Source organism: Salmo trutta, chromosome 23, assembly GCF_901001165.1.
Source record: "Salmo trutta chromosome 23, fSalTru1.1, whole genome shotgun sequence".
In the NCBI taxonomy this organism is placed as follows: Eukaryota; Metazoa; Chordata; class Actinopteri; order Salmoniformes; family Salmonidae; genus Salmo; species Salmo trutta.
The window spans coordinates 37,851,686-38,385,308 of NC_042979.1; the positions used below are offsets into that span (position 1 = coordinate 37,851,686).

The 533,623-nt window shown below is 42.9% G+C and overlaps 18 protein-coding genes and 3 long non-coding RNA genes across 33 annotated transcripts; 12 read left to right on the forward strand and 9 right to left on the reverse strand.

Moving 5' to 3' along the window:
• Nucleotides 1–2,621: 2,621 nt before the first annotated feature.
• LOC115159997 (TBC1 domain family member 13) lies at nt 2,622–18,118 on the reverse strand. Of its 3 annotated transcripts, XR_003868980.1 has the most exons (13): nt 18,035–18,118; nt 15,257–15,330; nt 15,072–15,112; nt 14,879–14,940; nt 9,664–9,763; nt 9,418–9,500; nt 8,982–9,141; nt 6,383–6,593; nt 5,221–5,384; nt 4,764–4,924; nt 4,450–4,507; nt 4,164–4,334; nt 2,622–2,667 (listed from the first exon to the last, which is right to left on the reverse strand). XR_003868980.1 is itself a non-coding variant. In XM_029710208.1 (12 exons), exons 1-12 carry the CDS (start codon nt 18,055–18,057, stop codon nt 4,269–4,271), a joined length of 1,200 nt encoding a protein of 399 aa, XP_029566068.1. In that variant the 5' UTR covers nt 18,058–18,118; the 3' UTR covers nt 2,976–4,268. The 3 variants fall into 3 exon arrangements, 2 of the variants coding, with proteins under 2 accessions (XP_029566068.1, XP_029566067.1); XM_029710208.1 differs by lacking the exon at nt 2,622–2,667 and having other exon boundaries at nt 2,976–4,334; nt 4,764–4,921; XM_029710207.1 differs by lacking the exon at nt 2,622–2,667 and having other exon boundaries at nt 2,976–4,334.
• A 503-nt stretch (nt 18,119–18,621) lies between these two features.
• On the forward strand, nt 18,622–40,381 carry LOC115159993 (protein zer-1 homolog). The gene is made up of 16 exons (XM_029710197.1): nt 18,622–18,781; nt 19,512–19,853; nt 20,184–20,334; nt 24,379–24,833; nt 25,191–25,358; nt 25,583–25,697; nt 25,927–26,073; nt 26,320–26,493; nt 32,991–33,206; nt 34,495–34,536; nt 34,858–34,977; nt 35,127–35,242; nt 35,558–35,746; nt 36,014–36,111; nt 36,422–36,524; nt 39,315–40,381. The coding sequence occupies exons 2-16, from the start codon at nt 19,687–19,689 to the stop codon at nt 39,370–39,372; spliced, it is 2,319 nt and encodes a 772-aa protein (XP_029566057.1). The 5' UTR covers nt 18,622–18,781; nt 19,512–19,686; the 3' UTR covers nt 39,373–40,381.
• A 3,423-nt stretch (nt 40,382–43,804) lies between these two features.
• Nucleotides 43,805–52,740, forward strand: LOC115159996 (prostaglandin E synthase 2). 2 transcript variants are annotated; one of them, XR_003868979.1, is made up of 9 exons: nt 43,805–44,143; nt 44,405–44,647; nt 44,769–44,824; nt 44,926–45,078; nt 45,336–45,530; nt 45,665–45,782; nt 46,003–46,104; nt 51,561–51,711; nt 52,452–52,465. XR_003868979.1 is itself a non-coding variant. In XM_029710206.1 (8 exons), the coding sequence occupies exons 1-8, from the start codon at nt 43,817–43,819 to the stop codon at nt 52,572–52,574; spliced, it is 1,317 nt and encodes a 438-aa protein (XP_029566066.1). In that variant the 5' UTR covers nt 43,805–43,816; the 3' UTR covers nt 52,575–52,740. The 2 variants fall into 2 exon arrangements, 1 of the variants encoding a protein (XP_029566066.1); XM_029710206.1 differs by lacking the exon at nt 51,561–51,711 and having other exon boundaries at nt 52,452–52,740.
• LOC115160003 (uncharacterized) lies at nt 50,830–51,629 on the reverse strand. Its single transcript, XR_003868981.1, has 2 exons — nt 51,553–51,629; nt 50,830–51,353 (listed from the first exon to the last, which is right to left on the reverse strand). It is a non-coding gene; the product is annotated as an uncharacterized LOC115160003 (long non-coding RNA).
• Nucleotides 52,741–68,189: 15,449 nt separating the features above from the next.
• On the forward strand, nt 68,190–88,184 carry p2rx4a (purinergic receptor P2X, ligand-gated ion channel, 4a). The gene is made up of 12 exons (XM_029710210.1): nt 68,190–68,818; nt 69,106–69,253; nt 69,674–69,745; nt 78,877–78,949; nt 83,197–83,293; nt 83,396–83,476; nt 84,812–84,953; nt 85,961–86,097; nt 86,266–86,359; nt 86,499–86,564; nt 86,738–86,833; nt 86,988–88,184. Exons 1-12 carry the CDS (start codon nt 68,676–68,678, stop codon nt 87,006–87,008), a joined length of 1,170 nt encoding a protein of 389 aa, XP_029566070.1. The 5' UTR covers nt 68,190–68,675; the 3' UTR covers nt 87,009–88,184.
• Nucleotides 88,185–90,525: 2,341 nt separating this feature from the next.
• si:dkey-220k22.3 (uncharacterized) lies at nt 90,526–93,688 on the forward strand. The gene is made up of 4 exons (XM_029710212.1): nt 90,526–90,787; nt 91,317–91,359; nt 91,785–91,838; nt 92,043–93,688. The coding sequence occupies exons 1-4, from the start codon at nt 90,686–90,688 to the stop codon at nt 92,459–92,461; spliced, it is 618 nt and encodes a 205-aa protein (XP_029566072.1). The 5' UTR covers nt 90,526–90,685; the 3' UTR covers nt 92,462–93,688.
• A 17,064-nt stretch (nt 93,689–110,752) lies between these two features.
• LOC115159999 (serine/threonine-protein phosphatase 6 catalytic subunit) lies at nt 110,753–122,656 on the forward strand. The gene is made up of 7 exons (XM_029710211.1): nt 110,753–110,888; nt 111,713–111,808; nt 112,040–112,105; nt 112,228–112,369; nt 120,326–120,405; nt 120,515–120,724; nt 121,161–122,656. Exons 1-7 carry the CDS (start codon nt 110,814–110,816, stop codon nt 121,407–121,409), a joined length of 918 nt encoding a protein of 305 aa, XP_029566071.1. The 5' UTR covers nt 110,753–110,813; the 3' UTR covers nt 121,410–122,656.
• Nucleotides 122,657–129,799: 7,143 nt separating this feature from the next.
• On the forward strand, nt 129,800–165,743 carry scai (suppressor of cancer cell invasion). 4 transcript variants are annotated; one of them, XM_029710205.1, is made up of 20 exons: nt 129,800–130,084; nt 130,867–130,945; nt 136,572–136,696; nt 151,118–151,213; nt 151,373–151,459; nt 152,169–152,267; nt 153,345–153,441; nt 153,657–153,755; nt 156,051–156,203; nt 156,304–156,405; nt 156,602–156,703; nt 156,979–157,057; nt 157,191–157,290; nt 157,494–157,575; nt 158,275–158,347; nt 158,733–158,906; nt 158,989–159,089; nt 159,202–160,202; nt 161,883–161,967; nt 162,349–165,743. In XM_029710205.1, exons 3-18 carry the CDS (start codon nt 136,590–136,592, stop codon nt 159,349–159,351), a joined length of 1,701 nt encoding a protein of 566 aa, XP_029566065.1. In that variant the 5' UTR covers nt 129,800–130,084; nt 130,867–130,945; nt 136,572–136,589; the 3' UTR covers nt 159,352–160,202; nt 161,883–161,967; nt 162,349–165,743. The 4 variants fall into 4 exon arrangements, with proteins under 4 accessions (XP_029566065.1, XP_029566064.1, XP_029566063.1 ...); XM_029710203.1 differs by having other exon boundaries at nt 129,802–130,084; nt 130,875–130,945; nt 156,575–156,703; XM_029710202.1 differs by having other exon boundaries at nt 129,803–130,084; nt 156,575–156,703.
• Nucleotides 165,744–166,845: 1,102 nt separating this feature from the next.
• LOC115160001 (actin-related protein 2/3 complex subunit 5-like protein) lies at nt 166,846–170,669 on the reverse strand. Its single transcript, XM_029710213.1, has 4 exons — nt 170,228–170,669; nt 168,811–168,883; nt 168,205–168,381; nt 166,846–167,534 (listed from the first exon to the last, which is right to left on the reverse strand). Exons 1-4 carry the CDS (start codon nt 170,365–170,367, stop codon nt 167,472–167,474), a joined length of 453 nt encoding a protein of 150 aa, XP_029566073.1. The 5' UTR covers nt 170,368–170,669; the 3' UTR covers nt 166,846–167,471.
• Nucleotides 170,670–174,454: 3,785 nt separating this feature from the next.
• Nucleotides 174,455–181,907, forward strand: rpl35 (ribosomal protein L35). Its single transcript, XM_029710214.1, has 4 exons — nt 174,455–174,550; nt 175,320–175,456; nt 179,130–179,211; nt 181,706–181,907. Exons 1-4 carry the CDS (start codon nt 174,548–174,550, stop codon nt 181,853–181,855), a joined length of 372 nt encoding a protein of 123 aa, XP_029566074.1. The 5' UTR covers nt 174,455–174,547; the 3' UTR covers nt 181,856–181,907.
• Nucleotides 181,908–182,004: 97 nt separating this feature from the next.
• On the forward strand, nt 182,005–261,905 carry si:dkey-220k22.1 (multiple epidermal growth factor-like domains protein 9). 3 transcript variants are annotated; one of them, XM_029710199.1, is made up of 7 exons: nt 182,005–183,423; nt 183,559–183,681; nt 191,846–192,047; nt 237,240–237,379; nt 244,300–244,449; nt 257,963–258,226; nt 258,661–261,905. In XM_029710199.1, exons 1-7 carry the CDS (start codon nt 183,156–183,158, stop codon nt 259,128–259,130), a joined length of 1,617 nt encoding a protein of 538 aa, XP_029566059.1. In that variant the 5' UTR covers nt 182,005–183,155; the 3' UTR covers nt 259,131–261,905. The 3 variants fall into 3 exon arrangements, with proteins under 3 accessions (XP_029566059.1, XP_029566058.1, XP_029566060.1); XM_029710198.1 differs by having other exon boundaries at nt 182,005–183,681; XM_029710200.1 differs by lacking the exon at nt 183,559–183,681.
• A 4,772-nt stretch (nt 261,906–266,677) lies between these two features.
• LOC115160248 (uncharacterized) lies at nt 266,678–267,704 on the forward strand. The gene is made up of 2 exons (XR_003869051.1): nt 266,678–267,158; nt 267,276–267,704. It is a non-coding gene; the product is annotated as an uncharacterized LOC115160248 (long non-coding RNA).
• Nucleotides 267,705–269,165: 1,461 nt separating this feature from the next.
• Nucleotides 269,166–286,652, reverse strand: ncs1a (neuronal calcium sensor 1a). Of its 3 annotated transcripts, none has more exons than XM_029710217.1 (9): nt 286,097–286,652; nt 279,571–279,595; nt 275,487–275,625; nt 274,483–274,561; nt 273,315–273,403; nt 273,025–273,033; nt 271,862–271,939; nt 271,301–271,419; nt 269,166–271,211 (listed from the first exon to the last, which is right to left on the reverse strand). In XM_029710217.1, the coding sequence occupies exons 1-8, from the start codon at nt 286,158–286,160 to the stop codon at nt 271,321–271,323; spliced, it is 582 nt and encodes a 193-aa protein (XP_029566077.1). In that variant the 5' UTR covers nt 286,161–286,652; the 3' UTR covers nt 269,166–271,211; nt 271,301–271,320. The 3 variants fall into 3 exon arrangements, with proteins under 3 accessions (XP_029566077.1, XP_029566075.1, XP_029566078.1); XM_029710215.1 differs by having other exon boundaries at nt 273,025–273,045; nt 286,097–286,649; XM_029710218.1 differs by lacking the exon at nt 273,025–273,033 and having other exon boundaries at nt 286,097–286,651.
• On the forward strand, nt 285,624–286,032 carry LOC115160005 (uncharacterized). Its single transcript, XR_003868982.1, has 2 exons — nt 285,624–285,808; nt 285,923–286,032. It is a non-coding gene; the product is annotated as an uncharacterized LOC115160005 (long non-coding RNA).
• A 7,175-nt stretch (nt 286,653–293,827) lies between the features above and the next one.
• Nucleotides 293,828–321,102, reverse strand: gpr107 (G protein-coupled receptor 107). The gene is made up of 18 exons (XM_029710221.1): nt 320,960–321,102; nt 320,433–320,555; nt 320,192–320,242; nt 319,963–320,054; nt 316,425–316,573; nt 316,170–316,201; nt 314,718–314,774; nt 314,503–314,613; nt 314,079–314,212; nt 313,480–313,555; nt 313,240–313,313; nt 313,012–313,129; nt 312,637–312,767; nt 312,413–312,456; nt 306,437–306,486; nt 305,543–305,626; nt 305,192–305,310; nt 293,828–295,144 (listed from the first exon to the last, which is right to left on the reverse strand). Exons 1-18 carry the CDS (start codon nt 321,056–321,058, stop codon nt 295,054–295,056), a joined length of 1,635 nt encoding a protein of 544 aa, XP_029566081.1. The 5' UTR covers nt 321,059–321,102; the 3' UTR covers nt 293,828–295,053.
• Nucleotides 321,103–321,420: 318 nt separating this feature from the next.
• On the reverse strand, nt 321,421–333,983 carry LOC115160006 (folylpolyglutamate synthase, mitochondrial). Of its 2 annotated transcripts, none has more exons than XM_029710219.1 (15): nt 333,799–333,983; nt 332,595–332,723; nt 332,406–332,459; nt 332,204–332,268; nt 330,960–331,074; nt 330,295–330,372; nt 329,746–329,807; nt 327,844–327,946; nt 327,528–327,605; nt 326,963–327,110; nt 326,712–326,795; nt 326,238–326,388; nt 326,006–326,081; nt 324,439–324,505; nt 321,421–324,029 (listed from the first exon to the last, which is right to left on the reverse strand). In XM_029710219.1, the coding sequence occupies exons 1-15, from the start codon at nt 333,940–333,942 to the stop codon at nt 323,647–323,649; spliced, it is 1,737 nt and encodes a 578-aa protein (XP_029566079.1). In that variant the 5' UTR covers nt 333,943–333,983; the 3' UTR covers nt 321,421–323,646. The 2 variants fall into 2 exon arrangements, with proteins under 2 accessions (XP_029566079.1, XP_029566080.1); XM_029710220.1 differs by having other exon boundaries at nt 326,224–326,388.
• Nucleotides 333,984–337,786: 3,803 nt separating this feature from the next.
• On the forward strand, nt 337,787–349,015 carry glipr2 (GLI pathogenesis-related 2). Of its 2 annotated transcripts, none has more exons than XM_029710222.1 (12): nt 337,787–337,805; nt 344,093–344,119; nt 344,512–344,721; nt 345,408–345,485; nt 345,755–345,943; nt 346,154–346,246; nt 346,472–346,684; nt 346,922–346,999; nt 347,532–347,759; nt 347,929–348,147; nt 348,434–348,511; nt 348,821–349,015. In XM_029710222.1, exons 1-12 carry the CDS (start codon nt 337,787–337,789, stop codon nt 348,985–348,987), a joined length of 1,599 nt encoding a protein of 532 aa, XP_029566082.1. In that variant the 3' UTR covers nt 348,988–349,015. The 2 variants fall into 2 exon arrangements, with proteins under 2 accessions (XP_029566082.1, XP_029566083.1); XM_029710223.1 differs by lacking the exon at nt 337,787–337,805 and adding an exon at nt 339,400–339,822.
• Nucleotides 349,016–358,601: 9,586 nt separating this feature from the next.
• Nucleotides 358,602–364,553, forward strand: zgc:55461 (beta-tubulin family protein). Its single transcript, XM_029710225.1, has 4 exons — nt 358,602–358,749; nt 359,007–359,115; nt 363,053–363,163; nt 363,349–364,553. Exons 1-4 carry the CDS (start codon nt 358,693–358,695, stop codon nt 364,407–364,409), a joined length of 1,338 nt encoding a protein of 445 aa, XP_029566085.1. The 5' UTR covers nt 358,602–358,692; the 3' UTR covers nt 364,410–364,553.
• A 93,110-nt stretch (nt 364,554–457,663) lies between these two features.
• On the reverse strand, nt 457,664–472,651 carry lmo4a (LIM domain only 4a). Its single transcript, XM_029710226.1, has 5 exons — nt 472,232–472,651; nt 463,842–464,090; nt 459,903–459,999; nt 459,354–459,512; nt 457,664–459,130 (listed from the first exon to the last, which is right to left on the reverse strand). Exons 2-5 carry the CDS (start codon nt 464,081–464,083, stop codon nt 459,122–459,124), a joined length of 507 nt encoding a protein of 168 aa, XP_029566086.1. The 5' UTR covers nt 464,084–464,090; nt 472,232–472,651; the 3' UTR covers nt 457,664–459,121.
• LOC115159821 (suprabasin-like) lies at nt 464,381–465,989 on the reverse strand. The gene is made up of 4 exons (XM_029709876.1): nt 465,972–465,989; nt 465,661–465,879; nt 465,044–465,469; nt 464,381–464,977 (listed from the first exon to the last, which is right to left on the reverse strand). Exons 1-4 carry the CDS (start codon nt 465,987–465,989, stop codon nt 464,390–464,392), a joined length of 1,251 nt encoding a protein of 416 aa, XP_029565736.1. The 3' UTR covers nt 464,381–464,389.
• A 16,154-nt stretch (nt 472,652–488,805) lies between the features above and the next one.
• On the reverse strand, nt 488,806–493,540 carry ccn1l1 (cellular communication network factor 1, like 1). The gene is made up of 5 exons (XM_029710227.1): nt 493,168–493,540; nt 492,149–492,362; nt 491,610–491,966; nt 491,295–491,497; nt 488,806–490,937 (listed from the first exon to the last, which is right to left on the reverse strand). Exons 1-5 carry the CDS (start codon nt 493,249–493,251, stop codon nt 490,632–490,634), a joined length of 1,164 nt encoding a protein of 387 aa, XP_029566087.1. The 5' UTR covers nt 493,252–493,540; the 3' UTR covers nt 488,806–490,631.
• Between the last annotated feature and the right edge of the window lie 40,083 nt (nt 493,541–533,623).

Here is a 533,623-nt window from a genome sequence, read left to right on the forward strand (position 1 = left end):
ATGAGAGAAGCTGACCTTTCTCTGACCTGTCAGTTGTCTACAAATTCACTATGATGCCCATTACCAAGAACCAGATGGACCAAGTTCACATGCCTATATTTTATTTTGCGAAAGAAAAACTTTGAAAAAGGTGGGACTACTATTGTTCTGCTTAACTTAACCCACTTGTCTGCTAAACAACGACACCATCTTTGTGGTGGGTGTAGACAATATAAACCTCATAAATCTTTTAATACTTTTCAAAATATTGTTTTTCTTCCTGGCCTGTAGCAAAGAGCCTGTGTCCCATTCTCTCCCCTCTTACACTGCTTCACGCCCCCACGTTTCTTCTACAAGCGCGCTCCTCTCCCTTTTCATCAGATGCAGAGCCATTGGTGACCTCACCTTACAAAACCAATATGGATGGAGGAAACACCCCCATGTGTTACTAATAACCCCACACTGCTGGGGCTCTGTGGGCTACATTAAACCACAGCACTGAGGGGGTGGAGAACGTGAGAGTGGAAAGAGAGAGTTGGACAGAAGGGAGGAAGGGAAAGAGATGGACAGGAAGAGGGAGAGAGCAGAATGGGAGAAATGAGGGAAAGCAACACGGGGAAAGGGTGTAAAGTAAAAACTGTACTTGTTGCGCACTTGGCATTTATAAAAAAGGGCCTGAAAATACACAATAAAGAACCCTTAGAGAATATGGCTACACGTAGCATTGTCAAATTCCTGATGTAATCACTATACAGATTTATATAATCGCCACTGGCAACAATGCAATGTTGTCCTTCCACATAGTCAAAGACGTTATGGATTTTTAAGACAATGGAGGATGGGGTCAAATCAGAGCACAACACGCTGGACAATTTACATTGTTGCCCTGTGTAGCAGTGGCATGACAAACATTCATCTGACACCAAGGACATTGTGGTGCGAGTAACAAACAAACAGACAACGACAAAAGACTGTTCAGCCATGTTAAATTCAACGGAGGAAAAACGTTACAGAAAAAGCCATCGAGGGTTACAAAATATATTCTTATATTTCATGATGACTATGCATTCTCCCTATCTAGCCCTGTTATTCTCAAGTCTACAATTATAGTAGCTTTTTGCCACATAGGATTTGATGTCTACCGTCAAACGGTTGGCAGAGATGAGAGACCAGAGGCAGTGAGCTGCTTTCTAAAACAGTCTCAAAATAGCTGTAAAACAGATCATTTGTGGTCCAAAAATGGAATGTCTGCTGGATGAGAAACAGAGCGATATGATAAGAGGGAGAATGGCAGTGCATGGCGGTTGGCAGGCTGACTGTGGCACGGGGCCTACTGTCTTGCTGTTAGCCCTATCCTGGACAAGCCCTCAAAAATCACAGGGCAAGGAGGGGAGGAAGAGGTGGGAGAAAGGCAAGAGGCATGTAAAAAATGAAAAAAGTAAAGGAAAAAAATTGTGAAAGAGCAAGACAAGAATGAGAAAATGCTAGAGAACCATTCATCATTGACAACAAACGTTTGTGGATCACAGGAAGACAAGACTTTCCTTCGTTGTCATTACTGAACCTTCAAGGGGGGATTTGTCACTGTTTATATACATTCATTAAAGGTTCAATGCAGCTGTTTTTTTTATTTTACATCAGTATCAAATCCTTTCTACGTAACAATTAAGTACCTTACTGTGATTGTTTTAAATTAAAATGGTCAAAAATAAAAAAAAAATAGCTTCTTAGCAAAGAGCAATTTCGCAAGCAAGAATTTGGCTAAGACTGTCAGGGAGTGTTCTGACTAGGGAGGGGGAACTGAAAACTAGCTGTTATTGGCAGAGAGGTTTGGAAATCTTTCTTATTGGTCTATTAACCAATTCACCACATGGTGATGTCACCATGGAAGGCCAAAACTCCCTCCCACCAAAACAAGCTGACATTTCAAGAAGTATTTTCAAAACAGCTCTTACACTAAAAGGGCATTATCATAATGTTCACAATGTCAGTATGAATCCAAAATATATATAAAACACAGGCAAATCAAGTTTGACTGCACTGGGCCTTTAAGATCAAGACATGATTATAGACACACTGATCGACCAAGCCAAGTTGTTTGAACTAGGAGTGTTCCCATTTCATTCAGAGTGTCAAAATACTCAGCACAGTATCTTTTACTACCTCACTTTAGTACATTAAAGCCACATTGAACCGTCGCTAGTCACAGACTGTCAATTTGTACTAATTCCTGTCTAGGCAATTTTTCAGTAGGAAGATACCATCTTGTTACTGAAATAGTGTTAGAATGTAGACTGAAGCTTCCCGAGTGGCGCAGTGGTCTACGACACTGCATCGCAGTGCAATAGTAGCTGTGCCACCAGAGATTCTGGGTTTGAGTCCAGGCTCTGTCGCAGCCGGCCGCGACCTGGGAGCCCCATGAGGTGGTGCACAATTGGCCCAGTGTCGTCCGGTTATGGGAGGGTTTGGCCGGCAGGGATGTCCTTGTACCATCGCGCACTAGCAAATCCTTTGGCGGGCCGGGCGCAGTGCACGGTCGCCAGGTGTACAGTGTTTCCTCCGACACATTGTTGCGGCTGGCTTCTGGGTTAAGTGGGCATTGTGTCAAGAAGCAGTTGGTTGGTTTGTGTTTCGGAGGATGCTCGGCTCTCGACCTTCGCCTCTCCCGAGACTGTACGGGAGTTGCAGCTATGAGACAATTGGAGACCACGAAGAAAAATATGTAAAGAAAAGAATGTAGACTGATACCATCTTGACACTGAAAGGGATGGTGATACGTGGAATTTCTAGGGAATGCTACTGAAACGCAAACAGTAAAAAGGTAACTGTTGTATCATTCTAACAATATTGATGAAAACAAAGCAAGTCATTATCTGTGTACTTTAAAGTATCACATTATTATGCAGGTCCTACTGTTTGAAAAGGTAAATACATGTCAAGGGTGTCTTAGCTTTGTGGTAAGTCTTAGCGTTTAAAAAAAATATATATATAATCTATAACATTCAATCATGGTGATTTTAATAATTAACTCTGTTATTTTTCAACTCTTATCTGTCAACTCCATTATGTGAATACAGAAAAGTTATCATAGCCATTCAATGTCATTCATATATCCATGATAAATATTCAGCTACTATTATCAATCATTTGCTCTCTGTAATAATCTTACAGTATGCAGAGCAAAATGTGTTATGCTTCATTTACAAGATGTCATTCACGTTCAATGTATTCTGGTTTATTCTGGCCACTCAATGCGACCAGAGATAAGTCAAAATATATTATTAAAAAATGAATGCCCAATTTAATTGGATTGATTTGTTTGCTTAGTAATGCCCTCACATCAAAAGCAACCTTATCATCGTCATCAATGTATCAATTTCAGTTAGGTTAGTGGGTCGGACGGCAAGTAGCCTAGTGGTTAAGAGTGTTAGGACAGTAACCGAAAGGTCGCTGGTTCGAACTCCGAAGCCGACTAGGTGAATAATCTGCCGATGTGCCCTTGAGCAAGGCACTAAACCCAAATTGCACCTGTAGGTCGCTCTGGATAAGAGCTTCTGCTAGATGACACACCAAAAAAAATGATAAAACAAGTTTCACACCCCGTTGATTTGACAGCAAACATACATTACTATTGGCGATTCCATAGACACAAAATCAGGTTACAACCAGCTATAAACTGTCCAGACATGTAGCTCATGTGCGTAGAGTAAATATCTGAGCATGGTCATGAAAAAGAGAGAGAGGATGCTTGCGTTGAGGCCCAATTTCATAACAATCTATACTTTAAAGCAAACCCTACACGCTCTGTGGCAACAGTTTTGCCTCTGGACATTTTGTTGTTGTAGTTAGTCTTTACAAGGAAGTATTATATTTCATCTTAATGATAAAAAAAAACATGTTCACTTAGACAGTAAAAAAAAAGAAAAGAAAAAAAGTTATTCCCATCCCACTAAAAAGAAACCCTGGGAGTGTTATATTAGCCCTGGCAGACTTTATAATGATGCTTCTGTTGTAATCGTTACTGTGGTTTCTCTGCTTCATATATGCAGATTTGTACACTTTTTTTCAAGTGTTCAGTGCAAAAATAAATAGCTTGAGGCCACACACCCTCCCAGTGGAAAAACTGTCAGGCCGTGAGAGTGAGACGACAAGCCTAAGTACTGAGTTTGGTTTCTCCGACCAACCTTGCACCAACCCGGCGCCAGGTGTCTTCCTCTCCCTCCTTTGTTGTGCCCAGGGTTATCAGTTTTAATGGTGCATCTTGGGAGGGAGAAGGGAGGTAGGGGTGGCTATGACCCATCCTGAAGCTCCTTGGCCTTGGCCAGGATGGTGTGGACATCTGAGATGGGGTAGTCCTGAAGAAGACCAGAGACAATCAGCTAAAACGTGAAGTAAAACCACCTTAGTCGCCTAAAACATTTCCTACATTGGCCCCAGTGTATTTGAATAGATCCTTTCAGATGGTCTTACCTGCAGCAGTCTCATGTTGATCGTGAAGTCTCCCGCCAGCAACTGATCTCGAATCAGTCTGAAACCACACAGGACAGGCATGCTAATCAGAACAGAAATAACAAACAATGCATATCATATGGTAAGATGCAGACACGCATCTTACTAGTATCCAATTCCATCCAAATTCAAGTCAATTCCGGAATTTCATTGTATTCTTGTCCATGTACAATTCAACAGACTTGGTGAATTGGGGCTGGGGTCAATCTGGGGTTAGGGGCGTTCCAGCCCAGGGGGCTGTGGTTCGTGGCTAGGGAGGACAGACGGGAACTCACACGAGCATGGCGCAGCAGACCAGGATGAGGAAGTTGAAGCGGTCCTGGTCTGAAAAGAGCGTGTCCCAGATGCGGATGACGTCGGGCAGGAGGAACTCCTGAGACAGCAGCAGGGTCAGCCAGCGGAAGGTGAAGTACTGAGGCTTGATGTTCTGCTCCTGCTGTTAAAGAGAAGGGAGTTAGGGGGTTGAAAGATTGAACTAGCCTCAATAATAACTACAAACATCATAACATTATCCCACTAAAATAATTCATCAAACGAAGTGTTGGTTTTGGTTAGGAGGTGCATGGGGAAAATTAATGGTTAAACAGATCAAATGTGTAAGCCCCCTATACCACTCCTCCCCATTTCCGTATGAACTTGTATCCTTTCAGATCCGTGAAGACGAGTCAACAAGGGCCCAGGGAAAGGGCATAGGGATGGCTATGGGACTGGGCCCAGCAGTCCTTTGCTCACCAGTTTAATGTAGAGCTCCATGTCCTTCTCCTTGAGCATGGAGTAGACGCTCTCCATCTTGTAGGTGATGCCGCACTGTGAGTCATCCAGACTCTTGATGAACATGTCCCGGTTCTCCGACATCAGGTTGGTGAAACAAAAGAAGGTGTCCGCCTCGGCGTGCTCTGATTGGTTGGACGGTCAATTAGTAAACGAGTCAGTCAGTCAATCGTGTCCTAACTAGTGTCTATTGTGTCTGTCTGTCTATATATGACAGACAATAAAATACTTCTAAATGGAGGTCAAGCAATAAATATCTGAGAATTAGAAGTGATCAGGAAGAAGGGGGGGTCCCTCATTTGTCCTCTAGGTGGCAGTGCTGAATCAGTTAGCTTGATCCATTCCATCACAGAACACCCATTGTTCCATCACAGAACACCCATTCCATCACAGAACACCCATTCCATCACAGAACACCCATTCCATCACAGAACACCCATTCCATCACAGAACACCCATTCCATCACAGAACACCCATTCCATCACAGAACACCCATTCCATCACAGAACACCCATTCCATCACAGAACACCCATTCCATCACAGAACACCCATTCCATCACAGAACACCCATTCCATCACGGAACACCCATTCCATCACAGAACACCCATTCCATCACAGAACACCCATTCCATCACAGAACACCCATTGTTCCATCACAGAACACCCATTGTTCCATCACAGAACACCCATTGTTCCATCACAGAACACCCATTCCATCACAGAACACCCATTCCATCACAGAACACCCATTCCATCACAGAACACCCATTGTTCCATCACAGAACACCCATTCCATCACAGAACACCCATTCCATCACAGAACACCCATTGTTCCATCACAGAACACCCATTGTTCCATCACAGAACACCCATTCCATCACAGAACACCCATTCCATCACAGAACACCCATTCCATCACAGAACACCCATTCCATCACAGAACACCCATTCCATCACAGAACATTAGCACTCTGATGCAGAGACTAGTGCAATGGGACTATCAGAGAAAATTAGCAGCAAATAGAGCTGTTATTTGCCATTAATACAACAGAATAGTACTTTATTAGTCCATCTACACTAGAGGTGTCTTCTGCTCTGCTCCCAAGACACCTCCACCCACCTCTCCACTTGTCGTTGGGGTCGGTAGCGAAGGTGTAGTAGAGGGGTCCCACCACCTCGTTCATGCCCTGAACGTAGGCGATGCCCGGGTTGAGCTTAGCGTAGATGAACAGGATGCGCTCCACCACCTCCCAGTGGGCCTCGCAGCCATTGGGCAGCACCTCGTACTCGTTGGAAGGGTACAGGTTGAGGGACTTGCCCGGGGAGCTCACCTGAAGAGGGGGGAGGTAAAGAGGGGAAAGGGTGTGTAGAGAGGAGAGGGGAGAATGGGTAGGAGAGAGAGGGGTGGTTAGGCCCAGTCCAAAAACAACCTACCCCCCGAGGCAGGCGCTTGTGTAGATCTGAAAGGATTAGATGGGTATGAGCAATATGAACAACATTTCTACCATATTGCTTATCCACAAGCAACAGTTATCAAAGCAGCATGACAGCTCTCGCCATGGAAGAAACGCTTTGGCGAGGGGAATCCATAAAGATTGGAATTCAAATTCCATTCTAATTGTTATAGAATGGAAATGAACACAAGCCAAATACACCCATAAGTCAAATAGGGCTATCAAGCCAATATCAGTGGGGTATACTACAAAGTAGAATCAATGAGTTAGACAGCTAACTTCAATAAACAACCAGAAATAACTATTGATTTTCTAGTTCATTAAGAAAGCTAAACTTAGATGTAATTATCTCGAACAACACACCATGCCCATTTCAAACTCAACTTTCTAAAAAATAAAAAGTTATTTCAGAATATTTATGCAAGTTAGCTGGCCAACTCATTGATCCTGCTTTGTAGTATCCCCCTTGCCAAACTTGCCGAGACCTTGCATACTCACCACAGCTTGTGCATCGTGACCGCATTGCTTAAAGCAGAAGAGTAGGGTGGGGGAATGAACATAACACAGGGTAGTAGAGTCAGCACTACTGCCAACTGAATAGTTTTTTCCCTAGCGTTACCTAAACAAGGTCGCCCTGCCACCTATGGGAGTGGAAGCATTGATAAATCAAATCAAATATTCTTGGATGCATATACAGTTTAGCAGGTGTTATGTCAGTTGCAGTGTAATGCATACGTTCCTAGTTCCTATTAATCAATGCAAACAAGCACATTAATCCATGTTTTTTTAATGATCAAACAATAGCAGTAGATATACTGTATAAATAGTATGTAAACATTATTAAAGTGACCAGTGTTCAATGACTATGTACATATGGCAGCAGTCCCTAAGATGCAGGATAGAGTACCCGGTGGTAGCCAGCTAGTGACAGGGACTAACGGGAAGAGTATGCTACCGGCAGAGGGAAAGGTACTGGACGGAGGCAGTCTAGTGGTGACTGTTTAACAGTCCGATGGCTTTGAGATAAAAGCTGTTTATCAGTCTTTCGGTCCCAGCTTTGATGCACCAGTACTGTCTCCACCTTCTAGATGGCAGCAGGGTGAACAGGCTGTGGCTCGGGTGGCTGAGGTCCTAGATGATCTTCTTGGCCTTCCTGTGACACCGGAGGGCAGGCAGTGTGCACCAGGTTACGCGTTGGGCTGACTGCACCAGCCTCAGGAGAGCCCTGCAGTTGTGGACGGTGCAATTGCTCTACCAGGCGGTGATACAGCCTGACAGGATGCTCTCAATTGTGCATCTGTAGAAATTCCTGAGGGTCTTAGGAGCCAAGCCGAATTTCTTCACTGTAGGTGTGATCTGACCATTTCAGATCCTCAGTGATGTGCACACCGAGGAACTTGAAGCACCGTCGATGTGGATGGGGGCGTGTCGATGGGGGCGTGTCGATGTGGATGGGGGCGTGTCTATGGGGGGGCGTGTCGATGGGGATGGGGGCGTGTCGATGGGGATGGGGCGTGTCGATGTGGAGGGGGCGTGTCGATGTGGAGGGGGCGTGTCTATGTGGAGGGGGCGTGTCGATGTGGAGGGGGGGGCGTGTCAATGTGGATGGGGGCGTGCTCTCTCTGTTGTCTCTTGTAGTCCAGGATCAGCTCCTTCGTTTTGTTGACGTTGAGGGAGGTTATTTTCCTGGCAACACCCTGCCCGGGCAATCCCCTCTTCCCTGTAGGCTGTCTCGTCGTTGTTGGTAATCAGGTCGTCGTCAGCAAACTTGATGATTCAGTTGGAGGCGTGCGTGGTTACACAGTCGTGGGTGAACAGGGAGTACAGGAGGGGATCAGTGTGTTGAGGATCAGCGTAGCAGAGGTGTTGTTACATAACTTCACCACCTGGGGTCGGCCCATGAGGAAGTCTAGGACACCGTTGCACAGGGTGGGTTTCAGACACAGGGCCCTGAGTTTAGTGATGAGCTCGGAGGGCACTATGGTGTTGAAGGCTGAGCTGTAGTCGATGAACAGCATTCTTACACAGGTATTCCTCGTCACATTTGGCATTTTAGTCATTTAGCTGACACTCTTTTCCAGAGCGACTTAGCGGAGCTATTAGGGTAAAGTGCCTCGCTCAAGGGCACGTCGACAGATTTTTCAACTAGTCGGTTCGGTGATTCGAACCAGTAACCTTTCGGTTAGTGGCCCAACGCTCAACTGCTAGGCTACCTGCCAAATGAAACAGACACACACACTTTCTCTCTCTGATGGTCAGACTCACGTTGGTGACCCCGCTGCGGTTTCGGTCCACGGTCTGGGCCTTGAGGGTGGTCTGTTCCACACGGCACCTGAGGGTCTCATAGTCATTCTGGGGGTCCAGGATCAGCTGGCAGGGGTAGTCTGTGGGCCACTGGAAGAAGGCCATGTCTGGGTACAGGCGCCTGCCATTACAGAAATACATTAGTTAGTTAGCACTTAATAGTTATAATCCTCTTTGTCCTTTGTGGAATAGAAGACTTCCTTCCATCAGAGAGAGCCACTGCTGCTGACCTTCTGCCTATTTAGAGATGGTCTTCCATGACAGGCTACTGGAATACATTAATAGACTATTCATTAATGCTCGCCCCTGCTCCGGAGGACGAGTTACTTATAATACAAGGAGATATTCACTTCACAGTCAGCTAAAGAAGTGCCTACCTTGTTGCCAAGCTACCTACCTGACATCTTTATCAATCTGCAGCAGCACCTCGTTGTCTCTGAAGTAGTTGTTCCACTTGCTCTCTGGGTTGGGGTTGAGAGGCTGAGAGATTGAAAGAAAGTCAGAAAAACAGAATTAAAATTAATGTATGGGAAAATTAGGTGAAAGTTCCTGTGGATTAGCTGAGACAACCCAGCGGTGTGTATCAGAGTAAGAAATTGGTATATTTTGGGGGGGTAAAGAAGGAGGGAGAGGAGAAACTCACGTGGTCCTCCATGGTCACGTCTTCTCTGGAGAGGCCCAGGTTGGCCTTAGCGATGCCGGGCTGGATAATCATCTCCTTCAGGAACTGGGAATAACCCTCCCTGTGGGCACAGAATTAAATACAACATTTTAAGAACAGTATTCTATTGTATCTCAACGCCTGTGGATTAACGCAAGAGTCAGTGACTATCGGAGGTCAGCTAATCCTAATGGTCTCATTTCAGGAGTTCAATTTGACCGACAATTGGACTTAGTGAAATTTACTAGACTCAGCAAAATGACATCATCATGGACATGCTGCCATATTTCTTATACCAACAGAATTCTGAATTGACTAGGGGCTAGGGGTTGTTTCGGGACGGGGCCATTCAAAGCATTCCAGGCAGGCTCAATCAAACAGTCAAAGGATTTCAATAATTCAGTGAAGAGGGAGCCAATAGAAGGAGCAGAATCGCCACCACCGTATCCCCTGTCCAGAGCCGACCCGATACAGCTGACCTGAGCCGGGTGTGTTGGGTTCTAGTGTCATATTTTAATAGGCCAGGTTCCATTATGAATCAGCTGATGTCTAGGAATGAAAAAGATTCCCAAAGTAAACTCCAGCGAGACAGGGGGGGATATACTTGACCAAGAATTGGTTAGTTACCAAGGTATAATTCTGTCATTGATTAAAAGGCTGAGATGGAAGGATATACAAAGTGGCTCAGTCTTGATCAGTTCATGTTCTAATGCTCTATATAAAAAGGCCTCAAAGGGCTGAGTCAAAAGTCAGTACATCTAGAGATGGTTTCATTTTCCCTTTAACCATTCAGACTAGGGCTGGGCGATATATCGAATTAATTAGACTTTCCAAATGCCTGAATCAAGTTTTGTATTTTTCATTTTAGGAGCGTTTATGACCGCTTGTTCTCATTTTGTCTTTTTGGTCTCTTGTCGTTTGCTCCTTCTGTGCTGTGCACCTACTCATTTACACCAGAGACCTGTATGTAATGACGGGATGCTCATGTCTCCGCCCTAACAATGGGAGTCGTTGTTCCAAAGGCGGGAAGGCAGGCGACAGATTTTTGCGAGAGTGAAACCTCTCATTTTGCCTCTTTCATCCATCCCCTCCCCCTACCACTCACAACAACCCAGGTGAGAGATCACCTCTCTGACAAACCATTACAACTTGCTATTTGCATTTTAGGTTTGGTTCAACAGAAATCGGTCATATGGACGCCGAAACATATGGAGACATTATTTTACTATAATAGAGGAGAATTTAACCTTTCGAACCATACCTGCTTATGTTTCAACTACTCAAATTTAGAGCAGAAACTACTAAAATGTATGTACCAATGAACATTCATTCTGGAAAATGTATGCTCAGTTTGTTGCACGTGCGCATTACGGTACCATGTATTTCTAGCAGCATTTTAGTCAAATAAAGATTGTTATACTAGCTGTTGAGTCTGTGTTTTATACATGTGCAATAAGCATAAAACAATTATAAGGAATTGGCAACTTGTTCTCATTCTGAGAATTAAGGAAGACCAATTGATGTCAACATCTGAACCAAGTGGACAGGCTAGCATCCTTTTAAACACTTTGAGATGGACAGAAGGTTGTGTTCATAACTATTCAACTGTTTTGCCTTGTTAGCTGGAATTCAGAGCTTGTTTAATTGTACTTAGATCCAAGTTGGATAAATTTGAAATATAAATATTAGCTGGCTAATCACTATCACGTGGGCTTGTGCTTGAGAGATTGGGCTCCCGAGTGGCGCAGCGGTCTAAGGCACTGCATCTCAGTGCAAGAGGTGTCACTGCAGTCTCTGGTTCAAATTCAGGCTGCATCACATCCGGCCGTGATTGGGAGTCCCATAGGGTGACGCACAATTGGCTCAGCGTTGTCCGGGTTTGGCTGGGGTAGGCCGTCATTGGAAATAAGAATTTGTTCTTAACTGACTTGCCTAGTTAAATAAAGGTTAAATAAATAAATACAAATTGTTTATGAGACCTGTGTTTATTCTCTAATCTTATGCATGGTTCTGGTTACATTCTGGTAACAAAAAGGGCATTTTTATAGACAGACCTGAAAGCCAGATCAGTGACGATTGCAAAAAACAAAAAAAGCAGGTACAACTATTTTGATGAAATAATGTAATGATTAGTGGGTCTTATGGTTGTGGAAGGAATATGTTCAGCCTAAGTATAATTTACCAAGCTCTGAATTCATTAGATTATTGCTGACTGTTTTAAATGCAGTGTATTTGACCTTTAATTGTACAACAAAGCTTATTAGGAGAAAAAAGGTAAATTGAGATATACAGTGCATTCAGAAAATATTCAGACCCCTTGACTTTTTCCACATTTTGTTACGTTACAGCCTTATTCTAAATTGCTTTATTCCCTCATCAATTTGTATTTAAAAAAAAAAAAATTAACCGTTATTTTACCAGGCAAGTTGACTGAGAACACATTCTCATTTACAGCAACGACCTGGGGAATAGTTTCAGGGGAGAGGAGGGGGATGAATGAGCCAATTGTAAGCTGGGGATGATTAGGTGGCCATGATGGTATGAGGGCCAGATTGGGAATTTAGCCAGGAAAAATCTACACACAATAGCATGATGACAAAGCAAAGACAGGTTTTTAGAATTGTTGCACATTTATAACAAATAAAAAACTTAAATATTACATTTACATAAGTATTCAGACCCATCTCAGCCCTCTCCTGTACTGCCTGTTCACCCATGACTGCGTGGCCATGCACGCCTCCAACTCAATCATCAAGTTTGCAGATGACACTACAGTGGTAGGCTTGACTACCAACAACGACGAGACGGCCTACAGGGAGGAGGTGAGGGCCCTCGGAGTGTGATGTCAGGAAAATAACCTCACACTCAACGTCAACAAAACAAAGGAGATGATCGTGGACTTAGGGAAACTACAGAGGGAGAACCCCCCTATCCACATCGACAGGACAGTAGTGGAGAATGTGGAAAGTTTTAAGTTCCTAGGCGTACACATCACAGACAAACTGAAATGGTCCACCCACACACAGTGTGGTGAAGAAGGCGCAACAGCGCCTCTTCAACCTCAGGAGGCTGAAGAAATGTGTCTTGTCACCGAAAACCCTGACAAACTTTTACAGATGCACAATCGAGAGCATCCTGTCGGGCTGTATCATTGCCTGGTTCGGCAACTGCACCGCCCTCAACCGCAAGGCTCTCCAGAGGGTAGTGAGGTCTGCACAATGCATCACTGGGGGCAAACTACCTGCCCTCCAGGACACCTACACCAATCGATGTCACAGGAAGGCCAAAAAGATCAAGGACAACAACCACCCGAGCCACTGCCTGTTCACCCCGCTATCATCCAAAAGGCGAGGTCAGTACAGGTGCATCAAAGCTGGAACAGAGAGACTGAAAAACAGCTTCTATCTCAAGGCCATCAGACTGTTAAACAGCCATCACTAACATTGAGTGGCTGCTGCTAACATACGGACTCAAATCTCTAGCCAATTTAATAATTAAAAATTGGATGTAAAAAATGTATAACTTGTCACTTTAAACAATGCCACTTTATATAGTGTTTACATAGCCTACATTACTCATCTCATATGTATATACTCTATACCATCTACTGCATCTTGCCTATGTCGCACGGCCATCTCTCATCCATATATTTATATGTACATATTATTATTCATTCCTTTACACTTGTGTGTATAAGGTAGTTGTTCTGAAATTGTTAGATTACTTGTTAGATATTACTGCACATTCGGAACTAGAAGCACAAGCATTTCGTTACACTCGCATTAACATCCGCTAACCATGTGTATGTGACCAATAAAATAGGATTTGATTTGTATGACACCAAAAGCTTGGCACACCTGTATTGGTGGAGTTTGTCCCCTTCTTCTCTGCAGGTCCTCTCAAGCTCTGTCAGGTTGGATGGGGAGTGTCGCTGCACAAGTATTTTCAGGTCTCTCCAGAGATGTTTGATCGGGTTCAAGTCTGGGCTCTGGCTGGGCCACTCAAGGACATTCAGAGACTTGTCCCGAAGCCACTCCTACATTGTCTTGGCAGTGTGCTTAGGGTTGTTGTCATCATGTTGGAAGGTGAACCTTTGACCCCAGTCTGAGATCCGGAGTGCTCTGGAGCAGGTTTTCATCAAGGATCTCTCTGTACTTTGCTCCATTCATCTTTCCCTCGATCCCAACTAGTCTCCCAGTCCCTGCCGCTGAAAAACATCCCCACAGCATGATGCTGCCACCCCCATGCTTCACCGTAGGGATGGTGCCAAGTTTCCTCCAGATGTGACACTTTGCATTCAGGCCAAAGAGTTCAATCTTGGTTTGCCTTTTACTGAGGAGTGGCTTCCGTCTGGCCACTCTACCATAAAGGCCTAACTGGTAGAGTGCTGCAGAGATGGTTGTCTTTCTGGAAGGTTCTCCCATCTTCACAGAGGAACTCTGATGCTCTGTCAGAGTGACTATCGGGTTCTTGGTCACCTCCCTGACCAAGGCCCTTCTCCCCCGATTGCTCAGTTCGCTTTAATGCTGTGTTCTTCGGGACCTTCTTGGAACCCTTACCCACATCTGTGCCTGGATACAATCCTGTCTCAGAGATCTCCAGACAATTCCTTCTACCTCATGGCTTGGTTTTTGCTCTGACACGTACTGTCAACTGTGGGATCTTACATAGACAGGTGTCTGCCTTTCCAAATCATGTCCAATCAATTGAATTTACCACAGGTGGAATCCAATCAAGTTGTAAAAACATCTCAAGGATGATCAATGGAAACAAGATGCACCTGAGCTCAATTTCGAGTCTCATATACAAAGAGTCTGAACACTTATGTAAATAAGGTATTTCTGTTAAATTTTTTACAAATTGGGAAAAAAACTATATATAAAAAAAAAAAAAGGTTTTCGCTTTGTCATTATGGGGTATTTTGTGTAGATTGGTGAGGATTTGTATTTATTTTATCCATTTTAGAATAAGGCTGTAACGTAACAAAATGTGGAAAAAGGGAAGGGGTCTGAACACTGTCCGAATGCACTGTATATCGTGAATCTTCCATAAGTTTGAAAAAAAAAATAGAAATATGAGTTTTGGGCCATATCGCACAGCCCTATTTCAAACCGGTCTTGCAAGTGCACACATTTCTTATTCTTATTCCTCCTGTTGATAAATAATTGATGTCCACCAGTAGTGGAGATGTTTTTACCTCTGCTTTTTGAGAAAGGAGTCCCACATTGTCTGGTCCAGAGGCAGGTAGTTAAGAAGGACCTGGAAACATGAAAGCAAGTCATCCAAAATAAGAATCCCAATCACTCACAGATAGTATTAGTTTCAGCCTGTTTTTCTAATCTTAAAACTACATACTGTAGATCTCTATTAAAAGGGATGGAGCAACTCACTTTCCAGCAAAGTGCACGGATGCCTCCTTCAAATGGGATACCTGAGAGAGATATAGGAGGGTGGAATGACAGGAATGACAGAAAAAAAAGGACAAGATAAAGTGAAATAAGGAGACATAACATAAACTAAGTAAAAACACATGAAAAAATTACATTCTAGAGATGAAAGCAAAGTTTTTTCTCACCGCTGAAGCAAAGTTCCCGAAGTGCATTCAAGTCTAGCTTCTCTTCACTCAAGGCCACCTTGAATTCCTGGATCCTTTAATTGTACAAGAAAGGGAAAAATAACATCAATATAGGCTGTGGTGTAAGAAGCATACTGTGTGCGGCATTCATGTAAATCTTAAAATATACAGACATGGCTTAATGCCTCCCATGAAGAATAAGGAGGGACACATTCCCATAATGCCTCATTCAGATTATGCACATATAGCAGACAGACAAACAGGAGAGGGTGTTGTAGGTGGGTAGACTCATATGATTATTTATCTATGAGAAGGAAAGATGCAATCTACACAGGGCTGCAGAGTTTCATGTGTTACCTTATACATTCCCTGGGGAGTCATTCATGTGGCTAGAAAAGGAGGGGGTTGTGACCAATTGCCCCTCCCCACTAACTTGGTACCAATAGCCATAGACCCCCAGTACAACATAATTGATTTGTCCAACTTCCACCTCAGACAGCTGCTAAGGTAACAGTCTTTGAAATGCAGATTTACCAACACAACCTGCTCCAACTGTTCTTATGGTACAAAAAAGCATATTAAATGGAGGGACCTTGGCAGAATGCCCCTTTAACGGTTTGTAACACTTGAATTACTCATTAAATATACAGTACCGCCACTAGCTTATACATGCAAACATCCTCCTGACAGCTGGACTGCATGGGGACAGTGATACCTATGTGAACTCATGATCAATGCAGGCTGTCTGTCCTCCTGTCATGATCAGCTGATAATCGAGCCATATCACAGGACCCATTGGTGTGGTGGTTAGGCTACATTACCACTAACAGGAAAATAAGCATTGATTCTCCCTGAGGAAATCAAAAATAGATTGGGGTTGATTGATTGTTGTGATTTAGCCCAAAAGTATTAAAGGCTTAGGCTATACAGCAGTGCTTATGCTACACAGCGGGGCTTTGGCTAAAGCTGAACGCTCAGTGTTAGCTTACAGAAAGAGGTGCATGTAGAACTTACAGGGTTAGCTTTACAACATCAGAGAGTTGTGTCCATTCTACATAGCCTAGCTATATCTGTGACGTTCTGATTTTGTTCTAACTTACTGAAGAGAACCAAAGCAAAAGCTATGATTTCAATCTAGTATGCCTTTCTCCTGTAATAGCTATTTATATTTTTCCTGAACGGCTACATCCTGTTTGTCATGGCTCCCTCTAAAACTGCAGACAATCAGCAAAGTTGCTCGGCGCTATTCAAAGGGAAATACAGTTAATTTGTTTATTAACAAGCAACAGCCCTCACGAGACACCAGTCCTGACCTCAGATCACTAACTTCAATACCAGGAAAAAGTGATTTGCTGTCACAATGAAACCCTAAAGTGGGTTGCCCTTCATAACATGGGATCTATTATCATAACATTGGATCCATTATTTTCCTGGAACAAGAAAGTCCAAAAGCAAAAGTGAATAGTAGCCTAAAAGCAAGGGAAGCTTTATAATTCCTTCCCTGTGGCTCAGTTGGTAGAGTGTGGTGTTTGCAACGCCAGCATGGTGTGTGCAACGCCAGGGTTGTGGGTTCGATTCCCACGGGGGGCCAGTACAAAAACAAAAAAATAATGCATGAAATGAAATGTATGCATTCACTACTGTAAGTCGCTCTGGATAAGAGCGTCTGCTAAATGACTAAAATATAAATATAAATATAAAATATATATAAAATATAAAATATAAAAATATATATAAATATATAATTAGTAGCCTAAGTTTGACAACATTTCGGCCATCACAGAAAATAGGTTACCATAGTAGGCATATGAACAGTTTTATTTAGCCACAAATAGCAGGCCCCTAAATAGATTAAAATCAAGTAAATTAGTGTGTCCTGCTTGAACTGACCCTGTCTTACAAGGATTGAAAGGGATGTCCTGTCAGCATTTGCATTGTATAGGTCAAATGTAACGCAACATACCAACATTGTACCTTGATTAGGCTAGTCTGTATTTATCTTTGTCTTGTGGATTATCAATAGCTGACATTAAGTTCAATACAACACACAGGTTTGACTGTCATTAAGTCATATACGACAGACAGGTTTGACTGTCTCTAGTCTAAAGTGGTCTCAGTTTGTCGTGATAACTTGATCAGTGGAGAATGTGGGTATGTTAGTAACCTAAGTTGCATAATTGCATTTGAGGAATTAGGTAGTACAAGTTCTGCATTCTCTTAGCCCAGTCCTTCCTCAACAGTTTAACGTTAGCCACTACCTGGTTCATTGAAAACCTCGAAATAAATGGCCCTTTAGGGATCCTTAAGTTTAAATGTATCGAGTTTTAATTCTAACTATTAATAGACAGAAATAGACAAACATGATAGTTGTGTCTACGCTTGAGCAAAAATGTTTCTTATCCACATACAGTAGATAGTTAGCTAGATACGAAACAATTATTTCATTCAAGCAGGGTATGGGGGTGATATTGTCTGCAGTGCAGTGTTGTACAGTACAGAGAAGCGAGCACTTTCATCGATATTGATACCAGATGTCTTCCCATTTCGTCGAAACAACGGGCTAACGTTATCTATCTATCTAGCTAGCTAGCTAACGTTAGCTAACTAGTTGGCTAAAGTGAGCCTACAGAGCTTTTGGAGTCTACCACATAATACACGAACAATTAGCTACAGAGAACGCACCACAAGAGATTGCCAAAAAACACAAACGTACATGACATTTCCTCGAATTTGTTATTATGACCCACTGTCCACTCATAAATCACATCTACACCTCACCTGCTTCGGTACGAGCTCGACATGTTGGAAAAATCCAAAAGCTAGACCTGTGTGCCACAAGAAAAATAGTCCGATGGGGAAACATACAATATTTAGTAAAAACTACTCTAATGAGTATGCGCTGTTACATGGCTTTTTCATATGCCCAATTACATATGGAAAAAAATACTCGAAGTTTATTTTCTTGAAGTCAAACTTATCATAGTTGGACTGAAATGCTATTTCTGATTGTACTCACACTGTAAACTTCACGAGCATATCACCTTTCCAGTGTTGGATGATCTCTCCTATATTTTTGTAGTTATGCCCCGTCACCAAATGTATGCATAATAATATTCATGTCATTTTACTACTTTGCATTATTTTATGTAAATAATAATTAGAATTGCTTTTTGCACTAGCTATGTGCAGTGCGTGCACTTATTTTGTGTTCAATGCCAGATCTGGTTACAAGTTCATTATAACTCTCCAGTTAGATAGATACCCTCCCTATCCCAAATGTTGAGAGGTTTTAACTAACAATGACCATGCAACAACATATAGCTAGCTACTTTCATAAAATGCAAGGAGAATTTTGTTTCTCATTACCTTCCCGTTCCCATGAAGCAATTAATTGCAACACATGAACCGGAAAGGGAGGTTGTTTTGTTGACACGGGCCAACACGAAAAACAGAAGAGAACGTAAATGATTCAAAAAATATAAATTAATTCAATCAACCAATGAACTATCCGTGTGCAAAGCTAAGGTATGATAGTGTCCGATAAACCGTGCAAATGAGTAGTGTTGACAAATCGTGTATATAGCAAGCTAGATCACCAAACATATATTCGCCAGCAGGCTAGCGTTAGCTTAGCTAGCTAGCAATGGATTTGATGTAGCTAGAGTAGTTGGTTAGCACAATAACTATTTGTCATGGTTGCAGGTTACACTTTACATTTATGATACATACAGTTCCCCTGTAAATATACATTACTCTTTTGATCTAGCTACCTCTAGTTAACCACCAAAAAGCGCATCTGTAATTCGTAATAACTCGGCTAGCTACCTAACGTGGCTAGCTAATTAGCTATCTCAAAAACAACAGTTAGTTAGCGGCTAGTTGACAATCATTTGTACTTTATCAATTTGTCGTTGTGTTTAACGTTAGTAGCAAATTAGCTAACTAATTAAATCAAATAGCTAACTAATGTTTCAGAAGCCGCTAAACTAGTTACATAAATATTTAAGCTTGCTTCCGCAAACATTCTTTGCTAATTGATTGACATCAAATTCATGTCATGGAGGTGAAGCCTGTCATTACATGTGTTGCCATTTTGATTTATAGTCCTAAATACAGTTAGCTTGCCACGTAGCTGACAAACTGCTATGACATATACTATTGCCATTTCCCTAAATATGAAGTAAAGTTGTAGATGTCTATCAAAGCAATGTCAAGTAGCCTAATGACTCATGATAATAACTTTGTTTGTCTCCAGCTGCTTCTTGTGTGCCTAAACCCTAAATTAGGGAGGTCTTGAGCACTCTGCCTCTTCTGCGACCACCTCGTGTATCCCGATGCCTACCCTTTGAGAGCTTCCCAGCACCCACTTCCTGAGGCCACCCGATTTGCCCTGTTGTCAAACAGAGGGGAAGGGAGAAGCAGCATCCGACATGGCGGCCAAAGCAGGGGACAACCCCGACAGCCTCATGGCGCTGTCCACGGCCTTCTGCCTGAGGAACCTGAGGAGGACCATGTGCTACATGGGAGACGGGAACAAGCTCTGCCTGCGCTCAGATGTCTTCCTGCCCAGTGAGATCTGTGACAAGCTGGTCAACACGTACGTATAATTGGGATTTGGGACAGGTCCTAATCCTAATGGTCAATATAAGCATGTGGCTTGTAAATAAGTAAGCAGGGTAGTTTAAACACAATTTTTCGCACAATGGTTTTCTTGTTGGTTTACCTCATGTTTCACATTGTTGCTATTGTTTTATGATGTGATTTTGTTATCAATGACTTTATTAGCTGTGAGCTTGGATTTGGATCTTGCAAAAAAATCACATTGAAATGAAAATGCCAACCATAGTTTATGTTCTGACAAATGATAAATTTGATCTTATGTCTTAAATAATAATTTCTCTGCTATTTTATGTATCCATCTTCACAGATACATGGAGCTGGTACATTCGGACAGTAACTTTGAGCCGCAGGACGGCTTCTTTCAGCTGTTCTCGGACCCGCGCAGCACCAGGCTCACCAGGGTGCAGCTGAGGGAGGACCTTGTGCGGGACAGGGACCTGGAGGCCATTGGGAAACAGGTGGGACATAGTGGAGATGGTCTGATCCAAGATATCTTTGTGCTGTATAGCCCCTAGAATTAGGAATTATAATTCTAAAATGGACTTGAACCTTCTCGAACTTTGAGGGTTTATGACATAGCCCCTCTAGTAATTTAATACAATATCTATGGTATAGCCCACATGGACCATATGAGTTGGCTATACAGTACAAACAGATCAGAGACCAAGCTATAGGTAGACTGAGTGGCCTAAAATGCCATACAGCAAAAACACAGGCAGAAAAGGCAGCTGAGGCGCTGATGGGATTTATTAACTTTCACCATCACTTGAAGTCTCATGAGTGCCCCTGCTGCCTTCTTGCTTGTGTTTTTCCTGCAAGAAATAGGTTGGCCGGCAGTTTTTTCTTCTGGAGGACATAAAGTCCCACAAACAACATGGAAGGCGTTGGAATGGTTTCTCCAAGCACCTTAGGCCCAAGCTAACCTCTATAGATATAAGCCATGATGATACCTCCTCTCTATTCAGGACAATACCTCCTTTCAGATCAGGACCAAAACCACATCCAGATGCACTGACACAAAAAAGTAGAAATAAAGGAAAACTATTTTTTTGTATTTGTTTCATTAGTCCATTGTTGACATAGTCCCAAAATGTTGTACTTGTCAGAAATCAAGTTACAGAAATCATACCTGTATGATGCATTTTGCAACTACGTTGAAGGCAGCTTATGGTAGAGAAATTAACATTAAATTCTCTGGCAACAGCTCTGGTGGACATTCCTGCAGTCAGCATGTGAATTGCACTCTCCATCAACATGAGACATTTGTGCCATTGCGTTGTGTGACAAAACTGCACATTTTAGAGTGGCCTTTTATTGTCCCCCAGCACAAGGTGGACCTGTGTAATGACCATGTGGTTTAATCAGCTTCTTGATATGCCACACCTGTCAGGTGTGGGCAAGGGAAAGCTCTTGGGTCACAAACTGCCTCATGCTCGTTCATGTCACTTCACATGCTACTGTATGGCCAGAATTAATCATTGATACCGCAGGTGTCTGCCTCGTATATCCCACCAGAGGAATGCATCACATAACTTAGCTCCAATCAGTGCCTTAGGAAAGTATTCAGACCGCTTGACTTTTTCCACATTTTGTTACGTTAAAGCCTTATTCTAAAATGTATTAAATCGTTTTTTCCTCATCAATCTACACACAATACCCCATAATGACAAAGCAAAAACTGGTTTTTAGACATTTTTGCTAACTCATTAAATATAAAAAATGGAAATATCACATTTTACATAAGTATTCAGACCCCTTTACTCAGTACTTGAAGCACCTTTGGCAGCGATTACAGCCTCGAGTCTTCTTGGGTATGACGCTACAAGCTTGGCACACCTGTATTTGGGGAGTTTCTCCCATTCTTCTCTGCAGATCCTCTCAAGCTCTGTCAGGTTGGATGGGGAGTGTCGCTGCACAGCTCTTTTCAGGTCTCTCGATCGGGTTTAAGTCCGGGCTCTGGCTGGGCCACTCAAGGACATTCAGAGACTTGTCCCGAAGCCACTCCTGCAGTGTCTTGGTTGTGTGCTTAGGGTCGTTGTCCTGTTGGAAGGTGAACTTTCGCCCCAGTCTGAAAACCTGCTCCAGAGCGCTCAGGACTTCATCAAGGATCTCTCTGTACTTTGCTCTGTTCAACTTTCTCTCAATCCTGACTAGTCTCCCTGCTGCTGAAAAACATCCCCACAGCATGATGCTGCCACCCCCATGCTTCACCGTAGGGATGGTGCCAAGTTTCCTCCAGACGTGACACTTGGCATTCAGTCCAATGAGTTCAATCTTGGTTTCATCAGACCAGAGAATCTTGTTTCTCATGGTCTGAGATTCTTTAGGTGCCTTTTGGCAAACTCCAAGCAAGCTGTCGTGTGCCTTTTTGCTGAAGTGTGGCTTCCGTCTGGCCACTCTACCATAAAGGCCTGATTGTTGGAGTGCTGCAGAGATGGAGTGTCCTTCTGGAAGGTTCTCCCATCTCCACAGAGGAACTCTAGAGCTATGTCAGTGACCATCGGGTTCTTGGTCACCTCCCTGACCAAGGCCCTTCTCCCCCAATTGCTCAGTTTGGCCGGGCGGACAACTTTTGGAAGAGTTTTGGTGGTTCCAAACTTATTCCATTTAAGAATGGAGGCCAATGTGTTCTTGGGGACCTTCAATGCTGCAGAAATGTTTTGGTACCCTTCCCCAGATCTGTGCCTCGACACAATCCTGTCTCGGAGCTCTACGGATAATTCCTTCGACCTCATGGCTTGGTTTTAGCTTTAACGTGCACTATCAGCTGTGGGACCTTATATAGACAGGTGTCTGCCTTTCCAAATCATGTCCAATCAATTGAATTTACCACAGGGGGACTCCAAGTTGTAGAAACATCTTAAGGATGATCAATGGAAACAGGATACACCTGAGCTCAATTTGGAGTCTCATAGCAAAGGGTCTGAATACTTATGTAAATAAGGTACTTCTGTTTTTAATAATTCTTTGATAAATTTCTGAACCTGTTTTTGCTTTGTCATTATGGGGTATTGTGTGTAGGTTGCTGAGAGGGGGAAAAAAAATATTTAATCTATTTTAGAATAAGGCTGTAATGTAACAAACTGTGGAAAAGGTCAAGGGGTCTGAATACTTTCAGAAGGCACTGTAAGTTAGTACATTTTCAAACTGCCCCCATTCTTCTGTATAGGCATATTAGTATTTCCGCCAATAAGAATTATTATTATGAAACCATACCGCGGCTTTCAGATCTTGGAGGCGGTTATAGTGGTAGGGGTTATGGCCATGTATTCAAGCCATATATGTGCTATTCACTTACAACCTTTTTAGAAGGCACACACACACTGCCTAGGCTAAATGCTGTGTGTGTGTGTGTCTCACTTGCACACACACATACTCACAGGTACTTATAAAAGGTCAATTGGCCCTTCACCAGTATTGAAGCTGTTCAGTGTGTCTGTGTGGATGTGTACCATCTAGTCATGCACACTGGCCCTGGGGGGAGGACATAGAGGGCTCTTACATTCCTCCTTTAATACTCTCCCATAAACAGGCTTTCATTTTACGGCTGTGTCTACGACTATGTCTACAGCTCCCGTAAACCAGCCTGTATCCTTTTAATGTCTGGAACACTTTTCTGTCAAATGACTGGAGACTTCAACAATTGAAGGCACAATCCATACAGTCCAATGGTATAAGGAATTATGATGTAGTTATAATGTATTATAAGACTTGTCAAGAGCATGTATAAACCTGCCTTATCTCATATGAATGATCCTGACTAAACAGCCATTTTGAGTCAGTTAATGTTGCTACATAGATCATGTTATAAGCCTTATTATAAACTGGGTGGTTCGAGCCCTGAATGCTGATTGGCTGAAAGCCGTGGTATATCAGACCATATACCATCGGTATTAGAAAACATTTATTTTTACTGGTCTAATTACGTTAGTAACCAGTTTATAATAGCAATAAGGCACCTCCGGTGTTTGTGATATATGGCCAATATACCATGGCAAAGGGCTGTGTCCTAGCACTTCTCGTTGTGTCGTATGTAAGAACAGCCCTTGGATGTGGTATATTGGCCATGTACCACACCCCCTTGGGCCTTATTGCTTAATTATATGGCATTATAAAGGCACGCAAATGCTTACAATAAGTGGCATATACTGTTATATGTTAAAGTATTATACCTGCAGGCTTTAGGTAAAGTGTTACCAAACAGATCACTTGCCTTTCTGTATGACTAATTCGGGGAAACAAATCAGTTTATTTGTCACGTGCACATCATACAGCAGTTGTAAACAGTGCAATGAAATGCTGATTAGCAAACTCTTCCTCAGCGATGTTCAGTATCAAAGGTTAAGAAATAGATAATCCAGAATAGCATCACTTAAAAAGTGCACAGACTCAATACTAGGTCAGATTAAAAAAAACACAAGAATATCCGCTAAATACAAGGTCAGTACGACATAGGCTAAACAATGAAACTGACAATCAACATGTTTGGATGATTCTCCCAGGACTTGATAGAGCTTCACCTCACCTACTGCAACAGCCTATCAGCACGCAGCCTAAAGACTCTGGCCAGCTTCCGCCAGACCCTAGTCTCCCTCAGCCTGTTCGGCTGCAGCCACATCTTTTACCGCAAGGGTGGCGCCCCGCTGGCATGCAACGAGGACGACGAGGAAGAGGAGGAGCAGCGGCCTGCCTCCAGACATGCGCTGGAGACAGACTTCAGCTTCCAGGGCTTCAACCGGCTGCGACTGCTCAACCTGGGGGGTCTGCCTGAGGAGGTGGACCCCGAGGCCCTGCTCAAGCCCTTGCCGGCCCTCACCTCTCTGGACCTGTCCGGGGTGCAGCTGCCCAGGGCTGCCTTCCTGGCCCAGTGGAAGGAGAGGCTGGCCTCACTGGTGCTCTACAACGTGGACCTGTCAGAGGAGCTGGTCAACACTGTGGTGGAGCTGGGACACCTCAGGTGAGCTGTGAGGGGCAGGGTTTAATCTTGGTAACTGGGTAAAATAAACTGGTTTTTCTCTCAGGGCCCTTGTTTCTGGAATAACCATAAGAATTTTCTTGATTTAGGAACTTGAGAGTTAAAGATATGCTGCCCGATACTGTGTGTGTGTAGTTGTTTTCAGTCCAGTAGACCATGCCTAGGTGATAATTACAGATGTACCGTTTTGAGCAATAATTGATCAAGAACTGTTGATCTGTTAATAACTCAGTTAATAACTCAACTTGTCAACTTGAATTCTCTAAATTAAGTAAACATCACTCTTTGTGCAGTAGGCTTGTAAAATCTTCTGTACCCTTCTCTCTTTGTGTTCCCCAGGCACCTGGATATCTCCCGAGAGCGCACCTCCAAGTTCAAAATGACCCGTAAGATCCTGACGGCCATCGTGCAGGGCCTGGTCAACCTGGTGTCGTTGGACATCTCAGGCCACATCATGCTGGACAACTGCACAGTCCCACACCTCGAGGAGGCCATGGGACGTCCAAGGTGAGCCACTTGTGTGACATAATTCGTGAAGCATCTATGAAGTCCTTATGAAGACTTTGTGTATGATATACTTTCTGACTTGCTTGCTAAAACTATGTCCTGTAAATAGTAGGACTGGTTGATGTAATCCCTCTTTCTAAAAAATATCTGTACGTTTCCCATGTTATGTAAATATGACAGACTCATGTGTTCTCTTTCTCTCTCTGTCTTTCTGTCTCTTTCAGCATTGAGCCCTGCAAGAGCAGCATCTACCCTTTCCAGGAGCTGAAGAGACCTCTGCAGTTTCTGGGGCTCTATAACACCACTCTTTGTAATGTAACGCACATCCCTGCGTACAAGGTGAAGTTAGACCAGGGGTTTCCTTGAGAGCTACTGGCCATGCAGGCTTTTGCTCCAGCCCATCATTAACATCAAATGAATCAACTAATTAAGGGCTTGGGCTTGTGTTATTATAGGGTTAGACCAAAAACCTGCATGCCCAGTAGCTTTCACATCTCTCGTGTGTGTCTGTGTGTATGTGTTGTTGTCGTGGTGCTTAATGCTTCACATCTATTGTGTCCCTGTTTAGGTCACAGGCTCCAAGAATGAAGACCAGGTCCTGAATGCCATCGAGGCCTACACAGAGTTCCGCCCGGAGTTGGCCCACCGTGCAATCAACCAGCTGTTTGACATTGCCAGGATACAGCACTGCAGCCAGCTACTGCGGGCACTGCAGGTTAGGGACCTCTTTGATTTAAATGAAAGTGTCCGAAAATTAAACCTTCAATGCTTTAGATAGGGTGATTGACATCAAAGTGGAAAGTTTAGTTAAGTCTCTTTCATTTTGATACTGTAGGATCCCACTTCTGACACCAATAAAGTTTGAAAAACAGCTAGCTGTACTTTCATTTATTTGACCGAGTTACCTCTCAAGGGTTCATTATCAGTTTATCTCCTGGCTGTCTTATTGTGATCTCCCCAGCTGGTGATTGCTGCACTGAAGTGTCATAAGTACGAAAAGAGCGTCCAGGTGACGGGCAGCGCGGCCCTCTTCTACCTGACCAACACTGAGTACCGCAGCGACCAGAGCATGAGGCTACGCCGGCAGGTCATCCAGGTGGTGCTCAACGGCATGGAGCAGTACCAGGAGGTCACGGTAAAGTCAAGTCTCTCCCCTCAGTGAAACTGCAAAGTTAATTCCCTTCACAAATTTAAAAGGACTGGATTGGTATGAATTAGGGCTGAAGGAGTTTAATCATAGGGGTGTGCAGAGTACTCGGGCAAAAGGAGTATTGTAAGAAGGATTTGGGGAATTTTCTGGATACGATTATGATCAGAGTAATTTTTAGTTATTATCTGTGATTGGAAAATAAGTTATTTTCAGCTGCCAGGTGCCTCCCGGGTGGCGCAGTGGTCTAAGGCACTGCACAGCAGTGCTAGCTGTGCCACTAAATCAAATCAAATTTTATTAGTCACATGCACCAAATACAACAGGTGAAGACCTCACGGTGAAATGCTTACTTATTATGAGCCCCTAACCAACAATGCAGTTTAAAATATATATATATTTTTTTAAAGTAACAAGTAATTAAAGAGCAGCAGTACTGGTACAGAGTCGATGTGCGGGGCCACCGGTTAGTCGAGGTAATATGTACATGTAGGAGTTATTAAAGTGACTATGCATAGATGATAACAACAGAGAGTAGCAGCTGTGTAAAAGGAGGGAATGCAAATAGTCTGGGTAGCCATTTGATTTGATGTTCAGGAGTCTAATGGCTTGGGGTTAGAAGCTGTTTAGAAGCCTCTTGGACCAAGTCTTGGCGCTTCGGTACCGCTTGCCGTGCGGTAGCAGAGAGAACAGTCTGTGACTAGGGTGGCTGCAGTCTTTGACAATTTTTAGGGTCGTCTTCTGACACCGCTTGGTATAGAGGTCCTGGATGGCAGGAAGCTTGGCCCCAGTGATGTACTTGTTCGTACGCACTACCCTCTGTATTGCCTTGCGGTTAGAGGCCGAGCAGTTGCCATACCAGTGATGCAACCAGTCAGGATGCTCTCGATGGCGCAGCTGTAGAACCTTTTGAGGATCTGAGGACCCATGCCAAATCTTACCATTCTCCTGAGATGGAATGGGTTTTGTCGTGCCCTCAAATCGACTGTCTTGGTGTGCTTGGACCATGTTAGTTTGTTGGTGATGTGGGCTCCAAGGAACTTGAAGTTCTCAACCTGCTCCACTACAGCCCCGTCGATGAGGATGGGGGCGTGCTCGGTCCTCTTTTTCCTGTAGTCCCCAATCATCTCCTTAGTCTTGGTTATGTTGAGGGATTGTTTGTTATTCTGGCACCAACCGGCCAGGTCTCAGCCTATAGGAAGGAGGTCAGTCTCGTCATTGTCGGTGATCAGGCCGACAAACTGTTGCGTCATCGGAAAACTTAATGATGGTGTTGGAGTCGTGCCTGGCCATGCAGTCATGAGTGAACAGGGAGTACAGGAGGGGACTGAGCACACACCCCTGATGGGCCCCGTGTTGAGGATCAGCGTGGCGGATGTGTTGTTACCTACCATTACCACCTGGGGGTGGCCCGTCAGGAAGTCCAGGATCCAGTTGCAGAGGGAGGTGTTTAGTCCTAGGGTCCTTAGCTTATTGATGAGTTTTGAGAGCACTATGGTTTTGGAACGCTGAGCTGTAGTCAATGAATAGCATTCTCACATAGGTATTCCTTTTTGTCCAGGTAGGAAAGGGCAGTGTGGAGTGCAATAGAGATTGCATCATCTGTGGATCTGTTAGAGCGGTATGCAAATTTGGGTAGGTCTAGGGATAATGGTGTTGATGTGACCCATGACCAGCCTTTCAAAGCACTTCATGGCTACAGACATGAGTGCTACGGGTCGGTAGTCATTTAGGCAGGTTACAATAGTGTTCTTGGGCGCAGGCATTATGGGGGTCTGCTTAAAACATGTTGGTATTACGGACTTGGACAGGGAGAGGTTGAAAATGTCAGTGAAGACACTTGCCAGTTGGTCAGCACATGCTCACAGTACACGTCCTGGTAATCCGTCTGGCCCTGCAGCCTTGTGAATGTTGACCTGTTTAAAGGTCTTACTCACATGGGCTGCGGACAGCGTGATCATGCATATTTCAGTGTTATTTGCCTCGAAGCGAGAATAGAAGTAGTTTAGCTCGTCTGGTTGGCTCGTGTCACTGGGCAGCTCACAGCTGTGCTTCTCTTTGTAGTCGGTAATGGTTTGCAGGCCCTGTCACATCCGACGAGCATCAGAGCCGGTGTAGTACGATTCAATCTTAGTCCTTTATTGACGGTTTGCCTGTTTGATGGTTCGTCGGAGGGCATAGTGGGATTTATTATAAGCTTCCGGGTTAGAGTCCCACTCCTTGAAAGCGACAGCTCTAGCCTTTAGCTCAGTGCGGATGTTGGCTGTAATCCATGGCTTCTGGTTGGAGTATGTACATACGGTCACTGTGGGGACGACGTCATCGATGCACTTATTGATGAAGCCGATGACTGAATCCCGGAACATATTCCAGTCTGTGCTAGCAAAACAGTCCTGTAGCTTAGCATCTGCTTCATCTGACCGCTTTTTTATTGATCGAGTCACTGGTGCTTCCTGCTTTAATTTTAGCTTGTAAGCAGGAATCAGGAGGATAGCATTATGGTCAGATTTGCCAAATGGAAGGCTAGGGAGAGGTTTGTATGCATCTTTGTGTGGTGGTTAAAGGTGGTCAAGAGTTTTTATTTATTTATTTTTTCGTCTGGTTGCACATTTAACATGCTGTAAGAAATTTGGTAAGACGGATTTAAGTTTCCCTGCATTAAAGTCCCTGGCCACTAGGAGCGTCGCCTCTGGGTGAGTTTTTTTCCTGTTTGCTTATGGTGGAATACAGCTCATTGAGTGCGGTCTTAGTGCCAGCATCAGTCTGTGGTGGTATGTAGACAGCTACGAAAAATACAGATAATCTCTTTAGGTAGATAGTGCAGTCTACAGCTTATCATGAGATACTCTACCTCAGTCGAGCAAAACCTTGAGACTTCTTTAGATATCGTGCACTAGCTGTTATTTACAAATATACAGTTGAAGTCGGAAGTTTACATATACCTTATCCAAATACATCTAAACTTTTTACAATTCCTGACATTTAATCCTAGTAAAAATTCCCTGTCTTAGGTCAGTTAGGATCACCACTTTATTTTAAGAATGTGAAATGTCAGAATAATAGTGGAGTGATTTATTTCAGCTTTTATTTCTTTCATCACATTCCCAGTGGGTCAGAAGTTTACATACTCAATTAGTATTTGGTAGCATTGCCTTTAAATTGTTTAACTTGGGTCCAACCTTTCGGTTAGCCTTCCCCAAGCTTCCCACAATAAGTTGGGTGAATTTTGGCCCATTCCTCCTGACAGAGCTGGTGCAACTGAGTCAGGTTTGTAGGCCTCCTTGTTCGCACACACTTTTTCATTTCTGCACACAAATGTTCTATAGGATTGAGGTCAGGGCTTTGTGATGGCCACTCCAATACCTTGACTTTGTTGTCCTTAAGCCATTTTGCCACAAATGTGGAAGTATGCTTGGGGTCATTGTCCATTTGGAAGACCCATTAGCGACCAAGCTTTATTTTCCTGACTGATGTCTTGAGATGTTGCTTCAGTATATCCACATCATTTTTCTACCTCATGATGCCATCTATTTTGTAAAGTGCACCAGTCCCCCCTGCAGCAAAGCACCCCCACAACATGATGCTGCCACTCCCGTGCTTCACGGTTGGGATGGTGTTCTTTGGCTTGCAAGCCTCCCCCTTTTTCCTCCAAACATAAAGATGGTCATTATGGCCAAAGAGTTCTATTTTTGTTTCATCAGTCCAGAGGACATTTCTCCAAAAAGTATGGTCTTTGTTTTTTTATGGCGGTTTTGGAGCTGTGGCTTCTTCCTTGCTGAGCGGCCTTTCAGGTTATGTCAACATAGGAATCGTTTTACTGTGGATATCTATTTTTGTATCTGTTTCCTCCAGCATCTTCACAAGGTCTTTTGCTGCTGTTCTGGGATTGATTTGCACTTTTCGCACCAAAGTACGTTCATCTCGAGGAGACAGAATGCTTCTCCTTCCTGAGCGGTATGATGGCTGCGTGGTCCCATGGTGTTTATACTTGCGTACTATTGTTTGTACAGATGAACGTGGTACCTTCAGGTGTTTGGAAATTGCTCCCAAGGATGAACAAGACTTGTGGAGGTCTACAATATTTTTTTCTGAGGTCTTGGCTAATTTCGTTTGAATTTCCCATAATGTCAATGATTTTGTGAATTATAAGTGAAAAAAAATGTCTTACCCTATTTTTGGAAAAATTACTTGTCAGGCACAAAGTAGATGTCCTAACCGACTTGCCAAAACTATAGTTGGTTAACAAGACATTTGTGGAGTGGTTGAAAAACGAGTTTTAATGACTTCCAACTTCAACTGTACATAGTCCGCCGCCCCTTGTCTTACAAGACGCTGCTGTTCTATCCTGCCGATACAGCGTATAACCAGCCAGCTGTATGTAGATAATGTCGTCTTTCAGCCACGATTCCGTGAAACATAAGATATTACAGTTTTGAATGTCCCGATGGTAGTTTAATCTTCCGTATAGGTCATTGATTTTAGTTTCCAAAGATTGTACGTTTGCTAGTCGAATGGAAGGCAGTAGGGGTTTATTCGATCTCCTACGAATTTTCAGAAGGCAGTCCGCCCTCTAGCCCCATTTTCTCCGCTTTTTCTTCATGCAAATGACGGGGTTCTGGGCCTGTTCCCGGGAAAGCAGTATGTCATTTACGTCAGACTCATTAAAGGAAAAAAAGGATTCTGCCAGTTCGTGGTGAGTAATCGCAGTTCTGATGTCCAGAAGTTATTTTTGGTCATAAGAGACGGTAGCAGCAACATTATGTACAAAATAAGTAAAATAATTGTTACAAACAAAGCAAAGAAACGAACAAAAAAACACAATTGGTTAGGAACACGTAAAACGTCAGCCGCCTTCTCCGGGTGCCATCTAGAGATCCTGGTTCGAGTCCAGGCTCTGTCGCAGCCAGCCGCAACCGGGAGACCCATTGGGCGGCGCACAATTTGCCCAGCGTCGTCGGGGATAGGGGAGGGTTTGGCCTGCAGGGATGGCTTGTCCCATCACGCTCTCTCAATCTATCAGATGTCCCATCTGCTGTTTCCTGAAGTCCACGATCTTCACTTTTGTTTTGCTAACAGCATGTCCCCAGCTAGCCATGTTCTGTGAAACTGAGTATGTTACTCTTTGGAAAGCAACTCTTGCCCTAATTTCGTCAACTTTGTTAACTAGGGACTGGGCATTAGTGAGTAATATACTCGGAAGCGGTGGGTGGTGTGCATGCATCCGAAGCCTCACTAGAAGACCGCTCCAGCCCCCTCTCCTCCAATAACGTTGTTTTGGGTCGGCCTCTGGAATCAGTTCAAATTCCCTGGGAGGTGCAGACAAAAGATCCGCTTTGGGAAAGTTGTATTCCTGGTCGTAGTGCTGGTTGTGCTGGTAAGTTGACGTCTCTCTGATATCCAATAGTTCTTCCCGGCTGTATGTAATAACACTTAAGGTTTTCTGGGCTAACAATGTAAGAAATAATACATTAATAAAACTAAATACGTCACAGTTTCCTAAGGACTTGAAGCCAAGCTGCCATCTCTATCTGGCCGGGTGCAATGCACGCTGACACGATCGCCAGGTGTACAGTGTTTCCTCTGACACATTAGTGTGGCTGGCTTCCGGGTTAAGTGGGCATGGTGTCAAGAAGAAGTGCGGCTTGGCTGGGTTGTGTTTCGGAGGACTCACGGCTCTCGACCTTCCCGAGTCCGTACGGTAGTTGCAGCAATGGGACAAGACTGTAACTAACAATTGGATACCACGAAATTGGGGAGAAAAAAAAAGCTGCCAGCACGCATCTTTCTCATGAAACTCAAACAAGTGCAAGCACTTGGAAGGGGCTACATGCTCTAAGTAATTCAACTGGCTAGTTCTGCTGTCCGTAAAGAAATGGGTGGGCTGTAGCTTGATTCTGCTGCTACGATTGGATCGAGCGAAGCTGTATCGCCGTTCACTCGCTTCATAATTTCACCGGTCACTTCTCCTTCATGTATTGGTCCACAATATTTAGATGTGTTGCCTGCTGCTAGTCTGCTACTAAATCAAATGGTGAGGACCTTTGCTAGCAAACTATCAATGTGTATAATGTCTTAAAGTAGAGTGACTGTAGGAAAAGAAACAAGATGCTCGTTCTTGGTGACAGAACTTGTCTCCCCGCTGCAAGTTGAGAACACACACACACATCTGCTGCTCCTGATCTGCAGCTTTCTTGATCTATATAAGTGAAGGGAGACTATAAGCTACATTTGTAACTTCTATTTTGGCATTTAAAACATTACTCATCTCTATTTAGGCATTTTAAAAACTTTTTCCAGATCACGAGTATCATCTGATCTATCAACTGTCAATTTACAAATACGATTATGGCCAGATCGGCACACCCCTAGTTTAAACCATATTCCTCACTCACATTCCCCCTTTCCTCTTCCCTTCTTTAAACCGTATTCCTCACTCACATTTCCTCTCCCCCCCTCGTCTCTCACCTCCCCCATTCTCCCCCCAGGTTCAGAGGAACTGCTGCCTGACACTGTGTAACTTCAGCATCCCCGAGGAGCTGGAGTTCCAGTACGGCCGGGTCAACCTGCTGCTGCTGAAGATCCTGGAGCCGGCCCGGCAGGACGAGTCCATCCAGCGCATCGCCGTGCACCTCTGCAATGCCCTGGTTTGCCAAGTGGACAACCATCACAAGGAAGCTGTGGGCAAGATGGGCTTCGTCAAGGTAGGAGAGACTGCTATTTTGTTTGTTCGATTGTTTACCTATATCAAACACTCACTTGTACATTGCACACAACATTGGCTTTGTCAAGATGGGGAAGACTCACATTGATAGCCATAACCTTATACACAAATTGGTACACTTGTCACTTACACACAATCCAGGGTTTCTGTAAGGAAAATGTGGCGCCGGACATCGACCAGCAGCATTTTAATTTACCGGTCCATATGCATTGGGTGTGTAACCTGATTAGGTCGTCCATCCACAGTGCTCAGAATGACAGAAATCACATTTATATTATGGTCATTCATATTAACAGAACATGCAAGTCGAGGATACAACGATGTGTGGTCCTTCTTACTCAAAGTGCACATCAGAATTCGGTATGTTAGATTAACTGTCCACATGTACTTTTCCTCAGCCAACAAGATGAGTAACGAACAGAAAAATCACTAGCCTATGTCAATCTACTATCCCCCATAGCAGAAAAGTTTACCTATTCTATTGGCCAGTTTATCGAGAAAGAAATGGCCTATTCCAAACAAAGTCTGGGACCGTTGTGGGAAGATAGATCCCAAATTCATACAACCAGTAGGCCTAGGCTACATAAAAGTCTGATGCAACGGTTCAGAATGTTTAGCTTAAAATGTTGATTATCTATTAATTCTTCACATTCTAAGCGCAGCAATGTGCATAAGGCAGTAGGCTACGCGCGAATGTTTGTTCCATGATGCAATTAGCGGTGAATCACGGGTTCATGTGACAAAGATGAAAATGTCAGTTTGAAATTTAGAAAGAGGAGAGATCTAATATGCAACAACTAGCATGGGTTGCTAATATGACTAGGCTTGTGCCTTTGGCTCATTGCAAAGTGGTGTGTGAGGCACAGATGAAGCCTACTTTCCGTTGCCTATGTTTGCTGTTTGAGATGCTGTAGCAGCAGCTCTCGCGCTGTCTGACAGATTTTCTGCTCAAAGGCTCTGTATCTGTATTCGTGTGATAAATAAGATACATAATGAATATACTGCACACATACGGCAATCGAATTCCACTACATCGATTGGTATTTCCATCATTGAAGGGGCCAAAAAGCAGCGTTTCGCAATGGGATTTTTTTCTTCTCCCGGACAATTGGCCAGCGGCAATTTTATTTATTTAAAAAAAAAAATGTATCTGCCAAAGCTGGCTATTACCGGCTAACAGAAACCCTGACGCATTCGTACACACACACACACAGGTCATTGATGTGTTTTTGGAAGTCATCTCTTGGGTTATTTCTTTTTTTCTTCAGACAATGTTGAATCTAATACAGAAAAAGCTACAGGACAGGATGGTGAGTCATGTTTTGTTTGTTTCTTTAACACCCCTACCATTCCACAAGTGCAGACTCCTTCCTACATCTCGTCTGAAATGACCTCACAGAACCTGCAAACTGGATTGAGCCACATCACAATCATATTGTCATGAGTCATAGCTCTTAGCTCATTCCAGACCTAATAGTATTTTGACATGCAACCCTTAAGAAAACATTGCATGTGTTAAGCCAATTCAAGTGTACTGTCTGGAACGGCATTGCCTAGCTGACTGATGAGTCTACCTAGAGATCACTTTGGATAAAACATATGCCAACTGAATTTTGTTTATCTTTCTACAGTGTGACCAGGTTATGGAGTTCTCCTGGAGCGCACTGTGGAACATCACTGACGAGACTCCAGACAACTGTCAGATGTTCCTCAACTGTAGGGGCATGAGCCTCTTCCTGGACTGCCTGAAGGTTAGCTAGGGCATCTCACCTTTTCATAACCACCATTTTTTGTTAAAATATGCAATCAATGTACTCCATCTGAAATGAAATACAATTCCTTCTCCCATCATGCAGTGCCTTGCTTGTGTATCACCTTTTTGTCCTCCACTGCCTGTCAGGAGTTTCCAGACAAGCAGGAGCTCCACCGTAACATGCTGGGGCTGCTGGGTAATGTGGCAGAAGTGAGGGCTCTGCGGCCACAACTCCTCACCCCACAGTTCATCTCTGTCTTCAGGTAAGAGAATGTCCATTGTCTGTATTGAATTGTTAAATGCAGTATTGACTGATCCTGCTGCCATCTTGGACCAGGGGCCTTTTGTATCAAGCGTCCCAGAGTTGGAGTGCTGATTTAGGATAGGTTTTGCCTTTTGGATCACAGTGAATAAGATTACATGGACAGGAGGGATCTTATCCTAGATCAGCACTCCTACTCTGAGACGCTTGATACATACGGTCCCAGATCTGTCTTGCAATAGAGATTTTATCTCATTGAGACTAACCTGGATAAATAAAGCTGGATTCTGCTTTCCTGACTGTTCTGTGGTGACAGTGACCTGCTGGACAGCAAGGCGGATGGGATCGAGGTGTCCTATAACGCTTGTGGGGTGCTGTCCCACATCGTGTTTGATGGGCCAGAGGCATGGGGAATGGAGGAGCCGCTGAGGGACACGGTCATGGACAAGATGATGGCTGCTATCCAGAGCTGGGATGTCACCTCCCGCCGGAATATCAACTACAGGTAAACAGAGAACTCAATGGAGATGAGTCTCTGGAGACAGTTACAATTGTCATTCTGGAGACGGTTACAAATGATCCCAACTACAATTGGATATATCCTCAAATTGTATAAGTAGATTGTCAGGGAAAGATTTAACTATAGCTGAACTTGTAAAGCAACCTTTTAGACATGCAAATGCATTTCACTTTTCATGTATACGTTTTCCGAATTAACACTTGAATTAACTCACATTTTCTGAATTAACACTCCCTCCACTTTTCTTTTCAGATCCTTTGAGCCTATCCTGCGCCTGCTGCCCCAGAGCATCGCCCCAGTCAGTCAGCATTGGGCCACGTGGGCACTCTTCAACCTGGTGTCAGTCTACCGTGAGTATCAATACAAAGACGAATCCCGCTTTTGACACCAGTAAGCAAGTTGCCAGGTAAACTCGCTTATTGGTGTCAGCGTTGGAATCAGTCTTTGCCACATTGTATCAATTTGAGAGACCTCCGAGGTCAGTTATTTCTTTCATGTTTATTGTTGCATTATGAATAGCATAATTGTGGATTCACTTTTGGAGTAATTGTTTTTCAAGAGAATACTGCCCACTACCCACACTTTGTCACTCATCAGGGAAAGATTTCTGCTTTCTAGTAAAAAGTTATTCTCAGTTATTTTCTTCCTTTCCTCCCACAGCGAGTAAGTACTGCCCTCTGCTGGTCAAGGAAGGAGGGATCGTTCTCTTGGAGAAGGTGCTGGAGCTCCAGACATCACACGAAGAGACCAAGGACATGGCGCGGTATGACCTCACCTATTAACCCACCCAACCTTTGAACTGATCAGTAAAGCAATGAAAATAAGCAATCATCCCAGAAAAGTGATAGCCCACGTTAACATATGCAGCTTAAGGAACAAGGTTCATGAAATTAATAACTTGCTAGTAACAGATGACATTCATATTCTGACTATCTCTGAAACTCACTTAGACAACACCTTTAATACAGTGGTAGCAATACAAGGTTATAACATGTATTGAGAAGACAGAAATGGCAGTGGTGGAGGTGTTGCTGTTTTATATTCAAAACCACATTCCTGTAAAGATTAGAGAGGATCTCATGTTAAATACTGTTGAAGTAATGTGGCTACAGGTTCATCTGCCTCACCTAAAGCCCATTCTTGTGGGAAGCTGCTATAGACCACCAAGTGCTAACAGTCAGTATCTGGATAATGTGTGAAATGCTTGACAATGTTTGTGATTTAAATATTGACTAGCTTTCATCAAGCTGCCCACTCAAGAAAAGCTTCAAACTGTAACCAGTGCCTGCAACCAGGTTCAGGTTATCAGTCAACCTACCAGGGTAGTTACAAACAGCATAGGAATGAAATCATCACGTATTGATCACTTCTTTACTAAGGCTGCAGAAATGTGCTTGAAAGCAGTATCCAGATCCATTGGATGTAGTGATCACAATATAGAGGCCATATCTAGGAAAACCAAAGTTCCAAAGGCTGAGCCTAATATAGTGTATAAGAGGTCATACAATAATTTTTGTAGTGATTCCTATGTTGTTGATGGAAAGAATATTTGTTGGTCCGTGGTGTGTAATGAGCAAACAGACGTTGCACTTGACACATTTATGAAATTGCTTATCCCAGTTACTAATAAGCACGCACCCATTAAGAAAATGACTGTTAAAACTGTTAAATTCCCTTGGATTGGTGTAGAATTTAAAAAATTGTATGGTTGAGAGGGATGAGGCAAAGGGAATGGCAAATAAGTCTGGCTGCACAACCGATTGACAAACGTACTGCAAATTGAGAAATCATGTCACTAAACTGAATAAAAAGAAGAAATTACTCTATGAAACAAAGATAAATGACAAAGAATGATCTAAATAAAGCTTTGGAGCACCTTCAATTCAATTTTGGGAAAAAAGGCAAACTCAGCTCCGTCATTCATTGAATCAGATGCTTCATTCATTACAAAACCGACTGATATTGCCAACTACTTTAATGATTTTTTCATTGGCAAGATTAGCAAATTTAGGCATGACATGCCAGCAACAAAGCTGACATTACACATCCAAGTATATGTAACCAAATTATGAAAGACAAGAATTGTAATTTTAAATTCCATAAAGTGAGTGTGGAAGAGGTGAAAAGGAGTCTGATAAATTGGATTGAACATTTCTGAGGATAATAGCTGATGATATTGCCACTATTTGCCATGTCTTCAATTTATGCATACTGGAAAGTGTGTGCCCTCAGGCCTGGAGGGAAGCAAAAGTCACTCCGCTACATAAGAATAGTACAGCCCTCTTTATTGTCTCAAATAGCTAACCAATCAGCCTGTTACCAACCCTTGTAAAGTTTTGGGGGAAATTGTGTTTGACCAGATACAATGCTATTTTACAGTAAACAAATTGACAGACTTTCGGCACGCTTATAGGGAAGGACATTCAACAAGCACAGCACTTACACAAATAACTGATGATTGGCTGAGAGAAATTTATGATAAAAAGATTGCGGGGGCTGTTTTGTTAGACTTAACATTATCGATCATAGTCTGCTGTTGGAAAACATATGTGTTATGGCTTTACACTCCCTGCTATATTGTGGATAAAGAGTTACCTGTCTAACAGAACACAGAGGGTGTTCTTTAATGGAAGCCTCTCTAACATAATCCAGGTAGAATCAGGAATTCCCCAGGGCGGCTGTCTAGGTCCCTTACTTTTTTCAATCTTTACTAACCACATGCGTCTATGTTTGCGGATGACTCAGCACTATACACGTCAGCTACTATAGCAACTGAAATGACTGTAACACATAACAAAGAGCTGTAGTTCATTTCAGAATGCGTGGCAAGGAGTAATTTTGTCCTAAATATTTCAAAAACTAAAAGCATTGTATTTGGGACAAATCATTTACTAAACCGGGAACCTCAACTAAATCTTGTAATAAATAATGTGGAAGTTGAGGTGACTAAACTGCTTGGGGTAACCTTGGATTGTAAACTGCCATGGTCAAAACCTATTGATACAACAGTAGCTAAAATGGGGAGAAATCTGTCCAAAATGAAGCGCTGCTCTGCCTTCTTAACAGCACTATCAACAAGGCAGGTTCTACGGGCCCTAGTTTTGTTGCACCTGGACTACTGTTCAGCCGTGTGTTCAGGTGCCACAGAGTGACTTAGGAAAATTGCAATTGGCTCAGAACAGGGCAGCACTGCTGGCCCTTGGATGTACACAGAGAGCAAACATTAATAATATGCATGTTAACCTCTCCTGGCTCAAAGTAGAGGAGAGATTGACTTCATCACTACTTGTATTTGTGAGAGGTATTGACATGTTGAATGCACTGAGCTGTCTAAGTGACTAGCACATAGCTCAGACACCCATGCATACACCACAAGACATGCCACCACATGTCTCTTCACAGTCCCCAAAGTCCAATGATTTGAAATGTAGTTAATAAATTGAGGACTGCCCTAATCCCCCTGCCCTTAATTTATCTGTTGACTTGAATTAGAATGGAGCCCAAACCGGGTGAATTAAATGAAAATGCTGACACCTCCCTTCCTCTGTTTCAGGAAAGTGATGGAGCAGTGTGAGAATTTCAAAGAAGACCCAATGGAAACAGCGAGGTAGACAACGATCAGCAGAGGTCGACGTCAGGGGAGCAACACCGCTATACAAACAAAAAGGCAACTTCATAGGAACCATTGTTTACTATCTTCTCACCACAAGGGTCAATTGTGTGCATCGATTTACTGTAGAGCAGAGCAACAGTTTTTTGCCTCTCGGCCAGCCTTTCTGGACAGAACCTTGTTATGCGACACTATTAGGAAGTTGAGATATGGTGCACGGAGTTGGTGTGTGTTTTATTTGTGTTGCACATGATAAGCATCATTTGTATAATGGATTTGTGTTCTCTTATTGGTTTGTTTTGCTTTTTGGTGTGCGTGCTTGTCCTTGTCTGAGTGTGAGCATGCTAGAGTGCGTGAGTGTGCTACAGTGTGTGTGTGTATGAAAGGACGTATGTGCGTGCATGTGTTTATAATAAGGTTCAAAACACTGGGGAGATGTTTGCCTCTTTGTAAACAAAACGGAGGTTATTATTGTCTTTCTCCCCTTAGTCTGTTCTATTGGGTCTAGTGAGAGGCCCTCCATTATATAAGCTGAGTTTCCAACACAGCGTCATCAGAGAGCTCCATTATGCCCATCATGATCCTTCTCAGATTCCTTGGTCCTCTCAGATTTCTGACACAGAAATTCTAAATGGATGACCCCATGAGATGTGGAAGGTGGTTAGTTTTATCCCATGCAGCACTGATCTGTGGACAGTTGTTATTGCGCAGTGAAGTTGTTATGTCTGTGGAAGCCTCTACATCCCATACTGATTGAGAGCGTAACCGTGGACTGTAACCATGACGATGACCCCGGCAGAAGTCTTCCTAGATCCTGTGGCATGGTGAAGGACTTTATTTAGTTTTTCGTTGTAGATATTTGGAGTTGTCTGTCCCATCTTTGTTTCGGTCTGTCTGTTTTTATGCTATATGATTATAAACACTCCTATGATTTAATCTGTACATCTAGGCTTGGTTCCCAATTCTTTACATACAGGTAACTGCCAAAATAAAGAAAGCACTTGAGTAAATTAGAGTTCTGATGGCTCTTATGGTGTGGGATGCATTTTCCTGACATGTTTTAGGTTCTCTCAACTCCTTAGAGGGAAAGGTAAACGGCAAAAAGATATACACAGCAATTCTGAGTGATCACCTTCAACCTATGGTGAATCATTTCTATCCTGATGGGAGTGGACTCTTCCAGGATGACAATGCCCCCAGCCACACACACACACACACACACACACACACAAGTGGTCACAATGGTTTGATGGGCATGAAAACAATGTAAGCCATATGCCATGGCTGTCTCGGTCACCAGATCTCAACCCAATTGAACACTTATGGGAGATTCTGGAGTGGCGCCTGAGACAGCGTTTTCCACCACAATCAACAAAACACCAAATTTTGGGATTTCTCCAATGCAGCTGTTTTTATCTCAATATAAAATCATTTCTGGAACTATTTCTAATTTCTCTAACTCATTTACTGCATGGTGATGTTACCATGGAAGGCCAAAACTCCATCCCACCAAAACAAGCTGACATTTCTGGCGTTCTTTTCAAACAGCTCTTACACTGAACGGGCATTATTTTCACAATTTCACAGTATTATTCCAACCTCATAGTGTGGAAATACATGTGTATAATACAGGTCAATCACGTTTTAGAGTGCACTGGGCCTTTAAGACAAATTAGGTTGGTGTTTCGTTTATTTTGGCAGTTACCTGTATATAACCCGTGAAGAAGCCAAATGATAAACAAACCAGGGAGGACTACTGTTAGTTTTTGGAATCTATAAAAATATGCCCATGTTCTTACATTTTAAGGAAGGTTTGAAGGTAGATTTGAAAAAACATTATTTTATTTTGTCTGTCATGTATAAATTGTAATTAATCTCATCATGGGTCATATTTGCATTGGAATTTCATTTCTGAACAGTATGGAGTATATGGATACAATGTCCTCAACTACAAAGTCTAATTTCATATATTTTGATTTAACACATTTAGGAAAACCTGTAACTCATTTCAATACAGTTAGTTGCCATGTAAAACATCTTTGGTCTAACATTTGCACATGGTTCGGATACAAAGGTAGTCAAGTGATGTAGTGGTACACTTGGTCTCCAAACACTAGCATGTTCACGCAACATTAATTCAAGAAACCAATGCCATGATATGGAAACATACAGCATGCAACCAAGTATCTGTCCTCACATGTCCAACTTTGACAATCCTCCCTTTTGAAAATATCTTAAAACCGATAATATCCATTGGTTTGTTCAGAACTGTACACTCATTTCCCCGTCCAAAACTTGATGTCAGTCGAGCTAAATGTCATTAGAAAAAATACAACGTTCCAAACCAGACTTACTGTTCATTGATTGATCACTAGTGGCAGGGACGCAACTTTCAAATTGCATTTGTTGTCCCCCCCAGTTTTGTCATTGGAATGTGATACAAAACGAGGCAACTGTGTGCTTTAGGACCATGCGGATGCCTCCAAACAGTCAGGTAGGCTGTTTGGAGTGTTTATCCAACTGGATAACTTTTTTTTTTTTTTTTTTTGAAAAAATTGTGTCCCCTCCTACTTCTAAAACCAAAGTTGCGCCCCTGACTAGCGATATTATAATTTTTACATTTCACATGAAGGCCCAACATGTTCAGACATGGACTTTTCCTTCTGAACCATTAGATATCAAATTAATGAATTAACTTTTTCATGTACATTGTCTTAAAAGCCTTTTTCATGTGATTCTGTATTTGTATGCCTGGTTCAACTATATTTATACTGTTCTTTCACAATTATGGTGGGAGCTTATTTTCAAATGGGAGGCCAGAATGGGCAAGGCCTATAGAAACTGAAAATATATTATACTGTTAGAAACTTCACTTCGTAGTAAGTTTACTGATGTTGGAATCTCTAATATTCAATCAATGGGCAGTTACATAGCACCAAAGGGAGGATGGGTTGATTTATGTAGGTCTTTTAGGCTGCAGCATCAGCTCTTTAGCACTAAATGAACATATAACATAAGTTAAAAAAAAATGTTTTCACTATTCAGTTGTAAATTGTAGAGCATCTGAAGAAAATGTAGGTAGCACTTACTTGACATCTCTGTTCTAAGTCTCCAGAAGAGATATGCCTCTTCATAATAGTGATATTAATTTTAGGCCTATAAAATATAGGCCTAAATATCTCATAAACAGTCATCTGACACAAACTCCTCTATAGGTAAGTAAATTCCCAGCTAATCATGACTGTCAACTTACTTTTCATAAGCTACAGTCAGATTTTATGACTTCATATCTGTTATATCATGCCCATAACAATATATCATATTACAGATGTGTCAAGTGAAACCTACGGTCAAAATGTGCATATGGCTCACACAGTTTGAATTTCTTTCAATAGCATCAGTTCTAGATTTTATTCCTTTCATCTCAAATGAATAAAAAATAAAGTTGGAGTGGTTATATTGTGTTTCTCCATTGTCTTTGTCTATAGTAGTCTGGGCCTGGATTAAATCAGATCGTTGGCTACGAAACTTTTAAAGTTAATGTTTGCATTCAGGAAGACAAGGTAAACGTTACTCAATCTGAAATGACCTTTACAAGTGTAACTCATATTTACTGCAGATTGATTGAATCCAGGCCCTAGGGTGCAATTCAATTGAGGAGGTAAACCAGGCTGTTTGAGATGTCAATGATATAAAAGTACCCTTTTTGTGCTGGCCCTGTATTAAAGGTTTTATTTTGTACTTTTGTTTAACCAGGCAAGTCAGTTAAGAAATTCTCATTTACAAGGACAGCGGATTAACTGCCTTGTTCAGGAGCAGAACGACATTATTTTACCTTGTCAGCTTGGGGATTCGATCTCGCAACCTTTCGGTTACTGGCCCAACGCTCTAACCACTAGGCTACCTGCCGCCCAATGTCTGCTTATAAGGTTATTCATCTGATGTCAAAAATAGCTGTCATACTCCAGACCAGAACATTTTAACTACTTGTAGCTGACAAATTTAAGTTTTTGCATTATTTGAAACAATGTTCTTCTGACATTTGTAGCGCAATAATGGTGGTTGGGCATGTACAAATCATGTATTTGGAGATGGCAAATGTAAGTTTTTGCGTTATTTGAAACAATGTTCTTCTGACATTTGTAGCGCAATAAAAGTGGCTGCGTTCCAAACTGCCTATATTGTAAGCTAGTCCCCTTGCGTAGAATGTCAAATCTTATTTAGCCGTCCCTGTCAAACACTAGACCCACATTTGTGGAGGTCTGGGACCAATCAGATGTGTATCAGATTTCTTCAAACACAAGTAGAGTTTAACATGGCTGGAAACACATAATAAGGTGCGCAGCACGACTACATTGCAGGCGGTATGGAACGTGGCCGGTGATATAACATCATAACCACGTGTGTACGAACACGGAAGTTTTAGTTGTTTTTGGCCAGACCAGATGCATTGTGGGAGCAGGTTGTGTAAACCAAAAATGTCAGCCTCGCGTTGCAACAGTTTTTGTCGGACCGGCTGGTATGTTTTGCGGGTTCCGATAGCCAAAATCAGCCTAGCAGTTGCACTATCTCATTTCCCGTCGAGGTGCAGTGCCAGGGCATATGGCACAGGCGGCACCACGTTTGGATCCAAACTCATCTCCACTCTCCCCTTGCGCGCAACCAACAGGCGCGTCTTTGGGTTCGCTTTTTTGTTCGGAGGGGGAGTCGGCTTGTATCAAACCATAAAATTCTCATTTCAACAGCATTTTGCAGAGGATGAATTGTCCAATGTAAGGATTTCAACCATTTATGCTTCATACTTTTATCTCTTCAATGTCACGTCATTCATTGTTTAACCTCATTCATTGTGGCTCATGCATTCTTTATGACGATGTATCTGTCGCTCTCTAACGGTCTTCAGCTTTTCCATGGATGTCCACAAAATTTGATGTAGTTGCACTGTACTTTTGAAAGTATGTCTCATGTTTTGCTGCAACGGATCAGAAATAATGATATGGGAACAAACACTGCAATCGTATATTTACCCACAGCTCCCCAATCTCCAATATGGCATCCCCACAAACCAGGGTTCTGACTTGACGTTTGCCACCGACTTAACGTTTACCTTATACCAATACAAGACCTGTCCATACTGCAGCAAAGTGCGGGCTTTCCTCGACTACTATGGTTTTCCATATAAGGTTGTGGAAGTCAACCCTGTCATGCACACGGAGATCAAATGGTCGGAGTACCAAAAGGTGCCCATTCTTATGGTGGAGGGGAAAGAAATTGTGGTAAGCAGAGTAGATCTCAAACTTGAAGAAAAGGTGTTTCAAGCAAGTGCTCTTTCATTTTTTTTTTTTTTTTTTTTAATTGTTTAATAAAACCACCTCTCTCTAATTGCTTGTCAAACAGCAACTGAACAACTCATCTGTCATTATCAGTGCAATGAAGACGTGCATGATTGACAAGTAAGTAAATAATGTAATTTCATAAAAAGCAGAATGACCTATTGCATTTCAACCCTACAATATCACTTATTTCTATACCTCTGTTCTCTTTGACATTGCAGAGAAAGAACAATGTCAGAGGTTGTTCAGTACTTCCCGAGACTCCCGTCTACCAATGCCTGGGGGAATGAAGTTCTGGAGTACACTAACAAATACTGGGTGATGTTGAATGAGATTAAGATCACTGAGGTGTACACATCTAAAAATGCCAGAAAGTAAGTTAGCTCTATGTTGTATTGATCTAAGAATTTCATTGTTGTGATTTGTTCAATATTTTATACATGCACTAGATGACATCTGTAAAGGAGTAGGTATAAGCAATACGGCTGAAAAATGATTATTTTCACAGGGTAAGGTGGAGCTACCCTCCAAATTGATTCCAGTTCTTTCAGATCTACATAACTTCATAGGTGGTATGGGCTAGCTAGAGGTAGTTTTTGGACTGGGCAAATCTGTCTGTTCTATTTTCCAGGGAGGAGGTACGATGGCGTCAGTGGGCCGATGACTGGCTAGTGAATCGGATAAAGCCTAATGTGTACAGGACTCCCGCTGAGGCCTTAGCCACCTATGACCACATAGTGCGTGAGGGCAACTTTGGTTCTGTTCCTTTTGCCAAGTATGGAGGGGCCTTCTATATGTTCTGGGCCTCCAAGCTCCTGAAAATCTGGTGAGTTTCAGATTGCTGTCAATCATTGCAAATTACTAGATTTTAAATGGAATGTTTTCAATTTCATTCTCTTCAGTATTCTGGTCAATGTGAGTTTGTGCCTGGTCTTCCCCTCTGTTCCTGCCCCCACATAGGTACAAGTTACAGGACGATGTAAGGGAAGATTTGTACATGGCTGTGAATGAGTGGATAACGGCTATTGGGAGGAAGAGGAAATTCATGGGTGGTGACAAACCCAACCTCGCTGATCTGGTAAGATTTGTTGGGTTGTTGTGACAGTTTGAAAGGAAATTCCATTTGAGTTGGGTACAATTTACATTGACATGTTAAATTGAGTACACATGTTGACAAGGGACCTCAATTTAATAATAATAATACATTTTATTTTAAGCGTTTTTCAAGACACCCAACTCTTGACTTCATTATTTGACAGTCATTATTTACACTGCTGATAATCTCTTTCTTCCTGAAGGCGGTGTATGGAGTCCTCCGATCCATGCAGGACCTGGAGGCCTTTTACGACGTGATGGAGAACACCAAGGTGAAGAAGTGGTATCTGGCCACAGAGAAACAAGTGAGGGAGCACGGTGGTCGGAACCTATGTAGATAACCAATGCAGAACTATCATGGCATAACTGAGTTCTAGGTTGCTGATTCAGGCTGATTCAGTATCATGGCATTACTGAGTTCTAGGTTGCTGATTCAGGCTTCCACTGCACACACAAAAACTGGATGCGAAGGTTCTCTACCAGTCAGCACACTCATAACATGTAACAGGTGACAGTTTTATATGTGAACGAATGGACAGTCTACCATGTTTCATGTTCTATGTACAATCAACGCCTCTTTCAAATATCTTTATGGATACAGACTTAGTTTACCCAGAGAAAAGGTAGCTCAATAGTAATTTATGTATGTATTAAATTAAATGTGTGTATATATGACTATTTAACAGTTAATGTATTGCAGTAATAGACTGTTATTCACTCTTTGTGAATCTGCTAAGTAAACCACTAAGCATTTGTTTAATTATTTTATCCCTATGCATACTCAAATCTTCCCTATACCCATCGAGGTTGCTACAACCTAGCCTATGAATAAAAGTTTACAAGGTAGGTGCATAAAGTTCGAGAGAGAATTTTGAGGTGACACATGGACAGACAGTGACACATTCAATAGTGCCTTGCACATTCTTCCCTGCATCTAGCTGATTGATATAGGGTGTAATCATAGGTCCAACAGATATAGCGGCTCAGTTGGTAGAGCATGGTGTTTGCAACGCCAGGGTTGGGGGTTCGATTCCCACGGGGGGCCAGTACGAAAAAAAAAAATGGGGGAAAAAATGTATGAAATGTATGCATTTACTACTGTAAGTCGCTCTGGATAAGAGCGTCTGCTAAATGACTAAAATGTAAATGATAGGGTTTCTATTTTCCAGCGAACACATGCACACAGAAATCAGAACCATGGACAGCCACATCATATTTAGCTTATGTTGATTGGACTTAATTGTTTTTGGTATCTTTTAGTTGTCAATGTATTAGACTAAGCAGAGGTGATTTGATGTTGAAATTGCAGTAGTACTGGAATAGTGGAGGTAGGTCCTGTTTTCTTTGCGACTTGCGGTAACTGTGGTTCTAAATCAATAGTTGTTTTGTCGTCCGAAAATGTCAGAAACATTAACTTGCTTGACCATGCTGTAGGTCATGTAACTGTTTGTTACATGCAGTATCACATTTATTTATATAGCCCTTCTTACATCAGCTGATATCTCAAAGTGCTGTACAGAAACCCATCCTAAAACCCCAAACAGCAAGCAATGCAGGTGTAGAAGCACGGTGACTAGGAAAAACTTCCTAGAAAGGCCAAAACCTAGGAAGAAACCTGGAGAGGAACCAGGCTATGAGGGGTGGCCAGTCCTCTTCTGGCTGTGCCGGGTGGAGATTATGGCAGAGGTTGTTCTCTGGTTTTGTGATGAAACGAAGATGTGGTTGAATTTATTCTGTGTCTTCTTCTTATTGTCTCTGCCTTTAGGCCTGTGTATCACGGTTGAAAGGCAAATAAACTAACAGGTGTGGCGGATGAATTAGAATTAGTTGGGTAACATAGATAATTAAATGTTTTATTTGCATAATATGCTTATGTGAGATACTTGTCATTAGAATGTATCCCTTTGGACTCTGGTGTTGGCAGTTGCACTTCTTCCCTCAGCTGGGGCTCAGTCACTTGGGGCCCAGAGAGGGCAGAGGTCAGGCTTGTCTTTCACATATCCCTGGTGCTTAGCAGAATATCAGAAAGGGAAGAGGACAGGATGGAACATTATCTTCATATGTGAATGTGTCTTTACCTATTCTTAAACCATGTGAAGGGATGTCGTGATTAATGGGGAACCAATTACTTGTCTCCACAATGTCTGTGCGCAAGTCACTCCCTCCTTTTCTATTGGGGGGCGGGGGGTTGTATGGCAGTGTCTGGAACCATTGTATGTCCTCTCTCAGATCTTGCACTTATCCTGGGATAGTGTATGACCTAGAGGCTCACTCCCCTCAGTGAGCTTGTCCAGGAGTGGGATCAAGAGGGGGTTTACTTGAGATGGGAGTATAATTTATAGCGAATGTTATCTGGATAAGGGATACTCCTTTCTCAATTATAAAGTCCCTTTGTGAACTGTTCCTAAGATCTGTGGTTCGTAATTTACGTTGAGAGGGGTGTATCTTGGCTATAAAAGATCTTTGTACTTTTGTGTTGTCACTTTCAATGGTTCATTAGAGATAGCCATCATTGAAAGTCAAGTGCTTTTGCAAAGCTCTTATTATTAAATATGTAGTTTAAGTATACTCTGACTGGTGTGTGAAGTTTGTAACTCTCCTCATTTGGTAATGCAGAAATTAGCCACCACAGGTTTTATACAGCGGGTGGGTCTAATCCTGAATGCTGATTGGTAAAAAATGCATTCCACCCAATGTCTATTCCACAAGTTATCACCGGCTAAATCTATGACATTAGAATGCCTATTTACTCTGTTCCATCTGACTGCGCAATCCACTGGATCATCAGCCCAGCCAGGCAATTTATGAATTTGATCTCCATGATAAAAAGCAGACATCAAAACTATGAAATAACACACGGAATCATGTAGTAACCAAAAAAGTGTTAAACAAATCAAAATATATTTTAGATTTTGCATTTTTCAAAGTAGCCAACCTTAGCCTTGATAACAGCTTTGCACACTCTTAGCATTCACCTGGAATGCTTTTCCAACAGTCTTGAAGGAGTTCCCATTTGTGCTGAGCACTTGTTGGCTGCTTTTCCTTCACTCTGCGGTCCAACTCATCCCAAACCAGTGGCTCAATTGGGTTGAGGTCGGGTGATTGTGAGGCCAGGTCATTTGATGCAGCACTCCATCACTCTCCTTCTTGGTCAAATAGCCCTTACACAGCCTGGAAATGTGTTGGGTCATAAAAAACAAATGATAGTCCCAATAAGCGCAAACCAGATGGGATGGCATATCGCTGCAGAATGCTGTGGTAGCCATGCTGGTTAAGTGTGCCTTGAATTCTAAATAAATCACTGACAGTGTCACCAGCAAAGCACCCCCACACCATCACACTTCCTCCTCCATGCTTCACGGTGGGAACCACACATGCGGAGATCATCCGTTCACCTACTCTGCGTCGCACAAAGACAAACCGGTGGGAACCAAAAATCTCAAATTGGAACTTATCAGAACAAAGGACAGATTTCCACTGGTCTAATGTGCATTGCTTGTGTTTCTTGGCGGAAGCAAGTCTCTTCTTATTATTGGTGTCCTTTAGTAGTGGTTTCTTTGCAGCAATTTGACCATGAAGGCCTGATTCACGCAGTCTCCTCTGAACAGTTGATGTTGAGATGTGTCTGTTACTTGAACTCTGTGAAGCATTTATTTGGGCTGCAATTTCTGAGGCTGGTAACTCAAATGAAATTATCCTCTGCAGCAGAGGTAACGCTGGGTCTTCCTTTCCTGTGGCGGTCCTCGTGAGAGCCAGTTTCATCATTGCACTTGATGGTTTTTAAATTTTACGCATTGACTGACCTTCATGTGTTAAAGTAATGATGGACTGTCATTTTTCTTTGCTTGTTTAAGCTGTTCTTTCCATAATATGGACTTGGTCTTTTACCAAATAGGGCTATCTTCTGTATACCACCCCTACCTTGTCACAACACAACTGATTGGCTCAAATGCATTAAGAAGAAAATAAATTCCACAAATGAACTTTTAACAAGGCACACCTGTTAATTTAAATGCATTCCAGGTGACTACCTCACGAAGCTGGTTGAGAGAATGCCAAGAGTGTGCAAAGCTGTCATCAAGGCAAATGGTGGCTACTTTTAAGAATCTCAAATATAAAATATATTTTGATTTGTTTAACACGGTTTTGGTTACTACATGATTCCATATATGTTAGTTCATAGTTTTGATGTCTTCACATTTTACAATGTGGGCCTGTGTGGCTCAGTTGGTAGCGCATGGTGTTTGCAATGCCAGGGTTGTGGGTTCGATTCCCACAGGGGACCAGTACAAAAAATGAATGAAATGTAACCCTAACCCTATAAATCGCTCTGGATAAGAGCGTCTGCTAAATGACTAAAATGTGCAAAAAAAAGAAAAACCCTGGAATGAGTAGGTGTCTCCAAACCTTTGACTGGTATATGAATCATTGGTTTGCATGCGAGTTCTAGGGATTTGTAAGTCGCTCTGGATAAGAGCGTCTGCTAAATGACTTAAATGTAATGTAAATGTGAGTGTTCTCGGGAGAAGGGTCGGGAATTCTTCTCAGGGACGGACGGTATGTGGTTTATGGGTAGAGCAGTCCAAGGAATCAGTTGGGAAAGCGGCCATGAAGACGATTTTCTTAATTGCTTTGTATTAAAGATGGCTTTAGGAATGTATTTAGACCTTTTCAAGGAGAACAACATTCCTTTTGATTTAAAAAAATGTTTCACTTATGGAAGGTAGGTATTGTTTATAAAGTTGACGGAGAAAATTAGTTGTGTGGCTTGATTGAACCATATTATGCGTTTAATGTGAGGTGATTGGTTGAAATTGACAGTCCTCTTTCTGTACTGCGGTGATATGTCAGTTTTATGCGATAATATTTCGATGGTTTGACTGTTTTATGCGGAAATAGTGCGATTGGTAAGATTTGCAAGCCCCTGCATAATATACTGGGAATTGTTGATTTTGCACACAAAAAATACGATCGTTGAGGGACTAAACCTTTCTTTTAGGGGCTGTTCTTTTGTCGTAGATACACAATTCTTTCCACTTTTTAAATTTTTATTTGGAGTCTGGACACATTTTGTTCTTTGCATAAAATGTATTATAAAGACATTATAAAGGGTAAGTCTTACAATGCATTAAAACTGCATCCTAATTCACTTGGATGCTATAAGTATTGTTTTAGCCTACCAAACTGGTGAGCCTAATCCAATGGGTGCACATAATGGAAGGTTATCTAAAGCTTAATGAATACAAAAGTGATTTACAGAAGTAGGTGTCATTCCTTGAACTTCAGCTGACAACTTCAGGTGGAAGTTTAAGTCAGGTAGGGTAGGCTACTATTCTCCCCTGCACGCAGGTAGTCTGTACAGTAGTAGTAGGCTCTCCCTTGACTTGCACCCCAGTTATGTTTTCAGAGATGTAGGCCTAACCATTGGGCGCAACACTGGACAATTTCGGTATTGTGATTCACTGCATTGCAGGAGAGCAGTATGGAGAAGATTTCGGAAAGATCAACATGATGAGGAAAGCTCCTGCAATCTGAGATTGAGACTTCTGTTTGTCTGAAATGTGGGATTGAAAACATTGAGTTCAGTTGAGAGATCAATCATCTCTACCTTATTTGATGAGGCAATGTAATAAGACTACTTAACAAATCCTTTGTGATGCCTAGAGTAACTAAACAAATCCCCATTCTGATTTTAGTAACAATTGCAATACAGTGGCCAGGCCAAGAGTTTCAATGACAAACTGGTCAATCACCTTTGCAGCATTGCCATCATGAAATACCTGGCAGAGAAGCACAAGACCGCAGACCACTGGTATCCAGCCGACCTGCAGAAGCACACCCGTGTCAATGAATAACTGTCCTGGCAGCACATGGGAATACGTATGCATGGCTCCAAGATGTATTGGCTCAGGGTAGGTGACGCTACTACAAGATCGAATGCAGAGTTGTTTTCACATTGTACTTTGATGAAGAACTTTGGACTTCATTCAGTAAACCTGGATAGCAATATTGACTTAGTAGCTTAAGCATACCTTTTCCTGTGGTCAAATAGTCATGCACCAAGTTGATTCAGGTAATAACTTGCTCCTGAGTGGCACAGAGGTCTAAGGCACTGCATCTCAGTGTCACTGCAGTCCCTAGTTCAAATCCAGGCTGCATCTCATCCGGCTGTGATTGGGAGTCCCATAGGGTGGCACACAATTGGCCCAGATTTGGCTGGAGTAGGCCGTCATTGTAAATAAGAATTTGTTCTTAACTGACTTGCCTAGTAAAATAAAGGTTAAATAAAAAATTATAATGGTATTATTTTAAACAAGTAAATGCTTCCAGTTTTCGATGTTAGATGTGTGTGCGCAGGCAGTAGTTAGACTGCAGCGTACACATTGCCAAAGCAGGTGTGATTGAATGTGGCTCTTCGAGTTTCACAGGTTAGAAAATTGACATTCCACTCTTCTTCTGCATTGCAACAAGCAATGTTATAAGCACTTGATACAGAGCTGTTTTGTATCTCAGTGTCCAAGTATCTTATGTTAGATTTTGAGAGAGGAGGTTGTCTGATCTCGTGCCTTCTTGTTTTTCATGGCATAATATCATGTTTCTGAATCCAACACATTTGGTTTGTACATGACAAAAGGCTGTCTTTGTGTTTCAGCTGTTGATACCAAAGATCATGGGTGTGGAAGTCCCCAAGGACAAGATGGATGGAGCACTGGAGGACCTAGAGGGCTGGTCGAGAACATGGACGGCAGCAAGAAGCAGGTCTTCAAGATCTTGAGATTGTTCTTCTGAATTCTCCAGTGACAGTGCAGTGGAATTCAAATGAAGCTGGTCCTCTGTGAAATAATCAAGCTTGATCTGTTATTCAGCCACTATGCACCATGTAACATAATAAAAGTGAAACATAATAACAAAATAAAACATTCTCTATGGAAATTCAGACATTCCTTGTTAGTACCACGCATTTATATCCATTCTTTATTATTCTAATGTTCTAAAAGCTGTTTTTACCAAAAGTTTTAACCTTTTACTGTTTTTGATTGAATGAATAACTTATCAAACTGTGTTTAACGTTTGCAAATAATATATTATCTGTTTCAAAGTTGACTGGGTGTGTCACACCCTGATCTGTTTCACCTGTCTTGTGATTGTCTCCACCCCCTCCAGGTGTCGCTTATTATCCTTGGTGTATATATCCCTGTGTTTCCTGTCTCTCTGTGCCAGATCATCTTGTATGCTTTTCAAGTCAACCAGCATTTTTCCCGTACTCCTGCTTCTATTCTCTTTTGCTAGTCCTCCCGGTTTTTGACCCTTGCCTGTTTTCTGGACTCCGTACCCGCCTGTCTGACCATTCTGCCTGCCTTGACCTTGAGCCTGCCTGCCACTCTGTACCTCCTGGACTCTGCTGGTTTTGACCTTTTGCCTGCCCACGACCATTCTCTTGCCTCCCCTTTTTGGATTGTTTAATAAATAACAAGACTCAAACCATCTGCCTTCCGTGTCTGCATCTGGGTCTCGCCTTGTGCCCTTATAGTACAAACTGGCCATGACAGACCCAGCAGACACGAACCAGCTCTGCCACGCTGTCTCCATGCAGGGAGCCACCATTGGGAGGCATGAGGAGCTACTACAGGACCTTTTGGAAGGGCTTCATTCCCTGATGGAACGCCACGACCAAGAGTTTAAGGCTATTATGGAGCAAATCGGGGAGTTAGCTCATAGGCAGCCTGCCACCTCTGAGAACCCCCAACCACCTAGTAACTTTTTCCCTATGAGTGGTGAGTTTGTACAGCCTACCCCGGCTCCCCGAGAACCCCGCTTACCTCCTCCTGAACGATATTCTGGGGATCCTGGTACATGTTGGAGTTTTCTTTCTCAGTGCTCTCTTATTTTTGAGCTACAGCCATCTTCGTTTCCTTCGGACCGTTCGACAATAGCATATATTATTACACTAAGGTCGGGAAGGGCGCTATCCTGGGCTACGGCAGTTTGGGAGCAACAATCCGCCATTTGTCGTCATCTGGAGGATTTCATGGCAGAGGTGAGGAAGGTGTTCGATTCTTCAGTATCTGGGAGAGAGGCAGCCCGAAAACTTCTTGAATTACATCAAGACTCCCGTAGTGTGGCAGAATACGCTGTTGACTTTTGCACGTTTTGATACCTTTCTTCACGGATTATCTGAGGTGGTAAAAGATGAGCTAGCTGCTCGGGAATTATCGGTGGACCTCGATTCCCTCATCGCCCTCACCTTGAGAATTGATGGACGTCAAAGGGAACTCAGGAGTGAGAGGTCTGGCCTAGGTTACACTCGTTCATCCACAGTGGCTCGCTCACCTTCGAAGGAATCTGGAAGTCCCCGAAGGCTGTTTTTCCGAGAGGATCCGAAGCCACCCGAGCTCCCTCGAGAATCATCGGCGACGGGTGAGTCAGATACTCCAGAACCTATGCAACTTAGGTTCACATAGGCTAAGTTTCAACAGTTGTCTGTACTGTGGGGCTGCGAGACATTATATAGCCACCTGCCCAGTTGAGACCTATTTCTGTAGTAGGTACACATACTCTGGTGAGCCAGACTGGGAATCCTCTAAATCCCATCAACCGCACTCCTTTTTTTGTGATACTGCTGTTGGGAGACAAGTCTAAATCTCTCCGGTGCTCATTGACTCTGGGGCGGATAAGAGTTTTATGGACGCAACCCTAGTTTCTGAATTAGGTATCCCCACTCAACTCCTCTCTGTTCCCATGGACGCTAGAGCACTGGACAGCTGCTCCATTGGTAGAGTTACCCATAGCACTGTTCCTGTTAATCTGCGGGTTTCAGGAAATCACAGTGAGGCTATACAGCATCTCCTCATTGAGTCTCCCCATGCTCCTGTTTTGGGATTTTCTTGGCTCAAAAAACACAACCCCGTTATTGACTGGACCACAAGTCCATTGAGGAGTCCGTTCTGCCATTCCCATTGCCTCAAAGCAGCGCAGCCTTCCCCAAGATGGCCTCCTCAGGGCTTAAGTCAAGTCTATAATTTCTCTGCCATCCCCACAGAGTACCACGACCTCCTGGAGGTCTTCAGAAAGGCACGGGCTACTTCTCTTCCCCCGCACCGTCCTTATGATTGTCCCATTGATCTCCTCCCAGGCACCACACCACCTCGTGGTAGGCTATATTCTCTATCCGGGCCAGAGACCAAGGCCATGGAGGAGTACACAGAGGAGTCTCTGGCAATTGGGGCTGTCCGGTGCAGCATTTTTCTTTGTGGAGAAGGACAAGACCCTGCGTCCGTGCATTGACTACCGGGGTCTAAATGACATTACGGTTAAGAATCGTTACCCCCTACCATTCCTCTCCTTTTGAACCTCTCCAGGTGGCCACCATTTTTTCCAAGCTGGACCTTCGGAATGCCGACCACGTGGTTCGGATACGCGAAGGAGATGAGTGGAAGACACCATTCAACACAGCCAGCGGACATTATGAGTACCAGGTCAGGCCGTTTGGACTCACCAATGCCCCCGCTGTCTTCCAGGCTCTGGTAAACAATGTGCTCCGGGACATGCTAAACCATTTTGTGTTCGTCTACCTTGACAACATCCTGTTTTTGTCCCCGGTCTGTCCAAGAACATGTTCTTCATGTCAGACCGGTCTTTCAGCGCCTCCTGGAGAACCAATTGTTCGTGAAAGCCGATAAGTGTGAGTTCCACCGCTCTACAATCTCCTTTCTGGGATATGTCATCGCTGAGGGAAATGTCCAGATAGATCCTGGAAAGGTGAAAGCAGTGGTGGATTGGCCTCAACCTACATCCAGGGTGCAGTTGCAACGCTTCCTGGGTTTTGCTAACGTCTACCGCCGTTTCAATCGGGTTACTGCACCCTCGCGGCCCCCCTCTCTGCACGCACCTCTCCCAAAGTACAGTTCACATGGTCTCCAGCTGTTGACAGAGCCTTTGTGGACCTGAAGCATCGGTTCACCACAGCACCCATCCTCAACCATCCGGATCCGTCCTGTCAATTTGTGGTAGAGGTTGATGCTTCTGATGTTGGAGTGGGGGCCATACTGTCCCAGCGATCTGCCCAGGACCAAAAGCTTCATCCCTGTGCTGTCACAGGGGTCGTAAAAATGGAGACCAAGACGTAGCGTGGATAGTGCTCATTTTCAAACTCTTTAATGAACACCCTTCACAAAATAACAAATGACCAACACAGTTCCTTCAGGTACACTAGACTAGCACGGAAAACAACCACCCACAAAACCCAAAGGAAAACAGGCTGCCTAAGTATGGCTTCCAATCAGAGACAATGAAAGACACCTGCCTCTGATTGGAAACCATACTCGGCCAAACATGGAAAAAGAAACATAGAAAACTAGAACAAATTCCCCTAGAAACAAAAAACCCCAAAACACACAAAACAACCGCCCTGCCACACCCTGACCATTCTACTATGGCAAATGACCCTTTTCACTGGTCAGGACGTGACAGTACCCCCCCCCCCCCCCCCCCCCCGAAGGTGCAGACCCCGACTGCACCCCAAACAAAAAAAAACAGAAAACAACCCCAAACATAAAGGGAGGGAAGGAAGGGTGGCCACCGTCTACGACGGCTCCTGTGCTACACCCAGGCCCTTCCGCCAATCCTCCAGCTATGGAGTTGGCTCTGGCTCCGGGCGTAGCCCCTGTTCTTCGCTGCCGACCACCGCTGGAGGATCCGGGCTGCGGACAGCCGCTGAAGGCCCTGGACTGCAGACCGTTACCGCTGAAGGTCCTGGGCTGCAGACCGCCGCTGAAGGCTCTGGAGGTTCTGGGTTGCAGACCGCCGCTGGAGGCTCCAGGCTGAGGAGCGTCGCTGGAGGCTCCAGGCTGAGGAGCGTCGCTGGAGGCTCCGGGCTGAGGAGCGTCGCTGGAGGCTCCGGGCTGAGGAGCGTCGCTGGAGGCTCCGGACTGGAGAGCGTTGCTGGCGGCTCCGTGCTGAGGAGTGTCGCTGGAGGCTCCGTGCTGAGGAGTGTCGCTGGAGGCTCCGGGCTGAGGAGCGTCGCTGGAGGGCGCACTGGGGGACAAGTGTGCGGAGCCGACACCGGACGTACTGGACCATGGAGGCTCACTGGAGGTCTGATGCTTATGGCTAGCACAACCCGTCCTGGCACGATGTCGACTTTAGCCCGGCAAGGGCGGAGCGCCGGTACAGGACGAACTGGACTGTGCTGGGGAATGAGGGCTGCCGTGCGTAGAGCAGCCGCAGGATAAACTGAGCCGAGGAGACGCACTTGAGACCAGATACGTTGAGCCGGCGCACTTCTTCCTGGCTGCCGGCCAACTCTTGCACGGCAACGCTGAGGAACCCGTACCGACCGCACCGGAATGTGCGTGCGTATGGGCGAGAGAGCGCATCACACCGTAATGCTTTGCTCGCCCCTCTGCACGCCTGCTCCGTCGTGCCCTTTCCGCCAGAACCTCTCTCCGGAATCTCGCGTCAAGCTCCGCGCTTGACTCCTTGACTGGCTCCGGTTTGCTCCACGGCTCTCTCCTGTACGCCCGGGAAGTTAGGTCAGGGTTCCCCCCTGACCTAGCCAAACTCCCCGGGGGGCTGCCTCTCAACCTCCTCTTGCCGTTCCTCCCAGTAACGTCATTCCGCCCTCGCTGCCTCTATCTCCTCCGGCGGGCGGCGATACTCCCGGTCTTGTCCACGGTCCTGCCCCATCTAGGATCTCCTCCCTGGTCCATGACTCCAAGTATCTCCTCCCACAGCGTGGAAATTACTCATTTTCAAACTCTTTAATGGACACCCTTGACAAAATAACAAACGATCAACACAGTCCCGTCAGGTACACTAGATTAGAACGGAAAACAACCACCCACAAAACCCAAAGGAAAACAGGCTGCCTAAGAATGGCTTCCAATCAGAGACAACGAAAGACACCTGCCTCTGATTGGAAACCATACTTGGCCAAACATGAAAAACGAAACATAGAAATAGAAAACTAGAACAAATTCCCCTAGAAACAAAAAACCCCAAAACACACAAAACGACCCCCCTGCCACGCCCTGACCATTCTACTAATGACCCTTTTCACTGGTCAGGACGTGACATGTACCTTCCTGTCCCATCGTTTCAATCCTGCAGAGAGGAACTACGATGTAGGCAACTGAGAACTCCTGGCGGTCAAGATGGCGTTGGAAAAGTGGAGGCACTGGCTGGAAGGTGCAGAACAGCCATTCCTGGTCTGGACCAACCATAAAAATGTGGAATATCACCTTTCAGCAAAGCGCCTTAATTCCAGGCAGGCCCGGTGGGCTCTCCTGTTTACAATATTTATCTTCACCAATTTCCTACTGCCCAGGGTCCAAGAATATGAAGTCTGACGCCTATACAGTTCCTCTGACAAACACTCAGTCTCCGAAACCATTCTCCCTACCTCATGCCTTGCAGCCTCAGTGGGTTGGGGTATTGAGACCCTGGTTCGCAAGGCACAACGTTCCCAGCATGGACCTGAAGGGTGCCCGGCTAACCGGCTGTTTGTCCCTAACTCAGTCCGGTCCTGGAATGGGCTCATTCCTCCAGGCTGACCTGTCATCCCGGTTCCTGCCGTACCCTAGCATTCCTCTGACAACGTTTCCTGACGTCGCTGCCTTCATTTCCACGTGCACGGTGTGTGCCCAGAACAAGACTCCACGGCAAGCTCCTTCTGGCCTTCAGTCACTACCAGTCTCTCATCGTCTCTGTTTTCATATCTCTCTGGATTTTGTCACTGGGCTTCCCCTGTCTGATGGCAACACCATCATTCTGACAGTGGTGGATCGATTCTTAAAGGCCGCTCATTTCATCCCTCTCCCCAAACTACCTTCTGCCAAGGAGACGGCCCAGCTCATGGTGCAGCACGTCTTCAGGATCCATGGACTCCCGGTGGCTATGGTTTCCGACTGGGGTTCTGGAAGGTGTTCTGCACCCTTATTGGGGCGTCGGCCAGCCTATCCTCCGGGTTCCATCACCAGTCGAACGGCCAGTCGGAGCGAGCTAACCAGGACCTAGAGACCACCCTACGATGTCTGGTCTCAACCAACCCCACTACCTGGAGCTGACAATTGGTCTGGGTGGAGTATGCCTGGAACACCCTTCCCTGTTCAGCCATGGGACTCTCCCCTTTTGAGTGCTCCACGGAGTATCAACCTCCACTCTTCCCAGAACAAGAACCGGAAGTCAATGTACCCTCGGCCCAGATGTTCGTCCGCCACTGTCGACGAACCTGGAGAAGAGCTCGGGTAGCACTTCTCAAGACCAACTCCAGGTACCGTCAACAAGCGGACCGCCGCTGGACTCCAGCTCCCCGCTACCACATTGGGCAGAGGGTATGGCTGTCCACATGGGACCTGCCTCTTCAGGTAGAGTCCCGCAAACTGTCCCCTTGTTTCATTGGTCCGTTTCCATCTCTAGAGTCCTTAATTCCACTGCTGTCCATCTCTTGTTACCCCGTACCCTCCGTATTCACCCTACGTTCCATGTGTCTAGGATTAAGCCCATGTCTCAGTCTTCTGTCCCCAGGCCCACCCTCTCCCTGTGACATTGATGGCCATCCGGCATACACAGTGAAACGTCTCCTGGGTTTCAAACACGGGGCAGGGGTTTCCAGTACCTGGTTGACTGGGAGGGTTACGGCCCGGAGGAGAGGTGCTGGATTCCCGCTAGAGACATCCTGGATCCAGCCCTCATCGCCGACTTCCACCGCCGACACCACGGTCAACCAGGAATGCGCCCAGATCCCTGGGTCTCGCCTAAGGGCACAAGGCGAGACCCAGATCCCTGTGTTTCCTGTCTCTCTGTGCCAGTTCGTCTTGTATGCTTTTCAAGTCAACCAGCGTTTTTCCCGTACTCCTGCTTCTATTTTCTTTTGCTAGTCCTCACGGTTTTTGACCCTTGCCTTGCCTCTAATCGGAGATCATCCCAAACAAAACCAACATAGAAATACAAAACTAGAACATGAACATAGAAATACAAAACATAGAAAAACACCCCCTGTCACGCCCTGACCTACTCTACCATAGAAAATAACATCTTACTATGGTCAGGACGTGACAGTCCATTCTTTGCTTTCTACATTCATATGGATCTGTCTGCAACTTCCTTACACTGGCTCTTCTCCCACAATAATATACCATGACTAGAGAAGTCTGGAACGCAACAGTGCTTTCCTAGCTAGCACGCAATATAGTATTTTGTTAGCTATTAGCTATTGTGTAACACTACCTTTCCCTCCCTCTATGGAATGTAATCGAAGTTCATGTGGTTTCCAGTAAGTTATGGTGCGTGGGCGATTCTGTGAAAAGTTGGCAGGGATTCTTTCGTATGTCATGGGAGAGTGGAAAGGAATCAACAGTTGGTATTTCTCTTCTCCCAACCTCATGAAGTCATACTCATAGCTCCATGATGAAAATTGTTTATGTTGAGGTTAATATTCTGTCTTGTGTGTTGACTCTCGTTTTCTATGTAGGCCAACAGTGCAGTCTACAGGAAAATAACGGTCTTCCAACTCGGAATTCCAAGTCGGGAACTCTGGCCTCTTTCTAGAGCTCTGACCTGATGATCACTGACACCATGATTCAACATCGTTCTCAGTTGTCTTGAAAGCACCATAAATCCAGAGAATGACAGACTTTGATGACAAAGTTGATGACAACATTTTCCTACAAGGACCGCTGCGCCACCTTCCTGTTCAAGTGATCACAGCACAACAAGGTGAGTCAAAAAATGTATTGTATCCTGCTGCATAAATGATGTAATATGCCAGGGAGATACACACATATATATATATATATATATACCAAATTATTATAGTGAGGCACATGGGCTACTAACAGCTTACTACACAACATACACTTATTATTACTTTCTTAGCTGCAGTGTATATATATATATATGTATGTATATATATATGTATGTATATATATATGTATAAGTATATGTATATATATATGTATCTCCCTGGCATATCTCCCTATATATATATATATATATATATATATATATATATATATATATATATATATATATATATTACTGCAGCTAAGAAAGTAATACTAAGTGTATGTTGTGTAGTAAGCTGTTAGTAGTCCATGTGCCTCACTATAATAATTTGGTCCCTTTCTCCCTCATAATTTAGCCTACTTTTCTGACTTGATGGTGCACATGTAGCCTATAGCTTGTGTTAGAGAAATGTCATCATCAAATATTGTAAGAGCTTTCATTGTCTGCTCATATGCCCCCTTATTTATCTACGGTTCAGACTTGGTGTACAGCGAGAATACTGTAAGAACGGCCCACATTCTGTTGCTGAACATTTCAAAAGTGCTGAACAAATAGTTATATTGACTATGTCCGTCCTTTCTTAATCGAAATTACAGATTGCCTCTTATCCGCTCATCGTCCCCTTATGTCATAGTTTGTACATCTCAATTGTCAGTAGAAACCACATTTGTTTAAGCAAGTCAGCCATATCAGCTCTGTTTTTTTAAAAGGCATTAAATGAGGCTGAATTAACTGTCTTGCTGCCAGACAAGGCTCTGCTGATAGCCAGGTGTAGCAGTGGTAAGGATTCACTCCATGATGCTGAAAAGAAAGCTCCGTTGTTTGGACAACATTATGTAGGCCCTAAAGGTTTGTGGGCACCGTTTGTCACCGTTATAGTGCAATTCATGTATTGTTTAGTGTTGTTATGTGTAGTGGCTTTGCTGGCATGCATCTAAAACATTTTTGGGGAGTTTGCCCCACCAAGATTTACATGCTAAAATTGCCATTGGTGCGGTGGCAAGAAAATTATGATCTCCCAGGTGAAGCTGCCTCGGTTACATTGAGAGAAGGGTGCAACTGCAGCCCACAATTCAGGGCGTTCCTGAATTTGGGCATAGCGACAGGAAGTAGGGGTGCTGAGGATGCTGCAGCACTCCCCTAAAAAAATCAGAAGAAAAAAAAGAGCACCCAGATACTGCATAGGCAACACAATAATATAAGACAGAGACAAGCTGGCCTGGTGAAAAATGTTCGCTGCAGCCATCGTTGGCTACTATGTTACAATTTTAATATTCTCAGAGCAGTCTTGTTGATACATTTTTCAATATTCTCTGAGCCCCCTCCTTCATTGATACAATGTTTCAATATTCTCAGAAACATCTTGTTGATGCAATGCTTCAATATTAGCAGAAGGCTCCCTTCCCTGGCGCATTCCAATTCATCCCAAAGGTATTTGATGGAGTTGAGGTCAGGGCTTTGTGCAGGCCAGTCAAGTTCTTCCACACCAATCTCAACAAACCATTTCATGTCCCCACACATTCAGGAATTGCATTTTTGTCCGTGTGGCATCAGTGTGATTTAGGCCTATGCGGAAGCCTCCGAGCGGTCGGGTAGGCTGTTTGGCATGTTCATTCAGCTGGATTTAGGACTGCGCGATGACAGGCTGTGTGAAGGCAAAGCTTCTGGAAGGCTGGCTGGACCAGCACGGGAGAGTTGAGCATAGTTCAGAGTGTATCTGTTGCACTGTTTCACCGAGTTGTAAAAGCAAGCAGAGCAGAAACTGGCTACTCTTTAGTTGACTGATGTAGCTGGCAAGGTGTAACTGCTGTTTAACTTAACAGAAAAAAATTAAACTAATGTTTATTCACAGAGCTGAGTTAGTATTGTAACTGACATGTAATGTTAGCTAATGTTTCATCCCCTCTCTAATGTTTCAACCCATCTCAACTGAGGTAAATGAATAAGCTACGCTAGCTAGTAGCTACCACAGCCAGATCAGCTCTAGCCTCTAGTTATCTGTCAGATAGTGATATGAGGTGGCTATTATTACTGTCTAACAGCTGTTATTTGTACGGAAATGTTTTGTAGCCTTTGTTTGTCCCGTTTCAGAACTAAATGAACTTGGCTAGCTTTCACGAAGTTGGCTAATGTTAGCTATTCTTTTTGCCTCAATCACACTAGACCTGAATCAAACGATGAAACCATTGATAGTCTGACATTTTTTCAGTGCAATGTGAGTTTTATTAGTCAGTATGGCAATGTTACGTTATTGATCTGTCAGTTTCCCTAGCTAATTCCATACTTTTCACACAGACACAGTAATAAACAGTTCTAACTTTACATGATTTCTTCATCCTGCTCCTGCCTTCACCCGCTGACTTTCTGTCCAACTCCCACCCCTGGTCCCAAACCCAACCGCAGTACCACAATGTTATTTGCAATGTTATTTGCAATGTTATTTGCAATGTGATGCAGCTCACTTGCCAGCCATGGTTCCATCAATTTTGCACCCTATAGGCAATATGTGCAAAAATAATAAGAAATAGCTTCAATTACCAGAGATTCTCACATGGCCCTTATATTGTACTACTGGGCTATATCAGTCACTATACTAGATGTAGTTTGAAGAGAGCAGAGTTGGGGAGACTTGCACTTTCTCTTGAGCTATTTTTATAGCCTACCTTTTAGGAGTGGGAAGATTTTCAGACGGAGAATCAGTAGCCTAAACTATGTGCACGTTGTGCCTTTTCCTTTTCAATGATGATTACATTTTTTGATTGCACTTCGACTCACGTTGGTTGAGCACCCTCCGTTAATTAATTTATTTACAGACACTGTAGTAAACAACAGTCTATTGGTATTTAAGTTAATTTCATATTCAAGTTAAGTGCCACTTGATTCTCCCCCCATGTAGGCAGCCTACTCTATTTCAATGAGACCACACATACTGTACTAGTGTCATGACTTCCCTCAGCGGTCAGCGTCGCTGGTCTTCTAGCCATCATCGATCCACTTTTCATTTTCCATGTGTTTTGTCTTGTTTTTGCTCACACCTGGTTTCAATTCCTTCAATTACTTATTGTGTATTTAACCCTCTGTTCCCCCCATGTCTTTTTGTGGGATTGTTTATTGTAGTGCTTGTGCACGTTCCCAGTGAGCGCACGAGGGGTTATTTTTGTGCCCATTTATCTTGTTGTTCTGGATGCAGATTGTTTTGCTTAATAAATCTCTGGTTATTACCCAGTTCTGCTCTCCTGCGCCTGACTTCTCTGCCGCAAATTATGCACCCGGCTACAACTAGGCACACCTGAGCTCTCATGCTCAACTAGGAGAAGAAAGCTACTGAAGTTGAAGCATCAAATTCTGAGTGTGTGAATAATGCGAAATGCAGCCCTCTAGTGCAGTCAGTACACAATACTATGCTCATAATGTCTTAGCAGGGTCAGATGGTGACAGGGGTCGCAGCAGGATCAGACAGCCAGGGAAGACCAGTCTACAGAGGTTATGTGAATTTTGCAGTAGGCCTATATTAACAATATCAGTGAATGATACAAAGTTCCATCTTGAATTGATGGGTAGACCTACAGTAGCTACAGTACAGCAGTTTAAAGCTACAGTCTGGGATCTGGGAATAATGGTCAATTATTGAATTGTCGGGTCGAGTCAATTCAATCTGGTATTGGAATAAAACAGTTAACACAGAGTAAATTCTGATTTCTTTGTACTTTAATTAATGCAAACACATTTATGGTAAATATGATGTTAGTATATACGGGCTCGCTGTGTCACCACGCAGGGCAGACAGAGAACTGAGTTACACATCCTTTGCTTTTCATTAAATACTCTGACAGAGATAGTTCCCACTCACTGCTGGCCTGTCAGAGGGAGGATGAGCGTGGTTTAAACTTACTCATCCTATCGTTGGCGTGCAGGTTGGTCCCAACCTCGAGACGCCTCCTGTTGCCGGGCGTAGTTATTATCTTTGGCAGTCGATGTATCTTGTGACTGCACAATGCACAGTTCTCTAAAACCCCGACACCCCTCCTCATATACATTTCACTCATATCCTGCCCTTATCTTTCAACAAGCTCTTCCACATCCCTGATTCACAGCATCTGCATTCTTTCCATATGACTCACCATCCCATGAGCCCCTTTCTCTCACACAGCCGTATGCTCTTATCATATAGTGTATAAACTTAATATTATAGCATAGCTTCTTTGTTATATTATATAGGTTATGCAAACAAATAGTTGGTCAAACCCTAACAGAACCATTGATAATTATTTTCCATGCCTCATTTTAGGAGGATCACAGGGGTCTCAGCAGGGTCAGGCAGTCAGGGAAGACCAGTCTGTGATGAAGGTTAGGTGAATTTTTGCAAATACACTGTATTCTCTCTGCAGCAAACACTGGACAAGCCAGATGCTATTTTAAGGCCTCCAAAGTTGATTTCCAAACTGTATCTATGGTTGATAGAGGCTTTTCCTGATGACAAAAAAACATGTAAAACAAAAATGTGAGTAAGACCTAGTAGAAGCTATTGATGATCAATGGATACTGGTATGTTTGAATGTCCAGTGTCATGACTGTCCACGAGAATCCAAATAGGTCAGATCAGATTTGCAATGAATAACTTCAATCAGACTCCCTCTCACCCTAGAGAGCCGGGGGTGGGGGGGAATTATGGGGTTAACAACTGTAAATCAAGGAGAGAAGATTCACGTCTCCCTCTCCATCATTCACCAAAGGAATGTCCTATGTTTCAACAGACTTTTCCCGCTGGAACTCTAACACGTTCAAAAGTGAATACTGGAACAATATTTCTGACATAGAATGTGGGGAATGGTCATAGGCGATCTATAGAACACTAATGTCATGTTTGTTATTTTGTGATAAAAAATGTTATAAAGAAAATACTGTAACTTGGAAAGTATACCCACTACAGGTATGACATTTCAATACAATGCGTTGTGCATGTAATATGAACAATTATGAAGGTGTTTTTGTTAAGTGACAGATGTGATTTGAAAAGCCATAAGAGATAGTTTGGGGCACAGTAAGTAGTAAGTAACCCCTGACTGAGGTCAGAGAGCATGTCATCCTGCCGGAACCACCCCTTTCCTGCAAACTGTATAAATGATGAGTTAAGAAATTAACATACCAGACCAGAAAGACGTGAAGCTGCACGTTTAAAGTGGTTTGAACTTTGAATCTCAACACGAGGTAGAGACAATAAACTCACCTCCCGGACATTTGCTGGTACGGCTGATTAGCTGTCCTAAGTAAAGTATCTTCGAAAGCCAATTTAAGTTGTACCATTCTGTTACTCTGCTCAAACCATCGCATTACGCTACTCTCATCACCCCACTGGGAAACCATCTATACGGCTGGCTAGCCTATTTTAGAAGAAGCATCTTCAAGAGCGGATGGAAGGTAAGTTAACTTTGTAGTTCTGTTCAGGACTACACGACAAGCCACCTAATAACGGACAACTACAGAGGACAACAATAGAAGACTCATCTGAACCATTTCGGACAATCAGAGCCTTACAAGCGTGCCGTGAAAAAAGGTCCAACTCCCTTTTCAAGGCTGCCCTGTTCACCGAGAAACCCTGGCTAACCCAGGCATTTCACGTAAATACATTCATGATTTCTTACTCAAAAGCGTGGGCTGCGGTTCGTGCACAAAGTATATGGTTACTGTAAGTGAGAGTAGTTTCTGAATGTAACAATGTTAAGTGTCTCTGTCCCTCTCTCTCACCTCTCCATCTCTTCTTTAACAAGCAGCCATGTTGTTGTCATTCCGCTAGGGACCTGTTTTAGCGTATTAAGTCTCTAGTCAATAACCGATGCAAAGTGTGTATTTTTATCCTGTGTTCCCATTTAATAAGTTAGTAAATAATTAATTAAACCAATTTGTGTAGTACTGAATCATAAGTAAGGCTCTGTTTTTTTGCAGAAGCAAGGAGGTTACGACTGTTCAGAATGATGATATGATACGAGGTTATTATTAATAAGTTGACTGTTTATGGATGTGATAGGTAAAGACCTTTTAGGATTTAATTCGGGAGATGGTAACTCTAGAACCGCTTTTGTGGTGCCCCAGATCCTAATGAGTTAATTGTTACATGATTAATTTAATCGGGTAACAGTTAAACATAGTTAGGTAATTAGATAGATAACAGTCTTCAAATTAATCTTAAAGTCAAGCCACGACACCAGTCATGTTCATATCATCTCAGAAATAAATCACTGTAGTTTAAGGCCATCCATAGAACGTACTACATGTCAGTGAAACTGAATTACATGCACTCAGAAATGTCATTCCTCTGCTGGAGATGTAAAACACAAAATGTGACATATTTGCTTATGTTATGTTCTTGTGAAGGCTGGCTGAATTCTGGCAGAGAGTGTGTTCTTTAATCTCAGCATGTCTACAGATGATCCCTTCTCCCTGTTTCTGTTTGCTTGGAAATGTTGAATCTGGAGACTGTTATCTGAAAAAGCTGTGTAACCAATTATTTATAGCGGCTAAGAAATGCATTGCCATTAGTTGGAAGGTTGGTTTTCCTCCCACAATGTCAAGTTATTTATAACTAGATTTGATTTATTACAAGATTAGATGTATACCAGGCAACTTCCATAAGGTCTGGTTGCCTTATATGGAATAAGAAGTCTGTATTGAAAACATGCCCTCATCAGGGGAGATACATATGTAGGCAATCCCTAGCGGCTTGGCTGCTCATTCTTGGCCTTGGTGGTCTGCTGTCCTGTGGGTTGACACTCTGGCCTTGGCCTAACACACCTGAAACCAATATTGAATGTTTTACTAAGATCCTAAAGCTGAGTGAGGTGTGTTGGGTTGGGGTGCTACAGGGTGGTGGACCCCTAGGGACAGGATGGGGCGACCCAGCAATATTGTGTGCAAATAAAAAGGGCTCTACAGTACTATTATGAGATGAATTATATGGAGAATTTGCTGTTTCTTTGTGATCATGTATATTTTAGGTGTATGGGTTTTTTTTGTTTAGTTTTTTGTTTCCAAACCTTTCCCTTGGGAATTAAAAACATTTAAGGTGTAAACTGGGAAGGAAATTGTGTTGGGAGAGAATTAAGTTATTGACTACACTGGTGGGGGTCGGGCGTGCAGGCAGCTCGGGCTGGCTGGTCAGTCTGGCTGAAATTTGATATAGATATCGTCTTAATAAAAACATGCAAAAGTATTTATATTTTTTTCAAGAGTTGTTCATTTGTTAGGTTATTGGTTAAAGGTGCAACACAACAACACAGCAACACACAATATTGAATTACCTTTGATCTAGTTCAGTCTTTTTAAACTTAAAAATATTTAATAATAATCTCCTACCTAGCTTGATGACTGTGGGCATTTTTGCTTACTTTTTGTTCTAAATGGAGATGGCATATTGGCCTGTGTAAAAAGGCAGAAAATTTGCTTAGATGGCCCCAAAGCTTCGGTAGGAGGACCCCCCGCCAGGTTATGTGCCCCCCACTTCTGAAACCAAAGTGGCGCCCCTGCCTACCGCCGCCAACAGTTTTGCAAAGGTTACCAAAGGTCGGACTTTTACCAGAGAGGATTAAAAAAAACTAATGAACTCTTTGCTTGTACTGATCTGTGAACTCATTCGACATTTGCCATACTAGATGGTAGGTCTAAATATGAAAAATGATGCGTCAGCTCAAAGTAGCTTGTTTCATTATTGGGATATAAAAAGGGAACCGCTTCAATCTAAACGTGTGCGGAAGACATGGAAATTACAGTGGGGTTAAAGTTCGGTTAGTGCTATCCGGGATCCTTGGGATTTCCCTACACTAAACCCTTACTTTAACCTTAAACCCTTACCCTAACCACAACTCTTACCTAACCCTTAGGCTACTTAACCCTAACCATTTTACATTTCAACTTCACTGGGGGTCGGGACGTCCCAATGATCCCGGATAGCACGGACCGTGAAAGTTAAACTGCCTGTTGGTTTCTTTTCGAAAACCCGTGACATACAGTGAAGTTATCCTTAAAACGGTCGGGCTATCTCGTTTTTTATGAGGATACAAAATAGCGTTTTTAATCCCTTTTTTCGGAGGCAGCAAACATGATGGAAACGAGGGGATGTTGTGCGTCCATCTGTCAATGTTTTTTCGAATATTCAACACCGAAAATTCTTATAATTAGGAGCTTCAAGGTTGGAACCCTCAACAGAATCACGCAGGCTTTGGTGATTGCATATGTGATCGGGTAAGTGTCGCATAAAGACCACATGACATTCTAACAATTTCATATTGACTTATGTTTACTAATCAAACAAAGTGGTTTCGGCAGTACCCCTTCCTATACTGCCATCATAGCCACAGCTGCCACAAGATTTTTTGGGCAATATTTCACTTATTTTCATATATATTTTATATAAAAAATATACAATGATATCTCTGTGATTCACCCTATGTTATAATTTTAAGCCCCATGGACCTGGGAATAAAGGTAAGCCCATAATGCATTGACCACCTCTTTGCACACCTATGCAGGTATGTCTGTGTGCTGAACAAAGGCTACCAGGACACGGATGCAGTCCTCAGCTCTGTCACGACCAAGGTGAAGGGCATCGCCTTGACCAACACTTCCGACCTGGGCCTGCGAATCTGGGATGTGGCAGACTATATCATCCCACCACAGGTATCACCCAGGCGTATAGAAGATGAGGTATAGGCCTGATCTATTGTAATCACCAGCACCAAATACGGGTACCCTTTACTTCCTCCAGTCACCTGATGCCAGGCTGACTGACACCCATCATGCTGGGTGTGACCTCAACTTCACTGGCATAGTGGTGTTTTATGGTTCCTGCTCGTTTCACTTTAGCTTCGTGCACATTTGGGCTTTTGGGTCAGTTGGGGTGACCTTGTACAAAAATAAAATAGAAAATCCATTGGGAGTGGTATACCGCTGCTCAGACGAAAACATGGAATGTGTGTCAGAGATGAAACAACTGTGTCCTACTAACTTTATTTCAAGCAAAAGCCATGTGAATAGGCCAAACCCATTGATGATTGTATGTTTGAGAGAAGTAATTTGAGTTTTTTTTATTTGTGGCAGGAGGAGAGCTCTTTCTTTGTACTGACGAACCTGCTCATCACTCTGAACCAAACTCAGTCGCACTGTCCAGAGGTAAGACATTTTTTTAAATGTAACCTTTATTTAACTTGGCAAGTCAGTTAAGAACAAATTCTTATTTACAATGATGGCCTATCAAACATACTGAATATCCCATCCACCTGAAGATATGCTAATGTTCATGGAAAAGGCTCTACTTTCTACATTTTGATCTAAAACTTCAATTTTATTACAACATCTAGGATAAGTTGTACAATGACTTTGGGGAAGTGAGAATGTCTGAGTGCTTATGCCTGTGTGCAGCCGGAATGGATATTTTCAAAGACAATGGCTGAAGACTAAATGTTTGTGTGTGACTTGGATAACCGAAGGACTCTATTTGGCTAACAGTATGCATTCCTAAAGGATTTTATTGCAACTAGTCATTGCTCACTATTGTTTTATTGTCTTGTAATAGAGCTCGACAGCTTGTAGTCCTAAATCTTTTACTTTTTTTGTTGCATTTTCTACCTCAGGTTTGTTGGCCATTCCTATGGGGGAAATGAATGTGGAAAAATGGGTTTTGGGATAAACAGAGTAAATAAGGTCTGAGATTAACACAGGCTTAGTAAATCTTATACGTTTTGTTCTATGAGATAGTATCAGTCGGTTAACGTGACCTTTATGAATTTTGAAGCCTTTATGTGCTTTGTGCTTATTTTGATTAAACACTTCAAAAATAAGCACAAGAAGCGATGTTAGCTGATTAAGATCATCTCATAGAACAAAACATATAAGATCTCCTAGCCTGTGTTTACCATAGACCTTATTTTCGGTGCCTATCCCCAAATCCTACAAAAACCCATTCATTTCCCAATATACTGGTTGGTTGTTTAGCAACTAAACCGACACGTACACACCTATGGGGCAAAACAAACAGGGTTGGCTTAGATTTTCAACAACATGTAAACTATATTTCATGTCCAAATGTTTATTGAAAACCTAAATATATTTGTAGAATGAGCACTTGTTGTCTCTCAAATACTTAATTACAGTTGTTGGTTAGCTAGCTAGCCAATTTTAGCCATATTAGCATAGACATGACGTCAGTCAAAACGCCTCAAAACAAGACATGGTATCAATAACAAGATACAATGAGCTGAAACGAGCCACCTACGATTCCCCACATGGCGGCAGCTTGTCATTGTTGCTAGCTATGTGACCATTCAGAATCATAACAATGCACGCCTTCCTGCCACATCGATGCGCGCGCATCATTATCGTGATGTTGTCAGCCAACTCGTCTATATACTTTGGTCAACGAGCCAAAGCAGAGTAAGCCTCCGTTAGTGCCTACAAAAAGACGCCATTACTATTGCTCTCTATTGGATGAAGTCCAGCCCTCGAGTCATCTGCATGATAGAGAAGTTAAAGAAGCACTATAAGAATGTAGTTTCTAATTGACTTTTGGGATCTAGGATAAGTTTTACAATGACTTTAGGGAAGTGAGAATGTCTGAGTGCTTGTGTCTGTGTGCAGCCGGAATGGATATTTTCAAGGGCAATGGCTAAAGCCAAAATGTTTATGTGTGACTAGGATAACAGAAAGCCTCTATTTAGCTAACAGTATGCATTCCTAAAGGTTTTCATAGCAGCTAGTCATTACTCAATATTGTTTTCTTGTCTTGTAATTTTGCTGGACAGCTTGTAGTCCTAGAAAACTGAATTATTTTCATTTTCTACCTCCGGTTCGTTGGCCATTCTTATGGGAGAAATTAATGGGACAAGGTAGCATGTACGGTTAACAGGTCAGGGTTCCATAGCCGCTGGCAGAACCGTTGAAACTGGAGCAGCAGCACGACCAGGTGGACTGGGCACAGCCAGGAGTCATCAGGCCATGTATTCTTGATGCGGCTGGCTTCCGGGTTAAGCGAGCAGTGTGTCAAGAAGCAGTGCGGCTTGGCAGGGTCGTGTTTCGGAGGATGCATGGCTCTCGACTTTTGCCTCTCCCGAGTCCATAAGGGAGTTGCAGCGATGGGACAAGACTGTAACTACCAATTGGATATCACGAAATTGTGGAGAAAAAGGGGTAAAAGCACAACAACAAAATATAAGGAAAGACTTTAAAGGTCAAGACAGAGTCTGCGTCTCTCACATGCATCTCTCACATGGATAGGCAGACCATTCCATGAAAATTGAGCTATATAGGAGAAAGCCCTGCCTCCAGCTGTTTGCTTAGAAATTCTAGGGACAATAAGGAGGCCTGCATCTTGTGACACTAGTCTACCTTTAGGTATGTATGGCAGGACCAAATTGGAGAGATAGGTACTGTAGGCACAAGCACATGTAATGCTTTGTAAGTTAGCAGTAAAACCTTGAAATCAGCCCTAGCCTTAACAGGAAGCCAGTGTAGAGAGGCTAGCACTGGATTCTAGCAGCCGTGTTTAGCACTAACTGAAGTTTATTTAATGCTTTATCCGGGTAACCGGACAGTAAGGCATATGATCATAAAAAGAGAGAGGTCCAAAGTAACGACAAGGTTCTTCAGTTTTTTATCTGAGATGACTGTACAACCAAGATTCATTTTCAGTTCCGACAGCAAATCTTTTTGTTTCTTGGGACCTAGAAATAGCATCTCTGTTTTGTCCGAGTTTAAAAGTAAAATATTTGCCGCCATCCACTTCTTTATGTCTGAAACACAGGCTTCCGGGGTAGGCAATTTTGGGGCTTCACCATGTTTCATCGAAATGTACAGCTGTGTCCTCCGCATGGCAGTGAAAGTTGACATTGTGTTTCTGAATGACATCACCAAGAGGTAGAATATATTATAAAAACAATAGTGGTCCTAAAACAGAACCTTGAGGAACACCGAAACTTACAATCAAGTTGTCAGAGGACAAACCATCCACAGTGACGAACTGACATCTTTGACGACAGATAAGATCTAAGGGTGGCTATTTGAAGAAACTCAAATATATATTTTGATTTGTTTAACACTTTTTTGGTTACTACATGAGTCCATATGTGTTATTTCATAGTTTTTATGTCTTCACTATTATTCTACAATGTAGAAAATAGTAAAAATAAAGAAATTCCCTTAAATGAGTAGGTGTTTTAAAACTGTTGACCTGTAATGTAGGTCCGGAGACATGTTGGACAAAACCCACTGAGTCGATGATTGGCCAAGACGTGCGCCAACATAAAGACGCATCAATCTCAGTTAAAGCACCAAGTGAGCAAAACAGCGCCTCTCTGTCTTATGTGTAGAACATGTATCTGATACTGTCTGGAACAAAAGAGTATGGCATGTCATACTATTTCTGGCCAGACAGCATCAGATTCATGGGCTAAAAATAGGGGGGGCGCTGTTTCACTCGCTGTGAAGCTTTCTCCAGTAATATAATTTCAGCAGAGAGGAAGAGGTGAAGTGAGAGGGCTCACTCGCGCCAAAATTTGTCCTTTATAAGCTCAATGCGTTTCCATGGAAATAATATGCAGACCTAAGCTTGTCGCCTGCCTTCCCTCCTTTGGGACAAATGCCGGAGACATGAGCTTGTCATCATTATATACAGATCTCTGGTTTCAGCCTCTAGAAAAGAAAGTTGACAGGTGCATAGTTAGGATGCTCGATTGCCCTGATGTAAAGTGATGTTTCGCCAAACATATATAATTACTCTTGTCTAAGTAAATCATTCAAAATACTTCACCAGGAAGCATGACTTCGTATCATTACCTTCTTTCAAAAAATAAATAGCTGTGGATCATTTCAAATCACAAGTGTGTTTAGGAAGCCCCTATTTGGGGAGTGCGCTCTAGCTGAATAGGTCTAGCTGATTTCAGTTGTGGCTGTCAGTGAAAAGCGTGTGAAGATAACGTGTCTTGAGTATAATTTAAAATATTGCATCAAGAAGAAGGGGAGGGGGGTGTGGCGAAGACATGGTGAGTCTCCAGAATGCATTGCATATGTAGGAATGTGCCCATCTTATTTCTGATTGTCTTAACTCATGTGGTGGCTAATTTCTGCATTACCAAATGAGGAGAGTTACAATTCACACACCAGTCAGAGTTACACTTAAAACTACATCTTTAATAATTAAGATGCTTTTGCAAAAGCACTTGACTTTCAATGATGCGCTATCTCTAATGAACCATTGAAAAGTGACTACACAAAAGTACAAAGAGCTTTTATAGCCAAGATGCACCCCTTCAACGTACATGACGAACCACAGATCTTAGGAACAGTTCACAAAGGTTAAGTTTTGTATGAAAGATATCTATAAAACATAGCAGACAGAAACTGCTGTATCAAGTGTTCATTGTATAGACTAGTGTCTGGTCCTCCTACCCCAAACTGGAACCGTCTCTCCATGGTACGGTATAGAACAGAACCATAAGCTCATCCAATGGCATAAATCAATTGACAACTCTAGATACTCCCATCTCAAGTAAACCCCCTCTTGACCCGACCCCTGGACAAGCTCACTGAGGGGAGTGAGCCTCTAGGTCATATACTATCCCAGGATAAGTGCAACATCAGAGGGGACATACAATGGTCCACACACTGCCAAACACCTTCCCCCAATGCCAAAGGAGGGAGTGACTTGCGCACAGACATCCCTTCACATGGTTTAACAGATACATTCACATATGACAAGTATCTCACATAAGCATACTATGCAAATAAAACATCTTATCTATGTTACCCAACTAATTCTGATTCATCCGCCACACATTTTTTCTTCGCCTTACACAAGTCAACAAAGTCTGGTTTTTAACATCCATTGTGAATGAAACTGTAGTTCCTCAGTATTTTAAAAATCTTTCCAACATGATATTTTGCTCTTTCACCAAGCCTCAGTGTGAAAGCGCAAAATATCATGATCTGATGATCCAATATATCCAGTGGAAACGTCATAAACAATTCTGTCCGGATCTCACTGGCACAGGAAACTTTGAGGGCCCGGAATAGGCTTGTGATTTGTTGCAAGTTTGTTAGTGAAAGCGTCAGGCCAGACCCTGTGATAATTTGATACAATGTTGAATTTCACTAGCAATAATTCAAGTCAAGACAGAAAAGGTGGCAGACAGGCAGAGAAGAGAGATGAATGTGATTGAAAGAACCAGAATTTTTATCAGGATATTTTCTACTCTTTTATTTGTAGGCTTTGTCTATGTATTTTACTTAGTTCATGTTGGAAGTTCTAGGCCTACTGTTGCATTAGACTATCTTTTGAGTTCTATGCTCTCATTTCTTTAGCCGCCAATGGATCACAGTGTATCAATGTGTCCATATTCCAGAGTCTAGTGCACTCGCCATAGTTTAATTTGAGATTTTTATAATTTTACTTCAGATTTTCATGATTAACCATGTGACAATGATTTTGAGAAACAAAAACTTTATTATTGAAATGAAACTGTTCCACGGAAATATATAAATGCACATATACCGTAATTTCCGGACTATAAGCCGCAACTTTTTTCCCACGCTTTGAACCTCGCGGCTTAAACAATGACGGGGCTAATATATGGATTTTTCTCACTTTCAATTTTTTTTGCTCCAAAAAATATATATTCTGTGACGTGCTCAGTTTTTTGGCGGCATGAAGCTTTCATTAGACCAATGAAATTGCCGAACGGGTTAAGGTCAAACAGCTTTTTTGTTTACTGTTTAGATTAAATCGAGCGCTCTCAAACTTCCCATCATTCTGATTACGGTAGTCATTTTGTCACCCTCATCATGGCAAAGACACGGAGAAATGCATATGATGCAGCTTTCAAGTTGAAGGCGATTGATCTGGCTGTTGGAAAAGGAAATAGAGCTGCTGCACGGGAGCTTGGTCTTAATGAGTCGATGATAAGACGTTGGAAACAGCAGCGTGAGGAATTGACTCAGTGCAAAAAGACAACTAAAGCTTACTGCTAATTTTCTATTTTTTGTTACAAGCCGTGTTTTGTTAAAGCCTGTGTAAAGTTAATTTGTTTCAATGTACCGGTAGGCACCTGCGGCTTATAGACATGTGCGGCTTATTTATGTTCAAAATAATAATTTTTAAAAAATTCAGTGGGTGCGGCTTATATTCAGGTGCGCTCAATAGTCCGGAAATTATGCTAGCCATAACTGGCACGCAGATCGGTAGAATGAATTGTAAGCTTTCCCAAACTTGAAACCAATAAGCTTCTTCTAACTACCAAAAAAATAAATAAAAAGTCAAACAACTTTTCGGTTAAAAATAAATAACAGATCTGATCCCTACACAGGTTCAAGGGGAACCTGGGAGGCGGGTCTTCTGGCACCAGTACCCATTGCAGGTCTTCCAATGTAAAATCCCTGAGTCCCAAAAACTTTTCTGCTGCAGCCACAATAATGTCTAGTTTCTTCAACTTCTTTGAGACTTGTGCTGTACAGTTTATAACTGTGGCAATGAATGCAACAAAATCCACCTTTTTAACACACAGGGTATCTTTTGTCTGGCAGCAAACATTTACTACAGGCTGTGGTGTATCCACTACCATCTCTTCACTGGCATCTCTTGTTTCCTTAATTCCTTTGATCACCTAAGCATAGGAGATTTGATTGACCGCTCTAACTTTTGCCACCTCAATTTCCTTCACCCTTACAAGGCACTCCAGGAACTCAGGATCATGATCCCCACCACAATTGCAACACCGTCGTCCTTCTGCACACCGTTCTTAAGTATACTCTGTTCGTCTGCACACTTGAAACATGGCCAAATCCTTTACGATACTTACACTGCAGTGGCTTGGGGACAAAAGCTTTTACGGCGTATCTTACATAACCAAGCTTCACATGCGTACGTATTTGCTCTTCATCAAAAAACAGGACCCCTAGATGATTCGTTGAGAGCCCAACGAGTGGATTTGAGCCACAGTATTTTATAGCAAAGTACATCTTCCTGAATGTTCATGACAAACATCAGATGTATGGAATGGGTCACAAGGTTAGGATTTGTATGAAAGATACTAATATTTCACAGCAGACTGTAAAGACTGTTCTCATTGTGTAGAAACCAGGGTCTGGCTCATCAAATCAAAACTTATTAGTTACATGCGTCGAATACAACATGATTATCCATACCGGAGCCATCTCCACCCTGGTACCTTCCGGCACACAAACACCAACTCATTCTATGGAATGCGGGCTTCGAGAGAGGACAAGACCATCATAAATCAGTTGCTAGAGTTAAATCTCAGAAGCTCCTCTCAGTTCACACAGCCACAGTAGAGTTCTAAGAAGCCTATTCTGTTGCATAAAACAAGCATTTGATGCAATAACAGAGTTATTAACATAATCTTGTAATTTCTCCACGATAACATCCATATTCATCCCTGAGATGAGTCCTTTGATGGGTGCTCTACTCCAAAGTTCAAAACTTCTGTTGTCCGGATTCTTTTGAGGCCCACTGCAATCTTCCTCTGCTCATCAGAAATACAATGAATCAAAATAAGACCACTCCTGGTCACTCTAACAGACTGCTCGTTTCCAAGCACATACTTCACCATTTATGACACCGCAAATGAGTTTCCCACATATGCATCCTTACTCAACAACCGCATCCCAACAAGAAGCGATTCATTATAATTTACACACTGTGGCAGACCAGGGGGTTTGGTCAAAACGTTTACACAGATCAGACACGGATAGAGTAGGATTAGCTCGGTTTCAAGGGTGTTTATTTGAATACAAACCAAAAGAAAAGGTCTCCCCCATGAGACCCTATCCGGTATACCGTCATCTGGGTTCCGGCTCTTGCTGTATCCTGTGGGGAACAAAAACTGAGCATCCTACTTATCTCTTGTACCGTCCCCAACCTTACCGGAATTAACCTTTCTTCCTCCAGTCCCTTTTCCCGTGTGCTGCCCTTCTGGCAGCTTTATGGGACTCGTCCAGCTGGTGAGCAATCAGCCCTTGATTACTCACAAACCACAATCAGCCCCAATTAGTCCTGGCCGGAGAGCCCGTCGAGACCTGGCACGTCCAGCAGAGGGAGCCAATTGGCTCGTGATGTTGACTCTGTCTGTCACCAGCTTTATGGGACTCGTCCAGCTGGTGAGCAATCAGCCCTTGATTACTCACAAACCACAATCAGCCCCAATTAGTCCTGGCCGGAGAGCCCGTCGAGACCTGGCACGTCCAGCAGAGGGAGCCAATTGGCTCGTGATGTTGACTCTGTCTGTCACCAGGCCTCGATGAGTCTCTCCCTGGTGGCTGACCTGCTGTACGCCACAACACATATCCTCCACTGCAATTTTAGACAATTTACTTTTTGTTCCAGTTTTCGACACTACTGTTGTCCATTCAGAACATTCGTCTTCACCAAATTTATTCGACACGCTGCTTAATTCGAACTCACCAACCACTTCCACCATCTACCCAAAACTCATGAGCTGCCTACTGGCTTTACTATAACATTCATGAGCTGCCTATGGGCTTTACTATAACATTCATGAGCTGCCTATGAGCTTTACTACAACACTCATGAGCTGCCTATGGGCTTTACTACAACACTCATGTAAAAAGTGTGTGCACACATAGGAGGTCCCGTGAAATGGAAATGGGCCCGGCTTTGGAAATCAAATGCCCGTCCAACTGATTTTGTTCTGGCACTGGGTCTGGACATAAATCAAAACACCTCAAAACAAGACATGGTATTAATAACAAGATACCCACGAGCTGAAACGAGCCACCTACGATTCCCCACATGGCAGCTTCTTGTCATTGTTGTTCGCTATCTGACCGATCAGAATCTATAGGTTTTGGCCAATGAGTAAGCCTCCGTTAGTGCCTACAAAAAGACACCATTACTAATGCTTTCTATTGGATGAAGTCCAGCCCTCGAGTCATCTGCATGATAGATAAGTTAAAGATGCACTATAAGAATGTATTTGCAAATGTTTTATGTCAAAATTTTCTTCGAAAATTGGCTGTATGATTTATATACATAAGCAATGTATTATTAGCTTTATATTGTCTCTCATTAAATCACACATCCTGTTTTAGGAAAACATGCTTTTGTTCGTGGGTGTAGGGAGGTGTTCCCCTTTCTGTCCATTGAGGTCATTTCTGGACAACATTTTTAGGGGACCCGTTTTTTTGGTACTCATAGAGGTTGAAGTTCTGTATAGCTTCTAAGTCTAAGCTATATTTTTAAGCTTTAAAAAAGTACACTCATGCTGTCATGCGTTCAGGTCCCAAAAACTGGTTTTGACTGCACCTCAGACAGGGATTGCAAGGCTGGCTCACGTGATACCCGAGGCAATGGTAAGGATATTAAGATTTTGACATTGGGGAAATCGTCATTGATCCATTTCTATATCTGAGTTATATATTATGATCTAATCCTTGTTCTACGTTTGAGATGTAGATTATAAGGCTGTCTGTAAAAGAAAAAGGCCTTGTATTGTCACTAGATGGTAGCATTACAATTTACATTTTAGTCATTTAGCAGACGCTCTTATCAGAGCGACTTACAGTAGTGACTGCATACATTTTCATACTTTTTTCATACTGGTCCCGTGGGAATCGAACCCACAACCCTGGCATTGCAAGTGCCATGATCTACCAACTGATCATTACCATTCAATAATCATTACAGTACCATGTCATATGTTGAGAGCTTGGGACTACAGTGCCTTCAGAAAGTATTCATACCCCTTGACTTATTCCACATTTTGTTGTGTTACAGCTTGAATTCAAAATGGATAAAAATAAAAAAATCTCCCATCTACACATAATACCCCATAATGACAAAGTGAAAACATGTTTTAGTCGTTTTTGCAAATTTATAGAAAATGAAATACAGAAATATCTCATTTACATAGGTATTCACAGCCCTGAGTCAATAAATCACCTTTGGCAGTGATTACAACTTTGAGTCTTTCTGGGTAAGTCTCTCTAAGAGCTTTGCACACATTCTTTAAGCTCTGTCAAGTTGGTTGTTGATCATTGCTCGACAGACAGTTTCAAGTCTTGCCATACATTTTCAAGCTGATTTAAGTCAACACTGTAACTAGGCCACACATTCAATGTAGTCTTGGTAAGCAACTCCAGTGTACATTTGGCCTTGTGTTTTAGGGCTAGAACAAAACTGTGTACTGTTGGGGGTACTTGAGGACCAGGGTTGGGGAAACACTGATTTAGGTTATTGTTCTGCTGAAATGAATTTGTTAGAAAGCAGACAGAACCAGATTTTTCTCTAGGATTTAGCCTGTGCTTAGTAAAACTCCCTAGTCCTTGCCCATGACAAGCATACCCATAACATGATGCAGCCACCACCATGCTTGAAAATATGAAGAGTGGTACTAATTGATGTGTTGTGTTAGATTTGCCCCAAACACAATGCTTTCTTTTCAGAACATAAAGTTAATTTCTTTGCCACATTTTTTTGCAGTTTTACTTTAGTGACAGTTTTCTTCTATCACAGCCATTAAACTCTGTAACTGTTAGGAAGGATACCTGTATCTTTGTAGTGATTGGATGTATTGATACACCTTCCAAAGGGTAATTAATACCTTCACCATGCTCAAAGGGATATTCAATGTATGCTTTTTTTTTACCCGCCAGTAGGTGCCCTTCTTTTCGAGGTATTGGAAAACCTCCCTGGTCCTTGTGGTTGAATCTGTGTTTGAAATTCACTGCTTGACTGAGGGACCTTACAGATAATTGTATGTGTGGGGTACCAAGATGAGGTAGTCATTCAAAAATCATTATTAAACACTATTATTGCACACAGAGTCCATGCAAATTATTCTGTGACTTTTTAAGCAATTTTTTCTCTTGAACTTATTAAGACTTGCCATAACAAAGGGGTTGAATACTTTTTGACTCAATATATTTCAGCTTTTCATTTTTAACTACATTTCGAAAAACATAATTCCACTTTGCCATTATGGGGTATTGTGTGTAGGCCAGTGACACCAAATCTCAATTTAATCCATTTTAAATTCAGTCTAACACAACAAAATGTGGAAAAAGTAAAGGGGTGTGAATACCTTCTGAAGACACTGTATAAGGTTCTATCTGCATTTTAATAAAAACAATTTTGGGGGGACATAGCCTTGTTCTGTTCAATGTTCTCTACCTACAGTTAAAGTCGGAAGTTTACATACACTTAGGTTGGAGTCATTAAAACTCGTTTTTCAACCACTCCACAAATTTCTTGTTAACAAACTATAGTTTTGACAAGTTAGTTAGGACATATACTTTGTGCATGACACAAGTCATTTTTCCAACAATTGTTACCAGACAGATTATTTCACTTATAATTCACTGTATCACAATTCCAGTGGGTCAGAAGTTTACATACACTAAGTTGACTGTGCCTTTAAACAGCTTGGAAAATGATGTCATGGCTTTAGAAGCTTCTGATAGGCTAATTGACATCATTTGAGTCAATTGGAGGTGTACCTGTGGATGTATTTCAAGGCCTACCTTCAAACGTATGTGGATATATTGAAGCAACATCTCAAGACATCAGTCAGGAAGTTAAAGCTTGGTCGCAAATGGGTCTTCCAAATGGACAATGACCCCAAGCATACTTCCAAAGGCAAAATGGCCTAAGGAAAACAAAGTCAAGCTATTGTAGTGACCTTCAAAAAGCCCTGACCTCAATCCCATAGAAAATTTGCGGGTAGAACTGAAAAAGCGTGTGCGAGCAAGGAGGCCTACATAACTGACTCAAATCAAATCAAATGTATTTATATAGCCCTTCTTACATCAGCTGATATCTCAAAGTGCTGTACAGAAACCCAGCCTAAAACCCCAAACAGCAAGCAATGCAGGTGTAGAAGCACGGTGGCTAGGAAAAACTCCCTAGAAAGGCCAAAACCTAGGAAGAAACCTAGAGAGGAACCAGGCTATGAGGGGTGGCCAGTCCTCTTCTGGCTGTGCCGGGTGGAGATTATAACAGAACATGGCCAAGATGTTCAAATGTTCATAAATGTCAAATAATAATAATCATAGTAGTTGTCGAGGGTGCAACAAGTCAGCAACTCAAGAGTAAGTATCAGTTGGCTTTTTCATAGCCGATCTTTGAGAGTATCTCTACCGCTCCTGCTGTCTCTAGAGAGTTGAAAACAGCAGGTCTGGGACAGGTAGCACGTCCGGTGAACTGGTTAGGGTTCCATAGCCGCAGGCAGAACAGTTGAAACTGGAGCAGCAGCACGGCCAGGTGGACTGGGGACAGCAAGGAGTCAGCCAGGTAGTCCTGAGGCATGGTCCCAGGGCTCAGGTCCTCCGAGAGAGAGAAAGAAAGAAAGAGAGAATTAGAGAGAGCATATTTAAATTCACACAGGACACCGGATAAGACAAGAGAAATACTCCAGATGTAACAGACTGACCCTAGCCCCCCGACACAAACTACTGCAGCATAAATACTGGAGGCTGAGACAGGAGGGGTCAGGAGACACTGTGGCCCCGTCCGATGATACCCCCGGACAGGGCCAAACAGGCAGGATATAACCCCACCCACTTTGCCAAAGCACAGCCCCCACACCACTAGAGGGATATCTCCAACCACCAACTTACCATCCTGAGACAAGGCCGAGTATAGCCCACAAAGATCTCCGCCAATGCACAACCCAAGGGGGGTGCCAACCCAGACAGGAAGACCACGTCAGTGACTCAACCCACTCAAGTGACGCACCCCTCCTAGGGACGGCATGGAAGAACACCAGTAAGCCAGTGACTCAGCCCCTGTAATAGGGTTAGAGGCAGAGAATCCCAGTGAAGAGGGGAACCGGCCAGGCAGAGACTAAAATGAAACACAATACCATGCTCTTGTTAAAGCTTTTAGAATTTATTTGTTTTAAGGTTTGTTTTAAAACAAATCAATTCTAAAAGCTTAAGAGCAAGGTATTGTGTTTCATTTGAAAACAGCATCACATTTTGTAAAAGCAGAATATTTCAGGTCATCCCACCCACCTGTCAGGAGGAATGGGCCAAAATTCACCCAATTTCTTGTGGGAAGCTTGTGGAAGGCTACCCAAAACGTTTGACCCAAGTTAAACAATTTAAAGGCAATGCTACCAAATACTAATTGAGTATGTAAACTTCTGACCCACTGGGAATGTGATGAAAGAAATAAAAGCTGAAATAAATTATTCTCTCTACTATTATTCTGACATTTAACATTCTAAAAAATAAAGTGGTGATCCTAACTGACCTAAAACAGGGCATTTTTACTAGGATTAAATGTCAGGAATTGTGAAAAACTGCGTTTAAATGTATTTGGCTAAGGTGGATGTAAACTTCTGACTTCAACTGTATATAGTACTCTAAATACCCCAATTTATGTTAAGTTCAAAAGAATACATTATACAAATTGCTGACAACATTGGAAATGTAAAGCCAATTATCTCAGAGTCATATTTTTGCAGATAGAACCTTATAATCCCAAGCTCTCAATGTGTCAATTAGATTTAAAGACAGTCTACCACTTACTTGTAGAATGAGAGTCACATTATTGTTTTTCACTGACGTTCTCCTTTAAAGTGACCATCTCCCCTCAGGTGTTCAGACTGGGAAATGTGTGAGGTACTCAGCTGTGGATAAGACATGTGAGGTTCTGGCTTGGTGCCCGCTGGAGTTAGATAAGGAACCTCCCAAGTAAGAACTATTGAGTACCAAGGTGGAAAAGGTTGTATTTGCTTTTATTTTACATAATCCATCTAGAATGTTTTAATAATTTCACAATATAATTTTCGTTAGTCCTCCAATGTTGGCAGATGCAGAGAACTTCACAGTGCTTATAAAGAACAGCATCCGGTACCCCAAATTCAACTTCAATAAGTAAGTCAAGTTTTTACATTTCTGTTACTTGATAAATATGTTACGAGCTAAATTCCATTTAAGATTTGTGTCACACTTTATTTGCATAGTCTGGATAAGCAACTGCTTGCTAAGGTTATGGTTAGGTTTAGAATAAGTGTGAGGGTTAAAGTTAGGATAACTAGATGCACTACATGACCAAAAGTATGTGGACACCTGCTCGTCAAACATCTCATTCCAAAATCCTGGGCATGAATATCGAGTTGGTTCCGCAGTCGTTCCAATTCATCCCAAAGGTTTTCGATGGGGTTGAGGTCAGGGCTCTGTGCAGGCCAGTCAAGTTCTTCCACACCAATCTCGACAAACCATTTCTGTATGGACCTCGCTATGTGCACGCTGAAACAGGAAAGGGCCTTCCCCGAACTGTTGCCACAAAGTAGGAACACAGAATCGTCAAGAATGTCATTGTATGCTGTAGCGATGAGATTTCCCTTCACTGGAACTAAGGGGCCTAGCCCGAACCATGAAAATAAAAAAACAGACCATCATTCCTCCTCCACCCAACTGTACAGTTGGCACTATGCATTGGGGCAGGTAGCTTTCTCCTGGCATCCGCCACACCCAGATTCGTCAGTCTAACTGCCAGATGGTGAAGCGTGATTCATCACTCCAGAAAACATGCTTCCGCTGTGCCAGAGTCCGATGGTGGCGAGCTTTACGTCACTCCAGCTGTTACTTGCCATTGCGCTTGTGTGCAGCTGTTCGGCCATGGAAGCCCACTTCATGAAGCTCCCTATGAACAGTTCTTCCTGACGCAGTTTAGTAGAGAGTGTTGCAATCGAGGACAGACGATTTTAACACGCTGCGCGCTTCAGCACTCGGCGATCCCATTCTGTGAGCTTGTGTGGCCTACCACATCACGGCTGAGTCCTTGTTGCTACTAGACATTTCCACTTCACAATAACAGCACTTACAGCTCTAGCAGGGCAGAAATTTGCCGAACTGACTTATTGGAATCCTATGACTGTGCCACATTGAAAGTCACTGAGCTCTTCAGTAAGGCAATTCTAATGCCAACAGAGATTGCATGGCTGTGCGCTCGATTTTATACACCTGTCATCAACGAGTGTGGCTGAAATAGCCAAATCCACTAATTTGAAGGGGTGTGCACATACTTTTGTATATATAGTGTAGTTTAAATGTCACTGATAGTCTGTAGAGGATCTACAGATGGACTATCCGAATAAAGCGATACCAAGATTGGTTGCATTGGGCCATCCAGTGATAAACCATGTGGAATTGCAGTCAGAGCAACTGCATGTAACACTAACTATGATATTTGTGTCTGTTCTGCAGAAGGAATATCTTGCCCTACGTCAACAAGACCTACTTGGAACAATGTGTATTCAACCGCATCACTGACCCAGACTGCCCAATCTTCAGACTCAAAGACATGGTCACAGAGGCCAATGAGGACTTTCAGACCATGGCTGTCCATGTAAGTGCCTGCTAATTTTTAAAAACTCCCAAATTATTTAAACATTTGGTAAGATGGGGATATACACAGAGTATACAAAACATTAAGAACATTGTTACTTACTGTCTTTCAGCCTAAAAAACGGCTTGCCATAACATGTACCATACAAGTGTTTTCTTACGCCCACACCTATCAGGTCATACATAGATTTAGACACTGATATGTCATGACCGTATTCTCTTGATGGGATGAGGGTTAACCACATTGGCAACTTTAACAAATATTGTTCACCAGAACATTTTTCCACTGACAGCCCTGAAGGCATGGTCTACACAGAGTATACAAACATTAAAATCACTCTTTCCATGACAGACTGACCAGGTGAATCCAGGTGAAAGCTGTGATCCCTTATTGATGTTACTTGTTAAATCCACTTCAATCAGTGTAGATGAAGGGGAGGAGACGGGTTAAAGAAGGATTTTTAAGCCTTGAGACAATTGAGACATGGATTGTGTATGTGTACCATTCAGGGGGTGAATGGGCAAGACAAAATATTTAAGTGCCTTTGAATGGGGTATGATAGTAGGTGCCGGGCTCACCGGTTTGTATAAAAAACTGCAACGCTACTGGGTTTTTCACGCTCAACAGTTTCCTGTGTATCAAGAATGGTCCACCACCCAAAGGACATCCAGCCAACTTGACACAACTGTGGGAAGCATTGGATTCAACATGGGCCAGCATCCCTGTGGAATGCTTTCGACATGCTTTTTGTAGAGTCCATGCGCCGACGAATTGAGGCTGTGTTGAGGGAAAAAAAGGGGGGGTTGCAAATCAGTATTAGGATGGTGTACCTAATGTTTGGTATACTCAGTGTATATTAGTCAAAATGTCATGATATATCTTATGGCATTTTGATGCATGTCGAGTAATCTAACATGCAGCATAGCATCTTATGTCTCAGCTGGTTTTCATTTGTAAAATCCATGTAAACGGCATACTCCTTATCTACGTTGATTGTCTTTGTCTAGGGTGGGGTTATGGGTGTCCAGATCCGTTGGGAATGTGATCTGGACATGCCAAGCAGCTGGTGTGTGCCTAGGTACACCTTCCGTCGCCTGGACAACAAGGACCCAGTGAACAATGTGGCGCCTGGATACAACTTCAGGTATAGGGGTTGAACTTTTGTTTTTAGACTACAACCACATCGATAGACAGATTTATCTCTGACCCCAAATTATTACAACCATAGGTAGTGTAAATATAAAATATTGATGTCCATTTGTTTTTTTAAGACGATTTTGGCAACGCTCTTTGTGCTTTTCTTTTCCCACAGATTTGCCAAATATTACAAAAATGGTAACAATGAAGAGACAAGGACATTAATCAAAGGATTCGGAATACGATTCGATGTCATGGTTTTTGGTCAGGTGAGCTTTTACAGAAACAATCTAAGCCATTTTTAACTTTGATATGAGTATTTTAATGTCATAAAATAATGAATGAAATGGCGTTATAGTTATAAAATCCTGGTGTTCTAGTTAAACTGGTTAAATGTCTCTGCTTCAGGCTGGAAAATTTAACATAGTGCCAACACTGCTGAATGTTGGTGCTGGTCTTGCCCTCCTTGGCTTGGTAAGTATAGTACTTCTATCACATGCTGTATGTGTTGTCGTTATGGCAACTGTATACATATGTTAAATGGGTAAAATGTTATCCTTTATAAAGGGTTTATAGATGGTATCACTAGAACATGGTCTGTTGCATACAATTGTTTATTTATATTAATTTGTTTCTACTCTTTGAAGGTAACTGTTGTTTGTGATTGGATTGTGCTGACATGCATGACGAAAAAAAATATCTATAACGAACAGAAATATTCTTATGTTGATGACTTTCAATTGGTGAGTAATAGTTTTTCTAATTTAAGAATGACCTGTTCAATACTGATAATGCAAAGAATTGTACCTATTCAGGCCTTTTGGCCAAAAAGTCATCATACTGGATTATAGCCCTGTTTTTTCAATCCCCTTATAATAAACATTTTCTGTTTTAAAGCTTTCAAATGAAACACCATAAAGCCACACCAAATCATGTCGAGCAGAAACAACTGTGTATACAGCATATCAAGATGGAAATGTGAAACTGCATTTTTCTGGATTGAATCACAGCACTCTTTTCATGATCCACATACTACAATCTTCCACAGGCTTGCAACTCGCTAACGATCCTGAAAATGTCTTGTTTCGGCTAACCATTCAGAGCTGTAGGAACATTTGGTGTGTCATTCTATTTTATTAAATCAACTCGGATTAGAGCTGAGAATCATTCACTCATTCACTAGGTCTCCATCCAACCTTTTTATGCATAAAGTACATGTTAGATAAAAAACATAACGACAGGCCTGATGGAAAAGGAAAATGTTTTTGTAAACGTTCCAAATGTCGGCAAAACAAAATACGCTAGACAAAGTGGGATCTTTTTGTGTCTGTAAAATTAATTATGCGAGAAACATCTGTGAAAACACTTTTATGCTCAAATATTGATATAATAACCATCATATAAAAGTAAACTTGGAGTCACACGATTACATGTTGTGTGGCCCTCTCACTACAAATCATTGGGAAAGCATACAGTTTATTAGGCTACAGATTAAATAAGTTATGGTGAACTTCACAGGGTGGTGAAAGTGCAAGGTGATAAGCTTGATTCTCCTTTCCAATAAATATTGAGGGTCTTATTCTGGTGACATGATGATCGATGCTTGGCTGCCATTTGACAAATATATATATTTTGCTCTTTTGTCCATAATAATGTCATCTTGTAGGCTAAATGTGAGCTCTAGCCAACAGCGTGCATATGGTGGACACACTCTCTATATAAGGCCAAAATGTTTGTGACTAAACCATCAGTAGAGTTGAAAATGTGATGGAAACCCATTTAAATTCTTTTTTTATTCGTACATGGAAATATATCCACAAAAGGTATTATGTGTACTCTGTCATCACACAAAGCATTTTATCTGCAACAAGTCAATTTGATGAAAACATCTCTGGTGGGAAAATGTGCATATTGTTTTTGTGGATTTTTGAATATTCGCATGAAAATCTGTCGCCAATTGGATGGAAACCTAGCTAATGAGAAATGTTTCACTGCTTGCTGTGAAGGCCCAGTGCTAATAACAATCCTCTTTATTTGAGGACATTCAGGTGCACCTGTGTTGTACTTTAATAAACATTGTACATTTTTCGATAACTCTTGTTTCTGTCTTGGTGTAGCCTATAGTATTCATTCAGTCATTGAGTGGTTATGTGTTATACAGTGCCTTCGGAAAGTATTCAGACCCCTTGACTTTTCACACATTTTGTTACGTTATAGTCTTGTGTGTCTACAGAATCTATACACAATACCGTATAATGACGAGGCGAAAACAGGTTTTTATAAATGTTTAACATAAACATACCTTATTTACATAAGTATTCAGACCCTTTGCTATGAGACTGGAAATTGAACTCCGGTCTATCCTGTTTTCATTGATCATCCTTGACATGTTTCTACAACTTCATTGGAGTCCACCTGTGGTAAATTCAATTGATTGGACATGATTTGGAAAAGGCACACACACCTGTCTATACAAGGTCCCACAGTTGACAGTGCAAAAACCAAGCCATGAGGTCGAAGGAATTGTCCGTAGAGCTCCGAGACAGGATTGTGTCGAGACACAGATCTGGGGATGATCTGGGGAAAGCCACCCCTCAGTAAAAGGCACATGACAGCCCGCTTGGAGTTTGCCAAAAGGCACCTAAAGACTCTCAGACAATGAGAAACAAGATTCTCTTGTCTGATGAAACCAAGATTGAACTCTTTGGCCTGAATGCCAAGCGTCCATCCCTACGGTGAGGCATGGTGGTGGCAGCATCATCATGCTGTGGGATGTTTTTCAGTGGCAGGGACTAGGAGACTAGTCAGGATCAAGGCAAAGATGTACAGAGATACTTGATGAAAACCTTATCCAGAGCGCTCAGGACCTCAGACTAGGGCAAAGGTTCACCTTCCAACAGGACAACGACCCTAAGCACACAGCCAAGACAACGCAGGAGTAGCTTCAGGACAAGTCTCTGAATGTCCTTAAGTGGACCAGCCAGAGCCTGGACTTGAACCTGACCAAACATCTCTGGAGAAACCTGAAAATAGCTGTGCAGCAACGCTCCCCATCCAACCGGATCTGCAGATAAGAATGGGGGAAACTCCCCAAATACAGGTGTGCCAAGCTTGTAGCTCATACTCAAGAAGACTCAATGCTGTAATCACTGCCAAAGGTGCTTCAACAAAGTACTGAGTAAAGGGTCTGAATACTTATGTAAATGTCATATTTCAGTTTTTAATAAATTAGCAAACATTTCTCAAAACCAGTTTTTTCTTTGTCATTATGCGGTATTGTGTAGATTGATAAGGGGGAAAAACTACTTAATCCATTTTATAATGAAGCTGTAACATAACAAAATGTGGAAAAAGTCAAGGGATCGGAATACTTTCTGAAGGCACTGTACTGTATGTGTAAATGCATTTAACCCCAATATCATATTTCCTGGCAAAGCCCACCCATCTACTGTTCGTGTGGTTAGAGCCTCATTACCACTAAGTAACTTCCTGCATGTTATAAATTCATGTTTTTTTTAAAAAGAATCACAGGAACGGGCTTATTGACGTCACTACTGTTATAGAGTACTTAAGGAAAAAGCACGTGGAAAACCACGATGGGTTACTTAAATGGCTTAGTTGGTGGGTTACTTTTTATAGATTCCCTCCAGAGGGGAAAGTTGACATGGTTGTTGTGATCAATATGAGTCACTTCATTGTGACAATCTTCCAACCATAACATGTACCATACAAGTGTTTTCTTACGCCCACACCTATCAGGTCATACATAGATTTAGACACTGATATGTCATGACCGTATTCTCTTGATGGGATGAGGGTTAACCACATTGGCAACTTTAACAAATATTGTTCACCAGAACATTTTTCCACTGACAGCCCTGAAGGCATGGTCTACACAGAGTATACAAACATTAAAATCACTCTTTCCATGACAGACTGACCAGGTGAATCCAGGTGAAAGCTGTGATCCCTTATTGATGTTACTTGTTAAATCCACTTCAATCAGTGTAGATGAAGGGGAGGAGACGGGTTAAAGAAGGATTTTTAAGCCTTGAGACAATTGAGACTTGGATTGTGTATGTGTACCATTCAGAGTGTGAATGGGCAAGACAAAATATTTATGTGTCTTTGAACGGGGTATGATAGTAGGTGCCGGGCGCACCGGTTTGTGTGAAGAACAGCAACGCTGCTGGGTTTTTCACGCTCAACAGTTTCCTGTGTGTATCAACAATGGTCCACCACCCAAAGGACATCCAGCCAACTTAGCTGTGGGAAGCATTGGAGTCAACCAGGGGCATAGGCCTGGGTGGACACAGACCCTGCCAGGCCCACCCAATCAGATTGAGCAAGACCAAAAAATAATACATTATTATTTAAAAAATTCTAGTCAGCCCCCCCCCCCCCCCCCCCCCCCCCACATGCTTTTGACATGATCACACTTGCAATACGCCCCCCTCATGCGTCAGTTCTCTCTCTTACTGGAATCCCCAACACAGAATAGGAAATCCTATAGCAGCTTAAAGTCAGAGACCTGATCACAACTGGTTCATTTCCAGTCACATCAACAGTTCTGCAAGAGCCTGGCTGGCAAGGGGATGGCACATGACACTTGTCTCACAGGCTTTCGACTTGCCGGGGTTGTCCTTGCAGCATTGATTGTCAATGCAGCGTGTTTGATCTGGATTTATTCTGCTAAGGTAAATGCTCTGCTGAGTAATGCTGTACAGACCATATACTTCCAACATGGAACAGATATTTATTTCAGATATTTATTTTAATTTTATTTCAATTAGATGACAGTGGGTTATAAATCTTACAGTATCTACTCTATGTAGTTACTTCTCTAGTGCTGGATAATTTACTGTTTTTGCTCAGTCTGAAAAGAAAATAGCTTTGTTACTGCACATCTTAAGCCTGACTGGGCTTTGAGATAAGAACGATTTTAAACATCTCAAAGCCCAGAGTCAGACTACAAAGCTGTATTTGAGCACAGATCTGTTAAAATGATTAGGGTTCTATACAGCCTATTCGCTAAAACACAGCAAAATCTAAATATTAGTTTGATTCAAACTTTACACTTAAAATAAATAATGGAAAACATTGAGAATTGTCTGTGCAATATATTCCATCAACATGTTTTCCTATTTGGGTTATAATTGTTATATTATTTGAGGTGTAACAGTACATGAGAGGATGGTAAATTGGTTCTCCTGTTTTTTATTTTAGCCGGTTGAATCACCGTCAGGAGCTAGTGGATGTCTAATTCATGGTAAGCTTCATTCTGTGGATGGTAATGAAAGTTAGACATATATACAGCTATTTAAAAAGACAACCATCATTTTGTTTGAAGGCACAGATATTTTCTTGTCAAAATGATGCTACAGCATTCCTCTCTGACATTTATTACTGAGCCTGGAGTTACAGGAAACTGCACCCCCACACTAAGGCAGGAAGTGTTTGTGTGTGCGTTCTTGCGTATATTTACATCATACTGTGGGGGTGTGACAATTGATGACTGTGTGAGATTTTGTGAATGCACCTGTTTGCCGTATTTAAGTTTAGGGAATGACCCATACCTTGGAAGCTTGATGAAGCCTCAATGGGATTAGAAGAACAATATATTTTGAGTGAGCATGTTTGTGTCTTTTGTTGTTGTGAAAAATGAAAACAAAAACCATCTTCCATGTCCCACAGACTTGGGGAAATTTCTCAGAAGTCCCTCCTCCAATTCCAGTTTGTTCCTTAAAGGTGACCCAGTCATTACTTTGCATTGTTGATAGGCCTACTGTGTCAGTTTATAAGTAACTGAAAAAGGAAAATATAAACACAGATTTTCTTTACTTACCTTTTTCTACTTACCTTGGATGTTGTTGTTTGACCCAGACCGTTTGATTGTTTTAGTGTTTTTTTTACTTCCGTTTGTTGACCTCTCTATTGTATGGTTCCCAACAGCCTCTCACCCCACCAAACAGACCAAACAGATCTTTGGTGAGCTGGAGTGGGAGGAGGAGGAGGGGAAGGAGATGGGCAGCATGTTCCTGACCAAGAACAGGACCCACATCCAGGTGACCATGGCAGGCTTGTATGTGGTCTTTGTCCAAGCCACCTTCAAGCTGCCAGCAGGGAATGACACCAGGGACCTAAGGCTACAGCTGGATTTCACCTACCAGGAGCGCACTGACCAGTTTGCCAGTGCCTTCGACACGCGGCAGTTGCTGGAAGAGGAGCAAGACGCCCCTCTGAGTTTCTCTGTCCTTGTATGGATGGAGCCGGAGAATAGACTGTCTGTAATGGCAAGCCACAGGCAGCGGGTTGATTATGAGAGAAGACCAGTCTCTACCTTCATTACTATCATTAGATGCTCTGACTAGCCAAACTGGAGCCTGGGGAGAGGGCCAATGTCTAATACCTTTTGAGTTAGTGTCTGTATGCCACACGTATCCATTAAGGTGGTATGTTCAGGTAACTGCCAAAATAAAGGAAACACCAACATAAAGTGTCTTATTTGGGGTGTTGGGCCAGAACAGTTTCAATGCACCTTGGCATATATTCTACACGTGTCTGGACCTATTGGAGAGATGCCATATGAAATTCCATAATTCATTTTTTTTGTTGATGGTGGTGGAAAACGCTATCTCACGCAACGCTCCAGAATCTCTCAAGTGTTAAATTGGGTTGAGATCTGGTACATGAGACGGCCATGGCATACGGTTTACATCGTTTTCATGGTCATCAAACCATTTAGCGACCACTTGTGCCCTGTGGATGGGGGAATTGTCATCCTATTGGGGCTTAGACATAGTAGCCAAAATAATGGCCAAATTAATGTCCTGCCCAGCATTTTTATACATGACCCTAAACATGATGCGATGTTAATTGCTTATTTAACTCTGGAACCACACCTGTGTGGAAGCACCTGCTTTCAATATGCTTTGTATCCCCCATTTACTCAAGTGTTTCCATTTATTTTTGGCAATTACCTGTATGAAACCAGAGACCTAGGGAAGGTCTCGATTGTATACTCCTCAGGTCTCCTGCTCACAACTAATTGGATGAGAAAACAGAGGTCCCTACCCTCTGACCTCCAATGGGTTTTGAGAAGGAGACGAGGAGAGAGAGGACGTGACGTGTATCCTTCCGTAAGAGATTAGAATCTTAAAACAACAAACCCTGTGATTTTATGAGCTGTCTGAACATCACTGCTGGCTTGTTTATATGCCTTTGTAGGAGACGGAGAAACTGTAGGAAGGCTCAGTGGTGACAGTCATGGACATGGTTACTGACAAGAGAAGCGGGCAAGCAGGATGGGGGTAAAGGATGTACACCAGCCAATTACCTAATTTCATCATCTTAATTTGGCTGACTAATTTGTCTTCACAATATCTGAATGACTGGATTGAAGACAAAAGAGTTATACTGTTAAGGGTTCTAGCATGGTGCATCTCAATAGCAGGACTACAGTAAAAGAAAGGGGGGGGGGGATTTTATTTGGTCTAAAAAATCTGACCACGCCTTTTATATATTATATCAGGTAACGTTTTTATATACTCAACAAATTAATGTTGCAGAAAAATAAAGTGCCTGACCACACTACACAACTTCTGTTGACACCCGTCTTTTACCAATTTTTATAATGTTTTGCAGTAGTGATTGACATATAATAAATGTGAGAGAGAGTGCTATCGTCTCTGGCTGGGCCACTCCTGCGTTGTCTTAGCTGTGTGCTTATGGTTGTTGTCCTGTTGGAAGGTGAACCTTCGCCCCAGTCTGAGGTCCTGAGCGCTCTGGATCAGGTTTTCATCAAGGATCTCACTGTACTTTGCTTCGTTCATCTTTCCCTTGATCCTGACTAGTCTCCCAGTCCCTGCCGCTGATAAACCTCCCCACAGCATGATGCTGCCACCACGCTTCACCGTAGGGATGGTGCCAGGTTTCCTCCAGACATGACACTTGGCATTGAGGCCAAAGAGTTCAATCTTGGTTTCATCAAACCAGAGAATCTTGTTTCTCATGGTCTGAGAGTCCTTTAGTTGCCTTTTTTGCAAACTCCAAGCGGGTTGTCTTGCTTTTTACTGAGGAGTGGCTTCCGTCTGGCCACTCACTCTACCATAAAGACCTGATTGATGGAGTGTTGTAGAGATGGTTTTCCTTCTGGAAGATTCTCCATCAGGTTCTTGGTCACCTCCCTGACCAAGGCCTTTCTTCTCCGATTGCTCAGTTTGGCCGGGCGGCCAGCTCTAGAAAGAGTCTTGGTGGTTCCAAACTTCTTTGTTCAGTGTGTATATTCACTACCGTTCAAAAGTTTGGGGTCACTTAGAAATGTCCTTGTTTTTGAAAGAAAAGCACAATTTGTGTCCATTAAAATAACATAAAATTGATCAGAAATACAGTGTAGACATTGTTAATGTTGTAAATGACTATTGTAACTGGAAACGGCTGACTTTTAATTGAATATCTACATGGGCGTACAGAGGCCCATTATCAGCAACCATCACTCCTCTGTTCCAATAGCACGTTGTGTTAGCTAATCCAAGTTTATAATTTTAAATGGCTAATTGATCATTAGAAAACCCTTTTGCAATTATGTTAGCACAGCTGAAAACGGTTGTGCTAATTAAAGAAGCAATAAAACTGGCCTTTAGACTAGTTGAGTATCTGGAGCATCAGCATATTTGGGTTCGATTACAGACTCAAAATGAGTGGGCTCCCCACTCCTCTTTCTATTCTGGTTAGAGCCAGTTTGCGCTGTTCTGTGAAGGGAGTAGTACACAGCGTTGTACGAGATCTTCAGTTTCTCGGCAATTTCTCGCATGGAATAGCCTTCATTTCTCAGAACAAGAATAGTTGTTTCTGGACATTTTGAGCCTGTAATCGAACCCACAAATGCTGATGCTCCAGATACTCAACTAGTCTAAAGAAGGCCAGTTTTATGGCTCAAACCACCCAGGTTATAATAGTGTATATGTAACAGAGTAAGAAAATATATTCTGTTTTATTTGTGAATTTTGCCAAAATGTGTTTAATCAGCATTGAATTCATGTTATTGAGTTCAGGTTTCAATATGTCTTAGTTTCAATTATGCCAATTGAAAGTTTTCATTTATGGTACTTGACTGACATCGTGTGGTTGGTTGATGGTATTGCATTCTAGCTGTTGTCTTATTTTGCACACCATTTTCAAATCAAATTTTATTAGTCACATGAATACAACAGGTATTACAGTGAAATGCTTACTTACGAACCCCTAACCAACAGTGCAGTTTCAAAAAATAAGGATAAGAATAAGAGATAAAAGTAACAAGTAATTAAAGAGCAGCAGTAAAAAATAACAATATATACAGGGGGGTGCCGATACAGAGTCAATGTGTGGGGGCACCGGTTAGTTGAGGTAGTTTGTACATGTGGGTAGAGTTAATTAAAGTGACTATGCATAGATGACATCAGAGAGTGGCAGTGGTGTGGAGAGGGGAGGGGTGGTCAATGCAAATAGTCTGGGTAGCCATTTGACTAGATGTACAGGAGTCTTATTGCTTAGGGGTACAAGCTATTTAGTAGCTTTTTGAACCTAGACTTGGCTCTCTGGTACCACTGCTGTGTGGTAGCAGAGAGAACGGTCTATGACTAGGGTGGCTGGAGTCTTTGACAATTTTTATGGCCTTCCTCTGACACCGCCTGGTATAGAGGTCCTGGATGGCAGGAAGCTTGGCCCCAGTGATGTACTGGGCCAGTTGCACTATCCTCTGTAGTGCCTTGGGGTCAGAGGCCGAGCAATTGCCATACCAGGCAGTGATGCAACCAGTCAGGATGCTCTCGATGGTGCAGCTGTAGAACCTTTTGAGGATCTGAGGACCCATGCCAAATCTTTTCAGTCTCCTGAGGGGGAATAGGTTTTGTTGTGCCCGCTTCACAACTGTCATTGTGTGCTTGGACCATGTTAGTTTGTTGGTGATGTGAACACCAAGGAACTTGAAGCTCTCAACCTGCTCCACTGCAGCCCCATCGAGGAGAATGGGGGTGTGCTCGGTCCTCTTTTTCCTGTAGTCCACAATCATCTCCTTTGTCTTGATCACGTTGAGGGAGAGGTTGTTGTCCTGGCACCAAACGGCTAGGTCTCTGACCTCCTCCCTATAGGCTGTCTCGTTGTTGTCGGTGATCAAGTCTACCACTGTTGGTGTTTAGTCCCAGGGTCCTTAGCTTATTGATGAGATTTGGGGGCACTATGGTGTTGAACGCTGAGTTGGAGTCAATTAATAGCATTCTCACATAGGTGTTCCTTTTGTCCAGGTGGGAAAGGGCAGTGTGGAGTACAATAGAGACTCCATCATCTGTTGCGGCGGTATGCAAATGGAGTGGGTCTAGGGTTTCTGGGATGATGGTGTTGAAGTGAGCCATGACCAGCCTTTCAAAGCACTTCATGGCTACAGACGTGAGTGCTACGGGTCGGTAGTCATTTAGGCAGGTTACCTTAGTGTTCTTGGGCACAGGCACTATGGTGGTCTGCTTAAAACAAGTTGGTATTACAGACTCGGATAGGGAGAGGTTGAAAATGTCAGTGAAGACACTTGCTAGTTGGTCAGCGCATGCTTGCAGTACACGTCCTGGTAATCCATCTGGACCTGCGGCCTTGTGAATGTTGACCTGTCTAAAGGTCTTATTCAGATCGGCTGCGGAGAGCGTGATCTCACAGTCTTCCGGTATAGATGGTGCTCTCATGCATGTTTCAGTGTTATTTGCCTCGAAGCAAGCACAGAAGTAGTTTAGCTCGTCTGGTAGCCTCATGTCACTGGGCAGCTCTCGGCTGTGCTTCCCTTTATAGTCTGTAATGGTTTGCAAGCCCTGCCACATCTTAGTCCTGTATTGACGCTTTGCCTGTTTGATTGTTCTGTCGGAGGGCATAGCGGGATTTCTTATAAGCTTCCGGGTTAGAGTCCCGCTCCTTGAAAGCGGCAGCTCTAGCCTTTAGTTCAGTGCGGATACTGCCTGTAATCCATGGCTTCTGGTTGGGGCATGTACGTACGGTCACTGTGGGGACGACGTCATCGATGCACTTATTGATGAAGGCATTGACAGATGTGACGTACTCCTCAATACTATTGGAGGAATCCTGGAACATATTCCAGTTTGTGCTAGCAAAACAGTCCTGTAGCTTAGCATCTGCTTCATCTGACCACTTTTTTATTGATCTAGTCACTGGTGCTTCCCACTTTAATTTTTGCTTGTAAGCAGGAATCAGGAGGATGGAATTATGGTCAGATTTGCCAAATGGAGGGCGAGGGAGAGCTTTGTATGCATCTCTGTGTGTGGAGTATAGGTGGTCCAGAGTTATTTTCTCTCTGGTTGCACATTTAACATGCTGATAAAAATTTGGTTAAACTGATTTAAGTTTCCCTGCATTAAAGTCCCCGGCTACTAGGTCTGCCTCTGGGTGAGCGTTTTCTTGTTTGCTTATGGCGGAACACAGCTCATTCAATGCTATCTTAGTGCCAGCCTCTGACTGTGGTGGTATGTAAACAGCTACAAGGAATATAGATGAAAACTCTCTCGGTAGGTAATGTGGTCTGCAGCTTATCATGAGAAACTCTACCTCAGGCGAGCAAGAGCTCGAGACTTCCTTAGATATCGTGCAAAAATACATAGTCCCCCGCCCCTTGTCTTACCAAATGTCGCTATTCTATCCTGCCGGTACATCGTATAACCAGCCAGCTGTGTGTTGATATTGTCGTCGTTCAGCCACGACTACGTGAAGCATAAAATGAATTTAAATGTATTTGGCTAAGGTGTATGTAAACTTCCAACTTTAACTATATATGGAGCTTGCCCACAGCACAATCACTACCATTTTGAACATGAAAATTAATTACTTAAAAATCCTACAATGTGATTTTCTGGATTTTTGTTTTAGATTCCGTCTCTCACAGTTGAAGATTACCTATGATAAAAATTACAGACCTCTACATACTTTGTAAGTAGGAAAACCTGCAAAATTGGCAGTGTATCAAATACTTGTTCTCCCCACTGTATATATAGCATTCTGTTGGTGGAAAGAATTGTATATAATAATTTAAAAACTAAGTGTTGAATCAAGTGTTGTTTTTTGTACCAGTTCATAAACCATGTGCCATTGAATCGGCACATCGAAGATCTCTTCCCATTTATTTTGCAACCTGTATGGCGCAGCTGTCAACATTTTTGTCCTCAAATAAAACTGGTTTATTTTTCTGTTTATGCCAATTCCTTTCAGCCAATTTGTATCTTAAATATATGGCAGGCAAACAAGTTCCCTACCTTCTCCCTTTTCCACTTGCCTCTTCCATTTTTGTGGTAATGCTGCAATAAGTTGGTTGTAAATTTGGATTGAGCAGATATTCCCATATATTTTCGATAGCTGCATATAACTCCTTCGTTTCTATGCACAATATAATTAATAAATATAATACTTTTTTTATCCATAAAGTATGTTTTTTTTATTAATCAGTATATTTGAGTTTGACCATAACATTCATTGTAATATTTGTTTTACCTTTTCTGGAGGATAAAACTGAAAAGGTAAACAGCTTTGTATGGCTTGTTTAATAAAGGGCGATATTTATAAACAAAATTACATTTTCAATTAGTCGGAAATGAGATGTTGTAATCTGTATAAAGGCAAAAAGGCAATTTTTGAACAAAGGACGAGCCTTTCTTAATAATCTACTGGAGAACCATTTTGTGTTTAAGTATAACTTATGTATGAGTGAAGCTTTTAGTGAGAGGTTTATACTTTAATATTTAATAATTTTAGCCCCCCAAACTCATATTCATTATATAAATAGGCACGTTTAATTTTGTCTGGCTTAACATTATTGTTATATATTTTGCTCATATGATTTAAAAAATGTAGTGTAAACACTGTGTTTTTTAACAATCCAATATGCAATATGGTACACTTGTCATAATTAGGTTTTAGTCCAGAGAGGCTGGAAAAGTGATCAAGATCTTTAATGAGACTGTGCAGGGGTCCAGATTGCGGACTTAAGAAAAACCTTAAGTCATCGGCATACATTGACACTGATTATTTCTAACCCCTTGATGTTCTTGTTGGATCTAATTTTAATAGCTAGCATTTCAATGGCCATAATAAATAGATATGGAGTCAACAGACAACCTTGTTTTACTCCTCTTAAACGCTCAATACTTTCTGAGAAGTAACCATTATTTACCACTATTTTACATCTGGGGTTGCTGTACATAACTTTAACCCATTGTATAAGAAATTCACAGAAATTAAAGTAATCCAGGCATTTATATATAAATTCTCGTCATACTTTATCAAACGCCTTTTCAAAATCTGCTATGAAGACCAGGCCTGGTGTCTTTGATGTTTCATAATGTTCAATTGTTTCAAGTAATTGTCATATGTTATCTCCAATATATTGTCCATGTAAAATACCTGTCTGATCAGGATGAACAATATCTGGTAAAACCTTTTTTATTCTATGTGCAATGCATTTCACCAGGATTTTCGCATCACAACATTGAATTGTAAGAGGCCTCCAGTTTTTTAAATGGATGGATCTTTATACTTACCACCTGGGTCCTGTTTTAGTAGTAATGAAATCAGGCCTTCTTGTTGAGTACCTGAAAGTCTACCATTTTTATAGGAGTAATTAAAACATGCTAATAATGGATCTTTGAGTACATCAAAAAAGTTCTGATATACCTCTACTGGTATACTATCAAGTCCTGGTATTTTTCGAGACTGAACATTTTTTATTGCCTCAAAAAGTTCCTCTTCTGTATGGTGGGCTTCACACAGGTCTTTCTGTAAATGTGTTAATTTGACATTATTATTACGGGGAGAAATCCTTAAAGTTAACAACATTAAGTGGAAATGGAGGAGACTGAAACGAAAACATGCTTAAAATATTTTCAAAATATAATTTCGTGAATCATGGATGACTCCATCATTTCTAACGAGTTTCTGTAAATAATTTTTGGTAGCACTTCTATGTTGGAGATCCAAGAGAAATTATGCATTATTCACAATTTTCCATCCAATTCAATTTATTTTTGTAATACATTACACTTGATCGTTCTTGAATAAGTACCTTCATTTCTTTTTGTTTTTCCTCTAACCTATTTTGTGCCTCTATAGTATAGTTTCCTTTACCATCTACATGTGCTGTTACTTCCTCCATTTCCTTTATTTGTCTAATCTCTTTTGACCTAAACTGCATTCGTTTTAATGATGAGTATTGTATTGAATGGCCTCTAAAAGTACATTTAAAAGTGTCCCAGACAATAAGGGGATCTGCTGTACCTATGTTGGGCAAAAGAAAGTAAATTATGAATTATTTTGTCTTAGTTAAGCACAAATTGTCATCCAATAGGCTTTGATTAAATTTCTAATATCCCGTCCACGTAGAAATTCTGTAAGAGTTATATGGAGGCCAATTAGATGGTGGTCCGATCGCATTCGGTCTCCTGTCAAAACTTTTTTTTAACTTTTGATGCCAGCAAGAATGAGACTAGGAAGTAATCAAGACGGCTAGCTCGATTAAACCTCCTCCATGTATATCTCACTAGGTCAGGGTTTTTTCAGCCTCCATATATCCACTAGTTCTAATGTATCCATGATCTCCTTAAGTGCTTGAGGGTGACAGTTTGTGGTGTGATTTCCTTTACGATCCATTGAGGTACTTAAAACCGTACTATAATCTCCCACCATAATCATAGATTAATTCGTAACTCATGAGCTCAATAGATTATATATATTTTCGAAGAAGTATGGATCATCATTGTGTGGATCATCATTATTTGGCCCATATGGATTAATTAGCCAGATCTGTTTTGGATCCAATAGCATATTTAAAAGAATCCATCTTCCTTGCGGATGTTTGCGCAATCGAATCAAAATTTGTATTAATTCGTATAATCACCCCTTTTGAGTTTCTTTGCCCATGAAAAAAAAAAATTCTACCTCCCAGTCCTTTTTCCACCCAACTTCATCTATATTTGTAGAATGTGTTTCCTGTAAACAATAGATATTATATTCTTATTTTTTTATGATCTGCTAAGCCATTACAATTAACTGGCTATACTTATTTCCCTACTTATAGTAATGATACCCACGTTTCAATTATACTTACCACTACCAATGTTTGTAAACTTACCATTAAAAAGCACCATGATGATTAAGTGTCCATATAGCTGTACCATAATATTTGCACTGTTAAGCATACTGTAGCTGCAACTTTGTAAACCTCCAATTGTCCTAATATTCCACCCACTAAAACCTCCCCCCATATCTAGGTCTGTTGACACTAAGGCCATCAGACCATCTCTCTGACTCATGACACACCTTTACGTCCTAAGGCAAACCCTTGGCCGCCAATTGGTGTTGGCCAGAGGGAATGATAACATAAATACCTATACGGGTGATTTTTAAGAGAACTAACCAACTAATAACATGGAAAATAGTCAGAAAAAAAATAAAACAGTAAAAATAATAGATATTAATAGAAATAATAACAACACAATGTTTTTTATTTAACTAAGCAAGTCAGTTAACAAATTATTATTTACAATGACAGCCTACCAAAAGGCAAAAGGCCTCCTGCGGGGATGGAGGCTGGGAGGAAAAAGAAAAATATAGGACAAAAAAAAAACCACACATCACAACAAGAGAGACAACATTACATAAAGAGAGACCTAAGACAACAACACAGCATGGTAGCAACACAACATGGTAGCAGCACAAAACACTGTACAAAAATTGTTGGGCACAGACAACAGCACAAATGGCAAGAAGGTAGAGACAACATGCTCATATTTAGAGAGTCATAGCAAGGCTATAAACATGTCAGGCCAGCCTGCTCAGTTCATTGGATTCAATTGTTCTAAAACAAATTATGCGAAAATTACCTATATATTTCGCAAGACCAGTTCTTTATGTCCATTACATGCAATACATATTTCATGTAGTCCTGACAATCCAGAGCGAGTAAACCTGTAAAAGCACCCATAAACATTTTGTTTTTATTCCAGGGTTGTTGCTCTATTACCTCAGCTGTTTTACACCTACAGTGAGGGAAAAAGTATTTGATCCCCTGCTGATTTTGTACGTTTGCCCACTGACAAAGAAATGATCAGTCTATAATTTTAATGGTAAGTTTATTTGAACAGTGAGAGACAGAGTAACAACAACAAAAAATCCAGAAAAACGCATGTCAAAAATGTTATAAATTGATTTGTATTTTAATGAGGGAAATAAGTATTTGACCCCCTCTCAATCAGAAAGCTTTCTGGCTCCCAGGTGTCTTTTATACAGGTAACGAGCTGAGATTAGGAGCACACTCTTAAAGTGAGTGCTCCTAATCTCAGCTTGTTACCTGTATAAAAGACACCTGTCCACAGATGCAATCAATCAATCAGATTCCAAACTCTTCACCATGGCCAAGACCAAAGAGCTCTCCAAGGATGTCAGGGACAAGATTGTAGACCTACACAAGGCTGGAATGGGCTACAAGACCATCGCCAAGCAGCTTGGTGAGGTGTCAACAGTTGGTGCGATAATTCGCAAATGAAAGAAACACAAAAGTACTGTCAATCTCCCTCGGGAGAGCCTGGGGCTCCATGCAAGATCTCACCTCGTGGAGTTGCAATGATCATGACAACGTAGAGGAATCAGCCCAGAACGACACGGGAGGATCTTGTCAATGATCTCAAGGCAGCTGGGACCATAGTCACCAAGAAAACAATTGGTAACACACTACGCTGTGAAGGACTGAAATCCTGCAGCGCCCGCAAGGTCCCCCTGCTCAAGAAAGCACATATACATGCCCGTCTGAATTTTGCCAATGAACATCTGAATGATTCAGAGGATAACTGGGTGAAATTGTTGTGGTCAGATGAGACCAAAATGGAGCTCTTTGGCATCAACTCAACTCACCGTGTTTGGAGGAGGAGGAATGCTGCCTATGACCCCAAGAACACCATCCCCTCCGTCAAACATGGAGGTGGAAACATTATGCTTTGGGGGTGTTTTTCTGCTAAGGGGACAGGACAACTTCACCGCATCAAAGGGACGATGGACGGGGCCATGTACCGTCAAATCTTGGGTGAGAACCTCCTTCCCTCAGCCAGGGCATTGAAAATGGGTTGTGGATGGGTATTCCAGCATGACAATGACCAAAACACACAGCCAAGGCAACAAAGGAGTGGCTCAAGAAGAAGCACATTAAGGTCCTGGAGTGGCCTAGCCAGTCTCCAGACCTTAATCCCATAGAAAACCTGTGGAGGGAGCTGAAGGTTCGAGTTGCCAAACGTCAGCTTTGAAACCTTACTGACTTGGAGAAGATCTGCAAAGAGGAGTGGGACAAAATCCCTCCTGAGATGTGTGCAAACCTGGTGGCCAACTACAAGAAACTTCTGACCTCTGTGATTGCCAACAAGGGTTTTGCCACAAAGTACTAAGTCATGTTTTGCAGAGGGGTCAAATACTTATTTCCCTCATTAAAATGCAAATCATTTCATAACATAACATTTTTGTTCTGGATTTTTTGTTGTTGTTATTCTGTCTCTCACTGTTCAAATAAACCTACCATTAAAATTATAGACTGATCATTTCTTTGTCAGTGGGCAAACGTACAAAATCAGCGGGGGATCAAATACTTTTTTCCCTCACTGTAGCTATGGAAACACAATTTCCCTAGTATAACATAAGGGTAACACACAGTGCTTGACTTGGGTTGAAATAGGTGCCTATACTAATTTTGGGTGCAGGTACTGTTTATATTCACCGGACGTGCTACCTGTCCCAGACCTACTGTTTTCAACTCTCTAGAGACAATAGGAGCGGTAGAGATACTCTCAAAGATCGGCTATGAAAAAGCCAACTGACACTTACTCTTGTGTTACTGACTTGTTGCACCCTCGACAACTACTATGAATATTATTATTTGACAATGCTGGTCATTTATGAACATTTGAACATCTAGGCCATGTGCTGTTATAATCTCCACCCGGCACAGCCAGAAGAGGACTGGCCACCCCTCATAGCCTGGTTCCTCTCTAGGTTTCTTCCTAGGTTTTGGCCTTTCTAGGGAGTTTTTCCTAGCCACCGTGCTTCTACACCTGCATTGCTTGCTGTTTGGGGTTGTAGGCTGGGTTTCTGTACAGCACTTTGTGATATCAGCTGATGTAAGAAGGGCTATATAAATAAATTTGATTTGATATTTAGGTGCAGGAGCTCCACAATACTTTTGAGCTAATATTTGATAAGAGGAGCAGGAGCTCAAGCAGAAGAACATTTGAGGTGCGGGTACTCGGCTCCGGTGAGATCCTGCTCAAGTCAAGCACTAGTGTTACAGTCGAAAAGCAGCATAACCTGCAAAGATGCTATGATGAGCTTCTATGGTCAGATCCATGACACTTGGAAGGGTGTCCTGGCTAAATGTCCTATTCATGTATTAATACATGCAAAAAATATATATATATTGTATAAAAAAGAACTGATGTGTGGTCAGGCACTTTATTTTTCTGCAACATATTAATTTGTTAAGTATATGAAAACATTACCTGATATTATATATATAAAATGCATGGTCAGATTTTTCAGCCCAAATAAAATATATATATTTTTAACTGTAGTCCTGCTATTGAGATGCACAGTGCTAAAACAGCAGTCATGAGGAGGAGATGCACTGCAGTACTTAATGCAGCTGGTGGCCACACCAGATACTGACTGTTACTTTTGATTTTGACCCCCCTTTGTTCAGGGACACATTATTCCATTTCTGTTAGTCACATGTCTATGGAACTTGTTCAGTTTATGTCTCAGTTGTTGAATCTTATGTTCAAACAAATATTTACACATGTTAAGTTTGCTGAAAATAAACGCAGTTGACAGTGAGAGGACGTTTCTTTTTTTGTTGAGTTTATATCCCCATTGAGCCTACATACAGTTTCTCTGTCTCACATCAAAGCCATATAAACAAGCCAGCAGTGATGTGTTGACAGCTCCTAAATTCACAGGGTTTGTGTTTTTTTAAGATTCTAATCTCTGATGGAAGGAAAAATTCTTCATACATGCTCCTCTACTGGGAAGGTGGTATTTACAACATACGACTGAGAAATGTGCACTTGAACGCCCCTCCAAATGGTAATTACTAGTGGGAAACTTGTCTATCATCACTGAGCATTGACTTCTCCCACATGCTAACCTCTGATGTCCTCAACTAAGGAAATTACCTCGATAACAGCATTTTTCGGCAGTTAAATGCAACAACATTTAAAAAAATAAACTATTAAAATGTTTTTTTAACACTATAATTTGTTTACAAGCATGATAGCTGTACTTATATTTTATGGTTGATGCAGCTTGTGGGCCATTAGCCAATCAGCCTTTTCTCAACGAGTTCAAAGCACGTGAATGCATCCAACTGGTATTTAGGACTGCACAACTAGTGATTTCCACCTTCCCACTTGGTTCTGAACGCAGCATAAGAATACCTTCAGACTGAAAGGTCATACCATAACGGAACAACCCAGTGGTAATGATTAGAGGTCGACCGATTAATCGGAATGGCCGATTAATTAGGGCCGATTTCAAGTTTTCATAACAATCAGAAATCGGTATTTTAGGACACAGATTTGGCTGATTTATTTTTATTTTTTTACACCTTTATTTAACTAGGCAAGTCAGTTAAGAACACATTCTTATTTTCAATGATGGCCTAGGAACGGTTGGTTAACTGCCTTGTTCAAGGGCAGAACGACAGATTTTTACCTTGTTAGTGCAACGCTCTAACCACCTGCCTTACATTGCACTCCACGAGGAGCCTGCGTGGCAGGCTGACTACCTGTTACGCGAGGGCAGCAAGAAGCCAAGGTAAGTTGCTAGCTAGCATTAAACTTATAAAAAACAATCAATTTTCACATAATCACTAGTTAACTACACATGGTTGATGATATTACTAGTTTATCTAGTGTCCTGCGTTGCATATAGTCAATGCGGTGCCTGTTAATTTCTCATCGAATCACAGCCTACTTCGCCAAACGGTGATGATTTAGCACTGTCGTTGCGCCTAACCATAAACATCAATGCCTTTCTTTAAAATCAATACACAAGTATATATTTTTAAACCTGCATATTTAGTTAATATTGCCTGCTAACATGAATTTCTTATAATTAGGGAAATTGTGTCACTTCTCTTGCGTTCCGTGCAAGCAGTCAGGGTATATGCAGCAGTTTGGGCCGCCTGGCTCGTTGCGAACTGTGTGAAGTCCATTTATTCCTAACAAAGACCATAATTAATTTGCCAGAATTGTACATAATTATGACATAACTTTGAAGGTTGTACAATGTAACAGCAATATTTAGACTTAGGGATGCCACCCGTTAGATAAAATACGGAACGGTTCCGTATTTCACTGAAAGAATAAACGTTTTGTTTTCGAAATTATATTTTCCGAATTCGACCATATTAATGACCAAAGGCTCATATTTCTGTGTGTTATTATGTTATAATTAAGTCTATGATTTGATATTTGATAGAGCAGTCTGTCTGAGCGATGGCAGGCAGCAGCAGGCTCGTAAGCATTCATTCAAACAGCACTTTCGTGCGTTTGCCAGCAGCTCTTCGCAATTCTTCAAGCATTGAGCTGTTTATGACTTCAAGCCTATCAACTCCCGAGATTAGGCTGGTGTAACCGATGTGAAATGGCTAGCTAGTTAGCAGGGTGCACGCTAATAGCGTTTCAATCGGTGACGTCACTCGCTCTGAGACTTGGAGTAGTTGTTCCCAAGCCGTGGCTTTTGTGGAGCGATGGGTAACAATGCTTCGAGGGTGGCTGTTGTCGATGTGTTACTGGTTCGAGCCCAGGTATAGGCGAGGAGAGGGACGGAAGCTATACTGTTACACTGGCAATACTAAAGTGCCTATAAGAACATCCAATAGTCAAAAGTATATGAAATACAAATGGTATAGAGAGAAATAGTCCTATAATTCCTATAATAACTACAACCTAAAACTTCTTACCTGAGAATATTGAAGACTCATGTTAAAAGGCACCACCAGCTTTCATAAGTTCTGAGCAAGGAACTTAAACGTTAGCTTTTTTACATGGCACATATTGCACTTTTACTTTCTTCTCCAACACTTTGTTTTTGCATTATTTAAACCAAATTGAACATGTTTCATTATTTATTTGAGGGTAAATTGATTTTATTGATGTATTATATTAAGTTAAAATAAGTGTCCATTCAGTATTGTTGTAATTGTCATTATAATAATAAAAAAATGAAAAAAATTATCGGCCGATTAATCGGTATCGGCTTTTTTGGTCCTCCAATAATCGGTTTCGGTATAGGCGTTGAAAAATCATAATCGGTCGACCTCTAGTAATGATATGGATGATTGCTTGCTGATGTCCTGAAGTACAAAGACGTACATTTACAGTGCCGTCAGAAAGTATTCTCACCCCCTGACTTTTTCCACATTTTGTTGTGTTACATCCTGAATCTATATATATTTTAAATGTGGTCACTGGCATACACACAATACCCCATAATGTCAAAGTGGAAATATGGTTTTTGAAATGTTTACAAATTAATAAGAAATGTAAAGCTGAAATATCTTCAGCCATTAAATAAATTTAAAACAAATCTAATCAATCAAAAAGTAACAATAAATGTACATAAAAATAACGAGGCTATATACAGGGGGTACTGGTACCCAGGCAATGTACGGGGGTACAGGTTTGTCGAGGTCATTTGTAAAGTGACTATGCATAGCTAATAAACAGCGAGTAGCAGCAGTGTAAAAACAAAGTGCTATGACTCCAGTCACCCAAGTCATAGCCAGTCTATGACTTGGGTGACTGGAGTCTTTGACAATTTTTTGGGCCTTCCTCTGACACCGTCTAGTATATATGTCCTGGATGTCAGGAAGCTTGGCCTTACGCACTACCCTCTGTATTGCCTCTCGGTCAGATGCCAAGAACAGTTGCCATATCAGGCTGTGATGCAACCAGTCAGGATGCTCTCGATGGTGCAGCTGTAGAACTTTTTGAGGATCTGGAGACCCATGCCAAATCTTTTCAGTCTCCTGAGGAGGAAAGGTGTTGTCGTGCCCTCTTCACAACTGTCTTGGTGTGTTTGGATCATGATAGTTTGTTGGTGATGTGGACACCAAGGAACTTGAAACTCTTGACCCGCTCCATTTCAGTCCCGTTGATGTTAATGGGGGCTTGTTTGACCCTCCTTTTCCTGTAGTCCACAATCAGCTCCTTTGTCATGCACACATTGAGAGAGAGGTTGTTGCCCTGGTACCACACTGCCAGGTCTCTGACCTCCTCCCTATAGGCTGTCTCATCATTGTCGGTGATCAGGCCTACCACTGTTGTGTCGTCAGCACACTTAATGATGGTGTTGGAGTCGTGCTTGGCCACGCAGTCGTGGGTGAACAGGGAGTACAGGAGGGGACTAAGCACGCACCCCTGAGGGGCCCGTGTTGAGGATCAGCGTGGCAGATGTGTTGTTGCCTACCCTTACAACCAGGGTTGTTTAGTCCCAGGGTCCTTAGCTTAGTGATGAGCTTTGTGGGCATTATGGTATTGAACGCTGAGCTGTAGTCAATGAACAGCATTCTCACATAGGTGTTCCTTTTGTCCAAGTGGGAAAGGGCAGTATGACCTGCATCTGATGGTCAGTCTGAGGGGAGGGAACAGTGGTGAGGCTTCCACTCTCCCTCCCTCTGCTATGGGTGGCAACAATGTCATACTCTTTATGACCAGAGTGCATCAGATAGATAGGCTACACGTACAGAGACAGAGGGGCGCTGTTTCGCTCGCTCTGATGCTTTCTCTGGTAAGATACATTCGGCCTCTTGCGAATTGAAGGAAAATTATGAAAACAGAGAGATGAAAGATAAATTATTATATATGTTTTTTTCTTGGTACATTTTTTGGGAAAGCCTGGCTTCCCTTGGCATCCATGAATATGTAGCCTTCTACATCTAGCTACATATTGAACTTCCATCCTCTAACTCCAAGGGCACAATGTATGAATTTATGGTTGGATTAGAATCACCATTATACCCATTGGCCAGTACAGAGAATTAAGTAAAACCACAAGTCCAAATCCCTATCTCAATCCATGGCTAATTTAGGAAAGGGACAATTTTAGCTAGCTAGCTAGACACCGGAGGACAACAACACAATGAGATGCAAGAATTCAAGTTGTTTCTGTCAATTATATATTTATCTTGATGCGATGTGATAGGAGTGAACGCAAATCCAAACCGACCTTGCTCGGATGCTTTCTCTTGTGAGATACATTCAGCCTCTTGGGAATTGGAAGGAAAATCATGAAAACACAGAGAAACGAAAGAAAATGTATTTTCTTGGTAAATATTTGGGGAAAGCCTGTCTTCCCTTGGCATCCACGAATACACACCACTGAGTAGCACTGCATTATTTCTGCTTCATGCACCAATTCATCGATATTAAAAAAGACACAAGCCGCTAATAATATCAACGCAAGTTTATCGGAGCTCTTTGCAGCTGCAGTGCTGGTTGAAGCCGTAGGCCTATTAGTGCACTTGATTTGCTCTCTGGGCCTGCCGGGTAGGCAGAGTTCTACCTCCAGACACATAAAATGGTTAAAATTGGGAACACTTTGCCTTCCCAGCACTAGGGCTGCTGAATCAAGTGCACCTACTGCCAATAGCGCGAAATATAGTAATGCAAGGCATTATTGTTGGGTTTTTTACAGAAATGTTTGGTGATCGACTAGGAAATCCTTGGAGATTGAATAGTGGGTTGGTGATCACTGTTATAGAGGGTGCAACGGGGTAGAGAGGGAGCATACTTACTTTAAGATCACACAGGACACCAGATAAGATAGGAGAATTACACCAAATATGGCAGACTGAGCCTAGCCCCCCAGGCCGGCTGTCTAGCTCCTGCCTTTCTTTTCTTTGGATTGGTGGATACCTCATTATTGTAATCTTATTTTGAATATGCGATGAGGGTTGTTGACGTCAAACGCCTGTATTCAATGGAGAGAGATGATATGCTACTAGCCTCATTTCATAAATATGCATAGCCATCTCCGATATAAAGTGCTTTTTCTCAAAATGTCCTACTTATATCAGTACACTCGTAACAAGTTAAGCATTACAAAACGTATATTCGATCAAATAAACTTTAAGTAGCATATATAAAAAATGTGTTGACCAAATTCAACACTCTCGTTGACTCTTTCCTTGGTGGAGGGAGACCGATTTTTCGCTGAGTTCGCTCTCTCTTCCTCTATGTTTATACCGACTAACATCACATGCGCACTAGCACTCAGTGCACACTGCGCACAGGGAGCATGGAGAGCAGCGTCTATGTTGTCAAGTCATCCAAAAACATTGCAGACATTGGATAAAAATAAAATGTTTAATATCTTCGGTTGTGAGTGATGGAAACAAGTCGGCCTCAGCGACAATTATTTGAATAATTCAATGGATGATTTTTGCACACAGGTGATGACTAAAGTGTCTTATTACGATTTTTCTAATCTGACATCTCTATGTGACAGTCTTTGGAAATTGTATTTCTGCGCCGGGCGTCAATTAAGCTGCAGTACCGAAGCAAAACTGTAGGAGCAGTCGAAACCGTGCTTTAGACCGGAACCCTGGCCCATTGCTCGAGATGCGCATACACTTCCTATTTGTCTGAAGTTCTTGTTTTTAAAATGGCGCCGTTAGACTTGGATAAGTATGTTGAGATTGCAAGACAGTGCAAATATTTACCAGAAAACGACTTAAAGGTGAGCATGAATATTATTTTTTATTCGTGTACTTAATCAATATCCCTATGTTAGTACATTGGCTCTGGCTATATCAATCATATTGCGACATCAATATGGCTGGCTAAGCTAGCATGATTTCCGACTTCAGCTAAATGAAGGCAGCTAACGTTAGCCAGTACAGTAGCTTGCCTGTTAGCCGAACACGTCAAACCTTGGGATAGTCACGATAGAATATATGTATATTCTTGCTATTAGATATCTTGCTATCTAGTTAGACCTGTGAGCTAGATATGCAGATGACTACCGTTAACGGTAACTAACGTTCGTGGGCTAGCCATGGTTTGTGAACTAACAGGCTAACGCGTTAGCGCTGTAGCAGATTACTATATAGGAAGGATACTAGCTTTCAGCACATACATTTATAGTCAGCTAGCCAGTTTTAGTATAGTACAGAGCAAATATTGGTGTCATTCGAAAACAACGTTGTGACCTGAAACCACAACGTTATTTCAATATTGGTTAGCTGATGTTAGACGTATCAATCAGGGCCCAGGAACTTGTAGCTAACTACCATTGCAAACCTAGGTTTAACAAATAACTTGTGAAGAAGCTGGGTTGATCAACTCCACGATATGTACATCTGGTCCATTGATGTGATCGTGGAGTTGAGAAACTCGGATACCTGTGAAGATGGCTCCCATTTAGAGAGGGTTTCTCTGCTGATATGGCCAAATATTCGAAAATTGGCCAATTCAAAGATGGTCGTTTAGAAATAGCAGTAGGTCCCGTGTGCAAGCCTTATTATGCAGCCTAATAATTTTGTCATGTCTCATCCCTCTCAGAGATTATGTGACTATGTATGTGATTTGCTACTCGAGGAATCAAATGTTCAACCAGTATCCACTCCAGTCACTGTTTGTGGAGACATTCATGGCCAGGTATTATCCAATGTTCTTTTTGATACCATTCCCAAATTAATTGGTTCTCTTACTTTTTTGTTTTGTTTTTACATTAAAAATCTTCAATGATCTTCAATGATTTTAAATGCGTTATCCCAATGTGTGGTTGTATTGTTTGAAATTATCAAACAAATCTATCTACTATGCACATTCTGAATATTCTCATTTTATATTCCCATTCCCAATATTCCCATTTCCCACTGTCTCCAGTTTTATGACCTATGTGAACTCTTCAGAACTGGTGGACAAGTTCCAGACACAAACTACATTTTTATGGTAAGTGTGAAGTTGTATTATATTGTTATGCTCTGCTGTAACAAAAATGGAATTTAGAACATAAACTGGATCTGACTTGCGATTGATCTGAACACTTGTCAATGCCTGTCTGTTTTGCCCAGGGAGACTTTGTGGACAGGGGATACTACAGCTTGGAGACATTCACGTACCTGCTAGCCTTAAAAGCCAAGTGGCCGGACCGCATCACGCTTCTACGAGGAAATCACGAAAGCAGGCAGATAACACAGGTGTACGGCTTTTACGGTGAGCAACATGCCTAATTGCTGGGGGCACATCAACTCTAACAACACATAAGACCATATGTATCTTTGTAGGGTCTCGTGCCATAGTTATTGGGACAATTGGCAACTAACCTGGTACCTAGAAGCAAACAAGTAGCTGAATTTCCAGGTTATTATGGTGTAATTACCATTTAACCTTGAGATTAAAGTATACTGAACAAAAATATACACGCAACATGTCAAGTGTTGGTTTCATGAGCTAAAATAAAAGATCCCAGAAATGTTTCATATGTACAAAAAGCTTATTTCTATCAAAGTGAGCATTTCTCCTTTTCCAAGATAATCCATCCACCAGACAGGTGTTGCATCTCAAGTACAGGTCGACCGATTATGATTTTCCCAGCGCCGATTATTGGAGGCCCAAAAAAGCCGAGACCGATTAATCGCCCAATTTTGTTTTTTTTATTTATTTGTAATAATGACAATTAGAACAATACTGAATGAACACTTATTTTAACTTAATATAATACATCAATAAAATCAATTTAGCCTCAAATAAATAATGAAACATGTTCAATTTGGTTTAAATAATGCAAAAACAAAGTGTTGGAGAAGAAAGTAGAAGTGCAATATGTGCCATGTAAAAAAGCTAACGTTTAAGTTCCTTGCTCAGAACATGAGAACATATGAAAGCTGGTGGTTCCTTTTAACATGAGTCTTCAATATTCCCAGGTAAGAAGTTTTAGGTTGCAGTTATTATAGGAATTATAGGACTATTTCTCTCTAGACGATTTGTATTTCATATACCTTTGACTATTGGATGTTCTTATAGGCACTTTAGTATTGCCAGTGTAACAGTATAGCTTCCGTCCCTCTCCCCGCTCCTACCTGGGCTCGAACCAGGAACACATCGACAACAGCCACCCTCGAAGCAGCGTTACCCATGCAGAGCAAGGGGAACAACTACTCCAAGTCTCAGAGCGAGTGACGTTTGAAACGCTATTAGCGTGCACCCCACTAACTAGCTAGTCATTTCACATCGGTTACACCAGCCTAATCTTGGGAGTTGATAGGCTTGAAGTCATAAACAGCGCAATGCTTGAAGCACAGCGAAGAGCTGCTGGCAAAACACACGAAAGTGCTGTTTGAATGAATGCTTATGAGCCTGCTGCTGCCTACCATCGCTCAGTCAGACTGCTCTATCAAATCATAGACGTAATTATAATATAATAAACACACAGAAATACGAGCCTTATGTCATTAATATGGTCGAATCCGGAAACTATCATTTCGAAAACGAAATGTTTATTATTTCAGTGAAATACGGAACCGTTCCGTATTTAATCTAACGGGTGGCATCCCTAAGTCTAAATATTCCTGTTACATTGCACAACCTTCACTGTTATGTCATAATTACGTAAAATTCTGGCAAATTAGTTCGCAACGAGCCAGGCGGCCCAAACTGCTGCATATACCCTGACTCTGTTGCAAGAGAAGTGACACATTTTCCCTAGTTAAAAGAAATTTATGTTAGCAGGCAATATTAACTAAATATGCAGGTTTAAACATCTATACTTGTGTATTGATTTTAACCTTTTAGGGACAGACCAATATCCAATGGTAGAGCGTGGAGCGAAATACAAAAACCTAAAAAATGCTATAACTTAAATTTCTCAAACATAAGACTATTTTACACCATTTTAAAGACAAGACTCTCGTTAATCTAACCACATTGTCCAATTTCAAAAAGGCTTTACAGCGAAAGCAAAACATTAGATTATGTCAGGAGAGTACCCTGCCAAAAATAATCACACAGCCATTTTCAAAGCAAGCATATATGTCACAAAAACCAAAACCACAGCTAAATGCAGCACTAACCTTTGATCTTCATCAGATGACACTCCTAGGACAACCCCTCACTAAACTCAGAATTACTATAAGAAAAATTGGATTACCTTTGCTGTTCTTTGTCAGAATGCACTCCCAGGACTTCTACTTCAACAACAAATGCTGTTTTGGTTCCAAATAATCCATAGTTATATTCAAATAGCTCCGTTTTGTTCGTGCGTTCAGGTCACTATCCGAAGGGTGACGCGCGAGTGCATTTCGTGACAAAAAAAATATAAATATTCCATTACCGTACTTCGAAGCATGTCAAACGCTGTTTAAAATAAATTTTTATGCTATTTTTCTCGTAAAATAGCGATAGTATTCCAACCGGGCGACGTTGTATTCATTCAAAGACTGAACGAACAAAACGGAGTGGTCTCGTGGACGCGCATCTCCAGTGTCACTGTTCCCAGCCTGACCACTCCTGCTGTTCTTCGCCCAGAGACTGCAGACACCCCATTACACTTTCTGGTGCCTTCTGAGAGCCAATGGAAGCCTTAGAAAATGTCACGTTACAGCACAGATGCTGTATTTTCGATAGAGATGCTACAGAAGGACAATAAATTGTCAGACAGGGCACTTCCTGTATGGAATCTTCTCAGGTTTTGGCCTGCCATATGAGTTCTGAAAAACTCACAAACACCATTCAAACAGTTTTAGAAACTTTAGAGTTTTCTATCCAAATCTACTAATTATATGCATATTCTAGTTTCTGGGCAGGAGTAGTAACCAGATTAAATCGGGTACGTTTTTTATCCGGCCATGAAAATACTGCAACCGATCCCAAACAGGTTAAGAAAGGCATTGATGTTTATGGTTAGGTACATGTTGGAGCAACGCAGGACAGGCTAGATAAACTAGTAATATCATCAACCGTGTGTAGTTAAGTAGTGATTATGATTGATTGTTTTTTTATAAGATAAGTTTAATGCTAGCTAGCAACTTACCTTGGCTTCTTACTGCATTCACGTAACAGGCAGGCTCCTCATGGAGTGCAATGTAAAGCAGGTGGTTAGAGCGTTGGACTAGTTAACCGTAAGGTTGCAAGATTGAATCCCCGAGCTGACAAGGTAAAAATCGGTCGTTCTGCCCCTGAACAAGGCAGTTAACCCACCGTTCCTAGGCCGTCATTGAAAATAAGATTGTGTTCATAACTGACTTGCCTAGTTAAATAAAGGTGTAAAAATATATATATATAATCGGTGTCCAAAAATACTGATATCCGATTGTTATGAAAACTTGAAATCGGCCCTAATTAATCGGCCATTCCGATTAATCGGTCGACCTCTAATCTCAAGAAGCTGATTAAACATCATGTTCATTACACAGGTGCAGCTTGGGTTGGGGACAATGAAAGTCCACTTTAAAATGTGCAGTTTTGTCTCACAACACAATGCCACAGATGTCTCAAGTTTTAAGGGAGTGTGCAATTGGTATGCTGACTGCAGGAATGTCCACCAGAGCTTTTGCCAGAGAATTTAATGTTACTTTCTTTAATATAAACCGCCTCCAACGTCATTTTAGAGAATTTGGCAATACTTCCAACTGGTCTCACAACCGCAGAGTATGTGTAACCACGCCAGCCCAGGACCTCCACATCCGGCTTCTTCACCTGCGGGGTCATCTGAGATCATCCACCCGGACAGCTGATAAAACTGCACAATGAAAGAATTTCTTCATAACTGTCAGAAACCGTCTCAGGGAAGCTCATCCACATGCTCTTCTGAGACCAGGGTCTTGACCTGACTGCGGTTCGGTGTTGTAATCGACTTCAGTGGGCAAATGCTCACCTTCGATGGCCACTGGCACGCTGGAGAAGTGTGCTCTTCACGGATGAATCCTGGTTTCAATTGTACCGGGCAGACGGTGTCGTGTGGATGAGCTGTTTGCTGATGTCAACATTGTTAAGAGTGCCCCATGGTGGCGGCGTGGTTATGGCAGCGGCAGGCATAAGCAACGGACAACGAACACAATTGCATTTTATTAATGGCAATTTGATGAGATCCTGAGGCCATTGTCGTGCCATTCATCCGCCGCCATCACGTTTTATCATGATAATGCACGGTCCCATGTCACAAGGATCTGTACACAATTCCAGGGTCCGCACAAGGAGCTTGAGGTGCATAAAGTATGCGAATTTGGCATTCTGAAATTCAAGTACTCAGACATTTTCTCAAGTTGGTACTTCAATTAAAATGAGGAGAACAGATAATGATCAAATACATTTATGAAAAATATTTAAAATGTATTGGTTTTGCTAATTCAATTCCAAGCGGGCTGAACTGACTTTTTTTTATTTATTTTTTACTTATTTTGTACGTAATGTTTCCGGTACCATCTCTTATGACCGAAAATAACTTCTGGACATCAGGACTGCAATTACTCATCATGGACTGGCAGAATCCTTTTTTTCCTTTAACGAGTCTGACGAGCCAGATGCAAATGATATACTCCTTTCTCGGGGACAGGCCCAGATCCCCATGATTTGCGTGGCGATAAAGGGGCCAAACGGCGGGCTGCCTTCTGAGAATTCGTAGGGGATCGAATAAACCCCCACTTCCTTCCATTCTGCTAGCAAACGTGATATCTTTGGAGAATAAAACGGATGACATAAGCGCAAGATTAAGCTACCAACGGGACATTCAAAACAGCAATATCTTAAGCTTCACAGAGTCGTGGCTGAACAACGACAATATCAACATACAGCTGGCTGGTTATACGCTGTAACGGCAGGATAGAACAGTGGCGTCTGGTAAGACAAGGGGCGGAAGACTGTATTTTTGTAAATAACAGCTGATGCACGATATTTAAGTCTCGAGCTATTGCACGCCTGAGGTAAAGTATCATGATAAGCTGTAGACCACATGATCTACCTAGAGCATTTTTATAGCTGTTTACATACCACCACAGGCTGGCACTAAGACAGCATTGAATGAGCTGTATTCCGCCATAAGCAAACAAGAAAACGCTCACCCAGAGGTGGCACTCCTAGTACACGGGGACTTCAATGCAGGGAAACTTAAATCCGTTTTACCAAATTTTCGATCAGCATGTTAAATGTGCAACCAGCGGGGGAAAAAACTCTGGACCACCTTTACTCCACACACAGAGACGCATTCAAAGCTCTCCCATGCCCTCCATTTGGCAAATCTGACCATAATTCTATCCTCCTGATTCCTGCTCACAAGTAAAAATTAAAGCGGGAAGCACCAGTCTAGATCAATAAAAAAGTGGTCAGATGAAGCAGATGCTAAACTACAGGACTGTTTTGCTAGCACAGACTGGAATATGTTCTGGGATTCCTCTGATGGCATTGAGGAGTACACCACATCAATCATTGGCTTCATCAATAAGTGCATCGATGACGTCATCCCCACAGTGACCGTACGTACATACCCCAACCAGAAGCCATGGATTACAGGCAACATCCACACTGAGCTTTCAAGGAGCGGGACTTTAACCCAGAAGCTTATAAGAAATGCCGCTATGCCCTCTGACGAACCATCAAACAGGCAAAGCATCAATACAGGACTAAGATCAAATCGTACTACACCAGGTCTGACGCTCGTCGGATGTGGCAGGGCTTGCAAACCATTACAGACTACAAAGGGAAGCACAGCCGAGAGCTGCCCAGTGACACGAGCCTACCAGACGAGCTATGCTCGCTTCGAGGCAAATAACACTGAAACATGCATGAGAGCACCAGCTGTTCCGGAAGACTGTGTGATCACGCTCTCCGCAGCCGATGTAAGTAAGACCTTTAGACAGGTCAACATTTACAAGGCTTACAGGTCCAGATGGATTACCAGGACGTGTACTGCAAGCATGCGCTGACCAACTGGCAAGTGTCTTCACTGCCATTTTTAACCTCTCCCTGTCCGAGGTAACCTGCTTAAATGACTACCGACCTGTAGCCCTCACGTCTGTAGCCATGAAGTGCTTTGAAAGGCTGATCATGTCTCACATCAACACCATTATCCCAGAAACCCTAGACCCACTCCAATTTGCATACCGCCCTAACAGATCCACAGAGGATGCAATCTCTATTGCACTCCACACTGCCGTTTCCCACCTGGACAAAAGGACCACCTACAGTGAGGGGGGAAAAAGTATTTGATCCAACAGCCAGTTGAATCCCGTGGCGCGTTATTCAAATACCTTAGAAATGCTATTACTTAAATTTCTCAAACATATGACTATTTTACACCATTTTAAAGACAAGACTCTCGTTAATCTAACCACACTGTCCGATTTCAAAAAGGCTTTACAACGAAAGCAAAACATTAGATTATGTCAGCAGAGTACCCAGCCATAAATAATCAGACACCCATTTTTCAAGCTAGCCTGTTATGGCTAGAGGGCAGTATTTTCACGGCCGGATAAAAAACGTACCCGATTTAATCTGATTATTACTCCTGCTCAGGTTTTTGCCTGCCATATGAGTTCTGTTATACTCACAGACACCATTCAAACAGTTTTAGAAACTTTAGGGTGTTTTATATCCAAAGCTAATAATTATATGCATATTCTAGTTTCTGGGCAGGAGTAGTAACCAGATTAAATCGGGTACGTTTTTTATCCAGCCGTGCAAATACTGCCCCCTATCCCCAACAGGTTAAGAGTGTGCTCCTAATCTCAGCTCGTTACCTGTATATAGACTATTTGCATTGCCTCACCTCTCACCCTCTTTTACACCGCTGCTAATCTCTTGTTATCATCTAGGCATAGTCACTTTAATAACTCTACCTATATGTACATATTACCTGAACTAACCGATGCCCCCGCACATTGACTCTGTACCGGTACCCCCCTGTAAATAGTCTCGCTATTGTTATTTTACTGCTGCTCTTTAAGTACTTGTTACTTTTATTTCTTTTTCTTATCTGTATTTTTTAAAACTGCATTATTGGTTAAGAGCTTGTAAGTAAGCATTTCACTGTAAGGTCTACACCTGTTGTATTTGGGGCATGTGACTATTAAAATTTTATTTGATTGGGTGCCGCCAAACCTCACATTGATGGCTAAAATGCCGGGCAAATGTAGATTCATCACTACTCAGATTACAAAATAATCAGTACTGACTTACCACTCATGTATTGAGTAAATAAGTAGTGAAACAACGTATTATTGAGTAGAACTTAAGACAGTGATGAATACTACGGTAGTTTTTTCCCCCCATGCGGTTGTGGCGATATACTGCCATCTGGTGGTGACTAGAAACAATAATATAACATTTAAGTATTACAAATTGATTGTCCTTGAAAATATTAGTACTTGAAAAAGTCCTTGAATTTGATTTGCCACTGTCTGTACGAACCCTGCAATTCTTGGAGTTCTTCCATGGCCTGTGTACTCACCCGACATGTCACCCATTAAGTATGTTTGGGATGATCTGGATCAACGTGTACCACAGCGCGTCTCAGTTTCCGCCAATATCCAGCAACTTCACATAGCCATTGAAAAAGAGTGGGACAACATTCCACAGGCCACAATCAACAGCCTGATCAACTCGATGCGAAGGAGATTTTTTCACTGCATGAGGCAAATGGTGGTCATACCAGATACTGACTGGTTTTCTGATCCCCGCCCCAATTTCTTTTTTAAAGGTATCTGACCAATAGATGCATATCGGTATTCCCAGTCATGTGAATTCCATAGATTAGGGCCTAATTAATTTATTTCAATTTTCTGATTTCCTTATGTATATATTTTTTATTTAACCTTTATTTAACTAGGCAAGTCAGTTAAGAACAAATTCTTATTTACAATGACGGCCTACCCCAGCCAAACGCTAACCCGGACAATGCGGGATAAATTGTGTGCTGCCTTTATGGGACTCACAATCACGGCCGGTTGTGACACAGCCTGGAATCGAACCAGGGTCTGCAGTGATTCCTCTAGCGCTGATATGCAGTGCCTTAGACCTCTGTGCCACTAGGGAACCTATAAATGGGAACTGTAACTCAGTTAAAGTTTTGAAATTGTTGCATGTTGCGTTTTAAAGTTTTGTTCAGTGTAAAAAAATAAAAATAAAAGTGCTGCCAGATTTGTAAAGTGTTCTAGAAATTTAACTTGTTATTTTTTGCAGATGAGTGCCAAACTAAATATGGGAATGCAAATGCGTGGCGATACTGCACTAAAGTGTTTGACATGCTAACAGTAGCGGCTGTAAGTCCAATCACCATGACCTTTCACACTTCTTTGAATGCATGTGCTTTATCTATCTTACATTTTCCCACACATATGAATCAATCACTTACAGAGTTTCTTACCACAGTTGATAGACGAGCAGGTCCTTTGTGTGCATGGTGGTCTTTCACCTGACATCAAGACACTGGACCAGATCCGCACAATCGAGCGCAACCAAGAGATTCCCCACAAGGGGGCCTTCTGTGACCTGGTGTGGTCCGACCCAGAGGATGTGGACACCTGGGCCATCAGTCCGCGAGGTGCAGGCTGGCTGTTTGGCGCCAAGGTCACTAATGAGGTAAACGCATCAAATTGTTGTCCTGAGTAGAGGGCTAACTACAACATCTTATAATGATGATATGAATAGACCTAGACGGTAGACTTGGGTGGTTTATACAGTATACCAGGATATTTTGAAATACCAAAGGTATGATTTTCATTACAGTAAAAATGCTCGGGGTTTGTATGCTACGCCACTGCTTATAAATATAAGTTAACTATCTAAGATGTGCCAAATAAATGATCTCCAGTTCAGGGCTACAGTTATGCATTTGGTTCTCTAAGTGGCTAGCTTGTAAGATCCAGCTTCTTGGTTACAGCAGAGACAAAATCCCCTCCTGGATCAAGATCCCTGCTGCCCAATTTGTTTTGTGCATTTGTGTTTTTTTTCAATTTGAAAGAGAGACCTATGTTGAATACTGAGCTCATCTGTGGTTCTGTTTGACCCATTTCAGTTTGTTCACATCAATAATCTGAAGCTGATTTGCCGTGCACACCAGCTGGTCCATGAGGGCTACAAGTTCATGTTTGACGAGAAGCTGGTGACGGTGTGGTCCGCACCCAACTACTGTTACCGCTGTGGAAACATTGCCTCTATCATGGTCTTCAAAGACGTGAACACGCGGGAGCCCAAGCTGTTCCGCGCCGTGCCCGACTCGGAGCGGGTCATCCCGCCCAGAACAACAACACCTTACTTCCTCTAATCACAAGAGCCATTTTGTTCACTCCAAAAATAGCCCGTTGCCTCTTTCCCTCACCCATTTCCCGTTTGCAGTCTTAAGGAAGTGGATAGGTGTAACTAAGAAATTACAATACAATGGCTTCACCTTGGTCTGGTCCAGGACTACCTATAGCTCTTACCCCTTCAGTGTTTACAGATCTGAAGGAATGAGATGTGTATTAACAACATGATGTAAGCTACCCCCCGGCCTCATTGAAAGGTTGAGCTGTCACTAATTTGTTTACTTTACATCTGTCTCATCCCTTTAGATCTGCAAAAACCTAAGTGATAGATGCTTCTGGACTGAATCTTGTAATATGTTTAGGGGATCTATCTATATTTCTTAAACCTATCTGGTTTGTTGTCATCTGCAAAGGGTTAGTGGTTTTGGGACTGGGCTATTGTCCCCACTGTCAACTACCCCCCCAGCTTCTCCCAACATTTTCTTTCTTGAAATATCCCATCTCAGTCCTGCCTCATCCCCTTGATAGTATTTGATGTTGCCAAATGCATATTTGTTTTTGTAGAATAACATTGTTGCATTGGATGAATTGACTCAATAGTACTGTTGGCCCTTAATTTCAATTGAAGCCCTATCTTTATACTTCACGCCAATACTCCTGATTTTCATTTCTACTCCCTCAAATTCTATTTGATGTGAGTAAATGGGACACGCTGTTCCTATTAAATGTAATTGTAGCCAACAGTGTATTTGTATGAATATGTTTTGCAGCTTTGTGCACATTCAACGGTCATTCATCTACTCTGCTTCTTTATAGGGATATTATCATATGCTGTCGCGGATTGAATTCCTTGAATTGCACTGTGTCTCAGAATTCCATGTTAACTATTGAATGGAATTCAGTGATGTGTGAGTTTTATCGTTCCAGCTGGGTCGATATCGCAATTACTCTAAAGGCATGTCAGATCTGATACTATGGACTTTCAGCTGTAATCTATAGAAGAAAACAGTTTTATCCTCGTGCCGTACTATCTTCACAGATATTATTTCCACCGAAGACAGCAACTTAAGTATGCTGTTGTTGTTTTTTAAACCAGATCAGGGTGATTGGGGAGGGGTTAAGTCTTGGGGACTGAGTGGGCGATTAGGCTTTTGTACATTCAAATAATTGTATTGATTATTTCTCCTATTTTTTTCTGATTTGTTGTATTTTATTATTGTAGACCGCAATCAACCTACCAATTGAAAATAAAAAGCCTTTAACTTAAGTACCTGTTTATTTTGTTAAAATATCCAACGGTGATTGTTGCATTTGTGGCAGACCAGCTGGCATCCTGACTAGACTACGTTGGTGTGCAAATAAACCGCCAGTCACTAGAGAACAAACTGGATGAGCTCCGTTTGAGACTATTCTATCAACGGGACCTGAAGAACTTTAATATTCTATGTTTCATGGAGTTTTGGCTGAACAAGAACATGGATAATATACTGCTGGCTTTTCCATGCATTGTCAAGACCGGTCAGCATCCTCAGGTAAGATGAGGGGTCTGTCTCTTCGTTAACTAACTGGTGCATGATCTCTAATGTTAAGTCTCTGTTTTTGCTTGCTTGAGTTACCAAACCTCATGATAAGCTGCAGACCATATTATTTACCATGAGAGTTATCTATTTTTCGTAGCTGTCCATTTACCACCACCAAACTGAGGCTGTCACTAAGACCGCACTCAACGAGCTGTACAGTCATGGCCAAAAGTTGAGAATGACACAAATATTAATTTCCACAAAGTTTGCTGCTTCAGTGTCTTTAGATAGTTTTGTCAGATGTTACTATGGAATACTGAAGTATAATTACAAGCATTTCATAAGTGTCAAAGGATTTTATTGACAATTACATGAAGTTGATGCAAAGAGTCAATATTTGCAGTGTTGACCCTTCTATTTCAAGACCTCTGCAATCCGCCCTGGCATGCTGTCAATTAACTTCTGGGCCACATCCTGACTGATGGCAGCCCATTGTTGCATAATCAATGCTTGGAGTTTGTCAGAATTTGTGGGGTTTTGTTTGTCCACCCGCCTCTTGAGGATTAACCACAAGTTCTCAATGGGATTAAGGTCTGGGGAGTTTCCTGGCCATGAACCCAAAATATCGATGTTTTGTTCCCCTAGCCACTTAGTTATCACTTTTGCCTTATGGCAAGGTGCTCCATCATGCTGGAAAAGGCATTGTTTGTCACCAAACTGTTCCTGGATGGTTGGGAGAAGTTGCTCTCGGAGAATGTGTTGGTACCATTCTTTATTCTTAGGCAAAATTGTGAGTGAGCCCACTCCCTTGGCTGAGAAGCAACCCCACACATGAATGGTCTCAGGATGCTTTACTGTTGGCATGACACAGGACTGATTGTAGTGCTCACCTTGTCTTCTCCGGACAAGCTTTTTTCCGGATGCCCCAAACAATCGAAAGGGGATTCATCAGAGAAAATGACTTTACCCCAGTCCTCAGCAGTCCAATCCTTGTACCTTTTGCAGAATATCAGTGTGTCCCTGATGTTTTTCCTGGAGAGAAGTGGCTTCTTTGCTGCCCTTCTTGACACCAGGCCATCCTCGGTCTTCACCTCACTGTGTGTGCAGATGGACTCACACCTGCCTGCTGCCATTCCTGAACAAACTCTGTATTGGTGGTGCCCCGATCCCGCAGCTGAATCAACTTTAGGAGACGGTCCTGGCGCTTGCTGGACTTTCTTGGGCTCCCTGAAGCCTTCTTCACAACAATTGAACCACTCTCCTTGAAGTTCTTGATGATCCGATAAATGTTTGATTTAGGTGCAATCTTACTGCCAGCAATATCCTTGCCTGTGAAGCCCTTTTTGTGCAAAGCAATGATGACGGCACGTGTTTCCTTGCAGGTAACCATGATTGACAGAGGAAGAACAATGATTCCAAGCACCATCCTTCTTTTGAAGCTTCCAGTCTGTTATTCAAACTCAATCAGCATGACAGAGTGATCTCCAGCCTTGTCCTCGTCAACACTCACACCTGTGTTAATGAGAGAATCACTGACATGATGTCAGCTGGTCCTTTTGTGGCAGGACTGAAATGCAGTGGAAATGTTTTTTGGGGATTCAGTTCATTTGCATGGCAAAGAGGGACTTTGCAATTCATCTGATCACTCTTCATAACATTCTGGAGTATGTGCAAATTGCCATCATACAAACTGAGGCAGCAGACTTTGTGAAAATTAATATTTGTGTCATTCTCAACTTTTGGCCACGACTGTATAGGGCCATAAGCAAACAAAAAAATGCACACCCAGAGGCGGTGCTTTTTGTGGCCGGTGATTTTAATGCAGGGAAACTGAAATCCGTGTCCACATCACTAAGGATCTATCATGGTCCAGACACATCAACACGGTCATGAAGAGAGCACGACAACACCCCTTCCACCTCTGGAGGCTGAAAAGATTTGCCATGGGCCCTCAGATCCTCAAATTCTGCAGCTGCACCATTGAGAGCATCTTGACTGGCTGCATCACCGCTTGGTATGGCAACTACTTGGCATCTGACTGCAAGGGACTACGGAGGGTAGTGCGTATGGCCAAGTACATCACTGGGGCAGGGAGCTCACTAGGTCCCTGCCATCAAGTTCACAGTTGTCTTGAAAGCACCATAAATCCAGAGAATGCCAGACTGATGAAAGTTTGACAAAATTTGCCCAGAATGACCGCTGCTCCACGGTCCTGTTCAAGTAAGGTGAGTCCAAAAATGTCTTGCTGCTGCATAAATGATGTAATATGCCAGGGAGATATGTATACTGTAGCTAAGAAAGTAATACTAAGTGTATGTTGTGTAGTAAGCTGTTAGTAACCCATCTGCCTCACCCTAATATTTTGGTCCCTTTCCCCCTCATAACTTAGCCTACTGTTCTGACTTGGTTGGTGGTGCACATGTAGCCTGTTTTAGAGAAATGTAAACATAAAATATTGTAAGAGCTTTCATTGCTTATATGCCCCCTTTATTTATCCTACGGTTCTGACTTGGTGTACAGGGAGAATACTGTAAGAATGGCCCATGTTCTGAATTCTGTCGCTGTATATTTCAAAAGTGCTGAACTAATAGTTATATTGACTACGTCCGTCCTAGCTCGCGCATTGTCAATCGAAATTACGGATTGTCTCTTATCTGCTCGTCGTCCCCTTATGCTGTAGTTTGTACATCTGAATTGTTAGTAGAAACCACTTTTTTTTTTTAAGGCAGTAAATGAGGCTGAATTAACTGTTTCGCTGCCAGACAAGGATTCACTCTGTGGTGCTGAAAAAAAGCTCTGCTGTTGGGACAGCTTTATGTAGGTCCTAACAGTGTGGGCAGCATTTGTCACCGCTATAGTGCAATTAATGTATTGTTTAGTGTTGTGTAGTGGCTTTGCTGGCATGCATCAATTTCTGTTGAGTTTGCCCCACCCAGATTTACATGCAGAAATTGTCATTGCTTTCTGCTACTGTATGGCAAGCTGTGCCGATGCACCAAGTCTGGAACAAACAGTTGCCCTGAACAGCTTCTATCCCCAAGCAATAACACTGCTAAATAGTTCACCAAATACAGTGCCTTCAGAAAGTGTTCACACACCGACTTTTCCCCCCCCAAAAATGTAACAAAATGGGATTAAAATGTATGTCTTTATTTTTACAACGATCTACACAAAATCCTTGAACCTGAAAGTGGAAGAAAGATTAACATTTGAAATGTGTATGAAAAATGTATGAATGTTTGAAAAATACAACTCTTTATTAGATAAGTATTCAGCTTAAGCGATTACAGCTTAAGGTGTTTTGCCATAGATTTTCAAGCATATTTAAGTCAAAACTGTAGCTAGGCCACTCGAGCATTCACTGTCTGCTTGGTAAGCAACGCCAATGTACAGTGCATTCAGAAAGTATTCAAGCCCCTTGACTTTTTCCACATTTTGTTACATTACAGCCTTATTCTAGAATGGATTAAATTGTTTTTTTTCCTCATCAATATACACACAATACCCCATAATGACAAAGCAAAAACAGCTTTTTAGAAATGTTGGCAAATGTATAAAGAAAAACCCCGAAAATATCTCATTTACTTAAGTATTACTCAGTACTTTGTTGAAGCACCTTTTGGCAGCAATTTACAGCCTCGAGTCTTCTTGTGCATGACGCTACAAGCTTGGCACACCTGTATTTGGGGAGTTTCTCCCATTATTCTCTGCAGAAACTCTCAAGCTCTGTCAGGTTGGATGGGGAGCATCGTTGCACAGCTATTTTCAGGTCTCTTCAAAGATGTTTGATCGGGTTCAAATCCGGGTTCTGTCTGAGCCACTCAAGGACATTCAGAGACTTGTCCCGAAGCCACTCCTGCGTTCTCTTGGCTGTGTGCTTAGAGTTGTTATCCTGTTGGAAGGTGAACTTTCACCCCAGACTGAGGTCCTGACCACTCTGGAGCCGGTTTTCATCAAGGATCGCTCTGTACTTTGCTCCGTTCTTCTTTCCCTTGATCCTGACTAGTCTCCCATTCCCTGCCGCTAAAAAAACTCCCCACTGCATGATGCTGCCACCACCATGCTTCACTGTAGGGATGGTGCCAGGTTTTCTCCAGATGTGACACTTGGCATTCAGGCCAAAGAAAGACCATGAAAAACAAGTTGAGTCCTTTAGGTGCCTTTTGGCAAACTCCAAGTGGGCTGTCATATGCCTTTTACTGAGGAGTGGCTTCCGTCTGGCCACTCTACCATGAAGTCCTGATTGGTTTAGTGCTGCAGAGATTGTTGTCCTTCTGGAAGATTATCCCATCTCCACAGTGAGTTCTTTGTCACCTCCCTGACCAAGGCCCTTCTCCCCCGATTGCTCACTTTGGTTGGGCATCCAGCTCTAGGAAGAGTCTTAGTGGTTCCAAACTTCTTCCATTTAAAAATGGAGGCCACTATTCTTGGGGACCTTCAATGGTGCAGAAATGTTTTGGTACCCTTCCCCAGATCTGTGTGTTTTTCTGGATTTTTTTGTTGTTATTCTGTCTCTCACTGTTCAAATAAATCTACCATTAAAATTATAGATTGATCATTTCTTTGTCAGTGGGCAAACGTACAAAATCAGCAGGGGATCAAGTACTTTTTCCCCTCACTGTAATTCCACTTTGACATGAGTTGTGTGTAGGCAAGTGACAAAAACACACATTGACCTTTTTTTCTCTTTTAACTCATCACATATGCTGCTGTTACTGTTGATTATTTAAATATTCTGGTTCCTAGTCACTTTACATATACAGTTGAAGTCGGAAGTTTTACATACACCTTAGTCAAATACATTTAAACTCAGTATTTCACAATTCCTGACATTTAATCCTAGTAAAAATTCCCCGTCTTAGGTCAGTTAGGATCACCACTATTTTAAGAATGTGAAATGTCAGAATAATAGTAGAGAATGATGTAGTTCAGCTTTTATTTCTTTCATCACATTCTCAGTGGGTCAGAAGTTTACATACACTCAATTAGTATTGGTAGCATTGCCTTTAAATTGTTTAACTTGCCTTCCACAAGCTTCCCACAATAAGTTGGGTGAATTTGGGGCCATTCCTCCTGACAGAGCTGGTGTAACTGACTCAGGTTTGTAGGCCTCCTTGCTCGCACACGCCGTTTTCAGTTCTACCCACACATTTTCTAGAGGATTGAGGTAAGGGCTTTGTGATGGCCACTCCAATACCTTGACTTTGTTGTCCTTAAGCCATTTTGCCACAACTTTGGAAGTATGCTTGGGGTCATTGTCCATTTGGAAGACCCATTTGCGACCAAGCTCCAACTTCCTGACTGATGTCTTGAGATGTTGCTTCAATATATCCACATAATTTTCCTACCTCATGATGCCATCTATTTTGTGAAGTTCAACAGTCCCTCCTGCAGCAAAGCACCCCCACAACATGATGCTGCCACTCCCATGCTTCACGGTTGGGATGGTGTTCTTCGGCTAGAAGCATCCCCCTTTTTCCTCCAAACATAACGATGGTCATTATGGCCAAAGAGTTATATTTTTGTTTCATCAAACCAGAGGACATTTCTCCAAAAAGTACCATCTTTGTCCCCATGTGCAGTTGCAAACCGTAGTCTGGCTTTTTTATGGCAGTTTTGGCTTCTTCCTTGCTGAGCGGCCTTTCAGGTTATGTTGATATAGATACTTTTGTACCTGTTTCCTCCAGCATCTTCACAAGGTCCTTTGCTGCTGTTCCGGGATTGATTTTCACTTTTCGCACCAAAGTAAGTTCATCTCTGGAAGACAGAACACGTCTCCTTCCAGAGCGGTATGACAGCTGCATGGTCCCATGGTGTTTATACTTGCGTACTATCGTTTTTACAGATGAACGTGGTACCTTCAGGTGTTTGGAAATTGCTCCCAAGGATTAACCAGACTTGTGGAGGTCTACAATTCTTTTTCTGAGGTCTTGGCTGATTTTCTTTTGATTTTCCCATGATGTCAAGCAAAGAGGCACTGAGTTTGAAAGTAGGCCTTGAAATACATCCACATGTACACCTCCAATTGACTCAAATGATGTAAATTAGCCTATCAGAAGCTTCTATAGCCATGACATCATTTTGTGGAATTGTCCAAGCTGTTTAAAGGCACAGTCAACTTAGTGCATGTAAACTTCTGACCCACTGGAATTGTGATACAGTGAATTATAAGTGAAATCTGTCTGTAAACAATTGCTGGGAAAATGAAGTATTGTGCACAAAGTAGATGTCCTAACCGACTTGCCAAAACTATAGTTGGTTAACAAGAAATTTGTGGCGTGGTTGAAAAACGAGTTTTAATGACTCCAACCTAAGTGTATGTAGATTTCCGACTTCAACTGTCTGTACACACTGTATATATCTCAATTACCTCGTAAACCTGCACATCGACTCGGTACTGGTACCGTGTGTGTGTATATATATTATACCAAAGTTATCGTAACTCCGAGTGTTATCCTTTTTCTATTATTTTTCTCGGCCTTGTAGGGATGGGGCTGTAATTCAACATGTCAGTATTAGCCTACACCTGTTGTTTATGAAGCATGTGACAAATACAATTAGATTGGATGTCAGAAGTGGGATGGCGCAACTACCCGAACTATTTTTAGATTGTGATTAGCATACTTCAGTTGACTTGAAGTCAGGGTTTTAGCCCTGCAGTGGTTGCACTGAGTTACACTTTGGTCATCATTTACTTTCATACATGATTTGAAGCTATCATAATTAAAGGAATATATTATATCCTTGTGTTTTTGATTATGATAACCTTCGGCAGTTTGACTAATTCAAGTATCTCATGAAAATATAAGTTCATACTTCAAAATCAAGGTGTTTATTTCATTTATGGAAATGACTGGAACTCTTAGACAGGTTTTAACCAGGTAGCAAAGACGACTGACTGACTGAAAACGTGCCCCTCGTGCAGAACGTTGACGCTTTTTCTCCATTCACCCTCCTCCTTCCACAGTCTGAGCACACACATACAACCTCCCGCAGTTAGTTTGACTGCCATCGGCTTGGTGCACCACTGTTCCGTTTCCTTTTCCTAGTGTAAAACAGCTGTAAATGACAGTGCGGCACTGCATTGGAGGCTCTGACTTAAAAGGGTTCATACATTTACACCTGGATACGGTTGATCTCGGGACGACAGGGTGGAGACATCAGGACTGAGTCAGGTAGTTAGCCAGTTTAGCTAACTAGCTAACGTTAGCCAGTATATTTGTAGTAGTCGAGAAATGGCTAGCTAGCTATATTTTCTTTAGCTGGCTAGCTACAGTAGCTACGTATCCAACTGCCCAGCTGTTTACGCAGCTAACTAGTAGCTGGGTGAAATTGGTTGCACATCATTGGCAAGTTGCTTAGATTGATGCATTGCTAATAGCATGCATTGATTGCATAGACAAAAGAATCGAGATACAATAACGGGTTTGCATTGCCAAGTAGTGGAAAGGCAATTTTTTTTCATGCACGCTTCCATATCTTCCTAGCTAGTAACCTTTACGTTACCAACTAGCTGTCTAGGTTTACTAACGTTAGCTAGTTTACAGGTACACGCATTATTGATTTGATTAATTGTATCTTTATTTAACTAGGCAAGTCAGTTAAGAACAAATTCTTATTTTCAATGACGGCCTAGGAACAGTGGGTTAACTGCCTTGTTCAGGGGCAGAACGACAGTTTTTTATCTTGTCAGCTCAGGGATTCGATCTGGCAACCTTTCGGTTACAAGTCCAACGCTCTAACCACTAGGCTACCTGCCGACATGAGTGCACCTTATAAGCTGTCTAGCTAGCTATGTCGTTTTTTGCACAACGTTAAATCGCCCACATAAAATCGTGAATTTACGATAGCTTAGCAAGCTGGCAGTGCGTTGTCACTGTGGCCGTTTAATTTGTGCACAGATTGTCGTTTTAATCAATACCTCTTCACTGATGTCAAAACAATGTCTCATTTTAAGACGTATAGGCACCTATAGGGTCGACCTCTACTGTTTCAAGTGGATTCGGACTTGACACAAGCCTGTCCTGTTCTGAGAGGTGAGTACATTTCATATGATTTCTGTAGCCGGATGATCATATGATCCACGTTATACTCTGGGGATTTAGAATGCAATTGCGTCCAAAATGTCCACTGAAAAGAAATGATGGCAATGAAGCAAATTGTGAATCATACTTTTTGGACTAGAAAGCATACAGCCCATTTTTGTTGTCTTATGGATCAGAATGAATTGACAATCAACTCTCCTCTTGATCCTGTCCCCAGTTATTGCCAATGATAATCATACCAATAACATGATGCTACCATCGCATGCTTTATGATGTGGATAACATCAAAAATTATGTTTGATTGCCCCAGACACTAGCTAAGTTCTCAATGCTGCCACAATATGCTTCCCTTGACAAGGAGGTGTAGCTAGATGTCAAATAAAATAAAATTGTATTTGTCACTTGGGCCGAATACAACAGGTGTAGACCTTACAGTGAAATGCTTACTTACAAACCCTTAACCAACAATGCTTTAAGAAGATAATAAAAATGTGTTAAGTAAAAAAAATAGATAAGTAGAAAATAAAAGTAACAAGTAATTAAACAACAGCAGTAAAATAACAATAGCGAGGCTATATACAGGGGTACCGGTACAGAGTCAATGTGCAGGGGCACCGCTTAGTTGAGGTAATATGTACATGTAGGTAGACTTAAAGTGACTATGCACAGATAATAAACAGAGTAGCAGCAGCATAAAAGAGGGGTCTGGGTAGCCCTTTGAGCTATGGCTTGGGGGTAGAAGCCGTTAAGAAGCCTTTCTGGACCTAGACTTGGTGCTGGTATAGAGGTCCTGGATGGCGGGAAGCTTGGCCCCAGTGATGTACTGGGCCGTACGCACAACCCTCTGTAGTCGGGATTCTCTCGATGGTGCAGCTGTAGAACCTTTTGAGGATCTGAGGACCCATGCCAAATCTTTTCAGGCTCGTGAGGGGGAATAGGCTTTGTCGTGCCCTCTTCACGACTGTCTTAGTGTGTTTTGGACCATGATAGTTTGGAACTTGAAGCTCTCAACCTGCTCCACTGCAGCCCCATCGATGAGAATGGTGGCGTGCTCGGTCCTCCTTTTCCTGTGGTCAACAATCATCTCCTTTGTCTTGATCACGTTGAGGGAGAGGTTGTTGTCCTGGCATCACACAGCCAGGTCTCTGACCTCCTCCCTATAGGCTGTCTCGTCGATGTCGGTGGTCAGGCCTACCACTGTTGTGTCATTGGCAAACTTGATGGTGTTGGAGTCGTGCCTGGCCATGCAGTCATGAGTGAACAGGGAGTACGGGAGGGGACTGAGCACGCACCCCTGAGGGGCCCCCGTGTTGAGGATAAGCGTGGCAGATGTGTTGTTACCTACCCTTACCACCTGGGGGCGGCCTGTCAGGATCCAGTTGCAGAGGGAGGTGTTTAGTCCTAGGGTCCTTATCTTAGTGATGAGCTTTGAGGGCACTATGATGTTGAATGCTGAGCTGTAGTCAATGAACAGCATTCTCACATAGGTGTTCCTTTTGTCCAAGTTTGAAAGGGTGTGAAGTGCAATAGAGATTGCATCATCTGTGGATCTGTTGCAAATTGCCATGACCAGCCTTTCAAAGCACTTCATGGCAACAGATGTGAGTGCTATGGGTCGGTAGTCATTTAGGCAGGTTACCTTCATGTTCTTGGGCACATGGACTATGCTGGTCTGTTTGAAACATGTTGGTATTACAGACTCAGTCAGGGACAGGTTGAAAATGTCAGTGAAGACACTTGCCAGTTGGTCAGCACATGCTCGGAGTACACGTTCTAGAGGTTGACCGATTTAATCGGAATGGCCGATTTTAATTGGGGCCGATTTCAAGTTTTCATAACAATCGGATATCGGTATTTTTGGACACCGATTTGGCCGATTTCTTTTTATTTTAATAAAAAAAAAATGTACATCTTTATTCATCTAAGCAAGTCAGTTAAGAACACATTCTTATTTTCAATGACGGCCTAGGAACGGTGGGTTAACTGCCTTGTTCAGGGGTAGAACGGCAGATTTTTTACCTTGTCAGCTCGGGGATTCAATCTTGCAACCTTACGGTTAACTAGTCCAACGCTCTAACCACCTGCTTTACAATGCACTCCATGAGGAGCCTGCCTGTTACGCGAATGCAGTAAGAAGCCAAGGTAAGTTGCTAGCTAGCATTAAAGTTATCTTATAAAAAAACAATCAATCAATCATAATCACTAGTTAACTACACACGGTTGATGATATGATGATGATACTAGTTTATCTAGCCTGTCCTGCGTTGCATATAATCGCTTAGGTACACGTTGCTCCAACGTGTACCTAATCATAAATATCAATGCCTTTTCTTAAAATCAATACACAAGTATATATTTTTAAACCTGCATATTTAGTTAATATTGCCTGCTAACATGAATTTATTTTAAATAGGGAAAATGTGTCACTTCTCTTGCAACAGAGTCAGGGTATATGCAACAGTTTGGGCCGCCTGGCTCGTTGCGAACAGTGTGAAGACTTTCTTCCTAACAAAGACAGCCAACTTCGCCAAACGGGGGAAGATTTGACAAAAGCGCATTTGCGAAAAAAGCACAATCGTTGCACGAATGTACCTAACCATAAACATCAATGCCTTTTTTTTAAATCAATACACAGAAGTATATATTTTTAAACCTGCATATTTAGCTAAAAGAAATCCAGGTTAGCAGGCAATATTAACCAGGTGAAATTGTGTCACTTCTCTTGCGTTCATTGCACGCAGAGTCAGGGTATATGCAACAGTTTGGGCCTCCTGGCTCGTTGCGAACTAATTTGCCAGAATTTTACGTAATTATTACATAACATTGAAGGTTGTGCAATGTAACAGGAATATTTAGACTTATGGATGCCACCCGTTAGATAAAATACGGAACGGTTCCGTATTTCACTGAAAGAGTAAACGTGATAGTTTCCGGATTCAACCATATTAATGACCTAAGGCTCGTATTTCTGTGTGTTGTTATGTTATAATTAAGTCTATGATTTGATATTTGATAGAGCAGTCTGACTGAGCGATGGTAGGCACCAGCAGGCTCGTAAGCATTCATTCAAACAGCACTTTCGTGCGTTTTGCCAGCAGCTCTTTGCAATGCTTCAAGCATTGCGCTGTTTAAATCCCAGGATTAGGCTGGTGTAACCCATGTGAAATGGCTAGCTAGTTAGCGGGGTGCGCGCTAATAGCATTTCAAACGTCACTTGCTCTGCATGGGTAACGCTGCTTCGAGGGTGGCTGTTGTCGATGTGTTCCTGGCTCGAGCCCAGGTAGGAGCGAGGAGAGGGACGGAAGCTATACTGGCAATACTAAAGTGCCTATAAGAACATCCAATAGTCAAAGGTATATGAAATACAAATCGTATAGAGAGAAATAGTCCTATAATTCCTATTATAACTACAACCTAAAACTTCTTACCTGGGAATATTGAAGACTCATGTTAAAAGGAACCACCAGCTTTCATATGTTCTCATGTTCTGAGCAAGGAACTTAAACATTAGCTTTTTTACATGGCACATATTGCACTTTTACTTTCTTCTCCAACACTTTGTTTTTGCATTATTTAAACCAAATGAACATGTTTCATTATTTATTTGAGGCTAAATTGATTTTATTGATGTATTAAAATAAGTTAAAATAAGTGTTCATTCAGTATTGTTGTAATTGTCATTATTACAAATACATTTCAAAAATCGGCCGACTACTCAGCTTTTTTGGGTCCTCCAATAATCGGTATCGGCGTTGAAAAATCATAATCGGTCGACCTCTAACACGTTCTGGTAATCCATCTGGCCCTGTGGCCTTGTAAATGTTGACCTGTTTAAAGGTCTTACTCACATCGGTTACGGAGAGCGTGATCACACAGTCATCCGGAACAGCTGATGCTCTCATGCATGCTTCAGTGTTACTTGCTTCGAAGCGAGCATAGAAGTAATTTAGCTCGTCTGGTAGGCTCGTGTCACTGGGCAGCTCTCGGCTGTGTTTCCCTTTGTAGTGTGTAATGGTGTGCAAGCCCTGCTTGCGACGGCAGCGTAGCCTAGTGGTTAGAGTGTTGGACTAGTAACTGAAAGGTTGCAAGATCGAATCCCCGAGCTGACAAGGTAGAAATCTGTCGTTCTGCCCCTGAACAAGGCAGTTAACCCACTGTTCCTAGGCCATCATTGAAAATAAGAATTTGTTCTTAACTGACTTGCCCAGTTAAATAAAGGTAAAATAAAAAACATCCGACGAGCATCGGCGCCGGTGTGGTATTATTCAATCTTAGTCCTGTATTGATGCTTTGCCTGTTTGATGGTTCGTCGGAGGGCATAGTGGGATTTATTATAAGCTTCCGGGTTAGAGTCCCACTCCTTGAAAGTGGCAGCCCTACCATTTAGGTCAGTGCAGATGTTGCCTGTAATCCATGGCTTCTGGTTGGGGTATGTATGTGCGGTCACTGTGGGGACGACCGTCATCGATGCACTTATTGATGAAGCCAATGACAGATGTGGTGTACTCAATGCCGTCGGAAGAATCCCGGAACATATTCCAGTCTGTGCTAGCAAAACAGTCCTGTAGCTGAGCAGCTGCGTCATCTGACCACTTCCTTATTGACGAGTCACTGGTGCTTCCTGCTTTAGTTTTTGTTTGTAAGCAGGAATCAGGAGGATAGAATTATGTTCAGATTTGCCAAATTAAGGGTGAGGGAGAGCTTTGTACGCGTGCGTCTGTGTGTGGAGTAAAGGTGGTCTAGAGTTTGGCAAGCCTTGTATTCTTGCACAAATTCATGAATATCTTTTTTCTTCGAAAAATCCAATATTTTTCTGTAAAACTGTTTATAATTGGTTGCTCCTATTCGGCAAAAGGGGAAGTAATATGCTTGAGCTGGTTGGCTTAGACAGCAGTTAGCCTAAGTGTTGGACAGTGTAGAGCCCTTTGGTCATATGGTGATGCAGAAAAGATGCTTGCACGCTACATTTCAGTGTGCGTGTATGACCCAATCTTACACACACACACACACACACCTTGAATGCATGCGTTGGTTAGCAAGTTACATGCTGGTTAGACAGAGTGTGATCACCAGAGCTTGACACTGAATTGTTGGACAGTGTAGAGCCCTTGGGTTTTCTGGTGATGCAGAAAAGGCACACACACACAGATGATATTTCAGTGTCTGTGTGGGGGACAGTGTGCATGTTGATTTGTCCCTCTTCAGTTGCATGACTTAGCAGATGAACAGTGCCTATTTAGCCTCTGGCCCCACTGGCCTCCTGCACACAACCTCCATTTTAACCAATACCAAACCCCTCATAATAGGCTACTCACTGTGATGAGGCTTACAGTTCTTCCCTATGGTGTGGTTTTACCTTTTTCCACAGTTGTCTAAAAGACACAAGTTCCCACCTTTTTTTTTTGTAGTCTTCCAAACAATATATATTCCACAGACATGGCATTTGCATGCTTCAATTGAAAAAATATTATTCCAATTGATTTTAGTTTTAGCTTACAGCCATTTTTGTCAGATGAATATTATTTACAACAAAGAATGATACATGACAAAATGCTCTTTAGTTTTAACATACGTATTATGGCCTCTATCAAGTCATAGATGCTTTTTGGTTTTTCAGGGGAGAGAAGCAGGTGCCATGACTGGAGCTGGGGCTGAGGATGACATCCCATTGGGTGAAAGGAAGACGGTCACAGACTTCTGCTACCTGCTGGACAAGTCCAAACAACTCTTCAATGGTCTCAGGTCAGTCTCTGTCTGTCTCTTGAGGTTTCTGTATTTGTATTTTGATTTATGGCTGTTGAGTCATTTCTAAATGTTTACTTCTCAATGGAATACTTTTCAGTTATTTGACATTCAATGCAGTAAGGTATAAAAAATATAACACGCTAGGTTTGGGCACCGTTAATCGATCAGTCCAATAACCGAACGGATGTTAGTATTAGATTACTTGAGTGAGTGTTCATCTTTGGTGAAAATAAATGGTAGGCCTATTTTAACATTGAAAAAGCTCTAAATGGTAGGCCTATTTTAACATTGAAAAAGCTCTAAATGGTAGGCCTATATTAACATTGAAAAAGCTCTAAATGGTAGGCCTATTTTAACAATGAAAAAGCTCTAAATGGTAGGCCTATATTAACATTGAAAAAGCTCTAAATGGTAGACCTATTTTAACATTGAAAAAGCTCTAAATGGTAGGCCTATTTTAACATTGAAAAAGCTCTAAATGGTAGGCCTATATTAACGTTGAAAAAGCTCTAAATGTAAATTATCCTTGTGACATTTTTACCTTCAAGGATATACCATGATATTTAAAATTCTTAATTTAATAAAACAACAAACTTTTGAATGTAGTTTTTATAAGTGCATTGAGCTTCTTCTGTGCATTTAGCCATACAGTCTTGTCTCGAGACCGGTATGTTATTTCTTACATAGCAATTACAGACATGCACCTAATGGAGTTTCCACAAGAGTTAGTTCTATCATGACGAAAATCATACTTCTCTTGTCAATAACCAGGTTTCCATCCAACCTTTTTATGCGAGTAAAGTACGTCAGATAAAAAATGTCACGACAGGCCTGATGGAAACAGATAATTTGTGGGTAAACTTTCCAAATGTCGAAAAAAACAAAACTGTAGACAAGGTGGGATCATGTTTTTGTTGGGGAAATAGATTTTGCTACAATTGAGGTGGAAATGCTTTTGTGTGCAAAGATTAACATAACCATCACAGCGAAGTAAGCATCGTGTTACTGCAAGTTATGTTGTGTGGTCCTCCCACTGCGACTTGGAAAAGCATGGACAGTTTATTAGGCTACAGACAAAATAAGTTATGATGAACTTCACAGGGTGGTGAAAGTGCACAGTGATGAGCTTGGTGCTCCTTTCCAAACTATCGAGGTGGTGGTGAAATGATGATTGGTGCTTGGCTGCCAATTGAGAAATAAAAATGATCCTGCTCTTATCCATAATCTCGTCATGTACCGTCTGCACTGTATCTGCAAGTGGTTGGCTGGAGATCACGTACCAAGAGCAGCATGGGCACATTTGCTGTTTATTGCAGATTTTGGTGCCAAAATCATCGATAGCGATAAAAATAAAATGGAAACACAACTTATTTTTTTATTCGATAAAGTAAACGTTATACGACTAAGTGCTTTTTATGTGCACCAGGTCAGTTTAATTGAAACACACCTCTGGTAGGAAAATGTGCATATTTTTTAAATGCAGATTTTAGAATATTCGCATGAAAATCTGTCACAAATTGCTGTTAGCCAAAACTACCGGGTTAAATCAGTCTGTCCCATTTACCTCTGCCATGTGCATTTGCTTCGTTTTGAATTGTCGAGCAATATTTATTTAAAAAAATGTTTTGCATTTCAGATATCCAAAAACATGCCATGATATTATTTGAATAGTAACATTTCAAATGCCAATCCCTCAATTTAGTAAGTGGCTCGTAGACCTGAAATGATCAGTGTTGAAAATAAGGTCCACACTTTTAGAATTAAGGTGAATAAAAATATTAAGCTGTATTATACAATTTCTTTGTATCAACCCCAATTTGAAGAGTGGAACCATGTAATTTCTAATGTGGCACTTTGTCTCTTTTGCCAACCCTTACTGTTGGGTTAAGATGTTTTCTTTTCAATACATCACATACACAGAATTCACGCATGCAATCACGCATACATTAAAATGGAAAAATATTCATGTCAGACCATGTGTTCGCCATATCCCATGTGGCCAACGGGTTGTGTTTGAGTTAATCAGTCATTTCTAGTCTATTTTTAGTCTGGGTATGTCAGTAGCTGCAGGCCTCCCTTTGCTCGCTCTCTGTCTCCCTCCCCCGCTCTATCCCTCTGTCCCTAACAAGTGTGTACAGTAGTAACAGCGCGTGCCTGAATGATTGTCTGAGAGCTTGGAATTGGTCGCTTCATTACTTCTCCATTCCGCTCGTCCCTGGGATGTATGGCGAGAAACTGAAGTGGAGTGACTGGCATCCCGCTCTGAAACAAACGCTTCCCTAGAAGAGACGGGAAACATTGCAGCTCGACTCACTGCAACGGTGTTGTCAGACAAAAGTGTTGTGGCTGGTAGTAATTGAGAAACATGCATCGCAACGATGTTGTCAAACATGACTGTTTTGGCTGACGCATTGGTGAAATCTGTCTCACTGCATCAGCGTTGTCCTGCATGGAAGCCCTTTGTGTTGACATGGGAGGGCTTTACGGGGGTGTGTTTATGATAATTGCCTGTGCTTGTCCGCTCAAACCAACATAAACAAGATTTAACACTCAACAAAACATGGTTTCACCAATCCCAAATGACCCCAAAGGACTGGAGCATCTTGCACTGTGCAATAAGCTCTCTGCACTAGGGATGGGCACTGTTATTCAAAATATCTGAACGGACGTTAGTATTCGATTACTTGGGAGAGTATTCATTTTGGAAAAAGAATGTCCACTCGACGACATTGAGACTTGTCCCGAAGCCACTCCTGTGTTGTCTTGGCTGTGTGTTTAGGATCGTTGTGCTGTTGGGTGGTGAACCTTCGCCCCAGTCTGAGGTCCTGAGTGCTCTGGAGCAGGTTTTCGTCAATGATCTCTCTGTACTTTGCTCCGTTCATCTTTCCCTCGATCCTGACTAGTCTCCCAGTCCCTGGCACTGAAAAATCCTGTCCAATAGATTGTATTTACCACAGGTGGACTCCAATCAAGCTGTAGAAACATCTCAAGGATCATCAATGGAAACAGGATGCACCTGAGCTCAATTTTGAGTCTCATAGCAAAGGGTCTGAATACTTATGTTGATAAGGTATTTCTGTTTTGTGTGTTATAAATTTGGCAAAATTCTGAAAACCTGTTTTCACTTTGTCATTGTGGGGTATTGTGTGTAGATTGATGAGGAAATGTTTTAATTTAATCCATTTTAGAATAAGGCTGTAACGAAACAAAATGTGGAAAAGGGGAAGGGGTCTAAATACTTTCCGAAGGCACTGTATATATAAAAAAAAATAGGCATAATGAAAAGACTGTCTAAATTTAAATAAAAGGATCTGTGTGACTTTGCTACATAGCCTACAGGGATAGACCATTAGATAAAAAAAGTATAAATACAACCGCTATGTAAAAATTAGGGGATTAGGTTGGCTAAATGAGGAGTAGGCTACAATGATCAACCAACAGGTAGGCTTCTGTTTCATATGAATGGCGTTGTTGTAGCTAAGGGGAGCGCAGCAAAGTTGCCTCAATTAGCCTTGCTACTTTAGTTAGCTAACTGTCTAACCTAGCTGGCTACTGAAGCTTTCGAGCTTCTTTACAACGATTTGATGCAGTCAAGACAGACACTACCAGATGGTATTGTTTCATAACCTATGGGAGCAACAAGTTTGTCTCTAACGTGTTATTTGGTTTGGCTACTTTCGGTCTCTCCCTCCATGCCCCCACACACTATCACATACAACGGCCCCTGCTCCTCTCTCGCACCCCCTCCACCTTCCAGCTTAAACAAGCAGAGTGTAGCTCACCGGATCTCTTGAGTCGTGCAAGCAAGTCTCCATTAAATTTACTTAAAACACAAACATACATTAAAACACATGTACACTGATTGTACAAAACAACAGGAACACCTGCTCTTTCCATGACATAGACTGACCAGGTGAATCTAGGTGGAAGCTATGATCTCATATTGATGTCACTTGTTAGATCCATTTCAGGATTTTTAATCCTTGAGACATGGATTGTGTATGTGTGCCATTGTGGGTAAATGTGCAAGACAAAATATGGGTTATTAAAAAATGGGGTATTAAAGTAGGTACCAGGGCCTCTCGGGTGGCGCAGTGGTCTAAGGCACTGCATCGCAGTGCTAGCTGTGCCACCAGAGATTCTGGGTTCGAGCCCAGGCTCTGCCGAATCCAGCCGCGACCAGGAGGCTCATGGGGCGACGCACAATTGACCCAGTGTCGTCCGGGTTAGGGAGGGTTTGGCCGGCAGGGATATCTTTGTTTCATCGCGCACTAGCAACTCCTGTGGCGGGCTGGGCGCAGTGCACGCTGACCAGGTCGCTAGGTGTATGGTGTTTCCTCCGACACATTGGTGCGTTCCCTGTGGCTCAGTTGGTAGAGCATGGTGTTTGCAACGCCAGGGAGGACGGCCAATACAACAAAAAAAAAATGCATGAAATGTATGCATTCACTATTGTAAGTCGCTCTGGATAGGAGCGTCTGCTAAATGACTAAAATGTAATGTAAAATGTGTGGCTGGCTTCCAGGTTGGATGTGCGTTGTGTCAAGAAGCAGTGCGGTTGGGTTGTATTTCGGAGGATGCATGACTCTCGACCTTCGCCTCTCCCGAGTCCGTACGGGAGTTGCAGCGATGAGACAAGACAGTAACAATTGGATACCACGAAAAAGGGGTAAAAAAATGAATAAATGTAGGTACCAGGCACAACGGTTTGAGTCAAACTGCAGCGCTGCTGGGTTTTTCACACTCAACAGTTATCAAGAATGGTCCACCATCCAAAGGACATCCAGACAACTTGACACAACTGTGGGAGGCATTGCAGTCAACATGGGCCAGCATCCCTGTGGAACACTTGACACCTTGTAGTCCATGCCCCGACGAATTGAGGCTGTTTTGAGGGCAAAAGGGGGTGTAACTCAATATTAGGAATGTGTTCCTAATGTTTTGTACACTCAGTGTATTTCGACCATCCGGATATATTATTTGAATAGTGAAATAATGTCAAATGCCCATCCCTACTCTGCACACTGGTCCTATAGTAGCCGTCACTGGGCGATTTGTTAACACACGACAAACAGCCTCCACCTAAGAATTTGGGAGTTTCCAGGGAAACAGCTCCAAGGGTTTGTGTGTAGTAGAATCTATGACTCATGCTAAGAGATGAGGATGGAACGATAACTAATGGAATTGATTGGCCTAAATGTTGACATGGATGTTTAACAAATAAAGAAATCACATTATTTTATGTTGCACTCCATGTGATCAGTATGTATGTTTACAGTATAGGATTGCAAATGATTTAGAAAGAAACTAACTCGTGTTGCTGTAGAGCGTGGCAATTTCCCTCCAGCTTTGGTGTCTCTTTTTATTTTGATCACATTAACTCCCTGACGAGCTCAGGCTCAAAGACAGCTGTTGTCTTTTATAGCTCCAGACTTGGTTCCACATGTAGCCCTGTACCTGCAAACCTTTTGTAATTGGTAGGATTCACATGTGGCTGGTGGAACCTTAATTCATTGGGGAGGAGTAATGGCTGGGATGGAATAAATCAAATGGTATCAAACACATCCAACCCATGGTTTCCATGTGTTTCATTCCATTCCAGCCATTTATTATGAGCCGTCCTCCCCTCATCAGCGTCCTGTGGTAGGATTCTTATCATCCTGATGGGTCCAGGCAGCGTAGCTTTTTGGACGAGGCCTGCGTGTGAAATCTGGGGCACAGTGACCCTGTCTCTGGAGGCTTGGTCCCATCCTGGAATTAACCAAAGCCAGCCCTGCTGCAGTGCTCTGTTCCTCCACGCTAATTACAGAGGTTTGGTTATTAGAATCAGACCAAAGATTGGGATCAGTGTCCTAGTTCTTCTTTGGGACTTTGCTTGTTTGGTGCCCTGTGCCTGATTTCAATTAAATAATTGGAATTGTTATGAATAAACTAGGGGATTTATCATTTTATATATGGTAACTGCAGACATGTCAAATGTAACAAAGCTTGCCTTTTACACATTGTAAATAAGGACCCTTCCATTCACAATAGAAAATACTTTGTAATTACAGTGCATTCGGAAAGTATTCAGACCCCTTCCCCTTTTCCACATTTTGTTACGTTACAGCCTTGTTCTAAAATTGATTACATTCATTTATATCCTCAATCTACACACAATACCCCATAATGACAAAGTGAAACAGGTTTTTAGACATTTTTGCCTAAAATGTATTAAATGTATTAAAAATAAAAGAAAACGCCTTTTATATACATAAGTATTCAGACCCTTTGCTATGAGACTCAATTCAGCTCAGGTGCATCCTGTTTCCATTGATAATTCTTGATGTTTTTACAACTTGATTGGAGTCCACTGGTGGTAAATTAAATTGATTGGACATGATTTGGAAAGGCACACACCTGTCTATATAAGGTCCCACAATTGACAATGCATGTCAGAGCAAAAACCAAGCCATGAGGTCGAAGTAATTGTCCGTAGAGCTCCAAGACAGAATTGTGTCAAGGCACAGATCTGGGGAAGGGTACCAAAAATGTTCTGCAGCATTGAAGGCCCCCAAGAACATAGTGGCCTCCATCATTCTTAAATGGAAGACGTTTGGAACCACCAAGAATTTTCCTAGAGCTGGCCGCCGGCCAAACTGAGCAATCGGGGGAGAAGGGCCTTGGTTAGGGAGGTGACCAAGAACCCGATGGTCACTCTGACCGAGCTCTAGAGTTCCTCTGTGGAGATGGGAGAACCTTCCAGAAGGACAACAATCTCTGCAACACTCCACCAATCAGACCTTTATGGTAGAGTGGTCAGATGGAAGCACTCCTCAGTAAAAGGCACATTACAGCCTGCTTGGAGATTGCCAAAAGGCACTTTAGGGACTCTCAGATCATGAGAAACAATATTCTCTGGTCTGATGAAACCAATATTTAACTCTTTGGCCTGAATGCCAAGCAACACGTCTGGAGGAAACCTGGTACCATCCCTACAGTGAAGCATGGTGGTGGCAGCATCATGCTGTGGGGATCATTTTCAGCCTGCAGGTACTGGGAGACTAGTCAGGATTGAGGGAAAGATGAACGGAGCAAAGTACAGAGAGATCCATGATGAAAATCTGTTCCAGAGTGCTCAGGACCTCAGACTGGGGGGACGGTTTACCTTCCAACAGGACAATGACCCTAAACACACAGCCAAGACAACGCAGGAGTGGCTTCAGGACAAGTCTCTGAATGTCCTTGAGTGGCCCAGCCAGAGCCCGGACTTGAACTCGATCAAACATCTCTGGAGAGACATGAAAATAGCTGTGCAGCGACGCTCCCATCCAACCTGACAGAGCTTGAGGAAACTCTCCAAATACAGGTGTGCCAAGCTTGTAGTGTCATCCAAGAAGACTCGAGGCTGTCGAAGGTGCTTCAACAAAGTACTGAGTAAAGGGTCTGAAGTACTTATGTAAATGTCAAATTTTACTTTCATTTTTATAAATTTGCTTCCATTTCTAAAAACCTGTTTTGGCTTTGTCGTTATGGGGTGTTGTGTTAAGATGTAGGGGGAAAAATATTTAAGCAATTTTGAATAAGGCTGTAATGTAACTGGAAAAAGCCAAGTGGTCTGAATACTTTCCGAATGGTGTGTGTGTGTGTGTGTGTTATTATTTTGAGCAGATGGTCAGGTGGCTGGAACATAATTACAAATCATTTGTAGACTGCAAATTGAATCTAAGCCCAGACAGATTTATTTGCTGAAAACACAGGGTTTCCGTTAGCCGGTAAATGCCGGCTTTTGGCCGACTAAAATAAATTAAAAGCCGATAAATAAAATTGTTGCTGGCCAAATCGAGAGGGATAAAAAATTAATTAATTGCAAAATAATGCTTTTTATTCATTGATCGAAATACCAGTCGATGTGCTCCAATTTCAAAATCAAATATACTTCATAGGCTAATAAATCCTCAAGCTGCTTGGAAATTAGTGTTAGGTGGGTGTGTTTTTCTATTTTTACTCACGGAAAAGACTTGAGGTCCTCATGAGACTTCAGCTAAATGTACCCTGACTGGGCAAAATGGGCAAAGATTGTGTTTGATTATCCCTGTTCCCAGTGTGCCTGCCGAGAAGGGATTCTTTCTCCAAAACAAGAGTAAAAACGGCCTCAAAATTGCGCCTTCTTGAGGACAAAGTAACGAGGCTAGCAAATGTTCATCAAGCTGCTCCAAGGAGTTGGACAGTTTAAACTTCCCAACAGCAGCGGCTCACTTTGAGCAGGCCAAGGTCCACTGCAAACGCAAGTAAATTGGATGCAAATGATTGTGTTTGTCAGACCCGGTCCTAGCAGTTCTGTTGCCGCCCTAGGCCGCCCGTATCATGTATAGTATAAAGATTTGGAATGGATTGCTAGACTAGTATAATGTGTATCATGCGCCACTGGGAGTGTTTCATTTGAGCTTATTCAGTAGCACTTTGAAACGAAAGATCGTTTTCAACTATTCACATCGGAGAGTTACAATGTTGCAATCACTAGGCAGCCAACTGTCTATATTAGAAAACATACTTGTTATCAATAAACCACGTTCATGGAGTATACAAAACATTAGGAACACTCTTTCCATGACGCAGCCTGACCAGATTAATCCAGGTGAAAGCTATGATCCCTTATTTGATGTCACTTGTTAAATCTACTTCAATCAGTGTAGATGAAGGGGAGGAGACGGGTTAAAGAAGGTTTTTTAAGCAGAAAGGGGAGGAAGGGAAGCGCTACTGAGGTACACAATAGTACATTTTGGTAGACAGAAGGTGCTCTTTGGTAAAAGGGGTGAATTGGTCGTCAAAAAGAAAGGAGGACCAAGGCACTCTTCATATAATTAATTAAAATGCCTTTATTTGTATGGCATGTTCAATAGAAACAAGTTTTTTTTGAAAATCCGACGTGTTTCGGCTGTATGGCCTTCGTCACTCCCTGACGTACTCCCTGACGAAGGCCATGCAGCCGAAACGCGGCGGATTTTTTAAAAACCTTGTTTCTATTGAACATGCCATACAAATAAAGGCATTTTAATTAATTATATGAAGAGTGCCTTGGTCCTCTTTTCTTTTTTAAGGTTTTTTTAAGCCTTGAGACAATTGAGACCTGGATTGTGTATGTGTACCATTCAGAGGGTGAATGGGCAAGACAAAATATTTAAGTGCCTTTGAACGGGGTATGGTAGTAGGTGCCAGGCGCACCGGTTTGTGTCAAGAACTGCAACGCTATATATATATATATATATATATATTGCTAAAAAAAATAAAGGGAACACTTAAACAACACATCCTAGATCTGAATGAAAGAAATAATTTTATTAAATACTTTTTTCTTTACATAGTTGAATGTGCTGACAACAAAATCACACAAAAATAATCAATGGAAATCCAATTTATCAACCCATGGAGGTCTGGATTTGGAGTCACACTCAAAATTAAAGTGGAAAACCACACTACAGGCTGATCCAACTTTGATGTAATGTCCTTAAAACAAGTCAAAATGAGGCTCAATAGTGTGTGTGGCCTCCACGTGCCTGTATGACCTCCTTACAACGCCTGGACATGCTCCTGATGAGGTGGCGGATGGTCTCCTGAGGGATCTCCTCCCAGACCTGGACTAAAGCATCCGCCAACTCCTGGACAGTCTGTGGTGCAACGTGGCGTTGGTGGATTGGAGCGAGACATGATGTCCCAGATGTGCTCAATTGGATTCAGGTCTGGGGAACGGGCGGGCCAGTCCATAGCATCAATGCTTCCTCTTGCAGGAACTGCTGACACACTCCAGCCACATGAGGTCTAGCATTGTCTTGCATTAGGAGGAACCCAGGGCCAACCGCACCAGCATATGGTCTCACAAGGGGTCTGAGGATCTCATCTCGCTACCTAATGGCAGTCAGGCTACCTCTGGCGAGCACATGGAGGGCTGTGCGGCCCCCCAAAGAAATGCCACCCCACACCAAGACTGACCCACCGCCAAACCGGTCATGCTGGAGGATGTTGCAGGCAGCAGAACGTTCTCCACGGTGTCTCCAGACTCTGTCACGTCTGTCACGTGCTCAGTGTGAACCTGCTTTCATCTGTGAAGAGCACAGGGCGCCAGTGGCGAATTTGCCAATCTTGGTGTTCTCTGGCAAATGCCAAACATCCTGCACGGTGTTGGGCTGTAAGCACAACCTCCACCTGTGGACGTCGGGCCCTCATACCACCCTCATGGAGTCTGTTTCTGACCGTTTAAGCAGACACATGCACATGTGTGGCCTGCTGGAGGTCATTTTTCAGGGCTCTGGCAGTGCTCCTCCTGCTCCTCCTTGCACGAAGGCGGAGGTAGCGGTCCTGCTGCTGGGTTGTTGCCCTCCTACGACCTCCTCCACGTCTCCTGATGTACTGGCCTGTCTCCTGGTAGCGCCTCCATGCTCTGGACACTACGCTGACAGACACAGCAAACCGTCTAGCCACAGCTCACATTGATGTGCCATCCGGGATGAGCTGCACTACCTGAGCCACTTATGTGGGTTGTAGACTCCGTCTCATGCTACCACTAGAGTGAAAGCACCGCCAGCATTCAAAAGTGACCAAAACATCAGCCAGGAAGCATAGCATCTGTGGTCCCCACCTGCAGAAACACTCCTTTATTGGGGGTGTCTTGCTAATTGCCTATAATTTCCACCTGTTGTCTATTCCATTTGCACAACAGCATGTGAAATTTATTGTCAATCAGTGTTGCTTCCTAAGTGGACAGTTTGATTTCACAGAAGTGTGATTGACTTGGAGTTACATTGTTGTTTAAGTGTTCCCTTTATTTTTTTGAGCAGTGTATATCACACAAATCATAACCCCCACTATAGTTCAAATTACAATAAACATAACATTTATTAACATCATCAGTAGAACTGTACAAAGAGGGAGATCATTTCAGCTTTGGAAACAAATGCTTTCATGAATGCATGGCTAGGGCCTCATTTCACAGGAGCATTGTAAAATACGTTTTCTTTCAATGAACCAGCCTTAACGAATTTTGTTTATTTACATATCGAATCTTATTGTCCAATGTCAATTATACAATTTCTTAATTTTGTGGCTGTCTAGTGTCCTCATTCCACTGCTGTGGTGCTGGATGGGCTGGCCCGGTCATGGCTGGCCCGGTCATGGCTGGCCCGGTCATGGCTGGCCCGGTCATGGCTGGCCCGGTCATGGCTAGAAGGGATCAAGATTTTGTCAAATTAACGTCAAAAGTAGATTTTTTTTTGTTGCATTTTACCTAACCCTTTTCTTAACCTTTTAATATAATTATCCTTACCTGCTATGAAAAGTCAAATCTGACGTTAATTTGACAAAAGCTGGGGCCCTTCTAGCCATGTCCAGCCGGCCCTGGTGTTGATAGACATCCACGTTTAGTTTTTTATCAGGCCTAATCTAAATGTTCATGCCTAGGCTAAATTAAACTAGAGGGGCCTAGATTCTATTTGAAAACATCTGCTTTATTTATTTATAAAAATGTTCATACAAATGGCCTATAGGGCAGGTCGTTCGCATATTATATTATGCAAATATTATATTTTGAAGTTTGTTTTATTAGTTTACTAGGTAGGCAACTTGTTCTTCTAGGCAAAATGTTTTAAATTTAAAATTATATTCATTTATGATTTATAGCAGGGATGAAGACACAAGTCAATGTTTTGCTTTTCAATAAAACACTTTCTATTCTGTTAAAATGAATTACAATGTGATTTTGAGCAGCTTGGTGGATTCCCTAACGTGTTAATTAAGAACCCAATGCATATGCATGTCCGTAAACGAAAATCTTGCGGGTCACGTTGTCAGGCGGCAAACTTTCAGAAACCCTGCTAAAACATAATCATTTCAAACCTTGCTTACGTTTGTATACGATCACATTCTCTATATTATGCATGGGAATACTTTGGAACAGATTTTCATAATTAAATTCACTTGGTGCTGATTTGCTGGTGTTTAAAAATGCCCCTGGAATAGCTTTATGTAAAGTGAGTAAGAACATTTTAAGTGGATGATTAAATAAATAGCATTTCATTTACTTAAAAATAAACCCCTTTTTACACAACGACACCCACATTTGTATTGGTTATCCAGTATCTTATTTCTTTGACCGGAAATCTTGCGGATTTCCTTGTCCATCCCTTCACTCTGCTTGGGAATAAGTATTTTGGGTATTAATCTTGTTCATAGCGATACGAAATTAATGGTGGATGGAATTAGGCTAAGTTGAATTCTGCTTGATTATTTGACCCATATTCCTGACTTAACAGTCATGACATTGTTTCCCACAGCCAGGAAGGGCATTAGGGTAAGAGATAATCACACAGGGAAAAACTGAGCAATCAGTAGGCCTCAGTGTTACGTACCAGTATATAGGAGCACACGTTTTCTTTGTCATGTTTACGAATGAATCTTCTATCCATTCTCCTTTGAATATCTTAGGAAGGCAGTCTGTATTGTTTAACACAATGTGTTTTCAAAAAGAAGTGCACACCATATCACCCCTTTTGCGTATTTGAGTACAAAGACTAGAGTTTGAAATGTATCGTCGGTCTGTCTGTTGTGTTTAGTGTATCTGCATTCCATATTCTGAATGCCAGTCTGGGTGAGGAATTTGTCAGATGGATAATTGTGGCAAACATGATGTTGCAGGGAAGGATTTTGGGTGTGTAGTGTTGACCAGTATCGTATTGGGTGTTTTCAGGCTATGCGTGCGTTTACTACTGCACTTTTGCCGCCACAGCCACCATTGCCCGTTCCTCTCCTCAGTCTCCAGACACGTTGTCATGGCAATGCTTCAATGATAACAACGAGGCCCGGAGCTTCAGCGGGAAATTAGAGGCAAAGTGGCCGACTTGCACCCCAGCTGACAGGCAGACCTCATCCGATTCCATCACATCCCCACCCCTCTGACTCACTACTGCACGCAGCATAGCCCACACACACACACACACACATACACACACACCACTCCTCAGGCACAACGTTGGCTATTAGGAAAGCAAAAAATAGCTCCATGTCCAGAGAATGTCTCTGAGGTAGACCTTCAGAGGGTCTCAACATAGCCTTTCTGCTTTGCTGTTGTGTGAATGAGTTGATTTGACAGCTCAGAGGTGACTTGGATGTAAGTTTTGCATATGTATACTTCGCTATTAAAAAATATGGTTACTAAAATTATCTTCCAAAGACAGCACTACTGTTCCCTCTGTTGATTACCCAGCTCATATTTTAGTTTGACCAAATCCCTCTTTGCTTCCCTTATTTTGTTGTACATTTTATTTTGTTAGGAATTGTTATTCAGTTGCATCATAAACTCAGGTGTATCTCTGGGACACTGCATCATAAAATACTCAGGTGTATCTCTGGGACACTGCATCATAAAATACTCAGGTGTATCTCTGGGACACTGCATCATAAAATACTCAGTTGTATCTCTGGGACACTGCATCATAAAATACTCAGGTGTAGCTCTGGGACACTGCATCATAATATACTCAGGTGTATCTCTGGGACACTGCATCATAAAATACTCAGGTGTATCTCTGGGACACTGCATCATAAAATACTCAGGTGTATCTCTGGGACACTGCATCATAAAATACTCAGGTGTATCTCTGGGACACTGCATCATAAAATACTCAGGTGTAGCTCTGGGACACTGCATCATAATATACTCAGGTGTATCTCTGGGACACTGCATCATAATATACTCAGGTGTAGCTCTGGGACACTGCATCATAAAATACTCAGGTGTATCTCTGGGACACTGCATCATAATATACTCAGGTGTATCTCTGGGACACTGCATCATAAAATACTCAGGTGTATCTCTGGGACACTGCATCATAATATACTCAGGTGTATCTCTGGGACACTGCATCATAATATACTCAGGTGTATCTCTGGGACACTGCATCATAAAATACTCAGGTGTAGCTCTGGGACACTGCATCATAAAATACTCAGGTGTATCTCTGGGACACTGCATCATAATATACTCAGGTGTATCTCTGGGACACTGCATCATAAAATACTCAGGTGTATCTCTGGGACACTGCATCATAATATACTCAGGTGTAGCTCTGAGGCAGACAGATTTACACTTAGAAATGATAAAACCATATGTCATTACGAAGCTGTCGCATAGAATTCCCCCAAATAATAAAATATAATAAAGGTGATATGTGCACACCTGCAAAAAGCATTAAATGTCATACTTGTAGTAGTAAAGGCCGCCCCCAAGGCACCAAGCTCTAATAAAGAGGTGTAATCACATTACAATGTCATCATTTGTTATGTGGTTGGAGGCTGGAAGGTTTCTCTTTCTCCAATCAGGAGAGAGACTGTTCTACTTGGCTGCATTTTCCTTCTTCTCAATCCTCCTCACCCTCTTGTCTCTTGCAGAGATCTTCCTCAGTACGGACACAAGCAGTGGCAGTCCTACTTCGGCCGCACCTTTGACGTCTACACCAAGCTGTGGAAGTTTCAGCAGCAGCACAGGTCAGCTTATCACTGACGGCTCCGTTCTCTCTGACACACATTTTCCCAGATAGATCAACAACGTTTGAGCCTAGTGAATGAGATGGAGAAATCTGTTGGCTTAAACGTTCATTTTAAACACAGCATTGCTGCTTTTTTTCTGTTCTTGCTTGGGAGCAGGCAGGTCCTGGACAATCGGTATGGCCTGAAGAGATGGCAGATAGGGGAGGTGGCGTCCAAAATAGGCCAGCTGTACTACCACTACTAGTAAGGTTCCTCCAACAGCACGTGCTCACACACACACAGACTGTCACATATCCTTATCATTCATGTCCTGGAACATTTTGTTGGTCTGATCTGTGCTTTAACTTGTGTGAAAAGATTCCTGGTTCAAGCAATTGATGGTACTTGATGGAGAGGTTGGTCCAGTATCTAGGACCTAGGAGTGGGCCCGACTCTAAATCCGTTATTCGGATGTGCACAAAAAGTGAAATTGGGGAAAAAATACTCAGTGTTTCAGAATTAGCTGCCATTTGTAGCTATTTAGTTGCTACATGTAGCACTGTTTGTGTGCACCTGTGAATTAAGCAATATAAAAGGTACAATGATTAAAAACGAGGAAAATCCTGTCAACTAAAGTTATTTACTTTTTTGGATTAAAACTAATATGTTTGGCATAACTGAATTATGGAAAGACTGACTAAAACAAAATAAAAAACCGGGTGGCAAAATAAATACCTAAGTATCATGTAATCCAATGTGGTGGTGTGAGGTTCATGGATGATTTTTTTTACGATATAAAACCAAGCTGACATGCAGAATTTGTGTTTCCTAAAGCGTTCTCTAAGTGTATTGAGTTTTAAGTTGATCAAATTTGTTTCGTTCTTAATAAACTTATTCAGGAACTACCAGGGTACCAGTGTCACACTCAATACAGAGAGTTCTTGGCGCACCATTTTCTCTTTTTGTGTTGTAGTCTTCGTACCTCAGAAACAAGTTACCTGAATGAGGCGTTCTCGTTCTACTCAGCCATCCGCCAGCGGTCCTACTACTATCAGGTCAACAAAGAGGATAGGTGAGTGCCAACGCATGGCATTTTATTGATCTTTAAGAAATTTGTTCGAGCACTGTGAACATGCCCGTCTGGCTTCCATTCATTTTTCGTCCCAGGAGGTTAATGCTAGCCAGAGGCTGTTATAACATAGCAAAACAACTGAACTATGCACTTTAAAAGCGGCCTGGGTCAATTGAACACAGACAAGGTATGGATAAAAACATATACCTTTGTATTTGGAGTGAAGTATCCCTGACTGTCAGACAACTTAACAATAATGCAAAAATACATATGAGTAACGGGTAGTTTATATACTTGCAATTTCTGTGATAAAAAAATATTTATTTTAACCCTCAGCACATTACTTTTTTCGACATGTTCAAGTGCTTTTGAAGTCTGAACAACTCTTCAACCAATGAGATTTTAGCTAGCAAACTAACGTTGCTAATAACTTAGCTAGCTTGCTAATGTTGGCAATATTGTCAAACTAGCTACATGGTTAAGGCTGTAAATGGCTTTGTTTCATTACCTTCAAGTTGAAAAGGTGAGAAGTCAGTGATGAAACGTGTCAACTCGTAGACTCATTCTGAGTTTCCCACTTGTTACCCGACTTGGACTGCCATTCGGCTGTATTAGAGTTGGACAGTTGTTTTTCCGACAGCATTGACTGCACATTTTTAGCCACCTAATAATTATCTGTTTGCTGCTGAACCAGGTGAACGTAGTAATGGGTTAGCTGGCTTGCTAACATTTTTTTCGTTTTTCAAATGACATTTTTCAAAACCCAGCTAAACCACTGACGAGCTGTGAAAGGTGGGTGAGTGATTTAGCTAGCAACAAGGAGCAACAATCCACATGGAGATAATGATAGAAGTTTATTTTTATGTAATGATATTTGTTGAAGGTGTTTATGGTAGACTGAGACAAATTACATAATCACATTTAACAAAATTGTTGTGATTGTTCCAACAGCTACATTTATTTGGTGCTGCTGGAACAAAACACATTAACATTTTACTCTGTGTTTGTGTTTGTGCTTGCCAGGGATAGATTGTAACACAACGTTGCTTTCTTCCATTGTCTTCCCCCTCCTGTTAGGCCTGAGTTGGTAGTGAAGAAGCTTCGGTATTATGCCCGCTACATAGTCGTCTGTTTACTTCTGAACAAGATGGACCTAGTGAAGGTGCTGGTCAAGGTAAGAAATCTGAGGATAAACAAACGATTATCAGAGGAAGTTCTCAATCTCATTTGTATTTATTTAGGCCTTTTTGTTGTATTTTATTATTGGAGTGCAGAAGTTTCAGCCTGAAAATGTTTAATTTTGTTACTCTTACAAAAATACATATCTTTAACTTGCATGCATTAGTGTGCTGTGTATAGTGTGTATAACATTGGTCTACCCTCCTGCAGGAGCTGTCAGAGGAAATCGAGGACTATACACAGCGCTTCAACACAGAAGATCAGTTAGAATGGAATCTTGTCTTACAAGAGGTGGCAGCTTTTGTGGAGGTCAGATCCCAAATAGGTTGTGTGATTGTATTGATATTTAGGCTAATCTGCCTTTTTAAAATTGATTTAGTTCTGTCCTTGAGCTGTTCTTGTCTATTAATGTTCTTTCATGTTTTGTGTGGACCCCAGGAAGAGTAGCTGCTGCTTTCGCAACAGCTAATGGGGATCCTAATAAAATACTAAAGAATAACTTAACTGTATATAAAGAAACACTGCAGGAGTGTTTTACTCACTAATGATTGGCAGTTAACCCCCTAGAGTAAATTTGCATTGGCTGCGTCTCAATCCACCTCATCTGTCGATGTTGCCCTTCCACATATGCGGTGAAAGGTGGCTGAGCTAGAGCGGTGTTTGTCAGACCATGAGACATCCCGAAAATCGGTCTACTCACAAAAACGTTGGTAGCGTCCGAACAGTTTGACCTACAAACTTCATGGAAAGATGAGACTAACGAACACGATAGTTCTCCATTTTGCTCCATGACCTCCAAGTCTCACGTGACTCGTCTGAAGTCGGTACAGCCGATCTGCCAACTTCGGTCTGTAGCGTCCAAACAGTTTGGGCTACACTCTATGACCCCTCTGTGGAAAGGAGAGTCTCTCACGGACACGTATATGTCAGTTGTTTTGCTCTAGGACGCTTACAAGAATAGTCTGAAGATAGCCGGGTACCAGTTTAACAAATGAATGAAAATATACACTACCGTTCAAAAGTTTGGGGTCACTTAGAAATGTCCTTGTTTTTGAAAAGCACATTTTTTGTCAATTTTTTAAATATCGAATTGATCAGAAATACAGTGTAGACATTGTTGATGTTATAAATGACTATTGTAGCTGGAAATTTAAAAAATAAATAAATGTAATATCTACATAGGTGTAAAGAGGCCCATTATCAGCAACCATCACTCCTGTGTCCAATGGCACGTTGTGTTAGCTAATCCAAGTTTATCATTTTAAAAGGCTAATTGATCATTAGAAAACCCTTTTGCAATTATGTTAGCACAACTGAAAACTGTTGTGCTAATTAAAGTAGCAATAAAACTGGCCTTCTTTAGACTAGTTGAGTATCTGGAGCATCAGCATTTGTGGGTTTGATTACAGGTTTTCTAATGATCAATTAGTCTTTTAAAATTATAAACTTGGATTAGCTAACACAACGTGCCATTGGAACACAGGAGTGATGGTTGCTGATAATGGGCCTCTGTACGCCCATGTAGATATTCCATAAAAAAATCTGCAGTTTCCAGCTACAATAGTCATTTACAACATTAACAATGTCTACAGTGTATTTCTGATCAATTTGATGTTATTTTAATAGACAAAAAATGTCTAAGTGACCCCAAACTTTTTTGAACAGTAGTGTATATGGAGAAACTAGTTCAGTGTCTAAAATAAGTCCCGATCTTTTGTATATCTCTCAGATACAGGACAGACACTTCAGAACAAACTTCCTTTAGATTTTTTGGGGGGACTATCTGTTATTCCATGAAGCTGTTATGCGTTGCTATGGGCTAATAGCAGTAAGCTTTAAAAAACGAACTTTTTTTTTTTTACCTTATTGAGTTCTAAAATTTCAAATCGAACAGCTAAATGATCCTTGGTATGACCATATGTTTGCTTAGTAGAACCCCCACGTACTTAGACTCTTAAAGATTTAGCAGTTTCCCTAGACTTCCAATCATTGCGCTAACACTAGTTAGCAACTTCCTTAGAACTGCATGCAGAGACATACAAATGGTATCCACGAGTTCATCTGACTCTGGGAAGCAGAGTAAAAGCTTCATTGCCAAAATGACCCTTTTAATGGACATTTTATATGCAGGGATATTTCATACAGATTCTCAGAGTAACCTTTTGCAGTCTTGAGAGAAATTATCAGCTTTGAGGATGGGTTTGGCTTATGTCGTTATAAGCAACGTTTTAGATTTTTAGCGATATTGGTATGAACTTACTGTATCCCGTCACGATCTCTTGGTGACTTTTACCTTTCTGTGCCTACTGCCAATTTCCTACTACGAAAGGGGGAAATGTCATCATAACTTATGAATGAAGGATATATCAACACTTAAAGGAGGCCTCCACAAGTCAGCAAAAATTGGATGGGTTTCCACCAAGCATTACTGAAGTACTGTAATTTAATTAATTCAGGATTATGGGGTTGAAACTATAATTGTATATATTTATGTCAATCTGTGATATTTTGTGTGAAAGATTTTACATACCACAAAAGTGTTACTAGAATGGTATGCACAATGGAGTTGAAGTGAAGCTATGAATGTTTTGTTTCTGTGAGCAGGCAGACCCAGTGGTGGTGCTGAACGATGAAAATACTGTGGTCTTCACATCCAATCGGCTACAGGAGGGGGGCGTGCCTCAGTTGGAACAGGGAATGGTAGTTGGCCAGCTCACTCTGGCAGATGCACTAATCATTGGAAACTGCAACAACCAGGTGTGTGAACCCAGATTCTAGTCTAAAGCGCAGCTCTAAAACAACCTCTTGACCAGTCTGGGGACCCAAATTCTAAACTATAATAATTTGTGTTTGTCAGGTAAAATTCAGTGAGCTAACCATCGATATGTTCCGCATACTCCAAGCTTTGGAGCGGGAACCAGTCAACCTGGCTACTACAACTTCTAAACCTGGAACATTGGTGAGGGGGAATACTGGAAACGCATCTTACACTGTGTTGTGGACAACAACATAGACAGAATATTGCAAATGTAAAAGTCTCGAATGTGATATGGGAGAAAGGCAGCACCGGAAACCCTACATGAAACCTGTCCTGTAAACAGCTGCTTACTCCGTTTCTTCCTTCACAGGCCCTTACCCCATGTCTTCCTTCACAGGAACCCAGCGAGAAGCCAGCCAAGAGAGAGAACCCTCACAAGTACCTGCTGTACAAGCCAACGTTCAGCCAGCTCTACACCTTCTTGTCTGCCTCCTTTAAGGTCAGTCTCCAACTGTCTCCCCGATGTGTCGGTCTTCACTTGTAACCTGTGAGAAAGACCCGAACGAGTGACGGTTAACAAAATTTCATGACCGCCACAGCCCTAGTCCTACCCAATGGAAATGAAAACGCTGAACAGAAAGAAATCTACATCCTGTTCTAGAGTACATCCTAATGGAATCCCATCAGAATTGTATAAAATATCAATAAAATGTATATTTTAATACATTAATGATTTTTGGATGGTATTGGCTGATTTTAGGTGTTGTTTTGTAGGAGTTGCCAGCGAACAGTGTGCTGCTCGTCTATCTTTCAGCTACTGGAGTCTTCCCTACCGGACGCTTGGATTATGAGGGTACACCAGCCCCCCCTTAAATTCTGTAAACACACACACACACTCACGAGTTCACACACTGATCACGTTCTTGCAGCAGGAGCTGAAATCCATCTGATCATTTATTCAAAATATTTGATTGATTTTCTATCAGGACCATATGACTTTGGAGGAGTTCTCACCAACACAAACCGTGATGTGGTGAACGGGGAGACTGTACAGAAAAGGAACCAAGCCCAAAAAGAGATGCACTGGTAAGGAACAGGCTCTGGCAATCCACTGTCCTCAATATGTTTTTTTGGCAGACATGAGATGCATGTACAGTATTGGCTTTTAAAAAGTTACATAGAACTTCTTGCACAGCCCACTTTATTTATTAACACACACTACAATATTCGCCCAAATTGTTTGTAACGTGTGTGTACATGCAATTACTGTTGACTCCTGTATGCCTTAGCCTTCACCCTGGGGACTTGTTCCCTTTCACCCGGAAGCCTCTTTTTGTCATTGTGGACTCTTCCAACAGCACAGCCTATAAGGTTGGTGAGAATTACATTCATCACAATTACACCTTTTTTGGGTTAAGAGAAGGATAATGATAACTTTGAGGTGCTTTTCATACATTGCTAAAACACTGAACTTAAATTGATTGATGGTAGTTCCCTGGATTTTCATCATTATTTTACTGAACAACAATATAAACGCAACATGCAACAATTTCAACGTTTTTACTGAGTTACAGTTCATGATCCCGAGTGGCGCAGATGTCTAAGGCACTGCATCTCAGTGCTAGAGGCGTCACTACAGACCTGGTTTGATTCCAGGCTGTATCACAACTGGCCGTGATTCGGAGTCCCATAGGGTGGCGCACAATTGGCCCAGCGTCGTCCGGGTTAGGGCTTGGTCGGGGTAGGCCGTCATTGTAAATAAGAATTTGTTCTTAACTGACTTAATTAATAATGAAATAAAAATATAAGGAAATAAGTCAATTGAAATAAAATCATTAGGCCCTAATCTATGGATTTCACGTGACTGGGCAGGGGTGCAGCCATGGGTAGGCCTTGGAGCCAGGCCCAGCCAATCCCCACAAAAGTGCTTTATTGCAGACAGAAATACTCCTCACTACCCCCCCCCTAATTTTAAGATGCATTTAAGGAAAAGTGGACTATTCCTTTTGGGAATTCAGTCTGGCGTGATCCTTACTAACGCTAATATTAATGCCTTGTATCTCCATGTAGAATTTCACCAATCTCTTTGGTCAGCCGCTGGTGTGCCTGCTATCTCCTACAGTCTATCCAAAGAGCATGCAAGGTTAGTTTGTCACTATTATTATAGCTTTTTACGCCTCTGTACTCCTCTTAATTAGCGTGTTACAGGCAACCGTCAATTACTTTCAATGTTGAAGTCGGCAATTACACTATGCCATACTCTTAACTATTCTAGAAAATAGCTCTTACAGCTTGTCAGTTAATTCTCAAATGTGTTGGCCTATTGATACCAGCCATTGTACTCGTTTAGGCTTATATATGTGGCAGATTATTTTCCATTGGATTCTGCAATTATTTTAATTCATTTTATTGATTGGTTTAGAAATGTGTGGGCATAATAAGCCACGAGAGATGAGACATTGTTTTTGTGGGTGTTCTGAGAAACTGTTCTATGAATGTCTCTCAACCTGGTCTCCTTCTTCTCTCAGACCAGTCTCAGCGCGGCAGCCTCTTCACACTCTTCCTGTACTGCCCCCTTCTGGCCTTCCTGTCAGTGTGTGGCCTGAGCAGCCTGCGCCAAGGATTGTGGGAGAAGGCCGAGGAGTTTCTACACAAGGTGTACCGTGACATCGGCCAGATGATTACGCGCTCACAAGCTATAGGTATGTTTTGTGTTTTTTGGCATTTTTTTTTTATTTTAAGTGCAAATATCACAACCATAATGGTGGAATTTGTCCTTCACAGACCAAGCCTTTCTACAGTTCTACGGTGATGAGTTTCTCCGATTGTTACTGATCCGCTTTGTGTTTTGCTCGGCTACACTGAGACTCCACAAGCTCTTCCGGGTAAATCAGTTTTATTGTGCCCTTGGTACTTAGTTACATCTCCCACAGTTATTCATGGTAATTAGGGGGACAAATGTAATGTCCCTTCTCTCTCTCTGTCTGCCTTTTGCAGGAGTCCAGGAGCTTCCCGGAATCGTACCCTCAGCTACCCAAACAGGACACGGTGGAGAGCAGCGTCCTGCAGAAGCACGTTCTGGAGCTGGCCGCCATGTTGGATGTGCGGAGCCTCTTTTGGGACGGAACGCTGGACGTGAACTACTGACATTCAGCTGCCCAGCTAGTCACCACAATTATACAAACACAGACCAACCACAGACACGCAGACCACCGCTATACACATTCGCACAAGGGAGAGTCCTCATCTTTCAGAGGTAATTAAGTTACTGGTTGAACACACTGAAATAGTGTCCGTTTCTTTTTAACCCAAGACTCCCTTATTTCCCCTACCTTATCTACTTTACCCTCTCGGCTATACTTATTTTGAATACATTCATACAGCTACTTGTGGAAGTCAACTATGTACAATGCAAACATGAACAAGTTACCTAGCTACTTATATCCACATGAGATGAGCATGTACTTCCGTGTTGTTACTATAAAAAAAGCACTCAAATGAACACATGGTGCAGCTATTTTAGTCTGAGGGTGGCAGGAGGACACATGAAGCTATCGAGGGCTTTTACACTTAAAAAGACAGAAAATAAATTAACATAGTTTTACGACAGCACTGCCTGCAATGGGTTCTAGATGGATGCTTCCAGCTATCTGAACTGCAAATGAACTTCAATGCAAGCTGTAGGGAAGTCTCCTCTTCTGTGCATGGGTAGATGTGTTGGCCAAGTTTACTGGATGTAGGGTTTAGAGTGAGACTAACCTCCATATTTGTTTACCCAACTAGATCTGCTGGTTTTAACGCATGTAATTTCCTGGAAGTTGCTTTTTTTGTTTAGTTTCAGTAGTCTGTTCTGTAAAACTGAGGCCTGGATGGGTAAAGTAACAGAGTGCCTATGCAGACCCTCATGAACAGTTTAGCCCTGTTCAGAAACAACCACTTGCCCCGACCCTCTAGGCACCAGCTCCGACCCGTTTAGGTACCAGCTCCGACCCGTTTAGGTACCAAATCAAATCAAATCAAATTTATTTATATAGCCCTTCGTACATCAGCTGAAATCTCAAAGTGCTGTACAGAAACCCAGCCTAAAACCCCAAACAGCAAGCAATGCATGTGAAAGAAGCACGGTGGCTGGGAAAAACTCACTAGGAAAAACTCCTGAGAAAGGCCAAAAACCTAGGAAGAAACCTAGAGAGGAACCAGGCTATGAGGGGTGGCCAGTCCTCTTCTGGCTGTGCCGGGTGGATATTATAACAGAACATGGTCAAGATGTTAAAATGTTCGTAAATGACCAGCATGGTCAAATAATAATAATCATAGTAATTGTCGAGGGTGCAACAAGCACGTCCGGTGAACAGGTCAGGGTTCCGTAGCCGCAGGCAGAACAGTTGAAACTAGAGCAGCAGCATGGCCAGGTGGACTGGGGACAGCAAGGAGTCATCATGCCAGGTAGTCCTAGGGCTCAGGTCCTCCGAGAGAAAGAAAGAAAGAAAGAAAGAAAGAGAGAATTAGAGAGAGCATATTTACATTCACACAGGACACCGGATAAGACAAGAGAATACTCCAGATGTAACAGACTGACCCTAGCCCCCCGACACATAAACTACTGCAGCATAAATACTGGAGGCTGAGACAGGAGGGATCAGAAGACACTGTGGCCCCATCCGATGATACCCCCGGACAGGGCCAAACAGGCAGGATATAACCCCACCCACTTTGCCAAAGCACAGCCCCCACACCACTAGAGGGATATCTACAACCACCAACTAACCGTCCGAAGACAAGGCCGAGTATAGCCCACAAAGATGTCCGCCACGGCACAACCCAAGGGGGGGGCGCCAACCCAGACAGGAAGACCACGTCAGTGGCTCAACCTACTCAAGTGACGCACCCCTCCCATGGACGGCATGGAAGAACAGCAGTAAGTCAGTGACTCAGCCCCTGTAAAAGGGTTAGAGGCAGAGAATCCCAGTGGGAAGAGGGGAACCGACAAGGCAGAGACAGCAAGGGCGGTTCGTTGCTCCAGCCTTTCCGTTCACCTTCACACTCCTGGGCCAGACTATACTTAATCATAGGACCTACTGAAGAGATAAGTCTTCAGTAAAGACTTAAAGGTTGAGACTGAGTCTGCGTCTCTCACATGGGTAGGCAGACCATTCCATAAAAATGGAGCTCTATAGGAGAAAGCCCTACCTCCAGCCGTTTGCTTAGAAATTCTAGGGACAATTAGGAGGCCTGCGTCTTGTGACCGTAGCGTACGTGTAGGTATGTACGGCAGGACCAAATCGGAAAGATAGGTAAGATACCAGCCCCTACCCTCTAGGCACCAGCCCCTACCCTCTAGGCACCAGCCCGACTCTCTAGGCACCAGCCCCTACCCTCTAGGCACCAGCCCCTACCCTCTAGGCACCAGCCCCGACCCTCTAGGCACCAGCCCCTACCCTCTAGGCACCAGCCCGACCCTCTAGGCACCAGCCCGACCCTCTAGGCACCAGCCCCGACCCTCTAGGCACCAGCCCCGACCCTCTAGGCACCAGCCACGACCCTCTAGGCACCAGCCCCGACCCGTTTAGGTACCAGCCCCGACCCGTTTAGGTACCAGCCCCGACCCGTTTAGGCACCAGCCCCTACCCTCTAGGCACCAGCTCCGACCCGTTTAGGCACCAGCCCCTACCCTCTAGGTACCAGCCCCTACCCTCTAGGCACCAGCCCCTACCCTCTAGGCACCAGCCCCTACCCTCTAGGCACCAGCTCCGACCTGTTTAGGTACCAGCCCCTACCCTCTAGGCACCAGCCCCTACCCTCTAGGCACCAGCCCCTACCCTCTAGGCACCAGCCCCTACCCACTAGGCACCAGCCCCTACCCTCTAGGCACCAGCTCCGACCCTTTTAGGCACCAGCCCCTACCCTCTAGGTACCAGCCCCTACCCTCTAGGCACCAGCTCCGACCTGTTTAGGTACCAGCCCCTACCCTCTAGGCACCAGCCCCTACCCACTAGGCACCAGCCCCTACCCACTAGGCACCAGCCCCTACCCTCTAGGCACCAGCCCCTACCCTCTAGGCACCAGCCCCTACCCGTTTAGGCACCAGCCCCTACCCTCTAGGTACCAGCCCCTACCCTCTAGGCACCAGCCCCTACCCACTAGGTACCAGCCCCTACCCTCTAGGTACCAGCCCCTACCCTCTAGGCACCAGCTCCGACCTGTTTAGGTACCAGCCCCTACCCTCTAGGCACCAGCCCCTACCCTCTAGGCACCAGCCCCTACCCTCTAGGCACCAGCCCCTACCCTCTAGGCACCAGCTCCTAACATCTAAATACTAACATACGGTGGCGGTGTCAGCGGCTCTGAATGATCTGCAAACATATCCGCTCATTTAGTGCAGTGACTGAGCAAGCGGGAGGTCGCTAATCTATTTTCACTGTCTATTACTCCTTGTATCAGAGCAGGTTTTCGGACTGGGTTTACCGCGGGTATATGTTTAAGCACCCCGCAGGTACACAGCTGCCCAGCCCCTCACTGGCCAATCAAAATAGATAAATAGACACATCTCTCCCAATCTTCTGCTTTTTCAAAGAAATCACTTGAGGAACCAGGGTAACACTCCTTCTGGGGTGGATCTTTTAAAAGATTTAGCTTTGACCTTGATTGGCAGCATATCATTGCAGCATATCTTTTGAGACATTGTAGGGATGGAAAAGGCCTCTCTCTCTATGCTGTAGCCTATATGTTTTGGGGGTTGCATCCCATGGCAATTATAGTCTTACGTATACTCTCCTTAACCGGCTTTCTCCTGACCAGTTCTTTCAGACCAGTGGGGATTAAGGAAATTAGGTAAAGGGGGGGAGATTCTGAGATTCACCCCTCCTGATTCAAAAACTATTGGTTTCTGGAAAATGTAGGACTTTTAGAGGCCCTGTGTCATTCATTATAACTAAGCCCCCATAATGGCATTCCTCTGTCTTAGGCATGATGGTTTACTGGAGCGAGTTCATGCTGCTGTTTCTCTTTCTTTGCATGTCTTATCAGTATTCTTGTCCATAGAGTTTACTCTGTCGAGTTCATGTTAGTCTGTTTGCAGGTCAGTTCCAGCGTTAGCCGTCTAGCGAGAGCCCTGTATGGCAGCAAGCGTCATCTAATTTCCTTATATTGATGGGGGCTTGAAGCATTGGAACCGGGTAGTGCTGAGACTGACTCCTGGCAACCGGTTTTAAGTACATGTGTGTGGTGATGGAACAAAAATAGCCAAATCATTTTGTTTTTTGTATTTACGGAGAGAGAAAAAATGAATTTCAAAAGTAAGAAATCACAATTTTAAATGTATATTTATGTTTAATTGAAAATAACAGTATGTGATACAGAGAGATGTTTGGTCTTTAGTACGTATGTCGAATTGTTAATTGTAGAAGCTGTGAAAAATATATGCAGTTGGCACAGCAATTTTAATGAATGAACTGCACATTGTTCCCCCCAATCAGTTGTTTTGGTCAAATTCAGCCAGCATACATTCCAAGGACATGGAGAGAGTCGGGGAAACTTACATGGTTCTCCCCATTGAAACAAACAAAAGTGGACCATTTCAACATGGGAAATACTACTCCCCATGGCAATTATAATAATTATTTGTTTATTTGTTGACAATGATAATATGATTGATAATGATGATAAAAACAATAGTAGCCTTGCACTTTACTGTATTGAATTATGACCTAATCTTATTTGTCGTGCTGTCGGTATAAAGGCATGTCAGAGACCGTCCAATCCATTATTCCCTATGCCACCCCACAATCATTGTAATACACATTTAGATATTTGATGTTTTTGTCAATGACAATGGACAAGAACACTGTCCATATTTTTTGTAAAAACCTTAATTGTTGTGATATATGATGTTATCTGTGTTATTTCATTAGAGCATGCATGTCTGTCCATGTTTGGGATGGCAGCACAGAGCATGATCATCCACATCACACAAGACTAGCATCCTAGCTCACTGGGAAGCACAAGCTAGTGCAACGAGCTACACGACCGTAGCTCATCTTCTCTTCACTTAAGGGACCCACTTTCATAGAAATGTATATCTACAAAGCCTCTGTGGACTGTTTCATTCAAACTGCCTTTTGGTTTTATCCAGTTTTTTTTCTTCAAGCACATCATGGACTGCGGCGTCACAGTCCAATTTTTAATTGCCACCATTTTTATGGACCACTCCAATTTCCATAAGAGTTATCACTGCCAAAACAAGTTGACTGATGAGCTTTCAGGGGAAGAAGAATTACTGCCCTGTTGAGCATATCACCCATGTTTTCTCGGACTATCCTGTTGAGCATATCACCCATGTTTTCTCGGACTATCCTGTTGAGCATATCACCCATGTTTTCTTGGACTATCCTGTTGAGCATATCACCCATGTTTTCTTGGACTATCCTGTTGAGCATATCACCCATGTTTTCTCGGACTATCCTGTTGAGCATATCACCCATGTTTTCTCGGACTATCCTTGATTCATGAATTTACAAACATTACGAAGTCCTCAAGGGAAGAGGAAAAGACAGAGCACCCATACTTAAATATACCTGATTCAAAAAGGTTGCGAGTTGACGCATTGTGACCGTGTCATATCATACACTGTGAATTGTATGCAGTAAAACCATTTCGGGACATGTTTTCCTGCTTTGTCTTTGGGCCTTTGTTTACAGCCCGTTGTAATCTCGTGTTGACTTTACTCTCCTCCATGTAGTGTGTTATTGTGCATTGTAGTTAGGAGCAAGAGGGGAACATAAAGCACTCATATTCTTATAGAAAAGTGTCAAAGCTTCCTGTGCAAACTGAAGTGAAGCCGCCCCTTTACCGTGTATCCCCATCCCAAAATAGGTCTTACTAGTGAGGATAGTACAGTATATGATATTTATGCATAATGACAAAGCCCTAGACACCATTTATTTATGTTATAATACCGGTAAACTTGTAAATCGTGACAGGATGCGACTGTCCTCTTTGAGCTGTTGGCATGTAGTTGAAGCCCCTAATAGGGTGAAATGTTGAGAAACAAAGGAATGTCCATTCTATAAATTAAGTATCTATTATTTGAAAGTCATGTCAATTCTGTGCAATACATTTCTATCTGCAATGCTTTGAACGTTTCGCACCATTTGGATAAGCCCTAGATGAGTAACAATGATATGGAACAAAAATATATTTAAGTATGAACATAAATCAATTTCTTGGGCCTAAATCTAAAATGTTACTTTGAGAGTAAGGGTGTTCTTTCAACCGGTTCCTACTGTTGTGGGAGGGAACGATTTCAAAGTGATATTGGTCGGAATACTCTTTCTTTATAAGTTAAGGGTTTCTAGAGATGCTAGTTAAACATTATTTGGCATTCTTTGTTTATATCCTTTAAACGGTTCTGTCCCATTTGTTGCCAATTATATTTGATGTTATTGTTAAGTATGAAGGAAAAATAAGTTGACTAAAATACCAAACATGCAAGCTTTTTTGAATGCTTTAAGAAAATTAAAAGTTTGACTGTTTTGTTTTAATTTGTGAGATGTTTTCATTATTGAATAATCTGACATTATTGTTTAAAATGTATTTTATATAGGTGATTGCTTTGACTCCTCAAAAGAAATGACCTGTTACAAAAGCATCACTCAAACATTTATTTCACACACACAATCAACAATACAGTAGGAATAGGCAAGATATCAAGAGATGCTTTTGGACTGAAGACATTAACAATGTTGCGGAAAATGCCCCTGAATGAATTTAGACACACCACTTCAATTTTAACTGATTTGCAATGTGTTCCAGGGATATTTTTGTAACCAAAACCAATGTCCCTCACTTAGCATGCTATGAATTGTGCCCATTTCTTCTTGCTTTGATGGTCTTCAGTTGTTGCTGAAAGCATAATTAAGTAGTCTGATTTATCGACGGGGTTTATGGACATATGTTGTAGACATCAGTGATGGTTGTATAAAGATAATTTACCTGTTATGTCTATTACAATCAGACACCTAGCTTGTGGGGGCATTGGTTCATTCTCTGGGTGGCTGTAAGGTGTACTTTAAAACCCTGTATGAAGAGATGTCGCTTGGAGCTTAACATTTCTGGTTAAGCAGCTATGAAGGTTTTGATTTAGGGTTCCGTTCAATCCATATCGCGGAAGTTCAGTGTGATTTAAAGGCAATGTTCCTGCGTCAGCGGAGACTACATTCACGGTAAACGCTGCATGAAAATTACCTTTACTGCCGCCAACACTGCTTTACCATTTTTTAAATAAATTCAACCATCAACCTTGCCTCCTGATAGGTCCAGCCTTTTTAAATGGATAGTTCACAAATGCACTTATACCCTAGCCCCTCCCTACTTGTTTCCACTTTACCTTCCGCTAGACCACAATCCTCACAGCTCTCCAAGTGCATATGACAGGGTTACTGAAGACTCCTTTGTGCTTGCATAGCTAATCCTATTAAAATGTGCTAAAAACGAGAAATAATGTACTATTTGGACGAGGTGTTTCTCTGGAACTAGTTTGTAGATTCACACGTACCATTGTGTTCAATCTGAACAGGAATACAGGTTCCACAGCCAAATTCACCACCAACCTGTAGACTAGAGGGCAAATGACAAGGACACTTGTTCCCAGTTAAGATGATCCATGAGTTTTATTGCAGCAGGCACTTTACAATGAAATCCCCCACCCACCAATTAATTGAATTCAAAGAATCTCAATCTCTTTATATTAAATGTACTTTTGTCTGTACAAAACTGACAATGAGAAAAACGTAAATCTAAATATTCAACACTGATGTGAGCCAAAGGACATACTCGCAAGCTCACACACACACACACACACTGGTATAAAGGTACCGTTGGTACCAAGTAACAGTTGATGCACAGCCTTTTACCTGCCATGTTCATGTCATTAGGGTAACTTTTCCTTCCCCCACCCTCAAAGAAACATGCTGATACTTATGAATAGTAATAGAACAGAAATGCAATGGATTAAGAACGACAAACTCGTGATTAGGTAAAAATTATAATCCTATACATGAACATGTATCAATTTCCTTAGTTACAGCTAAATATTTTCTAACAGAAAATAATGTTCCCTTTTTTTTTGTCTTTACTTATGTAGTGTAAGGGTTTTTATTCTCGGGAAGAAATGTATTGTGGTAATAAGCTACTTTCCCTTATACAGAAGGCAGTCACTCCTCTTGTCAGTGGTCATGCAGGAGATGCTCCATGTGATAAAGCACGTCCCCTCAAACTGTCTTTCGGGCGGTCAGAACTCTTACGATTGACCCTAAGCCCCCAACTGCGAAAGCCTGAGTGAAGAAAACAAGGGGAAGAGAAATGAACAAATATCATACACACATGATAAATTAGGTCAGGGATGGGCAACTTTGATGGGGGTGGGTGCCACATCTGAATTCACGAGGGGCCACAGTTGCTCGCGGGTCTGCATAACCACGTGCATACCCCCCCACCACATTGTGAAACTTTTTAGCAGCCCCCCTCTACGTGCAATTCTACACGTAGAGAAAATGTTGCAGTTTTAAAGCCAGTTTGCCATGGGGCGGAGAGACAATTTAGCAATTTTATAACAAGTTTCATGCAATTCAAATTTTGTAATGCGGTGGAGGGGGAAATGTGCTATTTTATAGCAAATTTTCTGCAATTCTACACATTTTGCTATACGGTGGAGGGAAATGTTTGCTGTTTTTAATATATCTGAGTGAGACTGACTAACAAAATTAATGAGGGCTCCCTGGGCCAGTAATTCAACCAAGATGGCTAGACCAATCCAAAGACGTTTTGCTGATTGAGTGACTGAAAAACTGCTGATGCACAACCAAACTTCAAAATAACACCTGGAGTATTATACTATTCCAACAGTTGCCCCACTTCCTAAAAAAAAGAGGGTGCCACCAATTGCCCATCCCTGTATTAGGTGGCTTAGAGTTTAAAGATCACAAGTTCAGAGAGCTTTCACACCTTTTCGTGCCACTGTAGGAGAATGGCACTGCTATTGTCAGAGGGCTTCTCGAAGCCTCTATATATGTACTTCATAAGCAGGTCCACCCCGCTTCTGTCTAGCGACTTGACAGCTGGCTCGATATCGCTGGACTTGAATGACGTCAACACTCTCAGCACTATTGCCAGAGCCCTTTCCTGAAAGACAGAGCAAGACAGCGAGAGAAAGGGAGAGAGCATGTTAATGGAAGTTATTTACAACTGCAGATTCCCATGAGAGAGAAGCAACATTTTTTGGATGCTTGCTAAGCCTCTCCTGCCATGTTATGGACGCCACATTGCTTGCTTAGTGAGTACCACTTCCACCCGATTCGGCTCACGCCTGGCTTGAACTCTGGACCGCCCTACTTGACAACATTCCAATGGTTTGAGCCACAAGGAAAAGTACCAATTGGATGGCTCCATCCGCAACATTTCAAGCTAGCTGTGGAGTGAGCTTACGGTATGTTCTTAACTCTGTAATACTAGTATTCTAGACCAATGTCAAAATTGACAAAAGGAGCTTCCCACAAAGTTACATGATGCAAGAGTACAATTTCAGATTTGATGCACATCTTGGCCCATTACCTTTATTGCTGGATTCTTAGTGTTGACAGGAGGGTTCCGGAGAGCAATGTGAAAAGCTGTCATCATGTCGCCTGTGCACTACAGTCGGTTAAGGAATTTAATACTTCCTATTGCCATATCCTAAATAGGTTTAAGGGGCAGGAACACAATGCATCTCCACAAGCAAATCTTTTTCCACCAACAAACAGACCAATATCAGGGAGGGTTTTGATGGCAGCATCCAATGTGAGATCTCTTTCCTGAGGGCACACAGTGTGTGGTGAAATCTGTTTTAAAAATTGTATAAACTGCCTTAATTTTGCTGTACCCCTGGAAGAATAGCTGCTGTCTTGGCAGCTAATGGGGATCCATAATAAAATACAAATACCTTAGGCTGCATTTACACAGCCAGCTCAATTCTTATATTTTTCCTGGAATTGGTCTTACATCAGATCTTTTTCAGAGCTGATCTGATTGGTCAAAGGATCAGAGTTGAGCTGCCTTTGTAAAACGCAGACATCCGATCTCACCTGACCATCTCAACCATATTCCCTTCAAATGGAGCAGGATGACTCAGAGAGATGGATATCTATACCACCAGACAAGGTGGTGGGGGGAGGGTATATATATTTAAGCAAATCCTGACTTGTATGTGTCTCACTCGAAATAAGGCCCTTATTACCCTACCATTCCAGTGTTTTTCTTGCTATACTTTATTTACTTTGCCACCATGGCATTTTTTTCTGCTTTTACCTCCCTTATCTCACATCATTTGCTCACATTGTATATAGTCTTATTTTTTTTCTACTGTATTATTGACTGTATGTTGTTTACTCCATGTGTAACTCTGTGTTGTTGTATGTTGTCGAACTGCTTTGCTTTATCTTGGCCAGGTCGCAATTGTAAATGAGAACTTGTTCTCAACTTGCCTACCTGGTTAAATAAAGGTGAAATAAAAAAATAAAAAAATACAAAATTATGGGGGCCATTTGACCCTACTGACACTGATACTCCTGCCTCACCCAAATCAAATGGCTCAGTGATTCCCCCATCGATACTGGAACAACTGCTTGTACTTTTCATGCTAGTTATAGCTGTTTAGACGTAACTACCTAGCTAACAAAGAGTTAGGACATCCAAGAGTCTCGGGTTTAGATAGTTCTGGAGGGCGCCCTGGTCTGGACCAGAGTTAAGGACGTTAAGGACGGTTCAGCCAGGGATATCCTCCATTGGCTAGTTAGCCAACAACCTAAAACGACATATTTACACAACATCAACTAAGCTAACTTGCGAGATACATTTGTCAGTACGAACACAAAATCAGCTATGTTGAACATTTGGGTTTTTGAATGAAAAACAAAATCGCCGAGGCTATCTGATAGCTAAATGTGCTAGCTGGCTAGTTAGTTAACACGGGGGGCATGAACGTAAAGGATATTGCCTGATGAGGTTGTCTATCTCCGCGCCGTCGGGTCCTTGATTGTCGACAGCCTCATCGTGATCATCCACGAATTTGTTCTCATCAAATTCATCTATGTCGAGTTTCCTGAATCGCGACGAAAGAGTGTTTTTCGCCATCGGAGCCACTTCGCTGGAGGAAACAGTAGCTAGCAAGCCAGCGAGCTAGTCCTCCACGGCGCTGTTGAGTTGATGCAAGCGTAGTACAGTGTACTTGCCCTGTCGGTGCTCTTGCTAGCAACCACAATCTACGCAGATGTGACAATCTAACGGTGGTTTGATTGTAATTTATCTGCCAGTGTTACACAATCATTCCTTTTCAACCAAATATCTAGCTAACTAGTTTGACACGCGATAGTGTTGTTGTCAGAATCATTTTCACCTACGTGAAGCCAGCAGCATAAACTGCAATTTCCGGGTCAAATATTTGAACAAATCCTTCACAATAAGTGTACTGCCCTGAAACCAAATCAAATTGTATTTGTCACATACACACGGTTAGCAGATGTTAATGTGAGTGTAGCGAAATGCTTGTGCTTCTAGTTCAGACCATGCAGTAATATCTAACAAGTAATCTAACAATATCACAACAACCTAACAATTTCACAACAACCTAGACAATTATTGGAAATAAAATATAAACGCCAAAAAAAGCAGTACGGTTTACAGTACATCACTGTCATTATATATTATTCTAGTTATCAAACTCAATACATTTGAAAAAAAAAACGATGTGATTTAATTTTTTTCAGTCCATTGGCCTTTCTGCCGCTTATATTCCTCTCATAGAGAATGATAGAGGCCTCTAGTGGCCAAAAGGCTGTGTTAGCATGGGCAGCACCATTGAGGGCTTCCACCATTTTAATGTAGTCACAGCTGGGTGGGACTAAAGGCATTCGAAGGCTTCCCATTCAAAACAATTTGGGAGAGTTTGTGCATATACTATGATGACATTTTGGGACGTTTTTGTTAGTTTAGGACTTTGGTGAGACTATTTTGAGGAAGTTTATACTGACTACGGCTGCTCAAAATGGACAAACAGTACTATTGCCGCTTTTTCTCATTTTTCAAGCGACGCTCTTTTAAGGCAGTATGTGAGCACACTCGTTCGGTTCGGCTAGCCGAGTTTGGCTAGGCGCCAGTTGATGCTGACACCTTTACAACTTAATTGGCTGATCCCTCCTGGTGACCATGTTAGAGTCATGTCCAACGGGGTCATCAGGAGGGATCAGCCAATCGTGAAGAAGAAAATGTACCACTTCAAAATGGAGATTGTCTCAACGGCGCTGCCAATCCTGTCACAGACGCTACAGTATAGTAGCACAGATACAAAGATGAGTCCTCTATTTATCTCTATGATTCCTGTAGTCCAGTGGATGCTTTTGTCTGGTTGGCTGTGAAGTTGAGGGATGGGGCTGTTGGGAAAATGTAGCATAAATTACCACCCTCAAATTCATATATTGCATTTTGAGATCAACTACATTAGTCTGACTGTGCAGAATCAATGATCTACAGATCATCTTGCAATCCAAACTGATTCTCTTAAATGCACTGATAGACAGAAATATAGGTCTATGGATGCAAGGACCCAGACCAACAGTCAAAAGAAAGGTGACAACCAAAACATGAAAAGTGGAGTAAAACAACCGTAGCCTATCATTTTTGTTATTACTAGGGTAAGACAGGACTGAAAATGTTTAGTTAAATTCTTCAAGAACCAATATTAGAGGAGCCACATGTGACCTCATGTTTGAGGGGATACATCTGAGCAAGATGCTGTGTTGATTCACTAATGTTCACATAAAGAGTTGAGGTGCTAAAATCATTTCTTTATAAACTGGGGGATTCGAGCACTGAATGCTGACTGGCTGAAAGCCATGGTATATCAGACAGTTTACTGTGACAAAAAGTACTATTTACTGTTCTAATTACATTGGTAACCAGTTTATAATATAATAAGGCACTTCGGGGTTTTGTGGTATATGGCCAATATACCACGGCTAAGGGCTGTATCCAGGCACTCTGCTTTGTGTCGTGCATAAGAACAGCCCTTAGCCGTGGTATATTGGCCATACCCCCCACCCCCCCATTGCATAAATATATCAGAGATTTGGCGCAGCTTTTTCTCATTGGGTGGGGTTTTGCGACAGACTACATCATTTAGTAGTGGTTTCTTTGCAGCAATTCGACCATGAAGGCCTTCACGCAGTCTCCTCTGAACAGTTGATGTTGAGAAGTCTGTTACTTGAACTTTGTGAAGCATTTATTTGGGCTGCAATTTCTGAGGCTGGTGACTCTAATGAACTTATCCTCTGCAGCAGAGGTAACTCTGGGTTTTCCTTTCCTGTAGCGTTCCTCATGAGAGCCAGTTTCATCATAGTACTTGATGGTTTTTACAACTGCACTTGAAGAAACTAAAAGTTCTTAAAATGTTCAGGATTTACAGACCTTCATGTCTTAAAGTAATGATGGACTGTCATTTCTCTTTGCTTATTTGAGCTGTTCTTGCCATAATATGGATTTGTTCTTTTACCAAATAGGGTTATCTTCTGTATACCACACCTACCTTGTCACAACACAACTGATTGGCTCAAACACATTAAGAAGGAAAGAAATTCCACAAATGAACTTTCAACAAGGCACACCTATTAATTGAAATGCATTCCAGGTGACTACCTCATGAAGCTGATTGAGAGAATGCCAAGAGTGTGCAAAGCTGTCATCAAGGCAAAGGGTGGCTACTTTGAAGAATCTAAAATATATTTTGATTTGTTTTACACTTTTTTGGTTACTACATGATTCCATATGTGTTATTTCATAGTTTTGATGTCTTCACTATTATTCTGCAATGTAGAAAATAGTAAAACTAAAGAAAAACCCTTGAATGAGTAGGTGTGTCCAAACTTTTGACTGGTATTGCATATATATACATGTATGTGATCCCACTCTCTGAGGAGCTACCTGAATAATTTACATTTCAAGTCATTTAGCAGACGCTCTTATCCAGAGTGATTTACAGTAGTGAGTCCATTCATTTTCATATATTTCTTTCATACTGAACCCCCATGGCAATCAAACCCACAACCCTGGCATTGCAGGCGCCATGCTCTACCAACTGAGCCACACTGTCTCGTGTCATCCCACGCTCTGATGATTCAGAGCCTAAGCAGGGTATTTAAGTTTTCAAATGATATATTCCCACTCCTTCAGTAATTTGAAAACTTAAACACACCTGCAATCAGTGTGACTCAGTTGGTAGAGCATGGCGCTTGCAACGCCAGGGTTGTGGGTTCGATTGCCACGGGGCCTCAGTATGAAAGAAATGTATGGACTCACTACTGTAAATCCCACTGGATAATTGACTTGCTAAATAACTTGAAATGTAAGTAATCAAGGTAGCTCCTCAGATGTGAGATCTTTTAATCCCAGAAATATTTCATGTACAGAAACAATGATGTAGATCTTGCTTGACTTCTTTTCAACTTGTGCAGTGCCGTTTCACAAGATCGCTATAGAAGACACAAAGTCTACTTTCTTCACATTAAGAATTTCTGGGTCCAGCTGGTGATTCACAACAATTGACCTTCAGAGATAATCTTTCTACCCTTTTGATAGCCTCCTCATAGGGAAATTCTCTCAACTGCCCTGATTTTGGCAAACCCAGTCTCTTTCACCCTACTCGGGCATTCCAGGGATGTCACCTCATGTTCTCCACCACAGTTACAACATGTTGCTCCTTGTCGATTTGGCGCAGCTCCGTGCTCAGGCCAATTTCATTAAACATGAAGTCGCTCTGGATAAGAGCGTCTGCTAAATGACTTAAATGTAATGTAAATGTTATGGAGTACCACAGTGTGTTATTTGACAGACAACCCTATGGTTAATTTTCTGTCTAAACATTTGTTGGTTATTATGTAGCTATTTATGTGTGAGATATTTATTTAATGCCGTTTGAATGTTCACTCTGAATATTAACCAATTATAATAACACATTTGAAAAATGTTATGCGTTCAACTCAAAATTATTGCTAAATGTGCATCAAGTGGTAGCAATATTTCTATTATTTTGTTTTGATTCCCCCAAATTCATTAACTATTGCAATACTATTTACTGTACAACGAAACCGTTAAAAAAGATGTCCATCACTTTTTTTACTGGGAGATTTTATTTTGAAACCGGAAATCTAATTGATACCAGTTCTTGTCAGGATTACGAAGATTCTGATTGGTCGATAATAACCCGGTAGATGTTCCTACCTGGCCCCTCAACTTCCTTTTTGATGAGCTATCAGCGACGACGATGGTAAGCAATAATCGACAACAACTCAATCTAACACAATCTTCCATCATCCAGACAATTTGTATATAGTAACATTTATAAAATAGTTGTCACACATCTCTGGGCTTCGTGTGATTAATTTTTGATTCAGTCCGCCTTCGTATTCGTTGATTAGAATGTTCTGCACGTTCAGAATCCAGTGGCACTTTTTTTGGGCTAACCCCTCAGATGGTCAGGTTTACATTAGTACTACGAGAGACAGACAAATTAATGACATCGACTGTCAACTAGGTAACTTTTATCTCACATAGTGTAGTTAGTTGTTCATTGTAAGTGTTTAATAGTTGTACATTTTAAGTTTTTATTAGTCGCTAGGTAGACCATCTTGCAAATATGTTGTCTGATGTGAAGTATTTTGAGACATTGACATAATTAAGCACTTGTCAGACTCAAGTTTTCTTTTGGGTATGTTTGTTGGTGCGAAAAATGTGAGTGCTGCATTTCAAGGTTCAGGGTTTTGGATGTTTATCAAAGAAGTATGTTTTATATGGGGATCTTGCCTGAACCATCCTCAATCGTAATTTAAGTGGCCTAGGACACGGTCGTCATTTATAGGTTTTCCCTCTAGGGTGAACATTGTCATACACTTGACTCAGATAAATTACAACGTTATTGTGGTTATCCTGTTAGATCTGTATGATTAGGCAGATTGCAAAATATTCCATGTTAGTCTGAAGTCAACAGTAAAGAACTACCATCCTAATTAATGGGCTGTTCATCAATGTTTTTTCAGGCTAAAATCAAGGCCCGAGACCTGCGGGGCAAGAAGAAGGAGGAGCTCCTTAAACAGCTTGAAGACCTCAAGGTGGAACTATCTCAGCTCCGTGTTGCCAAGGTTACGGGTGGTGCTGCATCCAAGCTGTCCAAAATGTGAGTATTGTTTAGAATCACTTGCGTTTGCTAACAATTCATTTTACCTTTCCTCCCACAATGTTTTGCAGACAGGTCATATGCAGAAGTGTCTAGTGGCATCATTTAAAGCAGGCATTAGGTGAATGTAAACAAACACAACTGCACCCATATGAGCACCTTTGGACAACAATGTCAGGAGTTTAGATGTAATGCTCACAGATGTGAATTACTGTGTCCAATTCACCACGCTTGATGTCTATGGGTTCTCAATGCACACATTTCTGGGAGGGTGCAGGTAGGCTAGGTGAGATCACAACCTCGTACTTCACAGGATCATTATCCGCTTAACCTTCGAACCAGTTACTGGCCCAAGGCTCTTAACCACTAGGCTACCTGCTGCCCCTGGTAGAACCTGAACTCTCAGGTAATGGACTGTATCTTGTTGACCTGGTTCTGTGTTTCCTGATAGCGATAGAACTTAAGCTTAGAAGTGTTTAGCGACGCATCGTTCCTATAATGTCCGAATATGTCACATGCGTTTCCTAAAACTCTGCGTCGAGAATGTTCACTAAATGGGTCTTTGGAGCATATGTCGATACTGATAAGATTGAAAGGAAAGCAGTGCTGCTCTCAGATCAGCGTTCTCTATTAAAATTCTTACCTAACATAAGTAGTCGTACATACTACTGACAACGGATCAGTTCCGAGAGAGACTATCACCTATGGCTACAAATATTGAGGTGTTTTATTCTGTCGTAGCCTCTATTGCATTAAATCTTAGTTCTCACATCATTGTGCATGTTGTTACACAGGAAGTATATTGAGGCAAAATGACTAGGCCACAACAGCAAAATAGAACTCAATTGTATTTGATCGTTATTGTTATTGAAATATGGAGGTATATGTAGCCTGTTGACCTTAGAATGAAGTCATCTCGGGAAGCCTGGCCCTGAAGGTTTTTCGCAATGTGTAAAGTATTGGTTTCATGAGCTGAAATAAAAGATCCCAGGAATGTTCCATACTCACAAAAATATTATTTCTAAAATTTTGTGCAGAAATGTGTTTACATCCTTGTTAGTGAACATTTTTCCTTTGCCAAGAATCTGATTAAACAGCATGATCATTATACAGGTGTATCTTGTGTTGGGGACAATAAAAGACCACTCTAAAATGTGCAGTTTTGTTACACAACACAATGCCACAGATGTCTCAAGTTTTGAGGGAGTTTGCAAATGTCATGCTGACTGCAGGAATGTCCACCAGAGATGTTGCCAGAGAATTGAATGTTAATTTCTCTGCCATAAGCCTTCTCCAATGTCATTTTAGAGAATTTGGCAGTACGTCTCACAACCGTAGGCCATGTGTAACCACGCCAGCCCAGGACCTCCACATCTGGCTTCTTCACCTGCGGGATCGTCTGAAACCAGCCACTTGGACAGCTGATGAAACTGAAGAATTTCTGCACAAACTGTCAGAAACCGTATCAAGGAAGCTTATCTGCGTGCTCGTTGACCTCACCAAGGTCTTGACCTAATTGCAGTTTGGTGTCTTAACTACTTCAGTGGACAAATGCTCACCTTCAATGACCACTGGCATGCTGGAGAAGTGTGCTCTTCACGGATGAATCCCGGTTTCAACTGTACTGGGCAGATGGCAGACAGCGTTTATGGTGTTGTGTGGGCGAGTGGTTTGCTCATGTGAACGTTGTGAACAGAGTGTCCCATGGTGGGGTTATGGTATAAGCTATGAACAATGAACACAATTGCATTTTATCAATGGCAATTTGAATGCACAGAGATACTGTGATGAGATCCTGAGGCCCATTGTCGTGCCATTCATCCAACGCCATCACCTCATGTTTCCGCATGATCATGCACAGCCCCATGTTGCAAGGATCTGTACACAATTCCTGGAAGCTGAACATTTCCCAGTGTTTCCATGGCCTCCATACTCACCAGACATGTCACCCATTGAGCATGTTTGGGGTGCTCTGGATTGATGTGTACGACAGCGTGTTCCAGTTCCTGCCAATACAGCCATTGAAGAGGTAAACAACATTCCACAGGCCACAATTAACAGCCTGATGAACTCTGCGAAAGAGATGTATCACGCTGCATGAGGCAAATGGTCACACCAGATACTGACTTGTTTTCTGAACCACGCCCCTACCTTTTTTTTAAGGTACTGTATCTGTGACCCAAAGATGCATATCTGTATTCCCAGTCGTGTGAACCCCATAAATTAGAGCCTATTGAATTTATTTCAATTGACAGATTTCCTTATGAACTGTAACTCAGTAAAATCTTTGAAATTGTTGCATTGTATATTTTTTCTATGTAGAATCCCTATTAATTCAATAGGACTTCTATGGGCCTAGTCTTAAAATATTTGTCATTTTAAAGCTGCAATATGTATCTTTTTGGGTGACCTGACCAAATTCACATAAAAATGTATTATAGATCTGTCAATCTCATTGAAAGCAAATCTAAGAAGCGGTAAACATGTTCTATGTGTGCTGTTTCTATTATTCCTGTTAAGGTTTGTTTTTGCGTCTTTTACTTTCGGTTTTGTACACCAGCTTCAAACAGCTGAAAATACAATGTTTTTGGAAAATATATTTCACAGTATTTTAGATGGTACAATGATTCTCTACGCTATACTTGTTTTGTCACACAAACTGAAACTGTAATTTTAACAAACAGGAAATGGCAGAGCGTTTTCTGCAGTGCATCTTTAACTTTTAAAATGTATGACCCTTTTATTTTGGCATAAACACAACCAGTCATGATGTTTTCATCTGGTTATCAAACAATCACGTCAAAGGGCTCCTTTACTAGGCTACCTGCACACGTTCATCCACTCACAACATATTACCAGCCTCCAAACAGTGGTGAATGGAAAGAGACATCTGTTATTCAAAACACCAAAAAGTGTCATAACATTTGGCAATTGTCATTAGGTTAGCATTTATGCGTCCACTGCTGTCCGTGCATCTCTGTGTTCGCCAGTCATCTCTGCCTTGGCAAAAATGTCTGTTCTGGTCGAACCACATCGCATTTTGGAATGTAGGCTATACCACCCGTTCAAGTTCAGTCACATATTTTTCATGGTATTATAGCCTGCCGTTTTCATGACGTTTTGTGATAGGCTCGTGTTTTACTGGTACAGCGTACCGGACCGTAGCACCTTACTTTTACCCCTGCTTATGAGGGAAAATCATAACCAGATCATGGCCAGATCGGCACACCCCTCGTAAAACATGTTCAACTTGAATGTACTACACATTGTTTGACATTGATATATGGCAGAAAAGCAATTGTACATTTCCCTATATCTTATCGGTACAATTTGAAAGATAAAGTTAAAACGTGGTAAATAGCAATATGTCATTAGTTGCCATGATCAACATTGCAGATATTGAGATGAGTAAGATTCAATACTTTTTTCTTTCACACAGTCGCACACGGTATCTGCGCATGTGGATGGGTTAGCTTCACGCTCTTACAGCATGGGAGCCACAGGAGAAGTTGATTATCGTGTTTTAACGCTCTGTTGTGGAAATAGACCAACTATGCTGTTTTAATTTTTGCATCTATGTCATATGGCGGAGTCTACCATTTAAGTTGTTTTAAATAATATGTTGAAAGTGCAATGTTTCATGTATTTCACTTATTCCCACCTTTAATTTCAGCCGTGTCGTTCGGAAGTCCATTGCCAGAGTCCTGACAGTCGTCAACCAGACCCAGAAGGAGAACCTGAGGAAATTCTACAAGGTAGGCCTTTCATTTACAACTTTGTTGCTGGCTTCATGGATTTAAGTTATAGGATGTTGTAGTATAGAATCACAGTATCTATGCGTCATGATGGTACAGTATCCTGAGGTCACTAGCAATACTGAGCTCTGATTGTCTTCACGTATTTTGTGCATCAGCGTTAGATTCTTTTCACAAATCTTTATTTGGTGCATCAGCGTCACTGATTATTTTGTTGAATCATGATGTGGAGTTGGTGCTTGAAAGTGGAGTTTCCGCTAATTGAAATCCAGCCACATCTGCCCTAAGTAGGGCTGTTTGCTGTGACCGTATTACCGCCACACCGGCAGTCAAATTCCACATGACCGTTTAGTTATGGTAATAAGGCTTCTCTATGCTTTGATGCTGCTGATGGTCATTAGTAGCCTACCAAACTTGCTAACTGCCTGGTACTCAGCACTCTATTGTCCCTGTAGTCACTCTGACATCAATGCAAATGTGATCGAAAATCGAATCAAACACTTCATGACAGCTCATGTTGCGCAACATTTCTATAGGCTATGCAATTGCTTGAGAAAACAGAGTTTTGATGGCCTCCCATCGGCTTTTTATAGGCTAGGCCTAATATATTTATTTCCCAACTTTCCTAACGTTAAACATATATTTACAACAGGAGTATAGCCTACCTGGCTGGCATGAAAATGAACCACAGGGAAAAGCATCCTCCATTCGCTATTCAAGTGCATAGATGACGTGTATTTTTTCCAACTGCCTTGTTTCGATACAGGTGCATGATAATGGTCCATTCTAAATCAAATACATTTTCAAACATATGTAAAGACAAGATTAAATCATGAATAGTTTGATGGATGGCAATATTAGCCTATCACTTGTGAATTATATATTATCACTTGTGAATGATGCCCAGCATAAGAAAACATGCCTTTTTTTTGTGAATTTTTCTAATCACACCTCAGGTCTATATGCTTTGATAAGGTTTGTATTATAACTAAAGTGGCCAAATAACTTCTTAAAATTAAGCACATCTGCTTTACAATGCGTGTAGAGCCTAACCGGCATACATAGGCAGCGGGTGAGTTTCAAGTTTGGGGAAGATAATTTTCACCATTAAAATGCACCTTTATAATAAAAGCATTGCATGCATATTCGCATTTGCGGTCACTTTTGATAATGGTGTTTTTCCACTAATGGAACATTATCGCTTATAGCCTACTATGTGTGCATTGCTGCTCTTATAATGTGAATAAATAAACTATTAGGCTATCAACATTTTAAGCTAAACGTTCTGATCTGTTGCGTCAGCCACATTGCATAAAAAAGTATTTTTGATGCTAGTGGTTGTATTCATTTGGGATCTATCGCATCCCACAATTGTCCCAGACTGTTTGGAATATTTATTTCTCGCACAGAATAGAATAGGTCAACTTTTGTATTATGGGGGATAGTAGATTGACATAGGCTAGTGCTTTTGGTGTTCATTAGGCCTACCCATCTTGTTGGCTGTAAATTTGGACAGTTCTTCCAATATCTTCAATATGCACCTCGGAATTGCATAAGGACGCATGCAGTTGCGTCCCCGACGTGTCGGTCTTCACTTGTAGCCTTTGAGATAGACCCGATCATGTGATGGAGAGCCGTGTGAGGTGATGGGCACAACGCTGCCCCCGGGGAGAAGGGCTTCAACGCTGCCCCCGGGGAGAAGGGCTTCAACGCTGCCCCCGGGGAGAAGGGCTTCAACGCTGCCCCCGGGGAGAAGGGCTTCAACGGCCACTGGTCGCAAAAGGCATGGATTTTTTATTTTTTTGGGGTGCATTACGGCCACACACGGGATGCCGCCGTGAAATTCTAGGCATTATGAAGTGCTTGTCAAATTGTGAATGAGCGACTGATGAAGTGTGTACAGCCTGCGCAAAAAACTAAACAGAGCTCATGCCTTTCAAGCAAGTTTTTTTTCCAAATCATCATTAGTCACATCAAGCAGCCTTACAATGGATTAAAAATCAAAACATATAGTCCAACGTTTGTAGAACTAAAGTTAAAGCAATAACACTAAATTAAGCATATAGGAATACCCATTTCTTTGTTAACCGCTCAACACAGAAAAGCCGCATCTGCGCTCTCCCTCAAAGCGTTTGGAGAAAATATTATTTATATTTTATTCAGCTTTGTCTATTTGTGTTCTTGATACTATAAAATAATGCCATGGAATTCGAAGCAAATCTTGTCTGCTAAATTAACTAGTGTAACCCATAGCCAATTGGCATAGGCAGATTTTTATTTTTTTTTACCTTTATTTAACTAGGCAAGTCAGTTAAAAACAAATTCTTATTTTCAATGACGGCCTAGGAACAGTGGGTTAACTGCCTTGTTCAGGGGCAGAACGACAGATTTGTACCTTGTCAGCTCGGGGATTTGAATCCCTGAAATCATGGAAATTGGAATGGTGATTTGAATGGAATTGGAATCTTTACACTTTTTTTTGCTTCTTTTGCAGGGTAAGAAGTACAAGCCCCTTGATCTGAGGCCCAGGAAGACCCGTGCCATCCGCAGGCGACTGAACAAACATGAGGAGAGTCTGATGACCAAAAAGATGCAGAGGAAATCACGCTTGTACACTATTCGCAAGTTCGCTGTCAAGGCTTGAGTCTGTACCTTTTTTGTATTGAAAATAAATGACCTTTCCCAGGAAAAAAAGATAACGTTGTCTTGTAAGTGTTTGAATTAAATCTGTCAGAGAATCGCAAGGGAACAGCTTTTTTTTTAACAGTATTTGTCTTTTTTAACAATTGGAAAAAATGTACAATGTTTAAAGATGTGACAAACAAAATAACAAGGGAAACGACATGGGGAAATGATCAAATGAAATGCTGGGACCTCATTCCCTCCCCTGTGACATGTGCGTTCTCCATTCTAGATCATTGATCTTAAACTGAAGGATTGGTGTATAAAAGTTGACTATGATCTTATCCAGAAACCTTTTGTCACTACTCCTAAGTTAGGCTTTGCATGGTCAATCAAGACTAAATGCCTATCTGCCGTCTATGAGCCATACAGCATTTACTGCGATAAGGCCTCTGCAAAAGTCAAGGTATTTATACTTCTTGCCTTTGCATAAAAGAGCTGTTGTCAAGGATGTGGGTATTTGTTTATACTGGACCTCCCGCCTCCACCTACCGTCAACCAATCATGTCAATGCAGAACTATATGGAGCCCTCCGCAATGTTACAATATTTGAGCAGCGCACAACGATGCAGTACAGAGTTCAATTTTGCCTCTGCCAGCTTCTGGAGGCTCCGCAATTGCCTCACATCCTCCATACGGCGCCTTCGACCACACTTTCCAATCAAGTATAAATAGGCTTTTAGGTTAAATATTTCCCATGTAGAGTTTAGGTAGGAGTAGGTCCTGACTTTGGTTTCGCTGAGTCGTCACCAGATGGTGCTCTAGGTTCGCGTGTAATGGACACTTCAATTAAACTATATGTCATGAAGTCAATCATGAATAGGCTTTTAATCTATTTTGGCAAACTACATTTATTCTTTACTAAATCAACCAAAACCCGTGTTATTTATTCATGTGAATTTTGATTAATTACCATGTTTGTGTTTTGCAGCAAACAAACCTGTCGTAGACAGTATTCCCAGTCTCTCTAGGCCAGAGTAGACAACTCTTGTGTTTAAAAAATAAAAATTGGGGAAACGCCTAGGTATGCAATAAATTACAGACATCTAAAATGTACAACTCTTAACAGGGCTCTTTGCATTGGTTGGAGCGCTTGTCAATCATATTGCCCCATTGTCTCGTTGGTGCGACGGATAGTAGAACTCGAGCTGGTTGTAAGCGCGAGAAAGCAGTTGTGGCAGCAGAACCAGTGATGGGTGCACTGATCTTAAGTGCTGTTTAGTTGGAATTGTTCAAACTTTTACGCGGGGAGCTGAAAGAACATGAAGTGTGAACTTAGAACTATGTTAAGGTCAACGATGCTGGAATTACTTTTGTTTTCATTGACAGCTGGGTTATATCGTGCTGCACCGCGCGCCTCCAACAACAATGAACTGTCTGTATCAAAGCAACCTGCCATGTCCGAAATCACACTCGGGCAGCTCGGCACTACCATGCCAAACTATTTACCCGAGGACAATGTGAGGTTGTCCACAATTTCAGCGCTCTCCCCAGTTTCTACCGCGACCACATCGGCAAACAGGATTACAGGTAAAACCACTAAATCTTCCCAAACAAACAAGTTGACCCGAACAGCAAAGACCACCATAAGTGAGTCCATATCGAAGGAGTCCTCAGTAAAAAACAATGATGGTACAGCTGACATAACGCCGATAATTTACACAGGAATATTTCGAACTACAACACCAACTGCTTCGACAATTTCTACATCGAGGACTCCTGAAACAAAGACACATTCTAAGCCCACCTCTCAGCCTCTACCTGTCCCCACCACTGACACGCAACAAAGTAAGTCTCTGCTCTACCCATTTTTGGAAATTGAAATGCAGTAGGATGTTGACCTTTATTTTGAAACAGGATTCTTTTCATGTCCAAACACCGCGTAGCATGACATTAAAATATTTATTTGAAAATGAAACGAGGCAGAGCACTGTTACTGCCATTTGTCTCAAGACACATGACCCTTTTCCAGTTAGAACGACAAGTCAGAAAAGGCGATGGGAAATGTAACTTATGTTAAGTGCCTAATTGTCCTTTTATCCACTCTAGCCTACTTAGTTTTTTGTTTTGTTTATGCATGACGTTACATGTGTATAACTGTAATGCATTATAGATGACGTCTGTACCATGTTTCAACTCAATTTGAGTGGTCCTCGATGTTTACTTTTTTTATCGGTATTTTGTATCATTGTGGAGAGACAATTAAATACAATTTTCTAACTCTACATCCAGTTTGTTCATTGTTTCAACCAGCCCAGTGTGACTACTGACTGACGTACACTGCAATAGGGTCATTCATTGTAGCATCAACCAATGACGAATATATATGACGCCATCAACAGATATTTTGCATTAATTGTGTGGTAGCCAGTTTTCCTGTTTCATGGAAACTCATTGAATGTCCATCAGGTAGTTGTCAGGGTTTTGTCCCAGCCCTGCTCTAACACATTCCACTAATCATCTGCACGCATCAGGGTCTTGAGTTACAGGTTTTGGGAAAAGAAAACTGAGCAAAACTACTATTGAATCCAATATATTTTTATTGTGAATGTCATTGTCTTGCCAGATGTATACACCCCTACTCAACACAGTAACTCGTACATCACACTCTACAGGTACAGTTGAAGTCGGAAGTTTACTTACACTTAGGTTGGTGTCATTAAAACTCGTTCTTCGACCACTCCACAAATTTCTTGTTACCAAACTATAGTTTTGGCAAGTCAGTTAGGACATCTACTTTGTGCATGGCACAAGTAGTTTTTCAAATAATTGTTTACAGACAGATTATTTCACTTATAATTCACTGTATCACAATTCCAGTGGGTCAGAAGTTTACATACACTAAGTTTACTGTGCCTTTAAACAGCTTGGAAAATTCCAGAAAATGTCATGGCTTTAGAAGCATCTGATAGGCCAATTGACATCATTTGAGTCAATTGAAGGTGTACCTGTGGATGTATTTCAAGGCGTACCTTCAAACTCAGTGCCTCTTTGCTTGATATCATGGGGAAATCAGCCAAGACCTCTGAAAAACATTTGTAGACCTTCACAAGTCTGGTTCATCCTTGGGAGCAATTTCTAAACGCCTGAAGGTACCACGTTCATCTGTACAAACAATAGTACCGCTCAGGAAGGAGACGCGTTCTGTCTCCTATGTGCGAAAAGTGCAAATCAATCCCAGAACAACAGCAAAGGACCTTGTGAAGATGCTGGAGGAAACGGGTACAAAAGTATTTATATCTACAGTGAACCAGGCCTATATCGACATAACCTGAAAGGCTGCTCAGCAAGGAAGAAGTCACTGTTCCAAAACCGCCATAAAAAACCAGACTATGGTTTGCAACTGCACATGGGGACAAAGATAGTACTTTTTGGAGAACTGTTTGGAGGAAAATTTAGCATGCTTGCAAGCCGAAGAACACCATCCCAACCGTGAAGCACGGAGGTGGTAGCATCATGTTGTGGGGATGCTTTGCTGCAGGAGGGACTGGTGCACTTCACAAAATAGATGGCATCATGAGGAGGAAAAATTATGTGGATATATTGAAGCAACATCTCAAGACATCAGTCAGGAAGTTAAAGCTTGGTTGCAAATGGGTCTTCCAAATGGACAATGACCCCAAGCAGACTTCCAAAGTTGTGGCAAAATGGCTTAAGGACAACAAAGTCAAGGTATTGGAGTGGCCATCACAAAGCCCTAACCTCAATCCCATAGAAAATTTGTGTGCAGAACTGAAAAAGGCATGTGCGAGCAAGGAGGCCTACAAACCTGACTGTTACACCAGCTCTGTCAGGAGGAATGGGCCAAAATTCAACCAACTTATTGTGGGAAGCTCGTGGAAGGCTACCCAAAACATTTGACCCAAGTTAAACAATTTAAAAGCAATGCTACCAAATACTAATTGAGTGTTTGTAAACTTCTGACCCACTGGGAATGTCACGAAAGAAATAAAAGCTGAAATAAATAATTCTCTCTACTATTATTCTGACATTTCACATTCTTAAAATAAAGTGGTGATCCTAACTGACCTAAGACAGGGAATTTTTACTAGGATTAAATGCCAGGAATTGTGAAACTGAGTTTAAATGTATTTGGCTAAGGTGTATGTAAACTTCTGACTTCAACTGTATATGTATCCTGTCTGGAGTGTTTTGGCCTAAAGATGTGTCAGATGTTTCTGGCTACCTTTGTTTTTGTGTAGTTTTGTGTCAATAAAGTAACATTGGGAGGAAGTCATTGATGATTGAAAATGGATATCATTGCAGGTCTGTGGGAGTGACATGAACATGAACTAATACGCCGGTGATCTTCATGTGTGGAGTGAGATTGCATGTGCCCTGCTTCACATTCAGAGATCCCTATCCTTTCTTCCCATGCTTAGGCACAGCTCAGGGCAGCTGAAAGGGGCTGGTTTCTCTGCACCTGGTTGGATAGCATCCCCAATGCTCCCCATAGACCCTGCCAAGCCCTGATGGAACATTGTGGCTTGGCACTGATTTATTTTGTGCTAATGGGTTTGTGATGGCAAGGATTGCAGACTCCTAGATCCAGGAGATGTTTGTCACAGCGCTGCCTGTCAGCCCATATTGCCCCTCTGTGGTCTCCCCCTAGTTCAGAAATATTGAATCAGTTTTGTCTGATTGTGTGGTCTTTTAACTCTTCTCACTGTCAAATTCTGCTTATTATTTTGTAATACATGTTTCCATCTTGACCATTTTCTTTTTCAAATGTCTACTGAGAGAACAGAGATGCCTTGAGAGGATGAGGTTAGAAGCACTGTGAGTTCTTCTCGTTCTAGGCATACTATTTGATGATTGCATTAAATAATCGTGGAAGCTCATATTAGAGTAACTCTCATGACAAGTTTTACTGTGCTTTATTGGTTGAGGGAGGAGTGGATTTCATTTGGCGAAAAAGAGTACTCCCGCGAACACAGTATTACATACACATGTTTTTGTTTATTGTGTCTATGTTTCATTCAAGATGTGGTTGGAGTTGCTTTTGTGTTACAGTAGATGGACTACCACTGCAGCTATGGGGGGATTCGTTTTCCCTGGTTTTTGATTTGTTCCCTGTCCCATGCACAGGGACCTAAAGGCAGTAACTAGAGGGCTACTGTAATGGGTCTGTATTTGATCGATAGCCAAGCCTTCAGGGCGTCCTGTCCAGATGAAAAGCATCTGACCTTGTCGCTGTTATCACACCACAGATATGCCACATTCAGTTGTACAGGGTAGATAGAGGCTACAGAGAGGCAGTGCCAATGGTCACCATAACAACAAAAACAAGAATCCCACACAGCTTCCAATTGGCTCATTCATCCACCCTCTTATTCCCCAGGTTGTTGCTGTAAATGAGAATGGGTTCTCAGTCAACCTGGTAAAATAAGAGTAAAATAAACACGGTGCCGTTGCTGAATCTGCCGTGATGACGCACAGATGCAGTAAGATAACGTTTCCCCTCGCTCTACCTAGACGTTGGGAGGCCATACGATGTGCCTTACTTGAAAAGGTTGCATGGTAGATGCTGACCCTGACCACCCGTTACACTATCATTGGTTGCTTCGTCAAACTTCCCTTCGACCTGCAGCCAGGCTGTAGAGTAGACAGTTGGACATCCCTCTTGCCATAAACACACTGAACTGCTGAGAGAAACACATTTGTCAACTGTGCCTGTCTTCTTGTCCACCATTATGTTTTTCTGGCCTTTTCAGTTTATGAACGCTGTATATTCTGTTTGACATTATGTCCTCGGTTTGTTTAAGCTATTACTGTGAGAAGTAATGATCTCCTTTAGGATATTAATCTACTGTATTTTACTCTTACACTTTGTCACCACACTGCTTGTTTGTCTTCTTAGGGTCAGAAATTGTGGTGAACCAGAGGATTTGTTCTCTCGGAGAAGAATGCAATCCAATTTTGTGACGCTGTGCATCCGTGGGAATATGTAATGGTTCTACCGGCTGTAAAATTTGCTGAGAGCGGCCAGTTGGCCAGGGATGACCTCAGCAGAGGTCTGCGTGTAAGACAGCAGCGTTGCTCTTCAAGCATCTCCTGGCAGCCCCTCTGGCAGGTCCCCCTTGATGAGCTTCGCAGGTCAGGAGAAAGTGTAGTGCGCCGTTCAAGCTCCCCAGCTGGAAAGTTGGTGGACACAGCAGCAGTGTCTTGTACAGCACAAGACTGTTTTGCTTCTCTGATACATTTTTTTCTGTGTGGGGCTGTGGGTGTCTGCAGTATAGTCTCCCTTGTTCTGCCTGATATGTCTGTGCTGAGTGCCTGTGGGCTTTGTGTATCTTCATGTCTACTGTGATAACAGAAGTTCCATTCTTGCATAATGTCAACGATTTAATCCATATTCACAACATATTTTTTTACTTGCACACTTAAGAGTTCAAGAGCTCGAGATGCAAGACAAATTCCGAATACAGTAAGACCAGTAAAGTGACCTAAACCACACTGAGCTGGATTGGAGATTCTCTGCTCTGTCTGTAAGGGTCACGTGATGTAAGCTGTGAGGGGGATCACGAAAGTGTCGGGCAATGCAAGGTGACAGTGGCACAGCAAACTCCGGGGGTCAGCGGCTCTGCTGCCAGGAGCGGGGACATGTCTCTCACTCTCTGACTGCTCAAGCTGGTTGCGTAACTCCTGTCAAATTCTATTGGAATGTAGAACCACTGGTCAAAGAGTACTTTGCACAACAAAGCCCATGTTTCTTTTGATCAGGGGCACAAGGAAACACTTTGAGAGGAACCAGGCTTTGGAGTGTGGGAGGCACAGTTAGTTCTGACCTCTTTTTCCTTTGTCCTATTCATGCAGTCAATCTCTTACGTAACACTGGGAAGCCACCAGGCCTCGTCATGGACGTTCCCAGGCCACCACCTGAACTGCCAGCCTACTGCTTCAGTGACCGCTGTGCTGTCCCTGGATGTACTAATGTACATACCATGCTCTATCTAAAGATCACTGCTGAATGGGGAACTTGATATGTTTCATGTAAAAATGGGTGGTAGTGTCCACATACTCCAATGCCAGAGCCTCAAGCACATTGGACATTGTACTCCCACTTTCACCCTAACCAGACCTTGTTATGACATGCATATCTGAATTAGGCCCACAGAATTATACCTACAGAGGAGCAGCTTCTATGGAGGAACTGTCTTTGAACTTCAGTGTTGGCTTAGCTAACGTTGGACCAGAGCTAGCTAACGCTGGACCAGAGCTAGCTAACGCTGGACCAGAGCTAGCTAACGCTGGACCAGAGCTAGCTAACGCTGGACCAGAGCTAGCTAACGTTGGACCAGAGCTAGCTAACGTTGGACAAGAGCTAGCTAACGCTGGACCAGAGCTAGCTAACGTTGGACAAGAGCTAGCTAACGTTGGACAAGAGCTAGCTAACGTTGGACAAGAGCTAGCCCTTGACCATGACTCTCAGTTCCATTACATTATACTTAATGCTGCCTAGAGTTTTCCAGAGCTAGACCAGATCTAGCTAACAAGCTTGTGCGCACAGTGGCACCAGAATTAAAATAAAAACACATCTTTTTGTATAGATAAATCCAATGTGAAACGTGTTAACTATAGTATCCTTAACTAGCATTGAAAAAGTGAATCTATTCTAATTAAAAATCTCTCCTTAATTTCTTAATCATGTTTGTAACGTCAGTAGCTACAGCAGACTATGCTTGGGAAGGAAGGGCAGACACTGGAATATGTTTCTGGCTGACAAATGAGGGCTTTGCATAGGCGCTTTGTGGGATTGGAAAAAAAGGCCTGGAATGTAAAAGAACGTTATTAACTGGTTCCTTTACTTTTAAAATAACTTATGTTCCGGAACAGTATAGATCTGTTCTGCTTCTGTTCCTCAATTTTTATTTTACGTTTTTCAGTTATGTTCCCTGAAACGGTTTAAACCCCTGCTTTGGAGGTCTTTTATAGGTCCCTCCCTGTTGTGGTTGTTTGCAGAGTGAAAGAGCCTTGTGTTCAACATTATATAATGTTAATCACACTCTGCTACAAAGAGCAGGATACCCCTTTCACATTTTGTATAGAACTCCAAACCCATCCTTTATCATTGTCCTCCTGACAAAGCCATGCCGTTGACAGGAGGAGAAAGTGCTTATGTACAGTCAGTCAAGGGTCCTATATCTACCACCATCGGGACGATTGAGCAGTCCGAGGCAATGAGGGGAAAAAGGTGCACACTGGTAGATTTTTACATTGTGTAATCTTCTCTGTGGCAACAAGGTCACCTCTGATAGAGGCTCCTGTTTCCCCAGCCGAACAGTGCTGTTAGCTGGTGCTAGATATCTGCTTGATGCATCTCTGTTTTTCTCACTGCGTCGCCGGGCCATGTTCGCTGCTGACTGACGTAATTGTTTAACAATTGCAGAATAACTGCCATCCCAGTCACTGCAGTCCATGACATCCTTTGTGTCTTGCTATTCATTCAGTTGATTATGTAATAATGAATGCAGCTAACCATTCATCATGTTGCCAGAGAGGGAGAAGCAAAAGATGACTGTTCTTGAATGCCTTTGATGTGCAGAAAGCAGCAAGTTGTCCATAAAGTACTTTCAATGTGTTCCATTTAAGAACTCAGTTTTCATAGAAAATCAGAATTTGAAAAATCTATTGTTTTAATCCAATTTAAAAGGGGTTGATACTTTTGTAAGCCTGTTGGTGTGATGACAGTGGGTTCAAGTAGCGTGTCACCGATATGTCCACCTGTGATGTGCAAATATGATGCCTGTGGTCACTTTCAGTTAGCAGTCTTTTTAATGGACTTATCCACATGCCATGGTCACTCCATTCATTCCACCTGGATCTGGATCACTTCATACACAATTTTCATGCTGAATCACTCACTCACTATATTACATTCATAATGATAGTAGAACGACACACTTGCAGACAATGGTAGCACGCAGCGTGCTCACAAAGACACCGAGGATGAAAGAGTTGAATAGAGATTGCAGCAAACGCAACGTTTTACCCATGTACCTTGTAACACAATGGGCAATAGACCTATAGTCCCCTCACAGAGAGAGTGTCTCCCAGGACACACGACTGTTCTCCCAGTGTGTTTTTCTTCCCTCACTGAGCAGTTATTCTCTCCTTTCCCTGTACTGCAGTGTTAAATATATACTAGGGCTATCCTCTCACCAAAGTACCTTCCTCCAGGACATCGTTTGTTTGTGTTCTCTGAAGTTGCTATTTTTATAGTCTAAAGAAAGGCAAAGCCTCTGGAAACTTCCAGGCTTCCATGACATTTTGTTTTATACAGAAAGTAATTGGCTAGAGTGAGGGGGAGAATAAGTCTCAAAGCTCGCTACCAAATTGCCTCTGATCTTCTCTGTCCAGGCATCTGCAAGTCAGTCTCGTTAAGCATCACGCAGATCCCATGGCTAATGAAATATGCTCTTGTCTTCTGCGGAGCGGGTGAAAAATGATATCTGCTCGACACAACCCAGCACATCAAGGTCGTCCGGCTCTAGTGCAGAGATAATGATCGACCAGGCTCTTCTGAAGGAGATCTTTGAAATACAGGCCTTTTTAAATATTTAAACAGGCTGTTAATGAGATGAACCTCAATTTGATATGTATCTTGGCAGAGATTTACCTTGGCTTCTCAATTAGGATTCTGCATAAGAGAGACTGGGAATTACCTGATTAGGATATTGAAAGTTTGCATAGTTTCTTTGTACAGTATGTGACACACGACACGTAGCCTACATGTGATGTGACAATTTTTACAAATGATCCCTGCTGGGATTGAACCCACGACCTTAGCGTTGTTGGCGCCACGCTCTTACCAACTGAGCCACTTCAGCAGTGTCTTAAAGCTGTTGGTTGGTTGAGGGCAGAAAATGAATGTCGCACAAACACTAGAGCACCTTTATGTGATATCAACAGTAACCTCATCTGAATAACCCACTACCTGTTCTGTCCCCAGCTGAGTTCCTGTGTAACTGTAGCAGCGAGGGATCTCTGGATCTGGACCGCTGCAACCGCAGCACAGGGCAGTGTGTCTGCCTGTTGGGCTACATGGGACTGCAGTGTGCTGACTGCCAGGAGGCCTACTTCAACAACGGCACCACCGGCTGCATCCCCTGTAGCTGCGACTCCTATGGTGCTCTCACACCCCTCTGCGACAGGTGAGACTTTTCATTAATGTGTGCGTTAATAGTGTTTACCAGGTATTCCAGACAAAAGGCAAAATGTATTCCATAGCAGTGTCTTCATGGTTTACAAATGATTGCCAATGTAGTGGAGGTATCTATGGGTAAGACGTTAGGTTAGCGTGTGAAAGTTCCCCAGTTGGACCAGACCAGCAGTCTGGTCTCATGGGACAACGCTTTAGATGTTTTTACAGGTATGATAACTAAAAGGTGTGTCATCTGACATCACATTGTCTGCAGTACTATTGTCTTTCGTGTGCTCCTGCTCTACCTGTTAGACTGGTGACTCACTCACCTGAACCCAGGGTTGTGTTCTTTAGGGCACACATCTGAAAACATTTTTGCATCGGAAAACGGATTTGAGTGTTTCTTTATTGGACGTGTCCAGGTAGTCCCTCCCTGTTTCAGTCTGTTTTCTTTCATTTGGTGCTTTATGAACTCCAAGGAAGAGGTGTCAACCCCAACACATTCCCTGGTAAAATAGAGGTTAAATAAGCGCAATGACGTCACTGCAAAGTCACAACGAGGCAGGGAGTTCCGTCTCTGTCTATTCACTTGTATGAGAAAATACTCCCTCGAGAATGTCCAAAGTTGTCTGTGCATTAGAGTGCAGTAATAGTGCCCCCCTGGGGCTGTTGATCTCTGCTTGGTTTCAACTGTCATTTTTCACCTGAAAGGCAGAAGACGCTGTGTAATTTTCAGAATAACTAATTTCTCTTTAAGTCTGACACAATGGTTGATATTTTGGGAGTTTCAGTTTGACTTGCCTGGCTCCTATAGAACGTTTTGTTTAAAGTCTATGCTTGTAGGGGTTGTTGTTTATCCGATTTGGTATTGACACTGGGGAAACTGTGTACAGCGTAACTACTGAGGACTCTGAAGCTGTAATTAGAGCGTAACACACCCCACCATTCTAGTGGGGCCGTGAAGAGAAGATCAGCAGTCTGGATGAATGAATGGTGTTCCAGTTCCATTCACTGCTTATAGAATCTCTGGCTACCGCACAATTCCTAACATTCCTTTAATCACATCCCTTTAGTATTATCCCTGGGATCACTATTACAATCATAACCAATTCCACACAGTTTTCTGAGTCTTTATACCCTCTTACAAACATTGTCTTTTTGTGGTTGGTGTGTGTCGGGTTGGGGTGACATACCATTCCTACATACAGTAAATGCCTAAGTGTGTATTTCAGAGGGAGAGCATGCAATGGATGTGTGCATTCTATACATTGATACTATAGCATAATATCAGATGGTGTTCAAGCCCATGACCATACACTCTTTCAATGTTTTTGTTTATCTCTTTAGAGTAGCTGTTTCATATGTCTTCAGTTCTTGTCCCTTACTACCCCCATTGCTGATGGACTGTGTATGATGCATTGTCATGTGACACTTCTCTCCCAGGTTAATGTAGCATGAAATGAAGACCTGGTTAATGTAGACATGAAAGACTTAAGCAATAAGGTGCGAGGAGATGTGGTATATGGCCAATATGCCACGTCTAAGGGCTGTTCTTAGGCACAGCCATTAGTCGTGTTATATTGGCTTCGTAACGTAATTTAGAGCAGTAAAAATATATGTTTTGTCATATCCGTGGTATACATTCTGATATACTACGGCTGTCAGCCAATCACAGTTCAGGGCTCGAACCACCCAGTTTATAATAAAGCTTGAATCCCTGGTCTATGACTTACTGACAGGCATCTTTACAGATCTATCAGTAAAATAGTGCAATATCGAGTTTGTTTGGAAAGAGTGGCCATCAGCGGCAGACATCAATCCCCCTGCTGTGCTTTCAGTGACCTTCTCCCGCTGTTATTTATAAATGCCAGCGCATTTGTCAGCGTTTTTGCGCTGCCTATTTTGTCTCTATGGATTGTGGACAGATTGTGAGTTCATCTCCTGAGGATGTTCTAGGATTCCTGCCCAAATGCAACCGCAGGATCAAAAAATCCCTCAGTGCAGGTGAAACAAACACACACACAGTAGCATATCCTTTTCCCTGCCCAAGCAATCTCAGGTTCTATCTCAAGGCCTGTGAAGAATGGGTTATGAGGTTGTCACTTTCAGAAGATGCCACTGTAGTCATGATTGGAAAAATCAATGATGGCAGGAAAGTTCAGGATTCAGTCATTCCCCGCCAAAGAAAACAGCAAGTCCCTGTGTAGCAACAGCAACTCAGAAGTAAACCGTTTTCATAACCTTGCTGTTGTGCCAAAGTGAAAAGAAAAATTCTCAGTTTTCCTCCGCAGTGGACAAAGTTGGGAAACTGTTGAAATTGGTACTCTCCTACATTCCTGGCTGACCCGCCTGCATGGTAAAGGAATGTCGATGAGACCAGAGTGGCTGAGCTGCACAGAACCTCACTATACCACAGAACCTCACTATACCACAGAACCTCACTATACCACAGAACCAACATCACTATACCACAGAGTGGAACAGTGACTGGCAACAGATTGACAGCCAAAGTGGGAAGGCAGTCAGCAGTATGTTATATAAGTACAGTTCAAGTCAAGACCCCAAAAGTCAAGGCTCAACCTTTGTGACACAGAGAATGGAAAAATATGTAGACAAAGTTCAAACATGAGCCTGCATCGTATTGTATCTGTATCTACCGATCAGCTGCCCGATAACACTATCGCTATGCCCCCAGCGAGCGACTGTGTTCACTCCAGTACTACTGTACTCTCTGGACCTTTCAATGTCGACCACCCCCATACCCTGTCTCGGTTTCCCAGGAGATCCCTCCCTGACACACTCGCACTCTCTGTTGCTTTTGTCTATTGGCTTATCAACATATTTTTGTTGTACTAGGTAAACTGGAGAAGAGTGTCTACAAAAATTACTATAGCGTTTATGGGGAAGTATTCCTGCTGTCCTGAAATGGTTCCTCTTTACAGATCTGGCTTTTTTTCACTGCAACTGAGAACTTCTCCATCCAGCCCCGAGATGGGGGCAAGATGGAACCATCTCTAGGGACTTCAGATTAGCCAACAACCATAGTGGTTGGGGTTCATAGGGCCCCATAAAATCCTTTTAAATTTCTTCCCAAATTCCATTTTCTCCGTTTTTATTATTTACATTTTTTTTTTTTTCTGTATATATTTTTTTGCTCTCTAAATCATGCTTTTTAAAGTGGAACATCCAATTTAATAGTTTTTCTAAGTCCACAACAATGCTTAAACCACATCTGGGGACCACTTTTGGAAAAATATTTAGAATTTGGGGTCTTGTTACCCTTTAATTCCAGTCTGCACCGAGTATGAGGCTGTTGGTTAGTGGTGTTTTTGTAGATATTCATTGGATTGATAATCATGATATCTTTCTGCCAGGTAAGCATAGGCTACTTTGTAGTTAACATTTTAATTGAGAAGGTTTTTGGGAAAGCCTTTCCATCTACCAGAAGATGTTTCATTAGCATCATCACTAACGGCTACACGAACTGGTAGCTGCTCCATGCACCACACATACAGGTGGAATTCTCATTGCCTCTTCAGTAAGTTACAGGAAATACGAATTACTGATGCGTTCTGTTCATGTCTTATGATAAACCTGGGCAAACTATTTCATTTTCAATATATTTAGTTGATTCCCTGTTAAGTTCGATACATTTTTTAAATATTGCTGAATTCCGTTTGCATTCTCCGTATCTCGGATTTAGTAGGGCCCTTTTGTAGCCTCGGGAAAGGAGTTGGAGGATATTTCTGTTTTTCAACTAGGCAATAGGTTAGTAGGGAGGAAAAAGTGCCGTGGCATCTGTCTGGATACTGTGTACTGTCTGCAACCCTTCCTCTATCTATCTGCAGTGGGAAAAGGGGGGCTTGGAAGCCCGACTCCTGATATACTGAGCTCATTGACATGGAATGGGTATGACCTTGGTTTGACAGAGCCAATAGAAATGGAACACCTGAAACCCGGGACAACTGCTGCAACATTCATAAAGACTAATCAACCTACAGTTGAAGTCGGAAGTTTACATACACTTAGGTTGGAGTCATTAACTTATTTTTCAACCACTCCACAAATTTCTTGTTAACAAACTATAGTTTTGGAAAGTCGGTTAGGACATCTACTTTGTGCATGACGCAAGTCATTTTTCCAACAATTGTTTACAGACAGATTATTTCACTTATAATTCACTGTATCACAATTCCAGTGGGTCAGAAGTTTACATGTACTAAGTTGACTGTGCCTTTAAACAGCTTGGAAATTCCAGAAAATGATGTAATGGCTTTAGAAGCTTCTGATAGGCTAATTGACATCATTTGAGTCAATTGGAGGTGTACCTGTGGATGTATTTCAAGACCTACCTTCAAACTCAGTGCCTCTTTGCTTGACATCATGGGAAAATCAAAAGAAATCAGCCAAGACCTCACAAAAAAATTGTAGACCTCCACAAGTCTTGTTCATCCTTGGGAGCAATTTCAAAATGCCTGAAGGTACCACGTTCATCTGTACAAACAATAGTACGCAAGTATAAACACCATGTGACCACACAGCCATCATACCGCTCAGGAAGGAGACGCGTTCTGTCTCCTAGAGATGTACGTACTTTGGTGCGAAAAGTGCAAATCAATCTCAGAACAACAGCAAAAAGGACCTTGTGAAGATGCTGGAGGAAACGGGTACAAAAGTATTTATATCTACAGTGAACCAGGCCTATATCGACATAACCTGAAAGGCCGCTCAGCAAGGAAGAAGCCACTGCTCCAAAACCGCCATAAAAAAGCCAGACTACGGTTTGCAACTGCAGATGGGGACACAGATCGTACTTTCTGGAGAAATGTCCTCTGGTCTGATGAAATAGAAATAGAACTCTGGCCATAATGACCATCGTTATGTTTGGAGGAAAGATTGGGAGGCTTGCAAGCCGAAGAACACCATCCCAACCGTGAAGCACGGGGGTGGCACCATCATGTTGTGGGGGTGTTTTGCTGCAGGAAGGACTGGTGCACTTCACAAAATAGATGGCTTCATGAGGTAGGAAAATGATGTTGATATATTGAAGCAACATCTCAAGACATCAGTCAGGAAGTTAAAGCTTGGATGCAAATGGGTCTTCCAAATGGACAATGACCCCAAGCCTACTTCCAAAGTTGTGGAAAAATGGTACAACAAAGTCAAGGTATTGGAGTGGCCATCACAAAGCCCTGACCTCAATCCTATAGAAAATTTGTGGGCAGATCTGAAAAAGTGTGTGCTAGCAAGGAGGCCTATAACCTGAGGAATGGGCCAAAATTCACCCAACTTATTGTGGGAAGCTTGTGGAAGGCTACCCAAAATGTTTGACACAATTTAAAGGCAATGCTACCAACTACTAATTGAGTGTATGTAAACTTCTGACCCACTGGGAATGTGATGAAAGAAATAAAATCTGAAATAAATCATTCTCTCTACTATTATTCTGACATTTCACATTCTTAAAATAAAGTGGTGATCCTAACTGACCTAAGACAGGGAATTTTTACTAGGATTAAATGTCAGGAATTGTGAAAAACTGAGTTTAAATGTATTTGGCTAAGGTGTATGTAAACTTCCGACTTCAACTGTATATAAACAGACACTCACACAATCATGCATAAACACCCTCCCTCCCTCTCTCACACACCTGCGCACACACACACACACCTGCGCGCACACACGCATGCCTGCACACCACACACATGCACACGCCTGCACACACACGCACGCACATGCCAGTACACACACACACACACACACACACACACACACACGCAGCAATTTATCTGAATGAGATGCGTAATTATCTCCTATCATTCAAATCCATCTTTATCTGGTTGTAAATCAAGTAACCTTTTGACAGTTTGATAATGGGATGTTGGTTACCCTGTCAAAGCCACTTTATTAATACTCTGGGCCAAGAACGCAGGAGGGAATACATCCCCCCTTTTAACTTTATAAACCCCCCCAAACAATTGTAAAAAATATTGATAACGACTCTTGAGGATGTTATTTAGCTGGATGCCGTGTCTGGTGCTCTTGAGTTAACTCTCTGAGGGAGTTAGGAGCAGGAAGCTCTCTCTGTTCATTAGAGATGCCTACCCCGGAGTGTGGTGACACATAATGGAAATGTGAGAGGTTGCTTAGCAACTGCAGCGTGGATGGAACCCCCCACTCCCCCAACAATCCCCCTCCCCAGTAAAGTGTTAATGTGACAAGCGGATGAGGAAATTTGTCCACGGAAGCAAGAAAGTGGGAAGGACGGTGAAGGAGGAGGGGTATGGGGGTTGCAGTAGACCAACATCTGTGAGCCAAAGCCCACTGTCTCTGAATTGGGGCAGAGAGAGTGAAAGTGTGTGTGTGTTGACTCTGGTGGTGTTCGAACCCCACCCCCAATCAGAAATAGGTCATTGAACAATCGGTTAATGCATATGGCTTTGCATTGAGCACAGTGGGCAGTATTGCGGTACATTTACAAAGGCCTCAGCGCAAATACCACCATAGTATGTTGGCATGTAACATATGCACTGAACATAAATATAAATGCAACATGTCAAGTGTTGGACCTATGTTTCACAAAAATATTATTTATCTCAAATTTTGTGCACAAATTTGTTTACATCCCTGAGGGAGCGTGCAATTGGCATGCTGACTGCAGGGATGTCCACCAGAGCTGTTGCCAGAGAATTTGTTCATTTCTCTACCATAAGCCACCTTCGACGTCGTTTTAGAGAATTTGGCAGCCCGTCCAACCGGCCTTACAACCGCAAACTACTTGTAAACACGCCAGACCAAGGACCTCCACATCCGGCTTCTTCACCTATGGGATTGTCAAGGGGTGGGTGCTGAGGAGTATTTCTGTCTGTAATAAATATTCTGATTGACTGGGCCCGGCACCCAGAGGGTGGGTCTCGCTCCTAAGTGGGTGGGTCTATGCCCTCCCAGGCCCCTGCCCAGTCATGTGGAATCTATAGATTAGGGCCTAATGAATTTACTTCAATTGACTGATTTCCTTATATGAACTGTAACTCAGCAAAGTCTTTGAAATTGTTGCATGTTGCGTTTTTATATTTTGTTCAGTATAATATGCCAATTAAACTCTTGTTAGAAGTTCCATCCCCCATTGGATGTCTGAGGTTGTTGACCCCTACATTAAAGCATAGCTAGACTGTGTTTAGTGTCTTGCACCCCGTGCACATATTTAGTCTGGGTATCACATTCTGAGCAGTAGGTCAGATTGTGAGAACACCACAAGCAGACACACAGCCAAGCTCCTTATAGCCCCCTCCCACACACACAATTGGCCTTTCCTCCACGTATGTGGTTCATGTGGCGGGCTGACTGGCAGCTAGGCAAGCATGCATGCTTCCCTGACCCACATTAGTTTGTCTCAGTACATGTTTCCAGAAGTGGGAGGGTCTGTGGGAAGAGAGATGGGGAATATGGCTGTGATGGAACGTTGAACAACAATGACTGAAACTGTGGCACTAGTCCTTTTTTATTAATGGTGCCCAATCAGCTGAATTGAATTGGATTTAGCTGCTGTCATCTTTGGGTGTAGCTGTCATTTGTCCTTTTTAGGAAAGCTCAAATGTTTGTTTGCTTGTCATCATCTAGCTTTGCATTAGAGGAAAGTATTAGCATGTGTAGGTGAATTGCTGCATCGTCATTAAAGGCGTCCACATTAGAGGTCGACCGATTTTAATCGGAATGGCCGATTTAATTAGGGCCGATTTTCAAGTTTTCATAACAATCGGAAATCTGTATTTTTGGACACCGATTTCGGCGATTCTTTTATTTTTTAATTTTGTAAAAAAAAGTGATTATTTTTTTTAGACCTTTATTTAACTAGGCAAGTCAGTTAAGAACACATTCTTATTTTCAATGACGGCCTAGAAACAGTGGGTTAAATGCCTTGTTCAGGGGCAGAACGACAGATTTGTACCTTGTCAGCTCTGGGATTCAATCTTGCAACCTTACGGTTAACTAGTCCAATGCTCTAACCACATGCTTTACATTGCACTCCACGAGGAGCCTGCCTGTTACGCGAATGCAGTAAGAAGCCAAGGTAAGTTGCTAGCTAGCATTAAAGTTATCTTATAAAAAACAATCAATCAATCAATCATAATCACTAGTTAACTACACACGGTTGATGATATTACTAGTTTATCTAGCCTGTCCTGCATTGCATATAATCGCTTAGGTACACGTTGCTCCAACCATAAACATCAATGCCTTTCTTAAAATCAATACACAGAAGTATATATTTTTAAACCTGCATATTTAGCTAAAAGAAATCCAGGTTAGCAGGCAATATTAACCAGGTGAAATTGTGTCATTTTGCGTTCATTGCACGCAGTCAGGGTATATGCAACAGTTTGGGCCGCTTGCTTGTTGCGAACTAATTTGCCAGAATTTTACGTAATTATGACATAACATTGAAGGTTGGGCAATGTAACAGGAATATTTAGACTTAGGGATGCCACCCATACGAAACGGTTCCGTATTTCACTGACAGGAAAAAAGTTTTGTTTTCAAGATGATAGTTTCCGGATTCGACCATATTAATGACCTAAGGCTCATATTTCTGTGTGTTATTATGGAGCAGTCTGACTGAGCGATGGTAGGCAGCAGCAGGCTCATAAGCATTCATTCAAACAGCCCTTCGCAATGCATTGCGCTGTTTATGACTAAAAGCCTATCAACTCCCAAGATTAGGCTGGTGTAACCGATGTGAAATGGCTAGCTAATTAGCCGGGTGCACGCTAATAGCGTTTCAAACGTCACTCGCTCTGAGACTTGGAGTAGTTGTTTCCCCTTGCTTTGCATGGGTAACGCTGCTTCGAGGATGGCTGTTGTCGATGTGTTCCTGGTTCGAGCCCAGGTAGGAGCGAGGAGAGGGACGGAAGCTATACTGTTACACTGGCAATACTAAAGTACCTATAAGAACATCCAATAGTCAAAGGTATATGAAATACAAATGGTATAGAGAGAAATAGTCCTATAATAACTACAACCTAAAACATCTTACCTGGGAATATTGAAGACTCATGTTAAAAGGCACCACCAGCTTTCATATGTTTTCATGTTCTGAGCAAGGAACTTAAATGTTAGCTTTTTTACATGGCACATATTGCACTTTTACTTTCTTCTCCAACACTTTGTTTTTGCATTATTTAAACCAAATTGAACATGTTTCATTATTTATTTGAGGCTAAATTGATTTTATTGATGTATTATATTAAGTTAAAATCAGTGTTCATTCAGTATTGTTGTAATTGTCATTATTACAACAACAAAAAAATCAAAAAAAAAAAAATCTATCGGCTTTTTTTAGTCCTCCAATAATCGGTATCAGCGTTGAAAAATCATAATCGGTCGACCTCTAGTCCACATACATAGGTTTGGTTTGCTCCTAGCAGAACTCGGCTAGGCGGCACGAATGTCTGCTCGCTTACTCCCAAAAGACCTTCGCTTGAAAAATGCCAATATTACTTCTTCAATTTTTTTGAATGAATCGTAAGATAAATCAAGAAATCTGTAATTAATTTGGACCTTTTTACAGAGGTCTTGCTCACAGAATTTTACATCTGAGATGTTTGGTTCAGTATTTGTCAGGTGAAAACATGTGCATGAAAACTATTAGTCTCTCGTTGAATGACAAACACTTAATTGATGAGTCCTGTCCATAATTCCCACTCTTACTAGGAGTAGTACTGTTGAACAATCACCGATGAAGGGACGTAGACATCAGCTACCGAACTTTGACTTGCCTCAAGAAAAATGTTTGAGCTCAAACAGCCAGAATTTTTTTTTGCCGAATACAAATGCAATAAAAACATCAACATTTCGTCATAATATATGCACAAACTGTTTAGACTGGGAAGCAGGTTTGGTATTCATAATATAATGCTGTGTGTACAAAAAATCTGTTTTTCATGAATCAAGGGTAGGTGAGAGTTGAGTAAGTTGAGCCTTTTTTGTTACATTCAGCATCACTCTTCTTTCTAACAAATATATCTACATATATTTCAGGATGTTGTGTATCCCTGGAAACAATCAGAATTCATGTAAACATTTAGTTTTAGCACAACTGTGTACATTGTTAAACACTTAACATGGGCCCTTACCTCTTTTAAAAAAAAACGGTATGTGTTCACGCCAGTGCACATCCACTCACCTCTCTATTACCATGGAAGCCCATTACAAACGCCTGCTCTCATAACTGGACCGATAACGCCCCTGGTGCTTCAGAAGTCTCCATCTCAAGGTCTTGACTGCTGGCGTCACGGGGAGTGCAGTGATGATGGGACGTGCTGAGTCCAGAATATCATATTACCATATAAATCATTGCTCCCCCCTTTTGAGATGGGCCCCCTGTTGCTTACTGTCTGCTCCCTCTCTCCTTGTGGCCGCGCAGTAGTCTTCAGCACCACTCAGTTCCCTCTGAAGGTTTTGCTGCTTCAAGGCACAAACCCCAAAACAAAGGCTTCTTCTCTGGTCAGTGGTGGTGCATTGAGACGGAGCTGTTTTTCCTCTTTGCCATTGAAGTGGTGGGGAGATTTGAAGAAAGAAGACATAATGCAAGCACTGCAGTCGAACGGTGCCTGAACAGTTCTTGTCAAGTGCTTCTCTGCATAATGTTTTCTACTTTTGGCAGAGGGCTACATTCAACAGAGCACAGTATGCAGTAGGCCTGTTGACCTAAGTGAGAAGTCTTTCTAAACAAACTTACTTTTTTGTGTGAAATGGGCCCCGAAGGGGACGGGAGCAGCTTCTGCTGCCCTTTTGAACTCTAGACTGGATATGGCATAAAATACAAGACACCAGTAACCTGACATAACAGGTCACTAGGCTTGGGCGATATCCAGATTGTCATACCTTCATACTGACCTTGTGCAATGCTAACAAGTACATGTAAAATCTCATAGAGAATGCTAACAAGCGCATTGCAAATGTTTTATACAGTCTTTTACCTAAACTATACAGAACAAAAATATAAATGCTACATGCAATTTCAAAGATTTTACTGAGTTACAGTTCGTATAAGAAATCACTTAATTGAAATAAATTCATTAGGGCCTAATCTATGGAAAGTAGGGGTATGGATCAGAAAACTAGTCAGTATCTGATGTGACCCATTTCCCTCATGCAGTGCGACACATCACCTTCACATAGAGTTGATCGGGCTGTTCACTGTGGCCTGAGGAATGTTGTCTCACTCCTCTTAAATGGCTGTGCGAAGTTGTTAGATATTGGCGGGAACTGGAACACATGTCGATCCAGAATATCCCAAGCATGCTCAATGGGTGACATGTCTGGTGAGTATGCAAGCCATGGAAGAACTGGGGCATTTTCAGCTTCCAGGAATTGTGTACAGATCCTTGCGACATGGGGCTGTGCATTATCATGCTGAAGCATGAGTTGATGGTGTCGGATGAATGGCACGACAATGGGCCTCAGAATTTCGTCGCGGGTCTCTGTGCATTAAAATGACCATCGATTTAAAATGCAATTGTGTTCGTTGTCCATAGCTTATGCCTGCCCGTACCATAACCCCGCCGCCACCATGGGGCACTCTGTTTACAACGTTGACATCAGCAAACCGCTCGCCCACACGACGCCATACACTAGGTATGCGGTTGTGAGGCCGGTTGGACGAACTGCCAAATTCTCTAAAACGATGTTGGAGGCGCCTTATGGTAGAGAAATTAACATAAAATTATTGGGCAATAGCTCTAGTGGACATTCCTGCAGTCTCTATGCTTATTGCACGCGCCATAGAAATCATTAGACGTCTGTGGCATTGTGTGACAAAACTGCACATTTTAGAGTGGCCTTTTATTTTCCCCAGCACATGGTGCACCTGTGTAATGATCATGCTCTTTAATCATATTCTTGATATGCCACACCTGCCAGGTCGATGGATTATCTTGGCAAAGGAGAAATGCTCACTAACATGGATGTAAACAAATTTGTGGCCAAAGTTTTGAAAGAAATTAACCTTTTGTGCGTATGGAACATTTCTGGGATCTTTTATTTAATCTCATGAGACATGAGACCAACACTTTACATGTTGCGTTTATATTTTTGTTCAATGTTTGCAGGACAGACATCCCAGCTCATAAAATTATACAAGAAACTACAAGCGAAGTTTGATTTTGGAAGAAGCTTGACTCTAGATGGCTAACTAGCTACTAAATTAGCAAACTAAATTAACAACTGCAGAGCATTTAGCACATTTTAAACAGTTAACGTAATAGTTATAAGAGAACTAGCTGGAAAACATTAAGTTGTGAATTCCATACTGTAACTAGATTACCTAGCGCGTGCTGCACAACAGTGAGTGACTCACAAGGCTCTGGTCTCTCGTTGTAAACAAACACCAGATGACTGGGGACTAGTGGTAAGCTTCATAATCCAACATTTTATGACAGGTGAAATGAAGAACGCAATCTTTATCACAATGTATAGCACAAGTTAACTGCAGGTATTTACTTAAAAAGTAGCTGCAAATATTCACATTTATAAAAAATAAAAAAACTATTGGACAAACCATCTTGTGGCTATATCCAAATACCTCGGTATACGGGACACCGCCCAAGCCTACAGGTCACGTCTCAACTCTGAACGGGGTCACCTTTGAACAGGGTCACGTCTCAACCCTGAACGGGTCACGTTCCCCCCCCGCCTCGTCGGCATTATTCCAGTTTTACCACTCTTAGATTTAATACTCTTTTATGTCAAAAGTCTCAACTTTAGCTGATATATTCTATCTTGAACAACAAGGCAACTGAACCAAGGAACCCTGTATCTCCATCCATCATATTGCATCTTTTTTTCTTTGTCCTTCTGTGTTTTTTCTCTCTCTCTCCACTCTAGCACTGCATCTTCCTTAATACTCGAGCCAGCTAAATGCTGACAGTGGTGACGGCACTTTGATAAAGGGAGTAATTATTTCAGGCGCCTGAATAAAGTGGTGTCCAGGCTTTCCTGTATGGACCAGTCAATGCACAAGGAGCTCGGTGGGTCCAAACTGTTGAAGACGAATGGAGGACATTTTGAAGAGAAAACATTGATATTATCCATGAGCCTATGGTTGTGCACGTCATTAATGTACGGCTGTTTGTGTATGTGTCTGTGCGCGTGTCACCTTGCATGCACATTGTGTGTGTGTGTGTGATTTAAGAGCGTGAATGCACGCACATGGGAGATGCTGTAGTCGTGTGACTCCCAGCCTCACCCCCTCATCTGTTCCCAGTTGGTGGCAAATTAATTCCAGGTGATCCCAACTCCCAAGGTTGTTTCACCAGGAATTCGATCTCCCTACAGAATTCTGCGACCTTTCCAGATTGCTCACTTCCTGCACTGAGATATAATATTTATACTGAAATTGAAGCGGCTATTATAGGGTACTTGGTGGTCTCCATCTCAAATGTCACCTTCCTTGCCCACCCTGGTAGATGGAAGCTTCAGGGGTAATAAAGATAATTCATGCCTGCCTAATTAAATGTATAATTCAGTGAAATTATATATTTTACTGAACTATCCCTTTAAGTTCTCAGACTAGGTGATGTTCTGTTATTCCCGGTTGCTCATAATGGCTCTTTCCAGAAAATTCCCCAGAAACATCCCATCAACGGTTTCTACTGAAAAGAGGAAGTGTTGTTTTGCCATGACGTATTCCTATTCATAAATACTTTTCAGCAGGCGAGGATGTTCTTTCAGCATGCCGTGTTAGCATCTACCCATATGTCAAACACCTGGAGAGGGAGTGAAAACAGTGAAAGTAGATTTGCTTAGTTGTTGAACACATTCTCCTGTCCAGCTAGTCTCCTCTGTCAGCTCCTAGTTGAGCAAAGTACAACGGTACATCTCCAGTGAATCCTTTTTCTGGGCAGTTTTCTTGACTTCATTCCAGGTGGTTCCTGGCTTCCTTATCTCTTCTTCATTGGTCCTTCTCAGTGTTTTTTTCTTGTCCAAGACTTAATATCGCTGTTTGGTCAACATGTTAACGAAATCCTATCTCCGTATCAAATATTGAGGATGCTGCTACCTCAAATCATATTGCACCCTCTCTAACACACCACTGTGTGCCAGCCAGGCACTGTCAGACCAGCCGGCACCCTTCCAATCTGAGCACCTCCAAGTGGCTGTGAAGGAGATTGGAGATGAACAGTGACACCATAATCTCTAATCACTATGTCCTCAGAAGGCAGCACCACTAGACAGCAGCAGGTTGGCCTAGAAATTAAACTGAGTTTGCAATTATCCGGTGTGCAGTTATCGACCGTTGGCTGTATTTTCTTTGCGCGTGCGTAGGCTTACGGTACTCTTGTTTGTCTTTCATGTATTTGACCTCTGGAGTGAGTGAATGATGCAGATCAGGCTGTTGCTCAGCGGCAGCAGGCAGATGTAACTGATGGCTGTCTACACATCCCTGTGTATATTTAGCAGGAGGTCCTGTGGAGAGGCTACATGATGTCATGGTCGTCCGTGGCTCTTGAACGTACAGTGCCCTCTGTCGTGGTACACAAACCCACTGGTGTGTCCTTGAACTGACTCATCTTTTTCCACTATTTTAATTAAAGACACTGTCATTAATCAGCTGTGATGATTGCAGGTACCACCCTCTCCTGTAGTAACTTGGAAGATGAATTGAACTGTGTTAGAAGTGTAGCCATCTATCCTCTGTTTTCTCCCTCCCCTCAATATTTTTGGTGAACTAAAAAGTTTGACAATTAGTGCTATGTTTTATAAATGATCCACACATTTTCACTGTGCATATAATGAGCTAGCTAGATGTAGCAAGTGTAGACACAACCTTGCTCTAAGGTTTAGCTGGCTAGTTAGCTACAGTAGTTAGCTACTGCCATCAGTTGTTGTGTTATCATATTTTGCCTGTTCCACCGTTTGTAGAATGCATACTGGCATTTGAATATTGTGCAGGAAAAGGGAATCCGGACACAGTGTGGACACGGTAAACCCATTTAATTGTAGGTGTAGACTCATGACGCGTTCTGAATTCCATGATCAGAACTCTATGATCAGAATACTAAAGCTGCATGAACTGTCATGTCTAGACATGGCCCAATACATATCTGATCTTCAAACACAGAAGGGGTTTGGGGCATTCATCTCTGTGCTGCTAGTTGCTTACAGGTTTGCGACGGATGAATCATGTTCTCTCCAGCTGCTCTTGCTCTCCTCCTGTAAATCTTTGCATCCTGTGTTTCCTGTGGTCCCGTATTCCACTAATTCATTTGTCCGCTGGCACATCCGCCATCTATACACTCAAAGAAAATTGATTATCGTCACGCAATATGTGTCAGCACACCACATGCCTGTGCCAACTGACCTACACCTTACAGCATGTGTTCTGTCTGTGCTTGTACTCTACATTTGCTGACAATGGCTGTCGCTCCCCTAGTTTTTTGCTTTGTTTGCTCTTCCCAGCTCCCTCCATCCTTCCCTCCCTCCCTCGCTCCTTCCCTCTCTCTCTGCAGATGGGGGAGAAATGAACATGCCGAGTCTGTGGGTTTGGTTTTTATCAGGTCAGCAAGCTGTGGGGCGGCTCTGCGGCTCTGTCGGCAGCAGCTCGTATTCTCCGATATGAGTTCATGTCTCCAGTGAGGTGGGGGAGGAGGGGTGAGAAGGAGGGTTGAGGAGGAGGAACGTGAGGCTGCGTTGTGATCTCGGGACGCTACTATATTGTAGGTGTCTAGGGAGGTCAGGGGGAGGTGGACCTCTGTTACTACACTTTACAGTCTTTTGTTTTGTTTTTACGTTATTTTATGCTTTGGAGTCATTTAGAACGAGCACTGTTATGTAACATTCAGTTCTATCAGGCTATTTCTTTGGCTGAGTAAGTGTTTTCTGTTTATAGATTCGGATACAGTACAGATGTATGTAGGGCCTGCAACACTCAAGGTTACAACGATAGTAATATAGGTAGCGTCTGAAACTGTAATCAGTAACGTTCCAGCTGCTGGTTCACACCACAGCCAGACTTTTCCCTGTCAGACACGGGTTTCGAACCAGCAACCCTCTGTACTCTGGTCTGCATGTCTAACCCCCAGATGAGTTGGATGGAGCTTAGTGGTAACTCCAGTATGATGCAGGCAACACCAAGTATGTGAGTCCAGGACTGGCTACATATACAGTAACAATTGACTTTGTCTAGAACGTTTTCTAAAATAAAATAAATGCTGTGTGCTCGCCGTCGCCGTCTCTAGTGGGCTAAGTAGCTGTTACAGCAGACTATTCCTGCCGACCACAGTGCTGGCCCGGGAGACTTGCATATAGAGCTAGAGGCTACTTATACCCTGGGAGGAAATTCTAGTGAGAGAGCGAGAACCCACTCGCATTCCTGCCCCTGGTCATGGAGAGAGAGGTTGGAGTCTCCAAGACAAAAACGAGGGAATTTCAGATGGTGCCTCAGTAGGAATTTTCACATAATGCGTTTTCCTTTAGTCACAATTGGATGAAGGAAAGGGTGAAATTGAGCCAAACTCAATCTTTCCATTTTTAACACGAGGTATCAGAATGTCCACATCTTTTCACACTTTAATTCGTTCTTTGTCTGACTCTATATTGTTATAATTCAGACTGGGTTCAGTTGGCTGAGATTGTTCTTTTGCTGAACAGATGAATGTTCTCGCTCTGACTGCAGTAATCAGCTAATCAGCCCTAAACTGTCGGCGCAAGTGATTTCTGGTGGAGCATCTCTATCCTCATGGTACCGGATGCCCCACAAGGATAGTAAAACAAGGAAAATTCTCCCTCGTGGCGACATTTCCCAGGTCCCCACAAGGATAAAGGCTATTTTTGGCTTACGGGTTAGGTTTGTGGGTATCACTTTGTTTGTGTGTGTGTGTGTGTGTGTGTGTGTGTGTGTGTGTGTACACGTTAGGGCTGGGAATTGCCAGGGGGCTCACGATTTTATGAAATGTTTTGAAAGGCTGGTCATGGCTCACATCAACACCAATATCCCAGAAACCCTAGACCCACTCCAATTTGCATACTGCCCAAACAGATCCACAGATGATGCATTCTCTATTGCACTCCACACTAGAGGTCGACCGATTAATCGGAATGGGCGATTTAATTAGGGCTGATTTCAAGTTTTCATAACAATCGGTAATCGGTATTTTTGGCCACCGATTTGCCTATTTTTTTCTTTTTTTTTCTTCTTCTATATATATTTTTTTACACCTTTTATTTAACTAGGCAAGTCAGATTAAGAACACATTCTTATTTTCAATGACGGCCTAGGAACAGGGTTAACTGCCTTGTTCAGGGGGTATTCGGGGATTCGTTTTTGCAACCTTCCGGTTACTAGTCCAACGCTCTAACCACCTGCCTTACATTGCACTCCACGAGGAGCCTGCATGGCAGGCTGACTACCTGTTACGCGAGGGCAGCAAGAAGCCAAGGTAAGTTGCTAGCAAGCATTAAACTTATCTTGTAAAAAAACTATCAATCTTAACATAATCACTAGTTAACTACACATGGTTGATGATATTACTAGTTTATCTAACGTGTCCTGCGTTGCATATAATCGATGTGGTGCCTGTTAATTTCTCATCGAATCACAGCCTATTTCGACAAACGGGTGATGATTTAACAAGCGCATTTGCGAAAAAAGCACTGTCGTTGCACCAATGTACCTAACCATAAACATCAATGCCTTTCTTTAAAATCAATAAACAAGTATATCTTTTTAAACCTGCATATTTAGTTAATATTGCCTGCTAACATGAATTTGTGTCACTTCTCTTGCGTTCCGTGCAAGCAGTCAGGGTATATACAGCAGTTTGGGCAGCCTGGCTCATTGCAACCTGTGTGAAGTCCATTTATTCCTAACAAAGGCCATAATTAATTTGCCAGAATTGTACATAATTATGACAAAACATAGAAGGTTGTGCAATGTAACAGGAATATTTAGACTTAGGGATGCCACCCATTAGATAAAATACGGAACGGTTCCGTATTTCACTCAAATAATAAACGTTTCGTTTTCGAAATGATAGTTTCCGGATTCGACCATATTAATGACCAAAGGCTCATATTTCTGCGTGTTATTATGTTATAATTAAGTCTATGATTTGATAGAGCAGTCTGACTGAGCGATGGTAGGCAGCAGCGGGCTCGTAAGCATTCATTCAAATAGCACCTTTGTGCGTTTTGCCAGCAGCTCTTCGCAATTCTTCAAGCATATCAACCCCCGAGATTAAGCTGGTGTAACCCATGTGAAATGGCTAGCTAGTTAGCGGGTGCACGCTAATAGCGTTTCAAACGTCACTCGCTCTGAGACTTGGGAGGGGTTGTTCCCCTAGCTCTACATGGGTAACGCTGCTTCGAGGGTGGCTGTTGTCGATGTGTTCCTGGTTCGAGCCCAGGTAGGAGCGAGGAGAGGGACGGAAGCTATACTGTTACACTGGCAATACTAAACTGCCTATAAGAACATCCAATAGTCAAAGGTATATGAAATATAAATGGTATAGAGAGAAATAGTCCTATAATTCCTATAATAACTACAACCTAAAACATCTTACCTGGGAATATTGAAGACTCATGTTAAAAGGAACCACCAGCTTTCATATGTTCTCATGTTCTGAGCAAGGAACTTAAACGTTAGCTTTTTTACATGACACATATTGCACTTTTACTTTCTTCTCCAACACTTTGTTTTTGCATTATTTAAACCAAATTAAACGTGTTTCATTATTTATTTGAGGCTAAATTGATTTTATTGATGTATTATATTAAGTTAAAATAAGTGTTCATTCAGTATTGTTGTAATTGTCATTAATACAAATAAAGAAAGAAAGAAAATCGGACGATTAATCGGTAGTGCCTTTTTTGGTCCTCCAATAATCGGTATCGGCGCTGAAATATCATAATCGGTCGACCTCTACTCCACACTGCCCTTTCCCACCTGGACTAAAGGAACACCAACGTAAGAATAATTTTCATTGACTAAAGCTCAGCGTTCAACACCATAGTGCCCTGAAAGCTCACCACTAAGCTAAGGACCCTGGGACTAAACACCACCTTCTGCAACTGGATCCTGGACTTCCTGACTGGCCGCCCCCAGGTAGTGAAGGTAGGTAACATCACCTCCGCCCTGCTGATCCTCAATACGGGTTCCCCTCAGGGGTGCGTGCTCAGTCCCCTCCTGTGCTCCCTGTTCACCCATGGCCTAGTGGCCAGGCACGACTCCAACACCATCAAGTTTGCCGACGACACAACAGTGGTAGGTAGGCAGGCCTGATCACCGACAACGATGAGACATCCTATAGGAAGGAGGTCAGAGACCTGGCCGTGTGGTGCCAGGATAACAACCTTTCCCACAATGTGATCAAGACAAAGGAGATGATTGTGGACTACAGGAAAAGGAGGACTGAGCACATCTCCATTCTCATCAATGGGACTGTAGTGGAGCAGGTTGAGAGCTTCAAGTTCCTTGATGTCCACATCACCAACAAACTATCATGATCCAAACACACCAAGACAGTTGTGAAGAGGGCATGACAAAACCTTTTCCCCCCACCCTAGTCATAGACTGTTCTCTCTGTGCCAAGTCTAGGTTCGAAAGGCTTCTTAACAGCTTCTACCCCCAAGCCATAAGACTCCTGAACAGCTAATCAAATTGTCCCCCGCCCCCTCCCACTCCCTCTTTTAAGCTGCTGCTACTCTCTGTTTATTATCTATGCATAGTCACTTTAACTCTACCTACATGTAGCAAAAACAGAAACGTCCTCTCACTGTCAACTGCATTTATTCTCAGCAAACTTAACGTATAAATATTTGTATGAACATAAGATTCAACAGCTGAGACATAAACTGAACAAGTTCCACAGACATGTGACTAACAGAAATGGAATAATGTGTCCCTGAACAAAGGGGGGTCAAGTTCAAAAGTAACAGTCAGTATCTGTTGTGGCCACCAGCTGCATTAAGTACTGCAGTGCATCTCCTCCTCATGGACTGCACCACATTTTCCAGTTCTTGCTGTGAGATGTTACACCACTATTCCACCAAGGCACCTGCAAGTTCCCGGACATTTCTGGGGGGAATGGCCCTAGCCCTCACCCTCCGATCCAACAGGTCCCAGACGTGCTCAATGGGATTGAGATCCGGGCTCTTCTCTGGCCATGGCAGAACACTGACATTCCTATCTTGCAGGAAATCACGCACAGAACGAGCAGTATGGCTGGTGGCATTGTCATGCTGGAGGGTCATGTCAGGATGAGCCTGCAGGAAGGGTACCACATGAGGGAGGAGGATGTCTTCCCTGTAAAGCACAGCGTTGAGCTTGCCTGCAATGACAACAAGCTCAGTCCGATGATGCTGTGACACCATGACAGACCCTCCAAATCGATCCCGCTCCAGTGTACAGGCCTCGGTGTAACGCTCATTCCTTCGACGATAGATGCGAATCCTACCATCACCCCTGGTCAGACAAAACCGTGATTCGTCAGTGAAGAGCACTTTTTGCCAGTGCTGTCTGGTCCAATGACGGTGGGTTTGTGCCCATAGGCGACGTTGTTGCTGGTGATGTCTGGTGAGGACCTGCCTTACAACAGGCATACAAGCCCTCAGTCCAGCCTCTCTCAGCCTAATGTGGACAGTCTGAGCACTGATGGAGGGATTGTGCGTTCCTGGTGTAACTCGGGCAGTTGTTGTTGCCATCCTGTACCTGTCCCGCAGGTGTGATGTTTGGATGTACCGATCCTGTGCAGGTGTTGTTACATGTGGACTGCCACTGCGAAGACGATCAGCTGTCCATCCTGTCTCCTTGTAGCGCTGTCTTAGGTGTCTCACATATTTCTTTTGGTGTTTTTCAGAGTCAGTAGAAGGGCCTCTTTAGTGTCCTAAGTTTTCATAACTGTGACCTTAATTGCCTACCGTCTGTAAGCTGTTAGTGTCTTAACGACCGTTCCACAGGTGCATGTTCATTAATTGTTTATGGTTCATTAATTGTTTATGGTTCATTGAACAAGCATGGGAAACAGTGTTTTAAACCCATTACAATGAAGATCTGTGAAGTTATTTGGATTTTTACGAAATATTTTTGAATAACAGGGTCCTGAGAGGGCCGTTTCTTTTGAGTTTATTACCTCGACTAACCTGTGCCCCCGCACATTGACTCTGTGCCTGTACCCCCAGTATATAGCCTCGCTACTGTTATTTTACTGCTGCTCTTTAATTATAAAAAAAAAAATACTTGACACTTTTATATTTCTTAAATGCTTTGTTGGTAAGCATTTCACTGTAATTCAGCACGTGACACAGAACATTTGATTTGACTGTGATTTGGCCTGGGTGCTGATACGATATGTGTTGCGATTCTCACAAGTCTATGTATTTCTATTCGATATTGTGATTTGAGGTTGCAAACATATTTCTCACTGTACACTGACTATACCAAACATTAGGAACACCTTCCTAATATTGATTAGCACCTTTTGCACTCAGAACAGCCTCATTTCGTCGGGGCAGGGACTCTACTAGGGATGCTGGCCCATGGTGACTCCAATGCTTCCCACAGTTGTGTCAAGTTGGCTTGATGTTCATTGGGTGGTGGACCATTCCTGATACACATGGAAAACTGTTGAGTGTGAAAAACCCAGCAGCGTTGCAGTTCTTGACACAAACCGGTGCGCCTGGCACCTACTACCATACCCCGTTCAAAGGCACTTCAATATTTTGTCTTGCCCATTCACCCTCTGAATAACACACACACACAATCCATGTCTCACTTGTCTTAAGGCTGAAAAATCCTTTAACCTGTCTCCTTCCCTTTATCTATCTTTTTTATGTGGATTTAACAAGTGACATCAATAAGGGATCATAGCTTTCACCTGGTCAGTCTGTCATGGAAAGAGCAGGTGTTCTTAATGTTTTGTACACTCAGTGTATGTCCGCTGCAGAGACGAGAGAGCGTGAGGTTTTGATCAATCAGGGAAATACAAGTGCTGAAAACGTGTTGGCTCACTATTTCAGAAGAAGTTGGAGAATAAGCTATAGGATAACAAATACTGGAGTTTTGGCGCAGTTACAGCCGACTAGCGCTAGCTAACTCTAGCTACATTAGCGTTTTAATTTTATTAAATTTTTTGATATATCGTCCAAAAATAATATTGCAATATGTAACTATCATTTTTTTTTTTTTTTTTTACACCATCACGTGTGTGTGTGTGTGTGTCCCATCTGCATGACGCTTTGAGGAGTCCATTAATTTCTGTTAGAGGTAATGGTGAGGAATAGCCTGCTTCTTCAAAACAGCACCAGTATGGTTGGCCACCACCAACCCACAGGCTATAGCCTAGGTCTGGGCCTTGTGGAGACTGGCTGTGGGGGAATTTTATGAAGACTTTCATCCATGAAGGGGACAAAGGGATGAAAGTCTTACTTACTCATTGAACTTGGTAAGTAAGTGCAGCGATGAAAGGTTTCAGGGGATTGATCATGACATTGATTATAGGACTCTGAGTGGGACATGGGAGTCCACCTGTCAGGTTTGTAGTAACCTTGTCCCAAGGCTTGAATTGGTGGTTGCATAGTACCTGGTAACACTGTGCAACAAAGTGGGACTTGAAAGGGGTGTGGTTAAAATTGAGGCAGGAGAGGGAGCAAGCCTGCTACAGCTGTGTTAGCTGGAACTTAAAAAAATGGTGGAAATCGACAATCAAAATAAATGTTCTATCACAGCGACAATGTGTTTTTGATTCTGAGTTCGGGCATATAAAGTGAACTATTTCTTAGATACATACTTTCCGATTTCCCTGAACTCACTCACTTGTTTAGCCCATTACTTGTGCTGCTCTCCCTTTGAAATTCACAAAGAGGGTGAGGTGCTGTATTTTAGCCGCTCCTACCATTTCAAGTCCCGTTCTGAGGCTCTCTGAAATCAGACTTCTCGACAGAGAGAGAGGGATCCAGCTGGTGGGCCAGATTAGGTTTGTAGTAGCTTTCTCTCATAAAGCCGAGATGAGAATAGTACTGTGAATAGGGTGTGTCAGTGGGAGTGCAGCTCATGATTGTTTCCCCTGCGGGCATAACTAACCAGTTTGGTTGTAAGACGTCATTTCAACCAGTTACTCGTTCGGCCCTGTCGAACTCTACTGTTGCTCTCCATTAACTGATTATCTGCTTACAGCATATCTAGCTGTATGATTTCATGTCACTGCTTGACATTTGGGTGGGAGAACTGTGATCTGTACCTTCATCAGAGTATCATTTTGTGGCCTTTTTTCTTTTCCTTGATCTGCTTCATGGTTCCTCAAAGGGTGTCTTAATTAGTTAGCAGAAAGGTTTTACTTTTCAACGGTTCCTTCCCCTCTTATCATTTTGTCATTCAAATTCTTGTCGCTCGCTGCTTTTGAGCTTCACAGTTCAATGAAAATGGCCGCCATTCTCATTAAGTGGAAAAGCCAGACAATAAGGGGAGGGACGGGGAAGTCAGGGGGATGAATTAGCCCAGAAACCGTCAGGTGCTGGAAGCTCCTAGCACTGCTGGCTCATGAATATTTTAGCTTTAAGGCAGCATGAAATGGGATTTAACAATTATATTATTCAAATGGTATTCAGACACTGGGCAATGTTAGGCAAGTGTCTGCGGTTGGCTTTTAAAGGCAAATTCCATGTCTGGAGTTCGCTGATTTAAGGGCGTATCTGCTGCCAAGTAACACTTTGCTCTGGCTTCTTTTTAAATGAGTTGTAAACCCACTGACTGACGGTCACAATGCTCTCATTGACCTGTTGACCTCTTTGGTCTGGGTTGATAATGTAAAACAAGCGGTCCAAAGATACTATTAGTCAATATTTTTCCCTGTGTTCATTTACAAACTATGCCGACAAGCAGGTGGCAATAATTCACGCAGGCTTGAATTTGGAAAAGTGATGCGTGCCATGCAGTTGAATCTGATTCATTGCAGACTTTCTTTGAAGTAGCCTACGTGCTTCACTGCATATTTGAATTGATTCTGTTTGTTTTGACTACGGTGCCATTTCAGCAGGCACGATCAAAATGTCACCCTGTTTGTTGTAGCAAATCTGCTAAATTGACTATATTGAAATGGAATTGATCTCAGCCTTGTTCCTGGGTTCTCATGACTGACTGGAGCCCTGTCTCAAGCTGCCTCTCCAAGTACTAGTCACAATTCCTTTTTCAAAAAGGGGAACTCTCTGAGCCTGCTGCTTGGAGAAAAATAAAACATCCATTCTGTAAAGAACAAAGGGCTTGCTCAAGTGGACAACAGACCAGCGCACTGTTTCTACATCCAAAAAGGCTTTTGTCACAAGCTGAGCAGCGTGGGCCTCGGACTAGGGTTGCAAAGGGTCGGAAACTTTCCGGTAAATTTTCTATGGGAAGTTAAGCCTGGGAATTTTGCTTAAATTCATCAAAAAACTTAGCTTATAACAGTGCACCTTTTTTGTGGGATACACATAAGGCAATTCTAGGTCTTGTCATATTTTGGTTAAACTATCCCCAATTCAATGGAATTGCAACCCTCTGCATGCACAGTGCTTTCTTCCATCACATGTGCAGTGCACTTTTCCATCACATGTACAGCTAATTCTCAAGATCTTGTACACTAATGAGATGCTATTGAGCTCACACTACTACACTGTCTGAGCCAAGGACTACATGCTTTCTGGTAAGTTTTGATTACAATACTGGGTGGGGTGAATATATTTTATGACGTACATGATTTTCTGTTAACTAGTAAATAGTAGCCTACAGCAAAGTGTGATTAAATCATTTCTAACTTGTTAACAATTTCTGCTAGTTATTTTTTGCTACCATGTGGGTTTCAGCTTGCTTGCTGCTAACTGAGTGTTAATTCACCTGTTTCCATACATGTTTCATTTTAAAACATGCATCTTACTAAGGAGTTGTTTAATCTAACTGCTTAAACTATTTATCTGTACATGGAATTGTATTTGTTTTTATTTTTACTCATTTTTTTCCTAATCTTTACAGGAAAATGCCACAGCCACTATCTGATGTGTGGAGACATTTCACTGCAGCTAATGTAGAAGGAAAAGCTGTGTACATTTGCAAATACTGTGCCAAATCATATGTGAAGAATGCAAGAAAGATGCAGAATCATCTGGCAAAGTGCATAAAGTTCCCTCAGCGCTCACAACAAGCAACTTCTAACAAAAGTCCCTCTACTTCTATTTGAGGTGAAAATGATGAATCAGACACCTTATCGATAGCAACAGCTCATGGTCCTCCTGGAATCAGAAGTTTGACTCAATGGAGGAACGTAGTCAGAGAAATGCTGATGAGTGTCGTGCTCGAGCTGTGTATGCAACTGGTTCACCTCTGATACTTACAGGCAATGTATATTGGAAGAGATTTCTGAATGTTCTTTGTCTAGCATACACCCCTCCAACCAGACATGCTTTATCTACTAATTTGCTGGATGCAGAGTTCCACAGAGTTCAAGTGAAGGTCAAGCAAATCATAGAGAAAGCAGACTGCATTGCAATCATCTCTGATGGGTGGTCGAATGTTCGTGGGCAAGGAATAATTAACTACATAATTTCCACCCCTCAACCAGTATTCAACATGAGCACAGACACAAGGGACAACAGACACACCGGTTTCTACTTTGTTGATGAGCTGAAGGCAGTCATCAATGACCTTGGACCACAGAAGGTATTTGCACTGGTGACAGACAATGCTGTGAACATGAAGGCTGCTTGGTCTAAAGTGGAGGAATCCTACCCTCACATCACACCCATTGGCTGTGCTGCTCATGCATTGAAGACAAGAGAGCCAAGGAAATGGTTAGGTATGTGAAGGGCCATAAAGTTATAGCAGCAATCTACCTCACCAAGCAAAGTGAGAAGAATAAGAGCACCACATTGAATCTACCGTCACGCTGCCTGTGTTGCACTGCAGCCTTCCGTCACGCTGCCAGTGTTGCACTGCAGCCTTCCGTCACGCTGCCTTGTGTTGCACTGCAGCCTTCCGTCACGCTGTCTGTGTTGCACTGCAGCCTTCCTTCACGCTGCCTGTGTTGCACTGCAGCCTTCCGTCACGCTGCCTGTGTTGCACTGCAGCCTTCCGTCACGCTGCCTGTGTTGCACTGCAGCCTTCCGTCACGCTGCCTGTGTTGCACTGCAGCCCCCAGTCACGGCTACTAATCGTGTCAACTAGAATTTCATTATGGCCAGATGGAAAATGTCAAAATCAGCCTGCAGGGTCCCCTTAGAGAGAGACCTATGGAGAGAGTGGCTCAAGATCGCAGCCCTGTTGAGTATGTTTTTTTTTTGGGGCTGTGTGATGTGGAATTACAATGACTAAAGCTTGATACTGCTCTGAAATTCTGAAATGGATGTCCTCTTGTTTACATTGAATTAGTGGTTGAGTGGTTGTTGATGCCTTTTTGCCCCTTTTGAAATAGCCACTGAACTTGCAGGGACTGAGATAAAAGCTTCATATTGGACTGAAATGGATGTCCCCATGTTTGCATCAATTTAGTGGTTGAGTGGTTCGGCTGGTCGTCAATGCCTTTTCACTGCTTTTAAAGGATGTGAGATTAGAGAAAAATATGGTCTAAACCCCAATCTAGGAGTCCAAAGCAGCTGTCACCTTTCAAGGAAAGAGGGAAAGACATGTAATCCGAGACCATTCAAGACTTCAGACTTAACTTCAGAGATATGTGTGTGGGCAGGCACTTGGGATTATTTTTACCAACGGAAACTCTTAGTCATCAGCCTATATATAAAACGATCCTGCAAAGCATTGCTTCCTATTGAAAATATTTTTTCAAATGGCTTAAAATGTAAATACTCTTTTTAAAGTTGAAGGTATTTATGGTGAGCAGATTTGTCCTCCCAGACGCGGGCCAATGCTAAGTGCCTCTGCGGCTAATCCGGTCTGGCAGTTATGCAGTGATGTCTTAGATCCAGTGCACACATTCACTTCCAGCCTGCCAAAAGTAGACCTGAATTCAAATACTATTTGAAATAATTTCATATACTTTATCGTTGCTTGACTGACTTAATGGAACCAATAGATAGTTGGAAAATCGCATTCCAGGTAGGCTAAAGTAAACACTTAAAGAATTTAAAAGATTTGAAATGGTATTCGAAACCAGGTCTGCCTGCTACTGGAGTTAACCTTCACTGGTTAATTCAGCATAGGCTTCCTTCAGGTCATCCACACTCAATTCATCCACTTACAATTCAAAGCAGGGCAGAGTTTTTAATCTCAGGTAAATTTGAACATTATTGAATAAAATAGACTATTGGTGAGAGTTTCATGCCTGTTTTTAAATGGTAGGCTATTTTGTTTTTTAATCGTCAAATATTAATGCATATTTTCATAATGGTCTATTGCTTTGAAAAAGATTCTAGGTTTTTATGTTGTGGTGGAAAACTAACGTTTTTCAATGGATTGCCGTACACATGATATGCATCTATTTGGGTATGCATATCATCCACCACTTACACACAGACATCCCCCTTTAAACCTTAAGTATACATCTTAAAAATAAACACTATACACATTTTATCTTCAAATATGTCAGTGTGAATGTTGGCAGTGTTTTATCACTGGTGTCCCAGCAGTGGATGGCCTGTTCTCATTGTGCTGTGGCTGTTGGACACGATTCAAGCATGCTGCCAAGACCTCTGTGTGCCCCCAACCCCACAATCAGACACTCCACACCAGACACTTGTCCAAGGACACATATTCTGACCAACATAGTTGTGTACTGCAAATACTTGATGCATTGATCCCCACAAGTGAAAAGGCCATTTCTGTTTGTAATGATAAGAGGTTTGATCTGTGTGGATAGAAATTAGAGATCGACCGATATAGGATTTTTCAACGCCGATACCGACTATTGGAGGACCGGAAAAAGCCGATAACGATTAATCGGGCGGTTTTTCGTTATTTTTTCTTTCTTTCTTTATTTGTATTAATGACAATTATAACAATACTGAATGAACACTTATTTTAACTTAATATAATACATCAATAAAATCAATTTAGCCTCAAATAAATAATGAAACACGTTTAATTTGGTTTAAATAATGCAAAAACAAAGTGTTGGAGAAGAAAGTAAAAGTGCAATATGTGTCATGTAAAAAAGCTAACGTTTAAGTTCCTTGCTCAGAACATGAGAACATATGAAAGCTGGTGGTTCCTTTTAACATGAGTCTTCAATATTCCCAGGTAAGATGTTTTAGGTTGTAGTTATTATAGGAATTATAGGACTATTTCTCTCTATACCATTTATATTTCATATACCTTTGACTATTGGATGTTCTTATAGGCAGTTTAGTATTGCCAGTGTAACAGTATAGCTTCCGTCCCTCTCCTCGCTCCTACCTGGGCTCGAGCCAGGAACACATCGACAACAGCCACCCTCGAAGCAGCGTTACCCATGCAGAGCAAGGGGAACAACTACTCCAAGTCTCAGAGCGAGTGACGTTTGAAACGCTATTAGCGCGCACCCGGCTAACTAGCTAGCCATTTCACATCGGTTACACCAGCCTAATCTTGGGAGTTGATAGGCTTGAAGAGGTGGGTATAATTTGTGGAACGTTCCAACAGGAATCTGTTCCAAAAAACGTTAAGTAAAAGGTTGCCAACCAACAACGCATACAAAGTAGCAACGCATACAAACCTAGCTAACTAGCTGCCGAATAGGCATCAACTCACCACGTAGCTTATTCTTAATGTTTGTCCATAGGCAACCAGAGTGAGGACAGACATTTTTCGGAATAAACGTGATGAGTGAAAAACGCAATGAAATAGACCACTCCCTACCCGGTATCTTATTCTGACGCTATACAACTTTGTATGCGTTGTTTTTTGGCAACCTTGTTATTTACGAAGTTTTTGGAATAGATTCCTGTTGGAACGTTCCACAAATTATACCCACCCGGCTTGAAGTCATAAACAGCTTGAAGCACAGCGAAGAGCTGCTGGCAAAACGCACGAAAGTGCTGTTTGAATGAATGCTTACGAGCCTACCACCGCTCAGTCAGACTGCTCTATCAAATATCAAATCATAGACTTACTTATAACATAATAACACACAGAAATACGAGCCTTAGGTCATTAATATGGTCGAATCCGGAAACTATCATCTCGAAAACAAACGTTTTTTTCTTTCTGTGAAATCCGTTCCGTATTTTTTCTAACGGGTGGCATCCCTAAGTCTAAATATTCCTGTTACATTGCACAACCTTCAATGTTATGTCATAATTACGTAAAATTCTGGCAAATTAGTTCGCAACGAGCCAGGCGGCCCAAACTGTTGCATATACCCTGACTGCGTGCAGTGAACGCAAGATAAGTGACACAATTTCATGTTAGCAGGCAATATTAACTAAATATGCAGGTTTAAAAATATATACTTGTGTATTGGTTTTAAAGAAAGGCATTTATGTTTATGGTTAGGTACATTGGTGCAACGAAAGTGCTTTTTTCGCAAATGCGCTTGTTAAATCAACACCCGTTTGTTGAAGTAGGCTGTGATTCAATGAGAAATTAACAGGCACCGCATCGATTATATGCAACGCAGGACACGTTAGATAACTACACATGGTTGATGATATTACTAGTTTAACTAGTGATTATGTTAAGATTGATCGTTTTTTATAAGATAAGTTTAATGCTAGCTAGCAACTTACCTTGGCTTCTTGCTGCCCTCTCGTAACAGGTAGTCAGCCTGCCATGCAGGCTCCTCGTGGAGTGCAATGTAAGGCAGGTGGTTAGAGCGTTGGACTAGTAACCAGAAGGTTACAAAAATGAATCCCCGAATCCCCCCTGAACAAGGCAGTTAACCCCCGTTCGTAGGCCATCATTGAAAATAAGAATGTGTTCTTAATCTGACTTGCCAAGTTAAATAAAGGTGTAAAAAAAAAAAATTATAATAATAGAAATAAAATAATAATAAAAATGTACAAAAATCGGCAAATCGGTGGCCAAAAATACCGATTACCGATTGTTATGAAAACTTGAAATCGGCCCTAATTATTCTGCCATTCCGATGAATCGGTCGACCTCTAATAAAAATGCTAATTTCTTAGTTTGGGTGTTCGGTTGGGTTGTGGTGGTAGAACATGTTGATCAATGGGCTTACTGTATGCATTGTATGATACAGTATATCCTGCATGTATAGCGTTCCCTGTGGCTCAGTTGGTAGAGCATGGTGTTTGCAACGCCAGCATGGTGTGTGCAACGCCAGGGTTGTGGGTTCGATTCCCACGGGGGGCCAGTGCAAAAAAAAAAATGTATGAAATGTATGCATTCACTACTGTAAGTCGCTCTGGATAAGAGCGTCTGCTAAATGACTAAAATGTAAAAATGTAGTGTAAAAAAATATTAGAAAAAGTATTTCGATTTGTATAATTTTTATCAGCCTTTAAATAGCGCCACTAGGGACACTACCATTAACTCCTCAGTGCTTTCATGCTCCTCTACGCTACCCTCAGTACTTTCATGCTCCTCTACGCTACCCTCGGTGCTTTCATGCTCCTCTACGCTACCCTCGGTGCTTTCATTCTCCTCTATGCTACCCTCGGCGCTTTCATGCTCCTCTACGCTACCCTCGGCGCTTTCATGCTCCTCTACGCTACCCTCGGTGCTTTCATTCTCCTCTATGCTACCCTCGGTGCTTTCATGCTCCTCTATGCTACCCTCGGCGCTTTCATGCTCCTCTACGCTACCCTCGGTGCTTTCATGCTCCTCTACGCTACCCTCGGTGCTTTCATTCTCCTCTATGCTACCCTCGGCGCTTTCATGCTCCTCTACGCTACCCTCGGCGCTTTCATGCTCCTCTACGCTACCCTCGGTGCTTTCATTCTCCTCTATGCTACCCTCGGCGCTTTCATGCTCCTCTACGCTACCCTCGGTGCTTTCATTCTCCTCTATGCTAAGGCGGGCAGAAAGCTGTTACGTCTGATGGGGCTCCGATCAATAAGTTAATGATAAAGCCTCTCTGTCTGGACTCTGGACTAGTGCATGCATGGTGCAGTCTCTCCCCTCATCCCTCTTCTGCCCATCACCACCCATACTCCTGTCAGAGCCCCTGACAAACGTCAGCCCCTCAGCTACTTTGGCTAATGGAAACTGACTCTGTTCTACACTGTTAGTAGATGGGGAAGGGAGGACATTTCTCTTCATTATAGGGATTGGAAGAAACAAGTTCCACTGTTTGCCAGATGCAGCATCAATTATGCAGTACACTGGAGCCGGTGGGTGTACACTACAGTATTAGGACAGGCACATCATTCTCTACCCCCTCCTCCCGACAGACTACTGTTGTGTTCATCCACTGAGGCTCTGCTGCGTTGGTGGATGTGCTGGTAACATTTAAAGGCCAAAACTCAGACTTTTCTGTGTCCGCTGGCTTGTCCCCCCCCATTGGGAATGTTAGCATTCATGCCCCTTGGTTTATAAAGAATTTTCACAAATCTGTTTTTTTGTGAAATACCATAGAGGGTAGGCAATAGACTTCATCTTAACTGGGCTTGCATCATTATCTCTTAGAAAAGAACTCTCCGTCATTCTGAGGTGAAATTCACTTGGCGGCCTGACTGCTGGTGCTGTGGGTTCACAAAACCTGATGTGAATAATGAATAGAACGGAGATGTATCCTCTCCTCCTGGATACTTTCAGTCCTCTGCTTTCAAAGCAGTCCGTTTAATTTCAGGGTTGTCCAATTTCTGTCCAAGTGAGTAGGTTGGTTACGTGCCAGCTGCATGTCGGTTCCATGGACATCAATCATTAATTATACCTCACTGTGTCTGTGGCTAGCTTATAGGCTTCTGGCATACGAGTAGAATATGTTTGGATTGATTTCCTTAAAACGTAGTGGAAAAATTATTATATCTCTGTGGAGAAATTTTCATGTAATTGCAAATACAATTTCTCATAGTCTTACTCTAGAAACCTCAGTGAACTGTTTTGGTTTAATAGGGCCCTTTTATGTACATACTGTTCGTTTATCTGTGATCATTGCTGAAAAGGACCAACTGCCTACCAAAAGGCAAATAACATTGCCAACTCTTTTATAATTATTTGAATTGCACATTCGATGCTGGACAGATTGCTCACTAAGATCCTGAATTCACACTGAAGTAATAAAACGCATGTGGAGAGCTCTGAGTTACGGCGCACTCCTATCCCATGGTGATGATTGTGGGGGTGGGGGGGGGGTGGGGGGCAGCTTATAAGTTATCCGAGGTGCCTTTGTTCGTCTGATCCCTCCGTAGACCTCTCCCATCAGTAGTTTAGTGGTGCCTGGAAAAGTGGGTATACTTTTAATTTGCCCCAAATTTCCCAAACGGCCCACCCAACGAAGAAAAGGCGCCCTGTGTGGAAACCTTCTATGAGAACACCGTGACATACACTCTGAATGACCTAAAATGAGAACTCCCATGTTGGTCTTTCACATTCAGGCCAATCTAAGCTGTACTGTGCTAGTAGGCTAATAGTAGGCCTACTATTGAAACGGATAAATGAGGCTGTCAAATGACTTCAGATTTTTTCCATTATGTTCAGGTTTTCACTCAGTCACACTTTTAATAGAACATCCAATTTTCTTGTTTTTCTAAGGCCACAACAATGCTTAAACCACATCAGGAGACAACTTTGGAAGTCTGGGAAGTTTTAGAAATGTACATTTTTCTTTTAGTGTAGGTGTCCTTTAATTTAAAAGCAGGCTCCTAGCAAATGTCCACTGGATTGATGCAAATAATCATGATATCATTCTGCCAGGTATACATTGCTCACTTGGGTACACACTGGTAAAATCAGTGTTGTTTCCATGTCATTTCAATGAAATTACGTGAACCCACGTGGATTAGACGTTGAATTGACATGTGTTCCGAGTGGGAGACGACTTTGTAGCTAGTTAACATTTAATAGAGATGGTTTTTGGGAAAGCCTTTCCATCTACCAGAAGACTGTTATAGTGCCTTCAGAAAGTATTCACACCTCTTGACTTGTTCTACAATTTGTTGTGTTACAAAGTGGGATTAAAATTTATTGATAATTTTTTTTGTCAACAATTTACACTAAATACTCTGTCAAAGTGGATGAAAAATTCAAACATTTGTGGTGTTTTATTTTTCATAAATCTATTATCTTTAGGTAAGTATTCAACCCCCTGAGTCAATACAGCAATTTCAACTGTCAAATGTGTTTTCCTGAGTAAGTGTCTAAGAGCAATATTTGCTCATTATTCTTTTAAAAATTCTTCAAGGTCTGCCAAATTTGTTGTTTATCATTGCTAGACAACCATTTTCAGGTCTATGACAGATTTTCAAGCAGATTTAAGTAAACTGTAACTTAGGAACATTCACTGTTTTCTTGGTAAGCCTCTCCAGTGTAGATTTGGCCTTGTGTTGTAGGTTATTGTCATGCTGAAATGTGGATTAATCTTCCAGTGTCTGGTGGAAGGCAGCATACCTGAGAAACTCCCCAGTCCTTAACGATTAAAAGCATACCCATAACATGATGCAGCCACCACTATGCTTGAAAATATGGAGAGTGGTACTCAGTAATGTGTTGTATGTTTGTGGCATATCCAATAACACTTTGTATTCAGGACAAAAAGTGAATTGCTTTCCTAAATCTTTTTCAGTATTACTTTAGTGCCTTGTTACAAACAGGATGCATGTTTGGAATATTTTTATTCTGTACAGGCTTCATTCTTCTTAGTATTGTGGAGTAACTACAATGTTGTTGATCCATCTTCAGTTTTCTCCTATCACAGGCATTCAACTCTAGCTGTTTAAGTCACCATTGGCCTCATGGTGAAATCCCTGAGTGGTTTCCTTCCTCTCTGGCAACTGAGTTAGGAAGGATTCCTATATCTTTGTAGTAACTGGGTTTATTGACACACCATTCAAAGTGTAATTAATAACTTCACCATACTGAAAGGGATATTCAATGTTTTTGTTTTGTTTACCCACCTACCAATGGGTGCCCTTCTTTGCGAGGCATTGGAAACCCACCTTGGAATTTGTGGTTGAATCTGTGTTGGAAATTCACTGCTCGGCTGGGGGACCTTACAGATGTGTGTGGGGTACAGAGATGAGGGTGTCATTCAACAATCATGTTAATCCCTATTATTATACACAGAGTGAGTCCATGCAATTTATTACGTGACTTGTTAAGAAAACATTTACTCCTGAACTTAAATAGGCTTGCCATAACAAAGGGGTTGAATACTTATTGACTCAATACATTTCAGCTTTTCATTTTGTATTAATTTGTAAAAATGTGTAAAAACATAATTCCACTTTGACATTATGGGGTATTGTGTGTAGGCCAGTGTACAAAATAAAATCAAAATTGAATCCATTTTAAATTCAGTCTGTAACGCAACAAAATTTGGAAAAAGTCAAGCGGTGTGAATATTTTCTGAAGGCACTGTAGGCCTATCATTAGCAATGCTTTATTTTTCCTGCTTGAAACTGACATTTTATTATGAGGCATGTCTTACCTTGCTTCAAAGTAGCCTACAGCCAAAATCCCATCATAGCAACATGGAGGCAATTGTTTTATAAAGACTTCCTCGTATGGTTTTCTTTAAACTTTCTTTTTTTATTGTCTAGCAGCCAAAGGCATCCTAGTCATATTAGCAACCGATAATAGTTGTTGCATCTTTAGATCTCACCTCTTTCTAAATTCCTAACGGATATTTCTAAACCTTGTGTGGTGAGCATTTTAGAAAGACGTTTTCCGGCAAATTGCATTTGTGAACATTCACGCGTAGGCCTAACGCTGTGTGCACATTGCTGCACTTAAACTATTATTTCTTCACATTTAATCAACATTTTAAGCTAAACATTCTGATCTGTTCCATCATCCTTATTAATTGATAAAGCGTATACCTCCACTGCACTACTTTGATACACATCGTGGGGATTAAAAAGTGAGTACATTCAATGCCCACTGAAAAACAAGTGGGTATGCGGCGTATGCCCTACACTACACCATGGTCTCCCACTTGAATAACAAAACTTATGGCTGGCCATTGGCCATGTTGCTCGCCCCCGTATCCCTGTGTCCATCCCCCAATCAGTCTCCGCTCTCAGCCGCCATCACAGTGCAGGGCGACTGGCGCCGGCCATGGTGTTGTTGCCATGGAAACCCAACCCCTATTGCGCCTGTGGGGATAGGATGGAGTGAGTTGCGGCTCTGCAGTGTTTGGGGATTATGCCCAAGATGCATTAAAATAGGGTCTGTTCTCCCCTTATTAAAATAGGGTCTGCTCTCCCCACATTAAAATAGGGTCTGTTCTCCTATTTATTAAAATAGGGTCTGTTCTCCCATTTATTAAAATAGGGTCTGTTCTCCCCACATTAAAATGGGGTCTGTTCTCCCCACATTAAAATGGGGTCTGTTCTCCCCACATTAAAATGGGGTCTGTTCTCCCCACATTAAAATAGGGTCTGTTCTCCCCACATTAAAATAGGGTCTGTTCTCCCCTTATTAAAATAGGGTCTGTTCTCCCCACATTAAAATGGGGTCTGTTCTCCCCTTATTAAAATAGGGTCTGTTCTCCCCACATTAAAATAGGGTCTGTTCTCCCCACATTAAAATGGGGTCTGTTCTCCCCACATTAAAATGGGGTCTGTTCTCCCCTTATTAAAATAGGGTCTGTTCTCCCCACATTAAAATGGGGTCTGTTCTACCCACATTAAAATGGGGTCTGTTCTCCCCACATTAAAATAGGGTCTGTTCTCCCCACATTAAAATAGGGTCTGTTCTTCCCACATTAAAATGGGGTCTGTTCTCCCCACATTAAAATAGGGTCTGTTCTTCCCACATTAAAATGGGGTCTGTTCTCCCCACATTAAAATAGGGTCTGTTCTCCCCACATTAAAATAGGGTCTGTTCTCCCCACATTAAAGTGAAATATCTCACCGTGTGTACCAGCGACGACTTGTGTAAGCATCAGAATGTAGGAACATAATGTTTTGCTGGGGGTTGTGCCAAACCTTGCATCTGTTTACATTATCACCATGACACGTTGTGCTCTGCAGCAACCTTTCTCTTTATCCAGGCAGCTCCCTACATATTTAACATGACTGAGAGAGAAAAATATCAAAGGACTGCCGGTGCCTGTGACAGATCAGTGTCAGAGCAGCAGACCTGTAATAATAAGCTGAACACCCGTCTGTTCAACCACTGTGAACTCACTCCATACAAACACCAACAATACAGGACAAAGCTATTTCATTAACACCTTCATATGAATAGATTTGACCATGTTGAAATGTTAATGAATAGATATTGCCATTTCTCCAAATAGTATCTCCAAATATTTTGAACTGCCTAGGTGTACTCCCTGCTCAAACATCTGGAGTGGAGGTGCTGGCCTAATTTAAGTGGATACTGCAAGTAAACACAAGGTGTGGAAATCTCCATGTAAAATACTAGACTTAATCTACTAGCGCTAGCATAGTATTTTTATATGGAGAGAGTGATGCACCTTGATTTTAAACCAGCTCTGTGTACTTACTATCCTAGCCCATGAAGACTACTGCACTGACAGCCACACACTACTGTTTAGTGAGAACACTGCACTTTGTAGTTTGAGATGGATTAAGATGCCAAACACATTTCCTCTTCCTCTCCATCTCCTCTTCCTCTCTTTTCCTTGAATGAGGGGGAATCTCCTTCCTCGCTCTAGGATGCCCCATACATAATTTATGATCCCTTTATTAATTGAAGGTCTGTCTCCACCGTGTGTGTGTGTGTGTGTGTGTGTGTGTGTGTGTGTGTGTGTGTGTGTGTGTGTGTGTGTGTGTGTGTGTGTGTGTGTGTGTGTGTGTGTGTGTGTGTGTGGTGTGTGTGTGTGTGTTTGTGGGCCAACCCACCCTCTTTTATGCATGAGTCTGTAGTAGTAGAAGAACACATTTGTCGGGACAGTCAAGACAGGCTGTCTGGGACTGGGAGCAGTTAGTTTAGTCTGGTTTCTAACACTCCTAATGAGGCTCATCATCTGACTCAGCTCTGACCACTGACCCCGTAGCCTGGTCCCAAGACTGTATTCCGTATTTACACAGAAAGAGCAATTCCATTATACTGGGTGCATGCTGCAATAGACAAAGTACATAATCTATGAGGACAATGCAGAGACTAACCATATAACTAGGCCTAATAAAAGTGTACTCTCTACAGGCAGTTCATGTATTGTGTGCCTTCAGAGAAGAAAAGACTAGGGATGCACAATATATATCAGAATCGGACGATATTAGCAAAAAATGCTAACATCGGTATCGCCCCAATGTCTAGTTTAACGCCGATGTGCAAAACCGATGTCAAAGCTGACGTGCATACCTATATAACGTAGGTACATGACGTAATGACGCCACGTAAAATATTGCGCTACACGTGCAACACAGCATTCCTAACCTAGCCCACAATGTCTGCTGTGTGGATTGAGCAGTCAACAAGTCGAGCAGTCATTTGAAAGAGTAAGAAAGTCGTATTGCATGCTCATGAATGTGCTGGTTGTCATACCGCTACTGCCATTTCAATGGCATTTGAGAACATGTTTGAAACTTGGAAATATGAACGCACTAGGTAGCTCAATTCGAACAACTGACTGGAGAAATAAGCTCATCAACTGCGCCTGCAGCAGACGTGATACCCTCTGTCATGGCATTGAAACGCCTGCTCAACAAAACTGCCAACACAGGCTGTGAACAAGCGATTCGGTGGTATTCTCTCTTTACTGTGTCGCCACCATGCTCGATGCTAGGTACAAGGGCCGCTACTTTGATGCAGACAAGAAACAGGGTTTACGTGAAATGTTACATACACAGCTGGACAAGATGGAAACAGACACAGTGCACACTGAGGAAGAGCGGCCACAGAAAGAAAGAGCTGAAACTTCACTGCTTGACATGTATGACATGCACTCAACACTGCCCTTTCCCACCTGGACAAAATGAACACCTATGTGAGAATGCTATTCATTGACTACAGCTCAGCGTTCAACACCATAGTGCCCACGTAGCTCATCACATAGCTAAGGACCCTGGGACTAAACACCTCCCTCTGCAACTGGATCCTGGACTTCCTGACGGGCCACCCCCAGGTGGTAAGGGTAGGCAAACACGACTCCAACACCGTCATTAAGATTGCTGACAACACAACAGTGGTTGACCTGATCACCGACAACGATGAGACAGCCTATAGGGAGGTGGTCATAGAACTGGCTGTGTGGTGTCAGGACAACAACCTCTCCCTCAACGTGAGCCAGACCAAGAAGCTGATCTTGGACTACAGGAAAAGGCGGGCCGAACAGGCCCCCATTAACATCGACGGGGCTGTAGTGGAGCGGGTCGAGAGTTTCAAGTTCCTTGGTGTCCACATCACCAACGGACTTTCATGGTCTAAGCACACCAAGACAGTTGTGAAGAGGGCACGACAAAACCTATTCCTCCTCAAGAGACTGAAAAGATTTGGCAGATCCTCAAAAGGTTCTACAGCTGCACCATCGAGAGCATCCTGACTGGTGGCATCACCGCCTGGTATGGCAACTGCTTGGCATCTGACCGTAAGGCACTACAGAGGGTAGTGCGTACAGCCCAGTACATCACTGGGGCCAAGCTTCCTGCCATCCAGAACCTATATAATAGGTGGTGTCAGAGGAAAGCCTATAAAATGTCAGACTCCAGTCACCCAAGTCATAGACTGTTTTCTCTGCTACTGCGGTATCGGAGTACCAAGTCTAGGACCAAAAGGCTCCTTAACAGCTTCTACCCCCAAGCCATAAGACTGCTGAACAATTAATCAAATGGCCACCAGACTACTTACATTGATTAGTGAAGATGCTGTGAAGATAGTTTGATTTGATGATGAAATCCTGGTTGAGAATAAAACGACTGAACAAATGAACGAAACAGCACTGCAAGTAAGTGAAAGAAATATAGGTTTTGATGACGTTTTACTGGTAATGGGGACATGCGCAAATGCCAACAACATAACTTTTTGGTGTGTGTGTGTGTGTGTGTGTGTGTGTGTGTGTGTGTGTGTGTGTGTGTGTGTGTGTGTGTGTGTGTGTGTGTGTGTGTGTGTGTGTGTGTGTGTGTGTGTGTGTGTAAAACCTTTATTTAAAACTAGGCAAGTCAGTTAAGAACAAATTATTATTTACAATGACGTCCTACCCTGACCAAACCCGGACCACGCTGGGCCAATTGTGCGCCCTATGGGACTCCCAATCATGGCCGGATGTGATACAGCCTGGATTCGAACCAGGGACTGTAGGGATGCCTCTTGCACTGAGATGCAGTGCCTTAGACCTCTGCGTCCGTGTGTAACTATTTAACTTTACTAGAATGCTTAAAAGTCAGCTAAAATTGTAAATATCGGTTATTTTGGCAAGAAAAATATCAGGTATCGGCCAAAAATGTAATTTAAACAGCATCAAAATTTCATAAGGGAGGCGTTCCAGGCGTTGCATGAGTCAACCAATGTTTTGAGATCTGGCAGGCGACTGCAATGTAGTCAGCCTGGAACGCGGCCCATGTCTCTTTCCTTTGCTTTGATCATGCCTACTGCAGGTGAAAGATCTGTTTAGAGTGCACTTGAGACAGGAACCTTATTTTTGTCCCCTTTTCATTGCGTTTTGTCAGCTAAGGGTCAGCGACATGGAGGAACCTTGAAATCTTAAACCTCTTTGTGCCTTTTGCTTGCGGTGAAGAGGGCTTTTTCAGTAATGTGTAATGAGGACTGAAGATGATCCTTTAATGAAGAAATGGCATGACCTTGATTGCACAACCACCTACCGTTTCTGGGTCGTCTTGCTTTATTTTGATCTGTATAATGTCATTACTAGCACATGTATGTAGTGGCATACGTCACTCCTATGTTATATTCCTTTCACCCCAAGCAGATTTAAGAAGTGCTGTTATTGTGAAGTGGAAACTTCTTGGAGCTACAACGTCTCAGCCGCGAAGAGGTAGGCCACACAAGCTCAAAGAACGGGACCGCTGAGTGCTGAAGCACGTAAAAATCTTCTGTCTTCAGTTGCAACACTCACTACCGTGTTCCAAACTGCTTCAAATCAAACTTTATTTGTCACATGTGCCGATAGCAACGTCAGCACAAGAACTGTTCATCGGGAGCTTCATGAAATAGGTTTCCATGGCCGAGCTGCCGCACACAAGCCTAAGATTACCATGCTTAATGCCAAGCGTCGGCTGGAGTGGCGTAAAGCTCGCCACCATTGGACTCTGGAGCAGTGGTAACGAGTTCTCTTGAGTGAGGAATCACGCTTCACCATCTGGCAGTTCGACGGACTAATCTGGGTTTGGCGGATGTTAGGAGAACGCTACCTGCCCCAATGCATAGTGCCAACTGTAAAGTTTGGTGGGAGGAGGAATAATGGTCAGGGGTTGTTTTTTATGGTTCGGGCTAGGCTCCTTAGTTCCAGTGAAGGGAAATTCTAGACGATTCTGTGCTTCCAACTTTGTGGCAAGAGTTTGGGGAAGGTCCTTTCCTGTTTCAGCATGACAATGCCCCTGTGCACAATTCTTTTTATTTTTCTTCAGATTTTTTATTTAACCTTTTATTTAACTAGGCAAGTCAGTTAAGAACAAATTCTTATTTACAGTGACGGCCTACCCCTGCTAAACCCGGACGACGCAGGACCAATTGTGCGCTGCCCTATGGGACTCCCAATCACGGCCGGATGTGATGCAGCCTGGATTCGAACCAGGTGCTGTAGTGATGCCTCTTGCACTGAGATGCAGTGCCTTAGACCGCTGCGCCACTTGGGAGCCCACAAAGCGAGGTCCATACAGAAATGGTTTGTCGAGATCGGTGTGGAAGAACTTGACTGACCAGCACAGAGCCCTGACCTCAACCACATCGAACACCTTTGGGATGAATTGAAGCGCTGACTGCGAGCCAGACCTAATCACCCTACATCAGTGCCCGACCTCACTAATGCTCTTGTGGCTGAATGGAATCAAGTCCCTGCAGCAATGTTCTAACACCTAGTGGAAAGCGTTCCCAGAAGAGTGGAGGCTGTTATAGCAGCAAAGCGGGGACCAACTCCATATTAATATCCATGATTTTGGAATGAGATCTTTGACGATTTGGTGTCCACATACTTTTGGTCATGTAGTATAGGAAAGAATGCATCACTTCTCTGCCCCTTTGCTATAGTGTGGTAGGGTAATCGGACCAAAATGCTTGTTGTTACAAGCTATCATCTCTACAGTGCTGTTATATCACATCTTACTTTTATAGGCTATGGTTTGGAGTAGACAGAAGCATGTCTGATCTACGAAATATATTATCAGCTATTTGATTTTGTCTGTTTAGCTGTGTGCACTGAACTGACATGCATGATGTTCAGATGAAGGGGATTTTTGTTTTTAAATGACGGTTTGATGGTATTTTATCTTTTTGAATAATAAAAGTTCTAAATTTGTTTTATATGTAGTACGTGAACCTAGGGTGACAACACATACAGTTGAAGTCGGAAGTTTACATACACCTTAGCCAAATACATTTAAACTCAGTTTTTCACAATTCCTGACATTTAATCCTAGGAAAAATTCCCTGTCTTAGGTCAGTTAGGATCACCACTTTATTTTAAGAATGTGAAATGTCAGAATAATAGTAGAGAGAATGATTTATTTCAGCTTTTATTTCTTTCGTGACATTCCCAGTGGGTCAGAAGTTTACAAACACTCAATTAGTATTTGGTAGCATTGCTTTTAAATTGTTTAACTTGGGTCAAATGTTTTGGGTAGCCTTCCACGAGCTTCCCACAATAAGTTGGGTGAATTTTGGCCCATTCCTCCTGACAGAGCTGGTGTAACCTAGTCAGGTTTGTAGGCCTCCTTGCTCACACACGCTTTTTCAGTTCTGCCCACAAATGTTCTATAAGATTGAGGTCAGGGCTTTGTGATGGCCACTCCAATACCTTGACTTTGTTGTCCTTAAGCCATTTTGCCACAATTATGGAAGTATGCTTGGGTTCAATGTCCATTTGGAAGACCCATTTGAGACCAAGCTTTAACTTCCTGACTGATGTCTTGAGATGTTGCTTCAATATATCCACATCATTTTCCTCCTCATGATGCCATCTATTTTGTGAAGTGCACCAGTCCCTCCTGCAGCAAAGCACCCCCACAACATGATGCTGCCACCCCCGTGCTTCACGGTTAGGATGGTGTTTTTTGGCTTGCAAGCCTCCCCCTTTTTCCTCCAAACATAACGATGGTCATTATGGCCAAGCAGTTCTATTTTTGTTTCATCAGACCAGAGGACATTTCTCCAAAAAGTACGATCTTTGTCCCCATGTGCAGTTGCAAACCGTAGTCTGGCTTTTTTATGGCGGTTTTGGAGCAGTGGCTTCTTCCTTGCTGGGCGGCCTTTCAGGTTATGTCGATATAGGGCTTGTTTTACTGTGGATATAAATGCTTTTGTACCCGTTTCCTCCAGCATTTTCACAAGGTCCTTTGCTGTTGTTCTGGGATGGATTTGCACTTTTCACACCAAAGTACGTTCATCTCTAGGAGACAGAACGCGTCTCCTTCCTGAACGGTATGACGGCTGCGTGGTCCCATGGTGTTTCTACTTGCGTACTATTGTTTATACAGATGAACGTGGTACCTTTTAGGCATTTGGAAATTGCTCCCAAGGATGAACCAGACTTGTGGAGGTCTACACATTTTTTTCTGAGGTCTTCTTGATTTCTTTTGATTTTCCCATTATGTCAAGTAAAGAGGCATTGAGTTTGAAGGCAGGGCTTGAAATACATCCACAGGTACACCTCCAAATTACTCAAATTGGCCTATCAGAAGCTTCTTAAGCCATGACATCATTTTCTGAAATCTTCCAAGCTGTTTAAAGGCACAGTCAACTTAGCGTATGTAAACTTCTGACCCACTGGAATTGTGATACAGTGAATTACAAGTGAAATAATCTGTCTAAATAATTGTTGGAAAAATGACTTGTGTCATGCACAAAGTAGATGTCATAACTGACTTGCAAAAACTAGAGTTTGTTAACAACAAATGTGTGGAGTGGTTGAAAAATGAGTTTTAATGACTCCAACCTAAGTTTACATAAACTTCCAACTGCAACTGTACATGCATACATACATACATACATACATACATACATACATACATACATACATACATACATACATACATACATACATACATACATTCTAAGTGATTTTCAAGGGGTCTTTCTCCATTCTGATTGTTTTATACTGTTCAACCCAAAAATGTTTTTTATACATTTCTGCATTTCCTGCGCTCATTTATGGTCATTTCCACACTGCGACGTAGGGCTGCACAATATTGGGAAAACAATCTAGGCCTTATTTTTAACCAAATGTTGCAGTTGCGATTTGACACTTAGGTGAACTGTTGGAATCATAAAAATATAATGATTATTAGAATTAGAATTTAATAGTGGGCACTTTGAATACAGTCATAGACATGACAATGAATGAAAATGCCAGGGAGGAGTTGTTGTGACAGGGTAGGAACCAAAGTGTTGGTCAGTGTTTCCTAGGGCACCCTATAATCTTTGGCTACATTGAATGTTTTCTCTTAGCTGCTTCATGTAGCTAACATATTCATGCTTTCCGTATTCCTCTTTGATTTAAAAGACACATTTGCACAAACAACGTACTGATTTACAGTAAGTCTACACCATCACTGGCATTATCAGGCTGTATAGCTAGTTACGTTTGCTCAGACTCTGTACATTCAGTACAGCTAGCCAGCTAACTAGTGATTTAGCATTAGCGGCTAACACGATTTAGGCCCAACTTGCTAAGAAAAGACAAACTAGCCATTTGCAGATGTAAGAAACACAAACTAATAGTGTAATTATAGAACACTAGTGGATTTATATTAAGAAGCAAAGTGAAAACTGCATCATTGTCATCAACATTTTTGCATGTGCTGCATTGACTATGCAGACTGAACGCAAGTGTGTCATGGTCGAGGAGCAACAAATGCGCTCCTTGAGTGATGGGGCTGGGCTAGCTCTGTGTGGAAAGCGGGCAGAGAGAGAGAGAGAGAGAGAGAGTGGAGAAATGACTCAAGTAGTGGAGTAAACTATAAAAATGGACACATGGTGTATCACGTTTAACAAACCAAACATTCAAATACTGTTATAGAAGGTAATGTAAAAACTCAAACCGGTTCGTGCATCAATACCGGTATATCGTAAAATATGGTATACCGCCCAGCCCAACTTCTTGTCCACGCTCACTTTTAAAAAACATTTTTTTGCAGGCCGTCTAATAATTTGGTTATGTAAAAATATATTTGAACTCACATTTCATGATCTGACATAATGGTAGGCAACAATTTAGGCTTTAAATTAGTGACTCTTTTTTTTCATGGTTTTAGGTCCATTTCTAAGCATTACTGAACAAAAAGTCGTTCATTTGGCTCCCAAATGGCTCTTCGTTCAATAATGCTTAGAATTGGAGCTGAAACCATGAAAAAACAGAGTCACTTTTAGGTGAATGGAGCTAAATGATCCAGCTCACAGAAAAGACTCGGAATGCCCATCACTACGCAACACAGCTCAAAGGGGACAATGGAGTCTTAAAAGGGCAATAACATACTTTGTAAAAAATGAATTGGAGTGAATAATTTAATTATTTATACATTTTATAATAAAATAATTATTAGTAATAATTACAATCGGGATGTTGTGTCCAGTGAGGTAAATGCAGATGGACAAATCCATGCTTCAGCCTATGTACATTTTATAGCCACTATGCTGCATCATTTAGGTTACAGGTGATAATGCATATTGCTAATAGCACATCTGATAATATAGACCATAGTCCAATCTGTTAAAATAATTTTTACCCATATGTTTTTGGGCTCATTTCTGGAGGTGCTAATTATATTTTAAGTGTTAGCATAATTTTATTTTCATAAATTTTGAGTAGAATGTCTGTTTAAAAAGTCACCAGAACTGAGCTTCAGTCCTTCTATATGGGACCCCAGTCTCACTGTTACTTCAGGAATTCAACCAGTGTTCTCATTAAATGTGAGTAATGTGCTAAAGTGTGTGTCTGTAACTGTGACATTCTCAATTTGGCTACACCATTGTAGTGCATATTTTAAGCAGGCATTATGAGAACCCAGGGGTCCTGACTGAAGTGTCACCAGCTTTCTGTTCTTTCCACAGCTCTGGGATGTGCGTGTGTAAGACAGGCGTATACGGTGACAAGTGTGACGATTGCCACCCAGGTTTCTTCCGGTTCAGCAGTACGGGTTGCCAGCCATGCCAGTGCAATAATCACTCCAACTACTGCCACCCACAATCAGGTGAGTCACCCTCGCTGTGCCCAAGGTTGAAACAAATGTCTGCCATGGCCTCTACTCTGTGCCAGGGCTGTGCAGACTGCAGAGAAGCCACACATTTGCACAGATGCAGAAATACATTAAGCAAACTAACTTTTATTAATCAAATGAACTCTAGGGAAGCCTTTTCCATGAAATCATATTCGTAACATGTCCCCAACAGAGCTGTATATGCAGTAAACACGAAACAGCGTTAGTTGTTATGTAACGCAAAAAAAAACTCCCATATTGAATTCTCCTCCGGAGAGATTCACTCCCATGCTGCCTGCTGACAGACTGTTTGGGGAGTTGCAGTGATTTGATTTGTATTCACACTGTGTGATATTGCCTTGGCCTTAAAAGAAAGAAGAGAAAAAAAATGTAATCCGTCTGTTAAAATGAGTTTGTCGACCACAGCCAACGTAGCTCCCATTCCGCTAATGAGGAAATGCCAGAGTCATCACTCCGCTGCAATCACTGTGATAAGCATTTTCACCGGTTCCCTTTCGCTTTTCCATAGTTCACAGCTGGGCAGAATGGCAGGCCTAAGTACGTGCAGCATGATAAGCAAATTACGCACCTTTCCTCCTAAACACATTAATGAGTATAGATCTGTATATAATGACGAGGTGCCGATGTCTCCGCCCTAATAATGGGAATGGTTGTCCCAAAGGCGGAAAGGCAGGCGACAATTGTAGGGCCAAAATAAGCCCATAGAAACGCATTGGGCATATTTTTGGACAGATTGTGGCGAGAGTGAAATCTCTCGATTTGCATTTTCCTCTCTGTTTACACAAACACATCTTCCCGGTTCACACACACACACGCCAAGCCCCTCCCCCCGCCACTCACAACAACAAAGAGGAGAGATCACTTCTTCCCCTCTGACAAATGGTTTCAGTTCACTATTTGCATTTGAGGTTTGGTCCAACAGAATCGGTCGTATGGAGACCCAAACACATTGTCATTATTTTACTGTATTAGAGGAGAACTTAACCTTTCTAACGAAACCATGTTTACGTCTCAACTCCTCAGATTACATGCAGAGCAGACACTACTAAAACGGGAGTATCAAACAACTTTGATTTTGGAAAATGAACGCTCACTTTGTCGCGCACGGCTTTGCGGTACCACGTTCCCGTTATACTAGCTGTCTAGTCTGTGTTTTAAAAACACAATTATATAAGGAATTGGCAACTCGTTCTCATTCTGAGAAATAAGGTAGGCCACTTGATTTCAACATCGGAACAAAGTGTACAGGCTAGCGTCCTTTTAAACACTTTGAGACGGACAGAAGGGTGTGTTCATAACAATTCATCTGTTCTGCCTTGTTAGCTAGCAAATGGATCCAAGTTAGCTAAACTTGAAATATAAATATTAGTTGGCTACACACTCACGTGGGCAGGTGCTTGAGAGATTGTTTATGAGACCTGTGCTAATTTCCTATAATGCCTTCTACAAGAAGTTAGTAATTGGGCTGTTAGTGAATGTGCATTATGCTTGGTTCAGAAAAGCAGCTTTAACTATTTTGATAAAATATACTGAACAAAAATATAAACGCAACATGTAAAGTGTTGGTCCCATGTTTTATGAGCTGAAATATCCCAGACATTTTTCGTACGCTCAAGAAGCATATTTCAAATTTTGTGCACAAATTTGTTTACATCCATGTTAGTGAGCATTTATCCTTTGACAAGATAATCCATCCACCTGACATGTGTGGAATATCAAGAAGCTGATTAAACAGCATGATTTAACTAAGCAATAATGTCCGAGGGGGTGTAGTATGTGGCCAATATACCATGGCTAAGGGCTGTTCTTAGGCACAACGCAACACATGGTTACCAATGTAATTAGAGCAGTAAAAATAAATGTTTTGTCATACCCATGGTATACGGTCTGATATACCATGGCTGTCAGCCAATCAGTATTCAGGGCTCGAACCACCCAGTTTATAATCAGGGACAATAAAAGGCCACTCTAAAATGTACAGTTTGTCACACAACCCAATGCCACCGATGTTTCAAGTTTTGAGGGAGCGTGCAATTGGCATGCTGACTGCAGGATGTTCACCAGAGCTGTTGCCAGAAAATGTAATGTTCGTTTCTCTACCATAGGCTGCCTCCATACGTCGTTTTAGAGAATTTGGCATTATGTCCAACAGGCCTCACAACCGCAGACGACATGTAACCAGGCAGTGGGTGTCTATGCCCTCCCAGGCCCACCCATGGCTACGCCCCTGCCCAGGCATGTAAAGTCCATAGATTAGGGCCTAATTCATTTATTTCAATAGACTGATATCCTTATATGAACTGTAATTCAGTAAAATCATTGAAATTGTTGCATGCTGTTTTTATATTTTTGTTCAGTATAATTCAATTATTAGTGGGTCTTATGGTTGTGGAAGGCTAATATTAAGCCTAGGTATAATTTCACAAGCCCTGAATTCATTAGATTATTGAAGACTGTTTTAAATGCAGTGTATTTGACTTTTAGTTGTACAACAAAGCTTATTTATAGAAAACATTTTTTTTTAAATGGAGATATACATTGCCTTCGGAAAGTATTCATACCCCTTGACTTTTTCCACATTTTGTTACGTTACAGCCTTATTCTGAAATGGACTGAATAAAACAATTTCTACAGCAAGCTACAAACAATACCCCATAATGACAAAGCAAAAACTGTTTTTTGGAAATGTTTGCACATTTATTAAAAATAAAAAACATTCCTTATTTACATAAGTATTCAGACCCTTTGCTATGAGACTCGAAATTGAGCTCAGGTGCATTCTGTTTCCATTAATAATCCTTGAGATATTTCTACAACTTGATTGGAGTCCACCTGTGGTAAATTCAATTGTTTGGACACAGGCCAAAAGCCAAGCCATGAGGTTGAAGGAATTGTCCGTAGCGCTCCGAGACAGGATTGTGTCGAGGCACAGATCTGGGGAAGGGTACCAAAACATTTCTGCAGCATTGAAGGTTCCCAAGAACACAGTGGCCTCCATTCTTAAATGGAAGAAGTTTGGAACCACCAAGACTCTTCCTAGAGCTGGTCGCCCTGCAAAACGGAGCAATCAGGGGAGAAGGGCCTTGGTCAGGGAGGTGACCAAGTTCCCGATGGTCATTCTGACAGAGCTCTAGAGTTTCTCTGTGGAGATGGGAGAACCTTCCAGAAGGACAACCATCCCTGCAGCACTCCACCAAGTAGGCCTTTATGGTAGAGTGGCCAGACATAAGCCACTCCTCAGTAAAAGGCATGTGAGAGCCCGCTTTGAGTTTGCCAAAAGGCACCTAAAGACTCTGACCATGAGAAACAAGATTCTCTGGTCTGATGAAACCAAGATTGAATGCCAAGCGTCACGTCTGGAGGAAACCTGGCACCATCCCTTTGGTGAAGCATGGTGGCAGCATCATGCTGTGGGGATGTTTTTCAGCTGCAGGGACTGGGAGACTACGCAGGATCGAGGCAAAGATTAACGGGGCAATATACAGAGATCCTTGATGAAAACCTGCTCCAGAGCGCTCAGGACCTCAGATTAGGGCGACGGTTCACCTTCCAACAGGACAACGACCCTAAGCACACAGCCAACACACTGCAGGAGTGGCTTCGGGACAAGTCTCTCCATACCATTTCTGTATGGACCTCACATGCAAACCCTGTCCCCTGACACACCAGGCGAAATAAAATGTTCTGATATATACAGAGCTCAACTGAGTCAACTAACTGCAAAGTCTGACACTAAAAACGACTGCTATTGGTTTAGGGGGTCCATAGAGCCCAAAGAGCAAAACTTTTTCAGAGCCAGCTGGTCAGCTTTACGACTTCAACTGATGTGGGTTTTTCTATTGGCATTCATTCACTTTCAAGAGCAACAGAAAATTGTAATCCCACCACCTCACCAGCCACTGCTGTGAGGCTTAGCCCTATGCTGAAAGCAGTGGCCTGATTTGAGTAGCATGAAATCATGCGGCTGTTGCCAAGCCTCTGTCCAAATCAATATACCTGTCTACAATGAAGTCATCCTGTCCACAATTAGGTCAGTCAGATAAGGCCAACTGTCACGAAGCAATCAGGTGTTAAATAGATATATATTAGCAGAGGGATTTGTCGTGGTGAAAAAGATGTATAAGCACTGAACTGCCGTCGGCATGACGGGTGGCGAGTAACCTAAACACGCTACTGCTAACAATGCTAATTTAGCATGATACTTGCTCCTCGTAGTTGAGATGCTTTCTTGCTTCTAGCAAATAATGTAATTTTACAGTTTTAAGTTTAATGGGGTCCTTAGAATAAAACAATAGATCAAATTTAGATTTGAGTTGTAGTGGAATGCCTGTGAGGGAAATGTCAGGCCTATAGCATGGCAGGCTTGTTTCAACAGCTCACTAAGTGAGCTAAGTGACTAATAATCACTAAGTGAATATGTTAATTTGATTAGGTTCACTTATTAATTCACCGTCTCTTATGAAGTGGGGAAAGTAGGTAAAAATCCGGTATTTCCCAAGAAATTCCATTTCACCTTGAAAATGACTGTTACTTTGTGGGGAAATTCTTGTTACTCAGTGCTGCCTATACTTGTCATATTCTGTAGGCTAGTTTATGTTCAGACTGTATGTAACATTATAGAAGTTCTCCTGTTGGGATCATAATGAAAGCACTAGGGCTGTCCCTGTGTCTTTTCAGTTCAGTTCAGACTGTATGTAACATTATAGAAGTTCTCCTGTTGGGATCATAATGAAAGCACTAGGGCTGTCCCTGTGTCTTTTCAGTTCAGTTCAGACTGTATGTAACATTATAGAAGTTCTCCTGTTGGGATCATAATGAAAGCACTAGGGCTGTCCCTGTGTCTTTTCAGTTCAGTTCAGACTGTATGTAACATTATAGAAGTTCTCCTGTTGGGATCATAATGAAAGCACTAGGGCTGTCCCTGTGTCTTTTCAGTTCAGTTCAGACTGTATGTAACATTATAGAAGTTCTCCTGTTGGGATCATAATGAAAGCACTAGGGCTGTCCCTGTGTCTTTCAGTTCAACAAATCTATTGGTCAAAATTAAAACGTATTTTTCCATATATAGAAACACCCTATGTGTTTTTAATAAAATCAACTATATGTAGGCTACTGAACTTTTCTGATGCTTTAACCACACTGTTTGATTAAATAATTAAGACCCACAAATTACTTGAGGGAGCCAGAGATTAAGCTCTTGAAGTTGCCGGTAATAGGCTACACCAGCGGTCAACAACCTTTTCCATTTGGATTGCCAATTTATCTTAACATTTCTACCCATCTGCATGGCAGTTATGATTTTCATATGCAACTTTTCATGGAACAGTTTCATTACATTTATAATAGTCTTTGTATCTCAATCATTGTCTATAGTTAATCTACATTCTATCTAAATGAAAAGTATACTAATCTAAAGGTAACTTTTATTGCCATTGCCAACTATGTAAAAATAGCCTACATAAATTAAATAAAAACATTGCAGCCTGCAGGTAGAAAATGTCCTGATACAAATGAATATCCTATAAATCACATTGGCTACCCATGGCCTGTCTGCAACGAACTTGAAGCATTGTATCAACTAGGTGGCCAGAAACTGGCACTAGCAAACTTGCAACATTGTATAAAATATTCTGGGCCCTGAAGAGTTTCCTGCACCAGTGAGCTCTGGATAGACAGCTGTAGACTATTTATGCAAGGGATAAGAAGTAATCAGGTATTTTATGACGTTTCCACTTGATCAGAGCATTACGGTTTGCCCTTTCACGCTGAGTGGTTATAGAAAGGGAGAGAGCTGGAAATATGTTTTAAATACTTTGAGGAACTATTGACATTCTCAATTGATTCTAAAAACAGACTTTGTTTTTCTTGCTCTTTGAGGTGAAGGAAACCTTTCTTTGAGAAGCGCCACAGTTCATTATTGGTGGTAAGTTAAGACAATTGCAAATACTATCAGACAACCCCAAATCAGCACATGTATAGGCCTACATTTGCGTGCAGGCCAGATATACTAGTCCTACTTCTATATACGTAATCAGGTGTGAGTCCTTACTCAAAATTGACGACTTGTAAATGGAATGAAATAAAAAAAACTTGTTTCTCACAAGTGTATCATAGGTTGTGAGTTCTGCAAACATAATGTCGAGTCCGACAATGACAACGGTAAACGAATGTAATAATAATAATATATTGAATGCATTAACAAATTATTGTAACCAAACAAACATTGCAGATTAGAAATTATGGGAATTAACGGTAAATGTAGGCTACTACTGGTGAGATATGTTATGAGGAATTGATAGACACAGCAAACCATGCACACAATGAAGTTATGAAACAATGAATACACAGGAAATGGCGGGAGAGAGCACATTCTGGAGGGAGAAGTCCCTTCTGCATCTGAGCCACACTGCCATTATTCTTGGACTGTGTCATCCTCGCAGCCTCCTCAATGGATTAGTCTACTGAGACAGGCGCAAATCATACAGGTGTCTCATGTGCTATGATATATTTACAACTTTAAAAAAATATATTATTATTTTATTTATTTTTTAAAGCCTCTTGACTAAACAATCGACCAGTTTACTAAATGGGGTCAGCCCTAGAAAGCATACACAGTTTGAACACTGTTCCTCCCCCTACAGAGTCACTTCCTGGTCCTCTGAGCTTTGCAGTCACATTAAGACTTTTGCACTTCCAGTTACCAGGCTGAGTTTTTTTACAGCCCTCTGCCTGTCTTTTTCCAACTCAGTCAGAAACTCACTCTCCACTGCCCTGCGCACTAGCGCCACTTCCGCCCTTCTACCCTTGTGACTCTACCTCAGTCGCTCAACACTGTGTCAGTCAGCACAGTCAACTGTTTACTTAACCCCTTGTCCCTCCTCTTTTTCTCTCAGGCATCTGCTTGAACTGCCAAGGGAACACTAAAGGACCCGGCTGTGAGGAATGCAAGTATAATTTCTACCGGAGGCCCGGCACTGCCCTTACTGAAGTCTGCGTCCCCTGCCCCTGCTCCAGCGTCACCTCTTCTGGCAGCTGCCACATTGGTGAGTCTCCGAATTTACTGCGCCACTGACCACCACCTCATTTAATAACTCTGCCAACTCTGGCTGGCTGTGTCTCTCCCCTTTGTGGGCAGGAAGCAGGGAGGCCAAAGCGGGAAGTGCCCCTACATTTGTTTTGGTTTACAAGACTGGCTAACTGGCTTAATTCATTAATAGAAGCTGCCAAGAAGCAGCCATGATAATTTTCGACAGACATCTTGTACTAACAAACAGCAGAGTTTAGATCCTTTTGACTAGAGAAGGTTTAGGATTCAGTAAAGGATCAATGTTCTATCCCCCTCTTAGTCCATTTTCTGTTTCCTATTGAGATTTGTTAACAAACCACATCTATGAGAACAATTTCAACATTTTCATTGTTTCATCATGTTCGCAAGTGTTGTAATAGCCCTGGTTGTAATAGCTTGTTGTCTGTCGGTACAGTCAGTTGTTCCATGGCAGAGTGGTGTGTTTTTATCTCAGTGGAGATCTCTCTCTCACCTTCTCTCTCTCACCCTCTCTCACCTCCCTCTCTCTCAATTCAATTCAACGGGCTTTATTATTATTTTTAATAGATAATAAACAAAAGTGAAATAAACAATCAGAAATGAACAGTAAACATTACACTCACAAAAGTTTCAAAGGAATAGAGACGTTTCAAATGTCATATTATGGCTATGTACAGTGTTTTAACGATGTGTAAATAGTTAAAGTACAAAAGGGACAATAAATAAACATAAATATAGGTTGTATTTACAATGGGGTTCTTCACTGGTTGACCATTTCTTGTGGCAACAGGTCACAAATCTTGCTGCTGTGATATTTCACCTAATAGATCTGGGAGTTTAGCAAAATTGTGGGTCTGTGTAATCTGATGGTAATATGTGTTGCTAATATGGTCATACATTTTGCAAGAGGTTAGGAAGTACAGGTCAGTTTCCACCTCATTTTGTGGGCAATGTGCACATAGCCTGTCTTCTGTTGAGAGCCAGGTCTGCCTGCGACGGCCTTTCTCAATAGCAAGGCTCACAGAGTCTCTAAATATAGTCAAAGCTTTCCTTAATTTTTGGTCAGTCACAGTGTTCAGGTATTCTGCCACTGTGTACTCCGTTTAGGGCCAAATAGCATTCCAGTTGGCTCAGTTTTTTGGTTAATTCCAATGTGTTGCTGTCCTAGGGCTCTGTGGGGTCTGTTTGTGTTTGTGAACAGAGCCCCAGGACCAGCTTGCTTAACTTCTTTGGGATAGGGGGCGGTATTTTGACATCCAGATGAAAAGCGTGCCCAAAGTAAACTGCCTGCTACTCAGGCCCAGAAGCTAGGATATGCATATAATTGGTAGATTTCGATAGAAAACACTGTAAAGTTTCTAAAACTGTTAAAATAATGTCAGTGAGTATAACAGAACTGAAATGGCAGGCGAAACCCCGAGGACAAACCATTTAAAAATATATATAATTCAGCATACCACTGATTTCAATGCCTGGCACTTTTATAATAGGGCGAAATCATCCCCGATTGCAGTTCCTAGGGCTTCCACTAGATGTCAACACTCTTTAGAAAGAATTTCAGGCTGGTTTTTGTAAAAATGAGGGAGAAGTTATAGTTTTTCTAGTGGCTCCCATTTTGGCTGTAGTGTTTCCAAGCGCATGGCCGAGAGAGCGCGTTCTTTTTGTTTATCTCCAGTAAAGACAATAACGATTCTCCGTCTTACATTTTATTGTTTATTTGCATATTAGGGTACCTAAGGATTGATTATAAACGTTGATTGACTTGTTTGGATAAGTTTATTGGTAACATTTTGGATTCATTTTGTATGCATTTTGAAGGAAGGAAACCGAGTGGATTATTGACTGAAGCGCGCCAGCTAAACTGAGTTTTTATGGATATAAAGAAGGAATTTATCAAACAAAAGGACCATTTGTAATGTAACTGGGACATTTTGGAGTGCCAACAGAAGATCTTCAAAGGTAAGGCATATATCATATCGCTATTTCTGACTTTCGTGTCGCAACTCCCTGGTTGAAAATGATTTGTTAAGCATTTGTGTGCTGGATGCTGTCCTCAGATAATCTCATGGTTTGCTTTCGCCGTAAAGCCTTTTTGAAATCTGACACCTTGGCTGGATTAACAACAAATTAAGCTGGATTTTGATGTATTGCACTTGTGATTTCATGAAAGTTTTTAATATTTATAGTAATTTAATTTGAATTTCACGCTCTGCAATTTCACCGGCTGTTGGCCAGGTGGGATGCTAATGTCCCACCTAGCCCAAAGAAGTTTTAAGGGACTCTTCTCCAGGTTCATTTCTCTGTAGGTTATGGCTTTGTTATGGAAGGTTTGGGAATCGCTTCCTTTTAGGTGGTTGTGGAATTGCAACTACTTTTTTCTGGATTTTGATAATTAGCGGGTATCGGCCTAATTCTGCTCTGCATTCATTATTTGGTGTTTTACATTGTACATGGAGGAGGTTGTTGCAGAATACTGCATGCAGAGTCTCAATTTGGTGTTTGTCATATTTGTGTTAATTCTTGGTTGGTGAGCAGACCCCAGACCTCACAACCATAAAGGTCAATGGGTTCTATAACTGATTCAAGTATTTACAGCCAGATCCTAATTGGGATGTCAAATTTGATTTCCCATTTGATGACGTAGAAGGCCCTTCTTGTCTTGTCTCTCTGATCGTTCACAGCTTTGTGGAAGTTACCTGTGGTGCTGATGTTTGGGCTGAGGTAGGTATAGTTTTTTTGTACGCTCTAGGGCAACGGTGTCTAGATGGAATTTGTATTTGTGGTCCTGGAAACTGGACCTTTTTTGGAACACATTATTTTTGTCTTACTGAGATTTACTGTCAGGGCCCAGGTCTGGCAGAATCTGTGCAGAAGATCTAAGTGCTGCTGTAGGCCCTCCTTGGTTGCAGACAGAAGCACCAGATCATAAGCAAACAGAAGACGTTTGACTTCAGATTCTAGTAGGTTGAGGCCGGGTGCTGCATGCTGTTCTAGTGCCCTCGCCAATTCATTGATACACTATAAATACAAAAGTATGTGGACACCCCTTCAAATTAGTGGAGTCGGCTTTTTCAGCCACACCCGTTGCTGACAGGTGTATAAAATCTAGCACACAGCTATACAATCTCCGCCCTCCTTTCGGAAAAGCTGACCACGACTCCATTTTGTTGCTTTCAGCCTATAGACAGAAACTAAAACAGGAAGCTCCCGTGCTCAGGTCTGTTCAACGCTGGTCCGACCAATCGGATTCCACGCTTCAAGATTGCTTCGATCACATGGACTGGGATATGTTCCGCATTGCGGCGAACAACAACATTGATGAATACGCTGATTTGGTGTGCGGGTTTATTAGCAAGTGCATCGGCGATGTCGTACCCACAACGTCTATTAAAACATTCCCAAACCAGAAACCGTGGATTGATGGCAGCATTTGCGCAAAACTGAAAGCGCGAACCACTGCTTTCAATCAGGGCAAGGTGACCGGAAACATGACCGAATACAAACAGTGTAGCTATTCCCTCCGCAAGGTAATCAAACAAGCTAAGCGTCAGTATAGTGACAAAGTAGAGTCGCAATTCAACGGCTCTGACACGAGAGGTATGTGGCAGGGTCTACAGTCAATCACGGACTATAAAAGGAAAACCAGCCCCGTCGCGGACCAGGATGTCTTGCTCCCAGACAGACTAAACATCTTCTTTGCTCGCTTTGAGGACAATACAGTGCCACTGACACGGCCCGCTACCAAAACCTGCGGGCTCTCCTTCACTGCAGCCGACGTGAGCAAAACATTTAAACGTGTCAACCCTCGCAAGGTTGTCGGGCTGTATCACCGCCTGGTATGGCAACTGCTCCGCCCATAACCGTAAGGCTTTCCAGAGGGTGGTGAGGTCTGCACAACGTATCACCGGGGGCAAACTACCTGCCCTCCGGGACACCTACACCACCCGATGTCACAGGAAGGCCAAAAAGATCATCAAGGACAACAACCACCCGAGCCACTGCTGTTCACCCCGCTATCATCCACAAGGCGAGGTCAGTACAGGTGCATCAAAGCTGGGACTGAGAGACTGAAAAACAGCTTCTATCTCAAGGCCATCAGACTGTTAAACAGCCATCACTAACATTGAGTGGCTGCTGCCAACATACTGACTCAACTCCAGCCACTTTAATAATGGAAAAAGTGATGTAATAAATGTATCACTAGCCACTTTAAACAATGCCACTTCAAATAATGTTTACATACCCTACATTACTCATCTCATATGTATATACTGTACTCTATACCATCTACTGCATCTTGCCATCTTGATGTAATGTATCACTAGCCATTTTAAACAATGCCACTTTTATATGTTTACATACCCTACATTACTCATCTCATATGTATATACTGTACTCTATACCATCCACTGCATCTTGCCTATGCCGTTCTATACCATCCCTCATTCATATATTTTTTTTATGTACATATTCTTATTCATTCCTTTGTGTGTGTATAAGGTAATTGTTGTGAAATTGTTAGGTTAGATTACTCGTTGGATATTACTGCATTGTTGGAACTAGAAGCACAAGCATTTCGCTACACTCGCATTAACATCTGCTAACCATGTGTATGTGACAAATACAATTTGATCCATAGACAAACATTGGCAGTAGAATGGCCATACTGAAGAGCTCAGTGACTTTCAACGTGGCACCGTCATAGGATGCCACCTTTCCAACAAGTCAGTTCGTTAAATTTCTGCCCTGCTAGAGCTGTAACTGCTCAGCTACGAAGTGGTAGGCCACACAAGCTCACAGAACGGGACCGCCGAGTGCTGGAGCGCACACTCACTATGAAAATACCCCTGGAAGCAACGTTAGGAGCTTCATGAAATGGGTTTCCAATGCCGAGCAGCCGCACACTAGCCTAAGATCACCATGCGCATTGCCAAGCATCGGCTGGAGTGGTGTAAAGTTCGCCGCCATTGGACTCTGGAGCAGTGGAAATGCGTTCTCTGGAGTGATGAATTGTGCTTCACCGTCTGGCAGTCCGACAGCCGAATCTGGGTTTGGTGGATGCCAGGAGAACACCCGAATGCATAGTGCCAACTGTAAAGTTTGGTGGAAGAGGAATGAATAATGGTCTGGGGCTGTTTTTCATGGTTTGGGCTATCCCCCTTAGTTCCAGTAAAGGGAAATCTTGACTGGCCTGCACAGAACCCTGACCTCCACATACTTTTGACATTTGCTCAGTACATTTTCACTGAGGAAATGTACAAGTCTGTTGTTAATGATGATGTAGAGGATATTGCCAAGGTTGCTGTTGACTCATATCCCATGGTAGGTATTGGGGTCAAATTTGTCTTCACTTTTGTGGATTGGGATGATCAGTCCTTGGTTCCAAATATTGGGGAGAATTCCAGAACTGAGGATGATGTTAGTCTTTAAGTATAGCCAATTGGAATTTGGGATCTGTGTATATTTGATCATTTCTCCCCCCTCTCTCTCTCTCCTCTCCCCCCCACCTCTGTGTGTGGTCCACTCCTGTTCATGCGGTATAACATACTTGAGTTAAAGGCTCTTTAGAGGACACTGATCAGACCGGGTGTTTTAAAAATGGCTTCTCTTTAAGACCTATTCTAGACCGATATTTAGCGAAGCAAAATTCTGTCAGGTAATCCCAGGCCATCTTCTCACCATAATCTACCACCTACCAATCAAATAGTCTTCCCCACCATAGCCTTTGGGGGTTTGTTTCATTTTATGAAGCCTTATAACTTTAGCCCCAATTAACGACAAGGTTTATTTAGCAATCCCTGATTTAAAGTAGTTTTCTCTAGAAGGAGATGGCGCACTATAGGGATCAATGCCCTGCAGAACGATTCTCTTTCAAGCAGGCTTAAGTCATCTATCAAAGTGATAAATGCATCCAATATACATCCTATCCTCCTTGAAATGACTCCTGATGCTTCCTTCTTGTGAAGGAGAGACTGCAAAAGTAGCCATTTCACAGTGATTAAGTGCTCTGTGTTTGGACTGCAGGGTAAGTAGGCAATTAGTGACCTTCTTCACAAGGATTAAAAAGTGGATTCAATAAACACAGGTTGTGCTCATAAGCAGGGGTGCAACTTTCACCAGACCCCTCCACATTCTGAAATTGCATTTTTGTGCCCCCCCACCAGTTTTATCATTGGAATGTGATTCAACATGAGGCTACTGTGTGCTTTAGGACCATGCGAACGCCTCCGAGCGGTCAGGTAGGCTGTTTTGGAGTGTTTATCCGAGAGAGAAAAAATATATTATTTCCCCCCCACTTCTAAAACCAAAGTTGCGCCCCTGCTCATAAGGCCCATATGCCACTAAACCAAGTCATGGAATGACTTGAAAAGCATTTTCAATGGAGATTTAGATTTTCCATTGAGCAGGCTTTTTAGTGCAGGAGTTTGCCTAATCTGGGTTATGAGAGTTTGCATATGAACTCAGGATTAAAGGGATAGTTCACACGTGATCTTCTTTTTTTTTTTTATTCATACCTTAAAATTAGTCTATGGGCAAAGAGACAGTTCCAATGTGTTACTTAGTCACTGCCCTGGAATGCTGTTCAGACTGTAGGTGTGCCATCTCTCAATAAATTCAAAACAAGTTATTACACAATCACTTTGAGGAATAGCAACTCTGCCAGGGATTGTGTCATTAAACAACTTGGTTTGAATTGCTTAGATTGGAATATTTAAAGGCAAGGTGCAGTCAAAAACTTGATTTTGAAATAATACTGTGAAATTGTGGAAAGGATGATAATGCCCTTTTAGTGTAAGAGCTGTTTGAAAAGACCACCTGAAATTTCAGCCGGTTTTGGTGGGATGTAGTGTTGCCCTGCCTGGTGACATCACCAGGCTGTAAATTAGTTAATAGATCAATAAGAAAGAGTTCCAAACCTCTCTGCAACTTTCTCAAACATACAACTATTTTACACCATTTTAAAGATACACTTCTCCTTGATGTAACCACATTGTCCGATTTCAAAAAGGCTTTACAGCGAAAGCAAAACATTAGATTATGTTAGGAGAGTATATAGACAAAAATAATCACACAGCCATTTTCCAAGCAAGGACATGTGTCAATAAAACCCAAAACACAGCTAAATGAAGCACTAACCTTTGACGATCTTCATCAGATGGCACTCCTAGACATTGTTACACAATACATGTATGTTTTGTTCGATAAAGTTCATATTTATATGCAAAAACAGCATTTTACATTCGCGCGTGATGTTCAGAAAATGTATTCCCACCAAAACGTCCGGTGAATGTGCACATCAATTTACAAAAATACTCATCATAAACGTTGACAGAATATATAACAATTATTTAAAGAATTATAGATGGACTACTCCTGGATGCAACTGCTGTGTCAGATTTTAAAATAGCTTTACGGAGAAAGCACATTTTTCAATATTCTGAGTACATAACTCAGCCATTACGGTGAGCTATTCAGACACCCGCCAAGTTTGGGGCAACCTAAACTCAGAATTAGTATTAGAAATATTATCTTACCTTTGCTGATCTTCGTCAGAATGCACTCCCAGGACTGCTACTTCCACAATAAATATTGTTTTTGTTCCAAATAATCCATATTTATGTACAAATACCTCCGTTTTGTTCATGCGTACAGATCACTTATCCAAAGGCATAACGTGCGAGCGCGGAACGAGAGACGAAAAGTCAAAATGTTCCATTACCGTACTTAGAAGCATGTCAAACGCTGTTTAAAATCAATCTTTATGATATTTTTAACGTAAAATTGCGATAATATTCCAACCGGACAATAGCATATTCATTCAAGAAGAAAAAGGAACGGCGTGCTCGCTCATATCCAATCCCTTTGTTGCCAGGCAGACCACTCAGTGAATGAGCTCCTATACTCTGCCCAGTGACAGGAGAAGGCTCAAACCACTTTCTGAAGGCTTTAGACAGCCAATGGAAGCCTTAGGAAGTGCAACGTCCCCCACAGACACTGTAGTTTCGATAGAGAATCAAAATAACTACAATTCTCACACTTTCCACTTCCTGCTTGAATTTTTCTCAGGTTTTTGCCTGCCATATGAGTTCTGTTATACTCACAGACACCATTCAAACAGTTTTAGAAACTTCAGGGTGTTTTCTATCCAAATCTACTAATCATATGCATATTCTAGTTTCTGGGCCAGAGTAGTAACCTGTTTAAATTGGGTACGTTTTTCATCCGGCCGTGAAAATACTGCCCCCTAGCCCAGACAGGTTAATGGCAATTGATTCACTCTTGTCCTTCATACTGTACCTATATAATGGCACAATATATTAGATGTACCTAGATTGTCCTTGATGTGGAAGCGTCACAGCTGTTTTAGCACCGTTCAGTCTTCATTCAATCTTTTTAGTATCTATTGATGGATCCAACTCCCCGTCTGTCTGTCATTTAACTACACACACTACTACTACTATTCACTCACTCACACAGTGTTTAATGCACAGTAAGAATGATTGACAGCCAAACTGAAGGGACCACAGAGGAGGAGACTGGTTGCCCTGGCAACGCCAACAAGTGTTAAAATGCCTGTACCCCTGATAATGCACTGGGAGGGCTGTGAAAGCCCCTCTGGCTAAGTTGATGATGGGGATAAATGCTCCTGAAGTCCAATGCATACAGTTGGAGGGTCAATCAGATACAGTGCGTCCTGGGGGGCTTTTGTCTACCGAGCAACGCCTGGCTGCTGACTATGTAATAGGCTAGTATCTTCTTTAATAAAATGTTATGCTGTTTCAAATGAAACAAAATACCCTGCTCTTGTTAAAGCTTTTAGAATTAATTTGGTTTGCTTGTTCCAGAGATTATTGCATCCATTCATCCAGTACTTCACTGACTGTATACGACAGCAGCATACTGAATGGAATTCTGTGTGTTTTGTTTATTTGAGTTAGTAAATCCAAGAAAGATAATGTAGCATTTTATTGCATTTTATCACCTACCAATCATAAAATCTAATTATATGGCTATGCTGATATTGGATGGGTATTTCATGACTCATTCACATTTTTACAACAAAGTGATGCATAACTGCTTCTTCAGCACTTTTAGGAGCATGTCTTCTCCTGTTAAACTTACAACCTGGTCCCTAGATTTGGATGTGCAGTGGGGGCGACAGCTGGACCCCTTGAGCGTGTGTTGGGTGGCAGGTATCCTAGCTTTTAATAGCGTTGGTCCAGTAACTTAAAGGTCGCTGGTTTGAATCCCTCAGCCAACTGGGTGAAAAATATGTCTGTGCCCTTGAGCAAGGCGACCCTAATTGCTCCTGTAAGTCACTCTGGATAAGAGCGTCTGCTAAATGACTAAAATGTTTTAAAAAAAATAGAAAATTGTGCTTCGGCACGTCTCATCTCATTCTCCACTGACTCAGAAGATTGAAGTGTGCGTGTTTGCTGTGGAGGAGAGAAGGATGAGAGGGGAGGGAGGGGAGATTCTTGTCATCCACTAAGCAGTGAAGGAAACTGGGGGGAGCCCCCTAGCTACCACATGCCTCCTCGCTCGTGTGTCCCAGATCTTGGTTTTGTTTCACATGCTCTGTCTAGCATTGGTCACAGCGTCACTGGCCAAGACACTGAACGAATTGTAAGTGGGAGTGTTATACTGTAGTCTAGTCTATCAAGCAAACAGGCTTGGAGATGTATAATATAAGGGTCGTGTGGGTTGAGGTCTCTATCAGTCACCTCACAACAACCCTGAACCATGGAAATCCAAAGCCATTTTTAATGATGCGATAGAAGGAAACTGCAACAAAAAAAAAACATTTTTAGTTTATTCATATGCTGCTAAAAGCTGAATTTCAATATACAATACATACAGAACCTCATAGATTTCAGACCAATGTTGATTCTTGTAGTTTTGTGAGTGTTTGCCATCTAGGGAAGGATCCTGCCTCCATTAATTTGCTATCGGGTCAGAAATTGGGCCATCCTGTGTACACATGACCCAAATCTATGAATATGTCACTTTGAGATTTTAATTAACTACTCGAAGCCCTTTGAATGTCTTTTGGGAAGAAGCCTCTACACTGGTACTCAGTTAATAATTCAACAATTCACTAGATAAATGATCAACATGGTACTGTACATACATGTAATGTACAATGGTTTCAAGAGGCAGTTACGTGCTTTTCCTGACTATCAGTCCTGGTTTTGAAAGGTAGACTCTGCATGCTGTGTTTCCTGTATATGTTTGTTAGTTCCTTGTCAGTGGTGCTGACAGATGAGTTTATTAAGGGGCCACGCGTCCAGCTGGCAGCCACCCTGCTGTTTCCTTCCACAACACAGGAGCGGACCAACAGTACAACTTCCTGTCATCCTGTAGTTTTCAGACCAGAGGTTCCACTGCTTTGTTTCCCCCTCCAGGGCCACTCTATACGTTTACATGCACATTTAATAATTTGATATCAAACTGATTATGGCAGTAGGCTGAGTATGGCATTAGTCATGTAAACACCTTACTCTGCTTATCTTAATCGACGTAAGGTCCAAATCGAAGTAACACAATTTCCCCTCTGCTGTTCACTGGAAGCTGCACACTGAGATAAATAACATATGTTGGGACAAGGGGACGTCAGAGGTTCCAGTTTTGCTTTAGTTATGGCCATGACCTTGTAGGCTCATTAATACAACATTAATACAGCAGTTCTGTATGTTTTAAAATGGGACTCCCCTGTGGCAAAAATCAAATGAATTGCACATGAAGGATTTATTTATCACATTTGCAATGCAAATTATTTTACACTCTGGTTCACCCAATACACTGGGGCTGGATGTTTATTAGGCGAAAGGTAAAAAGGCCAATGCTAAAAGAGGAAACCATTTCTCTCTCTGTCTCTCTCTCTCACTCTGTCATATGACACTTTTTCACTAGAGAATGAGGTGTCATTAGGCTCCCTACAATGATCTGGCACGCACCACACAGGTTTCAATGGTCTGGCACGCACCACACAGGTTTCAATCGTCTGGCACGCACCACACAGGTTTCAATCGTCTGGCACGCACCACAGGTTTCAATGATCTGGCACGCACCACACAGGTTTCAATGATCTGGCACGCACCACACAGGTTTCAATGATCTGGCACGCACCACACAGGTTTCAATGATCTGGCACGCACCACACAGGTTTCAATGATCTGGCACGCACCACAGGTTTCAATGATCTGGCACGCACCACAGGTTTCAATGATCTGGCACGCACCACACAGGTTTCAATGATCTGGCACGCACCACACAGGTTTCAATGATCTGGCACGCACCACACAGGTTTCAATGATCTGGCACGCACCACACAGGTTTCAATGGTCTGGCACGCACCACACAGGTTTCAATGGTCTGGCACGCACCACACAGGTTTCAATGGTCTGGCACGCACCACACAGGTTTCAATCGTCTGGCACGCACCACACAGGTTTCAATCGTCTGGCACGCACCACACAGGTTTCAATGATCTGGCACGCACCACACAGGTTTCAATGATCTGGCACGCACCACACAGGTTTCAATCGTCTGGCACGCACCACACAGGTTTCAATCGTCTGGCACGCACCACACAGGTTTCAATCGTCTGGCACGCACCACACAGGTTTCAATCGTCTGGCACGCACCACACAGGTTTCAATGATCTGGCACGCACCACACAGGTTTCAAGGAGTGTCTGAGGAACCTGAATACTTCCAGCATGCGTCACTAACCTGTCAATGTGTGTATAAGCGTGTGTGTGAAATTAATTTTCAGCCTCTCTGCTGCAACAGTAAATGCTTTTAAATGAGCCCCTCTAATATTTCACTAATTGTCACCGCCTTCTATTTCCCTGCTGTGACTGATGATGGTCATTATCCTCCTAGCCTGTTACTCTGCACATTACCTGTGAAATTGGTTTAGCTCAAAGTGTGTTCCTCCTGAGTGGCAATCATCTGACGAGTCGAGGTTCTTTGATCTGCTTGGTTTAAATTCTGTTGGCAGTCCATTGCAGAAGGCAAAGTGAGAGAAGGTACAGAGAGGGGTCCTAGTGCTTAGATTTAGATGTATATGTCACCATTCACCAAGCCTTTGCACCAGAGCAAATTTCACACCTTTTTGTTTATCTTCCTCACAATTGAACAATCATGAGGTAAAGTTAACTCAAATACTAAAACAGTAGAAGAAATTGTGCTTTTGCATTCTTTAATTACCTCTCGTTGCCACAAGAGCAAGTGACTGGTCGATTAATGAATGATATCTGACAATACATTTCAAGTCAGTACTCTTAATGAAAGCTATTAAACTACAGTACCCCCAGTGGGCAGAAGTGTCTGGGAACGAGATTACTGTACGCACAGTCTCTGCCATGTTTTTTCTCTGAAGACCTTAGACTTTGTGGGCCACGACACATCCATTTTGAGCTTAGTGATTTAAAATTCAGGGCATAAAAAACAAAGACTATGTACTTTGAGGAAATCTTGTTATGGTTTGTTTTCAGTTTGAACACGACTCGCCTCTGGCGGATAACAGCGACTTCTGTTGTTAATCCTTTTTTCATTAGATTTGGAGTAAAGACGGCACAGAAACAAAGGGAAGAGTGGAACCAATCGCACAGATTGTGGCGCTCCGATGTAGAACAGAAATGTGTCAGTCATATGTTGGGGATTCAGTTTAATAGTACAGGACAAGCTGCTCATGCAATTCCACCATTTAGGAGGTGCATGAATGAATATCTTTCTGATATTATTTGTTCTAGACTGTTTTGGCCCTGTGTACTTCTGGTTGTAAAATGCATCTGGTGATAGGATTGTAGCCACAGAGGGACACTGGATATTTCTGGTAAACTAGGTGTACAGTATGTGCAGAGGGCAAATCACTATCTTAGTGTGACGGGATCTTGGTGTGACAGGATTGGCATTGAAAGTTAGTGTACTCAGCTTCTTGATGTTATCCTAGCATCTTTGTCAATAATAATATATGTCATTTAGCAGATGCTTTTATCCAAAGCGACTTAGTCATAAGTGCATACATTTTACATATGAACAGTCCTGGGAACTGAACCCACTATCCTTGCTTTGTAAACGCCATGCTCTACCGACTGAGCAAGGCCATGACGTAATGCATGTTGACTTTACCCTAGCACATTCCAGATTGCTTCACATTTGAAGTTGTCTCTGGTGGAACTGTAATGTTACATCTCTGCCACAGTGCTAATGCATCCTGAGAAAAGTTGTTTTGTGCAGAGATTTGCTGTCAAAAAAATAAATAAAAGGACGTCGTAATATTAGCATTTTGTTCTCACAAAAAAGCTCTTATTGTGGTGTGTAAAGCATAATTTATATTTTTCAGTTTGAAGTGTTCAATTGTCTATCACACAAGCACAACCCATGCTACAGTCAAGAGCTCCAAAATGTTTATCCCATAGAATGCTACCACCACCTAGTGGTAGAAGGTCTTCTTGACTCCCCATACTGAACCTTGCTGTGATGTTTCTATCTTCCTCCCAGACCCCAGAGGACAATCTGTGTGTGACCAGTGTAAGCCAGAGTACCAGGGGCCCCACTGTGACCAGTGCAGGGGTGGCTTCTACAATGCGGACAGCATCTGTCTTCCTTGCAACTGCAGCGGGAACGCCGAACCCGGGACCTCGCCCCGCATCTGCAACCCTGAGACGGGTCACTGCCTGAGCTGCGTCAACAACACGTCGGGGAAACACTGCGAGCGCTGCGCTGAAGGCTACGTGGGTAGTGCCATCATCCACAGCTGCAAAGGTCAGAGTCATTTAATAATAATCATCATCTTTGTTCTACCGACTATCTTTTCATGTGGATGACAAGCGCTTCAAAGCAATTAACTCTGGTAGTGTTAAATGTAATCTCGCTTACTGTCTGTGTTAAATTAACATTTTGACAATGTACCTTTAATGCAGTGTTATTTTTTCATCACTCTTATAAGCGGTAATATAATACCAGATTATAACAATGGATTCATATGTACACTGTGAAAGTGTTGAATTTCACACGGAGTTAAATATACTTTAACGTTTCTATGGCTGAGATATTCTCCTGTAATCACCATTGAATAATAATAAACAAACAAAGCTGAGGATGCATAATAGTAAAACAATTAGCAGTGACCTTTATCAAGAGACAAGACAGTGAAGTGTTCCTTGTGCTTAACAGACACGCTTGCCTCTCTTCCCCAGCTATAGTCACTCCCACCCCTGAGCAGAACACGACAACGACTGCCTCCACCACCACTACCCCCTCTAGTGGCCACACTATGACTTCCACCTCCAACGCCACCACCACTCAGCTGACCACCACAGCCTCCAGCACCACACCAGGTCTCCTCGCCAACACCACGGCCGCCATCTCCGAGGTCTCCTGGACCCAGTTCAATGTCATCATCCTCGCGGTGATCATCGTGGTAGTGGTGGTGCTGATGGGCGTGGCGGGCGGTGTCTATACCTACCGCGAGTACCGCAACCGCAAACTGAACGCTCCATTCTGGACCATCGAGCTTAAGGAGGATAACATCAGCATCAGCAGCTACCACGACAGCCTGCCCAACATGGGGGACGTGTCGGGCCTGCTGGAGGAAGAGGCCAGCATGGAGGTGGCGCCCAACGGCCAGCTGGCGCTTAGCAGCCCCATCAACATGTACAAGGCGTGATGATGGGCCATGGGCGGGGATGCTTCTTCTTCTTTGGTGTTTTAACGGCGGTGTGCAAGCTAATGTTTATTGGTGTTACCGCAGCCTTCTGGACTAGTGTGGTAAAGATGCATCCTCCGGGAAACTGTATTCTGTCCCATCTCTACCACACCCACCAACCCCACCCGTGGTGGCCACACCCACCATGGAACTCTGACTGGGGGAGGGATGTCTCTGACTGGGAGAGGCAGAGATAGGGGGGAGGGATGTCTCTGACTGGGAGAGGCAGAGATAGCGGGGAGGGATGTCTCTGACTGGGAGAGGCAGAGATAGGGGGGAGGTTTATCGTCCAGTCCTCAGGATTTTAATAAATCTGCTTGTTGTGATGACTTCAACAGAGAGAATAATGTTGCGGTTACTAACATGAGGAGGAGCTGGAAGGATGGACTAACTACGGAATCAGAAATCAAGTGACTCCTGGTTCACCCAGACATGTAACATGACAACCTGAGTTTGAATGGTTCAGAAGGGCCTGGGAGTTTGAATGGTTCAGAAGGGCCTGGGAGTTTGAATGGTTCAGAAGGGCCTGGGAGTTTGAATGGTTCAGAAGGGCTTGGGAGTCTTTGTGCCCTTCATGATTCAACCTTTGAGCCACAGGGAACCACATTGAGCTAGGAAGAGAGTGGAGGTGAGCATGTGGAGGTCCGTGAAGGCTGAGTGTCCAGCCAGGCCTGTGAAACCAGTGAACTGAAGCCCACTCTGAAACGCTGCATCACACAATCAAAAACATACTGAATATTGACAGTATGTGCACCTCTTCATATACACATCCTCAAACACTGTTTGCACATACGGTACTGCACACACATGCACAAGCACTAAATAAAACACACACATGCACACCTTGTACCATAATAAAACACATACACACAAAATAAAGAGAGAGTGTATTGTCCTGGTTGGTTTCAATGGAGGATAACTTGCTTCAAAATTGTTCATTTACATTGTATAATGAGAGAGAAAATGGACAATAGTTTTGCGACTATTATTATTCATACAACACTGCTGTGGGGTCATTTTGGTATGTTTTGACACTAAAATGAAACGATTGCAGGGCTCTGGTACACTTATGTCTAGGGCATCTATTTCACTAGGAGAAAACAAGAGGCTCCAGATTTTAAACAAGTGTTTTTGTTCATTTTATTTGATAATTTATTGCTTTCTGTTTTCCTCAATAAGCTTACTGCTAATGTGTTGCACAGACAGATTTTAGCCATGCAGATGCCAGAAGGCCCATTACAGAAAATGTATTGGTTTACGGCTGAAACTGAAATTAAGGCAGGAGAAGTAATTTTCATGGTTTCTTATTTTATTCATAATAATAAAATTATTAATAATAATAATAATGAACTGGAATTGTGTAGCAAGTGCTCAAATAGTTTTACTATTATCCACTACTTCCACCTGGATGATGACGCTCAAGTTCAGTAGGCATGAAACAGAAGAAAAAGACTGAAACGGGGAGACACTACCTGGACTCGTTTTCGTTTTCTGTTTCAAAACATTTTACCACCCGTGTTACCTACTGAACATGACCCAGCTATCACAGTGGACAGATGAGGAAGTGCATCATACTAATTAAGAATCGGGGTGATTATGTGGGCATGATTGTCTGAGGGCCTGACAGGGAATTTAGCCAGGTGAGCGGGGTTTAACAACACCCGTACTCTTGCAACTTTTTTGGAGCATAGCTAGTAAGACTTATGGAAAAGGATTAAACCATTTAGCGGTGAATTCAAAAGCATGCGGAAATAGGGAAGGCAGAGCTCTTCCCCAATTATTTTGAATGCAACGCAAACTAGATTGAATTATGAGATTTGGGAGAACTATTGTCACCATACCAGATAAAGGTTTCTTTGAAATTGTAATTACCTAACAATTCCCATGTGCACCGAGTGTACAAAACATTAGGAACGCCTTCCTAATATTGAGTTGAACCATCTTTAGCTCTCAGAACAGCCTCATTTAGTCTGGGCATGGCCTCTACAAGGTGTCTAAAGCGTTCTACAGGGATGCTGGCCCATGTTGACTCCAATGCTTCCCACAGTTGTGTCAAGTTGGCTGGTAGTGGATCTCTACTCTGAATAGCTCGTTCCATCTCATGCTCAATTGGATTTAGATCTGGTGACTGGTCAGGCCACTGTTGTTTGTGGAACCATTCCTGGACAATCCTAGCCTTGTGGCATGGGTCATTTTCCTGCTGAAAAAATCAATTTGCAGATGGATACACTGCTGCCATGAAGGGATGCACTCAGTGTATATCAAATATCCAGTTTCAGTTATCAGTTATCAGTAATGGTTCTTACCTTCCTTTAAGCTGCTCAACGGATCTGAAGCTTTGAATCCCCCCCCCCCATTTCCCTGCAATACATTTCTCCCCATCTTTCCACCTAGAGATCATGTGCTCTTACTCCCTCAGGTACTGTCCTGCTCATTGTAAATATGAACATGATGTACAGATTAGTTGTAAATAAGAAGCTACTATTGTAGATAGGAGAGGGTGAGTTCTTTTCAGGACTGGGAAATTCTGGGCCTCTTCTCTGGGTTGTTTTTGACATCCAGGCATATTAGGGGTATTCTCAACTCTGATCTCTTCCCATTGAAACGACATACCAACCATAATTCTTCCATAGAAGCATAGGTGCTGAGATTTACCAGATGCCTTTTCTGTCCGATACACCTTGTACATACCACAGCTAATGTAACCTACCAAAATTAAACTCTGTTTTTGTTTAATTCTTGTGTCAGTGTTGTTAATTTATTATATGAATGGCGCAATATGCAAAAATTGCTCCGGCATTTCCTGTTTGATAAAATTCTAATAGTTTGCCAAATTTCAGTTTGTGACAAAACAAGCAGTACCATCTAAAGTGCTGTGAAATTGTATTTTCAGTTGTTTGAAGCTGGTGTACAAAACCTAAAGTTAAGAACAGGAAGCATAGAAATAGCACACATACTTTAGAACAGATCTACCACTTCTCACTTAATATGGAGTTGGTCCCCCCTTTGCTACTATAACAGCCTCCACTCTTCTGGGAAGGCTTTCCACTAGAATTTGAAACATTGCTGCAGGGACTTGATCCCATTCAGCCACGAACATTAGTGAGGTTGGGCACTGATGTTGGGCGATAAGGCCTGGCTCGCAGTCGGTGTTCCAATTCAACCCAAAAGTGTTCGATGGGGTTTGAGGTCAGGGCTCTGTGCAGGCCAGTCAAGTTCTTCCACACAAACCATTTTTGTATGGACCTCGCTTTGTGCATGGGGGCATTGTCGTTCTGAAACAGGAAAGGGCCTTCCCCAAACAGAATCGTCTAGAATGTCATTATATGCTGTAGCGTTAAGATTTCCCTTCACTGGAACTAAGGGGCCCAAACCATGTAAAACAGCCCCAGACCATATTTCCTCGTGCACCAAACTTTACAGTTGGCACTATGCATTCGGGCATGTAGCGTTCTCCTGTCATCTGCCAAACCCAGATTTTGTCCTTTGGACTGCCAGATGGTGAAGCGTGATTCATCACTTTAGAGAACGTGCTTACACTGCTCCAGAGTCCAATGGCGGTGAGCTTTAAACCACTCCAGCCGACGCTTGACATGACGCATGGTGATCTTAAGCTTGTGTGCGGATGCTCGGCCATGGCAACCCATTTCATGAAGCTCCCGACAAACAGTTATTGTGCTGATGTTGCTTCCAAAGGCAGTTTGGAACTCGGTAGTGGGTGTTGCAACCGAGGACAGACACAATTTTACACTATGCGCTTCAGCACTCAGCGGTCCCGTTCTGTGAGCTTGTGTGGACTAACACTTCGCGGCTGAGCCGTTGTTGCTCCTAGACGTTTCCAATTCACAATAACAGCACTTACAGTTGATCGGGGCAGCTCTAGCAGGGCAGAAATTTGATGAATTGACTTGTTGGAAAGGTGGCATCATATGACAGTGCCACGTTGAAAGTCACTGAGCTATTCAGTAAGGCCATTCTACTGCCAATGTTTGTCTATGGAGATTGCATGGCGGTGTGCTCGATTTTATACACCTGTCAGCAACGGGTGTGGCTAAAATAGCCGAATCCGCTAATTTGAAGGGGTTTCCACAAACTTTTTTATATATAGTGTACACGGTATGTCAGGGATCATCAACTAGATTCAGCCACGGGCCGATTTTGTTCTGGACCGGATGGTCGGGGGGCCAGAACATTAATTGCAAATCATTTGTAGACTGAAAATTGACCGCAAGAAGCCCATCAGATATATTTCACTAAAACATCATTTCAAACTTTGCTTACATTTGTATACACTCACGTGTCTCTCTGTTATGTGTGAGAATATTTGGACAGATTTCTTAAATTAAAATCACGTTGAGTTGATTTCCTGGTGTTTTTAGTCTTATGTTCACACTGAAAATTCCACACACAACTTTTTTTGCTCAGAAAACTTGGGGGATTAATGTAATTTATTAAAAAATATTTTATCAATCAAATAAAAATCAACATGCTGTATCATGTGTTTGTGCGCATCACTTGCATGTGTGCGAGATGAGTGAGCCGTTGCTCAAGGAGAGAGAGACAGTCAGACATTGCAGTAGCATGTAATTTAGCCTAGAAAATATGATAGAGAACAGACTAACATGCTGACCAGACCGCACGCGCAGATTGATTTTGTCCTCCCACACCCGATGCGATCAGGACACACAGGTTGAAATATCAAAATGAACTCTGAACTAATTGTATTAATTTTGGGACGGGTCGATAAGCAAACATTTTATGGCAATTTAGCTAGCTAGCTTGATGCTGCTAGCTAATTTGTCCTGGGATATAAACATTGAGTTGTTATTTTACCAGAAATGCACAAGGTCCTCTACTCTGAAAATGAATCCACAGATAAAACGGTAAACCGAGTTAGTTTCTAGTAATCTCTCCTACTTCAGGCTTCTTCTTCTTTGGACTTTATATGGTGGTTGGCAACCAACTTTAATCTGCATTAACACTACCGACTGGACTGGAGTCTGGACCTCAGTTCATCGTTCAATCACCCACGTGGGTATAGGCTCCTAAAAACCAATGAGGAGATGGGAGAGGCGGGACTTGCAGTGTGTTAAGCATCACAAATAGAACCAAGTTCTATTTTAGCGCCTGGCTGTGCAGACGTGCGCAAGCAGTGTAGGTGCAATGATTGAATAACATGAATGTGTACATTTATTTTGCAATCCCCGCGAACGTGACGCGAGTGATGTGGTCAGCATGTAATAACTTGGTAGCCAATTCAAAACATACTAAGCTATTATTAGTGTGTATTCATGTTTTCGTTATGTCCCAAAAAAACTTTCCGACACGCACGAATAAGGCCATACAAAGTTGATTAACTTATTCTGATGATTCATTTAAAGTTATTTTTGATTAAACAAAAAATTCACTTTGCCCATAGTATTAATAGTGATTTGGGTCAATCGTGGTGAATTGAATCATGTGACTCAAAATACCAATTAGGTGTGGATGCAAAGCAATGTAGTTTTGCAAAGCAATGCACAACTCTAGATTTCTTACATACTCATATTATTATTGTGGGCTTGTAAAGCAAGACCCCCACTTAAATCTTCTAAGTACTTATTATTATTATTTAGCATTCAACTCCTCTTAGAAACGCCGTTCAAACTTTAAAACGTGTAGACTGGTCTGGATTGAATTGCTTGTATTCAACTTTTGTATATCTTATATAGAGTGCATCTGGAAAGTATTCAGACCCCTTGACTTCTTCCACATTTTTGTTACAGCCTTATTCTAAAACGGATTCTAAAAAAATCACACACAATCCCATAATGGCAAAGCAAACAGGTTTTTAGACATTTTTGCAAAAGTATTAAAAATAAGCTGAAATGTGACATTAACATAAGGATTCAGACCCTTTACTCAGTACTTTGTTGAAGCATCTTTGGCAGCGATTACAGCATAGAGTCTTCTTGGGTATGGCGCTACAAGTTTGGTACACCTGTATTTGGGGAGTTTCTCCCATTCTTCTCTGCAGATCCTCTCAAGCCCTGTCAGGTTGGATGGGGAGTGTCGCTGCTCAGTCCCTACCACTGAAAAACATTCCCACAGCATAATGCTGCCACCACCATGCTTCACTATAGCGATGGTGTCAGGTTTCCTCCAGATGTGACGCTTGGCATTCAGGCCAAAGAGTTCAATCTTGGTTTCATCAGACCAGAGAATCTTGTTTCTCATGGTCTCAGTCTTTAGATTCCTTTTGGCAAACTCCAAGTGGGCTGTCACGTGCCTTTTACTGAGGAGTGGCTTCGTCTGGCCGCTCTACTATAAAGGCCTGATTTGTGGAGTGCTGCAGAGATGGTTGTCTTTCTGCAAGGTTCTCCCATCTCCACAGAGGAACTCTGGAGTTCTGTCAGTTACCATCGGGTTCTTGGTCACCTCCATGACCAAGGCCCTTCTCCCGCCAGCTCTAGGAAGAGTCTTGGTGGTTCCTAACCTCTTCCATTTAAGAATGATGGAGGCCAATGTGTTTTTGGGAACCTTCAATGCTTCCCCAGATCTGTGCCTCGACACAATCCTGTCTCAGAACTCGACGGACAATTCCTTCAACCTCATGGCTTGGTTTTTGCTCTGACATGCACTGTCAACTATGGGACCTTATATAGACAGGTGTGTGCCTTTTCCAAATCATGTCCAGTCAATTGAATTTACCACAGGCGGACTCCAAGTTGTAGAAACATCTCAAGGAGGATCAATGGAAACAGGATGCACCTGAGCTCAATTTGGAGTCTCATAGCAAAGGGTCTGAATACTTATGTAAATAAGGTATTTTTATTACAAAAATGTCAACCTGTTCGCTTTGTCATTATGGGGTATTGTGTGTAGATTGAGGATTTCTATTTATTTAATCAATTTTAGAATAAGCCTGTAACGTTACAAAATGTGGAAAAAGTCAACAGGGCTGATTTTGTTCAGAAGGCACTGTATACAAACCCTAGACAAGTTTTTCGCTACACTCGCAATAACATCTGCTAGCCATGTGACCAATAGAATTTGATTTGAGATGACTGGTGGGGGCGCTGTTTTGAAGCCATTGCGCCAGCATTTTTGTACTTATGTCTACATTTGTTTTTGCCAAGTATATTCCATTATAAGCCTTAATTTATCATTTTTTATTATAATATGTGAAAAAAACATAAAAATAGAACATTTAAAAACCTATTAACATTTTCCTTAAAATATAATTTTTTGAGAGTACTGTTAGTTTCCCCACGACAAAAAATATATACTTTAATACATGTAATCGTGTCCTTTGAAACATTTAATTGAAATACTGTAGAATTCCATTAATTTGGCTCCTGAGTGGCACAGCGGTCTAAGGCATCACTACAGACCATGGTTTGATTCCGGGCTGTATCACAACCAGCCGTGATCGGGCGTCCCCATAGGGTGGCACACAATTGGCCGGGGTTGGCCGTCATTGTAAGTAAGAATTTGTTCTTAACTGACTTGCCTAGTTAAATAAAGGTTAAATAAAAATAAATACAAATTCTTATGGAGGACTGAGTAGCAGTATGGTGGACGGTAGCTTAAATGCCTCTCATTGGCCAATGCATAACATTTGCAATCTAGGGTTTTTATACATCATAAATCCAACCCCTGTTTAGAGCTAGTAAAGGAATAAAAGAAGAACTACCATTATTTGGGCTGATTTCAGTAGCTTCTGTCTGCAGGTTCTTGTGGATCTATGTGGCAGTAAAGGGGTGGAGTGGGTCAAGAGCGAGCCAACCAGCAAAACTGTGAAGGGCGGATACTCTGCACCGTGGTCGACTGTCGAGACCTATGTGTGCAGGTGTATACAGAGTGACAGCTCATCCGTTTTCAAATATTATTGTTAAGATGTTTTATTGACCAGTTAGGATATTATAACTGAGGAGAGTTTGGGCCAAAATAGCGGCTGGGCCATGATTCATTCCCACGCAGAAACAGGAAGATCATTTCTGAAATGCGGTAATGTTGGCCACTAGATCAGATTTTGAATTTGAACATTTCACCATGGTTGTCATATTTGAGGTGATATGTCATGTTTTCACTGTTCTCATCATATCCTCGTTTTCTGTCTTCTAGTGACCGCAGTAATGGTGTTGGGAAAATATTTAATACCAGACAAGGCTATGTCATGTTGGCTACTGTAACAAAGGGTACAACGCTCTGAATCAAAAAGCATGTGTTTGATTCAGCTAAGATGACTCTGTCTCAACTCAAAACATTTCCAAATATCTTTCAACAGTGTGTGATATAATTTATTTTATTAATGTCATTATTCTGTGCTTTTACTTGTAACGCAAACGGAAATCCATTATAGCCCTGATGACCTCATAGTGAATATTGGGAAGAAGACAGCTGGAGCATCATCATCATCATCAGATCATTTCACATGTTTTTAAAATAAGATGTCACGTTAGAATTGAAACGCTTCATACTTGCATATTAATGTTACATCATGTTACAACAAACTGCTATTTTGCTAATTCTAAATACACCTTTTAAGCATCACCTTTTGTTTTTATTTGATTTTGTTAAAATAGCATACGTTAGAGGAGGCCAAGTTCACTTTTACAACATTGTTACTACTATGTATCGGGCTAAAGTGATGCACTAATAGCTTAGCCTGTGGAAACAGCCTGATCGCTGCGTTCACCGTTCAATTCCAAGGGAGAGCATGAATGGCAACAACACCAGGATACAGTGTCCTTTGCTACCTCTTGCCAAATACTGCTGTCCCGCAGTTGAGTTACGCCGAGGCGCGTAGCGTAACTAGTACAGCCAGGACAACAAGCAGACCCATACAAGCAACAGTACACTGACATTCATCAAAAATAAACAATCGTCAGTTTTAAAACTGCAACTATTTGGAATAAAACTAACAGTGAAATCCACTCCGACTCAACATCTGGCTTCAACATCTAAATTCAAACTCTTGCGGTAGTTTAACGGTAAACCTGTCGGTAGCTGGACTCCTGGCCACAACTTTAGCGGTGCATTCAAAAGCATGCGGATATGGAAGGCAGAGCTCTTTCCCAATGCTTTTGAATGCACCGCAAACTGGTTTGAATTATGCGATTTCGGATAACTATTTACACCGTACGAGAGAACAGTTTCATCACATGCCCAGTTTCAGTTATCACTGCAATAAATATCTTTCCATCCTTCCACCAAGATCATGTGCTCTTACTCCCTCAGGTACTGTCCTGCTCATTGTAAAGATGAACATGATGTATAGATTAGTTGTAAATAGGAAGCTACTATTGTAGATAGGAGAGGGTGAACTATTTTCATAACTTTGGGAATTCTGGGCCTCTTCTCTTTGGGGCGGCAGGTTAGAGGTTAGGTTAGTGGTTAACGCGTTGGGCCAGTAACCGAACAAGGCAGTTTACCCACTGTTCCTAGGCCGTCATTGTAAATAAGAATTTGTTCTTAACTGACTTGCCTAGTTAAATAAAGTATATATAAATAAAGTATATATATTATTATTATTATTTTTCTTTTTTTTCCTGAGTTAGTTTGACATCCAGGCCCATCGGGGCATTGTGGGTATTCTCCATATTGCATTAGTCCGATTGGTTGAACTCTTCCCACTGAAACATAACTAATAATTATTCCATAGCAGCAGAGGTGCTGAGTGTTTCAGACCGTTTTTCTGTTCAATAAGCTACGCCGTGTACAGCTAATGTAACCTACCAAAAGAGAAATGTATCCGTACTGTTCATTTATTTTCTTAGTGTCTCACAGAATTCCTTTTTGAGGTTTGGGTGGACACTTTGAAAATATGGATTTTGTGTTCACATTTTTGAAGTTGTAGCTTATTTCTGACACCGAGGGTTTTGAACGTTTTTTATTTATTTATTTAAGTTTGCTGGTTATTTAGCAACGTCCAAAATCTTCTGGGTCGCATTTTTACAGCAATGCTAGTGGAAACTGAACCAGCTAGTGGTGCATACAAAAGCATGGGGCAAATGAAGGAAAGCAGATCTTTTATTTCAAAAGCACTGAAGACAAAAACAACTACCTCTGTCATGTACTGAGCAAGGAGACCAACTGACATTTACATTTGTATGCCATTTGGATATGGGATGGTCAGTCAATGTTTTCACTTTCAATATCAAGAATAGTCTGTTCATAGTCTTGTCAACAATGAGCACTTTTATGTATACTGTGAGGTTAACAGTTTATATTATTTACAGTATGGTGTCCTTAAATGCTGTGAGAATTGGTTTGATACTAAGGCAATTTGACAAACCCTGTCTAATCATATGATACTGAATTTAATAGAACAATTTGTCAACAGCGATAAACTAAAATTCAGACTGATTTAGCCTACATAACTTGCAGCTTGTTTCTTATCACACAGCATGCCACATACTGTACATCGGGTCACTCCAGATGCCTCATGGTGAAAAACACTGAATGAAATCTGCAATTTGAGGATATCAACATACAAGGCCAATCGAAAGACCTTAAATTTGCCAACAGGTTTGTCTATGTACAGGTAAGATGTGTTTTTATACAGCTAATTTAAACACTTCTCTCACCATTCCCTAGACTACAGCAGTTGCCACTTCTCTCAAACTCTTAAAAACACCTATTCAATTGATATTTGTGAGAGAACAGTTTGTGCACAGTATAAAAACAATCGAAGGAAAATCTATTTCACTGAAGCAGTAGCGATGGAATGACAAAGCAAATTGTGCCCCAGTCATTACCATAGAGCGATGAAAAAAATACCCTTTATAGAGGGAGGGAAATCATTTTCTTTGTTGTGAGATTTTCACTGTCGGTGCATATTGTCTAGTTCAATGTAGTGATAAGGAAAAGTAAAACGGTCGCAAAATGCTTTTCTACCGCAGAGGATATATTACATATTAAAACAACTAACCTGCCGATTATGGCTACAGTGCATATAGTCACCTTAGTATTTACACACAAACATAATGCGTCTAACATGCATTTGAAGTCATTTGCAAAGACATCTATTTGAACACTTATTTTGCATCGTACTTGTTGACCTAGCGTTCAATATTTCAATCAAGTTTCATATGATCCACAATCCGTGTCGTTCCACCCTTTTCCAACTCGTACATTTATATTGTATGTCGCATGACCGCACAACGGTTCAGTTATGATGGGAATTTGAGAGAATACACTGATTATAGTGTGTCCGCAATTCAGTAGTGTAAGCCTCTAGGACTGCTCATGGACAAGCAACTGCTCAGCATTTAATCTCTACGTAATAGTTGGCTCAAACTCATACAGCATCTGTAATTGGGCCTTGTTCGCTTCGCAGTCTTTAGTTGGTGTTGAAATCAAAAACGTACTTCGACAATTAAAGCTTTGTGCGGCAGGAACACAGAATCAATATTAATTCATGCTGATGTCAAACTGAGCTACTGTTATTTAAATCCAATGAAATAAATAAGGTTGACTTTCCCAAGCGTTCTAAAAGACAGTCGGCGTGTCAGTAGCAGTTTGTTGTCGCTGGCTGCAGCACATTGAACTGATGCTCTGTATCACAGAACATGAATACATAAAGATGGTAACTGCTTAGATCCATGGTCCGTAGACTAGTAGCCTGTGTTCAGTCCCATGTTGTTCAATGTTCATTAGGCTTTGCATTGGAATTTTTAAAAAGATGTTTCGCAACAAAACTAAAATGAAAATGTCTTATTGGACAAAGTCCAGGTAGTCCCGCCCTGTTTGTCTACTTTTCCTGTTTGGTGCTTGATGAACCCTGGCCCTTCTTCCTCTCACAGAAAAGTACCTAACTTCCTTCTGTGAAATGTCTTGTAAGCACATCGACGGCACTAGCTTCTGCGAAGGTGAACGCGTTTGTGGTTGTTGAATTTACTCTAATCCTGGAAACCATGATGATGAATGATTGACAGCAGCGGCCCACCATTGTCAGCTTCCCTAATAGGCTGAGGAGGAGTCAGAGGACGAGACAGGTAGCAGACTCCATCACTCACTTAGCAGGGTAACACCACGTTAACAGGCCATCACGGACAACTGTCGTGGGAAGAAAAGAGATACATGTATAAGAGGAGAAACTGTAAAATGTTCATGTAAATCATCATTTGAGAGGATGCGGTACTCACTGTGGGGTGTGTACTCACTGCTACACCAGTCCGTCGTACAGCGATAGAGCCTGGACGATGGACGGGTCTGCTTTGGAGCCCTCCTGGAATTCCTTCAGGGTCAACAATCCGTCTGCATTCTGAAAAACGACAAATCCTCACATTTGAATAATACTTTATTACATATTACCGAATGGATAATGGCTGGACTGCTGTTCAATCTTTAAACCAGTAGAGGGCACTCTTCGTTAGTCTCAGCATCGTGTATAACAGCCTATTTACTGCACCCTTATACAACCCAATCAGTCAGCGTTGGTCTGGCCCAATGCCTCTTGAGAGAGTATCTAACTCTCCATTGGGTTTGAGAAGGAGTCTCTCTGACAAAAAGCCTCAGGGCTTGGGCTAGCTAGTGCCTCCTTGGGGGGGGCATCAGAGTTTCCCGACTGAAAACAGGCCTTCTTTGTGAGCAGTGCCAGCCGCACAGGGCACATGTATCCTACTGAGGCTAGGAAGATACATTGGAGCCGTTGGCCTATCTTTCACATGCATTAGACAGGTGTGTGTGTGATTGGTTTACTCTACCTTGTCCATCATGGCAAAGATTCGGTCCACTCTCTTCTCTGGTGTGTTTTCTTCCTCAGGCAATTCCACCGTGTTCCCCTTTTTTGTGACCAAATGTTACATTTTATTTCATTTAACATATGCATGGTAACACAGACAACAGACAAAAAACCCCACCCCACCCCCTCACAGGCCCTCGTTTACAGAAAATATCACAAATTGCAGATCATAACAATTCTATTTTTTTAACAACAGAAGTTAATAACTCAACATTTGCCTCTTTAGCACCATGCATGCAGGACACAGAAAGATCCAGTTTGCAATGTTCATAAATGAAAGCACACATTGACATAATGGCAGAGAGTGAAGCCCCTGCCAACGTAAAGCAATCATTTTTTGCGCTGCTGTAATTCTGGCAAGACATATTTGCTTTTCACAAACCGTAAGAGCCATGGAAGAACAGTGATTGACAGTAGTGGTGTTGGTGAAAAGGGAATATTTTTTTTGCAACAATGGTGGATAAAGACATCGAAACCTGATTCGAAAATGAGGAGACCTCTGGACATTAATGAAACCATATGCAAAAAAGTGCCTTGGGCACCATGGGGGCAGAGCAAACAATTTGGAATGGGAATTATTTTAATTTGAAATATTTTCCGGGGTGTGGTGTATAGTCGATGTATGAAATGAAAATCGGTCATCTGAGGATTGTGATTTGTTGATGATAATGAGATGTTGGAACAGACCGAGCACCAGTTGATGGCAGCCTGGTAAGGATAGATCCCAAAACCATTGTGTGTTAAGGGATAGAGGTTTATTTGCAGCTGTCAGAAAGTATGTATATCATTTCTAGACTAAGGCCGGGATTCAATCCGATCAGAGGAAGAGCTGTGTTATAGCACGCTTGACATTTAAAGGTCGTCCTAATTTCCAATTGAGCCGACGTATGCAGCATTTAACGTGAATGCAGTCTCCGCAAATCCGGGAACATTGCCTTTAAAAGGTGCATAATTGACAAAGTGAGATCGGACTGAATCCAATGAGCAGTTGATCAAGCATAGTTTTTTTTACAGGATTTGTAGTTAGCTCTGTTCCCCATGGCGCGCCATAAGCGCGGAGCGCTGCCCATAGCTGCAAATAAACAAAAAGAGGTCCCTGGTAAATTATATTGGCGTTGTACCCACCGTGTTCCCCTGTACGCGCGGCTGCGCGCAAACAAACAAACACACACACACACACACATAAATGCCTCAGTTACCTGCATGAAATTACATAATATTTCTTTAAATGCTAAACACTACACGGGACAAGGTATCATGTAAACTGTCTCAGAATGGCTCACTTAAGAGCAACAACCAGACATTCCCATTAAAATGTTGAAATACTGATTATGATGCTCCGTACCCATCAACTAAATTACGAGAATAGATCAAAGCTGAATATTTGATGTCGAGACAACAAAGGAAGGACTTACCACCATCTGGTAAATGGCGTCCACAATATTCAGCATCTCATCCCGAGTTATGTAACCGTCGTTATCCAGGTCATAAAGCTTGAAGGCCCCTGCAAAAGCCATAAACAGCACATGGAGGAAACTTTTTTTACCCCGTTTTTCTCCCCAATTTCGTGGTATCCAATTGGTAGTTACAGTCTTGTCTCATCGCTGCAACTCCCGTACAGACTCGGGAGAGGCGAAGGTCGAGAGCCGTGCATCCCCCAAAAGACAACCCAGCCAAGCCGCACTGCCCACTTAATCCGGAAGCCAGCCGCACCAATGTGTCAGAGGAAACACAGTGCACCTGGCAACCGTGTCATCTAGGAGTCACTAGTGCACCTCACGGCCCACTACAGTGACTCCTGTGGTGTGCGACGAGGACATCCCTGCCAGCCAAACCCTCCCCTAACCCGGACGACACTGGGCCAATTGTGCGCCACCCCATGGGTCTCCCAGTCGCGGCTGGCTGCGACAGAGCCTGGACTCAAACCCAGAATCTCTAGTGGCACAGCTAGCACTGCGATGCAGTGCCTTAGACCACTGCGCCACTCGGGAGGCCCGGAGGAAACTTTTTATATATTCCTTAGGACTGCTAATATATACAGTAAGGTGACACCTAATTTCACTACGATCGAAATGCATCCTAATACCTCTCTACCTGTTAGCCAATTACTGCATCAACAACTGTCAGCAGTTGATCAACTCCTGCTAATGACCTGAGGCGTGCAGGGGTGTGGGTGTGTGTGACAGTGAGGGAGCATCAGCATGTGTGAAACGGGGTGTGTGTACGTGTGAGAAAGTGTGTCAGTATAGCTCGACACTGTGCATACATAGCGTTTATTCCTGTTATCCCTGCTGTTCAGCTACAACGACAGCTGTGACCACATACAGGCGTCTGGGAAGATTAGAGATCACTTTGTTGATGCAGGAGCCAACATGACTAGGTCAAAGGTCAGTGTGAGGAAATGGTAATGCAAAGCAGTGAGAGAATGGGATAGGGAGCAGGGAGAGACAAAGAGAGGGAATTGGTGTGTTATTTTTAATGCTGTGGCTGACTGTGTTTGAACCTGGGTCGACTGCGCGCCTCAAGACTGTGCTAGCCTTCTGAGCTAAAGTTTAGGCCCTAGGATATTTTCTCCAGGCTTACATCTGAGCTTCTCGTCAAGGGTCCCTCTGGAGGTGACCGACAGGGCCTGGATGAACTCGGCAAACTCAATACGTCCATCCTGCAGAGAAACAGAAGGAAAGAGTTAAATAAAGAGTTAGTACAAGAAAAGTGGAGGGAAGGAGAGAGACCGTGGAGGGAAGGAGAGAGACCGTGGAGGGAAGGAGAGAGACCGTGGAGGGAAGGAGAGAGACCGTGGAGGGAAGGAGAGAGACCGTGGAGGGAAGGAGAGAGACCGTGGAGGGAAGGAGAGAGACCGCGGAGGGAAGGAGAGAGACCGTGGAGGGAAGAAGTAGGGGAGCTCAGGGTGCACCCCCCCTCAAAAAAAAAACACATACAAATTGTTCAAAAAGTAGTATACTGGGTCTTTAATAGTCCTGTGGTCTGAAATAGCCCTCCCCCCGACTACGGTAAAGCATGTTTGAAAGAGGGAAGAAGGATATAGAGAGAAGAACATGAAAGTGATAGACGCATAACCAAAGAGACAGTCACAGCCAGACAAGAGAAAATAATCGACCCGACACAGAAACAGGCTATTTTCTCCACAGAAGAGTGAGAGAGACCAACCATTCAATCTAATCTCACAAACGGCTCTAGGAAAGATAGCAGACAAAATAACTGGAGTCTGGCTTCTCAATGGAAATGACTGCAGACAGAGAGGACACTTAAAGCAAGCAAAAAATGTTAAGCCATTTAGCAAATGCTTTTATCCAAAGTGCATACAGCTTTTACGTATGGGTGGTCCCGGGAATCAAACCCATAGTGCAAGCGGCATGCTCAACCAACTGCGCTACAGAGGACCAGTACATTAACCATGACATAACCATTTCAGTTATGCAATGGAACCCAATCCAAGCATTTTATAAGGGATGTTAAGTGATGTCCTTTCATACACTAAGCCAGTAAAGTTGTTAATTGGTTTACTGTTGTCCTAGCTTCTAAGAATATAAAGTGAACATAAATGCATTCCGCAGGCAGCCTGTTACCTTGTTCTCGTCAAACACATTGAAAACGAAGCTGGCGAACTTGGTGGGGTCACCGAAGGGGAAGAATTGCTTGTAGATCTTCTGGAAGCCAGCTGAATCCAACTGACCACTAGGACAGTCCTTAATAAAACCCTTATACCTGGGGGTGGATGGAGGGAGGAATGGGGAAAGGAAGGAGAGGAGAGGGGGATGCCCAGGAAGAGGGGAGGGAGGGGAGAAAAGAGAGAGGTGGTGAGCGGTGAATCGATGAATGGAACAATTACTGCATTCAGTGTGACTGATGAAACTCATTCCTAAAGTAAGGATCCCTGAGGCCTGCTAGAAAGATCTGATAAAGAACGTCCTGCTATCAAGTAGCACAATGATAAGAGTGTTGTCTGCTTGAAAGGAGGCATAATAAACAAATCAAATATCCCAAACATATTTGATATTTTGAATTTTTCTGAAATTCACTACGAAGAAATAGCATTTATAAGAAAATGATTAAAGAAATACTGTATATAATAATAATTACAAATACTAAGCTATATTATATGCTTAAAAAGTTGGGAAATTATATTATTTTATACTAATACAATAGCTCAGAGAAAGAGATTTTGTTTAACAAGTATAAAAACAATTCTCAAAAAGATAGGGGTCCAAATTATTAGCACCCCTTTTATTTTTTCTTATTCATTTTTTTACACACTTTTTCTCTCCAATTACGATCTTGTCTCATCGCTGCAACTACTCAACGGGCTCAGGAGAAACATGACCGGCCAAACTGCGCTTCTTAACACCCGCCCACTTAACCTGGAAGCCAGCTGCACCAATGTGTCGGAGGAAACACTGTTCAACTGACAACAAGTCAGCCTGCAGGCTCCCGGCCCGCCACAAGGAGTCGCTAGAGCATGATGAGCCAAGTAAAGCCAAACCCGCCCCTTTTATCAATACTCTAGCACAGTGGTTCTCAATCCTGGGCCTGGGGACCCAAAGGGGTGCACATTTTTGTTTTTGCCCTAGTGATTCACATGATTCAAATCAACAACTCCTCATCAGGCTTTGATGATTTGAATCAGGTGTGTAGTGCTAGGGCAAAAATAAAAATGTGCACCCCTTTGGGTCCCCAGGCCCAGGATTGAGATCCACTGGTCTAGCATGATACTTAGCCTTTTTCTAAAATGTTTTATGAGATTGGAGAACACATTAGTAGGGATCTTAGACCATTCCTCCATACAGAATATTTTCAGATCCTTCATCGTTTGTTTGTTCTTATGGACTGTCCTCTTCAATTCAAACCACAGGTTTTCAATGGGGTTCAAGTCCGGAGACTGAGGTTGCCATTGCAAAATGCTGATTTTATGGTCAATTAACAATTTCTTTGTGGATTTTGATTGGTGCTTGGAGTTATTATCTTGCTGGTAGTTTCAGCCTCCTCGCAGAGGCAACTAGGTTTTGGGCTAAAATGTCCTGGTACTTGGTAAAGTTTATTGTGCCGTTGACCTTAACAAGGACCCCAGAACCAGTGGATGCAAAATAGCCCCATAACATCAAAGATCCACCGCCATATTTTAACCGTAGGTATGATGTACTTTTCTGCATACACTTCTATTTTTCAACACCAAACCCACCACTGGTGTGCTTGGCCATAGAGCTCTATGTTTATGTCACCTTTGCACCGGTGACGATGCCGTTGATCAAACTCCCGGCGCTCTTACCTTACTGCTACTCAAACAAAACTACTCCTAGTCTTTCATCCAAAACCACACTGTTCTGTTCTTTTACTTTCCTACACTGTATCTGAACGAGGAAGAGATGAGGGACTGACACTGCTCCCACACAAGGGTGTAAGCAGTAGGCTCACTAGTGGATGACAGCGACAGCCCCTGTTTTATTACCGTTTGAAGTGTTGTTTGCCTACTCGGCAGACAGAACGATCCCCTGGCATTGTGATTTGTAATCTCTCACTCGGCTCTATTCATGTCAGCTAGCTAGCACTGTAAACGCTTTGGGTGAGAATCTTCTTCCAGCACTGACTTCACAGCACGGGGTGATGCAAAATCACTTCAAAGACAAGCGAGGCAAAATAGGGATCGGCAGGGTATTGTGGTTGGTGGCGGGCGGAGAAGTGTGTGTGTTGTCTCTTTCCAATGGCTTCCTCTCACAGTATGATCTGTGAGCTGTGATAGAAGCTCGCGTAGGCCTTTTTGCAGCTATAGACAGAGACAAACACATTTCAGTCTAGCCCAACTCACAAAGATATGACTGGGGACAGGGGCATGAATGGGTACTGGGGACAGGGGCATGAATGAGTACTGGGTACAGGGGCATGCTTGGGGACAGGGGCGGGACTGGGGCATGAGTGGGGACTGGGTACAGGGGCATGCTTGGGGACTGGGGCATGAGTGGGGACTGGGGCATGAGTGGGGACTGGGGAGCATCAGAGTAAAAGCTGTGAGGGGTCATTTTCTGTCTCTCCTCCTTCTGACTGCTCTTCCTCCTTTGAGTCTACATGTCATGTCGTTCAGTAACATGTCTCTCCGCGGTTCTCGATAAGTTTCTTATCAGAGTGGGAACTCGACCCAGTGTCAACAGCTCTCCATCTGTGGTGTGTACGGGGAGCCACCAGAGTGGGAGCCACGGAACTTGGCACAAGCAGCAAAGTATTTGGAAATCAGAAAGGTTATAAGGTCAAAATAACCTAGCACTGGTCTGAGGTGATGCGTTGCGACAGAAACGGCCTTTGTTTCGATTGGCTATGTCGAACATAAATGTTTATCTGCTTTTGTGACAACACATCTCTTATGTTCTGCTCTTATGGCCAGTTTCAACGCATTGCAGGTGTTTGTAAACTTCACTCAATCCTCATTGATATTTTTACATATTCAAGTAGTCCTACGGCCAATCGTGCATGTTTTATTTTTCATAAAAACAGTGAGTTCTGCCTAAATATAGTAATGAATCTGGCGACCGGCAAAACGGTAACCAATCGGAAGCTGGCTGCAACATCAGAACACGGCACCACCTTCGTAACCCCAGAGACTAGCCAGAGGTCATAATGACTATGAGGAGATAACAACAGGGTTGTATACGGCTACCAAGGGTGTGGCCCTCTGGCTACAGGCTGAGGGCCAGGCTGGTCTAGCGAGGTTATGTCTGCAGCTGCCACAACTAGTGGCGGTGCCAGCAAAGTCTCAGGCAGGAGAGCTGTGCCACTGGGCTCTGTTGTGGTACCTGGCCCACGTACATATGTGTGTGGCCTGACACCTCAGCCAACACACTGAGTCTGGGCACAGAGCCTGGCCAGCCCACCACCATACGTCAGAGGATGGCCAATGATGGATTGTTTTCATCAAGCCCTTTTCACTAGGTTTCACAGTGTTTTTCCCCCCACTGTATGGGGATAGAAGTCAACCCATCCAACGCCAGATTGGGTGAAACACGGCAGGCAATTTGTGCCCGAGTGCTCACCACACTTTATAGTGGAGGAGAAAGCAGTGATTTCGCCTATTTGAGGCAGGTTATAGTTATACTACATTACTGTGACGGGCCAGGTATGAAATGTAGAAAGGACACCCATTGTCTTGCGATGTCACAGGATCTTTACCAACCACCTCAATTTAATGTTTCATTCGAAGGACGGTGTCTGTCCAAATTCAACTCGAGGCATCAGCTACAATACTTTGAAAGCTGTAACGCCTTACAAAGAGCCTTCTGTTTCAAGATGTGGTTATGAAAACCCAGTGATGCGTTGGGTGTCCATGGTAACGAGGGCTGAACAGGAAGGTTGCTGTAACATAAACACTGTAGGAGTTTGCTGAAGGTTTTCGCGTTCCACAAATATGGTCAACATCGACAAAACAGAGTGCCACTGAGTTCTGGTGCCGACTATAATGCCAACTGACTCACCACCTACAGCTGTTGTGCCCTTGAGCAAGGCACTTAACCCCTAACCTGCTCCAGGGGTGCAGTGCAGCTTTGCGTTTGAACCTGGGGTTTTCACAGATGTATTGCATTGTTGTTGACTGATGGTACACAAGTATAATGGAGTATTTGCAATATGGGGTTGACTTAGTTGTTAGCTGAGACAATAAGAGAAACTTACCATTGTTGTACCTCTTTTTCTGTGACTGCAGACAAAAAACAGAGAAAAGGAGATTGTTAGAAGAATAAAAATGACACAAAGACAAAACATAAGACCGACAGGAGGTTTTCACTGTCGGCTGCTTCATATGTTATTCAGTCGCTGAAATAACTTACATCTGCTGGGAGTGAAATGCTATGTGTAGCCCTGCTCATCTAAATCATTTAAAGGTAATATATACACATAAAAAGCCTAAATAAAAGGTAGAGTATGTATGAATAATGAAACCCCCCTATGGAGTGATTTTAGTGCCAACAGAAAGTCTATTTCTTAACACAAATTCAAAATGAAGAAATTCAGATTTGATTTCTGGTGCAACTAATATAACTCCATACATCTCTATACCATCCTGGTTTACCATAGCTGTGTTTTCCCCCCTATAAGAACGAACATCAATACATCATAAATGTTAACACCATGTGCACTGTTAACAAGTGTATATTCTGTTATTCTGTTATTACTCCAGATATCAGCGTGCACCAATTGTATTTATCAGGAGTCAACTGCATTTGTTAAAACCTAGGTATTTTATGACAAACTATTATTTTTTCTTATGAGTTCCTGACAAATGGCGAAGCAACAGCCCCACAAGTCCACGACCTCAACTCAAACATCTTCCAACGTTAGAATGAGTTCTATGCTCAGACTCCAGCTACGGGGCCTTTTGAACCAAATCCAATTTTCCTCTTGACTGTCCATGAGAAAAGTCTGCCATTAAAAATGACAGTGAATACGGTGAGCATTTCCAGAGAGAATGACAATGACAGGGCTCTATTAGGCTCTTCTTTCTAAGGCTAAGGGTCCCAAGGTGACATCACAGTAGAGATGGGGACCAATTATGTGATTTATGGTTAGTACAAGTGCAGCGTTAGTAAACGTCCAGTACATTGGTTCTATTTGGATGGGCTTGCACGGGCCTCCATCACCATTCTGTTGACAGCACAGGCAGCTTAGTGATGAAATCAACTTAATGGGCTGCCTCTGTTCTTCAGAAAGAGACAGATGCCAGTTTGCATAGCATCAGAGTGTTTAAAACTCAAGAGAGACATTGAGACAGCACTTGAGCTAATAGTGGACCAAGAACAGTGGAGCAGGACCTTTATTGCCCCTCCCCCCCACTGCCATTGGATACACTACAGTTCACATGGGAACATTTCTGACATGATGTCATTGAGATGCGAGGTCTGCCTTAAAATAACAGATCTCCATACTCCCTAATCTCCTTTACTCAGTCGTACGGGTGGAAGAAAAAAAAACATCCAACTTCATTAAATAAAATCTACTACCTTGGGTCCGGGGGAAAAAAAGCCTTGTGGGCTCACGGAAGCAATTCATCTCCATGGAAACCAGAGAACATATGCATACCAGCGGGAACAAAAGGTAGAGCTGCAGTAGACAATAAGAAATATTCTGACTGTGAGTGAGTGCAGAAGTATATGAGTGAGAGAGTATTAAAAATGTGTTATTAGCAATTGGTGGCAGCAGTGGGATGTTATGCTGTTGTTAAACAATACTTCCTGTTTATGGTGAAGGTATATGTCACGCTCCATACCAAATAAGCCGATCGATCTGGGCCAGGCTTAGGTTCAATTTCCATGCAGATAGGTAGGTAGTACACTCGTAGAAAAAAGGGTTCCAAAAGGGTTCTTCGGCTGTTCCCCATAGGAGAGCCCTTTTTGTTTCTAGGTAGAACCCTCTGTAGAAAGGATTCTACATGGAACCAAAGGGGTTCTACCTGCAACCAAAAAGGGTTCTTCAAAGGGTTCTCCTATGGGGACATCCAAAGAACCCTTTAAGGTTCTAGATTGCTCTTTTTTTTCTAAGAGTGTAGGGGGAGGACGAGGAGAGTACTGGGAGGAGGAAAGTAGGGGGAGGAGGAAGGGAGGAGGACAGTAGGGGGAAACAAAGAAAGAGGGAGGCTTTAAAAGGAGAAAAGATAGGGAGTGAGCCTCTCCAAGCGAAGGGCAGAGCAATAAGAAATAAGACGAACTGCAGTCGTGCTGATAAGAAGAAGAGGTTAGAGTGGAAGAGAGGAGGGAGAGGAAGCAACAAGAAAGAGGCAGGCAGAGAGAAAAAGGGAAGAACAAAGGAAGAGCTAGATGGAAAGGGGAGAAGGGGAGTGAGAAGCAGGAGAGAGGACTAGACCTAGAACGTGCATAGTGCAGAGCTATCGAAAGCTTTGTGGATGAGTGTGTGCACGTGTGCATGGTCTAGTGAGTTTGACTGTTGCTTGTGCTGATGGACTGAGGCAATATGATCCTTTGAGCCAATGTGTATGACTGTGTGTGTGCAGTATGGAGAGAGTGTGTGTACTGTGTGTGTGGGTGGGCTTGTCAATGGCTTTAGCGGAGGCTGGCCCTTAGAGCTATGCTAATGAGAACCTAATTATACCCTTCCATTTCTCAAGGAAAAACAATTACAGGGTAAAAAGAAACTGAGCAGAAAACAGGAGAAGCTTGCATAATCTGACAACAGCAAGATCATGCAAGGCTGCAAAAAAGGGCTTTATAAATACATTTGATTGATTGACTGATTTCAACAAGTCAACCAACTAAATCAGCTAACTCAAAGCCCATTTACGCCAGCCCCCTAGGTTATCACCAGTAACCCTGCACATTGATTTGGAACTGACCCTGTATATAGAGTATATTCTCGTGTGGTTTTATTTCTTGTGTGTTTTTATTATTACTGCACTGACCAATAAAACCTGATTTGATTATTTGTATCTAATCTTCTTACCTTTGATATTTAGTACCACATTGTTGGGAAAAAGCTTGCAAGTAAGCATTTCACTGCAGTAACTACACCTGTTGTATCCTGTGTACTTGACAAATGAACTTTGATTTTATCTGATTGATTTGTCATGTCTTAGTGGACTAAATCAGGGTTTCCCAAACTCTGTCCTGGGGCCCTCTCTTGGTGCACCTTTAGTTTTTTGCCCCAGCACTCACTACACAGCTGACTCAAATAACCAACTCATCATCAAGCTTTGATGATTTGAATCAGCTGTGTAGTGCTAGGGTAAAAACTAACCGTGCACCCAGGGTGGGCCCCAGTACCGAGTTTGGGAAACCCTAGACTAAATTACCTCAGTGAGAGATGTGTAGCCAACGAAAGCTGGTTTCTCATCATTCCTTTTTGCATGCCCAGCACTTTCCCCCTCAGGACTGAATAGACTTCCATGACAAATTCACTCTCCAGAGTATATGAGAGCCATCTTAAGTGATCTCGTCATATCACTATCACCCTGCATTAAAATTGAAACATTGACTGTGGTGAATGCTGATTGCTGAGGCAATGAAACTAAATGGAAGTTATCTCCCTGCGATGAAGTTGCATACAGAACCAAAGAGTGATGTCTCAACCGCACCCTCTCCCCGACAGCACTTTAGGTTGGCACACATACTGCTATAATTAGGAAACGCGAGACCCCGTGTGAGAGCATGAAATTAGCCCCTTTGACATGCTCGCTTCCCTTCTCAATGGGGGGCATCTTCATCCATACACACACACTAGTTCACACGCTACGCCTCACCATGAAAGATGTCTCTTGCCATTACACACATTCAAACACAGGAACATAATCTTCTGATTATTTCTGTGAAATCTCTTCTGAATTCTAACTAGCTAACAAATTATCAAGGCTGAGCAGAGAAGCTTAAATATGCACTATGCGGAAATCGCTTATCCATTTCCTGGTTGCAAAAAAATGTGTATAGTTCGTTCAATTTAGAGAATCATTGTACCATCTAAACCGCTGTGAAATATCTTTTCCATAACCAAAGATATTTTTTTTTCAGCTATTTGAAGCTGGTGTTAAAATCTGAATGTAAATGCAAAAATGAAATAACGGGAAGGATACAAATAGAGCACAAAGAACAGATTTTATCTGATTGCTATACTTCTTGGACTTATATTATTTAATTTTTTTCACCTTTATTTAACCAGGAAAGCTTCTTAGACTTGCTTTCAATGCGAATGACAGGTCTATAACACACATTTCTATGTGAATTTGGTTGGGTCGCACAAAAAGTGTCACATTTCAGTTTTAATATCTAACACTACCAGCAGGACATATACTGTACATCAGTAATTGTCTGGTAATAAATGTCAACTCCAAATAGTTAATGATGACAATAAAAGATTTGATTTAAAAAGCACTTTTCATAACAACAACGATTATGGTGACATCCTTACCGCCCATGTAAGGTGACATAATACTATTGTCACCTGAAATTGTTGCATACAGCACCTTTAAAGATGCACTATGCAGAAATCGCACCGTCATTTCCTGGTTGCTAAAATTAGAATAATTCGCCTAACTTCAGTTTATGTGACAAAACAAGGAAGTATAGTGTAGAGCAGGGATCATCAACTAGATTCAGCTGCGGGCAAATTTTTTCCTTGAGCAAATGGTCGGGGGGCCGGAACATAATTACAAATCATTTGTAGACTGCAAATGAACCGCAAGAAGCCCAAACAGATATAATATTGGAATAAAACATAATAATTTCAAACCTTGCTTACATTTGTTTATGAATATGTGTCTTTCTATTATTCGTGGAAATACATGGGAACAGATTTGCCAAATTAAAATCACTTGATGCTGATTTCCTAGTGATTTTAACATTCTTTATATCAACAATGAAAATTGAACAAACAAAAATATATATATATATTTTTTTCTTCTTTTGCTCAGAAAACTTAGGGGGCCTTCAAACTCATCTCTGGACCTCGAAGCTGGTTCCACTGCATTTTTTCATTTTCCCCCTTTAATCAGGGACTGATTTGGATCTGGGACACCAGGTGTGTGCAATTAATTGGGGCGGCAGGTAGCCTAGTGGTTAGAGCGTTGGACTTGTAACCGAAAGGTTGTAAGTTTGAATCCCCGAGCTGACAAGGTTAAAAAAGCTGTCGTTCTGCCCCTGAACAAGTTAACCCACTGTTCCTAGGCTGTCATTGAAAATAAGAATTTGTTCTTAACTGACTTGCATAGTTAAATAAAGGTAAAAAAAAGATCAGGTAGAACAGAAAACTAGCAGGCTCTGTACCTCGTAGGGTAAGAGTTGAATAACCCTGCTGTAGAGAATATTGTATCTAAACCGCTGTGAAATATCTCTTTAATAATGGGAAGCATAGAAATAGCGCACATAGGCCAGATATACCGCTTCTTAGACTTGCTTGCAATGAGAAACACACATTTCTGAATGAATTTGGTCAGGTCACCCAAAAAGTTACATATTGCAGCTTTAAATATTGGGTTTTTTCAGAAGATACAAAAGAAGGTAGCTTTTGAGAATTTCAACCATCTCATTGAGTGTTCTTGACCAGAGAAACAGTGAGACTTAACAGACATGGTAGTCGGCTTTTATCGTTATCCGCAAGAGTTTACCTTCACTCCGTGGAGAGTGTTCCTCGAGGTCTGGTTCAACCTTTGACCCTGCTAAAGGTCAGAGTTTATCTCTGTTAGTATGGTGGTGAGTGATAAATAAGCCACACACTACTGTAGGGGAAAGCATTCCGCTGACACCATGTAGACATATCTATTGCCTGTAAAGGTTTCTCTAAAGGACAGATACAGCTATTTAGTTATTGCTTTACTTGATTAAATTTTAGCCTACTCTGATTTAGTGCAACATATTATTTGGTTGACATTGTTCTGGAGCATGGCTTCATAATCTTCATCAGAAGTATTGCATCAAGCGCTAAGCGGATTTCGAGTGACTACTGAGTCTCTAACGTGTATTAGCACACCTGAGGGAAAGCCATTCAATCTGAGAGGAAGATGTACTACAATGGTTGCTGTGTCCATGTCTTCAAACCACATTACCTTCCAAAGGCTGTACGACCAATTTACAACAGTGTAATAAACTGAAATACTTTTCAGATATTCAATATATATGATTTAATGAGTCTCTCTTTATTTGGGGATTTGAGATTTGCTCATTAACATCTTAATGTCCAAATGTGTAGTATGGTAGGAGTAGCTGAAAAGTTGACATGGTAAAGGAAAGTTGCATAATTGTCTCCCACCAAAGGATCACCATTACAAATGTGTCTTTCTTTCTATTTACTTGACTTTTGCATACAATGAATCACTATCCAAGACTTGGACAAAGCACCTTACCTGATCACTTGGCTGTCTCTCAACAACAGTGTGCTGATAGCCGGCTTTAAAGTCAAGGATTGCAACCAACGGGTAAGTCATGTCATTTTACCTAAGGCTCTATTGTAAAATGCTAGATTCATTTCAAGGCATCCTCTCCTGTAGCAATAGATACATTCAATACAATCAAATGTTAATGTTTTTTAGGGTTGGGCCATCAAGACAGCACAGAACAGTGGCGGTTGGAGAGGGAATGAGAAAGTGTTCAAAAAAAGAGGAAAAAGGTCTGCTATATCAAGACATAGACTGGTAGAAAAGAAAGAAAAGGGATAAATGAAAAGAGTCTAACCTAAAGACATAGAAAGAGATTGCTATACTTACAGTAGGTTTTCCTGGTCAGCTCCTCCACCATCTCAGGCTTTAGTTTGCTGTTGGACTTCCCCATAGCTCAAGCATATGCCTTTAAGCCTTTCTCCACGTGCTTTAAAAGACTCCCAGTTCTGCCACCTTCATTACCATTTAAAAAAAATATATATATAACCAAAAAATACTTCTTAAAGTCTTGCTCTTCAAGTAGCAGACAAAAAATGAATTGGAATTATAGAAAGAATGTAATAAAAACGAGCAGGAAAAGGTAAAAAATGCTATGAAAGAGCAGCAGTAGCGTTAGTCTCTCTTCTCGGCGTAGCAGGATGAGTCTGGAGAGAGGAGGGCTGTAGCCTGTAATCCACTCAGCCGTGTCCCTCCTGCTTCCTGCAATCCTGGCTTGCTGCTGCTGGAACACCCTACTGGGAATAGGGTGGAAGAGAGGAGGGAGTGTGTGAGTGTGTGTATACAGCATGTATGTGTGTGTGGCCAGCCGGGGATGTGTTGATACTGTTCGCCCCTGGCAAAAGGAGCCACTCCTCCTCATGTACTCTCTCTCTCTCTATATACAGTGCATTCAGAAAGTATTCACACCCCTTGACTTGTTCTACATTTTGTTGTGTTACAAACTGGGATTCAAATGGATTTGTCATTTTTTGTCAACAATCTACACAAAATTATCTGTAATGTCAAAGAGGAAGAAAAATTCTAACATTGTAAAAAAAAAAGAAATAAAACACTAATATATCTTGATTAGATTCAACCACCTGAGTCAATACATGTTAGAATTACCTTTGGCAGCGATTACAGTCTTTCTGGGTAAGTCTCTAAGAGCTTTGCACACCTGGATTGTAAAATATTTGCACATTTATCTTGTTAAAATTCTTTTAGCTCTGTCAAGTTGGTTGTTAGTCATAGCAAGACAGCCATTTTCAAGTCTTGCCATCAATTTTCAAGCCAATTTAAGTCAAAACTGTAACTCGGCCATTCAGGAACATGACATGTTGTATTAGTAAGCAACTCCAACGTATATTTGGCCTTGTGTTTTAGGTTATTATCATGCTGAAAGTTGAATTTGTCTCCCAGTGTCTGTTAAAAAGCAGACTGAACCAAGTTATCCTCTAGGATTTTGTCTGTGCTTAGCTCTATTCCGTTTCTTTTTATCCGAAAAAACTCCCTAGTCCTTGCCAATGACAAGCATAACCATAACATGATGCAGCCGCCACCATGCTTGAAAACAAGGGGGTAATTGAGCTTGACAAAATGTGCACTAAAGTATCTTCCAATAAACCCCAGGGATATGTGTGGCTATTGAAAGAAAACCTTTAGATTTTCCAGTTGACTTCAACAAGAGTATAGGCCTACGAGAAATTCAATTTTTGCATGGTACCCATTTTAATAAGATATTGACTGGCAGTGGCAGGCTACATCTCAAAGGAATAATCCAAAAGTGCTTCTCCTACTACCTATATTACAATAGGCATGGTGGGCACATGGCTTCAGTTTTCTCCGTAACTCTGAGGTTTGTACCTTTGAGGTTCTATGTATAACTAACCATGCAGAAAATCATCAGAACAAAAAAGACCCGCTTGTCTAAAGCCCATCCCACCTGTCTCTATCCCTCCCAGAATAATCTCTAACAGGAGGACTTTGTTGTTATACACGGTAGACTACAGTGAGCTCCAAAAGTATTGGGACAGTGAGAAATAATGATGCGTGAGAAAGTTACAGAGACAAACATAGAAATGCATCCAACAAGTTTGTAGAAACATACACTTAATATAATCATTGCGCGCTAGGAATATGGGACCAAATACTAAACATTTGACTACTTTAATACACATAAGTGAATTTGTCCCAATACTTTTGGTCCCCTAAAATGGGGGGACTGTGTACAAAAAGTGCAGTCGTTACTAAATGGTTCACCCTATATGGATGAAATACCCTCAAATGAAAGCTGACAGTCTGCACTTTAACCTCATAGTCATTGTATCATTTCAAATCCAAAGTGCTGGAGTACAGAGCCAAGACAACCAAAAATGTGTCCCTGTCCCAATACCTTTGAAGCTCACTGTATTTAAAAAATGTTCCACCTTTGTAAGTAGGTCACTGATAGAACAATGATTTAAAGGGGTTATAAAAGAGACTTAAAGCTACAGTGACACCTTATGGGGGTCATTGTGTATCATGCTACTAGACTAGCTCAGTTTCTTTAGGAATGGGCGTATGGGCATTTTACATTTGGCATAGGCCTATGTTGTATCATATAGTGTCTTATGTTGTTCAATTTTATTTATAAAGCCCTTTTGACATCAGCAGATTTACATTTACATTTAAGTCATTTAGCAGACGCTCTTATCCAGACCGACTTACAAATTGGTGCATTCACCTTATGATATCCAGTGGAACAACCACTTTACAATAGTGCATCTAAATCTTTTAAGGGGGGGGGGTTAGAAGGATTACTTTATCCAATCCCAGGTATTCCTTAAAGAGGTGGGGTTTCAGGTGTCTCCGGAAGGTGGTGATTGACTCCGCTGTCCTGGCGTCGTGAGGGAGCTTGTTCCACCATTGGGGTGCCAGAGCAGCGAACAGTTTTGACTGGGCTGAGCGGGAACTGTGCTTCCTCAGAGGTAGGGAGGCGAGCAGGCCAGAGGTGGATGAACGCAGTGCCCTTGTTTGGGTGTAGGGCCTGATCAGAGCCTGAAGGTACGGAGGTGCCATTCCCCTCACAGCTCCGTAGGCAAGCACCATGGTCTTGTAGCGGATGCGAGCTTCAACTGGAAGCCAGTGGAGAGAGCGGAGGAGCGGGGTGACGTGAGAGAACTTGGGAAGGTTGAACACCAGACGGGCTGCGGCGTTCTGGATGAGTTGTAGGGGTTTAATGGCACAGGCAGGGAGCCCAGCCAACAGCGAGTTGCAGTAATCCAGACGGGAGATGACAAGTGCCTGGATTAGGACCTGCGCCGCTTCCTGTGTGAGGCAGGGTCGTACTCTGCGAATGTTGTAGAGCATGAACCTACAGGATTGGGTCACCACCTTGATGTTAGTGGAGAACGACAGGGTGTTGTCCATGGTCCCGCCAAGGTTCTTAGCACTCTGGGAGGAGGACACAAGGGAGTTGTCAACCGTGATGGCGAGATCATGGAACGGGCAGTCCTTCCCCGGGAGGAAGAGCAGCTCCGTCTTGCCGAGGTTCAGCTTGAGGTGGTGATCCGTCATCCACACTGATATGTCTGCCAGACATGCAGAGATGCGATTCGCCACCTGGTTATCAGAAGGGGGAAAGGAGAAGATTAATTGTGTGTCGTCTGCATAGCAATGATAGGAGAGACCATGTGAGGATATGACAGAGCCAAGTGACTTGGTGTAAAGCGAGAATAGGAGAGGGCCTAGAACAGAGCCCTGGGGGACACCAGTGGTGAGAGCACGTGGTGCGGAGACAGATTCTCGCCACGCCACCTGGTAGGAGCGACCTGTCAGGTAGGACGCAATCCAAGCGTGGGCCGCGCCGGAGAAGCCCAGCTCGGAGAGGGTGGAGAGGAGGATCTGATGGTTCACAGTATCAAAGGCAGCAGATAGGTCTAGAAGGATGAGAGCAGAGGAGAGAGAGTTAGCTTTAGCAGTGCGGAGAGCCTCCGTGACACAAAGAAGAGCAGTCTCAGTTGAATGCCCAGTCTTGAAACCTGACTGATTAGGATCAAGAAGGTCATTCTGAGAGAGATAGCAGGAGAGCTGGCCAAGGACGGCACGTTCAAGAGTTTTGGAGAGAAAAGAAAGAAGGGATACTGGTCTGTAGTTGTTGACATCGGAGGGATCGAGTGTAGGTTTTTTCAGAAGGGGTGCAACTCTCACTCTCTTGAAGACGGAAGGGACGTAGCCAGCGGTCAAGGATGAGTTGATGAGCGAGGTGAGGTAGGGGAGAAGGTCTCCGGAAATGGTCTGGAGAAGAGAGGAGGGGATAGGGTCAAGCGGATGTCACAAAGTGCTTAGTGCTTATGTTGTATGGATTCGCTGCAGTGCTTAGTGCTTATGTTGTATGGATTCGCTGCAGAAAATCATAGTTTTTTTTGTTGCCAGATTGAGTTTCTGTTTACACTGGCAGATTCCAGCGATAGACCATGATACATCTGACAAACAGCTGCCTGTCAAAGCCAACCGGTTATTGCTGCAGATGTTCTTATCATTGGGGAGAGGCTTTACGGTTCGCAACTGAACTGATGAAGCTTTGCATGTTTCATGGCAGGAACACAGTCCTCACCACACGACATGACGAGAGGGACAGTCCATCTTTGCCATTGAACCACTTGCCCGTGGAGAAGCCTTGCATCTACTAATGGCCCTCTCCAAGGGACCTGGCTTGCATGTGTAACACGCGGAATATGGACCCGGGTCTCCCACGGGAGCAACCAATGTCTTAGACCAGCGTTTCCCAAACTCGGTCCTCGGGATCGCAAGGGGTGCACGATTTGGTTTTTTCCCTAACACTACAACTATAGTTATGTTTATTTTTACATATTTATTAACTTATTTCCCGGATATCTTCCGAACTACCCACAATGCAGTATTTCTCAATGTCATATGGAGGATCTACTCTGTGCTACTGAGTTTGTATGCTAGCTCTGTAGCTAGCTCAAGCAGGCTAACATTAGCCACACCTCATGCTCTTAACAGACTTTGTGGCTGTATTATCTAATGGGAACCCTTGGTACATTCTTGCCGTGGGCTCAAAACAAATAAAATACAATTCATACCTGCTTGCTCTAATTGTGTAACGTACCTCGTAGGTTCTCCTTTTTGTTTTGTCAACTTTTCGGCATGTTCTCTGTGAGGTAGGCTACGGGACTTTTGTAACTTTTTTCATCTTGGCTAAGTGCTAGAGCGCTAGCTGACTGACATCTGAAATCTATCTATTTTGTATTTAATTTGCTATAGCTATTGGATTTTCCCTGAGTTGTGTTGTGTTAGTTGTGTTCTAACTGGTCTCCAGTAGTTGGGCTCTAGCATGCCGACCGTAGCCGTGCTGACTGGCTAACTCATTCTAATGTAACATTAGCAGGCTGGTAGGGTTAACGTTAGCAGGGCTAACGTTAGCAGGCTAGTTGGCTAGCAACCTTGCAAGTCGATTTGTAACAAATTCATAAAGTATTTGCTTATAAATTGGCTGAAAATGTTATTGAAAGTAGTCATGAGTGCAAACAATTTGGTTTAATTTGGAGTCATTTTTGCTAGAGTTTACATTATAGCATTATAGGGAATAGGCTGGATTGCCGGGTCCTCTCTATTACATCACACATTCTTCGGAATTCTGATCGGTTTTAAGCAACTCCAAAAATAGAAATGTGAGGTGTAACATTGTATTGGGACTTTTGGTGTGCAATGCAAATCCATATGTTACATGTGGTTATGCTTATGCTACCTACCCTTTAATCCAGCCTGGCCAGGAGCGAGGCACAGCTGACAACTGACACTACTTTGCTGTGGTCTGAGCTGGTTAAGCAGCCTACCACACAATTAGTGTGCCTTAAGAAGATGAGTACACACACTTTGAACAGAAAGAGAGATGAGCAAAGTAGGGTAATCCGAGAATAGACATGCTCATCTTGAAATAGAGTTTGTGGGGGGAGGGGGGGCATTAAATGTTGGGTTGAAGTAAAAACAAAATGCATATTATAGGATGGCATATTTTTGCCTGTTTAATGGGTAAATAGCCTAATACAAGAGGCAAGTCTTGAATATGTTTGGGAATGCATTTTAATTCAGTTATTTCAAGAGATTAAATGAAAATCATGAGATGTCTATCAGAGGGCTCCTTAAGGGCCTTATACTAAATATGAGTGCAATTCTGGAATAAAAATGTAATTGAACCAAAATAGACCTACAACAGACCTACAAGTAGGCTGCATGTTGGTCAAGGTGGTCAAAACGAGTACATTTGACTGCATAGCAAGCTTGGAGCAATATTGAAGTTCCAATCCATTCATTATAGAGATTATAGATAAGAAAGAAATGTAAACATTATTATTTAAAAATGATCTTCGTGCTAGACTGCGGTCTATTCTGTAGGCCTAGCCTATGGATCCTGCCAAAAAGTGTCATTTTCAAAAACATGTTTTTGTTGTTGTCAAATGTTTACCTCACTTGCTGTTCACCTCACAAGGCTCACCTCTTCATGAATTTGAAAAAAGAGGAACGTTTTAGGCTTTGGACAGTCGAAAAATGTGGGCTGGACTCGCCTTTGAAGCAGATAATGTGGGTAGGCCTATACATTCTTCCCTTCTGCACGAAGTCAGTGCCACCTGTCCTGTCAGTGCTGACTCTTGTCCCTCTCTGTCCACTTCTGCCAAGTCGCCAACTGGCTGAACTGCTCTCCAGCTCATCTAGTCTGACATGAAACATCGATACTGAAGTGACTTTTTCGTATCAGGTTAGGAGAAATTTACACAGCAGACTAAGATAATTAACATAGCAGGTTAGGAGACTTAAATTAAGTTTAGGAAAATGCTCTCTGCTATGAAAATCACTTTATATCAAAGTGGATTGAAGTGAGTGTGTCCCCTAGTCTGACATCACGTGATCCTTCGACCCCTTCAATGGGACACCCTAAAAGCTTGCACCATGGCTCTTCTATGGAAAAGGCTATAAGGACACGTCTGACACCCAACGTAATCTGTGTCCTTATAGTCTCCCCTCACTTCTATACAGCTACGACCGGAAGTGACCTTTCGTAGCAGGTTAGGAGAACATTTACGCAAACCCTAACTTTTTTCTTAACCTTAAACTAATTCTCCTATCCTGCTACAAAAAATGTACTTCCAGTCCTAGCTGTATCGAAGTGGCGTGTTTTAATGAAATCTCCCCTTTCAATGCCATGCAAGGGTCACATGACCCGTTCTCTCATTTCTAGTCTCATTCGAAAAGCAATACTAAAATACAGGCATTTGAATAAATTCAAATATAATGGACGCTTATTTTTCTTGATATCAGGCTACTACAGTATCCGCAATGTGTAGGGCTAATGTTAAACAAAGATGCTTTATTCAAAGCAAATTGAGAAAAAAAAGTATATTCGTAATTAAATAATTTTGACAGATGTTTACAAGACTAGACTACTAGCAATATCCACTAGACTTTTCTATTGTTATCTACTTTACAATAAAAGTGTTTTTGGTAGGTATATAGGTCCGTTATCTGTCATTTTATCAATGTATAAATACAATTTGTGTTTCCATGTTATTACGGTTCTAACAAATCTGTAAAATTGCTTTCAGTGGCACACAACACAGGAGGTTGGTGGAACCTTGAGATAATGAGCTCGTGGTAATGGCTGGAGCGGAATTTGTGGAATGGAATCAAATACATCAAACACATGGTTTCCAGGTGTTTGATGCCCTTCCATTTGCGCCGTTCCGGACATTAGTATGAGCCGTTCTCCCCTCAGCAGCCTCCTGTACATGGCGAGAGAGCAGTCCCTCCGAATTGGGCTGCCAGACTAACCAACCTCCCACACATCTCAAGCCTGTCAATGTATTATTGAAAGCATCCATCTGTCTCCCTCAAAGGCCACAGAAATCAAAAAAGCCTGTTCCCAAACAAACAAGGGTGGGCGAGGGCTTTTGTTACATGCCTCTCTTCCAGACCCCCTTTTAAACATGTCCCCATCAAAATTCTAATTGAGCTCTGAAAATGTGATGCATAGCATTTAGGGACAATTAATAAGACAGCTTTAAAAACAAAAGACGTCAATTGAGGGTCAAAAAAGCCTTTATGAACAGAGGATAAAGTATTTACATGGTTGTTCATCTCCTTTTGTAATTTAACGATATATGGAGTCTTTAAACAAACACAGCTTATGTGCAACATCAAACATCAGCAAACATAATTATCTATCTCCCATTGCTTTCTGGTCTGGAGGCCAATGTGTTTTGCATTACTGTTATATGAACAAAATATAGACATTATACCAACATCTTGATCAACAAATAATGGCATCATCGGTCAGTATACCCCTCTCCGCCACAGAAGATGTGGTCTTCCGCTTTGGCCATACTGACTTTAAATACATCAATTTATCAGTCACCTCTGAACATATGGTATATGGAGATGTAAAAGTACATCAAATATTGTATATTCTATATGGCGTTTCAGTTTCTCAAGCAGTTAGACAAGTTTCATTGCTACCAAAAATAAAACTTGACTATTGCTGACAAAAGAAATTGCAACCCACAAGCTAGACTCACACGAGGCAGGGAACCTTGACCCAAATGGGCATCTGTAAGCATCTCACAAACGTAAGTCACAGTACCACTCCACTGCAGATGAAGCACCACAAATTAAGGAAGAATAGGGCAAACAGCAGTACTCTGATGCACAACACAAATAACTTAGGTGAATAGAAAAGAGATCTGTCAGTTTATGAGAGATGGTATATTTCATTAAAACTATAATTTAAGTTTTTCCACTTTATGGTTTGCAAGAAGGGATAAATAAATATACAGTGTTTGTTCTTTACCACTGGCTTTTGACATTGTCTCCTCATCAGAATGTATCTGGTTGTGAGTGTGTGTGTGTGGCAGATGGCGAGTCACAGGAGATATCATGCTGTATGTACATTAGAAAATAAATAAAGATAAATAAGTACCTAGCACAGCAGCCTCAGTGTATCAATCAAAACAGACAAGGAATTGTGGACTTAGTTACTTGGAGTCCCCACATTTCCTTCACTCTAACATCAAAGGGAATTCTGATTCAGGGGGTCATTTCATTGATATACATTAACATACACATAGATACAGTTAGAACCACCATTGTTAAACCATAGTTGGGGGTTCCCCTGTTAATATTGGGCTGCTACCCACACAAGTGAAGTGGGTTAAGAATTCAAGTCTGGGCAATGAGTGTCCGTCGCCACACTTGTGGCCACATAGTCCAGAGTCGCTGTATTTGGCTGAGCTGGGGTACTACATCTCCCATCAGGCCATGCTCTCCCGCTCTTCCGTCGGTACATTTGCACTCCTCTTCACTTTCTTCACTCCGTCCCCCATCGCCGTTGAGGTTGTTATTCTGAGGAGGCAGCAGAAAAGGCATAGGATTTAGTCCCCAAAACATTTTTTTTTATAAATAAATGTAAACCCTGAAAACCTCCACCACATCCCAACATTCAGTACAGATGGAACAAGCATCTTTAAACATTGGTCTAACTTCATTTGGATAGTCCTTCATCCGGGCAGCTCAGGGGCAAGGACCATTGGATTTGGATTAAGTACTATGATAAACTGGCCCCAGACCATTAAATTACCCAAATAACCAGGTTTATTAGCTATCCCTAGCCACCCAACCAGTATAAGAAACAGCTGCATGTTGCAGACAGTTGACATTTAATAAGTTAGTTGAACAAAAGATAATCAATCACGTATTCTTATCTGCAGACTCAACAGGCTTGGTTTCTCTAATGACTGCCTCGCCTGGTTCACTAACTACTTCTCAGATAGAGATCAGTGTGTCAAAGCGTAGGGCCTGTTGTCTGGACCGCTGGCAGTCTCTATGGGGGTGCCACAGGGTTCAATTCTCGGGCCGACTCTTTTCTCTGTATATAATCAATGATGTCGCTCTTGCTGCGGGTGATTCTTTCTTGGCCCTGGCCCTTCTTTGGACAAGGTGTTAACAAACCTCCAAACGAACTTCAACGCCATACAACACTCCTTCCGTGGCTCTTAAATGCTAGTAAAACGAAATGCATGCTCTTCAACCGATCGCTGCCCGCACCCGCCCGCCCGACTAGCATCTCTACTCTGGACGGTTCGGACTTAGAATATGTGGACAACTCTAAATACCTAGGTGTCTGGCTGGACTGTAAATTCTCCTTCCAGACTCACATTAAGCATCTCCAATCCAAAGTTAAATCTAGAATTGGCTTCCTATTTTGCAACAAAGCTTCCTTCACTCATGCTGCCAAACATACCCTCGTAAAACTGACCATCCTACCGATCCTTGACTTCGGCGATGTCATTTACAAAATAGCCTCCAACACTCTACTCAGCAAATTGGATGCAATCTATCACAGTGCCATCCGTTTTGTCATCAAAGCCCCATATACTACCAACCACTGCGACCTGTATGCTCTCGTTGGCTGGTCCTCGCTACATATTCGGCGCCAAACTCACTGGCTCCAGGCCATCTATAAATCTTTGCTAGGTAAAGCTCCGCCTTATCTCAGCTCACTGTTCACCATAGCAACACCCACCCTTAGTACGCACTCCAGCAGGTATATTTCACTGGTCATCCCCAAAGCCAACACCTCCTTTGGCCGCCTTTCCTTCATGTTCTCTGCTGCCAATGACTGGAACGAATTGCAAAAATCAGTGAACTTGGAGACTTATATCTCCCTCACTAACTTTAAGCGTCAGCTGTCAGAGCAGCTTACCAATCGCTGCAGCTGTACACAGCCCATCTGTAAATAGCCCATCCAACCAACTACCTACCTACCTACCTCATATTTGTTTTTCTGCTCTTTTGCACACCAGTATTTCTACTTGCACATCCTCATCTGCACATATATTACTCCAGTGTAAATTGCTAAATTGTAATTATTAAATTGTAATTACTTCGCCACTATTGGCATATTTATTGCCTTACCTCCTTACTTCATTTGCACACACTGTATACAGATTTTTCTATTGCGTTATTGACTACGTTTGTTTATCCGACATGTAACTTGTTTTTGTCGCACTGCTTTGCTTTATCTTGGCCAGGTCACAGTTGTAAATGAGAACTTGTTCTCAACTGGCGTACCTGGTTAAATAAAGGTGAAATATATATATATTTTTAAATCTAGGCATCCAAATCAAGGCTTACCTCTAGGTAGAGTTTGACCAAATACCTGCCTCAAGCACACAAAATGGAAGTACCATCTAAAGAACCCGAAGGAATTTTTGAAATATTCAGAATGTTCCACTTTCTTTGAAAGCCTCCTCAGGCTCCTCCACAAACATACAGTGCATGTTTAATTCATACTGTATGTGGTCCCACTTTGAAAATGTCCCTAACACGTAGTGTATGAATTTAAATGGTATAGTATAAATACAGATTGTATATAGTCCTCCGGTGTGGGATTCTTTATGTACACGAGGGTGTCCAGGTCTGTTTTGATGTAGATCTAATGTTAGACTGACGACACACAGAAGTGAACAGCATTATTTTTAACCCACCTGCTGTGTTCTGGTCGAATTGGACCGATTTACAAGTTCTCTCTGAAAAATGTAGTTAATTTAATCTGATTGTCATAAGGTTCCATGACTTTGTCCACACAGGACATCTGAACATACAAAATACATTTTGATGATTTTCATTACATTTCGGGTGATTTATTTAACTTTTTTACAGCTGTGGTGTTCCCGGTCAAAAATGACCAGTCATTAGAAGTGAATGGGTGAAACTACAATTAGTGTATAAAATTGAGTTCAGGCACATGCCCATTCATCAGATGGACCCACTTGCTCTCCCAGACCCCCACATGCATGTGTTTGAGCACACACACACACAACACACACACCTCACTCCCCTTCTTGGCTTCCATGCCAACCCCCATGGGAACCTTTCCTCAATAGAATCTTTCCCCCCACGGGAACCACACCTGTTGGCATTCTCACAAACAATCGCAAGATTGTTTCAATAATATATTCAACTTTTCTCACAGCTCTGGTATCTAAAGCATTTTTAAGGCCCTGCTCACAATTCATTCTGTGGCAGTATAATGACCAAACGATCTATGCATGTGAGGCTCTTGATCATATCTTTGAACATGACACTGGTGAGGAGAGTCCTTGTTAAACTTTGACACAAAGTAGTATGTAATAAATAGCACAATACGTTTCATCTGAGTATTTGTTATAGTCAAAATAATCCATACATTGTGCTTTTTTTTACTCAAAAACGAGTTGTATGAACTCAGGTCAATGAGCCCTACAGGCCATAAATAGCAAATAGAAGTTAAAAACTTGTAATGTTCACAATAACTTAAGTTGACAAAAAGATCTAACATTAGGTGATAATATATGTATTATTATGGATTTAGAATCAGCTATAATGGGGCGGTCATTTTGGACCGGGAACACAGAATGAATTAACATGAAACAAACACAACAGGAGGGTTAAATCAGGAGGACAAGAGAGAGCATGTTGATTATTTATAGAATGGGGCTTCAAATAGAGCCTTGAGGGACACCACATGAGATCCCACAGTTGGGCATAACCCATGGCAACATAGTGTATTTTACTCTGATCACATACTTTGGTTGTTTCTCCTATCTTAGTTGAATGCACTTCGATGAGCCACTAGAAAAAAACAGTTACAGACTAGGTCATGCATATAACAAAACAGTGACCTCCAGACAGAGAATCAAGGCACATTACCTGGGCCCATATTCATCAAGCCTCTCGGAGGAGTGTTGATCTAGGATCAGTTTTGCCTGTAGATTATGATGAATAGACAGAGGGGACCTTAACCACTCATACTCTGAGAGGCTTTAAGAATACAGGCCTCCATTTCATTTCATGAAAAAAATATATATATTTAAAGTCCTCTTGAGAACGCAAAAGCCATATTTTCTTGACTTGCCTCAGTAAACATGTGTACTGGGACTGACTAGATGTATTGAATGTGAGTTAAGAGGAGTTGTGGCTGGAATAATCAATAACACAAGGCCAAGAAAGACATTTCAAAAGCAACCACCACCACCTCATGATGTTCAATAACAGCTTGGAAGAGAAGACATCTTCATAAACCCAGCAGCCGAGTCAACTATATACCACACTCCTTTTCAGAACATCCACTGAAGCCCCGCCCGTCAGGAGTAAACAGGGGGAAAGAAGTGTGTAGAAAATGTGGAGCCCGAGTCTGTGTGTGTATGCTACAGTATGTATTTGAACACATTTTAGCATGCATGACAACAGGCATTGGATTTGTTTTTTGTGTACATGTACACAGGTGAGTCTGTATTATACGTCCCTGAGTTTAAAGTCATTACTGTACGCTTGTGTGTGTGTGTGTGTGTGTGTGTGTGTGTGTGTGTGTGTGTGTTTGTGTCCCCACTCCCCCTTCAGCTCCTGGTCTGTGGGTCTGGTGCCAGCTCCCCAGGCGAGCGACCCAATTCTGGGCATCCAGGCCGGCGGGAGGAGAGCAGGACGCTAGAAGCCGGACAGGAGAGGGAGGGGGAGAGGGAGGACGGCGCAGCCTAGACCCAGTTAACCAGCTGCACCTGGCACTTCTGCTTCTCGCCCCAAATAGTTGAACCTTTGTCGCGCTCCATTGCTGTAGCAGTCTTGCTAGGTGTGCTATAGGCTCATTATTCCACCCAGCCAACTCCTGGCATTCAGGCCCTAATCTCTCGTGGACAGATGAACCTAACATAAATGATAGCAGCGTCTGTCAACAGATTGTGGGATGCAACAACTAACGAGGAACTTTGGTCCTAGTACGCAGATCTTTGTGTTGTGAATCATTTGGAAAAATCACGATTTCGCAGGTGCTCACATCTTTCGAATTTCGGAAAGAACATTGGGTCCATAGACTTGCAGTTTGCATTTAAGGGAGGTGCTTAATATATTTTTTAACTTGCTTAAATAATTGAGCATCTGACCAAATTACATACAATTTTTGTTCTGGGTTACCAATATTATTCAGGCCCTAAATCAAGAATGATCAAATTTCTTCCTAGGAGAGCTACAGTTGTGTGTGCAGGCATTTCTGTGCATTTCTCCTTTGCAAAGATAAACCAAGAAGCTGATTAAACAGCATGATCTTTTACACAGGTGCACCTTGTGCTGTGGACAATAAAAGGCCACTCTAAAATGTGTAGTTTTGCCACACAACACAATGCCACAGAAGTCTCAAGTTGAGGAAGCATGAAATTGGCATGCTGATTGCAGGAATGTCCACCGGAGCTATTGCCAGAGAAATTAATGTTCATTTCGCTACCATAAGCTGCCTCAAACGTCGTTTTAGAGAATATGTCAGTACGTCCAACCAGCCTCATTACTACAAACAAGGTGTAACCACATCCAGCTTCTTCACCTGCGGGATCGTCTGAGACCAGCCTCCTGGACAGCTGATGAAACTGTGGGTTTGCACAACCGAAGAATTTCTGCACAAACTGTCATAAGTCTCAAGGAAGCTCATCTGTGTGCTCGTTGTCCTCACCAGAGTCTTGACCTGACTGCAGTCTGGCGTCATAACGGACTTCAGTGGGCAAATGCTCACCTTCGATGGCCACTGGCATGTTGGAGAAGTGTGCTCTTCACGGATGAATCCTGATTTCAACTGTACCGCGCAGATGGCGGTATGTGGGTGAGCGGTTTGCTGATGTCAAAGTTGTGAACAGAATGCCCCACGGTGGCGGTGGGGTTATGGTATGGGCAGGCATAAGCTACGGACAACGAACACAATTGCAATTTATCAATGACAATTTGAATGCACAGAGATACCATGACAAGATCCTGAGGCCCATTGTCATGCCATTCATCCACCGCCATCACCTCATGTTTCAGCATGATAATGCATGGCCCCATGTCGCAAGGATCTGTACACAATTCCTGAAAATGGCCCAGTTATTCCATGGCCTGCATACTCACCAGACATGTCAACCATTGAGCATGTTTCGGATGCTCTGGATCGACAGCATGTTCCAGTTCCTGCCAATATCCAGAAACTTCGCACAGCCATTGAAGAGGAGTGGGACAACATTCCACAGGCCACAATCAACAGCCTGATCAACTCTATGCGAAGGAGATGTGTCACACTGCATGAGGCAAATGGTGGTCACACCAGATACTGACTAGTTTTCTGATCCACGTACCTACTTATATTTGTATTTTTTTAAGTATCTGTGACCAACAGATGCATATCTGTATTGCCAGTCATGTGAAATCCATAGATTAGAGACTAATTAATTTATTTCAATTGACTGATTTCCTTATATGAACTAACTCAGTAAAATATTTGAAATTGCTGCATGTTGCATTTATATTTTTGTTCAGTATATATAATTCATAAATAGAGCTGGTTCTGGGAAGTGTTTCCAAAATCCTATTTGGCCCCTTTGGGTGAGATACAACATTCTACACAGAGGGAGGTAGAGAGAGAACAGGGAACAAGGACACATGGTGCCACCAGCTACACTTTGGATATAAAGAACAAAAAAGGAGAGAAAACAGGTAGAAGAGCCTGGAGAGGTGGAACGAGGGAGGAAGACGAGTGCGGCAGGCTCCATTGTGACCTGGATGGAGGGATGAAGAGAGAGAAATGGGAGAGGGAGGGGAGGATGAAAGCTCGGGAGGAGGGCGAGAGGACATTGATTAAGTATCTCAGGGACGTCGACATACTGACACTCTAAAAACAGATTGAGTAAAAAAAAATGATAAAAGCGTCTAAAATAAGAAAACGGTAGACAAGGTGAATGGAAGCAGGTCTGCTGGTGTACTGTATGTAGGTTGGAGCACCAAATAGCCATGTTCCTTTTAAAGTGGAACTGACAGCGTTTTAACTACTTCGCAGATATGAAACAAACAGACAATCATAATAAGTCAAAAACATCAAATTCACGGTTTATGCTTCAAAACCAACTTCATAAGAGGTTTTAAAAATAGATTATAGTTGGATTAAAATTCCATGACGTACAGTAAGGTATTGTTGGCAGAATAGATGGATGTAGTTCAATGCATGATTCATATAATTCACCAATACATTTCTTGGTCGTCCCAAACATATTGCTATCAGGTTGTAAATCACAGCTGGTCTGGTACATTGTTTGCTGCCTCCATTCAGGATGCACTGTTTCAGTTACTCAATATTCTGGACAAATACAGATGACTGGAACTAAGGTTGGGAATATCAATACACTCAAACTAGCGAAGGGAAATTATCACAAGTCAGTCATAACGTGACTAATTGACTAGCGCACGTGACAAACAAGGCCCGTGGACCGAATAGGACACACGAGAGTATAAAATCAGTCAACAGTTGAGTCATCTACTTTATAAAATTACAGCCTGATGAGCTCGCAACTTCGTGTGTCCCGTTTACAGCATGCAGCAGAGGGAAAAGTGTACAGACATGCCACAGTCCTAACTAGGCTACTAAAATGTTGACTTGGTTTTTAAAGCTTGACAATTAATAACCAAAAAACTACAACACCATGCAACAGGCATGTAGGCCTATTACAGAAACATTGAGCAGTAGCCTAGGTTGGCTACTCAACTACAATAGCTACATTTTGAGTGCACCATACAGAAATGCTGAACTCAACCGCACCGGTGAACCATGCTGTGCAAAAAAAAATTGACATTTAAATGTTACAACGACCTATAGTTCCATTTGTGTGATTAAATACTTTTTGATTAGGGTCAGAGGCTGGACAAATATAATTTATTTATTGTTTTAATATGTTAAAATTCTATATTCACAGTATCATGTGGATATTATAAAGGGCCATATTTTTACAAAAAAAACAATGACTCCCATGGTATTTACACATTTGCAGAAATCCATTCAGGTAATATTTTGTGGCTTTTGTCGAATGTTTTCGAATGATCTAAAGTCACGCTGTTGCTACTGCCTGTAAACACACAATCCAATTCAAAGTGAATGATGGCAGGCCTGTGTGGCAAATCGCTTCATTGCATATAGGCCTACTGTAGCTCTGATTGGCTATGGCGCACCGGTCTGTGTAGACTCTGTGTAGACTCACTGCAGAACAGATGTACTGCAGTGTCTATCAATTGTTCAAATGCATGGCCACTTTCCCAATATATTGCTTCGAATTTTCACAAATGCCTTACTATACATCCTTCCCAAACATTCTATAAATGTACAAAAAATGACCATATCTAAACAGTTGTACAACTGAATGCATTCAACTGAAATATGTCTTCCGCATTTAACCCAACGCATTTAACCTCTCTGAATCAGAGAGGTGTGGGGGGCTGCCATAATCGACATCCACATCTTCGGCGCCCAGGGAACAGTGGGTTAACGGCCTTGCTCATCTATGTTCTCGCTTGTCAGAAAATGTAAAAATAAATAATAATAATTCTTGCTGGGGGTGTATATGAACAGATTTTAATAAGATTTCATGTTACTAAAATGCTGTCAGTTCCACTTTAATTGGGTTCCTCCCATCGGGTGCCACAAGGGCCTTGGTAGAACTCTTTGCGTTGAACAGGTGGCACCTAGGCTGATAGGGAGAAGTCACACAGCTGTCCTCAGACCAGACCATATTGGGAGGGGTGACACTTAACAACAGGGGGAGGCGATAAAACTCACACAGCTTTTCATGTGGGCCACAATGGCAAGTAAGGATAGAGGAAGTACAAAAAAGCAAGGTGCCTGGTTTAAAGTAAGTGAGGGTTCTATTTTGACACCATCATGCCAACCCAAACCGTACTGTGCTGGCTCTAATATTTTTTAGTTCACATTGTCCTTTCCAGCATGAATAGAGCCCCTATGGTAGATGCATAACCAGGCCAGACCAGTACAACTTTACTCACTTGATTTGGCTCAGCAGTGTGAAAAAGCGTACAATACTCCCGGACCTGTAGTGACAAATTCGAGACAAAAGCTAAAAGGTATTTGTGACTCGTTTCAGGAAACTAGGCATATGTCGCGAGTCACTACTTCACAGGTTGAGGCATTTGAAAGTTATTTTATTTGATCGAAATGCGTTTTTTGGCATGGGAACTTACATGTGCCTTAAAAACAAACTTGTATGCCATCTGTAAATACTAATACAATTGTTAAATTATGAGCCTAGTTGGTTTAGCCACAGAAAAAGAAAGGACCTTCCCTCTAGCCATGATTGGCTGAGATAATGGATGGGCTGGACATGAGAGATGAGTTTGATTTGGTCTGCCATGTAGCATGCTTCCGTCTATAACATCAGCTTCTTAGTATGTGTAGGTAATCCTGTCTAACACAGCTTTTTTTAAAGATATCACAAAGAACTGCACAAGTGTTGCTAAGGCTCTCCACTTTCTGGAGGACCGAGTTAATCATTGGAATGCTCGGTGGAAGTAGAGTATGATAGCTAAGGAGATGGAGAAAATCCAGGCGTTGATTGCAAATGCGGAGGGTGTCGAAAAGAGAACACAGAAGACTGTTGTATAAAATACCTGTCTGGATTACATCTTCAAACTAAGGGCAACCATGGCATCCGTGAGAGAGGGAGAAGCGTTCATCCATGTATATACGGGTAAGAATCTAGCTACATTCATTTTCAGATATTATACGTTTCTAATTTTGTCAGAAAGTCGTCTTCATTGCAAGTGTACAGTTAGCTGGCTAGCTAATGTTAGCTGGCTGGCTCGCTAGCTAACGTTACGTGTATGATCTGTGTAGTAATGTTATTCACATCTCAGATCCATTAGTTAGCTAGCTACCTAACATTGAACCAAGCTAGTTGGTTAGCTTTAGCTACCTGTAGATTAATGCAGTAACGTTATGTGTTGGGATTAAAGTTCACCGTTTAGCTATCTAAACAAATGACTCCACTATGCAAGTAACCATTTCACTGTACAGTTTACACATTCTAACAAGCTAGAAGAAGAAAAAAAAACATTGTTTAGAAAGTAGCTTTTAGTTGCCTGGTTTGGTAGATTGACATATACTAAATTCATGATGTCACTGCAACATCTGTATACAGACATGTAGACATGTCGATAGAAGTAATATAAACCAGCCTTTAATCTTGAAATCTTTGGTTGTACACTACCATACTCCATGTTTAGCACATGGCCTCATGTGAATCCTTAGAGGTGGGTGGGGCTAAGACAAAGAAGAGCTTCCAGTAGGTGTCCCAACATTCAAGGCTCAAAAGTGGGGTCATAAGTTTATCAATTTTCAAAGCAGAATTTTATTTCCATTTCTTCCTCAACTGCAATGTATGATATACCACTTTCTAGCTCTGAGTCTCTACTTTTATCCAATGTAAAAAACACAATTTCAAATTTTGCTACGTAAGACCGAATCGAGGCGGTCAGTCACATTTTGTCTGAGCTTTGACTATACGTTCCAAGATGCTGATTTGGGTTTGATAATGATTTGGTGCTAGTCAGACTCACACTTCCTCCATCTCCACATCGTCCTCCACAGAGAGCAGCAGGTAGGGGTTGTAGGAGGCCGGCCGGAACTTATGTCCCGTCAGGAAGAAGAATGCCAGCGTGGCCAGTTCATCCAATAGCTGAAGACAAGGAGAGAGATCAAAAAAAAGACATGGGTAGAAAGAAAAATTGTGTCAGTACATTGTAACAGGTAAACGTTAAAAAAATAAAAGCCTTTCAAAATGGATTAAAAAAAATTGGTCTTATTAAGGATTAACATACTGTTAAAGTATTTAACTTGGACTACTGTATATACATATATATATATATATTATTATTTTACAGTTAAACAAAACATAGGTGGACACCCACCTGGTACAGCCACTTCCACTGAAAGGGAACAATGAACTTGATGAGAATTGCGATTATACGGGTGAAATAAATATAGCATACAATCTGAAGGAGAGAGAGAAATACAGGCATTAGATAAACAATTTTCTGAACACAGATATAAACAAGACACCAGAGCATCCTTCTTTTCAGTCACTTTTTAGAGAGCAAGTGAGACAGGCAAATGGGGAAACAGGAAGCAAAACGCGTTTACAAGGCATAATCAGGAAGATTGGCATTGGCTGACAATATGAACGTCGATACAACAGAGAGAGATGGGGGAGAAAGCGAGAAAACTAAAGCGCAACCCATTTGGTATGCAGAGTGGACATTACAATAAGATATGATAATTTTAAACACCAACAAGACAGATAAAGAAATAAAAAACAATGTCAGAGAGCGAGACACCTCAACAGTTGTAATATCTTTATGGAGGGGTTTCATACGTGGCTATTCACGATTCAACTAATACAAAGAGGGAGCTGTAATCACTCCACCAAAGTGGAATAGATGAAAGATGAAGACCCGTGCACACATATACTGTACAGACTCCCTAAAAACACACCACTTCAATACAGCTACCACTTTTCCTAGCAAGTCAGGATAATTAACGTAGCAGGGTTAGTGAAAATGCTCTCCAAACTTGCTACGAAGTCACTTGTGTCGAAGTAGAGTGTTTTTAGGGAGTTCTGTACAGACGGACGTAGACACAATGCTTGGTTTGTTTCCATTTAAAAAGGCGTGCATGTGGCTGTGTGTATGCATCGGTGTGTGCAAGCGTGTCTGTGTGGCCTATCATCACACCTGCAGTGTGTATTGATGGAGCTGTGTGTGAGGAGAGAGAGTGTCTGAAGGGCATGAAAAGAGGAACCTTACCATCACATAGTAGTGCCTGAAGAGCTTCAACTGGGCAAGGTTGATGGCAGCTGCAAAAAAAATGACATTCATTAGTAAGATAGCAAAGGCCTGTGAGAGCTTTTCAGTAACACACAATTAGAGTTCGACCGATTAATCGGAATGGCCAATTAATTAGGGCTGATTTCAAGTTTTCATAACAATCAGTAATCGGTATTTTTGGCCACCGATTGCCGATTTATTTTTACATTTTTTAAATATTATTATTATTATTTTTTACACCTTTATTTAACTAGGCAAGTCAGACTAAGAACACATTCTTATTTTCAATAACGGCCTAGGAACGATGGGTTAACTGCCTTGTTCGGGAGGGATTAGGGGGTTCGTTTTTGCAACCTGGTTACTAGTCCAACGCTCTAACCACCTGCATTACATTGCACTCCACGAGGAGCCTGCATGGCAGGCTGACTACCTGTTACGCGAGGGCAGCAAGAAGCCAAGGTAAGTTGCTAGCTAGCATTAAACTTATCTTAAAAAAACAATCAATCTTAACATAATCACTAGTTAACTACACATGGTTGATGATATTACTAGTTTATCTAACGTGTCCTGCGTTGCATATAATCGATACGGTGCCTGTTAATTTCTCATCGAATCACAGCCTACTTCGACAAACGGGTGAATTAACGCATTTGCGAAAAAAGCACTGTCGTTGCACCAATGTACCTAACCATAAACATCAATGCCTTTCTTTAAAATCAATACACAAGTATATATTTTTAAACCTGCATATTTAGTTACTATTGCCTGCTAACATGAAATTGTGTCACTGCTCTTGCGTTCATTGCCTGGCTCGTTGCGAACTAATTTGCCAGAATTTTACGTAATTATGACATACCATTGAAGGTTGTGCAATGTAACAGGAATATTTAGACTTATGGATGCCACCCGTTAGATAAAATACGGACCGGTTCCGTATTTCACTGAAAGAAAAAAGCGTTTTGATTTCGAGATGATAGTTTCCGGATTCGACCATATTAATGACCTAAGGTTCGTATTTCTGTGTGTTTATTATAATTACGTCTATGATTTGATAGAGCAGTCTGACTGAGCGGTGGTAGGCACCAGCAGGCTCATAAGCATTCATTCAAACAGCACTTTACTGCGTTTTGCCAGCAGCTTTCACAATGCATTGCGCTGTTTATGACTTCAAGCCTATCAACTCCCAAGATGAGGCTGGTGTAACCGATGTGAAATGGCTAGCTAGTTAGCCGGGTGCGCGCTAATAGCGTTTCAAACATCACTCGCTCTGAGACTTGGAGTAGTTGTTTCCCTTGCTCTACATGGGTAACGCTGCTTCGAGGGTGGCTGTCGATGTGTTCCTGGTTTGAGCCCAGGTAGGAGCGAGGAGAGGGACAGAAGCTATACTGTTACACTGGCAATACTAAAGTGCCTATAAGAACATCCAATAGTCAAAGGTATATGAAATATAAATCATATAGAGAGAAATAGTCCTATAATTCCTAAAATAACTACAACCTAAAACTTCTTACCTGGGAATATTGAAGACTCATGTTAAAAGGAACCACCAGCTTTCATATGTTCCCATGTTCTGAGCAAGTCACTTAAACGTTAGCTTTCTTACATGGCACATATTGCTCTGGATAAGAGCGTCTGCTAAATGACTTAAATGTAAATGTATTGCACTTTTACTTTCTTCTCCAACATTTTGTTTTTGCATTATTTAAACCAAATTGAACATGTTTCATTATTTATTTGAGGCTAAATTGATGTATTATATTAAGTTAAAATAAGTGTTCATTCAGTATTGTTGTAATTATTACAGATAAATAAAAATAAGAAAATCGGCCGATTAATCGGCAGCGGTTTTTGTGTGTGTGTGTGGTCCTCCAATAATCGGTATCGAAAAATCATAATCGGCCGACCTCCACACACAACATCTGTCATCTCCCTCCAAAAATAAACATGGCTCATTTGAGACACCTTTTAAAGCAGTTAGGAGATGAAGAAAAAGGTTTTCTATAAGTAGAGGATGAGACTTTTTATTAAAACTCTAATTTGATGAGTTTTGCATGATGATTCAAAAAGCAAGTGATCCAAGACGTTTGGCCCGATATAAATCCGTAGAAGGCTAAAAAGGCCCCATCAGAGAAGGCTGTGTTGGATGTAATAACACTGCAAAGTGCCTTGATACAATCTGAACCCCTTCCAACAGAAATGTGACCCGAGGGGAAAGAAATGGAGGGCGACTTGTACAGTCATTTATCATTCTCACACTGTACAACTTCCTCCACAGAAGTGGGACTTCAAAAAGGGGACAGTAAGCATCAAGTGTGGATCTTACTGTGGCCTAGTTAGGACAAAAAAGGCCACTTTGAAACCAGGTGAGCAATTATGGAAGTGCCTTAACAACCTACTGTTGAATCGAGGAATTTTAACGCTTTGTGCCGTAATCTACTCAGCCTATGGTGGTTACCTACCCATAGAGACAGACTTCTGAAGCTATACTAGGTTATTCAACCCTAAATCATTTAGAAAAAGTCTCCTGCGCTTTCTAGCAGACGAGGTAGACATACAGACATTCATGCGACTGAGTGTTAACGTCTGCATCTTTCGAATAAATCATATGTACCCCACATACTGTACACAAACGTGCGCACGCGCACACACCCAATTTTGACACTAAGAAGCGAAGCGCTAAGGGAGTTGATACGGGTGCACTGAGGAGGAAACAAAACTCAATTAGCTGCATGGAACCAAACAGGGGGCGTTCATTTGGAATGGTTACTCCATTATCTCGATGGGCTGTTCATTGACTTTAAGGAGCAACCACATGGAACTGGTCAATCAATTACATTTTAAAGGTCACTCAGAGAGAGAAAAAGCACTTGAAGGCATGATTCCTTAATCTTCATGAATGTTGACTGAAAATCAACTTTTTCTCGTATTGAATTGTACGCGATGGGTTGCTGTCTAACCAAAACTACATTTCTATTTGATCTGTTAAACAACTAGTAATTATAACCATAACACCAAGAATATATGGTATGAACTCCCTCTACAGTCAAAATGGCACAAACAAATCTCTTGGTGACTGTAACAGCTGTGGATTTGGTGAGATCTGTCCTATATCATACTGCCCATTGTTCAATTAAAAAAACGGTGTAATGTCCAAAATGAGACATTTGACCCTATTCACACACAGACAGAACCTTCTATGAGCTCCCATTCATGATAGGAATGTCATGAGAGCCAGCTCATTGACAGGAGCTATAAAAAATATATGTCTGTTACAGTGCCCTGATGAGATGAGCCCAACCTGAATGTATGTGAAAAGGCCTGACATTTCAGTAATGAAACAGATCTGGTAGCTGTGCTTTTCCCTTTCCTCGCCTGGTCTAATCATGAGTAGAATGGGCATGAGCGCATGAGTAGAATGGGAATTAATGAGGTGGCTGAAAACTTCAGTAGAAAAACTTCTGCATGGAACAAGAAGGGGAGCACAATAGGCCAGTGGTATTCTACGGTTAACCTAAGAGTTCTGGAGAGTGATGGTTCTTTCTTCTACCCGATAATTAAACTGAACAAAATTATAAAAATGCAAAACATGTTAAGTGTTGGTCCCATGTTTCATGAGCTGAAATAAGATATCCCCGAAATTTTCCATATGCACAAAAAGCTTATTTCTCTCAAATTTTGTTCACATCTGTCAGTGAGCATTTATCCTTTAAGATAATCCACCCAACTGACAGGTCTGGCATATCATAAGCTAATTAAACAGCATGATTTAATCAGGGACAAAAGGTCACTCTAAAATGTGCAGTTTTGTCACACAATGCCACAGATGACTCAAGTTTTGAGGGAGCGTGCAATTTGCATGCTGACTGCAGGAATGTCCACCAGAGCTGTTGACAGAGAATGTAATGTTAATTGCTCTACCATAAGCCGCCGCTTAACAGAATTTGTCAGTACGTCCAACCGGCCTCACAAACGCAGACCATATGTAACCACGCCAGCCCAGGACCTCCACATGTGGCTTCTTCACCTGCAGGATCATCTGAAACCAGGCACCCGGACAGCTGATGAAACTGAGGAGTATTTCTGTCTGTAATAAAGCCTTTTTGTGGGGAAAAACTCCTTCCGATTGGCTGTGCCTGGCTCCCCAGTCATGTGAAATCCATAGATAGGGCCTAATGAAATTATTTCAATTTACTGATTTCCTTATATGAACTGTAACTCAGTAAAATTGTTATGTTGTGTTTTATGTTCAGTATAATTGCACACACCTGGTGTCCCAGGTCTAAAGCAGTCCCTGATTAGTGGGGATCGATAAAAAAATGCAATGGAACTGGCTTTGAGTTTGAAAGGCACTAGACCATATTATATATCACATATGGAGAAAATGTTGGTGAGCAGGAACAGGCCATTTTAGTAACTTTTTCTTTTCTTTTAGGACAAAGATAAAGCGTTTCGGGAAGAAAAGAAAGCCAATTCGTACACCAAGGCAATGGCATTAGATCCTGGTGTAGTTTTCTAAAGACGAGCGCTTAAGGGCAGCAGTGAGAACATATGGCAGGGGTCGGCAACCCTGGTTCTTCATGTTTCTGATTTAACCAACCTGGAAGACTAGGTGTGTTGAATTTAGGCAATCACTAAACTGATCAATGAGCTCAGTTGGCCAGATGTGGTGCCTAGTTGGAACAAAATCCTGCAGTAAGTGTGGCACTCCAGGAACAGAGTTGCCTACCCCTGCCATAGGGTATCCTGCTATGCTTTGAGAGGCCTTACTGCTGTCGACTGACTACGCTCACAGAACAAAAAGCTAAAAAAGGACCCTATTTGGCAGTGTATTGGCAAGGTGACGGGACACCGTTATGTTAGCTTCAGCATATCTTTACTGAGAAAACCAAATATGTTGTAGAGCATTATGGGTAGCACAGCATGCTACAGGCAGGCGATGGGTGACGTAGTCAGAAAAAAGCTTCTATTGGTTCTCTCCTGATTCATCCATCTGACTCATCCACCTTTCTTTTGAATGAAATAAATACACCTGGAGCCTTCACATTTGTATGAGCTATAGCAAGTTCCTTGTAAATATGACTTGGCAGCGATATATGTTTGTTCTGGTCCCCCGTGGGAATCGAACCCACAACCCTGGCATTGCAAGCACCATGCTCTACCAACTGAGCCACACGAGCTACCGAGACATTGGTTTACCAACAAAAGAGTGTGGAACTGTGCATCTATAAGCATGTAAACCCTGGCATGGAAATAGTTAAAGGCTCTCATTCACATCCACAGCTCCTGACCATCATAAGCCAATCAGAGCTTTAACCAATCAAAGCTCTTATAAACCTCAAAATGAACCACCCCAATGACAACACCTTGGGTCCCAACGTTCCTCAATGTCTGAATGCGTGGGAGGGATGAGTGAATGGTTCAAATAAAGCTGAACTATGACCAACTATGATGACGAATGCAGGGTGAAGTACAAACAGTGAAGGGCAATGAATAAGTTAGTCAGTCAGAGAGCATCCAGCTACGACAGAGCAAAAACACTCACTATAAAACTAAGCTTTTAGGAGAAAGTCAAAAATAACACTGCCCATGACCTAGATCAGGATTTGCCCTTAAAATATTCACAGACCACCATTTCACTCCACTAACTACTTTGTTCTTTTTCTCAAAAGACTTTGGAATTGTTTCAACTTTTATGAGAGGTTACTTGGGTTGTAACAGGAAAATAGCTGGGGTGAAAAACTATTCCAGACCACAGTTTTAAACTTTGTGGTTGGGAGTAGGACCATGGACATGAGGATATGGAGTTGATTTTAAGTGGAAATGTCCCATTAGATGACAGATTTTAACTCCCTGCTTGCCCTTGTTATTGAATATGCTGTCGCAGTAATGTGGCCAACTGCAGAGAAGCACTGGCTCACAAAAATGAACGTTTTCTTAAGCGAAAAGGAAGCCTACCTTTCCCATCTGTTGATGAGGCCTCTTGTAAATGTCTGATGGACCTGTGGACAAGTGAGAAAAGGAGAAGTGTCATACCAAGTGAAAAACTGGAGGAGAGCAGCCATTATCTAAAATAATCGCTCTTTCAAAGAAGTCAGCTGGTCTCTGGGTACTTTGGGGCGGGGCACCTAGAAAACCAAAACCTAGGGGAAACACTGCCCATAGAGAACCTCAGAACTCACCAGACCACAGGGAAGAGGATGGCGCCGCAGCACAGCAGGTCCACCAGGAAGAGCACCTCTTTCCACAGGCCGTACTCCGTGGTGCCCTCCTCTGTAGACTCTAAGATGATGTACGCCACGTTGGCCAGCACCTGGAGAGGTCAATGGTTATGTGCTCCCATCAGTGCCACTGCAGTCCCCACTAGGTTGCTTTTTGGGTAAAGGTTTCTAAGATCAGCCTATCCCTTGTCACTATATAAATATGACCCATCATCATGGTAGTCATGCCTTTAGGCACAAATCTAGGATCAGCCTACCATGTCATTGTAGATGTTATCAAGTACAATGGTAATCTTGCCTCAACAGTTAGATGGTTCTAGATGGATGGTATTGTACCTGTAGTGGAATGACAATCATGAAGATCTTCTTGTCCTTATCTGAGAGGATGTGCTTGACAAAAGCCCAGCCGGTCCCTATCAGAGCAATGGTGATGAATAAGAGTGCCCCCTTCAGCCTGCAGGAAGAAACACAAGCACTGCTCGCTCATACCAGGTGACATTGATAAGTTTCAGTGCAGGTGAAGCGGAGCGGAGATACAGAGGCCATTTTACTGGTGAGACTTACAGGTGAGTGATATAGTAGACCACAGCCCATCCTTCTATGGGGAAGCCCTGGTTAGAGATGTAGTAGTAGTCAATCTGGAAGACAAATGTCTCAGACATCAGTTAATGACTCAAGCTGATATAAAAAAGGGGGACAAACTAAACTATATTCTATTTGATTGAATTTTTACTTCAAAACTTGGAAGCACCCCTTTTTTGCAGTTAAATACAGCAAGACTTGGATTGTAGTCTGTGTGCTCACCGCGTGGAAGACGAGTGATAGAGACTTGGTGAAGGGGAGAGCAGTCATGAGCCAGTGGATTTTATAGACATCAGCACTGCCAGAGAAAGAACAAGAGCGGGGGTAGAGAGAAAAGAGGGAATTAACATTGGTTAGGTTTATGCCATTACATTAATAATTAATCTCAACAAGGGAAATAGTTATCCTTAAAACATTTTGAAGAGTAGGGTCATCCCCATGATATTAAGTTGGTATGTAGGTAAATGTTTGGCTATCTGGTGCCCTCTACTGGTCAATGTAAAACAATGCAGGTGTGACTGAGGCAAGACCACTGCTAGTCATTTACATTTTAGTCATTTACATTTTAGTCATTTAGCAGATGCTCTTTTCTAGACCAACTTACAGTTAGTGTATTTCCACAGCATTTGCTCAGGAGCTCATAGAGCAGTCAGAGCACTCTGAGGTAAAAGGTCATGACATGAGACAAAGGGTAGCACACTGTGGCATCATGCTGACTGATCAGATTAGTGAAGAAAATCAAATACCTAGTCAGTTGCACAACTGAATGCATTCAACCAAAATGTGTCTTCCAACCCCTCTGAATAGGGACAAAAACTCACCGCTGAGTGCGGAGAACGTGCAACCACAGTGTGCCAAGGAAAAAGAAGAACATAGACATGATGATGTAGAGCTTGGGCAGGGGGATCTCCCCAGCAGACAGGAAGCTGTTGGGGTTCTTCTCCTCGATGCTGATCTGAAAGCATCACAAATGTTGGTTATACAGTAGATATAGCAATCTGAAAACTTGACCATTCAGACACAATGAGCAAGTGTGACTAGAATAACGTTCAGGATGTGATTTAGACAACATAGAAAATGAGGAAAAAGTGGATATTGGTACGGGGCTAGGTCCATTTTAATGAAGTATGAATAGGGAATGACATCCTCCTGACAAATCAGGAAAAATCCCACCCGATAAACCAGATACAAACTTCAACTTGCAACAAAAGAAAACTATGAAGAGGGTGAAAGAAACACACTCACTTCAATGCTGAAGCGGAGGGGGTTAACCATCTGAGTGTCTTTGCTGTAGCAGTTGTGGAAGTAGAAGTTGTACAGGCCTTGCTGCTCGTCTGTGCTGACGTTGAAGTGAAACTGCACGCGGGGGGGGGGGGGGGGGGGGGGGGAACAAAAACCTGTGACCTGTGTAGCCCAACTCAAGCTAAAGAAATTATATTAGCCTGGTGAACGAGCCTTACCTGAAAGGAGAAGACTTCTTTGTTTCTATGGAGTGGAAAAGGCACTTCAGCCTTTTTCTGTGAATATCAAGAGAGTGAGATCAGAAGACGTGCTTTGATGAAATGACAGCTGGATCGCAATCCTTAAAAAGTCGTCATTCACAAACCCTTGGCTAAATTAGTAACTGGGTAAAACCCTTTATCTGGGATGCAGCCCTTGGGAGCCACTGGTTTTCCAGTACAATTTCTATTCGGTGACAGACCGACATAGATAAGTGAGAACAGGTCCCTTGGTGAATCAAATCCACTAAATCAATCAAAACCACTTAATCAGTTTTCAGAGGAAAAACAGTGACAGTCCAACCCAGAGATAAAGCATGTTGGAATTGCTGTGCAAATAAACTTGTTTCACAAAACGTTTTGTTGAAAAATACTTAAATTCAAATGTGCAAGAGCAAAGTTGTATAAATTATGGAAACACGGTCACGTATTTTAATGGTGTGACCTCAGGATCTTTGTAATTTGCTTACAAAACCGGCAGACACCAGGGCTCCAGTGAAAAAGATGTACCTTTTTATTGCGTGCCGTCGGCATGGGTAAATGGACAAGGGAGCAAGACTCAGATCCAGATACTTATTTTCATACATTGGTTGAGGTCAAAGGGTGACAGAGTATCTATACTGAACAAAAATATAAATACAACATGTAAAGTGTTGGTCCCATGTTTCATGAGCTGAAATAAATTATCCCAGAAGTGTTCCATATGCACAAAAAGTTTATCTTTCAAATTTTGTGCACAAATGTGTTTACATCCCTGTTAGTGAGCATTTCTCCTTTGCCAAGATAATCCATCCACCTGACAGGTGTGGCATATTAAGAAGCTGATTAAACAGCATGATCATTACACAGGTGCTGGGGCCAATAAAAGACCACTCTAAAATGTGCAGTTGTGTCACACAACACAAAGCCAAAGATGTCAAGTTTTAAAGGTAGCGTGCAGTTGGCATGCTGACTGCAGGAATGTCTACCAGAGCTGTTGCCAAAGAATGTAATGTTCATTTCTCTACCATAAGCCGCATGTTGTTTTAGAAAATTTGCCAGTATGTCCAACCGGCCTCACAACCGCAGAACATGTCTTTGGCGCTGTGAACAGAGTGCCCCATATTGGTGGTGGGGTTATGGTATTGGCAGGCATAAGCTACAGACAACGAACACATTAGCATTTTATCGATGGTAATTTGAATGCACAAAAATACCGTGACGAAATCCTGGCCCATTTTTTTTTTAAAGGCATATGTGAGCAACAGATGCATAACTGTATTCCCAGTCATGTGAAATCCCTAGATTAGGGCCTAATGAATTTATTTCAATTGACTGATTTTCTCATATGAACTGTAACTCAGAAAAAACTATGAATGTGTTGCACATCGCTTTTATATTTGAGTTCAGTATATGTTATATGAATACTCTTACCTCTGCAACATCCCGCTTGGGTTTACGCTCACCTAGGATTTAAATGACAACATTGAGAACAAGTTTAGTACAACAGATAAAACAATATATTCAACCATTGGTCATAACTTACACTGCTCAAATGCAGAATTCCTCAGCTACCTCGAACTTTGGCGTAAATCTACCATCAATGCAAGTTTAAAACATGTCCTCATCTCAAGTCAATACTTATTCAGCCCTAAATAAAGATGTATGAACTGTAATGAGGAACCATACCATCACCATGGTCTCCCACAGGGTTTGTGTCATCTTTCCCCTGTACAGGTTTCTGTTGGTCAGCTCCAGACTCAATGCCTATTGTCTCTCGGAGGCCAGGGAGGATGTCAGGGAACACATTCTCCTCAGATGACATCTTCATCTTCACCCTGAGTCACACACAAACAAAATACATGTTTAGACAAAGTTATGGTATAACATGCCGCTGGCAATAACTTCAAAAATAATGTTTGGCTGTTTAAAGTCACACTCCTCAATATGATTCCACCCACAATGAGCCGATAACTGTTGCCAGGGTGTCATTGTAAAAATGATTTGTTCTTAAACCAAATAAAATTTGATTAATCACATGCACCGAATAGAAAAGGTGTAGACCTTACAGTGAAATGCTTACTTACAGGCCTTTAACCAACAATGCAGTTAAGAAAAATAACTGGTAAGTTAAAAAGAAAAATAATAATTATAATTAAAGAGATGCAGCAAAATAACAATTGCAGGAGGCTATATACAGTGGGGGAAAAAAGTAGTTGATCCCCTGCTGATTTTGTACGTTTGCCCACTTACAAAGAAATGATCAGTCTATAATTTTAATAGTAGGTTTATTTGAACAGTGAGAGACAGAATAACAACAAACAAAATCCTGAAAAACGCATGTCAAAAATGTTATAAAATGATTTGCATTTTAATGAGGGAAATAAGTATTTGACCCATCTGCAAAACATGACTTAGTACTTGGTGGCAAAACCCTTGTTGGCAATCACAGAGGTCAGACGTTTCTTGTAGTTGGCCACCAGGTTTGCACACATCTCAGGAGAGATTTTGTCCCACTCCTCCCTGCAGATCTTCTCCAAGTCATTAAGGTTTCGAGGCTGACGTTTGGCAACTCGAACCTTCAGCTCCCTCCACAGATTTTCTATGGGATTAAGGTCTGGAGACTGGCTAGGCCACTCCAGGACCTTAATGTGCTTCTTCTTGAGCCACTCCTTTGTTGCCTTGGCCGTGTGTTTTGGGTCATTGTCATGCTGGAATACCCATCCATGACCCATTTTCAATGCCCTGGCTGAGGGAAGGAGGTTCTCACCCAACATTTGACGGTACATCGCCCCGTCCATCGTCCCTTTGATGCGGTGAAGTTGTCCTGTCCCCTTAGCAGAAAAACACCCCCAAAGCATAATGTTTCCACCTCCATGTTTGACGGTGGAGATGGTGGTCTTGGGGTCATAGGCAGCATTCCTCCTCCTCCAAACACAGCGAGTTGAGTTGATGTCAAAGAGCTCCATTTTGGTCTCATCTGACCACAACACTTTCACCAGTTGTCCTCTGAGTCATTCAGATGTTCATTGGCAAACTTCAGACGGGCATGTATATGTATTCTTAAGCAGGGGGACCTTGCGGGCGCTGCAGGATTTCAGTCCTTCACGGCGTAGTGTGTTACCACTACGTAGTGTGTTACCACTTGTTTTCTTGGTGACAATGGTCCCAGCTGCCTTGAGATCATTGACAAGATCCTCCCGTGTAGTTCTGGGCTGATTCCTCACCGTTCTCATGATCATTGCAACTCCACGAGGTGAGATCTTGCATGGAGCCCCAGGCCGAGGGATATTGACAGTTCTGTTGTGTTTCTTCCATTTGCGAATAATCGCACCAAATGTTGTCACCTTCTCACCAAGCTGCTTGGCGATGGTCTTGTAGCCCATTCCAGCCTTGTGTTGGTCTACAATCTTGTCCCTGACATCCTTGGAGAGCTCTTTGGTCTTGGCCATGGTGGAGAGTTTGGAATCTGATTGATTGATTGCTTCTGTGGACAGGTGTCTTTTTTACAGGTAACAAGCTGCGGTTAGGAGCACTCCCTTTAAGAGTGTGCTCCTAATCTCAGCTCGTTACCTGTATAAAAGACACCTGGGAGCCAGAAATCTTTCTGATTGAGAGGGGGTCAAATACTTATTTCCCTCATTAAAATGCAAATCAATTAATAACATTTTTGACATGTGTTTTTCTGGATATTTTTGTTGTTATTCTGTCTCTCACTGTTCAAATAAACCTACCATTAAAATGATAGACTGATCTTTGTCAGTGGGCAAACGTACAAAATCAGCAGGGGATCAAATACTTTTCCTCCCACTGTACAGGGGGTACCGGTACAGAGTCAATGTGCGGGGGCACCGGTTAGTCGAGGTAATATATAGATGTAGAAGAGAGTTAAAGTGACCATGCTTAGATAATAAACAGAGAGTAGCAGCGTTAAAGAGGGGGGGAGGGGGGGCAATGAAAATAGTCTGGGTAGCCATTTGATTAGTTGTTCAGGAGTCTTATGGCTTGGGAGTAGAAGTTGTTAAGAAGTCTTTTGGACCATGCTCAATGCCATCGGAAGAATCCCGGAACATATTCCAGTCTGTGCTAGCAAAACAGTCCTGTAGCTTAGCATCTGCTTCATCTGACCACTTTTTTATTGACCGAGTCACTGATGCTTCCTGCTTTTATTTTTGCTTGTAAGCAGGAATCAGGAGGATAGCATTATGGTTAGATTTGCCAAATGTATGGTGAGCTTCGTACGCGTGCGTCTCTGTGTGCGGAGTAAAGGTGGTCTAGAGTTTTTTTCCTCTTGTTGCACATGTAACATGCTGGTAGAAATGAGGTAAAACAGATTTAAGTTTCCCTGCAATAAAGTCCCCGGCCACTAGGAGCGCCGCCTCTGGATGAGCGCTTTCCTGTTTGCTTATGGCCATATAGAGCTCATTGACTGCACTCTTAGTGCCAGCATCGGTTTGTGGTGGTAAATAGACAGCTACGAAGAATATAGATGAACTCTCTTGGTAAATAGTGTGGTCTACAGCTTATCATGAGAAACTCTACCCCAGGCAAGCAAAACCTCAAGACTTCCTTATATTTCGTGCACAAGCTGTTGTTTACAAATATACATAGACCGTCACCCCTTGTCTTACCAGAGGCTGCTGTTCTATCCTGCCAAAAAAGTGTAAAAAAGGGCCAGCTGTATGTCATTCCGCCACGACTCGGTGAAACATAAGATATTACAGTTTAATGCCCTGTTGGTTGGATGTATGTGCCCGTAGTGAGTCTATTTTCTTAAATGATTACCAATGTACAAAGGCAGATTACCCACTCGCCATCAGATCCTTACAAGGCACCCAGACCTACATCCCCAATATATATCTGTCTCTTTCTCCTGTGAATGAAATGATGATGAGGGCCTTGTCGGGTATCTGGAGTAAATCCTTCGTGTCCGACTCGTTAAAGAAAAAAATCTTCTTCCGGTACGAGGTGAGTAATCGCTGTCCTGATATCTAGAAGCTCTTTTCAGTCATAAGAGACGGTGGCAGAAACATTATGTACAAAACAAGTTAGAAATAACGTGAAAACCCCCCACATAATAGCACAATTGGTTAGGGGACTGTAAAACTGCAGCCATCAAGTTGACTAGCCTGATTAAATAAAGGTTAAATAAAAAAACTATTTGTAAACAATGGTAACACTTTGTAGAAGGGTAGATGGGGTTCCCTGCGGTCTGATAGAAACTCACTCATTTTTCTTGAAGTCAAATAACAGCAGTGCCACAGCGACATCACTGCTGGGAGACTTCTTCAGGACACAGTAGTCCAGATCTTGATCATCCTGTGCACACACACACACACCAGACATTATTGATCTCATCCTGTTAGTAGGAGTAGCTCCTGTGTAGGCCTAGTCCATGTTCAAAAGCTTCAGTAATAACAACAAACAGATCATCTTAGACTAGAACGAATACTCACTAAATACGTAGAGAAGCCATTGCTGCTTGTCCTATCCAGACTGAATCCAACCTGAATTGGAAACAGGCAGATTACAAAATAGATGTTGGTCAGAGCCATGCATTTTATAAATAAGAAGATGAAATGTACCTGGCTACATCATTTCCCAATGTTGAGATTTCTCAATGGGACTTCTCATGCAATGACAATTCCTAGAACAGTTATTGAACAGACCACTGACAGACATTGAAATGGATCTTACCGTGGAGCTGTCAATCTTGTCCAGATCCTCCCCAGTAAGGGTAAGACTGGACATATTCACTATCATGTAACCATGTTTGTAGAAGCCAAAAGTGTTCAGGTGGACTTTCTGCCGAATGTCATCCTGAAAGAATGTACGTGACAAACAAAATGTGATTTTGATCAAGGTCACTGTTAATTGACATTGTAGTATCAGTGCATTAGAGATTAGCTGGCCACCACACTTAGTCAATAATTGTGGCCTACCATTTTCAAATCATAGTACAAGGTGGCCAGCTATTAAACCAAAAGCAACATAGCTAACAAGTGTTGCTTGTTAGCTAAAACGTTCAGTGGATAAACATGTTAAATACAATTAGAGACGAGCAAGTACTGAGACCTCATGTCGTATTCACGCGTAATTACCTACACTAGACGATGCATTTATTTTGATGAACCGCTAGCTGGTTAGCAGCTAGGTCTGATTGGCATGAAACCCTATTCACTTGAGACAGTAAGCGGCAATATGAAACTGGCAAATAAACCTACCTCGAGTTTAAGATGATGTAACCTGCAATGGCTTTCTCTGAGAAATAACAAAAATAATACAATAGTAGCCGTAAACATATATATTTTGTCGGTCGCCATTTTTCTAAAAAAGCATAATTGCAAGCAACACACTTCCGGCAAGATTTACGCAGTGACGCATAAAAATTCTGCTACGTCGTACGTTTTTCTTGTTTTGCGTTTAAGATAATCTTTTGTTTTGGGTAATACATTTTTCCTTGTATTTTTGGTAGTTTCCCTAGTTTGTTTAACAACAAATGACATGTTCTGCTTGAAACATTGAGAATGTAAAACAATTTCATCTTCATTACATTGGCTACATTCCAGGCCGTATACAAAGCAAGTCAATCACCAAATATCAACGATGGAAAGAGTTGAAAATGCAGTAACCACATTAATACTAGTGCTTCCAAACTGGACAATATGATGCATAAGAAAACACATCTGTTAATTATTCATTTATTTTAAGTGCACATACATTTAAAACTATAGCATTTCTCTGAAATGTTAAGACCACTTTGAAAGAGATTTGGGAATAGTCTAGCAGTTTCTCAACCCCAGGGAAATATTGGCTGCATTCCAGGCCAACTACATTGCAGCCACCTGCCAGATCGCACAACGCCTGGATCATATCAGCTACCTGTAGCATATGACGTAGCAATCTTATACCTGGCTGTGCAGTCGATAATAGGGCACCCATTAGTTGCTGTGTGTACTGCAGCATGACTGCAATATAATCAGACTAGAACAGGGCCAATTACTCACCTGAAGTGCTAATTTTCATGGTACTAAGGGTGTAAGCATTAGTCCAAAACGTTTTGCAACAGGAAGAGTTTCTACTTTCTCTTGGAAAAATTCATGTAGAGCCCTCCATGTTTCATTCCATTTGGTTCCTAGTGAATACACCCCTGGTGATTTTTTTGGTGTGGGGTAGGTGGGTTTATTCATTAGTCAGTTTCCATTGCCAAACATTTTCCATCAGAAACAGTTTCCTCCACAACAGAAAACTTTAACGAAAATAGTTTCTATTGGACAAATTTAGGTAGGTCCCTCCCGGTTCTGTTACATTTGGTTACTAGATTACTTTGCAACAGATACCGACTTACAAATACACCCTACCTCGAGTGTGATTGTGTGTTTCTTTACAGTGGACATAAAACTGCGCTCTCAGACACAAATTTACAAGGCAGTGAACATTCTGAAATGTTATGGTCACAAAGCAACTGCAGTATAAAATACTTCTCGGTTATGACACCTTAGAGTAATTTACATCGTGCTCAACGCTAAAGGTCTAGTTTTATTGTAGAGGTGTTATTTCTTAACAGTGGAGAATATCTGATTTACCAACACAATGATAGCTACACAAAGCACATTTGAAATGTTTAAGAACAGTCAACAAATAATGCAAGTCTGCGAGATCGGCAAATGAAGATCTCACTAGGAAATAGTGAAATAAAACAAAAATTAAACTGTTTTCTTTGTAAGAAATCCAGTTCATGTTGCAACCCTCTCCCTATGTCTTTTATTGGTAGCAATGAAATGGACAGGAAAGGAAGCCATTCTTGTACACAACCCAAAGAAACATACAGGGTGACTGTTTCCACACTTTCTTTGGATAACCTGTCATTTTAGGGGCCTACCGTCCCACTGCCTTCTTCTCAAACGCTTTTAAAGCACAATACCACTTCGCGTAAACAATAACAGTCAACACCCATGTCATACTGAAAGGCGCACAAATTAAACCCCCCAAGAGTCCATGTAAACAGTTTTGGCTTCAAGTATAAGACTTAAGGTTAATATGTGTTTTCTATTGTTGGAGACTATTTGACTTGAATCCGTTTGTGTTGCATGAGCCAGTTTATAATTGCATAATCCACTTAGTAGTAATAACTTGTCATTGGTTAGGATGTTGGGACTGGAGATTTATTGCAGTGCAGGGGGGGGCTAGATTGTGTGTGAGAGACTATAGTCTCTTACACACACCTGCCCACAAAGGATCTGGACTCATGCCAACATCAATAGGAGGGAGGAACAGACAGTTCTTGCCCAGCAAAGACTAACTGTTTATCCTAGACACAAAGAGGTGACCCCGCCTAGCCAGAAGGTAGAAATATACATGCATGTGTGACCGGTTTGTGTGCTATGGAGCTGTAGCATCCACCTTGGGTGTAATACATCTTGTTTAAGCTTCCTTTGGTGTCTGTCTGGAATTTGTACCAGAACCGTACATTGTTTTGTATCTCTGTTTTTCTTTTCATAGTGTACTGATGTGTATATTTTAAAATGTCATTATAGGGCTCATCTGTAAGAGACCAAGGTCTCCAAATGACTCCCTGCCAAAATAAAATAACGTGTGATCTCAGTAAGGCTCTGTGTGGTACTTGCTAAAACATTTGACATGAACTTGTATTGGCCAGAGCCCTCTATTTATCAATTGAAATAGAAGGTTCTAGCAATGGCCATTTCTATTAGGCTTACCAAGGACTGGGGGTGACATGAAACCCTGTTCCCTGGTACAAATGTAATAACCTGCCAGTAAGCATAGCTAACAAGCTTTCCCTTAGGCTGCATGATATCCCAGCATTTAGCTCTCCAGAGAGGGTTTCTTCTTGATTCTGCTTACCAGACAAATCAATCTGATCTATTGCTGTTCTGACAGAACCATCCCTTTAAGAGGCAAAGGAAGGGTCGAGGTGTTTCAGGACGCCCCCAACCAGATGGAGGCTTCCAGCGACGAGGACGTGGATGCCAGCGGCATCTCTTAGCGGAGCGGCTTTGGCTGTCACACTGGGCTTGACAGGGATGACCCTCTTGTCCGGGTGTGCCAAGACAGAGTCCCTGCCCTGGCTGAGCCACTGGAGGGCGCTGAGGATGCAGGGGAAGACTAGGGTTTTGCTGCAGCGCTCGGCTGCCACCAGGGGGAGAGCGTCGCGGGAGATGAGCAGCTGGGCGCCGGGCTTCTCTTCCTGGCCGTTGAGCAGGCGCCAGCTCCTCTGGTTGTCCAGGCAACGGGTGAGCATGTTTTCCACGGAGACATTGAAGTTTTGTTGGTCTGAGAGGAGAGGGAAGGCGTTCGGGGGGGAAAGGTTACACAATGCTAGATTCTTCCAGAATCAAAATGGGTATAATTTAAAATGGCAGATTGTACCATCAAAGGGAAATCACATGCAGAACTATTTTATTTTAACTTTTCAAACATTAATAGCCAGAACATAAAAGCAACACGTCGGCCAATAGATTTATGACAATGTTTGCTGGTATGGACACCATGTTAACACAGCAACATCTTTCTTTGCCCTTCCATCTACACCAATGATTAACACAGATAGTGCTGCATAATTACAACGGCAGAGCTATTCATTTAGTCATACTAGGCTACTGTTTGATCTGTCAAGCTGCAGTCACTGACAACGTAGTTGATGTATGTTATGCCTGGCTAAAAATCAATGTGATAGCCTTACCTGCGTTACATGATGCAATGGCCTCTGTGATGTTGGGGCAGAACACAGCAAAGTCAAAATGGCATGGCTGAAAACACAATACAGAAAAAAACTATCAGTTACAGTTGTCCTACAAACATGGCATATATTTTTACATTTTAGTCATTGCAAAATTTGTCATTTAGCAAACGCTCTTATCCAGAGCGACTTACAGGAGCAATTAGTGTTAGATGCCTTGCTCAAGGGCACATACAGATTTCACTTAGTCGGCTTGGGGATTCGAACCCCTGACCTTTCAGTTACTGGCCCACCGCTCTTAACCACTAGGCTTAACCAGTGCGGTTGGAAAGTATTCAGACCCCTAGACCTTTTCCACATTTTTTTTACAACCTTACTCAAATGTATTCAATTGTTTTTTCCCCCCACTCACAATACTCCATAATGACAAGGCAAAAACATGTCTAGAAATGTTTGTAAATTTAAAATCTCACATTTACGTAAGTATTTAGACCCTTTACTCAGTACTTTTTTGAAGCACCTTTGTAAATTGCTGCCAGTAGAGTCTTCTTCTGTATGATGCTACAAGCTTGGCACAACTGTATTTGGGAAGTTTCTCGCATTATTCTCTACACATCAAGCTGTGTCAGGTTGGATGGGAAGCGTCGCTGCACAGCTATTTTCAGGTCTCTCCAGAGATGTTCGATCTGGTTCAAGTCCGGGCTCTGGCTGGGCAACTCAAGGACATTCGGAGACTTGTCCAGAAGCCACTCCTGCATTGTCTTGGCTGTGTGCTTAGGGTCGTTGTGTGGGAAGGTGAACCATCACCCAGTCTGAGGTTCTGAGCGCTCTGGAGCAGGTTCTCATCTCTGTACTTTGCTCCGTTCATCTTTCCCTCGAGCCTGACTAGTCTCCCAGTCCCTACTGCTGAAAAACATCCCCACTGAGTTTGAAGGTAGGCCTTGAAAAACATCCACAGGTACACCTCCAATTGACTCAAATGATGTCAGTTAGCCTATCAGAAGCTTCTAAAGCCATGACATAATTTTCTGGAATTTTCCAAGCTGTTTAAAGGCACAGTCAACTTAGTGTATGTAAACTTCTGACCCACTGGAATTGTGATAGTGAATTATAAGTTAAATAATCTGTCTAAACAATTTTTGGAAAAAATACTTGTGTCATGCAAAGTAGATGTGTCCTGACCGCCTTGCCAAAACTATAGTTTGTTAACAAGAAATTTGTGGAGTGGTTGAAAAACTAGTTTTAATGACTCCAACCTAAGTGTATGTAAACTTCCAACTGTATGCATCTGTTTATTTGTAATACATTTGCAAACATTTCTAAAAACATGTTTTCCCTCTCATTATGGGGTATTGTTTGTAGATGGATGAAATCATTGTTTTTCCATTTTAGAATAAGGCTGTAACATAAGAAAATGTGGAAAAAGGAAAGGAGTCTGAAAACCTTTCAAATGCACTATATGACAATACCATCACAACAGGATGGAGGGACATTTGTGATTGGGAAACATTGATTTTGAATGTTTAGTACTTATCATTGTTGGGCAGTTAACCTAGCCTAGTGTACTCACCACCAGTAACTTAAGCATGGCTGCAGAGTCTCGCTCCCCTGTGGCGTTGAACAGTAGCACTCTGACCACAGGACCACTGTGAGGAGACATAGGGGTAGGTTAGGATACCAGAGTTTATCAACTGACAGACTTCGCTTGAATTGCAGAGCTCAACAAATAGTAAGGTGCATAGACCACAATTGACAGGACAACACAGACGTAATGGAGCACAAACTCACACGCAGATACTGACCCTGTGGTTCTTTCGTGTTGAGAGGCAACCTTGCTGAACCAGCTTACACAGGCCAGCATGCTACGGGTGGTGTGGGCCCCGTCCAGGAAGTAGGTGACTGGGCCATGCTTCAGAGTCTGGGTCCTCCCCGGCCACTCAGTGTCCTCCAGCCCTACCGCCCAAGAGGAGAGCGATGTACTGTTGCTGAATACCAAAATGGAACCCTAGCATCTACTGCAGATCTAAAATGATTGGATAGGTGTAAGCAGGAAGTTGCGCTGGAGGCTTCCTTGGTTGTTGGTGCTGAAACAGGGGAACGAACCATGGACCTTGATATACAGTCCACATAGTGCTCTGCTATAAAGCCAACTCCCCCACCCCATCCTCAAATTCTGAGACCTATCAATGCTCAGGTGATTGTGTTCACCCCCATGGGTTTCACCAGAGGCTGTTATTTTGCAGGTGAGTGTGTTGGAGTTGTTCTATTGAACTGACCTTTCGCCATAATGGGACTTGGCTGGAAGCCAGCGGCCGGCGACACGCCTTTACTCTCGTCAGCGGGGGAAGGGATGCTCTGGTCTACAGGAGAAGAGTAGAAGATGAGGAATACACATGACCTGAAATCACCACCCAATCAAAACATACCATGTCCAATAATCTCACACCTGTATACACCCAGGTTGTTCCTTAACCCTACCACCCACAGACCAGCCTCAAACCAGCCTCAAACACTCACTCCCACCTACCAGGAAGGCAGCGTCTCTGTAGCCAGCTGTGGCTGAGCTGCAGGGCAAGGGAGGCGTTGGAGCGCTGGTGGTGGCCAGCCAGGCCCAAACGCAGAGGTTCCGAGTCAGCAGGGTACTCCTCCAGTTCTGGGCACACCCAGAGAGGACACTGAGGAGGAAGAGAGAGGGTAGGAGAAAGAGTCAAAAGTTATTCAAGGATAGTCCAAGGGATAGATATCAACGATCAAAATTTACATCAAAGTCAGATATTATGCCATTGTTTGTGTTACCCTGAAATGTGACATTATTAAACTATTTGCTCATTTACTGCTTGCATACATCATAGAATTTTGACGAGGCTCTTTGAAACTTGTCATATGCCGGCCCAGGATAATTTTTTTCCATTAAACCACAGAGGTCACTTCTGGTGACTTTTTAAAAGGACATTTTACTCAAATTAATCAAGTGGGGCACCACTTTAAATAAATACAGGGGAAACAGTGTTCATACTTGATTGTAGGCCAAGTATCTACAAACAGTCTACAGACAATGCATCTTGTTTTATGACTTCTTTATTGGCCCTCACCCCAATCTCCTTTGCTCTCTCTTTGAGAACCATCATAGGGCCGTCTGGTTGCTTCACAGTGAAGGCAGGAACACCTGGCTGAGGAGACACGAGAAATAATTAAATAACGTCAGTAACTACTACTGTTTATTTCAGCATAGTCAATTGTTAGCACTTGTGGCTTTGTTGGTGTTTTACTACATGCATTAAACAATCATGCGTCAATTGAGGCTACTTTATTACATTCTAGAGGTGCTGTTCTGAAAAAGTTCTTAGTCAGAATGTATCAAAAGTGCAGCCTTGACAACACAAGAGTTACACTGTACTGCAATCCAACCTTAAAAATGCCCCCTTTCTGCCAGGCAATTTTCTCGATGGTGTCCCCCAGTATTGAAGTGTGATCTATACCCAGGGAGGCGATGCCACACACCCACGGCCTCCTGTCAGAGGAGGACATACAGAGCATAGACTACAGAGTTCAGTGGACTCAATGGATCATCACACAAAATAACTTTGTTTATACAGCAGGGAAAGTGAGATAAATGGTCTGTATGATACTGCATGCATAGGCTGCCTAAATTACATTTTTAATCAGATTTCATGTTAAAGGTAGACTCTAAATGACAGCCATGTGGTAGAGGTGAGCGACACACAACACTCCAATCTCACAGCATCTGAGCATGTGCACGGGTTCACTGCACGCTGTTACAGTGTGGTAGCCACGGGAACAAAACAGAGAAGTTGAGCCGCGTGTTTCAACGCTCTTAGGTGGTTGTGGAAATTGACCCACTAGGTGGTTTACTTTCTGCATCTACGTCATAGCGCTGAGTCTACCTTTAACTAGTCGGTATTAGCTACTTGTTTTGGAAGTGTAACCAGCGGGTGAAAGGTGAGAACAGAAATTAACTGCATGTCAGATCTGCCAGTTCTCGTGTTGGTGACTATCTACCGTAGTACTAGCTCTGATCTGACCATAGACAGGTCCTACAGGCGAGAATGATTTGCATCTCAATTATGGGAAAGTACAGGGGCAAGTCAAATGAATAATTTGTCCAGCATAGAAAATGTATGCCATACATAGTTAGAAGTAGATAAGCATATCAAACCTGAATGCTTGTGCCTACATCACATCTTTAGCTCATTAAAAAAGTCTGTTCTCAACAACCCTCTTAAAATAGCACCTAATGTCTATCTCGCTCTATCAACTGTCCTTCCAGGACACCTACACCACCTGATGTCACAGGAAGGCCAAAAAGATCAAGGACAGCAACCACCCGAGCCACTGCCTGTTCACCCCGCTATCTTCCAGAAGGCGAGGTCAGTACAGGTGCATCAAAGCGGGAACCGAGAGACTGAAAAACAGCTTCTATCTCAAGGCCATCAGACTGTTAAACAGCCATCACTAACATTGAGTGGCTGCTGCCAACATACTGACTCAACTCCAGCCACTTTAATAATGGGAAAATGTATGTAATCAATTGCCACTTTATATTAGATCATGTTTACATAACCTACCTTATTCATCTCATATGTATATACTGTACGCTATACCATCTACTGCATCTTGATATATTAGATGTATCACTAGCCACTTTAAACAATGTTTTCATTACCTACATTACTCATCTCATGTATATACTGTACTCCATACCATCTATTACATCTTGCCTACGCCGTTCGGCCATCACTCATTTATATATACATATTCATTGCTTTACACTTGTGTGTATAAGGTAGTTGTTGTGGAATTGGTAGATTACTTGTTAGATGTTACTGCATGGTCGGAACTAGAAGCACAAGCATTTCGCTACACTCACATTAACATCTGCTAACCATGTGTATGTGACAAATACGATTTGATTTGATTTTTAACAATGGAGACCTTTCATTGCAAAAATGGGGCTGCTGACAAATAGGAGGCTTGACGAGACAGTCAGTTACGCCTTGTTAATGAGGTCGCACCATAGGACAAAATGGTGGAAGGGCTTGTTGAGTGAGTTCAGTGAGACATTAGGCACACAGGAGTAGTCACTAGAGACTTTGGAACTGAGCCAGGGGGTACAGTGAGGGGAATTAGGGTATGCTGCAGAGGGGGATTCCATGAGAGGGAATGGTTACATCAGCTGCAGCTGATAGAAATAGATCTCTATGATGCTAATCGAATTAAAGGTGATTATGGACCATTTAACTAAATCCTGTTTGTTTCCCATCCCATAGGATCCAAATCCATGCTTCTTACCTGATTATGTTTGTGCAGTCGTAGGCTCCACCAATCCCAACCTCAATCACTGCCAAGTCCACCTGCATCACAAGACGACAATATGGGTGGCTGAGCTCAACCCACATTTCTATTCAGTCATTTCAAGAGGTCAATTGAAAGAATTGATGAGTGCCATTTTTTACCAAGAAGAATTGAGTCATGAAATGTAATTAACTTCCTGATTTGATGAGTCGATCATCCCACCCTGTGACAGACCATAAATCTCTGTAGAAACGTTTACCAGTACAGGTTGTGACTCATTAGTAGCCATGAAGACACCACCACCAATATAAAAGGTCACCAATGGGTCACCACTATGCATTATAGCGCCTGGAAAACATGATGGCCCCCTTGTCTCCTTTTTCATGCCAATCCTATCAGGTGTGTGACAAAATGAACAAGGACTGAACGGAAAGGGAGCAACCACCAGCCCCAGACATCCCAGCAACGCTGCACAGGGACACCAGAGGTATGATGGGTAATACAGGACCTGATATGAGAGATGTGACACTGGTTATAGCGACCTACCTTCTCCTGCAGGAAGACGTGGAAGGCCAGGATTGTCAGGAAGCGGAAGTAAGCAGGCATACTCCCCCCGTGAGTGTCCTGAGAGGGGTCAAAGGTCAACAGGATATTACTATAACAGCTTTGTAATATCTCTTCAACATCTCAATGAGCAGATACACAACCTCATTTAAGTGCGACAGCTACAGCATGGGACATCTACAACAAATCATATGACACACATGCACTGGTCATTATAGGACGAGATGTTTTTCATTTCCTTCCTAAAGTCAATTAGCAGTTCTTACGGCTAGAGACAGGAATACTACACAAGGTAAAGTGGGCTGAATTCAGGCAATGGCCCAGGCCCAGATGTATAACGCTTACAGGCAAATTGTGAAGGGCCCTGCTATTTTAAATGAATGAAAAGAACTCGTTTAGTTTCAAGTTCAGACAGTGGTACTTGATTAGTACGTCCAACTTGAAGATATTTGAAGAATTTATTAATTACATTTTATTTTCTCTATAGGAAAAGAAGAGGGAGCAACTTGTCATAGTTGGAGAATGTGTTATATTCTGAAACACATTAAGGACACACCCATCTCCTTGGAGGTCAAAGACCAGGAGCACAGGAAGCAGAACTCCAAACCTTCACTACAATTGGAATCGGAACCTTTTTACACAACTACCTTGGTTTCATAGAGCCGTCCATACACCTGCCAGAAATATTTTGTGAAGAGTTCTTTGCCGATTGGTTTTCCATTAATTCTTATCCTCTCCCTGACTTCTACCAAATGTGGGGAACTGCAATCGACAGAAAAGGATGTGTTAACAGTCAAAAACATGAAGACTTAAAATATCATTGAGGATTATTAGTTCTTAAAAACAGGGGTATGGTAAGCGAACCTTTGCAGTAGAGTAGAACGTCACTGAAACATTTCTCAATTTCTTATGACTAAAATGAGTCTCATTTCATACATCTTCAGAAGGGTTAAAAATCCAAAACATGGGAATGTTTATCTAACACTAATCTAATAAAAACAGTTCTTTACGAATGAGGTTTATGCAGCGGGCTAGGTCTAATAAATATAGATTTTTTTAATATAAAATAATAATTGGTAAAATCATGAAGTCTGATCTTCAGGTCGGAAAGTCTGAGCTCTAGAAAGATGCCAGAGTTTCCGACTTGGATGATTGTTCAAAACAAATGTTCCCAGTGGGATCGTTTTTTTCTGAGTTCTCAGTTGTCTTGAACGCACTGAAGGCGGAGATTTCCGATTTCCCAGTTGTCTTGCACCGCATCATGCACAAATTCATGTTGTTCCTATGACCAAAGAAAGTGAAATATTCCTCAATATTAAAATATTGAAACTGCTAATAACAATAGAAACCCAGGGCTATCGATAGACTTGGCTAATCATTAATTGCAGCACGAGTGGATGTAGGGAGAAGTGCGTTGTGTTTTGTAATAATGTTGAATATATATATAAAAAAAAAAGTGTTAACAGAGCTGAATAAAAACCAGACATGAACTCACTCAAAAGCCACAGCTCTTTGCTGTATTGTGACAGTCTCTGGTCATGGTTTTAAAAGTTATGAAATCTCACATAGGCTGTGGCCAGTGTTGTGGATGCTGTATGGTGATTTGAGCTATCCGATTGGCCAGCGCAATAGGCACAGTCGATTTAGCCACAGTCGATTGTGACCACTGCTCTACACAAGAACGTTGGCTCAGCAGTCAGTGAACTTAATGAATAATGTTTCATGCAGGAAATCAGATGACAGATTATGGCTGGGTTAACTGGATGAGGCTGGAAACCACAAGTAAATGTCCTTAACTCAGCATCAAAACAGCCTCAAAATAGCCCTTTTTTTCAACAATTAATTTTCTGTAGGCAGGACTGTTCTGGTTTTGATACTTCTTGATATGTACCTGTAAAATCCAGTCCGAAAACCGTAACTTCTCAGTATATGTTCTGTGAAGGCGCACGTTGACCCCTGAAAGATACATTTGAAACATTACTCACCTTCTTCCCACAATGCCATATGAAGTGGTTTACAACATTTGTTTGGCAAACTTTGCACAATATACAAGCTTGGGGCTAGCTCATAAATTAGTGGATTTAAACACACACCTTGCCTTTCGTTCCTGTGACATGAATGATATTGAGATGGTCAAGTTCTTCCACCTTGGAATCAAAATGGGAAAACATTTAGATTAGTAGATAATCAATTCTTGACCATTTCAAATGACAATCCAGAAGAGAGCTAGCTACTCCAGAATAAATGGTAGGGGGGAAGACACTGCTGTAGAATATATTTACCACCAGGCCTGCTCGCTCCAGGAAGCCCCTCATGGCCTGGAGCTGGAGTTGAGGGTGACCCCGCTCTCGACGCACTTGCTCCAGGGCACAGGCATTGGTCTGCAGGGTATTGAGAGTGCACACTGCATCCTGTAGTGGCAAAAAAAAAACAAGAGTGCATGTGGTTTTTAATATCTCTTGGATGGCATTTTATTTTATTTTTACTTAACTAGGCAAGTCAGTTAAGAACAAATTCTTATTTTCAATGACGGCCTAGGAACAGTGGGTTAACTGCCTTGTTCAGGGGCAGAACGACAGTTTTTTATCTTGTCAGCTCGGGGATTCGATCTGGCAACCTTTCGGTTACAAGTCCAACGCTCTAACCACCTGCCGACCATGAAATTAAAACCTTGCCAATTCCACTTTGTAGTGTTCAATACACACACGTGTTTCATTAAGACTATAGTTGATAATGGGGGGGAAAATGCTTACATTTTAACAAAATCATTTCACATGCTACAGAACGGTCTAAACTTTAAGCAGACTGTCACTGTCTGTTGAATGCATGAGTTTACCATGGTAGCTATATTTACTTTGTTAATAATCACGCACCATGACTTTACCAGCCACACGTAGCCGGCTGTGCTATCAGCTAGAGATAGTAGAGACCGTTTGTGGAAATAGCTAGCTTGCAAGTAAGTGAAAGTTGAGCAGGTATGGTTGGTACAGTAGCTACATTTACTGTCTTAACAGTACACACTAACTTGTTTTAATTGGGGCGTTGGGGTTTGCATACTAACTAGTTTAAGTAGGCTAACAAAATATTCAATTGCTCAGCGGAGCATTTATTATTATTGACAAATAACTTGAACACATTCATGCTGCGAAGTTTGCTAAAACGGACCCGCGCCATGCTGCCTAGCCTAATAACTTGCAGCAGAGACCAGATTAGCTAATGTCCACCCCAAAACCAGTCCAATCCAGCAACAGTCGGTAGTTTTAATAGTATATGTCCCTTGCACGTGAACACTAGTTTGCTGATTTGAAGGTAAATGATTACTAGATAGATGGCGAAGCTGCAAAATGGCTCATTTATTTGCATGTATAGCAAGCTGTTGATCAAGTTGAACGTGAGCCATAAACTTGTCAAACTAGCGAGCTAACGTTAGATAGTACGTTAACTTGCTAGCATATTGGCTAGCAGATGATAGCCACAGTATCTTACCTGATACTCCATTCTGTGAAGTCGCGGTTCTGCCTTTGTACTTGAATACTTCACTGTGGTAAACTTGGACGACCAGTCCTTCTGGCGGAGGAACGCGGCAAATACGGAGCCCCGCTCCAACACGCGAGAAAAGCGTACCATCATGGGGCTTGTGTAAACGCACACAGGAAACTGCCGCCAAATTTGGGCGATATTCCTGTCAGAGCGTGGTGTCGTCACGCCACGCCTCTTGAGAGAAATGTCTTCTTCTTGTTCTGTGGGGTTTATCGGCGGTTATGGTGCATTACCGCCACCTACTGTACTGGAGTGTGGGCCAGAAACAAGGAGGAACTAAATCCTACCTGCCAGACCCGTTTCTCTTAAAAAAAGACAGCAACATTTTTGAAGCTGTATCTAATGATGTTCTACACATTATGCTCATAGGAGAGAGGAGGTGGATGTGAAGGTGCAAATGAGCAAGTCAGTGGCTAATTGAATCATATGGACAGTGGTGGTGTAGTGATGCCAGGAGCAGTGAAAGAGCCACACCAAGGGCAGGAATCTATAGAGTACCGCATTATACTACCTGAGTCATACTACCCATATAACCTAGCGGTCAAACAGGGAAATGTTTCCAATCATTTTTACACCATTCGTTCGGTTTGTGTCTCGTGTAGGCTTACCCTACACGAGGCCAAGGTGACTTTTATCAATATATTTGCCTGTATTATCCCTCAAAAATTAAATGCTAATTAGCTGCTAATTCATAGACATTTCTGTAGGACCTGGACATGGCTTTTTTAGTATTGTTTTCTCTCTCCTTTAGTTCCATCAATTACTGTCATCTACTGTTCTGGATGTGGAATTGGTGTAAAAGTATTTCCTTTCGAAATATTCCACAAGGTGGCACCATACTACTATGAGCGGTATAACAACATGACCTATCCGAATCATATACAGTACATTCCAATTTTAGTCTCTCAATTTGCAATTATAACCGTGTGGATATCAGACAATATACCACGGGTATGACACAAAAATACTTATTTACTGTTCTTTTTTTACAGCAATAAAGCACCTCTGGGGTTTGTGGTATATGGCCAATATACCACGGCTGAGGGCTGTGTCCAGGCACTCCGCTTCATGTTGTGCTTAAGAACAGCCACACCCGCTTGAGTCTTATTGCTTAATTATACAGTGGTATATCAAAGTGGATGTAAAAAATAAATCCAGGACAGGAAACAATCTTGAAACCTCTACACTGGGCACACACTGGTTGAATCAACGTTGTTTCCAAGTCATTTCAATACAATTACATTGAACCAATGTGGAATAGACGTTGAACTGACGTCTGAGCCAAGTGGGTCATGTCAAAAACGCTTAAAGGTGCAATCCGTAACATTGATTTCTGGTGACAAGTATCGGCAATGTTGTTGTCTTCTCACGAAAACATCAGTAGCGTCTCAACAGTTTGGCCCACAATGTGTTATGACCACTCTATGGAAGGATGAGACTCTCACGAACACAATGGTGTTCTCCGTTTTGCTCTACTGCCAATCTGCCAACTTATGTCTGTAGTGTCCGAACAGTTTGGGCTAGACACTGAAATGACCACTGTATGGAAAGGTGAGACTCTCATGAACACGTACATTGCTCTAGGACACCCACAAGCCTCACAAGACTGGTCTGAATGTAGCCCAGTACCAGTTAAAAAAATGAATGGAAGTATACACCGAGTGTACAATTTTTTTCATCAAATATATTTGTTGACACCAAAAGGGGTTCTAAAATGTCTTTACCCTTTATTTAACTAGGCAAGTCAGTTAAGAACAAATTCTTATTTAGAATGACGGCCTACCAAAAGGCAAAAGGCCTCCTGCGGGGACGGGGGCTGGGATTAAAAAAATATATATATATTGTTTATAAATATAGGACAAAACACACATCATGACAAGAGAGACAACACAGCACTACATAAAGAGAGACCTAAGACAACAACATAGCAAGGCAACACATGACAACACAGCATGGTAGCAACAAAACATGACAACAACATGGTAGCAACACAACATGGTAGCAGGACAAAACATGGTACAAACCTTATTGGGCACAGACAACAGCACAAAGGGCAAGAAGGTAGAGACAACAAAACATCACGCAAAACAGCCACAACTGTCAGTAAGAGTGTCCATGATTGTCTTTGGATGAAGAGATTGAGATAAAACTGTCTAGTTTGAGTGTTTGTTGCAGCTCGTTTTAGTCATTAGCTGCAGCGAACTGAAAAAACGAGCGACCCAGGGATGTTTGTGCTTTGGGGACCTTTAACAGAATGTGACTGGCAAAACAGGTGTTGTATGTGTAGGATGAGGGCTGCAGTAGATATCACAGATAGGGGGGAGTGAGGCCTAAGAGGGTTTTATAAATAAGCATCAACCAGTGGGTCTTGTGACACTTTTGATAAACAGGGCAAAATAGAAATAGGCCTATAACAATTAGCATCAGCTTGATCTCCCTCTTTAAATAAAGGATGAACCGTGACTGCCTTCCAAGCAATGGGAACCTCACCAGAAAGGAGAGACAGGCTTGGCGATGATAGGGGCAGCAACCTTAAAGAAGAAAGGGTCTACACCATCTGACCCAGATGTTTTTTTGGGGTCAAGTTTCAGGAGCTCCTTTAGCATCTTGGACTCAGTGACTGCCTGCAGGGAGAAACTTTGTTGCGGGGCAGGGGAAAAAGAGGGAGAAGCATCTGGGATAGTCGCAGCCATGTGCTTCTTGTCAGTAACAACCACATCATCAACTTTAAGGGACTTGGGCAGCTGTGAGAAGGAGGGTTAATTCTCCAGGTCTTTAACCATTTTCCCGAACTTCTTGTGGTTAGACCCACAGAGAGAGAACTGCTCCTTAAAGTAACTAACTTTGGCCTTCCGGATAGCTTGAGCGCACTTATTTCTCATTTGCCTGAACGAGAGCCAGTCAGCCTGAGCATGCGTGTGCCGAGCCTTTCGCCAAATGCAATTCTTGAGGTGGAGTAACTCTGCAAGATCACAGTCGAACCAGTGGCTGAACCTGTTTTTAATTCTCATTTTCTTTATGGGGGCGTGTTTGTTAACAATACCACTGAAAATATAAAAAAATAAGGTCCAAGCTAAATGACCCTTGGTATGATCATCTTAAAATAATTCCATATGCTAGTTTAGTAGGGTTAGGGGTTAAGGTTAGGGTTATGGGTTACTGTTAGGGTTAAGGTTAGGGTTAGGAGTAAGGGGTTAAGGTTAAAGTTAACTAGAAATGTATGTTATACGTAAATAGCACCTTCTCAGAGATAGGTATACAGATTGCATACAGATTGCGTACAGGGTGGCTTGGCATACAGTATTATTTCTACAGTGGATACATTTTTTTACTGTAAATCTGCATTGTATTTGTAAAAAGACCCCTTCTTTCTGCTGTCATTAATGGCATAGGTACCAGTACTGTATTTAATAAAGTGTTACTGTAAACTACAAAGAATAGATTTTTGTGTCATTCTGCTATTTCAATGGATCGGTTAGGTCGGCACTCTCTCCCGTTTATTCAATTCCATGACCAAAACTGGTAACCAGATTTTCATTATAAACAATTCCCTTTTTCTGCAAGAACGCAAATTAAAGAAAATCATGAACTCAATAAAATAATGTTTGCACAGGAATATTTTTTCTTTTTCATTTGTCCTGTAAACCTGGTTAGCGGTTTTGATTGAATACGCCGGACAACATCACATCTCAATAGGCCACTCTGTCACAACAGAATCAGAAGTATCATTGACTAACGTGTGTGTTGTTTCTTGTTTACATTTTGCGGTGTGTTGCGATGAACAATAGAGGAACGTTCCCAACTGGTGACACAGCTTCCTTCCTGTGTGTCAGATGAGTGTACTCTCTAGATGTAGGGTGCAAAAGAAATCTGAATATACTTCACTACACTTTACTTCCACCCAAAAGGATCAAGCTGAGGCTGTAGTGTCAACATGGCCCTCCGATTTGCAGGTGAGAGGTCTCCAACACACCTTGCAGATATGAATTACTTCTACATCAGCATTTATACACACACACACACACACACACACACACACACACACACACACACACACACACACACACACACACACAAATGTAACCGATATGACAGGGTCTGATAAACTACTGTACTAACAATACAGGAACATTAAAAACACCAGTAGAGCTGTCTCAAATCACTTAATCTGTAACTAGTTTACTGTGTGTGTGACAGTTCCAAGAAAAATAGAATTCCTTCAAGGTATAACCTCGTTGAAAGAATGTCTGGTTGATGTTAGATGCCAGAGTAAAAACTGATGGCAGATCAAAACTGATATCCATATTCACAACAGTCTGAGTTTCACTCTGGGTCGATGAGTTAACATCACAGTGAGTCAGAGATGGTAAATCTGGTGTATATAAGCTTGACATTTCAATGTGAAATTCCCCAAAGACTTTATGCCACTGTTATGCACCCATGTTAACCTAGATAGTGAGTCTTGAGTGTACCAGATAACAAAACTCAAATATAATCTTCAGTCTGCATAAAGAGATGCGCTATTACAAATTTGAGTCACTCATTTCCTGTTTCCTGTCAGGAAGGTGTTAGATCCTGTATAGATCGATGCTAGTGAAACCTTTTTTTAATCTTTTTTTTTATAGAAATGTACAACATGGAACACACAAAACAAACCCAAACACAATTACATACCATTGCACATTCACCCAAATTACAAAGTTTCTTATTTGTCTACTTACCTTGTAAGCAGTATGGACAAACCAATGACATGGTTTGAAATTGTGTTGTAAAATGTATTTTAAAGGCGTACTATAATTTCCATTGGTTTTTGGTTTTATGTGTTAGTAGTTTGATGAATGTAAAGTGTTCTTGGTGTGTACACTCACAAAGCACTTCCTTAAACATAATACCTTGCACACATACTTGGTTGACCATATTGAAGAGATTGGTGTCAATTCCAAGCACTTTACTCTGAATTATACTGTATCACTCCTCACCTCTCCGTTCTGGTACAAATAATAGGGCATTGTTTCGTTTCTTAACTGTTGTTCGCTGTATGGTTGTACTGTTTGTTTCTGTCGGTGTGGTTGTGTTGTTGTGTTGTGTTTTGTTTCACCCGCCTTTCGAATGGGACGTTAAACGAGTGTCCAGACTCTCTGTGGTCCACATTTTTTTTATTGCACTTATCGCAAGAGTAGGGGTGTTAACCCTGGTGTCCTCGCTAAATTCCCAAACCGGACCCATTTCCATCATGGCCAACTAATCATCCCCTGATTTCCAATTGGAATATATGTCTCCTCACCTCTCCACCTGAGTGCTGTGAGCGTTCTGGCACAAATTGTAGCCGTGCATCACCTTAGGGTGCTACACATTGGTGGTGGAAGAGGTGAGTTTCCCCCTTACAGCACTTTGAGCATCTGGAAAAGTGCTATATAAATGCAATCAGTTATTCGTTTTTTTTCTGTCAGTCACACCAAAATTAAAATGACAAATAACTAGTTAAGATTACGTCATAAATATTCAGCTATGCAGCTATACATGGTAATGTGTTGCTTTTCCAGATTCCTACAATGACAACGTTTATAGTAAGTTTTCCATCACAAAGCTAGAACATTATCAACATAATCGTCAGTGAGATGGAATTCCTATTGTAAGAGTGACAACACAGACAAGAAACAGCATAGAACTGATGCTGCAGGTTAGAGCTTGTATGTGTGAGTGTGTGTGTGTGTGTGTGTGTGTGTGTGTGTGTGTGTGTGTGTGTGTGGTGTTCTTTCGTATGAATTTGTTGGTAAATGCCGATAGCTCTTATATGGAATCTCTCCTTCAATGGAATGGACGATGGGTTGTCCTGCTGTACATATAGGACTGCGCTATCACCACACACAGCAATAAACAGAGAGAGAGGGAGATATCAGTGAAACAACTAGAGAAAAAGAGAGAGAGGGGCAGAGGAGGAAGTGGTGCATCACTGGGAATCTTAATAAGGTACGCATTTTTATTTAACCTTTATTTAACCCGGCAATTAGTTAAGAACAAATTGTTATTTACAATGACGACCTACCCCAGCCTAACCATTTGGGCCAATTGTGAGCCGCCCTATGGGACTCCCGATCACGGCCGGTTGTGATACAGCCGTCACGGTTGTGATACAGGCGTCACTACAAACCAGGGTCTGTAGTGACGCCTCTAGCACTGCATGAGGCTATTATACTAGCTGGAAATGTATTTTAGACTGACTGTAAGTCTTAGATTTACTGTGAGTGATATATAAATCAAAATCAAAATATGTAATAATAATGTTAAATGAAATATGAATACATTTAGTCAATTACAGTACATACATAGCAAAAATTGGAAAATCAATGAAATTAAACATGTAATCATGTAATCATGCAGTAAGAGTGTATTTTGCCGCCAGGGCTTGAGAATATATTTTACCAATACACAATACAGTAATTATACAATAATACAGGGATACCAGTGACAAACACATATTAGCAGTTGGTATTGCACAACCTAAAACTGCTTATGTCATGAACTTTTATCTTCAATATTTTTATGAACAAATTATTATTATGTTAGGCAAAAACAGTGACTACCTCTAGTAAAAACAAAAACGAAATATTGGGTGTGTGAAGCTCTCTAGTAGTCAAAGCCTGTACTCGGCAAGATGAAAGACAATCGTGTAAAGTTCACATAGTAAAAAGCAGGTAACATAACTTTATTTGACTGCCTCTTCCACATGACACCGTCTGACCTGGAAACCTGTTGGTCCACCATGATCTTTTCTACTGAAATACACATACTGTTCTTTGAAATGTGTTTGTAATATGTTGCTACCTTGTCAGGGTGAACTTGAGACAATATTTATTTTGTTCTTCGATTCCGCATGGCAAGCATAATGGTGTTAGGTTACTTTCATCTTTGGCTATTGGACATTGTGCTGAAGCTTTTCCATTTCCAATAGAGGTGAAGAAGTTGGTTTGTGAAATCAGATACTATTACTACTATTACTGCCACTGCTGCTACCACTACCACTCCTACTACTACTACTACCTTGACCATGACTACTACTACTACTACCACCACCACCACCACCACCACCACCACCACCACCACTACTACTACTACTACTACTACTACTACTACTACTACTACCACCACTACTACCACCACTACTTCTACCACTACCACTACCACCACCACGACCATGACTACTGCCACTGCTGCTACCACTACCACTACTACTACCATGACCATGACTACTACTACTACTACTACTACTACTACTACTACTACCACCACTACTACCACTACTACTACTACCACTACTACTACTACCACCACCACGACCATGACTACTGCCACTGCTGCTACCACTACCACTACTACTACCATGACCATGACTACTACTACTACTACCACTACTACCACCACTACTACTACTACTACTACTTCTACCACTACTACTACTACCACTACTACAACCACTACCACTACCACTACTACTAGTACTACTACTACTACTACCACCACTACTTCTACCACTACTACAACCACTACCACTACTACCAGTAGTACTACTACTACTACTACCACCACTACTTCTACCACTACTGCTATTACTACTACCACTACCACTACTACTACTAATGAAAATACAGTAATAACAATCCAGGTACACTCTTAGAATTAGTGGTGACTTGAGGAACCCTGGAGATCCTCAAGGAACCATTGCTAGTCAATGGTTCATATTTGCACCTTCGGTTATTTGAGGGATTCTTGGAGGAATCTTTATTGGTTCAATGTAGCAATGGATTCCTGTCGGATCCCTGGAGTGGAGGCATTGCTTAGTAGGGGCATGGCTTGAAGCTAGATTTTTGAGTAAATGTAGTTCTTATTCATCTGTTCTGTTGTATTGTCATCACATGTTAAGGTTGAACACTAACAGTGTTTTAGCTTCAATGAGGCTAACAGAGGTGTATATGTTCCTCAAGAGCCTGTGTAAATCCCAAAGTTGGAATAGTTACCACTTTATTACTGTATGTAATCAGCAATGTTAATATGATTCATATTATATTAGAATATGTAATATGCATAAATATTCATGGAACATTATGATTTGCAGTGTGCAAATTTAAGATGATGAACAGGAATGACATTTACGGGTGACCAAAAATAACTATCTGAAAGCCATGCCTCCAAAAAGCCACATCTCCAATCTGCCACCTCTACAATATATTATTTAAAAAAGGTTCAAAATGTAACCCCTCCCATCACAAAAAGATTCCTGTTTGAACTTTTACACAGGGGTTCCTTGAAGACCCTTTCAGTGGGGTTCCTCAAGGAACATTTTTCAACTGGAAAGGTTCCGCCAGTGTGGCAACCCAAAAGGTTCTTCCAGGCACCTTTACTTCTAAGAGTGTAGATAATTATGATAGTTAGAATATCTTAATTTAAAAAAAATCATACTTTGCTCTCTGAGCTCTAAAAACAGATAGGGACTGTAGTGATGCCAGACTATAGAACATGTCAGTGGAGAAAATACTCGTACCATTCATTCAGACCTACAACACTGGGGTAATCCAATTTCTCTGGCAATTCTCCAACAATTTAATTGATCAGCTGGTCTAGATGCACTATAATTGAGACATGGAGGGCTAAGAGGAGGGTAACAGGAAGAGGAGCATTAATCTTTTGACTATGATATGTGGACAGGCAGATGCTGAGGGGGAAGCAGTCTAATGCTCAACAGAACTATAGGGAAGGTTACTGAATAGGGTGGTGGCAGTGTGTGTGTGTGTGTGTGTGTGTGTGTGTGTGTGTGTGTGTGTGTGTGTGTGTGTGTGTGTGTGTGTGTGTGTGTGTGTGTGTAGTGTATGTGTGTGTGTGTGTGTGTGTGTGTGTGTGTATGTGTGTGTGTGTAGTGTATGTGTGTGTGTGAATATGAGTGAGTGAATGCCGATGGTTGTCTGGAGGGTGGTGGGCTAAGTGGTGACTCACTGTAGCAATAAGCAAGAGACTTTGGAGGGATCTCAGGCTGTCACACAAATAACAAAAATCAATTAGTCTAGGTCTGGAATATGGTCCAAAATCAAGCACCATTTATCAATAAAGATATACAGTACCAGTCAAAAGTTTGGACACACCTACTCATTCAAGGGTTTTTCTTTATTTTTACAATGATCTACATTGCAGAATAATAGTGAGGACATCAAAGCTATGAAATAACACATATGGAATCATGTAGTAACCAAAAAGGGTTACACAAATCAAAATCTATTTTATATTTTATATTCTTCAAAAAGCAGCCACCTTTTGCCTTTATGACAGCTTTGCATACTCTTGGCATTCTCTCAACCAGCTTCACCTGGAATGCTTTTCCAACTGTCTTGAAGGAGTTCCCCCATATGCTGAGCACTTGTTGGCTGTTTTTCCTTCACTCTGCAGTCCAACTCATCCCAGACTATCTCAATTGGATTAAGGTCGGGTGATTGTGAAAGCCAGGTCATCTGATGCAGCACTCCATCACTCTCCTTCTTGGTCAAATAGCCCTCACACCTGGAGGTGTGTTGGGTCATTGTCCTGTTGAAAAACAAATGATAGTCCCACTAAGCACATACCAGATGGTATTGCGTATCGCTGCAAAATAGTGTGGTAGCCATGCTGGTTAAGTGTGCCTTGAAATCTAAATACATCACAGTCAGTTTCACCAACAAAGCACCCCCACACCTCCTCCTTCATGCTTCACGGTGGGAACCACACATGTAGAGATCATCCGTTCCCCTACTCTGCGTCTCACAATTTCCACCGGTCTAATGTCCATTGCTCATGTTTCTTGGCCCAAGCAAGTGTCTTCTTCTTATTGGTGTCCTTTAGTAGTGGTGTCTTTGCAGCAATTCGACCATGAAGGCCTGATTCACGCAGTCTCCTCTGAACAGTTGCTGTTGAGATGTGTCTGTTACTTGAACGCTGTTAAGCATTTATTTGGGCTACAATTTCTGAGGCTGGTAACTCTAATGAACTTATCCTCTGCAGCAGAGGTAACTCTGGGTTTTCCTTTCCTGTGGCGGTCCTCATGAGAGCCAGTTTCATCACAGTGCTTGATGGTTTTTGCGACTGCACTTGAAGAACATTAAAAGTTCATGAAATTTTCCGATTTGACTGACCTTCAACAAACTACTACATGATTCCAACATTCCAACAGATAATCTGGCACGGTAATCACTAATGTTGACTCTTGTTCCTGTTGCAGTTCAGCGGAAGAACAAAACAATGACAGGTGAGTAAATATTTTTCCACTATCATTCCACTACATCAGACATTATTGTTCTCTATGCCAAAGGATTTATTTTTGTCCCTCCTTTTTTTTGCTTTTCATAGACTTCCCTATTTACTAGCTACATCATTAACTAGTCTTGTTATTCTGTTAGCTAACCTCAATCAAACATAACTTCAATATGGTTGTACCTTGAAGGAAGAATATTTTCCTTTCAACTGTAAAGAAGTTTAAAGATGAATGATTTTCAGGGAAAATATCAAATGATTTCAGTCTAACTGTAGCTGTGAGGGATGTTTAAAAGATGTTTTTACTGCTTAGTTATAGTAATTGGAAACACAATCTGTAATACCGGTTATCTTTGGTGTGTGCGTGTGTGTGTGTCTGTCTCCCAGACTGTGGTTTTGAGAGGGAGTTTGTGGATGCTCATAATGACTATCGCAGGAAGCATGGTGCCCCGCCCCTAGCGCTGAGCAGAGACCTGTGTAACTCCGCCCAGAAATGGGCAGACCATCTTCTGTCAATCAAAAGCCTGAAGCATAGCTCCACCGATCATGGAGAAAACCTTTACTACGCATACAGCTCAATCCCCAAAAAACCTGTTGGTGAGCATATGTCAGAAAGAAAAAATGAAAAAAAATCTAATAAATTCTTTATTGTGCAATACATTGAATATGTTACATCTGCTCCTGCCACACCCTCTACTTCTCATACTGTGTCTCCCTAACCTGCCACCACTCCCCTAGTGCTCTCTCCCTCTCTCTCTCTCTCTGTGTGTATGTGATTGTGTGAGGGGAGACAGGTGTGCTGGAGGCAGAGCAGATCCCCACCAGCTGCAACCTGTTCCATAATCAAGGCATCTACAAACACTCAGCCCTGCCATTTCCACACTGCCAGTTTGTAGCCTCTGCTCAGTCAGTCTGTGGTTCAAGCTGTTTGTTCCTGCATAGAGCGTGTTATCCTGTTGCATGGTTTTCCCTAGCCTGACCCTGCTTTTTGCTTTGCTTTTGCTTTTCAATAAATACCTTAGTTACCTTATCCCTGTCTCCTCGTCTGAGTCTGCACTTGGGTTCACCTGCTCCGCCCTGCGTAACAGAATATGCAGCAGAGCTCAACTAGTGGAAAGTACAGTATTGAATAGAGCCTACAGTGAATATTTTGTGTACACAACTTAACCTCTCCATTTATTAACTAGCATATGCAGACTGATTTTGAGTGGATAATTTTCCTGAATGCTCATTTGATAACAAATTGGTTCTGCTTTTTATCTCTTTCTGATTGTATTTTAAAGGGAAGGACGCAGTGGACAGTTGGTACAGTGAAATCAAAGATTACCACTTCAATAAGCCTGGCTTCAGCTCTGGTACAGGTGAGAAACACAATCGGCAGACTCTAGGGTAAAACAGGTGTGTACTGCCACCACAATAACAAAGAAAAGTTATTTCATGGAGTTTAACCTTGCCAATGAATCACCTGTTTATTTGGATTAATTTCATAGACCACATCTGACTCTATTTCCAATCACTGACAGTGTCCAAATAGGCCTCCTACAGTACCTGTTGCTCTCCATCCTCGACATACTGAGCATATACATATACTGACTTCTATACTAACAGTGCCCCCTGCTGTTGTTTCCAGGTCACTTCACCCAGGTGGTTTGGAAGGACTGCAGCGAGGTAGGTGTGGGCCTGGCCACAGATGGGCAAACGATCTTTGTAGTGGGCCAGTACCACCCAGCTGGCAACATGTGCAACGCGGGCTACTTTGAGAAGAATGTCCTACCACTGGGTAGCTCCACCTCTAGCGCCCCCAAATGTGTCCCCACAGGTAACATCATTGATTGGTTGCAATGATTGGTGAACAAAAATTGGAAAAGACAATTATATTTAAATCCCATACAACAGCCCAGTTATGATGGTCTCTCGGCAAATAAGCTACTACTAAAGATAAACTAGGTATTTCTGAATGAACCCATTGTATGACGCAGCATCGAATACCTCAATCTCTCAACCGACAAATATATTTTCTTTCTTACAGCCGGAGAAAGAGGGGGCCTGAGTATACCCCAGTCTAAAACTGCCAGATCCTCTTCACCTGCATATAAGGCTCCTCCTCAGGCAAACGGCACTGGTGAGATGTTTTAAATACATTTTCAGTAAATGTCTCCCATTATGTAAGATAACATAATAATATTGGATAGGTTGTAGGCCTAATTTTGCCCTCTGAATTTTGGCCATAAATCTTACAGCCATACAATCCTTTCAAATACTCGCAAGTGTCTCGGTCGTTAGGAGTTGGAACAAGTATTTCAACTTAACGTGCAGTCCATCTGTCTGTCTGTCTGCTTGCTCTAAGACCTGGGCCAGTTCCACAGAGACTTCCTACGGGCGTGTAACAACCAGCGGATGGCACACGGAGCCCCAGCCCTCACACTGAACCCAGCCCTGAGTCAGGGGGCGCAGGCATGGGCAGAAACTCTACTGAGAGAGCGGGTGCTGAAGAACTCATCCTCCCCCCATGGTGAAAATATCTGGGCCAAGACGGGGTCAGCGGGCAGCACTGCTACGGGTAGGGAGAACCAGGAGCACTGGATGGTCTGCAGGGACAGGGATTTCTCAATAGGCAGTATATATCGCTGGCATATTTTGAATGGTTCTGGATGGGGATCGCTAACCCTATGCCTAACCTTTGGATATGCCGGCTGAACATCCACTTCTTTCTCAAGAAGTCCATTCCCAGGGGATCCCTCAGGGTGTGCACATTTTTCATCTAATGTATGACTTATTTCTTTCTTTTTCCGATAAGGTCAAGAGGTGGTGGACGCCTGGTACAAACAAGAGGAGAACTATGACTTCTCCAAACCAGGACATCAGGAAAAAACAGGTAAACCTATCAGCATTAAAAGAAGAAGAAGTATTTTTTATTAAAAAATAAATGTAACCTTTATTTAATTAGGCAAGTCGGTTAAGAACAAATTCTTATTTACAATGACGGCCTACACCGGCCAAACCCGGACGACGCTGGGCCAATTGTGCGCCGCCCTATGGGACTCCCAATCTTGGCAGGATGTGATACAGCCTGGAATCGAAACAGGGACTGTAGTGACGCCTCCTGCACTGAGATGCAGTGCCTTAGACCGCTGCGCCACTCGAGAGCCACTTGGGAGTATACAGTATTGTAATGTGCTACGCCAAAGGGGTCTAAAAAAATTGCTCTAAAAATTACACCTTGCTTTAAACAGTCATCTCTGACCACATGTCATGTTTAAAGTCTGCCTTGCGTTGATATTTTCCTCAATGTTAAACGTATTGATATTCCAAAATAATTTGGTGATAATTGTGCCCCATTGTCAATCATCGCTCCCTCTCTTTCATTTCCTCTCCCTCTCTTTTTCTTCTCTGTTCATCTGTTTCAGGGCAGTTCACACAACTGGTGTGGCGTAGCTCCAAGGAGGTGGGCGTCGGCATGGCAAACGGTGGCACGGGGATGCTCGTCGTGGTGGCACACTTTAAACCGGCTGGCAACATCAGCAACCCCGGTTACCACGCTCAGAATGTGATGCCAAAAGGGTCGAAAGTTACCGATAAGCCAGTGGAGGTCGTCACTTCGAGAATGCAGGCGTTGGCTGTGAACTCACTGTCAGGTGAGCAGCATCACAGAGCGTGTAATGTGAACCTTGTTATGATGCTTTATGACAGGTTTACGACATTGTTGTGAAGGCACTATGAGTGGGGGTCACAAAGCGTCACTCATACCTTTTTAACGATTAATAAAGACTTAATATACCGTGTAACTCTCCATGTCCCGTATAGCCAATGAGCTTGGCCAGTTCGGCCGGGCTCTTCTGAAGTCTCTGAACCAATACCGGAGCCAGCATGGGGCATTACCTCTGGTGCTAAGCCCTGCCCTCACTAGTGAGGCCCAGGATTGGGCGGCTCACCTGGTGAGCATCAACACACTGATGAACAGCGGCAAAGGCCACGGGGAGAACATATTCTACTGCTCTGGCTCCAGCACAGCGACCCCTACTGGTGAGGCACATACCTGCACTACACTGACATACAGCTTATAAGGGCCAATGAGTAAAAAGAAAGTCAAGGGCCTAATTCCAATATGAAGTATGAGTAACATGAACTAACTCCGATACTGGATATGATGTTCACATAGTAGTTGACAATCCAAAGTCTCTGTCAATTGCCCAAAACGTTGGTTTGTTGTTGTATGGGGTCGCAGGAGAAGGCTCTGCACAATGCTTGTAAAGTTCCCAAAAATGTGCAATCATTTATATATTGTACTTCTCTTGCTTATGAATTATAGGATCAGATGTGGCCGAGTCTTGGTACAAGGAGATTGAGAAGTATAACTTCTCATCCCCTGGTTTTCAGAGTGGAGCAGGTAAGGTGTCCAGTGCCCTGACACCTCATAACAACACAGTGCTATTGATATATAACCTCATCCACAACAGTCACTGTACAATATAGAAAGTATTTTGTGCTATTATTTAATCAAACTCAAAATCAGGAAAACAACAGTGCTCCCTGGCAGTGAATTTACCATAATCAACAACACCTACGACATAAAACACAATTAAAGTCTATAAGAAATTGTTAGGAGTGAGACATGCTGGCTGAGAATGTATTTTTTTCTGCATTTGGCGTTTGTTTGAAAAAGAAAATCAGTTGATTGGTGGTACTCTTGTCCTAGGTAATTTCACTCAAATGGTCTGGAAGTCCTCAAAGCAAGTAGGCGTGGGTTTGGCGACCAGTGGGCGGGGAACGTTTATCGCCGTGGCGTTCTACGACCCAGCGGGCAACATCACCAACCCAGGCTATTTTCATGACAACGTGAAAACCAAAGGAAGCACATTTTAGTCTGAGTCATATTTTTTTTTATTTCACCTTTATTTAACCAGGTAGGCAAGTTGAGAACAAGTTCTCATTTACAATTGCGACCTGGCCAAGATAAAGCAAAGCAGTTCGACAACATACAACAACACAGAGTTACACATGGAGTAAAACAAATATACAGTCAATAATACAGTAGAAAAATAAGTCTATGTACAATGTGAGCAAATGAGGTGAGATAAGGGAGGTAAAGGCAAAAAAAAAGTCCATGGTGGCAAAGTAAATACAATATAGCAAGTAAAACACTGGAATGGTAGATTTGTAGTAGAAGAAAGTGCAAAGTAGAAAAAGAGTTAATGGGGTGCAAAGGAGCAAAATAAAAATAAATAAATACAGTAGGGGAAGAGGTAGTTGTTTGGGCTAAATTATAGATGGGCTATGTACAGGTGCAGTGATCTGTGAGCTGATCTGACAGCTGGTGCTTAAAGCTAGTGAGGGAGATAAGTGATTCCAGTTTCAGAGATTTTTGTAGTTCGTTCCAGTCATTGGCAGCAGAGAACTGGAAAGAGAGACGGCCAAAGGATGTACATATGTAGTATGTATGCCGGCACTACCAAAGGTTTCTATAGGAATGGGGTGCTTATCTGGGCAAACACGTTGTTGCTGTTATTTTTGGTTGTTGCTATGATTTGTCCTCTAATGGAAGGCTACGAATCTTTTTTTTGTTAGTTCATTGTCTTCCATAGATGGCGCCATTCTAACGCGACACGCAGTTGCCAGGAGCCATCAGTGTAGACGGCCGTTGCGCCGTCTTATGCGAGACAAACTTGAACTTAACTTTTTAAAACTTCTATCTCAAATAGACGGTTTCATAAACGCTTGCTATTTCCTCATAGAACATGATGTCATGTTGGCCCGCTGAGCTGGCCAATCAGTGGTCAACTTGCATGAACATTTCTAATGACGGGTATACCCCAACAACAGAATGGTGTGGGAGTATGTCTACACCATTCAAACAAATATTTTACATTTACGTCATTTAGCAGACGCTCTTATCCAGATCGGTGTCCTACCCCCGGGACGGTTGAGCTAATGTGCGCTAATGCGATTAGCTATAGGTCATATTTCGTAGAAGTCTGGAAACACTGGACAGTTACTTAAAACCCGAAATGTAATTCTTTAATCTCGTGCACGTTTTTGTCATTTACTGTACATGAATAAAGAAATGCTCGCTTTTTAAATGTATTCATTGATGTTTATCATACAGACCGAGACTGCACTGTGTTGACATACAATGAGCAATAAATGGTGGAATTAAATGTTTGTAGGTTGTAACATTTGTGCCACACGTTGAAAAAAATATTAAACGAGAGCTTACATCTAGTTAGCATCCTTGCTGCCGTCTTCCACCAGCAGAGGGAAGCAGCTTGTTACTTTTCACTGTATTCCCTGTCAAATAAACAGGCATTCTCACTGGAGATATGTAAAGAATCTGTCACACGCACACACACACACACACACACACACACACACACACACACACACACACACACACACGCGCGCATGCATGAATGCATGTACACTTGCATGCACACACACACACACACACACAGACAGGGTGAACAATCGTTACTCGCTTCTGTAACCACAGGGACAGACAGGCTTTGCATGGAGAATGCAAACAGAAACTAGAATAGCATGGCATCACATTGCACCATTGTTCTCTATATCCCTAGGAGGAAAAGTGACGCGTTGTTATATAAGAGCCATCATAGTCACATTTTAAACAAGGTCAGCAGATAAAAGCTCAGAAGCTTTTGGTTTTGCATTCTAGTTTGAATAGACAGGGATCAAATAGGATTCTAACGATAAAGCAGGAATATGGTGCACGAAACTGTTTTCTACCTATGTGCTTTGAGAATTATAACTACTGTGTTTATAGTTTGGAATATTAATTGAGTTTAGTTGGTAATGACAAACACAACATCGAGAACATTCTGTTATCACTTTGAAAATGAAAAACACCTGACAAGTTACAGTAACATGTTAATAACTCTGTACATACAACCTGGTAACTAAAGAACACTGATATCAAAGTAATAGTAGGGGATCAAATTGAAAGTTAAACGCATTAATTCTGCGTGGTTACAGGGTTAAAACAAAAACAACTCAAAGGGTTAAGTTTAGGTATTAATTCCGAGTAAGGTTAGGGCTAAACATGCTGTTTCCATCAAATATAATCTATTCTCCTGGCTTGGTAGTGCATTGTGAACTGCCCTGGTGCAGTGGTCACAACAGCACGCTTCGGCCTAAGCGGCGCACTCAGCCTCCAAGCATAATGAGTTCAGGCCAGTGGCAATAGTTCTACATTTTTGCGATGAGCTCTGTTCTCAGGACCTTTTCAAACGTCCGAAATCAGAGCCTATTTCTAGTGATCAGGCTGGTCTATTTAGTCCCCATGTTACACAATACATGCTTGTGTGCGTGCGAGAGGCGACAGAGTGGTACGAGAAGAAAACAAGCTAAGAGTATGTTAGGGGATAGGATGTGGGCCAGAGGCCTTGCCTCCCAAGGGAGGGGTGAGTGGGATGCTAGCCAGCCAACACTGTCAAATCCCAGAAAGTTTTAGGTCAATAATTGTTCCCTTAAACCTCCATCTGTCCAAAGATATGGGTACTCGTCCATAATATTCCAACCAAAAACATTCTGTGAACAGTGTAGCAATGGTTTGGGTATCAATTGTATGTGTGTTGAACATTAAACAGGATATATAACGTAATATTTCCCTTTGACATATCCAATCCATTTTGGAACAAAATTCTTATAACAGCTTCAAATAATACCTAAGCATATTATTCTACCTTTAAGTTGAGTTGAATCAGTTTGATAGTTAAGGTGAGGTCCCCTTCTTGTACACACACACACACACACACACACACAGACACACACACACACACACACACACACAAAAACACCCCCTAACAAACACCGTGAAACACCAGACAGCTCACTTTACTGATTGGGAAACCAAAAAAAGGAAGGTAAAGAGAGAGGCACATTTGAATCTTAAATTCTCTGCATAACTAACAATGTGAACAGTGCAGAAATGATTTGATATCAATTGCGTGTGTCTTGAACATTAAAACAGGACATAACATAATATTTTCCTTTGACCTGTTAGACCCATTTTGGACCAAAATTCTCATAATGCCTAAGCATATCATTGTAGCTTTACCAGCCAAATAGAAGTCAGACAAAAACACTAGGTCATGTTATTAAATAGGTAGGCAGTGAGACATGTTTTTCCATTCGAGGGTGAGACCCACTCTAAAATGCCTCCAGGTGTTCTGTATCTGGCGCTCCGTTGGCCCGCCAGAAATGTAAGTCAAGCTTGGCGGGCAATGTGATGATTGGTCCTCCCCTGACTGCTCAGGGGCAACCTGATTGGGCGCATTTTTTTAAAAACGTGAGTTAAGTAAGTTTGACAGTTGGGTGTATTTGTTTAACTCACAGACAGCACACACAAGCAGCACACACACATCCCACTCGTAACGAACACTGTGGAATGCCGGGCAGCTCACTTGACTAATTAGGAAATAAAACAGGAGGATAAAGAGTCACATTTAAATCTCAACTGCTGCATAACTGACACTGAGACTTTGCTGTAATGAATATCCATGGATAATCTAAACAGCTTTTCAAGTATAAAACAATTGAGTACTTAGAACATGATGGTCAGAAAAGTTGTGCTAGAGTGGTATGTGTGTGCATGTTCGCGCGTGTGTGTGTGCTGACGTGCGTGCGCGCAGGTGTTCCAACATTGTTCTCTTTCTCCCCTATTGTGGGTGATCTCCAGAGGAAATTACTTTGGTGGGAACAAAAGCTCCCCTCTGACTGACAAAACAAAAACAACTCTATGGAAACAGCCGATACCAGTGAGCTTTAAAGACCTACATGCACACACACACACACACACACACACACACACACACACACACACACACACACACACACACACAAACACTGGGTGGTGGAGCCAGTTGGACAGCGTAAAGCACTCTAGGCTTACATTATTGATAACCTCTTTCTTTCTCTCATTCCCTCCTTCTCTTTTACGTTTGCACTCTTTTTCTCTCTCTCCCTCACTCTCCTGGTGGGCAAAACTGGTAAAAACTGGTCCAAATTACATTATAATTATGTCATTTCAACCGGTTTCATGTTGCAATTATGTAATTTCAACAAATGTTTCCCGCTTGTCTCTTTCTCTGTCTCTCTCTTTCTCATTGGCAGTATTGTCTGCACTGCAGGCCACTCTATTGTGACTACTCTACTGACCTAGTCTCAGACCCTCAATGTAACAGTATGTTCGTTAGAGACCCTTCTTTGGTCCTTTGTTTAAAAAGTCTGCATGATAATACATGATAATACATGTACAGTATAATACAAGAGGATGAGGGATGGGGAGTAACTGATTACATGTAATCAGCTATATGTAATAAGCACATGTAATCAGTTACATGTAATCAGCTATATGTCATCAGTTACATGTAATCTGATTACAACAAAAACTGTAACTGTAATATATTACGTTACCAGCAAAAATATTGTAATCAGATTAGAGATACTTTTGAAAAAGTAGATGATTACTTCTAGGATTACTTTTAAATTCAGAAAGGATGTTTGCAAATGTGTTTTTTCTTCAGAAAAGGTGCAAGTTTAAGTTTGTTCCACCTGAGCAAGCCCTATGACACACCAAATGCGTTTGATGGATCCTTTTTGTCTTCGTCTAATGGCTTTTATGAGGGAAGTAATCCAAAAGTAACTGAAAGTGATTAGATCATTACGTTACTGAGTTTGGGCAATCCAAAAGTTACATTACTGATTACAATTTTGGACAGGTAACTAGTGATGGATTACATTCAGAAAGTAACATACCCAACCCTGAAGAGGATGACTATACATGAATATGGTCAACTTCGAAACATAAAACATCTGGATAAATTAGTATTTGTCTGTAAACTGACAAGTCAATTAATAGACACTTACAAGGAAGTTACTGCTAAATTACTTATCTTCAGGTTGGCGTGGGTGTATGTGTGTGTGTGTGTGTGTGTGTGTGTGTGTGTGTGTGTGTGTGTGTGTGCGTGATAATCTGAATGTACTATCTTTCAGCAGCTCTTGTACCAGGTTGTCAACCCTACCCTTGACTACATCTTACCCTTATCAGATGAGTTGACTACATCCTACCCTTATCAATTGAGTTGACTACATCCTACCCTTATCAGATGAGTTGACCTAATCCTACCCTTATCAGTTGAGTTGACCTAATCCTACCCTTATCAGATGAGTTGACCTAATCCTACCCTTATCAGATGAGTTGACTACATCCTACCCTTATCAGATGAGTTAACTACATCCTACCCTTATCAGTTGAGTTGACTACATCCTACCCTTATCAGATGAGTTGACCTAATCCTACCCTTATCAGTTGAGTTGACTACATCCTACCCTTATCAGTTGAGTTGACTACATCCTACCCTTATCAGATGAGTTGACCTAATCCTACCCTTATCAGATGAGTTGACTACATCCTACCCATATCAGATGAGTTGACAACCATCCTACCCATATCAGATGAGTTGAGAACAACCCTACCCATATCAGATGAGTTGACAACCAACCTACCCATATAAATTGAGCTGACAACCATCCTACCCATATCAGGTGAGTTGAGAACAACCCTACCCATATCAGATGAGTTGAAAACAACCCTACCCATATCAGATGAGTTGAAAACAAACCTACCCATATCAGATGAGTTGACAAGTTCACTTCCATCCAAGCATGCGAACATATGGCATATAATGCCTTCAATTACTTTATTACCTCTTGCCAGGACAGGTTTCTCTTCCCTTCTTTCATTTGATGCTGTGATGCGCCTGCTCAGGTCTCCTCCGCACCTGCTCTCCCTCACACACACACACGCACAAGCACACGCACACACCCATCTCATGTTAGCTCTGAATAATGTAAGTGCTGCCTCACACTACGCTTCTGCCTTGAGGGGAAACCAAATGACACAGCAGAACCGACATGTACAACACAGCACTGGGACCTCCGGGGGTTGCCTAGGGGATCTCTCTGCGTTGACAATTAGCTTGCCAGCTAATAGTGGTATGGATACTTAGCTCAATAAAACTGTGTTGGGGAAAGAGGGGATTATCTGAAGGGATGGTTCAGGTTCTAGTCATTGTGATAGTAAGGGATTCTATTTAAATGTCTTCAACTTTTTCACCTCTACAAGTACTTTACATCAGTGGTTCCCAACATTTTTCGGTTACTGTACCACCAACTGAATTTTGCTCTGCCCGGTGTACCCCTGAAGTACACCCTCAAGTCCATTCTACCAGTAGGCCTATGGTCTCATGAGTCTTCCCTGGTTGGGAACCACTGATTTACATTGTGTGGGTCACTCACCCCATCCACCTCCAATGTGTATAGCAGCCAACTTGGTGATTAGCAGACATTTTGTACTAGAGTGCTCAGCAGTTGTCCGGTAGTCCAGTATCTGGGATAATTATTTGCTTAGAAATCACTAGTGCACCAGTACTCCAACAAGGGTTGTTGATGAAAGTCTCAGGCCAGTGAAACGTGAAGTACACCCAGCTCGGGGCGGCAGGTAGCCTAGTGGTTAGAGACAGGTAGCCTAGTGGTTAGAGACAGGTAGCCTAGTGGTTAGAGACAGGTAGCCTAGTGGTTAGAGACAGGTAGCCTGGGTGGTTAGAGACAGGTAGCCTGGGTGGTTAGAGACAGGTAGCCTAGTGGTTAGAGACAGGTAGCCTAGTGGTTAGAGACAGGTAGCCTAGTGGTTAGAGACAGGTAGCCTAGTGGTTAGAGACAGGTAGCCTAGTGGTTAGAGACAGGTAGCCTGGGTGGTTAGAGACAGGTAGCCTAGTGTTTAGAGACAGGTAGCCTAGTGGTTAGAGACAGGTAGCCTAGTGGTTAGAGACAGGTAGCCTAGTGGTTAGAGACAGGTAGCCTAGTGGTTAGAGACAGCTAGCCTAGTGGTTAGAGACAGGTAGCCTAGTGGTTAGAGACAGGTAGCCTAGTGGTTAGAGCGTTGGGCTAGTAACCAAACAGTTGCAAGTTCAAATCCCTGAGCTGACAAGGTACAAATCTGTCGTTCTGCCCCTGAACAAGGCCGTTAACCCACTGTTCCTAGGCCGTCATTGTAAATAAGAATTTGTTCTTAACTGACTTGCCTAGTTAAATAAAGGTAAAATTGTAAAAAATACTTTCAGGGAGGTCCTCCTTATGTAGTATTGTGCTGGATACTGTTTAAAGTACTTTGAGACTTAAGTACTTAATGTATTATTTTTCAACTCCTAGTGGAGCAAAGGCCCTTCAAGCCTCTCTATAACATTTTAAAGTGCTTTATAAAGGCAGTATTGTTCTCGCCAATGAAATGAGGTACCCATACATATGGTGTGAAGATTAATATAGAAGGTACAGTCCTGTTGCAGTCTTGCCAATATTTTCTACCACCACAACATTCAGTAGTGAGGTTTAAGCCAAGCTACTGAATTCAACTGTGTTCAACTCACTGACCTTCTGTAGTGGGGAATTTATTTATTCATAATAAAAACCCTGGTAAAATATGGGTTAAACAACAACAGAAAGTGGTGACTCAAAGGAAGTCTGGTTAAATGAGGACAATAGAAACATCCTGGAATAGAAACAAAGGACGGCAAGTCAATTTTCCCATGTCCTCATTTTGGAAAATGTTCTCCTCCGCCCCTTTAAAGTGATTTTACTGTGTGCATTCTGGAGCTGCATCACAATGGTCAATCCCTGCACTCTTTGTTAGCATAGCCTTGGTCATACAGGTGTCTTTTTAATAGGAAGTAAATACCTATAGGAAGAAGAGAAATGTGAGATGGTCAAGCATCGCTAATACTAGGCAGGCAGCAGGTAGCCTGCAGGTAGCTGCATCACTAGGCAGGAAGCCTAGTGGTTAGAGCATTGGGCCAGTAACTGAAAGGATGCTGGATTGAATCCCTGAGCTGACAAGGTAAAAATCTGTCGTTCTTCCCCTGAACAAGGCAGTTAACCCACTGTTCCTAGGCCGTCATTGTAAATAAGAATTTGTTCTTAATTGACTTGCCTAGTTAAATAAAGGTAAAATACAAAAATAATGGGGTACTTTAGCTGTATTGTAGGTCATTCATATCCACTGGAAATCTCCATCGCTTGAATTAGAAATGTATATCTAATAAACTTGATGTGTCTGAGTTGCATACAAACTACTTAAACATTTATAGACTGGGGGCATAGAAAATCATTCTCAAGTGAAACTAAACTACCTTGATGATTCATAGTTTATTTGTCACTCACAAAATGGAAAGTTGTTGTAAAAAGTAAAGAACTTCAATACTGCATGTCAAGTTATTATGCCGGGTGTCCAAAGTCAACACACAACCTCCTCCAAAGCTGTCATCACCATGACTATCACCATGGTCGCCATCAGTTGTCTCCAAACAAAACAAATACTTTATAGCCTAAATCACCTTCTACTGGATATAGGGACAGCATTGGCCTCAGGAACCCTCAGTTCTTTCCTAAGGATGAACATTTTAGTCACATTTTGTTAATCTAATGTTTTCCAGGTCTACTATTAGCGATATATTGCCATTATGTGTTATTCACATCTCTATCTCTCTCAATGGCAGCAAAGTGCTTTGAGGGTGTTAACTTTATGCAGCCTGTACGCAATGTTTAGAGAATGATAGCAAATAACTGGTCTTAAAACTACTAGGGAAATTCTGATATGAAATAAAACAAAAGCATATTACAAATAAAATGTATGATTATTATTATTATTATATATGCAAGTGGACTTGAATGTTTTTTCAATCATTATTGTTGCTCTTCTCATTTCATCAATGCAGCCATGTCAATAAGTTTAGCCTATTGATGACTCAATATTTTTTTTTATAGCCCCTTTACTATTTTTTACTTCACAATGTATTTGCAGGTAATACAAAGATAATATCTGGCACAATTTAAATGTCATTCCAGTCATAAATTCTATTTTCTTTTCAAACATATCCCATGATGAATTGCTATGACCTTCTTATAGTTTTATACCCGCTTGCACCTATGCTACTTGTAACATTACTATCTAGCAAGCATTAGTTTCATGTAATGCATTGTTTCAAAAGTGAAGAAATGGAGGCAACCTTATCAAACTTGTAACATGTTTTTACATGAAAATGTATATATTGATGGGTGCTGTTTGGTTACATTTTCTGTGTAGCAATAAACCTTGTTGGCCAGCTTCGCATTCAATGATACCGCCTGCAAGCTTTCCTAGTTAAAAAGAATACAAAAGTGTCCCCAAAGTCCCCGAACATAAAAAGATCTCTCTATGTTCCTAGCCCAAAGTATCCCAGCGACTCTCCAATGTTTCCATTTCTGTAACCATTGACAACAGGTTACTATATCGTGAGAGCCAATCAAAACTAGGAATCAACTTCTGTTATCCAATGAAATACAGTTGTACTATGATTGACGGGTGTTTAAACCAATAGCATTCATAATCTTCCGTTGCCACTGATTATAAATCAGACCTCCGATTTTGAATCGCGTATTCTTCTTTCTTGCTTCAGAGTGTATCCGAAAGCGGCAGTTATACTTCACCTGTGTTTTAAAAAAAATATTAATTCACTCAAAATGAGGGAAATTGTGCATTTGCAGGCTGGTCAGTGCGGCAACCAAATTGGAGCAAAGGTTGGTTCAACTTTCCAGACTATTTCACCCTTCATTAAAGCTCAGTAACGTAGCCCTGCCTTGCGTTGTCTGTCATTTATCTATCTAACGTTAGTTATAAATAAATTATCTAGCTAGGCTACTACTATTAGGCTACATATGCACGTTTTCTGTATTGAAATTGCTCTGTATTTGATTAATTCCCTGCAAATTGCTTCGCTAGCATATCTTTTGGGATGTGAGTTGGAGCTAACACCTGTTCCATTTCTTTCCTCTAGTTCTGGGAAGTGATTAGTGACGAACACGGCATCGACCCCACTGGCACATACCACGGGGACAGTGACCTTCAGCTGGAGAGAATTAATGTGTATTACAACGAAGCCACGGGTAGGTCCTCTATTAGCCTGTTAGTTCTATATATATTCTCTAGTCATTTAAACAAAATATGGTTGTAGTGCTGCTAGATCACATTTTTTCAATTTGAGAATAGGGGCCTACATGGAGCTGGTTAAAAATATTTTTGGAAAATGTATTCTGATAAATTCTAAATATATTATACTGTTATGAAACAGCCAGGGAGCAGGTCTCGAACCCTCGACCTTCTAGCCCGCTATTGACTGTGCCGCAAAAGCATGCTGAAGCGGCAGAGTCGATATCCGTTCTAATAAACCCAGGGTCGTTACAATACTAAATTACCACAAATATACCCCAAACTAGGCCGCGTATGGGAACGCGCTGGGTGGCGAGGTCTTTCCTGGCCCAACTTCGAAGCGCTCTGCGCACACTTTGAGCGGACCAAATCCAACCTAATAGGAACTCCACAGACAGAACTACGAGGGGTTGGTTGTCCTCAACAGTTTGTTATGGACTTGGGACTCATGTACGACGCTGTCCGAGTGTCTTGTAAGATCGCATAATGATTAGTAGGACTATTTTCAGTGGTGTAAAAATATTTGAAAGTACTACTTAAGTAGTTTTTTGGGGTATCTGTAGTTTACTGTTTATTTTTCACAACTGTTAATTCACTACATTCCTAAAAAAAAATGATGTACTTTTTACTCCATACATTTTCCCTGACACCCAAAAGTACTTGTTACATTTTGAATGCTTAGCAGGACAGGAAAATGGTTCAATTCGTGCACTTATCAAATTTTATTTGTCACATACACATGGTTACCAGATGTTAATGGAGGGTAGCGAAATGCTTGTGCTTCTAGTTCAGGCAGTGCAGTAATATCTAACAACTACCTAATACACACACATCTAAAGGGGTGAATGAGAATATGTACATGTAAGTATATGGATGAGCGATGGCCGAGCGGCAATAGATGGTATAAAATACAATATATACATGTGATATGAGTAACGTAAGATATATAAACAGTGTTAATGTGGCATTATTTAGAGTGCATTGTATAAAGTGACTAGTGATCCATTTATTAAAGTGGCAGGTGATGGGGTCTCAAGGTAGACAGCAGCTTCTCTGAGTTAGTGATGGCTGTTTAGCAGTCTGATGACTTTGAGATAAAGCTATTTTTCAGTCTCTCGGTCCGGCGCTGATACACCAGTACTGACCTCGCCTTCTGGATGGTAGTGTTGTGAACAGGCAGTGGCTCGGGTGGTTGATGTCCTTGATGATCTTTTTGGCCTTCCTGTGACATCGGGTGCTGTAGGTGTCATGGAGGGAAGGTAGTTTGACCCCGGTGATGTGTTGTGCAGACCGCACCACCATCCTCTGGAGAGCCTATCAAGAGAACATCCTTGGTCGTCCCTATTGCCACTGATCTGGCGGACTCACTAAGCACATGCTTCGTTTGTAAATAATATCTTAGTGTTGCAGTGTACCCCTGGCTATCTGTAAATAAAAAGAACACGAAAATGAGGCTCTGGTTTGCTTAATATAATACATTTTAAATTATTTATACTTTTGATATTTAACTATATTTTAGCAATTACATTTACTTTTGATGCTTAAGTATATTTAAAAACAAATACTTTTAGACTCTTAAGTAGTATTTTACTGGGTGTCTTACTTTTACTTGAGTCATTTTCTATGAAGGTATCTTTACTTTTACTCAAGTATGATAATTGGTTACTTTTTCCACTACTTCCTATTTTACAGAACATAACAGCATATAGCACAGTAGGCCTATTTTACTGTTACACCAAGAACACCTCCTCAGTCATTTCTTGTGTGCTTTTAGGATGGTTAGCTCGCTGAAGCTGCATTGCTGAAACTCAACAGCTTGCACCAGTAGGCAGGATCTAGCCAATGCTCAGGGACAGATTAAGAAATCCTAGGCCCCAGGGATTTGTATTTGTATAGCCCCCCCCTTCCAGTACATAATTTACTGTTTAAGAAAAAGTCCCTTTATAATAAAGCCATAATAACATTTGCGATGTGGTATAAGCTACAGGGGAATTTTTTGGGGGGGCAGGGGTCTGAGAAAAAAATAATTTCATGCAATTCTACCTCATGTACATGACATCTATGTCTCTAACAGTAAACTACTCAATAAAATGTCCAGTGGCACACTGACTCACCTGATGAAGATAAAGCCATAGGCTAAACACTGTGATGGCCGATATGCTCGACTTGGCAATAATCTATCTCAAGATGAGCTACTTTGAAAAACAAAAATTAGCAAAATATTTTTTGGGTTCTACAGGAATATTTGTCTTCCCTTTTCAGCAGTAGACATTTGCTTTCCAAACTGTACATTTTTCCCGCAATTGTATTTTGAATTCTGCAAAAGGCAAACCTACAGCCTCGAACAACCTTAATTGAATCCATAGATGGCAGTTCCCATTCAAGTCAGGACTGGTAGCCATTGCTTGTGTACCCATGAGTTTAAAAGTCAAATTGCCATGGTAAGAGGTTGCAAAACCCTTCTATGGATTATGTCTATGGCCACAATGCAAACAAGCTGTATGTTTGGCACGCATGCTGCCCAAAGTACTGACCTTCCCAGCTGTAGGCATACCTGTAACTGCCAAAATAAAAGAAACACTTGAGTAAACAAGGGATAAAAAGTATGGGTTATGGTGTGGGGTGCATTTACCTGGCATGGTTTAGGTACACTTGTAGAATTTATGCCCAAGTTCATTGAAGCTGTTCTGGCAGCTCGTGGTGGCCTAACACCATTTTAACACATTTTATGTTGGTGTTTCCTTTATTTTAGCAGTTACCTGCTTGTGCTAAAACTTTGTCCAGTTATTTCATTTTTTTACTATTGACCCCTCTGTGGCTAAATTATGCTCTCTGGTGTATTTTGAACATTGCGAGCGGGCTCCTGTGATTGGATAAAAAAAAAATATATATATATATATATATATATATATATATATATATATATATATATATATATATATATATATATATATATATATATATATATATATTCTAAATAAATTATACTAAATTACCACAAATTTTCCATGAACTACAACAAACCAAATATGTATAGCAGTTTAGAGTTAACCAACTTGCTGAGTGCGTTGCCAAACTGCAGCAACAAGTGACAAAAATAGTGTGAGTCAGGGGCTGGACATGGGCCCAGCCCCTGACTCACACAACTGAACAGTCACATTTATTTATTATGCAGTTTATTTTTTATTAATCAGTTACCCAATCAAGGCAGGGCCCCCCAGTTACCCATGTGGGGCCCCATCTCATCTCCTCCCCTCCCCTATCTGACGATTAGCTAATTGAGAGCGGGCTCCGAGTCCGTCGTTGGCGGTTGCAGTAAATAAAAAAATACTAAATATATTTTTTTGGAGATATATATATATATATATATATATATATATTTTTTTTTTAGGAAAAACATTTTGCTGCCTCTTGGGTCCCCCACAGGCCTGGGCCCAGGGGCTTCAGCACCATTAAGCCCCTGCATTAATCTGGCCCTAGCTATGCTTTGATTGAAACAAAATACAAGGAAGGGTAATAGTTTAACACCATATACTCTAATTTGCTCACGAAACAGTAATTCAAGAAGATCTAAATGCATATTCCTATTAAACTATTTGTGATCAAATGATTAGCATGCAGATGCCGTTTGGACAGTTCACCGGTAAAACGTGAATAATTATCATTCACGATTGACAGTGATGAATGCAATGCATTTTATGCATATTCGATAATGATATTAAATCTGTCGGTACAAACTTTGAGAAATGATGACATTTAAAGTATAGAATTGAGCTCCTGCACGTAACACCACTGGTTGAACTTGATTAGAAAATTAGTGACCAATGTATTTGGTGGTCGTTCATGGTTTCGTGGACAATGCAATGCCTCAAACGCTTCTCTTTTGCTTTGCAGGAGGCAAGTATGTCCCCCGTGCGGTGTTAGTGGACTTGGAGCCTGGTACAATGGACTCTGTGAGGTCGGGTCCCTTTGGACAGATCTTCCGACCAGACAACTTCGTCTTCGGTGAGCCCTGGCTTTCTGCTTTGGGATTTTGAGAATGATATTTGATCCAACAACTTGTATTCATGAATACTACTGACTACATCCTAAGGAAGAAGCGTCTTAATATTGCTACAATGGATATTGTATTCATTTGGGGCATTACTATATGTTGTTAAAACTTCCTGGTCCATTTTGTTTGTCTGCAGGCCAAAGTGGGGCTGGAAACAACTGGGCCAAGGGCCACTACACAGAGGGAGCAGAGCTGGTGGACTCTGTTTTGGATGTGGTGAGGAAAGAGGCAGAGAGCTGTGACTGTCTACAGGGTTTCCAGCTCACCCACTCCCTGGGCGGGGGCACAGGCTCGGGCATGGGCACCCTGCTCATCAGCAAAATCCGTGAGGAGTACCCCGACCGTATCATGAACACGTTCAGTGTGGTGCCCTCGCCCAAAGTATCAGACACTGTGGTGGAGCCCTACAATGCCACCTTGTCAGTCCACCAGCTAGTAGAGAACACCGATGAGACCTACTGTATTGACAATGAGGCTCTGTATGACATCTGCTTCCGTACCCTTAAACTTACCACGCCCACCTATGGCGACCTCAATCACCTGGTGTCAGCCACCATGAGCGGGGTCACCACTTGCTTGCGCTTCCCTGGCCAGCTCAATGCTGACCTCCGTAAACTGGCTGTCAACATGGTGCCCTTCCCCCGTCTCCACTTCTTCATGCCGGGCTTCGCCCCCTTGACCAGCAGGGGGAGCCAGCAGTACAGGGCCCTCACTGTGCCCGAGCTCACCCAGCAGATGTTCGATGCCAAGAACATGATGGCGGCTTGCGACCCACGTCATGGCCGTTACCTCACCGTAGCTGCAGTGTTCAGGGGCCGCATGTCCATGAAGGAGGTGGACGAGCAGATGCTGAACGTCCAGAACAAGAACAGCAGCTACTTTGTCGAATGGATCCCCAACAACGTCAAGACCGCTGTCTGCGACATTCCTCCCCGCGGCCTCAAGATGGCCGCCACCTTCATCGGCAACAGCACGGCCATCCAGGAGCTGTTTAAGCGCATCTCTGAGCAGTTCACGGCCATGTTCCGCCGTAAGGCCTTCCTCCATTGGTACACCGGGGAGGGTATGGACGAGATGGAGTTCACCGAGGCTGAGAGCAACATGAACGACCTGGTGTCTGAGTACCAGCAGTACCAGGACGCCACCGCCGAGGAGGAGGGCGAGTTCGAGGAGGAAGGAGAGGAGGAGCTGGCGTAAAGACGTGTCGTGTATTTCACATGCCTTACTGACATTTTTCAGTGTCCTGTTTGTCTTGTCTGTCCCTTTTCACTGTGGCCTTCTCAAGCTGTCAAATTCCAGATTTTGAACCAAATCTCTATTAAAGGCATAACTTTGATAGCATTTTGTCTCCTGTGCTCTATAAGTCAATCCACCTCAGTGTTCAAATCAATTATACAACACACTTTAGGTACAATCATTGCAAATGGCCCACTTCCACATAGAAATGTGATTTAAGGTTGGCTGTGGAATATTTCAGTAATCAATTCACAAAACTGACCATGTAAAGGGCTAAATCCAAAACCATAGAATGAGTCACCTGCAAAAAAATATTTTACTGAGTCTTGAAATATTGAGTTATAATTTAATTTGGAGGGTAGATTTTAGCTCATTTATGCATAACGTTTAAACTTTTTTTATATGATATTGTTGCCACTTGTAAGCCTTCATATTTATTCAACAGTCAAACTTGCCTAGTATTTGTTTCAAAGTATTTTGCCAATTGCTTTTTATCTGTCCAAGCATAGAGGAAGACTATGGCTGAAGGGCAAAACCATATTTAATTTCTGAATAGTTTAAAGTTGGGTTTGGTTAAGGTTGGTGTCCGTTTTAGGATGCGTTCCTCTGCTTTATTTATTTAACCTTTAACTAGGCAAGCCAGTTAAGAACAAATTCTTATTTACAATGATGGCCTACCAAAAGGCCTCCTGTGGGGATGGGGAATTAAAAATATAGGACAAAACCCACATGACATAGAGACCTAAGACATGGTAACAACACCACATGACAACACAGCATGGCAGCAACACATAACAACATGGTAGAAACACAATATGGAAGCATGGTAGCAACACAAAACATGGTACAAACATTATTGGGCACAGACAACAGCACAAAGGCAAGAAGGTAGAGTGCCACGTCATCAACTGCGTCAGACAGAGATTGGTGGAGTTCGTTTTGCATGGCCCAGTGCCCCGGGTGGATGGAGATTTCACTTATAGACCAATGGAATAGTCTAAAATGCGCAAACTCCGCCCACCTGGGGCACCAGGCCACGTCGAACGAACTCGACCATTGCTATAACATATGTGGTTAGATAAGTAAAATACGTATCCAGCCGTTGTAAGATCTGGCATGCGTCAGCCACGCTTGGGCAGAGGAACTTGTCCCAAGATTTTGGCTGCTTTCCCCTGCTCCGACGTTGCACGCAATAACCAATGCTTGCGTGCCATTTCATCGACTGACAGGTTGCTGTAACATATGTGGTTACCTGATACTTAAAATACCCATCCAGGCGTTGTAAGATCTGGCATGTGTTAGCAAATGGACTGGGGTAAGAAACTCCCTTGCTCTAGCATACCAATCCAATGCCTTACCAATCATTGGGGTAGGGTTAGCAAGTGCACATTTCTGTGAGAAGAGTAGAGAATTGGACTGCAGCAGCACCAAAGTTGTGTATAGACCACATCCAGCAGATGGCGCAATCACAATGAAGAACTACTCCAGACAAGAACGTGAATAATGAAGACATTGAATAGAATAGCATCTCTCCTACAGTTTCATTGACTAATGGGTAGGGTTCTTACGATTGGGCCTTTTATAATCTGTTTTATTTTCTTTTCTGTGAAATCTGCACATCCTTCTGTCTTCAAAAGTCTCAGCTTTCTAAATCAAATTACATGATATTGGTCACGTACAGGGATGTAAATTACTTAAGTAAAAATACTTCAAAGTCGTTTTTTTTGTATCTGTACTTTACAATTTATATTTTTGACAACTTTATACTTTTACTTCACTACATTCCTAAAGAAAATGTACTTTTTACTCCACAGATTTTCCCTAACACCAAAAAGTGCTTGCTACATTTTGAATGCTTAGCAGGACAGGAAAATGGTCTAATCCACACACTTATCAAGAGAACATCCCTGGTCATTCCTACTGCCTCTGATCTGGCGGACTCACTAAACACATGCTTGGTTTGTAAATTATGTCTGAGGGTTGGAGCGTGCTCCTGGCTATCCGTAATAAAACATTTTAAAAAATTGTGCCGTCTGGTTTGCTTAAGGAATTTGAAAGGGTTTATACTTTTACTTTTGATACTTAAGTATATTTAAAACCAAATACTTTTAGACTTTTACTCAAGTAATAGTGACTGGGTGACTTTCACTTGAGTCATTTTCTATTAAGGTATCTTTACTTTCACTCAAGTATGACAATTGGGTACTTTTTCCACCACTGGTCACATAACATCTTCTAAATATGTGTATTGCATGTGTAGCGAAATGCTTGTGTTCCTAGCACCAACACTGCAGTTGTATCTAACACTTCACAACAATACACACAAATATAAAAATAAAAGAATGGAATTAAGAAATATATAAATATTAGAACGAGCAATGTCGGAGTGGCATTGACTAAAATACAGTAGATAGAATACAGTATATACAGTTGAAGTCGGATGTTTACATACACTTAGGTTGGAGTCATTAAAACTCGTTTTTCAACCACTCCACAAATTTCTTGTTAACAAACTATAGTTTTGGCAAGTCGGTCAGGACATCTACTTTGCATAACACATGTAATTTTTCCAACAATTGTTTAGACAGATTATTTTCACTTATAATTCACTGTATCACAATTCCAGTGGGTCAGAAGTTTACATACACTAAGTTGACTGTTTCTTTAAACAGCTTGGAAAATTCCAGAAAATTATGTCATGGCTTTAGAAGCTTCTGATAGGCTAATTGACATAATTTGAGTCAATTGGAGGTGTACCTGTGGATGTATTTCAAGGCCTACCTTCAAACTCAGTGCCTCTTTGCTTGACATCATGGGAAAATCAAAAGAAATCAGCCAAGACCTCAGAAAAATAATTGTAGACCTCCACAAGTCTGGTTCATCCTTGGGAGCAATTTTCAAATGCATGAAGGTACCACGTTCATCTGTACAAACAATAGTACGCAAGTATAAACACCATGGGACCACGCAGCTGTCACACCGCTCAGGAAGGAGACGCGTTCTGTCTCCTAGAGATGAACGTACTTTGGTGCGAAAAGTGCAAATCAATCCCAGAACAACAGCAAAGGACCTTGTGAAGATGCTGGAGGAAACAGGTACAAAAGTATCTATATCCACAGTAAAACGAGTCCTATATCGACATAACCTGAAAGGCCGCTCAGCAAGGAAGAAGCCACTGTTCCAAAACCGGCATAAAAAAAGCCAGACTACGGTTTGCAACTGCACGTCTGCACATTTTGGAAAAGCATTCCAGGTGAAGCTGGTTGAGAGAATGCCAAGAGTGCGCAAAGCTATCATCAAGGCAAAGGGTGGCTACTTTAAAGAATCTCAAATATAAATATATTTTTGACGTCTTCACTATTATTCTACAATGTAGAAAATAGTAAAAATAAAGAAAAACCCTGGAATGAGTAGGTGTGTCCAAACTTTTGACTGGTACTGTATGTAAGATCCCATAGCTAACAGTGCATGTCAGAGCAAAAACCAAGCCATGAGGTTGAAGGAATTGTCTGTAGAGCTCAGAGAAACGATTGTGTCGAAGCACAGATCTGGGGAAGGGTACCAAAAAATGTCTGCAGCATTGAAGGTCCCCAAGAACACAGTGGCCTCCATCATTCTTAAATGGAAGAAGTTTGGAACCACCAAGACTCTTCCTAGAGCTGGCCGCCCGGCCAAATTGAGCAATCGGGGGAGAAGGGCCTCGGTCAGGGAGGTGACCAAGAACCAGAAGGACAACCATCTCTGCAGCACTCCACCAATCAGGTCTTTATGGTAGAGTGGCTAGAAGGAAGCCAGTCCTCAGTAAAAGACACATGACAACCCGCTTGGCGATTGCCAAAGGCACAGAAAGGACTCTTAGACCATGAGAAACAAGATTCTCTGGTCTGATGAAACCAAGATTGAACTCTTTGACATGAATGCCAAGCGTCACATCTGGAGGAAACCTGTCACCATCCCTACGGTGAAGCATGGTGGTGGCAGCATCATGCTGTGGGGATGTTTTTCAGCGGAGATATTGGGAGACTAGTCAGGATTAAGGAAAAGATGAATGGAGCAAAGTACAGGGAGATCCTTGATGAAAACCTGCTCCAGAGCGCTCAGGGCCGTGGACTGGGGCGAAGGTTCACCTTCCAACAGGACAACGACCCTAAGCACACAACCAAGACAACACTGGAGTGGCTTCGGGACAAGTCTCTGAATGTCCTTGATTGGCCCAGCCAGAGCCCTGACTAGAACACGATCGAACATCTCTGGAGAGACCTGAAAATAGCTGTGCAGCGACGCTCCCCATCCAACCTGACAGAGCTTGAGAGGATCTGCAGAGAAGAATGGGAGAAACTCCCCAAATACAGGTGTGCCAAGCTTGTAGAGTCATACCCAAGAAGACTCAAGGCTGTAATCGCTGGCAAATGGGCTTCAACAAAGTACTGAGTAAAGGGTCTGAATACTTATGTAAATGTGATATAAGTTTTTTATTTTTAATAAATGTGCAAACATTTCTAAAAACCTGTTTTTCCTTTGTCATTATGCGGTATTGTGTGTAGATTGATGAGGGGAAAAATATGTTTAATCCATTTTAGAATAAGGCTGCAATGGAACAAAATGTGGAAAAGTCAAGGGGTCTGAATACTTTCCGAATGCACTGTATGCAGCGTTTACTGTGAATGCAGTCTCCGCAAACGCGGGAACATTGTCCTTCAATTTCAATCTCGCTATAGTGCTGAACTGTCGCAATACGGATTGAATTGAGCCCTTAGTCTCTGTTGTTTAAGCTGAAAAAAGCAACAGATACTCTTTAAAAACCTTTTTATGATGTGCGGTCATGCCTTGAGCATGTTTCGATGACACACTGTTCAATACAATGACCATCACATTCTAATACTTAATGAGACACATCCCTGACAAGTTCTGCCAAAATCTTTCTTCTGCATCACAACAAACCAGTCATTTCCCTTTATAAAACATCCAACCTGCAATGATGGTTCATGCATGGTAACTGCGGAAATGGTAGCCTTGGTACCAGTCTGTTTGTACCATCATTCCACTGCTTGCCACTCCTTTGGCATACAAGGAGCTGAAATGATAGTACAAACAGATTTGGGATCAGGCTACAGAAATGGTTACAAACATCTAGTAGTCCATGCTAAGCCTTGACCACTACTTTTCTGTTTTTGACAGTATCAGATGTGGGAGTCTATTTGTATTTGTCATCAGATGTCTCCTATTTCTCTAGCGATCACCAATCACCTGAGGCCCCTTAGTTTTAATCTTCCCAGTGTTAACACACACACTGTTCTGCTCATGGTGTCAAAGTGGAGCTCTAAACGGATGATGGATTGCTCTTTTAGTGCCAGAGCTACTTTGCTGTCACTACCACTGAGGAGAGAGAGAAGGAGAGAGAGATGGGAAGGGATGTTGGATGTGGAGAGCAGTGACAACAACGACAACAACAGCTAACATAAATTAGGAAGCGTTCCGGTGGACAGATGGGGCTTACCATCACCCCCTCTGCATGCAAATGCCAACGACCAAAGAGTACCCCCCACCCTCACCTCCCCTCCTCCATCACTCTCTTCCTACCTCGCCATGGAAACGGCACTATGGATTATCTCCACCAATGAGAGAGGCCAGGATGGAAAATGATGCTCACTGCTCACAAATGCCAGTGTTGGTGTACTTCTTGTTGGGTCATTTGCTTTTCTGGTTGTGGGGTTGTTTCCATTTCAATGTAGTCAGTTCAGGAGATTCATTTGAAATTCCTTTTTCATGATCAAAAAGTGGCATTGATTTTTTATGAGGATTTTTAATGCCATTTTTTTATTCAATTATTGTATTGAACTCTGTTCTCAAATGGAATGAATCAAAATAGAGTTGAGCCCAATCATGTTAGCAGTGCAGCATCCCTGGAGAAGAAAGGAGTTACGTACCTTGCTCAAGGGCACAACGGCAGAGGACAGCATCTAGGAGATTGATGCCAGAAACCATCACCGGCTCACTGCCACCATATTCTCCTGTCAGACCTGAGGATTTGACCCGCTCTAACCTTTCCACTACCTACCATCCTAAAGGAATGTGAAAGAAAAGGGCCATTTGTACATGAACAGGATTAAATGTCACACACTTACTGTACCAGTAAAAAGTTTGGACACACCTACTCATTCAAGGGTTTTTCTTTATTTTTACTATTTTCTACATTGTAGAATAATAGTGAAGCCATCAAAACAATTAAATAACACATATGGAATCATGTAGTATTTGAGATTCTTCAAAGTAGCCACCCGCTTCCTTTATGACAGCTTTGCACACTCTTGGCATTCTCTCAACCAGCTTCACCTGGAATGCTTTTCCAACAGTCTTGAAGGAGTTCCTACATATGCTGAGCACTTGTTGGCTGCTTTTCCTTCACTCTGCGGTCCAACTCATCCCAAACCATCTCAATTGGGTTGAGGTCGGGTGATTGTAGAGGCCAGGTCATTTGATGCAGCACTACATCCCTCTCCTTCTTGGTCAAATAGCCCTTACACAGCCTGGAGGTGTGTTTTGGGTCATTGTCCTGTTGAAAAACAAACGCTAGTCCCACTAAGCGCAAACCAGATGGGATGGCGTATCTCTGCAGAATGCTGTGGTAGCCATGCTGGTTAAGTGTGCCTTGAATTCTAAATAAATCACAGTCAGTTTCACCAGCAAAGCACCCCCACACCTCCTCCTCCATGCTTCACGGTGGGAACCACACATGTAGAGATCATCCGTTCCCCTACTCTGTGTCTCACAATTTCCACCAGTCTAATGTCCATTGTTCATGTTTCTTGGCCCAAGCAAGTGTCTTCTTCTTCTTATTGGTGTCCTTTAGTAGTGGTGTCTTTGCAGCAATTCAACCATAAAGGCCTGATTCACGCAGTCTCCTCTGAACAGTTGATGTTGAGATGTCTCTGTTACTTGAACTCTGTGAAGCATTTATTTGGGCTGCAATTTCTGAGGCTGGTAATTCTAATGAATTTATCCTCTGCAGCAGAGGTAACTCTGGGTCTTCCTTTCCTGTAGCGGTCCTCATGAGAGCTAGTTTCATCATAGCGCTTGACGGTTTTTGCGACTGCACTTAAAGAAACTTTCAAAGTTCCTGACATTTTCTGCATTGACTAACCTTCATGTCTTAAAGTAATGATGGAGTGTCGTTTCTCTTTGCTTATGTGAGCTGTTCTTGCCATAGTATGGACTTGGTCTTTTACCAAATAGGGCTATCTTCTGTATACCACCCCTACCTTGTGACAACACAACTGATTGGCTCAAACGCATTAAGAAGGAAAGACATTTCACAACTTAACTTTTAACAAGGCACAACTGTTCATTTAAATGCATTCCAGGTGACTACCTCATGAAGCTGGTTGAAAAAATGCCAAGAGTGGTGCAAAGCTGTCATCAAGGCAAAGGGTGGCAACTTTGAAGAATCTCAAATAGAAAATATATTTTGATTAATTTAACTTATTTAACTACATGATTCCATATGTGTTATTTCATAGTTTTAATGTCTTCACTATTATTCTATGTATAAAAAAAATGTAAAAAATAAAGAAAAGCCCTGGAATGAGTAGGTGTGTCCAAACTTTTGACTGGTACTGTACATTTTAAGTATCTTCCCTAGTATCTTCTGAAAAAGAAACCACAAAATGAGTCTCTCTGAGGATGCAATCATGTAATATTCTGTACTAATTCTGTGAAAAAGTTAATGAACTGAGCTCACACTTCTTCGGGGTGTAACAAAAATAAGTTGGAGATAATACACTAAGTCTCTCACATGCGCTACTTGCATTGTTCTTGACACCTCACTTTTGACAGTGGAGCCCAGCGAAGCAGGCAGGCACGCAGGACTCAAGAGGCTCTCGCCTCTCCTTTCTCTTTCCTCTCCTTTTTCTCCACCGTTTCACTCCTTGCCGGCGGCGGCTGTGTGTGGCTGATGGCATCCGGCGTGCGGGGCGCCACGCGCAAAAGGGGTCCTGTCACTCACTCGCGGCGGCCATATGTGTGCCTGCGTGAGCTCCGAGCCAGCGGCGGCCGCCCCTGCCAGAAGACATTAGGGGAGCAGCGGGACGTCATTAAGGCGGCGCGATGATTGATTAACCGCGAATCATGAACGCGAACCTCCCGCCTCAAACCCTCCACCACCTCCTCCCCGACTTGCCCCTCCAAAAACGGGGGCCGGGGCAACAGAGAGGAGAGAGAGCCCCCTGCAGATGTGGGGGTGTAATTGCATTAGAGCCCAGTAGGGACAGGATGAGCGGGGTTATGCTGAAATGAACCCAGTCTGGGGCCGTATGAGCCATTACCCACACATAAATCTTTATTTTTTTTTGGGGGGGGGGGGGGGTGTCATACAAGTACGGCTTGTGTGGTGGAGTGGCATATATTATCATATTATGCCAAGGCTTGGCTGGCTGAAGCTGTCCTTTCCCTTTCCACAGTGACAAAGAGAGTTGGGAGAGTGGAAGTGGTTGAATAGGGTTGAGATTTCATTTGAACTTTTATTTTCAGGAGACATTGGAATCAAGCAGGGCACTTTGTTCCTGTGCTTCTTGCCAATAAAGTTTAAACAAATAAAATAAATAAACCCAAAGCCCTCCTCTACAATTGCCCTATTAGCCGTGGCCCCTTTGCTAATAGGGGTTGGAGAACCACTCTGTTTTGCTAAACAAGAGAGTACCTCAAAACAGCGACTGAGAGGTCCTGAGGTGAAAAACAAAAAGCAAAACTCAGGTTGAAACCAGCTCCAGGAAAGAAGAACACATTCTCCACAGAATCTTTCTGGGATTTTCCCTATCGGTGAAGCATCACAGAAGGAGATTATCATCCTCTAATGGCCCCCTGCCCTCCATCTCTCCATACCTCCTCCCTTCCTCCTTCTCATCTCTCCATCTCTACCCCTCCGTGTCCCGGAGCCATGCGGAGCCATGCGTTTGTTCGCCACAGAGAGATGACTAATGAAATCCGTGGAGAGGGAAGCAGCCCAGGGACTCTCAGGCTAATGTTTTGTTTGGTATTAAAATGCGTGCGGCAGCTAAACTCCCACTGATTTGGATGAAAAAACATTTGGAATGGGCTCATCAATCAAGGCCTGCCGCACTGGAGCTGTCGAAATCCTGGGGTTCAGTGTGTGTGTGTGTGTGTGTGTGTGTGTGTGTGTGTGTGTGTGTGTGTGTGTGTGTACGTGTGTGTGTGTGAACGTGTGTACGTGTGTGTGTACGTGTGTGTACGTGTGTGTACGTGTGTGTACGTGTGTGTACGTGTGTGTGTTATGCCAGACGTCTGTATCATACAGAGAAGATGTTGTCCAAGGCACTCTCTCTTACACTGACACACTTTCAGATGCTTCACAAACATTCAGACATGTGAACGCTGTACACAAACACAGACATGTGAACGCTGTACACAAACACAGACATGTGAACGCTGTACACAAACACAGACATGTGAACGCTGTACACAAACACAGACATGTGAACGCTGTACACAAACACAGACATGTGAACGCTGTACACAAACACAGACATGTGAACGCTGTACACAAACACAGACATGTGAACGCTGTACACAAACATTCAGACATGTGAACGCTGTACACAAACACAGACATGTGAACGCTGTACACAAACACAGACATGTGAACGCTGTACACAAACACAGACATGTGAACGCTGTACACAAACACAGACATGTGAACGCTGTACACAAACATTCAGACATGTGAACGCTGTACACAAACACAGACATGTGAACGCTGTACACAAACACAGACATGTGAACGCTGTACACAAACATTCAGACATGTGAACGCTGTACACAAACACAGACATGTGAACACTGTACACAAACACAGACATGTGAACGCTGTACACAAACAGAGACATGTGAACGCTGTACACAATCATTCAGACATGTGAACGCTGTACACAAACACAGACATGTGAACGCTGTACACAAACACAGACATGTGAATGCTGTACACAAACACAGACATGTGAACGCTGTACACAAACACAGACATGTGAACGCTGTACACAAACATAGACATGTGAACGCTGTACACAAACATTCAGACATGTGAACGCTGTACACAAACACAGACATGTGAACGCTGTACACAAACACAGACATGTGAACGCTGTACACAAACACAGACATGTGAACGCTGTACACAAACACAGACATGTGAACGCTGTACACAAACATTCAGACATGTGAACGCTGTACACAAACACAGACATGTGAACGCTGTACACAAACACAGACATGTGAACGCTGTACACAAACATTCAGACATGTGAACGCTGTACACAAACACAGACATGTGAACGCTGTACACAAACACAGACATGTGAACGCTGTACACAAACACAGACATGTGAACGCTGTACACAATCATTCAGACATGTGAACGCTGTACACAAACACAGACATGTGAACGCTGTACACAAACACAGACATGTGAACGCTGTACACAAACACAGACATGTGAACGCTGTACACAAACACAGACATGTGAACGCTGTACACAAACACAGACATGTGAACGCTGTACACAAACACAGACATGTGAACGCTGTACACAAACATTCAGACATGTGAACGCTGTACACAAACACAGACATGTGAACGCTGTACACAAACACAGACATGTGAACGCTGTACACAAACACAGACATGTGAACGCTGTACACAAACACAGACATGTGAACGCTGTACACAAACACAGACATGTGAACGCTGTACACAATCACAAACATGTGAATGCTGTACACAAACACAGACATGTGAACGCTGTACACAAACACAGACATGTGAACGCTGTACACAAACATTCAGACATGTGAACGCTGTACACAAACACAGACATGTGAACGCTGTACACAAACACAGACATGTGAACGCTGTACACAAACACAGACATGTGAACGCTGTACACAAACACAGACATGTGAACGCTGTACACAAACACAGACATGTGAACGCTGTACACAAACACAGACATGCAGTGCAATGTCATACAGTCCAAATCTTGCAAACACAAAAAAGACTAACACTTGGAACAATATAAAAAAACTGGAACAATATATTGCATTGTAAGGCTTACTGTAAGCGTTATCCCAGTTCACAACTCCTTATACTAACCTACATAAATGCAGAAATGTATTCCCAATGCATTACACACAGTTGGTTGATAGAAAGTGTTACTGAAATGCCCATGGTGTCACTGCAAAATTGGGACTCATGGGAGTAGGAGATTAAGATGGGAATATTGTGACACTCAGAGCTTCAGGCAGAAGACTGCTCTTTCAATCCCTTCGGGTTGAAACCCACCTCACTCTTGTTCAGTCAATCAGAATCATCGAGTCTAATGCTGCGTTCTTGTGCTACTCGGGAACTAGGAAACTACAGGGGTATACGACGCTATCTGAGTTTCCTACTGATATTTACCACTTGGAAGCACAGTATAAACTAAACCATTAAATTGAATACTTCAGGTTCTCAGTTTCCGATAGCACATAAACGCAGCATAAAAGCAGGGCGTCTGTTTTTTCCCAGACCGAGGCCCAAATTCAATCAAATGCAGATAAAGAAAACAGCACCATGATTCACTTAGAACATTGGTCACCAACCGGTTGTTCGCAAGGCATTCCTAGTCGATCAACTAACGTTTCTGTAGAAAAGCCAAAGATTTAGCCTTGCACTCCTATTTTTTATTTATTCGTCTTGCGCTGTTGTGGTAGGTGCACTTCATTCAGAAGCGCTGGCCACTGGATACGAAAAGTGTTCACATTTTTAACTATTTAATTTCTCTGAAGGGACAAACTCTGCCTCCCCGGCAGACCAGGAGAGCTAAATCAAGTGCGCCTACAGTGCTGGCCAATCGAATAGCTCAAATCACCGTGCCTACAACTTCCACGAATCCCACAGCAAAGTTTCATACTAGCCTACATAATATTTCATAACTTTTAAAACCATGATCAGAAAGACACTATTAAAGAATAGAGCAAAGAGCTGCTGTTTTTACAATTTAGTTAATATTTACATTTTTATTCAGCACTGCCGACACTGTTTTTATTCAACACTTTTACTAAACATAAAACGTGCTTTACCTACTTCCACTTGTGCTGCAGCTGCAATGATTGAATAGCTAAGTATCAATAGCCCTGCGTTTTTATTATTAGCAGCTTGTTCTTCCTGTCTCACTTTAATATGGAGGAATATTTCATTTTCTCTGGTCAGAGGAACAACATGAATTTGTACATGAGGCAGAAATAATGTGGTGCGACTCCAGTTTTACCATCAGGTGGAAGACAGTGTCCCCTCTCTCTCGTCAGTCTCACCGGAGGAAAGGAGAGAATGGCACAGAGGCTGCTGCCTACATACAGACCTGAAATCATTGGCCACTTTAATAAATGGACTTGAATAATGTTTACATATCTTGCATTACTCATCTCATATGTATATACTGTATTCTATACTATCTACTGTATTTTAGTCTGTGTGCTCTGAAATTGCACATCCATATATTTATATATTCTTATTCCATTCCTTTACTTATGTAATACCCTTGTTTGAACCAGGTATTGAGTTTATTTGTTATAATTAATTGGTTATATATTTAAAAGATAATTGAATTACTCCTAACCTGTAATGTTGTTAATGCATTATGCTTTTGAAGAAATATTTATTTAATGTATAAGTGAATAGTTTGTTTTACTTTGAATTGTAAGTTTTGACCAATAAGGTTGCTCGTTAAGTTGTGGCCAATGGAATTTGACCTGGTTAACGGGAGGCCTGGGAAGAAAAGAGAGGAAAAAGACGTTGATGAAAAGGATGGACGTTTTTACCTTAGGACGGTTGGTAAATTAATGATAAAAGAAGACGACAGAACTAGAACAAAACCCATACCTACTAGGATATGAAGGGAAATACATGTTTTATTTTATAAAAGAGTTGTTATAATTTTGTTAAAACTCAGTAAAGACTGAAGCTACCGTCTCGTCGTGGAGGTATTTGTCAGCATTGAGGTTAGCCTAGCATCGTGTGACACTGGGAGATAATTGCTTGGGAAGCTTAACGAGTTCGTGTTCCCATGGGATATCGGTTACGGCTAAGGAGTACGGTCTGCATGGGTAGCTGTGCTTGCCTTGGACTTTGTGAGGAAACCTACATGGAATTGCCATACTTCGCTGAGGGAATATCTACCAAGCAGTGAGTAACCACCACGTGAGGTGCTTCAAGATATTTTTGGGTGTCATCATTTTTTGAGCTCCAACGCGCGCCAACGGTTTATTTAAGCGAACTTGAAATAATTTGGACTCATTGGGGTTTATTATTTTCTATTTCTTTTGTTGTGTCTGAAAATGTATTTGTGTTTGACAATGTTCTAATACACATATGGAACGTTATGTATATTGAGTTGGTGGAGTCATTGATTGTCTCAATTTAATTTAATGCATGGGATGGTCTATCCTGATTCAATAACAAAAACCTATAATCATTTATTCTGAAGTTAATACCCTATTGTCATAACCCTAGATAGTTTACAATAGGAATTCTTATTGGAGATGTCCTTCTCACCTAACATCCCATGCTGCTGAGATACTCTGCATAAGTTAATATTGTGAGAGTCATATTCGAGCCTGGTGAGAGGGTTACATTTTTGGGGGCTCGTCCGGGATTTCTGTTATTGTTGATGGGTATTTTCAGAAATGACTCTGGTGTAGATTTCTTTGTCCACTGTTTTCACTGCTGACATCTGCTAAGATTCTACACTGACTCACCATTTGAATGTTTTAATTGAAATTTTGAATTTCTATCTAACATTGCTGTATAGGTATAAACTTACAACATGGATGCTGAAGAGATTGTTACCTGGTGTAGAGAGAAACAACTAGCTATTAATCGTGCATTTGTCCTTAGCAATGTGACAGAGGATGTGTCTGATGAGGTTCTGTTGGAAACACTGACTTATGTTAAGGCTTTTGGTAAAGTTAGACTGCATGGTCGTTGTTCTTATTCAGCTGATAAAAAGCAGTATGTTTTGGTGGAGATATCAAACAACCTTAACGAAATAGCTGTGCCAAGTGTGGTTGGGATACCTGGAGAGTTGGGTCCCTGGCCTGTACATGTAGTTTCACAAGTCACATCTCCTGTTGAGAGAGAGGGTGAAGATTTTCAGGCGAAGCTATTATCCTTTCTAAGACGTGAAGGGAAGACTGTAGCTGATGTTAAAGGCCTGGTAAGTCCCTCTGGTGCTGACCTCAACACTGAACTGGTTATTGCCATAAGTTCACTGGTAGAGAAATGCAACAATGTGCCATCTGAGACTCAGAGTTACCGTAAGCTGCGTATGTTCTCAGGTGTGAAACCCACTCCTAGTGGAGAGGAAGAGTATGATGCATGGGCTGAACAAACCACCCATTTTCTAGAGGAATGGCAGTGCGCCGACAATGTGAAAAAACAGAGAATAATAGAAAGTCTTAAAGGGCCTGCTGCTGACATTGTGAGGTTCTTCAAGACAGGAAACCCCCATGCTACAGCGATCGAATACATGAAGGCTCTAGAAACGGCATTCGGTACCACCGAAAGTGCACCTGATCTCATGGTAAGGTTCAGAAACACATTCCAAAATGAAGGAGAGAAGCTTTCAGCTTACCTGTTGAGACTTGACAAATTGCTGCATGCTGTTTATCGAAAAGGAGGCATTGAGCTGTCAGAAATGAATCGCACACGCATTGGTCAAATAGTGAGAGGTGCCTCCTCACATGACATGGTTGCGCTTCGTATTCGCATGACCTATAAACTGCGTGAACCACCAACCTTTACTGAACTAATGCAAGAAGTAAGGGAGGAGGAGGACATGATTCAAGACAGGAACACAACAAAGAGTGTTGTGAAGTCATCAGCTGTTGCTCCTGTTGCCACAGTTTGCAAAGAAGCTAATTCTGAGATAGAAGTGCTGAGGAAAGAGCTGAATGGTTTAAAAACTGAAATGACACGTCTCATGTCTGCTAACGTCACAGCAGCTCAATCTGACATACAAAGGTCAGATGTGGCATTCAAAAGCAAAAAGAAGAGAATTAATCCATCACAAGAACAGACACAAGCCGACAGCAACCCCGGAGTGTTCTGTTATAGATGTGGAGAAGATGGCCATTTCAAGAGAAACTGTGAAGGTGAGGAGAACTTGAGGAAAGTCAACACACGCCTAATCAAACAAAAGCGGTCTATGGGAAACTACAGAGGGACCCAGTAAAGGAGCGGCCTGACGTCCCGGTGAAGATACGTTCCACCAAGTGCCACAAGTATGAAGACATGAAAGACATGCTACCTACAGGTTTAGTTGGTCCAAGTTCTGTCGTTCCTGTACAGATTGAAGGTATCTATGCTAAAGCTTTACTAGATAGTGGTTCTCAGATTACTCTACTGTACAGATCCTTTTATGACAAGTACTTGACGCATTTGCCATTGATTCCTATAGGAAACTTAGAGATATGGGGCCTTAGCTCTGATCAGTATCCATATGATGGCTATTTGTCACTCAAGCTTGAGTTCTCAGGATCGGTTGTGGGTGTAGCAGAGACCATGGAAGCACTTGTGTTGGTATGTCCAGATCCGGCCATGAAAGGTGACGTTTCTATTCTGGTCGGCACCAATACATCTGTAGTGAGGAGACTTATGACTGCTTGCAAAGAAAAGGAAGGTGAAGGTTTCCTTAGCACACTACAAGTTCATCCTGCTATCAAAGAGGCATATGAGAGGCTGATAGAAAGCTCAACTGATGATGAAGAGAAAAGAGGAACGGTCTGGTTCGCACAGACAAAACCTGTCACCCTGCCACCTGGTGGGCAGATGAGAGTTACTGGAATTCCAAAGTTTCCTGGGATACCTTCTACTCAAGCCATTCTGGTAGAGAGGCCTGAAGAACCCCGGTTCCCCGACGAACTTCTAGTGAGGCCTGAAATCCAGACGGTTGCAGTTGTGTCATCTAGAAGAATCACTCTTACTGTCAGGAATGTCTCGACAAAGGAGATCACCCTTAAACGAGGTACGCCTATTGCTCATCTGTTTCCTGTAGATGTTGCTCCGGGTGTCCCATTGAAAAGTAAGCAGGATTCATCTGAGAGACTGACGTCTTCTTCATTCAACTTTGGAGATTCTTCAGTGCCTGAAGGATGGAAGAAGAGGTTATGTGAAAAGATGATGGAACGGAAAGAAGTGTTCTCAACACATGAGTTTGATGTGGGTTGTTCAAAGAGTACTCACCACACCATCAGAGTTACTGAAGACAAACCGTTTAGGGAGAGATCTCGCCGCTTGGCCCCAGCTGACGTTGAAGATGTGAGGAAGCACCTTAATAACTTGAAAAGTTCTGGGATCATATCTGAGTCGAGAAGCCCCTATGCGTCTCCTATTGTGGTGGTGAGGAAAAAAAATGGCACCATACGTATGTGTGTTGATTATAGGACTCTCAACAAGCGCACTGTTCCAGATCAGTACACAGTCCCACGTGTGGAGGACGCTCTGACATGTTTGAGTGGAAGCAAATGGTTCAGTGTGTTAGATCTCAGAAGTGGATACTATCAGATTCCGATGGGCGATACAGATAAAGAGAAGACTGCATTTATCTGTCCAGTTGGATTTTACCAATTTGAGAGGATGCCACAGGGTGTGTCCGGAGCACCTGCAACATTTCAACGTGTCATGGAAAAGACAGTTGGAGACATGAACCTACTCGAAGTTCTTGTGTACCTCGATGACTTAATCGTGTTTGGAAGGACGCTAGAGGAACACGAGCAGAGGTTACTGAAGGTGTTAGACCGCTTGAAAAGTGAAGGTCTAAAACTGTCCCTTGACAAGTGTCAGTTTTGCCGCACATCTGTCAACTATGTTGGACATATCATATCCCAGAATGGAGTGGCTACAGACCCCTCAAAGATTGAAGCTGTCACCACGTGGCCAAAGCCTGAAACTGTGACTGCTCTGCGTTCTTTCCTAGGATTCTGTGGATATTACAGAAGATTTGTGAAAGACTATTCTAAAGTCAGTTACCCCCTGAATCAGCTCTTATGTGGATATCTTCCCTCTGCCAAGAAAGGAAGAAAGTCTAAGGAGGAGAAAGCCTACCTTAACCCCTCAGAACCATTTGGATCAAGGTGGGATGCGAAGTGTGAATTAGCATTCGAGACACTGAAGGAAAGCCTCACAAAAGCTCCTGTGTTGGGTTTTGCTGATCCTCAGTTACCATACGTTCTCCATGTAGATGCTAGCCGCGAAGGGTTAGGAGGAGTACTGTACCAAGATCAAGGTGAGGGTCCGCGTCCCGTGGCATTTGTGAGTCGAAGCCTAACCGCTTCTGAACGGAACTACCCAGCTCACAAGTTAGAGTTTCTTGCGTTGAAGTGGGCCGTGGTTGACAAACTACACGATTACCTGTATGGGGCCAAGTTTGAGGTTAGAACAGACAACAACCCATTGACATATGTCCTCACGTCCGCAAAATTGGATGCCACTGGTCATCGTTGGCTAGCTGCGTTGTCTACCTATGACTTTAGTCTCAAGTACAGGCCCGGCAGGCAGAACATAGATGCCGATGCTTTATCTCGCCGCTCTCATCAGCAATCTGCAGTGGAACAAGATTGGAGAGACATTCCTGCATCTGGTGTCCGAGCCATGTGCCAGATGTCTAATGTTGTTAGAGTAACTCCTGGATTATCTAGTAGAGTGATTGATCAGTTGGGAGCCTCTATGCATGCTGTGCCTCAAGCATACTGTAACCTGAGCATGTTGAAGTCTCAAATGCCCAGATTGAGCACTGTGGAACTTTCTGCATCGCAACAAGAAGACCCTTGTTTGGGAGAGATGTGGGTTGCTCTTAATAAACATGATGTTACCAGGGTGACAAAGACCAAACATCCATTAATCTCTTTGCTCCTGAGAGAGTGGGAGAAGCTAAAGATGGAAGATGGAGTTATGTACAGGATCACGCATCCGCCAAACGAAACTCGTCGTGCTCAGTTACTACTTCCAGAGAAGTTCAGAACTATTGTTCTCAAGTCGCTGCATGATGACTCAGGTCATTTAGGATTTGACAAGACTTATGGACTTGTCAGAGACCGGTTCTACTGGCCACGCATGAAGATGGAAGTAGAGGACTACTGTAAATCCTGTGCTCGCTGTGTACAGAGGAAAACACTTCCAAAGATTGTTGCTCCACTTGGTCATATGCAAAGTGAGGGACCTATGGACCTTGTGTGTATGGATTTCCTGTCCATTGAGCCTGACTCAAGTAACATAGAGAATGTCCTGGTCATTACGGATCATTACACGAGATACGCTCAAGCTTTTCCTACGAAGGATCAGAAAGCATCCACTGTCGCCAAAGTATTGTGGGAAAGGTTCTTCATCCATTATGGTCTTCCGAAGAGGATGCATAGCGATCAAGGTAGAGATTTTGAAAGTCGACTCATCCGTGAGCTACTGAATATGCTTGGAGTGGAGAAGTCAAGGACAACACCATATCACCCTCAAGGAGATCCACAACCCGAGAGATTCAACCGAACCTTGTTGAACATGCTTGGAACTCTTGATCCTACTCAAAAGAAAAAATGGAGTCAGTATATTGGTCATCTAGTGCACTCGTATAACTGTACTCGGAATGAAGCGACTGGCTACTCGCCCTATTTTCTGATGTTTGGACGTGAAGCTAGATTGCCCGTTGATATCTGTTTTGGAGTCTCGAGTGATAGCTCATCAGAGAGAACATACCTCAAGTATGTATCTGATATGAAGAAACAGTTACAAGCTGCTTACAACGTTGCTGAGAGCACTGCTGGAAAGCAAAACCATGAAAACAAACAGCGATATGATAAGAAGATTCGCTACACGCAACTTATGCCTGGAGACAGAGTTCTTATACGGAATCTAGGACTGCATGGAAAACATAAGCTGGCAGATCGCTGGGTTTCTACGCCATATGTGGTGGAGAGTCAGATGTCAAACGTACCTGTGTTTCGTTTGAAGCCTGAAAGTGGAGATGGACCCAATAAGATTCTTCATCGGAATCACCTGCTACCACTGGGGCAGAAAGTGCGCCTAGAACCTGTGGTTAACATAGAACTAACTCCTAGTAGAAGGACCCTGCAAAGAAGGAGGACGAGAAAGGGAAATGAAAAGTTGCCTGGGAAATGTACTCCTCAGAATAATGAGAAAGTTGAAGAGGTTAAGAATCCAAAAGATGAGAAGGATTTTGACTCAGAAGATGAGGACATCGGAGTATGGTATGACGTGCCTAATACAAATTGTATGAGCCGAGAAGTGGAAGAGATGTCGGAACCGTTTAGCTTGGACCTAGACATAGTCTGGAATCAAATGACAGGGGAATCTGAAAGAACAGAACAAGTTGGAGAAGCAATAGAGTCCAGTCAAGAAGCTAAGGTCGCAACTGGAGTTGAAGCAGATGATATTGAGACATCTAATTCAATGGAGGAGATTCAAGAAGAGGAACAAGAAGTTCAAGGAGAAGTAGAAATTTCAGAGGAAATAGGACCAGGGATACGAAGATCTCAGAGAATAAAGAAAGCTCCTGTACTACTTACCTATGATAAACCTGGAGTTTCAAGTCTAGCCCCAGTTGTCAGATATTGTTCCACACTATACAAGTGGATTGGATAAGGGAAATACAAATGTATCTCCTTTTCAATTATCTAACAAGATTTGTCTTAGTTGTAGGTTGTAGACAGTTAAGAGTTGACACGGTTACTTATTACTTTTCAACTGTGTGTTTACAAGTCATGAGGACATGCCTAATTTTGGTGGGGGGAGAGTGTAATACCCTTGTTTGAACCAGGTATTGAGTTTATTTGTTATAATTAATTGGTTATATATTTAAAAGATAATTGAATTACTCCTAACCTGTAATGTTGTTAATGCATTATGCTTTTGAAGAAATATTTATTTAATGTATAAGTGAATAGTTTGTTTTACTTTGAATTGTAAGTTTTGACCAATAAGGTTGCTCGTTAAGTTGTGGCCAATGGAATTTGACCTGGTTAACGGGAGGCCTGGGAAGAAAAGAGAGGAAAAAGACGTTGATGAAAAGGATGGACGTTTTTACCTTAGGACGGTTGGTAAATTAATGATAAAAGAAGACGACAGAACTAGAACAAAACCCATACCTACTAGGATATGAAGGGAAATACATGTTTTATTTTATAAAAGAGTTGTTATAATTTTGTTAAAACTCAGTAAAGACTGAAGCTACCGTCTCGTCGTGGAGGTATTTGTCAGCATTGAGGTTAGCCTAGCATCGTGTGACACTGGGAGATAATTGCTTGGGAAGCTTAACGAGTTCGTGTTCCCATGGGATATCGGTTACGGCTAAGGAGTACGGTCTGCATGGGTAGCTGTGCTTGCCTTGGACTTTGTGAGGAAACCTACATGGAATTGCCATACTTCGCTGAGGGAATATCTACCAAGCAGTGAGTAACCACCACGTGAGGTGCTTCAAGATATTTTTGGGTGTCATCATTTTTTGAGCTCCAACGCGCGCCAACGGTTTATTTAAGCGAACTTGAAATAATTTGGACTCATTGGGGTTTATTATTTTCTATTTCTTTTGTTGTGTCTGAAAATGTATTTGTGTTTGACAATGTTCTAATACACATATGGAACGTTATGTATATTGAGTTGGTGGAGTCATTGATTGTCTCAATTTAATTTAATGCATGGGATGGTCTATCCTGATTCAATAACAAAAACCTATAATCATTTATTCTGAAGTTAATACCCTATTGTCATAACCCTAGATAGTTTACAATAGGAATTCTTATTGGAGATGTCCTTCTCACCTAACATCCCATGCTGCTGAGATACTCTGCATAAGTTAATATTGTGAGAGTCATATTCGAGCCTGGTGAGAGGGTTACACTTAGATGTGTGTGTATTAGGTATTTGTTGTGAAATTGTTAGATATTACTTATTAGATGGTGCTGCACTAGAAGAACAAGCATTTCGCTACACTCACAATAACATCTGCTAAACACGTGTATGTAACCAATACAATTTGATTTGATTTGAACAGGGACCTTGAGAGGCGGACCCTCTGCTGCTCTCTCCCTCCCTCTGCTGAGACTGACTATCAGATGCAGGTACCATCAGTCCAGTAAAATAAAATAGCATTTTTTTCTCCCATTTATCGCAAGTGAAACAACAACTGATCTATTTTGTTATCAATGCTAGTGTTTTGAAATATAATATGGTCTGAGAAGAACATTATTGTCGGGACAAGCATAGCCAATATGCTGTGATAATGTATTAGGTGTACTGCACAAACCTCATTCCTACAGAACCGTTTTTATTAGGTTAATGTTGCATAAGTCGTGTATAATAAAATCTGAGCGGTAGATCTCGGCTTGCTTTTTGACTCCAAAAGTGACCACTGACTTGGAATGTCCACTCTGTATAGGAAGGGGCAGACATGTTAGTGTACAACCAACACTCCCAACAAGCGTTCCCCTTGTGGACATTGCCATTGGATATTGATGTGAAACCACACCTGTCTTTAGAATGCAAACATTCTATGCAAACATTCTGAGTAAGGTTGCAGTGCGGCTTTATTTTATCTATGGTTGTTGTGGGATGTGGCTTATCCCAGAGATGGTACATTTGGTTGAGGGTCTTTCAAACCGTATTCTGGTATTCAAGTTTATTCTGGTGTTGAAGGGGAATGACCTCTGCAAGGATGAAGAAAGTGTGTATGTCTGTCTGTGTGTGTATCTTCACACATTTTACTTCCTCTCCCACTCTTTTTCTCTCCTCTCTTTTACTCCTCTCATCTTTTCTCACCTCCTCCTCTTTCCTTTTTCTTCTCGCCCTCTTCCCCTCTCTCTTCTATTTTTCCCCTCTCTTCTATTCTGTCTTTTCCCCTGGAGCGGCTTGTCAGTCACACTCTCCCTGCTCTGCCCCCTGCAGTTGGAAGGAGCTCTAGTGGAACGCTCCATCTGTCTCCAGGGAGGGGGGGAGGAGTGGGGTCTGCCCATCTCATGAACCCTCCCACGCCACCATGAGAAAAGAGGGAGGAATGAAAGGGAGAAGCGAGGAGAAATGACCCGTGCTGTTTTCAGAAGCACTGATCTTCTCTCGCCCACCAGGGCTCATCATCCCTCCCTCCATCCCTTTTTCCTTACATCCCTCGTGTGGAGATGGCACATGCCGTCTCAGAGCACATATTCAGACTTATGCAGATTTTAATGCTGTTCATCAAAACAAGACAAAGTAACCGTGGTAACCGCATGTTACCTCACAAAGCAAGATTTAGAAAACAGTTAGAACTGGTTTCAAATAAGTTTTCTTATACATGGAGACAAGCAGAGTGGAGGGGTTTAAATGACGTTCAGGCGTGAGTGTGCTGACAGACAAAAGGTTGGGAGCAATTCCATCAACATTCCAGTCAATTCCATCAATTGCTCTCACATTGGGTACATTCCTGTTGAATTGACCTCAGCTCTATAGTGTGACTAACAGGTGTTTCTTCCCACCAGGGGGCAGTGAAGGGTTAGAGAGTAAGCTTGGCCACATACAAGAGCTAAAATGAGGGGTTAGTTTATTGTCTACAATACAACATAACACATCTCTATGTTTTATATTTGAAACCATGTGTCTGTTCTACAGTTAAAACTCCCTAGTCCCTTATCAACCTAGTGGGAATAAATTGGTACAAACTATCACTGTTTTCATGGTCAAACCGGAAGTCAAAACATATCGACATATGCCGCTCAAGGCCTATCTATCTCTATATCAAACCATACAGCGATGAAACCATGCACACAGCAGAATATTTATGGACAACTGAGGTCTCCCAATGTTACATGTGACCCATCCTGCTTTGGCGCGATGTCTCTGAGCCTCTGAGACCCAGACGCGTCCTGTCATATCCCCCTTTATGTGATTCCTCAGCCAGGGTCCCCAGAGGGACTGACCTGCCAGCAGTCTAAGAAAGAGCCATTTGACTGGGCTTTGACTGGGCTTTTGAGCTGCTTAGCTGTAATGTCAGTGGCTGGGTCTTTTCAGATAGAATGGAGGGGGAAATGTCAGAGGAGATGATATCAGCTGGATTCAGTGAAGAGCGTCTCCTAGGTGGCCACCTTTTGCGACTTTGCTCCGAGGTCGGCGGAGGTTGCAAAGGGACAGAAAAGGGGATGATAACTCAGACGAATGCGAACATCTTCCAATTTACTGTACGACCCTCCTCTGAGGGAAAAGAGAGGGAAGGAGGGAGGACCTGACAGACGGACGGACAGAGAGAAAGATGTAAAGGAGATTTGCTATCGCTCCAAAAACTTTTAAGCTTTATTTCCTGTATTATATTACCTAGATGTCACTGAAATGTGGAAGGAAGATGGCCTGATTTTGTCACCTCGGCCTTACCACCTACAGTAGGCTACTGCAGTACTTCAGATACAAAAGGACTTGTTAATAGGACACAGGGATTGAAACTTCTCTTAAGGTATTTAGGGCGTATTTTATTTTTACTGTAACTTTGTATGATTTATCTATTTTGGGTTTGCTTCAGCCAAAATTGCAATTTGCATTGCTCTTCTCATGCCAATAAAGCTTGTTTGAATTTGAGAGAGAGAGGGAGAGACAGGGACAGGAGGGTAGCTCTGTCCCAACCCTAACCTCAACCCCTAGATCATCCTTGGCCCTTGGCCACTCACTAGCTCGCACTCCCACGCTGATTACTTCCTGGTCTGAAGCCCCTGCGGTTTAGAAATGATTTAAAAATGGTTTTCATTTCCTGTGCAGGAGCAGGGCGGGCAAAGAGGAGGAGGTAGGGAGAAGGGGGTAGGATTAGGGGAGGAGAGGGGTTTTTTGATATGGAAAACGTGTGGGCGACAAGGGAGAAGAGGGCTGGAGCCATGTTTGAAGGGTGTGTTGTTTTGTAGGGTATTACGAGGGCTGGCGGTGCGGTCTTTGCCTGCGGGGTCGTGCAACGTTTTGCAGTGTTCTATTACAACGCTCATTTCCGACTGTGGTTCAGATTGGGATCAGACAGGGTTCTAGAAGTTTCCCCCTCACTCCTCTTTCCTCTCCTCTTCCACAACTCCCTAGATCCCTTTGGACCTCTGAAATCACACACTACTCTGTGTTGGAGGTGTAATGAAAATGAATGATGTAACATACTCTCCCTCTACCCAGTTTTCAACTTCCTTTCAACTTATAGTCCATCATTTTATGATCTGTTCTCATAAAAAAACGTCATAAACAAAGCAACAACAACCTCATTGTCATAACTTGGTACCCCTACCAAGTGCACGCCAGACAGTTATTGTGACCAATAACACATTTACATTTTTGCTGTACCATACTCAACAACAAAAAAACAATATTGCGCAGAGAGCCAAAGAAACAACCCAAGACCGAGTATTTCTCTGTTTATTGTGCGGCATCCGTCGGTGTCTCTCAGCTGCACTCGCTCTCCCTGGAAAATGGAAGGGTCGGTGTGACATCACAATGCTCTTCCTAGGTCGCCGGGGAAAAAGGAAGTGATAGAGTTGATAAGGGAAGCGGTATCAGTGCTTCCCAAATGCACCATCCGGCATCTGTGTGGAGAGGGGGAGACAGATACTGTACTCTGTAGTGGCCTGATTGTGTGCTCCGTCTCCTCCTCCTTTGTTGACCACTCACAATGAACAAAGCAGAGAAAGAGAGAGAGAGAGGAGAGAGAGAGAGAGAGGGAGGGAGAGAGGGAGAGAGAGAGTGAGAGAGATTGTGCTCCTCATTGACTCAAATGGCAAATACATTCAAGAGGATAAACTTTTTCACAAACACAAAGTGGCTAAACTCTGGTGCCCAAACACAAAGCATGCCCTGGAGCTGTTGTCAGAGGACAGACTAGGGTCCCCCAGCCACATCATAATTCACATGGGCACAAATGACCTGAGGGACCAGCAGGAAAGGGTGGCAACAGCACTCAAGGGAGTGATTGAAAAAGCTTCTTCCACTTTCCCCAACGCACAAGTGGTTCCACCCTGCTACCACAAAAATACTTTCACCCTGCCACCATACAGCGGGTGAATGCAATAATTTTGCGAGACTGTGCCTCAAAACCTAATGTTTACCTGGCCCACCACTCCACCCTGGCCTTTACGACTAGGTCCATCTCTACAAGGCAGCAATCCCAACCTTTGCCAGGACCCTGAAGGACGTCACCCTCAACCGTAGCCCCAGCACTTCAAACAGGAGCAACAGAGCAAAAGACACCCCGCCCAGACCAGCGAGACCCCCTCTCGAAGGACCTGCACTGAGAAAACCCACTCCAAGAGGACCTACACCCAGACCAGAGCATCACCAGCCACACCCCATCCAGCTAAGGCCACCCCAAGCAAACGCCGGCCAGACCATATATAGGCCCCCCCATATCAGACCTATGCCCCTTCTGCCCACCCCATGCCCCCCGCCCCTGCGGTAAGGACCTCAACATGACAGCAGGCCATATGCCCAGGCCGTGAGCAGAGCAACAGGCCCAACCCCCACTATTACACCCGCCCAAGCCCCATCCTGCAACCTAAGAGGTATGTATCAGATGCTCAACATGCTCTGCTCACACCTACTGTGATGGTCCGGGCCTAAACCACACAAAAACATCACTAGACACTATGGAACACAAAGATTTTACTATCTCATCCTGGAATATAAGGTCTGAGGTCATCTGCCTTTGGCCTAAAGAATAGGAACCCAGACTTCATCAAAGAAATTGGAAATACAGACATTGTCATCCTACAAGAAACATGGTATAAAGGAGACGGACCCACTGGTTGCCCTCTAGGTTACAGAGAGCTGGTAGTCCCATCCACCAAACTGCCAGGTGTGAAACAAGGAAGAGACTCAGGGGGTATGCTAATTTGGTATAAAGCAGACCTAACCCACTCTATTAAAATATTCAAAACAGGAACATTTTACATCTGGCTAGAAATTAATATGGAAATGATCTCAAAAGAGAAACATTTCCTCATGTGTGCTACCTATATCCCCCCCCAATAGAATCCCCATACTTTAATGATGACAGCTTCTCCATCCTAGAGGGGGAGATCAACAACTTCCAGGCTCAGGGACTTGTACTAGTCTGTGGCAACCTAAATTCCAGAACTGGACAAGAACCCAACACCCTTAGCACACAGGGGGACAAACACCGACCTGGAGGTGACAGCATTCCTTCCCCCATATGCCCCCCTAAACACAACTACGACAACATAACCAACAAAAAAAGGTCACAACTCCTGCAGCTCTGTCGGACACTGGGTATGTACATAGTCAATGGTAGGCTTCGAGGTGACTCCTATGGTAGGTACACCTGCAGCTCATCCCTTGGCAGTAGTACTGTAGACTTTATTACTGACCTCAACACAGAGTTTCTTAGAGCGTTCACAGTCAGTCCACTGACACCCCTATCAGATCACAGTAAAATCACACTCTACTTGAACAAATTCCAATTGGATATACTTAAACTCTTTAACATCATCCTCTGCTCTGGCATCTTCCCCAGTATTTGGAACCAAGGACTGATCACCCCAATCCACAGAAGTGGAGACAAATTTGACACTAATAACTACCGTGGGATATGTGTCAACAGCAACCTTGGGAAAATCCTCTGCATTTTCATTAACAGCAGACTTGTACCTTTCCTCAGCGAAAAACAATGTACTGAGCAAATGTCAAATTGGCTTTTTACCAAATTCCCGTACGACAGACCACGCATTCACCCTGCACACCCCAACTGACCAAAAAAACAAACCAAAACAAAGGTAAAGTATTCTCATGCTTTGTTGATTTAAAAAAGGATTTTGACTCAATTTGGCATGAGGGTCTGCTATACAAATTGATGGAAAATGGTGCTGGGGGAAAAACATACAACATTATAAAATCCATGTATACAAACAACAAGTGTGCAGTTAAAATTGGCAAAAAAACAGGGTCAGGGGGTGAGACAGGGATGCAGCTGAAGCCCCACCCTCTTCAACATACAGTATCTCACAAAAGTGAGTACACCCCTCACATTTTTGTAAATATTTGACTATATCTTTTCATGTGACAACACTGAAGAAATGACACTTTGCTACAATGTAAAGTAGTGCGTGTACAGCTTGTATAACAGTGTAAATTTGCTGCCCCCTCAAAATAACTCAACACACAGCCATTAATGTCTAAACCGCTGGCAACAAAAGTGAGTACACCCCTAAGTGAAAATTTCCAAATTGGGCCCAATTAGCCATTTTCCCTCCCCGTTGTCATGTGACTCGTTAGTGTTACAAGGTCTCAGGTGTGAATGGGGAGCAGGTGTGTTAAATTTGGTGTCATTGCTCTCACACTCCCTCATACTGACTGGTCACTGGAAGTTCAACATGGCACCTCATGGCAAAGAACTCTCTGACGATCTGAAAAAAATAATTGTTGCTCTACATAAAGATGGCCTGGGCTATAAGAAGATTGCCAAGACCCTGAAACTAAGCTGCAGCACGGTGGCCAAGACCATACAGCGGTTTAACAGGACAGGTTCCACTCAGAACAGGCCTCGCCATGGTCGACCAAAGAAGTTGAGTGCACGTGCTCAGCGTCATATCCAGAGGTTGTCTTTGGGAAATAGACGTATGAGTGCTGCCAGCATTGCTGCAGAGGTTGAAGGGGAGGGGGGGTCAGCCTGTCAGTGCTCAGACCATACGCCGCACACTGCATCAAACTGGTCTGCATGGCTGTCGTCCCAGAAGGAAGCCTCTTCTAAAGATGATGCACAAGAAAGCCCGCAAACAGTTTGCTGAAGACAAGCAGACTAAGGACATGGATTACTGGAACCATGTCCTGTGGTCTGATGAGACCAAGATAAACTTATTTGGTTCAGATGGTGTCAAGCATCTGTGGCGGCAACCAGTTGAGGAGTACAAAGACAAGTGTATCTTGCCTACAGTCAAGCATGGTGGTGGGAGTGTCATGGTCTGGGGCTGCATGAGTGCTGCCGGCACTGGGGAGCTACAGTTCATTGAGGGAACCATGAATGCCAACATGTACTGTGACATACTGAAGCAGAGCATGATCCCCTTCCTTCGGAGACTGGGCCACAGGGCAGTATTCCAACATGATAACAACCCCAAACACACCTCCAAGACAAACTGCCTTGCTAAAGAAGCTGAGGGTAAAGGTGATGGACTGGCCAAGCATGTCTCCAGACCTAAACCCTATTGAGCATCTGTGGGACATCCTCAAACGGAAGGTGGAGGAGTGCAAGGTCTCTAACATCCACCAGCTCCGTGATGTCGTCATGGAGGAGTGGAAGAGGACTCCAGTGGCAACCTGTGAAGCTCTGGTGAACTCCATGCCCAAGAGGGTTAAGGCAGTGCTGGAAAATGATGGTGGCCACACAAAATATTGACACTTTGGGCCCAATTTGGATATTTTCACTTAGGGGTGTACTCACTTTTGTTGCCAGAGGTTTAGACATTAATGGCTGTGTGTTGTGTTATTTTGAGGGGACAGCAAATTTAAACTGTTATACAAGCTGTACACTCACTACTTTACATTGTAGCAAAGTGTCATTTCTTCAGTGTTGTCACATGAAAAGATATAGTCAAATATTTACAAAAATGTGAGGGGTGTACTCACTTTTGTGAGATACTGTATATATCAACGAATTGGCGAGGGCACTAGAACAGTCTGCAACCTCACCCTACTAGAATGTGAAGTCAAAAGTCTACTTTTTGCTCATGATCTGGTGCTTCTGTCCCCAACCAAGGAGGGCCTACAGCAGCACCTAGATATTCTGCACAGATTCTGTCAGACCTGGGCCCTGACAGTAAATCTCAGTAAGACAAAAATAATGGTGTTCCAAAAAAGGTCCAGTTGCAAGGACCACAAATACAAATTCCATCTAGACACCGTTGCCCTAGAGCACACAAAAAACAATACATACCTTGGCCTAAACATCAGCGCCACAGGTAACTTCCACAAAGCTGTGCACGATCTGAGAGACAAGGCAAGAAGGGTCTTCTATGCTATCAAAAGGAACATACATTTGACATACCAATTAGGATCTGTCTAAAAATACTTGAATCAGTTATAGAACCCATTGCCCTTTATGGTTGTGAGGTCTGGGGTCCACTCACCAACCAAGAATTCACAAAATGGGGCAAACACCAAATTGAGACTCTGCATGCAGAATTCAGCAAAAATATCCTCTGTGTAAAACACTAAATAATACACGCAGAGCAGAATTAGGCCGATACACGCTAATTATCAAAATCCAGAAAAGAGCCATTAAAGTCTACAACCACCTAAAAGGAAGCGATTCCCATACCTTCCATAACAAAGCCATCATCTACAGAGAAATGAACCTGGAGGAGAGCCCCTTCAGCAAGCTGGTGCTGGGGCTTTGTTCACAAACACAAACAGACCCCACAGAGCCCCAGGATAGCAACACAATTAGACCCAACCAAATCATGAGAAAACTAAAAGATAATACCTTGACACATTGTGAAAAATTCACAAAAAAACAGAGCAAACTATAATTCTATTTGGCCCTAAACAGAGAGTACACAGTGGCAGAATACCTAACCACTGTGACTGACTCAAAATTAAGAAAATCTTTGACTATATACAGACTCAGTGAGCATAGCCTTGCTATTGAGAAAGGCTGTCGAAGGCAGACCAGAGAAGACAGGCTATGTGCACACTGCCCACAAAATGAAATGGAAACTGAGCTGCACTTCCTGACCTCCTGCCAAATGTATGACCATATTAGAGACACATATTTCCCTCAGATTATGCAGACCCACAAATAATTTGAAAACAAATCAAATTTTAATAAACTGCCATATCTATCTTATGTTTATTTATTTTCCCTTTTGTACTTGAACTATTTGCACATCATTACAACACTGTATATATACATAATATAACATTTGAAATGTCTTTATTCTTTTGGAACTTTTGTGAGTGTAATGTTTACTGTACATTTTTTATTGTTTATTTCACTTTTGTTTATTTTCTATTTCACTTGCTTTGGCAATGTAAACATATGTTTCCCATGCCATAAAGCCCCATAAATTGAAATTGAGGGAGAGAGAGAGAAGAGAGAGAGGGGAGAGAGAGAGAGAGAAGAGAGAGAGAGAGAGAGAGGGGAGAGAGAGGAGAGACAGAGGAGAGAGTGAGAAGAGAAGAGAGAGAGAAGAGAAGTAGAGGGAGAGAGGAGAGAGTATGGTACTATGTTAGAGGGCATGAGAAAGTGCTTGGGAGAGAAGGAAGAGGGGTTATACACTGCCATAAGACCATTATGATGCTGTAATAAGAATGTCATGTCACCTGACATAACATGTGATAGTAAAAGAAAAACGGTTATGTATGCATGGGAGCGTACATAACACTTTCACAAACTGTAATTTACCTACACTGTTTTGCTTTTGTCAATTTTAGTGTCATGAAATTCACGTCATGTTATGAACGGTCATAGCTTCTTATGGCAGCCCTCATGCCATCCTTATGTCAAGGTTACGAGTATAATATGTCAACAACAGAATTCCGTGAGGGTCTTGCTGTAACATGGGAGTCTTTACCGCCAACTCAGTGGCCCCACAAAACATAGACCCACCCAGGACTAGTTAGAGACACCCCCAGGACTAGTTAGAGACACCCCCAGGACTAGTTAGAGACACCCCCAGGACTAGTTAGAGACACCCCCAGGACTAGTTAGAGACACCCCCAGGACTAGTTAGAGACCCACCCAGGACTAGTTAGAGACCCACCCAGGATTAGTTAGAGACAGAGACCCACCCAGGCCTAGTTAGAGACACACCCAAGACTAGTTAGAGACTCACCCAGGACTAGTTAGAGACCCACCCAGGTCTAGTTAGAGACACACCCAGGCCAAGTTAGAGACACACCCAGGCCTAGTTAGAGACCCACCCAGGACTAGTTAGAGAACCACCCAGGCCAAGTTAGAGACACACCCAGGCCTAGTTAGAGACCCACCCAGGCCTAGTTAGAGACACACCCAGGACTAGTTAGAGACAGAGACCCACCAGGCCTAGTTAGAGACATACCCAGGACTAGTTAGAGACCCACCCAGGCCTAGTTAGAGATACACCCAGGACTAGTTAGAGACACACCCAGGACTAGTTAGAGACACACCCAGGACTAGTTAGAGACACACCCAGGACTAGTTAGAGACCCACCCAGGCCTAGTTAGAGACACACCCAGGCCTAGTTAGAGACCCACCCAGGACAAGTTAGAGACAGAGACTCACCCAGGCCTAGTTAGAGACATACCCAGGACTAGTTAGAGACACACCCAGGACTAGTTAGAGACACACCCAGGACTAGTTAGAGACACACCCAGGACTAGTTAGAGACAGAGACCCACCAGGCCTAGTTAGAGACTCACCCAGGACTAGTTAGAGACACACCCAGGACTAGTTAGAGACATACCCAGGACTAGTTAGAGACAGAGACCCACCAGGCCTAGTTAGAGACTCACCCAGGCCTAGTTAGAGACACACCAGGCCTAGTTAGAGACCCACCCAGGACTAGTTAGAGACACACCCAGGACTAGTTAGAGACACACCCAGGACTAGTTAGAGACACACCCAGGACTAGTTAGAGACTCACCCAGGCCAAGTTAGAGACACACCCAGGACTAGTTAGAGACAAAGACCCACCAGGCCTAGTTAGAGACACACCCAGGACTAGTTAGAGACAGAGACCCACCCAGGCCTAGTTAGAGACACACCCAGGACTAGTTAGAGACAGAGACCCACCCAAGCCTAGTTAGAGACACACCAGGCCTAGTTAGAGACCCACCCAGGCCTAGTTAGAGACACACCCAGGACTAGTTAGAGACAGAGACCCACCAGGCCTAGTTAGAGACTCACCCAGGCCTAGTTAGAGACAGAGACCCACCAGGCCTAGTTAGAGACCCACCCAGGACTAGTTAGAGACCCACCCAGGACTAGTTAGAGACACACCCAGGACTAGTTAGAGACAGAGACCCACCCAGGCCTAGTTAGAGACACACCCAGGACTAGTTAGAGACAGAGACCCACCAGGCCTAGTTAGAGACATACCCAGGACTAGTTAGAGACCCACCCAGGTCTAGTTATCCACCCATCCAGAGCATTTCCAGACCTCCAAGAATTCCACGGCCCTCTAAAAGTTTGTGTGAAAACCCATGGCCCAAGAAAAATGTGAAAGTCATTTGGAGGCAGAAACAGAAAGGAGCTGTGAGAAAATGGTGTGAAAGATGCTATCCAAAATAGACTCAAAGTGCCTCAAGCTGTTTTCATTATATTCATTTGATACATCTCCACAAACTTCACAAATCAATCAAATACTCTTCCATTGCCTTTATTTGATAAATGCTTATAATTGAAACCATAAGGGGGATATAAGGGGAGTCCTTTATGAAGATAGCATCTTCACAGATGGAATATCCACAGATGGGGTCTGCTCCCACTCTTCGCCTTTTACCAACCACATTGTGCAGTGTCCCAATACAATACTACAGTAGCTTCCTTTCCTCATTTCTGCTCATCACTACTGTTCTAAAAGGACGTAAAGTAAAGGACATTGTTTAGAAGTATTGGGACAGAGCCCTTCCTTGTCTCCCTCTCTCTTAACGAGACCATTTTATACCCGAGAGGCTGACTAATTAGCTAACTCTGCTCGTTACCACCCCTCCACACAGATGTAGCGTATGCAAATAACGCCTTTTCACATTACAGCCATAGGGAGGAGGTGGGGGTGCAGCACATCCTGTGAAATGAAGACACACACATAAATGCATGCATGTGCACACGCACATGCACACACACACACACACACATGAATGCGTGTACACTTGCATGCACACACAAACACATCTAACTGCCAACTGGTATGCTAAAACACACACACACACACACACACACACACACACACACACACACACACACACACACACACACACACACACACACGCATGCATGTACACTTGCATGCACACACAAACACATCTAACTGCCAACTGGTATGCTAAAACTTTTTTTTTTCATGCATGCACACCTACAGACACGGACAAAATATGCACCAAACAACTATGGGGTGTATTTCATGAGAGAGACTGATATTTAGCCCTTGACCTGAGACCTATAACATTCACAACAGTAGGACAGAAATACCTTTGACCACTCTTTGACCGCACTGGGAAAAATCCCTTTTGTAGCGGTCCTAAAAAAGCTGATGCCTCAAAACTCAAATCTCACGGCCCAGTCACATCCTCTCTTTGGTCCACAATCTCCTTACGACACACACACACACACACACACACACACACACACACACACACACACACACACACACACACACACACACACACACACACATACACACACACACACACACACACACACACACACACACACACACACACACACACACACACACACACAATCTCCGTACAACAGCCGCTGGACTTCCCCAGGATGCCTCTGTTTGCGCTCACGCTCCAGGGAGGGCAGCTCCGCTTGACCCGCTCGTCCTGTGGTGGACCTCCACACCGCTCGTCCTGTGGTGGACCTCCACACCGCTCGTCCTGTGGTGGACCTCCACACCGCTCGTCCTGTGGTGGACCTCCACACCGCTCGTCCTGTGGTGGACCGCCACACCGCTCGTCCTGTGGTGGACCTCCACACCGCTCGTCCTGTGGTGGACCTCCACACCGCTCGTCCTGTGGTGGACCGCCACACCGCTCGTCCTGTGGTGGACCGCCACACCGCTCGTCCTGTGGTGGACCGCCACCGCCACACCGGTCGTCCCCTCTGCTTTTGTCCTGCTGTGCCCGAGCAGTTGGCGATTTCCTCCCCACGTAGAACCTGCAGCAAATCATATTTAAAGATTGTGAGATAAAAGTCCACCTCTAAATGTGTTGTAGGACTGTCTGTTGTTGAATGTTTTGGGCTAAGTGTGTGTGTGAGCACAAGTGTGTTATTTTAAGATGTTTCCTTGGCTCGTCAGCTAGCCCTGGTTAGCTCCACTGCTAAAGTTCTGCAGAAGTACCTCCAGAACAACTGGCTTTGCAATGTATTGTGGGATCAGTCGAAATGGACAATGAGTAACAAGGAGTGCATATCAAAACTGTGCATTGCAGTTAATGACCCCAAACAACAAAGACAAAACACTTCCATGAGTAAACAAAAAAACTGATTCCATGTTCTGGGCTCGAGGAAAGGTCCTTCCTGAGACCTGCGTAGGGTACTGGGTTCATGTAGGATGTCCTGTATGCACACTGCTATAGTAGACCTCTAGAGGGCGATGGTGCCAGACCTTACAATGGAGGGAACCTTCCACCACCACACAGGCACAAAGGCCTCAGTCAGCCAGTCAGCCAGCCAGGGAGAAAGTGGGTGTATCTCAATAGTCTCCAAACTCAGTTCCTTGGGTCCCCCCTGGGTGCACGTTTTGGTTTTTGTCCTAGCACTACACAGCTGATTCAAATAATCAACTCATCATCAAGCTTTGATTATTTTAATCAGCTGTGTAGTGCAAGGGTAAAACCCCCGGGGGGGGGGGGGGGGGGGGCACCAGGACCGAGTTTGGGAAACCATCAATCTAAAGTATCTTCCTCTTCTTGTCTCCTTTTCTAAACTAATGTAAAAAATAAAATAAAAACTGTCTTGTTGACCGCAAATACCTGGTATGGATCCACCACATTGCCTTCACATATTCTGTTGTTGTATCGGTGCAGACGAACGAGAGAAGCCAGTTTAGAGTATTGGGACGCACCCTGTGACTGTGTGAGTGGGTAAGAGAGGGAGCAGGATGGGAAAGGGAAAAGAAGGTGGGGGCCTTGGCTCCTCTCCTCTGGGCTTGATCAGCGTGGCTCAGTGGTAATCACACACGCGCTGATTAACAAGCTGCGCAAACACACCCAGCCTGATTGAGCTGCCCGGGTAAAGAAAATAACAGGCAATCTGCGAGGACGCCTGTGACACTAAACCCCCAAAGACCCCTCCACCACTATCACCCCATCCCATCCAGCCAGCCGTGGGCAAGCAACGCCACATACAGATACAGACAGACCATCACATCCAGCCAGCCAGCAGGCAACACCACATACAGATACAGACAGACCATCCAGCCAGCCGTGGGCAAGCAACACCACATACAGATACAGACAGACCATCACATCCAGCCAGCCAGCAGGCAACACCACATACAGATACAGATAGACCATCCAGCCAGCCGTGGGCAGGCAACATCACATACAGATACAGACAGACCATCCAGCCAGCCGTGGGCAGGCAACATCACATACAGATACAGACAGACCATCCAGCCAGCCGTGGGCAGGCAACATCACATACAGATAAAGACAGACCATCCAGCCAGCCATGGGCAGGCAACACCACATACAGATACAGACAGACCATCCAGCCAGCTGTGGGCAGGCAACACCACATACAGATACAGACAGACCAGAAAGCAGAGGGCAACACAGACCCTCCTCTCTTTGGGACATCACTCGTCAGTGCATGCACAAGGCCTTCTGTCTGTGTCTCTCTCTCTCTTTACTCTCTCTTTTTCTTGCCAGGCCACGAAGCCATCGTCTCTCTAAACAGCTCAAGAGAGCATACATTACACACACACACACACACACACACACACACACACACACACACACACACACACACACACACACACACACACACACACACACACACACACACACAGCGGCCATCTCCTGGAGGATCCTCCTGCAGGTTGGGGAGAGCGTGCCGTTCTGCTCAGTCCTCAACTCACCGAGGTGGGGGGCTTTATAATGAGAAGGCCGCTCTGTTTTCAATGGCAGAGGCCCAGGCCTATCATCAGCCCTACACCCACCTCTGTTTCTCTCCTTGTCTGTCTTCCCCACTGTCTCTGTTTACCTCAGTCTCTCTGCCTCAGTCTCTCTGCCGCTCTCCTGTCTCCGTTTGTGCTTCTGTCTCTCTGCCTCTGTCTTTGTCTCTTCTACCTCTCTCTGTCTCTCGCCCTGCCTCTCTCTGCCTCTCTCTCTGCCTCTCTCTCTGCCTCTCTCTACCTCTCTCTGCCTCTCTCCCTGCCTCTCTCTGCCTCTCTCTCTGGCTCTCTCTCTGCCTCTCTCTCTACCTCTCTCTCTGCCTCTCTCTACCTCTCTCTACCTCTCTCTCTACCTCTCTCCCTGCCTCTCTCTGCCTCTCTCTCTGGCTCTCTCTCTGCCTCTCTCTCTACCTCTCTCTCTGCCTCTCTCTACCTCTCTCTACCTCTCTCTCTACCTCTCTCCCTGCCTCTCTCTGCCTCTCTCTCTACCTCTCTCTACCTCTCTCTCTACCTCTCTCTCTACCTCTCTCTACCTCTCTCTCTACCTCTCTCTGCCTCTCTCTCTGGCTCTCTCTCTACCTCTCTCTCTACCTCTCTCTACCTCTCTCTCTACCTCTCTCTCTACCTCTCTCTACCTCTCTCTCTACCTCTCTCTACCTCTCTCTCTACCTCTCCCTGCCTCTCTCTCTACCTCTCTCTACCTCTCTCTCTACCTCTCTCTCTACCTCTCTCTACCTCTCTCTGCCTCTCTCTCTACCTCTCTCTACCTCTCTCTCTACCTCTCTCTGCCTCTCTCTCTGGCTCTCTCTCTACCTCTCTCTACCTCTCTCTCTACCTCTCTCTACCTCTCTCTACCTCTCTCTCTACCTCTCTCTCTACCTCTCTCTACCTCTCTCTACCTCTCTCTGCCTCTCTCTCTACCTCTCTCTACCTCTCTCTGCCTCTCTCTCTCCTAATGTCTCTGTCTTTCCATCTATTCCCTTGTCTCTGTCTGCTTCTCTCGTCTCTGTAATGGTCTCTCTCTGGGTATCTGATAAGCCAGTTGGTTGCCACCACTGACAGTCACAAAGTAGATGACGTCTCCACACACACACAAACCCTATGGTGGGCATGTGTGCAGAGAAAAAGCATGGATAGGGTTAAACTCAGCCCCCCCCCCTGCCTCCGAGCTGCAAATTAAACCAGATGGACTCATTTATAGCCAATTAGCTCCAGCTCTATAAGTGGAGCCTCACCTACGCAATTAAATAGCTTTATTGAAACCTCCCAGCAACTCTCCAACACAGCATTTCAATGTGAGAGCCCTCATCTGCCCCTAACCACAGATCTAGGATCAGGTTACCAAATGCCCCGGTCCTAACCTTAACCAAGTGGGCTGGTGAAAAAAGTCTGACCCTGAATCTGTGCGGTTAGGGTACCTTCTATCTATACTCCCTCACCCACAAGGAGTATACACACCCAACAAAACCACACACTCACTAGTATGCACACAGGCACACTACATAAACACTACATAAACACTGCTAGCACAGGAGGTAGGTAGCACCTTAATTGGGTAGAATGGGCTCGTGGTAATGACTGGAGCGGAATTAGTGGAATGGTATCAAATACACCAAACACATGGCTTCCATGTGTTTGATGCCATTCCATTTGCGTCGTTCCAGCCATTATTATGAGCCGTCCTCCCCACAGCAGCCTCCACTGACTACTAGGGCTGTCACACACATGCACACACACCTACCTGTGTAAAAAAAAAATTGAGGTGCGCTCTCTCTCTCTCTCTCTCGCTCGCTCTCTCTCTAAGGGTTAAGGGTTTCAAATTTGGAGAAATTACACTCTCTAATTCTTTTATATTTTGACATTTTGTCAGGAAATGCAACTCTGTCTCAGGTTCTGCTGTTGTGCAGTGGTTACACAGCCTTTCCTCTACAGGGAGCCATGTTTTACTGTGTCTACCCTTCTCAATGGCAAGGCTGTGCTCACTGAGCCTGTACTTTGTCAAGGTTTTTCTAAGGTTTTGATCAGTAACCATGGTCAAATAGTTTGCCATGGTGTACTGTCGATTTAGGGCCAGATAGCACTACATTTTGCTTTGTGCTTCTGTTTTGTTTTGACTGCGTTGCAATTTGTTTTATTCTGATTGATTGGATGTTCTGGTCCTGAGGCTTCAGTGTGTTAGTAGAACAGGTTTGTGAACTCAGCCCCAGGACCAGCTGGATGAGGGGACTCTTTTCTTTGCTCAGCTCTTGGCATTGCAGGGCTTGGTAATGATATGAGAGGGGGTCACTGTATTTTAGATGTTTCCAAAACTTAATTATTATTTTTTGAGTTTTTATTATTAGTGGATATTGGCCTAATTCTGCCCTGCATGCATTGTTTGTAGTTTTCCACTGGACATGTAGGAGAATCTTACAGAACTCTGCATTCAGGGTTTCAATGGGGTGGTTGTCCCATTTGGTGAAATCTTGTTTTGCAAGTGGACCCCACATCTCACTGCCATGAAGTGCAATTGGTTCAATGACACATTCAATTAGTTTTAGCCAAATTCTAATAGGTATTTCAAATGTATTTGTTTTTTAATGGCGTAGAATGCCCTGCGTGCTTTCTCTCTCAGTTCATTCACTGCATCATTAAGGTGTCCAGTTGAGCTTATTTTTAACCCTAAGTAATTGTAGTGTGTGCAGTACTCTATATATTTTGGACCAATTAAGAACTTTGGTCTAATGCCCTGAGATCTGGATCTTCTCTGGAAAATCATTATTTTAGTCTTTTTGGGTCTTTTTGGGGTCCAGGCTCTGCTGTAGGCCATGTGCTGTGGGTGACAGCAGGCATTGGTCATCTGCGAAGAGTAGGCATTTAACTTCTGAATTGTGGAGACTAACACCAGTGGCTGAGGATTTTTTGAGAATTGTGGCCAATTTGTTTATGTAAATATTGAAGAGTGCAGGGCTCAGATTGCAACCCTGGTGAAGGCCCTGCCCCTGGTTAAAGGATTCCATTGTTTTCTTGCCAATTTTGATGCCTAACGTATTGCCAGTATACAGTGATTTCATTCTGTCATATGTTTTACCCCCTACACCACTTTCAGTAACTTTGTAGAACAGTCCTGTATGCCAAATAGAATCAAATGCTTTTAGGAAGTCGATAAAGCAAGCGTACATTTTGGTATTATTTTGGTGGACATGTTTATCTATCAGAGTGTGTAGGGTGTAAATATGATCAGTTGTACAATGTTTTGGTATAAATCCAATTAGGCTTTTACTCAAGACATTGTGCTTATTAAGGAAGTTTAGAACTCTTACATTTATAATACTACAGAAAACCTTCCCCAGGTTACTGTTCACACAAATGCCTCTGTAATTGTTAGGGTCAAATTTGTCTCCGTTCTTAAAGATTGGGGTTATGACTCCTTGATTCCAGATGTCAGGGAAATAACCTACACTCAGGATCAAATTAAACAGTTTTAATATAGCCAATTGAAATGTCACACTAGTGAGTTTGAGCATCTCATTTAGGATGCCATCAGGTCCACATGCATATTTAAATTTGAGGGCCTGAAGTTTCTTATAGAGGTCCTGGTCAGTAATTGGGGAGTCCAATGGATTTTCATTGTCCTTTCTAGCTTTTTCTAATCCATTCAACCTCTCATGAATGTTGCATTGTTCTGCGTTTGTGTCAATTTGAACGGTGTTGTAGAGTGTTTTAAAATGGGTTGTCCATATGTCACCATTTTGTATCGCTAATTCCTCTGGTTTTGATTTGTTTAGTTTCTTCCAATTTTGCCAGAAGTTGTTTATGGACTCCTCAATTAGTGTCAGCTGCTTGCTGTTGTACTATACTTTTTTGGTTCTGAGTGTACGTTTATAGAGTTTTAAAGTCTCACAGTAATGAAGGCGTAAGCCACCATTATTTGGGTCTCTGTGCTTTTGGTTGGATAGTGTTCTAAGTTCTTTCCTTATAATTTTACAATCTGCATCAAACCAGTTGTCATCTGTGGTCTTTTTGTTTAGTTTTTTATCAATTTCAGTTGTGCTTCTTTTGCCATTTGCCTGAATATGTAGTTTATGTTTTTTACTGCTAGATTGATGCCTTCTTTACTGTGAGTGAATGTGGTATCCAGAAAGTTTTCTAAGAGTGTTTGGATATTTTGGTTACAGATTGCTTTCTGGTATTCTTCTTTGCTGTTATGGGCCCATCTGTATGAATTTCTGATGTTGTACAGCTTACTGGGCTGTGAATGTGTGGTTGTTTCCATGTTTGTTCTTTGGAGGCACAATGTCATTTGGCTGTGATCAGACAAAGGTTAGTGGCTTGACAGTGAATGAGCTGAGAGAGAAAGGGTCAATGTTGTAATTGTAAATGATAACTTGTTCTCAACTTGCCTACCTGGTTAAATAAAGGTGAAATAAAATTAAATAAAATTAAACATTTCTGTAATCATAGTCTACTGTGCTGTGGCCAAGAGGTGAGCAATAGGTGAATCTCCCCAAAGAGTCCCCCCGTAACCTACCATTGACAAAGTACAGACCCAAACTTCTACAGAGCTGCAACAGATCCCTTCCGTTTTTGTTGATGGTGCTGTCACTGTTGTTTCTATGGGGGAGATGAAGACAGTTAGAAACAGTATGGCCTGTAATAAAGCTGTCCCCTTGTGTGGTCATTAGATCAGGTAGTGTTCCTGTGCGCGCATTTGTGCCCCCACAGATGAGTACATTTTCCTGGGCCTGGAAATGGCACATCTCTTCCTCAAGGGTGGGGAAGATCTCCTCTGAGTAATATGGGGATTCTGAGGGGGGGATATATATTGTGCAAAGGAACACATCTTTTTCTGTCAATACAAGTAATTTTTTCAGTTTTAACCAAATGTGATATTTACCAATTTTGAGGGGATCAATTAGGTTTTGTAGTTCAGATTTGTACCAAATGATCAATCCTCCAGTCTCTGCCTCTATTGACAGACTATTGACTCGTGTTTCTGTGATGGCACAATGACCTCTCTGTAGCCTGTGGGACAGTGAGTGACAATGTCTGCCTTACACCATGTCTCCTGCAGAATGATGACATCAACATCTTTAAGATTTTTGTTGAACTCCAGTGCTAAACTCTTCAGTCTAAAGATTGATGAGTTTAGACCCTGAATGTTCCACATGCTAACTGATAGGGATTTCATGTTGCAAAAAGAAAGAATAGCAGTCAGAAATACAGTAACTATTAACTAATAAGTTGTTGAGTGAGATAAACAGGATAACAGCAACAAAAATATGTTTTATATATATATATATATATTCCTATTCATTGAACAAGTAAACTGTTAGTTCAATAGGTGTGTGTGTGTGTGTGTATGTGTATTCGTCCGTGTGTGTGCATGCTTAGTGCAGTTTAGTGCAGATGTATTGGAGGAGCTGTTTAATCTCACTCAATCCTACAGGATTCTCCTGTCCTCTGACAACCTCTGCGTAGCTGCGCTGGTCCTGCTGTTGGGCCCTGTGGAGTGGAGGGGGGCCAGGTCTGGGCCGTGGTGCTTCCTCTCTGGTCTGGTAGAGGTGGTGGTCTGGTGTGGGGTAGTAGGTTGGGCCCTGTGGAGTGGAGGGGGGCCAGGTCTGGGCCGTGGTGCTTCCTCTCTGGTCTGGTAGAGGTGGTGGTCTGGTGTGGGGTAGTAGGTTGGGCCCTGTGGAGTGGAGGGGGGCCAGGTCTGGGCCGTGGTGCTTCCTCTCTGGTCTGGTAGAGGTGGTGGTCTGGTGTGGGGTAGTAGGTTGGGCCCTGTGGAGTGGAGGAGGGCCAGGTCTGGGCCGTGGGGCTTCCTCTCTGGTCTGGTAGAGGTGGTGGTCTGGTGTGGGGTAGTAGGTTGGGCCCTGTGGAGTGGAGGGGGGCCAGGTCTGGGCCGTGGGGCTGCCTCTCTGGTCTGGTAGAGGTGGTGGTCTGGTGTGGGGTAGTAGGTTGGGCCCTGTGGAGTGGAGGGGGGCCAGGTCTGGGCCGTGGTGCTTCCTCTCTGGTCTGGTAGTTGTGGTGGTCTGGTGTGGGGTAGTAGGCTGGGCCCTGTGGAGTGGAGGGGGCCAGGTCTGGGCCGTGGGGCTGCCTCTCTGGTCTGGTAGAGGTGGTGGTCTGGTGTGGGGTAGTAGGCTGGGCCCTGTGGAGTGGAGGAGGGCCAGGTCTGGGCCGTGGGGCTTCCTCTCTGGTCTGGTAGAGGTGGTGGTCTGGTGTGGGGTAGTAGGCTGGGCCCTGTGGAGTAGAGGGGGCCAGGTCTGGGCCGTGGGGCTGCCTCTCTGGTCTGGTAGAGGTGGTGGTCTGGTGTGGGGTAGTAGGCTGGGCCCTGTGGAGTGGAGGAGGGCCAGGTCTGGGCCGTGGGGCTTCCTCTCTGGTCTGGTAGAGGTGGTGGTCTGGTGTGGGGTAGTAGGCTGGGCCCTGTGGAGTGGAGGGGGCCAGGTCTGGGCCGTGGGGCTGCCTCTCTGGTCTGGTAGAGGTGGTGGTCTGGTGTGGGGTAGTAGGTTGGGCCCTGTGGAGTGGAGGAGGGCCAGGTCTGGGCCGTGGGGCTGCCTCTCTGGTCTGGTAGAGGTGGTGGTCTGGTGTGGGGTAGTAGGCTGGGCCCTGTGGAGTGGAGGAGGGCCAGGTCTGGGCCGTGGGGCTGCCTCTCTGGTCTGGTAGAGGTGGTGGTCTGGTGTGGGGTAGTAGGTTGGGCCCTGTGGAGTGGAGGAGGGCCAGGTCTGGGCCGTGGGGCTGCCTCTCTGGTCTGGTAGAGGTGGTGGTCTGGTGTGGGGTAGTAGGCTGGGCCCTGTGGAGTGGAGGAGGGCCAGGTCTGGGCCGTGGGGCTTCCTCTCTGGTCTGGTAGAGGTGGTGGTCTGGTGTGGGGTAGTAGGCTGGGCCCTGTGGAGTGGAGGGGGCCAGGTCTGGGTCGTGGGGCTGCCTCTCTGGTTTGGTAGAGGTGGTGGTCTGGTGTGGGGTAGTAGGCTGGGCCCTGTGGAGTGGAGGAGGGCCAGGTCTGGGCCGTGGGGCTGCCTCTCTGGTCTGATAGAGGTGGTGGTCTGGTGCGGTGTAGTAGGCTGGGCCCGGTCCAGTCTGGCTAAGCCGATGGAAGTGGTGATGCTCTGGTGGTGGGTGGGGCCTGTGGGGTGCACTGGGTCTGGTGTGGCGTTGAGGGGGCCTGGGGCTCCTTGGTGGTGCAGTGGTCTGGTAGGGGTCTCTGGGTGGTCCTCTGGCCAGTGCGGCATGGGGTGATTGTCTACCAAGTGCCACGTCCTTTAGAGACTTGGCAAACATCCCTACTGTCTGCTTCCTCAGGTGGGAGTGGTCGTGCAGATGCTCTGGGGTGATTGTTGGGTGGTGCGCAACATGCATGTTCGAGAGTAGGCCACACCCTCTGGTGATGTCAGCGTTGACTTTCTGAACGGTACGGGGATGAAAGTCTTTGCGGGGCAGCAGAGTGGAGATGGTGATGTGGGAGTTGGGGAACCACTCAGAGGTCCTCTCTGCTACTCTGTTGACCAGGCTGCCTACTCTCTCCTGCTCCTCTCACAGGTTGTTGGTGCCGGTGTGAATAATGAAGTGGCCTGGTGTGCCAAAGTCAGGCTGGGACAGGATGTGGAGTGCATCCTGTGTTTTTGGGCACCATATTTTGGACACCTTGTGGTGAGGGAAGAGTTTATCCTCTTGGATGAATTTCACATTTGAGTCAAAGAGGATGGCCACCTCAGTGGGTTTTACCAGATTAGTGGGTTTACTGTCTGTGGCTGGAGTACACAGGGCCTGTGTACATGGAGGGGTGTGTGGATGTGTGTCAGGGGGGCCAGAGAGCTTCTCTCTGTAGTAGGTGTCCCCATGTGAGCCTCCTTGTTGACTGGGTGTGTGGGTAAAGGGTTGTCGGTATGAGGGGGTAAAGGTGGGTCAGTGGGGTTGTTAGGGGTGGTGAGGGGATGCAGCTTCTCTCTAGGAGTCTCTACAGTCTGCTCTCTGTGCTGCAGCACCCTCTTAATGACAGACAACTCCTTTGCCATCTCCTCCTTTACCCACACCAGCTCTCTCCTCATGGTGGCATTTACCTCCTCAAGCACTGTGGTAAGGCTCTCTCCTCATGGTGGCCTTTACCTCCTCAAGCACTGTGGTAAGGCTCTCTCCTCATGGTGGCCTTTACCTCCTCAAGCACTGTGGTAAGGCTCTCTCCTCATGGTGGCCTTTACCTCCTCAAGCACTGTGGTAAGGCTCTTTCTCAGCTCCTGGACAGAGTTCTTCAGCTGGGTCCTGCACTGTTTGATCTGGTTCTGTAGAAGGTCTGTGTCTGGGCTGGTGGTGGTGTAGCTGAGGGGCTGCTCCTTCAGTAACCCATACCTCTAACAGAGCCAGCCTGTCTCTCAGCAGGCTGATGGTAGTCTTGGCTCTGGTGGTTGTAGGCAGGCGGGAGAATAGACCTGTTGTGTGGGTGTAGGTCTGGGCCTGGGCTCCTGCTGTTGGGGTGCCAGAGGTGAGGGGAGAGATCAGGGTGCTGTCCTTGTCTTTTTTGCTTTCCACTATCTTCCTTAGGGTGGGGAAGTCCTGCACAAAAGAGCTGAGTGCAGCCTCACTGTCCTGGACCATGACAGTACCGTTCTGGTACATGTTACCATCAGAAACCTGTTTTCCTGGTCCTTATTGCTGTCCTCAAAAATGTGGATTTGCCTTCCCTTGCAGATGCCTTTCCTTGTGGTATAGCTGAAATGCCTGGTTACAGCTGTATGCCAGGCAGTAGTGTGGTCTGTGTAAAATAACAGGTTTGTAACTGTCCTGTTGTGTGAGCAGTCGGTAAATAAAGTTTCCGGGTTCTCCCTCAGAATTCTGTGTTTAAAATTGTTTCTTCCCTTCTCTGATTTGATTTCTGCTGGAAATTTAAAAAAAGCAGGGGAAAGTCTCTCAGTCTCTGCTGCTGTTGCTGCTAGCGCTGCCTCAGTGGCCATGTTGCTATGGTTACCACCAGTAAACAGTTGGAGCTAAACGGTAAACTAGCTGACAGATTTGAATTTGTCTAGCTAGCGCGATTAAGATTGGTCTTTTAACTCACTCTCTGTCAATCTTTTCTTCCTGTGTTGATCTTCAGTTGTACAATTTGATTACCTATACATTTTTTGCTAATTTAATCGTGTTAATCTCGCTCTCAACAACCAGAAAGTTATAACAAATCAGGAGTTGTTCTTCTGCATGACTTCTCTCTCTCTCTCTACTGTGATTGTAATGTTATTGAGATACCCTGATTACTTTGGCCAAACTGGGAGACCGCCAACAGACAGAGATTAGGAATGTAATGAAGTCTGAGGCTGGCCAATCCTCTAAAGTGGTTTCCTATCCTCTGTGCTCTTCCTTACCCTTTACCTGATATGACTGAAGAGGCAGATGAAATTTGTGTGCTCTGTGAAAACATTGCTAAAGAGTGTTGTACTGAATTCCAGGCACCCATAGAATAAAGACAAGGAAGCCAGTTTGTGGTCGAAAACACAGTTACGTTATAACCAATATTCCCCTGGACCGGTAAGAGATTAAAGAAACATAATCATGGATTGCGTTCCAAAGGGACACCCTATTTCCCTACATAGTGCACTACTTTTGACCAGAGATCAATGGGCCCTGGTCAAATGTAGTGCACTATAGAGGATAGTGTGCAATTTGGCACAGCGGTCTAAAGCATTGCATTTCAGTGCTAGAGGCGTTACTACAGACCCTGGTTTGATTCCAGGCTGTATCTCAGCCGGCCGTGATTGGGAGTCCCATAGGGCGGCGCACAATTGGCCCAGCATCATCCGGGTTAGGGTTTGGCCTGGGGTAGGCCATCATTGTAAATAAGAATTTGTTCTGAACTGACTTGCCAAGTTACATAAAGGTTAAAGATTATTATTATATATATATTTTTAAATGTAACCGACAAGAAACCGACAAGGAACCAATAACAGCTAGTCGGGGCGAGAGACAGAGGGACGCATTTCAGCACATCTCACATCAACTTTACACCTGCGTTATTGAGCGGAGGAGAAATGGTATAAATCTGAGAACATGTTGTAAATCCTTCAGGGACGCTCATTTAGAAGTCCCTTGGGACGTGGCTAGGTGTGTGTGTGTGTGTGTGTGTGTGTGTGTGTGTGTGTGTGTGTGTGTGTGTGTGTGTGTGTGTGTGTGTGCTGGTGCAAGCGTGTGTGTGTGTCAGAGAGAGAGAGAGAGAGAGAGAGAGAAAGAGAGAGAGAGAGGGAGAAAGACAGAGATAGATGGAGTGTGAATAAGGGGGAGTGAGAGACAGATGTGACCCTGAACATACAGGCTTAGGAAGGGGAAAGGGACGGAAAGAGAAAGGGTTATGGATAGAGAGAGAGAGAGAGAGAGAGAGAGAGAGGGGGAGAGAGAGAGGAGGGAGAGAGAGAAAAAGAGAGAGCATGATGCTGGAATGCTGCAGGAAATTTGGGGATTATGTGTGAAGTGAGCTGCAGGAGTGGGCCTAAGCGGCCTGACGTGTGTGTGGCCTCTGAGGACGTGTGTTTGTGTATGTGTGGTAGAGTCACTTAGCCATAGAATACCAGGCCAGACTTTTCATTTGGACGCTGTCAGCGGTCTGTAATGAGATGGCTATGAGGGTCAACCATGTCTGTGTGTGTTTACGTGTGTTTACGTGTGTTTACATGTGTGTGTGTGTGTGTGTGTGTGTGTGTGTGTGTGTGTGTGTGTGTTCAGCCCTGGACCTAGCCCACTCTACTAGATTGAGCTGGGTTTCGATGCACTGTTATGGTTTATTTTCCACTGTCTCGTAATCAGAGCCACATGTTCACAGATTAAGATCCCTTTTGTTCTCTCTCCATAACACTCACTTAAGAAGGCTCACTGTCCCCCTTTCCCCCAAAAAACAACCTGTCCCACCCGTATGACCTGTCCTTGACAAGGTTTGTGAAAGCACAGTAAAATAGAAAGTTGTCCTGTTCTCAAAACTTTGAGAGATGGACAAAAACGGAGAGAAAAAATGTAGATGGATGGAGGAGTGAACCGGGTGCATTCTAGTGAGCCTACTTTATTTCCTTTACCCTCTCTCTCCAGTAATCCCTCTCTCCATCACTAGTCTATGTGATGGTCTGCTTGTCGCGGATCAAAAACAACGCTGGCGTCTTTCACGCACCACGTCGACGGAGAGGGGTGCAAAGTTGAAAGGTAGATTCAGGTATTCCCTGGTCCAGACCAATTGTTTTGAGAATCTCTTCCCATTGTCCATAGCGACCATTCATGAGGGTGGGAAACATGGGGGACGGCTCATCACTCAAAATGATTGTTTGGACTTTTAAAATGAGGCTTCCGCTGGCAGCAATACAATCAGACATAACAAAATGGCAAGCGAAATGGCAATATTTCATTGTGTGCCTATTTCTGTTAAACATAGCATGACAATAGAGCTTGAGATGATTGATTGGCTTATTCTCAACTCTGCCCGACCTTTTCAAATGTGAGATCATGGTAAAAGAGTATCCCCAGAAACTTTACTCTTTCTAGCTGTTCTGATCTAACATACTTTGTGAAAAAGCACAGATAATTATGACAATATACCGATATATCAGCATTCACCTAACCAACCACATACTGTAAACCATAAGAACAACACAGGAAAGATATTCACCCATAACAAACTTTCAACTTCAGCAAGTGTTTGTGGTGACGTTGTCATCGGACATTGGGGCCAAGAGATTTCCATCCCTGTTGCATCATGTCCCGTAGGCTGATAATGGCGGCTGGGGTTATTTTGGGTGCTCAGATTGCTGCTAATTGTCCCTGCAATGCTAATCAGTTCCGCCAACCCCAGCTGAAGCGGAAAGACGGAGCACTTTCCCTGTTACAGCGCATGCAGATCGAGGGAAAAGAGGAGGAACGGTGAAGGGAGAGAGGAGTTGGCAGAGATGTCTGTCGACATAAATGTCTCGTAAATACACACAGGTATGGCTTAACTGGCTAACATGTACTTGGATTAGGCCCTGTCTACATTGGTCAGTCCTGAGCTCTACAAAGAATATTTAAGGAAAAATACTATTATACAGCATAAAAGACAAATAATGTACAGTATAAAAGACTAGTAATATACAGTATAAAATACTAGTAATATACTGTATAGAAGACTAATATACAGTGTAAAAGGATTTGAGGATATATGAGGAGGGATGTAGATCACTTAAAATTATCTTTCAGAGCCAAGCTGTTGATGATATTTGAGGAAAAGTGAGGGATTTTTTTATGTTTCAGTGCGTTTCAAATCGGCTCGCCCCCGGTGAGAAGGGGAAAATGAAAGGAGGTATACATTAGATGGAACTCTACTGGCGTTAATACCTTCCTGAGCCGCCATCTCATCTGTTCAACCAGCTGGGTTTTCCCCCAAGGCCTCCGCAGGTTTTGATGCTGGTGAGCAATTTCCTACAGATGAATATCACATTACATTAAATCAAATTGCATTACCTCACACTCAATGAAGTGGTTTATTTACCCAACAGACGGTCTTATCCCAGGGAAATTGGGGGATGCAGACCAGCTTTGAATCGTACAAGTTTCATCATTTTTACAGCTATATTCCATAGGAGTCAGTGTGGATCAAATGTCTTACTGAAGGCAACACATGCAAAGCAGTTAAGTCTGCAGTCCAGAAAACTAATTATGCTACGACAGTGTTGACAGTGATGAGTTTTACACAATTTTGTAGTTTGTTAGTTCTAAGTTTGGACTCCAGGACTGTTGAGCAGGAGTTGTTGAGTTGGAAATACTTTTCTAAAACATGAAAATAAAGTAAGGTAAATAGATAAGGACCCCACTTCTGACACCATGTACAGTAACGATGAGGAGACGAGACACCATTTTGTTAGCTTAAGAAGAATCTTTACGAAGAAAAAATTTGATATCTTGTACAGAGCATTATGGGTACTGTAGTAGTACATTATGTTACAGGGGTTATTTTGTGGCTGGCAAATGTGCAGTTGGTGGTGAAGACCAGGGGCATAACTTTGGTTTTAGAAGTGGGGGTGACATAATTATTATACGTTTTAGATTTTTTTTTATCCAGCCGGATAAACACTCCAAACAGCCTACCCGACCGCTCGGAGTCGTCCACATGGTCCTAAAGCACACCGGTGCCTCATTTTGTATCACATTCCAATGATAAAACTGGGGGGGGACAAAAATGCAATTTGAGAATGTGGGGGGGACATGCCCCTGGTGAAAGCTGACAATTCTGGTTGTCATGGCAGACCTCTGACAGTGAGCTGCTTTTCTTCAGAAATGTATTCTATATATCGTAGCTTTGAAAAGGGGTTAAATATTTATCCAAAACATTTTGCACCTGGTTTTGAAAGTCATCAATGCTGAAAGTTCATAATGCCTGTAGCTGTAGCAAAACAAAGAAAGTCTTAATGCAAGTTACAGTCACTTATGGCCTATGGACTTCTTCCCAGGGTAAGAAAAAGATGGTGGAAAATCCTAACAATTCAGTGGGCTATCCATGGCTTGACGGATATCAGAAGCTGACATTGTGGAAAGAGAGACAAGACTAATGTCTATACCCATGTTACAGAATTTTGATGAGAACAAGTCAGAACTTTAATGGTGAGCTCAATGGGGAGCTATCCGGGATTAGGTTCAGCTGGGGAGCAATCAGAGGGATCTTAATGTATTGCTATTTACTCTGTCACTTTAGTGAATAGGCTCTTTGTGACATTTTGCTTGTTCAGCCAGACTCCAGTTCTGGTGCTGTGTCTCTCTGAAGTGTTCGGTGGCCAGACATGGATCCTGTCTGGGATTAGAGTACTGCTGACCAAATGGAGTCTGGCCAGATAAAGACACAGATAGTCGGCAAAGGAAGGAGGGGGAGAGAAAGGGGGGACGACTGTTGGCCAGATATCCTGTTATCTCTCTCCTCTAGCGCTCTGTCTCTCTACTTTTAGACAGTTCAGTGGAACAGCTGTCTGAAGCAGCAGTAACCACAAAGCACTGAAGAGCAGGCAGAGGAAACTGCCCTCAAATGTTTTAAGAGAGATTGAGGAAGACATGGGCACTATAGACCTCAATTGAATTAAGTTGCAGATATAGGAAAACCACACTGTGAATGTTTATGTTGTGTTTAAAGGACATGTCTTTCTGAGTCCATATCCAAGGAAAATGTCTACAAGAGGAACAGCTTGTGGGTTGTGTGGTTTTAACGTGGGTGACACCTCCGATAAAATGCAAACATTTGAAGCGAACTTTTCCTTTATCTGCAATTGATTGAATCTTTGTAGGTACATCTGTAGAGGTGAACCTTAAAGAGCTTTCAGATCAACTCAATTCAACCCATTAGCGGGTTACCTCATCCAGACAGAATTTGGAGTGGAGTGGCACGTGGACTTCAGGAGATGGCAGAGGGAGAACGTCACTATCCACATCAACGGGACCGCAGTGGAGAAGGTGAAAAGCTTCAAGTTCCTCTGAGTACACATAACTGACAATCTGAAATTATACACCCCCACAGACAGTGTGGTGACGGAGGTGCAACAGCGCCTCTTCAACCTCAGGAGGCTGAAGAAATTTGGCTTGGCCCCTAAGACCCTGGCAAACTTTTACAGATGCACAATTGAAAGCATCCTGTCAGGCTGTATCACCACCTGGTATGGCAACTGCACTGCCCGCAACCGCAGGGCTCTCCAGAGGATGGTGCAGTCTGCCCAACGCATCACAGGGGCACACTGCCCTCCAGGACACCTACAGCACCCGATGTCACAGGAAGGCCAAAAAGATCATCAAGGACATCAACCACCCGAGCCACGGCCTGTTCACCCCTCTGGCATCCAGAAGGCGAGGTCAGTACAGGTGCATCAAAGCTGGGACCGAGAGACTGAATAACAGCTTCTATCTCAAGGCCATCAGACTGTTAAATAGCCATCACTAACCGGCTACCACCCAGTTACTCAGCCCTGCACCTTAGAGGCTGCTGCCCTATGTACAAAGACATTGAATCACTGGTCACTTTAACAATGGAACACCAGTCACTTTAATAATGTTTACATACTGCTTTACTAATTTCATATGTATATACTGTATTCTACTGTATTTTTGTCAATTCCATTCCGACATTGCTTATCCTAGTATTTATATGTTTCTTAATTCCATTCTTTTACTTTTAGATTTGTGTGTATTATTGTGAATTGTTAGATACTACTGCACTGTTGGAGCTAGGAACACAAGCATTTCGCTACACCCGCAATAACATCTGCTAAATATGTGTATGTGAGCAATAACATTTGATTTGATTTGATTTTCAATATCTCACTTAAGCCCCATTTCCACTGGCACTTAAAATTAGGGCCAAATTCGAGCTGGCTCGAATGTAATTCTCAAATTTGAGCTGGGTCGAGGGAAACCCGGGCCAGCGCAGCCCAGTTTCAAAACTGGTGCCAGCTCTATTATAATTGGGGCTGGTGACGTTGTTACTATGCAACCACCAAACTGATCACTGCTGGATACTGGCACAACGTTTAGATCATCTGGGCTTGTTGCTGTTAGCTAGCACATGGACAAGCAGTACTACATTAGTCTGACATAACAGAAATTACCACCATAGCTGGATCCTTCATTCATTTTTGCACTACACAATAAACTTTTATTAGAACAGTCAACCCTCAAATGCTAGCTACCTAATGTTAGCTAGCAGTGTGGTGCCAGGACAACAACTTCTTCCTCAACGTGAGTAAGACAAAGGAGCTGATCGTGGACTACAGGAAAAGGAGGGCCGAACACGTCCCCATTCACATCTACGGGGGCTGTAGTGGAGCGGGTCGAGAGCTTCAAGTTCGTTGGTGTCCACATCACCAACAAACTATCATGGTCCAAAAACACCAAGACAGTTGTGAAGTGGGCACGACAACACCTTTTCTCCCTCAGGAGACTGAAAAGATTTGTCATGGGTCCCCAGATACTCAAAAAGTTCTACAGCTGGACCATCGACAGCATCCTAACCGGTTGCCTCACTGCCTAGTATGGCAACTGCTCGGCGTACAACCATAAGGTGCTACAGAGGGTAGTGCATACGGCCCTGTACATCACTGGGGCCAAGCTTCCTGCCATCCAGGACCTATATTCTAGGTGGTGTCAGAAGAACGACCAAAAATTTGTCAAAGACTCCCGTCAACCATGTCATAGACTGTTCTTTCTGCTACCGCACAGCAAGCGGTACTGGAACGCCAAGTCTAGGTCCAAAAGGCTCCTTAACATCTACCCCCAAGCATAAGACTGCTGAACAATTAATAAAATGGCCACCCGGACAATTTACATTGACCTCCCCACTTTGTTTTTACACTGCTGCTACTCGCTGTTTATTATCTATGGATAGTCACTTTACCCCTACCTACATGTACAAATTACCTTGACTAATCTGTACCCCCGCACATTGACTCGGTACCGGTACAGGTACCCCCTGTATATAGCCACATTATTGTTATTTTATTGTGTTACTTTTTATTTTATTTTAATTCGTTTTTTTTTTTTAACTCTATTTCTTGAACTGCATTGTTGGTTAAGGGCTTGTAAGTAAGAATTTCACGGTAAAGTCTACACCTGTTGTATTTGGCGCATGTGTCCATTACATATATTTTTTATTTGAAAACAGAGTTGAAACAAGCTACTTAGCTAGCTGGCCAGGTCGTATTGAAAGCTATCTAGCTAGCTACATCATATCAAACCTCTCATCTGGTTTGCTTGGTTAGCTAGCTAGCTAATAGCCAATCATGGCAAACAAGGTAGGAATTAAGCCAGCTAGCTAGCCTGTTATGTTAATGACAACGCTAACCGTTCAGCTAGCTAGCTAACGTCAGCAAGCTAAATACATGGCTCTGAGTCTGGCTGGCACTGGCAACCTGGGTTAACTTCAAAGTGCCAATAGAAACGGGGGTTTAGTCTGAATATTGGGTTACATGAACATAATACAAGATACTCCCTGAGGAAGGTCAAAATGTTGGTGTAATTTACCTATTAACCATACACGTGGTGCAAAGATGTAGCTAACAACAAACATTTCTGATTTACATGAGCGGTTGATGAGAGCCTTCAACCTGCAGTGGCTGGCTGTACTGACTGTAGTACCGGTGATAGGGTGGTGTGTTTGTGTGTGGATGGGGGCACGGTTTGAGTCAACAAATGACTACAACGCTATTCTCAGCGCTACCTCCTCATTAAAACATTCCCCAAACTGGCCACGTCTCCCCATAAAGTCCCCTTCCTTTATTTTTAGGTGTCTAATTAGGGCCCTTGGCTTGGATTCTGTGTGTCGACTTTAACGGGACAATTAGTGATATTGTGTCTGGACTGGGGTGGAAGGGTGCGGGCAGGGGGGAGTGTGTGTGTGTGAGTGTGAGTGTGAGAGAGAGAGGGGTGGGTGGTGTAGGGTTGCGGGCATGTTGGCACTGGCTCAAGGAGGCTGGTGGTACAGGGCAACACAGACCCACCCAGTTTCTATGATTAGTCAGGATAAGAGGGATTCTAAGAATAAAACAGTTTCCATTACAACATTACAAAGTTGATGCAAACATGTATTTTGCAAGTACTTAAGGGAATTTGTTTATTGTGAGCGAAATCAAACAGCACAGGTGTTCCATCTGAAATGGTGTTGGTGTGAAAAAGAGTTCCACTTGACTGTTAGAGCAAGGTGTTGTCATATTCATTTTCAGTCAATATTATTTTCTCAGTTGATCTCAACTTAAATATGAGCAAGATAAGTATTCTGTCATGTGATGTGGAGTACTCATAAGGGAATAATCCATCTCAATAGTCAAGTTTTTGCGTACAAGCTCTTACTACACTGTCTTTCAAAGGTTTGGCAAGTAGAGATAGTTGTTCCATACGGGGCATCGTTTGTAACATGCAACATTTTGTGAAAAAGGCGTCACATAATCCAAAAGGTATGCTAACCATACGCAAATTATTTAAAATTATATAAAACCCTGTAATGCCTCCAGGTTTTGAGCAATTTATCAAGCCAGGCATGCACTGTAAACTACATTTTTTGGGTATTTGATATTTTATTAGGATCCCCATTAGCTGTTGCAAAAGCAGCAGCTACTCTTCCTGGGGTCCACACAAAACATGACACATGACATAATAGAGAACTTTAATAGACAAGAACAGCTCAAGGACGAAACTACATCAATTAAAACAAATTGAAAAAGGCGCACGTAGCCTACATATCAATACATACACACAAACTATCTAGGTCAAATAGGGGAGAGGAGTTGTGCCGTGAGGCGTTGCTTTATCTGTTTTTTGAAACCCGGTTTGCTATTCATTTGAGCAATATGAGATGGAATGGAGTTCCATGCAATAATGGCTCTATATAATACTGTATGCTTTCTTGAATTTGTTCTGGATTTGGGGACTGTAAAAAGACCCCTGGTGGCATGTCTGGTTGGGTAAGTGTGTGTGTCAGAGCTGTGTGTAAGTTGACTATGTGTCATGGTCGTGATAATGGACGGACCAAGGCGCAGCGTGTGTTGAGTTCCACATCTTTATTTGCAGGGAAAATGTAAACAAAAAACATACAATGAACGTGAACTACGTGGTGCTGAATGCACTCACACAAAACAATATCCCACAAACACAGGTTGGAAAAAGTGTCACAGCTATCTTCAGAAATGGACCAAAATGCAGCAGAGTTAGTATTCATCCTTCAATTTAATTGGAAAGAACACTATACAAAAACAAAAACAGGGAAACCGACAGCCAACAGTCCTGTCAGGTGCAAGCCCACTAAACAAGAAACAATTACCCACAACCCCAAAGAAAAACACACACTCCTATATAGGACTCCCAATCAAAGGCAACTCAACACACCTGCCTTCAATTGGGAGTCCCAATCACCAACACAACCATTCACACACACAAAAACCCTGCCACATCCTGACCAAAACTAATCCAATTGCTCCCTCTGCTGGTTAGGATGTGACAGTACCCCCCCCCCCTCAAGGTGCAGAACCCGTAATGCACCTTACAAAAAGAAAACACAACAAAAAATCCCCAATACCCCAACAAAACCAATAAACAATAACCCCTAAACAATAAGGGAGGGAAGGGAGGGTGACTGCCGTCAACGACGGCACTGTGCTACACCCTCCCTCCCCAACCCACCTATCCTGGAGGTGGCTCAGGTGCGGGACGTGGACCTCTCTCCACCTTCGGCGTCGCCCACTTCGGTGGTGCCGATAGCTGCGCCGGGCAGACGGGCCACTCGGGCTGACCCTGGCAGACGGACCACTCTGGCTGGACCGGAGGACAGGCGGGCCACTCGGGCTGGGCCGGAGGACAGGCGGGCCACTCGGGCTGGGCCGGAGGACAGGCGGGCCACTCGGGCTGGGCCGGAGGACAGGCGGGCCACTCGGGCTGGGCCGGGCAGGCGGGCCACTCTGGCAGACCCGGGCAGTCGGGCCACTCTGGCAGACCCGGGCAGTCGGGCCACTCTGGCAGACCCGGGCAGTCGGGCCACTCTGGCAGACCTGGGCAGTCGGGCCACTCTGGCAGACCCGGGCAGTCGGGCCACTCTGGCATCTCCGGGCAGTCGGGCCACTCTGGCATCTCCGGGCAGTCGGGCCATTCTGGCAACTCCTGACTGGCAGGCAGCTCTGGCGACTCCTGACTGGCGAGGCTGGGCTGACACACTAGACGCCTGATGCGTGGGGCTGGTACTGGACGTGCTAGCCTGGAGACACGCACCTCCATGCTAGTGCGGGGAGCTGGCCTGGGGCTCCATTCTTGCCCCGCAAAACTGCCCTTGTGCCCCCCCCAAAAAAATTATTGGGGCTGCCTCTCGAGTTTAATAAACTCTTCCATAGCCCTGGAAACGCTCCTCCTTATCTCTGCCCACGTCCATCCTTCCTCCTCGTTCCTCTGCTGCTTGGTCCTGGTTTGGTGGGTAATTCTGTCACAGCTGTCTTCAGAAATGGACCAAAATGCAGCAGAGTTAGTATTCATCCTTCAATTTAATTGGAAAGAACACTATACAAAAACAAAAACAGGGAAACTGACAGCCAACAGTCCTGTCAGGTGCAACCACACTAAACAAGAAACAATTACCCACAACCCCAAAGAAAAACACACACTCCTATATAGGACTCCCAATCAAAGGCAACTCAACACACCTGCCTTCAATTGGGAGTCCCAATCACCAACACAATCATTCACACACACAAAAACACTGCCACATCCTGACCAAAACTAATCCAATTGCTCCCTCTGCTGGTCAGGATGTGACAAAAAGGGCTACCTAAATATGATCCCCAATTAGAGGCAACGATTACCAGCTGCCTCTAATTGGGAACCATACAAACCACCAACATAGAAATACAAACACTAGAAACCCCCCTAGTCACGCTCTGACCTATACACCATAGAGAACCCAGAGGGCTCTCTATGGTTAGGGCGTGACACTATGCAAACAATGTGGGATTTTCCACACGTTAATGTTTGTTATAAAAAGAAGAAGTGATCAAATCAAATCAAATCAAATGTATTTATATAGCCCTTCTTACGTTAGCTGATATCTCAAAGTGCTGTACAGAAACCCAGCCTAAAACCCCAAACAGCAAGTAGTGCAGGTGTAGAAGCACAGTGGCTAGGAAAAACTCCCTAGAAAGCCCAAAACTTAGGAAGAAACCTAGAGAGGAACCAGGCTATGAGGGGTGGCCAGTCCTCTTCTGGCTGCGCCTGGTGGAGATTATAACAGAACATGGCCAAGATGTTCAAATGTTCATAAATGACCAGCATGGTAAAATAATAATAATCACAGTAGTTGTCGAGGGTGCAACAAGTCAGCACCTCAAGAGTAAATGTCAGTTGGCTTTTCATAGCCGATCATTGAGAGTATCTCTACCGCTCCTGCTGTCTCTAGAGAGTTGAAAACAGCAGGTCTGGGACAGGTAGCACGTCCGGTGAACAGGTCAGGGTTCCATAGCTGCAGGCAGAACAGTTGAAACTGGAGCATCAGCACGGCCAGGTGGACTGGGGACAGCAAGGAGTCAGTGATGCAATCAGTCTCTCCTCAACTCTTAGCCAAGAGAGACTGGCATGCATAGCATTTATATGAGACCTCTGATTACAATGAAGAGCAAGACGTGCCACTCTGTTCTGGGCCAGCTGCAGCTTAACTAGGTCTTTCCAGCACTCGACCACACGACTGGACAATAATCAAGATAAGACAAAACTAGAGCCTGCAGGACTTTCTTTTTGGAGTGTGGTGTAACGCCAAATAATTTAGTCTCCTCAACTTGTTCAACAGCCCCACCATTCATTACCAGATTCAGCTGAGGTTTACAACTTGATTTGTACCAAATGATTTGTACCAAAAACAATGCTCTTAGTTTTAGAGATGTTCAGGACCAGTTTATTACTGGGCACCAAAACAGACTGCAACTCCTTGTTAAGGGTTTCAGTGACTTAGCTGTGGTTGCTGATGCATATATGGTTGAATCATCAGCATACATGGACACATATGCTTTGTTTAATGCCAGTGGCAGGTCATTGGTAAAAATAGAAAAGAGTAGAGGGCCTAGAGAGCTGCCCTGCGGTACACCACACTTTACATGTTTGACATTAAAAAAAGCTCCCATTAAATAAAAATCTTTGAGTTCTATTAGATAGGTTGTGTCTAACCCTGATCTGTTTCTCCTGTCTTTGTGATTGTCTCCACCCCCCTCCAAGTGTTGCCCATCTTCCCCATTATCCCCTGTGTATTTATACCTGTGTTTTCTGTTTGTCTGTTGCCAGTTCGTCTTGTTTGTCAACTCAACCAGCGTTTTTGTGTCTCAGCTCCTGCTTTTCCCAGTCTCTCTTTTTCTCGCCCTCCTGGTTTTGACCCTTGCCTGTCCTGACTCTGAGCTGCCTGCCTGACCACTCTGCCTGCCCCTGACCCTGAGTCTGGTTGCCGACCTGTACCTTTGCCCCACCTCTGTATTATTGACCTCTGCCTACCCTGACCCTGAGCCTGCCTGCCATCCAGTACCATTGCCCCACCTCTGGTTTACTGACCCTGGCCTGCCTTGACCTGTCTATTGCCTGCCCCGTTGGATTATTAAACCATTGTTAATTCGACGTTGTCTGCATCTGGGTCTTACCTTCATACGTGATAAGATAGCTCTGAATCCACGATATGGCAGAAGTTGAAAAGCCATAACAAATACGTTTTTTCAACAACAGGTTATGGTCAATAATATGAAAGGTTGTACTGAAATCTAACAGCTACAATCTTCTTCTTAGTAATTTATTTCAACCAATCATCAGTCATTTGTGTCAGTGCAGTACATGTTGAGTGTCCTTTTCTATAAGCATGCTGAAAGTCTGTTGTTCATTTGTTTACAGAGAAATAGCGTTGTTTGGTCAAACACCATTTTTTACAACAGCTGGTAGCAAGCTGATAGGTCTGCTGTTAGAACCAGGAAAGGCTGCTTCACCACTCTTGGGTAGTGGAATTACTTTGGCTTCCCTCCAGGCCTGAGGACAAAGACTTTCCTCTAGGCTCAGATTAAAGATATGACAGATAAGAGTGGCTATAGAGTCAGCTACCATCCTTAGTAGCTTTCCATCTAAGTTGTCAATGCCAGGAGGTTTGTCATTATTGATCGGTAACAATATTATTCCACCTCTCTCACACTAACTTCCCAAAATTCTAACTTGAAATGCTTTTCTTTCATTATTATTTTTTTATGCATGAATATGATGGCTCACTATTCAAGTTTGCCCACTTTGCCAATGGTGTAATCATTAAAATAATTGGCAACATCAAATGGTTTTGTGATGAATCTGATTCGATTACCATCTGATTAGATGAAAGATGTAGTTGAATTTGTCTTTCTGCCCATAATTTCATTTAAAGTACTGCAAAGTTTTTTCCCATCATTCTTTATATCATTGATCTTGGCTTCATAATACAGTTTCTTCTTCTTTTTGTTGAGTTTAGTCACATTATTTCTCAATTTGCAGTAAGTCAGCCGGTCAGATGTGCAGCCAGACTTATTAGCCACTCCTTTTGCACCATCTATTTCAAGCATACAGTTTTTCAATTCCTCATCAATCCATGGAGCCTTAACAGTTCTAACAGTCAGTTTCTTAACAGGTGCATGTTTATCAATAATTGGAAGGAGCAATTTCATAAATTCATCAAGTGCATCATCTGGATGCTCCTTATTAATTACATCAGACAACAAATATTTTTAACATCATCCATATAAGAGTCACAGCTAAATCTTTTGTATGAACTCTTATACACTATTTTAGGCCCAGTTTTTGGAACTTTGGCTTTCCTGGATATAGCCATTATATTGTGATCACTGCATCCAACGGGTACGGATACAGCTTTAGAACAAAGTTCTACAGTATTAGTAAAAATTTGATCAATACATGTGGATGATCTTATTTCTGTAGTGTTTGTAAACAACCAGATAGATTGATTAATAACCTGAACCAGATTACAGGCACTGGTTACAGTGAGAAGCTTCCTCTTGAGTAGACAGCTTGATGAAAACAAGTCAATATTCAGGTCACCAAGAAAGTAGACCTCTCTGTTTGCATCACATACATCAAGTAGTGATGCACCGATATTACATTTTTGGCCGATACCAATATCCAATATTTTCCTTGACAAAAAAAAACTATACCGATATCCAATATTTAAAAAAAGTGGCCTTTTAAGCATTCTAGTACAGTTAAATAGTTAACACACACATGGACACAGCGGTCTAAGGCACTGCATTTCAGTGCAAGAGGCGTCAATACAGTCCCTGGTTCGAATCCAGGCTGTATCACATCCGGCCGTGATTGGGAGTCCCATAGGGCGGCGCACAATTGGCCCAGCGTCGTCTGGGTTTGGCCGGCGATGGCTGTCATTGTAAATAAGAATTTGTTCGTAACTGAATTGCCTAGTTAAATAAAGGTTACACACACACACCACCCTGACCCAAAAATTATTTTGTTGGCATTTATGCATGTCCCCATTACCAGTAAAACATAATCAAAATCTATTTCTTTCACTTACTTGCTGTGCTGTTTCATTGTTCATTTGTTCAGTCGTTTCATTCTCAACCAAGATTTCATCATGTCAAAAGCAGTGAAGTTTCAGCTCTGTCTGTCTGGCCTCTCTTCCTCGGTGCACACTGTCACTGTGTCCGTTTCCATCTTGTCCAGCTGTGTATGTAACATTTCACGTAAACCCTGTTTCTTGTCTGCATCAAAGTAGTGGTCCTTGTACATAGTATCGAGCATGGTGGCGACACAGTAAAGAGAGAATACCACCGAATCGCTTGTTCACAGCCTGTGTTGGCAGTTTTGTTGAACAGGCGTTTCAATGCCATGACAGAGGGTATCACGTCTGCTGCAGGCGCAGTTGATGAGCTTATTTCTCGAGTCAGTTGTTCAAATTGAGCTAGCTAGTGTGTTCATGTTTCCAAGTTTCAAACATGTTCTCAAATGCCATTGAAATGGCAGCAGCGGTGTGACAACCAGCATTTTCATGAGAATGCAATACGACTTTCCTCAGTACGAAATCCTTGACGACACACTGTGCTGTCAGACTCAACATGCTTATGGGGCTGATATTGCTGGTCCAAATGTCAGTCGTAAGGCTAATAGCAGTGACGCTGTTACTGTGTAACTCCGGTATGGCAACATCTGAAAAATAGGGCACTTGGTAGTGTGTACCGGTGCTCGACCAGTCGGCAAAAACCAACATCACCCACGACAGAGAACGGTTGATTGTCAAGGGCAATGAATATCATTATCTTGGCGTTAATGGATTTCGTCTTTGAGTTGTCTCGCTGAAATTTTCAAATGACTGCTCGACTTGTTGACTACTCGATCCCCACAGCAGACAGTGGGCTAGTTTAGGAATGCTGTGTTGCACGTGTAGTGCAACATTTTACTTGGCGTCATTACGTCATGTACCTACGTTATATAGGTATGCACGTCAGCTTTGACATCGGTTTTGCACATCAGCGTTAAACTGGACATCGGGCGATACCGATGTTGGCATTTGTAGCTAATATCGGCCGATTCTGATATGTTCACTGATATATCGTGCATCCCTACTATCAAGCATTTCACACATATTATTTAGATACTGACTGTTAGCACTTGGTGGTCTATAGCAACACCCCAAAAGGAAAGGCTTTAGATATGATTAGTGAACCTGCAACCACAACACTTCAATAACACTTGACATAAGATCTTCTCTAAGCATTACAGGGATATGGCTCTGAATACATGTCAAGTTGGCATGAAGAGATTCGGGAGACAGGCGCAGGAATGCGTAATAGGGTTTTTATTCAGCCCAAATTACGGCGTGCCGTGTAAAGGTACAGGGACGAAGACCAAACAAACACGTAACAAAAACACAGGGTTGAACCCCAAACAAAAGAGCGATGAGTACCTTGAATAAATAACAAAACAACACACGCACGATGATAAGCACACTGGACGAGACCCGTAATCATCTGCTCAAACCACGAGGGCATGAAAGCCCAAAACACACAGCACAGGTACTCACACGCACCAACGGACAGAGTAACAATAATTGACCCCACCATGGTGAACAAAGGGCACATATATACAAATACAATCAGTGGGAATAGGGGCCAGGTGTGCGCAATGAAAGTTCCAGAAGGATCCGTGACGCGCTGCACCAGCAGCGACACCAGCCTCGAGGACGATCACAGGAACGCAGTGCGGATCGATCAGGACCCGATGCAGCTCAAGAAGTTGCGTCATCGACGGACAGGCCAGTTGCCGCTGCTGAAGTTGCGGCGGCGTCGGACGGACCAGTAGCAGTGGCGTTGGACGGACCGGTTGTGGCAGCGTCAAGACAGGCCAGTTGTAGCTGCTGAAGTTGCATCGTCGGAGGGACCCGTTGTGGCGACGTCGGAGGACCCAGTGGCAGCTGCCAAAGTTGCGGTGGCGCCGGATGGACCAGTCGCAGCGTCGTCGGACGGGCCATTCCCGCTGTCTCCCTTAATGGTTGATTATTTTGTCACGTTGGCATGAAGAGATTCATGAGACAGGCGATGCCGAATGCGTAATAGGAGTTTTTATTCAGCCCAAATTACAGCGTGCCGTGTAAAGGCACGGGGACGAAGACCAAACAAACACGTAACAAAAACACAGGGTTGAACCCCAAACAAAAGAGCGATGAGTACCTTGAATAAATAACAAAACAACACACGCACGATGATAAGCACACTGGACGAGACCCGTAATCATCTGCGCAATCCACGAGGGCATGAAAGCCCAAAACACACAGCACAGGTACTCACACGCACCAACGGACATAGTAACAATAATTGACCCCACCATGGTGAACAAAGGGCACATATATACAAATACAATCAGTGGGAATAGGGGCCAGGTGTGCGCAATGAAAGTTCCAGAGGGATCCGTGACAATACACAACAAACACCTCCCCAATAAGAATTTCTGTCTCTTCAATAGATGTTATATCCTTGTACTGCTACTTCTGTATCATCAAATGAATTATCTAAGTGAGAATATATGAATGTTATCTGATGTTAGCAAGTTATTGATTTCATAAACCTTCTTTCTAAGGCTGCATACAGTGCATTCGGAAAGTATTCAGACCCTTTGCTATGAGACTCGAAATTGAGCTCAGGTGCATCCTGTTTCCATTGATCATCCTTGATATGTTTCTACAACTTGATTGGAGTCCACCTGTGGTAAATTCAATTGATTGGACATGATTTGGAAAGGCACACACCTGTCTTTATAAGGACCCACAGTTAGTGCATGTCAGAGCAAAAACCAAGCCATGAGGTCGAAGGAATTGTCCGTAGAGCTCCGAGACAGGGTTGTGTCGAGGTACAGATCTGCTGAAGTGTACCAAAAACTTTCTGCAGCATTGATGGTCCCCAAGAACACAGTGGCCTCCATCATTCTTAAATGGATGACGTTAGGAACCACCAAGACTCTTCCTAGAGCTGGCCGCCTGGCCAAACTGAGCAATCGGGGGAGAAGGGCCTTGGACAGGGAGGTGACCAAGAACCCGATGGTCACTCTGACAGAGCTGCAGAGTTCCTCTGTGGAGGTGGGAGAACCTTCCAGAAGGACAACCATCTCTGCAGCACTCCACCAATCAGGCCTTTATGGTAGAGTGGCCAGACTGAAGCCACTCCTCAGTAAAAGGCACATGACAGCCCGCTTGGTGCTTGCCAAAAGTGCACCTAAAGGACTCTCAGACTATGAGAAACAAGATTCTCTGGTCTAATGAAACCAAGACTGAACTCTTTGGCCTGAATGCCAAGTATTATGCGTCTGGAGGAAACCGGACACCATCCCTACAGTGAGTCATGGTGGTGGCAGCATCATGCTTTGGGAATGTTTTTCAGCGTCAGGGGCTGAGAAACTAGTCAGGATCAAGGGAAAGATGAACGGAGCATTGTACAGAGATGAAAACCTACTCCAGGACGCTCAGGACCTCAGACTGAGCCGAAGGTTCACCTTCCAACGGGACAATGAGCCTAAGCACACAGCATAGACAATGCGGACTGGCTTCGGGACAAGTCTCTGAATGTCCTTGAGTGGCCCAGCCAGAGCCCTGACTTGAACCCAATCGAACATCTCTGGAGAGACATGAAAATAGCTGTGCACCAACGCTCCCCATCCAACCTAACAGAGCTCGAAAGGAGCTGCAGAGAATAATGTGAAAAACTTCCCAAATCCAGTGAAAATCTCAACGTATCTGGCCTCCAGTGCGGCTCCTCGGCCCAATATATCCCACGCCTGCTCCACGCACGATACCCCGCATTCTCCAGCACAGCCCAGTTCGTCCTGTGCCAGCTCTTCGCCCTTGCCTGGCTAAGGCCAGCATCGAGCCAGGACCGGTTATGCAAGCTGTAAGCGTCAGACCTCCAGTGAAAATCCATGGCCCAGTATATCCTACGCCTGCTCCACGCACGGTACCCCGCATTCCCCAGCACAGCCCAGTTCGTCCTGTGCCGGCGCTCCACCCTTGCCGGGCTAGCGTCAGCATTCCTCAGCCCGGAGCCTCCGGCGACGCCTCCCAGTCCGGAGCCTCCGGCGACGCCTCTCAGTCCGGAGCCTTCGGCGGTGGTCTGCAGCCTAGAGCCTGCAGTGGTGGTCTGCAACTCAGAGCCTTCAGCGGTGGTCTGCAACCCAGAGCCTTCAGCGGTGGTCTGCAACCCAGAGCCTACAGCGGTGGTCTGCAACCCAGAGCCTTCAGCGGTGGTCGGCAGCACAGAACCTCTGGTAATGATCCACAGGTCAGGGTTCCAGAAGCAGAGGGATCTGCAGGCAGAACGGGGGCTACGCCCGGAGCCGGAGCCACCTCCGTAGCTGGAGGATTGGCGGAGGGTCTGGGTGTAGCACAGGAGCCGTCACCCTCCCTTCCCTCCCTTTTGGTTTAGGGTTGTTTTTGTGGGGTTTTGGTTTGGTGTGCAGTACTGTCACGTCCTGACCAGTGAAAGAGGTCATTTGCCATAGTAGTATGGTCAGGGCGTGGCAGGTGGGTTTGTTTTGTATGTATTTGGGGTTTTCTGTTTCTATGTGGGTTTGTTCTAGTTATCTATTTCTATGTGTTGGTTTTCATGTTCGGCCGGGTATGGTTTCCAATCAGAGGCAGGTGTCTTTCGTTGTCTCTGATTGGAAGCCATACTTAGGCAGCCTGTTTTTCCTTTGGGGTTGTGGGTAGTTGTTTTCCGTTTTAGTCGTTGTACCTGTTGGTCGTTTTTGTTGTTTTTTTTGGTTAAAGTGTCTTCATTAAAGATTGAAAATAAGCACTATCCACGCTGTGTCTTGGTCTCCATTCCACGACCCCTGTGACAGCATAGCGGAGAAGGTACGGTGAGATTCGAAATGGTCGGTAATCTGTTTGTTAACTTGGCTTTCAAAGACCTTAGAAAGGCAGGGTAGAATAGATATAGGTCTGTAGCAGTTTGTGTCTAGAGTGTCTCCCCCTTTGAAGAGGGGGATGACCGCGGCAGCTTTCCAATCTATGGGAATCTCAGACGATACGAAAGAGAGGTTGAACAGGCTAGTAATAGGGGTTGCAATAATTTTAGAAAGAGAGGGTCCAGATTGTATAGCCCGGCTGATTTGTAGGGGTCCAGATTTTGCAGCTCTTTCAGAACATCAGCTATCTGGATTTGGGTGAAGGAGAAGTGGGGGAGGTTTGGGCGAGTTGCTGTGGGGAGCGCAGGGCTGTTGACCGGGGTAGGGGTAGCCAGGTAGAAGGCATGGCCAGCCGTAGAAAAATGCTTATTGAAATTCTCAATTATTGTGGATTTATTGGTAGTGACAGTGTTTCCTAGCCTCAGTGCAGTGGGCAGCTGGGAGGAGGTGCTCTTATTCTCCATGGACTTTATTGTCCCAGAACTTTTTTGAGTTTGTACTACAGGATGCAAATTTCTGTTTGAAAAAGCTAGCCTTAGCTTTCCTAACTACCTGTGTATATTGGTTCCTAACTTCCCTGAAAAGTTTCATATCACGGGGGCTATTCGATGCTAATGCAGAACACCACAGGATGTTTTTGTGCTGGTCAAGGGCAGACAGGTCTGGAGTGAACCAAGGGCTATATCTATTCCTGGTTCAACATTTTTTGAAAGGGGCATGCTTATTTAAGATGGTGAGGAAGGCACTTTTAAAGAAAAACCAGGCATCCTCTACTGACGGGATGAGTTCAATGTCATTCCAGGATACCCCGGCCAGGTCGATTAGAAAGGCCTGTTCGCTGAAGTGTTTTAGGGAGCGTTTGAAAGTGATGAGGGGTGGTCGTTTGACCGCAGACCCAGTTACGGATGCAGACAATGAGGCAGTGATCGCTGAGATCTTGGTTGAAAATAGCAGAGGTGTATTTGGAGGGCGAGTTAGTTAGGACGATATCTATGAGGGTGCCCGTGTTTACGGATTTGGGGTTGTACCTGGTATGTTCATTGATCATTTGTGTGAGATTGAGGGAATCAAGCTTAGATTGTAGGATGGCCGTGGTGTTAAGCGCCCCCTTTGGCAGTTCTATCTTGCCGGAAAATGTTATAGTTAGGGATGGAAATGTCAGGGTTTTTGGTGGTTTTCCTAAGCCAGGATTCAGACACGGCTAAGACATCCGGGTTGGCAGAATGTGCTAAAGCAGTGAATAAAGCAAACTTAGGGACTAGGCTTCTAATGTTAACATGCATGAAACCAAGGCTTTTATGGTTACAGAAGTCAACAAATGAGAGCACCTGTCGAGTAGGTGTAGCGTCATACCCAAGACGACTCAAGGTTGTAATCGCCGACAAAGGTGTTTCAACAAAGTAAAGGGTCTGAATACTTATGTAAATGTGACATTTCAGTTTTGTATGTTTAATAAATGTGCAAACAATTCTAAAAACCTGTTTTTGCTTCATCATTATGGGATATTGTGTGTCGATTGATGAGGGGGAAATTATGTAATCCATTTTAGAATAAGGCTATAACATTACAAAATGTTGAAAACATCAAGGGGTCTGAATACTTTCCGAATGCACTGCATATTAATATTAGAGGTCAACCGATTATGATTTTTTCCCCCGCCGATACCGATGCCGATTATTGGAGGGCCAAAAAAGCCGCTGCCGATTAATCAGCCAATTTTTGGGGGGGTTGAAAAAATATATATATATTTGTAATAATGACAATTACAACAATACTGAATGAACACTTATTTTAACTTAATATAATACATCAATAAAATCAATTTAGCCTCAAATAAATAATGAAACATGTTCAATTTGGTTTAAATAATGCAAAAACAAAGTGTTGGAGAAGAAAGTAGAAGTGCAATATGTGCCATGTAAGAAAGCTAACGTTTAAGTTCCTTGCTTAGAACATGAGAACATGAAAGCTGGTGGTTCCTTTTAACATGAGTCTTCAATATTCCCAGGTAAGAAGTTTTAGGTTGTAGTTATTATAATTATAGGACTATTTCTCTCTATACAGTTTGTATTTCATATACCTTTGACTGTTGGATGTTGTTATAGGCACTTTAGTATTGCCAGTGTAACAGTATAGCTTCCGTCCCTCTCCTCGCTCCTACCTGGGCTTGAACCAGGAACACATCGACAACAGCCACCCTCGAAGTAGCGTTACCCATGCAGAGCAAGTGGAAGAACTACTCCAAGTCTCAGAGCGAGTGACGTTTGAAACGCTATTAGCGCATACCCGCTAACTAGGTAGCCATTTCACATCGGTTACACCAGCCTAATCTTGGGAGTTGATAGGCTTGAAGCCATAAACAGCGTAATGCTTGAAGCACAGCGAAGAGCTGCTGGCAAAACGCACGAAAGTGCTGTTTGAATGAATGCTTACGAGCCTGCTAGTGCCTACCACCGCTCAGTCAGACTGCTCTATCAAATCATAGACTTAATTATAACATAATAACCCACAGAAATATGAGCCTTAGGTCATTAATATGGTAGAATCCAGAAACTATCATTTAGAAAACAAAACGTTTTTCCTTTCAGTGAAATACGGAACCGCTCCGTATTTTATCTAACGGGTGGCATCCCTAAGTCTAAATATTCCTGTTACATTGCACAACCTTCAATGTTATGTCATAATTACGTAAAATTCTGGAAAATTAGTTCGCAACGAGCCAGGCGACCCAAACTGTTGCATATACCCTGACTCTGCGTGCAATGAACGCAAGAGAAGTGACACAATTTCACCTGGTTAATATTGCCTGCTAACCTGGATTTCTTTTAGCTAAATATGCCGGTTTAAAAATATATACTTCTGTGTATTGATTTTAAGAAAGGCATTGATGTTTATGGTTAGGTGCAGTCGTGCAACGATTGTGCTTTTTTCGCAAATGAGCTTTTGTTAAATCATCCCCCGTTTGGCGAAGTCGGCTGTCTTTGTCTTCACATTGTTCGCAACGAGCCAGGCGGCCCAAACTGCTGCATATACCCTGACTCTGTTGCAAGAAAAGTGACACATTTTCCCTAGTTAAAGGAAATTCATGTTAGCAGGCAATATTAACTAAATATGCAGGTTTAAAAATATATACTTGTGTATTGATTTTAAGAAAGGCATTGATATTTATGATTAGGTACACGTTGGAGCAACGTGTACCTAAGCGATTATATGCAACGCAGGACAGGCTAGATAAACTAGTAATATAATCAACCATGTGTAGTTAACTTGTGATTATGATTGATTGATTGTTTTTTATAAGATAAGTTTAATGCTAGCTAGCAACTTACCTTGGCTTCTTACAGCATTCGCGTAACAGGCAGGCTCCTCGTGGAGTGCAATGTAAAGCAGGTGGTTAGAGCGTTGGACTAGCTAACCGTAAGGTTGCAAGATTGAATCCCCGAGCTGACAAGGTAAAAATCTGTCGTTCTGCCTTAACTGCCAAGGCAGTTAACCCCCCGTTCCTAGGCCGTCATTGAAAATAAGAATGTGTTCTTAACTGACTTGCCTAGTTAAATAAAGGTGTAAAAAAATAATAATAAAAAATACCGATTTCCGATTGTTATGAAAACTTGAAATCGTCTCTAATTAATCTGCCATTCCGATTAATTGGTCGACCTCTAATTAATATGGGGTATTTTCAGCCTTTCATGGGTAGCTTATCAGAGATAGACATACTATGGAAAAGAGCAAACAAAGTAAGAGAAACAAAATATACATTCAGCAGTCCATTAATCAATTGGTGTGTGTGTGTGTGTGTGTGTGTGTGTGTGTGTGTGTGTGTGTGTGTGTGTGTGTGTGTGTGTGTGTGTGTGTGTGTGTGTGTGTGTGTGTGTGTGTGTGTGTGTGTGTGTGTGTGTGTGCTGTGCGGTTGAAGCTACGAATCCATAGGCTTGGCTTTCTCATCTCTTCCAGGCTTCTGGGAGGGTGGGTGGACAATGAGCCTGTCATAATGGATGTAAGCAATGTCCCCACACTCTCTGACAGCTTTCATGGCTGGGATCAGTTCTTTCCTTTTCTGGCGCACAGCTTCAGGATAGTCCTTGTTGAGGAAGATATACATTCCTCTCAAGTTCTTGGCTCTTTCCAGAACAGCTACCTTGAACCTCAGGAACTTGACCACTATCGGCCTGGGTCTGTCACTTGGGCCGGTGATGGGTTTTCCAGTCCTGTGGGCTAGCTCCACCTCAATCTTCCTGGCGGCTGTCTTCAATTTCTCAGAGATAATTTCCTTCACTTTGTCCTCACTCTGTCCAGGTCTCATGTGGACAGTTCCACCTAGATTGTCCATCAAGATAGTATGATTTATCCATCATTGTTATCATGGATACACACAGAACTGATGTCCTCTCTCAATGACTTACAGATTGTTGTCATCTTGCCGTTCTCCTGTTTCAACTCATCGAGCTGACCCTGGGAGAACTGCAAACTGTTCTTCAGGCCCTGGACCTCTGTGGTCAGGTCATTCATTCTTTTATTAGTTGAATCCATCAGTATTTGGACAAAACACTTGAAGCTATTTTCTTGTAACATCTCTTTTTGTTTGTTTAAAAGATCCTTCACCTATGATAGAGAGACACCACTGTCCTCAACGGTACTCCCGCTGGCTTTGGTCTTTGTCATGGTACTGTAGCTAGCAACGTAGGTTACGCTGTTCCTCCTCGCAGTTCCAAACAGGACAGGTCACAGTGAAGATTTAAAACAACAAACAGCATCGATCCAGACAGCCACAAACATGGGACAATCAGCGGTCCTAGCCACAATGGCTAACCACATCGTGGGCTGCGTTCAAGTCCTCAAGAAACCCCGCTAGCTTGATAGGCAGCTAGCTAGCAGCTAGGCTAGCAGGCGCAGCAACTGATGCCAACTGCGTGGCAGGATCCAAACTAAAAAGTTAGCTAGCTACTAAGAAACCTTCCAATACACTTTCAAAACAACAACCTTTCCAAAACAACAAACCCCCTCGTTCCGCGTGAAATCAGGAATTTAAAAAAATCTATTTCAGGTCTGATCTGAGTTCACATCATATAACGAAGATAAATGTTGACCTCGGCTGCCTTGAGCTACATTGACAAACACCAGCCAAATAGCCCAAGTAGAAATATGACATAACTAAATGTTGATATCTTTATTATCCTCAGCAGGAGCTGTTTCTGAAAACCCAGATAGAAATCCTTGGAATTTCCTTTGAATTCCCTCAGGGATGTCTGCTGCAGCTATACATTACAACCCCCTACACACACACACACACACACACACACACACACACACACACACACACACACACACACACACACACACACACACACACACACACACACACACACACACACACACACACACACACACACACACACACACACACACACACACACACACACACACACACACACACACGCACGCACACACATTCCTCCAGTGTCTGGGTAGGCAGCTGTCATGCGGTTTGGCAATACTCTATTAGCATATGAAAACATAAACATAGCAGATCAATGCGAGATTTCGTTAACTAGGACATAATAGTTTAAGAGGTTACAAGCATTCCTACTGTATAGAAATACTGGCAGAGGAGGAGAAAGAGATGGAAAGGCGGTTGAGGGAAATTATAGATGAAAAAAGAGAGAGGAGGGAGAGAGCAGAGGGAGAGAGCAGAGGGAGAGCAGCTCAATCTAATCAAGTTGGAAGTTTTCTTAATTACACATATGGCTCGGAACTGTGTACGCGCAAGTGTAAAGCTAGTGTGTGTGTGTGTGTGTGTGTGTGTGTGTGTGTGTGTGTGTGTGTGTGTGTGTGTGTGTGTGTGTGTGTGTGTGAGAGAGAGAGACAGAGAGGGTAACAGAGGGAGTGCTTCAGCTTCAAAAGCGAGAAGAGGTAGAAAGTGTAAAAGGAGGAGAGAGGATATGACAGAAAGAAACAGAGAGGGGAGAGAGCAGTGGTGGAAAAAGTACCCAATTGTCATATTTGCATGAAAGTAAAGATACCTTCATAGAAAATGACTCAAGTGAAAGTCCCCCAGTAAAATACTACTTGAATAAAAGTCTAAAAGTATTTGGTTTTAAATATACTTAAGTATCAAACATAAATGTAATTGCAAAAATATACTTAGGTATCAAAAATACAAGTAAAAGTATAAATCATTTCAAATTGCTTATATTAAGCAAACCAGACGGCTCCATTTTCAAAATGTTTTAAAATGTGTGGATAGCCAGGTTCACACAACAACATGCAGACATAATTTACAAGCGAAGCATTTATGTTTAGTGAGTCCACCAGATCAGAGGCAGTAGGGATGACCAGGGATGTTCTCTGTTTAGTGACTCCACCAGATCAGAGGCAGTAGGGATGACCAGGGATGTTCTCTGTTTAGTGACTCCACCAGATCAGAGGCAGTAGGGATGACCAGGGATGTTCTCTGTTTAGTGAGTCCACCAGATCAGAGGCAGTAGGGATGACCAGGGATGTTCTCTGTTTAGTGAGTCCACCAGATCAGAGGCAGTAGGGATGACCAGAGATGTTCTCTGTTTAGTGACTCCACCAGATCAGAGGCAGTAGGGATGACCAGGGATGTTCTCTGTTTAGTGACTCCACCAGATCAGAGGCAGTAGGGATGACCAGGGATGTTCTCTGTTTAGTGAGTCCACCAGATCAGAGGCAGTAGGGATGACCAGGGATGTTCTCTGTTTAGTGAGTCCACCAGATCAGAGGCAGTAGGGATGACCAGGGATGTTCTCTGTTTAGTGACTCCACCAGATCAGAGGCAGTAGGGATGACCAGGGATGTTCTCTGTTTAGTGACTCCACCAGATCAGAGGCAGTAGGGATGACTAGGGATGTTCTCTGTTTAGTGACTCCACCAGATCAGAGGCAGTAGGGATGACCAGGGATGTTCTCTGTTTAGTGACTCCACCAGATCAGAGGCAGTAGGGATGACCAGGGATGTTCTCTGTTTAGTGAGTCTACCAGATCAGAGGCAGTAGGGATGACTAGGGATGTTCTCTGTTTAGTGACTCCACCAGATCAGAGGCAGTAGGGATGACCAGGGATGTTCTCTGTTTAGTGACTCCACCAGATCAGAGGCAGTAGGGATGACCAGGGATGTTCTCTGTTTAGTGAGTCTACCAGATCAGAGGCAGTAGGGATGACTAGGGATGTTCTCTGTTTAGTGACTCCACCAGATCAGAGGCAGTAGGGATGACCAGGGATGTTCTCTGTTTAGTGAGTCTACCAGATCAGAGGCAGTAGGGATGACCAGGGATGTTCTCTGTTTAGTGAGTCTACCAGATCAGAGGCAGTAGGGATGACTAGGGATGTTCTCTGTTTAGTGACTCCACCAGATCAGAGGCAGTAGGGATGACCAGGGATGTTCTCTGTTTAGTGACTCCACCAGATCAGAGGCAGTAGGGATGACCAGGGATGTTCTCTGTTTAGTGACTCCACCAGATCAGAGGCAGTAGGGATGACCAGGGATGTTCTCTGTTTAGTGAGTCTACCAGATCAGAGGCAGTAGGGATGACTAGGGATGTTCTCTGTTTAGTGACTCCACCAGATCAGAGGCAGTAGGGATGACCAGGGATGTTCTCTTGATAAGTACGTGTATTGGACCATCTTCCTGTCCTGTCAAAAATATAAATAGTAAAGTACAGATACCCCAAAAAACTACTTAAGTAGTACTTAAAATGTTTGCCTAAAATGACATACCTAAATCTAACTGCCTGTTGCTCAGGACCTGGAGCATGGATTTGCATATTCCTGATACCATTTGAAAGGAAATTTGTAAGATGGCGCCGGAGAAGAAGGCAGACGTTTTACGTGTCTCCAGCCGATTGTGTGTTTTTGTTCGTTTATTTGTGTTTGTAACTTATTTTTTTAACTTATTTCAACATAATGTTGAAGCCACCGTCTCTTATGACCGAAAATAACTTCAAGACATCAGGACTGCGATTACTCACCACGGACTGTCAGAATCCTTTTTTTTCTTTTCATGACTCTGATGAGCCCGACGTGAAGGATATTATGCTTCCTCGGGAACAGGCCCCGATCCCCGTGATCTGCGTGAAAAGGAGGCGGAGAAAGATTAAACTACCAACGGGACATTAAAAACTGTAACATCTTATACTTCACAGAGTCGTGGCTGAACAACGACAATAATATTTATCTGTATTCTTTGTAGATGTTTACATACCACCACAGTCAGAGGCTGGCACTAAGATAGCATTGAATGAGCTGTATTCTGCCATGAGCAAACAAGAAAACGCTCACCCAGAGGCGGCACTCCTAGTTGCCAGGGACTTCAATGCAGGGAAACTTAAATCTGTTTTACCAAATTTCTATCAGCATGTTAAATGTGCAACCAGAGGAAAAATAACTCTGGGCCACCTATACTCCACACACAGAGACGCATACAAAGCTCTCCCTCGCCTTACATTTGGCAAAAATTAAAGCAGGAAGCACCAGTGACTCGTTCAATAAAAAAGTGGTCAGATGAAGCAGATGCTAAGCTACAGGACTGTTTTGCTAGCACAGACTGGAATATGTTCCGGGATTCCTCCGATGGCATTGAGGAGTACACCACATCAGTCATTGGCTTCATCAATAAGTGCATCGATGATGTCATCCCCACAGTGACCGTACGTACATACCGCAACCAGAATCCAGGGATTTCAGGAAGTATCCACACTGAGCTAAAGGGTAGAGCTGCCGCTTTGAAGGAGCGGGACTGTAACCCGGAAGCTTATTAGAAATCCCGCTATGCCCTTCGACGAACCATAAAACAGGCAAAGCATCAATACAGGACTAAGATCGAATTGTACTACACCGGCTCTGACGCTCGTCAGATGTGGCAGGGCTTACAAACCATTACACACTACAGACGTGTACTGCGAGCATGCGCTGCCCAACTGGAAAGTGTCTTCACTGACATTTTCAACCTCTCCCTGTCCGAGTCTGTAATACCAACATGTTTCAAGCAGATCACCATAGTTCCTGTGCCCAAGAACACTAAGGTAACCTGTCTAAATGACTACAGACCCGTAGGACTCACGTCTGTAGCCATGAAGTGCTTTGAAAGGCTGGTCATTACTCACATCAACACCATCATCCCAGAAACCCTAGACCCACTCCAATTTGCATACCGCCCCAACAGATCCACAGATGATGCAATCTCTATTGCACTCCACACTGGCCTTTCCCACCTGAACAAAAGGAACACCTATGTGAGAATGCTATTCATTGACTGCAGCTCAGCGTTCAACACCATAGTGCCCTCAAAGCTCATCAATAAGCTAAGGACCCTGGGACTAAACACATCCCTCTGCAACTGGATCCTGGACTTCCTGACGGGCCACCCCCAGATGGTAAGGGTAGGTAGCAACACATCCGCCACGCTGATCCTCAACACAAGGGCCCCTCAGGGGTGCGCGCTCAGTCCCCTCCTGTACTCCCTGTTCACTCATGACTGCACGGCCAGGCACGACTCCAACACCATCATTAAATTTGCAGATGACACAACAGTGTTGGCATGGCATGGGTCCTCAGATCCTCAAAAGGTCTACAGCTGCACCATCAAGAGCCTCCTGACGGGTTGCATCACTGCCTGGTATGCAAAGTGCTTGGCCTCCGACCGCAAGGTACTACAGAGGGTAATGCGAACGGCCCAGTACATCACTGGGGCTAAGCTTCCTGCCATCCAGGACCTCTATACCAGGCGGTGTCAGAGGAAGGCCCTAAAAACTGTCAAAGACTCCAGCTACCCTAGTCATAGACTGTTCTCTCTGCTACCGCACGGCAAGCGGTACTGGAGCGCCAAGTCTAGGTCCAAGAGGCTTCTAAACAGCTTCTACCCCCAAGCCATAAGACTCCTGAACATCTAGTCAAATGGCCCCCCAGACAATTTGCAGTGCCCCCACCCCCTCTTTACACCACTGCTACTCTCTGTTGTCATCTATGCATAGTCACTTTATTAACTCTACCTACATGTACATACTACCTCAACTAACCAGTGCCCCTGCACATTGACTCTGTATCGATACCCCTCTGTATATAGTCTCGCTATTGTTATTTTACTGCTGCTCTTTAATTACTTGTTAATTTTATCTCTTATTCTTATCCGTATTTTTTTCAACTGCATTGTTGTTTAGGGGTTCGTAAGTAAGCATTTCACTGTTGTATTCGGTGCTTGTGACTAATACAATTTTGATTTGATTTGAAACAATTTGAAGTTTGTGGAAATGTGAAATTAATGTCGGAGAATTATAACATATTAGATCTGGTAATAGATAATGTAAAGAAAAAAACATAAGTCTAAAAAAAATGGTATCATCTTTGAAATGCAAGAGAAAGGCCATAATATATTATTCCAGCCCAGGCGCAATTTAGACTTTGGCCACTAGATGGCAGCAGTGTGTGTGTGCAAAGTTTTAGACTGATCCAATGAACCATTGTATTTCTGTTAAACATTTCATATTAAGACTGCCCAAATGTGCCTAATTGGTTTATTAATAACTTTTCAATTTCAAAACTGTGCACTCTCCTCAAACAATAGCACGGTATTCTTTCACTGTAATGGCTACTGTAAATTGGACAGTGCAGTCAGATTAACAAGAATTTAAGCTTTCTGCCAATATCAGATATGTCTATGTCCTGGGAAATGTTCTTGTTACTTACAACCTTATGCTAATAGCATTAGGCTACGTTAGCTCAACCGTCCCGTGAGGGACCCACCGATCCTGTAGAGGTTTTTACACCACTGGGAGAGAGAGAGACAGAGAGAGAGAGGATATGACAGAAAGAAACGGAGAGAAAGAGGGGCGAGACAGAGGGGAGACAGAAAGAAACAGAGAGAGAGGGGAGAGACAGAGAGAGACAGAGAGACAGAGGGGAGAGAAAGTGAAAGACATAGAATGGAGCGATAGAGAAAAACAGAGAGAGAGGGGAGAGAGAAAGAAACAGAGAGAAAGAGGGTGTAGAGAAAGAGAGACAGCGAGAGAGAGAGGGGAGAGAGCGAGATGAGACCCGAGCTGTGTGTGTGTGTGTTTGTTGAGGGCCCCGTGCTGCAAATTGCATCTGTTCCTAATTACAGAGTGCTAATGAAGGCCTGTGTTCCTGGTGGGCCCACTGAGAGACAGCCTGGCCCCAGCCTCTGTGTCATAGCATAGAAGAGAGAGAGGAGAGGAGGGAGAGGGAAAGAAAGAGTGGTGGGGGAGAGAGAGAGGAGACAAGCAGGGGGAGAGAGAAAGAGGGGGCGGGGAGAGAGAGAGAGGGGGGAGAGAATACAACCCATATTTATGTTTATTTGTTTTTGTACTTTCACTATTTGCTCATCGTTACAACACTGTATATATACATAATATGACATTTGAAATGTCTTTATTATTTTGGAACTTCTGTGAGTGTAATGTTTACTGTTAATTGTTATTGTTTATTTCACTTTTGTTTATTATCTACTTCACTTGCTTTGGCAATGTTAACATATGTTTCCCATGCCAATAAAGCCCTTGAATTGAATTGAGAGAAAGGGGGGAGAGAGGGAGGGGGCAGGGAGAGAGAGAGGGGGGAGGGAGGGAGAGAAGGGGCATGGAGAGAGAGAGAGAGGGGGCAGGAAGAGAGAGAGAGGGGGAGAGAGAGGGAGACAAGGGTTTGCTAGTTAGCCTTTCACTAACAGAAAGATTGGTGAGTGATAGTTTGATTTGGTTAGATTGGTTTGGCTAGCATGGTTTGGTTAGCTTGGTTTGGTTAGCTTGGTTTGGCTAGCATGGTTTGGTTAGCTTGGTTTGGGGTTGCAAGAATGTTGAATGTACACCACATACATGTAGTCAATTAAACACAACACACACTAGCTTACCCTCACAGTAGATGTGACCCGTGTCAAACAAGTTCTCATTTGCACTGTATGCCAGAGGTCTTAGGGCCTTGGCCCAGTGTGTGTGTGTGCGTGTGTGACCCTAATGAAAGCAGCAGGCGTAATTAGCAGGGATTTCTCAGCTAACGAGTTTTCTCCCCGCAGCCAGGGGAGTGGTGTTAGTGGGGTGGCCCGTGTACGACATTCCCACACCCTACTGAGAGGGCAGGTGGCCTCCACACTCACCCCATCCTCCCTCCCTCCTCTTCTCATCCTCCCTCCCTCCTCTTCTCATCCTCCCTCCTTCCACCCTCCCTCCCTCCCCCCTCTTCCCATCTTCCCTCCCTCCTTCCAACCTCCCTCCCTCCCCCTCTTCCCTCTCTTCCTCCTTCCCTCCTCCCTCCTTCCCTCCAGCCCAACATTTGTGAAAGGCTTTCAAAACCACTCCTTCCTTTGTCTCAGTTCCCTGATGTCTGCTACAAGTTTGCAAGACATTTGTTAGCAGCAAGTCACAAGAAATTAGATGTTGCTGGCAGTGGCTGGCAGGTCAGTGTTCATGAAAGAGAGGAAACAAGGAAAGGAAGCTATTTAGAGAAGCATTTGCATTGATCAAACTACCTTCACTATATCCGCTACCCTCAATATACCCTCTCCATGTTCTTATTTACTGTAGTGTGTAATGGTTGTAAGATACTCAGATAGATAGTGCCAAGACACTCCCCCTTTGGTCTACAAGGTTACACATATTCCGACCACTGTCATTCGCCAGCCTGTCTTCATTTCCCGGGACCCTCCGAGTACCAAACCGTCAATGCGACACATGCTCTGTGTAATGACGACAGTGTGTGTGACATACTGTGTCTCTCCCCCCACCCCCATTTGACAAAGGGATCAGCCTGTATCTTATCCCCCCTCCCCTCCAATTACTTGGGGTAACTCGTGTAAACAGACCACCTCCCTGTCCCTCCCTCCCCTTCTCCTCATACCCCTCCCGGGCTCAGCTGTCATGCTCCTTTGATCAGGGCCCCCGGCTCATTAATGCCCTTATCTTTAGCCTTAATTAGCGCCCAGGGTCACTATGGCCTCTAGAAACAGACGCGGGACCTGCTGCGCGGCGCGGCACGGCCGCCCCTCCGTTAGACTGTTAGACTCTGATCCCAGCCGATGGGGTCATTGACCTCGGGTTAGCGTGGTGGTGTGGGCTGTGGGTGGGTGTCATGTTGACAATAATGATGATGATGCGGTGGCCAACTGAGAAGCGTTTGGCTGAGAAGTGCAGAACTCCAAACTTCAAGTCAGGGTAGGTCATTGGTCATAATTCAAAAACTCTGCTTTGACTGGCTGTAAAAGGTCTTGCTTTAGCTGATCCCATTACTTTTGTGATTGCTTCTGGGAAGGATGAATGGATGGATAAAAATGGTTGGATGGGAGGGACACTGGAGGAATAACACTGTCAGACCCCAGCATGGCTCTCATAGACCACTAAAATGAAATCAAATTTTATTGGTCACATACACGTGATTAGCAGATGTTATTGCAGGTGTAGCGAAATGCTTGTGCTTCTAGTTCCGACAGGGCAGTAACATCTAACAAGTAATATCTAACAAATTACACAACATATACCCAATACACACAAATCTAAGTAGGAATGAATTAAGACTATATACATATGGACAAGTGATGTCAGAGCGGAACGGACTTAGATACAGTAGAATAGTATAGAAAACAGTATATACATATGAGATGAGTAATGCAAGATATGTAAATATTATTAAGTGAATGAGATACCGTAGAATAGTATAGAATACAGTATATACATATGAGATGAGTAATGGCAGATATGTAAACATTATTTAAAGTGACTAGTGTTCCATTATTAAAGTGGCCAGTGATTTCTAGTCTATGCCTATAGGCAGCAGCCTCTAATGTGCTAGTGATGGCTGTTTAACAGTCTGATGGCCTTGAGATAGAAGCTGTTTTTCAGTCTCTCAGTCCCAGCTTTGATACACCTGTACTGACCTCGCCTTCTGGATGATAGCGGGGTGAACAGCAGTGGCTCGGGTGGTTGATGTGCTTGGTTATCTTTTTGGCCTTCCTGTGACATTGGGTGGTGTAGGTGTCCTGGAGTGAAGGTAGTTTGCCCCCGGTAATGCGTTGTGCAGACCACACCACCCACTGGAGAGCCTTGCGGTTGCAGGCGGTGCAGTTGCCATACCAGGCGGGGATACAGCCCGACAGGATGCTTTCAATTGTGCATCTGTAAAAATGTCTTTAGCCTCCTAAGGTTGTGCCTTCTTCACCACACTGTCTGTGTAGGTGGTCCATTTCAGTTTGTCAGTGATGTGTACGCCGAGGATCTTGAAGCTTTCCACCTTCTCCAGTCGATGTAGATAGAGGGCTGCACCTTCTGCTGTTTCCTGAAGTCTCTATTACTGTTGTGTCGTCTGCAAACTTGATGATTGAGTTGGAGGTGTGCTTGGCCACGCAGTCTTGGGTGAACAGGGAATACAGGAGGGGGCTGAGCACGCACCCTTGTGGGGCCCCAGGGTTGAGGATCAGCGGACTGGAGGTGATGTTTCCTACCTTCACCACCTGGGGGCGGCCCGTCAGGAAGTCCAGGACACAGTTGCACAGGGCGGGGTTCAGACCCAGGGCCTCGAGCTTAATGATGAGCTTGGAGGTACTATGGTGTTGAATGCTGAGCTATAGTCTATAAACAACATTCTTACATAGGTATTCCTCTTGTCCAGATGGGATAGGGCAGTGTGCAGAGTGATGGCGATTGCATCATCTGTGGATCTATTGGGGCGGTAAGCAAATTGAAGTGGGTCTAGGGTGGCAGGTAAGGTAGAGGTAATATGATATGATCCTTGACTAGTCTCTCAAAGCACTTCATGATGACAGAGGTGAGTGCTACGGGGCGATAGTCATTAAGTTTTGCCTTCTTCGGTACAGGACCAATGGTGGCCATCTTGAAGCATGTGGGGACAGCAGATTGGGTTTGGGAGAGATTGAATATGCCCGTAAACACACTAGCCAGCTGGTCTGCGCATGCTCTGAGGACGCAGCTAGGGATGCCGTCTGGGTCGCCAGCCTTGCGAAGGTTAACACGTTTAAATGTTTTACTCACGTCCGCCACGGAGAAGGAGAGGGGGGGCCCACAGTCCTTGGTCCTTGGCCACGTCGGTGGCACTGTGTTATCCTCAAAGCGTGCGAAGAATGTGTTTAGCCTGTCTGGAAGCAAGACATCGGTCTCGGTGACATGGCTGGTTTTCCTTTTGTAGTCCGTGATTGTCTGTAGCCCCTGCCACATACTTCTTGTGTCTGAGCTGTTGAATTGGGACTCCACTTATCTCTATACTGAAGTTTAGCTTGTTTGATTGCCTTGCGACGTGAATAACTACACTGTTTATATTCTGCCATATTACCAGTCGCCTTGCCATGATTAAATGCGGTGGTTCGCGCTTTCAGTTTCGCGCGAATGCTACCATCTATCCACGGTTTCTGGTTAGGGTAGGTTTTAATAGTCACAGTGGGTACTACATCTCCTATACACTTCCTTATGAACTCAGTCACCATATCCGTGTATGCGTCTAGATTATTTTTGCAAGCTACCCGAAACATATCCCAGTTCACGTGATCAAAACAATCCTGAAGCGTGGATTCAGATTGGTCAGACCAGCGTTGAATAGTACGAAGCATGGGCACTTCCTGTTTGAGTTTCTGTCTATAGGATGGGAGGAGCAAGATGGAGTTGTGGTCAGATTTGCCGAAAGGAGGGCGGGGGAGGGCCTTGTAAGCATTCCGGAAGCAATGAATAGCAATGGTTGAGAGTCTTAGTAGCGCGAGTAGGACAGTCGATATGTTGATAGAACTTCGGCAGCCTAGTCCTCAGATTTGCTTTGTTAAGATCCCCAGCTTCAATAAATGAAGCCTCAGGATATGTGGTTTCCAGTTTGCATAGAGTCCAGTGAAGTTCTTTGAGGGCCGTTGAGGTTTTGGCTTGAGGTGTGATGTAAACGGCGGTGGCGATGACGGAGGAGAATTCTCTTGGGAGATAATATGGTTGGCATTTAATTGTGAGGTATTCTAGGTCGGGTGAACAAAATTACTTGAGTTCCTGTATGTTCCTAGAATTACACCATGAATCGTTAATCATGAAACATGCCCCTCTGCCCTTCTGCTTCCCGGAGAGATATTTATTCCTGTCTGCGTGATGTACTGAGAATCCTGCTGGCTTTACTGACTCCGACAGAGTATCCCGAGAGATCCATGTTTCCGTGAAACAAAGTATGTTACAGGCCCCGATGTCTCTCTGGAAAGAAATCCTTGCTCTAAGCTCATCAACTTTGTTATCCAAAGACTGAACATTAGCGAGTAATATACTCAGAAGCGGTGGGTGGTGTGCGCTCATCGTAAGTCGAACCAGCAGGCCGCCTCGAGTGCCTCTCCTCCGCCGGCGATGTTTTAAATCGGCCTCTGGAATAAGATCAATTGCTCTGGGGAGAGTGAACAAAGGATCTGCTCCAGGGAAGTCGTATTCCTGGTCGTAATGCTGGTAGTTCTGGTGAGTTACCGCCACTCTAATATCCAATAGTTCTTCCTGGCTGTATGTAATGACACAAAACATTTCCTGAGCTAGTAATGTAAAAAATAGTACATAAAAAAAACAAAATACTGCAAAGTTTTGTAAGAGCTAGTCGCTATGCTGCCATCTTCATTGGCAACTGACTCTGCTGTAACTTCAGGTCAATTCAATTCAAGCATAGATTAGGTCCTGAGAAAGGCCCCAGAGTCTTGCCTTGGAAGACAGAAGCATTGGAAGACCCACAGTTAGGGTCTACGGTGGAAATATATTCAGTTTTCTCATTCATTAGTGATCGTGAAATAAAATAAACCAGGAAAGAAATGTTTGTTGTTACAATGTACCTAACTTATTGCTATGAGTACACAAGAAAAGAACATAGTGGTATGGACCAGCCCGACACAACGGAAAGAGAAATGTAGAGATTCATACTCACTTTCTCTCCACCCCTTTCATTTTGTAACGTCACCAGTATCCAGAGACCTGAGTGAAGAACCAATTAATTTAATATGCAAATCACTCCCTTGTCAGTCCGTGCGATTTCTGTTAATTAGTTTCCAGGATCCCCAGATTGAGATGGAAAGGAAGGATAGGGGGCAGAAGGTTGGTTCCCTGGGGGGAGATTGGAGAGAAGTGGAGGTGGTGGATCCTGTGAAAGGAAAGGGGCCCAATGAGAGTATCAGAAACAACACATGTCAGGTCTAATTGGTACAGGTGTGTCCCAATAGTCTATAGTGGCATCCTCTCCTTGTCTTTTCTCCTTCGTGTGTACCTCATTTGAGGTCACAGGAAAGGGAGAGCCATTTGCTGGATGCATACCATGTTTTCCATACCCAAGCATGTTTCTATGTTTTCCATACCCAAGCAGATGAAGGAATGGAGACAAGGAGAGGAAGCCATTTTAGACTATTGATATGCACCCCTAGAAAAAATGTGATAGCATTAGCTAGTGAAGGAGAAAGGTCTTCACTCTCCTAGAACAAAGTAGGAAAGTCCAACAGGAGGGCAGACTGATTCTCACCAGACACACAGACAGACACATCCGTACCCCCGAACCATTTATCATACTCTCCAGTGAGTGTGCAGTGTTGCATCCTAGCATTTTTTAGGATACATTAGTAACTGCCAAAGCCCTCTGACAGTGTGTCAATAATGATTCATTTCATTAACAGCAAATGTGTTGGAATGGAAAGGTGTATGTGTGTATGCAAGAGAGAGAGAATGAGGGTGTGTGTGTGTGGAGTTATTTGGGAAGAGTGCACTGTGTGGGAGGTGGGGTGTAAAAATCAAGCGGGGACCCTCAATGTTGCTAATTCATTTACAGATTTAATTAGATGGATGGAGCCCTTGCCGTTATTAAAACAGGGGGGAGAGAATGTTGCCAGCACTACAGCACTTTTTAATTACGACTCCACAGCCCCGCGTGCTGACGTCTGGGGAACCAGTTAATTAAAATGCTCATTATTTTACTTTTAATTAGTTCCCCCCTCTTTTGTTTCCTCCCGCCATATGGCCATGTTCCGTGGTCAAATCAACTTAATTGAGCTAATTAAGTTGATCAGTTTAATTATTCAAAGCGCTCTGATTGGATGGAATTGTTACCCCATACCCCCCTCGCTCCAAACCCCTCCCCACCACTTCCACCCCCTACCCATAAAGTTGACGGTGGAATATTGGTTTCTGTTGCTTACTGATAGTTTGGCGCATCTTATCGCCGCAGTGCATTCACGTATGGAAATAGAAACTTAATAAGTTCAGTCATATCTATTGAGCGCAAACAAAGCCCCTTCAGCCGAGAGGGCCCATTAAAATATGGGAGTTTTGGCCCACCGTCAACAAATCGAAAGGCAGCGGCCCCATAAGTTTTGTCCTTACCGCTGACCCTAAACAGTGCTGACATATGATACTCTTTATTGATCCTTCGCCAATGTTATTAGCTTAGCGCTACGCTGTCTTGCTGCCTGATGACTGAGAGCCCACTAGGCTAGCTGCATTCATTAAGCTGCTTTACAGGGTCAGTCTCTCCTCTGGCTAGGCTAATGACTCACGTTAATGAGAGCTGATTCATCCCAGTCTGTTGCCAACAACACCTCACAACTTTCCTCTCTCACCACCTCGTTTGTTTTTCCGTCTACAATAAAAAACATAATATGTATTTTTTAAATCCACCCTTTCTGAGCCCGGGACTTCCAACCACTTCCTCACAGCCCTGGACCGTGACCTTTGGTGCGGTAACTACGGCAGCACCTACCATGGTAAGACTTCTCAACCCGGGCAACTTCAGAGTTCAGACAGACTGGCCTTACCACTCTCTATCTAGGTTCCTTGATTCTTCTTTTTCCATTTACCTTCCAATGTTTTTTCTTTCTTCTCTCTAGCCATAATTTCCCATCTTTCCATGTCTCTCGCTCTCTCTACTCATCTTTCCTAATCTTTCTCTCTACTCGTTCTTTCCCATCTCTTCTCCTCCCTCTCTCTCTCTGTGGCAGTCTTTGGCACGACCATTCATTTCCACTGTTGCGGCCTTGCGGGAGCCAAACAGCTGTGGGAAAGGGAATGAAAAGCCCAGCTGGTATACTACACTAGTAACACTGGTGTGAGGTGGGAGGTCTACACAGACTAGCCTCCATTTACCACGAATGAGTAGGGGGTTTTGAAACAGGGTGACACAGGGAGTTACTACTACTGAACTTGTCCAATAAGAACAAAGATTGTTTTCCATTATTAAAACGTTTTGCTGAAGATAACCCATGCTTCGCCTCACCTAGGACCCAAACAGACAGAGTAAAGGCTATGACTCCAGCATCTTGCAAGGGGTTATGTCATTAAGCAGGATGAATGATTGAACCGGCTAGCTTTCATACAGTGAACAAAAATATAAACGCAACATGTAAAGTGTTGGTCCCAGGGTGGCAGGTAGCCTAAGAGCGTTGGGCCAATAACCAAAAGGTTGATGGTTTGAATCCCTGAGCCGACTAGGTGAAAAATCTGTCGGTGTGCCCTTGAGCAAGGCACTTAACCCTAATTGCTCCTGTAAGTTGCTCTGTATAAGAGCATTTGCTAAATGGCTAAAATGTAAATGTTTCATGCGATGAAATCAAAGATCCCAGAAATGTTTAATACGCACAAAAAGCTAAGTTCTCTCAAATGTTGTGCACAGATTTGTTTACATCCCTGTTAGTGAGCATTTCTCCTTTGCCAAGATAATCCATCCACCTGACAAATGTGGCATATCAAGAAGCTGATTAAACAGCATGCTCATTACACAGGTGCACCTGGGGACAATAAAAGGCCACTCTAAAATGTGCAGTTTTGTCACGCTATACAATGCCACAGATGTCTCAAGTTTTGAGGGAGCATGTAATTGGCATGCTGACTGGAGGAATGTCCACCAGAGCTGTTGCCAGAGAATTTAATGATAAAACTGTCAGAAACCTTCTCAGGGAAGCTCATCTGTATGCTCGACGTCCTCATCAGGGTCTTGACCTGACTGCAGTTCAGCGTCGTAACCGACTTCAGTGTGCAAATGCTCACCTTCAGTGGCCACTGGCACGCTGGAGAAGTGTGCTCTTCATGGATGAATCCCGGTTTCAACTGTACTGGGCAGATGGCAGACAGCGTGTATGGCATTGTGTGGGCGAGCGGTTTGCTGATGTCAACATTGTGAACTGCATTTTATCGATGGCAATTTGAATGCACAGAGATACCGTGATGATTCTGAGGCCCATTGTCGTGACATTCATCCGCCGCCATCACCTCATGTTTCAGCATGATAATGTACCACCCCACCTCACAAGGATCTGTACACAATTCCTTGAAGCTGAAAATGTCCCAGTTATTCCATGGCCTGCATACTCACCAGACCTCAATATCACCCATTGAGCATGTTTGGGATTCTCTGGATTGACGTGTTCAAGTTCCCGTCAATATACAGCAACTTCACACAGTCATTGAAGAGGAGTGGGACAACATTCCACAGGCCACAATCAACAGCCTGATCAATTAAATGCGAAGGAGATGTGTCGCGCTACCTGAGGCAAATGGTGTTCACACCAGATACTGACTGTTTTTCTTATCCGCGACCCTACTTTAAAAAAAAGGTATCTGTGATCAATAGATGCATATCTGTATTCCCAGTCATGTGAAATCCGTAGATTAGGGCCTAATGAGTTTATTTAAATTGACTGATTTACTTACATGAAAATTGTTGCATGTTGTGTTTATATTTTTGTTCAGTGTAGATATTCTGAAATAACTGCCCATTTCAGAGTTCGTAAAGAGAGACTTGAGATAGGCATGGTGTAACGGACTCCACACCCCACATATAAACAGTGTAGTTATTCCCTACGCAAGGCAATCAAACAAGGTATAGGGACAAAGTGGAGTCGCAATTCAACGGCTCAGACACGAGCCGTATGTGGCAGGGTCTACAGACAATCACGGACTACAAAAAGAAAACCAGCCACGTCACGGACACCGACGCCTTACTTCCAGACAAACTAAACACCTTCTTTGCCCGCTTTGAGGATAATACAGTGCCACCGACGTGGCCCACTACCAAGGACTGTGGGCCCCCTCTCTCCTTCTCCGGGGCCGACGTGAGTAAGACATTTAAACGTGTTAACCGTCGCAAGGCTGCTGGCCCAGACAGCATCCCTAGCTGTGTCCTCAGAGCATGCGCAGACCAGCTGACTGGTGTGTTTACGGACATATTCAATCTCTCCCTATCCCAGTCTGCTGTCTCCACATGCTTCAAGATGGCCACCATTCTTCCTGTTCCCAAGAAGGCAAAGATAACTGAACTTGATGACTATTGCCCCGTATTACTCACTTCTGTCATCATGAAGTGCTTTGAGAGACTAGTCAAGGATCATATCACCTCCACTTTACCTGCCACCCTAGACCCACTTCAATTTGCTTACCGCCCCAACAGGTCCACAGACGATGCAATCGCCATCACACTGCACACTGCCCTATCCCATCTAGACAAGAGGAATAACAATGTAAGAATGCTGTTCATTGACTTTCTGACGGGCCGCCCCCAGGTGGTGAAGGTAGGAAACAACATCTCCACTTCGCTGATCCTCAACCCTGGGACCCTACAAGAGTGTGTGCTCATCCCCCTCCTGTACTCCCTGTTCACCCATGACTGCGTGGCTACACACTCCTTCAACTCAATCATCAAGTTTGCAGACGACACAACAGTAGTGGGTTTGATCACCAACAACGACGAGACAGCCTACAGGGAGGAGGTGAGGGCACACGGAGTGTGGTGTCAGGAAAATAATCTCTCACCCAACATCAACAAAACAAAGGAGATGATTGTGGACTTCAGGAAACAGCAGAGGGAGCACCCCCTATCCACATCGACAGGACAGTAGTGGAGAATGTGGAAAGTTTTAAGTTCCTTGGCGTACACATCACGGACAAACTGAGATGGTCCACCCACACAGACAGTGTGGTGAAGAAGGCGCAACAGCACTTCAGGAGGCTGAATAAATTTGGCTTGTCACTTAAAACCCTCACAAACTTTAATAGATGAACAATTGAAAGCATCCTGTCGGGCTGTATCACCGCCTGGTACGGCAACTGCACCGCCCTCAACCTCAAGGCTCTCCAGTGGGTGGTGCGGTCTGCACAACACATCACCGGGAGCAAACTACCTACCCTCAAGGACATCTACAGCACCCAATGTCACAGGAAGGCCAAAAAGATCATCAAGGACAACAGCCACCCGAGCCACTGCCTGTTCACCCCACTATCATCCAGAAGGCGAGGTCAGTACAGGTGCATCATAGCTGGGACAGAGAGACTGAAAAAACGCTTCTATCTCAAGGCCATCAGACTGTTAAACAGCCATCACTAATACAGAGAGACTGCTGCTTTCATACAGACTCAAATCATTGGCCACTTTAATAAATGGATCACTAGTCACTTTAAATAATGCCACTTTAATAATGTTTACATATCTTACATTCCTCATCTCATATGTATATACTGTATTTTATACCATCTATTGTATCTTGCCTATGCCGCCCGGTCATCGCTCATCCATTATACATATATTCTTATTCCATCCCTTTAGATTTGTGTGTATTAGGTAGTTGTTATGGAATTGTTAGATTACTTGTTAGATATTACTGCACCGTCGGAACAGGAAGCACAAGCATTTCGCTTCACTCGCATTAACATCTGGTAAACCATGTGTATGTGACCAATAAAATTTGATTTGATTTTGATTTGATGATAATGAGTGGTTCTGCTTTGTGATGCACCCCTCTGCTGGCCTCAAATCAAGCCATTTCTCCAGGAACCTGGAGAATAGCTTGAATTTTTCGCAAGTGAGTTGGCCCTTTTGGGATAGGCACATTGCATAATTCACCAGAAGGGATGTTTCAGAGGTAGAGATTTCACGACAGAAAGATCACTGTTTGTTGGCTTGTAAAAAATAGTCTCATACTAGACAGTCTACACAAAATCCAATTTACTTGACATCTTCACAGTTCATTATCTGCTATAAGCAAGTTCACAGTATCGAGCTAGTTACAGATTTTCACGTTTGCACCTCAATAGTTACCTAGCTATAGTTTTGTCTGTCACTGGCAATAACGTTGCATTATACCTCGAGCTACAGCTACTCCTGGACTCCAAATTGTATGTGCAGAATGGGAGAAAGCTCTGTGAGTTAGCTAGCATTGTGTCCTTGGTTAACCAAGGCGTCTGCAGGCAACAGGATGACAATGTCAGATACATTCATGATTTTACACCATGATATTGTTTAGCTAAGACAATACACGGCATTAGCCTTGACTGTCTGTGTGTTCAGATAGGAAAGGCATTGACACTGTCAAGGAAATTGCATATGAGCTCTGTCATGTAGACAAAAGATGCTAGGAGCTGATATTTGGTTATTGCTCTACCTCTGAATAGCTTTTGTATAACTCCAAGGACACCATTCCTAATTAACAGGATGTTAAGAATCATACAGTTCCTTGAGAAAGTACTGACACCCCTTGACTTTTTCCACATTTTATTGTGTTACAGCCTGAATTTAAAATTGATTAAATTTAGATTTTGTCTTACTGGCCTAGACACAATAACCCATAATTTCAAAGTGGAATTATGTTTTTAACATTTTGTACAAATGAATACAAAATTAAAGGCTGAAATGTTTAGAGTCAATAAGTATTCATCCCCTTTGTTATGGCAAGCCTAAATAAGTACAAGAGTAAAAATTGCTTAATAAGTCACATAATAAATTCAATGGACTCACTGTGTGCAATAATAGCGCGTAACATTATATTTCAATGACTACCTCACCTCTGTACCCCACACATACAATTTTCTGTAAGGTCCCTCAGTCGAGCAATGAATTTCAAACACAAAGACCAGGGAGTTTTCCAATGCCTCGCAAAGAAGGGCACCTATTGGTAGATGGGTAAAAACAAAAAAAGCAGACATTGAATATCCCTTTGAGCATGGTGAAATTATGAATTACACTTTGGATGGTGTATCAATACACCCGACGCTGGGCCAGTTGTACGCAATCCTATGGGACTCCTGATCACGGCCGATTGTGATACAGCCCGGGATCAAACCAGGGTCTGTAATGATGCCTCTAGCACTGAGATGCAGTGCCTTAGACCGCTGCCCCACTCAGGAGCTCTAATACTAACATGTATTGACTCAGGGGTGTGAATACTTATGTAAATTATTTATTTCTGGCTTTCATTTTCAATAAATTTGCAAACATTTCTAAAAACATGTTTTCCCTCTGTTATTATTGGGGATTGTGTGTAGATGGGTTAGAAAAAAACATATATTTAATCCATTTTGAATTCAGGCTGTAACAACAAAATGTGGAATAAGGAGTTGAATACTTTCTGAAGGCACCGCATGCCCTCATTTCCCAGTGTGCCATGTGAAGGCCGGGGCATTTGGTGCAAGGCTTAAATTGGTCTTAGAAATGGGATGTCGTATTTAAACTCAGCAAAAAAAGAAACGTCCTCTCACTGTCAACTGTGTTTATTTTCAGCAAACTTAACATGTGTAAATATTTGTATGAACATAACAAGATTCAACAACTGAGACATAAACTGAACAAGTTCCACAGACATGTGACTAACAGAAATTGAATGATGTGTCCCTGTACAAAGTAACAGTCAGTATCTGGTGTGGCCACCAGCTGCATTAAGTACTGCAGTGCATCTCCTCCTCATGGACTGCATCAGATTTGACAGTTCTTGCTGTGAGATGTTACTCCTCTTCCACCAAGGCACCTGCAAGTTCCCGGACATTTCTGGGGGGAATGGCCCTAGCCCACACCCTCCAATCCAACAGGTCCCAGACGTGCTCAATGGGATTGAGATCCAGGCTCTTCGCTGGCCATGGCAGAACACTGACATTCCTATCTTGCAGGAAATCACACACAGAACGAGCAGTATGGCTAGTGGCATTGTCATGCTGGAGGGTCATGTGAAGATGAGCCTGCAGGAAGGGTACCACATTACGGAGCAGGATGTCTTCCTTGTAATGCACAGCGTTGAGGATGCCTGCAATAACAACAAGCTCAGTCTGATGATGCTGTGACACACCGCCCCAGACCATGACGGACCCTCCACCTCCAAATCGGTCCCACTCAAGAGTACAGGCCTCGGTGTAACGCTCATTCCTTCGACAATAAACGAGAATCCGACCATCACCTCCGGTGAGACAAAAATGTGACTCGTCAGTGAAGAGCACTTTTTGCCAGTCCTGTCTGGTCCAGCAACGGTGGGTTTGTGTCCATAGGCGACGTTGTTGCCGGTGATGTCTGGTGAGGACCTGCCTTACAACAGGTCTACAAGCCCTCAGTCCAGCCTCTCTCAGCCTATTGCGGACAGTCTGAGCACTGATGGAGGGATTGTGCGTTCCTGGTGTAACTCGGGCAGTTCTTGTTGCCATCCTGTACCTGTCCCGCAGGTGTGATGTTCAGATGTACCGATCCTGTGCAGGTGTTGTTACACGTGGTCTGTCACCGCGAGGATGATCAGCTGTCCGTCCTGTCTCCCTGTAGCGCTGTCTTAGGCGTCTCACAGTGTGGACATTGCAATTTATTGCCCTGGCCACAAATGCAGTCCTCATGTCTCCTTGCAGCATGCCTAAGGCACATTCATGTAGATGAGCAGGGACCCTGGGCATCTTTCTTTTGGTGTTTTTCAGAGTCAGTAGAAAGGCCTCTTTAGTGTCCTAAGTTTTCAAAACTGTGACCTTAATTGCCTACCGTCTGTAAGCTGTTAGTGTCTTAACGACCGTTCCACAGGTGCATGTTCATTAATTGTTTATGGTTCATTGAACAAGCATGGGAAACAGTGTTTAAACCCTTTACAATGAAGATCGGTTAAGTTATTTGGATTTTTACGAATTATCTTTGAGAGACAGAGTCCTAAAAAAGGGAAGTTTCTTTTTTTGCTGAGTTTATGTATTGTAGGGATTGTGTTACAAATGCAGGAAAACATCTGCTGATAGGATTTGTTAAGAATGCACTTTGGAAGGTCAGCTTTCTCTGGTATTGGGTCTCGCCTCCTCAAAATGCATTGTCTCCTCCCGGGGACCTTTTCTTAAATGTGTTTTGAAAAGGAGGCGAGGAGAGAGGACACGAGGAGAGAGGAATCGAGGAAAGGCAATTGAGGAAGAGCAAGGTGTTCCATCTGTGTGCTGTGTGGCTGATAGTGAGCCTGCAGGCCTCACACTCTGCTGGTGGCATCACCTCTCTCACCTGGTCCCTGCGGTGAGGGGCAGGTCTATGAGACATCTGTCTTTCTCTCTCTGGCATCAGGTAAAAATATCTTCGCTGTTCCATTGCTTCCCTGTTTTTTCTTTCTTCACACAACATGAGGTGACGAAACAATGCAATTACACCAATTTGCATGTGTTAATTTGATTAATTAGTGAATTGAGGAAAGAGAAAAAAAAGTGAACTCTACTTCTCTCGAGGAAGGAACATTGCACATTGCAAAACTGTGCACCTGAAAACTTTTCTTCTTCCAGCTCAGCTCAAAAAGAAAAGCTGTGCAGCGGAGAAGCTATTTGAGAGACCCGTTAATTGGTTTTTGAATATGTTGAGCTAATTAGTTATATGCAGATTAGGCTTGATTGGTTTGAATGCAAAGTGTAACTTGCACCACAGAGGGGGATTGGTAGATTCCCTCCCCCCTTTTACTTATCAAGATATAGAGATAATTGCAATTAGGGTCATTTGCATACGTTAATGAATTTGTCTGATGCTTCTCAAAATCACAGACGTGGGATAAATAATTGATACCATATCAGCACTTCAGCACATGGGCTGGGGATGTCAAGCTGCCAACCTACAGAAGGGTGTGGAGCTACAAATAAAACCTTGCCTTCACTGACTGACTGACGATTGCTATTCATTATCTCTGGCAGATATATTGAGTCAAAGAATTGCAAATCAGCAAAAAGTGTTTATTTATGTAATCCCCTGTGAATAAGATACCCGATAATACAATTGCTTCAGTTTCTTGATCATTTTCAGTGTCTATCTTTAAACCTAAACTGAACAGTTAAGAGGAATTTTCTGATAGGTTTTCCCATGTATTTTCATGAGATGACTGGCCAAGTATTAGTCAAGCTACTGGATCAAATGGTATTTAGACTAGGTATACAAATGAAACATTGTGTGCCACATTGGTTAGAACAGGTATAGAGACGGTTTGTGTGGCTGTTATCAGTACGTAATACTCCTACATTTAAAAAATTAACAGATTTTAAAAAATCCACACTGATCTAAAATGACTGGATAGGTACCTCCAATGCAATAACAGGTTCTACAATATGTCAGATAGGTGCTTCTGTAGGTGTTCTTATATATATTGGGTATATTGCTTTCCCTTACGTAGTTCTTTCAGATCAGGTTTATTCTGGTTATTATGATTGAACTCCACTTGTGTCTATGGAAGTAAGGGAGTCCAATTAGAAACAAACTGAAGAATGCCAAAAATACCTTGACAAAAACGTTTTTTTTTTTTAGATTTGAAACTCATGCTCAGGTTTGGATTATGTTTGAAGAACCCGAGGAATGTGTTCATCCTTTAAAACCATTCTACATCATTACCAAAGAAATGCTGTGAAATCCGGCCATTGTTATTTTGAGTGTGAACCTAATTGGTTAACCCTAAAAGAGTAACTGCTGAGGCACCGACACACAGCACAATGCTTATGGTAGAGTTTTCTCTGGGAACATTCATTTGAAAAGTCACAGCTGGCTACTTCAGTGGTTTTTTTTCTGTCTTCTTTGTAGGCCTATTGCATGCTTGGTTTTAATTTCTCTCTGTAGAAAAGTCACGGAATAAGAAATAAAAGAAGATCATAAAAGCTGACTGTGATTTCTAGGCCAAAGGTACCTATAAGATGGAAGTTTAATTATCTAATTAAATAAACAAGATCTGAGGGGGTGTTTTCATGCCAAAAAAACAATTCTGACATGCCATTCAGTACTATATGTAGAGGCCCTATACCCTAATTTCCAAGTAAAGAACTCAACAAAGGAGTGAAAATGTCAAATTCATACGCAGTGAAGAAAGAAAAGTTATATGGAGTTAAAGGTAAGAGAAAAAGGGTTGGCTTATTTCTTTCAGTTTGTTGTTGCATTGTGAGCCCTGTAAAGTCAACAGCTGGACTGCTCTACTCAGCACCCACAGGAAAGGGGTCCCTCCCTTTTAATTAGGCCAGCTCACCAGATTAGGCCTCATTAGACTCCGGCACAGGACTTCAGCTAAAGCCTGGGCCTCCAGCGTATCCCACTTTAATTGCTTCTGTAATGGCCCCAGCTCAAGCCTTTGAAATTCCATTCCTGAGGGTAATCGGCCATGTTTGTCTGAGTCCGGGAGCTTTACCTTTCGGTGTGAAAGCGCTATTTGTCACACCTCGCTACACACGCGCACACACAAACGGCAGGTAAATATTATCCAAACACTCATTACAGACACGACACAGGTGACTGGCAATATTATGATTATTATAGTTATTTAGAAAGTACTTTTTTTCTCCATATAGATGTTTTAGGCCACACAAAGACTCAATTCAACCATAGACCACAATACAATAATAGCACTAGAAAAGATATGTACAGTTATTACTTCTCTCCATCCCTATGCCGCTCCCGTCTTCCCTCAACCTGGGTCGTGTTCATTAGGTACCAAACGGAAGAAAACAGCCTGAAACAGCGAGGGACTACATGGCCTCTCCAATAACAAACACTTATTTTTGTTTTCTATCTACAGTGAGCCCTACTCAACACGACCCTGGTTATATGTGGACCAGTTAAACTTTGACCTTGTCCTCTTCAACCACCACACAACAACAATACATTTAAGACGTATAGAGCACTGCTGCAAAGTCATGTTGGAATAACAATTCTCACCGGCCAAATGTTTTAAACAACAATTACAAATGCATTTTTGTATGTTCCCATAAACAGGAGTACATTTACTAACCCCAGGAACCATCTTCACCTGAAAACATAACTAAATATCGAAGACAATCGAGAAACACAAGGCAACCACTTGCAGTACAAAATAATCATGGGACTAAAAGGTATGTTTTGATGAATATTCTACAGGCATTCTTCATTTAGTACACAGAGAGTATATTTGTGAAAGTAGACAAGACATCCAGGCAGGTGTATTTGATCATTCCTCGTTCGGCTCAACTCGACAGTTCGAGTGAGCCAATGAGAGTTCAGGAATGAGAGTTCAGGAACGTCCAGGGGGCAAAAGCTATGGTCGCATAGCACTACAACCAAAGAATTTCCTGTTTCCCTCAATCCGACACATGAAAGGGCCTAGAGTCTGAGCTCAGAGAGTGTGTGTCTGTGTATTCATGTGGCGATCTTGTTTTGAACACACTCTTCGTGTTTTGGGAGTCATTAAACTGTAGCTTGGTTGAAACAGCTCCGGACGAGAACCAGTTTATATTTATTGGTCTGTGGCATCTTCCTCTCCCTGTAGTTTTATGTGCTGGCTAGGGAAAGGTGCTACATCAAGGATGGTCCATCACTGGAAATGCCATAGTCCTCTCAGGGCATTACAAGTCAGTCTTATGCAAGTCAGTCACCAATGGACTTACCGAAAACAGACACTGGTTTGACAGTATAAATCATCCTCTTCCATCATCAACAGTCTTTCCCTCCTCCGCATCTTCCCCTTGAAGCAGGAGATTATGTCAAGGTTGAGAACATGATTCTCTATGACCAGAATAAACATTATTTTGGGGGAAATGCCGTGTTACTGGGAAAGATAATGGACACTGGCAGCAGTATCCGGAGTACGGATATGGGAATATCTGAACGATGGGATGGATGGTGCAGGACAAAGTTATTGGTGGAAAATGAAGAAGAGCAGATGGAGGAGGCGTGGGAGGAGAAGGCACATGTTGCTTTGTCACCCATTCTTCTTCAGCAGACCTGAGATCAGGAGAAAGAGGTGATTATTGGTACACATTGATTATGCATAAATACAAGACTGCAAGAACAAAGACAGCAAGAAGACCACAGTCCAACACCACTTTGAACAGCATTTCTAAAAAAGCACTCTTGGAGACGTCAGAATGCACATTCATTAATTAAATCACATGGATTGGACTATCAACCAAGGGCTGTGTGGCTCTATCAGAACCCATCCCTTCACCTTCTGGTCGGGCATCATGCCGTTCCCCTGCAGCGAGGTCAGGTGACTGCTGAGCAGGGCGCCCCCTGGCCGGTCGTGCTCACAGAAGATGGTGCCATTGACATAGTGGAAGCGGTCGCCCGGCACCAGCCGGTTTCTACAGGTGGCACAGGTGAAACACTGCAGAAAGCGAGGGACATAAGGAACTTTAAGAAAGAGCAACAGAAACATGGGTTTCTCGCTGAGTCATATCACTGTGTTATAAAGGGCTTCTGTTGGCATCCCACTGGGCTCAGACGTCGGTTCAACCACTAGTTTTAATTTACATTTGGTTGAGTTGTCAACTAACGTGAATTAAACACCAAAAAATCCCTCATCATTGGATTTAGGTTAAAAGTTGGGTGAAAAAATTACGTTGATTACTTTTTGTAAATCCAATCAGTTTTCCACGTTGACTCAACGTCATCACATACATCTTTTTGTTGTTGTTATGAAGTGGAAACAACGTTGATTCAACCAGTTTTTGCCCAATGGAATGAGTCTTTACTTTTAGGCTGAAGTTCCTCTTACCTTGAGGTGGTACACATTGCCCTGTGCCCGCATCACCATCTCACTGGCAGGGATGGACTGACCACAAGCGCTGCATGCCCCGCTGTGCCCGAACAGCCTGTGGATGAACAACCCGTGTCACACCACTGCAACCACTCACACCACAAACACTTCAACACATTACCCCTCTGGCCAAGTAACACCTCCTTTTCAGAATGAAAGCAATGCTGTTGTTCAGCACCGCACTTCTTATATCTGATTCTGAATCAGCTCACCCTTTTCCAATCCTAAATAGAAATATCTCGAGCAATAAAAGAAATACGTCCCAGACCAGTGGTTGAAGTCATAAATAAAGTATAGGTCTAGATTCTAACACAGGGCTGTCAAACTCATTCCACAGAGGACCTTGTGTCTGCAGGTTTTTCCTGTTTTTCCTTTCAATTAAGACTTAAGACAACCAGGTGAGGGGAGTGAAAACTCAGCCCTCAATGGAATGAGTTTGACACGTGTTCCAGCAGGACTGAATTGGAGGGATGCAGCATTGAATAGTGTTGGTGGTGGTGTTGAGACATGTGACTCAGGTCTTATGAGTGTTCAGCCGGCGGCCACAGATTCCATGTGGGGTTTGAGCTGCAGATGAAGTCCATGGCAGGCTACTGGGAGAGCCAGGAAATATGTTACAGCTGATACTGGTGAAGAACCCTGATGAAGGGCTTTTTCTCCACAAGTCACGGAATACCTTCTGTAGATGCTGGTGATGTCATTGTTTGGTGTGAAGCGTAAGACAAAGACTATGGTCCACTACAGGCCTTTTGGTGAAGCAGACATTGCGTTGCTGATGTCGAACAGTTAGCCTCATTGTTAGAGCGTGACCAGGTAAGTCCATTTTGTGAAACTTCCACACCACATTTAGTAGACTACCCAGATCACATTAGCCCATCCCTCAGAGAGCCTAGTGTGTAAACAGTTCAACTGTTCAGTCTTAATAGAAAGCCTGTCACCTTTATTACACCCCCTCCTTGTGACACCTACCAGACTGGTTTGGCTGCTATAACCCCCCCCCCCCCCCCCTCCGGTTCCCTATCAGTGTCCCAGCTCTGACTGCACACTGTAATGAATTTTTGATCTTAATCCAAACAGTAATTTAATAAGCGAGCGCCCGAGAGGAACCCTGTTCTCCCTAATTAAGACTCTCTCTCTCCCTCCCTCCCTCCATCCCCTCTCTCTCTCCCCCTCTCTCTCTCCCTCCCCTCCCCTCTCTCTCCCTCCCCTCTCTCTCCCTCCCTCTCTCCCTCCCCTCTCTCCCTCCCTCCCCTCTCTCTCCCCTCTCTCTTTCCCCCTCTCTCCCCTCCCTCCCCTCTCTCCCTCCCCTCTCTCCCTCCCTCCCCTCTCTCTCTCCTCCCCTCTCTCTCTCCCCTCTCTCTTTCCCTCTCTCTCCTCTCTCTCCCTCCCCTCTCTCTCTCCCTCCCCTCCCCTCTCTCTCCCTCCCCTCTCTCTCCCTCTCTCTCTCCCTCCCCTCTCTCCCTCCCTCCCCTCTCTCTCTCCCCTCTCTCTTTCCCCCTCTCTCCTTCCCCTCTCTCCCTCCCTTCTCTCCCTCCCTCCCTCTCTCTCTCTCCCCCCTCTCTCTCCCCTCTCTCTCCTCTCTCTTTCCCTCTCTCTCTCTCCCCTCTCTCTCTCCCCTCTCTCTCCCTCCCCTCTCTCTCCCTCCCCTCTCTTCCTCCCCTCTCTCTTTCCCTCCCCTCTCTCTCCCTCCCCTCTCTCTCTCCCCCTCTCTCTCTCCCTCCCCTCCCCTCTCTCCTCCCTCCCCTCTCCCCCCCCCTCTCTCTCCCTCCCCTCTCTCTTTCCCTCCCCTCTCTCTCCCTCCCTCCCTCCTCTCTCTCTCCTCTCTCTCCCTCCCCTCTCTCTCCCTCCCCCCTCTCTCTCCCTCCCCCCCTCTCTCTCCCCTCCCCCTCTCCTCTCTCTCCCTCCCCCTCTCTCTCCCCCTCCCCCTCTCCTCTCTCTCTCTCCCTCCCCCTCTCTCTCCCCCCTCTCTCTCTCCCCCTCTCTCTCTCCCTCCCCCTCTCTCTCCCTCCCCCCCTCTCTCTCCCCCTCTCTCTCCCTCCCCTCTCTCTCTCCCCTCTCCCTCTCTCCACCTTTATCGGACCTCAGCGGCACAGTGCCACTCGGCAATGAGAGCCTTGCCCTTTTCCACTAACTGTATTATACATTTGATAAGCTTCCGTACTGCGTCCCGTTCTGCATTAGAAATATCTGCGAGGATGGACCTTGAGCGTACATGGACACAAGGTGCTGCACTATGTTAGACCATCGTTAAGCAGCAGTGCACAAGTACCATATACCCCTTAAAATATGAACGGTGTCATTCCATATTGCTGATTAATTAACAGAGCACTTTTTAGGGCAAAAACACCTTTATATTTTTCTTGTGCAATTCCCATTTATTCATGTTGGCTGCTAGCATTGTAATGAGGAGTTATTATTGGCACAGGCGTCAAGGTGATTTTTAAGCAATACATAGCTAGTAGGCCTACATTCAATTTTGCAACCATACATCTTTCGGTAGATCACATTGTAGGGAAGTAGAAGTGTGCTATTTATTCTGGTGGGAATGGCTTTAAATCCTCTGTATTCTTACTGGGCTGATGTACAGTGCCCAGTGTCTCTGCTCTACCCAGCAGGCCTCCCTTCGTGCCGGAGCTCTTGGGCTGTGTGGGTTTCCAGACTACACCGGATCTGCCCCAGTGTTTGCCCTGGAGAGCACCGGGGCCTGAGAAGTGCCAACACAGGCACACACACAATCCCAGTCTGTGTTGGCCCAGCCAGCCTCTTGCTCTCTCTCTCTCACACACACATAGTCCAGACTGGACAAGACATTATTAAGACAAACAGTGTAGGAGCAATGCTGTGGTGATGGAATTGGCTAATGTGCAGTCTTATCCTGGTTTCCCCTCACCCTACGCAACTTCTTAGGTTTTGTCATTAAAATGTGCAAAAAGTAGTGAAATACAGAGTTGGTCATGTCTTGAGAGGATAGAGTAGCTTTCAGAATCTCCTTGTTCCCCCAGACCCACACCCTACCCTGCTGTGAGCATATACCTCTTTCATAACACCCTCCAGTCTCTGATATCCTACCAGACCCTACCCTGCTGTGAGCATATACCTCTTTCATAACACCCTCCAGTCTCTGATATCCTACCAGACCCTACCCTGCTGTGAGCATATACCTCTTTCATAACACCCTCCAGTCTCTGATATCCTACCACACCCTACCCTGCTGTGAGCATATACCTCTTTCATAACACCCTCCAGTCTCTGATATCCTACCAGACCCTACCCTGCTGTGAGCATATACCTCTTTCATAACACCCTCCAGTCTCTGATATCCTACCACACCCTACCCTGCTGTGAGCATATACCTCTTTCATAACACCCTCCAGTCTCTGATATCCTACCACACCCTACCTGACCGCATTCACACCCAAACACCTGGTTCCTTTATGCGTGCGTAGAACAAACAAAAAGAGAGAAAAAAGACTTGACAAATTCCTCCACTTCTCCAACTGCTTTCAGAGCTGTCTGTGCTTGTCTGGCCTAGCATTAACAGACTCATCAGGCGGGATCAGTTGTGGAAAGTGGATTTCCGTTGCACTTTCACTATTAACTCGTTATTGAAGGAGAAGCTCACTAAAATTGACTTTAGGTTGTAGGCTAACCATCTCTCAGCTGTTTTTGCTATCTTCAACCATTTTTGACCTGGGCTGTGTTGAACATTTAAAACACTTTAATTTCACTTTGTCAACATAGCCTTGGTCCAAAATGGTTGATGTTACCTAAAACATTTGAGAGACCGTTAGCTTACAACCTATGGTAATTTCAGACTATATAACATAGGCAAATCATTTCCCCACCCCCCCACTCAGTGTCCTTTCTGATTTCAACGCTTCCTTCCCTGAAGCTCACCTGATGTAGTCGTTCTTGCAGAGGATCATGCCACCTTTGCTGTAGCAGGTGGTGCCAATCTCGCCCAGCTGGGCGTGGCAGCAGGAGCACTTGAGGCAGCGCGTGTGCCAGTAGCGCTCCATGGAGAAGAGCAGGAAGCGGTCGGCGATGCGCCCACCACAGCCCGCGCATGACCTGCCTGCCGAGCCACCGCCGCCCCCCGTCACCGCCACGGCTGATGCCTCCACCCGGCTGTTCACCATGGTTGGCCTGGAGAGAAGATATAATGTCGCCCTGAGTAAGGATGATAACAACAAGGCTGAGCGAATGGAAAAGTGTCTATTCAGCAGTACGAGAATGTTTGAGCTTAACATGGACAGATGGAATGATATTTCTGTTTTAAAGACATTAACAGTCCAGGAAATAACACCACTGACACTTTTATTAACAAGCTTTATATCAACTTAGGGTATTTGGTTGATGTTTACCACAGCTTCTACAGTCTATTCCGGAAACCCACGGAACATTCAGGAAATCAAGCTTCCTCTCCGTCTTCCCCGTTATCATGGTTACCCTAAATACATCTGTGCCATACCATACTGTTCACCCACCTGGAACGTACCATACTGTACACCCACCTGGAACGTACCATACTGGAACGTACCATACTGTACACCCACCTGGAATGTACCATACTGTACACCCACCTGGAACGTACCATACTGTACACCCACCTGGAATGTACCATACTGTACACCCACCTGGAACGTACCATACTGTACACCCACCTGGAACGTACCATACTGGAACGTACCATACTGTACACCCACCTGGAATGTACCATACTGTACACCCACCTGGAACGTACCATACTGTACACCCACCTGGAACGTACCATACTGTACACCCACCTGGAACGTACCATACTGTACACCCACCTGGAATGTACCATACTGTACACCCACCTGGAACGTACCATACTGTACACCCACCTGGAATGTACCATACTGTACACCCACCTGGAATGTACCATACTGTATACCCACCTGGAATGTACCATACTGTACACCCACCTGGAATGCACCATACTGTACACCCACCTGGAACGTACCATACTGGAATGTACCATACTGTTCACCCACCTGGAACGTACCATACTGTACACTTACCTGGAACGTACCATACTGTACACCCACCTGGAATGTACCATACTGTACACCCACCTGGAACGTACCATACTGTACACCCACCTGGAATGTACCATACTGTACACCCACCTGGAATGTACCATACTGTATACCCACCTGGAATGTACCATACTGTACACCCACCTGGAATGTACCATACTGGAATGTACCATACTGTACACCCACCTGGAACGTACCATACTGGAATGTACCATACTGTTCACCCACCTGGAACGTACCATACTGTACACCCACCTGGAACGTACCATACTGTACACCTACCTGGAACGTACCATACTGTTCACCCACCTGGAACGTACCATACTGGAACGTACCATACTGTACACCCACCTGGAATGTACCATACTGTACACCCACCTGGAATGTACCATACTGTTCACCCACCTGGAACGTACCATACTGGAATGTACCATACTGTACACCCACCTGGAACGTACCATACTGGTATGTACCATACTGTACACCCACCTGGAACGTACCATACTGGAATGTACCATACTGTACACCCACCTGGAACGTACCATACTGGAATGTACCTGTACACCCACCTGGAACGTACCATACTGGAATGTACCATACTGTACACCCACCTGGAACGTACCATACTGGAATGTACCATACTGTACACCCACCTGGAACGTACCATACTGTACACCCACCTGGAATGTACCATACTGTACACCCACCTGGAACGTACCATACTGTTCACCCACCTGGAACGTACCATACTGGAACGTACCATACTGTACACCTACCTGGAACGTACCATACTGGAACGTACCATACTGTACACCCACCTGGAACGTACCATACTGTACACCCACCTGGAACGTACCATACTGTTCACCCACCTGGAATGTACCTTACTGTACACCCACCTGGAATGTACCATACTGTACACCCACCTGGAATGTACCATACTGTACACCCACCTGGAACGTACCATACTGGAACGTACCATACTGTACACCCACCTGGAATGTACCATACTGTACACCCACCTGGAACGTACCATACTGTACACCCACCTGGAATGTACCATACTGTTCACCCACCTGGAATGTACCATACTGTACACCCACCTGGAACGTACCATACTGTACACACCAGGGGTAGGTAACTAGATTCAGCTGTGGGACGATTTTTGTCAGAGCAGATGGTCGGTGGACCGAAACGTAATTATAATAATTTGTACACTGTAAATGAACCACAACCAAGCCCAAAAAGAGATTGTATTTGAAAATAACATAATTTAATACCTTAATTAAATTGCGACACGATCACATACGTCTTGCTGGTGATTTTAGTATTTTTTGGACAAAAAATAACACCCCCCCCCAAAAAAAAAATATTATGACTTTGAGGGGGGTCAAACAAAATAAAAATACTTGTGGGCCGGTTTTGGCCCGTGGTCCACCTTTAACCGACGTCCGAACTGTATATCCACCTGGAATGTCCAAACTGTACTGTACACCCACCTGGAATGTCCAAACTGTACTGTACACCCACCTGGAATGTCCAAACTGTACTGTACACCCACCTGGAATGTCCAAACTGTACTGTACACCCACCTGGAATGTCCAAACTGTACTGTACACCCACCTGGAATGTCCAAACTGTACTGTACACCCACCTGGAATGTCCAAACTGTACTGTACATGCACCTGGAATGTCCAAACTGTACTGTACATCCACCTGGAGTGTCCAAACTGTACTGTACACCCACCTGGAATGTCCAAACTGTACTGTACACCCACCTGGAATGTCCAAACTGTACTGTACACCCACCTGGAATGTCCAAACTGTACTGTACACCCACCTGGAATGTCCAAACTGTACTGTACACCCACCTGGAATGTCCAAACTGTACTGTACACCCACCTGGAGTGTCCAAACTGTACTGTACACCCACCTGGAATGTCCAAACTGTACTGTACACCCACCTGGAATGTCCAAACTGTACTGTACCTCCACCTGGAACTTGGGTGACGAGGAGAGAGAAGCCCCACAGACAGGAAAGAGCGAGGCCTCGGATTCCCAAATGTGAGTTTTGGCACGGTAACCAATCGGTTGGCTCTGGTACTCGTTGGCAAAGAGAGCTTAGGCCTATTCATTTAAGGGATATGGCGGAAGGGGGAGGTACAGTTTCCTGAAAAATATGCGCCTCAGAGGCGACTGGCACCCTGGAAAGCAGCTGTCCCACGACAACTTCCACACAAACCTCTTCTTACTAACCAAAGCAGCACTGTCTTTGAGCCGGCTGCAAATATAACCTCTCATTGCAACTTGATAATGTGTCTCAGAAGAGAGGTCTTTGATGTTGCAGAGTCCTGCTCATTGAATAATGTTGTTGGGTCTTTTGTGTTGTTGGGTTGCACTGGGTGAGTAGACTAGTCGACAGAGGTTTTTTGAGTGATTACAAATTATGCAAAAACTTTGGTTAGGGTTAGGGAGTTGACACTCTGGTATACCAGTATATAAACCTTCTGGTGGTGTAACGGAGAAGACATATGGAGTCCCATATCCTTAGAGACACCAGACTGCCAATGGTAATCTACATGATGTCTCCACATTCCAAGTGTGCCGATATCGGTTCATTTCTACTGTATATCCGAACTTCCCACTTTTACGTTTCAAAACTGAACTGATTTCATACACAGCTGGGGATAATATTGCTTTCAAATCACACTAACAAGAACCATACCAGCGTGCAACTCAGCAATGAGTCAGCCATTGCTTTTCACCGGCTTCATGATTCATAATTATGGCCAACAACAACACTAAATAATTGCAGCGACGGATTTCATTTTCCAAATTAACAACAGCGTCCTAATTTGTCCTCCAGTGCTTCTAATTTAAATGAGGGCATGTTTTGCTTTACGAGTGCCCTTCCCACAAGACATTTCAGTCCGCCGCTGGTCCACCACAGTTATGCACTCTCTGCTTCGGACACCTGGCTCCAATCAAGGAGAGCTGAGCTCCATAAGAGAGGCCCAGGGCGATGCTGGACTGACCCCAACAAAGTGCCTTCACATGGGGCACCAACCCTGCACCTCAGGACCCATACAGAGGAACACGACAAAGAGCTGAGGGACCAAACCCTGGCGGTAAAGCTTTTTCCACAGTGCTGCTCTACAGTATCTAGTTCAATAGATGCACGTAGCTGCTGTAACCAACCCATCTATTGGCATTTGGACAGGTGAGATATTTTTTATACATTCTTGACATAGGTCAGCACTTGACTTATCACAGGCCTATCAGTCCGTGCAGTACGAGCACACAGACACACACACAGACACACACACAGACACACAGACACAAAGACACACACACAGACACACACACAGACACACAGACACACAGACAGACACACAGACAGACACACACACACAGACAGACACACAGACAGACACACAGACAGACAGACACACACACAGACACACAGACAGACACACAGACACACACACACAGACAGACACACAGACAGACAGACACACAGACAGACAGACACACAGACAGACACACAGACAGACAGACACACAGACAGACACACAGACAGACACACAGACAGACACACAGACACACACACAGACAGACACACAGACAGACAGACACACACAACATCAATCCGATCGTGAATATCGGCACAAAACATTTCTCCGTTTGATTGATGACCGTTACACTAGGCTGTTTCACAAGCCCCTTTTAAAAAGGCTGCTGTCAATTTCTCTGTGGATTTGAAAGAGTCCCTGAACCAGGCAAGGCTGGTGGAAGAAAGGGGGAAAGCTTATACTGTTGCCTTAAATCCAAGGTATTGCATGAGGGGGAAAGAGAGCTTGGCGTCTGCATGTGGGGGATTGCCTGCCATCTGGGACTCTATCACATGTTATTTCCTCTAGCTGTTCTTCCACCGAGGTCAAGAGGCAACAGACAAGAGATGCCCTGGGGAGTTCAAAGGTCATCCACAGAGCTGCTCTGATTGGGGATGTCAATCAGGGGTTGGGGAGGTCCAAGTTGCCACAGGAAGGCAGTGTGACCCCTTCCTGGAGGGGGGCCATCCCGGGGCACATTTTAGCCTTTACCAGTCGGTTTCAAATGCCAGCTGGCAATGTGCTGTCTCACAGCCAGGGTCAAAGGCAACCCTGGCAAACTGGAGACCAGAGGCAGCAACTCCAGAAAAAAAAACGTCAAAAATACCTGGGGGCAACAACATGGTTTTCCAACTTACTCCTAGCAATGGGTCCCACAGCTGCATCCTAGGATGGAGAATTGAAATCAAATTGAAATGAAAACACTTGATGCCAGATTTGTTCTGGCAATGTGGGGCATCATAGTTGAGGGGATGGATTATCCCACCTAAGGAACAGTAAGGGAAACATTTAACAGTACTGGGAAGGGGGGCAGAACCTTCTGCAACTATCATAACGGCATATAGCTATAAACAATTATGCAATTAGTGCAATGAGGTCATTGTGTATGATGAATACACAGCTTGTCTAGTTAATTTACAGTTTGGAACACAAGACACCTTACATGGCCCACTTCTGCTTGCTGCTTTGCAGTCCGTTTCCTGTGTTCAGAGCCAGACTCCTCGGGCAGTGAATTACCAGCGTGAAATCAATTACTATACCCCGAAATACAAGAGCCTCCACCCTCGTGAAATAAAAAGAGGAATTCTGGTCAAATCTAGGAACAGAGGCACCAGTGTGACCTCCCTTTCTCTTCCTCTCTCATAGCTCTCATAGACATGCACTTGAGTATGAGCTATACCCTATTTTTCTCTTTTAAAAGAAGGACTTGGGTAAAGTGTCTATATGGTATGGAAACATTTCCTCTTGATTACAATATGTCAACAAGTCCTAAGCCTCAATGCTTTTTCTGGCCATCTGGCAATTTGCCTGTAGAACCAGTTAGTCTCCCTTGACTCCAAACAGATCATAACATGTACCGTGAAGCCACAGCAGACCAAGTCCAACCTAAGAGGAGAAGAGGCCTTAAATGAATGATTATTTCCCTGTTTGTTTGCCTTCCTACTGAATGTCAGAAGAACTGCTGCAGTGCAGCTACGTGAAAGTCTCAAATGGGTGCAGAAATACTTCTCACTTTTTTTGCATTCCTCACCGTACCTGCGACAAGTTGCGGCAGCACAGCGAATGCAATCACACAGACACACACCTGCAGAAGCCTCAGCCGTAAGCGAAGACGAGCCAAAATAACCTCACAAAAAAACCTCACTGATCTCATGAAAATGCAAATCCTACATTTAATCATCTTTCGCAGCACACGGCAAACTCTGAGACAATACCTGAGCCATGCCCTGGGGAATGTCATCAGCATCGGAGGGGGAGCCAGTGATATTTCAATGCAGAGCAAGCCCCAACAATTACATTACCCTAAACGGGACTTAGACAAGCTTATCCCCCCGCTGAACACAGTAGACACCCACCTATTTTGGAGGGCGCAAGGACTTAGTGTTCCTTCTTATCAACACCCTGCAGAACTTTGGAGAACGCCATATCTTCATAACGCTGATTTGTAACCAAAGCCTATCGCTAAAAACAAGCTAGGGCATTTCTCCTGGCAAAGGAGCATATTGGCTTTCTAAAAACAAAGAGAAAAGGGGGTTAGGAAAGTCTATGCAAGCCAGATAGATGTACAAGTGGCACACAATGAGGACAAAGTTTAGAGGGGGTGACGGAAAGAGTTATTTTTGTTGAGATGAGTTTTGGAGTCCGCCCGAGTCTGTCCTTGACTAGGCTACTACTTACGCTCCTTCCATTGATAAACTGGAGTCCTTGTTGAGCGATAAGAGTCTGGGGCTCTGATTTGTAATAAGCTCGGTCTCCGCTGCTGCGTTTAATGATAAATGAATGATCAGGCAAAACAAAGGTTAGTGAGGAGGAGAGACAGCTGTGTTCCGCTCTGGTAATAGACTGATTGATGAAATAACCATTAAAAACAGAGGCTAATGAGGAGGAACACAATACCTTGGCTGTCTGAGGACAGACTGATGGATTGCATGTGGTTTCGGGTTGACAGAGCAAATAATGGTTCACTCGCCATTACCCAATTGCATTTGGCTCTTCTTCATTGAAATACTCACTTGTTGGTGATAAATACATTGTCAGCTCCCAATCATTTAGTCTTCTTGTATTGCTACGCTTCTTTTGGATAGAAACCTACATAGATAGCATAGGCCTAATAGGCTGCGTTTACACAGGCAGCCCAATTCAGATTTATTGCCCAATTTATAAGCAAAAGAGCTGATCTGATTTGTCCAAAAGACCAATTAGCGGGACAAACGTCAGAATTTGGCTGCCTGTGTAAATGCAGCCTTATAACCTTATTTGTTCAACATATGGTGAATACTAAACTGTGTTTTTATAAGACCACTAGGCATTTTTAGGCTTGGGCATAGTTTCTTTATCTTGTTGATGTGCATCAACAAGTCCCATATCTCACCAAAGTGTCTCGGATCAAATTTCACATTACACCAGTCACTTTGTAGAGAAGTATTGCTCCCTGTGCCTTTGGTAAACCTACACTAATTAAAACCTGTCAAAGCCCAACGCCCATCCCCCCAGTTTAAATGAACAAATAACCCCGCTCACACAAGCAAGGGGAAGTCGTTTGTAATTAAAATAAATAAGCCTGACTGCACCATTAACAGCCACTATAAATAGTACAAATAGTACAGTGAGCAATGGTCAGGCCCGCTTGGCACCAAGGCAGATTAGCAATATATCCTTCTCTTTTAATAATGCGCTCAGGGGCCATAACTACACGCATCGCTGTTTCATTAAAACGGGTCTCTTTTAATTAACACTACGGCCGCCGCACAACTCCCCATTGTACCAGGGCTGCCTTGATGCAGAGATGCAGTCAAGATACCGGAGAAGACCCCCCCCCCACACACACAACACAAGCATGGACGAACGGTTAAGAAATGTGTGCTATGATAAGGGGTAAAAGTAAGTCATGTTCAGCACCGGATAGTCAGAGGGAAATGTAGAATCACGGACGAATAGCTTGCGCTCAATAATTGTTCGAACATGACAGACAGAAAAGGGGACCAACATTTTCTGGCAGTAATACCCTACCGTTCATTACTGTGTAATAACACATCTACTAGGCTGAAACTTTTAACGATATAGGACTATTGTTAACAAATGTGTGGAAAATGTGACGCGCTGCGGTGCTCACCTTGCCGTCGTGGTAGTTTATGTGAAGTAAACGCGAGGAAATGATCACGATGTGGTGCGCGCTACCACGAGACGTGCGCAACTTCAACCAAGTCGTGGACTGCTGCTTGCAATGGTAAATTGTTGCAGTTCTCAAGATGTAACAACTTCAAACGGTTGTTATATATTCCGATTGGAGAGCTTGCAAACTAGTCCAGAAGTAGTCTAGGCTAAATCTTCCTCTTCTTGTTTCCTTATTTTATACTGCGTTGGTCGACTTCATGGATTTCCTATAGACAGCTGAAACAGTAAACTTGGTGATGAAGTAATTCTCTCATATCAGATAGTCACAGCTCGGCTAAAGGAATTTGGTTCTTGTTCATGGACATACAGCGCTACTATTTGTGAGAGGAAAGGCGGCTACTCCAGTTCAAAGCCAAGAGGGAATACACATTTAAATCACTCCTCCTATGACGCGTCGAGGTTCAGCCCCCGCAGCCATTGAACAGCAAGGGGGGTGTGGCATTTGACATAATGATGGATGTCTGTTTAAGGAACTTTTGCCTATTTGTGGCTGTTTTAAATAGGCCATAATCACCACCGCTGAGCAATGTTGAAAAAGCAATTCATTAATCCTTAACCCAGCCCCCAACCTCCCTAAGGCAGAAGACGTCCTGTTCCAATTTCTTTTAGGACTGCTCTGACTCAGGCATAACTGGACAGTGACCCTTTCTTAACTAATGAAACGCCTTACACTGTACTAGCCTTGCCTGTATGCCTACAGTTACAATTAATACATTCCCATTTTGGTCATTAGCAGCGGTCTTATCCTAAAGCAATGTTTTACTTACGGGATGTTTATTTGCGGTAGCTATAGCAATGAATAGAATAGAATATCACATTTTGTAGGTTATTATATCTAGATTATTAATTTACCAGGCAGAAACCACGAGTCCTATCTATCTATATCTATATCTATATATATATATATATATATATATATATATATATATATATATGTGTGTGTGTGTGTCTATATATATTATTATTATTTGATTGATCATTTTTTGTTTGACACAGATGAACAATCCAATAATAATGAGGAAAATTGACTTTGTTTCCCATGCCTACAGAGAACTGCTTCGATTGAAGTGAGGGTGAGGTAGTGACAAAATAAAATGCACCGGGAGGCCAACATTGAGGTATTGTGAGTGCCAGTGGTGCTAAATGCTGGGCAGCTCACTCAACATCAGGAACAACATCTGGCCGGGAGAAAGAGACAATTACTTATGTGTTGTAAACTCTAGTTTCACTCGACAATCAAAACAGCAGCATCATTTAACAATTACAGCATGGAGTGTATGGGTAATCAACGCATTCTCTTTGAATTGCACCCCCGGTTATTGGTTAGTGAGATGAATTTTGGCATAACGTGCGTGCTGCACATGTAGTGCTCTGAACTTTGGCACAGGACATGTAGTGACATATAGGCATGGTCAGCCTACATGTCACTACAATTTGGTTGTGCATCAGCAATTTTCCTTAAGTTATGTCAGTCAATGACAGTCACTCAATTACATTTTTTAGGTTGGTAAATCAGTCTAGCCAGCTATCTAAATGTGCAGTAATCATGGCCACATTACCATCTGGGCTTAAAGGGCAGGTGCCCAGGGGGCCTTGACCTCCAGGGGGCCCTGACCTCCAGGGGGCCCTGACCTCCAGGGGGCCCTGACTTCCAGGAGGCCCTAACCCCCATCATTTTGTTAGCCACTCTCACTCAGATATCATTTTAACATGGCATAAGTCATGGAAAAATGTGTAGAATCAGGATATTAGCTTTAAAAGTGCTAAAAATCTCTAGCTTTTTGGGCCCCCAAAAGGTTAGAGCCGGCTCTGCTTGTAGGACCTCATTGCTAAGAACAATGTGGGATTCAACTGGAACGAATAGCGGGTCCTGTGTGGACCCCTGTCAGCGCCTTTAATTACATGGTTATTTATATACCTGCTCCTTCTCCTGGCCCAACTAAAGCCCGTGCCACAGCCATACATCACAACACCTGCAGAGGCAAGTAATAACTACAGCAAATGTTTACTTTCTGTGAGAGTCCAGCTTGGGGACCGCGTGTACGAATGGTTATTTGGTTATGTGTTATTTTTATAGGCTTATTAACCACATTTGCGAACGTATCCAATTCTCAGTATGCCTTTTGTCAATTTTAAACATAACAGTGCGCAATTACACACAGACTTTCAATTGACCATGGGCCTAAACAGCTGTGTTGCCTGTCCCTTGATCAAATATGCTGTACCCTATGATGATTGTGACACACTGTACACTCACTTGGCTATGGATGAGTTCTTATTCTTGTTTAAAATGATTTCCCCTCAATTGATTCTTTTGTTTTATTGTGTTGATAATACATCTGTGGACATTTTTATGGTGACTCTGGAGGATGAGCAAAGTTATTAACATTTTCATTCCATAGCTTAATCCAAACATATTTCTTCAGACCAATTACCAGTTCATAAACTAACTCAGGTTTAGCTCTGTCGAGAGTCAGTCATTTGTATTGGGCGACACCTTGTGGATATATTGAATTCAAAGGGGTTTTATTGGCATGGGAAACATATTTACGTTGCCGAAGCAAGTCATAGAGATCTCACAAGTGCTCCTCCTAATTCAGCAATCCAATGACAAGATATAACATGTAAACACGTCTACAGTGAACATGTTGTCCCTCACGAATGATGCTCCTCCTTGTCAACTAGTGAAGATTTTTCCAACGTATGTTGTGTGGAGTTATGAGAGAGAAATTAAATTACGTTTTTGCACTCCTCATAAGCAGTTGTCCTCCATAGGAATGGGGAATTTTACGGTATTTTAATGTCATGTTTTGAGGACAATAATGCATCCATTTAAGTATTTATTTGTTGTAATGGGGACAGGAACATAAGTACTCCCAGAAATATTCAAAGATGTTTGCATATATATATATATATATATATATATATATATATATATATATATATATATATATATATATATATATATATATAAACTGTTGCTGCGGGGACTTGCTTCCATTCAGCCACAAGAGCATTAGTGAGGTCGGGCACTGATGTTGGGCGATTAGGCCTGGCTCGCAGTTGGCGTTTCAATTCATCCCAAAGGTGTTCGATGGGGTTGAGGTCAGTGCTCTGTGTAGGACAGTCAAGTTGTTCCACACCGATCTTGACAAACCATTTCTGTATGGACCTTGCTTCCTGCACGGGGGAATTGTTACACTGAAACAGGAAAGGGCCTTCCCCAAACTTTTGCCACAAAGTTGGAAGCACAGAATCATCTAGCATGTAGCATTAAGATTTCCTTTCACTGGAACAAGAGGCCTAGCCTGAACCATGAAAAACAGCCCCAGACCGTTATTCCTCCTCCACCAAACTTTACAGTTGGCACTATGCATTCGGGCAGGTAGTGTTCTCCTGGCATCCGCTAAACCCAGATTCGTCCGTCGGACAGCCAGATGGTGAAGTGTGATTCATCACTCCAGAAAACGTGTTTCCACTGATCCAGAGTCCAATGTTGGTGAGCTTTACACCACTCCAGCCGACACTTGGCATGGTGATCTTAGGGTTGTGTGTGGCTGCTGGGCCATGGAAACACATTTCATGAAGCTCTCAATGAACACTCCTTGTGCTATATATATATATATATATATATACACTGCTCAAAAAAATAAAGGGAACACTTAAACAACACATCCTAGATCTGAATGAAAGAAATAATCTTATTAAATACTTTTTTCTTTACATAGTTGAATGTGCTGACAACAAAATCACACAAAAATAATCAATGGAAATCCAATTTGTCAACCCATGGAGGTCTGGATTTGGAGTCACACTCAAAATTAAAGTGGAAAACCACACTACAGGCTGATCCAACTTTGATGCAATGTCCTTAAAACAAGTCAAAATGAGACTCAGTAGTGTGTGTGGCCTCCACGTGCCTGTATGACCTCCCTGCAACGCCTGGGCATGCTCCTGATGAGGTGGCGGATGGTCTCCTGAGGGATCTCCTCCCAGACCTGGACTAAAGCATCTGCCAACTCCTGGACAGTCTGTGGTGCAACGTGGCGTTGGTGGATGGAGCGAGACATGATGTCCCAGATGTGCTCAATTGGATTCAGGTCTGGGGAACGGGCGGGCCAGTCCATAGCATCAATGCCTTCCTCTTGCAGGAACTGCTGACACACTCCAGCCACATGAGGTCTAGCATTGTCTTGCATTAGGAGGAACCCAGGGCCAACCGCACCAGCATATGGTCTCACAAGGGGTCTGAGGATCTCATCTCGGTACCTAATGGCAGTCAGGCTACCTCTGGCGAGCACATGGAGGGCTGTGCGGCCCCCCAAAGAAATGCCACCCCACACCATGACTGACCCACCGCCAAACCGGTCATGCTGGAGGATGTTGCAGGCAGCAGAACGTTCTCCACGGCGTCTCCAGTCTCTGTCACGTCTGTCACATGTGCTCAGTGTGAACCTGCTTTCATCTGTGAAGAGCACAGGGCGCCAGTGGCGAACTTGCCAATCTTGGTGTTCTCTGGCAAATGCCAAACGTCCTGCACGGTGTTGGGCTGTAAGCACAACCCCCACCTGTGGACGTCGGGCCCTCATACCACCCTCATGGAGTCTGTTTCTGACCGTTTGAGCAGACACATGCACATTTGTGGCCTGCTGGAGGTCATTTTGCAGGGCTCTGGCAGTGCTCCTTCTGCTCCTCCTTGCACAAAGGTGAGGGTAGCGGTCCTGCTGCTGGGTTGTTGCCCTCCTACGGCCTCTTCCACATCTCCTGATGTACTGGCCTGTCTCCTGGTAGCGCCTCCATGCTCTGGACACTACGCTGACAGACACAGCAAACCTTCTTGCCACAGCTCACATTGATGTGCCATCCTGGATGAGCTGCACTACCTGAGCCACTTGTGTGGGTTGTAGACTCCGTATCATGCTACCACTAGAGTGAAAGCACCGCCAGCATTCAAAAGTGACCAAAACATCAGCCAGGAAGCATAGGAACTGAGAAGTGGTCTGTGGTCTCCACCTGCAGAACCACTCCTTTATTGGGGGTGTCTTGCTTATTGCCTATAATTTCCACCTGTTGTCTATTCCATTTGCACAACAGCATGTGAAATTTATTGTCAATCAGTGTTGCTTCCAAAGTGGACAGTTTGATTTCACAGAAGTGTGATTGACTTGGAGTTACATTGTGTTGTTTAAGTGTTCCCTTTATTTTTTTGAGCAGTATATATATTTTGAGCAGTATATATATATATATATACACACCTCGTGCACAATTATTAGACAAATTGTTTTCCTCAGGATTCATTTTATTGTTAAACAAACACAATGCTCTCAGTCAATCCAAAATGTTATTGAACCTCAAACCTGAATGTTTAACAAAAGAAAAGCGAGTTTTGTCTTTCTCAGGGGAATATACAAGTGTGCAGAACTATTAGGCAACTAAATTACAAAAATTATTTATCCCAACTCACTTGATTATTCTACATTTTTTGAGTAAGTGTAACCAATAAGTAACACAAAATGACAATTAAATAACATTTTTGGCCTTTCAAAAATATTCAGTGACCAATATAGCCACCCTTCTTTTCAATAACTGCCATGAGCCTTCCATCCATGGAGTCAGTTTCTTGATCTGTTCAACCACAGCCTCCAAAATGCTGTTCAAAGAGGTGTATTGTCTTCCCTCTCTGTAAATCTCACATTTGAGAAGGGCCCACAAGTTCTCAATAGGATTTAAGTCAGGTGAGGAAGGGGGCCAGGTCATTATTCGGACATCTTTGAGGCCCTTGCTGGCTAGCCAAGCAGTGGAGTACTTGGATGCATGTGATGGAGCATTGTCCTGCATAAAGCCTTCCCTGTAGCTCAGTTGGTAGAGCATGGTGTTTGCAACGCCAGGGTTGTGGGTTCGATTCCCACGGGGGGCCAGCCCAGAAAAAAATGTATGAAATGTAAGTCGCTCTGGATAAGAGCGTCTGCTAAATGACTAAAATGTAAATGTAAAGATCATGGCCTTCCTGAATGCTGAGGACTTCTTCCTGTACCACTGCTTGAAGAAAGAATGTTCCAGAAACTGGCAGTAGGTTTGGGAATTGAGTTTCAGTCCATCTTCAACCTGAAAAGGTCCAACTACCTCATCCTTAATGATAGCAGCCCATATGAGTACCCCTCCTCCACCTTGCTGGCACCTGACTCAAAGTGGTGCCCTGTGTCCATTACTGATCCAGCCACGGGCCCATCCATTTGGTCCATCAAGAGTCACTTTCATTTCATCTGTCCATCAAACCTTTGAAAAATCTGTCTTCAGGTATTTCTTTGCCCAATCTTGATGCTTCAACTTGTGAATCTTATTCAGTGGTGGACATGTTTCAGCCTTCTTGGCCATGTCTCTGAACACTTGACACCTTGTACTTCTGGACACTCCAGGTAGGTTGCAGTTCTGGAATATGGTGGCACTGGAGGATAATGGGTTCCTGGTAGCTTGACGTTTAATTCTTATCAAGTCTTTTGCAGTTAATTTGTGCTTTTTCTTCTCCATGTGTTTTTTGCGCCCCAGTTGACTATTTGCAACAAAACGTTTGATTGTCCGGTGGTCACGCCTCAATACTTTAGCTATTTCAAGAGTGTTTCATCTGGCAAAACACTAGTCTCAATGTCAAAAGTGAAGATGCGACTCCAGGATGTTGACCTTCTAGGCAGAGTTCCTCTGTTCAGTGTCTGTGTTCTTTTGCCCATCTTAATCTTTTCTTTTTGTTGGCCAGTCTGAGATATGGCTTTTCCTTTGCAACTCTGCCTAGAAGGCCAGCATCCCGGAGTCGCCTCTTCACTGTTGGCGTTGAGACTGGTATTTTCCGGGTACTATTTAATGAAGCTGCCAGTTGAGGACTTGTGAGGCGTCTGTTTCTCAAACTAGACACTCTAATGTACTTGTCCTCTTGCTCAGTTGTGCACCATCGCTTCCCACTCCTCTTTCTATTCTGGTTAGAGCCAGTTTGTGCTGTTCTGTGAAAGGAGAGGAACACAGCGTTGTACGAGAGCTTCAGTTTCTTGGCAATTTATCACATGGAATGCCTTCATTTCTCAGAACAAGAATAGACTGATGAGTTTCAGAAGAAAGGTCTTTGTTTCCGGCCATTTTGAGCTTGTAATTGAACCCACAAATGCTGATGCTCCAGATACTCAACTAGTCTAAAGAAGGCCAGTTTTATTGCTTCTTTAATTAGAACAACAGTTTTCAGCTGTGCTAACATAATTGCAAAAGGGTTTTCAAATGATCAATTAGCCTTTTAAAATGTTTCAACTTGGATTAGCTAACACAATGTGCCATTGGAACACAGTGGTGATGGTTGCTGATAATTGGCCTCTGTACGCCAATGTAGATATTCCATAAAAAATCTGCCGTTTCCAGTTACAATAGTCATTTACAACAGTAACAATGTCTACACTGTATTTCTGATCAATTTGATGTTATTTTAATGGACAAAAAATTCGATTTTCTTTCAAAAACAAGGACATTTCTAAGTACCTCAAACTTTTGAACGGTAGTGTATATATTGTACCTTATACCATCTATTGCACCATGCCTATGCCGCTCATCCATATATTTATATGTACATATTCTTATTCCTCGATTTAGATTTGTGTGTATTAGGGAGTTGTTGGGGAATTGTTGGATTACTTGTTAGATATTACTGCACTGTCAGAATTAGAAGCACAAGCATTTCGCTACACTATTCGCTATTAACATCTGCTAATTATGTGTATGTGACCAATAAAATTTGATTTGATTTGAATGTTGCTGAGTGGCCTAGTTAGAGTTTTGACTTAAATCGTCTTGAAAATCTATGGCAAGACTTGCAAATGGCTGTCTAGCAATGATTAACAACCAACTTGACAGAGCTAGAAAAATATTGTACAATCCAGGTTTCGCAAAGCTCTTAGAGACTTAGCCAAAAAGACTCACAGCTGTGATCATTGCCAAAGGTGATTTTAACATGTATTGACTCAGGGGGTTGAATACAAATCAAAATATATTAGTGTTTTATTTTCTTTCTTTTTTAGAAATGTTCTTCCACTTTGACATTAGAGTATTTTCTGTAGATCGTTGATAAATAATGACAATTACATTTATTTCAATCCCACTATGTAACATTAAAATGTGGAAAAAGTCAAGGGGTGTGAATACTTCCTGAAGGTACTGTTTGCTTCTTCAAAGTTTGGAATTTCACTTGTTTACTATACCACCCCCCTTTGGCCAATCAGTGCAATTTTTTAATTTTGGAAATGCGGGATCTCTATGGCAAGTTGCATCATTTACCCAAGTTTAGTCAAAATCAGGCCAGTACTGTCGAGATATCGCATGTGACGAACGTACGAAGACAGCTCCACAGTCCCCTCATCGATTTCATCGTGGGGGACAACTAACACCTCCAATAATAAAACTGAAATGCAAATCCATTATCATTTGCATTCATCCAACAATAGAATGTCAAAGCAGGTTCAATGGTGTGTCAGAGAATCAAATAACATTTTAAATGTTTCTTCTTTCCAAAGTATAATAAACAGACGTTTAAGTGTGTAGAAACAATAATCAAACGCACAGGCATGTTAGTAGGCTCTTAAGTCATCTTATTGTCATTTCATGGTTGGTTTACTTTCCACGCCACTCCATGCACATGCAAGTATCTCCCGCTGGCTCTGGGCTTCTGCATCCATCCCATCATTAACATGTATATTACCTGCTCAGGGGTTATACCGTGGTCACCATGGACCCCTCTGAAACTCCCTTTCTCCCATGTGTCAATGGTGTTGGTTTCAAAGAGGAAGACAGCAGTTTGTGATTGTATTAAAATCCCCTCCTGCGTACAAAGGCTTCAAACATGCCCTCACCCTTTCCCTCAAAGCCCCAAGGGTGATCACAACCAATCCCTCTTTGATGGGACACAAGAGAGTCCCCACCCCTCTCACTGACTGTCAGGATGAATGGAGGAGGGGTCCCCCCTTATTCTGATCTTTGATCCTCTTGAAGCTGATACCATTCCTGAGTTAGAGGAATAGTGACATGGGGAGAAAGACAGTTCAATGAGAGGGAGATAATTGCAAAATGTAAATGTAGAGGGTGTTCCCTGTGCCAAGAAACTAAAAAAAGAGGAACAACTTGTGTCTGATGTGCAGGGAGCCCATCCAGTCTGTGGTGCTCACATATCTCAGCAAGAGCGCTAGGTTAAATTGTGTTTGAGAGCATTTTTTTTACTCTACATGGTTAAAGTTGTGAGAAATGGATGCAATTGTTGCAATAATTTGTAAGTGGGCAACATAAACTAATATGAGAATCCTGCACCAAGTAGATCTGCCTCAGCATGGTAGCTAAATTGGCTAGCTTAGCTAGATACAATATTACCCTAAATACTAAAATTACCTGTTATGTTATTATGGAATAAATAATACAGAAAGTCTTTATGTGAAATGCTAGCTCAAACAATCAAAGATGTCAAAACAAGTTAGGAAGTTAGAATATCAAGCTAGCTAGTTACATAAAAAAAATCCATATGGGCTAGCTAGCTAGTTAATGGCTCACATGGGAAAAATGCTGAGCTGGCTATTAGTCCGCATGGAAAAATTAGGTGGCCTAGCTAGCATGGCATGGCTGGCTGGTTGTGTTGGTCCATGGTGACAAAATGTGTGTGCTAGCTAGAGCCCTTCTTTTTTGTCATGGACCATAGCTAGCATGAAAATAAAAATCAATATGAATTTAAAGGGATACTTTGGGATTTTGGCAATGAGGCCTTTTATCTACTTCCACAGAGTCAGATTAACTTGTGAATACCATTTGCATGTCTCTGTATCCAGTATGAATGAAGTTGGAGGTAGTTTCACAAGCCAATGCTACCTAGCGTTAGGGCAATGACTGGAAGTCTATGGGTATCATGCTAGATGCAGTAAAGAGGTCAATCGAACTCAACCAAAACAATGGAATTTCCATGGAAATGCTTGGGGGAAAGCGCTGTGGGGGAAAGATCCCGAATATCCTCATTGCCCCCCAGCAAAATGTATTTACATTTAGGCTATTGTTTATATGTGTATTTCGCACTGTTGAGGTAAGAATCGGAGTATAAAGCTTGTATGAATGTCAACCCCACCACATGTTCATGTCATTGTCACCAATCAACTGCATAATAGATTAAAAAACATTTTGACTTCAGACTACCACCACCGATTTCTGTATGCTAGCTATGCTAACCATTTTATACAAACGGGAGTTAACAGTTAGCAGTCACTTCTTCTAAACCTGAAAAGGTTCAACTTCCAAATGTAATGCAGGAAAAACGGCTCAATATATCCAAAGTAACTACATTGTGGGCCCGTTACAATACATAAATCATGACGGATTTGACAAATATCCACTTTGTTAGACCAGATTTGTTGAATGTTACCGGATCTATAGCTAGGAAAGAACAGGGTAGGGCTCGAGATGCGACTGAAATTTTGCAGGTGGAGAGAGAGCAAGAAAGAATGGGGGAGAATGCTTGGAGCGCTGGGCATCTTGTTATGACATGGATTATCTGAATTCTTCTTCTCGAATAAAAAAATCTCTCTCCCTAATTTCTGAATCCCATTTGTTACGCCAATAGGCTACTAGACTACACTTCGGTGGGGCTGGGGCAGGTTGCCTACACACACACTGACTGGCAGAGATTTTCAGCTGGCAGGCAGGCATACACTGGAAATTTCTGAGTGACAGAGTGAGGGCTTTGCATAGGTGCTTTGTTTAGCATTTTTTTGTGGGGATGGAAAAAAATACCTGGAAGGTAAAATAACGTTATTTACCTGTTCATATAAAATAATGGTTCTGTTCTGGAACGGTATAGACATAGCCGTGGGAAGTAGGGGTGCTGAGAGTGCTGCAGCACCCCCTGATAAAACCAAACTGATAATTCCCCAAAATGTGTGAATTTGATCAGAAGGCCAGCATCCTGGAGTTGCCTTTTCACTGTTGACGTTGAGACTGGTGTTTTGCGGGTACTATTTCATGAAGCTGCCAGTTGAGGACTTGTGAGGCGTCCGTTTCTCAAACTAGACTCTCTAATGTACTTGTCCTCTTGCTCAGTTGTGCACCGGTGTCACGTCCTGACCATAGTAAGATGTTATTCTCTATGGTAGAGTAGGTCAGGGCGTGACAGGGGGTGTTTTGTGTTTTCTATGTTTTCTATTTCTATGTTCTTAGATTCTAGTTTTTGTATTTCTATGTTGGCTTGTTTGGGATGATCTCCAATTAGAGGCAGCTGGTCCTCGTTGTCTCTAATTGGAGATCATATTTAAGTAGGGGTTTTTCTTCCTGGGTTTTGTGGGTGATTATTTTTTAGTAGTGCTTGTTCTTCTCTACGTCACGGTTTGTTGTTTTTGTCTATTCAGTTATTTTGATGTATTGCGTGAGTTTCACAGAGTAAATAAAATGTGGAACTACTCACACGCTGCACTTTGGTCCGCTACTCCTTTCGACAACCGGGTCCTCCCACTCCTCTTTCTATTCTGGTTTGTGAAGGCATTGTACCAGATCTTCAGTTTCTTGGCAATTTCTCACATTTCTCAGAACAAGAATAGACTGACGAGTTTCAAAAGAAAAGTCTTTGTTTATGGCCGTTTTGAGCCTGTAATCGAACCCAGAAATGTAGATTTTAAATTTGTTTTTTTTATTGAACTGGATAAGTCAGTTAAGAACAAATTCTTATTTACAATGACAGCCTACTAGGGAACAGTGGTTGAACTGCCTTGTTCAGGAGCAGAATGACAGATTTTTACCTTGTCAGCTCGGGGATTCGATCCAGCACTAGGCTACCTAGGCTACCTACCTGCCGCCCCAGGTTACTAAGCTACCTGATGCTGCAGATACTCAACTTGTCCAAATAAGGCCAGTTTTATTACTTCTTTAATCAGAACTACAGTTTTCAGCTGTGCTAACATAATTGCAAAAGGGTTTTCTAATGATCAATTAGCATTTTAAAATGATAAACTTGGATTAGCTAACACAACGTGCCATTGGAACACGGGAGTGATGGTTGCTGATAATGGGCCTCTGTACGCCTATGTAGATATTCTATAAAAAAATCTGCCGTTTCCAGCTACAATAGTAATTTACAACATTAACAACGTCTACACTGTATTTCTGATCAATTTGATGTTGATCACTCGAGTATCTTACCTAGTTATTTCAGATGATCTCATTTTGCAATCAGTTTGTCTCCCCTCTTCTCCCTCCTCTCCCTCACAACTCTTCAATTCCTCCTCTTCCCTCCCCCTTTTCTCCTTCCCTCGCCCTCCTCCCCTCTCCCTTCCCCCTTCACCCCTTTCCTGTCTGTCTATCTGTCTACCTCTCCATTTGTTTGTCAATCAGCCTCTTGTCTATCTCTCTGTCTTTCTGTGCCAATCTGTTTGTCTCCTCCATGTTCTGTTTGACTGTTACAGCATACTGTTAATTTGAGAGGACTGTTAAAAAAGGAAGGAGAAAAGGAAAATGCTGTTTGTTTTTTATCCAGACATTCGGCAGCTCACTCAAAGGTCTTGAGAATCTCTGGTTAAAAAGTAAAGTAAAACTGGATTCATGGAGAGCAGCTCAGTCTAGGATTTTGTGTATCTCTTTTCTTAAAACAGACAAAGAAAAGATACTGCTGGTTCATGGCATGTTTTAAGTGCCTGTGTTTAATAAAACAAAATGTTAATTTAGCATTGTTTTCATCAATTATTCCACTGAACAATCAGATAAACATAGTGTTATTGTATATCTAAAATAATTAGCTAAACAAAAGCTGATTTATTTTTACCTTTATTTTACCAGCATGTCATACTGAGACCAAATTCTCTTTTACAGATGAGCCCTGAGTACTCATTTACTTTCAGATATACAGAAAATACAATACATTCCCAATCATGGCATACAATGCACATACAGCCATTAGATCGAAGGTCAGCTTCACATTTCCCCCTCTAATGGGGAAATCGGGTTTGTGGATGGGTAAGATGGCCCTAGAGCTGCACGTAATGGGCAACTTTGATATGGAGAGTGTATAGCCATAGTTGCAATAATAAAGCCTATAAAGGAGACAGAAGTTCCACTAGGGACCAATTCCAAATCAACTTTTAGCCCTTAAACCCAATGTGTAAATTTGGCAGGTACAGACAGTACGCTGCTTATCACTGCAAAGTGGGGGGTTCTACTTAGCTATTTGGAATTGTTTTAAGGTCATATCAAGGATCATTTTGCTATTTGATTTTGAATTTTAAGACCCCTTGAAGTATAACAAAAATATATGAAACAATTATTTGATGAAAAATGATTTTTGTCCTTACTGCTATTAGCCCATACAAATGCATTGAATAACAGATTCACTACATGGAACAACTGATAGTCCCCCCCCAAAAAATGTAAAGGAAGTTTGTTCTGAAGTGTCTGTCCTATATCTGAGAAAAATAAGAAATCTCAGGTAACACTATTAGTTTTATTTTTATTTACATGTATTTAACCCTTTATTTTTGGCACAAAACAGTCCATATATTCTTCCATAAATGTTTTCAACGGGTACCGGGGACCTTCACACTAGTCTTGTGCGGCATGTGGGCGCCCTAGCGCAAAACAACCGACGCACAGTACCAGTCAAAAGGTTGGACACACCTACTCATTCAAGGGTTTTTCTTCATTTTTATTATTTTCTACATTGTAGAATAATAGTGAAGACATCAAAAACGATCAAATAACCAAAAAAGTGTTAAAGAAATCTAAATGTATTTTATATTTGAGATTCGTCAAAGTAGCCACCCTTTGCCTTGATGACAGCTTTGCACACTCTTGGCATTCTCTCTACCAGCTTCATGAGGTAGTCACCTGGAATGCATTTCAATAAACAGGTGTGCCTTATTAAAAGTTAATTTGTGGAATTTATTTCCTTCTTAATGCATTTGAGCCAATCAATTGTGTTGTGAAAAGGTAGAAGAAGATAGGTTTATTTGGTAAAAGACCAAGTCCATATTATGGCAAGAATAGCTCAAATAAGCAAAGAGAAACGACATTCCATCATTACTTTAAGACATGAAGGTCAGTAAATGTAGAAAATTTCATGAACTTTGAAAGTTTCTTCAAGTGCAGTCGCAAAAACTATCAAGCACTATAATGAAACTGGCGCTCATGAGGACCGCCATAGGAAAGGAAGACCCAGAGTTACCTCTGCTACAGAGGATAAGTTAATTAGAGATACCAGCCTCTATTTGACCGAGAAGGAGAGTGATGAAGAGCTGCATGAGATGACCTGGCCTCCACAATCACCTAACCTAAACCCAATTGAGATTGTTTGGCCTGAGTTGGACCGCTGAGTGAAGGAAAAGCAGCCAACAAGTGCTCAACATATGTGGGAACTCCTTCAAGACTGTTGGAAAAGCATTCCAGGTGAAGCTGGTTGAGAGAATGCCAAGAGTGTGCAAAGCTGTCATCAAGGCAAAGTGTGGCTACTTTGATGAATCTAAAAAATAAAATATATTTTTGTTTAATAATAGCTTTAGCTTTATTTGTGACCTATGTACAAATTAGAATCGTTTGATAGCAGAGCATAAGAGAGTTGCCACATCAATGTTACACTGAGTTAACTAGTTAAGTTATTGTTAATACATGTTATATTCCAATGTTATTTAATGTTTTTAGTTATATTCCATTCCAATATTATATTCCAATTATTCAACATTTTTATGAATTAAAAACAACTATTGAAAATAACTTTAGTTCTCGGTTTTCAAGATTTTAACTAATCCACAACACACATCGCTGTTGTTTTTTATTGCCAGTAGAGGGTAGTATTTCCATTGCCTCCAAAGATCCAGGATTGGGTATGTGCAAAATTACTTTCTACAATACAGGCAGTTCTATTGTGGTTGTATTCTATGATTTCGTTCGTGAAAATTCTGAAAACATCTGCCATAATCTATAAAACCTGGCATAAATTACCCGGCTTTTCTTGATTTATAAAAGTGGTATGCATGGTGCTTGTATCATATGAACATTTGTGTTTGATTACTCTGTGACCTCTCCCACCCCTTCCTTCCCCTGTCAATCCCGCCACATCCCACCTGCGAGACCCCAGGCTTCCGACATACAGTGTTTCCTGTTCCTCCGTCAGGGTCGTGCTAACACTCACAGCTCTCTGCGAGGCCACGCTACACCTGGGCCTTCCTGTCTGCTCTCACAGCCAATGTACACTCCGACAACGCAGCGCAAGACACTGGAAAATCCATTACTTACACACAATTCTACACATTATACCAACTCACACACCCGCAAAGGATTCCAGCTGTACAATCCCACCCTTCTCCTTCCTCTTGTACTTTCTTTTCCTGAATTGCATGCCCCTGGCCTGCTAACAGCTTATAACATTCTTACCGTTTTTTTATTTTTATAAAGTTGATCATAATGAGGATAATAGTGCAATTTATTCATATGTATAGTGTTTTTCCAGGTCCCAAGGGCACATAGAGGTCAGCATTAATGCATCACATTGATCATTGACATGAAAGTCAGTTGCAAATGTAAGTCTTTCTACCTCAATATTGACAACATGAGTCTTGAACAAAGAAGGGAATGCCACCCTCGTATATATATATTAAAAAAACGAATCTGGTTTCTGTAAAAACATAAGTGCCTCTTCTCACAACACTTTAAGGTTAGACTAAGGTTTCCTGGTAAATATTTAATTTATTCATAGCAGTAGTGAATACCACCAAGATTTCTACGACCACTGCTACAATATTTTGTTGTTGTTGTTGCTCTTGTAGTATGGGTGGGTAGTACCATGCTAGTAATTGCAGCAGTGGTTGTGGAAATCATGGTGGTATTAGTGGCATGCAGTAGTAGTGGCAGCAGTAGAAGTAATCATCCTTGGCATCACGGCTGACATCAAGTATGCATCGGCATGGTGTGGGGAGGTCAGTGTGGATAGTTAGTCACAGAGAGCGGGGGAGAGTGGCGGGTCTGAGAAACAAGGATACAGTGTGTGGTATTTGTGAGACGGCTGCAATGTTTGCCATGTGAAACTGGGCCTGGACGCTGTGTACTAACCTACAGGAACTTGAACCGAGGCCTTAACCCTAGTCCACAGTTCCACAGCAAATAACACTGTCAGGTGGGTCTCTCCGTCCCACTAGTGTCTTATTGAAACCTTCCCCTGTCCGTCCCTCAGTCAGCTTCAGGGTGTTCCACCTGGCTCTCTTCTGGGTCTCATTGTAAAAATCTGATTCACTGATTTGTGATTGACAATGGGGACTGTATCATATTTGCACACAAATATCTAGTAATGATATCTATACAAAATAATACATTTTAGATTGTAGAGTAATCAAACCAAATCACAGACTAGGTGTGTGGGTGTGTGTACTGGTAAACAGAAAAGTGGTAAAAAAATGATAGGGACAAAATATCACGTACATTTTGTTTTTGTAGAAATACATATATTTTCATGGCGTTTGTAATTTTTTTTACAAGAGGCACTTTCATTATAAGACATTTATTGAATATATTAATCAAAATAAAGTGATATAAATTAACATATTACATTCTCGGTCCACTATTGTTTATATTCTGTGCACCTCGAAAAAGGAGGTAATATCCAAAACATGTCACTCCATCGTTAAGTGAAGTCTGTACAGATAGAGACGATACGAAACAGACATATATACCTAATGACAAACAAATCAACATTGCCTAACTGTACAAAGTATAGTAAATACATATTTACAAGTCATAACTACAATAATTAAACATGAATAACTTACAAAGGTCCATTTAAAACCTTCGTGTCTATAACAATGATGATTCATATTTCAGAGTGTAAACCATGAACACCTGTGCATTTATATTCTTGCCCATCAAATTTGATAGGAGGTCCACTGACAGAGATCATTTGTAGAATGCACACAATCGCCAACAGATCTGTCACTTACTGAACACAAGCAAAACAGACAAGTGAAAAGGGCAGTAAGGCTATAAAGACGTTTGTCAGAAGGGATGCTACGCAAATGTCTCTGTGAGATTGCCTGTCTGATATTCAGTCTAACCTTTCTCATTGGGTAGTTATAAGTACAGTCCCACAGAGTACAATTCACCATTACAAACTACAGTAACACAGAAGCACCCCCAACTGTCTTTTAAATTCAGTCAGTCAGTCCATCACTGAAGTTATACGGAGGTGGTGATTTTTGGGTGTGAGTGAAGACCAAACCAAATCCATTGGATTATGGGGGGAGTTACCACCAGTGAGAGAATGAGAGAAAGTGTTGGGTACACAATTAGGCAGCTGTAAGAGTAAAACAGTTCACTACATCGCATCAGTGTCCTTCCCCCAGCTGATGGAGCCTTCCATCAGCTGGGGGAAGGCAGACTGGAGACAGGGCAAGTGGGAGTCCTGGGGTAAAGGAACACAGACTGGAGACAGGGCAGGGGGGAGTCCTGGGGTAAAGGAACACAGACTGGAGACAGGGCAGGGGGGAGTCGCAGACTGGAGACAGGGCAGGGGGGAGTCCTGGGGTAAAGGAACACAGACTGGAGACAGGGCAGGGGGGAGTCCTGGGGTAAAGGAACACAGACTGGAGACAGGGCAGGGGGGAGTCGCAGACTGGAGACAGGGCAGGGGGGAGTCCTGGGGTAAAGGAACACAGACTGGAGACAGGGCAGGGGGGAGTCCTGGGATTAAGGAACACAGACTGGAGACAGGGCAGGGGGGAGTCCTGGGATTAAGGAACACAGACTGGAGACAGGGCAGGGGGGAGTCCTGGGGTAAAGGAACACAGACTGGAGACAGGGCAGGGGGGAGTCCTGGGGTAAAGGAACACAGACTGGAGACAGGGCAGGGGGGAGTCCTGGGGTAAAGGAACACAGACTGGAGACAGGGTAAGGGGGAGTCCTGGGGTAAAGGAACACAGACTGGAGACAGGGCAGGGGGAGTCCTGGGGTAAAGGAACACAGACTGGAGACAGGGCAGGGGGGAGTCCTGGGGTAAAGGAACACAGACTGGAGACAAGGCAGGGGGGAGTCCTGGGGTAAAGGAACACAGACTGGAGACAGGGCAGGGGGGAGTCCTGGGGTAAAGGAACACAGACTGGAGACAGGGTAAGGGGGAGTCCTGGGGTAAAGGAACACAGACTTGGGTAAAGAGGCTACGGCAGCAATAAACCCTGGGGTTAGGGAACAGGAAACGTTTTTGGAATGAGGGAAGGAGACAGTGAGATTAGGGCAAATGTGAACCCTGGAGTCGAGGGCCAGAGTCAGGTCAAGGGCATGTTCTTGTGGCGAGAAATGCTAGTGTTTAGGCATGGGGCTCAGTGGGTGAAGGTATGGATGTCATTAGGCAGACTGAGGGAGCCCGGGGAGGCAAGCCCTTGACTTTGGCAGCTCTGGCTACAGCGGCAACGCTGGATCCACATGACGCTACGGGTAAAGTCCTGCCTGCCTCCGGGACAGCGGAAGTGAAGGTTCACCGTGCGCGTCAGAGAAGGAGTGCAGCAGCTGCCGTCGGCACACAAGCCACAGGAACGAGGACGATACTGGCGCGCTGTAGAGCAGCCGGTGAACTTGATCCGGACAGGTTTGCGAGGACGTATTGTGCGTTGGCACTTCTTCCCTTTCTGTAAGAGAAATGGGGCCACAGGTCAAAATACATACACCCTGACAGCACAGGAGGTAGGTGGCACCTTAATTGTGGAGGATGGGCTCGTGGTAATGGATGGAGCGGAATTAGTGGAATGGTATCAAACACATGGTTTCTATTTCATTAGCTCCGTTCCAGCCATTATTATGAGCTGTCCTCCCCTCAGCAGCCTCCACTGCTTGACAGGAGGATAGCTGTGAATTATACATGGTACAATTCCATAACCAGTCTAGTGGTCAATTTATAGTAGTGTAATTCCTTCCCATTTGATGATCCTGGACCATTGTGTTTCTTGTCATTGAAAAAGTGTGCCCATACGTAGTCCATGTCTTACCTTGGGAGAAGGGGTGAGGGCAAGATCACACTGCCGGATCTGGCACAGTCGTGTCTCTCTGGCCAACCGACACTCAGCGTTGCTACTGGTTACCCGGCTGGACACGCCCATCCCACACGTGGCTGAGCAAGGCGACCAATCAGTGGTTTGCAGGAAGCAGGTTGAGGGAAGTAAGGCATGGGACTGGGGGGAGGAGATCCACTCTGTAAGAAGAGAGGGCCAAACATGGAGCCATGAGGAACACCATTCTCCTCTGACTGATACAAAACATTACAAATGTATATTTCATAACAAAAAGAGAGTATCATTAAGTACCTTGATATGACGCTCCAGCACTTGAGTCCCAGGGGGTGGGAGCCATGAGCAGCTCATTGCTGGCAAGATCAGGGTGCTGGGGTGGGGAAGGAGGTGGAGCGTGGTCAGCCTCTCTGGAGTCCTCCTTGATATGGTTGTCATCGTCACAAAGCCACTCCTCGCAGCAGCGTCCTGGTAGCCTGGCCAGCCGGGGCCGGGAGCAGGGCCAACCTGGTAGTGGTACCTGGTGTGGGCACAGGGGCATGCAGCCCACCACACCGTCCATACAGCTGCACTGGTGCTGGCAGCTGGGCTGGAAGTCCTCCCCGTGTTGGTAGACCCGGCCGTTCAGCTCACAGGGACGTCCCATGGCCTCAGCTGGGACAGGAGCAATGCATTTTTGTACAATCATTGTCGCTTTTGTGTATATCATTATATTCATTAGAGTTAGCATTGTCGATAATATTATCAGTGCCAATCAGAAGGTGGATAGGAAATGTCAATCATAGCATAAGTATGTCCAGTCCCACCCTAGGCCATTTTGATGTCCATGCCCTTACCTCGACACAGTCCTGTCTCCGGGTCTCCTCCAGACCCTAGGTGGCAGTGCAGCCCCTTGATGTGGTCACAGGGCTGGCTAGGGCTGCAGTCCTGGTTGTACTGCCTGGCACACACCTTACAGCAGCCGCAGGAGTCTGTCACCCAACTGACGCCCGGTGGGCATGAGGGCGGTGATGTGGGGCACGAGCACTGCCGCGGGCATCCACCCTGCACCTGGGAAACACAGCGAGAGGATTGAGAGTTAGTGTGTATATGTGGGGGTGGGTCACTGCAGGGCACAGGAGAAGGGCACAGGGGAAGGGCATCCCTTTGGTGTTGGAAGCCCCCACAGAAGAGGGATTGTACAATGCTTGAGTAAATATCCGGAGGAGAAAAAATGGTGGAATCAAGTGTTTACCTAGAATAAGGTTCCCCAAAGATCTAAAGTCCTCTTGGTTATCCACAAGCAAAAACTCTTACTGGTATTTCAGATACGTTCATTTACAGTATGCAGGTGAAATACCAGCTAACACTCAGCAGAAATTCCTCTCCAAATTCTCTGATTGTGTACCCAAATATCCTAATAATTAAACTGTGATTGTACAAAGGAATTTGATTTAGAACAATGCTTTCATTCAAACCGGCACCCTGTTCTAATCTTGTTAGGACACATTTCTGCTTCTACCTTTCTAAGCATGATTGTTACACATCAGCCTGGAACGACACAGACTAGATCATCAAGCTCAAAAGTATCCAACAAGCCCTAAATTCAAATGTATCTATGGAAATGAGTTTATTAATTTGTTCAAAGATCCCTGTCTCATTATTTCAGTCAATAGATGGACAATTTAATATGCATAATTTGAAATGAATTTGACCACAATATATACTTGCAATTTCTCCATTTGAATATTAAAGATGACATTGTATAATTTTTAAGAGCTTATGGTGAAGTATGTAGAACCCAATGATGTAAAGACACTCATTTGAATGGAGAGTGGTAAAAGCACACATATGAAACACTTTAAAAAGTACTTACCAGCATGACAGTGCAAGATAGAAACACCACTGAGGAGATGCTTGCTTGTCGCATCATTGTCCACAAAAAAAACGTGATTTTCATGGGTTCGGGAAAAAAAATGAATACAAAGTTTTCCCAATATGTCAGCTAGACTCTTCACTCTCAGGGCTAGCAGTGTCGAAAGACGCAGTGATCAAACCAATGTGATGAAGAGGAGCTGTTCACTGCTTTCAAATGATATCTTCCTGTATCTTCTCATCTATCCGAAGGAGTTGTGGGTGAGCCTGTCTGGTTTTGTGTTTTCTAAGGAGAAAATTCAAGTCCAACTTGATCCGTTTCTATGGAGATGGAAGTAGTCAGCACAGCTCAGCTCAACTCAGGCTCTTCGCAACTTCATTAAGAGATTTTCACAGTGGCTCCCCCTTTTATAGAGGCCAGACGTCCCTGTGTGACATCATCACAAGCCCTCTCTCAGATGCTAGAGAGGGCAAAGGGGGGCAGGGAGACGAGGACAGACGGAGAGACAGAGGGGGCAGGGAGGGAGATTAGGACAGACAGACAGACAGACAGACAGACAGACAGACAGACAGACAGACAGACAGACAGACAGACAGACAGACAGAGGGGGTCAGGGAGGGAGACGAGGGAGACGAGGGCAGACAGACAGACAGACAGACAGACAGACAGACAGACAGACAGACAGACAGACAGACAGAGGGGGGAGGGGGGAGGGAGGTAGACGAGGGCAGACAGAGGGAGGGGTATAGGAGGGCAGCCAGACAGACAGAGGGAGGGAGGGGTATAGGAGGACAGACAGACAGACAGACAGACAGACAGACAGACAGACAGACAGACAGACAGACAGACAGACAGACAGACAGACAGACAGACAGACAGACAGACAGACAGAGGGAGCGGTATAGGAGGACAGACAGACAGACAGACAGACAGACAGACAGACAGACAGACAGACAGACAGACAGACAGACAGACAGACAGACAGACAGACAGACAGACAGAGGGAGCGGTATAGGAGGACAGACAGACAGACAGACAGACAGACAGACAGACAGACAGACAGACAGACAGACAGACAGACAGACAGACAGACAGACAGACAGACAGACAGAAGGAGGGGTATAGGAGGACAGACAGACAGACAGACAGACAGACAGACAGACAGACAGACAGACAGACAGACAGACAGACAGACAGACAGACAGACAGACAGACAGAGGGAGGTAGGGGTATAGGAGGACAGACAGACAGACAGAGGGAGGGGTATAGGAGGACAGTCAGACAGACAGACAGAGGGAGGGAGGGGTATAGGAGGACAGACAGACAGAGGGAGGGAGGGGTATAGGAGGACAGACAGACAGAGGGAGGGAGCGGTATAGGAGGACAGACAGACATACAGACAGAGGGAGGGGTATAGGAGGACAGACAGACAGACAGAGGGAGGGAGCGGTATAGGAGGGCAGCCAGACAGACAGAGGGAGGGGTATAGGAGGGCAGCCAGACAGACAGAGGGAGGGGTATAGGACAGACAGACAGACAGACAGACAGACAGACAGACAGACAGACAGACAGACAGACAGACAGACAGACAGACAGACAGACAGACAGACAGACAGAGGGAGGGGTATAGGAGGACAGACAAACAGACAGAGGGAGGGGTATAGGAGGACAGACAGACAGACAGACAGACAGACAGACAGACAGACAGACAGACAGACAGACAGACAGACAGACAGACAGACAGACAGACAGACAGACAGAGGGAGGGGTATAGGAGGACAGACAGACAGACAGAGGGAGGGAGGGAGGGGTATAGGAGGGCAGACAGACTGAGGACTTGGACAAATGAAATCAGAGGATGGGAAAAGAGCAAGGTTGTAGTAAAGCAACAGGAAAAAGGCCATATTGAGATGATGGTATCTAAAGAACCTTGTAATGCATTTTCCTACCAATGGAGGCTCCTCGTTTGTTTCTAGAAGACAGAGGTTAAAATGTCAATGAAAGTGTTCTATTGTGGCACAGGGATGGTGAGTAGGTTGTAGGAGAGCAATACACTGGAAATATATCTAATTTGACAGCATACAGGAAATAAGTACCCTCCAAAGGTGTTCAGTCCCCATAGGATAACCCTTTTTGGTTGCAGGTAGAACCCTCTGTGGAAAGGGGCATGGAACCCAAAAGGGTTCTATCTGGAACCAAAAAGAGTTCTTCTATTTACATTTTAGTCGTTTAGCTTACAGTAGTGAGTGAATACATTTTCATTAAAAACGATGTCAAACCAGTCCACAGTGGGAATGGAACCTGCAACCCTGGTGTTGCTCTACCAACTGAGCCACACAGAACCCACAACCCTGGTGTTGCTCTACCAACTGAGCCACACGGAACCCACAACCCTGGTGTTGCTCTACCAACTGAGCCACACGGAACCCACAACCCTGGTGTTGCTCTACCAACTGAGCCACACGGAACCCACAACCCTGGTGTTGCTCTACCAACTGAGCCACACGGAACCCACAACCCTGGTGTTGCTCTACCAACTGAGCCACACGGAACCCACATCCCTGGTGTTGCTCTACCAACTGAGCCACACGGAACCCACATCCCTGGTGTTGCTCTACCAACTGAGCCACACGGAACCCACGACCCTGGTGTTGCTCTACCAACTGAGCCACACGGAACCCACGACCCTGGTGTTGCTCTACCAACTGAGCCACACGGAACCCACGACCCTGGTGTTGCTCTACCAACTGAGCCACACGGAACCCACGACCCTGGTGTTGCTCTACCAACTGAGCCACACGGAACCCACGACCCTGGTGTTGCTCTACCAACTGAGCCACACGGAACCCACGACCCTGGTGTTGCTCTACCAACTGAGCCACACAGAACCCACAACCCTGGTGTTGCTCTACCAACTGAGCCACACAGAACCCACAACCCTGGTGTTGCTCTACCAACTGAGCCACTCAGAACCCACAACCCTGGTGTTGCTCTACCAACTGAGCCACACAGAACCCACAACCCTGGTGTTGCTCTACCAACTCTACCAACTATCAATGGTTACAATGACTTTGGAAGTATGTTCTGTATGTACACTGACACACAGCTATGCCCCCCCCCCCCACACACACACACACGTTGCAGGAAACAAAGATTCCCTGGCCTTAAAGTCTGCTTGTTTACACAGGGCCAAAAGAACATCTCCATTGTCAAACCTGCGGGGACGTTACCTAAAAACGGCAAAAAAAAGTGTTTATGTTTGACTTTAGCAGGAAGTCCTAGCGTCAGTCAGAGCTTGGGTAGTCGCTGTTATGAAACACAGGAAATGTAATTTAGCACATCTCAGTCAGGAGAGCTGCTGAAAGGCAAGGTTGGTTCCTCTGACTAATGCCTCTCACCGTGGATGCAGACAGTCTGTCAGACTGGGCCCTCTCTCCAACAAACCACCGGGACATCACACACACATGGTACATATCTCCAGCTTGGGCCAGTGACACGCTCGGCCTGGGATCAAGCCTCAAAATATGAGAGCGGGGTCCTCGCGCTCAGCGAGAGTGAGAGGGAGAAGTTATGTTAGAAAAAAGGATGATAAATGTGTTGTGGTGTACATGACAAAATGAGGTCACAGTGGAAGCTAGTTGAGTGAATAATACCATGGTAGTACAGTACTTGTAAGGTAAGGGGTGAATATGAATCAATGATGTGGATAGATCTACACATGAAGGAAAATCATCACGTGCAGACGCTATCACATGCACCCCTTAACATCCAGCTGGATAGAAAAATGCAAGTGACTTGGCAAGTCTAAAAACCCTAAGTCTTGGGAAGGCGGAGGTGGGTGTTAGACGTGTGGGTCAGATGCACAATCCATCACCCATAATCAATCCAAGCAGGAAGGGGGGGGGGGGGTTCTGTTGGGTGTGTTTGAAAGACAGACCATGTGTTGCCAGTTCAACCAATGATATGTATTAACCTTAGATGAGTCCCAGGGGGCGCTGTTTTGAAGCCGCCACGCAGCCATTTTGGTACTTTGGATTTTGAATGCTATAGAAATGCATGTAATAATGTCTACATTCGTTTTTGAAAAGTATATTATATTAGAAACACCTTAACGCATACTTTAAATTATTTAAAAAATGAGAGTATATAAAAACCTATTCTTTAAAGTATTTTTTTTAGAGAGTACTAATTATACTCTCCTCACTTTAACAAATAAATCCCTAAATACATGTAATTTTGTCCTAATTTTGTCATTTATTTGAAATACTGTAGAATTCCATTCATTCCTATGGAGGACTGCTCCTTCTGAGGAGTACCAATATGGCCGACCAGTGGCTTCAAAGCCTCTCATTGGACATTACATAACATCAGCAATGTAGGGTTTATATACATGATTGATTTCAACACACTCATACATTGTCAGCCGTCCAGACAGACATATCCAGGGTGACAGCCAGTCCAGGTCAGAAGGGTGGAATCCATACATCACCAAGAGTTTCATAAGCCTCACAGCTGAGAGATGAACCTCCTGCACAGTGTGAGGATCGAAGACCAGGTGGACGCATACCTGTGTGTGTGTGTGTGTGTGTGTGTGTGTGTGTGTGTGTGTGTGTGTGTGTGTGTGTGTGTGTGTGTGTGTGTGTGTGTGTGTGTGTGTGTGTGTGTGTGTGTAGACCTTTTTTAGTGCTTGCATACCGGTGTGTTCACATGTGTGTGTTTTATCTATGTACTTGTGGGTAAAGGTTTGGGTGCAGCACACTAAAAATCTACTGACTTTATTTCCTGGGCCACAATTTAACACCCTCGCAACGTTGTATCGCAACCACTTGTTTTCTATGTAAATGTTCCACCCCCACAAAAACCTAATTCCTTCTCCTCTGTTTTACATCACAATACAAGTACAACAACAAAACAAACGGGTGGGAAATTACCATGGAAACCACTGACTGACAAGTCTGGTCGGTGGTGCTACCAGTCAAAGGACGTATTTGTGACAGGCACAATAACCCCCCTCCCCAAAAGAAACAAAAAATACCCTCAATCAAATGATTTCTACATGGATTGTGAGATGGAGCGGTTAGGAACCAGTCAGGAAACAGACTGTTATGTTTAGGATGTGGAAAAGAGGGCCTTTCAGTCTCCCTGATGCTGACCTTGGTTTGAGTGGCACTCTTCATGTGTAGATAAGGTACTGGAGTCTAACTGTGTAGATAAGGTACTGGAGTCTAACTGTGTAGATAAGGTACTGGGGCCTGAAAAACAGCGACCTGGCTCTACGTATTTTAATGGCTTGTGACTCACTGACATCGCCCCCAGTTAGAGAGGAATAAAGCAGCCCAAGAGTTAACACACACAGGAACTTTATTCACACACTGAGGAAGATGAACATGGGATGTACACAGGGATGAACATTGGGAAAGTTAGTGGAATGATTCTGGTTCTGTAATGGACAGAAACAGAGGTAATGAATCCACACATACCAAATGAATACACCAGGGAAAGAATGCACAGATACATAATCTTACATAATAAAGCAGAAATAGACTCAAATGACTGTATAGATTGCATATGCCACCTGCAGAACATTACACAACACAGTAAACTCAGAGGGTCGACATACAATAGGCAATAGTAGTAACTAACTATGAAGAACAATATACAAATGTCACACAACTCACTTTGGGCACGCATACCATCCCACACATCCAGAGATATGAGTGAGTCCAGTTGTTGATGGGCAGAGACAGAGATATTGCTCTCTGCCACTGCGTGAGGGTGACTGACAGTATTGTGTGACCTGCAGAGTCAAGAGGGCGGGCAGATGTCTGGCCCACTAGTAACCTCCCTAGCAACCTACTGTATCAGGGCACAGGTCACACAGGTCAGGGAGAGTTTGAGAGGCAGGTTTATGGTTCCCCCCAGACTCTCAGGCTCCGGTCCTAGGGGATGGGCAGTGGAGTATGCAGCTCAGGGTTGTGAGGTGCTGCTAACAGTCATAGGCAGGGAATTTGTAACAGCCACCCCCTAAAAGTGTTGGAGCTAGGAAAACAACATTTCACTACACCCGCAATAACATCTGCAAAATATGTGTATGCGACCACTGTGTCCATTGCCTAGGAGGAGAGAGGAGAGCAGGCCCAGCGGCGGCAGATGCCAGGCCCCAGCAGTGGAGAGCAGGCACGGAGGCAGGCCAGGCCCCAGCAGTGGAGAGCAGGCCCAGCGGCGGCAGATCCCCAACTCAGGCAGGCCAGGCTCCAGCAGTGGAGAGCAGGCACGGAGGCAGGCCAGGCCCCAGCAGTGGAGAGCAGGCCCAGCGGCGGCAGATCCCCAACTCAGGCAGGCCAGGCCCCAGCAGTGGAGAGCAGGCACGGAGGCAGGCCAGGCCCCAGCAGTGGAGAGCAGGCACGGAGGCAGGCCAGGCCCCAGCAGTGGAGAGCAGGGTCCAGTCAGCAATATAGGCTCACTACCGTGTGGCGATGCTGCAGGAATCTCATAGGCCGCCCGAGTTGGGTAGAGGGTTCCCCCAGACTCCTCAACAGCGGAGGGGGGGATCGGGAAAGATATCTGGTGTGGGCTCAGTCTCCGTAGCAGGCGACTCCTCAGGACCAGTGGGGGCCGAGGACTTGACGTGTCCCTGCCCGGTCTCAAACGCAGCCGTGTCTGACCACGGTGCCGGGGCTGGATAGACAATATAGTCACACCCGATAGTCACAGTCACACCTGGCAACGGTTCCGGGGCAGAAGAGACAACTTCTTGCTGCTGTCCTTCATATGACTGTCCCATGCTCTCCACGGCAACCTGTTGGAGAGGGCTCCCCTGCCAGGAAGAATTCCAGGATCTGGTCTTCTGTTGCATAATGCCAAGAAGTACAACAATAACAACAGGACTGTATCTAATGACCAGTAGAACAATAATAACAACAGGACTGTATCTAATGACCAGTAATACAATAATAACAACAGGACTGTATCTAATGACCAGTAATACAATAATAACAACAGGACTGTATCTAATGACCAGTAAGTACAATAATAACAACAGGACTGTATCTAATAACCAGTAATACAATAATAACAACAGGACTGTATCTAATGACCAGTAGAACAATAATAACAACAGGACTGTATCTAATGACCAGTAATACAATAATAACAACAGGACTGTATCTAATGACCAGTAAGTACAATAATAACAACAGGACTGTATCTAATGACCAGTAAGTACAATAATAACAACAGGACTGTATCTAATGACCAGTAATACAATAATAACAACAGGACTGTATCTAATGACCAGTAATACAATAATAACAACAGGACTGTATCTAATGACCAGTAATACAATAATAACAACAGGACTGTATCTAATGACCAGTAAGTACAATAATAACAACAGGACTGTATCTAATGACCAGTAGTACAATAATAACAACAGGACTGTATCTAATGACCAGTAATACAATAATAACAACAGGACTGTATCTAATGACCAGTAATACAATAATAACAACAGGACTGTATCTAATGACCAGTGATACAATAATAACAACAGGACTGTATCTAATGACCAGTGATACAATAATAACAACAGGACTGTATCTAATGACCAGTAATACAATAATAACAACAGGACTGTATCTAATGACCAGTGATACAATAATAACAACAGGACTGTATCTAATGACCAGTAATACAATAATAACAACAGGACTGTATCTAATGACCAGTGATACAATAATAACAACAGGACTGTATCTAATGACCAGTAATACAATAATAACAACAGGACTGTATCTAATGACCAGTAGTACAATACTAACAACAGGACTGTATCTAATGACCAGTAATACAATAATAACAACAGGACTGTATCTAATGACCAGTATGTACAATAATAACAACAGGACTGTATCTAATGACCAGTAGTACAATAATAACAACAGGACTGTATCTAATGACCAGGAATACAATAATAACAACAGGACTGTATCTAATGACCAGTAGTACAATAATAACAACAGGACTGTATCTAATGACCAGTAATACAATAATAACAACAGGACTGTATCTAATGACCAGTAATACAATAATAACAACAGGACTGTATCTAATGACCAGTGATACAATAATAACAACAGGACTGTATCTAATGACCAGTAATACAATAATAACAACAGGACTGTATCTAATGACCAGTAATACAATAATAACAACAGGACTGTATCTAATGACCAGTAATACAATAATAACAACAGGACTGTATCTAATGACCATTAGTACAATAATAACAACAGGACTGTATCTAATGACCATTAGTACAATAATAACAACAGGACTGTATCTAATGACCAGTAAGTAGTACAATAATAACAACAGGACTGTATCTAATGACCAGTAATACAATAATAACAACAGGACTGTATCTAATGACCAGTAGTACAATAATAACAACAGGACTGTATCTAATGACCAGTAATACAATAATAACAACAGGACTGTATCTAATGACCAGTAATACAATAATAACAACAACAGGACTGTATCTAATGACCAGTAATACAATAATAACAACAGGACTGTATCTAATGACCAGTAAGTACAATAATAACAACAGGACTGTATCTAATGACCAGTAAGTAGTACAATAATAACAACAGGACTGTATCTAATGGCCAGTAATACAATAAAAACAACAGGACTGTATCTAATGACCAGTAATACAATAATAACAACAGGACTGTATCTAATGACCAGTAATACAATAATAACAACAGGACTGTATCTAATGACCAGTAATACAATAATAACAACAGGACTGTATCTAATAACCAGTAATACAATAATAACAACAGGACTGTATCTAATGACCAGTAATACAATAATAACAACAGGACTGTATCTAATGACCATTAGTACAATAATAACAACAGGACTGTATCTAATGACCATTAGTACAATAATAACAACAGGACTGTATCTAATGACAATTAGTACAATAATAACAACAGGACTGTATCTAATGACCAGTAAGTAATACAATAATAACAACAGGACTGTATCTAATGACCAGTAATACAATAATAACAACAGGACTGTATCTAATGACCAGTAATACAATAATAACAACAGGACTGTATCTAATGACCAGTAATACAATAATAACAACAGGACTGTATCTAATGACCAGTAATACAATAATAACAACAGGACTGTATCTAATGACCAGTAATACAATAATAACAACAAGACTGTATCTAATAACCAGTAAGTAATACAATAATAACAACAGGACTGTATCTAATGACCAGTAATACAATAATAACAACAGGACTGTATCTAATGACCAGTAGTACAATAATAACAACAGGACTGTATCTAATGACCAGTAGTACAATAATAACAACAGGACTGTATCTAATGACCAGTAATACAATAATAACAACAGGACTGTATCTAATGACCAGTAGTACAATAATAACAACAGGACTGTATCTAATGACCAGTAATACAATAATAACAACAGGACTGTATCTAATGACCAGTAATACAATAATAACAACAGGACTGTATCTAATTACCAGTAATACAATAATAACAACAGGACTGTATCTAATTACCAGTAATACAATAATAACAACAGGACTGTATCTAATGACCAGTAATACAATAATAACAACAGGACTGTATCTAATGACCAGTAATACAATAATAACAACAGGACTGTATCTAATGACCAGTAATACAATAATAACAACAACAGGACTGTATCTAATGACCAGTAATACAATAATAACAACAGGACTGTATCTAATGACCATTAGTACAATAATAACAACAGGACTGTATCTAATGACCATTAGTACAATAATAACAACAGGACTGTATCTAATGACCAGTAAGTAGTACAATAATAACAACAGGACTGTATCTAATGACCAGTAATACAATAATAACAACAGGACTGTATCTAATGACCAGTAGTACAATAATAACAACAGGACTGTATCTAATGACCAGTAATACAATAATAACAACAGGACTGTATCTAATGACCAGTAATACAATAATAACAACAACAGGACTGTATCTAATGACCAGTAATACAATAATAACAACAGGACTGTATCTAATGACCAGTAAGTACAATAATAACAACAGGACTGTATCTAATGACCAGTAAGTAGTACAATAATAACAACAGGACTGTATCTAATGGCCAGTAATACAATAAAAACAACAGGACTGTATCTAATGACCAGTAATACAATAATAACAACAGGACTGTATCTAATGACCAGTAATACAATAATAACAACAGGACTGTATCTAATGACCAGTAGTACAATAATAACAACAGGACTGTATCTAATGACCAGTAATACAATAATAACAACAGGACTGTATCTAATGACCAGTAATACAATAATAACAACAACAGGACTGTATCTAATGACCAGTAATACAATAATAACAACAGGACTGTATCTAATGACCAGTAAGTACAATAATAACAACAGGACTGTATCTAATGACCAGTAAGTAGTACAATAATAACAACAGGACTGTATCTAATGGCCAGTAATACAATAAAAACAACAGGACTGTATCTAATGACCAGTAATACAATAATAACAACAGGACTGTATCTAATGACCAGTAATACAATAATAACAACAGGACTGTATCTAATGACCAGTAATACAATAATAACAACAGGACTGTATCTAATAACCAGTAATACAATAATAACAACAGGACTGTATCTAATGACCAGTAATACAATAATAACAACAGGACTGTATCTAATGACCATTAGTACAATAATAACAACAGGACTGTATCTAATGACCATTAGTACAATAATAACAACAGGACTGTATCTAATGACAATTAGTACAATAATAACAACAGGACTGTATCTAATGACCAGTAAGTAATACAATAATAACAACAGGACTGTATCTAATGACCAGTAATACAATAATAACAACAGGACTGTATCTAATGACCAGTAATACAATAATAACAACAGGACTGTATCTAATGACCAGTAATACAATAATAACAACAGGACTGTATCTAATGACCAGTAATACAATAATAACAACAGGACTGTATCTAATGACCAGTAATACAATAATAACAACAAGACTGTATCTAATAACCAGTAAGTAATACAATAATAACAACAGGACTGTATCTAATGACCAGTAATACAATAATAACAACAGGACTGTATCTAATGACCAGTAAGTAGTACAATAATAACAACAGGACTGTATCTAATGACCAGTAGTACAATAATAACAACAGGACTGTATCTAATGACCAGTAATACAATAATAACAACAGGACTGTATCTAATGACCAGTAGTACAATAATAACAACAGGACTGTATCTAATGACCAGTAATACAATAATAACAACAGGACTGTATCTAATGACCAGTAATACAATAATAACAACAGGACTGTATCTAATTACCAGTAATACAATAATAACAACAGGACTGTATCTAATTACCAGTAATACAATAATAACAACAGGACTGTATCTAATGACCAGTAATACAATAATAACAACAGGACTGTATCTAATGACCAGTAATACAATAATAACAACAGGACTGTATCTAATGACCATTTACAAAATAGCCTCACACTCTACTCAGCAAATTGGATGTAGTCTATCACAGTGCCATCCATTTTGCCACCAAAGCCCCGCCTTATCTCAGCTCACTGGTTACCATAGCAGCACCCACCCGTAGCACGCGCTCCAGCAGGTATATTTCACAAGTCACCCCCAAAGCCAAATCCTCCTTTGGCCGCCTTCCCTTCCAGTTCTCTGCTGTCAATGACTGGAACGAATTGCAAAAATCACTGAAGCTGGAGACTCATATCTCCTTCACTAACTTTAAGCATCAGCTGTCAGAGCAGCTTACTGATCATTGCACCTGTACATAGCTCATCTGTAAAGAGCCCACCCAACTACCTCATCCCCATATTGTTATTTATTTATTTGCTCCTTTGCACCCCAGTATCTCTACTTGCACATTCATCTTCTTCACATCTATCACTCCAGTGTTTATTTGCTAAATTGTAATTATTTCACCACTATGGCCTATTTATTGCCTTACCTCCCTAATCTTACTACATTTGCACACACTGTATATAGACTTTTCTATTGTGTTATTGAGCGTACGTTTGTTTATCCCATGTGTAACTGTGTTGTTTGTGTTGCACTGCTCTGCTTCATCTTGGCCAGGTCGCAGTTGTAAATGAGAACTTGTTCTCAACTAGCCTACCTGATTAAATAAAGAGGAAATCAAAAATCAAAAAGGAGAGAGGGAGAGAGAGATGGAAGGAGGAAGAGAGGGATAGAGAAAGAGATGGAAGGAGGAAGAGAGGGATAGAGAGAGAGATGGAAGGAGGAAGAGAGGGGATGTCCCCTAACCCCCCCCCCCCCCCCCCCCCCCCCTCCGTGAAGCTGTTAGGCCCGACTGTGAAGGACTGAAGGCCCCACAATTCCCAAGGAGTCCCTCATTAAGCCTCACTTCAGGGAATAAAACACATTCGCGGAGTAGGAAAACTATTCTAAGATGGAAACAGCCTCACAGCAAGCTCCAAAATTAACTCCTTAAATATGTATCTTCATTGAATCACCTTCAATTGCTAAACACCCCAACCAGTCTTGCATCAGTAACGGTGGTTCTATGATATTGTTCAGAGGTGCACTGATGTGGAAAATATGTGGCGCTCCCGCCAAGACAACCGAGCAACCGTTTCTTCACCGGAATTTCAGAGGTCACTTAAAATACCATCGGCAGATACCAGAGATAACTCAGGATCATTAAGAAAGCTCTGACGTACTGTAAGTAACGTTTGCTCCATCTTCATTTATGTGATGTGCTCCTGACCATAAAAGTATTGTTCTAGAGAAGTGAGTGCTCTATCGAGTGTTGATCCCTTTTTTCCAATGTTGACGCTGGGATAGGTCACTGGGCTTATCAAAGACTCAACAGGAACTCAAGTAAACTGTGTGAGTACGTGTGTGTATGTATCAGTGGAGGCTTCTGAAGGGAGAACGGCTCATAATAATGGCTGGTACGGCGCAAATGAAATGGCATCAAACACAAAGAAACCATGTGTTTGATACCATTCCACTTATACAGCTCCAGCCATTACCACAAGCCTGTCCTCCCCAATTAAGGTGCCACCAACCTGCTGTGGTATGTATGTTACACAAACCTGCAAGTGTACATGCATGATCTTCTATATTCCTGTCTGAGTATTATTCACTAATAGTTGTGTTCATATGAAAGGGTATGTAGCATCTATGTATGAAAATGTCCACATGCCATCTCTGTATCTGTATTTATTAGGGATCCCCAGGATCAAAGCTGTCATCAAGGCAAAGGGTGTCTACTTTGAAGAATCTCAAATATAAAATATATTTTGATTTGTTTAACGCTTTTTTGGTAACTACATTATTCCATATGTTTATTTCATGGTTTATGTCTTCACTATTATTATACAATGTAGGAAATAAAAAAAATAAAAGAACTGGAACGAATAGGTGTGTCCAAACTTTGACTGGTACTGTGTGTGTGTTGAGTGCGTGTGCTACCGCTTGTGTGTGTCTCTTCACAGTCCCCGCTGTTCCATAAGGTATATTTGTATGTTTTTTAAATCTGATTTTACTGCTTGCATCAGTTACCTGATGTGGAATAGAGTTCCATGTAGTCAAGGCTCCATGTATGACTGTGCACCTCCCATGTCTGTTCTGGACTTGGGGATTGTGAAAAGACCTCTGGTGGCATGTCTTGTGGGGTATGCATGGGTGTCCATGCATACCCTTGCATTCAGCTTGTCAACACTTCTTACAAAAACAAGTAGTGATGAAGTCAATCACCAGTTTCAACATCAACAGTGAAGAGGCGACTCCGGGATGCTGGCCTTCTAGGCAGAATTGCAAAGAAAAAGCGATATCTCAGACTGGCCAATAAAAAGAAAAGATTAAGATGGGCAAAAGAACACAGACACTGGGCAGAGGAACTCTGCCTAGAAGGCCAGCATCCCGGAGTCGCCTCTTCACTGTTGACGTTGAGACTGGTGTTTTGCAGGTACTATTTAATGAAGCTGCCATTTGAAGACTTGTGAGGCGTCTGTTTCTCAAACTAGACACTTTAATGTACTTGTCCACTTGCTCAGTTGTGTACCAGGGCCTCCCACTCCTCTTTCTATTCTGATTAGAGCCAGTTTGCGCTGTTCTGTGAAGGGAGTAGTACACAGCGTTGTATGAGAGCTTCAGTTTCTTGGCAATTTTTTGCTTGGAATAGCCTTCATTTCTCATAACAAGAATAGACTGACAAGTTTCAGAAGAAAGTACTTTGTTTCTGGCCATTTAGAGCCTGTAATTGAACCCAGAAATGCTGATGCTCCAGATACTCAACTGGTCTAAAGAAGGCCAGTATTATTGCTTCTTTAAATCAGAACAGTTTACAGCTGTGCTAACATATTTACAAAAGGGTTTTCTAATGATCAATTAGCCTTTAAAATGATAAACTTGGATTAGCTAACACAACGTGCCATTGGAACACAGGAGTGATGGTTGCTGATAATGGGCCTCTATACGCCTATGTAGATATTCCATAAAAAAAAAAAAATCAGCCGTTTCCAGCTACAATAGTCATTGACAAGGATTGGCCTCTTCTTTTTCAATTTTCACTGACTGTAGCTCAGGCCCTGAGCAAGGATATGCATATTCTTGGTACCATTTGAAAGGAAACACTTTGAAGTTTGTGGAAATGTGAAAGGAATGTAGGAGAATATAACACATTACATCTGGTAAAAGATAATACAAAGAAAAAACCAACCTTTTTTGGTATTTTCTTTGAACCATCATCTTTGAAATGCAAGAGAAAGGCCATAATGTATTGTTCCAGCCCAGGTGCAATTTAGATTTTGGCCACTAGACAGCAGCAGTGTATGTGCAAAATTTCAGACTGATCCCATGAACCATTACATTTCTGTACAAAATGTTGTATCAAGACTGCCCAAATGTGCCTAATTTGTTTATTAATAACTTTATGTTCAAAACTGTGAAATCTCCTCAAACAATAGCATGGTATTCTTTCACTGTAATAGCTACTGTAAATTGGACAGTGCAGTTAGATTAACAATAATTTAAGCTATCTGCCAATATCAGAAATGTCTATGTCTAAATGTTCTTGTTACTTACAACCTCATGCTAATCGCATTAGCCTACGTTAGCTCAACCGTCTTGCAGGGGACCCACCAATCCTGAAGAAGTTTTAACAATGTCTACACTGTATTTCTGATCGATTTGATGTTATTTTAATGAACAAAAAATGTGCTTTTCTTTCAAAAACAAGGACATTTCTAAGTGACCCCAAACTTTTGAAGGGTAGTGTATGTCTGCATGTACAGTATATGCACAGTATATAGGTCCCGTTTGGCTCAGTTGGTAGAGCAACGCTCTTGCAATGGCAGGGGATGAGGTTTCGACTCCGATGGGGGACGAGTACAAACAAATATGAAGATGTACAGTGCATTCAGAAAGTCTTCAGACACCTTGAATTTTTCCATATTTTGTTTCGTTACAGCCTTATTCTAAAATGTATTAAATTGTATTTTTCCCTCATCAATCTACACACAATGACCATTAATGATTATAGCGATTATAGCCTTGTGTCTTCTTGGTTATTACCCTACAAGCATGACATACGTATATTTGGGGAGTTTCTCCTATTATTCTCTGCAAATCCTCTCACCCTTAGTCAGGTTGGATGGGGAGCGTCGCTACACAGCTATTTTCAGGTCTCTCCAGAGATGTTTGATCGGGTTCAAGTGCAGGCTATGGCTGGGCCACTCAAGGACTTTCAGAGACTTGTTCCGAATCCACTCCTGCGTTGTCTTGGCTGTGTGCTTAGGGTCATTGGAAGGTGAACCGTCGCCCCAGTCTGAGGTCCTGAGCGCTCTGGAGCAGGTTTTCATGAAGGATCTCTCTGTACTTTGCTCCGTTCATCTTTCCCTCGATCCTGACTAGTCTCCCAGTCCCTGCCTCTGAAAAACATTCCCACAGCATGATGCTGCCACCACCATGCTTCACCGTAGGGATGGTGAAAGGTTTCCTCCAGACGTGATGCTTGGCATTCAGGTCAAAGAGTTCATGACAATCTTGCTTTCACCAGACCAGAGAATCTTGTTTCTCATGGTCAGAGTCCTTTAGCAAACTCCAAGCGGGATGTCATGTGCCTTTTACTGAGGAGTGGCTTCCGTTTGGCCACTCTACTATAAAGGCCTGATTGGTGGAGTGTTTGAGTTTATTTTATTTTTACAGGGACAGTGCACATTAATCAACGTTTCAGTAAAAGTGCCGGTTTTAGCCAGCCGGCTAATTTTCAACCGCAGTCCCTGGGCAGGTTATTAAAAACAATTACAATATAGACAATCATTGAACAGTGAGCACACGCAGAGTAACATAGGACAAGCAAGACTTAGCATACAGACAGAGCAACATAGGACAAGCAAGATGTAGCATACAGACAGAGCAACATAGAACAAAAAAGCAACAAGACAAAATCCAGAAAAACAACAAAGTGTTTCCACACCTCACAAGCTACAGACAACATGGAAAGTGGCAATACACAGCTAGTGATTATGTTCACAAATCTGATTGACCTTTAGCCATGTCTTCATGCATTTTGTGAAAGTGTGATATGTGGTGCAGTTATGTGTGTCTGATGGCAGTGTATTCCAGACATGGGACGCTCTCACAGAGAAAGCGGATTTACTAAAGGTGCTATAGTCACCTCTCATGGCAGACCTTGTGGATCTGCTGCCATATGTTTGAGTTTTCTGTTTAACAAAAATACTGAGTGGAGGGGGAGCTAGGCCATTTAGGATCTTGAATACAAGACATGCGTCGGTGTATTGCACAAGATTTTCCCAACTCAGGAGCTCATGCTTTCTGAGGATGTAACAGTGATGATGGCTATTGGGCTTCCTATCGAGCACTTTGAGAGCCTGTTTGTAGACAGACTGAATAGGTTTTAATGTTGTATAGCAAGCTTGGGCCCAACTAGTCAAGCAGTATGTTATGTGGGGGAGTATCATCGATTTGAAGTACAGTCTTGCTACCTCTGTGGTCAAACAATTTCGTATAAATCGGAAATTAGCTAGGTTGAATTTGGTTACTTGAATTACCTTTTTCACATGCTTTTTAAAAGAGAGGTTGGAATCAAGTATGATGCCAAGGTACTTAAAATCAGATACCACCTGGAGCTTCTCCCCTGACACATAGACATCTGGCTCAGTAGCATCTGTTGCCCTCTTTGTGAAGAACATGCAAACAGTTTTTTTCACATTGAGATGCAAACACGAGTCACTGAGCCACTTTGTAACCTGGACCATTACAGTAGTGAGTTCTTGTGCAGCTTGTTGTTTGCTCTTTGCATGCACATATATCACTGTATCATCTGCATACATTTGAACTTCAGACCCAGTGCAGGCAGTGCTGCAGAGATGTTTGTCCTTCTGGAAGATTCTCCCATCTCCACAGAGGAACACTGGAGCTCTGTCAGAGTGACCATCGGGTTCTTGGTCACCTCCCTGACCAAGACCCTTCTCCCCCGATTGCTCAGTTAGGCCAGGCGGCCAGCTCTAGGAAGAGTCTTGGTGGTTCCAAACATCTTCCATTTAAGAATGATGGAGGCCATTGCGTTGTTGGGGACCTTCAATGCTGCAGACATTTTTTGCTACCCTTCCCCAGATCTGTGCCTCGACACAATCCTGTCTCAGAGCTTTATGGAAAATTCCTTCGACCTCATAGCTTGGTTTTTGTTCTGACATGCACTGTCAACTGTGTCAACTGTGTGACCAGCACAAATACATCCTGTGGCGTTCTGCATTAGCATCGAATAGCCCCCGTGATATGCAACTTTTCAGGGAAGTTAGGAACAAATATACACAGGCAGTTAAAAAAGCTAAGGCTAGCTTTTTCAAACAGAAATTTGCATCCTGTAGTACTAACTCAAAAAGGTTCTAGGACACTGTAAAGTCCATGGAGAATAAGAGCACCTCCTCCCAGCTGCCCACTGCTCTGAGGCTAGGAAACACTGTTACCACCGATAAATCCAATATAATTGAGAATTTCAATAAGCATTTCTCTACGGCTGTCCATGCTTTCCACCTGGCTACCCCTACAACGGTCAACTGCCTGGCACCCTCCACAACAACCCGCCAAAGCCCCTACCATTTCTCCTTCACCCAAATCCAGATAGCTGATGTTCTGAAAGAGCTGCAAAATCTGGACCCATACAAATCAGCCGGGCTAGACAATCGATAAGAGACATTACTGTGCAGCCGTATTCATCGACCTGGCCAAGGCTTTTGACTCTGTCAATCACCACATTCTTATCGGCAGACTCGAAAGCCTTCGTTTTTCAAATGATTGCCTCGCCTGGTTTACCAACTACTTATCTGATAGAGTTCAGTGTGTCAAATCGGAGGGCCTGTTGTCCGGACCTCTGGCAGTCTCTATGGGGGTGCCACAGGGTTCAATTCTCGGGCCGACTCTCTTCTCTGTATACATCAATGATGTTGCTCTTGCTGCTAGTGATTCTCTGATCCACCTCTACGCAGACGACACCATTCTGTATACTTCTGGCCCCTCTTTGGACACTGTGTTAACTAACCTCCAGACGAGCTTCAATGCCATACAACTCTCCTTCCATGTCCTCCAACTGCTCTTAAACGCAGGTAAAACTAAATGCATGCTATTCAATCGATCACTGCCCGCACCTGCTCGCCCGTCCAGCATCACTACTCTGGACGGCTCTGACTTAGAATACGCGGACAACTACAAATACCTGGGTGTCTGGTTAGACTGTAAACTCTCCTTCCAGGCTCACATTAAGCATCTCCAATCCAAAATTAAATCTAGAATCAGCTTCCTATATCGCAACAAAGCATCCTTCACTCATGCTGCCAAACATACCCTCGTTAAACTGACCATCCTACCGATCCTCGACTTCGGTGATGTCATCTATAAAATAGCCTCCAACACTCTACTCAACAAACTGGATGTAGTCTATCACAGTGCCATTCGTTTTGTCACCAAAACCCCATACACTACCCACCATTGCGACCTGTACGCTCTCGTTGGTTGGCCCTCGCTTCATACTCGTCGCCAAACCCACTGGCTACAGGTTATCTACAAGTCTCTGCTAGGTAAAGCCCCGTCTTATCTTAGCTCACTGATCACCATAGCAGCACCCACTCGTAGCATGCGCTCCAGCAGGTATATCTCACTGGTCACCCCCAAAGCCAATTCCTCCTTTGGTCGTCTTTCCTTCCAGTTCTCTGCTGCCAATGACTGGAACGAACTGCAAAAATCTCTGAAGCTGGAGACTCATATCTCCCTCACTGGCTTTAAGCACCAGCTGTCAGAGCAGCTCACAGATCACTGCACCTGTACATAGCCCATCTGTAAACAGCCCATCTATCTACCTCATCCCCATACTGTATTTATTTATTTATTTATCTTGCTCCTTTGCACCCCAGTATCTTTACTTGCACATTAATCTTCTGCACATCTACCATTCCAGTGTTTAATTGCTATATTGTAATTACTTTGCCACCATGGCCTATTTATTGTCTTAACTTACCTCATTTGCACTCACTGTATATAGACTTTTTGTTTTCTTTTGTTCTACTGTATTATTGACTGTATGTTTTGTTTATTCCATGTGTAACTCTGTGTTGTTGTATGTGTCGAATTGCTACGCCTTATCTTGGCCAGGTCGCAGTTGCAAATGACAACTTGTTCTCAACTAGCCTACCTGGTTAAATAAAGGTGAAATAAATAAATAAAAAATATAGACAGGTGTGCGCCTTTCCAAATCATTTCCAATCAATTGAATTTACCACAGGTGGACTCCAATCAAGTTGTAGAAACATCTCAAGGATGATCAATGGAAACAGGAAGCACCGGAGCGGAATTTCAAAACTCATAGCAAAGGGTCTGGGGACAATAAAAAGCCACTCTAAAACTATGCACAGTTTTGTCACACAACACAATGCCACAGATGTCTCAAGGTTTGAGGGAGCGTGCAATTGCCATGCTGACTACAGGAATGTCCACCAGAGCTGTTGCCAGATAATTTAATGTGAATCTCTCTACCAAATGTCATTTTAGAGATTTTGGCAGTACTCCCAACTGGCCTCACAACCGCAGACCACATGTATGGCGTTGTGTGGGCAAGTGGTTTGCTGATGTCAATGTTGTGAACATAGTGCCCCACGGTGGCCGTGGGGTTATGGGCATGCATAAGCTACGGATAATTGCATTTTATCGATGGCAATTTGAATGCACAGAGATACCGTGACGAGATCCTGAGGACCATTGTCGTGCCATCTATCCGCCACTATCACCTCATGTTACAGCATGATAATGCACGGCCCCATGTTGCAAGGATCTGTACACAATTCCTGGAAGCTGAATATGTCCCAGCTCTTCCATAGCCTGCATACTCACCAGACATGTCACCCATTGAGCATGTTTGGGATGCTCTGGATTGATGTGTATGATTGCTTATTCCAGTTCCCGTCAATATCCAGCAACCTCAAACAGTCATTGAAGACGAGTGGGACAACATTACACTGGCCACAATCAACAGCCTGATAACTTTATAGGAAGGAGATGTGTTGCGCTGCATGAGGCAAACGGTGGTCACACCAGATACTGACTGGTTTTCTGATCCACACCCCAAAACTTTTTTTTAAGGTACTTGTGACCAACAGATGCATATTTGTATTCCCAGTCATGTGAAATCCATAGATTAGGGCCTAATGAATTTATTTCAATTGACAGATGTCCTTATATGAACTAACTCAGTAAAATATTTGAAATTGTTGCATATTGCTTTTATATTTTTGTTCAGTATATGTGAGTCAGTGTGTGCGTGCATGTGTCAGCATGTGAATGGTCGAGTCTGTGTCTCCATGTAACAGTGTAGTTGGGGAACACAGGTGCTGTCTGGCACACTCAAGGCTTTCTGTATTCACAAAAATCTCTACCATGAGAGGCTAATGCATCAAAGCTCTTCCACAGTATCTAGAGAAATGTCTGGATTCACAGCGCCTCAGAACGGGACTTGACTGGAAATCTGTAGCAGCAGCAGACGAAGCAACCACAGGTTGCAGGTTAACACACCCATACTGTACAAATGGAATTTATAAAAGTTTATACCAGACGAATTCAAAGCCCAAATCGCTTGCAGCCAATAGGCTAGCTGCTGTACCATTTCACCAGGTTAACCTGAAGATCGGCAGATGGCAACAATGAGAGCAACAATGTCCAATCCATGCACATTCGTATTTATAGCGAGAGAGCTAAATTCGCATCATGCAGTGATGTCACCTTCCTGAAACCTGAAGTACTGCCATGGTTCTGATGGGACGCTAGCAGTGAAGAATTATTCTTCAGTAATGTCCATAGCTTTGTGGAGTTCATTGTGTTTTTGAGAACGCTGGTTCAAATCTCAGGTTCGCCGTGGCAGTGGTGAATCACCTTCTCCAGCTGATGACACCTGCCTTGTCCAACCTCACCTAGAGGTCCTCCTCCTCATAGCCTCACACAAGGGCTCGAGAGCCTTCCAGGTGGGACTAGGACACGAGCACCTGAGGCTACAATAGAAACCTTCATTTAGCTTCTGTCCTCCAATCCTTTCCCAATGAGAGGGGTGTTTTTGAAGTGATATGACACTGCAAGTTACACTGTAGGCTATACATACCTTCACCCATCTTAATGTGAGCGATGAAAGCTGAGAGGTGGTGAAAAAGCTTCTTTAAGTCCCTAACTTTCCCACCCCCTGCATGGACATAGACTCCCTATTGTGGGGTGAACGTGCCCAGGTGTGCTCCTGCAGCTGGTTCATTAGTTAAATGGGCATTCCATCAAGCGTTTAAGTGCCATGGTACAAGACGAACGACCACATTGGAAAAAGAATAATGAGTTTGAAGAGCAAGACGGAAGAGAACAGAACAGTGACAAGGTAATGGAAAGGAATGTGAAGTGGGCTACCCATGATGCCAGTATCCTGTAAAGGGTTAACTCTGCAATGGTCAAGCTCAAGGACCCAGATGTATAACCTGCATAGTGGCCATATTATTTTCTCAGTAAACATGTTAACTTGACTAATGTCTCCCTTGCTCATCTATATAGCTTATATGGTAACATGGTGTTAGAAGTGGGATCCGGGCCGTTTTCGGTTCAGGCATTAGCCTTAGTTGGCTGTTGCACAAAATGGCTTCCCATTAGACCAGGCTACCTCGTTCCAACGCACACCACATGAATGCAAACACATCCTAAGTCCATAAATATGACTTTCTCAGCAGGAGCTGCATGACAGCATCTCAGGAAGCTCCTCTGAAGCTCCTCATCAAAAGGCACTCTATAAAGAGGAGAGGGAGGAATGGAGGAAGCTATCAGACACACAGAGGACTGACCCAGAGGACTACACCTTTCCCCAGATACCTACAGTTGTCGGAAGTCGGAAGTTTACATACACTTAAGTTGGAGTCATTAAAACTCATTTTTCAACCACTCCACAAATGTCTTGTTAACAAACTATAGTTTTGGCAAGTCGGTTAGGACATCTACTTTGTGCATGACACAAGTAATTTTTCCAACAATTGTTTACAGACAGATTATTTCACTTATAACGTACTGTATCACAATTCCAGTGGGTCAGAAGTTTACATACACTAAGTTGACTGTGCCTTTAAACAGCTTGAAAAATTTCAGAAAATGATGTCATGGCTTTAGAAACTTCTGATAGGCTAATTGACATAATTTGAGTCAATTGGAGGTGTACCTGTGGATGTATTTCAAGGCCAACGTTCAAACTCAGTGCCTCTTTGCTTGACATGATGGGAAAATCAAAACTGAGTTACACCAGCTCTGTCAGGAGGAATGGGACAAAATTCACCCAACTTATTGTGGGAAGCTTGTGGAAGGCTACCAAAAAAATGTTTGACCCAAGTTAAACAATTTAAAGGCAATGCTACCAAATACTAATTGAGTGTATGTAAACTTCTGACCCACTGGGAATGTGATGAAAAAAATAAAAGCTGAAATAAATCAAAGCTGAAATAAATCATTCTCTCTACTATTATTCTGACATTTCATATTCTTAAAATAAAGTGGTGATCCTAACTGACCTAAGACAGGGAATTTACTGAGTTTAAATGTATTTGGCTAAGGTGTATGTAAACTTCCGACTTCAACTGTATTTGGCTAAGGTGTATGTAAACTTACAACTTCAACTGTATACTGCTCCCCATTCACTCTTACTGGACTAAATACACACAAAACACAAACAAACACAGACACACCAAAAGGTTAAAGGACTTAAAGAGTTGGAGCTGATGGTGAGGCTGGTCAACAGAGGACGTTATGTTAGAGGGAGGGAGAGATGAAAGAGGAGTAGCTCCTTACCAGAGTCTGCCTCTGTGGGTTTGGCTGAGAGGGCGACATGGAGCTCTGAAGCATCCATTAGCATGAGAGAGAGAGAGATTGAGAGAGGGATGCAGATAGAGAGAGAAAGCACCTACACAGGGGAACATAGAGCTATCCTCTACTACTGAGCAACAAACATACCAGCACATAATATAAACCTTCCAAAACCTCAGTTACCAGCTGCATATAATGTAACGTATAATGGGCTACCGAGCGGAGCAGTGGTCTAAGGCACTGCATCTCAGTGCTAGAGGTGTCACTACAGACCCTGGTTCCATTCCAGGCTGTATCACAACCGGCCATGATTGGGAGTCCCATAGGGCAGCGCACAATTGGCCCAGCGTCGTCCGAGTTTGGCCGGGGTAGGCCGTCATTGTAAATAAGAATTTGTTCTCAACTGACTTGCCTAGTTAAATAAAGGTTAAATAAAATTTATAAAAACATACTTAGTGTGTTCACCTTAAAAATATGTCATGTTTTGGATGAAGTAATACAAATAATGTCAAGGATGACATGAAAACTGTAAGCATATACACTGGTATATTAAACACAGAAACATGTATTTCTGTCCAGCATCTTGAAGTCCTTCACTACCTCGCAGCCCAGCTTGGCACCGAGGGAGAGGGCAAACGTGAAGTTGTTGTTCCGCGCATCAGCAGGGGCAGCCAGGCATCGGTGGGCATCGTCAGTTGGTTTGTTTGTTTAGTATTTCAGAGAGAGTGCCAGCGCCCCACCTACAGTTCAGTGTGGAAAACAGATGTCCCATTCACTCGCCGGGGGGATTAAAAAACGGAGAGTTTGTTAACACCAACACTCGCTTTTCTTTGAGGTCACTGCTAAGCTCAATGTCTCTCTGTATGGCCTTGGGACTTCTCATTAGGGGAGAAAAGCAAAGCACCTTTAACTGGGGCTACAGATGACTTCCTTGGATCAAAACATTGGAATGCGTCTCAGAGACACTCATACACACGACCCCCCACTCGTTCCCAGGCTCTGGTGGGGTTTCTAGGTCGAGGGTCCTGAGGTGTATGTGTGTGGTGGGAGGATTGTAAGAGGGAACTGTGCTGATGGCATCACTTCTGGGTGATGCCAGAAGTAGGTGGATTGATTGACGTCACCGATGTACTCCAACCAACATGCTACCGGCAAGTTTCACATCTTCTACACACAAAAACCTCACACAAAGGAGCAATGTGGCCCTGGACAAGGACATCTGTAACAGGGGGTAACAGTGTGAGGGGGGCTTACCTACATCAGTGCAACTGGACTGGCCAAGTGGTCATGTTTACATGGAATATTCATTTCACATTTGCTCTTTAATGCTTGGCTTCCTAAGCCTGTGATGAAGCCTGTTCCAAAATGGACATGCTCCAATACCAGTTGGACTGGGTCCTCGCAGTGCCCAGCTGTGTGGTGCCCTCTCTGTTTGCCCGCTGACACCCACGTCAACCATCCCATCCGGAGGAAAGCTAAATGTTTGTGCGGTGCTGCGATACACGCCAAGACACGGTAAAGGTACAAGGCTAGGTTGACCACAGGACGTCCAGAGCATTCCGCGAGGAAACACGCAGCGAGAGGCCATTACCTTTCAACAGGAAAAATAACACTCTGGTGTAGCTCTGTGTAACAACATACAGTAAAAAGAGGGCAACCTTGTTTTTCCATTAGAAAAGATAGTTGTTTAAATGTATATGTTTTCTTTGACTGCCAAGCAAGCTTGAATTGCGCTCGGACATAAATTAATTTTGAAGACATCGAATTTGGCTAGCGTCTTCGCTCTTCACTCAGATTGGTGAACAACAGCGTACAGTGTAATCTCATGCTCCACTTTCTCAAGACAGCTGCCGCTATAGGGGAGAATTTAAAGCACAGGCAAGTTTGTCTGCGATTTTTTAGGTTATAGATTTCAAATTGTGGTAATCAAAAGAAAATACTTCTCCATCTTTAGGACAGATGTTTGGCCCAGATATGCCTTGATGTTTGCCCCAGTTCAGCCTTGATGTTTGACCCAGTTCAGCCTAGATCAGTGTCATACATGATCTGATCTAGTGATGTGCAGTTTCCGCACAATTATTTTTTTTAACACTTTTTCAGTTCACTTAAGAGATTTGAAAAATGCTCCCACCAGACAGCTATTTAAATATTAAAGTCATACACATCAACAGTACATGTTGTCTACAGATAGTATTTCCAACCACAACCTGGTCTGAGGTGGCTTGAAAGGTCTCACGGTCACAGACCCTGACTGTTTCTCTTAAATCAGCTGAAATGCATAATATTTTTCCCTGATGAACAAAGTATCTTTCGGTGGCCATTTTGTCTTCGTTGTCAGGGTGGGCCTTGAAAATCCTTTATTTGACCCATCGGGGATTTCCGCAGCAGATATTTTACGCCAGACAAATGTACAGACAGTAACGAGCTTATTTAGGATTTTTGTTCAGTCAGCTCGCGTCCTGAGTATATGTATTGAAGTTGGTTGATGAACAGATCTTCCTGTTTCTATTCAACCTAGTCTCTGCAGAAGGTGGGGGAGGAAGTGATTTCAGACTTCCTTTCTCTCCTGAGGAACGGCTAGACGGGAGAGGAGGTCAAATAAGCAGGCGGGCGAAGTTACGATGATACAAAGATGTTATTTCTAGGTTGGGCTTCTTTTTTCTTCCTCAAATCAGCACTAATAGTGAGTTATATCATAGTAATATCAGTAATATAATACAATTCCCTCTCCATGCACGTATTCGATCAAATGTGCCTATACATCTAACTTAGTATACTGGTGTAAGATTATTTAATGAGTTGTTATTTAAAATCAGCTTCCCTGTAGGCTATTCTGATTGGACAGTGCAGTGCCTACCGGGTAACTCTACTGATGTCATCCACTATAACTCAATTAATTCATGTGTTGCTGATCCAGTCACACTGAATCATTCAGTCAGAATGACACAAAACCCTCCAACTACACTAGAATAAATCATTGGACTTAATGAGAATAACTACAAGGATCGTATAAAGCTTTTTGGTTTTAAAGAGGCAATTCTAAAATCATCAGGCGGTTTTGGAATGACAATTAAAACACTGGTAGGGCGCTCCCCAATTTTTCCATTGTTCCATATTGAATATAATCATCAAAGGATGACTTAAGTGACCAGCATTGGGCTTTTATTGTGGAATCTCGTAACAATTCATGAGGCGTAATTACCATTGTTTTCTAATTATGAAATAAATAAAGGAGGCATGGTGGAGGCATTAAACTGGTGGCAGAGGCTTCATAAAAATGTTCTCCATGTTGTCACTTGGTTGACATACCCCTCCCTTAGTTCAAAGCGCTGGCTCAAAGACTCAACTTAAGCTCAAGGAACAATCATTAGTGTGTGTGTGTGTCTGAGAGAGAAAGAAAATTAAAGCATACTTGGGGGGGGGTTGAAAGGCCTATCCTCACTCAATGGTGCATTGTGGGTACTGAGGGTGCAGGGGAAAAGGTAGCATTGTGGTGGAAAAAGGAGGGAAAAGTTTACTTCATCCTGCTTGAGACGTTACTGCAGTTAGGATGGGTCTGTGAGAGAGAGGAAAAAAACAGCAGGAGGGAGGACCTCTTGATCCTGTTTGATGGAAAACCTGTTTAGGGCTGTGGTTTACTAAACTGTTCCCAGCAGCATCCAGGGCATGGAAAGCACGTGTGGAGCAATGATCTGAGGTCCTCTTTGTCCTGCTGGACAATTCCACAGGGAGAGGCATTGTGAGTGCTCAACTTTTGTTGAACCAGAGGAGGATGGCAACTCCCCCCTCAAACATCTTGTTCCTGCTAGGGTTTCTTCCTTATTTTCCATAGCAAAGAACCTAGATTGTTAGGGTTTCATATGCTTATCACTATAGGAGCTGGGTGGAATAAGATACCTTTATTTTTTAGATTGTATGGGAGAAATACAGTGCCACTTGCAAAATGTGCAATGTATAGTACTTATGAATGCTGTTCGCAAAGAGTGCCCATCATTGAATCCTGAATACATTCTGTCTAGAAAACCAGCCCATCCCTTCTAAACATCTTTGAGTCTATGATAAAGTACCATAACGTGGCACAACACTCAAAATGTCACCGTGCCCACTGTATCTAAGTGACATAATAAGGAGTGGACTTGAGTTAGACTTATCACTTAACGAAGATGCAATTTGTGTTGTTGGTTTGTTTACAGACTCGCTCTGCAGTCATTAGGACAGTTGCTATGGTGATGCCACTGTCACTTTGCTTGAATTCCCCAAGAGGAGTAGAGAACATGATTTTTTTTCATAAAATGACAGAAGACATTAGCAAAGACGTTTCTCCTCAAATGTGTTATGTAAACCAACAGATCTATGCTTCAAGTCATGCACATTTAATTTCCAGTAGGGTGTAACACACACACTACCTACTCATTGCTACTTATTCTTGGGTATTGGTAGATTGTCAAAAAATATATGTAAAAAGATGACTAAAAGAAGAATATTATTCTATACATTTATGAGTGCACCTGTTGTTTATAAATGTGTCTGTTTTCTGCATTTCGCAGCTATAGTTTACAACATTCGAGCCTACAGTAGGGTGGATTTGGGACTGGCAGCTGGCAGTTACCATGGTCCTGTAATTCTCAGATCCCCTTTGCTTCCACAGTCATTAGTGACACCTGGTGTTGTCATCTGGAATGATGTCACTCAGTAACAAGATGCACCCAAAAACAACCGCATCTGTAACAGACATAGGCCTCACTATTCAATCATTCACAAAATGCATTTGCAACAATATGTATGAACATACAAAAAATAATGGTACAGGTCTCCCACCTGTACCATGTACATATTAGTCATTTAGCAGACGCTCTTATCCAGAGCGATTTACAGTAGTGAGTGCATACATTTTTATACTTTTTCCCATACTGATCCCTCTTCGAAATCATACCCACAATCCTGGCGTTGCAAGCGCTATGCTCTACCAACTGAGCTACACGGTACCACACAGATAGACATAATTACCAAAGGACTTTAGTCATGGCATGTGATATTAATTGTACAGAGTTACTGTATATCCCAGCTAGAACAAAATGTTCAAAAACAAACTTACACAGAACATCAAGAAAACATTCTGTGGTAACTTTCTGTGAACCCAATTTATTTGGGATGGCTCTTTGCCTCTACCAGCTTTTTCCTCACATGGGGAATAGAAGGAAACCATTGTCTCCTGACCCCTCCTGTATTTATGCTGCAGTAGTTTGTGTGTCGGGGGGCTAGGGTGAGTCTGTTATATCTGGAGTATTTCTCCTGTCTTATCCAGTGTTAAATTCCAGTGTGAATTTAAGTATGCCCTCTCTAATTCTCTCTCGGAGGACCTGAGCCCTAGGACCATGCCTCAGGACTACCTGGCATGATGACTCCTTGTTGTCCCCAGTCCACCTGGCCATGCCGCTGCTCCAGTTTCAACTGTTCTGCCTGCGGCTATGGAACCCTGACCTGTTCACTGTGATTACTATTATTTGACCATCCTGGTCATTTATGAACATTTGAACATCTTGGCCATGTTCTGTTATAATCTCCACCCGGCACAGCCAGAAGAGGACTCATAGCCTGGTTCCTCTCTCGGTTTTGGCCTTTCTAGGGAGTTTTTCCTAGCCCCCGTGCTTCTACACCTGCATTGCTTGCTGTTTGGGGTTTTAGGCTGGGTTTCTGTACAGCACTTTGAGATATCAGCTGATGTAAGAAGGGCTATATAAATACATTTGATTTGTAGGTCATAACCAATATGTCCTGCTAATTAAGCAAGCATAGATCTGTTCACCAACCTCAACACGGTAACTCTGTTGGTCACCCATCACCCCCGCCAGGAGCACTGTGATCATACACAACAGCAATGGCACCTCCGTCCTTCATCAAGTGCACATTCATTATGTAGTCATTATGTTTGAAGCAGCTTAAGGTAAAGCAATAGATTCCTCTCACTGGTGCTCTGAAGTTGCCTATCTCAGTGGGAAGAATTGAGAGATTAGGATTGACATGCATACGTCTCCGCACACTCACAAACATACACAAACGTTAGCGGAGACTGCATTTATGGTAGACGCTGCAATGAGACGAGCTTCAATGCCATACAACTCTCCTTCCGTGGCCTCCAACTGCTCTTAAATGCAAGTAAAACTAAATGCATGCTCTTCAACTGAACGCTGCCCGCACCTGCCCGCCCGTCTAGCATCACTACTCTGGACGCTTCTGACTTAGGTATTTGTAGTTGTCCACATATTCTAGGGGTCTGGTTAGACTGTAAACTCTCCTTCCAGACTCACATCGAGCATCTCCAATCCAAAATTAAATCTAGAATCGGCTTCCCATTTCACAACAAAGCATCCTTCACTTATGCTGCTAAACATACCCTCATAAAACTGACTATCCTACGGATCCTTGACTTTGGTGATGTCATTTACAAAATAGCCTCCAACACTCTACTCAGCAAATTGGATGCAGTCTATCACAGTGCCATCCGTTTTGTCACCAAAGCCCCATATACTACCCACCACTGCGACCTGTATGCTCGTTGGTTGGCCCACGCTTCATATTCGTCGCCAAACCCACTGGCTCCAGGTCAATTATAAGTCTTTGCTAGGTAAAGCCCCGCCTTATCTCAGCTCACTGGTCACCATAGTAGCACCCACCCGTAGCATGCGTTCCAGCAGGTATATTTCACTGGCCACCCCCAAAGCCAACTCCTCGTTTGGCCGCCTTTCCTTTCAGTTCTCTGCTACCAATGACTGGAACGAATTGCAAAAATCACTGAAGTCTTGGAGCAGCTTACAGATTATTGCACCTGTACATAGCCCATCTGTAAATAGCCCACCCAACTACCTCATCCCCATTATTGTTTTGTTGCTCATTTGCACCCCAGTATCTCTACTTGCACATTCATCTTCTGCTCATCTATCACTCCAGTGTTTAAATGCTAAATTGTAATTACTTCACCACTATGGCCTATTTATTGCCTTACCTCCCTAATCTTACTTAATTTGCACACTGTATATACTTTTCCATTGTGTTATTGACTGTACGTTTGTTTATTCCATGTGTAACTCTTGTTTGTGTCGCACTACTTTGCTTTATCTTGGCCAGGTCGCAGTTGTAAATGAGAACTTGTTCTCAACTGGCCTACCTGGTTAAATAAAGGTGAAATAAAATGTCAGCTCAATCTGAAATGAACTGACATTTCTATCACGCAAGCTAACATATCAGCGATACAGACTGCAGTGAGCCCTTATATAAAACGTGTGAGACAATCAATGGGGTTTGACTCAATAGGGTTTGATAGATTTTTGTATGAATTATATAAATACTACTGGATGTATTCCTTGTTATTTTAGTGGTAGTATGCTGTTATATACATATGTAACTGGGATACATACAATACACTCACCTTGATTCTTTTTCTTCAGCTCGTCCATCTCGTTCACTTGAACTGTAATGAAATGAACACCAATGGTTGAGAACTATTCAAACTTATTCTGACTACTTCTCAGCAAACCCAAAATGACTATATTATCCTACCCTCAGTCACTCTCTGCAGGGATACCAACTTGGAATTCAACACTTTTAGTTCTTCAATTTGGTTATCCTGGAATTTCAGCTTCAATTCCAGAACTACAAACATTTAAGGTACATCAATCTATTCTAAGACCAATCCCCATTGACAAATCAAATCAAATGTATGTCACATACACATGGTTAGCAGGTGTTAATGCAAGTGTAGCGAAATGCTTGTGCTTCTAGTTCCGACCATGCAGTAATATCTAACAAGTAATATAACCTAACAATTTCACAACAACTACCTTATATATACACACACACACACACACACACACACACACACGTAAAGGAACGAATACGTACATAAAAATATATAAATGAGTGATGGCCGAACGGCATAGACTAGATTCAGTAGATGGTATAGGGTACAGTATATACATATGAGGTGAGTAATGTAGGGTCTGAAAACATAAAGCGGCATTGTTTAAAGTGGCTAGTGATACATCAAGATGGCAAGATGCAGTAGATGGTATAGCGTACAGTATATACATATGAGATGAGTAATGTAGGGTATGAAAACATTATATAAAGTGGCATTGTTTAAAGTGGCGAGTGATACATTTAATTACATCAAGATGGCAAGACGCAGTAGATGGTATAGCGTACAGTATAGCGTACAGTATATACATATGAGATGAGTAATGTAGGGTAAGTAAACATTATATATATATATATATATAAATAAAATGGCTACTGATAAATTGATTACATCAATTTTTCCATTATTAAAAAGTGGCTGTCGTTGAGTCAGTATGTTGGCAGCAGCCACTCAATGTTAGTGATGGCTGTTTAACAGTCTGATGGCCTAGAGATAGAAGCTGTTTTCAGTCTCTCAGTCCCCGCTTTGATGCACCTGTACTGACCTCGCCTTCTGGATGATAGTGGGGTGAACAGGCAGTGGCTCGGGTGGTTGTTGTCCTTGATCTTTTTGGCCTTCCTGTGACATCGGGTGGTGTAGGTGTCCTGGAGGGCAGGTAGTTTGCACCCGGCGATGCGTTGTGCATACCTCATCACCCTCTGGAGAGCCTTCCGGTTATGGGCAGAGCAGCTGCTGTACCAGGCGGTGATACAGCCCGACAGGATGCTCTCGATTGTGCATCTGTAAAGGTTTGTGAGTGTTTTTGGTGACAAGCTGAATTTCTTCAGCCTCCTGAGGTTGAAGAGGCTTCTTCACCACGCTGTCTGTGTGGGTGGACCATTTCAGCTTGTCCATGATGTGTACGCCGAGGAACTTAAAACTCTCCACCCTCTCCACTACTGTCCCGTCAATGTAGATAGGGGGCTGCTCCCTCTGCTGTTTCCTGAAGTCCACGATCATCTCCTTTGTTTTGTTGACGTTGAGTGTGAGGTTATTTTCCTGACACCACACTCCGAGGGCCCTCACCTCCTCCCTGTAGGCCATCTCGTCGTTGTTGGTAATCAAGCCTACCACTGTAATGTCGTCTGCAAACTTGATGATTGAGTTGGAGGCGTGCATGGCCACGCAGTCGTGGGTGAACAGGAGAGGGCTGAGAACGCACCCTTGTGGGGAACCTGTGTTGAGGATCAGCGGGGTGGAGATGTTGTTACCTACCCTCACCACCTGGGGACGGCCCGTCAGGAAGTCCAGGACCCAGTTGCACAGGGCGGGGTCGAGACCAGGGTCTCGAGCTTAATGACGAGTTTGGAGGGTACTATGGTGTTAAATGCTGAGCTGTAATCGATGAACAGCATGCTTACATAGGTATTCCTCTTGTCCAGATGGGTTAGGGCAGTGTGATGGCGATTGCGTCGTCTGTGGACCTATTGGGTCGGTAAGCAAATTGGAGTGGGTCAAGGGTGACGGGTAGAGTGGAGGTGATATGGTCCTTGACTAGTCTCTCAAAGCACTTCATGATGACGGAAGTGAGTGATACAGGGCGATAGTCATTTAGCTCAGTTACCTTAGGTTTATTGGGAACAGGAACAATGGTGGCCCTCTTGAAGCATGTGGGGACAGCAGACTGGGATAAGGATTGATTGAATATGTCTGTAAACACACCAGCCAGCTGGTCTGCGCATGCTCTGAGGACGCGGCCGGGAATGCCGTCTGGACCTGCAGCCTTGCGAGGGTTAACACATTTAAATGTTTTACTCACGTTGGCTACAGTGAAGGAGAGCCCGCAGGTTTTGGTAGCGGGCTGTGTCAGTCGCACTGTATTGTCCTCAAAGCGAGCAAAAATGCGGAACATATCCCAGTCTACGTGATCGAAGAAATCTTGAAGCGTGGAATCCGATTGGTCGGACCAGCGTTGAACAGACCTGAGGGCGGGAGCTTCCTGTTTTAGTTTCTGTCTATAGGCTGGGAGCAACAAAATGGAGTCCTGGTCAGCTTTTCCGAAGGGAGGGCGGGGGAGGGCCTTATATGCGTCGCGGAAGTTAGAATAACAGTGGTCTAGGGTTTTGCCAGCCCTGGTAGCACAATCGATATGCTGATAGAATTTGGGGAGCCTTGTTTTCAGATTAGCCTTGTTAAAATCCCTGGCTACAATAAATGCAGCCTCAGGATATGTGGTTTCCAGTTTACATAGAGTCCAATGAAGTTCTTTCAGGGCCGTCGATGTGTCTGCTTGGGGGGGAATATACAAGACTGTGATTATGATCGAAGAGAATTGTCTTGGTAGATAATGCGGTCGGCATTTGATTGTGAGGAATTCTAAGTCAGGTGAACAAAAGGACTTGAGTTCCTGTATGTTGTTATGATCACACCACGTCTCGTTAATCCTAAGGCATATACCCCCGCCCTACTTCTTACCAGAGAGATGCTTGTTTCTGTCGGCGCGATGCGTGAAGAAACCAGGTGGCTGTACCGACTCAGCGTGTCTCGAGTGAGCCATGTTTCCGTGAAACAAAGAACGTTACAGTCTCGGATGTCCCTCTGGAATGCTACCCTTGCTCGGATTTCGTCTACCTTGTTGTCAAGAGACTGGACATTGGCGAGTAGTATGCTTGGGAACAGTGCGCGATGTGCCCGTCTACGGAGCCTGACCAGAAGACCGCTCCGTCTGCCCCTTCTACGTCGTCGTTGTTTTGGGTCGCCAGCTGGGATCCGATCCATTGTCCTGGGTGGTGGGCCAAACAGAGGATCCGCTTCGGGAAAGTCATATTCCTGGTCGTAATGTTGGTGAGTTGACGTTGCTCTTATATCCAATAGTTCCTCCCGACTGTATGTAATAAAACCTAAGATTACCTGGGGTAACAATGTAAGAAATAACACATAAAAAAACAAAATACTGCATAGTTTCCTAGGAACGCGAAGCGAGGCGGCCATCTCTGTTGGCGCCGGAAGTACAGACCACATTGAAAACAACAATTCATCACTTTGAAGTCATAGCCACATTGATAACTGATATTCAATTTTTCATTACCTACATTGTCATTCTTTAGATGTTATTTTTCATGCTTTGTGTCCTCGGTGGCTTCCATGTCTGCCATCTTAATCTGCATCGCGATGATGTCTTCTGGGGAGATTGTTTTTCCTGCTCGGTTCGTCAAGGGATCGATCAGGACACCCATGTTGTTGAGGGATTCACTAAGGATTTCATTTCCATTGTTGTCCTATGCCTGCACAATATTGGGCCCAATGACTCAGGCAAGAGAGCCCAGGAACACAACTACCAAGAGCAGGTTGATGTTTATTGTCAGGAGTCTTGTCCTGGAGGAACAAGTGAGTGATTTCCCCTTTGATAGGTCTGCTGCAAAGTCAAAATTGGCTATGTTGTAAAAATGTATTAAAATGTAAGGTTACACTAAGGAAAAACGGTTCTTCGGCTGTCCTCATAGGAGAACCCTTTAAAGAACCCTTTTTGGGTCCAGGTAGAACTCTCTACATTGAACCCAAAAGGGCTGTACCTGGAACCAAAAAGGGTTCTTTAAAGGGTTCTCCTATGAGGACAGCCAAAGAAACATTTTAGGTTGTAGATAGAAAAAAAGGTTCTAAGAGTGTACGTTTAAAATCTAATTATACAACTTTGTGGTTGTGCCAGCTAGTGACCACTCTGCAGAGCTGCCGCCAGAACAAGTTTCATAACGAAAAAATGCTAACCTGCCCACCAAGACTGCCATTCCGCTATCCATGTTTTCTTTGCTGTGCCTCAGCTTTTACAGTCAAGTTCCTGTTTATCATAGATATTTGTCTGAAATTATCTCAGAGGAGTAAGGAAGTATCAGCCCTATTAATCTTTACAGGCAAAATGTCATGTTTTATCAGCTTCATTGGGTTACTGACTAACCATGTTTGAACCGTTGATCCTTTGAAGTTACAGCACGTTTGTTTATCACTGGATTTTTGTTTGTGAGTACAATAAAATCATCATCATAAAGAGATCATATAAAGGAAAACATACAGAAGAAAATTGAATACATTTACAGAGGTTTTCAGGGGTGTGGGCTTAGTCCCTTAACGGCCGCCCCCAGGTGGTGAGGGTAGGCAACAACACATCCGCCACGCTGACCATCAACACAGGGGCCCATCAGGGGTGTGTGCTTAGTCCCCTCCTGTACTCCCCGTTCACCCACGACTGCGTGGCCGTGCGCATCACTTTATTCCTATCTATATGTACATACAGTTGAAGTCGGAAGTTTACATACATTTGGGTTGGAGTCATTAAAACTCGTTTTTCAACCACTCCACAAATTTCTATAGTTTTGGCAAGTCGGTTAGGACATCTACTTTGTGCATGACACAAGTAATTTTTCCATCAATTGTTTACAGAGGCTTCTGATAGGCTAATTGACATCATTTCAGTCAATTGGAGGTGTACTTGTGGGTGCATTTCAAGGCCTACCTTCAAAGTCAGTGCCTCTTTGCTTGACATCATGGGAAAATCAAAAGAAATCAGCCCCAAAAAAATTTGTAGACCTCCACAAGTCTGGTTCATCTTTGGAAGCAATTTCCAAATGCCTGAAGGTACCACATTCATCTGTACAAACAATAGTACGCAAGTATAAACACCATGGGACCACGCAGCCGTCATACCGCTCAGGAAGGAGACGCGTTCTGTCTCCTAGAGATTAACGTAATTTGGTGCGAAAAATGCAAATCAATCCCAGAAACAGGTACAAAAGTATCTATATCCACAGTAAAACGTGTCCTATATTGACATAACCTGAAAGGCCGCTCAGCAAGGAAGAAGCCACTGCTCCAAAACCGCCATAAAAAAGCCAGACTACGGTTTGCAACTGCACATGGGGACAAAGATGGTACTTTTTGGAGAAATGTCCTCTGGTTTGATGAAACAAAAATATAACTCTTTGGCCATAATGACCATCGTTATGTTTGGAGGAAAAAGGGGGATGCTTCTAGCCGAAGAACACCATCCCAACCGTGAAGCATGGGAGTGGCAGCATCATGTTGTTGGGGTGCTTTGCTGCAGGAGGGACTGGTGAACTTCACAAAATAGATGGCATCATGAGGTAGGAAAATTATGTGGATATATTGAAGCAACATCTCAAGACATCAGTCAGGAAGTTGGAGCTTGGTCGCAAATGGGTCTTCCAAATGGATAATGACCCCAAGCATACTTCCAAAGTTGTGGCAAATTGGCTTAAGGACAACAAAGTCAAGGTATTGGAGTGGCCATCACAAAGCCCTGACCTCAATCCTATAGAACATTTTTGGGCAGAACTGAAAAAGCATGTGTGAGCAAGGAGGCCTACAAACCTGACTCAGTTACACCAGCTCTGTCAGGAGGAATGGGACAAAATTCACCCAACTTATTGTGGGAAGCTTGTGGAAGGTTACCCGAAATATTTGACTGAAGTTTAAATTGTTTAAGGCAATGCTACCAAATACTAATTGAGTGTATGTAAACGTCTGACCTACTGGGAATGTGATGAAAAAAATAAAAGCTCAAATAAATCACCCTACTATTATTCTGACATTTCACATTCTTAAAATAAAGTGGTGATCCTAACTGACCTAAGACAGGGAATTTTTACTAGAATTAAATGTCAGGAATTGTAAAAAAACTGAGTTTAAATGTATTTGGCTAAGGTGTATGTAAACTTCCGACTTCAACTGTATCTACCTCAATTACCTTGTACCCCTGCACATTGACTCGTTACCCCTTGTGTTTAGGCAAGTTACTCATTGTGTATCTATTACAGTTTTTCCTCGATTACTTAAACACAAAAACTGGTTCCTGTAGCACAAAAACCCATACCCTTACGTCATTCCCAAAAATACACATTTCCCATAAACGTAAACACTATTCACCCGTTTCCACACGTTTCAATATTCAAAACGCTTTCTGCAAAACCTTACACAAAACTGGCCAAATAAATTATTCATTGTACTATATTTAGCAAACACATGCTCTCAATATAATTAACTCAAGTCATCACAACCTAAACTCAAAGAGCACACCTTTCTCCAGGTGCAAACACTAAGCCTCAAAATTATTAACACACCAATCAGAAATAGGGCCTAGAGGCATGTCCATGTGCTTTGGAACAATGGATCCTAACAATGCCGAAGTTGCAAGACAACAGAGGAAGACAACAACATCTCATGAAATCCATGCCACCCTAGTTCATCATGTGTTCATACATGGGAGGACTATGAGAAGCTGGACAGCTAGTGCAACCCAACCTAACCCATTACACGGTTGCATCCATTGTCCGTACTTTCAGAAGGGAAAACAGGTCATTTGCCTTGTTACTGTGATACATGTAATGTTGTAGAGCATATAGACTGAATCTCCACTTTGTTCTCAGTGTAGTTTTTACCACAGTAATGGATGACCATAGGTCAGTAATGGTCAAATTTCATTTTTGCAGAACTGAGAGGCGGCCCTCTATTGGAGGTAGGCGGAGACTTCTCACAGCTGAGCAGGAGACTGCCCTGGAGAATATGGTGATTATTGGCAATAATGCCATCTGTTAGAGGGAAATTCAAACCCATTTATTTGAAGACCAGGTAGTCTTCCAAGGAATTGACAGCATCAGCATTTCCAACATTGACCGGATCATTCAGAAGAACTACATAAGGACAACCGTGTACCTTTTGAAAGGAATTCAAACAGTTAAGGAGCAACGATTCCAACATGTGCAGGTAATTGCTATACTGTACAGACTTTTTACAGTATGTAGAGTATGGACCATCTCTCCAGCATATCAATACAGTACTGTATAGTAATGTGTACAGCAACTGCAGTACACAATCTTTCATTCCAGTACAGTTGTACACTACAGTACTGTATTTGTAGTACAGTAAAAAAATAAGTTTTACTTCTGTAGAGAATCGTGGAGCTGGATGTCACGGCAGACCCACAGGAGTACATTTTATCGACGAGGCAGGGTTCAACCTGACAAAATTGGTCACCGTGCCATCATATAAGTTCCTGGCCAGAGGGGAGGCAACGTCACCCTATATGCAGCCATGAGCAATCATGGCGTCCTCCACCGCCATGTCAAAGTTGGTCCATACAACACGGCACAACTCCTTCAATTTCTAGATCAGCTGCATAATAACATTCTTCAACAGGAAGGGGAGCCAGGGCAACCAGAGCAAGCCCAAGATGTTGTCATTTGGGATTACGGGAGTTTCCATTGGGCTGCTCTGGTTGGCACCTTGTTCAATGACCACCCCAGGTTAACTGTTCTTTTTTTGCCAGCATATTCCCCATTTCTGAATCCGATTGAGTAATTTCTCTCAGCATGGCGGTGGAGAGAATGACCGTAACCCCTACACACAGCAAAACCTCCTCGATGCAATGGTGGACGCCTGTGGTGATGTGTCTGTGGAGTCTATCCAGGGTTTTCTAAGGCACACAAGGGCATTTTTCCCACGCTGCCTGGCAAGAGAAAACATAATGTGTGATGTTGATGAGATATTATGGCCTGACCCAGACCTGAGACGAGATGATGAGAACGCTGATGCTGAGTAACCTGTACATTTGCTGCATTTGGAAATAAAGCTTTTGGAAATTGGGTGTTTTACTGTGCGTGGACTCTTCCTCACATGTTTTGTCAGTGTGACATTTCAAAGGTTTTTGACCAAAACAGCATATCCAGTAGTATTCCCTTATCCACTAATGTAAGAGGTTTTTATTGCAGTACTGTTTTGAAGTTCTCTCGCCAGGGTGTTCCTGAAAGGGTCATCTGGATAGTCAGTGCTGTGATTTTACAAAGTTCCAAATTATTTATCTGAAACCTTTTCTAAACATTTTGGTAGCAGTGTTTTGAATTAATCCCTCCAGTGTGTAACAGTCATATAGTCTGTGTTTTTGACAGCTTGTGTGTGTTGTCTGAGGGCAAAGTTTGAATTAGGACCCAGAAGTCGAATGTTTGTACCGTTGGGTGTGAGTTTTTAAAATTGTGTGTGAAGATTTGAGAAAATAGTGAGTTGTTCCAGGAATTGTGTCTAAGCTATTGAGAAACTCTATTATCATGCGTTTTCCTTAGAACATGAACCTTTTAAAGAGATACTCTTGCACGTATTAAACCCATATAATGATGTGTATACATCCTTCGTTACATATCATCTGGAATTATACTGAAAAATATAAAAACGCAACAATTTAAGATTTTACTGAGTTACAGTTCATATGAGGAAATCAGTCAATTGAAATAAATTAGGCCCTAATCTATGGATGTCACATGACTGGGAATACAGAAATGCATCAGTTGGTCACAGATTTAAAAAAAAAATTATATATATATATACATAAAAAAAAAAAAAAAATGGGCCTCACAAGGGACCTCAGGATCTCGTCACGGTATTTTTGTGCATTGAAATTGCCATCGATAAAATGCAATTGTGGTCGTTATCCGTAGCTTGCCAATATGATAACCCCACCGACACCATAGGGCACTGTTCACAACGTTGACATCAACAAACTGCTCGCCCAGACGACGCGGTTGTGAGGCCGGTTGGACATAGTGCAAAATTCTCTAAAACGATGTTTTAGATTTAAGGGGTATCCAACGCCATAACATTGCCACCTGCAACAGATCACAGATGCAAAAATGTAACTATACGTTTTCACAAGCTGAATGGCCATGATGTGCTAAGCCATTTTGATATCAAAGCAGAATTAAAGAGAGAGGTGGTTAACAGTGCGGTCTTATTGTTCTCAGCATCTCAGCCGCACTTACTGTACAACCAAGCAAGGCTGCTTTATACTCCCCCATGACATCACTTTCCTGCCATTGACAGAGTGGAAAAAAATATTACATCAGCTCAATAAAACATAGAATGCAATGATCATATTTAACCCTAAGTAAATATATCACATTAACCTCAGGGCTTTTGGATGAAGGGAAACTTTGAAAAACTATTAAAAAGAAAGGTCATGGAAA

Coding starts and splice junctions, on each gene's coding strand:
- LOC115159997 (XM_029710207.1), bottom strand. CDS start 18,057: ATGTCGAGCTCGTACCGAAGCAG. Junction 15,331..18,034: donor TCGAGCTCGTACCGAAGCAG/GTGAGGTGTAGA, acceptor GTACAATTAAAG/GATCCAGGAATTCAAGGTGG. Junction 9,142..9,417: donor CAGATTGATAAAGATGTCAG/GTAGGTAGCTTG, acceptor CTGTAATGGCAG/GCGCCTGTACCCAGACATGG.
- LOC115159993 (XM_029710197.1), top strand. CDS start 19,687: ATGGCGGCCAAAGCAGGGGACAACCCCGACAGCCTCATGGCGCTGTCC. Junction 25,698..25,926: donor CGCACATCCCTGCGTACAAG/GTGAAGTTAGAC, acceptor GTCCCTGTTTAG/GTCACAGGCTCCAAGAATGA. Junction 33,207..34,494: donor GCAAGATGGGCTTCGTCAAG/GTAGGAGAGACT, acceptor TTTTTTCTTCAG/ACAATGTTGAATCTAATACA.
- LOC115159996 (XM_029710206.1), top strand. CDS start 43,817: ATGCATTGTGGGAGCAGGTTGTGTAAACCAAAAATGTCAGCCTCGCGT. Junction 44,648..44,768: donor TGGAGGGGAAAGAAATTGTG/GTAAGCAGAGTA, acceptor CTTGTCAAACAG/CAACTGAACAACTCATCTGT. Junction 44,825..44,925: donor AAGACGTGCATGATTGACAA/GTAAGTAAATAA, acceptor TTGACATTGCAG/AGAAAGAACAATGTCAGAGG.
- p2rx4a (XM_029710210.1), top strand. CDS start 68,676: ATGATGGAAACGAGGGGATGTTGTGCGTCCATCTGTCAATGTTTTTTC. Junction 86,360..86,498: donor ATGTCATGGTTTTTGGTCAG/GTGAGCTTTTAC, acceptor TCTCTGCTTCAG/GCTGGAAAATTTAACATAGT. Junction 86,834..86,987: donor ATGTTGATGACTTTCAATTG/GTGAGTAATAGT, acceptor TCTGTTTTAAAG/CTTTCAAATGAAACACCATA.
- si:dkey-220k22.3 (XM_029710212.1), top strand. CDS start 90,686: ATGGCACATGACACTTGTCTCACAGGCTTTCGACTTGCCGGGGTTGTC. Junction 90,788..91,316: donor TCTGGATTTATTCTGCTAAG/GTAAATGCTCTG, acceptor TTTTTATTTTAG/CCGGTTGAATCACCGTCAGG. Junction 91,839..92,042: donor TTCCAGTTTGTTCCTTAAAG/GTGACCCAGTCA, acceptor GGTTCCCAACAG/CCTCTCACCCCACCAAACAG.
- LOC115159999 (XM_029710211.1), top strand. CDS start 110,814: ATGGCGCCGTTAGACTTGGATAAGTATGTTGAGATTGCAAGACAGTGC. Junction 111,809..112,039: donor GTGGAGACATTCATGGCCAG/GTATTATCCAAT, acceptor CACTGTCTCCAG/TTTTATGACCTATGTGAACT. Junction 120,725..121,160: donor GCGCCAAGGTCACTAATGAG/GTAAACGCATCA, acceptor GACCCATTTCAG/TTTGTTCACATCAATAATCT.
- scai (XM_029710204.1), top strand. CDS start 136,590: ATGACTGGAGCTGGGGCTGAGGATGACATCCCATTGGGTGAAAGGAAG. Junction 157,058..157,190: donor CGGACGCTTGGATTATGAGG/GTACACCAGCCC, acceptor ATTTTCTATCAG/GACCATATGACTTTGGAGGA. Junction 158,348..158,732: donor CTATCCAAAGAGCATGCAAG/GTTAGTTTGTCA, acceptor TTCTTCTCTCAG/ACCAGTCTCAGCGCGGCAGC.
- LOC115160001 (XM_029710213.1), bottom strand. CDS start 170,367: ATGGCGAAAAACACTCTTTCGTCGCGATTCAGGAAACTCGACATAGAT. Junction 168,884..170,227: donor ATAGACAACCTCATCAGGCA/ATATCCTTTACG, acceptor ACTGTAGTGCAC/AGGCGACATGATGACAGCTT. Junction 167,535..168,204: donor TCCTACAGTGGCACGAAAAG/GTGTGAAAGCTC, acceptor TTCTTCACTCAG/GCTTTCGCAGTTGGGGGCTT.
- rpl35 (XM_029710214.1), top strand. Junction 175,457..179,129: donor GCATCCAAGCTGTCCAAAAT/GTGAGTATTGTT, acceptor CTTTAATTTCAG/CCGTGTCGTTCGGAAGTCCA. Junction 179,212..181,705: donor ACCTGAGGAAATTCTACAAG/GTAGGCCTTTCA, acceptor CTTCTTTTGCAG/GGTAAGAAGTACAAGCCCCT.
- si:dkey-220k22.1 (XM_029710198.1), top strand. CDS start 183,156: ATGAAGTGTGAACTTAGAACTATGTTAAGGTCAACGATGCTGGAATTA. Junction 237,380..244,299: donor CTACTGCCACCCACAATCAG/GTGAGTCACCCT, acceptor TTTTTCTCTCAG/GCATCTGCTTGAACTGCCAA. Junction 258,227..258,660: donor CATCATCCACAGCTGCAAAG/GTCAGAGTCATT, acceptor TCTCTTCCCCAG/CTATAGTCACTCCCACCCCT.
- ncs1a (XM_029710215.1), bottom strand. CDS start 286,160: ATGGGGAAGTCCAACAGCAAACTAAAGCCTGAGATGGTGGAGGAGCTG. Junction 275,626..279,570: donor GAAAAAGAGGTACAACAATG/GTAAGTTTCTCT, acceptor ATCCACCCCCAG/GTATAAGGGTTTTATTAAGG. Junction 271,940..273,024: donor CGCGCGTACAGGGGAACACG/GTGGGTACAACG, acceptor GTCACAAAAAAG/GGGAACACGGTGGAATTGCC.
- gpr107 (XM_029710221.1), bottom strand. CDS start 321,058: ATGGCGACCGACAAAATATATATGTTTACGGCTACTATTGTATTATTT. Junction 320,243..320,432: donor ACAAGATTGACAGCTCCACG/GTAAGATCCATT, acceptor TTTCCAATTCAG/GTTGGATTCAGTCTGGATAG. Junction 312,457..312,636: donor ATCCTCTTCCCTGTGGTCTG/GTGAGTTCTGAG, acceptor ACTTGTCCACAG/GTCCATCAGACATTTACAAG.
- LOC115160006 (XM_029710219.1), bottom strand. CDS start 333,942: ATGATGGTACGCTTTTCTCGCGTGTTGGAGCGGGGCTCCGTATTTGCC. Junction 332,269..332,405: donor TCACAGGAACGAAAGGCAAG/GTGTGTGTTTAA, acceptor TGTATCTTTCAG/GGGTCAACGTGCGCCTTCAC. Junction 326,082..326,237: donor CAACACGAAAGAACCACAGG/GTCAGTATCTGC, acceptor GTCTCCTCACAG/TGGTCCTGTGGTCAGAGTGC.
- glipr2 (XM_029710222.1), top strand. Junction 345,944..346,153: donor CCCCAAATGTGTCCCCACAG/GTAACATCATTG, acceptor TCTTTCTTACAG/CCGGAGAAAGAGGGGGCCTG. Junction 348,512..348,820: donor TGGTTTTCAGAGTGGAGCAG/GTAAGGTGTCCA, acceptor CTCTTGTCCTAG/GTAATTTCACTCAAATGGTC.
- zgc:55461 (XM_029710225.1), top strand. CDS start 358,693: ATGAGGGAAATTGTGCATTTGCAGGCTGGTCAGTGCGGCAACCAAATT. Junction 358,750..359,006: donor GCAACCAAATTGGAGCAAAG/GTTGGTTCAACT, acceptor TCTTTCCTCTAG/TTCTGGGAAGTGATTAGTGA. Junction 359,116..363,052: donor GTATTACAACGAAGCCACGG/GTAGGTCCTCTA, acceptor TTTGCTTTGCAG/GAGGCAAGTATGTCCCCCGT.
- lmo4a (XM_029710226.1), bottom strand. CDS start 464,083: ATGGTGAACAGCCGGGTGGAGGCATCAGCCGTGGCGGTGACGGGGGGC. Junction 460,000..463,841: donor TGCAAGAACGACTACATCAG/GTGAGCTTCAGG, acceptor GTTCATCCACAG/GCTGTTCGGGCACAGCGGGG. Junction 459,513..459,902: donor GCAATGTGTACCACCTCAAG/GTAAGAGGAACT, acceptor CGCTTTCTGCAG/TGTTTCACCTGTGCCACCTG.
- LOC115159821 (XM_029709876.1), bottom strand. Junction 465,470..465,660: donor TACAGTATGGTACGTTCCAG/GTGGGTGTACAG, acceptor GGTACATACCAG/TATGGTACGTTCCAGGTGGG. Junction 464,978..465,043: donor TACAGTATGGTACGTTCCAG/GTGGGTGTACAG, acceptor GTAAGTGTACAG/TATGGTACGTTCCAGGTGGG.
- ccn1l1 (XM_029710227.1), bottom strand. CDS start 493,251: ATGAAAATCACGTTTTTTTTGTGGACAATGATGCGACAAGCAAGCATC. Junction 491,967..492,148: donor GGAGACAGGACTGTGTCGAG/GTAAGGGCATGG, acceptor CTCCTGTCCCAG/CTGAGGCCATGGGACGTCCC. Junction 490,938..491,294: donor CCCTCACCCCTTCTCCCAAG/GTAAGACATGGA, acceptor TTTCTCTTACAG/AAAGGGAAGAAGTGCCAACG.